The 563,991-nt window shown below is 49.9% G+C and overlaps 14 protein-coding genes and 3 long non-coding RNA genes across 51 annotated transcripts in view; 8 read left to right on the top strand and 9 right to left on the bottom strand.

Annotated features, from left to right (window-relative positions):
* BMP1 (bone morphogenetic protein 1) overlaps positions 1-33,993 on the bottom strand; it is a 38,538-nt gene extending 4,545 nt beyond the window's left edge. The window contains exons 1-20 of one of the 10 annotated variants that reach the window (XR_012129642.1): positions 33,715-33,992; positions 26,659-26,772; positions 24,457-24,621; positions 24,149-24,266; positions 23,689-23,867; positions 22,831-22,936; positions 21,248-21,372; positions 20,572-20,687; positions 14,473-14,575; positions 12,887-13,003; positions 12,516-12,661; positions 12,219-12,414; positions 8,982-9,107; positions 8,111-8,271; positions 7,530-7,710; positions 6,380-6,429; positions 5,946-6,068; positions 3,545-3,670; positions 449-576; positions 1-56 (exon numbers count right to left, since the gene is read on the bottom strand). The exon at positions 1-56 is cut by the window's left edge and continues 151 nt beyond it. Coding sequence is in view for 9 of the 10 variants with exons in the window: in XM_037024604.2 (XP_036880499.1) it covers positions 3,925-4,344; positions 5,946-6,068; positions 6,380-6,429; positions 7,530-7,710; positions 8,111-8,271; positions 8,982-9,107; positions 12,219-12,414; positions 12,516-12,661; positions 12,887-13,003; positions 14,473-14,575; positions 20,572-20,687; positions 21,248-21,372; positions 22,831-22,936; positions 23,689-23,867; positions 24,149-24,266; positions 24,457-24,621; positions 26,659-26,772; positions 33,715-33,862 (2,694 nt within the window). In the remaining variant the exon portion in view is untranslated. The other 9 variants (XM_073232663.1, XM_037024600.2, XM_037024604.2 and 6 more) reach the window with 9 other exon arrangements.
* Positions 33,994-34,762: 769 nt separating this feature from the next.
* Positions 34,763-37,452, bottom strand: SFTPC (surfactant protein C). The gene is made up of 6 exons (XM_073232665.1): positions 37,321-37,452; positions 36,464-36,622; positions 36,004-36,126; positions 35,637-35,747; positions 35,168-35,315; positions 34,763-34,967 (listed from the first exon to the last, which is right to left on the bottom strand). Exons 1-5 carry the CDS (start codon positions 37,360-37,362, stop codon positions 35,178-35,180), a joined length of 573 nt encoding a protein of 190 aa, XP_073088766.1. The 5' UTR covers positions 37,363-37,452; the 3' UTR covers positions 34,763-34,967; positions 35,168-35,177.
* A 5,103-nt stretch (positions 37,453-42,555) lies between these two features.
* LGI3 (leucine rich repeat LGI family member 3) lies at positions 42,556-51,891 on the top strand. The gene is made up of 8 exons (XM_017653857.3): positions 42,556-43,012; positions 43,843-43,914; positions 44,675-44,746; positions 45,078-45,149; positions 45,253-45,324; positions 46,140-46,309; positions 46,474-46,638; positions 48,760-51,891. The coding sequence occupies exons 1-8, from the start codon at positions 42,807-42,809 to the stop codon at positions 49,575-49,577; spliced, it is 1,647 nt and encodes a 548-aa protein (XP_017509346.2). The 5' UTR covers positions 42,556-42,806; the 3' UTR covers positions 49,578-51,891.
* A 479-nt stretch (positions 51,892-52,370) lies between these two features.
* Positions 52,371-54,584, bottom strand: LOC118973586 (uncharacterized). The gene is made up of 2 exons (XR_005063006.2): positions 54,183-54,584; positions 52,371-54,105 (listed from the first exon to the last, which is right to left on the bottom strand). It is a non-coding gene; the product is annotated as an uncharacterized lncRNA (long non-coding RNA).
* On the top strand, positions 53,619-57,564 carry REEP4 (receptor accessory protein 4). 2 transcript variants are annotated; one of them, XM_037024663.2, is made up of 8 exons: positions 53,620-54,031; positions 54,847-54,919; positions 55,326-55,402; positions 55,495-55,615; positions 55,990-56,103; positions 56,520-56,655; positions 56,802-56,956; positions 57,040-57,564. In XM_037024663.2, exons 1-8 carry the CDS (start codon positions 54,000-54,002, stop codon positions 57,103-57,105), a joined length of 774 nt encoding a protein of 257 aa, XP_036880558.2. In that variant the 5' UTR covers positions 53,620-53,999; the 3' UTR covers positions 57,106-57,564. The 2 variants fall into 2 exon arrangements, with proteins under 2 accessions (XP_073088765.1, XP_036880558.2); XM_073232664.1 differs by lacking the exons at positions 56,520-56,655; positions 57,040-57,564 and having other exon boundaries at positions 53,619-54,031; positions 56,802-56,955.
* LOC140848552 (uncharacterized) lies at positions 57,364-63,611 on the bottom strand. The gene is made up of 2 exons (XR_012129643.1): positions 62,678-63,611; positions 57,364-59,270 (listed from the first exon to the last, which is right to left on the bottom strand). It is a non-coding gene; the product is annotated as an uncharacterized lncRNA (long non-coding RNA).
* Positions 63,612-64,090: 479 nt separating this feature from the next.
* HRURF (HR upstream open reading frame) lies at positions 64,091-64,664 on the top strand. The gene has a single exon (XM_073232666.1). It carries the CDS (start codon positions 64,560-64,562, stop codon positions 64,662-64,664), a length of 105 nt encoding a protein of 34 aa, XP_073088767.1. The 5' UTR covers positions 64,091-64,559.
* Positions 64,665-66,108: 1,444 nt separating this feature from the next.
* Positions 66,109-78,818, top strand: HR (HR lysine demethylase and nuclear receptor corepressor). Of its 3 annotated transcripts, XM_037024685.2 has the most exons (18): positions 66,109-66,720; positions 67,430-68,210; positions 69,502-69,652; positions 69,731-69,918; positions 71,301-71,465; positions 72,198-72,287; positions 72,452-72,567; positions 73,264-73,342; positions 73,730-73,893; positions 74,008-74,244; positions 74,424-74,589; positions 74,778-74,847; positions 75,008-75,138; positions 75,260-75,379; positions 75,478-75,593; positions 77,208-77,372; positions 77,812-77,940; positions 78,129-78,818. In XM_037024685.2, exons 1-18 carry the CDS (start codon positions 66,109-66,111, stop codon positions 78,189-78,191), a joined length of 3,543 nt encoding a protein of 1,180 aa, XP_036880580.2. In that variant the 3' UTR covers positions 78,192-78,818. The 3 variants fall into 3 exon arrangements, 2 of the variants coding, with proteins under 2 accessions (XP_036880580.2, XP_073088760.1); XM_073232659.1 differs by lacking the exon at positions 73,264-73,342 and having other exon boundaries at positions 73,730-73,891; XR_012129641.1 differs by lacking the exons at positions 75,478-75,593; positions 77,208-77,372; positions 77,812-77,940; positions 78,129-78,818 and having other exon boundaries at positions 74,937-75,138; positions 75,260-75,371.
* Positions 78,819-83,430: 4,612 nt separating this feature from the next.
* NUDT18 (nudix hydrolase 18) lies at positions 83,431-85,968 on the top strand. Of its 2 annotated transcripts, none has more exons than XM_037024612.2 (3): positions 83,431-83,726; positions 84,526-84,718; positions 84,962-85,968. In XM_037024612.2, exons 1-3 carry the CDS (start codon positions 83,565-83,567, stop codon positions 85,555-85,557), a joined length of 951 nt encoding a protein of 316 aa, XP_036880507.1. In that variant the 5' UTR covers positions 83,431-83,564; the 3' UTR covers positions 85,558-85,968. The 2 variants fall into 2 exon arrangements, with proteins under 2 accessions (XP_036880507.1, XP_017509338.2); XM_017653849.3 differs by having other exon boundaries at positions 83,436-83,726; positions 84,505-84,718.
* A 1,404-nt stretch (positions 85,969-87,372) lies between these two features.
* FHIP2B (FHF complex subunit HOOK interacting protein 2B) lies at positions 87,373-100,032 on the bottom strand. Of its 5 annotated transcripts, XR_012129640.1 has the most exons (18): positions 99,704-100,032; positions 96,004-96,082; positions 94,177-94,346; positions 93,576-93,680; positions 93,359-93,481; positions 92,913-93,140; positions 92,612-92,808; positions 92,243-92,351; positions 91,971-92,047; positions 91,472-91,661; positions 90,760-90,905; positions 90,540-90,668; positions 90,300-90,390; positions 89,959-90,102; positions 89,487-89,627; positions 89,192-89,292; positions 87,948-89,002; positions 87,373-87,676 (listed from the first exon to the last, which is right to left on the bottom strand). XR_012129640.1 is itself a non-coding variant. In XM_037024609.2 (17 exons), the coding sequence occupies exons 1-17, from the start codon at positions 99,980-99,982 to the stop codon at positions 88,864-88,866; spliced, it is 2,448 nt and encodes an 815-aa protein (XP_036880504.2). In that variant the 5' UTR covers positions 99,983-100,032; the 3' UTR covers positions 87,373-88,863. The 5 variants fall into 5 exon arrangements, 4 of the variants coding, with proteins under 4 accessions (XP_036880504.2, XP_017509328.3, XP_073088759.1 ...); XM_037024609.2 differs by having other exon boundaries at positions 87,373-89,002; XM_017653839.3 differs by lacking the exon at positions 99,704-100,032 and adding an exon at positions 98,927-98,998 and having other exon boundaries at positions 87,373-89,002.
* Positions 100,033-102,184: 2,152 nt separating this feature from the next.
* DMTN (dematin actin binding protein) lies at positions 102,185-123,896 on the bottom strand. The gene is given in 17 exon segments (XM_037024695.2): positions 102,185-103,440; positions 103,602-103,682; positions 103,945-103,977; positions 103,979-104,011; positions 104,185-104,192; positions 104,374-104,422; positions 104,580-104,644; positions 108,879-108,984; positions 109,592-109,716; positions 110,189-110,341; positions 110,563-110,619; positions 111,006-111,105; positions 111,483-111,527; positions 112,391-112,546; positions 112,932-113,006; positions 113,275-113,480; positions 123,202-123,896. Coding segments are annotated over 16 exon segments (1,218 nt in total). The 5' UTR covers positions 113,293-113,480; positions 123,202-123,896; the 3' UTR covers positions 102,185-103,326.
* A 4,971-nt stretch (positions 123,897-128,867) lies between these two features.
* Positions 128,868-136,929, bottom strand: FGF17 (fibroblast growth factor 17). 2 transcript variants are annotated; one of them, XM_017660652.3, is made up of 5 exons: positions 134,469-136,929; positions 134,249-134,285; positions 131,202-131,346; positions 130,859-130,965; positions 128,868-129,717 (listed from the first exon to the last, which is right to left on the bottom strand). In XM_017660652.3, the coding sequence occupies exons 1-5, from the start codon at positions 134,501-134,503 to the stop codon at positions 129,424-129,426; spliced, it is 618 nt and encodes a 205-aa protein (XP_017516141.1). In that variant the 5' UTR covers positions 134,504-136,929; the 3' UTR covers positions 128,868-129,423. The 2 variants fall into 2 exon arrangements, with proteins under 2 accessions (XP_017516141.1, XP_017516140.1); XM_017660651.3 differs by having other exon boundaries at positions 128,869-129,717; positions 131,202-131,379.
* Positions 136,930-139,611: 2,682 nt separating this feature from the next.
* On the bottom strand, positions 139,612-157,670 carry NPM2 (nucleophosmin/nucleoplasmin 2). Of its 7 annotated transcripts, none has more exons than XM_073232652.1 (8): positions 156,995-157,670; positions 156,664-156,726; positions 156,310-156,545; positions 141,723-141,816; positions 140,872-141,045; positions 140,640-140,713; positions 139,860-139,893; positions 139,612-139,742 (listed from the first exon to the last, which is right to left on the bottom strand). In XM_073232652.1, the coding sequence occupies exons 1-7, from the start codon at positions 157,620-157,622 to the stop codon at positions 139,882-139,884; spliced, it is 1,281 nt and encodes a 426-aa protein (XP_073088753.1). In that variant the 5' UTR covers positions 157,623-157,670; the 3' UTR covers positions 139,612-139,742; positions 139,860-139,881. The 7 variants fall into 7 exon arrangements, with proteins under 7 accessions (XP_073088753.1, XP_073088752.1, XP_073088750.1 ...); XM_073232655.1 differs by having other exon boundaries at positions 139,652-139,742; positions 140,872-140,992; positions 141,728-141,816; ... (1 more) ...; positions 156,644-156,726; positions 156,995-157,642; XM_073232651.1 differs by having other exon boundaries at positions 139,632-139,742; positions 139,860-140,713; positions 156,420-156,545; positions 156,644-156,726.
* Positions 157,671-165,471: 7,801 nt separating this feature from the next.
* XPO7 (exportin 7) lies at positions 165,472-241,486 on the bottom strand. Of its 3 annotated transcripts, none has more exons than XM_073232646.1 (28): positions 241,313-241,486; positions 199,699-199,845; positions 197,428-197,521; positions 196,742-196,908; positions 195,537-195,629; positions 193,173-193,277; positions 191,457-191,622; positions 190,766-190,839; positions 189,078-189,197; positions 187,571-187,717; positions 186,643-186,815; positions 184,686-184,882; positions 184,136-184,241; positions 181,999-182,134; positions 181,429-181,502; positions 180,232-180,312; positions 179,246-179,309; positions 178,746-178,854; positions 177,649-177,755; positions 175,339-175,427; positions 174,518-174,625; positions 172,464-172,546; positions 171,966-172,180; positions 171,604-171,742; positions 169,705-169,865; positions 168,663-168,761; positions 167,963-168,090; positions 165,472-167,044 (listed from the first exon to the last, which is right to left on the bottom strand). In XM_073232646.1, exons 1-28 carry the CDS (start codon positions 241,328-241,330, stop codon positions 166,951-166,953), a joined length of 3,294 nt encoding a protein of 1,097 aa, XP_073088747.1. In that variant the 5' UTR covers positions 241,331-241,486; the 3' UTR covers positions 165,472-166,950. The 3 variants fall into 3 exon arrangements, with proteins under 3 accessions (XP_073088747.1, XP_073088748.1, XP_073088749.1); XM_073232647.1 differs by having other exon boundaries at positions 184,686-184,879; positions 241,313-241,483; XM_073232648.1 differs by having other exon boundaries at positions 184,686-184,879; positions 195,564-195,629; positions 241,313-241,479.
* Positions 240,731-256,263, top strand: DOK2 (docking protein 2). 6 transcript variants are annotated; one of them, XM_037024588.2, is made up of 6 exons: positions 251,775-251,993; positions 252,823-253,254; positions 253,482-253,569; positions 253,902-253,970; positions 254,441-254,625; positions 255,173-256,263. In XM_037024588.2, the coding sequence occupies exons 1-6, from the start codon at positions 251,931-251,933 to the stop codon at positions 255,788-255,790; spliced, it is 1,455 nt and encodes a 484-aa protein (XP_036880483.1). In that variant the 5' UTR covers positions 251,775-251,930; the 3' UTR covers positions 255,791-256,263. The 6 variants fall into 6 exon arrangements, with proteins under 6 accessions (XP_073088758.1, XP_036880483.1, XP_036880485.1 ...); XM_037024590.2 differs by having other exon boundaries at positions 251,800-251,993; positions 252,973-253,254; XM_017660662.3 differs by lacking the exon at positions 253,902-253,970 and having other exon boundaries at positions 251,811-251,993; positions 252,973-253,254.
* Positions 256,264-261,119: 4,856 nt separating this feature from the next.
* GFRA2 (GDNF family receptor alpha 2) lies at positions 261,120-419,939 on the top strand. 4 transcript variants are annotated; one of them, XM_073232643.1, is made up of 11 exons: positions 261,120-261,414; positions 263,594-263,801; positions 300,660-300,855; positions 343,855-344,169; positions 349,797-349,880; positions 369,642-369,996; positions 407,993-408,102; positions 408,844-408,984; positions 410,214-410,386; positions 418,738-418,791; positions 419,689-419,939. In XM_073232643.1, exons 3-11 carry the CDS (start codon positions 300,810-300,812, stop codon positions 419,809-419,811), a joined length of 1,401 nt encoding a protein of 466 aa, XP_073088744.1. In that variant the 5' UTR covers positions 261,120-261,414; positions 263,594-263,801; positions 300,660-300,809; the 3' UTR covers positions 419,812-419,939. The 4 variants fall into 4 exon arrangements, with proteins under 4 accessions (XP_073088744.1, XP_073088745.1, XP_073088746.1 ...); XM_073232644.1 differs by lacking the exon at positions 300,660-300,855 and having other exon boundaries at positions 261,121-261,414; XM_073232645.1 differs by lacking the exons at positions 343,855-344,169; positions 349,797-349,880 and having other exon boundaries at positions 261,130-261,414.
* Positions 419,940-463,528: 43,589 nt separating this feature from the next.
* Positions 463,529-519,631, top strand: LOC140848250 (uncharacterized). The gene is made up of 4 exons (XR_012128821.1): positions 463,529-464,675; positions 465,728-465,892; positions 475,218-475,295; positions 519,467-519,631. It is a non-coding gene; the product is annotated as an uncharacterized lncRNA (long non-coding RNA).
* Positions 519,632-563,991: the final 44,360 nt, after the last annotated feature.

Raw genomic sequence — 563,991 nt, 5'->3', positions numbered from 1 at the left:
TCCAGGTGGTCATAGGCGCATTCAGGCTGGGACTCGATGTCCATCTCCACAAAGGTCTGCGGGGCAAGAGGGAGAAGAGAGAATCAGGAATGTGGCTGGGCCAGGTGCGGGTGGGCAGCAGCAGGCTCCGAGCCTAGGCCTCCCGACCCCGGTTCACAGGTACCAGGGGAAGTGACCACTGCTGGCGGACAATGAGGGATGGCCCAGGAATGAGGTGACGGCAGGTGTACGCCCAGTGCACGCTGGGAAAGGGGCTTTGTCCAGTCAGACTGGGGTGCTCACAGGGATGGCAATGCTATGGGCTTGGCCAGACCACTAGCCTGCAGCCTACATCACTCTGGGGAGTGACTGTGAGTGACCCAGGGCTTTGAGGCTGACACGAAATAGATAATGGCCAGACAGCACAGAGGAGCAGGGTGCCCTGCAGGCCGGGGAGCGGGCACCTTACCAGCTTGACCCGGTGCCCCGGGGTGCTGGAGACAGCCCAGGTGCACTCCTTCTTGCTGGGGTATTTGTCAGGCCAGTTGGGGCTGGTGATGGTGCCACTGGTGGATGTCACTTTGTGGTCACAGCCGGCTGTGGGGAAGTGAGTGAGGGGAAGGGGCTCAGCAGGGCCCCCAGTGCTCCAAGGCACCCTGTAAAGAAAGAAAGCAAGCCCTTCCCTCCTGCCCTCTGTCTTCTTTCTCTCGTCCCCACTTCAGATCCGAATGAAGGCCCCTTCTCTGTTCAGTTACCCACGCCAGGGGAAGTCTAGCTGCTTAGTTCCAAGCAAGGCCCCACCTGGTGGCATCCATGGACACCTCCCTCCCAGGCAGACCCCAGGGTAGATCCCTGGACCTGTGAGGCCCCCTGGCCACACCACCTCTGCCCTCATGATGCTGTTGCCCTCTGCTCTCCCACCATGCGGCCACCTTCACAGCAGACTCAGTTCTCTCCAGTCCCTGCTGCCACCATCCTCGGTGACGTCAACAGACCTGCTGGCCTCTCCATCCCTGACCTCAGCCTCTGCTTCTTACCTCCCCCCTCTTGAGGCATGCTCGCTCAGAACCCCACCCGGGCTTTGCTGTCACCCTTTCTGTGGCTGCCGCTTTCTTCCTGGGAACTCCAGCCCTCATTCTCCCTGCAGCCCTTCTGCACCTCTGAAAGCCCTCCATGGCCTCTGTCTGTCCGGTTTTGCCCAATGTTCCCTCCTTGGTTGACTTGCTTCCCTGTCCAGCTGGGCTAGACGGCTGATTCCCCCAACTGCTCATTGGCATACCATCCTTCCACTGTGCCACCTGGAAACCCCGTCTATGGTCCCCAATGGTCACTGGCCCCAAATCACTTGATGCTCTTAGATTTGTCCTTCACCAGCTCTCTTCACCTCCAAAGCCATGGCTCCAAGCCTTCAACTCTCTCCTCAACCCCCAGACCTCCCTCCCAGCAGACCACCCTACCTCCTGCTGCCTGAGAAAATCAGAGCCTCAAATATGAACAACTTGCGCTTTCCGACCCCTATGTGCAAGATCACCTTCCCTGCCTCTAACTCCCCTCCTTTTCTTGCCTCAGAGAAGGTGCCCTCCTCTCCGATAGGAAGAGGTTTTCCCTTCAGTTGAGCTGGGGCTCACTGCTGCCACCACATGGGAACCCTTATACCACCAACTGCCCACCCTCTTGCTCTGCCAGCCTGTGTAGCTTCCTAAGCTTTGCCCATCCTAAAACAACACTCCCAGCCAGCTACCGCCCAGCCTCTTTCCTTTCCTTCTCAGCTAACCTTCATTCTTGCTATCACCACGTTCCCTCTAGTCACGGCCCCTCAACCCACTGCAATCCGCCTTCTGCCTCTGAAAAGGTGGCCTTACAAATTTAAAAGCCGATACTCATGGTTCATTATTCTCCAATGTGACCAGTTCCTGTGGGAACTGGGGCAGCCAGTGCACTACTAGTCTGGGAAGAGGGGTGGGGCACAGGCCGCACAGCTGTGCCTCCAGTCCGAGGCTCAAGGGATGAACACACAGCCCCGAGTCCCAGAGAGGGGCAGCAGCCTGGAAGGCTGCTCAGCAGCCCCAGGGGAGTGAGGCAGAGCTCATGGCCCTACACATCTAACTTGTGGGCTGTTTCCATTACCCATCTGTGGTTTCCCAGGGCCACACTCACTGCCCCCTCCTATGTCTACACTGGACTTCCATGCCCTCTCGTTTCTCTCCCCAGCTAGACCGCAGTCTCCGTGGGAGCAGAGGGGCTCCTCTCTGGAATCTGCTGCAGGGCTCTGCACAGTGCTGGAGCCTCTGCGGGGCTTCAGGGGATGCTGACTGATTTGTCATTGGCCTATCACCTGAGTGGTGCATGCTCCTAAAGTGAATCGGACCTATGAACAGACCATCTTCCCAGGGAGTTTCACCCATACCCTGGCTATCTTGATGCTGAGGTTGAGAGTTCTTTAGCTCTTCTTTTCATGGAGTACAGAGATGGGACACAGTTTTGACAATGGCAGAATAAGGTCCCCTTTAGCTAAAAGACCTGGAGGTGACATGAGTCAGGAGCTCCATGTGTGGAGAGGCTGAAGTGATCGGGTTGGAAGCCCTTGAGAGTCTGTTGGGTCACGGACAAGTGCATCAGTTCTGTTCACTCTGGCCAGCGGTTTATTTATTTATACCTTGGTTGTCCACTTAACAATGCTGAGAACAGGTGTTCATGAGGCACTGTGCTAAGTAAAGCAAGATCTATAAGGCTTAGTACCCTGCAAAGTAGGTACCATTTTTTTTTTTATCATCTCTAAAGCTCGGGGAGGTGAAGTGCCTCATCCATTGTCCCACAGACATGCAGTGGCGGAGGTGCATCTGCATTGTGCTGAGGCCCTTACACCCTCAGCAGGCAGGGGCCGCAAGGGAACAACAACCAGGAACAGGCCAGTGCTGTATCGTGTCCAGTGAGATATCAGATGCTATCGGTGATGACAGGAGGGTTTCAAATATCTGCAGGGCTTCAGTGTCAGGGAGGCAGCAGCCCCATTCAGAGTGTCATGGGTCAGCAATGTGACCAATAATGGTGACCTCCATGACAGTGCTCACTCTGAGCCAGGTGCTGCCCAAGCACTCTGTAGCAGCCCATGCCCTGTGTGGTGGGTGCTGTTACACAGAGCTAACCAAGGTGCAGAGAGAGGAAGTCAGCTGCTCAAGGGTGCACAGCTAGCTAAGCAGCTCCAGAGTATATGCTCTTAACCTCTGTGCCATCTTGCCTCTCTGCCCCAGGAAGGTGTTACAAAGGGAAAGACTTGGACATGGATTTGCTAATCATCAGAATTGCCTAAAAACAGAGCTGAGGGCAACTGTGAGCTCCTCCTCTCCTCACAAGTACAAGAAGGGACCAGGAGTGTGTGTGGCTTGGATGCTGCTGGTGTGTGAGAGGCTCTATGCACCAGGAAGGGGTCAGAAGGAAGTACCCTCTGAGGTCTCTCAGTACCTGGAGTCTAAAGAAGGACCGATGGGCAGAAGGCCCTCCTCTGTATACCTGGTGGGAAGCCGAGGTGCCAGGAGGGCCCCTGCGTAGCCCGGGCAGCGCCTACCTTCCTTGCAGTCATGCTTGTTGTCATGGAGGACGAAGCCGCTGCGACACTGGCACTCATAGCTGCCGAAGGTGTTGACACAGTCTTGCTGGCAGCCACCGTTGTCCTTGGAGCATTCGTCCTTGTCTGCAGGGGAGCAAGCAAGGGCAGATTCGGGTCTGTGCAGGGCTGAGCTGGCTGGTCACCCTAGGGGCAGTGGGAGGCCTGGTGGGGCTTCCTCCCAGGGGGCTGGCCGGGGAGAGAGCAAAGGCAGTGATGGGGTCCAGGGCAGCGCATCAAGCGGAGCCGGCCGAGCGGGGCCCAGCTGTGGGGAGAGAAGGTAGGAGTGCTGTGGAGGGAGGCCTGGGGTCTGGAGCTGACCAGCATGGGACCCTCTACCATTACCTGCTTACTGGACAGACGGACAGTGGAAAAACAGACACACGGACAAGCAGACTGCAAGAGAAAGGAGCAGGACACAGGGGTCCCTCTTTTACTTCACAACAGGAAATGTCACAGACACCATCAAAAAGGGAGGGGTGAGGGTGGGGAAGGCCCCTGTCCACGTGCGGGGCCAGGAAGAGGAGAGCACCAGTTCTGTCCGGCCAGAGGGAGGCAGGCCTGGGCCGGAATGGCAGAGCGGAGGTGGTGGGCGGGCGGGCACTGAAGCCCCCATCCCCTTCTGTCCAAGGTGAGGTTCCTGAGTAACAAAGGGTCCGGGAGGCCTGGCAGGCCTCACTGGGGGGTCCGGTTTCTTTTCTGCACTCGAAATTTGAGCTGGTGGGGGCGTCCCCGAGGGGGCTGCAGAGCTGGCCTCTTTTCTGAAACGAGAGAAAGAAGGAGAAAAGGGACCGAGGGGTGGGGGTGGAGGGCAGGGACCAGGGAGGGAGAGCCATGAACACCAGGCCTGGGCCTAGGAGGCAGATCCACGGGCAGGGTGGGAAGGCAGCAGGGGCACACATGCAGGACGGCCAGGTCCGCACAGCCAGGCCAAGTGGGTAGCATGTGGAGAGAGGCACAGCCACGGGAACGGGTGGAAGCCTGCAGCAGGAGAAGGCCTGCAGGGCGCATGAGGCCCACACTGGCAGAGGGAGGGGAGGGGAGCAGCCCACGGAAGGGGTGGGCCTCCTGGAGAGCTCCAATCCCTCATTCTGGCTGTTGCAGCTGTAGAGTGTGTTAGACACACACTCGCACCAACACATCCACAGACACAGGACCCCCTCAAGGATGTACTGTCACCCAACATGGCAGCACAGATGTTGACCCACAGGTATACACATACATGTGCACAGGTTACCCCACCCCCCACAGACACAACTACATGGGCAGACACTCAGATACCACATGCACTCACAGTTATCAGCCATCCACCCAACCGTGTACACCTGCAGTACTTGCTCACTCCTGCATGTGTGTGAGGAAGCACACACAGTACACACACAGGCCCAGCTGCACATGCAGGTACTTGGGAGATCCTACACAGGTATAAAGACACATAAATGAAGAGACCACAGGCTCAGCAGCAGACCTGTGGGCTCCAGCATGCTCACACGTGCTGCTGCTCACACTCGGGTCAGCCTGCACATGCACACTCCCGTGAACACAGAACATATACACTGACAGAGAAATACATGGTTACAGGCATGTATGTGTCACACTCACATACTCTCTGGTCTGGGGGCTTGGAGATTGTGTGCCTGGCAGAGGCAGGATTCAGGGGAAATGTATGGCTCAAAGGGATAGCCAGAACTCCAGAGGTGCACTGGGAGATAGAAGGATGCCTGATGGCATTCAAATGGTAGGTGGGGTCTGTGAGAAGTGGAGGACCTGTCCTGGTGACCATCAGGAGAGGGGCCTAAGGGCTGGGGCACTGGCTCCCTGAAGACCCTGCTTCTCCCATGCATTCTCAGGTGGATCAGAACCCCTGGGGTCCGCAGGAACACTGGCCAAAAAGTACAATCCCCAAGTCCCTTCCCCAGGGCTCCTTCTCAGTTAGGGGCCCCTGCCTGAGGGCCCCATGAAAGCTGCCTTGGCAGTAGCCCTGAAGGAAAGTGGGGCTGAGGGGAGCTCTACAACCCATCCTGGGGTTCACTGAGGAACTCAATGGTGACTGCTGGGAGCTGCAGGGGTCTCAGCTCATAGACTGAGCTAAGATTCCCTGAAATGTTTTGACCCCAAATTCCTAGTGTAGTGCCTGGCATGTAGTAGGGGTCAAAGAAGTGCTTGCTCCGTGAGTAGGTGGATGGGTAGTGAGTGGCTGGATGAACGAGTGAGAGGAAGGCCTGCTGCAGGGTCCCAGGGCAGGGCTCTGACACAGGTCAGGTGTGAGTGGGCAGCCTCACCTTAGAGCCAGGGGAGCAGGCTGCAGGCGGGGCAGGAGCAGGGGGGTGGGCATGGGCCCGGACAAGGAGATGGCACTCACCCTCCAGTGCCCAATGCCCCGGAAGGTGGCTGGGGTCAGACTGAAGGTCCTCAGGCTTTTTCTTCTCCTCCTTGGCTTAGGGTGTCCTCGCGGGGTGTCCCAAAAGTCCAAAGAGCCCCCCTCCTGGGGGGCCAGAGTCAGATGCCCCATGCCCTGAGGGCTGGACCTTGATGCCCCCGGTGAGGGCCCTCTGCAGGTGTCGTGTGCAGCAGGGTAGGGCGTGTGTGCGGTGTGCATGAGTGGGTGCGTCTCTGTGCAGGTCTGGGGAATGGACACAGTGTCATGCCAGGGCAGGGCAGTAATTGTGGGTGGAGAGCCGTGGGCTTTAGGCCTGACAGATGTGATGTCAGCTCCCTCCCCTTCCAAGACTGGAGCAACAGAAGGGCAGAAAGAGACAAGAGTAAGCAGGTAATGGTGTCCCAGGCCAAGCCCACCTGATTGGGTGTTAGGTCCCCGTGGCCCTCTGGTGAGCACCTTGTTGGTTCTAGGCAGGCACAAGGAAGAAGGGGACTCGCATGGCAAGAGTAGGGCCTCAGCAAGCAAGGGGGCAGGGGCTGTGGGGCACGTTAAGCAGAGCAGGGTAGTTGGCAGCGCCAAGCAGGGAACCAGTGCCTGGGGGCAGTGCATGGCATCCTGATGGGGCAGGCAGGGGTGCAGGGCAGCCGCATAGGGGGCTTGAGGATGCAGGACCCTGGGCAAAGGAGGGGAGAAGGAAGGCAGCGTGGACTCGGCCGTGGGCTTCCTGTCTTCCTGCCCCCCCACACCCAGCCCACCAGGCGTGCGGAGGCTGAGGATCTCTGGGCCACTCCCCAACAGAACAGTCTGCTCCAGGAAGCCTGCTGGCCTCCCACTCTCCCCCACGCTGGATTCCAGGGGCTCCCACCCTGCACTGCCTGTGTCCTGGGTCCTAATGCCACTGGAAGACCACAGCCACTTCCCACCCTATCTCCAGGCGAGCAGGAGAGAGGTCTCCTGGGACCCTGGAGGTTCTTCTTGGAGAGATTGGGCTGGGGGCTGCTGACTGCTATTCAGACCACCCAGAGATGGGATCAAAGGCCTCAACCTGAAGTCTTACATGGGGTAGCTGGTTGGATCTGAGTCCCCAACCCAGGCTAGGCCAAGGGGAAGGGGAGGCTTTGTTGCTGAAGGGAGGGAGGCTCATTGCCATCTTTCCTGAAGGCCTGGCATTAACCCACTTGGCATGCGTAAGGTCTGTTAGAGATCCAGCTGCCGCCAGATCATCTGGCCCACACGGTCCAATGCAAACAGGCACCTCATGTTTCCCGACCTTGCTGAACTCCCAGGGCCCGCCCTCTCTCAGGCCTCAGCTGTCATTGCTCCTGATGCCCTCTCCCTTCATTTCTGAATGCCAGGTCCTGCCCAGCCTCAAGCTGGCTCCCCTACTGCCCAGAGAGCTCAGGAATACTGGGGCTTCAGTAAGCAGGGGCTGGCCTGGCAGTGGAGGCTTAGTGGAGGGAGCAGGGGACAGCCCTCCCGGCTGGCCCCAGGGAAAGCTGGGGGGTGCAGAGGTGCAATGGCAGGGAGAAGGGGAGGTAGGCTCAGAGCTGGGGAGTTTGAGATTACCTGAGAAGAAGTGGGCCTTGAAGCCCTTTTTAGACACTGTGTTGTCAGACTTGAACTCTACACGCATGTTGTTGTACTGGGAGGTGATGACCTCGGGCTTCTCAGAGCCACAGAACTTGCCATGCAGCTTGGAGTCGGCTGTGAGTCCACTGCGCACCTCCACGAAGTCGTACTTGCACACCTGCAGGGCAGTGCAATTCCAGCACACCTCTGCCAGGAAGCCTCTCCTGACCATCCCTGCCTGGGGAGGCTCCCTGTTCTAAGGGTCTTTTGCCTTTAGTCACCTGCTCTACAAAAATCTAACCTCCAAGAGGTGCCATCCCTGCCCCCATGGGATCCTCCTGCACTTCCCACACAAGCCTCAATCCTGCCTGGCCCCACAGGCCTCCCTACTCCATGTCCTTCATTCCCACCTGCTCCTTGGCCTTCAAGGCCCTACTTCCTGATCCTCCCCCTGCTTCGCTGAGTCAGAAGCAGCCTCTCCTCCTTGAGATTTTCTTCCAAAGGGTAGGAAGCAGGTACTGGGCTGAGCTACCATGCCTCACACTTTCCTCATGGCCTCGTCCCCTGTGGGCACTTACGTCATTGCCCTCGGTCTCAAAGAAGTCGAACTGCAGGGAGATGCGGTACTGGGTGGGGGCCACCAACTGCCAGATGCAGTTTTTGTTGGGGGGGTACTCCTTGGGCCAGCCCGGGCTGGTGATGGAGCCATTGAGCTTGGTGAGGAATCCGCCACAGGCAGCTGGAGGGAGAGGGAGGAGGCATCACCCGCCTGGAGGCCTGCTCCAGGGAGGGGCAGGATATGTGGGCTGGTGCATTATGGGGGGCAAGGGGATTTGTGGACCCCTGCAGCCCTGGGGCTAGTGTCTGGTCTCTCAGGGTGGGAAGAGGAGGAAGTGAGGGGCTATCTTCAGAGCATGAGAAGTTGGGGAGCCATTGTGGGGCCAATTCTGTTTTCTCTTTGAGAGAATGAACCAGGGCATCTGCCGAGAGGGACAGAGCAAGTGAGGGCCTCAAGGAAGGTGGCGTGGCAGCGGACAGATGCCCAGAGAGGGAACCACTCAGAGGGGAGCAGAGAGAGGCCACAGGGAGTCAGCCTGCACAGGACCAGCCTGCCAGAGGGTGCTTGCCCCGGCATCTAAGCAGAAAGGTTTGGGGACAGGCTGAAACTCAGTGCCTCTCTGAGAACAGTGGTCTCCAAACTGTGGGTCATGACCTTATGGTGGGTGATGAAATCAACGGCAGGTCAAGATCAGCATTTAAGGAGAATAAGAAGGAAAGGAAATGGCAGAGTGCATCACGGTGTGCTCCGGGGCCATGATAGGCACACACCCCATCCAGGAGTCAAAGGAGGTGCTGGGCAATCCTAGCTTCCCTGGGCAAAGGAGATCTCAGCTGGAGCATTTGGGGTTGGGGAGGGAACAGGGGCGAGGGCAGCTGGGGGGCGCTCACCCTCACAGCGGCGCTTGTCGGGGGCCAGCTCGTACCCAGGGTCACAGCTGCACTTGTAGCTGCCCAGGGTGTTGAGGCACCGCTGCTCACAGCCACCACGGTTGGGCCGCGAGCACTCGTCCACCTCTGCCGGTTGGAAGGAAAGGGCATCAGCGGCTTCCAGGCCAGGCCCCGAGTCCCTCCTCCTATACCCTGGTGGAGAGTCAAGCCCAGGGTCCTGCGACCACCCCCACGCCCATGCGTGGGGATTACTCAGCTGTGAGCCACCCAGTTCAAAGGCTGTGGCCCACCCAGCCCTCCGCTGCTGCTCAGAAGCCCACTTGGTCCCCAGGGGATGCCACCTGTGAGAGCCCAAAGGGACAGGTAGTGACCTGAAGGAGGGGACAGGTGGACCCCACAGAGCCTTCCTTCCAACCGTACTGGCTGGGTTGGTGGCACCACCATTTACGGGTGCCTCCTGTGTGCTGTTCCTGGCTAAGTACTACTCCTTCATTTCTCCTTCAGTCCTCACATGAAACCTAAGATGGAGACACGATTACTATCCCCATTTCACTGATGAGGAAATGAGGTTCAGGCAGCTTGCCCCGCCCAAGGTTACTTTGGTGATAAAAAAAAAAAATCCATGCTGCCTTGCTTCCTCCTTAAGCTTCTATGGCACTTCCTGCCTCTATGCCTCATCAGCATTTCTTCTGTGCAAACTTTTTGATTTCTAGGCAAATCCTGACTTGTTATTTCAACTCATAGTTGAGCACCTACCATGTGTCAGCTGCTTTTACACAAGTTTGTCATTTACTCAAAGAGGTACACAGTTTTTCAGTGGGATTGCCCTTTTCTCCTCAGCTGAGCCTTAAACTCAAGGGCAGGGCACCAGGGTCTATGCACCCCTCCAAGAGTCCCTGTGTTGAATAGGTGAGTGAAGAAGAAGTGATCACAGCAGTATTCACAAGAGCCAAGATGTAGAAACAGCCTAAATGTCCACCAATGGATGAGGATAAAAAAAACATGATATAGAATTGGAAGAATTAAAATTGTTAAAATGTCCATACTACGCAAAGCAACCTACAGATTCAATGCAATCCCTATCAAAATACCAATGGCATTTTTCACAGAACTAGAATAAATTATCCTAAAATGTTTGGAACCACAAAAGACCCTGAATAGCCAAAACAATCTTGAGAAAGAAAAACAAAGCTGGAGGTATCACATGTCCTAATTTCAAACTATACTACAAAACTATTGTAATCAAAACAGTATGGTACTGGCACAATAATAGACACACAGACCAATGGAACAGAATGGAAAGCCTGGAAATAAACTCATACTTATCTGGTCAATTAATCTATGACAAAGGAGACAGGAATATACAATGGGAAAAAAGACAGTCTCTTCAATAAATGATGTTGAGAAAACTGGACAGTCACATGCAGAAGAAAAAAAATTTGCCACTATCTCATACCACACACAAAAATAAACTCAAAATGAACTAAAGATTTAAATATAAGATCTGAAATCATAAAACTCCTAGAAAAAAACATAAGTAGTAAAAGCTCTTTGACATTAGTCTTAGCAATATTTTCTCGGCTCTGCCTCCTCAGGTAAGGTAACAAAAACAGAAATAAACAAGTGGGACTACATCAAACTAAAAAGCCTTTGTCCAGTGAAGGAAACCATCGACAAAATAAAAAGACAACCTACTGAATGGGAGGAAGGTATTTTCAATTTTGGTTAACATCCAAAATATATAAAGGACTCAATACAAAAAAATTGATTTGAATTTTAACTCAATGTCAAAAAAACTAATTGACTAAAAGTGGGCAAAATACCTGAAGAGACATTTTTTTCCAAAGGAAACATTAAAAATGGACAACAGACACATGAAAAGATGCTCAGCATCACTAATCATTAGGGAAATGCAAATTAAAATCACAAGATATCACCTCACACCTGTCATAATGGCCACTATCAAAAAGACAAGAAATAACAAGTGTTAGTAAGGATGTGAAGAAAAGGGAACCCTTGTTCACTGTTGGTAAGAATGTAAATTGGTGCAGCCACTACGGGAAATGGTATGGAGGTTCCTCAAAAACTTTAAAACAGACCTACCATATGACCCAACAATTAATTCTACTCCTAAGTATTTATCTAAAGTAAATGAAATGGAAACGCTAATTTAAAAAGACATATGCACTCCTATGTTTATCAAAACATTATTTATAATAGCCAAGATATGGAGGCAGCCTAAGTGCCCACCAAAGGATGAATAGATAAAGAATATGTGGTACATATACAATGGAATATTACTCAGCCATAAAACAGAAGAAAATCTTGCCATTTGCAACAACATGGATGGACCTAGAGGGTATTATGCTAAGTGAAATAAGTCAGAAAGAGAAAGACAAATACTGTAAGACTTGACTTATATGTGGAATCTAAAAAACAAAATGAACAAACAAAACAAAATAGAAACAAACTAATAAATACAGAGAACAAATTGGTGGTTGCCAGAAGGGAGGGGCTGGGGGCATGGATGAAATAGGCAAAGGGGATTAAGAGGCACAATCTTCCAGTTGTAAAATAAATAAGACAAGGGGGCATAATGTATGCAGCATGGGGAATATAGTTAATAATATTATAACAACTTTACATGGTGACAAATGTAACTAGACTTACTGTGGTGACCATTTCTTAATATATATAAATACCGAATCACTATGTTGTACACCTGAAATGAATACAAGATTGTATGCCAGTTATTCTCCAATGAAAAAATGTGATACATACAGACAATGGACAACTACTCGGCCTTAAAAAAGAAGGAAATCTGCCATATGTGACAGCATGGATGAATCTTAAAGACATTATGTTAAGTAAAATAAGCCAGTGACAGAGGACAAATACTGCATGATCCCACTTAAATGAGGTGTTGAAAATTGTCAAGTTCATAGAAATAAGGAGTGGAATAGTGATTGCCAGGGGTTGGGGAGGGGAAGATGGGGGAGTCACTAATCAACGGCTTGAAGTTTCAGTCAAGCAAGATGAATAAGCTCTAGGGATCCACTGTACCAACTTGGGCCTGGGTCAGTAATGCTGCGTTGTACACTCACAAATGTGTGCAGAGGGCAGACCTCATGCTGAGCATTCTTACCACAATCAAATACAATTTAAAAAATAAAGAGAAGGGATGAAGGAGATGGATTGTCCGGGGGTAGGTGGGGTGGGGGGATGGGAAGGAGGCACCTTTGAAAAAGTTGACAGCAAAGCCAGCTTTGTTAATGGACCCGTCAGAGACGAACTTGAGCCAGAGGCGGCTGGATGTGCTCTTGATGTCATCCGGCTTCTCGTAGCCACAGTAGCGCCCGATGAGGGTGCTGGTCTCACTGTGCCCGTCACGCACCTCCAGGTAGTCATAGGCACAGCTGTCATGCCTCTCAATCTGGGGGTGGAGGCTTGATCAGCAGGTGGAGGACTTGGCACCCCAAACCCACGGACAGGTAGGCTGTCACTAAAGGGTTGGATTCTGGTGGACTGACCTACCTCGAAGGACTGGAAGGTGAGGCCCACGTGGAAGCCCTCGGACACCTGGATCCGCCAGATGCAGACTTTGCTGGGCCGGTAGTCATCTGGGTAATTGGGCGACTGGATGTGCCCGTTATCTTTTTTGACGTCTCCCCCACAGATGGCTTTGGGGACACAAGGTGATGCGGGAAAGGGGGATATCAGAAGGCTTTTCCCGGCTCTGGAGCCCTTCTTGCTCCTCCAGCCCTTCCCATGTCCCCCTTCTCAGTGCCCGCCCTGGCCAGTTCCACCAGGGTTCCTCCCTCGTGGGCCCTCGGCCTTCCCTGGGGAGCCAGGAGCCAGTGGTTCTCGGATGCCCAGGGCTCTCCCCCGCCCTCCTTCCTCAGTACCTTCATAGACCGCAAAGAAGCCCTTCCCAACCCAGTTGCTGCTGCTGCGGAATTCAACCCAGAGGCGGCTGTCAGTGGAGACGATCGGCTCGGGGAGTTTGGCCCCACAGAAGCGGCCTACACAGACAGCATGAACAGAAGGGCAGTGAGGCCTGAAGTGAGGCCCTCTGCCCTTCTCACACCAGGGCTGTACCTCCAGGAAGTCACCCCACCTCCCCAGGGCACTGGGGGCTCTGGCCTGGGCCCGCACTGGGCATACATTCCCAAGACCACATGCCCTCCAGCCGGCCCGCCTCTGGCCCAAGGTCTAGCTTGAAGAACCAGAAGAACCAGAGAGCACTTCTGAAGGATTTCCTGTACTTGAGGGCTAGAATAAGAGTCTGCTTCTGGGGGGAAAGGGGGCTCCTCACAATAACCAAATGTGTGGTTTTCTTGTATTTTTAAAAGAGCATATTACCATCATTATCTATCTTTTCTTATTTATCTCCATGCAAACATTTCATAATGAAGACCCACACAGTTTTCTTTGTATATTACAAAATGGTTTCATTTGCTCAAATGCTGGGGATGCCACAGGGCCTCAGATAAATCCCAGAATCTGGGGATGGGATCAGAAAATGTCCTCTTTGAAATAAAACCCAACAAGAATCCACATAAACTGATGAGGCTGGCCATCTGTACAATCCTTTGGGGTCAAAAGTCAACTACGGATGATTTGTATATTCCTAATGAGATTGGGTGTGTCCCAAGTTTCAGCAAGGGACAGAGGGTACGGACGTAGGAATGTAAGTTATGAAAAAGAAACTGTAATCTTGGAAACACTAACACGTCTGCAGGAGGAAGTGTCGTAATGGCAGCTGCTTTGGGTGACTAATGAGAAATATTCCCGTATCAGAAACTGATGGGGGGAGAAAAGAGGGTGAGCAAGGATTCATCAGCCTGCTTCAGGCGCAGGCTGTGGGACAAAGGTTCTCATGGTCATGAGCAATCTTGAGGTTGCTGTCCAGATTGGGGAAGGAGAATTTATACCACTCCTCAGGCTTGCAGCAAATACTCTCTTGACCCTAACTCTGTGTCCCTTAAAGCACTCTTCATCCTGTGGGTCTGAACCCCCTACTGACTCATCCCCCCATGACCAGGGACAAAGCATCTGTGCAAACATGTCTGGGCCACTGTGCCGGCTAGACAGCCCTCCGTGGTGCGCCAGGCTGCACGGTGGGCCCTCTCAAGCCGACCGTGGAGACAGAGAACAGGAGCCTCTACAATTGCCCAGATGGAGAAGAGAGCCTGGAGCTGGGCAGCTGCGCCTGTCCATCTGCCTCTGTCAGCCTGTCTGATTCCTCCCACCCGTACACAGCCAGCCACCCACTGAGAGGTCTGAAGCCCCCAGGGAGGACCCTGAGGTCCGGGTGGGGAAGAGACTTGCCCAGAGTGACCCACTGAACAAGCTAGGCACTAACTGCAGAGTCCTGGTGCCCGCGCCGGGGCTTTGCCCTTGGCCAAGCATCGGGTCCTGGGGAAGCATGAGGAGAGGGTGGTGCGAGTTCTTCTGAGAAGTCAGTTGCCGGGCAGGGCCACTGCATTACCTCGGAGGGGCGCCTTCCTCCAGAAGCCATCTCGAACCTCCACATAGTCGTACCAGCACAGGCGGCTGCGGTACAGGTCCATGGACGTGAAGTTCAGAATAATCTGGGGGAAAAGGTGGATGAGCATTACGCTGCCCCCCCGTACTTCCCTGGGCTCCCCGCTGGCCCCATGCCTGCTGTGTCTTACACGAAGCAGCTTGCTATAGGTAATAAATAGCTCAAACTATATAGAATGGAGCTCCTGCACAGAAAAGTCTCTTCTCCCCAGCCACCTGCCATTTGCCACCAGCATGCTCCCCAAGTACCCAGGCCATCCTCATCGAAACGCACGGCCTCATTACACATGGGTGTGAGACCATGGGTCTCCTTCTGCTGATCCCCTTCATAAGCAATTGTTGCTTTGGTTAAACAAGGACTTAATATAAATCATGGCACCTTCAGAGGGAAGGGGTCTCCTCAGCTGACAGGAAGGGCCCAGAGCAGCATGTGGGTAATGGATGCTAGGGTCCAGAGAGGACAGGCAGAAGAAAGAAAGGCTGAGTCACCCATCATCACATAGTTACTGAATGCTGATTCCAGGCAGGGGGTTGTGGTAACTGTTGAGAGCAAGCCCAGGTCTGAATCTTTCTGGCTAGTGGGGTACATGCGTCCCTGTGAAGGAGCTGTAGGTCTTAGGAGGTTAAGACATATGCATGGAAAGCTCACTTCATGAAATAACTCAGACTCCACACACAGGGGCCTCTGCACGTTCTGCTGTGAGTCCTTGAGTAAATCACTCAGCCTCTCTGAACTTCAACAACCTCCAGCATAAAGTGAGGAGGGTCACCTCACGGGTACAGGAACTCATTTCAGCCTCTGGACTCATCAGATGTTTACCTAATATTGGAGGAATGTTTGATTTCAACTGCCCCCCTGCTCTGAATCCTTTACAGTAGGTGACTCCGAGTAAGATCTGAAGTCCTCACCATGGCCTCAAAGGCCACTGATGATCTGACTCCCGTTATCTCGCTGGTCCCATCCCCTTCCTTTTCCTCCTTGCTTACTTCTCTTTGGCCATGTTGACCTTGCTGGTCCTCAAACACACCAAGCCTGCTCCTGCCTCAGGGCCTTTGTATTTGCTGCCTAGAAGCTCTTCCCAGCTACCCTCCTGGTGTATTTTTCACTCCCTGTCCACTTTTGCTCCAAATCACCAAATGAGGCCTTCCCAGATCATCTCACCTGGATCCGTAACCACCACCCACCTCACTCCCTTACCCCCTATTGCTGATTTCCTCCCAAATACTTACCACCATCTAACCTACCGCATTTACTTTTTTATTTATTGTCTATATCCCCTACCACCATCAAAATGTAAAAGTGTAAAATTCCTATGAAGGCAGGAATTTTAACTCGCTATGGAATCCTCAGTGCATGGCACATACTAGTTGCTTAATAAATATTTCTTTAATAAAATCTTGCTTTTAGAAACCTATTCTACTTGGTTTCTACTTGGTTGGACAAGATACACTTGTCCAAGTAAATAAAGATGTGAATTTTCTAGATATTTGTCGTAAGCATTTTCGGTAATGAAAACTTTGGGAAAAAATCAAACATCCACCCACAGAGACCTTCAGGGGCAATCAAGATGATGGTGTGAGAAGCAGCCATGAAAACAGTTGGTCTAGAAAACAGGTAGATCTACACGTGCTGACGTGGCAGGATGACCACGATTTATTGCTGAGTGAAACCAAGTTGCAGAGACCATGTACACACACATATGCATACACGTGCTCCTAGAAGGGCGTGGGAAGACATACCAAGTATTGCCAATGCTTGGCCCCCTCTGGGAACTGGGATTTGGAGGAGGATCAAAGGGCGAATGTTCACTTTATACCTTATACATTTCTATACTATTCAAAATTTTTATGACATGGATATGTTATCTTCATATCTAATAAACAACAAAAATATCTTATAAAAGAGTTGCTGGATGGAAGAAAGGCAGAGGGCCACGGAGGGCGCTCCAGCGTCTAAACCTGCACCAGAAACCACTACTCGGGGCAGCTCCCTGGGCCTGCCAATCAGTTGTGCCTAGCCACTGCACCAAGCGGAGACTCTCCCTCCATCCTCGGAAACAACCCCGGGCGGATGGATTCAGACCCTCTGGGGGAGAAGCCAGGCTCAGCTGGTGGAACCCCAAAGGGCCCCCCAAGACCTCCTATAGGGCAAGAGGAACCTGAGGTCACCTCACTTAGGAGGAAGAGACCTGTGCTGGTGGTGATGAGCACGGGCAGGGAGGGACAGCCATGGCTGGCTGTGACACCCTGGACGTGTCTAATTAAGAGTTGTAACAACTTCTGTCATGTGGAAGGAGCTGTGTGTGCTCTGGTGGCAGGGGAGTTGCCCTTTGCCAAAGGAAATGTGGCCAGCTCCACCACTTCCAGGCTAGTGACTCTGGGCCCATGGCTTAACTTCTTTGAAAAACGGAGGTGACAGTCACCGCTGAACTGGGAGCTGGGAGATTCAGTGAGATTCGGTACGGTCTCCAAGGACACCTGGCATGTGGGGAGAACTCCTCACGGTTGGCGGATGCTCTCAGGGAGGAACTGAGAGCCCACGCCCACCCTTGGTGACCCAAGGTCTGGCTTCAGTCTGGCCTTGCTTCATGATCTTAGGCCTGTTGTTTAATCCTCTGGGCCTCCATTTCCTTATTTGTAAGGTGGTAATGGTAATAGTACCTGCCTTGTAGGACTTAGTTAAATTAACATATGTAAAGTTGTATGTGTCATACAACATATATACATGTCATGCACACATACTACAGTGCAGGCCACTCAAAAAGTTAATGTCACTATTGGAGCTGAGTTTGCTTAAGATATTTTGATGTTTGAAATGGTTCATGCCAGAGTCCTAGAAGTAGAGGGAGGCAAGTGGGGTTCCCAGGGAAGTTGACCAGCACTTACTCATTGACTAGATTAAACACACAGAATGATAATAGCAGCTGACACTGCCTGAATTCCCACTATGTGCTAGGCACTGCTCTAGGCATTAACTTTTCTGTTTTACAAATGGGGAAACAAAGGCACAGAGAGGTTAAGCAATTTCCCTAAGATCATATATCCAGTAAATAGCCTCCTGAGCATCTACCCCACACACTCTGGCTCTCAAACTTAACAACCTTAACCAGCACCCCATGTGGTCTCCCTGGGCCTGCCAATCAATTTTGCCTAACAGCTGTGCAAAGAATGAGCAGGGTCTCAGGGGAGAGGTCAACACAGGCCTTGGAGAGAAGGTCCCTGCCCAGCTGGTGGACAGGAGGTGGAATTTGGGTTGGAGCTTGAAGAATAGGCAAGGATGAAAATGAGGGTGTATACTGCCAAAACCAAAAGACATTTTAAGTTCTTATCTTTTTGGCTCCATTGCAACATTTGACCATGATCTTTTTCTAGAACCACTTTTTTCCTCCTAAAGAAGCTGGCTTCATTGCTTGGGAAGCACTGTAAATCCTCTTCAGAGCAGCTGCTAATTATCTGCAGGGTAGAGACTTGGGGATCCTAGCAGAAGCCTTCCAGAGAGGCTCTTTTTCTTTCTGACATACCCCTGACTTGCATAATTGTGTTACATAAGATTTATGTATCACTCACACTTCTGGCCATAAGCTTAGAACTGGAAACCAAGTGAAAAACAATCTCTCAGCAGCCAAAATAGATGTCAAAGTCCACCAGCTACGAAGGTGAATTTAAGGTTTACTGTTGAAAGAGTATAGACTTTGGAGTCAGAAGCCCTGGAACTGAATGCTGGTTCTACCACGACTACTATGTCAACGTGGGCAGATTCACTCACAACCTTTGAGCCTCAACCCCCACAGCTGAACTGTTGGGATGACAGTACTCACGTCACAGAACTGCTGTGGGCAATGAGATCATGCATATAAGATGCCTAAGACTTTGCCTGGCATGTAAATTTTTAGATAACAAATGATGCCACTCTCTCCTGGCTCCCCAGCCTCTGCAGGCCCTTGAAAGTTTTTGCCCCCAGGGTTCCATCTTGGGCTCACTGACCACTCAACAATTTCACCTAGGACCGTACATGGGCTCTACTTTTTTGCATTTCTATAGCCATGCTGAGATTTTTTACCTGTAGTGCATGTCCCTCACTGGAGCTCCAGGAAGCCTCTGGAAAAGGCTGGGGAGCTTTCTGAGAGTTATAAGGGGAGCAGGCCCAAAGCTCAGAGAGGCTCTTGGGATAAGGCCATGCCAGCACGGAGCCACAGGGAACGAAGCAGACCCGTGACCAAACTGCTGTACCCCTGGCACCTGAGCAAACCTGAACAAGAAAGAAAGCAACACTCTACCCTACTGTATGCTTCTTGGGGCCAGGACTGCCTCGTGCATCTTTCTGTCTCCAGTGCTGGGCACACAGTGGGCACACAGGCTTGCTAAAGGGCACCTCAGTAATTGTTGAAATGGGACAGGGCTTTAACGTACACAGTGTACTGCAATCACAGACATTTGTGTCATAATCCAGGTTCTGGGTGATCTTAGACAAGTTACTTAATTGTTCCCAGCTTGTTTTCTCATACGCAAAATGGGGATAACATTAGTACCCAGCCTATAATACTGTTGTGTTCATTAAAAGACATAACACATAAAGAATGTAACACATTCCTGGCCAATTATATGCTCAATAGTTGCTAGGCTCTGTGGTGAGCTTTCCAAAAGCTGAGAAGTAGTGGAGACCCTCGTCAGAGGAATGAAGGCAGCCAGTGCACAGTCAGTACAAGACTGTGAGGGACTGCGATTTTTTAAGTTAGATTCAGAGTAAGAAGAAAGAGGAAGATTTCACTTTTGAGGGAAGATGGCAGAATGCTGACCAAGAGAGATGATGGAACTACTCAATCATCAATAAAAGTCTATCGTAAATGAGAATGATCTTCAAATTATAAAAAATAAAATATGCATAGATTGAAAGGCTATGGAAGCTCAGCAATATCAAAGGAGAGAGTCAGTGAGCACCTCTTTAAATTGGCTTGTATCTCTAGGCTCAAAAATGACATCAGAGGACAATCAAATAACTTGCAAGTGTGATCAGTGCCTGTAATCCTGAGAACTCACAACAAAAGCTTTCCCAGTTCTCAAAAGGGGTGTGTGTGCTTGTCCGTGTTTGCAGGCATGTGTTGGGAGGGGGGTTTGGAGTGGATTCTGGGAACTGCACACCACTGAGCTAACTGCCAATCCCCAATTAAACAGAGGATCTGTGGCCATTTAGAAAGGAAATACTTGATTACGAGGAGCCAGTTTGGGTTCACTTGACACAGGCATATCAGACAAATGTCATTTCCTTTTTACAAAGGGGTTTTACCAATTGGTGGAGCAGTGGATTTGATTTGATCAGACAAGCCATCTACATACTCAGTATTAATTAACTGCTCCCTGTGTCAGGGATATAAAGACGGTAAGGTGTGGTCTCAGAAGCAGTTCACATCCCAGTCAACAAGGTGGATGATAATGACATCAAGTGGTGTCAGAGTTGGTGGAATAAACTCGCTCAGGCCTATAGATTAACGGGTCAGTGTCGGCTCAGAGGGAGATCTTGGATTTGCTTTGATTAGTGTCCTGTTCAATAGTTTGATTAAAGGCCAGGTTTGGAAGACCCAGAAGACATGTTTACCTAATGAGTTCATGGCAGAGTAAGAGGGAAGGCTACCTGCTGGATGGTGGAATTCTGATGCAAAATGACCTTGAGAGCTGTTGGGAGTGAATGATGTGACCGAGTAATAGTCAAATCCAGTCCAAGACTGCACTAGTACATTAAGTACCATACTCCAATCAAGAGAAATCAAATCTTAAAGCTGACTCTTGTTAGCAATAAAAGCACGAAGGGTGGCATGGAAGGTCCAGGGGTGCGTAGGAGGTTCAGATTCCACTTGAGAAGCCAGTACACAGAGAAGCACTTAGAAAAGTGCTCACTTACAGCTCTTGGGAGAAGCCCTCCTTGCTGTACTGCTCCGTCGTGCTTGTGGGGTGAACGGGTTTACGGTGCGCGGGTAGGGCACTCACAGCCACAGGGGCTGTGCTCCCCTCCTCTGGGGCCCTGGCAGAGGAGGGGGTGCTCAGTTACCTTCTCCCCAGGGGTGACTGAGATCCGCCAGACGCAGTGCATGTGCGCAGAGTAGCCGTTGGGGTACTCCGGGGAGGAGAAGTTGCCAGTGCTGTCCTGCAGGGTCTCTCCACAGGCTGTCAACAAGAAGGTATGACTGGGCTGCAGGCTGTAGGTGCCAATTCCCCCAACCCTCCTGCTTCCACACCCTGAACCCTGGCATCCTTTAGGGGAGAGAAGAGCGGCTAAGAGAAGGGAGTCTGGGACAGCCCTGTAGCTTTAAGATCCACTCCCTTCTTCTCACCTATGAGCTCACACCTTCCCACCTCCCAGCCTAGTGCTGCAGGATGCCTTGTTGTCAAGGCAACATGGGTTCCAGAGTTAAGGTTAAGCTCCTTTGCTGGGCCTCACTGCACCCCACTCCCTGAGAATTTCCATGCCCCCCCTTTTCCTACTGCCTCTCACTCTCCCAGACCCTGAGAAGGTGGGGGGCTCAGCCTCTCACTGCCACCTGATCCTAGCCCCAGTATGGTCCCTAACATGCACATTGCCCTCCTGGGGTACCCCTCTCCCAACTCCAGGCAGCCTCTAGCCTTCCATGAGACTTACAGTTAAAACCTTCTTGGCCTCAGGCCTGGCTTCTGCCTGCCTGAGGCCCTGCCCTCCACCCCTCCCAGGCCATCCTTCCCTGCCTGACCTGGGCACTTGTAGAGCTTGCGGGCCTGGGCGATGTCCCCCTTGCTGAGCCGGGTTCTTTGGCCGATGGGAGGTTTCACCCCATTGACCTCGTACTTAGGAACAATGGTGTCCAGGAAGATGCCCCTGAGAAGGAAAAGCCCGACCTGGGTGAAGGTCTGATGGAAGGAGGGGTGGCATGCCCGAGCACACCGCCAGTCATGGCTCTGCCAGAGCGCAGACATTCCTCAGCAGGGTCAGGGATGGGTGGGGACATCTCACCCTGTCATTATGCTGCCCATTGACCAGCAGCCACCCTGCTCCGTGGCAGCCACACCACAGGAGCCTGAGGGAGCCCAGGAACACTTTGGGAGGTCAGGGACACAGGCCCGGGATGCCCTGGGGGCCCACTGGTACTCTGTCTCAGTCTGGCCCTGATTCCTGGCCCCAGGAGAGCTTTGCACTAGTTGATCATGTCTCCGGCCCCTCCCTGCCCCTGCTTCTGTGGCCCCTCATGCTGATTCAGCCCTGACCAAATGTCTCCCAGGATGACCCAGGGCCAACGCTTCACCCTGCTAGCACGGCTGCTTCTGACAGCACCTGGGAGAAGGCCGAAGGGCAGGCTCCACTGTGGCCAGACCAGAACTGGGGACAGCCCTGCCAGCTCCCAGCCCATCAGGGTCTCCTAGCCCCCCAGTTCCTGCCCGCTAAATCCCGGGTATTCCCATCTGGGAGCAGAAGCAGAAGACGGCCCTCCACCTCCCAGGGCCCCTGACTCACACCCAGCTGGGTGGAACTCAACAGGGGGTGAGTTGGGATGCGGTGGGAAAGTACAGGGTGGGTGTGTGGGTGTGGGGGGCGGGATGACCTCATCACCCTTCCTTGGTCTCTATTCCCTTAGGTCTGGAGGCAGGAAGAGCGGATCTAGAAGGAGCAATGGAGGAGAGGGGGCCTCTGTCTGGGACAGAGCGGGGGGCCCAGACAGAGGGTGAGGAAAGGCACAGGCACAGGAAAGGCCAGGTGGGGGGAGCCTATCTCCCACTCGCCCAAGGGGAAGCTTGGGTAGAGGAGGCTGGGCTACCACCTCTGGGGCTTCTGACTGTGAGTCCTGGGAACCTGAGTCCAGGATGAGGAGTAGGTGTGTGTGTGCTTGTGAACTGGGGGGCAGGGAGCAGGTGGAGCCACATTTGCAAATTAGCCAGTTACAAAAAGGCACACTGATGAGAAAAGGATGCTCCTGATGAGGAGAAATGTGCCCCCTTTGGCCAATGGATGAGGGAGAGGGCTCAGCTCCCTGCCTGAGTCCAGCCATAACACGCCATGGCTTGCAGAGGGGCTGCGTCAGTCTCCTAGGCCAAGTGCCCTCAGTGTGCACAGTACTGGGTGAAGAACCTAGGTGTTGGGAGTCCTGCCTCTGCCATGGCTCCACACGGGAAAAGACAGCAAAGCAGGCAGCACCCGGGGTCTTCTGCTGGGGGCCACAGGCACCCAGAGGCCCACTCTTGTCCTTGACGGCAGCCCCAGCAGCAGAGCAGGCTAGGGCAAAGAGGAGGCCCACAGAGGGCAGGGCTGAGCTGCCCCAGAAGAGGCAGGGCCCCATCTCACCTGGAGAAGGTGTTCCGGGCATAGTGCATGATACTGTCAAAATCATAGGTCTCCCCCAGGGACTCCACCTCCTGGAGCTCCATCTTCAGGAAGTTATACTCCTGCCCTGCGAAGATCAGGAGAAGGAGGTGGGGGGCGGGGAGGGGCAGGTCTGTGCAGGTGGTAGTGTCACCTTTTCATGGTGAGGAATGGGTCCTGCCTGTGCTTGAAAGGTGCCGCCCTACCTGAGGGTCCGGGTGCGGCCAAGAGAAGTCTGGGGGGAGGGGTGGGTCTCTAGAAGAGTCTCTCCAGCAGGGGGCAGGATGGATGAGGACTCGCTGGAGGGAAGTTCAAGGGAGTATGGGAAGGAAACACCCCATTCTAGAGCCACAGGGAGGTGAAAGCTGTGAAGAGTAGAGGAGGCCTGGGGAGAGAGGGGGGAGGAAGGAGGGGAGGGGAGAGAGGCAGCCAGGAGAAAAAAAACCCTTAGAGGACAGAATAGGCAGAGAGCAGAGACTGTGTGAAGGTAAAGAGGATGCTGGCAGCGTGGAGGGTGGGTCCAACACATCCCCCCACACCACCCGGTCCCCTGCCAGAGATCAGCTGGGTTCTGTCTGCTCTGGATGGCCCCTGTGTCCAGACCAGGTCCTGACCCAGCCTCCTAAAATAGTTCCACATGGACCTGCCCCGAGGAGATGCCTCAGGGGCAGCATCTGGGCCAACTCTCCTGGGGCTGCAACTACCCAGCTGGCGGGGACAATAATGCTGAGTTGACCAAAGGCAATGGCTCAAGGGTGAAATTTCCACCCCAACCAGAGACCCTGGCGCAGGGGCTGGGCCCCGGTTGAGCACAGCAGACAGCCAAGGTCAGACGCGCACCTGGCTGTATGTTCTCACGCACGATGGATACATGGCGGTCCCGGTCAGGCCGCGTGTGCTCATGCCAGAAGCCGATGACATGGCCCAGTTCATGGACCACGATGCCAAACTTGTCACAATTCTTGCCGATGGAGATGGCCTGCGGGCCCCCGCCACGGCGACCCACGTAAGAGCAGCACCTGGAGGGCGGGGCCAGCTCAGGGGGGCGGTCCCGAGCTGGGGGAGTGCATCCACTCAGGGGGCGGGCAGGCTGCCAGGGGGGCGGGGGAGCGCAGGCGCGGTGAGGGACCTGGGCGGGATGCCCGGGCTCCGCGCTCAGGGGCAGTTTCTGGGGGAGCGCCCCATGACAGGAGGCACAAATGACACAGGGCCTTGCCCAGCAGGGGCAGCCACAGCGCCCAGACCAGAACGCGAGTTGAGGTAATGGCTGGGGGTGCAGTGCCCAGGGGCCGCTGCTCACCCGCAGGGCCGGTAGGTGAACACGATATAGCTGTCCTCATCAGTGCGTTCCAGGAAGGTGACACAGGTGTGCTTCTCCCAGTGCCTCATGGCCTGCCGGAAGACTGCCCGCTGGCTGCCTGCCGGATGAAGTCGGCCAGGCTGTCACGGTATCCGGGTGGGCCCTCCTCTGCCCACTGCTAAAAAGCTGCAGCCTTTTGTTGGACAGACAGGCCGCAGGCCCCACTCACACCACCAGGCACAGCAGGGCTGCCCCAAAGCCAGGCTCAGATGCAGGCTGCTCCCCTGGTCCCCCAACATCACACTCACCAGTGAAGTTTCCCCCAATGACAAAGGGGATGACCCCATCAGGCCACACACGCTCTGGTCTGGATGTCGCTGCCCGCCGGCTCCGGGGCCTGCTTCTCCGTCTCCCACGGCTTGTCCTCAGAGGCTGCCCAGTAGTGCTCTGGCCGCTGGCAGTAGAGGAATTTCCTGGAATTGAAAGAGGAAGACAATGGTAGCAAGTGAATGAAGGGGAGGAGGGGAAACATATTCTACTGCATCCTCATTACTTGGGGAATCCATATTTGTCCCCTCACTAAAACCCACTCATGAGCCCAAAAATCAATCCCTCAGTTCCTTTATGTCACTTTGCTGATGTGCACAGGGCACTGAAAAATTGGGGTTCCCAGCTGAGGTGGAGCAAGGTGACACTCGGCCTTGTTTGAGCTCTCACACTGCAAATAAGTATCTTTTTCACAATCTATTTAGTGCCATGGTTTTTGCTACTTTGTGCTTTTTGCTGGTGACTTCACTGTTTAAAACGACAGCTTCTGCTGCCCCCCATGGTGCTGTCTGGAGTTCTAAGGCCAGCAAGGCTGCTATGTACTGTATGGAGAAAATATGTGTATCAGATAAGCTTGGTTCAGGCATGAGCAACAGAGCTGTTGGCCATGAGCTCAATGCTAATGAATCAATCACACGTTAGTCATGGTGTCTTTAAACAGAAACACACGTAAGACAGGGCTACGTATCAATCAGTTGATGAAAATGTGACCAGAGGCTCTCAGGAACCTAACCCTGTATTTCTCCTAGGAGTAACGAATGGTTCCATATGAACTTGTTCAGTATTTGCAGTGACTTTATAGAATAATGTTATTCTATAATTGTGCTTTTAACTGCCACAAATGGTGAGAATGAACTGTGACTGGAAAAGAGAATAATGGTGTACCCACTCCCCAGAAACTGTGGGGATCTGAGACGAGGAAATGTTCCCTTCTCATCTAATAACCTTCATGTCTGTAGATCATACAGAACTTGATGTCTTCTTTAAGTATTCCCAAGTACACATTCACACTTGACACAGCAGCTCTCTAGGATGGACTGGGCAAGTGTCACTATGTGCATTTGACAGTTGAGGAAGCTAAGGCCAAAGATATGCCCGAAGTCATAGGATGGGTCAGTGGCAGGCCTGTGTAATGCAACTCCCCCATTCTGCTTCCCCTCAGGCCATGTCTACTAGACCCCACTAAGGGCAAGTATGCCTTACCAGACGACCTGGTCACTCTCCACTGCCAGCTGCTTTCTGAAGTAGTTTGACCTTTTCTGTACGGACTGCCCATGCCATGATCCTCCCTCATCCTGGTGCCACCAGTGTACCCAAACAGGCCCCAGGTGAGAACCCCCAGCCTTGTGCAATGGGAGAGCTCCCTGAGGTCAGGCCTGTGTTCCACAGCAGTGAGAAGGTCAGACAGAAATGAGCCATCCCCGGCCCTCATTCTCCCCATTCCCTCACCCATTCACAAGTGCCTGGTGAGTTATTAGGTGCTTGGACCACACACAGGGATAAGAAGGACCCACCCCTGACCTCAAAGAGCTTTGAGTCCATCAAGGGAGAAAGACATATAAACAAATCACTGCAATGTGGTTGAATGAGTGAGATGCTAACAGTGTAAGCATCAAGCAGAGAACACAGTGCATGGAGGTATCGTTACATCTGAGAGGTGATCAGGGAAGATTTCACAGGAACTCTTGAGATGGGCCTTGAAGGGTGCACAGAAGTCTGCAAAGTGGGAGCAAGAGGAGAAGCCAGGAGGAAGTGGGGTGTTCAGTGAAGAGCCTTGGATTTGGAGTGAGAAGGCTTAGGTCCCTGTCCCAGTTCTGCCACTGACCAGCTATGTGATCTTGAACAAGTATGTTGCCTCCATGAGTCTTAAGTTTCTGTATCCGTAAAGCTAGAGTTGTCCTGACACCTACCTTTGAAGATGATTGGGGAAAATCAAATTATATAATGTTTCAAAAGTATTTTGTAAACTGTAAGCAAAAGAATTTTGGGTCTTAGCTCCTGGGTATGTCTACACTTGCTACCCCTCTGGGGAAGGGATAAAGATATGCCAAGGGAAGACAAGCCCTTACACTGGATTCAAGCTCATGGCCTCTGTCCCTGGCTGGGAACAGGGGGGTACCTTGTTTCTCCAATTTTGGAACTCTTTTTGGGGACACAGGATGGCCAGCCCACACCAAATATACCTGCAGCTTGGATGGAAGACCTGTGGATTGCATGCTGTCTGAGATGCGCAGCCTGCTGCACGTGGAAGGCCCTCAAGTCCTCCTCATCCAGAGCAATGTCCCCAAGGAAGGCAGCTAGAGAGAAAAGAAGAGGCCGGGGGCCAAGTGAGTCCTCCTGCCCAGCACTGAGGATCCTGCCCCACGGGCCGCTCAGCAGCTTTAATCCTCAACCACCTTCCGAGGAAGAAGAAGGGCAGTGGGGGACTGGCTGTGAGCACCTCTTGGAGACTCTTGCTCACTTTCTAGTTGGAATCCCAGCAAAGCTGATGCCTAGCCCCTACCAGATGAGGACACAGTCATGTTATTTATTCCATTATCCTGAAGCAAATACTTAGTAAGCACCTACTGGGAGCCAGGCACTACTCCAGACTCACATGGACCTAACCTTCAACCATATACAAGTAAGCAAATACCTCCAGAGAGAGATTGGTGCTACAGAGAGAATAATAGTGACAGGTGCTGGGAGATGGTAGAGTGGCTACTTTTGTGGACCTATAACCTTGACACCATGCTGAGCATAAGGTTATTCACTTAAATGCCACGTTAATTGAACTGGGGGAGGATCTGAACACAAATTAGAACAGCTAGGCATATTAAGGAAACCAGGACACGTAATGGGAGCTTCCCAGGTAGGAGGAAAAAGTTGAACAGTTCTCAAGTGACTCCTATTCTGAGTCTCAAGTTTCCTTCTCTGAAGGAAGAAAGGCCTGAGGGGAAAGAGACCCCCTAATAGCCCATTTCGATTTCTGGAGCTGTTTCTGGAGAGATGTGCTAACTGGACAGTCTTCCCTTTGAGAAGGGGGAGCAAGAAGAACAGAAGCCATAGAGCCGGGTGCTTTGGAAGGAGCTCAGATGTGAGCTTCATGCTGGGCTGAGGTGGGGGAGGCAGGAGGCTGAGCGGGCGGAGCAGAGAGCGGCTTCCCTGCAGCCCCACCCACGGCAACATCTGCTTCTCATCGTGAGTTCTGCACAGGCCTGGCAGGCAACGTTACACAAATTGTTTTAACCTTGAGGCCTTGCACACAGGTTTCTCCTCCCCAGATGGCCCACCAGGTGGACACAGACACACACACAGAATCAGACACCTGGGGTTAGTGTTCCTACAGACACACGGGAACATCCACAACCAGGCCAGCCAGTAGAGCTGTACAAAGCCATGGAGTCGTCGCTGCTCACTCAAGCAGCGCCTGCCCACCCTTCCAGGTGGAAGGCACTCAATACTATTTGTTTGAGTGAAATATGATGTTGATGTTCTCCAGGCCTGCAAATATATGCCTATAGACACATCCTCTTACATAGATATGACCTAGACTTGAATCAACAGAATGTAGGAGTAACTTTAGCAGTAATCTAGGCCAATCTTCCATTTTAAAGATCTGGAAACCAAGGCCTAGAAGGGAAATGACTTAACCAAGACCACACTGCTGGTCACTGGAAGGGCTGAATTTATAACTCAGGTCTCCTGTTTCTGGGACCCACTGCACACAAGTTCATCACCTCTGAAGAACTTATAGTGTAAATACATATATACAAAATCAGATACTCAGACACACATTCACAAAAAAATACACACAGAGTCACAGATTGACCTAAAAACGCACATGCATAAGCTCCAACACACAAACCAATTGCAAACTCCAAGCCCATTAGCCAGTGATAGTGACAATGGCAGCTTATGTAAATAACTGTTGATATTTCTGTGGTGCTTTCCAGTTGATAAAGTACTTTCACATTAATTCATTCATTGAACCCTGGCCCACTCAAGACATGTGCATTAAGTCATATTCCACCCATGCATTTGCCTTGAACTGTCCCTTTATAGACTCCTAGAGAGAGAACCAGAGGCCAGATTCCAGCCCACCTCTCTGACTTTAGAGATCACAACACTTGGGTGGGCCTAAGAGGGGGAAATGACTTGCCCAAAGTCGGCAGTTTGTAAGTGGCCTGGAATCTCTTCCACATGAGGAAGATTCTTTTACTTAAAAAGTCACCCTTGCTGACCTTGGCTCAGTAATTGATGGGACAACTGACATGCCAGGGTGACCTTAGCAAAGATAAAGGATGGGAAGTACACTCCAAGGAGGGGGTGGTGGGTTCCTCCATGCCAACCTTCACACAGGCACATGCATGCCACATGAACACCCCCATGCCCTTGCACAGATGCTGCCCCTGCAGGCTCACACACCTGCACCCAAAGGCGTCATCATATACACGTGTGGCCAGACATTTAGACTCATATTTGGACACAGCAGCAAAAACCAAGGCCTTTGGAGTCAGACAGACCTGTCTTTGAATCCCAGCTTGACGACTACTAGCTGACAAGTCATATAAACTTTTCTAAACCTCAATTTTCTCTCCATGAAAAAGGAGCTAATAATAGAATCTGTCTCCTAGGATTACTGAGTAAAATAAGGTATGCAAATAAAACACCTAGCACAGAGCCCGGAGCAGAGTAAGCACTCACTAACTGGCCACTGCTAATATTACCCCAATAACAACCCCATCAGCTCAAGTCCAGTCCTCCACTTTCCAAGGGCATATTGGCTCACCCATGCTGGCCTCCTAAATGAGTGTAGTCCCAGGGCGCTCAGAAGCAGAACCTTGAATTCCAAGTACAGAGGCCCTGGAACTGTGCTGGCCTGTGGGACCAGGGCAGGATAGAGGGCATGGCAAATGGAAGGCAGGACAGGCCCAGGGCTGGCTGTGGGTGAGCTCTGCGGAGGCGAGGCCTGTGGCGGGGGATGTCATGGCTGAAGAATGCGTGGGAACAGAGTGGGGCTGGGCAGGAGAGCCTATGCCCAGGAGCTGGCCTAAAGGTTCTGCCCACCACGTGGGATTCTCCTTGGGGAAGCCTGGGAAATCTGAATGCTGCCAGTCCAGGATGCCCCTCCTCACCCAGAAGGAAGCCCTGGGGTCAGGGTCAGGGTAGTAGTGTTTTCAACAGGGGATCAAACGTTTTTTGTTTTGTCTTTCGGCTGTAAACCAGCCAGAAGCATTCATGGCTGCTCCATAGCCAGGCTGGGAGTAAGATGGGAAAGAAGAGAATGGGCTGGCCCCCTGTGCCCATCCTCCAGATGTGCCCATCCTTCAGGGGGCCTCTTGACTCCAGAGTCTCCTCCCCCAGGACGAATGGGTAAAGGCCTCCCCTTCTGGGGAGAGGGAGAGGAGGCTGGCTGGTGTGATGGAGCCCCAAAGCCATGTGCGCCAGGCCTACACATGACCTATCATACAAATGCCAAGTTTCTAGCTGGGAGAGAACATGCTTCAGCTCCTGGAAATGCTTGCATGTACTTATTCACAGGTGTGTACTTATGCATAGGTGCACAATTGTATGCACACTGACGTGTACTCAGGAGTACCTATATAGTATGCAGTTGAACAGACTTGCTCATAAAGCAGGGCACACCCACAAATGTGCAAAAACGCTCTCATGACTACTTCCCTAGTGTAAGCTCTAGTGTTTACAAACATACATATGGCTGCATGTACATATCCCATTTCACAGGCCATACCCCCAAAAGGAGAAGGGCACCCTTAGAAACAAAGGAGGGAGAACAAGAGGGGGTAGTGGAGAGGGCGAGATCAGATACTTCCCCTGGATACCCTTAGGAGGTCTTTAGTGGCCTGAGGAGTGACACATTCTGCTCCTTCCCGCCTCTCCCCTATAGCTCCTCCCAAAATCTCTAGGGAAACTACAGCTCCTGGGGACTCCCACTGGTCCTCCTCCATCCGGGGCCCAGGGAAATTATAAATCTTTTCTTCCTCCCTTGGGGCACCTAAAAGAAAAGGTGACTCAGGGTGCAGGGGCATAGGTGGGGGGGGTGACTCATTCAGAGTGTCTGGAGGGGGAATGTGGTCTGGCAAGAGAAGGAACTGACTCTCCACCTCAAGAGTTTGCAACCAATTCCTCTGATGCCCAGTGAAATCCAAACCTAAGCCATGAGGCCCCTAGGGTGAGGGTGATGATGAGGGTTGGTTAGCTGGTGAGCCACTGCCCCACTGCACCTCCCAAAAGCAGACCTCTGAGCTGCTGGCCTAGGCAGAAGAAAGATCCTCACTGGTTCAGGAGCAGTCCCCGTAGGCGTCCCTGCTAATGGGAGCATCTGTGTCCCAATTCCTGCCTCTAGGGTCTCTTCCAGAGACCTGAGGGTCACTGCCAAGTTACCAGGAACAGCCACCCAGAGCTAGAAATCTTGGGGAAGGACTCCCTTGATGGTCTGGCATTCTAACTTACAAGAAATCAGGGTTGACTTGCTATTTCCCTGGGCAAGGGCAAGAAAGAGGGCACAGGGGGTTTGGTAGAACCTGCTTTGAGCACACACAGACCAACTTGGCTTCCTGCCCATTGTCCCAGTCTTGCCTAGAAAATCCAGGATACCCAGGGTATCAAGGGTTCTAATTTTGCCTTTACTGCAATAGTGACCATAACTCTGACAGTAAGTGCAAGAGGTGACCTCAAATGAAGGGGCCTGGCTCTCCTAAGATGTCGCAGGTGAGCCAGGGGAATCGATGGGGCTTTTCTTCTTGGTACTCCATGTGCAAGGAGGAGGAAGAGGAGTTGGAGAAGGTCAAGCTAGCAGAGGTAAGCAGGCACATCAGTTGTGTTCAAAGACAGTAAAGCCAGGCCCTCCTGTCACCATCACTTTGGTACCTGGATGGAGGGCAGGGCTCAGAAAAGGCAAGAGGCAAAGTCAGGCAGGACATTGCAATGCTAGCAGAGAAAAGAGGCTTGCAGGTGTCAGTGTGGGGCTCTCAGTAGTCAGGGCAGAGGGAGGCAGGGCTGCACCAGTCCCACCCACGAGGGGGGCCTGATCTGACTTTGGATCTTGGTCCTGTCAGGCTCCCGTACCCTCTAGGCCACCCCCAGGCCTGGCCCAGCTCCCCACCAGCCTCACTTCACCCCAGTGCAGAGCTTTCTCCAGAGCCCTTGTTTGAAGTTCCAACTCAGCCAGCCCCACCCTAGCATGAAATCTGAGACTAGGGACAGAGCCCTCAGCCTCTTCTTGCTGCTCCCAAAATCCTCCAATTTCCAACGAGTAGTGACATACATCAGATTGGATTCCTACCCATGCTTTATGGCTTTGCCCTAGCCTGCCTCCTCCATGAAGACCACCCCCCCCCAAAAGCCTTCCCAGCTTTCTGTGATCACGTTTCTCTGCCACCACTGCCCCCAGGACTGCAGGGGGGCAGAGGCTCCTTGAGCCTTAGGGCCTTCCCCTCCAAGGTGGCACATAACACATTGTGGTTTATGCTGTTGGTTACAATCCCACGTCTTACAGCCCCTACAGGACTGTAAGCAACCTGAGGGCAGGGACGTTGACTGACATGGCTCTGTATCTTCCACAACATCAAGCACAGGGTTGGCACATATGTGGCATGCAGTAAATGTAGATCTGTTGAATGAATAAGTGACCTCAAGACAGGGTCAGGAAGACACTCCCTTTTCCTGAAAACCAAGCCCATTCCCTCAGAAAAGACTGAAGTAAGAGTGTAAGGCACAGGAAATGGAGGTAGGCAGCTAACATTTATTCAGAGCTTACTGCGTGTTAAGTGTTAATAAGTGTTTCATATATGTTCTTATATTTAATCCTTCCCACCAACTCTACAGAGAGGCATATCACCAGTTCTGTTTTACAGGTGAGAAAAGCGAAGTTCAGAGATGATAATTAACATCCCCAAAGTTAGTATACAGCTAATGAGTTGTGGGTATAGGATTGAGAGATAGGTCTGTCTGCCTCCCATGCCCCTCTATCCACTAACCTCATGCCTGCCCAAGCCCAGCGAGAAACATGATGGCTAACTTCTGGTTTTACTCACAGCCCGGCAGGGGTGGAGGAAGAAGGGCTTGGTCCGTCCACCCAAAGTGGGGTCTCCAAGGTCAGGACTAGGGCAACCTGCTCCCCAACCCTGGGTGCCACACTCAGGCACTCTGGGAACTCTAGTTGCTGTGCCCCAGCCCCAGGCTCTGGCTGTTTGGAGACAGCCTGAAGTCAAAGGCAGTGAGTCAAAGAAAGGTGCTGATACCTTATGCCCTTTTTTCTTGTCCCAGGCAGCCTGTTCAGGGTCATCTGATGAGACAAATGGCCCAAGTGCCTGGCCATCTGGTCACTCCAGGGGCAGGACCCCTCTGGGCCCAGCAGGAGTGAAGGGGTTACACGGGGTCTTCCTGGACAAAGAATGAACAACCCCCTCCCCTCCACACTAACTCCAGGACGCTGACCTCGGCTAATTAACCTCCTGTGTCTGTGGACTGAGAGAGCTGATATATTATCTGAGTTCTCTGTTTTCCCCCTTTCCACCCCAATTTGGCCTGGTAGGGGCATCTGGCACACAGGGCAGAGGTAAGTCCCCCTCTTGGGCTGGCCTCTGACTTTGACAGCTGTCTCCTTGGTCCCAGAAGGTGTTGCTCTGGGGGTGCTCCGTGGGATACCTGGAGAGCACCCTCTGACCATCTCCGACAATCCCTTGGAAAACTTTATTCTTCACAGGGGCTGGATGGGGGTGGAAAGCTCAGGAGACTTGCTCCTTGGAGATGCGGGCCTTTGTGCACCCCATGAGACAGATGTGCAGCCCTGGGCCAGCCCAGACAGACAGGCTGGAAAACACCAATGTCCTGGAGATGGGGGAGAAGGGAAAAGTGCTCACACACGCACAGGCACACACATACACGGGAGTTTGGCCAGGAAAGTTTCCTGCGGGAGGAAAAGCCTCCTTGGCCACGGGTTTCTCTCAGGACTCTGGGAGCCTTCCCCAGGAATCCTCTGGGAAGACAAGAGGAGGCGGCAGCAGCTTCCACAAACAGCAGCAAAACTTCAGTCCTAAAAGTCCCCCAAACTTCCCCCTCCTGCTCTGCCTCTTTCTTTTGTTCCCCACTGCATTGCCAACCAGGCAGCTCCCGGCTTCCCACACTGGACTGTCTCCCTCCCAGCCCCAAACCCTAAGCAGCCCGCGCCTCCCCGCCGGGCCTGCCCGCGCCGGCCCCGGGCGCCCCGGCTGCCGCGGGGTGGGGGCGCCTACCCGCCTTGCAGGGGTCTTTGTAGCTGAGGGACTCCGAGTCGTCCTCGTCCCCCAGGTCATAGGTGTAGTCGGCCAGGTCCAGCGGCCGGCCCGGGCGCGGGAGCAGCAGCAGCCAGAGCAGCAGCGGCAGGCGGGCCACGCCGGGCATGCTGGCGGGCGCGGCGGCGGCGGGTCGCGCCCGGACGCGGGAGCGGGCGCGGGGGAAGGAGGACTGGCGGCGAGGGGAGGGCCGTGCTCCCTCCCGCGCTCCCCCTCGCCCTCCCCACCTCTTCCCCTTCCCTGCGCAGCTCCCTCCTTCCTGTCTCCCGCCCCCTCTCCGGCCGGCTCCCCGGCCCTCGCCCAGCGCCCGCTGCCCGCTCCGCTCCCTTCCCAGCTTTTTCTCTTTCCTTCGCTCGCTCGCTCGTTGCTCCCTCCTCCCCCCTTTTTAGGGAAATGAGCTCGCTGGAGGGCGGGTTTTCGCCGGGAGCTCGGCCCCCTCGGGGCCGGGCCGCGCGCCAGCCGGAGGCGGGGAGCGCGGCGAGCGGGCCCGCCCGGGAGGGGGCTCTGCGCCCGGGGCTGGGCCCGCGGCCGGGAGGGGCGTGGGGCCCCGGGGCGCCGGGTGGGCCGCCGCTCCCGCCAGGTGCCCTCTAGTGGCGGCTGATCCCGCGGGCTGCGGGCGAGCCCCGTCCCGGGTCGGGGACGCGCTGTCAGGTCGCCCGCGCGGCCCCGCCTCGCTCTCCCCTCGCTCTCAGACCGCGTCCCTCCGCCGGCGCCTTCGGTCTTTCCTCGCTCGCACCCTGTTCTCTCCCTGCGCGGTCCCTGTCTCCCTGGTTCTGTCTTTCTGCCTCGCTGTCTGTCTCTCCCTCTCCCTCGGGAGGCACCACTGGAGGGCGCTTAAAGCCCACGGATTGCTCCCCAGTCCCCTGCTGCTGCCCTCGGTCTCCCCTTCACCTTGGAACAGAGGGAGAACGAGACAGCCCCTCTGCTTCCCCAGGGCCCCACCCTTCCCCTAGCTGGCCCCGACGGGAGCAGGATAGAAGTGGTGTGAGGGGTTGGAAGGGAGACACCCTTTTTCAATCAGGCTGCTTTATTCTCTTGTGGGGGGAGACCCCTGGCCCCTCGGAGCTGCCTCTCCCGTGCAGCGTCCCCCTCTCCCTGAAGCCCCCACTTCTCCAGGGCCTGTCTCTGTGGTGTGCACAGAAGCAGCTTCCTGCCGGTCTGCAAAAGACCCCGTGCTGGGAGCCTTCCCCATCTCCTTGGGGCTTCCACAGGCCCTGTGAAGCAAAAGAACACTGTTAGTACGTGAGGGAGAGGGGCTGGGGATGGAGATTGTCTATGAATCTTCCTTTCTCAGAGCTCCTTAAGTGACCGCACCTCAGAGGGCCCCCAGTTTCTCGTCAGCTGACATGGCAAGGTGGCCCAAGCCTTCCTGGGCCACTTCTGCTCCAGTGCCCTGGCAGTTGCACCTGCTCACCTGAGGGGTTCTAGATGTAGAAGAGGGGGACCTCGCCACACAGGGTGCTCACGGTGGTGCCCAAGAAGTCCAGGTGCCCAGAGGATGCTGAACCAGTATCATGGCCCTCCTCCTGGTCCAGCTTAGAGAGAGACATTGCAGGCTTGACCTGGGAAAAAACATCTAATTTGGAGCCTGGGAACTGAGTTTCCGTCTCACCCACAGCCCCTGTCATAGGACCTCAGGTAATCTCTCTGTGAGTTTCCTCACTAGCAAAGAGGGTGCTGTGCTGGAGTCAGAAGCCCCTAGGCGATACGTGGGTTCTGCTGAGACCAGAAGTTTAGCCAGGGACAGGACTGAGGAAGAGGTAGGGAAGGTGTGGTAAGTCTCACCTGGCAGCCCACGAAGAGAGGTGCTATACAGGTGACAAATGCTCCTTCCAGCAGCTCGGGGAGGGAGACAGCCCATTCCGTCTCACCTACACACCTACCTGGAAGTTCTGGAATTTTCTAGTGAGAGCCTCAAGACTTGGGATGCTCTCCGGAGCCATCTTCATGATGTAGCAGCAGGTTCCCGGGGCTGGCTTGTAGGCAATCAGGAGCTGGGCATGGGAACCCCAGAGTTCATTCGGGAGGGTCCTGCCTTGCTCGCTTCCTAACCTTGGTCCTGGGCCATTACCCACTAGGTTGAGCACTGCAGGGATTCATTGGAAACTGGGGCTCGGGTACCCCAGGAGAGGCAGAAGCGCTGGGGAATGGGGAGAAAGGGATGTGTATGAACTGGTACATCGGGGTGGAACTAGCAAAGTCTTGTCATTGGTCCCCCAGCCCCTGGGTCAGAAGGTCCAGCATACCTACCTGCTGGTAGTCATACACCACAATGCCAGTGGAGCCAATGGAGAAGGTGGCCGTGCCACCCACATGCTCACTCAGGAACAGGCGTCGCTGGGCTTCTGGCCCCCCAATGCTCATCTCTAGGACCTGGGGGAGGGCACAGGGCTGCCTGGCATTCCTTTTCCTCCACTTACCCCCTGGTACTCATGCCCACCCTCTGTCCTCTTTACTCAAATGTAATTCCTTCCTCCCTGAGAGCTGAGAGAGGCTGAGTGGAACCAGGGGCTTGCAGGAACAGGCTCTCACACCAAAGGGCAGGGGCCTAGTGGAGAAGCCCAGGCCAGGTTCACCACTTTATACCTGCCTCTGTTCTCTTGTCCCCTACCCTTCATTCCCCACAGACAGTCTGCTGTCTGTCCAATCCACCCAGCCCCCTGTCTGGCAGGCCCTATAGCAATTGCCCACCCATTCCAGGCCTGCTCACCATCTCAGTATGTTTCTGGCTCATGTGAAGACCCATCAGCAGGGCCCCCACAATCACCACGACGACAAGGACCACCACCACGACCACGATGAGAAGGCGCTTGAGGTGCACAGGACAGCAGGGGATGCTGAACCGGCCCCTGGGGGCTGCTGAGTAGTCCTGATGTAGGATGACAGACAGGGAGACAGATGTGAGGTTTTGAGAATGCCCCCTCTTCTCTCTGCCCAAGCTGGATACCCTCCCAGGGATGAACAACCAATGCTATGGATGTACAGAGGTGGGCTGAGGAGATCAGAGAAGGCTTCCTAGAGGAAGTAGCCTGGATTCTACAACCCTCAGATGCTTAGAAGTGAGATCTAGCTTGGATAGACCCACAAGAACCTGTGTCATCCGTGTCACTTCCTGCTGCTTCCTCCACACCCCTGGCAGCCTGGCCATGCCCAGTCCCCTCTACTCCGCAAATAACCCATGCTCCTCACACCGCCATGCCTTTGTGCATATTCCCCTTCTTCCTGCGAGGCTTCCTCCTTCTCTGCCTGCTGGGCTTCTACTTACTCTTCTGGAGGCTGCTCAAGTGCCTCTTTCTCTATGAAGCTGCCTATGAAGGCTCCTTACAGCCCTTTCTGTTGGCCTCGGTGGTGGCTATCAGCTCTCATACTGGAATTACTGGCTGCCCTATTTCTCTCCACAAGGGGCCCTGACTTAGTGGTTGGTGTCTATGTAGTTAGCAAGTCCGAGGCTAGTTAAGTGAATGCATTTGGATGTGGAACAGGCCCACAGAGCTCACACACACACACACACACACACACACACACACACACACACACATACACACACACACACAGCTTCACACTCACCGGCGGGCTCTCCATTAAGACCTCTTTGCTGCCCACATCCATCTTGCTACAGGCACCCTCCCCTCCTCATCTCCCAAGTGTGGCTAGGGTCTTATATGGGCAGGTAGGGAGAAGAGACAGAGGTGAAGGACTTGGCCCCCGTTTGCCAGCCAAGCTCTTGGCTTTGAAGCCTGTTTGTTCCTGGTCCTCCAGAACCGAAGCCCTGATAAGCCAGCTGCAAGAGCGCCTAAGGGCCCTTGGCGCTGGCACAGGAGCCCTCTTGGCCCTGACAACAGCAAAGCTGGTTCTGAGCACCCTTGCCCCAGGGCGTTCTGGGCCTCTCACCTGGGGTGTCTTCCTGGCAGGCCCGCCTTTCCTGCTGGCACCTGCCCCTGCAGGCCTGTGGCTCTCCCTGTTCTCCTGCCAGGCCGACCCTCTCACACAGCCAAGGGTCTGACCCAGTGGGGAGCCCACCACATTCCCAAAAGAATTGCCCCAAGAGAAGGGATGAGCTCCTGGAAGGGGAGTGAGGAGGCAGAGCATGTGGACCCTGGGGACAGTACTGAAGGCTGGGGGAGCCTTGGCAGCAGTGTGGGGGTTGTAAATGGCCATTTGTCTGGGGCAGCAGATTTTCACTTCAAGCACTCCACCTGCCTGGCTTCCTCCCACACATCTAGTACCTAACCTCCCGCCACACTTAGCCATTCCTGTCCAAATTCTGAAAACTCAGCCCCTCTGGTTATAAATTCTTACTTACACATACTTACTAATGTGTGGTTTTTCATTCTTTGCTATGGGCTTGTTGGTGAATGGAAGGCTTTTTCTTCCCCCATGCTTTTACTTTTTTGTTTGTTTGTTTGTTATCATTAATCTACAATTACATGAAGAACTCATGCTTTTACTTTTATTTGCATTTATTTTATGCTGAATTTATTCCAGGGCCATACATTTTTTGTTTCTCCAGTTTTGTCTGGGATAACCTTTCTTCTGTGCAACCTCCTTTTCTGGTTTAGGAAGAACCTGCTCTTTTTCAGTAAGGATCATCTCAGAGAGGGGGTGGGATTACCTTATGCAGGGGTGATCTGCCCCTGAGCCCTGTAAGTCCTGCAGGGCATCTTGGGGCTTTGCTCACCTGGATGGGCTCAATGACCAGAGAGTCTACTTCTAAACCCTTTAAGTCAGCCTGACTCTGCAGTTTTAAGCATGTGCAGCAAAAACACAGCACTCTTTGGCCCACCAACCCTGTTTCCAGCCCCACAATTTGGCCTGGGCACACCTCCCAGTGCCACCATCTTAACGATAGAATGGCACACGTTGCTTCCATAAAATGACATCCTTGGTGGCTTTTGGACTTGCATGGTGTTGATGGCCGGGGCAATTTTACGAGCATTCTTAAAATGAACACGAAAATTTGAAACTCTTGATTTTCATGATTTTATAAGGTTTTCTGCATCAAATGAATAGTGAACCATTTTCAGAGATCAAGCTAAGGGCTTTGATAAAGAATCTACACCTGACACTTCTTTCTTGTATCTGGACAGCCTTGAACCGGGCTGGGTGTGGGGACTGGTGGTATCTCTCTTCGTCCTTGAGCCAGCTCACTTGCTTGATGCAGCCTATCAAGCTACCCCTGTGCACTCTTCTTTGTATATCCTCTGATCTTAAATTTTCCCTGACAAGGCTACTCACCCAAATGTAATCTACTTTCTGGACCTTCTGCTCCCTTCTACCTCTTGCCTACCTCTCTCCAAAGCCACAGAGGTGGCTTTCGTGTACTAAGACAAGTCTACTAATGGCTGTATGCTTTTCTCTCATCCTCCTCTCAGCTTGTTAGCCCAAGTGGTCTCTATGGGACTTCACCTCTAAACTCTTAGGAATATGTAACTCAGAGCCCTGCCCCTCCATCCTCTGTTGGCCTCATTCCCATGGCTTCCTTATACTTTGACTCCAACACTTCACCCCAGTTCCTATCCTTGTTCCCGGCCCTGGGGACTCCTGCCCTTCAGTCATGAGCTGGCCTCAACTCTCCAGTCCTGGCAGGTTGCCTTGTCCCACAGGGACCCCCCCCTGCCACCAACCTCCAGTTTGCACAATGCCTGGCATGTGAGCTGAGAGCCTCTGAGAAGCTCAGGGAAGGAAATTGCTCCCATCACATTCCTCACCCCCTACCACCCCTTTAAATATTTGCTAAAGCCTCCTACAGCAATGTCCTAGGAGGAGTGGAAGAGGGGACAACTGTGTGCAGCCTCAGCTGCATGCAGGTGCCAGATGTAGGAGACAACCCGCCTGCAGTGCCCACTCCTGCCCACCCCCTGGCCCCGCTCCCGCCCCCAGTTGTCCTGGCAACACTGGGATTGATTGGCTGACTCACACATCCTGGGCCTGAGCCAGGTGGGCAGTGGGCCAACGGGAGAGCCAGAGAACTGCATGCATCTCGGGGTCCCTGTGGGCATCTCAGGGGGCCGCAGAGTCCAGCTGTGGGGCTTGTTCTGAGCAGGCATTGTGCCATCAGTATTGGCACTGGGAAAGGGATCTCTTTCCTGGAAAGAAGCCCCTCTCTCTCCGGTCCTCAGTTTCCCCTGCAGGCTGCCCTTAGGCTATACGAATTATGTTTCTTATCTTTTTTCCTTTTTTAATTCCTATTTGAACATTGGAAGGAAGGATGCCCTCAAGTTTCATAAAGGAAGTTGAGATGCTGGGACCGACCTAATAGAGGTCTTGGAATTCTCTCTTCCTTCTCAAGCAGAGGGGAGGGATCTTTAGCTGGGCACGCACAGCTGCTCCCTTGCCGCCCCCCCCCCCCCCCACACACCTGCCCTTTGCCACAGTCTTCTTCTTGACCATTATTTAAACCATTTCTCTCTCCTGGAGAGACCACCCTCAGTGCCTCACCACATCTCTGAATACCACACACCCTGAAAGGCGATCGAAGAGCTGATGGCTCGGGCTATGTGACCTCATCGCCCCAGCCCACTGTCCTCCCGCCTGCCTCTGAAATCTCCCATTCTCCCTACAGTGCCTTTGCAAGCACTGCTGTTTTCATCAGCTATGCAAGGTCTTTCCATTGCCCTGTCTTCCCAACCAGGCTTCCAGCCCTGGGACTGGCCCTGAGTCCATGCTTTCCTCAAGTGTCTTTGTACCTGCTACAGGGCAAGGAGCAGCACACAGTCAGCATGAAATTGCATTCAATAATAAGTCTGTCACCAAACATGAAGGGGCTCAAGAGTTCATTCCTTCAGTATGTGGAGGAGTTGGTGTTTCGTTGGCCAGCTCTGGGATCCTGAGAGAGTTGTTCCTCATCTCTAGGCTTCAGTGTGTTCATCTGTGAAATGAGACTGGTACCGCCTCACCTGTTCTGTCCCCCTCTCCAAGCTGCTGTGAGGATCCAATGACATCACTGTATGCAAGTTCAATCGTCATGATCCTATCATCAAGTCATCCCCCATGACACCTCTTCTCACTAGCTAAGAATAGGACCCAGCCTGCCCCTTTTGTCTGTCTCTGAGCTAAACCCCTCCAAGAACTGTGGGTGGTGGAGAGCCCCATGGTAGCCATTCCCTCTATGTGAGCCTCCCCTTTCCTCCTTCCAGCCCCTCAGCTGCAGGGCATGGACAAGATTCACTCTGCCCTTTGTGTGCTGGGCAGAGCTGTGCCAGGGACGGGTGGGCACGGGTGACCAGCTGCCCCAGCCACCCGCCACCCTCAATTGCTTGTCTTCCCACATGCTGGCATGAGAAGGGCAGCACAGGCAGCTGGGCATGCAGTGTCTACTGGGCATCAAAGGGCAGGGGCATTCCTAGCTGGGAGAACATGGACTTCCGCTCAGAACAGAGAATCCCCTGCTGGCAGAGGCTGGGGACAGCTGGGGGAAAACATCTAAAATCCAGCAATCTTGGTTTCCTGGACTGATGTAGAAAGAACACTGGCCTGGGAGCCCAGTCACCTGCCTTCCAGGCTCCCCTTTTCCTACATCTGTGAGCTCCTAGGACAGTCATTCCCCACACACACTCCTGGGAGGTAACACACATGGCAGTTACCATGTTACTATGAGTGGCAGTTCTCAAACTTTTTGGTGTCAGGACCCTTAAAATGCTTAAAAATTATTGAGGACCCCAAAAAGCCTTTGTTTATGTGGGTTATGTCTATTGATACTTACCTTATTGATATTTGCTAAGGAATTTAAAAATATTAAGATAGCAATAAATCCATCATATGTTATAACATACATTACATAAAATTTTAAATGAAATGGATTATTTTACAATTAAAAAAGTAGAGAGAAGAATGTCATTGCTTCACATTTTCACAAATCTCTTTAATTTCTGACTTAATGGAAGATACATCATGTAGCCTCTGGAAAATTCCAGGGTAGTTTTGTGAGAACATGAAAGTGAAAAGGGCAAATAACATCTTAACATTATTGGGAAAATCGTTTTGATCTCAGAGTCTCCCTGGAAGATTCCTAAGAACCCTTGGCCTCCCTGGACCACACTCTGTGGACCTTGCAGAGTAAGTTGAAACCCTTGCTCCATCACTTTCTTCTTCTGGTACTATGGGACTTGATTTTTTTTTTTCAATCTGAAGAAGGGGATTAAAATCATCTACCTCAAAAGGTTGGGAGGGTTAAAACAGAATACACAACACACAGTAGATGTGACACAGAGCTTGGCTGTTTCCTTGGCTTGGGCCTCAGTTTCCCCATTTGTTAAACAAAAAGCTTGACTGGAAAAGGTTCAGGGCTCTTTCCAGCTCCAGCATGCTATGGCTGTGCAATGAAAGATGTCCCAGAATTTCACACACTCCCACTCCAGCTCCAGTGACATTTTCCTTTTCAGCTCACACAGACACAAAGGCACGTTCAGTTCACTGGTCTATAAAAACACATGTGAACACATACATACACACGTGTCACTTAAGACATGCCCATGAACTCTGCTTAGAGGACGTGTCTCCTCAGGACCAAGACACGCACACAGGTACACAGCTACACAGAGGTGCATGGGTCCCTAATGTAGAAATGCCTCCACGTGGCCGTGCAGACAGCTGTGCACACGGTCCTGCCACCATGGGATATGTATGTACACCTTGTACACCTGCATTCACGCACACACCCTTTGCTTGCCAGACACCGAGCAAATTGGCCCGAGACCGCTGGGGAAGCGTACAGCAACCCCTCGTCCTTGGGCTGCGCCCGGCCCGGCGTGCCCCCTCCGCCCTGCGCGCCCCCGCCGCAGTCCGCGTCCACCCCAGCGGGTCAGCGGCTCCTCAGGCTCCACCGGCTCCGCGCACCTCTCCGAGGCGGCGCGCGAGCGCGCGCAGGGGCGGGACTGCAGCCGGCGCCGAGGGCTGGAGGAGTCCCTCTCCGCAGCGGGCAGCGGGCAGCGGGCAGCGGGCCCCCAGCTGCGGTAGCAGCTGCCGGCTCCGGGAGGGGCCAGCCGGCGCTGGGTGGTGGAGAGCCGTGGGGCGGAGGCTGCGGCCGCTGGCCGGAGGGAGAGCTTGCAGGCAGCATGGCGGGGCTGCGGGCCGGGCGGGGCTCGGGGCTCGGGCTGCTGGCGCTGTCCACGCTGGGCTTCTGCTTAATGCTGCAAGTTAGTGCCAAGAGGCCCCCCAAGACGCCCCCTTGCCCGCCCAGCTGCTCCTGCACCAGGGACACCGCCTTCTGCGTGGACTCTAAGGCAGTGCCCAGGAACCTGCCCTCCGAGGTCATCTCTCTGTGAGTGCCAAGCCCTGGCCTTGGGGTGGGACGGGGAGGAGGCAAGGATGCCACTGGGAGTGAGTGGATGGAGAGCTCCCCTCCGCAGTACAGGGACGGGAGACTCCAGGGCGTCTTCAGGACTGGAGAATCAAGGCATCATCCAGGCAGGGAGCTCTGCAGTCAATGCAGGCTCAGCAGCCATGGCTGGGGAGAGTTTACGCCAAAGATGAATCACCACCACCATCAGCATCAATGAGACCTACTGTGTGCAAGGCCCTGGACTTGCAGGGAGGGGGTTGTTTGCATGATCATGTGGACCAGTTCCTGTGATGCCATACCAAAGAGCAGAAAGGCTTCTTGAGGGAGAGAGGCTGGCAGCAGGGGGAGGGGTGGAAGTGAGATACACCCCCACAGTGCCCTGGCACAAGGCACTCTGTGCGGGGCCAACTAGCCTGTCACTTGCAGCAAGCGGCCTCAGGGACTGGATAGGCCGTGTGGTCTTCAAAAGGAGAATGCTAGTCTCCTCCCCATCCTAGTGACCATCCCTCAACAGCTTCGTGCACACTGCGGGTGTCTGGATGATCATGAAGGTGGGGGGAATAGAAACTTCTTTTGGCTGAGAAGGAAGCTGAACCCGGGGCCCTGGTGCTCAGGGAGGTGATAAGGGAGGATAATGATGAAGGAAGGCAGTGAATTAGTGAGAAGAGAAAGGCAGTCCAGGGAGTCCCAGGCGGGTGAAGTGGGGAGTCTCCAGGGTGAGTGTGTACAGAACCATGGCCCTGGCTCCTTTGCATGGCCCAGCACACCCTGCGTATTCCCTACAGCACTGACTCTGGTGTCCTCTGCAGGACGCTGGTGAACGCTGCCTTCTCGGAGATCCAGGATGGAGCCTTTTCCCACCTGCCACTGCTGCAGTTCCTGTATGCACAGGGCGCTGTGGAAGGGCGGGTGCCTGGGCTGGGCAGGGCAGTGGAAGGGCGCAGATGTGGGACTGGGTAGTCTTCAGAAAATACAGGTGTCCCTTACTTTTGCTCAGATGGGAGAGCCCGAAAAGGTGGAGCAACATGAAGTCAGGAGGGGTGAGGAAGCAGCAGTTGGGGAGAAGGAGGGTAGGGGTTGCATGTGAAAACCAAGAAGGGGGCATTTGGGGGCCAGTAAGGAATGGTCTTGCCTCCTCTGGAGACCCAAAGCAATTGGGTGCGATAACCTGGGCTGGTGCCAGAGGGTGGACCCTGCAGGGGAAGTGGCCATATTAGAGACAGTGACCTGAGGGATCAGGGTTTGAAGAAAGAGCTGGGGGCTGAAAGGGAGGAAAGACAGGAGGGCCTGGAATTCTGAAAGGGTCTGTTTATGTTTGAAGCGCAGTCACAGCAGAGAGGACATGTGAGTGACCCCACCTCCTTCTCATTCGGGGATCCTCAAACTTGCCATCAGTTCAGAGGGACTGAAGTGAGCTCCGGGGAGGGTGGGAGACAGCAGCGATGTGGTGGGAAGGACCCAGCTTGCCAGGAGAGGGCTTGCTGCTGACTCTTCTGATGTTAGGGGCAGTCTGACACTAGGGACCCAGGCTACTCTCTCCAGGGTCCGGGGGTGGGATAGGGGGAAGGGCAGCAGGCCAGGGCTGAGGCAGCAGGCATGCCTGCAGATGGGCTAATTCCTCCTTTGTCTGTCTCCCTCCAGGTTACTCAACTCCAACAAATTCACTCTGATTGGAGACAACGCCTTCACAGGACTGTCCCACCTGCAGTACCTGTGTGTGCAGAGGATGGGGAAGGGTTACTAGAAAGGGGGTGGGGGAGGCCTAGCCAGGCAGGCTGAGAAGGGGGACTGAGTGAGGAAGGTGGGAAGAAAGGGGGGATGGGGGGCGTGGGGAGAAGGCAGTGAGAGCCCTAGAGGGCAGGACTCAAGCAGATGGTCATTTCATCCATCTTTGGGCCTAAACCATCCTACCGAGATGTCCTATCCGCACAGGCTTAATGTCACCAGGTTCAGCCTCGGGCGGGATCTAGGCGGGGTGTGGGGAAACAGCTGGTCTGGGTCTGGATCCTGAGTGGCGGCTGAGGCCAAGCCTTGTTTTCCCCAGCTTCATTGAGAACAATGATATCTGGGCACTATCCAGGTTTACCTTCAGAGGACTCAAGTCTTTGACACACCTGTGAGTACATCACACACACACATACAATGGGACCAAAGCCCCGCGCTCCATGGCCTTTGGCCTCAGGCGTGATCTGCAGGTGACCCCAGGTTCTCTCCTGCAGCTCACTGGCCAACAATAACCTGCAGACGCTGCCTAGAGACATCTTTCGGCCCCTGGACATCCTGAGTGACTTGTAAGGCTTGAACCCTTCCTCTTTTGCCAGTGCCCAGAGGGGTGCATCCCTGGAGGGAAGGGTGTGGGAGGCAGAGCTGGGAAGATCATAAATTCTTGAGAGGCTGGGAGAGCTTGGGCTTGGGGGGTCTCTGAGAAGGCTAGGCTGAATCACAGATTGGTAGCCTTCCAAGTGGAAGTTCCTCAAGGCATTTGTGGGCACTCTTAAAATGCACATGAGACACTATATGTATGTTTTTTTTTTTGAGAGGGCATCTCTCATATTTATTGATCAAATGGTTGTTAACAACAATAAAATTCTGTATAGGGGACTCAATGCACAATCATTAATCAACCCCAAGCCTAATTCTCAACAGTCTCCAATCTTCTGAAGCATAACGAACAAGTTCTTATATATGTATGGTTTTTAAACATGTGCTTTTTAAATGCATGTTTGATTTGAATCTACATTAAAGCCCTAGAGGATAGTCAAAATCACTGATCGGTATTTATATAAGAAACAGCAGCCCTGGATGGTGGGAGGTTGGGAGGAACTGCAATGCAACATAGAGTTGTACAGGTTGTACACTGCAAATGGCACCTGACCAGGGATATAAGGAGGGCCTGAAACTCAGCCCTCGTTCCGCTGGTCAAGCCTGTGTCCAGACGGCTGCATCCACCCCAAGGGGAACTTTTTCTAATTGGCACAAAGATGCCATGTGAGCAGCCAGCAGCAGCCTTGACAATATCTATTCCTGGAAACCTAGAGGGCCTGGGAGGGCAGAGCACTAAGAACCTGTCCCTTTCTGTGTCCCTTCCATCACCATCATAATCCAGGGACCTGCGTGGCAACTCGCTCAACTGTGACTGCAAGGTGAAGTGGCTGGTGGAGTGGCTGGCACACACCAACACCACGGTGGCCCCCATCTACTGCGCCAGCCCGCCCCGCTTCCAAGAGCACAAGGTGCAGGATTTGCTGCTGCGGGAGTTCGACTGCATCACCACGGGTAGGAGGTGCCCCTGCCTTGGGCATTGGGCCGGGCCTCCCCGAGGCTACTCCACAGACCCTGTCAGAGCCCTCGACACCCTGCTTCGCCAGTCCAGCAACCCTTACAGCAACTGTAAGAGCAGCCCGCCCAACCCGCTCTTACTCCCTTCCCCTTCCCTGCAGATTTCGTGCTGTACCAGACCCTGTCCTTCCCAGCAGTATCAGCTGAGCCCTTCCTTTACTCCAGCGACCTCTATCTGGCTCTGGCCCAGCCAGGTGCCAGCGCTTGCACCATCCTCAAGTGGGACTATGTTGAACGGAGGCTTCGAGACTATGATAGAATCCCAGGTACCTGTACCAGCCTCGCTGGCCCCAAATAGGGGGTGGAGTGGGTTGGGGTGGGCTCCACTGTTCTTCTCCACCGAGTGCCTGTACATAGAAGGATGGATGAGATATGGCCTCTGACCATAATAATGCCCATCATTGTGGGGGAGGCTGATATACACTCAGGTAACATACAGATAGTAGGTAGGCTCAAGGAGGGAGCATAAAGGAGAGGCCTACCCTGGGCAATCAAGGAAGGCTTCCTGGTAGAAGGGTTGCCTAAATTGCATCTTGAAAAGCAAGGGAGAGGGAGGAGTCAGAGGTGGTGCCCAGGTTCCTGGCTTAAGTAACCAGGTGGTCCAGTGAACTATGGGGAGATGGAAGTGGCTAGTAAGCTCAGTTTGGGTTTACTGAGTTTAAGCTGAGTCTAGAAGGCCAAAGGAGATACTTAGCTAGGAGAAAAAATGTGGGAAGGATGTTCTGGCAGAGGGAACAGCATGAGCAAAGTCAAGAAGATACAAACCATCTTAGTGTGTGAGTGCATGCATATGTAAACCAGAGCAGCTCATGTAACTGCAGCATAGGGTTCAGAGTGGAGAGAGGCCGACGAGACCCAAGAGGTGAGGACCAGGTCATTGGCAGGTTTTGAGCAGAAACTTGGGAGCCATCCCCAACACCTCTTCTCCCTCCCTCACCCACAGCTGACCTGTGGTTCATGTAACTGCAGCATAGGGTTCAGAGTGGAATCTTCCTTGATTGTGTGAACGAGCTCAGTCTGTATTGTAGAAAATGCCCTCTGTGAGCAGCAGGGACAGTGCCTAGGCATGGGGCAAGACAGGTGGGCAGACTGGCAGTGGGTGTCCTGGGGCCTGGATTGGGACAGTAGTGGTGGGGAGGCAGAGAGATATTCAGAAGGGAGAATTGCACTGACACACGAGGAGATAGAACATTGAGATTGCCCTGTATCTATGCAAGAACTTGAAGTCCTTAGAAAAAAACGACCCCCAGCAGAGGACCCCAAGTCCAGATGTCTTCCCTGGTAAGTTCTAGCAAACATTTAAGGAAAAAAATAACACCCATTTTACACAAAGTAGACCAGAAAGCAGAAGGCAGGTCTTGCAGGAGTGGGGACAGGTCAGCTGTGGGTGAGGGAGGGAGAAGAGGTGTTGGTGTTGGAGATGGCTCCCAAGTTTCTGCATGGGGTGGTTGCGTGGAGTCACAAATTGAAACTGAACAGGTTTGGGGGCAGACATGGAGCTCAGTGTTGGCCCACTGGAGTTTGAGGTGCTGGTAAGTATGTTGGCAGCTCAGGAGCTGGGGGTCATCAGCTTCTGGGCAGGCAGACCATACTATGGAGGGGACTCAGGGGTGACCGCCAGAGTCTGAGACTCATGCAGGCTTCCCCTGGGTGCAAGGTGGGGTCACAGAGAGGAGGTGGGTGAAGCAGTGCTGACGAGGAGAGAAGATCCCTGGGAACACAGGGACAGGTGAGGAGTGTGGCCCCTGTATTGATAAGGGTGCCTGAGAAGGGGTCTGAGTGAGCTGGCTGGGAGCAATGTATGCTGCGCACACTCTCATAAACAAAAGCCCTCTCGAAAGTTGGGGTGCTTAGGAGAATGGGTTTTCATGCACAACCACCCAAGCTTGAAGCTGTCATTTTCTATACCTGGGCTCTGTCACCTGGCTGTGGACAGCTCAAACTCTTCCTCCTTCCCCTGCATGGCCACTTGCCAGGGTGGGTGGGGTTTAGGCAAGTCCAAGCCTCAGTTTCTTTCGGTGTGAAATGGGCAAAATTATAGACCATTGCAGAGTGATTGAGGTAACGTGCTCACACTTAGCACACTGACTACACGCAATAAAAATTCAATAATAGACATTATCTTTAAACAGCCCTTCCATATCCAGGGATACCTATTTTATGCTCATGTCATTTTATATTTGAGCCCTGGGGGCAAGGATGGAGGGAGGTGCTGAGGCCAGTTAGCTGTGAAACAATTAGAAGCATTGAGCACTGAGTGGATAAACTTCACTGGGGAGGAAGATGGTAGCAGGGAGCTCAGGGTTGGACGGGTCTGACCCCCTTTTCCGAGGGCCTGGCATGGGGTGGGGCATGTGGGCTGACACTGCATTCCTCCATCCTGGCAGCCCCCTCTGCAGTGCACTGCAAGCCTATGGTGGTGGACAGCCAGCTGTATGTGGTTGTGGCCCAGCTGTTTGGTGGCTCTTATATTTACCACTGGGACCCCAACACCACGCGCTTCACCAAGCTGCAGGACATTGACCCGCAGCGCGTGCGCAAGCCCAACGACCTAGAGGCCTTCCGTATAGATGGTGACTGGTACTTCGCAGTGGCCGACAGCTCCAAGGCCGGCGCCACCAGCCTCTACCGCTGGCACCAGAATGGCTTCTACTCTCATCAAGCCCTGCATGCCTGGCATCGCGACACTGACCTGGAGTTTGTAGATGGCGAGGGCAAGCCACGGCTGATTGTGTCGAGCAGCTCACAGGCACCCATCATCTATCAGTGGAGTCGCACTCAGAAGCAGTTTGTGGCCCAGGGTGAGGTGACCCAGGTGCCTGATGCCCAGGCTGTGAAACATTTCCGTGCGGGCCGCGACAGCTATCTGTGCCTCAGCCGCTACATTGGTGACTCCAAGATCCTGCGCTGGGAGGGTGCTCGCTTCTCCGAGGTGCAGGCCCTGCCCTCCCGGGGCTCACTGGCCCTGCAGCCCTTCCTGGTGGGTGGCCGCCGCTACCTGGCGCTGGGCAGCGACTTCTCCTTCACGCAGATCTACCAGTGGGATGAGGGGCGACAGAAGTTTGTGCGGTTCCAGGAGCTGGCTGTGCAGGCCCCTCGGGCATTCTGCTACATGCCTGCTGGGGACGCCCAGCTGCTCCTGGCCCCCAGCTTCAAGGGACAGACGCTCGTGTACCGACACATAGTGGTGGATCTCAGTGCCTAGTAGGGTGTCATGGCCTCTGGGGAGTGGCCACTGGAGGCTAAGTAGGAGTCTATGTGAGCCACATATGTGCCCATGTGAAGACACATTGTAGCCAGCCTGCATTCGTGCCCTCACGTATACATACGCAGCCCCAGTGAGCATGGACACACACTGTGAGCTAGACCAGGGAGCCACTTCTCATAGTTGTAATAAGCATGAAGACGTGTATATGCACCAGTCAACCCAGCGCCTGGTGCCTTCCTGTGCGTGGACACCTGTCAAACCTGCCCCCCTCCTGTAGGACCCCCTCAGTCTGTTGCCTTCCACACACTCTGGCCCCAGGGTTGGGAGGAAGGCTGAACTTCCTCTCCTAGTCTCCTATTCTTTGGCTTACCCTGTGACTACCTGGTCTCTCCTATTGGTGCTCCAGGTGTCCATTTACCTGCTCCTGTTCTACACTGCAGCCCACAGCCACATCCTTCATACTTCTGGGGTCACTCACTCATGTTATGCTCCTTCTGCGCACACATGTGGACACTGGTAGACAGTCTCAGGGACGTGCACACACACGTCTATGTTCTGTTTCTGTGAGCATATGTGCAGATTCAGGGCTGCCTAAAAGGGCTCCCCTCCATTACCTTGCCTCTCTTTTTGCAGAAGGCACATGGTACCCGTCATCGGCTCACCCCTGGTGTGCCCACCCTCTAGGCATCAGCTTAACCTCCTGGGGCCAGAGTCTCTGCCCAAAGCAATAACAACATCCCCAGCAGGCCCCAACTTCTTGCCAGGCCTTTGTTCTTACAGGGGTTTCCTACTCTGACCCTGAAGCTGGCTCATGCGTGGAGACTACCCAGATAAAAGCCTTTCTGCTTTTCTTCCCTGTAGCTGCTGCAGCCTCAGACCACACTCCCTACTTCAGCCGCATCTTGGGGGTACAGCTCCTGAGCTGTGCTGGCTCCTTTGGGTGGGTCCAAGAGCTGGCCAAGCCAGGGACCCTGCTATCTGGGTGGGTGCCAAGAGTGGAGCTGTGCTGGAGAGCGTCTTGGAGACCCTGGGACCTTACCAATCCTCAGAGGCATGCCCCAGGGGCACTGCCTTCAGTGCCTGCTGAGTGTCCTGTGGGAGCCGCACCTCAGAGCCAAGCCTCTGCTGCCCTCTGCTGCATGCTGGAAATAGGCAAGGCTGGTGCAGGAGGCAGGCTTTGGGAAACTTCCCTGTGCCCAGACAGTGTGAGGGCCTCCTGGGGTCAGGATATCCAGGGCACTGGCGAGCAATTTTATGATTCATTTTCCTCAAATAAAAGGTTTCCACCCCATTGCCGGCTCTCAGGTGTCCAATGTCAGCAGCAGCAGTTTCACTAAGAACAGACCCATGGCTGTGCTTTTGTCCTTGCTGTGCGCAGGGGCCAGTCCTGGCTTTCGGACTCCCTTCTTCCCTGCTCCGCTCCCTCAGAGAGCTAGGGCGAGCAGGCAGGGTGCTGGGATCAGGAGTTCTTGGTGATGACACTCAGTGCTGGGCCAGTGTGAAGTCTCCACCAAGTGGGGCTGACTCTTGGCCAAGTACATAAAATCCTCAGAATGGAGTGTCTGACACGCGAGTCTGTAGGACTATATGAGATACAGAGGTGGCTCAAAGAAGGTGATTTGTAGGAGGGGAGGCCATTCTTCGGGGAGAACTGCTGTCTGTGGATTAGGGTTCCTTACCTGTCCTGGGTCTCAGAGTCCTTTTCCCCTGTGTGCCTCTGACCATGACAATGGGGAATCTCATAGGTGACACACCTGGGTTTTACTTCCTTGAACCACCTTCATGTGTCTTAGCTTAGCAGATGTTCCTCGGGGTCCCTAGGTACCCTGTTCTGGGAATGCCTGTACTGCTTTCTCAGATGGGGAACGGGCCCCCATGCAGTGCCAGGGAAGGGTGGGCAGGGGAAGTGGGTTGAGTCTCCCAGACATGTTGGCACTCTGTTGCCCAGTGGAAAGAAAACATTACTGTCACCGTCACTCCTCCAGGACTCTTCCCTGAATGACCCCAGATTTCCACACATGGGGAACGGAGCCCACTGTGTGTCTACCTGGTCACCTGCCCTGGGAGTCATTGTAGGTCCATACAGCTGCTTAGCAACCCAGTGTAACCGGTGACTGTGTCAACAGCTCAGGACCAAAGGCCATGAGAGGCAGAGTCCACTCACTCAGCCGAAGCTGAGGAGGATAACAGCATTCAGGGGCCAGCCTCACGCTCCTCCATGCTGAGCCCTGCTCTCAGTGGCAGACCTCTGACATCATGTCCCTCAGAGTTCCCAAGCACAGTGACCAGGACCAGGAGTCTCCATGGGAAAGGCCTCCCCAGCTAGGTGGGCACAAAGTGGCATAGGAGAGCTCTTCAACAGCCGCTGGGGGTACAGACAGGCCTGTGATGCTGAGGTCAGGTGACTCTGGAAGGCAGCCAGCGGGGAGGAGTGGTTCTGCAGCAGGTACCAAAGGACCTGAGGCTCACATGTACACAGTCAGCCCACACACCCTCACCTCCCCAGGCATGGATGCCCCTTCCCTCCTCCACAACCCCTGCTCGTCCTGAGCTAGTTCCCCTACTGGGTCAGTCATAGCCTTCTGGGTATTTTCACCTTGATTACAATGTCTCTATCTAGAGATGGATGGTGGGATCCTAGCCCTTGGTACTCTTGTTCTTCCCCCCTTCAGGTGAGGGGGTGGTTAGGTGGGAGAGGGAGGCAGCAGGGCCTCAGGGGAGTTTCTCCTGTGGGCTGGTTTCACTGCTAGCTCTCACACCCCACAACACCAATAAAATTGATGATAATAATTAAGACTATAAAATCACCGTGTGTTTTTATTCCCAAGAAGCCTACTTTCCTTGGCCCCCATCATTACCTATTTCATCCTTTTGATAAGTGGTGGGTTTTAACTTTGATAAAAAGTAATGACTACTTGAGTTTTCTACCCCCACAGCTCAGAGCAGCTCTGCTGGCCTCCTCCCCTCAGACTTGTGAAGCACAGGGTGCTCAGGGTGGGGGGATGCTGTGCTCCCCATTGTCAGAGGGAGGAATGAGACATTAAGCAGAAGCCGTACAAAGAACAGGGCCCTACACAAAAAGCTGTGGAGGCAGCAAAGTTCACCTTCTCTCTTGAGGCCCCAGTATTCTTCCACGTCCAACCCTCCTCCCAGGGGAGCTTCTCCACTCCCAGACTCCCTCCAGGGGCAGCCAGCCCTTTATCCACCCTCCAGCAACAGATGCCACCGGGTGATGGTGGGCAAGCTACTTTTCATCACTAGGCCAGTGCATTTCCTAAATGGTAAAAAAGGTCCTTTGTAAAGATCAAAATCCGGGACACGAAAATGCACGGCAACAAGGCAATTGCAATCGGTGATATTAAGCTCTCAAGAATATTGTTCTTGACTCGCAGGAATAGGTGGAATTTCAAACTTCTGGTGAGGCAAACGGTGGGGAGGCATGGCGGTGAGGAGCTCTACCCTGAATCTCTAATCCTCGGGTCACCCTGCCGCGTGTGGTTCCTGGAAATGCAGCCCAAGGAAGCGGTCACTTCCTGAAGTCCACTCGTCCGGGCGGTGAGGCCCTCAGTTGCCTTCTACCTGCTTCCTCCCTTTTTTCCCCTCTGGCCAGCTCGGAGTCTTCGGGGCGCTGGTCTCCTGTTCCTACGGGCCGGCTCTCGCCAAGCCTGCTTCTAGTTTGTGCCTGAGCCTCCAAAGGGGAACCACCCCCCATCTCACGTCCTTTCCTATTTTACAGAAGAAAACGAGGCAGAAGGGGAAAGCCTGTGAAGAAAACCCTGGGATCCAGATTGCCTTTGTTTCCTTCCTCCTAGTTTTTTTCGTCGCTTCCCACTTCCAATCTTTCAGTTTGGACGCCCGGCTGTTGGACCTATCGGCCCCACCCGCGAGGCTGAGGCTCATCACCTCTTTAAGGGGCAGGCGCTCGCCTCCCAGACTTAGCCCCGCCCCCCAGGGCCGCACTGCGCTTGCGCCGCCTGCCGGAGCCCTGGGGTTGGGCAGAGCCCAGTTCCGTGCAACTTTTAAGTGAGCTGTAAACTCCGCCCCGAGGCCAGGCCGGTGGCCCAGCGCACTGGGACCGCGGGCACCGGAGCGAGCAGAGGCCGCGACCCGTCATCCCCGGCAAGGGCCGAACGCTAGGCGACCCGTGGCAGGAAGTGGGGGCCGGAGCCTTGAGTGACCGCGCGGCGCCGGGGGGCGGCGGGGGGCGCCCGTGGTGCGGCCCCGAGTGGGCTCCTCCCCCTAGCCCGTTGGGACTCTCGGTCCTTTAGGCTTGGCGCACCGCGGAGTCGGGGGCCAGTGGGCAAGGGGTAGCCCGAGCGCCTCTGTGTCCCCGCACCTTCACTGGTACCCCAGTCCCAGCGTGAGCGACTCTCTGAGCGTCTTCCTGGGGAAGTTTCCTGTTCGCGCGGAGGCTGCAGGATGGTGTCCTGGATGATCTGTCGCCTGGTGGTGTAAGTATGGCCGCTCCTCGTAGCCCCTGTATCGCCGGGTGCCGGCCTGCCCCTGGGGTGGAAACTAGGAAGGTCTGTCGGGAAAGGGGTTTTTCTGAGCCCCTCACAGCTTTCCCTTCCACCTCAACACTCACCGCAACGGTTAACGGACCTGTGGGCCTGCACGCGGCTTCGAGTACCGAGTGCTTGTCTTCTCACCCCCAAAGCTTCCCTGGCCCATGGCGACCTCTCCCGCACCCACACACACTTTGCAGACGGGTCCGTGGGGCGGGGGACCATTGGCCGGCGGACCATTGGCCAGCTCGACCAAGTGTTGTGGGACGTTGTGGGCGGGGTCCAGGTGCCCACTTCCCAGCAGAGCAGTCAGTCACATGACTCACCACCTGGCCTCAGCCTTCCCTCTCTACTACTCCTCACCTTTCAGTACTCCAGCACCTGGCTCTATTATCTCTGTCTGCAGTGTCAAGTCTGGTGGCCCTGGGCCTGATTGCATGTCCATAGGAGGGGACAGCCGAAGGCTCTCAACAGCTCAAAAGCCGGCCTCCCTCCCACCGTGTTGAGTGGCTGTATATGCTCTCACTCCGTCATGCATCCGTGGGTCACCAGTGCAGGCCTGGGCAAGCTTGGGATGTTTGTAAACAGCAGGGTGGGGAGACTGCCTCCAGGGCACTGACTCGGGCACAGGTTGTGCAAGCCAAGCGGGAAGAACAGGGTAGACACTGCCACCTCTCACCGTGGGGGAGGTGGCCACCTGGCGGGGTTGGACACATGGTGCCCCTCACACTCCCTCTCTGTTTTGGGGGCTGCTTTTCCAGACTGGTGTTTGGGATGCTGTACCCAGCTTATGCTTCCTACAAGGCTGTGAAGATCAAGAACATTCGTGAATATGTGAGTATGGGGGTGGGCAGGAGGGCTCGGTTCAGGTGGGGTGGGATGACAGCCTTGGGGGTATGGTAGGGCTTGGTGAGGTGGGGAAGGTTTGAGATGTCCTCCCCCTCCTCCAGGGGCATAATTGGGTGGCATATCTTGAATGGTGTGGGTGTGGATAGAAGGCGGGCTATGGGGTACCTGTGTAGGGTCTTGTGGGTGAAACCCTTTGGGGTTGGGTATAGGAATGAGTGGCAGTGTCTCAGAGGCCACTCTCTAGGGCCAGCCAGGCGCCAGGGGAATGCAGCAGGACCGGCTCTCTGGAATCTCTTGGCGGGGTCAGCCTGGGACAGGGGAGTTGGCTCTGTGGGTTCAGCTGTTGACCTCTGGCCTTCCAGCACCCCCCACCTCTGCCCCACTCCTCCAGGTCCGGTGGATGATGTACTGGATTATCTTTGCACTCTTCATGGCAGTGGAGACCTTCACAGACATCTTTGTTTCCTGGTATGGGCGCAGGGAGTCTGGGGGCTGTGGGCAGGTGATGGTTGACCCTCCACCTAGCTCCCTCGCTGACCTTGTGCTCTGTGCTCTGACAGGTTCCCTTTCTACTATGAGATCAAGATGGCCTTTGTGCTGTGGCTGCTCTCACCCTATACCAGGGGGGCCAGCCTGCTCTACCGCAAATTTGTCCACCCATCCTTGTCCCGCCATGAGAAGGTACCCTGTGGGAGGCAAGGAGGGAAGCATAGGGGTGGGTGTGAGGGAAGGAGCCCTGGACTCAGAGTTCAGGATGCTGGGGGACACCTGGGTTCTAATCTCAGTTCTGCTGCTGTTTTGCTGTGGGACCTTGACAGAACCTAGCCTTCTTCCTCTTCTGTGATAACCAGATGGGGGCCCATGTGAATGACCTCTGAAGGTGTGAAATGCCAGTTGGAAGTTGGTTTGGGGATGATGGGAGAGGCTGAAAAATGGCCACTCATTGAAGTGTGGGAGTGGGTGGGGGTGGGCTGGGAGGCTTGTCACCCGTGGCTTATCTGAGCCTGCAAAAAGTGACTCTGAGTATGTACCTGAGCTCTCCCTCTCCTCTGCAGGAGATCGACACCTACATCATCCAGGCCAAAGAGCGCAGCTATGAAACAATGCTCAGCTTCGGGAAGCGGGGCCTAAACATTGCTGCTTCAGCCGCTGTTCAGGCTGCCACCAAGGTGCTGTGAGCCCACGCCCCCCAGCAGTGCCCCTGCGCCACCCCTGGTGCCTTTTGGGCAAATCCAGCTCCCTGTTAGGCAGCCGAGAGATAGCAGCTGTCTGCACTAGGGAACAAGGATGAGAGGTGACAGGTGGGGTTTTGGCAGGGGCTTGGAGTTGGAAGTTCAGACTTCCCTGGGTGTGACACTGACCATGAGTGCCTGCTCCTGCTCTCTGGGCCTTAGTTTCCTGTTGGTATCATAAATGCATAGGGCTAGAAGGTTAAGTTGCTTTTGGTTCTGAGGCCCGTGCCCCAGTGATTACCTGCAGGTCAGCCCAGTGGTTTCCATGGGCCGCTGCCCTGGCTGAGGTCCCTTCCTTCTAGGGGTCTCAGCACTTACCTCCAGGTGATGCGGCTGCTCCCTGTCCCTTGCAGAGTCAGGGTGCACTGGCAGGAAGGCTCCGGAGCTTCTCCATGCAAGACCTGCGCTCTATCCCTGACACCCCTGCCCCTGCCTACCAGGATCCCCTCTATCTGGAGGATCAGGTGCCCCGCCGCAGGCCACCTATTGGTGAGTGTGCAGAGGGGCCCAAAGCTGACCCAAGAGGGTTGGCTTCCTTCCTGCAAGCTGTGGCTTCCCTGCCTGGCTCGGCCCTGGGTCTTCACATTGTGTAAATGCTCAGCTTGGCCTCGTGGGCCTTCCTCTCCTCCACGCAGGGTACCGAGCAGGGGGCCTGCAGGACAGTGACACTGACGATGAGTATTGGTCAGATACAGAGGCTATCCCCCAGCCGTCAGCACGGCCCCGAGAGAAGCCTCTGAACCGTAGCCAGAGCCTGCGTGTGGTCAAGAGGAAGCCGCTCTTGCGGGAGGTCAGTGGCGAGGAAGGTGAGAGGGAGGTGGGCTGCCCTGGCACTTCAGCTAGACCTCTCATGGTATGCTCTCTCTCCCCCAGGGCACCTCCCGCTCTCTGAAGGTTCGGACAAGGAAAAAGACTGTGCCCACAGATGTGGACAGTTAGGGTCTGTGGAGCTTGGCCAGTCTTACCTCGTGCCCTGCAGGGTGCTGGGCTGTTTAGAGGGGACCACTGCTTGTACTGCTCACACAGTCTGGCCTACCTGCACCAGCTGTCCAGGCTCTGCTCTCCAGGTTCCTGCTGCTGGTTAAGAGCCAAGGGCAGGCGCTGCTGGGGCCATGCACAGGGATGTGTCCACAGTATACCAAAGCAGACTGGGCCCAGGGTTCTATTTATTGCCTTTCTCATCCCTCTACCTTCCCAGATGTGGGACCAGAGCCTCCCCATAGTCCCGTCACAGGCGCCCACAAATGAAACCAAAAGCCCACCCAGTTGTGTCATTCCTTCCTGTCCTTCAAAGTACTTGACGGCCTTCTCTAAGGCCTTGTGTGTGTGTCCTGGTTGTATGTTTTATGTTGGTGAATGAGGTCAGATTTGTGCAATTTTGATAAATACATAAAAGTGTTCTGTTTCTTCTGGTTTGTATCCCCAGTCCTCAGCACACATTGTTCAGTAGCCTGCTGTAGGCCAGTCCTAGCCTAGGACAATGGCTAAAAGGACAAAGAGACAGACAGGGGCCCAGTCTTCTGAGGAACATAGCCATTGACAGATAGTTGTGATGTGGCAAGTGTTGTCAGGAAAGCTCTTGGGGACCTGTGAGAAACACAGGTGTGGCAGTGGGGTATCCACACCTGAGAGGGGTCAGAATAAAAAGACTGCAGCCAGGACATGGGATTGGGTCTTGGCAGGAAGTAGAGATCAGTGGGAGTGAAGGTGTGGAGGGAGCTGGGGTGGCATAGTAACCCCATTGGGATTAGCTGGAGTTGAGCACGGAGTAGGTCTGGGGAGGCTGACCTCTTCCATGGGCCTGCTCAGGTCTCTAGGCATTTCAGGTGGGTGCAAGGGCACTGAGTTCCTGTAAACAGCATTGTACCTCTGCAGGGTGGCCGCGAGAGGGCAGCAGCTGCCAGGGGCTGGGATGCCCCCTGGTTCCAGGTCAAGGAGGGTGGGGCCCAGAGGCTGGCCAGAGCCTTGCCCTGCAGGGGCCTGGCCACTGGCTGGCTGAGGGGACGATGCAGAACTCTGGCCTCGGCTCCAGTGGCCCTCCCAGCTGCTCCTCCCCTCTGCTCATAGCCATTGGTCCTCAGCCCTCTGTGTCCGGATGTCTCCTCCCGTTCTCCTGAGACCCAGGCTCTTTGCTTGGGCTGGCTCCATCCCCCACTGTAAGCCCTGGGGCATCCATTGCTGGCCCTGCCCTCTTCTGCCCCTTGGATGCCGCTCTCCCCACAGCGTCCCCTGGTCCACCCCCATGCTTGCTCTTATCCTTCCTGCTTTTGATTAAACAAAGACGTAGGTGGGAAGAGGGGAAATGAGGTGGCAGCCTAGAGTGACCTAAGAAGTGTGGATTAACTCTTGGTGTGGGGATTATCTGGGTTTTATTTGGGGAAGGCACTTAATCTGCCAGGGTGGTTTAGCTACTCACATATTGGCATTCAATGACTTCCTGTCTTGGCATTCCCTTGCATCACAGTGTTGCCTTATGTCTTCATTTATTCATTCAAAATATTTCTGTTGAGCCACTACCAGGTACCAGGCACGTGGCAAGATACTAGGGGTGCAGTTAGTAATGGCTAGCACCTAGTATGTGACTGCCCTAGCAGATGCCACTTTAAGCCCCTGACATTAATTTAATCCTCAAAGACAATCTCATGAGGGTACAGACTATTAGTATAACCTCCATTTTATAAATGGGAGAACAGGCACTGAGAGGTCAAGTAATTTGCCTGAGGTCGCACAGCTAGTAAGTCAGAACTGGGCTTTGAACCAGGCAATCTGGTCCCAGAGTCAGTGTATTTACCAGCATGCAGGACTAAGGTAACTGAAGTGTTTCTTGCCTGGGAAGCAAGAAGCAGGAGACCAGCAAGTATCAAACACTGGTTGTGTGCCTGACCTTGTGTTGGGCATTTTACAGAGAGTAATTCCTTGAATCCTTCCAATAAACCTGTCAGGTAGGACTTACACCATTTTACAGATAGAAAAACTGAGGTTCAGAGAGGTGAAACAACTTGTCCATGGTGGTGCTGCCCGTGGGCCTGGGCCCTGTCTTCTGAGGCAAGCCTGCCCAGCAGTTGCCTTGGTAAAGGTGAGATGGCAGGATCCACAGGCCTAAACTGAGGGAACAAAACAGAAGATGTGATGAATGGGCAAAATGAAACAAAAACTCAAAAGTTGCTGGGGGAGGTCTGGCATTGCGGGATAGTGGGCGAGTGTTCACGGGAGCCCCGGCCTTACCTGCCCTCCTTCCTAGGGTGGGGCCTTCGGGTGAGCAGCAGGGTCTCTGGGCCCCTGGGCTGAGTCGGTCATGCCTTCTCAGGCCTGAGATCGCCACCATAACTCCAGCCTCCTCGCTAGACCAGCTGCCCCAACTCCTGCCCTTGGCCACGTTGCTCCTATTTCTGAATCCCGAGCATGTAACATTCATTCCAGCTCAGCTTCCAACCTTTGTTCCAGCTGTATGGATCCCCTGGCCTCCAGTCTTTCCCACCAGTCCTGCTCTGACCGCTGCTAAATTCCAGCCTGCTCACCCTGTCCTGGACTGGGTGGCTATGCTGTGGGCTATGCTGGGCTGCCCAGCATCCCCTGCCCCCTACCTGGCCTTCTCTGCACTTGAATTGCTTTGTAAGTCCAGACTGTCTCATAGCTGCATGCTGTTCCTCTGACATGATCTCTCTCCCCCGCCCCAACTCTGTCCTATTCCCATTTGCTGTTTGCACCCCACTCAGACATCACCTCCCCCAGGAAGGCCTCTGTAAGTATTCCCTCTGCCCCCTTGGACTTGACTGCTCATCCAGACCACACCGTTTCTGCTCTTGCATAGACTTCTGTTTTTGCCTTGAGCATGTCATATTTTCTCCCCCAGTGCACTGTACTTTATAAAGAAGTCTCACATCCTATTCACTTTTTTTTTTTTCCCTCTTCACTTTTATATGCCAGCCTGGAACAAATGGTGGTTTAGCCAAAGTGAAATATTGTCATATATGTGTGGCTTAGTGGTAAAGGCCTACTTATCTCTGACTTCTGAGCTCAACTATCATCTCCTCCATGAACCTCCCCTGACTTCCTCAGCGGAGACTAGGAGCCCCTGGGAATCATCTGTTAACATGATTCCAGTAGTCACCCACAGTGCCCAGCACAATGTCTCTGATGCCTAAGGGGCCTCAGTGAATGTTTGCTGGTAAAAGAACAAATGCACAGAGTGAGTATAAGCTTCTCCAGGGCAGGCATGGCCTGGGGATCTGTCTTTGTGCCCCGTCCCATCGGAGCATTGAGATGCGAGGGTCTCTATAACATGTGTCCAGCAAATGGCTGCTGCAGCTGTATGGGTTCTAAGGCATCCTGGGGCCAGAGGGGAAGGGGCAAGGAGAACTCCAAGGCTGGGGGCATTTCTGGCCAAGCATGAACATGATCCTGAAACTGCAGCATTGGGTGTGGGCTGGGCTTGCTTCAGAACCCACCCAGTACCCCTGAGACAGAAGCCCAGCACTGCCACCCTCTGCATGCGGCTCCTGGTCCATCTTTCACCCCCTCTGATCTGGCCTCCAGAAGAACGTTAGGCTGTGCTCTGGCCTGCCCACAGTCCCCAACCTTCTATTACCTACCGGTATGCCCACTGCCTCCCCAGGCAGGGTCAGTGCTGGCCAGGAGCACGGATATGCCAGGTAGTGGGACCTGTACTAGGTACCCGGCAGGGAGATGAGGCCATGTATACCAGCCCCCTTAGAAGCACGGACCTCTGCTTAGACAAGGCACCAGCCCCGGGCTTCCTCTTTGGCCTCCCCACCCAGCCTGCCTGCTCTTGAGGGACTCTGCCATTGCCTCCAAGTCCCCAGGTGCAGGTGGCCCTTCCTCCCCCACCTCCTCCCTCCCCACCCATCCCAAGGTCTTCTCAGGTGGTTCCTCTTTCTTCCTGCCTCCTCAGCTCCTCTGGGCTGTGGCCCCTCCATATACTGGTCCCCCTTCCCACCTCTGGGCTCCATGTGCACTGGCCCCCACTGCTGTAATTTTAGCTAGCACTGTCAGGGATGGCCACGTAGGCAGCCTCTTGTTTCAACACAGCCCTGGCCCAGACTGAGTTGGGGAGCCCTGGCTGGTGCCACCCCACCCATGAGGTGGGTGAGGAACAGAGCTCCCAGGTGCTCACTCCTTGATCCCTGCCTAGCATCATCTGGGGTGCCTGATAGCTGGGCAGGGGGCAGAAGCTGGGGCTCAAGGATGATGCCCACTGCTCAGGAAATCCTGGGGGCAGAGCTGGGGTTGCTAGACAAAGGTCCTGAGCCCAGGGCACAATGAGGTAGCTTTCTCTACGGGTGGTTAGATTGCAGGGGAGGTTTTGGGGGAAGGAGGAGGGGTGCTGGGGAGGTGCAGGCTGAGAAGAGGAATTAGGTCAGGGCTGTGGGTGGGTGGGCAAGAGGGAGGGGGCATCTGCTGCAGAGCTTCCTCCTGGCTCCAAAAGCATCTCCACACTTCCCTTCCTCTCCCCCTCCCCCAGGGCTTGGGAGAGTTCTCCCTGGTATTCCCCCTCCCCCAGGACCCCCACCCCAGGCATTGCCACAAGGGCTGGGGGGAGGGCAGGGGAGGCCAGCCTCAGCTGTCTGAAGGATGGAGGGGCTGGGGAAGTAGGGCTAGGTGCCCAGACGGCCGCGTGTGTGGGAGGGGATGTCCTCAGATGCCCTCCACCCGGCAGTCCCCGCTCTGACGTGGGTGCCCCCCCCTCCCCGCCCGGATTAGTGGCAGCTTGGCCTGACTCTCCGGGGCTCCTTCCCCCGCCCCCGCCTGCTGCCCTCCCCTGGGCAGGGGGCTGCTGTACCCGAGGGGCCCTGTGCTTGCCCAGGTAAGGGGCTCTGGGGGCAGCGTGAGGGAGCTGGCTCGTGAGTGCTGCTGCGCTTGTGAGCATGAACGTGTGGATCAGTGTACGTGTGTCAGTGCGTGGGGTCGGGGTCGGAGTCGGAGTGGGCCGCATGGGCCCACATGTCTCCGGGAGCTGTCAGCTTGCCTTTGTCCAGAAATCTAGCATTATGTCCACTGGTTGTGTGGCTTTCCTCGTGTGTTTGTGTCTTTGTGTGTCTCCTCAGATCTGCTCTGTCCTCAGGCACAAAACAGCCAGCTACAAGGGCTCTGTGGCCATGCCGGGGCTGTACTGCAGGCTGGGGAGCTGGGTGAGGGTGGAAGGGGCTTCCTCCCCACCCGAACCCCAGGGCCCCTGGGCTTTTCAGAAGCCTGTCCTGAGAGTCCTGATCTAGTCCAGAAACTGTGACCTGACAAAGCAGATAGGACAACTGGGGGTGATGTGGGGGGATGTGTTGTCCTACTCTCCTAGGACAGTCCCCATCCCCTTTGGGGATGACAGGGACAGGCCCTAAGGGCCCAGGACAGCCCAGGTTCCCACCCCACCCTGCCCAGCCTCTTCAAGGGCCCAAGTGGCAATAATCACCCACCCCCATCCCCGAATCTCCCACAAGCTTTGGCTGCCAGAGGACATAGATGGGGGACCACAGGCACACACCAGCCTCATACACACCCTGGAGCCAGCCTGGGAGTGGGAGGCCAAACCTTGGGGCCTAGGGATTGCAGCCCATGTTAGATCCTCCACAGTCATGGCACCAGCACACTGAAGTCCCTGTCACCCCTCAGCGGAGCTGGGGGAGGAAGAGAGTGTTAATAACTCAGTCATGTAAACAACCCCTACCAGCCTGCCCTGCCACACAGCCTGCCTTTGGGGGGAAGGCAGAGGGGCTGCGTGAATCTGTGCCAGCTTGACTCAAGTCCTGCCATGTGCCAGCCCATTGAAGCCTCCTCTCCTCAGGACCCCTCCTCTTCTCAACTGCTGAAAAGATTCCTTTCTCTTGGGGGAAAGGCTTCCTCTGGGCTCTTCAGGGCTCCCCTCTCCAGAGATGGTGGTGTGACCTGGCACCAGGCTGGAGGCATCCGAGAACTCATCCCTTCAATGGGATGGGAGCGGGTGGGGTGGTGCTGGCTCTGTCCCAGGCTGGGTGAAGGCAGGCCAAGGATGGCTTCCATAGAAAGGCAGGGGAATCTCGGGGTGGGAGGTGGGTGCCTGCGGGAAGGGAAGCGCCCACTGGGCGTGTGGGTTTCTATGTGTGTCTGAATCTGTCTGTGTGTGTCTGAATCTGTCTGTGTGTGTCTGTGCTCTGGAACCACCTCCGCAGAGGAGCTGAGATGCTTCCTCGGGTGGAGGGTGCCCTGCTTTCCTATTTCCTCTCCTCCTCTCTGCTCCCTCCCAGGAGCCACTCCCATGGGCTCCTCTCCAGCACTGGGGCTGGAGGAAGAAGCACTAGGAATTCAGGATGGGGCAGACCCCAGAACCCCAGGCTGGAGCAGGTGGCTGTCGGAGCTCATCTGATCCCACCTCCTCTCTGGACATTTGCTGAAACCGAGGCCTTTAGAGCAGGGACAGACTAGAGCCCAGGCCCTCCCAGAACTGCTAATGCAGGGTACTGTGCCACTGTCCCCTGGGAGAGGGGTTGGGAAGGGGCTTCATGAACCATGAAGAGCAGCTTGACCAGGTGAGGATGAAGCAGGGCAGATGCGGGCCAGCAGGGTGTGCCCATGTGCCAGAGCTGGAGGACCAGGAGCAAGTGGTCCAGTAGACACCAGGTCGGCTGGTGAGGGCCAGAGCGCCCATCACTGACCCGTGAGAACCCGACTACCCCTGACAGCTCTGGCACTGCCCTCTCCCAGGTGCCCCACCCGAGCACCCGGGGGGCACCCGCCCCACTGTGGCCTGGTCCGGCCCCTCCCGCCCTTTGCTCCAGTTCCCGGGCTTGGCACCTATAGTGGGGGTGCTGCCCGCCTGCCAGGCTCCGGGGCCGGGCCCACGGGAGGGTGGGGCAGCTGGGAAGCTGGCACGCTGCCCCGGGGGAGCCTCTCTCGGCAGGCGCCCGGGTGCGGGGGGGGGGGGGGGGGGCGGGGGGAACAAAGGGCTCATTCTCCCCGTGCGCAGCCGGTGGCATCGCCGGGGCGTTGGCGGAAGCCCCCTGGGCCCGGGAGGGGGCAGGCCCAGGCGGGGCCGCCGAATCACCGGCTCCTGTTTCCCTCAGGGCGCTGGAGGAGGAAACCGGCGGAGCAGCTTCCCCACTCGCAGTTGCGTGTTTGGCGATGGCGATCGGAGGTCCTGCTGCGCTCTCCGCCGCGCTCTCCCTCCATTAGCCGCGCTCCGCCGCTCTGCGGCCCCGCTGGTGCCTCTCTCCTGGTTCCCGGTATCGGCTCCCCTTCCAGGCACTACCCCTTCCCCCGGCCCCCCGGCCTTTCCCCCCACTCGGCCATCTCCGACCCGGGGCGCCCGTTCCCCCCGGCCCGGCTCCCTCTTCTCCTCCGGGGGCACCCGCTCCCTCGCCCCGGCCCGGCCCTCCCCGCGGCGCAGCACGGAGTCTCGGCGTCCCATGGCGCAACCCACGGCCTCGGCCCAGAAGCTGGTGCGGCCGATCCGCGCCGTGTGCCGCATCCTGCAGATCCCGGAGTCCGACCCCTCCAACCTGCGGCCCTAGAGCTCCCCGGCCGCCCCGGGGGAGAGAGAGCGCGAGCGCGCTGAGCAGACAGCGCGGCTGATCGAGTCCTCGCCCGCCGGCCCATGGGGAGCGGGCGCCCGGCGCCGGCCACCACGACCGCAGCCGCCCGCACCGCGTCCGGCCAGCACAGCCCAGGTGAGCGTCAGGGGCGCGCCTCCTGGGGACGCTAACAGCGGGGCATTGCTGAGCCAAGCCCGCGCCCCACGCCGGGAGTGAGCATCCCGTGCTCGTCGCGGCCGTGCCACACATCTGATAAGTAGGATGCCCGACGCAGTCGGAGCGGTGGCCCCAGAAAACCCCAGCGTCTACTGTCACGGCTCCCTGGGCTTCCTCACCGCCGTCCTGGGGCTTCAACCAGCTCGCTTAGGGGGCCCGCGCTTGGAGAGCTCTGAGGCTTTGGTGCCACCTGTCATCCTGGTCCTTAGCGCACCCGTTCAATTTTCCCTCCTTTGCTTCTCTCTGGGGCCCAGCCTGCTTTCCCCGCCTCCTTCCCGTCTCCCCGCCAGGCTGCCTTTACCAGCGGCCACTCGTGGCCCTGGCACTGCCGGCCGGAATGGGGCAGCTTGACCCATCTCAGCTGAGTCCTCTTAATCCCCCTCTCCGGTGCCGGCTCACTCCTGCCCTTGGGGGCCGCGGTGGAGCTCCCAGCCCCCAGCAGTTGTCCTGGCCTCTGCTTCAGAAGCCAAGGAACTGCAGAGAGCTGGGAAGAGGCAAAATCAGGGCTGCTCAAGGAGAGAGATGCACCAGCCGGCGCTCCTCCTCAGGCACTCCAGCCTGCCCTGCCTGCACTTCCCACCTCTGTGATCCTGGGTGGCGCTGGGGCTTGGGGTGGGCGCGCAGCACCCCAGACCCACAGACTGCCATGTGGGAAGAGGCCTCTGAGACAGCCAGCTTCTGAGCCCTATTTTATACAAGGCCACACTGAGGCCCAGAGTGACATGCTTGCCTGAGGTCACACTGGGTGGGACCCAGAGGGTGACTGGGTCAGGGCCAGGACCCAGTGCAGTACCTTCCACAGAACTTGTCTTTTGGGTTCTTGCCCCTGTCCTTCTCCATGGCTGGTGAGCAGGTTTTAGGCCCAGCAAGGCCAAGACCTGTTATCCTAGAAATGGCGGTCTGCTGAAGGGTTCTGGCCCAGGTGGGCTGTCAAGTCCCAGGCATTTGGGGGAAAGGGATGACCTCCCCACACTGGAACATCCCGCCTAGGCAGGTCCTTTGAGCCACATGTGGGCCGGCAACATGGAGCCCAGCTATGGTTGGCCCTTGCCTTACTGATTTGAGCCACGTTGGTGCTATCAGCATGGTGCCCACTTTATATTAGGCCATGGGTAGGGTGCTTGGGGCACATGCCTAAGAAGATCATGCTATGCTGGTTATGCTCCAGGGACCCCCTCTAGGAGAGCCCCATGAGGGCAGGAGAGTGATGGAGAGTACGCCCAGTTTCCAGAAGGACACCCCAGACTGGGAGAAGACAGCCCTTGAGAACGGCATCGTGGGACAGGAGCCAGATACCCCACCTCGAGATGGCCTGCTCCACGGGGCTCTATGCTTGGGAGAAACTCCTCCCTTCTGGAGGGGTGTCCTGAGCACCCCAGACTCCTGGCTTCCCCCTGCCTTCCCCCAGAGCCCCAAGGACACGCTCCCGCTGCTGGAGGGGGAAGGCCCCCGGAATGGGGAGAGGAAGTCCAGCTGGCTAGGCAGCAAGGAGGGGCTGCGCTGGAAGGAGGCAGTGCTTACCCATCCTCTGGCATTCTGCAGCTCTGCATGCCCACCTCACTACGGCCCCCTGATTCCTGAGTATAGCAGTGGCCATGCCAAGAGTGACCCTGTGGCCTTCCAACCCTTGCACTGCCCCTTCCTTCTGGAAACCAAGATTCTGGAGGAAGCTCCCTTCTGGATGCCCACCTGCTTGCCACCCTACCTAGTGTCCAGCCTGCCCCCAGAGCGTCCATGTGACTGGCCCCTGGCCCCACACCCCTGGGTGTACTCTGGGAGCCAGCGCAAAATGCCCTCTGCCTTCAGCTTAGGCAGCAAGGTGAGTGTGGGGGCAGAGAGGGTTCCGGGGCTCAGGCCACGGAGGGTAGCTCAGTGCTCCCTGAGCAGCGCTGTCATGAGTACCACTCTGCCCTTCCATGCTGATGAAAGGATAAGGCAGCACCCAGGTCGTGGATACCGGCTGCTCAGAGTCAACCCCAACCAGTTCCCCTTCTGAGCAACTCCATCTCACTAGGCCTTCATCGTTTCAGAGACTGACTCATCATTGTCCACCCAGAGCAAGGCCCTGGGAACTTAAGCCCCAGAACATGTGGCCTTGTCCTGGGGGCAGATAAGGCCCTCTATCTGGGAGTGGGATGTGCAGGGGGCCCCTTGTCCTGTGTCTATGGCACCTCCTATAGGTGGCCCCTGTACCCAGGAGTGAGATGCCAAATATTTAGAAATCAGTATGGGACAGGGCATCAAACAATCTGAATAGGCCCTGGACGCCCATTGTCGCTGCCAGGCATTAACCTTTTAGTTGCTGGATTGTGGTCGGGCTGAGAAACCTGAGGATGAAGCAGGGCATAGCCAGGGCAGTGGGGGAGGAACTCGGGAGCAGTACCTGCGAACCAGAATCTGACTTCTGCAGTAGTTTCCCAGCCCTTAAGGCCACACAGGCACACACCTGCTGTTTGTCAGTTCTGCTCATCCTTTTAAGCACTGGGAACCACAGTCAGCACACTGTTAACCCCTTCTCCTCTGTTTAGGGCTTTTATCACAAGGATCGAAGCATTCTCAGGCTGGCGAAGGAGCCGCTGGCAACCGTGGAAACTGGGTTGTTGGGCTTAGCCCCTGGTGGCTATCTGCAGAGGACAGGGGAGGTGGAACAGCCTTCACTCCGCCCGAGGGAAGGCGAGACAGGAGGCGGCAGGCATCCAAACCTTTGCCCACTTCTCCTGGGGCATCCAGACACTGCTCCCCGGACCCCCTGGCCCACTTGCCCCCCAGGCCTGGTTACTCTTGGCAATGTCTGGGCTGTACCAGGGGGTGGGGGCCTTGGGTACCAGCTGGGGCCATCAGCCACATCAAGGTGCCCCTCTTCTGGGCTTCCTGCCACCCATGTGGGCTGTTGCTCATCTCACTCTCTTGCTGGGGATGAAGGTCTTGGCCCTTGTAGAAAGTGCCAGGAGGACCTGGACGGGGGCACCAGTGGGCCCAGTGAGTCCAGTGAGGAGGCAAACAAGGCCCCTGGTCCCAAGGCCTGCCAGCCCAGCCATCACACCAAACTGAAGAAGACATGGCTCACACGGCACTCCGAGCAGTTTGGCTGCCCAGGTGGCTGCGCTGGTGACGAGGAGAGCCCAGCTGCCCAGCTGCAGGCCCTCAAGAGGGCCAGCCCCGAGGTCCAAGGAGCAGGGGGCAGCCCAGTGGCCAAGCGCCCACCCGACCCTTTCCCGGGCAGTGTGAGGCAGAGGGCCAGAGGTTGGCAGGAGGTGCTGGACCCATCATTTGGGAACAAGGTGGAGGCAGAGCAGCGTGACCACCAAGGTAAGGGGGAGGAGAGGGCCTGCAGGCCGGCCCTTCTGGGGGTGGGGGCAGCCAGGACTGGGTCTTCGTGGGAGGTGGGGCCAGCGCGGGTCAGTTATGAGCAGATCACAGCCAGCGGTCTGGTTTCCCACGAGGAGGTGATAGCTCTCCAGGAGTTCCTTAGAATCTATGGGACAGAGCCTTCCAGCAAGTGGCTGTTTCCATCTTCCTCCTCTTGTGACGTGGTGTGGTGGGGGCAGTGTAAAGACGTGATTCAGAGCATGGGCTCTAGAGTCAAGAAAGCCTGTATCCTGACCTTTGCTGATTGGTACTGTGTGACCTCTGGCTAGTTACTGCACCTCTCTGGCCTCAATTTCTTCCACTATAAAATGGGGATAAAGATGGCACCTACCTCCCAAAGACTGCTGCAATGAAATGATATTCATATAAAGGGCTTTGAAGAATTCCTTGCACTTAGTAAACATTCAATAAATATTCACTTTTATGATTATTTGTGCCACAAAGCCCTGTCTGTGGGGGTTGCCTTTCCTGAAGGAACCCCTTATCCTACCCCAGGAATTAATAACTACTCTCTTGGCCACCTGGATCATGGAAGCTCAGTTTGGACTCTGCCAGTGTTAGGGCTTCTGGCATGTTCTGGCACATCCCTGTCTGTCACTCTATGCCCTTCGGGGAGGGTTCCAGGACTGCCAGCGTCAGCCTCCATTCTGCAGGCCCACCTCAGTTTCTTAGCCTCCTGGACTGCTGGGCCTGCATCAGGGCTCTCTCTACGGCCTTGCCCAAGCACCCTTGCACCTGGCATGGGTCTGTCCACACTTCCCCAGGCCTCTGCCTGTTGGCCCCTCTGCCTTCTTGGGTTACTGCACCTGTGGTCTGTGTTGAAACTCTCCAGCCTTCTCACCTTCCGGCACCCTCCATCCACATTGGGATTGTCTCCTCACACTGTCACACAGCCAACCAGTATCACTCAGCCCATGGTGGAGCTATCCAAAGTCTACACTGACTGGATCCTGCACCTGGGTCAGAACGATCGCCCCTGCTGCTTCACCCTTGGGCCCAGCCTGGCAGACCCTTCCTCTTGGTCCACCAGTGTGTCAGGGCATTCCCAGGCTCTCTGCTCAGCCTTTTTGGTGAGATTTCTGGCCCCCCGGTCTATTCTCGCTAGTTCCGAATGAGGCTTCGTAGGCCTGGGCTCTGAGTGTGGATCAGCCGGGTGCTTTGCATCTGCAGGACTTGGGGTTTGCATGAGCCTAGGAAGCCTAGAATCCTGACCTGCCCATTGTCTCCCCAGGAACCCAAGATGGCAGGGCCAGCCTCCAGGACTCCGGGCTTCAGGATACACCTTGCTCTGCAAGCCGGGCAGGCATCACTCAGTGCCACAGTTGTGTTCAGGCAGCTGGAGAGACAGGGGGTCTGGTCTGCCACTCCCAGCAAGGGCCGAGGTGAGCCTCTTGCCCCAGCATGTCCCCAGTGTCCTTCCAGCAGGGGCTCCTCGTCACCTTACCCTGCCCTGTCTCCAGATCGCCTTCGGGAGGGGAGCAGCAGCAGGACGAAGACTGGACAGCCAGCTTGGAGGAGGAAGGAAGGTCTGGCCCAGAGGCCGGGCTCAGTAGGGGTCTCGCCAAACACCTGCTAAGTGGTTTGGGGGACCGCCTGTGCCGCCTGCTGCGAAGGGAGCGGGAGGCCCTGGCCTGGGCCCAGCGGGAAGGTGAGCAGGACACATGGGGCATTCAGGCCCAGGAGGGCCCGCCCTGTGGTCCCTGCCCTTTCCCAGGGAGCAGAAGCTTGCGGAGCTTGGCCCCTCCCTCCTGCTGGCACACTGGTCCAGCTCCAGGAGCTCTGCCCTTATTTCTGGCTTATGCTCTAAGTCCATGTTCATTCTGAAGTGTCTGGCCTGGTGGGGGATGTCGGGAAGGTGTAAAACCTGGTCCAGTGCAACTCTCTAAGAGCTTCTGGGCCTGTTGGGGAAACAAGGCTGAGTGCCAAGGATCTGCAAGAGCACCCGACAGTGGGGGACTCTGCAGGCCTGCATGGTGAGGAAGGCTTCCCAGGGTAGTGAGGCTCCTGGGCCCTGGGAGGCTGGTAGGATTTGGGCTGAAGTTAAGAGTGGAGTGGGCACAAGGCATTCAGCTAGGCCCCCTGGCTCCAGGCTGTCCCCGCCGACTCCCTTTAATAACACCTCAAGAGTGGTCTTGTCAGTCCCCAGGTAGAAGCCCATTGGTGGCTTGTCCTAGAAAGTCCAACTCCCTTCCCCTCTCACCCTCGGTCCCATCCACCCCTGCCACTCCCTCGGCCCAGATTCCCAGCACACAGCAGCACCCCTCTGCCCGTCCTTCTCAGCTCACCTGAGCTTGTCTGCCCCCTTGGGCCTTGGCACTGTCTGTTCCTTCTGTCTGGAATGTCCTTCTCCCTTTTGCCTGGTGAATGAAAGCTTACTCATTGCTTGTGCCCATTTGGGAAGCGGCCCCCCTCCTTTCCTCATCCGTCCATCCCCTTCTTATGCTCTAGCACCCACCCTGTGGTGCATAATCATTGCCATGTTAATGGGCCTACCTCCCACCTTGGAATGTGAGCGCTAGGGGTGGGGCAAATGCCAAGTCCTGACCAGCTCTGAACTGTCAGCATCCAGCCTGGGATGGAACAAGGTGTTTGTTGAATGAATAAATGAAAGTATACTCACTGGCATCCTTCCACCTACCATGAGGGCTTAGCCTAAAGTTCTGGGTGAGGGAAGAAGTGGCCTCCTAAGGGTCCCTCTTCCTGAATAAACCTCACCACTGGAGGAAGGGAGGAGGGGGAAGGAGTGTGTTGGAAGAAATGTGGGTTGATAACTCAGAGACAGGGAAATGCCTGGGGCAGGACTTGGAGAGATGAGGCACTGCCCCTGGAGGGAGCTACAGGGAGGCTCTTTGTGAGGGTGTCGAGTAGTTCAGGCTATCTGTAAGGGGCCTGTTTCTCTTCTGGGTCAGCCTCTCAGGGGAAACTGCTCCTGCTTCTCTCCATCTCTGCCTGCAGGCCTCCCACATAGGGCCTCAAAAGGTGCCCACAGCTCTAGCCCCCTCTGACCCTGTGCTCTCTTGTGGTCTGCAGGCTGGGAGCCAGCCAGGCCAGAGGACAACCCCGGTGTCCCATGCTGCTGTAACCGCTGCCACCATGGACTCTTCAACACCCACTGGAGATGCCCCCACTGTAGCCATCGGCTGTGTGTGGCCTGTGGACGCATGGCAGGTGCTGGGAGGTCCAGGGAGAAAGCAGGTAGGAAAGGGGCTGGGGGCCGAGGGTGGGAGGGCAGGGACAGGGGCCTCAGATCATCTGCTCTAAGGTTTGTGCCATTTCTCAAGGAAAGCCTTGCTCCCTAGTCCCAGCCTGAGCCACTTCTGCTCAGTGTCCCTCAGAGCAGACCTTTCCCCCTTCCCCAGACCAGAGGGCCACACTTAAAAGAAATCAAGTGCCCACTCTATACCTCCTACTTTGCTTAGCTTGCAATCTTTTAAACCTTATAACACTGTGAAGTGGGTTTTATTGCCCCCATTTTCCAGATAAGAAAAAGTCAGAGAGGTTAAGTGACTTGTACAAGGTCACACAGCTAAGCTGGGTCCAAGATTTAGATTCAGGTCTTCTGATTCCTAGTCTGGTTCTTTTCATAATTCTCAGTTTTCTCTCCATTGGCTCAACTTGGCCAACTGAGGGCTTCAAATTTCCCAGTGTTTTAACAGACTTGGCCAAAAAGAGTTCCAGGTCAGAAATGTTTCAGAACACTGTATTCTACACGATCATCTTGGATTCTTGCAACATGTGTCAACATATTAAAGGCTCTGTGTTCTGCAAGCACAGGATCCTATGTCACTCTTGAACCCAAGCTTCCCAGAAAGCCCATGTTTCTGTTGAGCCCCTGACTCAGATATCATGCCCTTGCCTCTCTGCCTGACCTTGCTCTGTGGTCACCTTGATTTCCTGACCTGCAGCTTCTCCCTTCCTGCCCCACAGGCTCTCTGGAGCAGCCCATGGAGAAGTGTGCCCAGGAGGCTGGGCACAGTGCCTGTTCCCTGGTACTCACCCAGTTTGTCTCCAGCCAGGGTGAGCCATCTTGGAGGGGTGGGGCATGCTGAGGGCAGATCCTGGGGCAGACCAGCTTCCTGTTGGGGTGTCCCTCCACCTGATCCCATGCCCTCCAAGCAGCACAGGGGAGGCCTCCTGTCTGCACTCACTGCCACACTCTAACTCCCCTCTGCCCATCACAGCTTTGGCAGAATTGAGCACCACAATGCACCAGGTCTGGGTCAAGTTTGACATCCGGGGGCACTGCCCCTGCCAAGCTGATGCCCGGGTGTGGGCCTCTGCGGATGGAGGCCAGCAGGTAAGGAGCAGGGCAGGGGACAGGTGATGGAACACCAGTCAGTGGGCCCTGGGATTGGGCAGTGTATCTGCAAATTACTGTCCCTGGCAGAGTTTGACCCCCCTTTTCTTTTGATGGAATGAAGGACATAGAAAGTGGATGAAATCAGGCTATCTGTCACCTTCCCCTAGGGATTAGGGCATAGAGAGCAAGCTCTTGCACCTGCCCTACCTTAATCCGCCCATCCAGAGCTGCTGCCCACTTTGTGCATGTCCCAGCCTAACAATTGCCACATCATGCTGGAGCTGCTTCCTGTCCTGTCCCATCTCTCCTGCATGGACTCCTGCCAGCTAGTGTTGGTGCACCTTGTCAGTACCGCCTGCACCTAACACATAGCAGGTGCTCATGCTCAATATGCATTGTGCAATAGGTTTATGAAGTTCATGTCTCTATTATAAAACTCACTCATTCAAGAAATGGTTTATTGAATGCATTTTGTGTGTCTGACACTATGTCATGTACTCATTGTGGAATTCCATGAGCAACTTTTTTTCCACCTAACATTTCATCATATAACATTTTGCTCCTCATAAATATGATTTGAGGATTTACAAGAACCCATTGTTAATACTTGTGAGTTAAATTGGAGTGAGTTGCATTTGCCACTTTAAAATCTCTTGTTTGGAATTGGGGGGTGGTGGCTGGGTTTCACAAAAGGAGCCAGCAGAGAAAACTCCCCCAACTCCACAAACCTCCTATACCCGGGACACCAATAAGACCAAGGACATCAAAGAGGGTGAGTGGCTCCCCTGACCCTGGCTCAGGCTGTGGGGAGAGGCTGGGCCTGGGCTGGGGTTCCTGGGAGAGACTGGAATTGCTGTAGCCACCTCCGCCCCACAGTCTCCATCACTCTTCTCAAATCATTACAGAGACAATAAATCTAAATAAAATCTAGGACCAGGCTCCTAACCCCTCTCCAACCAGACCCTCATTCCAAGCCCCTCTTTGGAGAGGTTCTGGAGCTGCCAGAAAGAATGCTGGTGGCAGGTGGGTGCTTCCAGGTGGGCTGAGACTGATCAGGCAGTGGGGAGTGAGCACATTGGGCAGGAGATGCAGAAGGAGCGTGTGGGCAATGAGGCCCCCATGTGGAAGGGGCCTCCCCTCACCATTTTCTCCCTGACAGAGATCCCGGACTCTGCAGAGACCCCAGTGGAGGACCATGCCAGCCGAGGGCCCCTGCCCTGTCCCTCTCTCTGTGAACTGCTGGCCTCCACGGCTGTCAAACTCTGCTTGGGGCATGAGCGCATACACATGGCCTTTGCCCCTGTCACTCCGGCCTTGCCCAGTGTGAGCAAGGGCCCAGAGGGAGGACTGGGGCCTGGAGACAGAGGCTGGCTGGCCCTCCCTGTAGGCTCGGGCAGGTCCTGAGCCCCATGCCCCTCTATCCCTCTCTCTCCGCAGGATGACCGCATCACCAACATCCTGGACAGCATCATCGCCCAGGTAGTGGAACGGAAGATCCAGGAGAAAGCCCTGGGGCCAGGGCTGCGGGCTGGGCCAGGCCTCCGCAAGGGCCTGGGCTTGCCCCTCTCGCAGGTGCAGCCCCGGCTGCCTCACCCCGGGGCTTTGCTGTGGCTGCAGGAGCCCAGGCCTCAGCGAGGTTTCCGCCTTTTTCAGGAGCACTGGAGGCAGGGCCAGGTAAGGCTCCTTGCTGCCCAGCTCCCAGCTCTCAGCCTCCCCTACCCTGAGGGCTTTGAGCCCTAGGCCCAGGCAGACCTGTCCCCACCCTGGTCTGGAGCCCCCACAACATGCCCTGGCCTGGCCATGTGGGGTGCCCACCCATTCTTCCTGAGTCCCCTTCCCTTTTCCCACTGCAGCCTGTGTTGGTGTCAGGGATTCAGAGGACATTGCGAGGCAATCTGTGGGGGACAGAAGCTCTTGGGGCACTTGGAGGCCAGGTGCAGGCACTGGCACCCCTTGGGCCTCCTCAGCCCACAACCCTGAGCAGCATGACGTTCTGGGAGGGATTCTCCCAGTGTGAGAGTAAGTCCCTCTGCCATGGGCTAGAGGGAGATGGGAGCCTGAGCCAGGTGGAGGGCAGGAGTCCCAGAGAGGTTCTGGGGGCAGCTGGCAGCAGAGCCCAGGGCAGAAACTGGACTCTGTTGTGCCATAGGGGCTTCTGAACAAGAAGGTTCCTCCCTGGCCAACTGTCTTCCTGACTCTTTCCCTAGTTCGTCCAAAGTCAGAGGAGGGCTCAGTCCTCCTGCTGCACAGAGCTCTGGGGGACGAGGACACCAGCAGGTTTGTATGGCACCACGGGTGGCCCCTACCTCCCCAGCCACTGCCCTGTGATCCTCAGGGCCTCATGCTTGCCTCTGGGACTTACCCAGGAGTGGAGAGCTTTGACGGGGTCTCTGGTGCCTGGGTTGAGCCTGCTGGGCATGACCCGCTCCCTGCATAGGGTGGAGAACCTGGCCGCTAGCTTGCCACTCCCGGAGTACTGTGCCCGCCATGGGAAACTCAACCTGGCTTCCTACCTCCCACCTGGTCCTGCTCTGTGTCCACTGGAGCCCCAGCTGTGGGCAGCCTATGGTGAGTTCCTGCTCCATTCTTGCCCGGTCCCTGTCCTCATTCCTGTCATCTCTGGGTGCACATGCATCTGGTCAAGGTCCCGGTGCCCATTTCCAACTATCCTTTCTCTACCTCCATGCAGGTGTGAGCCCACACCGTGGGCACCTGGGGACCAAGAACCTCTGTGTGGAGGTGACCGACCTGGTCAGCATCCTGGTATGTGCTGAAGCCCCACTGCCTGCCTGGCACCGAGCACAAAAAGGTGGGTCCTCAGCCAGAAGCAGGGGTGGGCAGAAGCTGCAGATGCAAGATACTGTCCCTGCCTGCCCTGGGCACTCCTGAGCTGTCTTTTCCCCTTAGACTTCCTTACAGGCCTGGATGGGGAGGGGCTCTGGTCTCCAGGCAGCCAGGCCAGCACCGTGTGGCATGTGTTCCGAGCACAGGACGCCCAGCGCATCCGCCGATTTCTCCAGATGGTGAGGAGGGAGCCGGGCCCTGTCCCTCCCCGGGACAGCCTCCACTCACACGGACAGGTGCAGAGAGGGGGCAGGCTGGGACCCTGTGAGCGATGTGCATGGAGCTGCCGTACTGTGCTAAGGCCTTAGGCACACCACAGTTATTTGTCATAACCACCCTGGGTGGCAAGCACTGCTGCTTTCCCATTTTGCAGATGAGAAAACTGAGGCTGAGTGGTAGCCCTGGGGCCCTAGCTGATGGCAGTTCTCATGCCCGGTACTGTGCTTCTCCTGGGGGCAGGGGCAGGTGCCTCTCCTCCGTGGGCTCTGGGTGGAGGCTGGCAGAGGGCTGAGGAAGCCCATCTTGCCATCCCACAGTTACCCTTCCCGCCTCCTGTGCCTTATGAGGATGGGTCCTTGGAGGTCCTGGCAAGTCAGGGCTGAGGGGGCAGTGTGGTCAGTGGGGGGAAAGACTGGACCAGGATAAGAAGCAGGGGCAGGAGAAGATGAGGGGGAGCCGGAGGCAGGCTGTCCACCCGCTCCTGCCCACAGCATGCATTTCTGCAGGCACGGTCACAGATACACACAGGTCCATAGGTGCTTGCTCAGATGCTGGAACGGGCAGAGGGGGGCAAACAGAGCACACCTCCCCACTGATGGCCTCACCTGCTGAGGGCAGTCCCCCAGGGCCAAACCTGATGCTTCATAGGGAAGGTCGGAGGGGCATATGCTTACTGGGTGGCCTGGGAAACACTGCTCGAGCCCCAGGATAGACTTGAACCTCTGAGGGCCAAGGAACCTTGGCATCTGCCTCAGCTACCTTAGAGTCCCACCTGGCTCACCAGCCGCCCTTCTCCCCATGGCCCAACCTTGGAGCCCTGAGCCCTACGCCCAGGGTTAATTGCTGCAGTCCTTCTGCAGGGGTGGGTCCAGCTGGCAGCCAGCTGCAGCATGGTGCCGGCATTCACTGTGCACACGTTCTCTGGGCATCTCCTCTGGCCTCCGCGAGTCTCAATCTGCCCAAGGAGCTCCTGCTCTGGTCGGACTGATGAAGGCCGCATAGCCCTGGCCTGCACAGGCAAGCCTGTCTATCCACAACAAATCAGAACTGTGTGGCCTTGCCTTTTCTGGATCTGGGATCTTAGAAGCATCTGATGAATGATGGGGATGGTCTCCTCAGGGACATACAGCCACTCCTCACAATTCAGCACACACTTGTGGACATTCATAGGACTCCAGGTGAAGAGCTCCTGGTAGAGAAGGTTTATGAATTGGGATTATGCAGACGTCTTCCTGGCTTTTGGAGAAAGGTGTACCTTTGAGGGAGGGTACAGAGAACCCAGGGCCAGGGACACAGAGGCTATTCAAAGAATCTAGTCCCAGGAAAAGCAGGCATCTAGACCCCCAGTCTCAGAGTCTTTAATCTTCTCTCCAGCCAAATCTCTGTTCTGCCAACCTGAGAGGCCCGAGTCGCTCACCACCCAGCCCATCCCCACTCCCGCCTGTGCTTCAAGAACTGACCTTGACTTCGAGCTCTTTCCTGTGCCCCTGGCCCTTGGGTAGTCCAGGTCCTGTCCTCTGCAGCCCTTCCCTTACCTCCGCACCACATGCTCATTCCCCCTTTTCTCCTTTGAGGTGTGCCCGGCTGGAGCAGGCAACTTGGAGCCTGGTGCCCCAGGCAGCTGCTACCTGGACACAGGGCTGCGGCGACGCCTGCGGGAGGAGTGGGGTGTGAGCTGTTGGACCCTGCTGCAGGCCCCTGGAGAGGCCGTGCTGGTACCTGCGGGGGCTCCCCACCAGGTGCTTCCCCAGGGGGCCAGGGGCTCTACAGAGAGCTCAGATCATCAGAAGCAGCCAAAACAAATACCAGTGACATGGTGTTCCCCAGCTGGTTATATCCTTGTCCCTCTCAATACGCCAAGAGCTGGGCAGGGCGGAAAGTCATAGCCCTGTTGTAAGAAGAGGAGGAACCTATTGGTCTTGACGTCATCAAATGGAATTGGGCTTTGTGTCCTCGGAGGCCGACTCTGCCTGTGCCATCTCTGGCAACCCCTTGGCCTGGTTTCGGCCCTGCCCTTTGGGGTGCTTGGGGCCAGATCCAGAGCCTCCGCTCTCCGAGAGCTGGGTGTGGGGGCCACTGTGGGAAGGAAACCTCGGGGACGAGAGGAGCAGGGCGCAGGGGGAGGGTGTGTGACCCGGAGTCTCTGCTGATCCTGCCATCACCTTCTCCCTGGCTCAGGTGCAGGGCTTAGTAAGCACAGTGAACATCACTCAGCACTTCCTGTCCCCAGAGACCTCTGCCCTCTCTGCTCAGCTCTGCCACCAGGGACTCAGCCTGCCCCCTGACCACCGCCTGCTTTATGCCCAGGTGAGTGTGACACTGGTCAGGAGGCTGGATGTGCTGCCCAAGTTCCCTGGCAAGCTGGGGTGGTGTAGCAGCAGATCCAACTCCGTGCCAAGCAAGCAGCCAGCCTGGGCCCACTCAGGCCTACTCTTCTTGGTGGGGAGAGGTGAGGGACGTTATCATCAACTTCTTATCCTCTGTCTTTCTCCTAGATGGACTGGGCCATGTTCCAAGCAGTGAAGGTGGCTGTGGGAACATTACAGGAGGCTAAATAGGGGGTCCCAGGTGTCTGGGGTCAGGGTGGGAGCAGGTAAACAAGGTGCTCAGTCCAGGCCCAACTTAAGCAGCCAGTGGTGCTTGGAGACCTGGGGACTTTTTGTCTGTCCCACAAGCACCACTCTGGGCACAAGCAGGGCACCCCATTCCCTGCCTTTGACCTGAGCCCTAAGGCCAACAACCACAGTGCCCCTGAAGCTCACATCTGCCATCCACAGGCTGGCACCTGCTCTGGTCCCGCACCTCTCCCCGGGGTACCAGGCCCTCCAACTCCTGTGCCCCAACCCAGGCGACAAACAGCCCTTTCCTGGGAACCTCGGGAGTCATTCTGGCTTAAGCACCTCCTTCTCTGCCTCAGCCCCAGCTGTTGTATTGCACTCGAGCTCTGCTTACACCGCCCACATCCCCACTGTGCTCCCAGACAGCCCTGTGCACTGCAGGCAATGCTGGACCAGGGGCCTCGGAAATCCTGCCCTCTTGCCAGAGAGCTGTGAAGTGTTGGGAGGGGTGGCATCAGGAGACTGCCCAGGCTTGGCTGGAGGGAGGGAGATGGGTGACGCCCTGCCCTGGCTCCCCTTCTCACCTCCCTCCTTCATGATTTCCATTAAAGTCTGTTGTTTTGTGAATGCTGCCTGTGTGGTTGGCCCTGCTCCCGTGGGCCACATGGACTGGGGAGGGAGGGAGACGTGGGAATGGAGCAGGGTGGGTGCCATCATATCAGGGACCTCAGATACCGCTGCCTGCTCTTCCTCTGGGGACCTGGATCCCTGCCTGCTGTGGAGGAGCTGATGGAGCCTTCCAGGGGCTGTCCCGGGGTGTTCCTGACAGCTACGGCAGGCAGGACAGGGTCTCGCACTAGGGAACTGCAGAGATCCAGAAGCCCCAACCACTGGGCAAACTCCAAGCTACCCCATCTCTCCTGTCTGACCTGACCTGGAGCTCCGGGGATGTGGCCCAGGAGAGCCCTTGCCAGCCATCTGCCCTTGGTGCCCATGGCTGGCCCCAGGCCCACTGCTCCAGGCTGGCGTGCTGCCTGAGACAATTGACAGCCCCTCTCCATCCCCAGGGCCCTCTGGTGTGTCCCTGCCAGCTCCCCTGCCCATGTATATCTCAGGCCCAACATGCCCTGACTCTTGGTATACTTAACTGTTCCTGCAGCATTCAGGGAACTATTTTTTATGAAATAATTTTTAAAAATAAATTAAATATACTTTCAGTACATTCAGAAAATAAGAAAAAATCACCTATAAGCCCACCTTCACTCACTCAAACCCAACCACCAAGAGTATTTTGGTGTATTTCCTTCTAGTATTTTCTCCAAGGGTATGTTTCACACGTGGTTGAATTGGTATGTTTGGTATGTTTTTTACTTGGTTTCTTTCTTTTAATACTATTGTGATCATTTTCTGTGTTGCTACCTAACATTCATTTAAAATGGCTGCTTATGTTCTCTTAAGTGGCTCTGCTATGATTTACATAACCACCCCTCATTAAAAAAAAAAGTTTTCTTCACTGTTTGCAAAGCTAGGTCATTTTCATTTCTTCATAGGATAGAGAAAAAAGAACGAAGAAAAAAATGGCGGTGCTCCCGTGCTTCGCTGTGTCTTCCTCTAACTGATCTTACTGAATCTTTTATCATGATTTTGTGGTAGATATTATTTATTTCCATTTTATAGAAGAGGGAACAGGCAGGCTTGGGTTGAGTCACCCAAGGTCACGGCAATTTTAGTGGCAGAACTGGGATTTGAACCAGGGTTCCTGACTAGAGTTCCTGCATTTATGTGACAGTTTTAGTGCTAATTGGCCCATGCAGCTGGGCTTGCTCTCTTCTGTCCCCCCACCCCTCCTTCAGGCGCTTTATAGCTCATCTTATTCCAGGTGCCCTGAGTGACCATCCCTACCTTCCCCTTATATGGTAGTGTCCTGACGTCATTCTAGAGCCCAAACCTGGGGGCCTCCTGTGGGAAGATGGGGGTGGCCAGTCATGGGTCCTCTCTCCCCCCAGCAGACCCTCCACTGCCCTCCCTTGCATGGTATAGGTCACAGCATCCTGAAGGGTATGTTGGCTTTGACTTCTTGCAAACAGCAAGTGGACCAACTGTTCCTGGACCAGCCCTGGCAATGAAGCCAGTCCAGGTGGGGACTGACGTGGAGACAGCTTGGGGCAAACAGCGGCCCCCTTCCTCATGGAGGATCCGCTGGCTCAGCCCCGTCTGGCCCTGCCCTTGGCCTCTGCTTCTCCAGGCATCTCCAACCTTCTGCTCAGGCTCCTGTTGCTGGCCCAGATAGCACAGACTCACAACCCTCAGAGCTGCAGGTGACCTCTGGATGTGTTATCCAATGCTCTTTTCCTTTTTTCTTATAAAGTACATTGTTTGGACTTTCTTTCTGACATGATTATATATTTACAACTCACAAAGATAGTAAAGTTCCTAATCACCCTTCATCCACCTCCTCGTGTTAACATTAAATAACCATGACAGCGATGAGAACTCAGATTGGTACCAATACAAAACTATCAACTAGGCAGACTTCACTGGGATTTCACCAATCATCCACCAATGTCCTTTTTCTGCTTCTGTATTACACCTATGGCTGCATCTCACATATGGCCTAGAGGGGGATGTGGCTCCCCCAAGGTTGCTCGGCAAGCTCCTGTGGCCAAGTGCTGGCTCGAGTCAGCCCTCCTCCCTGGGCTACCGTCCTCACCTTTCCAACTTTGTGGGTTTGCTGCTCTGAAAATGACTCAAACTCAGGCACTCCCTTGCCCCACTCTGCCTGCCCATCCATTCCAGTTTTCGAGGTTGCCCACACTGCCTTCCGGCACACATGCTCACAAACCCGTGTGTCCACACTCCTTGAAACAGCTGGCCCAGGCTTTGCTCCTATGGTGCTTTCAGGTGCCTCACTGCGTGGTCTACCGCTTGGCCACCCTTCTCCACCACGCTGCCCGGACATCCCCGCCAGCCAGTGCTCTTCCCTTGCGGGCATGGAGGACTCAGGGTAAACTGCAGGAGACACTTGTGTCTGGTTCTGGAGGTTTCTAGCACTGTCTCTCTCCCTCAGCTGTTCTGCTCTGTCTCGGGGCCTCTCCTGCCTCTGGCTGTTGTGTGTTCCCTTCCTCCCTTCCTCCCAATGCCTGGATGAGTCTTTCTGTAAGGGCCCTCCCTCCACCTGTGGCCCTTCATAGTTTACAAGGGGCATCATGTTGCCTCATGTGCTTTTCACCACAGGGGTGATTAGGTCCACTTAACAGGAGAGGAGTGCCTTTCCCAGTGATGATGTGGGGAGTGGAGCTGCGGTTTGCTGCAGTCTTTGCTCTTCCAGGCAGTTAGGCCGTCTGGTGTTTATCATAGGCTGACTCTGAGGCTCTCAGAGCCCTGCCCAGACATGACCTCACTCTTTCTCAAATCACCCCTGGGAGGCAGAAAGGCATCTGGGGCCAACACTGTCCCCAGTTCACAGATGGGAAAACCAAGGGACACACACCCACAGCCAGTATGCTGGCAGGCTGCACTGCAGTCCCAGGGGCCTGACTCGTGGCCCTGCAAGTTCAGTTGTTTGGAAGGTGAGAAGTCTTGGATAGGGCTGGAGGCAGCAGTGTTCACCAAGTGCTCAAAAGATTGTGGACCCAGTGGGATACCGCACAGTCTACTACAGGGTCCTGCCTCCAGGGAACTTGCAGTCAATTCAGAATGTGAGAAGGGCCTAAGGAGGCCAATCTGGTGTGGCTGGATTCCTGAGAGTTAAGTCTAGTTTCATGGCAGCCCCAGGCACATCTCATCAAAATGAGCCTTTGTGTGGCAGCACAGGCACTGTGGCCAGGAGGCCCAGGGTGGAGGATTGGGCTGCCTGCTGACGGTGGTAGTGCTGGGCAGTCCACAGGGCTCTTCCCACGACATATCACCTTCCCAACAACCCTGAGAAGGAAAAGCTCTTGTAAATCTATTCTACAGATGAGGAACTGAGGCCGACAATTTACCCAGGGGGATAGAGCCAGGCACTAAGCAGTGGCTAGACCTCTGGTTCCAAGGCCAGACTTTGTTCCACCAATCCACCATTCTCCAAAAGGGAGGTGAACAAAGCCAGCAGGAGGGAAAGGGGAGACGTAACTGGGGACAAAGGCTTGGACTTCACTGGTCTCACAATTTTGCTCCGGCTGACCTTGCTTCCCTGTCCTGAGGAGAGGATAAAGGAAGCTCTGAGGAAGGGTCCGTCTGAGAGGGATGCAGGTCACCCGAACCATCCACACCCTGCTCTCAAGCGCATCAGGTAGCATGAGCCAGGTGTGGGGGCAACAAAGATGCAGGAGCAGGACCATCCTGGCTGTCACAGGGCTCCCGGTCTGCAAAGAGGCCCAGAACTTAATGGGAAATGTGGTGGACAGGGGTCTGGCAGGCAGATCCCATCCCAACCCTGCTCCCTCCAAACCTGCTGCCCAAACCAATCACTTAGCACTGGCTCACACCCCTCAGCATTTTTTTTTATGATTATTCATTTGATTTTTATACTTGATTTATATGTGAATCCCACATTTCTCCCTTATTTTATTTTATTTTTTTAAATAAAACGCTTAAGTGGTAGGTAGATGCAAGATAAAGATAGAAAGCATAAGTAAATGCTGTAAGAAGGCAAGTGTAGTTGATCGGGTCTGTGCCTATAGACTAAGTACTAATCCAAGCTAGACAAGGGCAACAAAACATCCACGGATCAGCATTTTTTTTTTTATACGTCTACATCCACCTCCCCCACCAGATCGGGTCCTCCTCCGAGGCAGGAGACCACATGCACTTTTTAATGAAGAAAGGTTATTTGGGAAGTGACCATTTCAGTATGCCACAGTATGTTTAACAAAAGGTGGACAATGGGTCCTGCCAAGGCCCCGGGCTGCCGTTACATCACCGGCCTCATGACGTCACTGTCGCTGGCAGCTGCGGCGCTGCGCACCGTACAGACAGGATGACGTCATGGAAAGAATTTGCGCCGGTAAGTGCTCACCAGAGGAATTAGGGAGGCTGGCGGCTAGAGAGGCCCGGAAGGGAGAGAGAATGAGAAAGACAGGAGGAGAAAACCCGCAAGGAAAGCCAACGCCGGCAGCCGTCCCCACTGCCCCGACAGGCGACCGGCCTGCTGACGGCCTGCCCCTGCCCCCGCGGTGAGCGGAGCGGGCCAGCCCACACGCTCAGGCCCAGGTGCCGCGCAGCCTATCAGCGGCCAGGGCTCGCCTGCACTTCCGCATTCGCTCTCTCGCCGGCCGGGTCCGCAGGGGGCGGGGGCGGGGCGCCGGCGCGCAGGCCCATCGCGTCCCACCCCGTCCCACCCCGCCCGGCTCGGCCGCTCTGCGCGGCGGCCCGCCGCCTCCTGCGGTCCCGATGGCCGCAGAAGGCGTGGCGGGGGCGCTGGCGGCGGTCCTGGGCGGTCGGGGGCTGCGCGTGCAGAACTGGGACTCAGGGCCCTCCGGGGAGTCGCCGGCGCTCGTGCGGCTGCGAAAGAACGTCTGCTACGTGGTGCTGGCCGTGTTCCTCAACGAGCAGGTGAGCGTCCGCCCGCCGGCAGCAGCCCAGGCACCGGAGCGCGCCTCAGCCCCAGTGGTGATAGAGGACCATCTTTGCGTGTGGCGTCGCCCAGTTTTGCAAAGCACTCTCAAACTTATATCTGAGCCTTGTGCGACTCGGTTCTGCGATTGTCCCCATGTACAGAAGAGGGAACTGAGGCTCAGGAGCCTATTTCATCTCACTAGGCCTCAGTTCCTGGAGGGAGGGCTATGTATTCCTTTCTTTACTCTAGAATCTGACACACTGCCCACCGCGGAGTGGGCTCTCTTAAAGATCTGTCCAGTGCTCCAGATATCTCCCTTGGTCCCGTTGAACAGTAATGGCATAGCCCAAGCTTACACTCGTAGACTTCTGACCCCCCGTGATGCTCATATTGGTGCTGATCCCTGTACAAGATGCTGTAACAGCTGGTGAGGTGAGAGATACAGTGACATATGCAGGCACCAATCAGTGCAGGATACATGGCAACCCTTACTGGGGGCCCTAATCCCCAGCCCTGAAGCAGCTCACAGGACTCTGCCCCTTTCTGAAGTGGAAGTCTGAATTGCAGAGACAGCTGCAACCCCCAGCCACACAAGGGCCAGTTCCCTGGAGAGCTCAACAGTTTGAGGGTGTCTGCGAATAAAGGGGGTGTTAGGTACCAACTGTATGGGAGATGCGATTCAGCTCCAGGGCGGGGAAAGGCGGCTGGCTGCGCTGTTCCTCTGGAGCACCCGGTGGGCTGTGGTGGGGGTGAGGACCCTGTTTCTCCCCTCAGGATGAGGTGCTACTGATCCAGGAAGCCAAGAAAGAGTGTCGTGGGTCGTGGTACCTGCCTGCAGGGAGAATGGAGGCTGGGGAGACCATCGTGGAGGCGCTGCAACGGGAGGTGAAGGAGGAAGCCGGGCTAGACTGCGAGCCACTGACGCTGCTCTCTGTGGAGGAGCGGGGCCCCTCCTGGATCCGCTTTGTGTTCCTTGCTCACCCTACAGGTACAGCCCACCTGGTAGCAGTATAGGCAGGGGGCAGTTGACATCTTTCCCCTGGCTTGTCATCAGGTGAGATGAACCCCTATTCTGACTGGTACAAGCCTGGCATCTCCAGATTCCAGCCTGAGGATTTGACTTGGGGCCCCCTGGGTCAGGGCTAGAAGGCCTGGGGGGCGATTTACTCTGCCGGACCAGCTTCCTGTAACATAGACCCTTTCCCCTACACCATCCTTCTATCTCTTACAGGTGGAATTCTCAAGACTTCCAGGGAGGCAGATGCAGAGTCTTTGCAGGCTGGCTGGTTCCCGCGAACCTCTCTGCCCACTCCGCTGCGAGCACATGACATTCTGCACCTGGTGGAGCTAGCTGCTCGGTACCGCCAGCGAGCCAGGCACCCTCTCATTTTGCCCCAAGAGCTTCCCTGCGGTCTGGTTTGCCAGCGGCTCGTGGCCACCTTTACCAGTGTCCAGACAGTGTGGGTGTTGGTGGGCACAGTGGGGATGCCTCACTTGCCCATCACTGTCTGCGGCTTCACTTCCATGGAGCAGCGGGGGGGCATCAAGATGGCCGTTCTGCGGCTGTTACAGGAGTGTCTGACCCTGCACCACTTGGCAGTGGAGACCAAGGGGTTGCTTGGACTGCAGCACCTGGGCAAAGACCAGATGGATGGAATCTGTCTGAATGTGTTGGTGACAGTGGCTTTTCGGAACCCGGGTCTCCAAAATGAGCCTCCGAAAGTTCGGGGTGAGAACTTTTTTTGGTGGAAGGTGGTGGAGGAAGATCTACAAAGCCAGCTCCTGCAGAGGCTTCAGGAATCATCTGTCATCCCGATCAACAGATAGGACGGCACTGTCAGTGGGCAAGGAGCTGGGTGTCTGCACTTCCCTCCACTCTGAGGGAAGCAGGAGCGGGGTGGCAATCTGGGATCTTGTTGCCCTGGGAGCAGGGCAGTTCCCCTAGTTCTGAGGCCTTCCCTCTCTCCTTGCTGTGGAGCAGGTCCCTTCATTGCACCAAAGGAACAGTGCCTTTAACCAATCCGGGAGTCCAGAGCTCAAGGACCTAGAGGCTCTGAGAGTGCTACTACTTTAGGGGATGTGACAGCTTTCTGAACCTAAGATGGCATCTGTTCGCTGTTTTCTGAGCCCGCCTCCGTAAAGGCCCACCCACATCCACAGTCTCAGGCACTTAGAACATGGAGGAGCTGCTGGGGGAGGTCAGTCCAAGTTGCTTGCTGAGTAAACAGGTGTTGCTTACTTTGCCTAAATGTTTGTTGGGGGAAGTGAGCCGAAGAGGGGGCTGCCAGCAAAAGAGAAGCCCCTCCCCTTATCCCACCAACAGCGGCCCAGCCTTCCCAGACAGCAAGCTCCTGCTGTCCCCACAGCCTTCCTTGGGTGCTCCGGGGCGCTCTTCATCCTGCCTGGCAGAGGCGACCTCGTCCTCTCCAAGGTTGGAGCAGTGAGGCCGGAAGCTTCATGCGGGTCAGGAGCTGGGAAAGCTGCCCCTGCCTCAGCTTCTTTCCCCTAGGGCGTCTCTGGTGATCCCTCTGCGCATCCCCCCGCCTGCTCCCTGGCTCCTGCCTCTTGACTTTTTTTTACAAGTCCAGCCCAAGCCAAACCAAAATCCTTTCTTCATTTCCCCTCAGCCCAGCTGAATCATGGTTAGGAATGATCTTTTTTTTTTTTTTAAAGAACTTTACTAAAACTTAAGGGTAAACCAGAGGAAATGAACAAAGAAAATAAGCGTGTGCTGTTCACCTCATGTAATGGACAGACTGCTGATTCTGAGCAGGGAACTGGACTGGGCTCCCCTTCTGAGATGTCTGCAGTCTGGCACTGAAGGGCCGGGGCAGCCTCAGAGGCCCTTCCAGCCACCTCTCTGCCTCTCGGTGCTGTGGCCCTCTGGCCTCAGGCTAGCAGGACAAGGCTGTCCTTGTTCTGAGGACAGACACCTCCCAAATGGTAAACTAAATCCTTTCACTCCGGTTCACCGTCAGTGTAGGGGACCCACCAGTCCATATCCATGTCAAAGGGCAATTATCTTTGCTCCCATTATTCGGCCTATAGTAGTTTTCATTAGAATCTGCTGGAGAGCTTTAAAAACTCTGGGCCCACCCCCAGAGATACTGATTTAACCGGTGGAGGGTGGGGCCAGGGTACTAGTATTTTAAAAAGCAACCCAAGTGATTCTAACACTCGGAAGTGAGAACCAGGGATCAGCTCTCTTTTGAGTGTTCAGCTTGCCCTGCCCTGGAATACTCTTGGTTACCCCTCAGAAGCTGCACACACGCATATTTAGGGACAGGTTTTAAAATGATCAGGCCCACTGTTTACCACTAAAGCAGTCTTACCACTCACAACATAAACGCCCAAAATGACTTCCATACAGATGCTCCAGTTGGTCCGTTCCCTCACTGTTTCCGGGGCTGGCTGGCTCTCAGCCATAGGTAAGCCGAGCAGAAATAGTGCTGCTTGGCCAAGAGAGAGGCTGGCTCCTGGCAGGCACTGAGGAACATCAGATTTGCACTGCCAGAGCCTGTTTTACACACCCCCTCCAGTGCTGGGAGAGAAATTTAATTTGTCCTCCTTGGGGAGGAAGATGGGCCCAAGTTAGCAGTGGAGTGCTGGGCAGGACACGAAGGGTGGAGGACAGGCACTGTGTCCACGCAACCACACCATTTATTGCTGTGTTCTCTGTAGGAATGCCCACGTACATCAAGGAGGGGAGTGTGTGGCTCCTGGAAGCTGGAACACTTTCTGATGCCAAGAGTCCAGACCCAGTTTTCTCCCTGAGCTCTGCTCCCCCACCCCACAGTGACAGCCACGTGCGCAGCCACATGCACGCACATGCATGGGATCCTTCAGAGCAGCAGTTAAATCCTCCCCAGCTTGGGGGAATGCAGAGGGAGAGGTCACCGAGTTTCCTCCTCTTTCATGTCACCTCTTGGCAACCTGTGGCCAGCTTCTAGAAGCAGATGGGCAGGAAAAGGAAGCAAAAAGGGCTCTGGCCTGCTCCTCCTTGCCCAGGAGCAAAGCCAGCAACTGTAGTCCTGTGCTGAGGTAATGCCTGGCGCCGCCTGTGTGTTCCTGCAGGTTGAGACAGATTCGGGCCGGGGCGGGGTGGCAGCCCCCGCCCGGGAGGGCATGCAGGGAGAACACCTTGACTGGCTGCCGGAACCCAGGCCCTCCCCTCCAGGCTTTGGGGGCCTGCAGTCAGGTGGGCATGCTGGCCTTACCTGCACCCTGAGCTCCCTGCTGCCCTGGAAGAGTATTCTGTGGAGAGCACTGGGCAGCACACCGAGGGTGAGGCCTGGCCTCCCCCAGCCTCGGAGCCCCTCTGCCCAGGTGGTGTGGACCTGCTGAGACGGGTTTAGAAGGCGCCAGAGAGAGAGACCAGCTGGAGCTGGAGCCTGGCACCCAGCCCCCGCTCCCCAGGCCCTCTCCTGCCCTGGCTACAGTTGCATCAAAGTTCTCATTAGCAGCTGCCCCCGCCTGGGTGCGGAGCATGCTTTGGGCATTTGCCATGAGGTGGTTGGGATTTTGCAATAGTCTCCAGCAGGGCTGAGCAGGAAAAGGGGGCTAACCCTGCTGGCCACTGCTCCTCCCCAGCAGTTCAGCCAAGACGGCAGAAGAATGAATGTCAAGTCTTAGCATCTATGGCACCAAGTGGGGCAGAGACGGAGCCCCCGCGCCTCCTCCTCTGTGGCCCACACAGGACCCGCCTTGGCGCCACCAGTCCACTTCCCCTTGTGCCTCTGGAACTGAGTCGCAGGCCATGGCCTGGCCACAGGTGGCCCAAAAAGCCAGGTGGCAGGCAAGAGCGCAAGGGTCTGGGTGCTCACCTGGTCCCCAGCATCCCCCCCGCCACCCTGACAGGGCTCTGTGGACACCATGCTAAGAGGCCATCTCTTGCTGCTTGGCTTCTGGTACCTTGGAGACCCACTCTCTGAAGCCCAGTCTGGTGTAGTCAACAAGCTAAGATCTGAGCTGACCTGGGAGCGGTAGTCTAGGCCTCCACAGAGGCAGAGATCCCTGGGATACAGAGGAGAGGGCCAGGCCCCCACCCGGAGAGTGGTGGCAGCAGTGCCAGGTGGGAGGCAGCTCTTGGGCAGAGGTGGGGACAGGAGTCTTCCCTCCGTTCACACTCCAGGCTCAGACATGTCCTTCTGGGGACGGGGAGAGGCGCAGCTGAGGACCGTGTGGGGGAAACTTGACAAAAGCAATGGCAGCCAGCTCCTTGCAGAATTCCTCAAGGACCACTATGCCCTGGAGGAGGATCTGGTGGTCCAGCCTGAGGGAGACAGGATGGGGGTCATGACTGGGAGGCACTGTGGCACGCCCAGTGTGACATCCCAGGGTCCATGAGGCACAACCCAGTGGCAGACACCTCTGAGGTCAGGGCTCAGCAACAGGCCCTCCTCTGACCCCACCTGGCACCTGCCACACCCTTGAAGCACTCCAACTTCCCTCGGTTACTTACTGCTCTCCAGGGACCTGACCCATCAGCTGCTTGCGTACCAGGAGCAGTTGGCCTGGGAACTGGGGTACCCTCTGAATTCTCTGCATCAAGTCCCCAATCACCTAGCATGGGAACAAGAGAGGACTTGAAGTGGGGACCAGTGACACTCATGCAGGGTCCCCTGCTCTACCACACCATGGGTGGACGTGGACCTATGCTTTCCCCTGGAGCTTGCAAGGATGCCCAATCCTGCTGCCCCGTTCCCTTCCCTTGCTGCCCCTGGCACTGGCACACTCCTTGGCCCAGGCATCCTTACCCTGACGAGCACAGAGAACAGGCTCCTACAGCCAGGGGCCAGGTTGATGTAGGGATCCAGGAGGTACTCATGGATCAGAGGGTGGGGGAAGAGGGCGAGCCGGGACAGGACTGAGGTCACTTGCAGGTTCAGGCTGTATGGCTGTAGGGAACACGGTGGACAAGCTGAGGGTTGGCAGTGAGGGTGAGCCTTTTTGCACTCCCCCAGCAAGGCGCCCGGCCAGTGTGAACGTGTGCGGGGGTGGGGGTCATGTGATGCATGTGTGTCATGGATTCCCTGGGGCTGAGGACCAGACATGTTAGGGCGTGTGGAGCAGAGGCGAGATGGGGCTTCCCGCCTGGGGAAAGGTGAGGGCGGGTGGACCTGAAGAACTGAAGCCAGGCCCTACCCTCCCGAAGGACTCCAGAGGCGCTGCCTGGCGTCCTCTCCCAAGGACCCTTGCCCTGTGGCCAGGCCCAGCCCTGCTGGCTACCTGTTCCAAAATCCGGGCTATACGGTCAAACAGCATTTGGAGAAAGTGACCCTCAAAGAAAGGCCGATCGGGCTCATGGGGGTCCAAGGGTGTGGGACCCGGGGGCCAGCCCCAAGGGGCAACTCGGGAACTGCATTCCTGGAACTGAAACAGAAGGTAGAGTTGAAGAGGTGGGCCCCAAGGCCAGGACCCACCTGGACAGAGGGAGCCACAAAGGGAGGGCGGCTCAGGCCTCAGCTAAAGCAGGGAGCACCCAGGGCAGGTGACACGAGAAGGCAGAGCTCATCAACCCCACCGCAGTGCAGGATGAGAAGGGCACCGGCAGAGGCCTCCACACTCACCAGTCCGTAAGCATCATGGACGTATGTGTCATATCCGGTCTCCTCCAAGAAAGCTGAGGTCTTGGCTTCCTCAGGAACCAGGCAGAGGAAACTGAAAGACAGTACCCTGGGTGTGGAGGGGCCGCGCCTGGGCTGCCTGCTCTCACGGCTCACCTCAGCCCCGAGGGAACACTCCCTCCCGCCGCACCCATCAGGGCCTCAGCCTGAGATGAACCGAACTCAAGTGGCCCTGCTCCCTACCTGTTGACAATCTCAGTCACAGCTGTCTTGCCATCTGAGTTGGTGACAGGGGCTGGGGGAGGCTTTGCAGACGGTTGGAAGCCAGAGTCCAGGAAGCTGTCCGTGAAGTAGGGGTCTTCCTCCAGGTCTCTGTGACCGGGGCAGATAAGGGGGGCCACCAGTGAATGACTTCGGGGTCTCCGGGGGCATGCTGGGTCAGGAGGCACCAGTGCTCACTCACAGAGTGTCCTCGTAGCTCTCGGGCTCAGGCGAGCCCCGGGCCACATAGAGGCGGCCCTCGAGGTTGCAGAGAATCAGGCCGTGGACGATCTGCTCGTGGGGCTTCTGGAGCAGCTCCTCAAACAGTCGCAGTGTGACGATACTGATCTGGGGAGAGAAAGGGTCAGCAGGATGCCCATTCCCCTCCCAGCTTCTACAAGTGTCTGGAAACTGCTCTCCCAGATAAGCTAAGTCCCCCCTGGAGAGGCCACTCTTGGGGTCTTGCGGGGGTGGGGGCGGGGGGCTAAGGGAGAAGGTTTCGGGTGAAGTGGATGGGTGTTGGCATGGGAACCAGAGTCTGGCTGATACTAATTTGATATTCCATATCAGGTAAGCCAGCTGGCGTCTCTTTGCCTCAGTTTCCATGTCTGAAAAACAGAGTATCAGCCTCACCTAGCTCACAGAGCGGCAGTAAGCCTCAAACAAGCCAGATGAACATAAAGTCGTTTGCAAATGTCAAGTACCATCACAAGTATGTGATCGCAGAAAATTACTGTGTGACAGTCTGGCTGCCAACCACTGTGTCACTGTTTCTGGTGGCAAAGGGAGGGGTTTCAGTACCTCAAAAGTAGTACCATCTGGAGAGCTAATGAAAATGGGAAGCAGCTCCTGTCAGGAAACCCCTCGGGGTAGGGGGGAGGGCGGGGAGGAGGCGGAGGCCCCTCCCACCTCACCTCATCAGAGAGGTGGTTGCAGTGCTGGATGAGGTGAGCACACAGAGTGTGGGGGCTGCCCTCGGGGGCTGCAGGCTGCTGACCCGCGCCCATGAGGAAAGCCACGATCTCTCGCAGCAGGGGAGGGGAGCGAAGCTGGTGCAGCATGGCCGTGAGCAGGGCCGTGGAGGTCAGGACGCTCTGCTCAGACCTGCGGGGAGAGAGCACTGAGTTGGACGGGGAGGCAGGCCAGGGAAGGCGGCCGTGAGAGGCGGGGAAAGCCCCACTCCTAGTGTTCCCATAGCTCCAGCTAACGTTTCTCTGATTACCCCCCTTCCTTCCTGAGGTGGTGCTGAGCCGCCTGCATGTCAGGGGGCAGGCCTGGCAAACAGGAACCATGGAGCCCAGACTCATTTGACTCTGGCCAAGGAGGTTCCTGGCCTTAGGGACAGGGAGGGGCTCGGCAGGTGGGAGACCATGGCCATGTGCCCATGTGCGAGGGACCCAGTCATGGACTTACACGTGCAGGAGCTGTGGCTGCAGAATCCCCACGAAGAACTTCTCAACCATAGCTTTGGCTAAAGCATCTGCAAGCACCTGCGCACCAAGGGCAGGTCTCAAACATGGTTTCACCTCCATGGGCACCTTCCCACTGAGAAGTAACTGTCTTTGCACAGGCAGGGGCCTGTCCAGCTCCCAAGAGACCACTTAGTCCTCAAGGTGGAGACAGCCCAGGGAGCAGCATGGGGCAGGGGCCCCTGCAGAGCCTTGTCTAAGCCCGCCTCTGCTCACCGTGTGTGCCTCTGTGATGAGGTGGTCGCAGTAATCAAACCAGCCCAAGAAGGCAGCCAAGGCTTCCTTGCCAGGAAAGGAAGCCTCATCAGCTGGGGCACTGGGTAACCTGAGGGGGAGCAAGGAGGAGTCGTGAGGCCTTCCGCAGGGATGTCCGGAAGCTGGGCCCTTTTCTGGGCAGTGGGGCGGGGGACGGTTCTACTGCGGACTCTGGGCAAAAGCTAAAGTGACGTTTTCCTGGCAGGTGAGAAGGCCCTCGAGGAGGAGGACAGCCAGCAGCGGCCTCTGTCCCCTCCTGGAGAACAAGAGGAGCTAGCTACCAGGAGGACAGGCAGGGCTTCTGGCCTCTGATGACGTAGGCTAGCCTACCTCCAGCTGATGCTCTCCAAAGCGGCAATGTCTGTGGGGTCCAGGAAGGTGGGCATGGACTGGTACAACTGGCAAAGGTGCTCAACGATTGCAGGGCAGCAAGGGCTGCTCTGCACCAGGTGGGTGGCAGCTGCCTGGGAAGCCACGCTTACCAGGAGCAGCAGGTTCTCCTGGGCCTTCAGGGCCACTCGACCTTTCTAGGGGATGGGGTACAGCGTCAGCTCCACATATCTGGACCTCCAAGTCCCCTCCCAGGGATTGGTCATCCGGTCCCCGCCCACTCCAGCTCTGCAGCCAGCACCTTGCTCTTGCACAGCCCGACCAGGGTGGTGACCAGGCTGCTCTCCCCAGTCTCTCCATCCGGCTCCTCAGTCCCGTCAGGCAGCTGGGTAGTCAAGGCCCGCGCTCCACAGGGACCCCTGTCGGGACCCTTGCTCTGGGGGTGCTCCTTGTCTTTGATGCTGGCTGCCTCTCTAGGCAGGATGCTGGGCTCTCTGGAGGCCTTCTTCCTACTGACAGTCTTTCTGCCCTGTAGAGGAGGTCAGGAGAGGCCAGCGGTGATGCAGACATTCCCTGTTGTGCCCTCCCCAAGAGGTGCTGGCTGTTGGGGTCTGAGTTTGGAGCTGCAGGGGAAGCTGCCAACTGCCCCCCTGGGTGCCTGCTCCACTCTCTGCTTCCTCAGCAGGGCCTGGGGGTTTGTCCAGGGGTCCAGGCCCTCCCGCTCCTGTTCCCCATGGAGTTGCTCACTTCCAGGATGTAGGTGAGCAAGGCTGGATCCTGCTGGATCTTGGAGCAGAGGACGGTGGTGAACTGCACCTCCTCCTTCTCTGTGAGGGATCCAGGACCTGTTCCACCAAGTCGGAGAAGCTTCTGGAAGGGCAGCAGGATAGAAACATGGGGGAATGGGCTGGTAGGGAGGAGAGGGGTGTCACCCTGGACAACCCTTGGCTGCTTGGCCCCTCACCTGCACAGGCCTGTGGACGTGGAGGTAATGCAGGAGGGGGTGCTGCACCTGGGCCAGAACCCTGCTGAAGAACTGAAGCACCTGCTGCCGCATGCCTGGGGGATACTGCGGGCAGGGAGTAGAGCTGAGCCTGGCATGCTCCTCCTTCCCCCATCCCATCACTGCTCCAAGGGCACCTTCCCCACAAGTCTCCTTCCTTCACTGTTGGAACCTGGCTGGTCTGTGTTGCCAATCCCTCTCCCGCTTTTTTTTTCCCCAAACCTTGTCATTGTTGAATGTGCTATACGCCAGCTCCTTGATGAACTCCCTCCCCTACTAGGACTTTTGTCTGTTTAACCACTGCTGGGTCTCCAGTGCCCAGGGCCCAGCCTGGTGCATGGCTGGTCCTCAGTACACTTTTGCTGAACAAACACAGGCTGGAGGAACAAATGTTTCCTCAGCTGGACAAGAGCGAGCAGATGAGGGGCCCAAAGCGAGAGGCATATGATGTGCTAGGCCAGGCGGCCTCAGCACCCCAACCCCGAGCTCGCCCCCTCCCAAGGAGAGCCTGGGACTCAGGGCCCCTGGTGGGGAGAGTCCACAGCTCCCCGGGGCTGCCCACCTCGGCCTTGCCCAGCGTGCACAGGGTCTCCAGGAGCTTGTGCTGCAGCAGGTACTCCAGGCAGGGCCCGGCCTCACCAGCCGCCTGCTGCCTCTCCTCGTACACCAGGATGTCCAGCATCTGCTTCAGCCGCCAGGGAATATCTGTTTTCTTGGCGGGGGTATTTTCATCTAACAGCAATTCAAGAAATGAGGGTGAAGAGGGTCACTTTGGTGAGATGAGGTCGGCCCAAGGGCCACACTGAGGCCAAGTTTGCTTCAAAGACCAGAGGAAAAGGAGGTTTACAGTTGATGCCTCCATATTTAAAAAGACAGAAGATTGCCTGGAAGAGGCCCAGGATGAAGCCCTCTGACCGAGGACATTTGCATGCCCTACACTTTGCTAGAGGGAGGCGGCATCATTTCTTCCCACCCAGGGCCCACAGAAGGATATGCTGCAAGGGGCCGCAGGCCAGCTCCGGGCTTAGTGTCTCTGTCACATAACTTAGAGGCTGTCTTCTAGCAGCTTCCCAACAGATCACCTCCTGTGGACTGTTTATGTCCCTTTTATGCTCACAGAGGGCAATACTCTATTTTTACAACGAGAATAAGAATGCGCGGGTGACCATGCCTTTGGGCTCGGACCTGCTCCACGTGCCCAGGTCCTGATGGAGGCTGGTTTGCGGGCTGTCTCAGTCAGCGGCCCAGAGGGCCGAGTGCTTTTTTAAAGTTTTGCCACTTTGGGACTGGCCTTGGAGCACCCCCTAGCTTTCCCTGAAAGCATAGACTCTTGAGCAAGGCAGCTCACCCACCCCTGCACCTCAGATCTAGGGACCATTCTGGAAATTAAGACTGAGTCCAGGTGAAGACCCAGGGGGACTCAAGTCAATTCTGGATCTCTTCTTACTGTCCTACTAGATGGGGTCCCTTGTCATGACATCTTCAGCCTAAAAGGTACAAACTTCCAGTTACAAATAAACAAGTCCTGGGGATGTCATGTAGAGCATGGTAACTAGAGTAAATGATAACTGTATTGCATATTTGAAAGTTGCTAAGAGAGTAGATCTTAAAAATCCCCATAACAAGAAAACAAAATGCATTAACTCTATGTTGCACTGGTTGTTAATGAGGCTTATTGTGGGGGTCATTTCAGGATAGACACATACATTGCATCAGTAGGTTGTATGCCTGAAATGAATACAATGTTATATGTCAGTTATATCTCAGTTTAAAAAAAGAAATCTTCAATTTAAAGCAGACATCACCAACTGGGGGTGATTTGGTTCCCAGAGGACATCTGGAAGTGTCTGGAGTATTTAGAGAGACATTTATGGTTATTACAATGGGGCAGGGTGGGGAGTGGGGGTTACTGGCATCGAATTGCTGCTAAACACCCTAAAATGTACCCCACAGCCCTCACAACACAGAGTGAATCCGCCCAAATGTCAGCAGGGCCATGATTGAGGAAGCTGGTCTAAGAGAATGCTCAGGAGTCCTTCAGAGTGTCCAAAGGCCACTTTTTTGATTTCTAGGGCCGGCTCAGGCTGGGAAAAAAGTCTTTAGGAAAGGTATAGGCTGGAATCAAACCCCAGTCTGAACCAGGACGTGGAAAGCTCCACCTTATCTTACACAGTCAGGCCAGTGAGACTACCAGCTTCTTGTCCCCACTCCCATCTTACACAGCTCCTCTCTCTAAAGGTCAGAGTGGGGCCAGCTCCCAGTCTAAACTTATAAGCAGTAAATGTCATCTTCCCGGGACACCTGCATCTCTGAGTTGCATGGTGACCTGCCCACACCTATATCCCCACTCCCTGCAGGGGTCCCCAGGCTTGGGGAGACCAGGCCCCACCTGTGCTTTCAATGTAATAGTTCGTGATGCCCTTCCAGTGCTCCACAAAGGCCTCCAGCAGGTCAATGCTGGGCTCCCGCTGCGGAGAGAGCAGAGACACAACCTAAGTGGCTGCCACAGACATCGCAGGCCCCACCACCACCACCAGTGCTCATCAGGACTGACACTCCACCATCTACTAAGTGTCGGGGGGGTGCTAGCCCTGGGAGGAGGTACCAGGACCCAAGCTCTCAAAGGGACCAGTAACATGCTCTCCAGCACACATCCGAACTGTTTCCTATCTTGTCAACAATCTCCTGGCCTTGCTCCCCAGAGCCCCTCTGGCTCCCTCCTGGAAATGCTGAACTCCTGCTACATGTCATGATGGCATAGTCCCTGTCCCAGAGAAGCTAAGCACATTGGTGGGGGAATAGACCCAGGAAGAGATCATTTCAGTACGACATGGTTATACTACAACAGAAGTACCTAGAGGAAAACCGGAAAGCGCCCAAAATGATACAGATGGCCAACACGGCACAAAGCTTTCCAGTCCCTCTCATCTGGGATCTGCCCGCATCTGTGTTCAAGGCCACAGCAGGCTCAGTTCAGTTCAGGTCAGCCAGAAGGGTAACACTGCCTACTGAGAAAGTGCCTCACTGACAATGTGCTTGCATCATTTGTCCAAGGCCACACACAGGGCACCCCTAACTCCCCTTTAGCTCTGCTCCCATCTGCACCTCCTCCAGCTCCCACTATGGACCTGGGGGATTCTGATTCTGCTGTGGGCAAGCCCTAAACCTCCCCCTTCCAGAAGTACCTTCTTCATCTCCACACCCTGGCTGGAACTGGCCTTAGACTGATAACTACCACTTTCCTTAAAAACTTCTCCAAAGAAGGGCATTTCTTCTCTATCCTTGCAGTGTAAATGTTTGTAGGAGAAAGATACATTATCATATAGTCCCTACCCACAGGTGCTCCTTTCTACCACTAGTCTTTGCTCAGGCCAGTCCTCTGCCCAGGAGGCTCTGCATCCCCTATACTCAAAGGTCCAGCTAAGGGCCACCAGCTCCATAAAGCCCTCTCCAGGATTCTGGGACACATCTCTCTCTAACCTCATGCTTTCTGTACAACAGAATTGAGTGTGTACTTCTTAAACTGTTCATTCAGTATCTTTTGAGTGCCTACAATATACAAGACACCATGGTAGATGTTACAAGCAACACAAAGATGTGTAAGATCCAGTGCCATGGAGAATATAAAATTGTGTTGAATGACTCAACTACAGGAAGAGTGTGAGAACAAAGGAGGGGTGGAACGTGACCTCTGGGAAAAGCGGGGTCACTTCTCACAGGCTGGAACAGAGAAGGCTTTACTGAGGTTATGCTGGAACTAAAACTTGAAGAATTGGGTCCACTTTTAACAACTAAATATGAAGGAAAGACATTTCCTGCAGAAGGAACTCTATAAAATATTCTGGGGCAAGGATGGACTGACTGGTGTACAGGGCTTTGAATGCCAAGCCAAGAAGTCAGGCTAATTTTTTCTGCAGGCAGTGGGGAACAGGTTGATGACATCTGTGAGTGGTGTATTAGGAAGAGCCAGCTGGCAGTTGTGTGTAGGAAACGAAGGCAGGAACATGCTCAGAAGGCCCTGCAGCAGGAGAGGAAGCAGTAACAGTCAGGGGCCTTGAAGCACGCCCTGCAATCCTTGGCTGCCCAGGCAATCTTGTCATCTTTCAAAAGTGAGCTGTGGCGGCCACAACCCTTACTGGAGTGGCACCTTCCACAGTCCTTCCAAACACACCATCCACGTGGAATGTCTGCATCTTATCACCTTATATGTGACCCTATTATTGTTGGGCTAGCCGCCATCTCTTCTGCTAGACTGTGAGCCCGAGAGCCAGGCTTGTGCTTCTATCTCTGCCTGTCCCGAGAGGGCGCCGTGCATAAAAGCTACTCAATATTTACTGAGTATCTCAGCAAACTCAAGAGGGCCTTTCTATAGTTCCTTGTCTCTTGGGAAGCCTTCTGACCCTTGACCAGCACAACAATTACCTCACAATTCTGTGATGGGGTCTCATCTAGCATCAAAATTCATTTACCATCTCCTAAAACCTTAAGCTGGGCTTAAACCAAAAAAGAACACTTCAGTAAGAACAGGAGAACCAGGGGAGCACAGGTTGGCCCGAGAGAGGTGAAAGCAAGGGGATAATCTTGGCCTGACTCTATTATAACTCCAAACCAAAACAAATTGTACCAAATGATTTCTGAGGGTAACATTTTTTAAAAGAACCATAACGACTGCCATTCTCTCAGAAGGGGGCAGGAAAGAGCCCTCTTCCTCCACAAACAAGGAGTCAAGCCATTTGCTGGGGTCTTATCCTGGTGATCCAGTCGGGCAGAGGACCTACACCAAACTGAGGGGTGGGAGAAGGGTTCTCATCTCTCCTGATGGTTACACAGGAGGTCAGACAAATGTCTAGGGCATCCTCTGTATGTTGCATACTGAGCAGCCTGAGAAGACCCCCTGCCTAAAAATATTGCCCTTGATCACCAATACCTCCTCTAGCCAGTGACACTGAAATTCCCTCACTGGAAGCATTAGGAATTCACTTCTCAGGGCTAAGGTCGGCTCTGTCCCATCCACTCGCCTCTTGTATGCAGCCTTCCCTGAGTCAGGTCACTTTCTAAGATGACAGCTATTTTGAATGGGGACGGGAAGGAGGGGAGGCGAGAGCATGTTTGAGCCTCTCTGAAGGTGGGCAGCAGGGAGAGCAGGCTGGGGGCTGAAGGCGGGGACTTGAGGTGGAACCCAAGGTGGTTCCTCCTGAGAAAAATCTCATAAACCGACCTGACCAATTAGAGGAGGGTTTGCACTAAGAGACAAAAGAATTAACTTTACAGATTCTTGGCAGCGTTACTATAAGTAGGGGCATTCCGCATACCCTGTCTAAACCGCACTTTCATCCTTGCTGAATGAAGTGAGCTGCGGTGGGCTGCCTCTGACCAGCCTTCGACCCCAACAGAAAATGGCAAAATGACACACTCCTCTTCCCCACGCAGCGGCCCCACTACGGGGGCCTCTCCTGACTCAAGGTTAGGCCGGCGGGGGCTGCTGTAGCGTGGTAACATTTAGGAAACTGCGCTTGTTCCCCGCAGAAGGCTGTTTCCGGGGCTAGGAGCCCACCGACCCCTGCATGGCGTGTGTACCCTTCCTGGGGTCTCGGCCAGCCCGGGTCCCAACCTCCCAAGCCGGGGTGGGCGCGCCCGCGGCGCCTAAGGGCGTGGAGTGGTCGGGGGGGGGGGGCTCCACCGAGGGGCGGCGCGTTGGTTTGTTAAGCACAGGTGACGGGGAACGGAGGAGCGCGGGGCCGGGGCCGGCAGGCGGGCTGGGGAAAGGGGCTGCGGGCGAGCTCGGGGAAGAAACTACTGGGGATAAGGGAGTTCTCCAGCCCAGAGGCGTGGGAACTGGACGCGACTGGGGCGCAGGAAAAATAACCTGCACGCAACTGCGGAGAAGCGATAGGGCCTGGCACGACCGGGGAGGAGCTGGGAACGGGAGCGACAGCAAGCAGCCGCTCGGCCAGCAGGGCCGTGCGGGAGGGCGCGACGCCGAGAGGAGGCCCGGGACGGCGCCGCGGCCTGGGCAGGGGTCCCCGCGCCCGCCCGCCTGTCGGCTCCTCCCCGCCCGCGCCGCCCTTCCGGCCCCGGCCCGGCCTCACCGCCCCCACGGCCTCCAGCAGCAGCGCCCCGAGCCGGCTCAGCATGATGGCGGCCCGGCCCGGCCGGCTCCGGCGGCTCCGGGCGGCGGCGGCGGCGGCGGCGGCGGAGCTCCCGGAGGAGGGCGGCCCGAGGCGTGCGGGGGAGGCGGGGCCCGACCCGGTCCGCCCCGCCCGGAGCTCCCGCCCGGCCCGCCCCCCGGAGCCCCCGCCCTGGGTCTTCAGAGCGCGAGCAGAGGCCCTGAAGGCCTCGGACGCCGAGCGGACACGGCGAGGAGCCATCTCAGGTCCCGCCGGGGCCCGTTAGGCAGCCAGGTGGCAGCAGCGAGCGACCCTTCGAGGAGGCGAGTGGGACCCGGGAGATTTTCCTAAAGGAACGAGGCTTGTGGATTCCGCAAGTCTCTAGACGCCCAACGCGGCAGCAGCTGGCCTCTTGGAGCTGTCGAGCCCTGAACCGTGCCGTTCCTGGGGTGTGCGCGTGTGAAGTCCAGGCCAGATCCGAAGACTTAATGATGTCTTAAGTTAAATACAGTATATTATTCCACCTCATTTCACCTGCAGCTTATTGCTGCGGTGGGCACACCGTCGGTCCAGAGGTCCCACAGAGGAAGCTGCAGCTGGCTACAGTTTGCTCTTCGGACGTCACCAAGGAAAGACACAAGGTGGGCCTCCCGTGTTCGGGGCACACCCGGGAAAATTGTAAATGAGCACGTCACCAAGATTTAGGAGTCGGGGCCCAGACGCTGCTGCTCAGTGGGAGGGATGCGAACGCATTTGTGCACATTTTAAAACCACAACAATTTTGGTAACTACTTGTCTGTGTGAATCAGGATGTTCTCCGTAGGTGCAACCAAATACAATATATTAGATCCTGCATTTACTAAAAGTCCAATTGTCATATATAGCCCTGACTTAAAATTTTGTATTCATCAAAGCTCATTTTTTATTCTTCATAGCTTCTCATTTTCATAATAACTATAAAATCCAACTTATAAATGTATTCCAATTACTAATAGTAGGATCTAATTTTAAAAAAAGGTTTGCTTCTAAAAAGGTTTGGAAACCACTGGACCGTATAATCATCCAGGTGTTATGTGTTCGTGTGTGCTCATGGGCATGTGCGTGTGCGTGTGTGTGTCCTGGAGAGAAGGCACTGACTCTCCCACTAAGGTTTCGCTTAAGGGACAGAGCTCCACTTTGGGTCACTCGAAATCTCAGGAACTTAAATGCTTTACGATTTATCACCCAATATGCCTCCACAGAAGTATTTCCCAGTGAACTGTGATCACACACTACCTCAGTGCCCCTTGTTGCTCAACAGCCTGGGAGCTCTGTGGACACTGGGGTGCTGACCTTGCCACCACTGTGCCCCTAATGCTGGAACAGGGTAAGTCCTTCAAACATTCGCTGAATGCCTCATACCCGGTACTTGGGTGGAGACCATGCCTCTCCCTTTCTGCTGCCCCCTGAGAGGCAACTGTATATGATGGGAAAGTCCTGAGTTCACAGTCAAGGAACTTGGATGTTGGTCTCCATTCACCACTCAGTTGCATGTAGCCTCAGGCTTCAGATGAAATCTCTCTACTCCACAATCTTCTCATTTGCTGAAAGTATTGAAATGATCTGTGCTGCTGACCTTGCAGGTTGTTGAAAGGACGTAACAGTATGCATGTAAGAGAACTCCTAATTTAAAATGATCATCCCATTTCAGTGATTCTTACCCACTCCGCTTTTGTTTCAGCCGAAGGGTCCCTGGGGTGGGAGACTTGATTCAGGTCCCAGCTCTTCTTAGGTTCACACTGCAACTCACCTGGTCCTTCTGACTACATGCCTCTTCACGTGCCCACACCTAGGTTCTGTCCCAGCCAGGTGAGGCCAGCCCTTCCCTTGCCCCAAGCATCCACACCAAAGTCCTTCTTCCGATCATGTCTACTGCCCCTGGGAGGCCTTGCCAAGTCAACCAAGGCCAAATTATCTCTCCTCCCTTGGCCTCCACGTGACCTTGTTCCTGTGAGAGTTCACCCATCCCTCCTCCACTCCTGTTTTCCCTGCCTGATCCTCGACAGTCAGTTCACCACCTACCCAGATACTGTTGGCCTTTTCTGTGTGTCTGCTCTCCCCAGTGAACTGTGTCTTTGGCCTTGATGGGTGTGAGCATAGCAGATGGTGAAGAGCTTGACTGCCAAGGCGAGCATTTAGGGCATCCAGAGAGGGCAGAGCAGCCTTCCTGCCTAGCTGGCTCTCATACAGGGGAGTGTGAGTCTTGACCCCCTTCTCTGAGCTGCCATCACACCGCCCCTGAAGGACAGGAGGCAGCCAGGACCTGCTAGACCAGCTCCTGCTTTTGTGGCCCAGGGCAGGGGAAGGGCAGAGTGTGCATCTTTCCACCTTCTCCAACCATCTGTGCCCCCCACTGAACCCTTGTACCCATGATATCCTCAGCTTGGCATCACCCTCTCACCCCAATCGGGTGGCTCATAAAGAAGAAATAGATGTGGGGACCCAATGCAAACTTTTAATTCCAAGCAGAGTCCCCCTCCCACAGCATCATCATCACACACACACACACACAGTGGGGAGGGATGCCAGGGTCTGGGCAGGAACAAAACCCAGACCCCAACAAAAAATATATATATATAATTATATACACATATGTATTTGTAGAGAATAAAAGCTGGGTGTGTGATTAGGGTAGGGCAGAGGATTAGGTGCAGAGAGCAGCTGGGGGGGCCCCAATAAGTTACATTCTTCAGAGAGCATGATGGGGAGGTATGAGGGTGGGCAGGACCTGGTAGCCAGGACACAGCCTGGCCTCTTGGTCCCAACCAAGGGAGCCTGAAGGCCCGGGTTCCGCCCAGGACCTGAGTGCTAGAACGTAGGATTCTAGCTGACTTTGCCTGAAGGCTGATGGTGAGCTGGGGTTCTGTATAGGCGACATCTCCACTCAAAGCCAAGGAAGGCTTCTGGGGAAGCCAGGGGGCTGGAGCAAGAGGCTTTGAAGCTTAGGGGTTGAAAGAAGAGGACAGAGTGAGGCTGGAGCGCAGGGTGGCCTCCCTGCTGGAGGCTGAGCCCAAGCCTGCTCCTGCTGGAGTCAGAGAAGCCAGAGGCCCAGGTGTGTGGGGAGCTGTCCACGGTGAGGTAAGGAGGGGCGCACATGGGCTCCCAGAGTCCCAGGGGCCCCCACCAGCTCGCCCACCACCCAGCTGCTTCCCAAGCTCCCCCTCCAGCTAGGGGGCCCCAGGGTTCCACCCTCAGTGGCCAAGGCTGTGGACAACCTGAGCACCAAGCTCCCTGTCCGTTTTCCCTCTCTTCTGGGGACCTTCACTGGGGTGTGGGCAGGGAAAGGGTGCAAACATTAACTCTGTGTGTGCTGGAGTCCAGATGGGGTTTGCCTGTGCAGTGAGGCCCACATGAGAGAAGGAAGCCCCTGCTCCTCTGGAGAAGAAGTCCAAGTCCCACCACCCAGGGCTGCAGAGGTCCTGGCTCTCCCCGGACCTGGGGAAGGGAGCCAACCCTACCGCGGCCCCACCTCCCTGCTCCCCCAAGAGATGATGCTTTGGGGTCTGGTGACCCCAGCTCCAGAGCCCTGAAGTGGCAGGGCTCAGTCATGGAGAGGGAGGGGGCGATCAGAAGAGAGAGGCCTTCTTCTTGAGTTCATTCCGCTTCCACAGAGCCAGCTTGCTGAAGTCCTCGGGAGACATGGAAAACACCCTTGAGAAGTCCTCCGCCGACAGATGCCTCTGTAGGACACAGGGAGACAGCTCAGGGCTCAGGGGCTCGGGGGTGGGCTGAGCCAGGTGACTGGGGACACCCAGAGAGGCTTCCCCCAGGGGGGCGGCTGCCCTTTGCCGCCTAGCAGGTCCTCCCAACCCCCCTGCACTGCCACGTTCTCCTTGTGTACCTCCAGCCTCATCCGGTCCACACCTCGAGGCAACTTGGTTCTCCCCTTAGTGGTCACCACCAGCATTTCGTAGGGATAGATCTGGGGGGCAAGGGCGGTGTTAGGCTCATGGGGTTCCCTGTCAGCATATCCCCCTCTACTCCCTAGGCCCCTACAGCCTGAGGGGCCTCATGCTGTCCTGCCATCATCTCCCCTGGCTTCCCTGCTGTCCCTCCCCTCCCCTCAGCAGCCCTGGGGACCCTTCAGTGCATTCACTTGCCTGGCTTTCCCCAGCTGGCCCGCCCCCAGTATGGATGGCTCGGTCCCCTGCCCCCCGCCCCCTGGCTCTGCCCCTGCCCCTCACCTTCTGCTCCAGCACACAGGGCAAGGAGTTCCCCCCGGTCCATCCTCCCCCTCTGGCCCTCTCCGTTCTGGGGAGACCAAAGCCGCAGTGAGCCAGAGTGGGGCGGGAGACCTCCCAGCCTTACCCTGGGCCTCTCTTATCCTCACCAGGCAACTCTGCAGCCCCACTCCCCCACCCCCAACACTGCCTGCCGACCATGGCTTCCGGTTCTTTGAAGGTTCTCCTCCAGATGGCACTCACCGGCAGGCCTGCGAGAGAGAAGGGTCACTGTTCAGAGGCAGCTCTGAGACCAGCAGACCTCCAAACTGCCAGTTCAGCCTCCCAACCTCCAGGCACAGAACCCTGCCCACATCACAGACACGGCCGCCCCAGGGCCCTGCTCAAGCCCTTTCCCAGCTTGCTTGCCGTCAGGCTGGCCCTGCCTCTCACCTGAGCTTCCCGTCTCACTCCCGGATGGGCTTAAGTCTGCGGACTGTAGCTAGGAAGGATGCAAAGGGATCGTCAGGAAGCTGGAGCACCTGCCATCACTCCCCACAAGGCCCTCCCCCCTCGCCCAGGACGCCCAAGCGCTCTATCCCTCAGAGGCCACCGGGCGCACTCTACCTTCACCAGGCATCTCTGATCTGGGAGCTCACCTGGCTCAGGGTGGTCCTGCCATAAGCGGGGAGAGAAGACGACTTGGAGGTCCCTGCATGCATGGCTGGAAGAGAGCAAAAGGCCTGGTCAAAGGTCAGTCCCCTTGGTCTGACAGTCATTCCTGAGAGTGCTGCCTCCCTGCCTCCCCTGCTGGGCAGGGGTAGGGTAGTGAAGATGGACTTGGGGGGGAACCTGATGGTCACATGCTGGCCTCTAGCTCCTGCCCATTAGCTTCAGCAAGTGACATTGTACTGGCAGCTATGAACTGTCTCTAAGGCCTTCCTTTTCTCCAACAGAAAGGCTCCAAATAATACATTTGGGCCAAATGCCCAAAGGTTAAAGCCGAGAGCCAGTGATGGTCAGATGATGAGGCTCACCATTGTAAGTGAGCTTCTAAAATTTAGTCAAAACAACCAATTATTGTGATTTTATTATTAGCAATGTTAGCAGTCAAATTTGAATGTTTGATGTTATACTACAGAAACAAGTATTTCTCAGCACCCTTAGCTGCTAGATTGTACCAGAAGTCAATATACTTGATATCTACATGATCAGATGTCATTTTCAACTGGAACACTTCATAATATCACTGAGCTCTCAAGCACTTGTAAATTATAATTAAAGAAAGTTTACAGTAACAGGTTCTCTTAGGAAGAACTTTCTAAGAACTAAGATTCTTAGTTTGGGCAGATCTCAAAACTCCTTCATCTCCAAATACTGGAAATAACTGCCATTCTATAGCAGTTGTTTGGATAAACATTTTTTGTTCAAAAGGTTAGCCCTTGAAAGACTCAAAACAATAATAAATGATCTTCTTAAAACACTCTTATAAAATCTGTTGTTTGGCACAAGAACAGACCCATAGATCAGTGGAACAGAAGAGAGAGCCCAGATATAAACCCAAGCACATATGGTCAATTAATATGTGATAAAGGAGCCATGGATATACAATGGGGAAATAACAGCCTCTTCAACAACTGGTGTTGGCATAATTGGACAGCTACATGTAGGAGAATGAAACTGGCTTATTGTCTAACCCCATACACAAAAGTAAACTCGGAGTGGATCAAAGACCTGAATGCAAGTCATGAAACCATAAAACTCTTAGAAGAAAACATAGGCAAAAATCTCTTGAATATAAACATGAGCAACTTTTTTCCTGAATGCATCTCCTTAGGCAAGGGAAACAAAAGCAAAAATGAATAAATGGGACTACATCAAGCTAAAAAACTTCTCCACAGCAAAGGACACCATCAGTAGAACAAAAAGGCATCCTACAGTATGGGAGAATATATTTGTAAATGACACATCCAACAAGGGGTTAACATGAAAATACATAAAGAACTCACATGCCTCAACACCCAAAGGGCAAATAACCCTATTAAAAAATGGGCAGAGAATCTGAACAGACAATTCTCCAAAGAAGGAAGTCAGATGGCCAACAGGCACATGAAAAGATGCTCCACATCACTAATCATCAGGGAAATGCAAATTAAAACCACAATGAGATATCACCTCACACCAGTTAAGATGGTCAACATGGAAAAGACTAGGAACAACAAATGCTGGAGAGGATGTGGAGAAAGGGGAACCCTCCTGCACTGCTGGTGGGAATGTAAATTAGTTTAATCATTGTGGAAAGTGATATGGAGGTTCCTCAAAAAACTAAAAATAGAAATACCATTTGACCCAGGAATTCCACTTCTAGGAATTTATCCAAAGAAAACAAGTTCTCAGATTCAGAAAGACATATGCACCCCTATGTTTATTGCAGCACTATTTACAATAGTCAAGATATGGAAGTCACCTAAGTTTCCATCAGTAAATGAATAGATAAAGAAGAGATGGTATATATACACAATACAATACTATTCAGCCATAAGAAGAAAACAAATACTACCACTTGCAACAACATGGATGGAGCTAAAGAGTATTACGCCCAGTGAAACAAGACAGGTGGAGAAAGACAAGTACCAAATGATTTCCCTTATTTGTGGAGTATAACAATGAACAAAATAGCAGCAGACTCACAAACTCCAAGAAGAGACTAGTGATTACCAAAGGGGAGGGGTGGGGGAAGGTGGGTGGGGAGGGAGGGAGAAGGGGACTGAGGAGCATTATGATTAGTACACATGGTGTAGGGGGAGTCACGGGGAAGACAGTGTAGCACAGAGAAGACAAGTAGTGACTCTGTGGCATCTTACTACGTTGATGGATACTGACTTCAATGGGGTGTGGGGAGGACTTGATAATATGGGTAGTGACCACAATGTTTTTCATGTGAAACCTTCATAAGAGTGTATATCAATGATACCTTAGTAAAAAAAAAATTTAATTTATTAATAAAAAACAAACAAAAAAATCTGTTGTTTGGAATTTTGGCAAGAAAGAAATGTGTTTTGGAGACCTTTGTTTTTTTTGTTTTTAATACTTTTTTTGTATAGAAAATTAATCTTTCGCAAAGATGATTCATTATTGAAGCATTTCACTTTTGTGATAGTAAGTATACATTTATAGTTCAAGTGACCAGTAGAATTTCAACCTACAAAGCATAAACGATTTATAACTCCAAATTTCTTCTAGAATGTTTATTTACATTTGAAAGTGACCATTTCACCATTACCATGAAGTCAGGGTGTCATGCCCGTTTATAATTCTGAAATCGTTGAGGTTGATGACTATGACAGTGGGCGAGGCAGTCATATGATTGCCGCTCACATGCAAGTTCAGGGGTCCCGGCAACAGTGGTGGGGCAGACATTTGGCTCTTCGGCTTTGCAAGGCCACAGCGGAAGTTAAAGAGCTAATTCTGACCAAACGGCAAATTCTGGGGGTACATGAAAACTGAATCCAACTTTTGGGGCATCACTAGCTGCCTTATTCTTCAGGCCTTAACTATTTATTTCACATTCTCTAAAACAGCCTAATTCTTCATATCATCCTGAGAGTTTTCGGGACTCTGGGGATGTCCCAGCCACATATGAACCTACAGTTCCTGAATCCCCCAGTGGCCTTCACATGCACTCCACATCAGGCGACCCGGGATCTTGTTGCCCACAATGGCTTCACCTCCACATTTGAAGCCAGGGCATACAACTCTGTAGCCAGAGTGCCCTCTTTGTTTGCAGCTTGCCTTAGTCTTACGCCCAGCACATCTGCTCACCAATCCCATGGAGATCTTGATCCCCCATTTCCCCTAACCTTCGACTTGTGGCTGGGAACATTAACTGCTTTCACCAGCACCCCGAAGTGCCTGCTTCGACCTTCAGCACCTGCCTTCCAAGACTCTCAGCCTGGATGGGCCCTGACTCCTTCCTTGCCTGCGGGCTCTAATTCCATCTCCTATGCATCTCTCAAGCCCATTCCCTCTCCTCTGGACCTCTGTATACTCCTAACCCTTACCCTGATGCCTGACAAGTGTGGTCAACTGTCACCAAAGATGGCCTGTGTGCCTTTGGTTCCTGTCTTCAGGAAGAAGAATCTCTCCCCCATCCCTGGAGTCTAGGCTGCCTGTTGAGCTGTTGTGACTGATAGGATGCACTAGAAGGGATGCTTGTAGAGGCCTCACACCTTCTCATTTGGAGTTCTTGGACCTCTGCCTCTCCTCTCAAACTGCCCTGCTCTAAGGAAGTCCAGGACAGACTGCAGTGATGGAGGCATGGTATGCAAAGTCCTGCCCTTCTTCCCCACCAGCCTCATTCCACCACTCCATGGCGTACTCTGGGCTCTGTGACTCCAGTCTCCTGGGGGCTCCCTAAGGTGGCCACAATGTCTCCTGCCCCTTGCCTTTGCTCCTACACCATCCCCAGTGTCCGAGATGCCTCACTCTGTCTCATTCCTCAATACTCAGTTCAGCACCCTTCAGCCCTCTGGCCCCAGGCCCTGTCCCCATATGCTGGAAGCATTTGCCGAGTGCCCCGTCTCTTCTCCACACAACCCGCTATGCCGCTCTGATCCTCCGTTTCCATGTCAACTTGTCCATGGCCTGGAAAGCTCCCGGAGGATAGGACTAATTTTTCACTCGTTATAATCTCAAGGGCCTGGCAAATGGTAGACCTTCAATAAAGGTTAAGTTAAATGAAATTTTCTAATTCTGTTCTAGCTGGTATTATCTTTCATCATCTAGTCTTATTCATAACCAGTATCTTGTCCTAAGGGAGAGTGTGAGCACCTTGGGCCAGCCATCGAAGCTTCTTATGTCTCTTATAGTCCCAGCAGCATGGTGCTGGGCACGTGATAGACAGACTCAACGGGCTCAGGGCCTGCCCAGGCAGTTCAGGGCCCTCCCCTGGCACTCACAGGTATGGAAGGGCGTCCGGTCAGGCAGGGAGCGGGTTTTCCTCCGGATAGGCAATGACTTTTCCATCTCCTCTTTCAAGATCATTTTTCCCAAGTTGGAAGTAACCTGGGAAGGGAGAAAGGAGGATGGACCCAAGACTTTAATACCCATTTATCACCTCCAAATGTCCAGAGCTGGTGTACTGCAGGCAGGCCCGGGGGCAGGGTCCTGGGGGCTGGGCTGTGGCCTAGAGCTCTGGAACCTGTTCCTGTGGGCAGATGCACGGCCACACTGGGTGGGGTCCCCTGAAGAACAAGGAGTCAGAGCTGCTCAGGGTCACTCTGCCCCGGTGACCTCCCCATCCCAGACCATGGTGGCTGGAGCACAAGACCGTGTCATTGCCAGTGGCCTTTCCATGACTCCCGATACCCTGTCTCCTCCCCCGGAGATGAGCAGCCTGCACCACTTCCCAAGGACTCAGCCTACTGAAGCCTGGCACTGTGGGACCACCCTTTTCTGTGCTTTTGACCCTAATATTAACTTGTGTGCCCTCGAAAGCAGCATGAAGTCCTGGTGTCCCTTCACAAGCAGCAACCTGAAATCCTGGGAAAGAAGGGGAATTCCTCTCCTGTGCTGCCAGAGATGCTCCTCAGGGATGGACTCCATAGTTGTGGAAGCAGAATCTTTGTCCCCAGGAAGTCCCAGGGAAGCGGGTGGGGTAGCGAGATGATACCTTACTGAGCATCTCTCTCTCACGCTCCTTGAAAGCCTTCATCTCCTCCCCAGAGTCATCTTCTTCCTCCTCTTCCTCTTCCTCGGCTCCCCTCCGCGATGCCTTCCTCTTCCTCCACTCTGTCTCTGGGAAACCCAGGCAAAAGCAGGTGCATCAGGCAATCAGCCATTCGCTCAACAAACAATCAGGTGGCTGACACTGTGCACAGCATCAGGCTGTACCTTGAAGAGAACACTACCAATTATTTTTTTTAATGAAATAAAATAAAAGTAACATCTTCTAGCCTTGCAGCGAAGCTGGGAAGGCAACACACATCCACATGATTTAGCTGTTTTGGGGACCAAGACCTTGTCTTATTTCTTTCTCTTTCCCAGAGCTCCTATGCAGATTCTGGGTCTCAGCAGGTGTTTAATAAATGTCTGCTGAGTGGTCAAATGAATGAATGACAACAAATAGAGCTACTTACACCAAGAGCTTTAGGGATGCAAGAAATGGGTGAGCAGTAAGCCTGATGGGTTCAGGAAGGCAGGAACAGCCATAGGACGTGGGGTAGAGGGCTCACAGGGCTTCAACAGGGGCCGTGTGGCACACTCTTACCTACAACAGCCAGCGATGGGGGGCACGGCCAGTAGTCAGTCTCGATCTTGGCTGGCTGGTTGGGGTCAGGGGGCTGGGCTGCAGGGAACTTGGAAGACTCAATGATGCGGTCCTCAATGAGATGCTTGCTCTGAGGGCTGCCTCCCATGGACTCTGTGGGGGGGAGGCCAGGCTCAGCTATGCACACCCCTAGCCCCCAACTCCCTCACCCTCCGCACCTCAGACCTGCGAGATCTGGATGTAAAGACAACACAGTGGAAGAGCACAGGACAAAGGTCAGGTGCTATTACTAAGGGCTCTTCTACCTCCTCCCCATGCACACAGCAGGGCCCCCCAGGGCGGGGAAGGGGCTCAGATCACTGGCAGAGGCTCACCTCTCTGCTTGTAGATAGGCGGCTTCTTGTAGATATTGGAATCTGGGCGGGCGGTCTCTGCGGAGAGGGGGCAGGAGTGCATGAGAAGTTGGATGTGCTGATAACTGGGGAGGCCAGGTCAGTGAAGAGAATGGGGCAGCGGAATGGGAGGGTCCCCGAGAATCAGGGGCTCCTGCCAAGAGCCAAGACAGCGCTGGAGTTCTGGGGACTGTCCCTCAGGGCTTAGGACTTTTTGCACTGTTCTGCTTAGGTGGGAAGGAAGACTCAACAGGGCCCACCATTTCTGGGAGCTCTGCCTGGGGTCCTGGCATCAGGGAGTCCAGCCAACTCTGTGGTGAGCATGTACTCCAGAGAGTGGGGGACTGAGAGTAAGGGGCCTGGGTTCCTGAAGGACAATAGAAGTCCTTGGGGAAGGAAGCAGCCCTGCTGACAGCCAAACCTACCAGGGTGGTGGAAATGGGGCAGCATCGTCCGCGGGGTTCCCACGGTCCTTGGGGCTGAGGCCTGAGAGATGGTCCCAGGGGAACGGCTCTCTGCCCACACCTGCGGAGCGGAAGGGACGTTCACTGCAGCTCCCAGGTGCCCTAGCGCAGCCCTCCGACCCATTTAGAAGCTGTTTCACCTCTCTCCCCCATCTCTGTTCCCACTCCTCATGCTCCTCTCCCTCTCCCCAGCAGCCCACAAGCCCCCAGCCCCAGGGCAGAGAGAGCCTCCATGGATTCCACCTGCTGATTCTGCCTGACCCAGGGAGAAAGCGTTAAATGAGGTTTGGGTCAGATGGACAGATGGATGCAGAACTGGCCCGTTGATAGGATGAGGCTGTCCCCTGGGTCAGCAGAGCCCTGCCTGTCTGTGTGGGGGGAAGGGAGTCAGGCTGAGCAGAGCAGGGCTGGGCAAGTGTCAGGTGTGAGCAGACTCACCTCCGGGGATGGTGGGGGGGATGTGGATTTGGGTGACAGCGAGCGCTGCAAACAGAAAGGAAGCTGGTCAGAGCCACCAGGGTGGGACTAAACCCTCATCCCCAGAACCCCAGAGAGGCTGCTTCACCCCCACCCAGCTCTGCACCCTTGCCAGACCAAGATCTGGGCCACCTCTTCTCTTTCATCCTTGCCAGTTCCCAGAACTGGCCCTCCATCCTTGACCTTCCTAGTATCTCCTGAGCATATTAAGTCTTTCCCTATAATGCATGAGGAAGGGCCAGCTGAAGCTGGCTATGGCCCTGTCCTCAGAACCTAACGACGCGTGGAAGGGATAAAACGCACAGCCCCCAGGATGGTGTCCAGGCCCCCAGCCAGGTGTTTCAGTCTCCCCGTACGTAGCCAGGTCCCAGCTCCATGCTCAGACCCGACACTACCCATTCCTCAAACACAGTTTAGAAAGTGCTTGCCCTGTGTTATCTCAGCACACGACTACCTTAAGGTGGAGGGGCAGAGGCATCACTTCTATTTTAAAGGAGGGAGAACTGAGACACCATCACTCAACTAGGACTTCAGGCCTCTGAGTCCAGTGCTCTTGAGTGCCTTCCACAAATCTGCTCTTTCTGCCGCTCGCCACTCCTCTCCTACATGACCCCGCACTGTGCAGCCACCATTCAAACATGACCTCCCCTGCTCTGGGCATGGAGCTACCCTCGGGGCCCAGCCCACCCCAGCCCCCCTCTCCACAAACACTTGGTTGATCACTGCTTGATTCCTGCGCACAGCTCCCTTTCTGGTTGTGGAGTGTGGCCTCCAGGAAAGAAAGCACAGAAAGCGATTCTGCCTCCTACTTGCTGTGGCTGGGGGAGCCCTTCCCCCAAGTCTGTCTGGGAGGAGCCCCCACTCCTCACCTCCCGGCTTCTGGGCAGCTCCACGTGTTCCAGGAGAGAATAGGTAAAGTGGGGCTCGTAGATCATGAGGTCAGGCCGCTCAATGTCCAGGATGGCTTTGTCCTTGGGGATGGCAGCCAGGTCCTTGTAGCCCAGCACCTGATTGTCCATCTTGGTCTGAAGGGAAATGGTGGAAAGGGCATGGATATGCAAAATCCTTGCATAAAATTCTAGCTTCATAAGCCAGGCTTGAAATTTGCTAGAAAGGGAATGGGCAGCCATTCTAGCTGTCAGTTCGTACAGGTTAATAATTCTGTTTTAATTTTAAGGGTTTAGAGAGTCACTTAGCACTCGGGGTACCAGGAGGTTAGATCAGACCAGTAGAACAGGGGTGTGGGGAACCTTCTGCGGATCTCCGGGTTCTCTCTGCCTAGCAGCCCTGGCAGGACCGAGGTTGCACTTCAGAGCGGCTCTGCGTGAAGCTGCGCAGCAGCAGCGTGTCCCCCACCCCCCCCGCCGTCTCCTCCCAGTCTGAGGGTGCTGCTGGCTGAGAGATACTCACCACGATGCTGGAGGGTGAGCCAGGTACACTGGAGCCTCGGGAGGAGCTGACGCTCCCAGGGGAGGTAAGTGGTTGCTGGGGAGAGCGAGAAGGCGGGCGGGTGGGAATGTGCGTGCGTGCCAGGGCCGGGCGTTGGGGCTCCGCGGCGGCGGGGAGCCGCGGAGGGACTCCGGGCGCTGGGACACGGGGCTTCCCTAGGCCTCTGGGCCCGGGGGTGCGGCGCCGCGGGCAGCCAGCAGGTGGCACCATCGACGCCTGATCTGACCCTCCGCCGGGCCGGGGAGGCCTGGCCCCACCCCGCCCTCGGCAGCTGGCTGCCTGGCTGGGCGCAGCCCCCACACACCTTCTGCAGCCGTTCCATACAGCGGGGAGCAGGCCGATCGGGTCACCGGCGGGGGCCTGTGCGCGAGGGGAGACGACAGGGCGTCAGGCTCTGCCCGGCTCCTGGGCGCTGCGCACTCGGTGCGGCGAGAGCAGAAAAGGCGTCCCAGCGGGCTGTGGCGGCCTCATCCCTCAGTGGCTCTCCCCGCTGCCGACCGCGTGCAGGGCCTGGAAAGGAGGGAGGACGTGCCAACGAGGGCTCCTGGCCCCGGGACTGGGGTGGGGAGCGCTGCGGAAGACCCCTGGGGCTTCGGAGAACTGGGCAGAGGGAGCCCAGCCCTCCGGGGCTCAGGCTTTCCCACCCACTGGGCCGCGGGGAAAGCTTGCACCCGTGTGGCCCGCCAGGCCTGAGAGTGCAGGGGCTGCACTTCAGGCCATTGTTCTCTGGCTGGAAAGGAAATGACGGCAGGGGTCAGCCGTTCCCGGTGCAGCCTCTACATCCCTGCTTTGTCACACCTGCCCTGCCCCGCCTCGCCCCTGCCCCCGGGGCTGCAGGGCGGTGTCAGGCCGGTTCTCACTCCCCTTGGCCTCTGCCACGGTGTCACTCCCAGGCTCTGTGCCGGTGCCCTTGTTCCTCTCTCAGCCCACTGTCTCCCGTGCCACCTCTCTCACAGACCAGGAAGGGTTAACACAGAGGGCCTTAGTCCACTGTGCGGTGGATGGGACGCGGGGAGGAGGGGATGGAAGGAAGCTGGCTTATTGAGAATTGGTCAGGTCATTGGTGGTGGGGGGCAGCTTAGTCCGTTACACCCCCTGTGCCTGTTCTTTGTGCAGGCAGTTCCACTTGCAGGATTTGGTAAAGCTCCCTTTGGGACCACAGCCGCATCTCAAGTCTGCACAGCCTTCTTGGGGTGCCCGCAATGAGGATGCCCTCTGAAGTGCCGCATGGCTGCAGGGCAGCCCCCGGCTCAGCGGGAGGGCATCCTGGCCCACTCGGCTCCTTTTGTTCCTAGGCAGTTGGGTCCTTCCTGTGGCCGTAGACAGTTCCCTGGGGCCACAGCTCATGTCTTCTTCTTTGCCAGTAACTCCTTTAGCAATCCTCCTATTCCCCCCTCAAACCGTACTGGACACAGGATGACCAATGAATGAGTTCCCAGTGTGATGGTGGCAGGGGACTCTGTCCTTCCATCTGCTCGCAATAAGCCACAGAGTGACGAGAGCTGATGGCTACAGAAGGTACAGGGAAGAGGCAGCGGGGAAGAAGTGATTAAAAGCATGGACTCTGGACTGGAGTGCCTGCAAGGGAGCACAGAATCTGCTACTCAGAAGCTGTGTGACATTGTGCAGGTTACTTACCTTCTCTGTGCCTCATGTTTATCATTTGTAAAATGGAAGATAGTAATAATATCTGTGTCATAGAGTTGCTCTGAGTATTAGGTAAGTTATAATATGTGAAGTGCTTAAAACACTAGAGACCTAGCTATTGTTTCTATCTCCCCAAACAGCTTTTTTGTGGCCATTCTTTGGGACAGAGGGCCATGAAAGACTAGGTCATTGGTGCTCCCAATCTTTTCTTCTATTACTTCATATCGGGCCATTCTGTTCACTGTCTCTCCGTCACTGAAACCACCTGCTCACCTGCTCACTGCTCGGCAGCCCTCACTCCCATCTCCTGCTTTTGTGTGTGCCCTGTTCTCTATCCACCAAGCCTTGTCTCCTCAATCCCACCCGACCTCCAGGGTCCGTCCTAAACCCTCCTCCTCTGGGAGGCCTCCTCTACTATTCTAGTCCTTACTGATAAACAATTTTAGTGCGACTGAGAAAGAGAACCATGTAACTTAGCCCTTGATTATGTTGCCTGACATGGAAACCTTTTTTTTTTTTTGCTAACTAGAATGACGGCTAACTTCTGGAGGGCAGAAACAACAGGAGCTATCATTTTTTGAATGCTCATGCTTTGACAAGCACTTCACAAGGATTATTTTGTTCCATCCCTCCAAGAAGCTATAAGGTGGACCCATTTAACAGATGAATAAACTGAGGCTCAGAGAAGTTAAAAACTTGTAGAATTGTGAAGCTGAAAATGACTGTGTCCTAAGCATTGACATGATTCAAAGTACCTACCTAGTACTGTGTCAGGTGTGTTGTGGGGATAGATGAGTATCTACTATATTTGTCCAGTCTTTTTGCAATTCTGGAGCCAATTTTTCTCCAAGACAAGACTCTGTTCATAGGTCACACTAGGTATTTGGTGTCCATGGAAAGACTCCATTCCAGAGCTTCATCCTTCTCTCTCTTTGCAATATTTTTAAGTAGGTGTCTGAGGACCAGAATAAACTGCAGTGTATATTCAAAGAGCTGTTAGCTCCCTCTCACTCCTCTCTGATCCTTACTCGGTTAATAGCCATTGTCAAACTAGCCATATACTTAGCTTAGCCCTGGAGGCAAACACTTGTTCATCCATCCATCCCCACTCATCCATCCATGCCCACCTACCTACTCACCCACTATCTACCTAGCCAACCACTGCCTACTCGTGCACTGTTTTATCCTATCATTCACCAAATACTCCCTGAGCACCTATTCTGCAGTGAGCCCTGAGCAACACTCTGTGGTAAGTCTTACGGAGAATAGAAAGAGGAATCAAAGGCCCTAAGCTGCCCCTCCAGAAATGAGGCATGTATATTGATAACTCCCAAGCAAAGCAGAAAATCACATGTGCCAGATGAGCTCCTAGAAGGACCTGAGAGATGTCACAGGAGAGAGGAATATACACAGGAGCTGCGGTATCAATAGGGGAAAATAAAAAAGATTTCTAAGAGGAGGAGGTATTTGAGGTAAGCCTTGAAGGATGTCCAGTTTGAGGTCCTGCAAAGGCTGAAAAAGTGACTCTTGAAGAGGAAGCTGCCTGAGCAACAGTGGGGACATGAGGACGCACTCGGTCTGCCTGAGAACAGCAAATTTGGCTCAGTGGTAGAGCTGATGTTTTTGAGATCTGTTTGGGGCAGGAGGTTGGGAGCCAGAAAGTAGAGGCCTCGAACCCAGGCTAGGGGATTTAGATTATATTCTGCGGGCAATAGGGGCCATGGAATGCTTAGAAATTTTTTTAAAACAAAGAAGTGACAGACCCAAGCAGTGCTTTGGGAAAATAAATCTGGCTGTAGGCCAGGCGACAGACGGGACAGGAAGAGGCGGTCCAGAGCGAGATCGGCCAGGACGGACGGCGTTGGTTTGCTGCGGATTGTGAGGGTCTAGATTTGGGCGTGGGGCTGAAGATGGAAAGGGGACAAATGGGAGAAATCCCAGAGGCAGCACGTACAAAACAGGATGTGACCTGGAGCGCATCCCCGGGAGGGAGGGACAGACTGCAGCCCAAGGGACGGAGGAGGAGGAAGCATCAAGCTCGCTGTTTGCCTGGCGAGGTTGAGGCAGGTGCGGAAGGAGAGCAGGTGGGAGCAGGAGGCGCAGCAGGGGACAGGCTGGAGCAGGGACTGGGGAGCCATCTGAGCTAGAGGTGACAGTCTGCATGCGAGGTTGCTAAGGGAGAAAGAAGTTCAAAAACAGCATCCTAGGAAACACCCAGGGACCTAGAAGAAAGACAGAGCGAGAGATGGAACAGAAAGGAGCAAAAAACCAGACAGTGGCTCCTTGAGGGGCCCAGAGGATGGCCAGTGAATCTTTGTATTTTCAGCAAAGGGCCTGTATGAGACACGTATGCCATAAATATCGACAGAAAGGTTGGGCGGGGCTGAGAAAGGACATCAAGAAGCCAAGAGAAGGTGGCCCAGAGATGGCCAGTGCCTGAAGGGGTGGCCACATGCTCGTCTGGACGTCAAGGCCTGGTGGTCCTGAGAGCATTTTTGGAGGAGTAGCAAGGCCCCCCTGTTAGGGGTTACGGAGAGGGCAGGCCTGGCCAGGCTGCACAGGGAGGGGGCAGCACTGTGGGAAGAGTGGGGAAGGCCTGAGGGGCTGGGAGGGAACCTTGGGAGGGGTGAGGTGGGCTGAAGGTTGGCACGGGATGGGCAGACTGGGAGAGGGAAGAGCAGGGAGGAGGAGATGCAGCGGGGGGCAGGGTCCTGGCTGTCCGTGCCCATCCCGCGGGGCTGCCTGATTAGGGAGGAAAGGCGTGATGCCCTAAAGGAGAAGAAGGGAAAGAAGCCTGGAACCACTACATAAGGGTCCTTAGGGGGCCAACCCCAATCAGAAGCTTCTATTTCCCAGGAAAAGTGCAAAATAACATCATATGCAGATCTTACAGGCAGGATAGGCAGAGACTGAGTAGAAAAGGCTGTGCGGGGTGAGTGGCGGGGCCAGCCAGGGAGAACGGGAGCTTCCCTGGGTCTCGCGAGGCTCTGGCTGAGCCCAGCGCAGGGGGGTGGCCCTGGCACCCTCCCCTTGAACACAAGCTGGAGGGCAGGTACAGACAGTGACTCTGTGAGAGTGGTTTTCAGGGCCAAGGCAGGGAGGGAGGTGAGCGGTCCAGGATGAGCCATGTCCCGGCTGTACACGGTCTTGCACTGAGACGCACACTCATGTGTATACAACTGTCTCCCAGGCACAGCCATACAAACAAGATTCAAAGTAATGACATCTGCTCTGTCCCTGACCGTTCTTGTCCACAGCTGTGCACCACCCATGGCCAGCCCTGCTCGGCAGGATCTGCCCCTCAGCCCCTGGGAATCCTTCCCCTCCTGCTGAGCCACATTCCCTCAGACTCAGCACACAGTGTGTCACAAAGCAGGCTGACAAACTGTTAATACTTTACCCTAAGGAGGCCTGTGTTTTAATTTGGGTCTAGTTTTAAGGAGTAAAGGTTAGTGATGAAATTTTAGGCCATCAGGGAACATGTTTTGGGGTGGAGACTATGTGTATGAGAGGGAGAGACACGGAGGGTTGGTTTTCCTGGCTTCTCTCAAATCCCATTTTGCTGGCAACTGCTTACTCCACCCACGTGTAGCCTCCCCCCTTCTCCCCACCCTCTGCAAAGCTAATCCCCTCACAAGTGCCCTCTCCCCACCCCTATCCCCATCCACCATCCGTTCCCCCCCTGCACCTGTACTCCCTATATCCCACGCCCTGCCTTCCGGAAGGGCAGGCTGCAGCAGGAAGGGAGGGCAGAATGGAAGAGAGGGGAAAGAATGCAGAGGAAGGCCAGCCCAGGTGACGGAAGGGACATCCCAGCTGCCCAGCTCCCGTCAGACAGTGCAGGCTCCCCATCCTTCTGTCTCCACACTGCCCTCCCCTAGCTGTGCCCTGGTGTCTTATCTGAGCCAGCAGCCCAGCCCCACCTCACACTGCCCACCCACATCTCCAGGCAACTAGAGCCTCTCCACTTGGCTGGGGGCGATAAGGCCTGCCCACGCACCCCAGCTGCTCTGCTTCAGGTGGGGGCTGACATCACTGGCTCCCTGGACCTGCAAAGCCACAGCCTGGGCACCTCTAGACCTGCTTCTGCTCCTGTTGCAGGCCAACCACTGCATGCTTGCACCAGTCACTGTGCTGGGCCTTTCACACAGCCTCTCTGCCCATCACACAAGCCCGCACCTTCCCCACTTAGAGATGAGGAAACTGTGGCTGTGAGAGGTTGACTTGCCAAAGGCCACCCATGAGAAGGCAAGTTGGAAATCCCACCCAGGCCTGTCTCAGGTCAAAGCCAGTGAATATTCTTTAGTGGGTCCCCAAAGATGCCACTTTAATCTGAGCTTGGGACTTGGTGTCTCATGTGCTAACCTTAGGTGGTGGGGCCACCCAGGATCCTGTTCCCTGGTGTGCCCTGTGGACAGAAGTAGGGAGGCTGGGGACACACACGGGCACTGTGCCCCTGGGCAGCATCAAGCCAGGCTGGATGCCAGTGGTGCAGACAGTAAACGAGTTATGAAATGGTATTAGCTGTCCAAGTGGGCTGGGGGCAGAGTAGGTGGGGCTCAGCCCTCCATCCTGGCCTCTCCAGTTCTGTGCACAGGGTGGCTGCCTGCAGAGCTCCCTCCCCATCCAGCTCCCCTCCACCCTCCGCTCCCTTTTGCTCCCTTTTTCTTTCCTTTCTCCTTTCCTCCCTCATCTCCGTTTCCCTTTCACACTCTCCCACTCCTGGCTCCACCCATGCAGTTACTGTAGCAACAATTCAGAGTCAGAAATAAAGGCAGGATCCAGCTAGGTCCCCAGTTCCCCAAACAGCATCCCAGGGTGGGTGGGTGGGGCAAGGGCAGCAGGGAGCAGACCGCAGGCGGCACACCGCATGTACGGGGGCACCCCAACTCACCCAAAGAGGACATGCAAGAGCAGGGGAGGGCCGTGCCCTGTCTAGGCTGGCCAGCTCCGTCATTTTCTCCTCCCCCACCCTCATTTTTCAGGCCTGCTCTACAGGCTAGGCTGACATGGGGCTCCTCTAATGCCAGCACTGTGCAGCGCCCTCACACTCTGGTGAAGCCTCAGGCAGGGCGAGCCCACCAGTCACGGCTCTTGCCTGCCTCTCCGCTCTTGCAGGATTGGGCCCGGGAGCCCTTTCTCCCCTCCTGCCTACACACCTGCTCCTCCGGTTTCTCTTCCATGCACCCTTGGGTTTCCACGCCCTTGCTTCACACCTCCCTCTGGGAAGAGGCCCCCCTGTCTGTGTCCCTGCAGCCCCTCAGGCTTGCTTGGTCCTCAGCATGTTCCTGCTCTGGCCTCTGCTTTTAGCCAGGCCTGTTGGTGAACTGTGGTGTCACTTGTACGAGCTGTATTGATAGGGCCGGGGAACACCCAAAAGTCTTGCACCGCAAAGTCAGCACTTGGAAATCTTGGGAGCTCCCTATTCTGATCTTTACACTCACACACACAAGCACACATGAGCTCTGAAGGAGGAATTCCTACAGACTCACACCCCAGGTAGACAGGCTGACCCAGGTGTTGGACACATGGCCTTGGACAGCCTGGCTGCACTGAGACAAGACCCCCATTTGGGCACAGACACATTACCCACCAGATGGAAGAGCCTATACTGAGATGCAGCTGCAGAGCCAGCTTCCTGGTTGCCAGCTCACACCCCACTCTCCCAGTGAGGCCCCCACACAAACACAACACGTGGTGTCGCTGATACCCACTCACATACCCCCACCCATCCGCCTCTCAGCTCTGGTTCTCCATGTTCAGCACCACCATACCACGTGCTGACTGTGCACGTGTACAGTGATATACACAGAGCCCCCATTTACCCATTCCCTGCGGGTATCCCAGGCATCCCCCATTCCCAAAGCACGACTGCCTTCCCCTGCACCTGTCCCTGCAACTCTGACCCCTCAGTCCTCTGGGAGGGAAACACACAGTGCCCCTGCCGTGGAAAGGGTGCTTGTCCTGCCAGGCTGAGGGAGGGTCTAAGCTCGCAAGAAGGCACCCCTGGGTCTTTGGGGGCTGTAAAGCCCTCCAGGCATCTCCACAGCCAGCACAGGAGAACACCAGGGTCAGGCCCGTGGCCACACCCTGCCACCCGACCTCATTCTGCAGTCGGCCCTCACCCCAACCTGGCCACAAGGGCTAGAAAGGGTCTTCACAGATCCTTTCCCCCAAGGGACGTGTCCCTCACCAACAGTATTCAAGCCTCTGTGTGACCTGCTCCCCCATCAGGGGTGTCTGTGGTGTGGTGGGAGGGAGGCTGGCAGCCCCTTACACTCTCCTCTCTGTCATTCAGCCAAGAAGGAACAGCTCCCTAGCCCTCCCCAGTGTCCCCATCCCATCACTTGGGTTTTTAGCCAACACAGCTAGGTGAGGGGGGCACTGGGGTGCCAGCATGGAAAGCCCAGCCCCTCTTCCCCGAATCAAAAGGAGGTCTGATCAGATTAAACGCCACTAGTGCTGGGGCCTGGCCACCCAGGCCCGTTCTGTACAAGGGGCCATGGCTGACACCCTCCCCAGGGCACTTCTGCCACCATCCAGAGCCTTACTCCCAGGCAGGTGCTGTGGGAAGTAAGGGGAGGGAAGCTGGGAGACCCCTGCAACCTACCTTTTCCCAGACAGTGTGACCCAGATGCTCAGAGTCCCCAGGGCCTGTGCCGGGGTAGGGGCGGCCAGGCCGGTTCCCAGGGCTGCTGACGTTTCTCACAAGCTAAGGTAATAGGCGTCTCTTCTACGGATCCAGCCGCTCTTCCCCAGCACAAATAACAGGAAAAAAGCCAGCTTGGGGGGGGAGCTGGCGAAGGAGGGGGCCTGCCCTCAGGGCCCCCACCCCCTCACCCCCACCCTGCCTTTCCAGAGGCCAGGCGCGGGGAGTCTGCGTCTGGGGCGGCGCGGGCTGCCCTGCACCCTCCCCAGCTCCAGCTGATAGCGCTCGGGGCCTGAGGGTGTGTTCTGTCTGCTCCTCCACCGCGCTCTGCAGCTCCATCCATTTCAGACACCAGCAGCATTAACCCGGCATCATGACGAAGCAGAATCGGAAGCGGGCTGGGCCGCCAGCGAGCGGCAGGCCGTTTCCCTTTCCCACAGTCCCCCACAAGAGGCAGCACCCCCTCACACACGCCCCCCGCACCTACCCATTAGCTGCCAGAGTTTGCACGCAGGAGTGGGCTTTACTGATATCCGAGGGCTGACCACACCTGGTTTCTCCAAGCACCTGCATTTCCCCCCCATCACCTCACAGCAACCACAGAGGCTTCGGGGGTGCCTGCCTCTCTTGGGTGCTAAGGGCATAGAGCTCAGAATTGTCCTTTCTTGGGGAGGGAGAAAAGGCAAGAGTGTGAGAAACGAAGTCCTCAGTGCGAGGGGCTTGGGCCAGCCCTGGGGGAACCCGAGTCCCCTGGGAACCCAACAGAGCCACTGGAGGTGTGAATGGGAAGGATCCCCCCTTCTCTCCAGGGGAGTCCATCCAAAGGAACTTCCTGCCAGGTGACATCCAGGTCCCAGGACTACAGGGGGGTGCCTTCCCTGTCTCTGGGGGAACCTCCTCCACTCCAGGAACTTGTCACATTCTCCTGGTACCTCGCGGTTCAGAGCAGAGCCTGGTTCATTTGTGATCCAGCGGCTGGGCCGGGGAGGGAGGCCGGGCAGCTGACCCTGGCCCTGGCCTGTCTTCCTCCCCACCTCCACGCAGACTTGCCTACCTAGGCAGCCCCTGCCGTTGCCCTGGTAACCACTGCCCAGAGCGGTCAGCTGATGGTATCAGCTGTGCGGGAGGAAATCCAGAATCTGGGGAGGAGACTCTGGGGTGTCGGAGCGGAAAACCACAGGGGGAGGGCCTTGAGGGGACAGGTGAAAAGAGGACAGGAGGGGACAGGTAGGGACAGGAAGGGAGGGATGTGCCTGGGGTAGTCGAAGAATGCATCCTGAAGGATGAGGTCCAGGAAGAAAGGAAAAATGGGGAAGGCAGGCGGCTGAGTGACTGAAGAAGAATAAGAGACGTCCCTGCTTAGCTGCCGTGTTTGGGGGTGGGAGGGTGCTGTGAAAAGGTAGGAGAAAGCTGGGGGTTGGGGGGTGCCCAGGGTCCATGGGACCACGGAAGAGGGGCAGGAGATAATGCAGCAGGGGTGTCCCTCTGATGTGGCAGAAGGGGCCACAGCCTGGGAGGAGGGGAACCGCCAGGGCCCCAGCCGGCCTCTCGCTCTGTCCCTGCACCTGCCCCCTGCCCTGGCCCCACCCCGCGCGACCGGCACAGCCTCCCTCCACCCCTTCAGCAGACCAGCACCGGGTGCTTTCTGTCTCAGCCATATAGAACCCCTGGTTTTCCCATGGCCCAGTTCCTGTTCTGCTATCCCTCACCCCCCAGGTTCACCCAGGAGATTTGTCTTCCCGTGTAAGGGTGCCCACAGGTAGAGCTGGAATGAAAGGCTATGGACAGCTGTGGACAGGGGCCTGGAAGGCGGTGGCTCAGAAGGAAAGGGTAGGAGTCACTGGGCAGAGAGGAGGGGAGGTCTTCCCTGCTGCACAAGCCTGGCGGGGGGAGCAGGGGATCTGGGGAGAGGGTGGGGGGAGGGCTCCCCGGTACCTTCACGGGCCTGGGGCGTGGGGCAGGAGCACAGCAGCTTCCTCGGTGACATACACCTCCATCCCTCGGCGCATCTCCTCTCCGCCTCCCGTTGCCAAGACAACCTGCCGGCTCCGTCGGCCACGGCAGGGAGGGGGAGGCAGCGGCTGAGGCTCCTATCGCCTACTCCTCAGTGATGGAGGGAGGAGGCCCGAGGTTGGCCTCTGTGCGCGCCTTGGGGGCTCAGGAGCCCAGGCCCCCGTGGAGCCCCGCCATCGCCCCTCTCCCTGCTTCCCGTAAGGCTGTGGGATTGGCTGCGGGGGAGGGTGGATGCAGCCTCGGGAGAACCGAAACTCAGAGCTGGAAAGCGGGCCAGCTGTGGAGAGGGAGGTGGCACTGGGCCCCCATTCCAGAAAGCTCAGTGTGGAGCTGGGCAAGAGCAACAGGGACAGGGAGGGATGGCCTGTGCTGAAGGGTCAGAGGGTGACCTCCCGCGGGAAGGAGAGGCCCTGGGCAGGGCCAGGTGAACGTATGGCTCCCAGAAGCTCCCCAACCTGACCTCTGCTGTCTCTGATCACCTTTTAGTCCCAAGCCCTCTCATTCCCCTGGGCCCAGAAAAGAGTCAGAGCCTGGGAAAGAGCGCTCTTCCAGTCCCGGGGGGCCCATTCGCATCACCCCCGACTCCATAGGAAAGTCGTTCCACGGGCTGGGAGAGCCACCTTGGGCAGGAGGAGTCTGCCAATAGCCAGCCCTGCAACCAAGGGGACCGCAGAGTTAGGGCTCCCTCTGCTGACCTGAGGTGTGGTAGCTGTCAAGGTCATTGCTTGCTGAGAAGGATCCTGGTGTGTGTGCGTGCATGTGCCTGTGTGTGCGTGTGCGTGTGTGTTGGTGGGGCCAGGAGGGCACAGTCAGGCCAGGAGACCCTTTACTCTGCCATGCTCCACCTCCACCTCTTCTCTGCTCTCGCCCTCTGATAAGACTTGCTCTGCCTCCAAGGCCCTGCTTCTGAGAAGGCCCAGACTCCTCAAGGCCAGTGAATCAGCCTCCCTCATTGCTTGCCTGCCTCCGCTTCAGGCTGGCATGAGAAGGGAGGCACAGTTTCCCCCCTAAAGCAGGCAGCATTGACTACCATTGCCTATTGCCTAGGCCTAGGGTGGGCTTCCTGGGCACTGCTGGGTCATAACCAGTAGGCTGCAAACAGGACTAGCATACCTTTCAGATCAGGAGTGCCTCGAGGCCTTGAGGATGGGCGCCTGCATCCACAATAGGGGGCTGAGGCTCCTGCCTCTCTTGGGCAGGCAGTCCTGGCCCTAGACACCTAGTTCTCAGTTCCTTTGTCCAGCAAGGTCACTGGTGCCAGATGTCCTGACTGGACTCCAGCCCTGCAGCCTGCCCCCTTCCCAAGGCCCGTGCAAGGGGCCTCACCGTCTGCTCTCTCCTTCTCACTCCAGTGCCCCTTGCTCCACCCCCTGCACCAACCTGCCAGGGAGGGGGAGCCCCAGGGACACTCCCCCTGTGCCTAAGCCATCTAAACATTAACTCCTAGACAGGCTGACTGGGGTACAGGGCACCTAAGGAGTAAAGGAGGCCACGGAAAACAAAGCCAGAGGAAGAAAAGGGAGAGCAAGGACCTAGCAGAGACCCTTTCTCACCAGTTTGGAAGCCACACCCCTACCTCCCAGCACTGGACCCTCTGTCTTCAGGACCCCAGAGGCTCGGCCACATCATGCAGAACCGGACCAGCCTGTCTCCCAAAATTGTATCTGCTCCCTCCCCTTCTCAAAGCCCCTTTCCTCCTTGCCACAGCGCAAAGGCCAAACCTCAATAACTGAACCAGTCATTTCCAGCCACCTCTCTACGCAAATTTGCACTTCTAGCCAAACCTATTATCTTGGCTACCTTTTCCTGAACACAGGGCATGTTCTCCTGCCTTGAAGCCTTCCTTCTCATGCTGTTTGCACTCTCAGTATTTCTCCCCTTTTGTGTCTTTTCTGCTGATCCAAACCCTGTTTGTTCTTAAAGATCATGCAGCTCCCAGCCCTTCCCAGTGCCCCTACCATGGGAATTTTCCCTCCCTGCCACCCACCCTGCCCCTCAAGGCATTGAAGACAGGCCGGAATCTGGACTGTAATACTCACTAGCTATAACCAGGGATGAGTTAACATCTCTGAGTCTGAGTTCACCCACACATGATGTGGGAACAATCTTACTCCCTAAATAACGGGTAACACGTGAGCATGGCTTGTGAGCCGCCTGGCACATCTCTGGAGTTCTCTCTACACATTAGTGTCCTGATTTCCAACAGCTCTTACCTCCTTCTCTCGTTTGGGTGTACAAATGCTGCTTTGCTAGCTCAGATTTCCCAAAGTCCCACTAGACAACTGCCTTTGTATGGGTTTATCCTTCCAAAAAATGTCAAGTGTCTTGAGAACTTGACAGGGGATGATACTGTATATCTTGTCAATCCTTTTTATTAACTAAAGGGCTAGCAGTGCTTTACATGGTAGGGAGTAAGTAAATATTCGGATTTACTGCTTGAGACCCCTCCCCACACAAGTCCACCTGTGGTGCAGTGTGGAGGCAGGGTTCTGGCTTCTCATTCTGCTCTACCTGCAGAGACTGGAGGGTGCTAGGCTGGTGGCTTCTTTCTGGACCTTCCATCAGTTTCATCCTCCAGTAATACTCTTCAGTGTGCCAGGCTGTTCCTTTGGGGAAGGCAATTTCTACTTCTGGGGCATGTGCTCTCTAGCACGTAAACAAGAACAGTTTTGGACAAGCTATGATACATGCCAAGGAAGGGCGAGTAGTGGGCCAGAGACAGTGAGGACAGTCTATGGAGCAGAGCATTCTGGGGAAGGGTGTGCTAGGCAGTGGGAACCTCAGGATCCCAGGTGGGCACAGCGTGCCTGCTGGATGGCAAGGCTTGCAATTTCGCCGTCAGTCCTGGAGGGGAGTTGTCAGGATGGGCCTGGGAAGGGAGCCTGGACAGCTGGACAGGAGTCTTGAAAACCACACTAAAGAGTTTGCTAGTGATGGTGTAACAGAGCAGAGCTGTGGGTTATGGCTGGGTAAGGTAAGCAGAACAAACCGTGTGATGTCCTGGTGGGGGCTTGGTGGGGGGCTTGGGGGCAAAGAGGCCATTTAGCATGCGTTGCAGTAACTAAGACAGATCCCAGTGAGCTCTGGCAAAGGGGCAGAGCTCCAGGGCTGGGGAGAAAAAGCAGTCGTGTGCAAGGTGATGACAAGCAGAAGAACAAGGATAGAGTCGCAGAAATCTTAGGGAATGTTTCTATGAACAGGAGCCAGCAGAGAGAGGAGGCCCTGTAGCAGCAGGAGGATGAAGAAAAGAGAGCCTGTAGGAAGCAGGCTGAGGTTGTCCAGGCCTGTGAGGCTGAGGACACCTAGGTCTGGGGCAAGACTTTGGCTTGGTGACTGGGAGGTCACTGGCCATTGGAGTCTAGGGGACAGGCTGAACAGAGTGATGTAGGTAGAAGCTAGCTTTCTGGGACTACAGAGTGAGTGGATGTCCCCTCTGACTTCCTGCTTTGGCTACCTCTGCTTCACCTGACCGCTTGGACAGCACAGAGAGGGGGAGAGCAATAGGAAGGCTAGTCTTAGCCTGAGTTCTTGGTAACCCTAAAGAACACAGCCTTTGAGGCACACTGCCAGAACCTCCCTCCACTCTGTCCTCCCTAAGAGGACGCCTTTATCCTGCTCTAAGTCTCCCCCAGTGCCCACCTGCCTGCACACTTGCCTAGAACCATCAGGTGCACAGAGGCAACCAGCCCTGCTGTACCCAGACACAGGCGGGCTGCATCCAAGAAGCCTCCTTCCCACCATGCAGGGTGCTTGAAATCCCTCCGTGGTCCTTTTATCAGACATCTGTTCCTTTGGCCTCTCCCTTTTAGCACCTTTGAAATCACCACAGTTTAGAGGGGATGAGCTTAACAGACTGCCCCAGCGTATGAAGAGGCACCTGGGTACGGAGCCTGCATTCGGCAGAGGCACTAAAAGGCATGGTGAGGAGCTTCAGAGAGCCATGCCAGGGCCCGAGGCCACCAGGAGGACGCCATCTGAGGTGGCACAGGCCTCCGAAGCTGCCTTCCTCCCTCACCCGTCCCCACTCTCTGTCCGTCCCTGCCAGATCTCACCTTAAAAAGCCAGAAAGGGAACAGTGAGGGCTTTCTGGAGCCGGCCCCCAGAGGCCTGACTGTGCTGGGGAGGTCACAGGGAGGGAGGGAGGGGCAGGAGAATGGCAGAGAAGAAAGGGCAGGCGAGACAAAGGGCCCTCCACCTTTGAAGCTGTCTCTAACCCGAGCCCGGGAGGGTTGGGGTGGGCCTGAGGGCCAGGAGGCAGTCTAGAGCTCTAAAGAATGTCTCAAATTCCTGGAGAAATCAGAGGGATTGTAAGAGCTCCCCTCCCCAACACACCTCCTTCCCAGCCCCCCAAGTCCAGACTTCCACACCTGGGGGCCCCAACCCTTTGTCCCCAGGTAATTGCTGGGTGTTGCCCCTGCATTTAAAATCCCATTGAACTTGCCAGCTATCAGCTGTGGCTCCAGACCACCCTCCCTACACCCCCCCCAGAAACGACCCCCAACACATCTCCCGCAGTCTTCACCAGGATTAAGACTCTTTGTTTCTGGGTGGGTTGGTGGGGGCAGGGGGAGAGGAAAAGCAACCTGGTGGAAAGCAATTATGACGAGCTGGACAGAGAATGTCTGCCTGGCCCGGGACCTCCCTCCTGGCCGCTGCCTTCCACACTGCCCCGAGCTGGGGGTGTCAGTCTCTGCTCCAGCCCTCAGCGAGGGCGAGGGGCGGATGGCCCCAGACTCGGTCCACTCGGCCTGCTGCTTCACTCGCCTCCCGTTTTAACTCAACCACTCCCATTCTTTCCTTATTTTCAGGCCATTTTTGGGAAAAGTGAGAAGACAGGTCTTTCGTTCTTATTCTTCTCTTTCCATAACCCCCTCCCCGTTTACTCAGAAAGGAGAGGGAGGGGAAACTGAGGCTGGGTGAGGGCGGTCCATACACAGAAGAGGGGTCTCGGTGAGGGTGTTTCCTCTGAAGCAGTGGGTTTACGGCCCCCGAGCCCCACTCCCCGAGGGCACACCCGGAGGCGCGAGCGCAAGCCCACCCGCGCGGCCGGGGGCTCGGGTCGCCACCCTCCCCGCGCCCCCGGCCCCACCCCGGCCGCCGCCGCCCGCGCAGGGCCCCGCTCAGGTGCGGCCCGCCCGCGAGCCCGAGGCCACCTGCCGGCCCCGCTTCCCCTGCCGCCCGCCTGCCTCACCGGAGCAAAGCAATCTTCTCCGGGCCAGGAGGCCTCCGCGCCCTCGGCCTGCGGGCCCGGTGCCTCGGCTGGACGCCCGACCCAGCTCGGATGCCCGGCCGCCCCCAGGGCTGGGGTTCTCTTCGCCCAACAGGTAGCACGGGACGCGCAGCGCGCGCCAGGAAACCAGAGCCCGCGCGCTGGGAGGGGCGCCCGGCCTCCAGCCCGCAGGGGGGCGGAGGTGCCCCGGGCCACCCGGACCCTGCTTCCCTCGGGCGGCACTGCCCCTGCACCTGCCGGCTGGGCCGGGCCTGGACGCTCCTCTCTCCCCGCCGGCACCGGGAGCGTCGCCGCGGTTCTTGCAGAAGCTAGTTTGTTACCAGTTACGTTTTGAGTTGGATCCTTCTACACCGCCTCTCCACCCCCCACCCCTTCGGATAACCCGTTTGCAGGAAGATGGTTTTATTTTGGGTGTGGGAATTGGGCGCGGGGGTGCAGGCCTGGGGAGTGGGTTGTGAAGCATGACCAACCCTTTTTTCCCCTCTTTCTTTTCTCCTGAAACGAACCCAAAGTCCCTTCCTAGACTCTAGTCATCAAGAATTTGGAGGCTGGGGACAGATTGAGGACATGGGAAGCAACCTTTAAGGAGAGCTACCTCCAGACAGTGTCTGCAAGGCCTTGAATCTGCTGACTTTTCCACCTGTTTCAGGGGGCCTGAGTCCAGGGTGCCACCACAGTTTCTCTCCCGGGGTGGCTCCACCCCCAGGAGGCTCATCGCAGTGTGGCACTGGCCCTGCTTTGTGGCAGTCCTGTCCCCTTCTGGCCTGGGGCTCTGGTGCTTGCCGGTCCTCAGGGATCCCCGTGGGGGTTCGGGCTCTCTTCCCTCCACCCCAGCCCAGTCTTTAGACCCGGGGAGCAGGGCTAAGGGGGGGGGTGGGCAGGCCGGTGAGAGGCAGCTGCCCCCCTGTTCCCAACTACGTCAGGGGCTGCGGCCTCCGAGTGCGCTTGGTCCGCCGGGTGGGGGCTGAGCCCACAAACTCAAACTGCTTCTGCCTCTCAGCGTGGTTGGGAAAGGGCAGCTGACCCTGGTAGAGGCGCTTGATGAAGTGGGCCTCTCTCTGGTTCTGGCGGCTGCGGGAGGCCTGGCGCGGCCGACCCTGCCTTGTGAAGGCCATGAACCAGCCCTCGTGCCGGGCATTCTGGAAGGCTGTGTAGTTGTTCTCCAGCACTATCTCCGTGAACACGCAGTCTTTGCTCTTCCCACTGGGCTGCGGGGGAAGGAAGGAGAGGAGGAGAATTTGTCCACCTACCCTGTCTGGCTCCTCTGCCTTTTGGGCCTGTTTTGTAGGGCTAAAAGGGCACGACAGGGACTGGGAAGATGGGTGCCCTTTTGAACAGGGAGAATTGGGTGAAAGGAATATGCTGCCTGGAGTAAGATCTGAATGTCATGACAGGCTTGTCAAGTGGAAGTTGTACACCTTGAACAAGGTACTTAGCCATGCTGAGCCTCAGTTTCTGACATGGGCATAAAGATCAGGGTTATTGTGCACACCCAGTGGGCATGCTACATGAGAATGCTCCTCAGCCTGGGTGGGTGGAGGTGCTGGGTGGAGGGAACGGAGGCAACAGGCTGATGAAAAGAAGGGGCAGATGTTTATAGAGCACAGCCTATGTCAACACCCAGCCACCCATGTGACCCTCCAGATAACCTTGACATCATGCCCATTCTTACACATGATGAACCCAAGGCTTGACAAAATGACCAGACATTTGGTAAGACCATCCAGAAGCAGAAGCCAGGCCTGACCAATGCGAAAGGAAATGGTTCTACACAGCAGCACTGGAGAGCGGCTACACTTGCAGGTGGCTAAATTCACAGGTGACTACACACTAGCAGGCAGCTATACTAATGGGTGGTCTACACACTAGTAGGTGGCTACACTAATAGGTGCTACACACTATTACTCATCTACACCAGTAGGCGACTACACACTAGGAGGTCAGCGTGCATCTTGCCAGTTGGATCCTGTGAACTCCACTGACCTCGAGGTAGCTTCTGGCCTTGTACGAATGCCCACTTTCAACCCTGATCAGCACTTCGGCACTTAGCCCTCAGCAGAGGGGCTCTAACACCATGCAGGTGCTGAACTTCTTACTCACCAGTGCTGGGGTATACCCCAGAACTCAGGGCCAAGGATCCTTAGGATCAGCCAGGGTTCTCAGAGGGCTTATAGACCCACAGGAACTCCCTTAACTAGAGAAACTAGAGAGTGGCCAGGTTGTCAGGGGGGCGGGGGGCAAGAGCAGAGGGCACAGTCCTGGGTGGGCCCAGCAGAGGGGAGTGGGTGTGCTGGGGCCCCGCATGCCCCTCCCTAGTAAGATCGGGTCTCCCTGTCCTCCAGGCCTCACCTTCCCGATGAGCTTGCCTCTCTTATTCATGCAGATGTACTTCTCGCTCTCAGCCCCCTTGATGCGCACCCGGCTTCCAAACGTGTCCGTCTCTACTATGAGTTTGGCTGTGATGCGGGGGGAGAAAGACCTCTGTCCATTATGGCTGCCAGCCCTGGGGTATGACACGGGGCTCCCAACCAGCCTGACCTCTGAACCCAGGCCAGGGGCACTGGGAGGCCCTTGGGGGAGGGTCTGCCTCCAAGAGGCTGCTCCCTGCTCTCCTGCTGGGGCTCTGCCCTAATGCAGGCTCAGGGATGGACCAGGTGAGTCCAGCCAGCATTGTGGGGGGCCTGGGTCTCACCAAACTTGTTGCCGTCCTCAGCGGTGGCAGAGATGCGTCGCCCGGTGACCTGCACGTGCTTGCCGCTGGTCCGGCTGTAGAGCTGGTACTCGCGGATCTGCCGCCTGCTCAGCTGGTCAGTCATGGCGCCCTGGTCCCTCACGTACTGGTTAAAATTAGGAGACGGGTGATTCTCCCCCTTTGCGGTTACCAAGGGAAAAATAGCGTCAATTTGCTTTGGGTGACACCACCACCAGTCCATCCAGGGGAGAGGGGTGTGGAGGTGAGTGCGGTGAGGGCAGGCCGTTTGTCCTCGGAGACTGAGGTACAGAGCAAAGGGGACGTGTGCCCATGACTTTCACAGGCCAGTGGGTGGGCCAGTCATGACTTCCTGGGGCAGGGAACTGGTGGCTCTCCAGGCTTGGTGGCGCTTGGTGAAGCAGTGCAGACCTGTGGCCGGGACTCTGGGAGTTGGCCCCCATGTTCCATGGCGGAGGTGTGCAGGGGACACAGAATCCCTGCCGTGCGCCTAGGGTTTTAGCTCATCTCTCTCCAGCACTCCAGGGTGTTGACTCCATTAGCATGGCATCCAGATTTCTCCTTCATCCTCCCCACTGGCCTTGGAGGACACCACGCCTTGCACATGTGTGTGCACATGCACACACACACGTGCATACATAGCAACTGGTTGGTTAGGATCATTAGGATCACTGGAGAGAATTATGGGGGCCCTAAGAGTGTCTCCTTAGGCTTCTTCAAGGCTCCTGTAAGCTTTTCCTTGCAGCCCTACTGTAGAACCCTGAGCACATGCCCATGTCGCCTGCCTCTTCCCCTGGGTGCTCAGGGCCCTGAGAGAAGCCAGTCCCCTTCCAGGGCCCCTCCCTTCTCTTCCCCTTAGCTGAGGGAGATGGAGGCAGCAGGGAAAGGTGCCCTCAGCAGTGGCCCAGTGGCTGCTCCCTGGAGGCGGCCTGCTTACACCGCAGGCAAGGGTCTCAGGCCAGTCCGGGTTGAGGCCGCCTGCCACTTTCCTGGGAGGGGAGAGGTGCTGTTGCATCTTCATACACACGGTACAAAGCCAGACATGTACCTTCTCTGGACCATCTGCAGCACTGACTGGGAGATGGAAAGACCACTCACTTCCTGCCTCTCTCCAGCAAGGTGTCACCTGGGATGACATTTCCCAGCTGCTGGGACAACCTCAGCTCTAGTACTATAATATTTTTCTCCACCTGGATACTGCGGGCTTATGCTGGGGACAGCCTTTCCCTGCCCCAAATCCGCGAGTCCACCGTTATCCCAGGCCCATTCGCAACCATCTGGACAGAGCTAGGCCCAGCCCTGCATCTGCAGGGAGCACTCTTTCCTACAGGTGGGTGGACAGTATCAGTTTGGGGGAAAGGGGAGGTGCGGGAGTAGCAAGAAGCTGACTGGACCCTGTCCAGGGCTGACCCCTTGAAAGGGTCCCTGCTCATTTCCCACTCTAGCTTGTCCGTTCACAGGTCGGGAGTGTTGCCAGGCCCGCAGCCCAGGAGGGCAGGGTCTGCAGGACTCAGGTCAGCAATGCCCACCGGACCCTGGGAAAACCTGAGGCCAGCATTTGTTTTGGGTACCTGGCTCCCCACCAGGGGGTGGGGTCTGGCTGACCCAGGACCAGGGGTGGGGTCCAGCCTGCCACAGCCTCCTGGCCCAGGCTCAGGCCCTCCGCCCCTCTTGGCGGGCAGCCTCCTTCTGGCTGGCTGTTTCAGGTTGGGAGCGGAGAGGGCCCCCCCAAAGCCTCCTCCTCTCCTCATCCCCCTTCAAGCCCTGCACAAAAGCAGCCCCACGCCCCCCCAACAGCCCACAGCCCACAAGTCGCTCTCCCCGCGGGACCTTGCTTGTCCCTTTCATGTTCCCGCTGCGGGGGGACCTCCCCTTCCACCACTGCAGACAGCTGCTTGTCAGACGGCCCCTCAAGCATGGCTGTGGTCCGGCCTGCTGGCCCCCCCACCAAGGGGGGCGAGGGGGCACTTCAAGGGGGAGAGGACAGCTTTGCCACCTCCCCTGAGTCCTGAATGGGGCCTCAACCAGGCCATAAACGCCCCGGCCAGCCGCACCATTGTGCTAATTCCCCTTCCAGAACAGGTTGGGCCCTCCCCCAGCCCCCTCCTGGCCAGGCTGGGGGCTTTCTTCTTGCTTTCCCTGGATGTGTGAAGCAAAAGGGGGAAGGAAAAGCAGGGGGGAGTTGTCTCTCTCTCTCTCCCACCCCCCCACTGCTTCAAAGGCAGCCCCTTTCCCTCTCCCAGAGAAAAGGCATTTACCTTAAAAAAAAGTCCCCACTGGATATGAAGAGAAGCGGGCCTCCGGCCTGGGGAAGCCAAGCGATCTCACCCCAGAGCGGTTCTGGACCAGTGCATTTTAATAGCTGCACTTTTATGGAGGGTCACAAAAAGGGACCGAGCCTTGCACAGGGGGCTGAGGCTGAGGAGGGGTGTGTGTGTGTGTGTGGGGGCTGACTTGGGGTGGGGGTACTGTGGGCAGGCAAACCCTGAATCTTGTCCCAAACGAACCTCTTTGGGCTTGACCTCGCTGCCCTGTAGGTAAGGAGTCGCCTGGCCCTGGCTGGGCATCCTGACTCCCATGAGACCCCAGGGACAGCAACCCCCCAGGGCATCCGTGTTGGAGTCAGGCGGTGGGTGGAACACGCTGGACGGACACCTGTGCTTCAGGTATACTTGTGGTGCCAGCCTCATAGGAGCCATCTGCCAACCATCCTCCCTCTTGCAACCACTCTGGGCTCCATCCCTCAAGCCCTTAAGCACTTAGCCCTGGGAGAACCCCACGTGGAGGGATGGAGAGAGAAGCAGAGATCCCAGGGGAAGTAGAGGAAGGACAGAAAAACCTCAGTCAATCCCCAGATCTGCCATAGCACCTTCTCTTACCCTCTTTCAAAGGCTGACATCCTCCCTCCCCCAAACCTCAGAGCCTTCTGGACCCAGGGAGAGGCCAGAACCTGCCTCTGTCCACCCACAGGAGACTGCTCCCCACTGCTGGTGGGGTGGGAGAGAAAGTCACTGGGGGCGCGGGCCTACCTGGGTTTGACAGCAGAGAGTCAGTAGCTGTAAGCACCTGTGTGGGGAGACAAGGCGGACCCAGGGGTGAGTGCTTAGGCCCTCCCAGGGCGCACCCAGGCACCGCCTGCCCACCCCCCTGCCCCGCTGCTGTGCCTGTGGGAGTCCCGCTAACATTAGGGCTGCCCCCAGCTGGAAACAGCAACAAGACTGCAGTCGGAGAGACGCACAGCACACTTACAGAGTGAGGCTGGGCAGCAGGCGGCTGGCTCCCATCGCCGGAGAGATTTCTTGGGGCCGTTGCCCCCCTGCCCCCAAACTCAGGAGCAGATGTGGGCAGTCCCCAGGGGTTGAGTACCAGACAAGCCAAGGTCTCTTCAAGCCACAGGTTTTCAGTGGGGGAGAGGAGGAGAGACAGGGGGGAGGAGGGGGAGAGAGAAGAGGGGAGGAGAAGGGGGGAGGGCGTAATTGGGAGACTGAGGTGTGAGGTGTCCACCTTCCTGGCCAGTGAGACTGCTAGGCAGCGGCTGGTGGGGGCTGCCAGCCTCTTGCTGGGCTGCCTCAGTGCGGAGGATGGAGCGGCCGGAGGCTTCTGGATAAGGAGGCCAGCCCCTGGGGTCTCTCCCTTAAGCCTGACCCTCACACCCCGGCCTGCGGGGCCCTCCTCCTCCTCAGAGCCAGCTTCTCCCGTCCTCAGCGTTGGTGCCCCACCTCCGCAAGGGTGAGCCACAGGTGTCAGTCTGGGCCCGGGGTTGCTGGTCTAGCTCAGGGGCTGGAAATTCCCAGAAGCAGCCTTAAAAGGAGGAGCTTCCCTCCTGGGGGCAGGCGGTGGGCTTGGCTAGGAGCGGTGGCTTCCACTGCCTGTCACCCTTGCTCCCCCTCTCTGCTGGCTGGCCACTGGCTAGGTGTTAAGGCTGTCCTGGCTGGCAGCAAATAATGGGTGCGACAGACTGGGGGGCCAGGGTGAGGAGGGAGGCACAGCTGGGGCCGGGGAAGGACCCTGATGGAATCTTGCATGCTGGCCTGACAGCTCTGAGAAGACAGATTGAGGGAAGAGCTGGTGCCCTGGCCAGCAACTTTCCTCTGGGAGATGGGGACAGAAATGCCCCAGGATGTGGGAAGACCAACGGAGGTAACTGCACTTAGCAGCCTCAACAGGTGGAATAGGTCCTGGGCCTCACTCCACAGCCCAGGGGCAGCTGCCATCCTAGAGCTTGGAGTCAGAGTAGGAGCAGCTCAGGGCGCCTTTTCTGTGCCCTGCCAGCTGCCTGGGATGAAGGGCCCACCGGCCTCTGCATGTGACCTCCGGTCCCACGCTGCTGTGTACCAGGTCCATTCTGCAGACAGGAAACTGACGTTGGTCGGTAATCAGCGCAGAATGGCCCGGCTAGTGGATGGCTAACTAGGCTTCCAAAGTCCAAGCCCTCTCCATCCCACATGGGCTGTATCTGGGGCCTTTCCACTGTGTCCGCACCCTCTGGGGCTCAGCAGTGTCCCAGGGCCTGGAAGCGGGTGGCCAGACACTCAGAGTGGCTGATGCAGACTCTGCTTCGGGGGGCTCTGAGCGAAGCCTCCAGCCAGGGAAGTGGGGCCTGCCCCTCAGCTCCAGGCTCCCTGGAGGTTGCAGTGCCTCCAGGATGGGAAGAGAGGGGGAAATGGTGGCTGTGGATTTATTTACCTACAGAGATGAGTGGGAGGGGAATCTCTCCCCTCCAGGCTGCTTCTCACCTTCCTGAGCTAGATCAATCCACAAAGCTGTCTGCCACCCTGCCCCACCCACAGACAAGCACCACGGACACCTCCTGCCCTGCCCAGAGCCAGCTCCACCCCTGGGCGCCCCACAGGGTGCAGGGGTTGGCGGGCTTGGGGCCACACTGAGCTGGAGCAGGCCCTGTGACTGGGGGAGGCCAGGGCTGGAATCAGATGGAAAGAATGTCAACCTGGAAAGGATCGCAGAGATTCTTCAAGCGATCTGGCCTGCTCATTCCCGAATGAGGCCCAGGGAGGGTCAGGGCCAGTCAGCTCGCGGCAGGGACAGGAACCAGGTACCCATGCCCAGCGTTGTTTCCGCATACGCCCCAACCTGTGCCCCTGCCTTTGCCCAGGCTGGTGCTCCTGATCATTTTCATTTTCCACACTCATCCCACCATCTGGGGACTGATCAAACTTGGCTGACTGGTGCTGGCTCTATGTTCTGGGAAGCTTTGGACCTCACACCCCCGTCCTCTCCAGCTCCCACTCCCAGGTAAACCTCAATCCTGGGTCACAGGCAAGCACAGAGACACTTGGGGGAGGCAGCTCAGGCCACAGGTTCTGGAGTAGTGGGGTCGCTGGGGGCAGGAGGCAGTAAGGAGAGGCTGGGTGAGGAGCTCCACCAATCACTGTCTTGGCTCAAGGAGCCTGAGCACCTGGGTCCTTCCTATCAGTGGGGAAGGGCCTGCAGCCACTGGCCAGCCCCCAGCGCAGTCCCCAGCCCAGCCTGGTCTCCATGGTAACACATGCCATCAGTGAAGCTCAGCCTCAGGGCTCAGCCAGGGGGATTGTGCCCGGGGACTCTGGGCCAGGGCTGGGTAGCCCTTCCCATTCTGCACCCGCAGGCCTGGCCTTCTGACGTGGCTCCTTTACCTCATGGGAAGGCCAAGGGCAGAGGCAGCATGGAGAGCATTCCAGGCCGACTCTGGATTTTCCCCCATCCCTTGGCCCTGACAGGCTCTGTGCCCTGTGGCAAGTCCCTCAAGTCTCTGGTCTCAGCTTTCTAATTTATAAAAATCAAATGGCTACTACTGATGCCGTCAAAACTGCCACCATGTCAACTGAGAGAAGAGGCACTCCTTGAAAAGTATTAGGTGCCCCAAGAACCAAGGAAGGGGGCAGAGACCCTCTTATGTGGCCCAGCCTCAATTTACCTAGCTTGACTTTGTCTCTTGACTAGCAGGAGATGGCAGGGGAAGAAGGGTATAGTTCATTAAGATTTATGGGGTGGTGGCAGGAGTTGATAAGGGAAGTAAAAACTAGCTTGAGCTGCTGTGGTTAATAATCCCCACCCCCTAGTGCCAAGTTCAACACACCCCAGTTGGGGCGTCTCACGCCTGCTTCTAACAGCCTAGCTGGTGCTGACACGGAGCCACCTGCAGACCTGCCACTTGGCACCACCTGCTTCGACCCCTGCCCACCCTTTTCCTGTTGAAAAACAGAAAGGCTGGGGTGGGGGAGGGTGAAGGGCACTCTGAATTGCAGGCAGAGCCCCATATTTACAATATGACCGTACTGCCCACCAGCACATGGAAATCAGTGTGCCATGGCTTAGCTGCTGCACGCCCTCGCACAGAGGGACCCAGCACTTGCCCTCGGTGGGGCTTGAAGGGGAGAAAACATCTGAAATCACCTTTGCAGTACCCGGGCGCTGCCCTCTTAGTGCAAAGGGGACTCCACTCCAACCCCTGCTCTGTGTACGAGGCTTCCTAGTGCCCCGGCCACCGTCCATCTCTCCCCCAGATCCACAGAGTGGATCCTGGCTCCCTCACTGGCTGTGTGAGGTAAGGGCAAGGTGTTTCACCTCCCTGTGCCTCACTTTTCCATATCTGAGAAGTGGGGCTGACAGCACTCTCCTCAAGGCACAGTTGTGAGGGTGGAAGGAGTCCACGGAGGGCACTCGGAGCAGCACCCAGCTCACGGCCTTAGGACTGCCACCCCTGCCTTTCCCTCTGCACCTCCAGGCTTGTTCTGCCCCAGCCCTCTGCGCGCTCTGTCCCTGCTCCTAGGGATGTCCTTCTGCCAGCTCCTCACATAGCCCACCACCCCCTTCTTGTCCCTTGCCTGCTCTGAGGACATCCTCAGATCTAACCAAGCAGCACTTTTCCACCCTGGAGATTAGCCTGTTTTACTTCCTCCAAAGCACTTGACAGTTAATTGAAAGTTTGTTGTTGGCTTTTGTGATTCCACTAGCCCGTGGGTGACTTAAAAGTGATGGATTTGTCTTGTCCACCCCTAGTCGCTGTGCCATGAAGCTATGGTCAATGCCAGCTGCCCAGCTGGAGCCAGACTGGAACTGATGTCCCTTGTCACTCCTGGATGACCCCTGAGATCAGTAGCTCGTTCTCACATGTTGCAGGGTGGGACAACACCCACATCTGTCTCATGGGGCACAGAAAGCAAGCAGCAAGAATGCCAGCCTGCCCTTGCCTACCTCTTCTGGCACCGAGAGAGACCAAAGCTGGACGGGGAGACTCAAGCCCAGCTACTCACCTCCCTGGGTAGCTGTTCAAAGACCTTCAACCTCTGGGACCCAAACTTGGGGGTTCTGGGGAGAGAGGGTAGGGCCAGGTCCCCACTGGCCCACTTCAGGCCTGGCCGGAGCAGGTACAAGCCAGCAGGGGCCCTGCAAGTATCACCCCAAGTTGGGGGCCATCCGTGTCACCACAAGTGAATCCAGCTCCAGAGTGGCTCTTCAGGCCTGGGAGGGGGCAGGAGGCTTGAGCCCCCTCTCCAGGAGGCCTCACCCCAACACTTTCTTGGGCCCTGTTCCTGTGGCTGAGAGTTGCCCTAGCATGGGAGGGAGCTGAAAACGTTTACCCATCCACCTCCTGTAAGAAGCCCATCCGAGCCCCAGAAAAGCCTGCCTCCCTTTCTGGGAGGGTTTCCTTGAATGTAGAGGCTTCTGGGCTCCTGCCTGACACAGGTCTTCACGCAGGCAAGGTCCCTGCAAGCTAGAGCTGACCCTGAACAGGATGCAGGCCTGGGAGGAGACCAGCACTGTGCCCCTAAGGTTCCAATAGATGCTCTGTGTGTCTGACACCCCACTGACATGCTTAGAGCCAGGAGAGAAAACCCCTGGATTTGACCTACAGGGAACAAGGCCAGTCCTGGCCAAGGTGGGCAGCTGTGGCCCTTCAGTTCCATACTTGGAAAACTGGGGCCTCGTAGAAGGCAGACTGGAGGATGCTGGAAGACCCACACCTGCTCCGGCTCCCTCCCTAAGGCCAGGGGTAGAAAGCTGAAGCTAGACAAGGGGTTGAGACACCTGGTTTCTCCCCCAAAGCAAAGGGGTGTGGGAGGGGATGGAATGGGGTGCCAGGAGAAGAGAGGGAGATTTAAAAAAGCAGGGCATTATGGCGGGCTGGACTTGCAGCCTGGCCGGGCTGGGCCACCAAGTCAGGATGTTCTGGCACACGGCTGCCCTCTGCTGGGCACATGGGCTCACTGCAGCAGGCAAGAAAGGCATCTCCCGGGAAGAGAGGCAGCGGAAGCAAGGTTCCGGCAAAGCAAATTTTATTATGGCCCTGAGGTCGGGGCTCTTCCCTCCAGGTCCTGCTGAAGCCCGAAAGCTGGGGTGAGAGGCTCCTGTATTGTCCTCAGCATTGCCGTCAATTCAGACTTGGACTGGATGAAGGGGGCACCCCTGGTCTGCTGGGTACCCCAAGGAAGGCCCACTCTGTGTGCTGGTCCCTGCAGCCAGGCTACTCCTGGCTCCTCATTTCGTGGATTCCAGCTTTTTAGGCTTGCTGGTGGGTTTGGCCTATGGAGAGAAGGGAGGGCTCCAGTGTCCCCCTCCCTCCCTGTCCTGGCCCCTTCCTGGAGACACCCCCCCCCCCGCTCCCCGACTAGGAGGACCAGCCCTTGAATCAGAACTTACCTTTCTCCCAAGGCTCTTGTCTTTAAGACTGGGTCTGGAGTAGGGGTGGGGTTGGACAGGAGTGGGAGATGGGTGGGAAAGAAAGCTCAGCTACTGTTCGTCGTCCCCAGCCCACCGAATGGCCCACCGGGGCCGCAGGCCCTGGGCACTTCCAGGAGGCAGCAGGTGTGGCCTGGGGAGATGGGGGCTGTGGAATTCACCCATCACCTGCCAGGGGCCATTCTGACTCTTTTTCAACAAGATGCTTTGCCTTCTTAGGCTTCCATCTGCTTTTATTTATCACAAAGATGTCTTTTTCATTATAAAAGTAATGTTAACCACATTGCATAAGATATAACAGAGAAGAGAATACATTATTTATCACTAGCTCCCACCAATATTAACATTTTGGTGTATCTCCTTTGAGTACTCTGTTTTCTTCTAAAAAAGTGAATTAGGTAAAAATGATTTAATATCCTGTTCTTTTAATTCTATAAATGCTTTCCTGGTTGCATTCTTCCCAGGCAAGATGTAACATTTCATTGAGAAAACGATATTATTTAATCAACTATTATATTGGTAGACACTTAGAATGCTCCCTTTTTCACCACTACTATTTGCAGTGGTAAGTTTCTTAGTGCATGTAATTTCTCCCATATTCTTTGGAAGGAATTGCCACGTGTGGAATGAGGTCAGAAGATAAGAACAGTTTAATAGTTTCCAAAAAGGTCGTGCCGGCGCGCAGGGGCCACATACATGCACACATGCCAGACGCACCCCACTCTTTCTAGCCCTGCACACCTCAGCTAAAGGCTGTGGCTGAGTTAGTGGGTAGAGAGTCACCTTGCTGCCCCCTCTTCTTCCACCCTTTTCTTCTGGAAACCAAACATAAGCATTATTGGGGGAGTCAGGGCGAGGCCCGGCCGGAGCAGACTCCCGCTCAGACCCCGGCAGGCCTCGCCCCAGCCTCTGGGCACTAACGCGGAGGCCCGGCCCGGTTCCCCAGAGGCCTCCGGGGCGCCCTTTCCCTCACCTTGGCGACGCTGGTCTGCCTCTGGGGCGCCGGCCTCTTGGCTTGTCCGAAGGGGCTCTCCTCCTCCAGGGACACATCCTCCTCCTCCTCCTCTTCCCAGGAGAGATCTGAGGCGTCCCAGCACGGGAGCCGAAGTGTTCACCTGCCACCTCCTGGGGGCCCCTTCTGGCCTCCCTGACCAGCAGAGGCTAGGGTGGGGTAGGGGATCCAGACAGCCACAGAGGGCTGGGGGTGGGGGAGGGAGGTGGGGCTGGCGGGCCTGGAGGACTAACACTGGGAGGGGTGGGGGTCGAGGGTGAGGTGGGCCAGGTGGGTGAGGGGAAGGTGGGGTGGGGTGGGGAGGAGCCTCAGACAGCAGCTGCGGGATTCATTTATCCTAAGGGAAGTGGGACCGGCAGGACAGCACCCTGATGAAAGAGGCACAGCTGGACAGAGAAGGGGGCCAGCTAGAGGGACAGGAAACGTCAGAGCACAGTGATTTCTAGGGTCCATGTTACGACTACAGCTACACACCTCACAGCAGTAATTTTTCAGGGTGCGTTCATGCTTGGCATTACCTGCTTTCCCTGAATACCATTTCTCCCTCACAGCTACTCTTTGCAGATGAAACCAAGTGTACCCCTACCCTCGTCTTACAGCTGATGGCTGAGGCCCCCAGAGCAGGGGCGACGAGGGGCAGGAAGACTGGGACTCGTGGCCTGGCCTTCAGTCCAGGCTCCCGCACTGATGTTGCCTTTGGGGATTTTCTAACGACTTACAAATCCCTCAAGTGATTGAGCGCCCAGTATGTCCTTGGCCTTGTGCTGGGCACTGTGCCCTCAGACCCTTCCCAGGTCCCAGCTTGGACTTACAGTGATATTCCTGGCCACTGAGGACCACGGGTCCTGAGCCAGCTTGGAGCTGAAAAGTGACTGGAGGAGAAATCTCAAACCCCATCGTGACAGCCTGCAGGGGAGGACGTGGGCAGTGGTGAGAGGAGCGGCCACTGGGCCTGGCACCCGGTGCGGGCCGGGAACACTCAAGTTTTTCCCCAGACCGCAGCCATACACGCTTGCGGGCTCTCTGGGTCCCGCCGTGCTCCCAGCCCTGCGTCTTCCTGCCGGCCTGCACTCTGTAGGAGGAGAATATGAATCTGACAAGCCCACTTTTGCTAAGATTGTAGATCTGGGCTTCCAAGCTGAGGGCAGCTGTTAAATAGAGAAGTGTGACTGCTACAGACTGAATTGTATCCTCCCCAGTGCTTACGCTGAAGCCCTCCCCTCCCCACCAACACTGTGATGCTGTCTGGGACTGGGCCTTTGGGACAGATTCGGGTTAGGAGGCCATGAGGGGAGCTGTTCAGGATGGGATTGGGGCCCCCACTGGACCAGATCAGAGAGGCGCTCTCCTGCACTCCCTCTGTGCCCTGTGGGACAGAGAGCAGCAGAGGCCTGCAAGCCTGGCGAGGGCCCCTGACGAACACCTGCCCTGCTGGCACCCGAACCTCAGGCTTCCAGCCTCCAGAACCATGACAAAATAAATGTCTGCTGTTCAAGCCCCCCAGTCGGTGGTGGTCTGTGAGGGCAGCCTGAGCTAAGACACAGACCAAGTGAGAGTGGGCGACGCAAAGTTGTACGTAGAGCCCTACCTTTGTCTTCTAAGATACAAATGCACGTATGAATAAAGGTTAGATATACTAAAGTGGACAGTATTTATTCTCCTTATGCTCTTTTAAGCTTTCCAGATTTCCTACAGTAACAATGATGATACTTGTATTTAAGAGTTCCTGCCACGAACCAGGCCCCGTACTCAGCGTCTCACCCGCTTTATCTCATTTAACTCCTTACAACAAGCCAACAGAGGAGGTGCTGTTCCTTTACAGAGGATATTGAGGGATCACGTTAGAGTTCCTGGGCTCCTAATGGAAGCAGAGGAGCAGCCACCCACATCTGAAATGCTGGGTACAATGTAATGCAGTGTTTTACTGCAGGGGGGAATATGAAGACAGCAAGAGGGGCCCCCATGCAGCAGAAATGGGAAAAAGCTCGCACAGGAGCTGAGGCGCTGCCGCTGTGGGCGAACAGGTCTGAAAACAGCTTGGGCTTCGGATCCAGCACGCGGTGTGGACAGGAGACCAGGCGTGGGTTTGGGATGGGGAGCATGAGGGAGCCCGCTGTGTGTGGGGCCCTCAAAGCTGCACCTTGGTAAAGGGTCCAGGGGCAGGGGAGGTGAGGGGAGCCCCAACCAACCAGGAGCTACCCGGCTCCAGAGGAAGGACACGGGAAACGTGAGTGCGAGAAGTCTCCCGGGACAATGGGAAAATCCACGGCCATACCTCCTGCTCACACACAGTCTGAACTTACTTGTGGGTACTGCCCAGCAAGAAATCTGTATAAAGTCCTGGGCTTGTGGTATTTTTGGGCAAATGGCAGCCACGAGCACAAGCGCTCTCTTGGGACTCAATTCTGTCATGCAAATTCTTGCAGAGGAAAAAAAACAAAACCCTGGAGACAACTCACCATCTAACATCACAAAACACGTAAGAAACAATCCCGCCAGTGTCCAAAGGGAACGAAATAACTACAAGACTGGCACAATCCAGAGCCTGAGATAAGAGAACAATCTACCCAGCATGAAACAAGGGTGATGAAAATCCAATCCGTATAAAAGCAGGAACCAGAACAAGAAAGAAGAACAAGACATCATGAAAAGCAAAGAGAACCAAATGCAACTTCTAGACATGAAGAGCATGAGCACTGAAATAAATGGAACAAACGGTTAAAACGCAGAATAAACCAGCCGAAGCAAGACTGGAGGAGCACTGGGAAGAAGCTGCCCCGTGTACGGCAGACGGGGGACCAGTACGAAAGAGAAGCTGGGACGCGCGGGCCTAGGCAGAATGCAGTCTGCAAAGCAATGACAGTCAAGAGTTCTCCACAGAAACAATCGCAGACACAGATCCTCATGTGCACGAAGCCTAAGTCCAGAGAAGTACATCTAGATCTACTCCTGGTGACATGATAGATGACAAAAACAAGGATTACCTTACACCAGAAAGCAGAGCTCCAAAAAAAGGAACAAACACCAGACGGACATCCAGAAACCAGAACAGAATAACAATTTCAAATTTTGAGGGAAACCACCTCTCCACCTAGAATTACACGCAGCCAGTATTGAAGGGAATGAGGGTCAAGATATTTCCAGGCAGAGCCCCAGTAAGCGTACCTCTCCCAGACCCAAATGGTGTTTCCAAAGGATGGCAATTCAATTGAGAAGGAGGAAGTGGATACGAGAGCAGCAGTGAGAAAGTAAATTGGTAAAGAGACCTTAGTAAGCGTTACTGTGAAATAAACTAAGCACTAGGAGTGACTAGGGTTGAATGTGTTCAGTATAAGTTGAAGATAAAACACTACATATCCCCTATACAGAATTTTATTGTTGTTAACAACCATTTGATCAATAAATATGAGATGCCCTCTCAAAAAAAAAAAAAAACACTACATGATAACAACACTTACATTAAAAGGATAATCAGAAAAGCTCCCTGGATGGTTTGGGAGAAATAAAACAGGATTTTTAGACTCTGATCTTGCATGACTGTTAAAAAATTAAGGACAACCAATAAAAATTAGAATGAGATTCTATAGTTCACAAATCAGTAGAAAAGAAAAAGAGGAACCTTTAGCCAATGACAGGGAAAGGAGAAAGAGACAAAAATACAAAATACAAAAAGGAAAGCAGAAACACAAAGCCCATGTTACAAATTCATCCAAGTCCACTAGCCATCACAGTAAATATAGAACAGACTGTACTGGCCAGACAGATTAAAGTCGTCATGCTGCCTATAAGATAGATACTGAAAACGTAAGAGCGTAGAAATGTTAAAGTAGACAGATGGGCATATACACACCACTTGTGGTAGAGGCATCCAGTTGCTTATCTAACATCCATTCTTCCCTTCTTCCATATTAAAAGAGCCCTAAGATTATTCAAATATTGTAACCAGCCAAAGACTGCATTCCCGGTTTCCTTTGTAGTTAGCTGTGACCTTGCTAACTATTTCCGGTCCAATGAGTTGTAAGCAAAATTTGGCAGATGGTACTTGTGTGAAGACTCCTTCAAAGTGGACAGAGAACTGAGAAGAGTCCCTTTGGTTTTCCCTTGTTTCTCTTTCCTATTACCTTAAATGCAGAAGTGAGGGTTGGAGCAGTAGCAGCCTTCCTGAGCTGTACGGTGATCTTGAGGATAAAAGCTCTGTGGTGAGGACAGGAGAAAGATAAAAGGAGACTTTGTCTTTTGTGACCACAGAGATCTCTCACCAGCCCTGAACTGCCCATCTCTGGACATCTATGCAGGACAAAGAAACCTCAAATTTGTTTAAGCCCCTGTAGGTGGGTCTCTGATATTGCAGTCATATATAATTGAAATGAAAACAAAGCTAATTGTACCGTCTGGTGAGTGAGGTTGATAATGGGAGAGCTATGTATGTGTGTGGGTAGTACATGGGAAATCTCTGTACCATCCTCTCAATTTTACTGTAAACCCAAAACTATTCTAAAAAAAGCCCTTAAAAAGAGAAAGCTAGTTTGTGAGAATTAGGTTTGGTAATAAACAAGAGAAAACTCAGTAATGGGCTTACACAAGATAGAAGCTTGTTTCTCTGCCACATAAACTAAGTCCAAATCTAAGTGGTCAGCTGTGGGTACACTGCTTCTCAATCATCAGGGACCCACACACTTTGTACCATGTTTCCATCTTCTGGTCTAGGATGGCTGCTCAGGTTCCAGTTGTTACATCCACATTCTAGCCAGCAGGAAGGAGGGACAAAAATCTTCACATGATCTCTGTTTTAGGACACTTTGCAGATGTTGTAGGCACTGTTTACATTCTACTGGCCAGAACTTCATGGACATGCTTGACTCAAGAAGGAATATAGTTTTTATTCTCAGTAGCCCTGTGGCCAGCTATAAGTCATGAATTATATTACCAAAGATTAAAGGAAGAATGGATAGTGACAGATACCTGGGAAACAAATTAATATCAGATGGTATAGGCTTTAATTCAATAAGCATTTTAGGGATAAAGGTCACCACATAATGATAAAAAATTTATTTACAAGGAAGATAATTCTGTAAATTACATGCACCAACAACATAGTCTAAACATACATAAAACTATAGCTACAGTGATCCATACAGGGTGGTACTGGTGGGTAGACATATAGATCAATGGAATGGAAGACGCAGAAATAGACCCACACAAATGTGTGCAAATGATTTTTGACAAAGGGGCAAAATCAGTCAGATGGAGGAAGGGTAGCTTTTTCAACAAGTTGTGCTGGAACAACTGGGTATGTGGAGGCAAAGAAAGAAACCTTGGCCTAAGCTTCACAGCTTATCCAACAATGAACTCAACATGGATCATGGACTTAAATGTAAGACATAGAACTAGAAGATTTTTGGACTCAAACAGAAAATCTTCATCACCTTGGAGTAGGAAAAGAGCTCTTAGACTTAAAACCAAAAGTCATAAAAGGAAAAATTGATAAAATGGACTTCATCAAAATCAAAAACTTTTGTTCTGCAAAAGTTCATGTGAAGAGGATGAAGAGACAAGTTATCGGCTGGTGAGAAAATATTGAGAAACCATATATTTGATGTACATTGTCTGGAATGTATAAAGAACTAGTAAAAAAAGTCCAGTTAAAATATGGACCAAAGACATGAGCAGGCATGTTACTGAATATACAGATGGCAAAGAAGCACATGAAAAGATGTTCAACATCATTAGTCATTCAGGAGATGCAAACTAAAAGCATAAGGAGGTATCACCACACACGTCAGAATGGCTAAAAAAAAGGACTGGTGAAAACATGGAATATTGGTGATGATGCAGAGAAACTCAATCATTACTCGTGCATGGCTGATAGAAATGTAAAATGGTACAGCCACTTTAGAAAACAGTTTGGCAGCTTAAGAAACATGCAACCACCATATTACGCAGCAATTAGATTCCCGGGCATTTATCCCAGAGACTTACACAAAAGTCTTTACACAAATGTTCATAGCAGCTTCTTTCATACCAGTCCACTGGAATCAGCCAGTTTTCCCACATATGAATCATCAAACTATGGCACATTTATGCCATGAACTACTACTCAACAATAAAAAGAATATACACAACGACCTCCAGGGAATTATGCTAAGCCAAAAAAAAAAAGCCAGTTCTGAGAAAGTTACACATGTATGATTCCATTTCTATGACCAAATTTTAGAAAAGGAGGACATATTGGTTGTTGCCAGGGATTAGGGGTAGGAGGAAGCGGGGGGTGATGATAAAAGGGCAGCAGGCTTTGAAACTGTCTAGTATCTTGCCTGTGGTGGTGGGTACATGCACTTAGGAGATGAAATTTTATAGAACAAGATCCCTGGATTGTATCAACATCCAAATCCTGGTTTCCATGGTATATTACTGCTTTGCAAAATGCTACCATTGACGAAAGCTGGGAAAAATGTACAGGGATCTCTCTGTATTATTTCTTACAACTGTTTGTGATCTAGTCTATAATTATCTAAAAAATTCAATTAAAAAACATATATAAAGTGAACAATATTATAAAACAATCTGGAAACCTACAATCATAATAGGAGAACACATGTATTTTGGTAATTGATAGATCAAGGAGAAAAAAAACATATAGGTTTGAACACAGTGTATAAGCTTGACTTAATGGATACACGCAGAATCCTGTAATACTACCATATAGTAAGCCATAAAATAAGTTTCAACAAACACCAAATAACTGATATACATATCAGTTAATATCTCTAACTATATATCTATGAACTAAATTTTCTATTACAATTACATTGAGAAAAAGAGTAGTAATCCAATACTGTTGGGAATTAAGAAGTTCTCAGTAACTCATAGATCAGATAAGAAGCCATAATGGGAGTTGGAAAATATTTGAAATGATATAAAGTGAAAATACCACAAAACACAAAAAGAGGGATACAGCTAAAAACTCCCTTAGAGGGAAACAAATAAAATGTACTTGGAAAAAATAAGCTAGAACATGAGTGTGATAAATATCTAATACAGGAAGCAAGAAAAAGGAAAAAGAAAGCAGAAAATATCATAACCAGAGAAATTAATAAAATAGAAACTAAGGAAATAATAGAAAATATCAACAAAAGCAAAAGCTGGGTCTTTGAAAAAAAGAACAAAAACACTAATATCCAGTAGTTGAAATGGAGGGGGGGGAAAAAGGAAGGATGATAAACACTATTAGGAATTTTAAAAAAAAGGGCCATAATAGATATAGTCAGTTAAAAATATTGTCAGTAAATATGACTAATACCTAGAAAAATGTAAATGATCCAAACTGACATGGGGGATACATTTGGTTCAGGCCAAGTAACAGGGAGTGAATTTACCTTCCAACTTGAAATAACTAAAATACCCAAACATAACATAGGAAACAGTGGCTCTCAAGACATTGAACATCAGTCAAGGGAGATGGGAGGATGTCATCTGAGAGGTGGGACACAAATGAGATGAGTCCTGTGGTTCTCCAAGCTTCCTTCCCTGTGAGAGGGGGATCCCATGCAGAGTCCACTGGTCTCCCCAAATTGAGAAAATATAACTGGGAAACCAGGGAACTCAAGGTCCTGGAGTTCACAGAGCACAGGAGAGGAGACAGCTGCAAAGACAGAACTCCAGAGATCTGCAGAAATGCCCCCTTGAATTCAGTCAAGTGGTATTCAGCATATGCATGTGAGGAAACCACCTGAGGCTGGGAAAGAATCACTCTAAAGGTGTCTGGAGTTCATATAAGGTCAGGGCTAGTACTAACAGGTAGTGTGGAAAATCTTATAATTTATGCGGCACCTACTGGAGTGCTAAGAAGGGTCTTGCTCTATAGGTAGGAGGTGGGAGGGGAAATTAACCAGACTAAACTCAACTTTAGTTTTACCAAAGTGTAAAATAAGACCCAAAAGGATCAAATGGTATTTAACTTGACTACGTCCCAGAATAAAATTGTAAAGATATCCAGCACCCAACAAGGTAGATTTCATGTCTTGCATCCAATCAAAAATTACCAGACATAAATAGCCAGAATCTATAACTCATAACGAAGAGAAAAAAATTCAATCAAGACTGACACAGAAATGACACAATGATAGAATCAGTAGACAATAACAAGACACCAATCATTATGACTGTAGTCCTTATGTTCAAGAACCTAGAGACTGAAGTTTTCAAGACATGAACAGTTAAAAGTTCTAGAGATGCACACTACAATAAGATGAAAACACACTGATAAGATTAACAGCAAATTTGATATTGCAGAAGAAAAGAGTAATGATAATGAATAAATAGATAATCCAAAATGAAATACACAGAGGAAAATTCTTTCAGAAAATGAACAGAGCATCGACAAACTTTGGGCCAACTCTAAGGCACCAACATGTAACTGGATTCCTTGATGGAGATGAGAGAGAAGTGGGGAGCAGGAAAAAATAACTGAAGAAATAACGGCCAAAACTTTCCAAATTTGATGAAAACAATTAACCCACAGATCTAAGTTCAATGAACCTCATGGCATTTCACAATCAAACTGCTCAGCATGAGTGATAAACAGAAAATCTTAAAAGCAGCCTACAGTGGCTGCAGTGGGGTGTGGGGAGGGGGGTGCTTGATAATATGGGTGAATGCTCTAATCACAATGTTGCTCATGTGAAACCTTCATAGATTGCATATCAATGATACCTTAATAAAAAAAAAAAAAGCAGCCAGTGCAAAAAAAGACATTACATACAGAGGAATAAAGACAAGGATGGTAGCATAATTTTCTAAGTTTTGCAAGCTAGAAGACAATGGAGCAATGACTTAAAATGTTAAAAGATTTCTTTATCCAGTGAAAATACCTTCCAAACCTGAAGTGAAATAAGGACTTTTCCAGACCTACAAAGCTGTAAGAATTAATCAAAAGCAGAACTGCACTATAAGTCCTTCAAGTAGAAGGAAAATGATACTAAATGGAATTTGAATCTACACAAAGGAATAATGAGTACCAGAAATGGTAAGTATAAAATTATTTTATTCTGATTTCTAATTTCTTTAAAATATAGACTGTTAATGTCTAAATGGCCATCCTACCCAAAGCAATTCACAGATTCAATGCAATCTCCATCAAAATGTCAATGGCATTTCTCAATGAATTAAAGCAAATAATCCTAAAATTTATATGGAACCATAAAGACCCCAAATAGCCAAGCAATCCTGAGAAGGAGGAACAAAGCTGGGGATGTCATGCTCCCTGACTTCAAGCTATGCTACAAAGCTGTGGTAATCAAAAAAGTATGGAACTGGCACAAGCACAGGCCCATAGATCAATGGAACCCATGGAGAGCCCAGAAATAAACCCATGCAAATATGGCCAATTAACAGATGACAAAGGAGCCACGAATACACAATGGGGAAAGACAGTCTCTAAATGGTGTTGGGAAAACTGGACAGCTCTACATGCAAGAGAATGAAACTGGATTACTACCTAACTACTATATACAAAAGTAAACTCTAAATGGATGAAAGACCTAAATGTAAGACAAAAAGCTGTATGACTCCTAGAAGAAAAATAGGCAAGAATCTCATGAACATCAGCAGGAGAAATTTCTTAATGGATACATCTCCCTGGGCAAGGGAAACAAAAGCAAAAATAAACAAGTGGGACTACATCAAACTAAAAAGCTTCTGCACAGTAAATGAAACCTTCAACAAAACAAAGAGGCAACAGGCTGTATGGAAGAATGTATTTGCAAATGCTAATCTGATAAGGGGCTAATACCCAAACTACACGAAGAACTCATATAACTCAACCCCCCCCCACCACAAAAAAAAAAACAGTTAAAAAATGGACAGAGAACCTCCCAAAGAAGACATACAGATGGCCAATAGGCACAGGAAAAGTTGCTCAACATCACTAATCATCAGGGAAATGCAAATGAAAACCACAAACAAAAAGAGAAATAGATCCATAAATTCTAACAACAGTCTATTGGTTACCATAGGGAGGAGGGTGAGGGGATGGGTGAAATAAGTGAAGGGGATTAAAAAGTACAAACTTCAAATTATAAAATAAATTGGTAGGAATGGAAGTACAACATACAGAACGTAACCAATAATATTGTAATGTCTTGGCATGGTAACAGGGGGCAACTACACTTACTGTGGTGAACATTTAGTAATGTATAGAATTATTGAGTCACTATGCTGTACATCTGAAACCAATGTTGTACAGCAACTATATTCCAATAAGAAAAAATATAGACTGTTTAAAGAGAAAATAACAATGTAGTGTGGGATTTATAGCGCATGTAGAAACAAGAGCTATTACAACAATATCACAAAGGATAAGAAGTGGGAAATGGAGAATGCTGTAGTAAGACTCTCACAGCATACATGAAGTGGTATATTACTTGAATATTGACTGCTGTAAGTTAAAGATGCAGATTGTAAACTCTAGAGTGACCACTAAAAAATAACAGATGATGTATAGCTAACGCCAATAATGGAGATGAAAATGTAGTAATTAATCCAAAATGAGACCAGAAAAGGGCAAGAAAGGAACACAGCGATTATACTTCCAGATATATGCTCAAGAAAAATGAAAACATGTTTGTGCAAAAATTTGTGCATGAATGTTTATAACAGCCATAAGGTAGAAACAATCTGAATGTCCATCAACTGCTGAATGGATAAATGAAATGTGATACATATATATAATGGATATTACTTGGTAATGAAAAGAAATGAAGTATTGATACATGCTACAGAATGGATGAACCTTCAAAATATTATGCTAAGAGAAAGAAGCTGTTTACAAAGGACCATATATTTTATGATTCCATTTATAGGAACTGTCCAGAATGGGCAAATCTATAGAGACAAAAAGTAGATTATTGGTTACTTAGTATTCCAGGTGAATGGGTGTGGGAAAGGGTGAGTGACTGCTAATAGTTATGGAGTTTCTTTTTAAGTGATAAAAAGGTTCTAAACTTAGATAATGGTTATACAACTCCGAGTTTACTAAAAACCATTAAGTTATATACCTTAATGGGTGAAGCTTATGGTATGAGAATTATCTTTCAATAGATGTCAAAACCATTTTCAATAGCACTCCAAATCATGAAACATGCAGGGGTAAAATTTACAAAGTATGTATGTAGTCTCCTGAAAACTACAGAACATTGCTGGGAAAAGTTAAAGACTTAAACAAATGGAGAAATTACCCTATTCAATTACTGATGACTCAAAACTGTCTAGCTGCCATTCCTCCAAAGTAATCTATAGATTCAGTACAATCTCAATCAAAATCCCAACAGATTAATTTTTAAAGAAAGTCTATTCTGAAGTTTATATGGAAAAGCTAAGGGTCTAAAATTGCCAACACAATTTTGGAAAATAACAAAGTTGGAAAACTCACTGTATGGAATCTTAAGACTTAATATAATACTATAATAATCAAATTAGTCTGTTACTGAGATAAGGGTAAACATATAAATCAATGTTTATTGAATAATCAAACATCATTCAATATAGAACAGAACACAGAAGTAAACATACATATATAGTCAATTGACTTTTGGCAAAAATGCCAAGGTAACTGCATAGTAAAAAAACAGTCTTTTCAAAAATGGTGTGAAAGCATGAGATATCTATTTGGAAAAAATGTTCCTCTACCTCTACTTCATATCATACAAAAAATTTGTCTTGAAATGGATCACAGACTTAAATATATGTGTTAAAAGTACAGCCCATTTAGAAGAAAACATCTGTGACCTTAATTTAGGCAATGAATTCTCAGGACACCAAAAGGATGAAAAGTAAGAGAAAAAAATGTCAAATTAGACTTAATCAAAATTAAAAAGTTGTGCTCTTCAAAAAGTATTATATGAATATGAAACAGCAAGCCACTAGTCAGAGAAAATATTTGAAATACATTTTTTGATAAATGTCCAAAATAAAAAGGACTCCTATAACTCAATAACACAATTTAAAAATGGGCATGAGATTGAAATATTACTCAGCCAGAAAAAACAATGAAACCTTGCTCCTTTGTGACAACATGAATGAGGGTAGTATACCAGATAAGTCAGAGAAAAATACCACAGGATTTCACTTACATGTGGAATCTAAGAAACAAATGAACAAGCAAAAACCCAGAAACAGGCTTCATAAATTCAGAGAATAAACTCATGGTTATCAGAGGGGAGGAGGGGAATGGGTGAAACAGATGAAAGGAATTAAGAGCTATAAACTTCCAGTTATGAAATAAATAAGTCTTGGGGATGAAAGGTACAGCATGGGGAATATAGCCAATAATACTGCAATAATTTTGAATCATGACAGAAGGTATCTACACTTATCCTGGTGAGCATTTTGTAATGTATATAAATGTTGAATCACTATGTTATACACCTGAAACTAATAGGTATGTCAACTATATTTTAAATAAAAAATAAAAATGGGCAAAACACATGAACAGGCATTTTGCAAAAGATACACATATGACCAAAAAATAAATAAGATGGTCAACATCACCAATCATCAAGGAAATATAAATAAAAACCACAATGAGGTGCCACTATATAAGTACTAGAATGGCTATAATTAAAATTGACAACACAAAGTGATGGTGAAGATGTGGAGCAACTGGAATTCTCATACACTGGCAATGAATTCTCAGGCAGGCAAAATGGTATAGCACTTTGGAAAACAGTTTGGCAGTTTTGTATAAAGTTTAACATATGCTTACTATATGATCTAACAATTTCACTCCTATATATTTCCTCAAGTGGAATGGAAACATACGTCCATACAAATACTTACACTCAAATGCTCCTGGCAGCTTTATTTATGGTAGTATGAAATGAAAACTACCCACATTTCCATTAACAGGTAAATGAATAAAACAAATCTTGATATATATTTTTCATAGACTAGAATATCAGATATGAAAAAGGATCACATTACTGTTTCACCAAGACCATGGCTAGATCTCGAAAGCATGCTAAATGAAAATAGCCAAGCACAAGAAACTGTATTGCATGAGTCCATTTAAATGAAATTCTAGAAAAGGCCAGACTCTAGTGACAGAAGGTAGACCAATGGTTCACTGGGGCAGTGGTAGGTAGAAGGGACTGACTGCAAAGTGGCGTGAGGAAATTTTGGGAGGCGATGTAAATTTTCTCTACCTTGACTGTGGTGGTTATTACAAAATTATATAATTTGCCAAATGCATCAACATGTACACATAACACTGGTGAATCATATTGCATAGAAACTATATCTCAAGAAAGCTGATTTAAAAAAGTAGAAACATCCAAGTAGACCTAAACTATTAAATAAATTACAATAGGTTAAAATCAGGCCAGTCTCACAGTTTATTCATATATTTACCCACTCATTCATTATATATTGAGTTCCTTAACTATACCAGGTCCTATTATACAGGCATTAAGGATAATGCAGCAAACAAAACAAGCTAAGTCCTTGCTTTCTTGGAGCTTATTCTTGTTAGGGAGAAACACAATACACAAATGAAAGCTGATGCTAGTGATGGGTCCTATGTTGAAAAGTGATTATGGGAGGGGTAGGCAGACGGGATGCTGTCTGTGGTCAGGAAGACCTCTTCTAAGAGATGACATTTGAACAAAGACTGGTTTGAAAGTAGGGGAAAAGCATGTCCTGACAAGGGAACAGTAAATGCAAAGACCCTGAACAAGGGCTGTGTTTGGAGTTTTCCGAGTACAGTCAAGGCAGCCAGTGTGGTTTGAGTCGGGTTGGGGAGGGGGGAAGAGCAAAAGTTGAGAGGTCAGAGAGGTTGCTGACGGCCAGAACATAAAAGATCTTGGAACTCATTCTATGTAAAATGGGAAGCTACGGATCTAAGTGTTCTAGGAGAGAAGCAACATGATCTGACTTGTGTTTAAAGACAGCTGTGGATAAAATAGGCCAGAGGTTGGGAAACCTTCAAGGACCAGATGGTAAATATTTTAGGCTTGTACACCGAATGGTCTCTGTGGAGACTACTCAGTTTTGCTGTTACCAAGTGAAAGCAGCCACAGGTTATGTGTAAATGAAGGAGTGTGGCTGTTTCAACAAAACTTTACTTACAAAGCAGAAAATGGACTGGATTTAATCCTGTACTTTGTTGTCCCCTGGAATAGACTATAGGGGACCAAGAGTGAAGGTGGGTACACCCAGTTGAAATACAATTCAGCAAGAAGTGACATCCCCCGGCCCAGGGTGGTACAAGGAGATGATGGCATGGGGGCAGACTGGGGTGTGTTGTGAGGATGGAGCCTAAACAAGATTTGCTGGTGAATCAAATGTAGGGGGTTAGAGGAGGTTTTTATTCAAATAGGAAGAGCAGTGTTCACTGGGAGAGGATGAAGTTTGGGGGCGAGGGAAGAGATTATAGATAAAAATAATTTGGACTTAGTTTGGGATATCTAGTAGATATCTACTTAATATATTGAGTTAGAGGATCTAGAGTACAAGAGAGAGGCTGGGTTTACAGAAATAAATTTCAGAGTCTTCATTTGTATAGAGGATCTGTAAAGCCATGGGAATGGCTGAGATCTAGGGAAACCTTATAGAGAATAGATGGGTTTGATGGCGGTTTTATAGATGGGTCTCCTGGATCTTCAAGGACAGATAATTCTAGTCTTATATTTACTGTTCCACCACTCTGGCCCTCAGTTCATGAGATCAGTGTGCCTTGACACCCAAATAAGATGAGGAATCCATAGGCCAAACTAACTTATAAGTTAAAAAAAGGCTTAAATACATTAGCAAAGCAAACCCAGAAGTTTATAATATGACCAAGTAGCATTTATCTCATGAATGCAAAATTGACTATTAGCCTGTTAATATAACTTACAACATTAACGGATTGAAGAACCACCCATGGTCATCTGAATAGAAAAGCATTTGATAACCATTCATGAATAAAAAGAAGAAAGCCCAGTTTTTAAAAGCAGTGTAGGCCCAGATGGGGACTTCCTTAACTTGACATCATACTTAATGGAGAAACATTAGAAGTACTCCTTAAAAAAAAAATTAGCAATGAAACAAGGACATCTATCATTATCATTTTATCCAATATTATACTGGAGGGCCTGGCCAGTGTAGTTGGATTGAAAAAAAGACAAAAAACTGCCACTATTCACTAACAATGATGATTTGCATAGAAAAGTCAAGATAAATTATTAGCAATAAGAGAATTTGTGGATACAAGGTCAATATATAATTCGACAGTGTCCTGTGGTCAGTGGTAATGGTTTCAAAATGTGGTTTTGGAGAGAGGTAATTTCCCTTGCCCAAGGTCACTCAGCTAGTGAAGGGTGACATGGCTGAAAGTGGGCGCCCGCCTCCTGAGCCCAGACTTACAGTCCCGGGTTGTACTTCAGAGGAACAGCTGCGGTCCCATGTTTGTGTCCATTCCCGCCCGGAGTGTGAGGCCGGAGCAGGCAGTCTCCCTGCGCCGGGGAAAGGCTCACCATGGGTAGCACGGAGGCCTGGAGCGAGGCAGTGGTGATGGGCTTGCTCTTCTTGTCCTTCTGGTTTGCTGGGGGCAGGATCTCCACGAGGTTCATTCCCTCTTTGGCTTTCTCGCCCAAGCAAATCTGAGCAGGTGGAAAACAGAGCACCCATTCACCCCGAGGGCAGGAGGGAAACTGTCCCTCCCGCTTCTACCCCTTCTCCTCTTTTGGGGGTCACCCACCGTACTAAGCATCAGCTTACAGCCCTGCTTCCCCTCCTGCGGCCTGAGGGTGCACGTCCGCTTCTCCTGGGTGAGCTCACAGCCTGCGAAGGGCGACGCAGGCGGCTGGGGCGCGCAGGTTCAAGGGCGGCCCCGGTCGCTCCCCAGCCGCCCCTGAGCAGGGCCGCCGCCGCCCTGTCGGCCGCACTGCGGGTGCTGCGGCGCTGCATGGCGCGCCCGCGGGAGAGGAGAGGGCCCGGGCGGGCACCCGGGAGAGGGGCTCCGGGGCAGCGGGCCGGGGGCCTCACGGGGGCCGCCCGCGGCCGGCTGCTGGGAGGCCCGGGGGCGCGGACCGGGAAGCGGCCACTCAACCTGGAAGAGGAGGCGTTTCCCTCCAGCCGCTTCCTTTCCTGCCGCCCTCCGCCTGCGCCCCCGGGGCACCTGGAGGGCTTGTTAAACCGCTCGGGGTCAGGCCCCGCCTCCGCCGCTTCCGAAGGCGCAGGTCTGGGTGGGGCCGAGAGGATCTGCATTGGTAACAGGCGCCCAGGTGAGGATGCTGCTGCCGGCCGCGGGGACTCACCCAGGCCGGCCTCGCGAGGCCGCCCGGCGTGGAGACGCTCTGCCAGCCCGTAGGAAGCAGCAGCGCTGGCGCCCCTTCCAGCTCAGGGCCTGCCTTCCTGTGCTTGCCCGACCCGCGGAGTGTGGGCTTTTCCCAAGGCCCCGAGGGCCGTGGTGCCCAGAGAGGAAGAGCCTTGTTTCTAGAGGATGATCCCGCACCCCCACCGCCGCCACCCGGCCAGGCAGCTGTGCGGATGAGGCGGCGAAGGAGAGGCAGCCGCAGGAGCTGGCCAGGAACACAGCGCGTGGCACGTTCACAGGGCACACTGATGCATTTAAAGGTTTGCGTGAGGGCAGGTAGTGAAAAAGTAGGCGCTCCACCTGACGTCCCTGCTCCTGACACCTGGGTGTCAGAAATAACCAGGGGTCTCTCTGATTGCATTCTTAGCCCTCGCAGCCCTCCTGGAAACGTGTCATCCACGTGTGAGGTTCAGTGCTTTTCAACAAAGGTGCCAAGGTAATTCAACAGGGAAGGAGAGCCTTTTCTAAAAATCTGCTGGAGGAACTGGATCACTCTCTCTGGAAACCTGCTTGGAATTTCTGCTGCTCAGGAAATCAGGTTTTCTCTTTTTAAAATATCCATTCTATTGAGAAGTAATTTATATACAAAAAATGCGCTCAAAGTATATAATTTGATGAATTTTCACAAATGTATACACCTGTGTAGTCACCGCCACAGTTGAGTTATAATTTCCATCCCGCCCCCAAGTTTTGTTTCCCTTTGCGGCAATGTCCTTCATCCTTTGCTATAGCCTAATTGGCATTATATGTTTCTGATGGTTTAGATTAGTATCAACTGTTCTAGAATTTCATCTAAGTAGAATCCTACAGGGTCTTTTTGTCTGCCATCTTTTGCTGAACAAAATGTGTTTGAGATTTATTTATTTGTGTATATTGTTGTATCAGTAGTTTGTTTCTGTTTAATGCTGAGTATTCCACAATTTGTATATTCAGTCACCCGCTGGTCAGTTTTATGTGTCAACTTGGCTAGGCTATCATACCCAGTTATTCAATCAAACACTAATGATGGTGTGGCTGTGTAGGTGGTAATCTACAATCAGTTGACTTTATGTAAAGCTTGCCCTCAATAATGTGGGTTGGCCAGAATCTAAATGGTTGAAAGGCCTGAAGAGCAGAACTGAGGTTTCCTTGAAGAAGTACTGCCTATGGACTGGACCTTCAGCTCCTGCCAGAGTGTTTCCAGCATGCCCTTCCTGACAGCCTGCCCTGTGGATTTGAGACTCCCCCAGCCAGGCCCCATAACTGCATAAATCAATCCCTTGTGCTACATCCCTGACAGATACATGAGTTGATGGATATTTGGGTGGTTTCATTTTAGACTACTGAGGATAAAATGAAGGTTCCTGTGGCCAGGATTCTCACCTGGCCATAGTTGGCTAGCTCATTACCCATATGTGAGCAATACATTGTTATTGACTTTATATAAAGAGCCCCGCCCAGTGCTCTGCATGATACCGTGGCACGGCTGCAAGGCTGCAGGAGAGCAGAGAAGAGACTGGAGTGGTGGCAGCACCGAGGGCAGAGACTGAGACGGCTTTGTGGGCAGAGAGGCCCAGAGGCAGAGACTGGCTTGCTGCATGCAGACTCACTCTGAGTGGACGGGATTCTAGTGATTGATCTGCCACCTTAGGAATAAAGTTAGGTATAACCCTTTCACCCCAAGAATGTTCTGCTGTCACTTCTTTGGTCACATTGAATCCATAGTGAACTTGTCCGGGGGTGAAACCCATTGGCAAGAAAATTACCAGGAATAAAAATGCTATGAACATTTGAGTGCATGTCTTTGCATGGACATATGTTTTGTTTTTTCTTGGATGAACTCCTAGGAGTGGAATTGCCGGATCATTTGGTGAACACATTAAACTTAATGTGTAACTATAAAACTGTTTTTCAAATTCCTGTACCATTTTGTATTTTGACTAGCAATGTGTAAAAATTCCAGTTGCTCTACCTCTTTGACAACACTTGGCATTGTCAGTCTTCTTAATTTTAGCCATTCTAGTGGTTGTACAGTTAACCCTTGAACGATGTGGGGTTGGAGTACTGATCCCCCTCACAGTTGAAAATCTGTGTATAACTTTTGGCTCCTCCAAAACTACTTACAGCTTGCTGTTGACTGGAAGCATTACTGATAACATAAAGTCGATTAATATGTATTTTGTATGTTATATGTAGTTTATACTGTATTCTTACAATAAAGTAAGCTAGAGAAAAAAAAATTCTGTCAAATTGCCGCAAATCTCCCCCCAATTTTTCCAACATATTTATTGAAAAAATTCACATATAAGTGCACCTGCATAGGTCAAACCCATGTTGTTTAAGAATCACCTGTATATAGTAATATCTCTTGTGCTTTTTATTTCTCTCTTTGATGACAAGTGATGTTGAGCATCTTTTCAATTATTTATTGGTTATCTGTATATATTTGCAAGATACCTGTTCAAGTATTTTGTCCATTTTTAAATTTGGTTATTTGGGTTATTCTTATTGAACTGTAGGGGTTCTTTATGTATTTTGGATACCTGGTTTGTGTCGAGTATATGTAATACTAAAATTTTCACTCTTGACTATGGTTTGTCTTTTCCTTTTTTAAAGTGGTATCTTTTCAAGAGCAGAAATTAAAAAAATTGATGTCCAAAATTCTTTCTTTCATGGCTCATACTTTTAGGAAATCTTTTAGGATATTTTAGGAAATCTTTGGTTAATTTTAGGTCATTCAAATTTTCTAAGTTTTCTCTTAGAAGTCTTGTAGTTTTAGCTTTTACTTCTACATCTGTGGTCCATTTGGAGTTAATTTTTATGTATGATGTTAGGTAAGGCTTGAGGCTCTTCTTTTTTCCCCCCAAGTGGATATCCAGTTCCTCCAGCACAATTTCTCTAAGCACCACACTCTCCTTTCTCTATTAATTACCTCTCTCTATTGAAAATCAGTTAAGCATATGTGTCAGTCTGTCTCTGGAGTTTATTCTGTTCCATTGGTCTATCTGTCCACTCTAGTGCCAGTAGCACAGCCTTGATTACTCTAGCATTTATAGTAAATCTTGAAATCAGGTAATTGAGTCCACCAACTCATTTCTTCTATTTCAGAAATGTTTAGGCTCTTCCGGATTCTTTGCATTTTCATATAAATTTTAGAATCAGCTTCTATAAAAATATTTTGGAATTTTGTTGAATGTATAGTTCAGCTTGGGGAGAAGTGACGATTTTGAGTCATACAAACCATAAACATGTCAAAATCTCTTCAGTTATTTAAATCTAATTTTCCTCAGCAATGTTTTATAGACTTTAGTATACAGATCTGGCACATATCTTTTTAAATTTATACCTATGTATTTCATGTTTTTGGATGCTATAGAAAATAGTACATATTTTAAGTTTTCATCTTCTAGGTTTTATTTTTAGTATATAGAAATAGTTGATTTTTGTATATTGACCTCATATTCTATGATTGTACTAAATTCATTTATTAGTTCCAGCAGCTTTTTTGTCCCCCAAATCATGACATCTGTGAATAAAGACAATTTTATATCATTCTTTTTGATTTTTGTGCCTTTTATTTTTTTGTGCCTATCTGCTCTGGTTAGGACCTCAGATACAATGTTGAATAGAAGTGGTAAGAGTGGGCATCCTTTTCTTGTTCTGAATCTTAGGGGGAACATTTAGTCTTTCACCTCTAAGTTCACTGTTGGTAGTAGGGTTTTCATAAATATCTTTTAACAGGTTAAGAATGTTTCTTTCTCTTCATAGGTTGCTGAGAATTTTTATCATGACTGAGCAGTCCGTTTTGCCATGTGCTTTTTCTTCAGCTGTTGAGACTACTGAGATGATCAGGTTTCTCACATTTATTTTGTTTATATGGTGAATTCCATCTATTGGTTTTTAAAAGTTTTAAACCAACCTGGCATTCCGAGGATCAGTCCCACTTGGTCATGATGATTTATCCTTTTTATACATTCCTGGGTTTGATTTGCTTGTATTTTGTTAAGGAGTTTTGCATTTATGTTCATGAGGATATTAAAGTTTTTTTCTTTAACTATCTTTGTCTAGTTTTGGTATCAGAAAAATGCTTATCTCATAAAATGTAGTGTTTCTTTCATTTTCTGATTTTTTGTGCAACTTCGGGTGCCCTGCCTGCAGGAGCAGGGGAGTCTCCTTGGATCAGAGCTCTGGTCAGTCTCACCAAGCCCGCTGCTTTCCTCCCTATGCTGTCCCATGCTTCCTCTATCTTGACTCAATTGCTGCCCTATCTGGAACCTCGGAATCATACGACATTTCTCTTCCCTTTATTCTCCCATCCAACCGGTCACAAAGTCCTGTTGATTCCCCCATATTTCTCAACTCTCTCTCCGTAGCCCTTATCTTGGTTCAGATCCTTATTACTCACGAGCTAGGGTTAAACAAAGCTTGGTTGCCAGGGTGCTCACTGCATATAGGGAAGTACTTTCCCTCTAGCCGTGCTATTTTTGCAACTCCTAGAAAGGTGCAGGATGTTTCCTGCCTCAGTGCGTTTGCACTGCCTGTGCTCTCCGCTTCCTTCTTGGGCGGGGTCACTCTACCAGGGCTTTGCTCAGGAGCTCCTCCTTCGTGCTCTCGGGGTACTCTGAGCCGCACAGGGTATCCTTTGTAGCTTTGCTCATTCCACTGACTTCGTCCCAGCCAGGGACCAGGCCCTTGAACAGGGCTTCTATGAGTACCACCTCGGGCACTGGGTGAGGCCACGGTGCGTGTGAACTCACGCCTCTACAGGCACAGATTCGGAGGGTCCGAGGCCTCAGCAGCCGGCCCATTCCCGGCTCGCCCAGAAAGACCGCGCCGCGAGATCCGAGAACCCAACTCCCCCTCCGGAGCCCAGACCCGCTAGCCCGTCCACACAGGCCGGGGGCAGGACTGCGCCTGCGCAGGACGGCGGCCGCGTCGAGACTCGTCGGACAAACGTGCGGGCGCGCGCACGCGCGCGCAGCAGGGGCGCGGCAGCTTGCTGGGGAGGCGGTGCCGGGGTGGTGTCCGCGGCTTCTGCCCTTTTCCTTTCAGTAGAGACCTGTGGCAGTGTGAGTTTAACCCGCTCAAACCAGCGACTGTGCAGGGTCTCCACCTAGACTAGGTTCGTCTACTCTCCCCACGCCCGACACACGTCCTTGTCGGTCATCATGGGTTTTCCCTCTGGACCCGGCTCGTAGGGAGCAGTTTGGCTGCTGACATGGCGAGGGAATGGGGCTCTTTTTATAGTCCTGAAAAGGGTAGGCGAGCAAGGGCATGGGGGTTTAGACGAGAGGCGTGGGGGCAGACAGGGTAGGGCAGTGACAGCTTCTGGTTGAATGTCATGCTTCTGCTGCTGAGTTTGTAGCTTAGTTGGTGAAGTCTGTAACTTGATTTGCTTTGCAACACGTCCCAGACTGCAGGGTTAGAGGGTGGGGTATTGGACTTCTGACAGAAATTGTAATGACCTGTTACACTCAAAGTGAAAAGTGGTTACATTCCATTAATTTTCTAGTTGAACTAATTAAGCCTTGAGAGGCTTTCTTTCCTTTGCAGGTATAATCAGTCTTTAAGAGCTGAGGAGACATGGCTTGGGCTTTCTGACTTCAGAATACTGCTCTAGAATTCACCTCCCTTTTACCACTGTCAAACTACAGTGGCTCCTCTGAGCCTATCAAACCGGTTAGCTAATTAGTTTTTATCCTGAGTTTGGTTGTCCTCCAAACCTTGAATCCAGACATGCACGGACTTAGTATTGCTATCCAGTGGCAGGGGTTACAAAATTCCCCACTTGTCACTCTTTGTTCCTTTGTAACCTAATGGCATGGTGTAGGCCACATAGACGCTGCTGTATGCTTAAATCCGAGTTGTGTGTTCATGGTTATCCAGCAGAATTAAAAATATAGTTGTGTATGGTGCTTGTGTAAGTATTACTCATTATGTTTTGGAGTCAGTTTGTACTGTTGAGGGGTCTCCTGTGCAAGAGTAGAAAGGAATTTGCCTTGCTATTGTTTTTCACTTTTTGAGTTTCTTTTTTGGTTGCTGACCATTAAAAAGTACTTGGCCTATATAGCGGATCCTAAGTGTCTGATGAATGAATAGACGGCAGCCAGGCTGTCCTGCAGAGCATAGGGCTTCCTGAAGGAGGATATCATTCCAAGCCCGATTCCACCCTCCATACTGATCATCTAATGTCCTGCTGTCCGGCAGCTGATGTGTATAGTTGACCCACTGCTCTGCTGAAATACACCAGAGTGGCTGACCAGTGAATCCCAGGGTATCTAAGAAACTTTAGATGTAATGGACCCAGGAGATAAGCTAGAGGTAAGAATCCTTAAATTATTGTCTAGTGCCAAATTGGCAACTGTATTAATTATGGCTGGAGATGACATTTTTATCATTCTAGACTTTTAAAATTTCTAAGAACTGGGTCTCTTAAATAGTTAAATTTTGGACTCGGGGGACGGTTGGCTGGTGACAAAGAGGATACAGAGAGGTATTTTGGCTCTCTAAATTCATGTTACCCCATGACCATGAATATTTTGGGAACTGGTGTGTTTCTGTACATTGTTGAAATTTCATAAGGACTAAAATATTTCCCGTTTGGGGAAAAAAATCCAAATTCCTAAGAACAAGTTCATGTGTGCAGATATAAAACTATCATTTCTTAGTAGGTTGTCACTTGTTACTAGAAAATTAACACTTGGCTTAAAGTCATTACTTTTTAAAATCTAAAAACCTAAAATTTGACTGTGGGTCAGATCCCTTATCTGATTTCTCCGTTAGTGGGAATAGATAACCCTTATTTGGGCAGAGCCAACAAAACACATACATACTCCGATTTTATAGCCCGCAGCGGACTTCAGGTGTTCTGCCGGTGTAAGGCAGCTCGAAGGGGACACGGCCTGAACACTTGACTTGATGACCACTGCCCAGGATGGCCTAGAGAACTAACACACTCATGTTTTAACTGAATAAAATCTACACATGATTCTTGGTGAGATCAAAGTATAAAGATAACTGGCTCTCATATTTATTAGGCTGAATCATGTGAAACTGATAATTGACCAGAAAAAATTTTCTTACTTGGCTATTTTTTGGGTGCCCCTTATATTGTCAATTAAGAAAGGACCAGCTTAGCTTCACTGTCTACAAAGTCTGATGTAGTTGTGGAAAACTTTATGTTCTTTGTTATGACTGGACTGTGTCAGGGCCACACTGAGGAGACCACCATCTTTGGGGAGTTCCTTGCCTCCAAAATGAACTTGGGAAGGGGAGGGGAAGAGAAGGGAAGAGTCTTGGATTTCATTGCTCAATCAGCATGTAAGGATAGTTGGGGAAGAGGGAGTTCTTCAAATACCTGTACTTTTTGTCTTATTTACTAGTAGATAATACTACAGAGTTAGAATTCCAGAGCACTGGGGCATGTGACTGGAGTATTTTGCATATTAATGAAGCCTGACCATTTTATATTTCTGTTGGGCTTAAGGGATAGACTTGGATAAGATGTATCAATTCTATTTGTCTTCTAGCCATTAGAATACATTTTTCCCCTTCAAAATAACTGAGGACCCAGCAGGTTCCAAGAACACTGAAACAAAGGTGGCGGGTCTAGCTAAGGTGAAGGAGACTGGCACTCCTGGAGCATTGGGTCCATCCTGTGCATCACTGGCTGTAAATCTGCATTAAGGCACAGATCCATACCGTAGTACTCTTCAGTATTTCTGGTAGTTAAGTTCTCTTATACCTGGGTACTACACAGGGTGGGGGTGAGTAGTAGTCCCCACTAACTATAGTGTTCTTCACTTGATAATTCTGGCCCACGAGGACTGCAAAGTATTTAGAGGATAACATTATCCTTAAACTATTATCATGGTCTAATGGATGAAGCCCAGCTCACATTAGAGGAGCAGATGTCAGAACATTTAGCAAAACTGCACTTCCTGCAGTTATGACTTCTGTGCTGATTGCCATGTTATTAACTGGAAGCTAGTAAAGTGGCAGAGTGGCTTCACTCTTACAGCTGTAGACAACAGCCTAATACAGATACAAACCAATTATATTTTTAAAACAAACTGAGTCAGGCTTAGTCCAATGAGAAACAAGCTAATTTTACAAGGTTGAGGGGTCCCTGTCATCCACTGACTTTTAAGAATGCGTGTTCCAAACATCTTCATGTGTTTAGAGTGAGACATGTCCCTGTAGACACACTAGACTTGATTGCTGAAACCAGGTCAGTAGAAACCATTGAAGTTTATTGGCGGTCACAATGCTTACACTGTAGGCAGCAAACACCCTTACAAGTCTATCCGCAACCTGATCACGCAAGAAAGGATTCACCACACAGTCGCCAGAGGAGAAGGAAAAAAATTAACAGGCTTATTTCTGGGCGTAGAGGAGAGAAATAAAAATAAAACCTAATTGATGGGTGTCCCATGGGCAAGAGCTGAACTAGAGATGCATACAACTAGCAGCAACAGTTGTGGAAAAAGTACAAGGCAAATAGCTTTCTCCATTAATTTTCCTCTGTAGGTTAACTTTTTTAATATTCAAAACATTTATTACGGTTTTCATTTTATAAAAATGTATATGTTTAAAGGGGGTGGGGAGAATGTTAAATACGTCATGCTAGGCAGACCTTGTTATTAAGAACCCCTCTGCTGTAGTAACTTCCTCCAGTTCATACATTCATGAGTGCAGGGTACATATATAAATATCCACACGCACACATCCACACACACTGCCTCAAGGGCTGGGGAAGACTAAAAGTTATTGGCCACACGCAGATGGGCCTCTGGTGGACTCATCCAAATCGCTCAACAGGAGAGCAACTGGCTCAATTCCTTCTCTGGTCTCTAATTTTACAGAGACCAAGAACCCTAAAAACATAGAGTTACACCCGACTTTTAAAAGCAAGAGGCATCTGTCTGAGGATGAGGGTAAGCAAGTGGGAAAACGGATGAAGCTAAGAACACCAAACATTTTTAGCTGGAGTTGTCTGTCACTGCAAGAGGCCAAGGGACCCAGGGCAGCATCTACGGTTGAAGGGGGAGGGATGGTGCTCCACATGGCTTAGAGTTCCTAATAACAAGGGTAACAGGAAGTGATGATTTTGGGGGCAAGGTAGGGCAATAAGAAAAAATATACATTTGGAATTTTTACTTTTTTTGCCTCTCTACACTGTGTCACTAAATATATCTCTGCACGTTCATACATCCTCGTCCAGTAAAGCTTCAGGCCACCAGAATACACGTTTCTCCCTCTCTCGCATACACCCCCTCACATCAGCATTGGTGCACTAGACTCTGTAAAAATTTTTCAGTCACACTTTTTGTTTTTAAACTTGAGTCAATATAAACCTTGTTCAAAATGTTATGAAAAAATGTACATGTTTATACAAGGCAGGTTGTGGCAGGACACTGGGGGTTCCCTGCTGGGTGGCCCCAGGAGGAGGGGGCTGGAGTCTCACATATTTGTGTCTCTCCTCCCACCACCCATCCCACCCATTCCCCTGGGAACCAGCAGCACCCTGCCCCTAGTGAGTGCACACACACCCCTACTCCCTGGGGAAGTAGCTAGCTGACCTTTGCCATTTTCCCCACACCCCTGGAAGAGGGAGCCAGGATCAGCCAGGCCCTCTCCCGTGTAATTATTTGCCCCTCTGGGCCAGACCAAAGGGACGCTGCTCTGTACAGGTAGAGTCCACGGAGGTGTCAGCTCATCATATCATTGCTATTCACGCCATAAGTGGAATTCTTCATCGAGTCGTTGACTTCTCGACGGAATGCTGACAGGTTCTGGGTGAACCTGTAGGCAAAAATCACCTTGCAGTATAGCTCCAAGACACCTGTTTCAGACTTAACCTCAGACTTAAAACTTTAAGGGAAAGTTGGGCTAACTTGTGCATCCACCTGGTAACTTCATGGCAGGCCGTGAGATCTGGTCAGACCTGGGGCTGGCTCTGAGGGCCACCTCAGGCTCACGATAGCACAAATGGAATCTCCCTGACAGTACTGGTAAGTGACCCTCACAGAGTCAGGGCAGGAAGGGAATGAAGCTGTTTCCTTTCTTAATGCCAAGAGACCAGTAGTGTAGCCCTGTGCTGTCCAGTAGGGCAACCACCAGCACATGCAGCTGCCGAGCGCTTCAACTGTGCCCAGGCAACAAAGGAACTGAAGCAAATTAAATGATACTTGAACTCAAGTCCCTCAGTTAACTAACTGTAAATTAAACTAAATCTAAAAACCAATTTAGAAAAACTTGACATTCAATTGTTATCGGACAACTTCCAAAAATATATTTGGAACAACCTGAGTATGGAAATGTGCTTTGTCAACTGTGTCATGACAGTTAAATATAAATCAAGTATTTCCAATGAAAACTTACCATCTGAATTGAGATGCCCTGTTAAGTTAACATATACAGGATCTTGGAAGGCTTTGTACAGTGCAAAAAAAAATTTAAATTCTCCATTTTAAAATTTCAATTACATTTGACATAATATTTTTGATACACTGGGTTAAGTAAAATACATTAAAATGCATTTTGAATGTTTCCTTTTACCTTTTTAAAATATGGCTACTAGAAAATTAAAAATTACCTATGGGGCTCGCTTTTCTATTGGACAGTACTACTTCACATGGCCTCTAAGGAAATCTCCCTTGTTTTTGTGACTGGAAAAATAACAACTGCCTGGAATTTCTTGGCCAGGCCCTCTACACTCACCTGTCTCTGTTTTTTGTAAGAAGATTCCGCTCGATGCCTTCCATCAGGTTTTCAAAACACAGATGCATAGCCTGCTGCTTCTCTGGTGGCTGGCTATTCACGATACTGTTCCTTAGGTCAGAGAAATACTGTGGGGCAAGGAATGAGACAGGGGTGAGGAGAGGAGATGGACTTGGCCCTCCATCATCTGCATGGTTGAAGGAATGTTCTCCAAGAGTATCTACTGAAACTGGATACCTTTTTTCCGATTCAAGCAAGTATCTGCAAGATACTTTGCACCTTTATCTTTCTCAAAAATCAAGAATTTTATCTTAATGGTCATCTTTCCCAGATTTTCCTTTAGTTACGAGTCATGTGATCCAGGTTCTTCCTTTACAAGAATCTCTAGACTTACTCAGGTTTATTTAGAGCAGAACTGGAATTGGAAGTCAGGTCTCAGATGCTTTGATCTCCAGCCGTACTTTCTCTCTGTAATATATCCTTCACCTTTGAACTGTCACTGGTGCCAACTTTTAACAGTTAAGTGATTATGTGTTGTTCAAAGCATGAATTAGGTATGCTCAGAAAGTGGACCATTTTCCCCTTGCTTTGCCATCATGGAATGTTTCTAGAAGTGTTTCTCACAGTGCCTTAGAAAATGGCAGCCAAATGTGGGCCTCCCCTGCTTCTGGTCTGGGCCCCTGGGAGCTGGCTCTCTTACCTTTTCATTAAGTAGTATCAAGCCAAGCAGGGGTCGGGACATGGACCACTGATTCCTGCAGTCTTCAAAGATGATGATGTTCAGCACCGTTGACAGCATCTGGAAGTGGACAAGATGAGGCAGTGACCTAGTGTTGTGACTACCCAAGATAGAATTAGATTCCAAACAGGGGTTTATTAGGCTGAAGGCCTTTTCTGTCTGGGGTTAACACAAATAGTTCATGAAGTTTTATTTTAATCATCTATTGCAAGGTAAGTTTTTCTTCTGAGATATTTCCTTTCCTGTTCTTTAAATCGGTTTGATAATTTATCTAAAAATGGACCTTCTCAGTTTACCCTGATTTTTATGGGGAATGGGATGGGCCAGACAGATGACTGTGGTAGGCAAAAATCACCTTGCAGTATAGCTCCAAGACACCTGTTTCAGTAGGCAGCTTTGTAACATTCTGGGGACATGATGGGAATGTGAATTATTTCACTGTTTCTTTAGAGAACAATACAGACAAAGATGGGATTGGTAAAATACTGTTGGCTAAAATCTAAATTACTCTATTGATCCTATTTACCTACTTTTATCTAGTATATTTCTGCAAATCTTATTTTTGAAAAGTTGCTGCACACAAACAAAACCGCGGCAAGCGTATGGCTGGATCCATGCATGTGGCCAGCCTAATAATCCCTTTTGTCCTGTACCCCCATTCCCATTTTGCAAATGGGGAACCAGTGGGGACTGTTAATGGCAAAAGACTGAGCAAAGCCCTGGTCATGGAAGGTGGACAGTGCTCGTGGGACAGGCCCAAGGCACAGAGGTTGGTGTGACACTTGGAAGAACAATTCAGAACCCGTTTTTTCAGATTTTCTATATCTAATGATTACTCAGAAAACACAAAATCCACTGCAATTTTATGGTGCAAAACTTTACCTCGGCAGCATTAACCTGGTGGGATGTCAGACTCATTATCTTGTTTGGCTTCCCCTCCTGTGCAGAGAGGTTCTCCTACTGTAGGGCGCCCCACACTGCCTCCTGACCTGATGCTCCTTACCTGCTGGATCATCTCTGGATGCTGCTGCATGATGTGCAGAAAGCGGTCACTCTCCTGGTTCAGGGGTGTTGTCCTCTTTTTGGTGCTACGTGACAGCTGCTTGAAGAGGTATGTCACGATGTGGTCCAGGCAGGAGCAGCAGCCTGTGCATACCATGGTGTCTGGAAGAAAGAGGGGCAGGGGCAGAGTAGAGCAGGGGTACTGAGCTGCTGACAGTGGCTTGGGCAAGCCTGGGTGGCCTTACCTACAACGCTACAGAGGCACCCAGACGGTTCAGCCAAGGCTGATGCTTGGGGGGCTTCCTGTTAACCTCTTACCCTCATGACAGAGCAAGGCCCAAGTCTGAGTCTGAAAGTGAGGGTGTGGTAATACATAATATAAATAAATAATACTAAAATTAGTGTCTTGATTTGGTGTGTATGTCTTTTGCTTTATAAACGACACACAGTTTATAGACAGCACGTACTTCTACTGTGCCAGACACTGTGCTATGGACTTTATGGTATCGCCTCTAATTTACCCTCTTCAGAAGTCCAGGAGGTAGGGGTTCCACTGTACAAATGAGTGAACCAAAGTTTGGAGAGGGTATGTGACTTGCTTCGGGGTCACACTGCTGTTAACTGGAAGAGCTGTGACTAGAATCAAGAAGTCTGAGCTATGAGCCTGTACTCTGAGTTACCTGGGAATGTCACTAAACCTAGCTTGACACTACCTATCAACACGCACCGTTTGTTAGAGGGGGTACTGTATTCTCTATCTCCGAAGCATCTTGGAAGGAAGAGGTGGGGGTGGGCAGCTGCAGACTCACTGAAGCATTTTACGAAGGAGCCTCTGCAGCACAGCCTGTGGACAGCGCTTGGACTAGATGAGGCATATGCCAGAGGACAGAGAAAACCATTCTGTTTTCATTTATGCAGAGGTCCCTTTATTTTCAATACAACAGCTTTCTGAAGCAGGGTCTGGTACTTTGGATGGATTGTCCTAGATACGGCAACATACTCCGCTGGAAGTAAATGTGTATCGGGGGGCACAGAGGTGTGGGTAACTCAGCACAGCACACAATCTGAGAGTCATTGTTCATTTGCAATAGATCACAGTTATTTTGCAGTTGGCTTAATTTTCCTATTTGCTTTGCTCTGTCTAAAATATATTTTATTCTCTGAAGACATACACACCTACTAAGATTGGTAGAATGTGGCTTAGGAATAAAATGGCTGACGGGAGCTGGTTGGAGCAGGATGAAAAAAATGTATGGAGATAGGTGTGTAAAACCCTCCCTCAGCTTCTACTGCCCCCAGTATAGAATCCAAACACCTGAGGTGGCTTATGGGCCCCTTCGTGACTTCCAGATTTTCATCTGCCTGCCTCTCTCCAGCTTCATGTCCCTCATCTTCTTTAATGCCTGTGTATACCAGCCATTCTGGCCTTCCCCGTTCTTCTAGCCTCTAGGGGCTAATACTTGCTGTTTCTGCTGCTAAGAAGCCTCCCCCACTAACCTGATAATGCCTGTTCAGCTTTTAGGTTCACACTTTGATGCCAGCCTTTCAGCCAGCCTTCCCTGACCCCAGCTCCTCGAGCCCAGGGGCTCAGCATTCCTCCTGAGCGTTCCCACGGCACTCTGTACTCACCCCTACCGTACCATATGAATAGGTGTGGTGAACAGGCACTTGCCTTTTTCATCCACCAGATAAAAAGCTGAAGGGCAGGGACTATGTGCTATTACTGTACCCTTAGTGTCTAGAATAGGGCCTGTTCCTTAGGAGGGCACTGGTAAGACTCAGCTGGATGAGACACACCCACGAACTGTTTGGGCCAATTCCGCAAAGCAGCGATCCTTTTGGACACTGGGGCATGAGTCTCCCTTAAGTGCTTAAAACCCTTAAAAACGCAGGTGCTTACCAAGTGCAGTAAGTCCTTCAGAAATGGAAGAGAGAATATACATGATGACATGAGGTTCCAGGCTTGCAATAAAGTTCATGTGGTCCTGAGTGAGGACTTCCAGTAGTGAGTAGTAAGACTGACTGAGTTTGGGGTAATCCTGTGGGAGGAGGACAAAAATCAGCTCAGGCACTGAGGACCTCAGTATGCAGGGAGCAAGATCTTAAGTAATTAATAGCTGAGTTCCTTGCAGATGGAAGACATGAGATCTAGTTGGAGCTAGCTTATAGTCCTCCAGAGAAACAGTCAACCATGGTCTCAGGCAAAAAAAAAGGCAAACATGGTACAGGGCTCAGGTCCTGTCAATGCAGCCTAAGGCTTACCAGGAGATCACTATGGGGAATGGAGAGGAGCAGCTTGATGAAGGTCTGCAGAGCATTGTCCAGGGCATCATCTCCGTAGAGACGGAAGACCCCAAAATTGACATAACTCCCACTGAGAGCAGCCTTCAGCATGGAGAAGCAGATGGAGATGCCCTTGAGCTTTAGTGCGTAGACCTGATCCTTTGGGACCTCCCCTAGTGTCAGGATGCGATTGCCTGAGTAGACAAGTGATATATATTTATAATATATATATATATATACACATACACACACAATTATTCAACCACATTATACTCGATGGTTTACATACCAACTCAACCCTCCTACTCCCAAGGGTCCTCAGTGCCAGCTGGCCCTGTTAACACAGATACACACACGGCGCAGCACGCCTGGGCAGGGCTGTCCTGGTTATTGCCAGGGCTTGCCTGACACCCGTGCTGCATGTGGTATGCTGATCTGGAAACCGCTTCCAGGGTTATGCACCTCTAAAGCACGTACCGTACATCGTTATCATCTTGCTGGTTTCTCTGAAGAGTAAGATGCCATTGGGGGAAGAGACATCAAACTGGAGTCGCTGGGATCTGAACAGAGAACAGGAGGAGATCAGAGAACGCTGCTGCGAGCTGGGGTATTCACAGTCTTGTGCAGGCACTATAGGGGATTCCCTTTGCACTGAGACGTGCAGGTTACCTATCCTAATGTTCAACAACCAAGGTAATCAAAGATATTTAACCAGGGATGTGGCTTCTATCTTGAAGACCAACATGCAAGACTCCAGTTCTGCTGCTTAAACTGAAAACATTGTTTTAAAATGTTATCAAAAGAACATTAAAAACAGTGCCTGTTTCTTTAGTTTTAAAAGAAACAAAAAAATGAGGTAGCAGATAAAATTACTCTTCAACTTCTCAATTTTATTTAATTAAAATATGGCTTCTGCCACAGTCACCTCTTAACAGCACTAACTCACGACCCTTCCAACATCACTCTGTGTTGCCTTTTTAGCTTCAGTGGCAGCTAAGGGAGGCAACAGGCACTGTTGCTATATTGTAAAGAGAAGCGACGCATGGGGACTGGGAATGCTCCAAGACAAGTCAGGCAGGGAAGGCAAACGCTGACATAACCTGGATTGTGGCTGTCCCTAGACCAGAGCCCCTCTGGTTTGCTCCACCTTTAATGAGCCTGACTCTGGTTGGTAAGGCCTCAAACCCACGGTCCTTCTCGATTCTCCTTCCTTCCACAATGAATCCACTAGGATCTAGCTCTGCAATATACCCTGAGTCCATCACTTGCTCTGTGGCCCTTCTGCTTTCACTCTTGACCTATACAGCCCCATTCTTCACACAGTTGCCAAAAAGACCTTTAACTAATGTAAATGAGATCACCTGAATCCTTCGCTTAATGCTTCGGCAGCTCCCACTGTAAGGAGTGTGCCCAAGCCTCAGCAATGCTGTGCCATGTCGCTGCCCCTCTGGTCACTGCCGTCTCACTCACTGCCCACGATGGCCTCCCCTCACATTCACCCTGCTCCAGCCAGGGGCATTTTTCTGGCTCAAGTACCAGCAAGCTCATCCCATCCTAAGACTTGCAGTCTGTTTGTTCAGAATGCTCTTTCCCCTCATCTTTGCAGGGCTGGTAGCATGTTTCTTGTCATTCAGATCCCAGCTTATATATCACCTTCTCTGAGGATTCCTCTGACCCTCCTCTGTTTCCATTCCCCTCTTTTACCTTTCTATTTTCTACAGCATTTACCAGTTTGAAAAGATCTTCCATATTTGTGTTGCTGTCTCTTTTCCCCATCAAAGAGGGCATAGGTTCTGTCTAGCACAATAGCCAAGATGGTGCCTGGCAAAAAGCACATGCTCTCCAATATCCACTTTATAAATGAATGTAACTCTTGACTATAAGCCTCACAGAAGGCTACAGCCTCTTTGAATATTACCCACTCAATCACTAAGGTAGTTTAAAAAATTATTAATTCTCTCAGGAGAGCCATGAGAGGCAGATACATGTGCCTGAAATCCTAGTGAAGTCAAGGTGCTAGATCTTTCTTTTTCTTCATCTCCAAATTCTTGGGCAAATCTAAAATTTGGTATTTTCAATTCTTTCTTTTTTTCTAAGTAAACCTTTACAGATCCAGCTGTAATTTGTGTAAGAAGTATTTTTCTTGTGTTCCACATCACTCTGAATTGTCTCTATGAAATGTGAACTGTAAAATGTGATGGACATGGCATATGTGGGCAGGGAAACAAAATCTTGGTTGCCGAATTCACCTCTCATAATAATGGATTATCTTGAGACTTTTTTTAAAAAAAGTGACTTATTTCCTGCAAGATGCTATGACTTTGTGTGGTTGGGGAGACCCTTCTTTCAAATAAACAAAAACATTAAAAAAGTTTATGTACACATAAACTTTTAAAGGTTTTCAAATTTTGATAGCAGGAATCTTATTATCTTCCATAATCTGTCCGAAACACTAAGAAAAGCAAATTCAGTAAGTGTTTTTTTCAGCTAAAAGGGCAGGTCTGCCCTTTGAAAACTGTCTTCCTGCTTACCTGTTATGCACTAATTCAGCCATCAGCTTGAGCACAGGTGTGGTACAGGCTGGATCATGGTACCATAGCTCAATTGCCCGCTGGAGAATTGGCATGTAGGATGGGTATCTGTAAATGAAAAGCTAAGGAAGAATTCTGAATCTGGAAAGACAGAGAACTTAAAATAATTTCTCAGTACAGGCCAAGCACAAACTGTCAGACTACAGTCCTCTCATTTCCTGTCTCTTGCTTGCTCACTTGGGGTCTTTCCACCCAGGAGGTGCTAAAGTGATTGTGCCACTTAACAGGCATCTAATAATACATTATAATTTACATAATGCCTTTCTTCTGAGGAGCACAATGTATTTCATATTGTTATTGATCCTCTCACCACTTCTGTGATATGATAGGGAATTCTGTTAATGGAGGCTCTCAGACTTGAAATGATTTGTTCAAGGGTATGAAGTCAGTAAAGTTAGACTTTCTGATTCCTATAAAGTTATCTTTTTTAGTAAACTGAAATGCCTCTTTCTCAGAGTAGCAAAATTCATGTGCAGCAATAGTTTCATAGTGGTGTAGTTCCATAGGCACTTACATCTGGGGCCCAAGAGAGACATGGGGGCACTACCTCATTCACTTCCCAGTCTCAAGACCCAGAGCAGTCAGCACTGTCATTAGACCACTATGGAATGGTAGCTTACGAGACATACGGCAGGTCTTTCGGGTAACTCTTCACTATCTTTGCCTCATCGCTCCCTGCTCCCCTTTCCTGATGACTTCCTTCCCCACTCATAATTCAGTTAAGGCTTGCTGAGGCATGTTCCTAGTGTGCGTTAGGATACATCCATTCAAACAGCATCATGAAGCTGGTCTTGGCATTGAAGGCGAAAGCTATCCCTCTCAGGTCTCTTACTAGGCCAACTAGAGTTCGCTGTAGAAGGCAAAGATACATGTTAAAATACAAGAAAAACCAAACCTGTAACCACCTGATGGGGATTTCTTGTATCTGTAATCAAATTCTTCCTCACTGTTTAATATTCCTTCCCAAATATTCTCAATCAATCTCTCCCATACTAGAATGGAATCTTTTCATTGGAAAATTAGTTTTGCAAGCTTGCTATTCTAAGAAAAAGGGATTGTTCCTGGTTCATTATAACAAAAATAGAGGCTGATAAAATACTGATGTTAATGTCATAAGTCATATGTAAAAAATAAAAAAGCCAAAAAGCTTATTCAAGAAGAGGTAGAAAAGAAAAAAAAGGCAAGAAGTCCCTAGAAGAGACAGAAAAACCATACACCCTAAAGGTCTGCTACCACAGGCACTCAAACGCAGGACCTGCCAGGAGGTAGACAAATAAACCTACTGTGTACCTGCCCCTTTACCTGGGCTGTCTGGAAGTAAGACTGGGATGTTGAGTCTTGGAGCTGTAATATACTGCACTGTTTTTTTTTTTAAAGAAAAAGAGATTGAGGTGTAAAGTGGTCACATAACTCACCCAGTCATACTGCTAGGAGGCTGGAGGACCAGGATCAGGACTCACAGCACCAAGACTCCAAATCCAATGCTCTCTTCCTCAACAGAAGTTATGTGTGAGCCCTGAACAGCAATAAGACTGCTTCTAAAAGCAATAGTCTTATAAGCAGGCTCAAGAATTTATTAGTCCATTTGGGTATCCTGACTGTACTTCCACTAAAAGCCTGCTTTAAGAAAATAGTTCTATTCCTAAACTGATACCATAAGCTTAACTTTCAAGTCTAAGACATAAGCAATCTAAAAGATTTGTTACATGTGGTATGACAAAGATGTGGGTAACAGTTGTAGTTTGTGGCCAAAGTGGTTCTTTTCATTAGTTTTACTTGCTTGTATGGAACCAATGTGATGGGGAAAAGTACTTGATACTCACTGAGATATTTCATTATCCTTGGTATTGGCTGACACTTCAGTGTAAGCCCCTGATGTGACCACACTAATCTTAGCTTTGAATGGACCCATCTCAGATCCCAACACTGGTACTAGAGGACAGTGAGTGAGACAAAGTCTCATGGCTCTCTGAGCTTCCTGCTGATTTGGAGATAGAAATTAAGAGGTTTTCTAAAGCTGAAAAAAGGGAATTTCATTTTAGGTAAAGCCTGGTATTTTGAGGCAATACCCCTGGCTATCTGGTGTCAGGCTCAGTTTCAGTTATGAACACTGCAAAGACATCCTACAAATATTAATAGCCTCATGTCTTCTGGTTTCAGTACAGAGATCTATAGTAAGGAGAGCAGGTGTGTGTGAAGTAAAAAGATGAAGAAAGTGAAAAAAAAACCAAAACAGTTCTGAGAGCCAGAAACCAATTTACAATTCCACATATATGGACATTCACAAACCCTTCTACACACTCATGTGTCAAAGAAGAAGTAATCTTAATGGAAATCAGAAAATACAAAGAACAGAATGATAATGGCACATATTAAAACTTTTGGATTCTGGAGACCTGTTCCATAACAATGTTTATGTACCCAATGCTACTGAACGTGCATTCAAAAATGGTTAAGATGGTTAGTTTTACATTATGTGTGTTTTTACAATTGGAAAAAAACACAACTTGTGGAGGAATACACCTGGAGAGACATTTATAATTTTAAATGATCATATTAGGAAAGAAGGGCTGAAAAGTTAAGAAGTCAGAACAATGGAAAAGTCCCAAGGAAAACATAGGAAAGAAATATTAAGAGTAGAAATGAATGAAGTAGAAAATACAGATGAAATAGAGCTAAAACAGAGACTAATAACCCAATCTCTGGCAAGACTGATTTGGAAAAAAAGAGAAAGCACTAATTGGCAGTAATCAAAATGAAAAGTGGACATAATACAAGGTACAGCAGAGATTAAAAAGGAAATGAGAAAAGTATAAAGTAACTTTATTAAAACACGTGAAAGCTTTGACAAAAATTCCTAAGGGCTGCTTAGGAACACACTTTAACATAAAATTAAGAGTTTATAAATCTTAACTAGTTCTTCTATTTCAAAATCCCTCAAATCCAAGAGATTAAATCAAACAAATTAGTGGTAAATTTATGGGTAAACACTGTGCAGTGCTACTTCCTCTCATCTCTATTCGGGACTGCCCTCAGCCAGCATCGGATCCACCAGTGGGTGAAGGACTCACCTTTGCCTCTTGCTCATTGAAACTGTTAGTGCTAAACATCTGGGCTACAGCTTCAAATGCTGCTGTGAGTGGCAGCATGAATTGCTCATACTGATCTTCATCCTCTCCTGCAAAGCAAACAACCTGGGATGTGATCCTAATACAAAACATTCAAACCTGGGAATGCATGGAAAATTAAGATGTATGAAAGCTGAGCACACCCAAGCATAATTCAAAGGGGTCCCTTTATTATCCTATCAGGTATTAGTAGTAATGTCAGAATGCAATGTGTGTGTGTCTATACTATATATATATATTGTATAGACATACAAAATTTTAAAACTAGAAAATGGCAGAAATCATCTAGTCCAGGGATATCCAAAGTTTTTCGATAACCGAGCCACAATATCAGAGATTCACGTGTGTATAAGATACTAGGATATTTACTTATTTTTTTCCTTAAATGAGAACTATAGTCAGCCGTGAAAGCTCTGAGACTAGTACATGAGAATGAGACTCAAATTTGAATCAGATGCTCATGGAGGCTTCAGTCACATTTTCTTTTTTCAGTCATCTTTCATAAACATAGGAAGTTCTGAAATGTTAGTTTAGTAGGATTAATTTAAATAGTTCAAAATCATGATGATGCCTTTGAGCTTCAGTTATTAGCTGAACCCAAACTTCTAAGATTACAACTAGAGCTAGAAAGGCACTCAAATCTCTCCTGGTTCGTATGTGCTAGTAAATTGGGAAAAAAAGAAACTTTATTGACCGTAACAGGTGGACTGCACCTCCGTGTGGGCTGGAGGGGTTATCTGGCCAGCAAGATGCATTTAGGAATCTCAATTCTTAATTCCCTTATTTTACAAATGAGAAATATGAATAGACTTTAAAATCGCTGCACATCAGATGGAAACTTCAGACACATACTGTTATTCTCATCCAGTAGTTACAGGGGCCATGATCTGTTCTTTGTGAAATCCGACTGTATTTTAGATAGTTTTGTTACTGTTAAAACAATAGAAAAGACCTCCCCCACATCTAATTTTCTATCCTTTAACAGAAATTTAGAATATGCCAGATTACTTCAGATTAGCCTCTAGGATTTATTGCAGTACCTAAATCTACCATGAGGAGACGCCCAAGTGCTGTGTAGAAGGTAGTCCGACACCGCATGTCTGTCAGGTTGGACTGATTGTTAACACCCAAAAATGAAAAGTGCTCACTCTATTGAAAAAAAGAAAACAAGTTAAAAGAGATAGAAACATGGGTTAGAGGCAGAATGCAAGTCAGTAATTTCAGAATTAGCCCTTTCAAGCTAATGGCTACTTTGTCATTCCTTAAGGGTATAAGGTGTATTTTAAAAATTGTTTCTGATTATTGCTGTTGGCACCTATAACTAATTTATCTTATGATGAATAGTAGGCAAGTTCACCATAACTCAGATCATTTGGATCCCAGGGGGCAGCTCTGGATGACAGTGCAACCTGGCAGTGTGACGGCTATCAGGACAGTCTCTGCCCGTAGCAGCACCAGGGCCATCCCCACATTAAGCTCCGTCACGTGCTGAGAGTGTGGGTGGCTGGAGGGTACAACCAGGAGGGGGAAAACCACTTACCGTGTGATTGTTCAGCATGAACTGTACCGCACTGAGCTTCACGAGTTTCCTGACACTACTGTACGTAAAGACAAAGGAAGGAGTCAAGGAAAATGTGATGCAAACTAGGAATTTGCTGCAGAATGAAACTTTTAGGATAAAGTACAGTTTCTTTCTTTACTATGAATTCTATACCAGATCTCTAATTTTTCTTAACCACTTGGGTATAACTACCAAATAAGGAAAATACGTGTTTTCTTCCAAACATTTAACAGACCAACGAGAGAACACCCCTAACCAAACTCTTATCTATAAGAAAACAGGACCCAGCAGTTTCCCCCCAAAATCCTGAATATCCTAGAGTAGCTTTTCTCAACAGGGCACCCAAATGAGAATTAAGCCCTAACACTCTGCTTAAGACATCCCTTGTGTGTGCTCTACCATTTCTCTCCTATGTACTTAGGATGGTATAGCTAGGTACAATCTTCGGGATAAGTGAGAAAAAAGTCACTCAAATAATTTTTATAGAGTTTACTTCTCTTGTAGATTCCTGGTTGTGAAAGGCTGTCTTAGAGCTGTTCAGACTGTACAGCAGACCAAGTCCAAATAAAGAGAAAGTATAGCCACTAGGATTACTGAAACCTTGTTGTAATCAGGCTGCTTCACCAAAAGGCTGATGGACAATCAAGATGAACTTTGCCACCACACAGGATGCTAAAGCCTTGGCCACAAAGAGTGTACCTATCAGACAGATCTGTTAGCTATTTCTGGATCTTTGAGATAGCCAGGGATAAATCTGTAGTAAACCATTAGTTTGAGAGTTGGCTCATTTTTGGGGTGTGGAAGTATTCCTGGATTTTGTGTAGTTATTGCCTTTGGCTTCCAGGAGAACGGAAGACACAAGTACACATAAAGCTAAGTTAAAGTGGAAACAGCAGTGGCCATGTTTCTGACTGTGGCATGCCACAATTCCCGTTGTGCACAGAAGCTGGCTTAGGCAAGGATATCCAATGGAGAGGTCATTGAGAAGCTGTAGTGTCTTGGAGGTGATTGGCTCACAGCGGCCCCAGTACTTCAGGTTGGTGATGCTGGAGGACAACAAGAAAAAAAAAGCAGGAGACACTTTTGATTTGTCTGGTCTCCTTGAGGGTTGGGAGAAGAAAACCATCCATCAAGAATCACCACACATCTGCATCACCAATTCACAGACATCACAACCACAAAAAATGGGTATAAAATCTCCGTACTTACATTTGGTTGACTAGAAAAATTAGCCTTCAGATAATCTTCACTACTTGGTTCCAAAGCTACACTGGCCCATACCCAGGCCCTTGGAATTCTGGGGCACTCCAGGGCTGATTTCTGCAGCAAGGGTAAGAGATTTCTGCGGCAGTGATAACATGCAGACGTATGCAATTCTGCACCTGCGCCATCCACTGTCAGCTGCAGAATTCTAGTAGCCCTTGCTTCTGCATTCTTGGCTGGCAGAGTCCTTTAGACCCCCTTTGCTTTTTTCATCTTAAATTATTAACCAGCTCATGGATATGAGTGTTTAGGATTGGGATGGTTGGAAGGAAGCAAAATGTCACTTTGCACACAGCCCTGGGTAATGTATTTGGCTCCTCGTGTGTGCTCTGATAAACTGAGCTCCTAAAAAGGGGAAAATATAAACAAAGGGGCATAACTTAAAGGAAAAAAATGGGCCAATTAGGAGCTCCAACTTTGAAGACAGTTCAAATAATAGCTCTAGATTTTGGAGATTTAAGACTCTTAAGGTCTTCTTCTTGAGAGGAAGAAGCCTGTTTTAAGGGGGCTCTCCTCCTTGGGGGCATACCTAGTGGAAATCAGCACCAGAAAGGAAATGCCCACTCTGGGCGTCTCTGGTAGCAAGGTGACTGGCTGAGAGGCACCAATCACTGGGGAGGGAGATCCATTTTGCTAATGGTTTCACCTGTGATTCCAGAGGCTACAGAGATGAGATTCTGCACGAACAAAATTAAACCCTCGCCTGTACAAGCCTGGAATGCTCTGGGGCCGGGCCATATCTCTAAGCACAGCTTGTCACACACTCAAATGCACAATTTTCTTACGCAAACGATCAATGCTGGAATGCCAAGGCACTGGCAGCATAACGCCAAGATCACATTTTACAGTTGCAGCAGGATTGCAAGGGACTCTTGCTGGTGGCAAGCTAGAACACTTACATTTTCCCTATGAAGACGCTTAGGACCATGGTCTCATCATTCAAGCCCAGAACTTCTGAGAGTCGGCGGTACAGCTGGTGTGATAAGGGAGATAACCAGAAAATATGGATCAGGAAAATCGTATCCCAGTACTGTTCTTATCCTCATTCAGTGGGTAAGACATGGGAAGAAAATGGACCACGGTGCTGGGGAAATCTTAACTGAAGGCAAGAACTAGTTTCCAAGTATTACTAAGTACTGGATAGAGGCTGAGCTATCTTACAGGTCCCCTTCAACAAAAATACTGTCAAAACCTTCTGGTGCTCTGAATATCAATTCATTTAAGTAAAGAGGCTGACAACTGCCAATTCTAGGAAAAACCAACAGATGTTTTAACTGGTCATTTGTTAAGCATATGGAGCACTAGAGAAATGGACCCAATTTATTCATATGCCTCCCCAAATTCTATAGACACAGAGAAGACATTTGCACTGTACTGATATGCAAAATCTGGGGACTGTATCTGAATCGTTATCAGCAATTCCACAAGCAGTAGAGAGAACTAAATGGAGTCAACCGAGAGTCTGGTACCTTAGAGGATTTTTGCACCTGGTCCCCAATGTAGATCTTACGAAACTGTTCAAAAAAGCTCAGCATGGCCAATTCTAGCTTCTCGTTACCCGCCTGAGCCAAGCGAGAATCTGTCAGGTTCATCAGCTGGAGCACCCTAGAGGGGGAAAAGCAATGGTTCTCTCAACAGTAGGATATCCCATCACTCTGGAAAAATCCAGCCTATACGGAAATCATTACATTTCAGTGTAGTCTCCTCTCCTTCCCATCCTGTCTCTTGAAAGGCATTCTCTGTAGGCTCTAAGCTCTGTTGAGGCAACAAAATTCTCTATTTCTGCCCAACAGGAACCTCAACCAAGGACTGAATATGAATGACAAGTCAGATATTTAAACTGAGATTAAATCCACTGAGACTGTGGACTGAGGCACAAGTTGTAACTGGCTTAAAAATAGTGGAAAAAACACCAGCACCTGGCTAACGGTCTTCCTCAAAACTTCTGTGGGATTCTGAATAGAGCAATTAATCAGAATGCTGAATCCCACTTACTCATCTGTAAGATGTGGGAGACTGGACTAAACTCAGGGTCCTCACTCTTTTCCTCACGGAGCCACAAAAGGAAAGGAGGCTCAAGGACAACATTCACGGGCAGGCACACTTCCGGGCACCGAGAGCAGACGTGCCACTGTGACTTCATACTGCACCCATTTTCCACGCACCTACTCCCCGCAAAGAAAGCACACTGGAACTCAGCTGAGTGCATGCTGACTACGAATGAGCACGAAATGCTATTACCATGAGTCGTCTGATATTTTGATAGTGTGAGGAGAGGTAACCAACTCCGTGACCCATCCTGAGTGAATCACACCCAGTGGTGGTGCTGCAGCACTCAAGAGGACCAGCATGCAAGAACTGTCTACACTCAACTGTACGATGACGCACACAGGACCACAGCAGGCTGCAGAGTCAGAAAGGTGTTAGATTTCACCTTTATTAAATCTTCGCTTGACTCTTCAAAAAATGCCAGTGTGACATTCTGTGGAGACTTTCTATCAGGATTAAGGCACCTAAGGGCAGATGGCATCTGAGAAACACAATGGTAGTGGAAAGAGACAAATGGGAACTTTCAGAATAAGAATTACAGATTGAAATGTCTGGGGACCAATACATGCCAAGGTATCATGTCAAGATGTGTTTGTCTCTAAGAGGAGCATCTGAAAGTTTAGAGCCCTTTCAGGGCAGCAGTTCTCTGCAAGGTCACAAAATGTGTTTCATAAAAATATGAAACCAGTATTTGCCCTTTCGCTTGCCTTCTCACTTACGGGGCAGTACCATGTACCAGCTCCAGGGGCTACAGGACGTGCGGCACTACAACAGCCTGAAGACAGACGCCAACCTCTACGCCAGACAGTGAAACAAAGCCACTTTTCTCATTAACTGCTTTTGCAAAATAGGTTATTTAAAAAATATTTCTGTTGACATGTAATGGGCTTATTATTTTAAAATGAATAAATACTTAAAAATTTTGTTTTACTTTTTAATATAGTAAATATTGATAGATTTACCTCAGATAAACAGAAGGTCTTAGAGGTCGTCAGAACTTTTTAAGAAGGTAAATTGTCCTGATGAAAAGGTTTGAGAACCTCTACTGGAGGGTGTTAAACGATCCTTTTATTTCTATGTGAGGTAAATTTTTAGAAATCATTAACTGCTCATTTATAGGTTTTTAGTAAAATAAGATATAAAATAACTTGAAATCCTGTAAGTGGAAAAGTGTACAGTCAAGAGTCTTGAAAGGTGGTAAAAACTCTGTAGCGTCATCTCTGGGGAGAGCTGGAGAAACGCTCTTTCCTACTAGTCTTACTCTGGTATCGCAAAAGCAATCCACACTGCGTGAACTTTGGGTTCGTCCTTCCACAGAACAGAAAGCTCCCCTCCACTCTGGTTTTCCAAATCTGTATCTGTCACTTCCTTGCTGAATTACTACAGATGCTTTCCAGTGCGGACTGCAGGCAGTTTTTGCTGTACTCATAAAAGGTTTGAAGTTGGACCTGAAATGGTCCTTCGTTTTCACAGAAACACACCAGGCTCCTGTGGTTTCAGGACCCAAAAGCAGGGAGCTTGCAGCAGGGAAATGGGAAGCCTCTGGGGAGCACTTACCGACAGACGAGCTCGCCGTCCATAGCATCTTGTTCATCAGTGCTGGCGAAAGAAACCCGGCCACCAATCACTGCACCAATGATGTACACCAGCCATGTCAGCCTTCCTGCAAAAGGAAGGAGGCCCAACAGCATCACCTCAAGTGTTAACTTCACCAAGAAATTCTTCACTGTGAGGTCTGTTTCCTACTACGAGCTTCCTTAATCTTAAGAACACTATGGTAAGCCACCAAGTTTTACTTTTCTTCCAGGGTGCAGCTACTACTCTGTTCTGGTAAGGGTGATGCCAATGGAAGAGTCATCAGACAGTCATGTTCCCTATTCGCTAAGGGCATTATTTTTGGAGTGCAGGACTTTCTTCAAGTTAAACACACCCACTGCAGAGATCTGTTACTCTTCCCTAGTCTCCTGTGGCATTTACACACATATTATTTTATTTTTATGGAGGTAAATGATGATGATGAATCCTTTTGGGGGAAGGTAGGAAGGAGACCTGGCGATGGAAGGGGCTTGAACAGCAACCCCTTACACCCCAGTCCACCGCCACTCACCCTCCTGCACAGCAATGTCCATCGGGCTGGCGCTGGCGCTCTGGAGCAGCTCCTGGTAGGTCTGGGCAGACTGGTCAAACAGCTGCACGAGCAGTGCACACGTCTTCTCGTACTCACAGCGCCCAATAGTGGACAGTTGGTCCAACTGCTGCTGCACCAAACCTGTGTCCTCCAGAGGGTCTTCCAGGCCGTCTCTACTCCCGAGGAAAGAGGAAGGCAGCTCCCTTAAAACATGCTTTACTGACTCCCCATCACGGTAGCTCTCCTCTGCATTAGCCGCCTTTTGCAATCACAGAGGCCCACATCTCAACACTACCTTTTACTGAGGAGGAAGTGGGAAGGCAAAAAGCCCTCTGCCCTAGCATCTATGTCCTTTAGATATACCTCACTTGTTGGTATCCAGTCTGATCTTAATTCCCAGGCCCTTAACATCTGGCTGCTTTGATCCCCTCAGTCCTATGCTTTCCACTTGTAGTAGCTCATGGTTCCTAGTCTCTTGCTTGTTCTTGACTATAATAAACTTTGGAACGACAAGTAACCCATCCCCTGTGTGTGGTCACTGTGGCCAGCTGTGTTTCGGAATTCAGAAATCTTCAGATTTTAGGAAGGCAATACAATGTCTCTACCACGTAATATTAACCTCCAATGCTCTCTGTGGTGTATCAAATATAATATTCCTGTAGCAAAATGTGTAAATACCATGATTAGTCATGCAAGTAGAAATTTTTTTAGGAGACACTAAATGGTCTCATATATTAGTCCATGTCAAGTTTTGCCATCAAATGAGTCTTGGTGCCAAACTTAGGAGAAACCTTAGCTTTTATATCTTAGATTCCAGGATTGCGGGTGAGACATTGTGCGTATGTATGTCTTCCCTTATTTACTGGTTCCTAGATTTAAAAATCTTGTCATATTACAAGCTCTCCATATATTGTCACATCATAGAATGACAACCCAGCAACCAGAGCAGCCCTACCACTACTGCTGGCAGCGCACAGCTGTGAGTTTGCCCCGGTTCACACATTGGGCCAGGGCATAATAATGTAATGCTCATAATGACCTTACCCAAAAGAGTACATGGCAATTAACTGGCAATCTGGGCCCAGAGCCCACACATGTAGCCACTCCCCAACACGGCCTCACTGAAACCAGCTGAATCTGAATCCTCAGAAACAGAAACCATGCAACTAATGTAACAATATTTCCAGTGGATTTCAGAAATACTCAGATTTTGAAATGATTCAAGTCATAAACAGTTGAGACTATAACTCTATGACAATTAAATGACTGAGCAAATTAAGAATCTGACTTTAAAAAATCTCTAGACCTTCAGAGTCCAAGTAAATTCCCACGAAAGAATATATAAGAAAGGTCCCTACACAAAGAATAACTCCACTTTACACACGTAAATTTTGAAAGGGTCTGACGTTTCTTTAGCTGTAGATTTCTGGCCCAGTTAATAGTAAACACAGACAGAAACCATGTGTTAGTGTAATGCAGTCAAGTGATCAGCTGCCTAGAATTCTTATATCTTCTAATAAGCTCTGGATTGTGTAATTTTAATTATCCACTTATTTTTTAAGTTCACATGAAACACCTATAATGTACACATTACAATTCTTATCTTTTACATCTTGTAAGTGTTTCTCTCAATGTTTAAAGACAATCAGTCACAGGGACAAACATTATACTGATATACTTTGTATTCAAAGACATTGCTATGGATGGCAAAAAGTGGGGACATGAACAGGATGTTAAAGAGAAAAACTGTTCTTTCAGACTCTATGCTCTCATCTGCTGTTCTGCTGGCATGAAAAAATGACCATTAACAGAAGTAGTTCCAATAAGACTCACATCAAGTATGCTTTTGCCAACTGGGTGTCTGATCTCTGGCCAGCCTGACACCAGGCTACTGGCAGGGGTGGGGAAGATGAAGAGACTGTCCTGGTTTCCTTACCTCAGTATGATGTGCACAGATTCCAAACGGGATGTGATATAGGCTTTGGTGACCTCAGGAGTGTAAGTTTCCAGCATGTGGGGCTCTGTGGCTTTCACGTATGGCACAGAGGCTGCCAGCCGCTGCCAGAGGCTCAGTAGATAGTGTACACTATTTGGGGCAAATTCCCAGTGCTAAGGAAAACCAAAAGAGCAGGAGGCATAGTCTCATTTTTATATGTAATACATTAGTCCCATGCCACTTGACATAAAGGATAAAGACTTAAAAAAAAGGATAAACTTTTATGAGCTTTGTTCTGTGTATGGTAACTGGTCTCATGGGCTTATTAGTAGTTCAGAGATTAAGCCTCTAATGAGAAGAGCTGTTCTATGCTTGTTGTGTGAATCTTACCATAAGGAAAGTCTTGTGTTAAGTGGTTCTCAAACATTAGTATCCATGAGGATCATCTGGAAAACTTTTAGAAATAGACCAAGGCTCCACCTTAGACCGAGTGAGCCAGAAATTATGGGGGTTAAGACTCAAGCACCTGTACTTTTCATCAAGCTCCCCAGATGGTTTTGATGCAAGCCATAACCTTTGAGAACCAATGCCCTATATTACATGACAAGAAAGAGTGGGGTGCTACAGCTCTTTTCTCCATGTCTAGTTCCCTGTTCCAATCTTGCCTTTTCCAGAATGATCATAAGGGGATTCTCTCTGCCTTGAATCTAAACATGATCCTCACAATTCCTGCACATTCCTCTTATCATATTCCCTGCATTTTTGTAATGCAAACAAGTAGGCTGCAATAATGACTGTATGTATAGTCACTTACCCCCAACCCCCTAAAAGAAAAAAAAGAAATGATATTCTCTTAATGTTAAAACCAATGAGTAAGAGAAGAGGCTCCCAGGTTTAGAAAGAACAAGACAAGTGATCCAAGACGAACCTGCAGGCTGGTCACTGTGAAGTTAGCTATCAATCGGATGACCTCAGGGTAGTTTTCCACCTTTACTAATTCTCCCAGCTGATAGTTACTCTTCAATCGGGCCAGTAGTCTGCAAAACTCATGGTAATTGTTGGGGTCTGATAAACTCTGGTGACAACACAGAAAGAAAACAAAATGTAATTGATCTTCTATACTTCCAGAATGGCATTTGGGATGCCATGAGTGGAGGGTGGAATCTACTTTGTAAACTTCTGAATTGCAGGTCATCATTCAGAATGATACATCTGACAATGTTTTTAAAAACATTTTTTTAAAAAGTCACTTTTTAGTAGGGATGGTCACATCTACTATCTCATCTGTTCATGATAATTATCCTGTTGAGTTGGGACTGTTAGTCCCAACTGAGAGTCTGAAACGGAAGCCCAGAAGGATCACATTACTTGCCTAAGGTTGTAAGGGATTAATGGCAGAAAAGATGTGATGTCTGTTTGCTTCCCACTGATTAAAGGAAAAATAATGAAATTTTCATTTTCTTATCTGTCAAATTTATGATGAAGCAAAATCAAACCACAGTGGCAAAGTTATGCAATTTTTACATTTATCTCGTTTGTAGAAACGAGACTCATGTTTATCTATATTACATCATCATTGCTATAATAAATTTATTCCATTAGTATATTTTATTATACTGATATCAAACACTTTTGATTTGTTTGTATATGATACCAGTATCTTTAATTGTCGCCTTACATTTGTCCTCCTCTGTTAGCACAGTGGGACAGACTGTTTTGCTCACCACCACATTCTGGGCTCCACACAATTGGGAGAATAAGTGAATTTTTAAAGATGGGCAGAATGGAATATACCTAAAAATGAACTGTTTTATAATATATTCTAGTGTAGAGAAAGTGATACTTAAAAAAAAGCAGGTGTTAGCTGTATCTTTGGGACTGAAAAAGATAAAAATGGCCATTGAGTTATGGAATACAAGAGTACTGACTGAGAAATATCTCCCTTCCCAACTAAAAGCAGTCCTGTACACTTAGGTAAAAACAATGTATGTACATTTAAAAAATGGAAACAAAAACAAACTTCTAATTTTTAATTTCTTGGGGAAAAATGACTAGCTTTATCCTTATTTTGCTATAACAAACTGATCCCTTCTAACATTTCCTGCATTCCTAAAATGGGAGCACACAAGCTCTTCTTTTGGGTAAATATTCTCAAGAGTTTGCCTAGAGATACATAGTCACTTAAATTTTCTGAAGAATGACAGACTCAAGTGTTTTCTAGGATTTCTACTAACTGAGGCCTCTAGATGGATCTCCTGACTCCTAACAGATAGGCATATACTAAATGTACATAACACATCCAAAATCCTATATACATACATACACACACACGCACATTTCTGGAATCTGTAAGCAATAAATTCTGTGACTTAAAAAAATTATATATATATATATATATGTAGAGTCAAATAAAAATAAATTTTCAATGACCTCACCTGTGGATTTTCCAGTATTCGTTTAACACCATCGACAAGATGAGAGAGAAACTTGGCCCTCTCTGCGTTGTTGAACAGGGATCTTCTTACTGAGGCAATCTGCACCAAACAGGATAATACCTGAAAGTGGGCACAATCCAAACACAACTGATTAAAAAGATGGTACAGCTATTTTCACGACTCTTTCCCCTTCTATAATATTCTTCTTTACATATGCCACTAATTCTGTTCTTCCAACCCCTGCTACCATTATAATGATATAGAAAGATCAAGGAGGGTGGAGCTTAGGATGGCTGCAACAGCTTTATTAAAAGGAAAAAAAAAAGCAATAGCTCAATTTGATCATAACAACTAGTTAGACTCACAGATGGGAAATTTACTTTGGTTTTATTCTTTGCCCACCCCAATGACTTCTTTGATTTTTCTTAAGATTTATATTTAAGGCATGAAAATACTAAGCAATTCACAGTTGAAATAATGCTTTAGATTAGTTTTTTCTGTTTTATTAAGTAAGGCCTTTTGGCTAACCAGCCTTTGCTATAATGAAAGTCAGACCTGTGCCCTGAACAAAATAGCCTTTCGACTGAAAACATTTTACCCTTTCCTCACTGTGCTGGCTATTTATACTCTATTTGCCCCTCCAGACCTATTTTCTACCCGTCTCCATACTGCTGTTCCCTGGCAGGCAGACCTCAGTCAGCGAACAGAAGCCAAGCTCCCCCGCCATCTTGCTTCTAGTTGGCGTCTTCCACTGGCAGTACCAGGAGATCAAGGGCAGGAGGGAGGAGCTGACCCTTCTTCAAGGCAGCAGTGGCGGCTGCCTGAGGTGCAAAGTCTCTCTACCTCTGCGGTTCGGCCCTCCGGAGCCACGGCATCAGCTCTCTCCAGGGCTTCCTTCCTTTGCCCCTGGAGGCTCCCCACCATTGCTATTCCCAGGGGGTGTACATTACCACTCCTTGTTAGATTCCCTTATTTTGCCCATACCGTCAGAATAGTCTTTTCATTAATTACCCCTCTTGAGTGTGCTACCTTTTCTCAAGTAAATGAAATGATCGGAACAATGCCGAATGCATGTTTCTGCTAAAGCAAAGGTCTACATTAATTTGGGAGAGTTCAACAATGACCAGGCAAGTAGTCCACTGCAGAAACATTATGCAAAACATCCACCACTTTCTTGTGCTTTCTTTGTATGTTTCATACAACAGTATTTTACACCAATAATCTGAAATACTAGGCCCAACTCTTTTAGGGTCTGGATGAATTTTGAGATTAGAGGAGGTTATTTAGTGTTTTTAAAGGAGAGCTTTCAAATGTTATTCAGGTAAGTATGCAACTATCCCTTCCCATTGTAGCTCCCATTTATCACTTATGTAACATATGCTTGAGGGATTTAAAACAGTTTTCTCAATTTCAGGACAGTCTTCAACTGTGAATCCCCATGCTGTAGCCTTTGGCAGTTTGAGGTATAGTACAGAGTCAGATGCAAACTGCTGCAGAGCTTGTCTGTAGTGATTTGTCATTACATAGGAATGATGTAAGAATTAAGACTTTATTATGAGAATCTTTAGCCTACAAGTGTTATCTCGAAAGGCTAGATAACTAGCTGCAATATTTCTATGCATAAGGCTCATTCACAACTGCTACTTTGTAGAAATGGTTTTGATTTAGGAACTGTGATCCTGACTCACCAGAGGTGAAAACGAAGGAGGGATGGAATGATAAAGGTCAAAAAACAGCTGCAGAGTTGAAGAATCTAAGAATGCTGAAAGAAAGACAAAAGGGCACATTATTGAGTGTGTCTGCACACTGCCAGTGGCACACTTCTGGAGCTCTATAGAGGGAGCATATCTTTCTGCTAATATTACAGAATGTTTATTTCCTCTGCAAATGATAAGCTAATAGAGGCTTTTTGTTTTCATTTTTATTTTTTTGAAGTACTACTTTTAGATTTTCTAAGGAACAGATTAATTCCTCTCACTCTCAAAGAACTTTAAGACAATCAGGGCTCTGTTCATAGCAAGAATTTTTATCCTCAGGAACACAAAGACAAGCAGGAGCTCAAATTCTTTTGTTTGATTTTGTTTTTAAAGCGAGAAATTACCTCACATGACTAAGATATGAAGTCTCTGTGTGGTTAATGCAAGCAAGAAAACTCCCGTCAGTTGGTAGCCCAGTAATTAGAAGTGATTTCCTAGGCTAGGTCTTTTGTAAGATTCTGCCAACAAGCTCTCCCTGACTATAAAGACAGACACTGACATTCTAAATTTTCTCTGAAGGCGAGCAAGGGATTGCCAGGGATTCTTCAGGTCATCCTACTGATGCCTACAGACACCACATGGAGCTGGGCTGCAGCCTGTTTCAGGTGAATGATTCTGTTACCTGATCTCCAGCTGGTGGGAATCTGTACTGTGCACAGGTCATCTGAGGACTCATCAGTAGAAGTGCCGATGAAATCAAAGTTTAGGCAGTTATGAGTGAGTTTGAGCAGTTGCATGAGCAAGCCATGCTGACTTTCATCATTCAAATTTAGATTCTTTCCTGAAGCCTGTAAAAATTACCACATAATAAACCCAAACAATCACTCCTCTCTTCCAAGCTTGCCACCAGACTCATGAGAAGGCTGCTAAGCCAGAAAATGACATTTCAACACAGTAAAGTGAGGTTTCTTGCCTGCACCTCTATCACCTTAGTGTCACTAGGGAAATCCCTGCTCCTCATTTCTATTGATATTTAAAGAAATCTAAGTTTTGACATTGATTCTTTACATGTTGTAGACACGGTGGCCACAGTGAATTCTGAAACAAAAGGACACTGGTGTGTGCTTACTTCACTTGCATGTGAGATTACAGTTTTTTTGAAGTGGGGCTAGGATTAAATGAGGGAGTTCTAGTAAGTTTTATACCCTACCCTACCCTTCTTCCTCTTTTTAACATTACTGTCATCAGCTTAATAAAAACCTCTCAAACCAAAATCACCACTAAGTTTTTATTTATTTATCAGCAGTGTACCTGCCTAGAGGTTAGTAATGGTTCACAGCTACTGGGACAGTCAGATTCAAAGTTTATACTGTTAACTTCAGTGGCTGGCTGAGTATTTCTAACAGTATCAGCAAGGAGGGTTCAATCCTCAGTTTTCTCAAAGCTTTACCCTTCACACCCCTAGCCCAAAGGGTCAACAGCTTCTGCCACGCAGCTTGCCCAACTCAAGGACTGACTGAGAATTCTGAAGTAAAACTAGGTAGTTGAAAGAAAAGATGCCAACATTAACTGGGACAACAGAAAGAATCCAAACTTAGTCTAAAACTAAAATTGAGACATTTGGAAAATGAGAGTAAGAACAAACAACCCCCAGCCCCAAATGAACAAAATGCCAGAGGTGAATCCCATCCAGTTTTCTATAAAGAAAAAGCATCCATACTTTGCTGTAAACGTATACAACTCATAGCTTAACATTTCTTTCTTAGTTCAACTCTATCAATAAATGAATTGAAACACCAACTTTCTATTTAAAACAGGTAATTTCCTTATGTGATACTGTCTATCCCTTCAGGTTATGAAATCTAAAAGGATGTTAAAGATTCCAAACCTGCTTCTCCTTACAGATGTTGCTCATCTATTTGCTGCCTGTGACTCAGCAGGGGGCAGGGACGCTGGCCCGGTTTCAATACACGAACAGTGCAGTCTGAACCTGCCTGCCATGCACAGAGGGGCCAAACACCATAAGGCTAACTTTGTATAGGAAGTTTTCACTTTGTATAGGAAGATTTTATGTGGTCACAAAAAAAAAGCAAACAAAATCTCCAACTCTGTGGTAAACTACATTCCTTTAAGATAGGAGCATGGGATAAGTATTTACTTAATGCTCTTTACCTAGGGGAATAGATTTGAAATAGGCAAACAACAGCCTTTCTCTAAAGTCAGTGGTCAGCCTAGCAAATTTCTTCAACATCTCAGAGGTAAGTAACATGTGAGATGATGATGATTAAAGAGGTGCATGAACTCCCCTGGGTTCAGCTAAGAGCTGCCATCTAACTAGCTCCCACTCATTCTCATCCTTTCAGAAGGACTGGGAATAGAACCTAGCCTATCATCTCACCTGTTTAAGTAAATTGCAGGAAAGTGTGAAGATATCAAATAACGATGAATCTCGAAAAGAGGAGGCTATTTTTCTGTGCTTGGTTAGAGGATGGGTGGTGTCTGCCTGTGCAGAAAAATAAACCAGTCCAAGTTTTAGAATTAATTGCAAAAACAAAAAAAAACTTTCATGCAGACCTCAAGGATTTCCAATAAAACCAACACAAGTAGAAAATAAATCTTGAACATTTAAATTACTGTTCAAACATATATAGTGAGAGGATGCAAAGGGCAGTAAGCTGCTAATAGCCAGCCAGGATATCATGTCTCCGGGTCTTACAGAGGGAAGACGGAAGGAGGGATGAGTATTTCCATTGCAAAGTTTTAACTTCCTGTGCACTTAGGAAGGTAATTTTAACAAATTATTTGTAGATGCTGCTAATAATTACCAGCATGTTGTTTTGTGGTTTAGGTTTTGGTAGGCAATCCACTTTGGGCTGAAGTTACTACAGAATTTCTAAAACAGCCATTATTAGAAAGATAAATGACAATAGTCTATCATATTCTCTTCCTTCTCTGACCTATTTCAAAATGTGGTCTACACCATAGAAATGAACACTTATATAAATGGCTGTATTGGTCTCTCACTTATTCCTCTGTTCTTGTCTTTCCAGCCAAATTTTAAAGGTTTTACAGTTAAAGACAAAGTCTTTTACTTCTTAAGTATTAATAGTAGGTATTCAATATGTGGAATAAATACTTGACACATCGTAGGCACTCAGTAAGTGGAATAAAGGAATTTCAAGGTTGCAAAGTGTATTTTTAGCCCGACCACTGATTGAAAGCTTAAATCTCTTCTTTTTACTGGTCACTTCACCCAAGATGAAGCTCATTTTACTTTTAGCAAAAAATAATGCAGAAACATTTGTTGACAAACAAGCAAATTATATACCCCTCTTGATTTTATTTCTAGAAAGTATACTTTCTGATTTAAATCTGACAACCAAAACAAAACAAAATTAAGTTATACAGAGGTTCAAAATATTCCACTTCTAGCTTCTGTGTCATTGTGTTATAATAAATGTCTTGGTCATAAGGTAATTTTGGATTATATATAATACACCATATGTAATCTGTTAAACTGATCATAATACAGAGAATAAATGCATGTTAAGTATGTTACACACATTTCTATTGTTTTCTTAAGACAAAACTCTGAAAGGTTTTTTCATATCAACTTTGATGTATTTTTGAGGCCAACACAGGGAGAACATTAACCCCACACTCCCTGCACATAGTTAATGTATGCTCTCCTACTACAAAGGTAATGAGAAATTAGTTGGTGAGAGCACAGGCTCTGGAATAAGACCATGTGAACTGAATGCAGATATGGGTACTTGTTACTGGGATGCCCTCGGCAAATTATTTAACTTCTATGTGCCTCAGTTTATCGAGAAAATGGGGTAACTACACTGTTCACCTCATAAGACTACTGTGAGAATAAAATCAGTCAATGTAAGTGCTTGGAACAGTGCCTGTCACAAAGTAATCACTCAAAACTGGAAGCTATTATTTTGATAATTACCAATGACAATGGAGATTGCGGGTGACGGAGAACACAACATAGACTCCAGATTTTAACAGGCTGTAAGCTAGGATGTTTAAAATAGTATCAACTTACAGCTACAACTTCTCAGGGTTAATAAAAATGTCTGCATAAATACAAGCAATAGCAACAGTGATGCCAATGTAATCAAGAGCTAACAGCTGGAGGGTGAGTTGTTACAACCGCTAATACGAGCCTGTTCAAGAATTATAAAATTATAGCTGGATACAAAAGTAAATCACTGAATAAAAAAAAATAGAGCAAAAGAAAGCCGCTGGGGTTTCCTCTGTAGTAGTTTGTGACATCAGTGACTATTTAAAAAATTATTTGGTATTTAGCAGAATACTTTATGCATTCTGAAAAGATTCCCAGCAAAACCTGTAGCAATAGCACATGGGAATGGATTTTTAATTGACTATAAACATATACAGCAGAAAAGCCAATAAATGATGCTGGTTCTACTTTTCTAACCCTTTTTGGACTCATTCTTTCATTAGCAAAGTAATTACTTCATTAAGGTTTTGTCTTAGGATTGTTGCTTTCATCTCTAACATGAACATTAATACCAGTGAGGAAAGCTGAGGTGTGAGGAAATACAGTCTGGAGGCAGGAGTCCAGGACAGTAAGAGTGAGGTGGGTTGCATTGACAGAGGAAAACCCAATGGAACTATTTTGTTTCAAAAGGGCATTAATCACTTACCGCAAAGCACACAACTGCCAAAAAAGATCATCCCACACACAGCAGAAAACACCAATACTAAGAAAAAATATGGCACTTACTTCAATGAGGAAGGCTGTAGCACTTACTTGATTAATTTCATTGGTTAGCTGGGATAAAATTGTGACGCCGATGATGCAGTATTCAACACTATCCTGGTAAAAAAAATTAAGGCAGAGAGAGTTGGTGTGTGCTGGATTTCAGCAAGGGGGATGTAGTCATACTTCAAAAATGACAGAATCCTGTGTTGCTACTAAAACTGCCTAGACAAAGTAGCAAAGAATTGCAGTTTAAAACGGATGCTTCCAGGATCTAAGACCTACCTGTCATAAAGGAAGACTGCTAAATCTGACTTCATTAAATTGAAGGCCTTTGTATTTAAAAAATACTGGTAAGCATTATGCCACACACATTATAAGAGAAACTGACAAAACATATTTAAGATGACAAATGTGTAACATAATTTACAAAGAGGCTGTATACAAGAAACAACCTGATTAAAGAAGTGTACACAAGCTAGAAAGAAATAAATTCACAGAAAAACAAAAGTAGTAAATTAACATGACAATTTTTTGTTTTATTCATAACTCAAACACTGAGATGCCAATTCTTTTATATGTTAAATTAGAAAAATAAAAAAACTGAGCTCCTAGGGTAGAGGCACTTTTAACTGTTGGAAGAGGCATCTTTTGGGGGTAATTTAGAAATATTCCTGAAAGCCAAAAATAAACATATCCCTTTGAGTAATTCCAAGGCTAGGAATTGACCCCACAAACATAGTTTCCAAGTGTGACAATACACATACATACTAGGATATTCACAAAGTTAAGATACTTCACAGTAAGTATTTACTTAATACTCAAAACACAGAAAGAAACTGAATGCTCACCTATGCAAGATGAATTAAATTACAACATTTTAGATTGCAATAGTATGGAGGCATTAGAAAGAATGACGTAGGGTTTGGGTTTGTTTGCGCTGACATGTAAACATGTAAAGCCAAAGGCATATTAAGGGTAAAAAAAACACACAGAAGAGAATGTATCAAATAATTCCATTTTGTGTCACTTTTTAAAAATTGAAGTATAGTTGATACATAATAATATCTTGGTTTCAAGTGTACAACAAGGTGATCTGATAGCTATCTACATTATTAAATGCTCACCCCAACTAGTGTAGTCATTTTGTGTCATTTTTAAAAAGCGGGTCAGTATAAGTATACATGTTGCTTCTTCTGTTCGTATTATGTCACACTTGTCCATCATACCTGTAAAAACCTCGTGACGTCTGTGATCGCATTCCTGAAGACATAGTCATCCTTCTGACAGTCAAACCAGCCCAGTTTTGTGATTCTGGCATATAGCTGGATAAGTGCTTGTGTCACAAAAGTAGCCAACTTTGGCCGTGTGGCAAGGTAGTTGAGCACATAGTTCCCTATAAAGCAAAAATGATACACAGAAAATTCTGCTATGGAAGGGCATACATCTTTAAATGTACTATGTGTCCAAGAAATGGTAAATTTAGACTGTTACTTCAACTCCCTTAATTCTTCATGCTACTAAGAAATGAGACTTGGAATTTAAGGTTAGTAGGATTTCCAATTCAGAATTTTAATCTTGTCTCAATGAAGAATCTGAAGTATGGTAGCTTGGAATCTACTCCTAGATGGTTAATAACATATCTGCACAGAATAAAAAATCTTTAACAGTGTTTTTCTTAGTTATCAATGGTAGTAAAGACTAAATGACAGAAACTTCCTTTATCCAGAAGTAATTCTGTTGGGCCCTCTTTACTTTCAATAAGTCCCAAATTTTGGAAAAAACTGGGTTCTAGATGTTTTGTATGCTTACAATTTCGGAATATTATCAAACAAACAACATAAACTTAACTATTACTAGCACACTGCTAAACGAACTAATTTCTTTAAAGGAGGACAGAAAATTCTCTACTTACGAATATCTATCCGCTGTTCCAATGGCAGAGGGTTGTTTGTGCGTGATACAAGCTTTGTAAGGCATGTAGCTGCCAGTAACTGGGAGTAAGATGACTGTGAAAAGAGGGAAAAGGACTTAGAATTCAATTTTATTGAGTTAGTCAGAAGTTTTTATTTGGAGATGTGTGCACAATTAATCTGCTTGCTATAGTGAAGCCCCTGGATTTGAGAAGGTCTATCATTTTGAGGAAAAATGAATCCCTCATAGCATTGTGTTCATTTACCCAATTTCGATTATGACCAAGAGGTGGAAAGTGAATGACCTGATCAAACTGAATCTAGTAAATACCCGTGTCACTTTCAGGTGCAGATGCAACAGCGGATCTTTTCAGATATTAACATCTTCAGAAGTCAAATCTCTTCTTTTATTTGAACCAAAAATATTTTCTTAAAAAAAAGCCTTGTTATACTGATGTTTCAAAAAGCTTCACCTCAAAATTATGCTATATAGTTAATCCCCAAGTTATATCTTTCCATCAGCACAGCTATCAATCAGCTACAGCCTCGGGGAATGTGTATTCTAGTTTTGAAGTAAATTCATTACAATTTATGAGAAAGAAAAATTATGCCCTAAACAGTGGACCAGCATTATCATATTCTCAAGTGTGGATTTTAATGCATTTTACCTTTAATCAGTGTGTTCTATTTGATCATAATGTACAAGGAGCCATGTGTGAATTCTTCCATATGGCTATATTATTGTAATGTTATATTAACAGGGACAGACCCATACCCATTAAAATAATTTAATCAAGGGTCAAGGATAGCGTTCCATGAAACTAAGTCTTTAAGACAGTATGTTATCCATAGGCATTATGGATAGGTATGTATTATGGATTATGTATAATACCACCTGTCATAAAAACAATTTAAGCTTAAGAAAAAGATCTATAAAAGTGACTTTGACATGTGACTTTTATTCAACATCCCTGAGCATGGTTTGAACTGATTAGAGCAAGTGTATCAAATCATCAATAATACGAGAGGCTACCATTACTACAGAACACAGTACATAAAAATAACTATGCACTACATAGCATATAAATGGTTTTTACACATAATTCCAATAAATCTGCTAAATCACTAAGAAATCAATAGAGATTAGAAAGGAAGAACCCATATAATGAAGTGTTTTTAATACTATTAGTCCTATTTTATTCTAGCCTACCCCACTGACTGCCGACACAAGGAACTGGAGTTAACAGTGTCAGAGATGCTACCATGAGGCTCTGAGGGAGTCAACTGGAAGAGCTAGGGTGCATCTCCCACAGGACAAATTAAGAGTGGATCAATCCTAAGGCAGAGTGATGGAAAAGAAACATACAAAATACTACATATGAAAACAGAACAGAGCACTGCATAATCTCTGACCCTGACTCTAACCTTTAGATACTCGGAAAAGGAGAAGGCTCCCTTAGCTACTAATTAGGATAATTTTTAGCCAACTGTAATTTGTCCTATTTACCACATAAATACTGTAATACTACTAATGAAAATTGAAAAATGAAGCCATTTAGAATTCTAACCTCTCAGCAAATTAACTGCTTTCATCCTATTCATATTTCTTTTCAGTCTTAAGTACAGTGCTAGTGGCTAGTCTCTAAGGGGTTCTCTCTTGGTGCCCTTTCATGATACCCTGGCTGGATTCTTAACCTTCCTAAGACCTCAAAGAGATTGGCCAAAAATACTAGCTTAATCAAATTATGTCTCATTAAAAGCATCAGTTTGATCACTGCATTGCCATTTTTAAGCTGGAAGAGGCTCTAATTCCATTTTAAAAACTTTAACTTTGTGTAATTTTCCTTGTCAAGATCATTTCCTCCATATATAAGGTAATAAGCAGCAGTTGTAGTATAGAGGCAGGGAAACAGAAAAGACTGGACCTTGTGAGGTGGTGGCCTTTGTGGATAAGAAGGGTCATTTTATACACAGCCCTGTCTTCTTTGTAAAGGATATGAGGTGGTACTTCAATGTGAAAAGGAGAAAAGGAGTCCCAGAAATTTGACTCAAGATGAAAAGTTACATGACAAAGGTATGTCCAATGAGACTTTCCTGATCTGCCTTTTTTGCCAGCCTGGCAGGTGTGGTGTTTCTTAAAAGTGAAATGAGGAAGGCAGAGGTGCCTAAAAGAATCAAAGAACAGAAGTAATCCCAACCACCCCCAAACGTTGAACCAGAATACATTTTCCTAAATCTCTGTTGCCCTTTAGGGTTTTCCCAATCTTACGTACACTTCCTCTTTCGAGGAGTAGCTGGCACTTGCTCAGGCAATCGGGGCTGTTGGTGAACTCCACCAAGGCTTTCTCTGCCTGGAGCCGAGTGGTTGTATCTGTTGTTTCATACAGCTGTTTGCACAGGTTCTCTAGTTGGGCCAGGCTCTGGAAAAGATCATTCAAGAAAGTAGTCAGTCCAACCTATTCTATGCATAAGGTACAGCGTTTGAATTACTTAACAAAAATAAGTAATAGTCATTGAAGAGAACTTGCTTCCCAACTCTGAGGAGAACTGGGGTGACCTTACCTATGACTACTTATAGCTATCTTTATTTGATGCTTTAGAGGACTTGATTATAGAATGCCTAAAATATCTACTTTTTCAGTAATTCCTTTGAAGATCAATCACAAATGATACATTTTCCCCTTGCAAATAACCTATTAAACTCTTTCAGAAGGCTATCCAACAAAAATACAGAATTTACTTGTTCTGCCATCAGTTTCAAAATTATGGATACTAGAGACACTGCTGTAAAATTAAGAACATAAATACACAATGTAAGCTTCACACACATCTTTACATAGTTTTAAATATTATCCCTTTGCTTAGTACTTGTTAGCTTAAATCATGTGTATGAATAAAGATGGGCTCCCTCTATGAACAAGCTTCAGAATGCATATAACGTACCTTCCTCCCTGGGTCCCTCATGTCTAAAGTTCAGCAGACTCTCTCTTCTCCTGCTGTACTTTAAACTCTTGCTTCAGTTCCAAATTTAAAACGGATGCGTCAAAATAAATTCAACCCTAGCATATGCTCACACAGAGATAAGACAAGGGAAACACCCCCAAACAAACCCTTCTCTCCAAATCTTGAAACAGTTCCAGGGAGGCTGAAAGGGGATGGGTGTGTGCTTTGCTCAAAAACCCTGAAGGGATGCAAATCTACTTCCACTTAATGCACTGTTGAAAAGCAAGGAAGAAAGGAACTAAGATTTCACTTAACCATCATCTTTGACTGACTGAAGAGTAGTGCACAATTCTGTTAGTCTTTAAAAGAATGGTTTGGACTTTAGGAAGGAATCTGAGCCTATTTACCACAGCATCAAGCAAGATTTGGTTTAAGTAGTTTGAAGGATACTACTATTAGAGATGGCAATTCTGACAAGAACAACAACAACAAAAATAATAATTAAACAAATCAGCCTTGGTAAACAGCCTAAAATATATTACACAGCCAGCCTCCCCTAGGCTTTTCATTACCACTTTATTCCATTATGCTGTGACTTTATAAATCACAGCTTTTCCACTAAGCAGTAAAGCCCTTAAGGTAGGATACCTATTTTACTCAACCTGATTGATAAATTTCAAACATCAACCTAAAGGAAACAAGACAGGCAAATACTGACACTAAGATCTTCAGTCTTGCATGGAGTACCCCACGAACAAACACAACAACCCCTACTCCAAAACAAACCACTCCTCACAGCACCTGGGGGCTCTGATTTGGCTTGTTTAATTTGTTTCTGACTTGCAGGGGTCCCATTAAATACCTATTTCAATTCAAAGGAACAGAGAAAAACTGCACTTGCAAAGCCAGATCTCAAGTAAAGAAGCTCAAGTAAGTAAGCAGTACTTGATTCTTGTCACATAGCTTATAAACAAAGGAACAGAGGAGAAAGCTAATTAATTATACATATTCCATAAAATACACATGAAAGTCAGCAATATACTTGCTTATACTGGCCCAAGACCCTGTTGACAAATGAACCTGTTTAATTATAAACCCCACATTCTTAAGCAAGTGGGCAGATTTCCTTTACAGGATTTTGTTTCAACTTAGCAGGCTGGGTTTTTTGTTTTTTTCCCCTTCTATAAAATGAATCACTTAGAACAAATTATTTTAAAAAAATAGTTGACACAGAAGACATCAACAGAAAAATACCCTAACTAAAATGGAAAGATAGCTATGAAATCTGGTATTGGGTATTATGAAGCAGCAGCCACACAGCCTCCAGAGACACCACGTATTTTGAGCTTTCAGTATCTTGAACAGATACTCCCTAAGTAGTCAGGCTGCTTAAGGTATAATAATGCTCCTTAAAGTCTGATCCATTAATCAGGTAGCTCCCCCAGCACAACTCTTGTTTAGATTTATGTAAGTTGTTGTTCACAGGACAATGGCTAAGCATCTGTTACCAGCTCCTTACTGCTGAAAACCTACACGCAGGTTACGGTGGGCTCTGCTGGTTGTTCTGTTTGATTTGCTTTAAGTAAGCAGACAAAACATACTGCAGGTAAGTATGGTAATGAGCTCTCAGCTCAGGAAACAAGACTGTTTGAAAAACAAAAAGTAATTTCACCATTCACACAAACAGTTTTAAGAACTGTAGTTCTATTTCTTTACTTCCAGAAGAACAAATGGGAAACAACTTTGTTTTCCTAAAAAATGAGTGGAAACAAACATCTAAAAACCTCAGGGTTAATAGTTATTTTATCTGAGTTGCCCATACTACCCAAAAGGAAGGAGAGTGGAATGAGACATTTACCTTTATGTTCTTTTGGCTGCTAGTGTTTTCAAAGCAAATCTAATAGATAATATTTTTGAATTACCTTTTTCTGTACCCAGAATAATATAATTTATCCTACAATGATCTGATTAGCTATTAAAACAAGCACTTCACAACAGCGTTTCCCCCTTTATGCAGTAGCACCTTTATTAAGCTTTCTCCCCTTTGCTGCTCTTAAGGATGCCTACTACCTGATGCCATTTCAGTCACAGAAAAGCCTCCAGAGAAGAATGTCTATTTTCTATTTCTGAGATTGCTGAGTTTATAAGCAGCAGAGAAACTTCCATCTGGTCCCACTGGAACAGAAGAGCTCATCTGGGTGAAATACTTCACAAAACTGGAAGGGCTTTAGTACCAGAAACTCAAGACAACCAAACCCCTAAACCTACACCACACTGATTTCCCCAAGAGTTACAATGAAAGTATTAAAAGAATGTATCTTCCTTAATATTTAGAAACATTATGTTATATGGTCTTTTAAAACTGGATAGAGAAAAGGCAGCTATTCTCATTTCAATAAAAGGTTGCAAATAGTTCAGACTACAGACCTCAGAACTAGTGATTTACCTGAAAGGTTTCCTCTAAATGAGAGGTCACGTTAGATGTCAGACTACTCCATGAAACAGAGTAGCTTGGAATTTATTTTAATTTATAAAATACTGCTTTTTAAAAAGCCTAACAGTATATACTTTTAAATTATCCTCAAAACTTCCAGAGCTAGGATACTTGCTTTTAGGAAGGATTTGACGATATTCCTAATAATGCCAAGTACTGAACTAGAAAACAAGCTAACTCTTGGATGGCTAGTCAGATCTGCAGGTTCTCTGCAGAGCACATCCTTAATCTAACAGCCACCCTGTACCACCCTGAAATGATTAGAAGCTACCACCCTATTACAAAATGCAAAATGCAAGTTCAACCCAGAGATGTTTTCATGAAGAACAGAGAGAATTACCAATTTAGTGGCTGAATTTTCATGCTTAGGATGCTTAATATAAAAGGACTGATGAGAAATCAAGCCACTTTCAATCTGTTTTGTCAACTCCATTAATTTAGATCTTCCTTAGCTGGAGTTTTTGTGTGTACTAGGAAAACACTGTGTTAAGTGAATTAAAAAATGTGTACTGAACCTGCCAGAAAATCAAGAACAATTTTAAAGACCTACAAGGAAGATCAATAAAACTGATACTTATTACATGTTTTTAATCTATTCAGTAAGGTCTTTCATATTGTCAATAATGAATATCCAGTTATCATGGATTTAAAAAAAACTAAAAACTCAGTAATAATTATTGTTATGTTAAATAAGCAAGTAGCAAAGCAGTAGGTAGAGTATATCATTTGTGATGTAGGTCAGCAAATTCATAGAGGAAAACCCAGGTGAACATGAACCAATTATATCCAGGAGGTGAAATTATGGGAGACTTTCAATTTCTGTGTTATATGTTTCCAATTTTTTGACCATAACCTTATATTGCTTGTGAGCAGGAAGGAAACCCTAACAATTGTACAGATAAATATTTCTTAAAAGGGCACATTTAAGCTACATTTTCTAAATTAATTCTTCTAATTAGTAACATTTTACTGATTTTTGTATTTTACTTTTTGATTTTATGAATTCTGATTGGAAACAGAATCAATTACAGCTGATTATTTCCAATCAGAATTCATAAATTCATAAAATCAAAAAGGGAAAAGGCTATTCCAAAATTAAAATTTTAAAATGTCTGTTTTATTACTACTTTTATTACTTTCTTACCAGTAGTAAATTTTGATGGTTTTTAAGTGGCCTAAAAATATTCCACGCAAGGTTTCTTGTTTATATATATAAAGTTATCTAGAAGGCAATATTGTGGGCCAAAGCCATTTTGTTTTTATATATATATCAGAAGATCGCTAAGATGTTATTTACTGTAGTGGAGTCGATGGGGATAAAAGTAGCTAGCTCTCTGAATGAGACTTGTTTACATAGGCAATGATTTATTTTTAAAAGGTAAAGAAAAACGGTTAACAAAGCAGGTGCAGAAGACTAGAATCTGTACAAGAGGATATTCAAACAGCCAGTAAGCAAATAAAGAGGTGCTCAATCTCAATAATCACTAGAAAATGTAAATTCAGACCACAATGAGATACCCATTAGTATGCCTGAAATGAAAAAGCCAAGATCAAGGTTGGTTAGGATATGAAACAACTAGACACACACTGCTAGTGGAGTCTGACTGGGTCCATCCCATTGAACTGGCATTTATCTATTAAAGCTCAACCTATGTAACCCTATGACCAAGCTACTCCACTCCTAGGTATATATACCCAGCAGGTATTTGTGCTCAATTCACCAAAAACACATACACAAGAATAAGAATGTTCATGGCAGCAATGATGTAATAGTTCCCAAATGGAAAGCCTAATGTCCATCAATAGTAGTAAGGATAAACATTTCATTTCTTAATCAGGGTGCTGGTTACAAAGGCAAGTTCATTTTGAGTAAATCCACTGAATTGTACATTTGTAATTTGTGCATTTTTCTGGATGTCATACTTGATGAGAAGATTTAAATAAAGAGGGATGAATGCCACCATTCTCCCAAAATTCTCCAGGGGTTTATTCTTTCTATTTCTTTCTGATACTCATGGAAAAGAAGTTCATCAATAACTGACAAATGCACTTTAAATTTACAATGCTTTACTTTTACATCAATTAATGCTTTTAGAACCATAACTCCCATGCTTTTCTCAGGAAAGAAATAAGGTTAAGATTTTAGATACATTTGGGGATACTGTATTTCTGAGAGTACTGAGAGGGTGAGCACAACTTCTTAGCTGCAGATGCCCTGTAGTGTCTCCTGCCGTAAAACAAGATAAAATACATATTTTCAGCAAGCGATAATGCTACGCCAGAGCCTTGCATGTACTAGATAAGGACAGCAAGTCTGCTAACATATGAGACTGCAAAATTCTATACTTACCTTCAAAATACTAATCAATTCTAATGTGTAATAGACACATGATCTTGCATTGTGGGTAATAGCAGCCAAAACACGTCAACAAATTATTTCATCAAGTGAACAGCCAGATTAACTGCCTGGTCACTTGACAGTTTATTAATTGATAAATTTAACTCAGGAGTATTCATTCAACAGTCATTAAAAACTGCTTTTGGTTCCTTTGCACAGTCATTAATGGTGCAGAGGAATGAAAGTTGCAGTGTAAAGTGAATCCTCAAAAGTACAGGCTTTAAACAGAGGCCTCAAACCAGTCCATAGACATTCTTCTTTTTGGTCTTACAGTGTTTTTTTAAAGTTTGACATAGTTGACAATATTTCATAATATCTGCTTTTCTAGCTTCCCATGAAAAATTAACAAGATCTGATAACACTGGGCCTGCATTTTCAAGTGGCACTAACAAGACAACACCAAGTGCTCTGCCGGGGCAGACTCATTCCAGCTCCCCATAGTTCAAGCACCTGGCCCTTTGCAGACATCTGAATTTCCTCCCCTGCTCTAATGCAATTTTGTCTCATGTTAGGGTTTCCTTCCAAGAGGTCAAAGTTAAAAAGTAGTGAGCAAACAGCAATATAATAAATTTGGTTTTAACTTTGCATACTAACTTTTTACCAAATTTTACTAAAATAATCTTGAGTACAAGGGGCTTCAAAAAACTAGGCAAGGAAAAGAGATTTAGATTGAGAGTTAAGCAATTTGGACCCTGGTCTTAGTAACTGTGCGACTTGAGCAAGTTAATTTCCTGGAGCTTCACTTTTCTCACTTGTAGAACAAGTGGATTTTATTGTACTACTTTAAAACGACACTCCCAGGTCTAAAATTCTGATTGCAATATACTAATCTTCCTTAATTATCTAAGTAAATCAAATTTAAAAGTGAGCAAATGTTAAAAATGATCATGAAAATAACAGAGTGAATTTTTTAAAAAGGAGAATTACACTTAAAAAACACCCCAGGTAACACTCCCACACCTCCCTTTCATGGATCGCATAGGAGCCTTCCTCACAGGCTACCTTGGTGACCTGGCAGTAGGAACAAGGATCTTTCTGCAGTGGAGGTTTAGTACAGTATAATGGTGAAGATCTTGGATGTAGGACAAATCCCTACTGCTTTATTTACTAGCTGTGGAAGTATTAATAAGTTATTCAAATCTTTCAAATAGTTTTCATTTATTTTCAATAGAAATAACATCAACTTCACAAGGCTATAAAAGCCTAACAAGGTAATGTATGCAAACGGTTAATTACTGAGTTTGTTACCAGCCATTATGGATTACATTGCTTACTAAAGGCTCTGGAGGACAGCTCTTAAAAGTGCATACTCACAGATACACATAAATCCACCCTGTTTCTTCCAGAGGGGTTATCAGTGCCTTTCCTTGGTGGGTTAGGGGATTGGGGGTAGGATGTACAATTGATCCTGCTTATTTGTGGGTTCCATTATTTGCAACTTTACCTATTTGCTCTAAAATTTATTTGTAATCCCACAATAAATACTTGAGGCAGTTTTTGGTAACTCATGGACATATGCAAAAGATGAAAAACTTTAGTCATCCAGCATACACATTCTCAGCTGAGGCTGCACATGGCAATTGTTTGCCTGTTTCATCTCCCATTCTGTAAACAAGCATATGTGTCTTTTCGTGGTTTACTTATACAAATGAAATGCTTTTTGTTGTTGACCTTGCTGTTTAAGGTGGCACGGAGCACAGTGTCGAAGTGCTGTCCAGTGTTCCTAAGCCGAAGGAGGCTGTGTGAAAATACATGTGATAAGCTTCATTCAGGTCTACTAAATACAGTATCTTTAAACAGAAAGAACAAGGTCATAAGCTGATGGGTTGATAGGAATCTAATCCTGTATGTATATCATCTACGAACAACAGTTCAGTATTGGCTAATTCAGCACCCTTGGTGATGTTCTGTTTTCTAGCATATAACTCTAGACAATGAGGATCCACTGTATTTCCAGCATCACCTGGTATTTAGTACCTATTTTCCTATAGAAACAGACCCATACTGTCACTGTACAGGCACTTGTTCAAACAGGTATTCATTAACTTACAGAAATTCCATATTGTTCGTAAACCTCAACTCTTGCATAATTGACTAAAATGTTTGCTTAAATTGCCATTTATATTAATTATATATTGTGATTTTAGTTAATGAGTAGTAACGAATAAGCTAGATGGAAAGGACAAAAGAGTGCTTGTCTGGCACATAGTGGGAGCGTCATAAAAATGACTTGCATAAGTGGTTAAGTCTAACTCTTAAGAAGCTTCTAGAGGGATTTTTAAAATGGCATATTGACCACACATTTAATTTTATTCCCTTCCAAAATCCAACTGAAACGTAACACTAAAGGGACTAAAAAAAGAGTTATAACCTCCCAAGGATGGGGAAGACCTGAGAGGGAACAACAGCCAACAAAATTCTGGAATCCAGAAAAATCAATGGCCACTGATTTAACTGGCTCAAGAAAGCCAAATCCCTTCTCAGTGTTGAGAAGAGCTGAAGACCAACCTGAACTGCACTCCTTGCTCAGATATTAAAGCTCAGTGGGTGGCCAAACCAAGAAAGAACAGGGTGAATGTGTTTTTGGGGAAGTCAGATGTCTTCCCTTACTCTTTGCCTCTGTGAGCCCCTCTTTCTCTGGCCTGGGAGACACCAAGCCAGTCAAAAGCACATCTGAGGACATGGGCACCAGACAGCTAACAGGTCAATTAAGGAGCTATACATAAGTTGCTGCTGGTTCCTTCCACTCAGAAACGTCATTGTCCAGATGGTACCCTCTCTAGGCAGGACACTGGAAGACCTTCCCTGAGAATTTAATTAGTCCAAAGGAAACACTTAAAGATACACTGATATGTGGATTACCCAACAAATGGCACAGTCAAATTGGCCTACTATGATGCCTCAAGCTAGCAAGCCTCACCCCCACACTCAGAATTTCCAATCAGCTTTGTATTCTCTTAATATTGATTATGAGCAAATATAAGGACTACCAAAAATCTGAAAAAAGCCTTTAACATGGAACATAGTGTTAAAAACAAGACAAAAGCCCCAAATGGAGTCACTTGTGCTAAGCCCCATGTTGTCAAACTGAGACTTAATTGGTTTTGCCTCTCCCAGAAGTGGAACCTTAGACCAGTCAATTAAAAATCACCCAGTCAGCCCTGGATGGGTATCTCTCTGAGACCCTGCCACCCCTCAAGGAAAGTAACTGCGGCAACTACCACGCTGGGGCTCCTGTAGCTTCCTTGTTCCCCTCTTGCCTATTTAAGTCTTTCATTTTGTATAGCAACTTGGAGCTCCTTTCTGTCTGTCTGCTGGATTGGATGCTGCCCAATTTGAAAGGGCTTTTGCTCAAACTTAAAAGTTCTGACATGACTCGGTTTTATCTTTTAATAGTAGTGATCTAAACAAACACACGAAAAGCAACCTGGAAAAACAGAAACTGTGTAGGGAGAAAGGAATATGAAAAGAAAAAAAGAGAAGAGATAAAGGAGGAAAAATAAAAGAAAAAATTATTAAACTCACCAAAAAAATAAGAAAATACACTGCAACTGTGAAATTAGAACAGGATGCTCTAAAAAAGAAACACTCAACATAAAAAGAGATCTTAGCCTTGTCTAGCCTGGATTAATACTTAGTCCATAGGCACACACCTGATCATCTGATCATCTACATTTGCCTTCTTACAGCACTAAACTATGTTTTCTACCTTTATCTTGCATCTACCTACCACTTCAGCATTTTATTAAAAATAAAAATAATAATAATAATAGGAGAAATGTGGGATCAACATATAAATCAAGTACAAAAATCAAACGAATATTCATATTTGACCTGATTGTTTATAGGTCATAATGCGTGATCAAAACCGAAAGTTTCTGTGATGAATGCCCTTGTACTGTTCACCATGTAAGAATTTATTCACTATGTAAGAATTCGTTCACCATGTAAGAACTTGTTCCTTATGCTTCAGAAGATTGGAGACTGACGAGAATTAGGCTTGAGATGGATTAATGATTGTACATTGAGCGTTGACCCCCCCTGAATTTTATTGTTGTTAACAACCATTTGATCAATAAATATGAGAGATGCCCTCTCAAAAAAAAAAAAAAAAAAAAAGAGATCTTAGAAACTAAAAAATATGGTAGAGACAAATATTCTATTGGAGGGTTGGAAAATTAAGTTAAAGTCTCTCAGAAAGTAGAGCAAAAGGACAGAGATGGAAAATAAGAGCAAAGATAAACTGAGAGGCCTGGTTCCAGGTCCAACATCCAATTAAGAGGAGTTCCAGAAAGAGAACAGAGAGCAGTGAAAGAGAGAAAATTGCCAACAAAATAATTCAAGAAAACTTCCTAGAACTGAAGAACATCAGCCATCTGAACGAAAGGGCTACCAAATGCCCAGCACAATGAAAAGCAAGGCATGCCCAAGGTGTACTGCTGTGAAACCTCAGAAATGAGGACAAGAAGATTCTATAAGCTGTCCAGAGGTGGAGACATAAAACAAAAACAAAACCCAAGCCAGGTAACACTAAACGATTAGGAATCAGATGGCACCGGACATCACAGAAGCAACACAGGGAACAGGCCCAACAGAACAATGCCTGCAAGATTCTGTAGGGAAGTAACCAACATAGACCTCACTACTCAGGTCAACAGATAACCAAGTGTGAGGGTAAGACACAGATGTTTCAGACCTGTAAGGCCACACAGCAATCTAGCACCCATGCTCCCATGAAAGAACATGCTTCACACAAAAATAAAGAGTAATCCCAGAAAAAGGTGAGCAAAGAATACAGGAAATGGGAACTCTAACATAAGAAAGGGACCTCAGGAGAACCCCTGGGAAGATAATGAAAGGAGATCCTAGGAGGACAGCTGTACACCCCTCATCCGAACAACCAGGCCTTTTCAGGCAAAGTGGCTCAGGGGACAAGTCATGTTCAGGAAGGCAGCACCAAGATCCCTCCTGCCACAGAGGACAAAATACCTGGGTGGGAATTCTTATGTTAGGGAGATTTCACCTCAATACAAGTTGAAGTTTAGTTCACAAAAAGCCCTCAAGTGACAACCACTCTGTATTAAACTTTGGAAAGCTTTTCTTTAGAGTTGTGTAATCATTTTAAACTAACACTCCAAAGACCAAAAAAAAAGGCAGTTGTGCAACATCAAACATTCATTTTGAAATGAATAATGCATGGTGTGGTTACTGACAGCATTTAAAAGCTTGTATAGGCTTTTGGCATAAAAATTTGCACCCTATGATTTATAAATGGAGTTCCAATTAAAAACAAAAAAGAATAATACACTTGGTTTTTGACACCTTCATTTCCTTTTTAAATAAGGATGTTCGTCTCTCAAATCCCTTTTATGGAACTTGATTCTGCCACACTGACTGTATTAAAGGACCAACACAATGTTCTCTGCAATGAAAAATGGCTGAGTAAGAGAGTAGATTATGTAGGCCAAGCAGATCACCTTAGGAAAGGAAGCCAACACCCAGCCATTTGGGAAACCAAATTTGCTGTTTCTAATAAACATGTGTAAATAAACTTCTGCCATATTACCATTTTCATAAAACCTCATTTTTAAAAGCAGATCTATACAAGGAGAACATTCCTATCATAGTTCAATATTCCTGTTAAGAGTGTTAAACCGAATTTCTAACAATTTAAATTGCAATGTTATTGTCTCTTGATATTATCAGTCTTTTCCCTTACAAATTTAATGATTTTTACCATATAGCAAGCACAGTCGAACAAGTGACTTCTAAAGGTCAGAAAGTATAGTCTAATGGTTAAGTATCAAAGGAGCCAAAATGTGAGAGCTATACGATTTTCATGTCATTTAGTCATGGTTTCCGAGAGTTATTTGATTTTGAGTTATTATCTAAGTTACACTGCAGAAGAATACTGTTGGAACAGTGTGCATTTCTGATTTTAATTTTGTTCTTAATATCAACTGGGTACAAGATTCAAGCTATAGAGCACTGCAGGTATTTCGTGCAGAATCATCTTAGAATATTAAACACCATTTAAACACTGAATTGTACATAACAGAGCACAGCAATCAATCAAACATAAAATCACAAAATATCTGAGGTCACCAATCACCAAGCTTCATTATTAAGTTTTACAATGACAAGATAAAAAAGGATTTCAGATTTAAGCACTTATACTTAGTTATAGCAATAGGCTAGCCAATGAGACTGGTATTCAGTCAGTGAGAATTCAAGGAAGTTCAGGAATCTGAGGGTTTCCCCCTTCTTTTTATGTTACTAGTGTTTACAATTTCCCCTGATGACAGGAACTGCACTTACAAACAGAATCTAATTTGCTTAAAAGAATGAAAAGACCAGCCATGGGCTGGGAGAAAAATTTTCACAAAACATGTATCTGAGAAAAGACTTGTATCCAAAATATACCAAAACATCTGAAAACTTGACAATAACCCAATTAAAAATTTGGCGAAAGATCTAAACAGACACCTTGCCAAGAATATATACAGATGGCAAATAAGCATATGAAGAGATGCTTAACATGGTATATCATTAGAGAAAAAATGCAAATTAAAACAACACTAAGATACTATTACACATTTATTAAATGGCTAAAATTTAAAACACTGAAAACACCAAATGCTGATGAGGATGTGGGGTAACAGGAACTCTCATTCACTGCTGGTGGGAATGCAAAATGGTACAGCCACTGTGGAAGACACCTTGGCAAGTTTCTTACAAAACTAAACATGCTCTATCCAATATAATCCAACAATTGCACTCCTTGGTATTTATACAAATGAACTGAAAACCTGTGTTTACCCAAAAACCTGTACATGAATATTTACAGCAGGTTTACTCATAATTGTTAACACTTGGAAACAACCAATATGTCTTTCAATATTTCAATAGGCGAATAGATAAACTGTGGTATATCCAGACAATGGAATAGTATTCAGTGATTTAAAAAAATAGTGAGCTATTAAGCCACAAAAAGACATGGGGAACCTTAAATCATGTGAAAAGATGCCAATCTGAAAGGCTACGTACTGTATGAGTCCAGCTATTTGATATTCAGGAAAAGGCACAATTATAGATATAAAAGAAGAGCAGTTGTTGCCAAGAGTTTGGTGGAGAGAGGGAATGAAGAATAGGAGGAGCCCTGGTGATGACAGGGCAGCAAAATTGTCTGTTTGACTCTGTAATGATGGATATATGCAATTATACATCTGTCAAAACCCAGAGGATGTACAATACAAAGAGTGAATTTTAGTTAATAATAATATATCAATACTGACTCATCAACTGTAATATACCATAGTAATGTGAAATGCTAAGAACAGGGGAAATTGTGTGTCAGAAAGTGGGGCAAGGAGGTGTGTGGGAACTCTGTATTTTTTGCTCTATTTTTCTATAAAGCTAAAACTGCTCTTAAAAGTATATTAAAAAATAAAGTCATTTAAAAACAAATCTAATTTGCCAGCTTAAAATTTCCACTCTTCCTCCCCAAATTTTATCTTGCCTAGTTTATTAACTAATGTTTTATAATAAAACATGATATTTTATATCCTAGCTTTCACCTTCCTGGTCTACCTGATAGGGCAATAAAATGATTAAAATTCCCTTGTTTAATATATAGGCATTTTAACACTGTCATTCATATTCAAGCATGATGTAACTGATAGTGGTTCTCTGTGGATCTAAATTAGAAGCCATATTGTACCTATCTGGTAAAAAATACTCTTCTGCTAATGATCTACACAGGAAAATCTTTGAGTTAGATTTATAAGGTCATTTCAAAGGAATGCTCATATTTAAATAACTTACTGTTACTTTTCTAAATTATCCCTTACCACCCAAATATATGTCTATATGGAAAGGTCAGCAAAATATACCTTAGTTTGCCTTAGGGATCTTTGATTTTATACAGCATCATTTATACAGTGTTCTGCTGACATTTTATATCCTATCCATTTTATATCCATTTTATCTCCTTTCAAAATTTTGAATACAATTCTGGCACACTTGAACAACTGAAAATATTTTCTCCATAAGATTCTGCAGCTTAATCATGCATTTGTCTCTATTTCTTTTTTAAAGCACAAGACTCACTTCACCTGAAGAACAGAGTGTATTATAAATGTTAGCAGATTCATTGCCACACATGCAACTAACAAAATGTGTGACTAAAAAAAAGTAGTGTGTGCAACACACCAATAAACTTGTTTCTGAACAGCTCTCATGTTTTCACTCACAAACTTGCAGGAAATAATGAGTGTTTTACCATCTCTTACATCCTAAACTGTTTTTGTTTTTTTTTTAGCTAAATTTTCAGAAAAGAAATAGGCAGCCCAAATGCATTTGATATCCCAGAAAAAAAGAGGAGTGACATCTGTGAAACAGGTCACTTTATACTAAGGAGGAACTCTCCAACAATGCAGGGATGGTACTGGATTTTTATTTAAATTTGTTGAGACTGGGTTGGGTTAGCACCACTCACTGCTACCTTGACTGACTGTTTTGTCTAAAACACCTTTAGGGATTCCCACTGTTCAAAGATCACCAGGATCTTCCTTAGTCAAAATAACCAATTACAATCACAACTCAGTTACAATTAAGTATATACATTATATACTCATAATTAACAGACAACCTTAGTGTAAGTTCCAGTACCATAAATACAATAGTCAAAAGTAATTTTCCAAAAATACTGGGCTGAGAACATGAAAGACATTAGTAGTAGTTGGAGACTCAGTAGCAGTTGACAACACACCTGTATGGCTACTGGAAAAGAGAAACGTGTATATACTATATGCATGCATTTTTTCATGGAGCCATTCATTTTTTAAATGAACAGTGGCCGATTCCAAGATACTTCAATTTGAATTTACCTTAAGAAAGTCCATGTAACATCCGCAGGCTAACACAGATAACCTGAAACTAAAGCAACAACCTAGCAGCTGAACTGAAAACTGCACAATAATCCTAGAAACAGACATGATGTAACCTAATCCTCTCAACATAGCCTCACCAATGAATCAATCGCACTTATTTGATGGGGAGAACTTACTCTTCTCTTTAGGGGAACCAGTATCAGCTCCTGTAGTTTATAACATGAAGTATTGCTTCAACAAGTGATACTAATGCTAATTAAATCTTCAGGCAAGTGTTTCTTTGAAAATGTCCTTAAGAGCCTATTAAACAAATGAGATTAAAGAAACTACTTATAAGGAAATGAAATCATGTTAGATCCATTCAGCCCACTGGATACCGAAATATTTAGGGAAATATTTAAGTCAAATATTTAAGTCTAAAACAAACCCACCTACTATATACGCTTTACTCTTTTTTTGAAACCTAAAAGCAAACCTAGATTCTAGTAAACAATGACCTCTCAACATTACATTCTGGAACTTCAAACTCTGTTCCTACTTTGGTAATTCAGTTTAAAGCAAAGTGCTCATAACTATATTTTCTTCAGAAATTTGACTCCCAAACTGCAATAACTAAAACTCTATCTGCTCCTCTCTTCCAAAAACGATCAACAGTGCTCAGTACAGCTTAGAACTGAACAATAAATGAGTGAGACCTGAAGACTCTCTGAGGTAGAACGTTCAGCGCTGTCCTTGGCATGACTAAGCTTTACCCGCCTCCTCGCAGAGTCAGAGCAGCGGAGGCCACACCTCAGTGGCTACTGGGGTCGGGGAAGAAGTCCTGCAGCAGTGAGCCTGTGGAGCTACAGTCAACGTTAACTTTTCACTACATTGCTTTTTCCACTTTCATCACACTGCTTTAAACCAATCAACTCTCAAATGCTAAACCTTTTTGTAACTGCTTTGGAACTAATGAATCAAAATAACTGATTTGAGTGGTGAAGATGGGAGAAGTATCACACAGGGAGAACTGATGGCCACTTGACAGTGTCATGCTACTCAATAGACAGGCTTTTCAGAAAGGCAGCTATGCTGGCAACTGCCCCTGGCAGGCAGTGAGCTTAAATGTCTGGGTTAGCTTTTGATGGTTACTGGAGCAACAACTGAATCCCGAAGAGCAAAGCTGGCTGGTTAAGCCAAGATTTGTGTTACACAAGGAATAAAGTCAATTATCAATGTGGATATTAAACTTCACAGGGTGGGAATAAACTTATTTTGCCTGTAAGTCTAGTTCTGTGTCAAGTTTATGAGATTTCCTGAAAACTGTCATTCAAGGAACCAGAAATAGAGGGCATCTAGATATTTAAGCAGATAACTAGCAAGCCTTCAGTAAATTATTTTGAATTGTGGGAACTTTCATCTGTTCTTATCTCAGGACCCCTAGTTTGCTACTGGTGCCAGAAGCCTCCAGGCCCAGGGTACAGTATTTCCTGGTGATGACTCAGGCTATGTATGAGACCACATATTCGGTACCTATACTAAATCTTTAGGGCACTAACTGGCTTTTTAAAGCATCTTTGGTGGAGCCAAATGGGTTCTGTGAAAGAACCCCACTATCTCCCTCTTGTCTGAGACTGTCATTACCAAAGCCTGGGCTGCTTCTGGTGGGCAAAATGTTAAATGAATTCAGGAAAATTCTGGCACAAATAGAATATTGACAGAATGCTGAATTATAGCCTACTAATAATAGCCTGTTTTTCTGGAGGAGGTGAATAAAAACAGCAAAACCAAAAAAGTTCAATTCTTTACCTTTTATTAGGTTGAGACATATGAAAATGCCAGATATCTAATCATTTTTGACCTATAAAAATGGCAATTTTATGTGGTGGTATATAAAAATAATATTAAAAAAACTCCTTCAAAGTAACTGAAATTTGTTGTTTTGCTTCTAATTAAGGGCTGCATTTCAGTTTTAGATCAATACATTAGGGTGAAATCTATCACAAATCTGGCACGCAAGCTGACTTCACATCTACCTGTTCTATTTTCCAGTACTCCTCAAAACAAACCCTCCAGTCGCTTTCACTTTCAAACCTATCACACTCAGTATTCTGGGCTTACGGGGGCTAATCAGCAGTGTATTTTTTGTTCACTTCTGTAATGTTCCATGTGTGTCTGAGAAAAGGGTTTGCATGTGTCCACAGAGTCCAACCTGTTAACCTGTGTTTGCATCTTATGCAGCTTTCGTCTTTTTGGCAATGACCGAGTGCTTCTTTACCATGGCAATGAATTTGCAGTTCTGCCCTGCACTTGACCAGTTTTCACTTTATATATTCTGAAGCTATTTCAAGAGGTGGTACAAACTGAGGAGCTGAATCTTTTGTATTTCAGTGACTCCTAATCTCTACAGGCTTTTGCCAGTTATGTTATAAACCTTCCCACTCATTTTGTAATTCTTTTTTACTCCTGAGGGTGTCTTTTCATGAGGATAAGTTCTTAACTCTAATTACCACTATTTTTCTTTATGATCAGTATTTTGCTTGTTCTGTTTAAGCAATCTTTTCCTATCCTAAGATCATAAACATATTCTCCTAGATTATCTTCAAAAAGTTTTGTTTCTTTTCCTTTCATCCTTAGATTTAAAAGCCAATTGGAAGTGACTACTGTGTAAGGTGTGTGTGTGTTGGGGGGATGGTGGTCAGGCCTTACCTCTTTCATATTGCTATTTGTAATTCACTTGGCCAACCTGGGTTTTAACTTTGAAATTACTTCGTACTTGTTTGAGATTACTAATGTACCTTGGACTCCTCCTTCCTTTGTGCTATATTTGACCTCTTTTTTTTCTCTCCTTGACTTTTGTTGGGTTTTTGAAAAATTTTGTTTGCAGTTTTTGAATTCCGTTTTTGTCCTACATTAGTTACCACACATTCTTAATACAGTCCCAAGTTACACAGTATTTTATCCTCCTCCTGAATAACACAATGGCCTTAGAATATGAACTATTATCAGTTTTCTCCTGTGTTACACTGTTATTATTTTGGTTTTCTTTTTAACCCTAAAAAATCTGACATTATTTTGTACAATGTTTAGATTTACTTATGTTCATCAATTTCTTTGCTCACCTTTACTTCTCATATATCCAAACCCTTCTTCTAGGGTATTTTCCTTCTTCTTTAAGTATATACTTTATACAAGTGTCTAAAGATGTGCTGATGGTAAACTCAGTTTTTGTTTATCAAAAAATGACTGATAGTGTCTTCATTCATGAAAGATTATCTTTTTAGATACATGTATCTAGTTGACATTGACATTTATTTTCTCTGTACTATCTTTTGGCTTCCAGGTTGCTGCTGTGGTGTCTCTTATCACCTGTTTTCTTTGACATTTTCTGATTTTTAAGAGCTTCTCTTTGCATAGTTTGTAGCTTCTCTATATATCCAGGTGTGATTTAAAAGATTTTATCTTGTTTTGTATATGCAGAACACATTTAACTTACATTCACATTTCCTCAGTTCTAGAAAATTCCCAGCCAATACCTTTCAAATATTTGTCTCTCCTCCACTCTCTCCTTCTAGGTGTGCTAGAAATTCTATCCTCTGCATCTCTTAACCTTTCACACTTTTTTTGCTCTCGTCTCCCTGGGTTGCATTCTGAATAGTATTTTCAGATACTCCAGTTCTCTCACTTCCCCACATATCTAATATTTAACTATCCACTGGATTTTAAATTTCATCATTTATATTTTTTAACTTATATTCTATTTGATTTTTTTCCATTGTGCCTTGCTTTTTGGGCCACTTTTTGGTGACTCGTTTTTCTTTTAAAAAAAATCATTATTTGTAAGCATTTCATACATAGTTTATTTTTAAATTCTCTATCTGATGATTTCCAGTATCTGGAGTATCTGGTGTGGGTGTGTGGAAGGATGGGGTAATCTAAATCTGCTGCTTCCAGTTTCTGCTCAATTTCATTTATAGGGCTTTTCCCATGTGTGTGGGATAATATATACTCAAAACTGGTTGCTATAAATCTGGGGAAACCCTGAGTACCTGCATTTTCCTGTTTCTGCCAGTGGCCAGGGAGCGTTAACAACTCCAGCTGCTGGAACTAGAGCCCCGGATAGTCTGGGAGCTGCTGCTTTATCTTCCTCACTTCGTAGTAGGTACAAGTGTTTAGTTTTGGCATCTGATGCCACAGTGACTTTTGCTTCACCACTCACTCTCCACACTCCACTTTAAGTGGGTTCATTTAAATTAACTAATGAGGGTGGGGGACTTGGAAATTTCCCTTATTTATTGCAAGCCTGTCAATGCTTTTTCAAATTCTAACAGAATCTACTTATAGTGACAGAGTACTTCAGAAAAATTAGTTTGCCATACAAATGGAAATGCAATTCTATCTTCCTACTCTTTTTTGCTCCCATGGGACTTCCCTTACTTTTTCTGGGTAAGGTCAACCATGTATTTAAAAGGAATTATTTAATATTTTACTAAGCATTTCTGAGTTTTTGTTAAGAATTTTCAAGTTATGTATTTTGCTGTACTGCTACCAATTTCGTAAGTCCTCTTTAAAAAAAAAACCCATGTTATTAAACTAGATCTTTATGCCTACATGGTTTTTCTATTCCTACATGTAGGATATCTTGCATTTATCTGTATAAAATTTAATACTGTCAGCTTGGGAGAATTTTCTCATCTACTGAGATTTTTCTAGCCCTGCTCAAAACAATCCAGCTCTTCAAGCTTTATATAAACAGCATGTTCAATTTATAGTCCAGGGGTTATTTCTTGGTCATTTCCTTTACCCACTTTGAGATTAAAGGGGAGGGCATGTTTTACTTTGACTTTTGAGGACACGTTGGAATATACAATGTACAGGAAGTATTCAATAAATGCATACCAATAAATGTCCTTAACTAAGTTACTAATAAAAATACTGAACAGGATAAACCCTGGTCAGAGCCTTGATCCATAAAAAGAGAACCTGTTGCTAGCTGTCAATGACCCACTGATGGGCACTCTTGCGTCCAGCTATTCAATTTGTCATTCACCGATTCAACAAATTTGAGAATGTATTAAAGTTTACATTTTGACCAATTATCTAATGTCTATAAGGATATTCTGAGGGATTTCATTAAGTGTTTTACTAAAATCCAAACAGATTTTGTTCTACAGCATTTCCTTTTTCTACTAGCCTCATGAAGCACTTCTGAATATTCAGATCATACTGATCTCCTTGGCACAACTTTGAACTCAGCAACACTCATTTTTACACTTCATATGCTGCCTTATTGACTGTTTAATGAGTTTATAAATTATCTTCCCATGACATTTAACACAGTACTGAACATACAGCAAACTGACAATAAATAACTGCTTATTATAGCAGAATGTCTTTTGAATATGTGTTATTTGGGGAGAAAATTCTCATCTCTAGTTCCACCTTCATTAGAGGAAAAATGAGAGGGAAGAAACAGGATTCTGCATTTAGAAACCCTCAAGGGAAGGAAATACCATTGCATGTGTTTAACAAAATTATTCACCCTTTAATGAAACTAGCTTTCACATCCTTAAATCTTATTTCTTCAAACAAAGTGAAGCAACAATGCTTGTGAGAAATGTACTCAGTTACAGCAATCCAAAGAACAAAGGGGCCTACACATCTCAGATGATGTGAAATATAATATTTTGAAATGTAGTGCCAATCACCGTAGCACACTAGCACCACAGTCCTAAATATTTTATTTAACTGATGACACCCAAGTGCAACTTTCATAAATTATCAATTTGTGACAAGCCTGAGAAATCCAAATTTTGTGCCAATTCCTTAAAAACAGAATAAAGTATTCTCATATCTTTCTCAAACAATAAGACGAGCGCTGAATGTAACAGCCATTGAGAATCTGCAAAGTTCCCTAGCTCCATGGTTTTCAAAGTATGGTCCATGGAGCTCTGGGAGTTACTGAGACTCCTTCAGGAGGTCTATAAGATCCAAGCTATTTTCATAATACTTAATGTTATTCACCTTTTTTACTATGACGTTTGCACAAATGGTAAGCCAGTAGCACAAAGGCAACAGTGGATACAACTGTTGGCGTCTCGGCACAGCCCAAGGCAGCAGCAAGTCTATTAACGATCATTGTATTCTTTACTGCAACATACTTGTTTATTAAAAAAACACACAAAAAAAGCAAGTTTTACTTAAGAATGTTCTTGATGAAGAAAGCAGAAAAATTACTACTTCATTAAACCTCAACCTTGAGAACATGTCTTTTTAATATTTTAAGTAACAACTGGGAAGTATGCATAAAACACTTTTGCTGCATACCAATGAGTTTTCATGTAACAGAGGCAGGAAAGTTCAGATATGGGTTCAGATTTCACACTACAACTGCCCTTTATTAAACTTGAAACTACTACTTGTCAAAGAAGTATCAAAGAACACTATCCATAATTATCTAAAAAGACAGTTAGTTACGATACTCCTCCCTTTTCCAACCACACTATCAGTGTGATGCTGGATTCTGTTCATGCATTTCACCCAGAACAATGTATGCTAATGGACTGAATGGAGAAGTATAAGAATTCAGCTGCACTCTATTAAGCCAGATATCAAAGAGGTTACAAAAATGTAAAACAATGCTTCTTTACTAAATATTTTTGTTTTGTATTGGAACTTTTCTTTAACAAAAATTTTCTAATGGGTTATGATTATTTTAAATGAATGTAAAACATTCTAAAAATGTTGCTTTAATCTAATACAGTAAGTAATGAAGTATAAATCATATAAATAAAAGCTCTCTGGGCTCCTCAATAACAGTATAAGAGTATAGAGGGGTCATGAGAACAAAGAGTTTGACAACTGCTGCTGTAGCTAATGAAAAACATCACTATGGGGAGCCTTGTGCCACTTTACACACAGCAGGACTTACAAATGACTTAACTAAGTTAACAAGAATACTTCGGAATACTGTTTGCTTCCTGTACATCTCCTCCAGTATTGCAGTGTAAGACCTAAAAATTATTAGATGAATACCAGTCAAGTTCAGAAATGGAACTCTGTCACCACTCCAGAAGCCCTTCTATGTGTCCCATCCCATGCATACCACCTTCCCCCTCTTGCTGTAAAGCAACCATTATCCTGACTTTTATATTAATCACTGCCTTGATATTTTCTTTTTATGGTGGGCTTCCCTAGCATCACAGTTTAGTTTTGCACATTAAAAAGTGGTATCTTTTAATCCAGAGGTTTTTCCAGCATTCCTTTGATTTTCCTGTAATTTATTGAAGAATCCAGGCTGTTTTGCTGGTTGTATATTTTTGGTGCAGTTCAGTCTGTTACTGTTTTTCGGTATTTCCTAAAAACTGACAGATGGATCCAGAGATTGGATCAGACTCAGGTTCCGTCCCCCTTCAGCAAGACCAGAAGAGGCACATAACATCCAACTGCCTCTCTTTTTGTGGTCTTCGGAGCCACTGATGCTCACCGCCTATATCTACTCAGTCAGTGGGGATCATGAGGTGGTGATATACTTTAATTCTCTAATTTTTTCACTTATTAGTTGAAATATATGTATAAAATGTTTTGATCTTCATCTACTATTTGGTTATCTATTGGTTCAGTTCACATAGAAAAAGCAGGGGAAATACTTGATTCATTTCCTGTACCAGTTTTCAAGATAATGAATGTGTTTCCTATCATCCTCTGAAGGTAACCATTTTTATTATTACTTCTTAAATATCATTAAGAATTAATGGATTTAAGCATATTTGATTAACCTCCCTGATAAATTTTCAAAATGCACATTCTGGCTACCCAAAGCAAGGGTTAGATTCCATCAGGTTTACCTGTGTAAAGATCAGCTTCACACCTGAGAAGGTACATTTCCATAAATGAAGACATTTTAGTAAATAGTTCTTAAATACATGACAAAATTCAGAGTAGATTAAAAAGCGTAATTTTCTTGCCACACACGTTGATATAAGTTCAAATAAAATAAAAAATTAGGATATGTTTGCTGATTATGTTTTTAAAAATTCCTCAATGATTTCCCTTTGGTTTTTCAGAATAAGGGGAAATTAAATCTCATTAGCTCCTAAAGCATGTCATGGTTTGGTCTCTTTAGCTACTTTCTGTCAAACTTACCCTCAGATCTTTTTGGGTAGTACACATTTCAAAAAAAGTTACCTGTGTTGGTGATGCTATTTTCTGAAACAATGTTAAAAAACCCACAAAAAGCTAGAGACATTTTACAATTATTTAATAAGAATCTGACTTAGTTAACTTTGGCATTAAAAAAACTGTTAAAATAAATTACTCTAATTAAAAAAATCTGGAAATAAGTTATTGATTGAAAATTATGGGCACATTCTACAGGCAAAGCCTATATACATTCATTTTTAAGTCACAAGGAATATATAACGAAGAAAAGAGTAAAAGGGCTAATAATGAAAACTTTTCATTTTATTATCAATTTGAAGTTTCTAAGAGGGAGAATATTAGCATGTTCGTAGTGAAAAAAATTACATAAAGAAAAGCTTGTTTTCAACAAAATGAGATAGAAGACATTCCCCAAAACATATTTCCCACACTGCAGGACAATTATCCGTAACATTTTAGGGCATAGTAAGATATTTAAAATGCCCAGGTTCCTCATTCTCATTAAATACACACAAGACCTCAACAACTGTATGTAACAGTGTTTCTCAATCTGGGATCCTCAGGTATAGTCTCAGTGTTCCATGAGCTTTCTGTAAGAATTTTATAATGATGAATTTTCATTTTTATGATTGTCTAAAAAATAATGTAACCATATTTTGGGTCATCTGGTTGGTTGATCACTGTATTACCAAGTACTGCCTCATGATTTTGGTGCTTACGTACCTGGTAGGGCTTACTGGTGCCACGTAGTTATACTTTAACAACTGGGGTCTAGTAAAAAAGGAGCAGAGGTGGACTTAATATGTAAATGACGCATTCTACCAAGTGAAGGCCAAGTTACAGTAGGAATGAGTTCCCCAGTTCTCTGAAAGCAGAAAAATGGTGGGAGAATTGGGTTATATGGCACATATTAGCATTGGCATTCTGAAGTCAAAAAAGAACTTACAGAAACTTCTTAATGGGTACGGGACTTCTTTTTGGAGAGACAAAAACGTTCTGGAATTACTGCTAATGGTTGTATAATACTGTGAATTTACTGGAAGCCACGGAATTATATACTTTAAAATGTGAATTTTACCTCAATAAAAAAGAAAGGAAAGAACCTAGAGCATAAGCAGTATTACAGACATCATCACCTAGCCTACTGAATGTATGCTGCCAACTGGAATGCAACTGGTTTTATAGTTCATTTTAAATTTGTAAATTTGCTTATGGTTGCATAAAAGAGACAACTCTATGGAATTTACACCTAGTTTTATGTTTGTTAACATGTTACATTAAGGTCAAAATAATAATTTAAGTAAATACTGCTGTCTTGTGAAACACTATTTGCCCTTTTAAAGGGGGCTGGGCTCTACACTGAGAAAGTTTGAGAAGAATTGATTTGAAAGACTTGTGAACATTACCCACAGCCTATTTCTCTAAAGCTTTAGTAATAAACAGTTTAATAAAAATGGGAACTTAATACAAATTTATCTACTATAAATTACTCCAAGACCTTTGAAGATTCTCATTTACCCTAGCATATCTACTTGCAAAAACTGAATACCAACAATTTGATCACAGTAGCTGCTCAACAAATATACACTGCTTTAAAAAAGAGGAACAAAGATACCAATAATCAGGCACTGAGAAGCAGGCAGTTTCCCTGTTCCTGGGTACTTACTTCAGTCTCTGCTTGATAATCTACAATTAAAGTTATTAGTCAAAAACTTTGTGATTTTAGTGAGCTTTATAACCAATAAGCTAAAAAAAGGAATACCTTCCCTGTTCTGGCAACTGGTAGGTTGTTATAGACAGGCACACTGTAATGACAGAAACAGTAATGGGAACAGGAAGGAAATAGCCAAGGGCTACTTCAGAACCCTAAGGAACTCGGCAAGCAATCTGAAAAGTATACTAAATTCAGCTCCTATGGAGTTACCCAGCAAAACATCAGTCACAAGCCTTCCTATTACATGAGCACTAAGAGGTTTAATCTGGGTAGAAGAGAGATCAAAAGCAACTCTACCTGAAACATAACAGATTAACATGTTCTAAAAAGCAAATAAATAGTTTAATAACTGAACCAAATGTGTTTCGGAAATACACTTAATATAAAACCCAGATAAGAGTGAACTTATTCATTTGTTAATTCAATCAATATTTATCTGTGTATGTCTTCTGGTGGTAATTTATAATCTACCAATGATTATATAAATTGTAGACGTTACTCTAAACATTTTTTAGCCATGCTGAAAATTCTAGAAGATATGCAAACAAAATTTTTTTGAGCCCTTCTGAGCTAGGAATTTAAAAATACAGGTCAATCTTGGAATTCATAGATTTGATTAGTCAGCGTCTGCCAAGAGTAACCCAAAGGCTGATGACAGAGGAAGTTTTTGTTTTGTGGAGCCTGGTATGTAGCAGCAAGGTACTTACACAGGCAGCAAGTGGCCTAGCTAACTATTCAGCATTTACTTTCAACTCTCATTTCATCCTAAAAACTACCCAATATGAAGCAGATTATTATTCTCTCTTTTCAAAGGACAAATAAACAAACAAAATCCTATCTACAGAGCAATGAGTATTTCACATTGGCTACTAACAGCATTACATGAATAAAAGACATTCCAGTTTGGAAATGTCAAGTTAAACTAAGCAGAAAGCAGTTTTAAACTGAAGATCTTCTAAGAGTCCTTTCAGTGTGCTAATGTACACCTGAATTTCTAAGAGATAAAATATATAATTTCCCAACTTCTAAGACCAAATAATCCTTTGTGTGGAACAGCTGATAGACCACTGAGCCATGAAATACTTAGGAAATGCTGCTACTGTGGTCTAACAAAGTTTGAAGATTTATTAAAGTTTAGGGATTCTTTTGAGACTATCAGAATATGTATGATTTAATCATTACAGCATCACTGGTTAGGACAGGCACCTTTCAGGGCAGAAATCTAGTGACCTGGATGTTATGAAGGATTACATTCTTTGAGATTCAAATTGCCCCTGAAGTAAAAAGGCAGAAGTTGCTGTTGATTGTACCTTCTGATACAATGATACAAAGGGAGGTCATGGTGATCCCTAAATGGCTGCTAATCAGAATCACTTGGGGGTACTCTTTAAAAAAATTAAATTGCCACAATTAGGATTCTCATTTGGCAGTTTGAGGTGGGGTGCCAGGTGACTCTGAAGTAGAGCTCAAAGACAGAGGAATGAGACTGGAGTAGCACTGGCTTTCATGAGGATAAAACAGGAGGGCTGATGCCTCTGGCTGACATCACAGAAGGGAATCAAGAAACAACAGATCAGGGACCATGACCATAGAATTTGGTAACTTTTGGACGTTGGTGTATATTGCAGGGCCGTGTGATTGGAACAGTTCAGATGTGGGCCTGAACTTCCACTCCGTAACTGACTAGCTGTGTGAATAGGGCAAGTTATTTAATCTCTCTGTGCCTCAGCTTCCTTCTGTATAAAATGAAAATAACACATACCAGGTTGTTACTGTGAGGTTCAAATTAGGTAATGTATAAAAACACTTAGCAAGGTGGCTGATAAGTGATGAGAGCTGTGGCTGTTATTCCCGGTCAGTCTTCCAGTAGTGATTAGGGGTAGAACTATCAGGGGGAAAGAAGCCTTATGACATTGTTTCGGAGGACACATTCCACAAAAATCTTCTGGGAAAGAACACCTCGTGGGACAGAACAGAGTGGCAACTAACAAAAATGAGGAAAAGCAGACTGAGGCCCTGGGATTTGTAGTGATTGAAGAGAGAAAGGAAGATACTTCTCATACATACTGCTCACAGGGACTGCGCATGGGCATGAGAAGGGCCAAAGGGTTAATCATGAGGCAGTCTCAATACCTTGGACATTTTAAAACACAAAATAAGGCTCTGAAGGTTAAAGTTATTTGCATAAGGTTACACTGCTTTTAATTGGATGAAAATATAGAAGTTGCTTCAAATCCAAAGCTCCTTCCAATAAACCATACCATAAGAAAAAATAAACTCTTAAAGTCCTATTTGTGAGAAAAATGCAAAAGGCCAAGTTATTTAGTAAAAACGAATATGCATACTAACAAATATATGAGTTAAGTCTACTTGTATTCAGTGGAAAAGGAGTATTGGAAAAGATCTAATGCTGGAGCTTAATCCTAGAGTTTTAATCCTGTTCTCACTAATTGTGACTTTGGGCAAAAAGCTTAATTTCCAATTTTTTACTCACCCACAAGAGGCTTACACCTTGATATAAAAATCAGAAGAAATAAAGCATTTAAAAATATTTTGTAAACTAGGTTCAGACTTTTGGTTCTAGCAATATGGTAAAATAGCCTCAAACCTTTGTGACATAAACATCTATAGCTGCTATTTAAATAAGGCAAAAATCCTTTTAAATGCATGGTAGTGGTACCAGGAGTTAAGAGAACCAACTAGAGTCAAAAACAAAGGAGGAACTAAGAAGCAGAGATGTAAGCATGAAGCATAATCTGTGTCTGCCCTGGTGCAGACTGGGGTGGTAGTTTTTGATTCTGGTAATCTAGGCGCTTACATTAGAGATGCTTTGGGCCTGTCTTAGGTGGGCACTTGGAATGAGTCCCCAGGGATTTTTTTGATTCATACTACAAAATAAAGTATCTCAAAAAGAGAGGGAACTTTTAAAAATAATAATTATACTAAAATATAGGTTTAAAATCTGTCCCCCATATAGGGAGATAAAAGGAAGCTAGTCTTCAATCTGAACTATGGGTAGAGGAAAGGAAAATCTAAGAATTTGTAACCGAGGACTGTTATCACATGCTAGCACAGGAAATCGCAGGTTAAGAAACTAACATGTGATTTGTTGAAAGGCAGGAGGCCCAAAGCTAGATCTCTACATCAAAGAGCTAAGCTGTGAATGCAAAGAAAATGTATTGAAGGAAATTAAAAGTGCTACTCCAGTGAAATGAATGGTAAGAAAGAGAAACAACCTTATTGGTGATATGAAGAAAGTTTTATAGGTCTGAATAGAAAATCAAACCAGCCACAACATGCCATAAGCTAAAAGCCAATCCAGAGGAAGGCCCAGGCTCTTCAATTCTGTGAAGGCTGAGAGAAGTTAGGAAGCTGCAGAAGAGAACTTTGAGGCGAGCAGAAGCCGCTTCATTAGGTTTAAATGGCCATCTCTGTAACATACAAGTGCAAGGTGAAGTGCAAGTTATCCAGAAGATCTGGCTAAGATAATTAATGAAGGTGCTACACTAAACAAGAGTTTCAATGTAAACAGATAGCCTTCTATTGGAAAAAGATGCCCTCTAGGACTTTCTTAGAGAGAAGAAGTCAATACTTGGCTTCAAAGGACAAGCTGATTCTCTTGTTAGGGACTAATGCAGCTGGTGACTTTGAGGCCAATGTTCTTTGCCATTCTGAAAATTCTAAGGCCCTTAAGAATGATGCTAAATCTACCCTGTCTGTGTTCTCTAAATGGAACAACAAAACTGGGATGACAGCACCTTTGTTTATGACATGGTTTAAATGAAGGTTTTGAGCTCACTGTTGAGATCTACTGCTCAGAAAAAAGGAGTCCTTTCAAAGTGACAATGCACCTGGTCACCCAAGAGGTCTGATGGAGCCGGACACTGAGATTCATGTTGTTTTCACGCCTGCTAATAAAACATCCACTCTGCAGCCCATGGATGAAGGAGTAATTTCAACTTTCAAGTCTTAAATTTATGAAATGCATTCTGTGAAGGGGATTAAGGGGCACTATAATTCACAATTACAAGATAGGTAGGTCACAGGGAAGGCAGTACAGCATGGAGAAGACAAGTAATGACTGTAATATCTTACTATGCTGATAGACAGTGATTGCAATGCAGGTGGTGATGGACTTAATATAGGTGAATGTTGAAACCACAATTTTGTTCAAGTGAAACCTTCATAAGATTATATCAAAAAGTATCAATGATACTTCAATAAAAAAAAAGAAATGCATTTTGTAAGGCTACAGTTATCATAGACAGTGATGCCTATGATGGATCTGGGCAAAGACAACTGAAAATCTGGAAAGGATTCACTATTCTAGATGCCATTAAGAATGTTTATGATTCATTGACTCATGGGAAGAGGTCAAAACATCAACATTAATTGGAGTTGGAAGAAGTTGATTCCAACCCTCATGAATGACTTGGGGGGCTTCATGACTTGAGTGGAGCAAGTAACTGCAGATTCATTTCTTGAGATGGAATCTACTCCTGGTGAAGATGCTGTGAAGACGGTTGAAATGACAACAAAAGATTTAGAATCTTACATAGACTTAGCTGATAAAGCAGTGGCAGGGTTTGAGAATTGACTCCAATTTTGAAAGATGTTCTACTGTGGGTAAAATGCTATCAAACAGCATTGTATGCTGCAGAGCAACAACCATCTGTGAAAGGAAGAGTCGACTGATGCAGCAAACTTCATTGTCTTATTTTAAGAACTTGCCGTAGCCACCCTAACCTTTAGCAACCACCACCCTGATCAGTCAGCAACCTTCAGTAATGAAACAAGACCTATCTCCAGCAAAAAAGATTATGACTTGCTGAAAGTTCATTTGACAATTAGCGTTTTTAAAATTAAGGCATGTATGCTGTTTTTTTTTAAAGACATAATGCTATTGCCCACTTAACAGACTCCAGTATAATGTAAATGTAACTTTTGTGCACTGGGAAACCAAAATATTCATTTGATTCACTTTATTGCAATATTTGTTTTATTGCAGAGGTCTGGAACTGAACCTGCAGTATCTCCCAAGGTATGCCTGTACTTTTTTTTAAATTGTGCTAACAGTAGCAAAATTAAGATTTTAATGGTTTGACGAAGTTAAAATTCTTACATTGTCTATAGTGAACAATAATATGCAGCTAGCTATCCTCCAAGAGGAGGGCATATGAATTTTTAAAAACTGCATCATCATATTCTAAGATTCTAGCTTAAAAATCATGTTGGTAACAGTATTATTCTGATTACCAATGGACATGTAATACAATTATTACATTCATGAATGAAACATTCTAAATATTCTGTTGTGGGTAAATGTAAACTGGCTTAAAAATGTTTTCTTAATATATCCACATAAATAAAATGTAATATTAAGCAGGAGGCAAAGCTACAGTTGAGTATCAGAACAGCTGTTTGAAAACAGATTGGGGAACTAATGATTTATATAACCCTGAAGCCTTGAATTAAGAGGTATTTTCAAACTGTAGCACATCACCTATTAAATAAAAGTAACAATCAAATCCTGCAAAAAAAAAAAAAAAAGAAAGACATTTTAACTGCTGAAATCTCAGAATGTGATGTTCACCTATAATCCTGGCAGTAACATACTATACAGTATCTCACAGGCCAATTAATACTTTGTTGCTTTTAGAAATGTATCCTTGAGTCTCTAAAGGAAGTCAAAATGTATAGTAAATACACACTACAGGCAACTTTCATTGAATATGCCCATTGCATATGTTATTTCTTTATATAGGTATATGCTTGTATATCACAGGTGTCAAGAATGAACAGTCTATAATTTCTGAGCCTAGCTGAGATTAAATATTCTGAGATAGCATCTCCTCTTGCCTGACTTACATTCTAACAATACTACACGTTTTCAAAGTTTGCTAGTAAGAATGAAAGATTTAAGAAATAAAGGTATAAAGAGGACTGAGTTTTTACTGGCCTAATAAGTCAGAAGAAAGCTTCTCGGTGCTGCTTATCTCTCTTCCCAAGAGAAACCCCGAACACTGTATGCACTCCTGTGGAAGACGCAACAAGGAAGAAGCAGTAGAAACTCGAAGCAAAACATTGAAGGCAAAGAAGACACAAGCAATCACAAATACTTAACCTTGGAACCCCGAATGCTGATTCAGAGAAGCAAAGAATCAGAGATCCATATTTACTCTCCGACAGAAAAAAGTAGAAGAGTAGTATTTCTTAACAAGTTTTGGCATATATGCCACATACATGTTGTTTTCTGATTCTCTGGAATTCTAAATAATTTCTCTTTAACTGTTTAGTAAACTATCAATTTGCCTTTCAAGTTTATACTACCATAAGATCTAAGAAAAATGCTTTCCAGGAGCTTAAGTCAGCAAATAAGGAGTACTGGGCAAGCTACAAAATAGAAGATTTAGAAGAATCTCACAACAGAAGAAATAGGAGATATAAAAGATGACATCCTTTCTGGATACCCCACCCCTTAAAAACTAGTTATGATGAGAGAATAAAGAAAAATGAATCTGGTTTTCCAACAGTTAAAAATGGGATGGGGAAACAAAACAGGCCAAGAGCAGATTGAGTCCATTTAGTCTGAATTACCTTAATAATAAAACACGTTTAAATGGTATTGATGGCCGGAATAGTCAACATTGTAAGGTTTACTCAACTCCTGAGAATATGACCTCTTATTTCTTGCATTAAATGCCAATTTCACTAATGATTGTTAAAAAAGTATTTTACCTCTGCTGCTTGGTTATACAATCTGAGGCTGTTCCAGCAAACAAACTAAAATAAAATACCAGAGTTTCACTCAAGTTTTGCACTTACTATAAGACTTAGTAAGAAATAGGATAGGTGCACAGTGTGAGCAGCTAACATTATACATTTACATCTGAAGGCTACTGAAACGGGCTTTTACTATGAAAACGTTTTAACAAGTTGGTAACAGGTAACAATCGCCTCTGCACATCTCTACTCAAATGTGTCTCAGCACCTCAAAATCTGTACAGTCAAGATTGACCTTATTATCATTTTCAACATCTTGTTCATTCATTTACTCTCCATTTAGCTGCCCAGAAATGTAGAAGCCTGCCTTCTCACTCCCACACATTCTACTGTGAACTAAATCCCACCAAGTGTAACCTTCTCTACATCATTCTCCTGTCTCCATCCTCCCAGGTACTATCTTAACCTTAGTTTAAGTAAGTCTCAATTATTTCATGTACAAACTATTGCTTCATCTCCTACTTTGTCCACATACAATCAGTTTTCTATACTATCACTACAGTGATGTGATTATTCTGTCACTTCTACTTAAAAACCTTCAACTAGACATTTACAGTACAAATCCTTTATTAAGAAAGAACAGGTTCTTCATGTTCTGGTCCCTTCTTACCATTACTGTCTCATTTCTAACCTTGCTCCTCTTTAGTTCCTATAGAGCAGGAACATTTAATTGCTTTCACTCTCCTGGAATGCTCCATGAATGGATATAGCTTTCATTATGGTATTATCTCTGCTTGGTATGCTCTTAACCTGGAGAACACCATGTCTTTTTAGATCTGGTTTATGCATTCACCATTTTAAGAAGCCCTTCCTGGCTCTCTGAGGGAGGACCAACATTTGTGTCTCATCATGTCCCATGCATTCATGTGTCATATCACCTGTATCACTCTATATTCCTGTATTAGTACACATTTGTAGCTACTAAGGTCCTTGAGCATAGATGCTGTACCTTATTCACCTCTATTTTTCCACTGCCAAGCAATCTGATAACACAGCACACAATAAAAAAAAAATACCAGGTGAATGAAGGAATGCTTACAGACGTGTACTTAGTTGTCATCTTTCCTACCTCATCATATCACCAAGAAGATGATACTATTCTAAATAACACTATTTTGTCAAATAGAAAATAGAGGTCATGTTTAGGGTGCATTACAAAACATCAGGACAATCAAGAATGTAGCAAGAACTATGTCTGAAACCAGAAATGACAGAAGTTGTTTAAAAACAACTTTTCCGGAAGCCTCTAAAATACCTGTTTGCTACCCATTTCCTTATATCCATATATAAGAACATCAATAAAAGAGCCATATGCTACTTGCTTAGTGTTAGCTGGTGTATTTAGATTCCTACTTTAGGCAAACATTTATTTCTAGGATGGATTATACTGACATGACTATCTATATGTTAAGAACAAGGCAGTTCATCATGTATAATAATTCATAATTTTTTTTTCTGCCAAAGAGGACAATTATTTGATGTTTAATGATCTCCTTTTCAGTGACCTGAGAAAGCCTTTGAATTCAATCTTAAAATAGGCCATCTTAATCATTTTAACTTAGAATATTTCTGGGTTATTTTCAGAGCTAATGCTATCATTTTGAAAAACCTTAAGGTCAATAATATTTTAAAACGAGTAGCTGAAGGGAGCCAGAATTGCTAGTATATTAAGACTGAGCACCCTGAATAAATGATTTCATGGTTTAATCCCTTCCTCAATATTCTCTGCCTTATCTGTAAAATGGTTTCAAATACATGGGAGTTCTACAAGGTTTGTTTTTGCAAAGTACTTTGGAGAAGAATACATGTAGGCTACTTAAAAAACATTTTTAAGTTCTTAAAACACTACTTACTGTCAGTAAAAATCTGAATTTTTTGACTGCTGTATTTTTTACTGTAGGAATTGGCTGGTTCCTCACTCACTTGTCTAAGAGATCAGAACATCATAGGCTCGAAGCATGAACAGTTAAGTAATCTTAAATACCTTAATATATCTATTCACATTCACTTACCTGGGAGAATGATCATCTAGCTTATTTTTATAAGTACCCAGGAAAGCAATTCGATAACCCATGTTCCATTTTTGTTTCCAATCTCTTTGGTTCAATGACAAGTTTTTCTTATACTAAAGTAGCTATTCAGTAGATGTTTCTGTGATAATGGAAATATTTTATACCTGCACTGTGTAATGTGGCAGTCACTAGCCACATCTGGCTACTGGGCATTTGAAATGTAGTCCCAATGACTGAAGAACTTAATATTCAAATTAATTAAATTTAAATGTAAATAGCAACATATGGCTAGTGGTTATCATTTTTGCAGTACAGTACAGGTCCCAGAATGCCACAGTCAACAAAACATATCAAGTCTGACCTGGTTTCTATCAAACTGGACTTTGCTTAGAACCACACCGGGCTAGTCCCTTCTCTATCCAAAAGTCAGGTAATAAATTTGAAGGGACATATCCCCCATGACAATGCAAACTTTTCCTGTAAAGGGTTTGATAGTAACTATTTTAGGCTTTGTGGGTCAGTCTCTGTTACAGCTATTCAACTCTGCCACTGTAGCACAAAAGTAGCTATAGAAAATTTATAAAGGAACTCATGTGGGTGTGTTCCGATAAAACTTTAAGAATACTGAAATTAGAATTTCATACAATTATCATGTGTCATGGAATATTACTCTCTTTTACCTTCTTTTTTTTAAACCACTAAGAATTGTAAAAAACGGTTCTTAGTTCTTAGGCCATAAGAAAACAGGCTCTGAGGCCAAACCACCAGCCTGGTTTATTTCACAAACCTCTTGAAATACACTAAAGGTCAGCAAGCACATGAAGAGATACTCAACATCATTAGTCATCAAGGAATCGCAAACTAGAACTACAGTAAGATCCCACTAGGGAGGCAATACCAAAGGTTGGTGAAGATATGGAGCACTTGGTACTCCTATGTACTGCTGGGGAGAAACTAAAATGGTACAATCACTTTGGAAAACAGAGTTTCTTTAAAAAGTTGAACATACAGCATCCAGCCATTCTACTCCTGGGTGCTTAACTCGAGAGAAATGAAAATTCACGTCTACATAAAGACTTGCATGTGAATATTTATAGAGCCCCTTTATTCACACTGACTAAAAACTAGAAACAGCCAAGTACTCCCCCAGGGGTGAAAAGATACATAAAATATGGTTCATTGATACAATGGACTACGACTCAGCAATATAAAGTGACCAAGTACTGACACTATGCAACATCCTGAATGACTCTCAAAATCACTATTTTGGGTGAAAGTAAAACACAAAAAAGTACAGGGGAGTAAGTTCATTATATAAAATTCCAGGAAATGCAAGCTAATTTAAAGTGACAGAAAGTTGACCAGGGTTGCCTGGGACTGAGGAGAGGACAGATTCTGGAGTTAAGAGGAAATGTGTATTTTGATTGTATACACAAAGATGATTTAAAGGAAGTCCTCATTCCACCAGCATCAGATTTACCTACAGAAATCTCTAAGAACTGGTATCTTCATTTTTATAAATGCTGTATACATTTGAGGAGCTGGATAAGGGAGAGATAGACAAGAGCTAGTTTGAAGTCTCACACTATCTCTGCGGATGGGAAATGTGCCTGTGCGACCTCTAGAGCACATTAATAGTAACCCAAATCAAACAGCTTTGAAAGGACAGGTTTTAGGAATTCTGTGAACAGAAACCTTTCCTGTTCACAACATTCTGACCTCCCAGTTTAACACGGATTTTAAGTCTGACTAAAATGTAGAACCCCAAGAATTAGGAAATAACTGTTTATATTACAAGTTTTCATTTGTAACACCTTTGGGATAATGTTCCTATTTTGAATACACCCTGTTGCTCAGGTTCAATTTGTTTAACAATATTTTGTTACAGGTCTTATGAAGGCTTGAAAAAATCCGCTTGGCTCTGGAACAATATTATCAGTTCAAAATATTAAGAGTAAGGAAAACAAGGTCCCATTTCCCAGTGTTTTATTTATTCTTTTAAATTCTTGGGTACGCCTCAGATTAGTTTCTGACAAGACCTTTTCCTCAGATGGGTCAATGACAAGCTGACAATAAAAATAATTACTTATTAACACAAACAAACAATAGTCTACACATAATTTGTAGCTACACACTAGGCAAAAGTGGGATGGGGTTTTTTCCAGTTGAGTACAACTATGTGAAATACAGATTATTTTCAGAGCAAACTATGTTACAGTTTCCTAAGTCAAATTAAATTTCATGCTTGACTCTAGATGATATCCTTCGGAAAAGAGAAAACACCGAAATTCAGGAGTCAGTAGAAGTGAATGAGGTTAAAAAAATGAACTTTGAGATGATTTTTGCAAACTTAAGATACACGCTCTCAAAACTGCAAGTAATTCTAATTGGAAAAAACCCTGCTTTTCCCTTTTCTGGCCTTACATACACCCCTTCCAACCATAAAATTAACTCAAACTTTAGGGAAAATGTGTAGCAAACTCAGTTCTTTCTGAGACTACACAATTCAAAAACACTGTAACTTTTTATCACACTAAGTACAAATGAGATCAGCATTTGTGTTCAACCAACTTCACAGACTTAAAAATGAAAAGTCCACCACATCTATAAGATTACAACTTTCTGACATAGCACAAAGGATATTTTATTAATCCAATTTCTTTCAGAGGTATTCATTGGAAAGCATTTTGATTGTTTTTCATCTAACTGATCTTTCTCTAAGACAATAATTTTTCAGTCTACTGGCATCAACGTGACGAGTAATGTCAACGTCTTGTCCAATAGGAAATGTCTTTCATTTGCTTACTGTTCGACTACGGGAACTCTTTACTCATTATTGGGGACATAAACAAGCCCAATTTGTGAGAAGTACTATAGAGTTAGTTCCTTGAAAAAAAAACCTGTGCATTTAAGAAATTAGGAGGTGGGAAGGAGGAAGGCATATTTAAGGTAGATGCAATGGAAATATTAATATTAGCATAAATATTATAAAAAATTTATAATCATGGACCTACTGAATTGAGAACTGTAATTTATCTGGAGAGAATAAGGATGACAATTGGAAATCTCAGCCAGAATGTGGGAAGTGTAAGGGACTTAACAGATCACCTCATCCAGGGACTTAACAGATCACCTCATCCAGGCTCAAAAACTAAAGGAGTTGCCTGATTAAATGGCATAAAAGGGCTTAGCACAGTGCCTGGCATCAGACAGGTGCTCAATAAATGTTAATTCCTTTTCTTCTACCCCAACCAAGGCACCACACCATTAAGTATTATATAATAACTACCACTACCATCATCACCTAAATCTTCCAACACTTCGCCAGTTTTCCAAAGACATGAGGAGGACCTTCCATCAGCCTATATCAAGGAAAATTTCATTATTATCTGATACCTACCTTACAGAGATTAAATGAGACCATATAAAGCGGCAAGCAGCTAAAGTTCGATAAATGCTAGCAAGAAGTTTCCAATTATGCCTTCTCTCAAACACACCCTTTCCATTTCTGCTAGTAGGGGTGCATGGGATCATGACTGTGTATCTCTTGTGTGTATAAATGTGTATGAAGGAGTGAAGAGCTGGGGATGCAAATATCAGACATACCTAGTGCCCAGTTTTTGACAATTCCTCTCTTTTCCCCAAGATTTTGATATGCCTGCCTGGGTACCAATCTCATTCCACTGAGAATTCCTTGCTGTAGTGAACTAACCTTTCACACAGGCCACAGAGAAACACTTGTAAACCAGTTTTTCAAAAAAAATGTGGACATTTCATCTAAAAAAAAAAAGAATCTATCTTTAAACTCTAGTTCTAAAGTCCACAAATAGCCTGAAACTCAAAATAAATTTTTCTGTAGGTATGCTTTTCCCTCCCTAGGGAACAGAGAGTTTCCATCACATTCTAAAAACAACAAAAAACAAATCAAACTCTCCTAAAAGCTGAAGAACCATGGCTCTATAATGCTTCCGATCTTTGAATTCAAATTCTGAGAGAAAGGCTTTATGCAGCTTGACTTCTAAAAGCATATTTAAAAACCAAATGACAGGATAGTAGTTACCCTTAGGAGGAAGGAAGGGTGGCTATTGAAGGGGGCATCAGAACTTTTGGGGCACTAATAATATTGTGGATTTGGATGTTGGTTACATGAGTGTTCACTCTGAAAATTCATCAAGCTGAACACCTATGATTTTTGTATCTGTCTGAAGATATATTTCAAGAAGTTAAAAAAAAACTCAAAACATTAACAAAGATGGGTTGCTTACACAATGCAGACATCATATGTAATGTAAAAGAGAAGCCTTAAAATGATGTACTAGGAGAGGCCTATGCAGTTAAGGCATGAAACTTGTGGACAACAGCCAGTGAGACATTGTGGCCCTTTCGTCCAAGAGCCTGCAGGAAATTCACTGAGGTCGGCCAATGACCACGTGAGTAAGCTTGGAAGCGGACTCTCTATCTTCACTCAAGTCGAGAGACTGCGACTCCGCTGACAGTGTGACTGCAAAGACCCTGAACTAGAAGCACCTAGTTCAACCACTCCCTGATTCCTGACTCTGAGAAAATTTGAGATAATGTATGTTTGGTGTTTTTTAAAATGATGCAATTGCTAAACACTTCTCTTCCTTACGTATATTGAAGTGAGCAAAGTAGCCTCAGTAGTTGTACCCACAGAGACATTAGCTTATTGGTTTGAACTGGCAACTTTCCCGTCTCAGAAGACTGGAACAATATTGCTTTCAAAATCCAACCAAGAAAAAAAAAATACAGCTGGTGATTATGAACATCAATATCTGGATCAAATGGAAGTTAATTTCTCTGTAAGCTACAGAACACAGATCCTCTCAATGCTTCTGTCCCCTACCCCCATTTAGATGCCATTATAGTAATGTTTTGTGCTTTGCTGCATAAGAGTTTGAATGATACCACATGCATACATACATCCCTTAATTTTTCTGAACGCATTCCTTACTAAAAGAAATACACTAAAGGCAGAGTTACCAAGTAAAGATAATATGTGCATACATATCATTTGTGTAAATTCACAGAAGAGGTTAACTGGCATGAGTGAGGGGATGTAGTTGTTTCAGTTTCATCTAAAACAAATGTAGCATATTTAGAAGTCAATTCGCTACTTCTTATACATCTGGACAAACCTGGCCCAGAGAGTGTCAGACCCCAACACTTCAGCACTCTGGCTACAGTCTTTCTCAGCTCTGAATCCTCTGCAGTAGTCTTGCTCACATTAAGCATTATGGTATTAGTTTAGCTGAAGAAAAGTTAAAATAGCTGTTTTTTTCCATTCAAATTCTCAAAATATGTACAGACGCCGCTCCTCAAAATGGACTATTATACCCATAGCTCTATCATTTCCTTGCATATTTTTAAAACTGAAAAGACAACTATCACTTTTGTTATAATCAGGCTAAACTTGCACTCTGTTAAATTTTAACCTGCCAGTTGTAATGAAACTTCATGACTCCCTAGAGTTAGACCAGTGGTCAATATTTAATTATTGCACCTTAAATTTAAAACAAAATATGACTATTTGAAATAATACTTTGTTACTACATAGTCATAATGCACAGACCAGTAAATAATGCTGTAAGATTCTGTATAAGGCCTAGTCTAGCAATATCATCCAATAAAATCCCAGAGCTATCTTTCATTTATATTATATAGCTAATATATTTACATATATTCATATATTAATATATTTAACATAACATTATATATTCTTTCATTTTCTCTCAAGATCCTGAACATCAGTCAGCACTAGAAAAGCTATCATCTATTCTTCTTTTTCATGACCCATGTACACTAAGAGCTGTCTTCATCTCTGCAATAGCTAGCCAGCAAGATATTGAATCCTCATTATCTTCATTTAATGTTACAGGTTAAAAAAAAAAGGTGGGCGCCTGAAGATAAATACAAGTGAGTAATCTTTTTTTTTTTTTTTTTAAGCAGCCAATGCTCTGTAATCACTGTCTCTGTGGTACATATTAGGTAAGGTCATCTAAGACCACGAATAAGAAAGCCATCACAATAAGGAGCTGCTTACAGCCACTTTTTGAAAAAAGATGGACTATGACATCAATAGAACTAAAAGACACCTCAAATATTGTAATTTTCCCATTACTAATGTTTTGTGACACTTAAATCTCCCACAAGACACCTATCAGGAGAGATGCTGAGGACTTCAGCCTGAGAATCATATGATGCTTGCTTAGTGTCTGTCAGTAAAGAAAACTGCTCACCCTGGTGGTTCAGCAAAGTACTAGATATAAAGTGACTCAACTGTTTAGTACTACGTATGAGACTTTCAAATAATCACCGTCTTGAATGTGTAATAGTCTCCTCTTTAAACTTCATATTCAAACAGTGTTATGAGAAAAGTATTCCTCCCCCCACCAAAGCATTTCAGATTTGTCTTTAACCCTTTCATTTGTTTACTCATTCCATATGGGGTTTTCTGCTATGATGAAGTTCCATGTGTGAGTATCCAATACTAATTTAGTGGTCTAACAAAGAGCAATATGCCCCATTCTATCTAAAAAGAAAAAATTCTCTTACACACTTGTCCTGTTGATACAAAGACCACTAATTTAGAGAGTAACATACTGCAGCTCTTAAAAAGTAAAAATACTGACGGACATACTCCTCTGTTTTGAAAAGTTAGTATATTCTTACTTAGCTAGATTTTTGTTTTGGGGTGGGTGGAGCATAACATCACTTTACAAAAAGTAAGGCAGACCTTCCTTTGAGCCAAACATGATGAGGATTGCATCTTGACTTTCCTCTGGTGAGGAATGGTACAACCTTTTTGGTTCAAAATGTGAAAGAGATCACACTGGGAGATACTTCTTTACAGTAGAAGAGTTTTATATTCAATAAAAGTACACTGACTTCTGCTTTCCAAAGCATCATTAAGAAAGGCTATTTATTCAAACCATGTTCTGGAATGCTCATGGACACTTTTTTTTTGCATGGATAGATAAGGGTACAGGACCCAAAGTCAAAAGCCTTTGGTCCACTTAGCCTTACTATAAGTTCTCTGCTTTGGTTTGTTCCTTTGAAATGAGAAGTAATTCTTGCTTAACTACTCTTTTTGGATGGAAGAATCCTTTTAAAAAAAATCACATAAACTCCTTCATGTCTCTTAGAAATGGCTGCTATAGAACTCAAGGTGCTACACTATTATTATTATTATTATTATTATTATTACCTTATATCAAGTTTTGCTGGTTCTTCTGAATTACGCCATGATACTGACTTTGAAACAAAAATCTTGTGATCCCCTATCTGTGGTTACAATTTTTAAATAATTTTGCCCTGATAACTTGTCCACCCCATTCCAAAGATCTACTCTACTGATCCCTGGCCTGAAAATTTGCTTAGTTTCCTTTCTCCCAAAGAAACTGGTGTAACCACTCGATTCTTATAGATACATAAGATCTTTCTTTAACTTGAGGAATGATACTATATAGTATAAAAATACGGCGACACTCTTAGGCCCTCTACCTTCTCCTTCAAACAATACAAAACCTGTGCGGTTACCTAGAAAATCCGAAGGTTTCTGACTAGTATCAGTAACTGTCATAAAAACATCAGATCTAAGGCACAGAGAGGAAAAACTTTATCGAGTTTGCACCAAATAACCCCGCACTCCTCCATCTACTGTTAGGTTCGGTGTGGGCTACCTCTTCCTAGGGCCTGTGCCATATCTTTGAAGAAAAGTGGCCTGGGCCCAAAGCATGCCCGGGACAGCTCTTGAGCCCGCTCAGGACCCTCCAGAGCCAAGTCCGCACCCAACGGTGCATCTCTCACTTCAGACACACCCCCCTCCACCCCGCGTTTCAGGCGAGGTGTGGGCACTGAACTCCTTCACTGCGGATAGGGGGACCGGAGAGAAGGCGGGCCCGGGCCTGGGCACCCATTTTGGAGGACTGGGGCTCTCGGCCCCGTAGGTTGTGCGGTCGGGAGTGTGGGAGAGAGGGGCGCATCCGTGGGAGGGCAAGAAGGTCGGAGGGGGGTCTCCTGTATTCGGGGGCGTGAGGAGGAAGGCGGCGGGAAAGACTCAGGAGAGCGAGGCTTATCCGTGTGAGGTTTCCTTTTTGTTATTTGCTTAGGGCCGGCGGGTGGAATGGGGAAGTCCCCCTCAGGACAGAGGCGGCAGGGGGTCTCCCTCCCTTCCTCGGCTGGGGACACCGAGGACTTTCGCCAGGCCTTCCTCCAGCGGGAAGCCAGACCGAGGTAGGCTGTGCGCGCCCAGGCGCGATCCCTGCACCTCCAGCACCGCACCAACGGCACGGGACCGGGTGGGAGGGGATGGAGGAGGCCCCCGGCCCGGGAGGCGGGAAAGGCCCCGGAGCTCCGGGACGGGCGGCGGCTCCGCGACCCCGAGTGGCGGCGGCGCGGGCCTGGCGAACCCCAAGCCGGCTCGCACCCCTGGGCCGCGTGCGCCCCCCACTCCCCACTCTCCGCGCCCGCTACCTCCCCGCGGCTCCTCTCACCTGCACATGATCCGCCATTTTGCTCCATTCATGCTCCTCTCCGGCCCTCCTCCCCCCCAGCGCGCACCTCGGCCGGGCCACCGCCGCCGCCGCCGCCGCCGTCGCCGCTGCGCCTGCGCGCTGGGGGACTGTCGCGCTACGCTCACGGCGTAGCGCTGCCCGGCTGCGCAGGCCCCGGCGGTTGCTGCCGCGTTTGGAGAATGCGTAGCGCCGTTGGGACGGCGTAAAGGGGCGAGCAACGTCAGCTGCCCGGGGACGCGGGGGGCGGGGGGCGGAGCGGGTCTGCGAGCGCGCGGGGAGGGGGCCGGGGGAACAAAGCTTTGTTTACATGGTTTTTAAAGGGGCCGCGCTCTGCTGCGGTCGGCGGGCGGGCGCGGTTCTGCCAGCTGTTCCCCGGCTCGGTGAGGGCTCTCGGGGGCACTACCTGTCGCCCCATCCCCCGAGCGCCGGTCCTGGCGGACGCTCGTCTTCCCTCTCCACGTGCCCTGGCGCCGCGCCGCTGCTGCACCTCCACACCCCTAGGGACCTTCTGCGCCCACTGCCAGTGATGTCTCCTAGGACGCCTGTATTCTTAGGTCACCCGACGGTGATCGAATTGACGTCTGCGACTTTGTAGTTTTCTGCTCCAGTGGACAAGGGCCGTTTTCTGGTCCTGGGTTTTACCAGCAATCCAAATAGTCATCTTGTTTTCATGCCTGCCCTTTTCTCTTGCGTAAGGATTTATCGGGATAGCCATCGAATAGTGGTGAGGATGCAAACGTGCAGAAGGCACAGTTGCAGTCTTCCCAGAGATTATCTTCACCAGTACTCTACACTGCCTCCTGAGAGGGGTCAGATGGGGAAAGCTGTCGTGGTTGGGAAAGTTAAAGGGGTTTTTTGGACCCCTGTGCTCAATCCGAGGTGGGAAAACCATACCTGTGGGTCAAATAAAGTCAGCCCCTATCTGCAGGGGCCAACTCGTCTTTCCCACTAGGAATTACCGGGGTTAGATAATGCCGGTACCTGTGTTACATTAGATTTTGCTCTGGCTTCCAGTCAAGGCCCCATATTAGATTTTCGCTGGATTCTGAGGGTTATTGGTTATTTGAAGTTTATATTCACTGGAGGCTACTACATGCAATGGAAATGAGGATTGTAGTGAGTACACGTTTTCTGTTGTGGATAGAGTGGACTGTTGTTCAGCACTCATTTCAACCTCCTCCTCCTCCTAGAGCGTCTTCCTGGTTTGCAGAGGTAGGACTCTCAAAAACTACATTACCCAGACTTCCTTTGCAGCCAGGGTTCTGTATGCAAGATTGGATCTGCCAATTAGATTCATTCAACGGAGGTTCTGGATGAAAGGGTATCTCGCCGCGACCCTCCTTACCCAGAACAATTTAGGAGACACGACCCACGCAAGAGACTTTATTATCTGAAGGAGAAAGTGGCTGCCCCAGAGGGGGCTGCCGTAGGGGGGGGTGGGGTGGGAGGGAGAGGAGGGAGGGAGAGAGAGAGAGCAGGGAGAGCAGAGGGACAGAGAGACAGAGACAGAGACAGAGACAGAGAGACGGAGAGAGAGGGCAGCAGCGTGGTGTCTTTTATTGTGGCGGATCCGCTAGGACTGTTGCCTTGGGGGAGGGTCGGGATGTTTAGAGATAAGGCCGGGTAAGCCCGGCAAGCCCCGGCATAATTCTCACTGGCTTATGTGCTTGGGACGATGGGACAAATGGAGGATAAATTACTATATTCTTACATTCCTCCCTTTTCTGTTTTATAAGTGGTAGAGGATTTGGGAAGGGGTGCAGGTCAGTCTTCAGTAACTGCTTCCTGCTGATTAGGGGTGATGAAGTTCATTTTTGTGTTGATGGGGGGCGGTCCTCAGATGAGCCCTTGGTCTGCAGTGGCGATGGCATTTTCCAGGTTCAATAAGGATGATCGTCTTTGGAAAGGGGTTGGTAATCCTGTAATATAAACTGGTTAAAGGTTTGGTTAGAAATTTTTTGCATTTGGGCTTTACATAGGGTGGCTGAATTAATAGAATTTTTTGGGACATGTGTAGGCAGAAAAGCAACCCACAGGGCAAAGGGAATCCTTGATGGTGCAATCTTTTGGACAGTCTGAAAGAGAAGAAAGGGCTGGTGTCGGGAAGATAGGTCTGGTGAGAGAATAAGTGTTGAGACCAGGGTTAATAATCCTGAAGCATGATGCATGGCTGTTGTAAGGGAGGTCTTAGGACTCCGTGCTGGCAGAAACTTCTTCAGTGATGAGTGGAAGTGGAGATGAGCAGCGTGAAATGCGGAGAGTAAGAGGTCCCTTCAGGGTGGAGGAGTAGGAACCTGTGGGAGATTTGGTGGGAGGGGAATAAACTGAGATAAATGGCTTAAGGTGGGAGTTGTGTATCTAATGGGGAAGACCCTGGAGTTTAACTGCAGTTGGCATGGAAAGGATTACTGTGTATGGTCTTGGAATGGGCATGGTTTGGGGAAGTTTTTTCAGGTCTATGGTAATGGCCTTGTAGCGTGGGGAGAGCTGAACTCCCAGGTATGTGACCTGAGCGGCAGACAGCTGAACTTTGGAGGGTGAAACTCGATAGCTAAGTTCTGAGAGAAAGTTTAAAAGGAGAATAGTATCCTGTTGAAAGGTTTGTAGGGAGGGACTGCACGGGAGGAGATCATCTACATATTGCAGGAGGGTGGAGCTCGAGAGAGTAAGGGATTTGAGGTCTTGTGTTAGAGCCTGTCCAAAAAGGTGGGGACTCTCTCTAAAGCCTTGGGGAAGGACTTGTTAAGTGTTCTCCGAATATTAAAAATTAACTTAACATAAGGAATTTCCTGCCTTGATTTTTCTCTGGGATCCTGGCGTCTTGGTCTGGGAGCATATCAAAAGGCTGCCTGCTCAGCTCCCAAGGTGGGCTGAGGTATTTATTGTTTATTTGCTAAAGAATCCTGCCTTTTACTATGCCATCTACGTCTGGGTCTGCATGCTAAGTTAGTTGCTCAGTTTGCAAAATTACCTCCTCAGATTTGAAGGAGGAAAGACAGCACTTAGGCTTAGGCCTTTTAGTATGCTAAAGTGAATCATTAGCATAATAAAACATGTGCTACTCTTCTTTATCTGGGGAACATTAACTGATCTCACTGAAGAATGATTCTAGAGCTTAATGTTCAACATAGTTTTAGTAGGGGGGGTTTCCTAGCATGTAGTTACATTGCTCTGACTGCAAATATCCTGCCTTGCTTTCTTCAGAGGCTCTCACCTTATTCTAAGCCTATGATCCCTGTCTCATTCTCCCCTCTACAGATAGAGACTCTAGCTGCTGCTAGGGAAAGGGGGCGATGACCGCTCTGGCTGCTTCATGCTGAGAGGGGGCACAGTAAAGGGTGCAGCTAGGTCTCCATCACTGGTCAATTGAGAGGGCCTCCTCGGAAGGTTGGCGCTTCTATTCTGGGTTTCATTTCTATTACTGTTTGCAGTTTTGTGGCTTTTAGGCAAGAGAGAACAAATTGTTAGGTTAAGTAGCAACATCTGGAGTTGGATTTTCCATTCTGGAAGGACAAACTTGACGAGATTAAGAATGCATGGCTGAATATGAAAACTAGAAATATTAAGAGTCTAACTGAGAATCATAGCCAGGTATCATGGGGAAACTAGAATTCTGGATCGAGTTTACATCTCAATGACTAGTATTAGGATTTAGTATAGATAAGACTGCATTATTGAAACAATACTTTTCTCTAAAATCACCCTCATTTTTATTAGAAGTAGCCAGATTAAGAAAATAATTAACAGTTGGCTTGATTATTTGCATAAGTGCAGCAAGAAGAGTAATTGATTACATGGGATCTTTTAAATGTGCTTTGCTGGAACTTTTTGTAAGGAATTTCAGATTGAATTTTTAAGGGCTTCTTGAGGCCAGAAAGCTAAGCCAGACTTGCCATCAGGTTGTGCCTGCAGTACCTGCAGATTTGGGTAAATTCCTCTCTTCCTGAGGTTCCTGCACCTGCCAGGAAGTGACCTTCCTTACTCACCTGGTCAGGCTGCTGGGAACTCTGTAAGCAAGGTACCGGGCCAGTTCTTCTAAGGGCCTTTGTTGGCTTTATAAAGTCAATCTTAGTTCCTTAAAGCTGTCTGTTCATATCTGAGTTTACACACGTGTCTCTCAGGTATGACGTTCCAGTCAAAGCCTTGGTAATATAACCAATGTTTTTAATTGGTCCTCTTACAAGGAAAGCAGGTTCTTATTGAACTTATGCAAATAAACATACTGCCATGAAATATAAAAATAGTCACTGAGAGTTTTTAAATTCTGGAGGGATTAGGTAGAGAGAAAGATAAAGTTTCAATTCTGCTTATAAAAGCAGTCGTTTACTAAACTGTTGTCAGCTTAAGAGAAAAAGCTTAAAACACTTTATCAACAACATTTGAAATAAAAAGCCACCAAATCGTCTTCCTTAGTTTACTTAATCCTATGTAACTAATACCTGTTCTGCTGAAATCTAGTTTTTTACTAGTTTAGGAGTAATAAAACAGTGAGTATAGATGACAAAAGACTTACAAATGACAATGGTTGAAGATCTGATGAGAGCTTAAAGAAATTTGGATCTTTCCGTAACATAAAACATTTAGTAACAAAGTTTAGCATCATTCCCTGTGACAGTGCCTTCTAGGTAATTAAGCAGGTAAATAAGCCAAATTAGCTAAATGTTTTCTCCAGTGAGAAAAAATTCCTCTGACATGTTCCAGGGGCCCTCTGGAAAATATTAGAGTGAACTAGAGGTAAAGCACTTTTTTGAATTTGATTTTGGGAAGCTGTTAAAAGTTTTAAGGTACTTGCTTAAATAGTTACTCACATTAGACAAAGCTACACTTCACTTAAAGCATTTTTCTTTGAAAGATTTACAAGATACCATCAACTTAAATGACTTTAGGAAAACTTAGCAGCTGCTAACCACAAGGACATGTCTATTCAGTTCAAACTTAAATTAGCATTAATGCTTAATATCTTCTATTAGAATTTTCTGGAAGTTTTAGAATGCCCAATTTTTACAAGCACTTTTCTTTAAATCAATTTTTATTAATACCATCTGGAGGTAGAAAAATATTTTTCGTTTACACACTTAGACACAAACATACAGATTGAGACGTAATGATACAGTGAGAGGACAGACAGAGCTCCTGGCGTGAGCCAGGAGGGGACAAGAGAGCCCGCGGTGCATTGTCTAGGAGTTTTATAGGCAGTTGAGGATATTTGGGAATGTGAAAAAAGCTTAGGGGTGTGGACTTTAAGGCAAGTAGTAGGTGTTTAGGATTGCACGGGGGACAGAGAGAGGGCTTAGTTTGGAGGTAGGAGAAAGCCTGGATATATGGGATTCCTTTCCATTTGCCCGTACGCTCACAGAAGTTGTATAAGTCGTGGAGAATTTTAGGATCTAAAGAGCCATTTGGGGGCCATTTAGACTGATTGTCCAAGGGATATTATGGCCAGATCTCATTACAGTAGTGAACAGGTTTGAGGTCTGAGTGAGGTGGAGGGGCTTTAGATTATTGAATAAGCACCCTAGCGGTGAATCTGCAGGAATGGAAGAGCCAGATCCCATGGTGAGAATGAGACCGTTCAGAAGTCGCTGAGGTGTTCCTGAGCGATTGAGAAGGTCACGGAGAAAACCAGGCACAGTTAGGGGGTCGTCACCACCTCTAACTGTGGGGTCGAGGCAAAAATGCCGGGGAGGCTCGGTACCTGGTACCAGGAGTTTTCGAGTGGAGTAGATACACAGATAAAGGGAGACCGGGCCTCAGTGGATGAGGATTCTCACCATGGGGAGGCAGAGATGGGTCAACTATGGGGATCAACTGTGACTCTGAGAGTTGTGGTTGGGGGTGCCCCTGTCCCAGAGGAGCCCTTGGGGGTGCCAGACACTCAACGGTCACTTCCCAGGTTCCAAAGGGGCATTTAAGTCCACCATGAAGGGGAGACTCACCAAATTGAAGGCTGGTGTTGGGTGAGAAGATGAGCAATGGGGGAAGTGGACGGTGAGCCCGTGGAGGAGGATCGCGCAGTGAGGTTTCCGAAAGCAGCTCAGGTTCCCGGAGGAAGAGCAAAGTCAATGGGAGAGCCTCATCCAAGTCACGGCACCAATGAAAGGGTATCTTGCCGCGACCCTCCTTACCCAGAACGACTCAGGAGACACGGGCCCACGCAAGAGACTTTATTATCTGAAGGAGAAAGTGGCTGCCCCAGAGGGGGGTGGGGATGGGGGGGGGTAGGGAGAGAGCAGTGGGACAGAGAGAGCGGAGAGGGGGAGAGAGAGAGAGAGAGAGAGAGCAGAGAGCACAGAGAGAGAGAGGGAGAGAGCAGGGAGAGCAGAGAGACAGAGAGAGAGAGACACACACAGACAGAGAGAGGGCCGCAGAGGTGCCTTTTATTGTGGCGGATCTGCTAGGCCTGTTGCCTTGTGGGGAGGGTCGGGATGTTTAGAGATAAAGTGGGGTAAGCCCAGCAAGCCCCAGGCAAGCCCCCGCATAATTCTCACTGGCTTATGTGCTTGGGACCATGGGGCAAATGGAGGATAAATTACTATATTCTTACACTGGAGGCAGAGGCTTTTTGAGTGTTGCTTTTGGGAAGCCTTTCCCCCGAGATGTTCTGGTTTTGTTTTGTTTTGTTTTTCCAACAACCTTTCAGTTCCTAATAATTAGTTCTCTTGGTGTATCCATCAGGGATTGGGGAGTCAGGGGCTTGCTACCTTGGCCTAGCAGCTACCGTGGTATATTCTTGGAGTCACAATTCAATGGCAGTTTTCCATTTCCCCATTTGCCTGATGAGGTAGAAGTAACAGCTCCTTATGGGCCAGGCCCAGACCCACTCCCTCACCAATCCTCCTCCCCATAGTTGTGTCTCCCTCTGTCTACTCTGAGTGAGTGGTGCACCATTCATCCAGTTGCTCAAACTAAAAACCCAGGAGTTACCTTGATTCATAGTATCTCCCCCACATCCAATCCACTTGCAAGTCCCATTTAATCTAATATGTATCCTTCCCTTAATCTCCACTGCCAACTGCCAACTGCCAGTCCAAGCCATCACCATATTTCTCCTGCATTATGGTAATAGATTCCTAACTAGTTTTCCTGCTTCCTGTCTTGCCCCTTGATAACCTATTTTCCATAGCTGCAGAACATTCTTTTACAATCATAAATCAGATCATTTATACTCCTGCTTAAGAATCCTTACATGACCTCCCATTGGATTTAGAACACATTCCAAATCTTTGCTGTGGCCTAAGGGGCCTTGTGATATGACTTCGTCTCTGCCATGCCCATCTTGCTCACAGTGCTGTGGTCACTCTGGCTTCTTGGAGTTCCTCAGATCCACGGTATTTCTGCCTCAGGGCCTTTGCACTTGAAGTCACTTCTGCTTGGAATGTTTTTCCCTGTCATCTTTATGTGGCTGGTTCTCTGCTGTCATTGACTTCTTCATTCAGTTATAATCTCCTCAGAGGGACTTTTCTCACTACTCAGCTGAAAGTTGTCCCCTGACTCCATCACTGTCTTACTTCAGCACTGACCACTGTCTGCTAAAACTATTTATTTACATATTTATTCTTTTCATCTACAGTGTCTCCAACTAGAAAGTGACCACATGAAAATAGGGATTCTGTCTTCTTTATGCTATGTCCCTAGTACCTCTGCATGGAGTAGATGCTCAATAAATAGTTTTAGAATTAACTTCTTTGTATCACAGTCTCTTTCTAGGGTATGCATAGGGCTCATATGAGAACATAAAGTGTTTGAAATGTTACCTCAAAGTTAGGTAACGTTAATTGTTATGTTATATGATAAGCCCTTCCTCTCAGAGTTTCCAGAACTGGGTTTGTCTTGTCTTAGTACTGGGAGAAGTGATATACTCAATGGAGAAAGGGTGAGGACTAGGAATTCAAGTTGAGAGACTGATAACTGAACCACTGGAATTGGGGAGGCAGGGATGGGATCATCTGTGACCCCTCTTCACTAATTTCTTTGTTGACACCTCCATCCTTCAGCCTCATGCCAGCTTCTTGCCCATTCCATAACTTTTCTCCTGTTGGGTGCTCAGAGCCACCCCTTGGGCAGCTGCTCCACCTATCCATCACTTGGGGGTTACCTAATCTGCAAGCCTCTGCTCCTTCCTGTTTTGCCCCCCAAAACAAGCTCACAAGCCCTTTGTGTTAAGGATTGGTTGCTAATGACTGATGAGAATAGTAATAAAAAGTTGCAAAGTTCTTGGAGCTGTGATTACTGACCTGTGTGGTTCCTCACTCCTGCTGGGGGAAACTGTTGTGTAGGAAAGGAGCCAGATGGCTTATACTGAGGCACAGGTGAGGTGGCGGCTGTCCCTTCTTTTCCAGTAAAAGCACAAGAAGCCAAGGGGCACTCTAGCCCCCACCTGTGCTTTAATACAAACCACTGGGTCCCTTCCCTTTATGCTTTCTCTTCCCACTATTGGTGCCTGGGTAACCAGCCCCTGTGCTGTGTCTTGGAGCTAAATGTTGCAGGTCCCTTCTCACAGCGTTTGCCTGTGGGCAGGCAGAAGGTACAAATGTTAGGCTTCCACTGCAGTGTCCCTGCAAGTCCTGCCAGGGTAAGTAGGAGGGGCCTTGAAGGGTCTTGCTCTTAGTACATTCCCATTGCCCTGTTTGCTGTGGGCAACAGCCACAGGAGGAGACTCCAGCTGCCCTTGGCAAGGGACGTTATGGCACTGTCTGGAATACCCAGGGCTCAGGCCTCCAGGTTTAAACAGCTTTTAAGTAATCTGGTAAGCTCGGGTGCCCCCCTGTGGTTCTGGGTGGAATGTGTCCAGTTTGCGTTAGGGGAAGGCCATCAGAGCCAGGAAGGGAACATCCTCTGTTGGTCTAGCCCCCCCAGCAGCAGCAGCAGTGTCTCTGGCCTTGCTCAATGCGTGCTGTATCAGAATCTGCACTTTTAACATGATCTGCACGTTGAAGGTGAAAGGCACTGCTCTGGCAGCCCCAAGGATGGCCTGAAAAGCCCTTCTCTTCCTGCTCCCTAAGGAGAGGCTGATGTTGGCCAAAGACCACACAGCCTCTCCTTAGGGACTGGAGAGACAGAATTAGCCATGTTCCATTTCCACACTCCTAACCACTTCCTGAGGAACTTTTCTCACTCCAGCATCCTTGGTTCTCCCTTGGTCTCTGAATCAACCTGTTCAAACCCAGGCAGCAGGGCTGAGGGCCATGAGCTGGATGTGACTCAGCCCTGTCATCCCAGAGCTCATACCGTTCGTCCTCTAAAGCTGTTCCGGTAAAGCACATGGCTTGTAGAGCAGAGGGCCTGAGCACTGCACTGCTCTGCTATCCTCCCCAAGGCCACTGAGAAATGGCCAGGTTACAGAAGCACCCATTGTGGCTTTACCCCCAGTATGCTGGTCTAATTCTCCAGCTCCCCCAATATTTCTGCACCGTGCCTACATCTGACTGATTCCGTAAACCATCTGGCTCTAAGTTAAATACTCTCCGGAGAGCTCGGATTTCCCTGAAGCAATGTATCTCCTTGCATGGAGTCTAGATTCCACTTGGGGGCCAGCAATAAAAAAAAAGTGTTGAATTAAAGATCAGGAGCCCTGGGAATTTTTCCTCTGCCCCCAGGACTCTTCTTGTGGCCTCAGGAGAGTTGCAAGCTGGTGTGTTCATAGCTGCCATTCCTTCTTCCAAGGGTAGGTAGTATGGCTGGTGAGACTGTGCCTGGAAGTTTTTTAATGTAAGAGAGTGCAATTGTAGTTTAAAAAGATAATCTCCAGATGAAACTCAAGTATCTTTGTAATACTCACAAAGGCTGGAGAGGAGGTGAACTGTAACAGTGCAGACATGCTCTGAGGGCACAGGATGGTTCAGGGTGGAGATGCCCATGCTTCTAGACTCTCAAGGAGGTGGTGTGAATGTGTGCTGTTGTCCAGGGCAGGGGGTGCACTTCCTGAGCGGAATAGTTGCAGCTGTGTGTGCAACTACGAGCTCCAATGTGTTCTGTGTACCAGGTGGTGTGTATGGCTCAGCTCTTCCTGAGCTGAGAGACTTTGGTTCTGGTTTGGTGGCCTTGAACATGCCCCTCAAACCTTTCTGGGCCTCCGTCTCCTGATTTTAAATCGGAGCTAGGCTGGTTCATTTCTAAGCTCTCTACCAGCTGTGTCACGCTGACCCTCCAGCTTGAGTGTGGGGCCTTTTGCTATTGTTTCATGGTCACATTTGGTTTCTGGGTCTCTTGTTCCAGGGAGTCAGTGAGTTCTTTTTGGTGACTCCTCACCAAAAAACAAAGACTCCTTTTTGGTGACTTCTGCACCTAAGTTGTTGCTCACTGAAGAACTGGAAGTTAGCTTTTGGGAAATCATCTCTTTCTGAAAATGTAGGAAGTCTGAGCGTGAAACTTGCTTATCACACACACACACACACACACACACACACACACACACGCACGCAGTAAGAAACCACGAGGCCTATCTGCCTGTCGTCATCAAGCACACTAGAATAGTGTAGAAAACTCTAGGCAGAGAGGAAATGAACTTGAGAGAAGGGGGAACACAGGCCACAGAGAGGAGAGAAAGAGGCGGGAGTGGAGGGAGGGCACGAAGCGGGGGCTCCGCAATGGTGGGAGGATGGAAGAAGGAGCAGTGAGGCAGGGCTTCCTGTACCTTCAGCAGCAGCAGACTTTCGGAAAGGTAGGAGGAGCGGGGCCGTGCTGGGGCTGGGCATAGGGGCTGGGGGGCTGCTCGAAGTTCCTGGGGAGGAGAGGGAGCCCCGGAATGTTCCGAAAACCTTATGGGATGGCAGGGACCATGTCACCTACCAAGGTTGTCCAGAGTTTAAGCACAGGAGGGCTCTTAGCAGCCACCTGCCTCCCCAAACAGGCCCCAAATTGTGCTCTTGGCTGGCTGTTGTCCACCCGGTGGGGGAGGGAGTAAAGGGCTCTGACTGTCTCTTGCTTCTCCTGCTCCGTGGTGGCTTCTCACAGGGACACCTTGGGGGAGAATGGAAGGACATCAGAGGAGATAATTGGGGATTGCTGCAGACGTTCCTTTCTCATTTCCCACCCAGCGGGGTGTGTTTGGCTAGTCTTAAGCTTGAGCTGGGTCTCCGGAGCCAGCGCCCCAGTGTGTCCAAACTCCTTCCTTGGCCTCTGAATGAGGAAGCTGACCCACGCCAGGCCTCCTCTCACAGCCCAACCTGCCCAGGGTGAGGAGGGAAGGTTCAGGAGGGTGGACTGCAATTCCTGGAGACAGGGCCTTCCCGGGACCTCACGCAGCAAGAGCGCTAGTCTCCAGCGGGGGCCTCAGGCAGCCTCCACACCCTTTTGGGGGCTTCAGGGACTCACAGACTTTCTGCCTCTCAGCTGGGATCCCCAGCAGTGGGCCTGCCCGGCCTCCCTGCTGCCTGCCTCCATGGGGCTCATTACCGGCCTTCTCTGCCTTCAGCGTGCGCCCTGCTTGCCGCTGCAGGCTCTGTGTTTGATGGCTTGTGGTACATACCCGGTGCTCTCTGATTCCTCAGGCCCCGTTATTCTCTCTGCCTCCCTGGGTCTCCCCATCCCCGCGTGCTGCTGTCCCTCTCCCACGGCCCCTCCTCTCCCCTTTGGTCACCATCTCTCCATCTCTGGGCGGCTCCCTCTTGGCACCCTGCCTGCCGTGCACCTGGGCTCAGAAATGGCGTCGCTTCGGGGCTGTGCTGTATGGACAGTCGGGCTGCGCCTTGGCCCGGCTGGAGCTCCAGGAGGGACCGGAGAAGCCGCGTCGGGGAGAGGCTGCCCGGAGGGTGATCCGCCTCAGTGACTGCCTGAGGGTGGCGGAGGCCAGCGGGGAGGCCAGCAGCCCCCGGGACACCAGCCCCTTCCTCCTGGAGACCAAGGAGCGCTCGTACCTGCTGGCGGCCCCCACTGCAGAGCACGGTGACTGGATGCAGGCCATCTGTCTCCTGGCCTTCCCTGTGAGTCACCCAGGGGTGCAGGAAGGCTCGGGTGTGTGCGGGACTTGCTGAGGACGGGTGTTGTAAAAGCCAAGGTTGGGCTGCTGGGCCGGTTCCTTGGTGGAGGTGGGGGGACCTAATCCAGAAAGCAGACAGGGGCAGCAGGTGATTGTGCCCTGAAAAAAGGCCCCGACCAGAGGTGGGGCTTGGGATTGGTGATAATGGTGAGACCCTGGCCTCCTTCCCAGGGCCAGAGGAAGGAGCTGTTGGGGCTGGAGGGGAAGGGCAGCCGGCCCTGCATGGAGGAGAACGAACTGTACAGCAGTGCAGCCACAGGTACGGGGGCCGCCTGCCTGGGGTGTGGTGAGGAGGAGGTGCAGCCGTGGGGGCAGGGGCTGCTGCAGGGAGCCTTCCTGCCTGTGGTTGCCCCCAGCCTGGCCAGCCCTCTTATCGGCCTTCCGCACTGCTTCCGGGTGCGGCCCAAGGTGGGGGTGCCTGGCCTGCCTGGAGGGCCAGCCCTTCACCTGTGGCCCTCTCCCTCTTGCCCAGGCGCTGCTGGTGGTTGGGGGCAAGGCTGAGGGTCAGTGGAGGTGCTGCTCTTGAACCCTTTGTTGTTGGGAACTGAGCAACTGTGTGAAAAAGAATGGTTTTCTTTCTGTGGATTTAAGGTGTCCTGCGGCAAGGGAGCTTTTTGCTGACAAGGCAATTTCCTTCTTGCAACCTGTCTGGCCTGCTGGGTGTGTGTGCGCGGGGGGTGGGGGGGGAGCAGGCAAGCACTGGTATCCAGGCTTCAGCCCACAGAGAGTACTGGATAGCAGGGGTAGTGGGCAGGTGGACTGAGAGCCACGAGGACAGGGTAGCACACTTGGAGCTGTGCCGCTAGGACTGGGGAGGCAACCGAATCGGGGCGAGAGATGAGATGGAGAAGACAGGCTGTGGCTCTGGCAACAGGGGCAGGAAGGATGTGGGCACACAGTCGGGGTGCATGTGGCTAGGGCACAGTGCCTGTTAGGGTAGAGGGTAGAGTTGCGTGGCATTTTAGGGAGTATGGCCTGGCACAGAGCAGTTTATCCTTCAAAATGCAGGCTGTGCGGTCATGGGTCCGTGGATAAGACTTCTGGCATGCTCATTCAGAGCAGAGCAGAGTTGAGGTGACCCAGCTATTTCCCATTAACTGCCTCCTCCTCCTGTCCCCTCCCCTCCCCAGGGCCCCCCCTCAAGGAGTTTGCTGTGACCATGAGACCCACAGAAGCCAGCGAGAGGTGCCGGCTCCGGGGGTCTTATACCCTCCGGGCTGGGGAGAGTGCCCTGGAACTGTGGGGTGGCTCCGAGCCAGGCACCAAGCTGTACGACTGGCCCTACAGGTTCCTGCGGCGCTTTGGGCGGGACAAGGTGAGCAGGGACTGCAGGAGGGCAGGTGGAAAGAAAGAGTGAGGAAGAGAGAGAAGAGATTGTCAGGGAGGGGGCAAAGGGGGCCTCCGAGGAAGCAAGGGGTAAGGGGAGACAGAGAAGACAGACACAGAGGGTGGCAGCAGAAGAGCAGCTGAGAGACTGTGGGGGGGAGAGAGGAGGGAGGGAGAGTGAGTGTAAAGAAGGGGTGGGATCACGCATGTGAGATGGGAGAGAGAAGGTAGTGCAGGTGACTGAGAAGAGAGGTGGAGAGAAGTCAGAGGGGTACGTGGTGGTCACTGAGGACGAGAACGCGGAGCTCCTGTGCTGGAGGGGATGGGAGGGAGAATGGAGGAGAGGAGCAAGGCCTTGGCTGGTGAGGAAAAAAATATCGGGGCTGGGGAGGGAGGAGACACAGCTTGGGAGAAGGCTTGGGCAGTTTCTGGAGGAAGGAGGTTGGAGGTGACAGGTTGGTGGCTGGAGTTGGGTCCAGGAGAAGCAGCTCTGCCCTGTGGCCTGGCCAATAATCTACCTCCCCCCCTCCACACAGGTCACCTTTTCCTTCGAGGCAGGCCGGCGCTGCATCTCTGGAGAGGGCAACTTTGAGTTTGAAACCCGGCAAGGCAATGAGATCTTCTTGGCCCTGGAAGAGGCCATCTCTGCCCAGAAGAACACCCCTCCTGGGCCCCAAACCCAGCCAGCCACAGTCCCCACGGGGCTGCCCCGGCTGGAGAGCCCCTACTCCCGGCCGCATGACTCCCTGCCGCCACCGTCGCCTACCACCCCAGTGCCCAGCTCTCGGCCGCGGGGCCCAGAAGGGGAATACGCAGTGCCCTTTGATGCAGTGGCCCGAAACCTGGGAAAGGGCTTGCGGAGCATCCTGGCAGTCCCTCCCCAGCCCCCGATGGACCCTCTGTACGACAGCATTGAGGAGCACCCACCCCCTCAGCCCGACCACATATATGATGAGCCTGAGGGAGTGGCTGCCCTGTCCCTGTATGACAGCCCGCAGGAGCCCCGAGGTGAGGCCTGGAGGAGGCAGGCTGCAGCCAACAGGGACCCCAATGGCCTCCAGCACGTCAGCCCAGTGGGGCAGGACTTCTCCGCCTCTGGCTGGCCACAGGGAACTGAGTATGACAATGTCATACTTAAGAAAAGCCCAAAGTGACGGGGGGCAGATATGTGGACTCCATCCAGCAGGAGCCCCGGCAGCGCCCTGTGTGTACCAGGGTGGCGCTTGGAGGCTGGTGAGGGCAGGGAAGGCGGGCCTCCCCTCTGTTTCTGCTGGTGGCTCCCCAGCAGCCCCACTGTGCTGCTTCTGGAACATGTAGGTCTGGCCTGCCTCAGTCTGGAATCGCCCCTCCCAGGGCCTGCTGTGTGGGTCACTGTCCCAAAGCAGGAAGAACGCCCTGAGAGACCCACCCTCCTCCTACTCTTTCCCACTTCCTCTTCTTTCTTTCCCTGGGCCTACAGGGAGCCTTGGGCATTTAGGTCAGAGGACAAAAGCATGTCGACAAAGTGCCCTGGGTCCTTGGCTTGTGCAGGCCTCCCACCTGCTGTCCCCCTTCGCAGACAGCCCTATCTCTGGGCATGTGGGGGATGGCTGCAGCTTCCTGTGGCATTAAACATTTCTGGAATGTTTTTGTGTGGCATGATGCTGTGGGGCAGGGATGGGACTCTCATAGCCCCAGGAACAAGTGTTCCAGCGGGCGGCCTTTGGTATTTCCTCTTCCAGCAGCAAGGGCCTGGGCTGGGCTGGGTCTCTTGCATCTGTCCATAGAGTCAGAGGTCTGTGAAAGTCAGGGCACCCTGGGAGAGATGTGCAAGCACCTCTAACCCTTTGTTGGCCCTAGCTTAGGTTCAGAAAAATAGGGAAGTGGGGTACAGGTGGGAAAAGTAGGACTGGAGGAAAGGAAGGGCTGACTGGCTGCTCCCTTGCCTTGCCTGACACTAGACCTCTTGTTCTGTAAATGTCGGGGCTCCGCCATATGGGTTCTGAGAACCTTCCTGCTCTATGAGCTCTGCAGGCCATTGGCATCCATTTCCCCACAGAGAGTTGGGTCCAGGAGAGCCCTGTGTTCTTATCTTCCTGCATTCATGGAAATAGAAGTCAGTCTGTTTCCGCTCTGAGCCAGTCTAGCCAATAAAATACAGCACGGTTTGTGCTGTAGACCGCCCTGGCCCCGAGATGCTTACAGCCCAGAGGGCACAGATGTCTATCACAAGAGGGGTCATAGTGCCATACACCTTTTGGGCAGAGGAGATGTTTGCTGGGGGAATGAGAAAGGCCTCATATGGAAGGTGGCATTTAAGGTGGACCTTCAGGTGTGGGAGGGAATTTGATGAAGGTTAGGGGGTGCAAAGGGAGAATACTGGGTAGAAAAGTGAGTGTAAATGACAGTTGGGGGAGGTGTGTGCGTGCTCAGAAAAGAGCTCCACATTCAGAGTGGAGAGGATACCACCTGGTTGGGAAGGCAAATTCCGACCATGTTGTGGAGGGATTTGTTCCTAATTAGAGGGGCAGGAGGAACAACAAGCCTTTGAGCAGAGAGCCCCATAAGCGCTGCCCATCAGGGTGAGAACCCCAAAACCCTGTGGACGGTGGACTGGCGTGCTGGTGGACAGTGGTGTGGTGTGGCTGAGTTGGAAGATGTTCAGAAAAGACTGGATTCAAAAGACGTAGAGATGGAGCCTGCAGATCTAGGAGTCATTTGGGTGTCAAATGCAGAGATACGGGGTTTCTGGAGATTCAGGTTTTGTGAGGAAGATGAACTTAGGTTCTGGTGTGCTGAGGTTTTGGCTTCAGGGTATCCAGCTAGACAAGTCCTAAAAGCAGCTGGAAGGGGTCTCCAGAGCTCGGAGGGAAATGAGATGGAGACCTACGGACTGCCAGACTGTGCGGCAGCCTCCCAGGTGTGTTGTGCTCTAAAGCTTTATCTTGGTCTGTGCAGTGCCTCAGCCCCATATTAAAGGCATTTGAGGCAGTCGACGAACAGGATGGACACAGACGGGAGGCCTTCCACGAGCCTCGCCTCTTGTTTGTGCCAGAGGGCTGTCTCTGCGGCCACCCTCTTATTCCAGCCTCTGCATTCACTGGAGGCAAGAAGGCCTAATGCCTCTGAGTTTCAGTTGCTCCCTCTCCTAGCCACGGGGGTAGGAGGGTGGGTGGTGGGTGGCAAGCTCTTAGGCAAGGATGCTCGGTTTCTTTTTCCATTAGGGAGCATTTGGGGTGACGGCCCAGCTCAGCCCAGCAGGGGGCAGTGTTAGCCTGTGGAAAAGGCTGCTGGGGGCTTAGCGGCTGCAGGGTGTAGGGGCTTGGTCTACGAGATTAACTTAAATATTTACTACCCTAAATGGAGGATACGTTCAGGAATCTGCATTTCAGAGCTTGTCCCCTTCAGGTCCTCCAAATCCCACTTGGAGACCTGTGGATCCTGCCTTCTAGAGGGTGGGACCCTAAGCTGAAAATTGCCCCTCCCCTCTCTCCTCCCTTCCCAGTCGGGATCCAGGGACTTCTGAGCTTTTCCGTTCTGATGATGCTAGCTTTGCTCAAAAGGGAAGTGGTAGATTGGGGCCCTAGGGAAAGGTGGGGTAAGGGCTGGCGGGGCAGGGGGAAGTGAAGCATTTGGGGAAGTTGCGAGGAGTAATGAAAGTCCTTGAGATCGTTGTTGAGGACGCTGACCGTGCTGTCACAGTCCCTCTCAGAAAATGTGATGGGCGGTGGGTCATCCTGCAGAGAACCTGTAGGCACCAGCGCAGCCAGCGTCAACCGTACTGTCGCCTGTGACATGTGCACTGCTCCTCTGTTAGTGCGTGTAACAGCCCCACCGGAGGCCTGTTTCCCCCCGTGGAGCTCACATGCAGAGTGGGTATGCGGCGATGTACAAGGAGTGGGTTAATGAAGGGACCAGCCTTAGAGCTTAATCTCCTCCAGCAGCACAGAGGTAAAGTGCTCCTGGAGGTGTTTCTATGCTGCGCTGCTGTCAAGGGGTGAATTCATCGGTGAGGAAACAGAGTGGTCTCGAAGGTACCAGGGCAGTGTAAGACCAGGTGACAGGTCCACAGAAAGGGTCTCTTAGCTCCAGGGGCTGCTACCTGGCAGCTGTGGATACCATGATATGCTCTGCTGTGACCAGAACACTCAGAAACTGCTTCAATTATTATGCAGAGATGCACAGGGGCGATAACAATGGCATCATGTCAGGTGCCCAGCACAGAGATGTTTACACAGATTCGTATAACTGCCTATGTGCACATACAAGCCTCCTGCATCATTCTTCCTGTTTCTTTTCTTCTCTTTCTTGCCTCCCCATGTGTTTTCTTTTTTTCCAGAGCATAGGAATGGTGTGTGTGTGTCTGCGTGTACGCACGCCCATGCCCACTCCCAGGGCCCCCTGGTGAGTTCCCTCCCTGGAGCTTCAGAATATACCAAGGCCCAGATTGCCTGGCCTCTCTGCCTGCTTGGCCTCCTCCCTGACGGCTGCACTCAAGCTGTTTCTGCCACCACCTTTCAGCTGTGATGCTAACCAGCCTCCTGCCTCCTGCCTCCTGGGCACTGATTCAATTAGCCCAGGTGCCCACCTCCTGAAAGGGCCATTTATAAAATCAGCTGGGTCAGCTGGAGACCTCAGAGTGAGGTAGGGCTGGGAAGCAAGGGTGGAGGTCAGTGAGCTGGGAGGGGAGGATAGAGGAATGGTTGGGGGCAGTGATGGGTCTGGGAGCTGTTATGTGATCTGATTAGGCATTAGGCTGGTTTCCCTGGCAGGCGGCTGTACATCACTGCCCTGCTCCCATCTTCAGCTCCCAGGCGGTTCAATGCCGGCCGGCACAGAGCACAGCCCATCCATCGCCAGGATCTGGCCAGGCCTCCCTGTCTCTTCCTCGCCTCCCTCCCATCTCTGGAGCCCTCTTCTTGACACCAGCTCCTAGATCCTTGGGCCAGAGGCAGCTGGTAGACCCAGGAGGGGCTGTGAACGGAGGAGTACAGGATTCTGAGGGAGTCGTGGGGGAGCTCTGTGAGTGTGGGTTAAGTACTTCTGGGAGCTGCACCCCAGGACAGGGGCAGTCTTATGTTTCCAGGTGTCAAATCAGAGAGGGCTGGGTGGGAGTGGCATGAAGGTGCGCATGAGGGGGCAGAAGCATTTGGGATAATACTGTTCTGGTTTTGTACAGCATTTCCTTACTAACAGACTGCTTTGGGGGCAGCTTAGTGTAGGCAGTTAGGCATACAGACTGTAGCCTGTGTTCAAATTCGGGCCCTGTGACTTGCTATCTGTGTGTCTGTGCATTGTCTCTGAGCATGTGATTTTACATCTGTAAAATGGAGATAAGGCCACTATGTTTCTCAGAAGCTTGTTGTGCAGACTGAGTGAATAAAGCCTTGGCTCTGGCATACCCAGAGCACCAGTGTCACCCATGACCTTGTTTTATCTCCCATGGCTCTGCACAGTGGGCTGGGGAAGGTGTCCCTGTGTCAGGAGCAAGGGAATGGTCGGGAATTAAAGGCTTTGTGTAAGTGGGAGAACCTGGCTGGAAAGGAGAGGTAGGATTCTGATAGGAAGAAAGAAAAGCAGACGAATATCCAAGGACTGGAGAGGAGGGCGACATCAAAGGCCTTTCAAGCTGCTGGGTGGGTGGCTCTCTGATGGGGGGACTCTGCTCACCTTCTGGGCAGAATGGCATTTGCCTGCCCTAGTAGGTCCTGAAATGGGAGTGCTTGTAAGAGAAGCTGCTTCCTAGACTAGAAGGCCTTTGGTTTGAGGCAAGGCCAGAGAGCAGAGGCCCCAGGGGAGATTGCCTCCTCTCCCAGAGCTGCCTTACACAGTCTAGCCTGGCAACTGGTGTGCCAAGGTATGGGCGCAGGCTCCTTGCTGGGGAGGAACACCTGTTGGTTCTGGTGGCATGGCTCACCAATTGGTGTGATCAATACATGCGCTTGGGGCCACTGCCCTGCAGCCAGCAGATGGGCTCTGGGAGGAGGACACTCAGGAGGGGGTGGGCGGAAAGGAGTGCAGGGAACACCAGAGGAGGTTTGCCATCTCCCCTGCTGGACTGCAAGATGTGCTGAGGGTGAGATTCATTACCCAATTCACTGTTGTATCTCCAGCATCTAAAGCAATGCCTGGTACAGGTGACTATTTCTTGATGGAAAGAATAAATGAAGCCCGCTTTACCTGGGGGGACGCTGGTGCTCCTCAACGGGTAATGACTTGTGGGACCCTGAAGACTCCCATCTGGGAACAGTTCTCCCAAGGACTCTGGGAATTCCTCTATTAGCATTTTGGGTTCACCCTCCTGTCCTTGCAGGACTTTAAAAATGTCATTGCCCTGGGGCAGGGCACCACTAGCTCAGCTAACAATCCCTGGGAGAGGTTGGGATGGCTGGAGGCTGGGACCCCTGTGGTGGTGGAAAGGAGGGGCTGAAGGTGAGAATGGCTCCTGCCTGAGTCTAGAGTGAGGGGTTCCATGGTGCTGCACCTCTGATGCATCCTAGAAACCTGGCAGCTTGGTGGACAGGCGCAGGAGGCACAGACAGGGCCCTCGGCTCAGGCACACTTATTAGCAAGGTGAACTTTGGACAGAAGCATGAACCAGCAGGTTCCCTCCTGACTTCTGCCCAGCTCACGCCCCAGCCCCACTCCTCCACAGCCGGGCCCTCCGGGCACCCTGGAGGCTGGGAAACCCCTCTCCCCTGACATTTCCAGGAGCACAATGTCTGAGCAAGAAGGGGCCTTAGCAGCCCTCTCACCTGAGTCCTTATTTCCCACTGAAGGAGAGTGAGGTGAGGCCAAGGTAAGTTTCTAATTCCTCTCGGATCTATTTACATTTTATTAGAATTGTTTATGGTCATGCTTAATGCAAAGAAACAAAACACTGTCTTTGAGACTCGTGACCTTCACTTTCATCCTTTCAGGAGGGACAAAGGGGAGAGGATTCTGGATGCCCACATTCCACTACATCTGAGCAAGGCTCTCTTCCCTTCTCCAATGTCCCCACTGCAAGTCCCCGGCAAATGCTCAGGGGTATAAGCCAGAGACCCCGGTTAATTATGGGCAGCTTAGACTGAGGCTGTTCATTTTCCTCTGATCCACAGAGGAAGGAATGCTATGTAGTTCTGTCCCTTTCCATTTTCCTCTAATAACTCCCCACCTCCTGCCCCTGTTATGCTTGACCTAGTCCCCAGGGGCAGCTTTCTTTAGCAGGCCGCTCCAAAGCGGGGAACAGCCCCTGGCTTCTGGCTCCTGCTTCCACCGACAGTCAGGAGCGACTTGGTCCCTGTGTGTGCATGAGGCAAAGGCAGGAGATGACTGCTGGGTAGGAGATGGAGGGCAGAGAGGTGGATGGGACGGATCTAACTGGATGGGGTGGGAGGACACAGTGAAGAACTGAGGTGGTGACCGGGAGAGGAAGCAGGGCTTCCAGCAGGATACGAGGTGACAGACGGGGAGAGCCCTGGGACAAGCCCACCCTGCCTGGTCACAAAGGGAGGAGAAGCCTCAAGAAGCGGTAGCTTCTGCAAAGCAGAGTGGTTATTGAATCCAGGTCCCAGTGCTACCAGGTGGCCTGGCAGGTTTGTTTGTCCAAATCTGGGGTTGTGCCTGAGAACCAGGAAGAACAATCCTGGTTATCTGAAGGACCGTTGGCTGAGAGGGACTTGGAATCTGGCTAGCTCTGGGGGCAGGGAGTGGTGCTAGGGGAGCAGCTGAGGGTGGAGGGGAGCATGATGGTCTGTGGGTCCCCCTGGGCCTGGCTGGGTATGGAGCATGGGCGTGGAACCTTCAGCAGGCTTTTGTGGGCAAAGGCCTGCAAGGCTAGAGACGAGCCTGCAGGAGGTCAGCACTGGCACTTGGAGCCAGGCATCTGGTGTCTGGGGCCCACAGGGCTAACTGGGCAGAGCTGGGCAGCCAAGCCCAGCCTGAACCAAAGGCAGACCCTGGGCCATGTCTCCAGGGGCCATTTGGATCTTCAGGCTCTGTAGACACTGGCAACAAAGCTGTGCTCTCCTGTCCTGCCTTCTGGCTCAGCTGGCCCACCCCAGGGGCCTGTTTCCCAGAAGACAATGGGGCACTGCCCCCTGAAAAAAAAAGAGAAGGCCTTTTGATTCCTTTATGGCGAAGGCAGTGGGAGCAGAGCAGTGCAGGGGCTCTGTGCATACACAGTGATTCTGCACTGTCCACCTCTGTATCCATGGGGAGGAACAGTATGGGGTGCCGGACAGTACGGGGTGCCAGGCAGAGCACTGAACTTGGAGCTCAGATCCCTGCTCTGTCACTAACTGCTGTGGGGTGTTGGGCAAGTCTCTTCCCCTCTCTAGGCCTTATGTTGCCATTCACAAAATGGTAGAGCTGGATTAGAAGAGCTTCAGAGTTCCATTTATTCTATAGTCCTTTGTTTTGGGGGAATTGCTGGGACAGTAGGGGGCCCGAAATGATCATCAAGAGACAATGTGGAAAATATGCCACATATTCATATGTTCAAAGTCTTAATTTGAACATACACTGGGGCCCACTGCTGGGATCCAGACATGTCTACAGAACTGCTAGGGTGGCTCTTGTGGCATGAGGGACAGAGGAGCTTCCCCCAGGAAGGAGAGAACTTACCCCAAAGGCGGGAGGAGGCTTTGCAGCCTTGTGCATGGCTGTGCAGGTTGAGCAATGAACAGCTCTGGAGGGCGCTGTTCCAAGTGAGGGCTCAGGCAAGAGTGACAAACTTGGCCAAGGAATAAAGCACAAGTTGAGGAGGGGGGTCTTTGAAGACCATATAATATCTATATAGCCACCTTGCACAGTGACAAGTCCAGGGACGCCATTCACATAGACTACAGTGGAGCTTGCCTGGGTATCTATCCCTAGGTTTTGTCTCTCACTGGCCCCTCTTTTCACCTAAAGTGCTGACTGCATATGTGGGCATTTCCTGTAGTTGAGGCTGAGAGAGAAAACAGAAGGTTGAGAGTTTCATTGCTTTCCTACAGGATCTAGGTGCTATCAGCAGATCTGAGGGCCCAGTGCCTTCGAGTTTCTGGAGCCCGGTGGACACAGGAGTGCAGGAGCAGAGGACAGAGGCATGGTGGGTGAACTCAGTGGATGTGGCATTGGTGCCAGAAGACAGAGAGCCGGCACCTGGGATAGTCATAAACACGTGGAAGGCGCTTTTCATGTCCCGGAGTCCTTCATTAGCAGGTAACTACAAGAGGGTCTGAAATCCTGTCTCCCTTTCCTTGGAAGCTGGTCTTAGCACTGTCCCTGAGTGCAGCCATTTCTCCTCTTCCCATAGTCTCATCTGGGCTCCCCCTGGTTGAGCTATAAGGAAAGCCTCTCTCCAAGTCCAAATCTTCTGTGACCTGAGCCCTTCCCTGCTCCACACAGCTTCTCCCATGCTTCCCTCAGACAGACACCTGGTCCTCTTTGTTCCTTTCGCAAAGGGAGCCGTGAGACGGAGACAGCAGCCCTTGTTTATGGAAGTTGCAATAAGCTGTGGGGCTGCTTTGTCACAGTTCTGTTGTACGTCACACACACTCAGCTGTGGCTGCCGTCAGGGGCTGTGGTGACCATGGCCCTTCTCCAGGGCATGGGGCTTCCCAGAATCCATAGCATCCCACATTCTCCTCTGTTCCTTTCAAAATGGTGAGTGTTATTCCTCATCATTTTACAGATGAGGAAACAGAAGCTCAAACTTGAGGCTTGTTGACTTGCCCAAAGTCACCAGGCCCCTAAGTAGTGCAGCTGGACTCAGCCAAACCCTTCCCAGCCTTCCGGAGCACCGTGCATGGTGATGTGGCATCAAGCCACCTGCCTGCCAGTGCTGTTCATTACAGTCCCTATGGGAGAGTCAACATTTGTGCCTTGAAGGCTTCCAAGAGGCGGTGTGGCAGAGCAGAGAGAGAACTAGCACCAGGACTCACCCCTGACAATGGTGCTCCCTTGGGCAGGTCACTGCACTTTGCTAAGCCTCGGTTTTCTCATCTGTACGGTGGGGTTAGCAAACCCATCAAACTTGTGGGATTGTCATGTGGTTTAAATAAGATCATGGGAAGGCAAGTGGACACTGTGTGTCTCTATTCAATCCCAAGTCATTATCATCATTTTCCAGAGTCCCCTATGGAAAACAACCGCCTACATTCTTATGTTTGTATTCCAGGAGTCATTTGAGCTTCCATGGGGCTTTGCATGGAGAACAGTGGGAACAGGACACAGGATGGCCCTGTGGAGAGGGTGGGAGATGGAGAACTCTTATATCCACCTGTTCCTGGCTAGCTGGCTCCATCTGAAGCCCATGGGGGCAGTACAAACAGCAGACCCAGTGTGAAGGTCCCAAGGAAGAGGGGACTGCAGTGCCTTGGGCAGCTGACAGGGCTCTGAGGGTCAGACCTGGTTCCTTTACGAGGCTGTCCCTTCCTGTGGATTCAGGCAGGGGGACAGATGATGGACGACCCAAGGAGATGGGACAGAGAAATCTCCAGCAGATCAGCAGAGACCAAATGGACGGCAGGGCCACACTTAGGGGCCTGGGCTTCCCAGAGCTTGTTATATACTTCCCACCTCTAGAGAAGAGAGCAGTTTTGGCTGGAGTCCCAGCACCTCTTCTACCCCACCCCACTCCAGGACTGCTCAGAAGCCCTCCTTGCTGGCCCTGCCCCAGGACAGGTGCCACCCAAGAGCTGAGGGTGGGGTGTGGTCTGATCTGAGTGATTTTGAGGTTTTGTACACATGAGATGCTCAGGAAGGAGATGCTTCATCAGTCGACTCACTGAACCTTGAACTCCATGAACTCTGTGGGGTCCCTTGCTTCATTCATAATATTCTGGTCTTTGCTGTGGTGTCTGAAGCTCAGAATGCCAGTGTGCCAGCTCTTCTGGGCACCTGAGGTTCCTGACCTAGTAACACCTAGCTGAAACGCTAGGGAACCCTGGGGGATGGCAGACTGGGCCACCCCTGGCTCTGGCTGGGAACCGCTCCCCTGGAGAGCCCAAATCCCCCAAACTCCACCTCTAGGCTCTGGCAGCCAGACAGAGACAGAATGAGGCCTCAGGGGCAAAGCGGGTAGACTGGGGGAGGGGAGAGGTCCAGACAGCCGATGCGACTTCCCCAGGAACCAGGGAGAGCTGAACCGGGTTGGGAGGCTTGGCTGGTGGCTGTGTGACTTGGAGGCCTGACTCTCCCCTAGGTGCTTTGGCACTCTGAGGGCACTTTGGGGGCAGGAGAGGGCCCCCAAAATATTTCACTCATAATTCACCCAATATAGCTTTAATCTATTTGCTCATGAGAGATTTTATCATCTAAGGTCTCCCCTATAAAATTCAGTGCCTCTATAAAATGATCATGTCTTAAGCTCCTCATCAACCAGCACTTCCATTATTACCATCTTAGCAGGAAATAGCTAAGAGCCAGAGCTTTGGTTTGGATGGAAGGCGTGTGTGTGTGTGTGTGTGTGTGTGTGTGTGTGTGTGTGTGTGTGTGTGTGTCTTTGGATGAGGGTGGGAAGTATATTTTTCCATTCATTCAACACATATTGATCAAGCACCAGTGAAGATCAAACAGTGTTCTTGGTCCCGGGGATGCAGATGAACAGAATAGATGAAAACCTTTGCCCTTGCAGAGTTTACATTCTTTTGGGGGAGGAGGACAATAAACAACCAAAAAACCCACATAGAAATTATGGGACGTCAGATGTCAGTCCTTGATATAGGGAAGAAGTAAGCAGGGGAGGGGCAAGGATTGTGGCTGGAGGAGGGGCAGACTCCTTGGCAGGGGCTTGGTCAGGGGGACTAACCCCTGGGCCTCTTCAAGCACTGGGACTGGGAGGTGCTGCTCACACGCAGGGGAGTGCAAGTGCCCTGGGGCCTGCCCTCTGTCCTTGCCTGCCTCCTTCTCCACCTAAAGCCCCAAGAGCTCCGGGGTCCCTACGGAGGGGACTGTGGGAAGCCAGCCCCCTGGCAGGCCACCAGCTGGAAATGTCCCCTGGGCTGATGGAGAGTGAGTGGAGCTTGCTAGGTCTGGACCAACCAAGATTAGTGAGGAATGTGGTGCTTGCTCACCTTGCGTGGCTCATTACCCAGCCCTGATCAGGGCAATTTCTCTTTTTCTCACACCACCATTTGGAGGTAGCAGTGCCGCCGTGTGGAGTGACAGGCGTCACTCGGCAGCGGGAAGTCAAAGCTTGGGATGGCATTGTGGGGGGGAGGAGAGGGTGTGTGGCCTGGGGACGGCATAGGATCCTTGGGCAAGGGCTTGTTGCAGAAAGTGTTTGTTTCAGAAAGTTCTCCAAGTATTTTCCCCTCCATCCCTCCCTTATTCCATCACTGAGGGTTGCCTCTGGCTGGGTAAAGGGGTGCGGAAGAAAACAACAAATTCTTGTCTCAAGGCTGGTGGGGAGCTGGGCAGATACCCAAGGCGTGGTGCGTTAAGTGCTCAGGGGCTACAGACAGTACTGGAGTGTGGGCGCTGACTCATGGAAGGCAGTCTGACTCTACCCAGGCATCAGGGAAGGCTTCCTGGAGGAGCTGGTGTAGCAGCCTCACTCCTAAACTGGGCAAGGAGAAAAGGGCCCTCCAAGGCTGAGAGACCCTTGAGTTGGTCACTTGAGATGAGCTGGCTTTAGAGGGCTGGCTCAGAACCTGTGGGCCTGCCCCTGTCAAGGAGGGAGCCTGAAGAAGGGCACTGTGGGCCCAGGGGGCAGGGCAAAGAAGAGGCCTTGGGCAGACATCCCTCTGAGAGCCGTGTTCATCACGGGCAGACCCAGCAGGATCAAGCGACACTGGCTTTAGAGAAGGGTCGGGATTACTCCATCCAATCCCATCCTTTGCAGATGTGGAAATGGGCCTAGAGAGACCAAGGTCCCCCAGCTGCAGACAGGCCGGTCTCTGCACAGCGTGCTTGCCCTGCAGCACAGTAAAGGAACACCAATGGCCAGACCTGCTGTACCGGGCACGGTTCTAAATCCTTTCTGTGGATTAGCTCATCCATCTTTACAAACACCCCGTGAGGGAGGTGCAAGGGTTATATTCCTCCCCAGTTTTTCAAATGAACAACCCTAGGCAGACTGGTTTAAGTAATTTACTCAAGGTCACATGGCTGGTATTTGGGAGCAGGGATTTGAACCCCACTGTTTGCTGCAGGGTCTGTGTTCTTACTCCTGGAAGAGACGTGGAATGGGTGGCCTAGGTGCCCCTGTCTGAGCATTGTGCTGACAAAGGAGCTCATCTGGGTCCCAGAGCCTCCTCACACCTTGAAAGCCTCAACTCCCCAGTGTCCCTGTTGCTTATGACTTTTTGCAGAGCCTCTAGCAGAGACACAGTGGTAGATGCTGGACAACCCGCTCCGGGGTGGGCAACGGGGATGGCATCATTTGTAGCATTTGCTGATTTCCATGGTGTAAATATTCCCACTGTGGCTGCTTTTAAACTCTCAGTTTGACGTCAGTCAGCTTGCAAAACTCCTAAAAATCTCACCACCATCTCTCAGGATGGACCAACTCCAGTGCAGCACTGCAACGGGACCCCCTTCCTTCCCGACACTACCGAGGCCCACCTTTCTCCTTTCCCATGTGGCCTCACTCACCGCCTTGGATTAGACTAGGTTCACATGAACGAGTTTGATTTGAAAGTTCCCATCTTGGGAGGTTTGAAAATTATTTTATTTCCTCTGCTCGAAAAGAAAGAATAATAAAAGATACATGGAATGCTTTTCACTATAATCATTTCCTGGAAGGGACCTTGGTGATTTAGTTCAAATCTTGGTTTTACCGATATGGAAAGTCCACCCTAGAGTAGAGGGACTGGCCCGAAGGCACCCAGCCCATAACTCCTGAGCCCCAGTGAGGAGCCAGGTCAGAGCCTGGTGCCGTAGCTCTTCCTTCCACCGCATCTCAGCTCTGATCTGGGTGCAGCGGCAATGATTTGAGGCAGACAGAGAAAAATGCAAAATGAAGTTTGACTTTGCCTCACTAACCTATGGCTTTGAGCCTGTACCCTAAATGCTTTGAGTCTTAGCTTTATCATTTTAAAATGAAGATCTTATTCATACCTGCCTTCCATATCTCACGGGGTTTGTGAAGACCGAAGGGGATAAATGGGTGTTAAAGCACATCAAAGGGAAGGAAATATAAATGGCTGTTAAAGGTAGACAACAATGTCCGATACCACTCAAAACAAGAGAAACGTACATTAAAATTATACTGATAAATACGTTTTTCACCTATCAGATCAGCAAGAGTCCAGGAGATTGATAACACACTCTAAGGGTGAAGTTGTGAAGAAACAGGCGCTCTTGTTCCTCATGGGAAGATTAATGTGTAGAACCTCCATGGAGGGCAATTTGGCAATAGCTATCCATATTAGAAATACGTATATCTTCTGACCTAGAAATTCCACTTCTGGGAATTTATCCTACAAACATATTTACATAAGTGCAAATGGTCTGTGTTTATGGTTATTTGTTGCAGTATTGTTTGTGGTGGGAAAAGACTTGAAACAATGTAATTGTCCGTCAAGAGGGGTCTTCTTAAGAAACTATGGTTTGCCCATGTGATGGAATATCATACAGCTATAATGAGGAAAGATAAAGAAAGCTTTGTACTGATGTATGAGACATGTTGTCAATTGAAGAAAAGTAAACTGTAGAATAATATGTACAGTATGCTACATTTTGTGTTTAAAAGAGGAGGAAATAGGAATATTTGCCTCGGCCTACAACAGTGAAACTCTAGAAGGATCTCTGAGGAACTAGCAATGGTCACCAGTGGTGGGTGAAGCTTGGGTCTGGAAGGACAGAAGATGGGAATAACAGTAAGAGTCTTTACTGTTTGTCTCTTAATATGTATTTTTAATTTTTTGAGCCATGTGAGAGTATTAACAATTCACACGTGTAAATTAAATGGCTTTGTAAACTGTAAAGCACCTGCAGATACTAGTTACCTGAGCTATTACTAATATAAAAATGAGCTGAATTGTGTGACTAGAAGTAGGGTTTGCAGGAGGGCATGTGGAGAATGTCAGGGTGGGGTCTGGAGAGAGAGGGCAGGAACAGTTGGAGGGCAGGGTCTTGAAGAAAAAGTGTGCCTCTGTGTTTGATTGGAAAGCGGATGGTCAGCAAGACACAGTGGGCCCAGGGCTGGAGGTGAGGACTGCTGCTCCTCCCATTGACCAGGCAGTGGTCATCCGTCACAGCCAAGCTGTTTCATGCATGACACACAGCTGGTTTGGGTAATGGCGTCAAGGCTTCACAGTTCACACAGGAGTTCTGGCTCCAAAGCTCCAGCAGAGGGAGGCGTGCCTTGTTGCCATGTGTGGTATGTGCTGCTGCCCCACCTGCCTGAGCTCATTCAGTGCTCTCCCAGTGCTTCCAGGTGGGTATGGGTACTGTGACTATAGCTATTTTACAGGTGATGAAACTGAGGCAGGGCAGGTCAAGCGCTTTATTCAAGGGCAGTGGCAATGGACGTGGGGTGGATTCCAGGCAGCCTGGCCCTGCAGTGGTCCCCTCGACACACTGCCTCTTGGGAAAGGCCCTTGGTGTCCTTGCCTCCTCCCCAGTGCTGTCCCTCTAGCTCCCTTTGTCCCTTCTCTCACTGTGCCTGGTACAGCACGCCATGACTGGCTCAGAAGAGAGCCCCTGATTTTCTGTTAGGTAGGAGTAAGCTTTGTGAGCTGGGGGCGCCCTTTGTCCTTCTGGGTCTCAGGCAAGCCTGGCACAGGGTAAGCGCAGTCCAGGTGGCTGTCGGTCCCATGCCCTGCTGCTTCCTCCTGTCCTCTCAGGGAACTGGGGTGGGGTTGGGAGGCATTAGAGCAGCCCCCCACCCCCGCAACTCTGACATCCCAGAAACAAATGTTAGCAGACAGAGGGCTCTTGTCAATTAGAGCAAAGCAAGGGCCTTGCTATCTGGGGAGGGATCTGTGGCAGAGGCAGGGCTGCTTGGCAAGCGAGAGCATCATGTCTCCAATTAAAGTCGTGAGGATTCATCTTCTAATTTGGCCCCCTCAGAAATTGACATTTATTAGCTTGTCAAAGCTGACTTTTTCCTCCTGCCCTCAGCTCTCTCTCTCTCTCCGTGTATGTGCGTGTGTTTGTATGAGCATGAATATACATAAATACCTATATTTTGCTTTTTAAAAGTTAAAGATATGGTATTCAGCCCTATAGGAGATTTGGCTTCTTGACTCCTGATAGAGTGGAAGGCAGTGGCCCCTGGGAGGCAGGGGCATACCCCACGGGGGTGGAAAAGGTGGCTGAGATGATGGTAGGCCTGTTATCTGGGGTTAAGCCAGCCTCATGTAGAAACAGAGGACGCCTACTGTGTGACTTTAAGTGTCCCACCCCACTACCCTGAAAGTGTGCCGCTGAACCTGGAATTCCTCTGCTGGGGAATCATTCCTATGAATTTATTCATCCCTTGCCTGGGGTCTCTTTTAAAGTGAACTATGAGTTCCTAAGAGGGGAATGCATTAAATCACTTACACTCAGAAGTACAGAATCAGAGCTGGAAGGCATCCTGAAGACAGAGGCCCAGGGAGAGTAAGGGGTTCGCTCAAGCTCACTCACATCTGTGGCAGTTGATGCGGCTAGCACCCAGGTTCTCTGGCTCCGAGCTCCATGAGGTCTAGTTTATCAGATCAGTTTCTTGTGACCAGAGGGAGCCTGGCTACGGGCAGTCCCTGACCCCCAAGTAAGGAAAGGAAAGGCCAATAAAGTGGGTGGGGATGGGGTGTGATGGAGAAAAGGTGTAAAAAAGAGAGACCAACGTGAAGACAATTTTGCCTGTGTCTTATTTTCCTAATTGTATGTGTTGTCATTTTCATTTGATCTATTTTGCATTTATGACTCAGGACTTTAAAAGCAGCTCTCTGTGGCTAGTTGGTCTTGGCTTCCTGTAAAATGATATATGCCAAACTTCAGCCACCACCCCTACCTTTGCTACTTTTGCCATATTTTCATGCCACTCTTATTAATATGACATAATATTTTTCTTTAAAATTAACTCATATTTTTACTTAATCTGTTTATTTAAAACTGAAACTTTGATTCACTATTGTGCAAAGAAAACCAGTTATTGCTTGCCAGAAATAGATGGTAATCATAAAAGTAAATGTAATGAGATCAAAACAAGGTTATTACAATTTAGTTAGGAGCCTTTCCTGCCAAAAGCTCTTAGCCTGAGGGCTGTTTTTTCTTTGTAAAAAGGGAAATTAGCAAGTGTTCGAAAGGCATTAGAAACCTGCTAGCCCCCAGATGAAGCTTTCTCCAGGTAGTCAGGATCTGTGGTAGTTTCCTGGGGCTGCCACAAATTGGGTGGTTTAAAGCAACCAAAATTTGTTGTCTCACAGATCTGGGGCCTAGAAGCCTGAAATCAAGGTGTCTGCAAAGCCTGCTCCCTCTGAAAACTGCAGGGGAAAAATCCTTTCTAGCCTCGGTCGCTTCTGGTGGCTGGCTGGTAATCCTTGCTGTTCCCTGGTTTGTGGTCGCATCAGTCCAGGGTCTGCCTTCATGTCACATGGCCTTCTCTCTCTGTCTCTGCCTCACATGGCCATCTTCCTATAAGGACAAGAGTCACGTTGCATCAGTGGTCCACACTACTCCAGTATGACATCATCCTAATTACTTCTGCAACAACCCTATTTCCAAATAAGGCCACATTCTGAGGTACTGAGGCTTAGGACTTCAACATACAGAAGCAACCCCCACCTTATCTGCAGGGGATACATTCCAAGACCCACGATGGATGCCTGAGATTGAAGATAGTACTAAACCCTATGTATACTAGGTTATTTCCTACATATACACACCCATGGTGAAGTTTAATTTATAAATTAGGGACAATAAGAAATTAACAACAGGAACTAACAATAAAATAGAACAATTGTAACATAGACTATAATAAAAGTGATGTGAATGTGATCTCTCTCTCTCTCAAAATATTTTATTGTATTGCACCCAAGAAGATGCCTTCTTCTTGTGACAATGGAAGATGATAAAATGCTACCTGATGAGATGAAGTGAGGGAGTGGTGTGGGCTCTGATGCATCGTTAGGGCACTGCTGACCTTCTGACTGTACATCAGAAGGAGAGTCATCTACTTCTGGATTGCCGTTGACCCCAGGGAACTAAACCCATAGAAAGCAAAACCACAGATAATGGGCACTGCTGTATCTTTCTGGAGGGGACACAATTCATCCCCATAACAGGGTCTCTGAAGAGAACTGAAAAGAGAGGATTTTCTTCCTTGTGCTATTGAATGCCAGCAGGGGGCTTCATAGGGGCTTAAGCAGGGCAGAAGGCAGGGCCAAGGAGTGTGGCGATCCCCTTAGCTCTCCAGTGCTGTATATTCTTGGGCCTGGTAAGTCAGCTCTGGGCCAGTAGCTGACACCTGGGGTCAGGGCGGACATATTCACTGGGGACACTCCGCCTCCTCTGGATCACAAAACTAGCATTATAGAGACCTCTCGGCATGCCGTCCACATGCACTGAGAATCTCCTGGGTGAAAGTGTGTCAGGTTCCCAGATACCACTCAGGAGTGCCTGGTCTCATGGGCCTGCTGCGGGCAGTGTGGAGCAGAAAGACAAGTTGAAAGGGCCAAACAGCTGTTGAGGTGGGCAGGGGTTGGGAGGAGGAGCAGATGCTATTGCTTCTGGGCATAGAGGCAGCTGAGGCAGCCACTGCCACCCCTCTCCCCACCCCCTCACCAGGCGCTCCAAGAGGCATGGGGAGGAGGACTGTTTGGAGCACTGCCGTGAATGGAAATGGACACAGGCCATGCTCCTGATACTCTGCTGGGGTCGGGGAGAAGGGACGCCAGCTGGTGATGGAGTCGGGTGGTGAGAGAGCTAAGGAGAAAAACCAGGGAGGCTAAGAGCATGGGAAGAGCGCTGCTGGCAAAGGAACAGCAAGCGCAAAGCTGGGGGTGGAACCCAGAGGCCAGTGGGGCGCAGCAGATGGAGTGGGAAGGGAGGCAGGGGGTGCCAGGTCTCTAGGCCAGGTAATTTCACGTGGGTAAGGATGTTGTGTTGTCTCCTCAGTGTCAGTGCAAGATGTTGAGCAGAGAAGTCAGTAATCTGACTCAGTCTTAGACACCTCACCCTACTGCCGTGCTGTTAATAGCCATTGAGAAGCTGGAGTGGAAGCAGGCAGGTGCTCTTGAAGTCACTGAGTTGAGGTGATGGTGGTTTAGACCAGGAGACCGTAGGGAAGTGGTCAGTGGTGAGAAATGACTGGACTCTGGATATTCTTTGAAGGCGGATACAGTGAGTTTTACTGATGGGATGAGCTGTGAGACGTGTCAAGGTTGACTCCAAGTTTTGGCCCAAGCAGCAGTTGCCATTTACTGAGACGGGGAGGGCGAGAGGGGTGCGGGTCTGGAGGGAAGGTCAAGGGTTGGAATGGGGTGGGTTAAAGTTAGGGTGTGACTTTCATGTATAGATGGTGGGTGGGCAGTGGCAGATAGGAGCCGGGAACTTAGGGGTGAGTCTGGGCTGGAGACATAAATGTGTAAGTTAGGAGAGTCTGAGACATAAATGCACAAGTTAGGAGAATTTGAATGATATCTTAAAGCCATGAGACAGTATGAGCTCACTTTGAAAGAGAGTGTTTGTAGCAAAGATAAGAAGTGGAAGAACTGGGCTATCGATAGCTGAGACAGGACAGCTGAAGGCAGTGGCAGCCAGGAACGTGGACTAGGCTCAGCAGGGGCAGCTGGTAATGGAACCAGGTGCTGTCCAGGAAGCTGCGGAAGAAAGTGCTGGCAGGAGGGGTGACCCACCCTGTTAATGAAGTGTTGCTGGTAGGTCTCTGTCAGGGAGGGCAGGCAGGGCGGGGGGCACAGAGCCAGGGCTCCGAGCCTCTGGAGCTCTCTTGTGGTCACTCTCAGTGAAATGAGAATCAAGGCTGAGCGTGAGGGGCAGGCACTACGTGTTGGAGTTTGAAGACAGAAGAGAGGAGAGAAGTGGACGCAGGAAACATGACAATTGCCTGGAAGCACCGAAGTCCTGCTTGACCAATGGTGACTACAGCGTTTCCCTATTTGGACGACTTGTGGGTGTGGATCTGGTCCTCAGGGAAGCTTGACAATGAACCTGCAATACACAAGGCTGAGAAACTTCAGCCATCCCATCAAGGAGAGGGGAGCTGAAAGGAGAGGAAAGTAAGGCCAGCCCTGGAGGATGCCCCACCCTTACTCTGTCCAGGGGAGGCAGAGGGAGAGCCTCACAGGTGGGGTGAACCCTAGTGCTGAGGGCCAACCCATCCCCACTGTCGTTAGCTGCAGGCAGTCAGAAGGGCAGCCAGCAGGTGAAAGAGAGGGCCCAGGGCTGGGGGGTGGGGACGGAGGAGGGGGTGAAGGGAGCACCAGGCCACAAGGTGGCCATGCCCCTCAGCTCTCAGAAAAGGAAACTCCGTGACACCTTCTTGCTCCCTCCCCTCTTAAGGCACCAGCTCTAGGCAGAGCTTTCTTAGAGTATGGCCTGCATCTCTAAAGTACCTTGACTAATTACACACACACATACGCACACACACATACACACACGCCTACAAGGTCAAGCATCAAAGCAGTCATCCTGAGCCATGAACTTATTGCAAAGATGTTGCCATGGCACAAAATATTCCTACAACTCCTTTTTGGGAAACCTGAGCATGTGACACATCCTCTGACTGTTCTCTGTGGGGCCCATTCTTTGCATTTCAAGGGTAGATTTGATTTCTGGAAATAGCCTGAAGTCATTTAGAGCAAGTGTGATGACTAAGGTTGGGGATTAGTGTTTTTTTTTTTTTTTTGTGGTCACCAATGAGGTTTGATACACAGACAATAAAACTAGCTTTGTCTTGTCTAAAAGGGGACAATACTTCTTTTATAGGATTTAATAAGGTAGAGTGTACAAAGTGCCTGATGTAGTTTTGATCCATAGCAGGCATTTCATAATTGGTAATTATGAATATTCCTGAAACAGTGATCCTGAAATGATTTGTCCCCGACTGTGATAGCTTTGAAGGGACAGACTTTATCTAGAATGATACATTTTGCTAAGTTTGTTAAAAAAGCACATTATAACTTTATAATCACATCTGTTAATCTCTTGATCAACCTTGCAAGGAGGAGGATAAAGGGACCCACATCAGAGATAGGAGCAGCTGGAGGGTATCATGGGGAGGAGAATAATGCCAAGACCTCGGACACCCCTAGGACCAGTAAGTCCCCTGGTGGCACGTGGTTACCCTGCACTAGACATAGTGAGTCACCAGGCACCCAGCAGGCCAAATGTGCTCTCCACCCTCAAAGCATCTCTGATGGTTTGCTGATGCCAGAGAAAAACTCGGGGATGGGACAGTCGTGTCTTTGGCTCAGAACTGCAATCCTTCAGGACTAGAGCAAACGATCGGGAAGAAGATAGCATGGGAGTGAATTACAGCTTTGTGTGAGGACTCCTTTCCCAAGACCAGGTCTTGATAGTGGGAAAGCGGAGATAGCTCAAGGGCCAAGGATGTTTCTGCAAAAGGGATGGGGAGGGGGGAGGCATCGCTGGGAGGCTAGAGGCAGACTTGCTCTGGGCTTTGCTCCCAAGGGGCACACAGTGAGCTTCCCATCCCAACACTGTGCATGGTGAAGGGTCCCAGTGCCACTTTGCTGTCATGGGGACCAGAAGAAAGACCGGATCCTTGTCTCTGCTCTGCTCTAGAAGGGCCAGCAACTCTGGTTACTTGTTCTCTGAACCTCAGTTTCCCATGAAAGCAAATGGTGGCTTGGGACTATATCCCAGAGCAAAGACAGGACTTTAGGCCCAAAGAGGGAACAACTCAAGTTGCTGGTCTGGCTAGAGCAGATATTGGCAGGTCCCCCATCTCCAGGTATGGGGTGGGTTTATTTAGGGTACAGAGGCATTCTGGCTGTTTTGTGATGGGGTCTCATCTGTCTCCCACTCTTCCTGAGCCCAGATTTTGTCTCCTGGGCTCCTTCCCTTCATGTGGCCCATTAAAGCCCAAGGTCCCAGTCAGCAGGGGTCACTGGTCAACCTCATCCCACCCCAGGCTTTTGTGGGCATTTACCTCTTGACATTGGGCTTTCTGATGATTTTTGGCCTTTGAGGATTTCTCTTTTCTCCCAGATTGGCTATGGATTTTTGAAGTTAATTTATTTTTATTCATCATATTTGTTGGTGTTCTTTACTGGGAGAATTTTCTGGATGTCTAGACTGTCATATCACCTGAAGTGAAAGACCTTGCTGGTACTTTTCAACAGAGAAGCCCTGCGCCACGGAGGCCACCTCTGTTACACCAGGGAAAGAGCTGTGCAGATGGAGGGCTGTGAAGCAGATGGTGAAGTTCCTCCTTCGGGGGCGTTGGGCGGGGGGTGTAATCGGCCCCTGGAAGCAGCCTTTGATTCAGACTGTGACTGACTGTGACAGTTTAACTCTGACACTTACTGTGTGACTTTGAGTTGACAGCTTAACTTCTGAAGCCCTTTCTGTAGTGTGGAGAGACTATTTGTCCCCCACTCCACCCCCACTTAGGACTTTTGGAAGATTGAATGTGCCTGAGTGGCCGGCATGCTGCCTGGCACCTGCTGACATTCCATAGGTGTTGGCTGCCGTGGCTTTGTTCCTTTTCTTCCTTGGCTGCCAGTGGTGGTGGTGTTTCTATCACCTGCAAAAGCTGTAGTCTTTGCACGGGGTGTCTGGGGACCCCGTCACTGTCTGGCTGTGCGAATTGGGCATGTCACTCCATCTCCCTGCTTCCGCACATGTAAACATTCTCCTCCTCTGAGCAATGAGGGGGCAGACTAAGCGATTTCAAAGGATCTCCTCACCCTCGATTCTAACGAGAGTGGTGTGAAAAGCAAAACGTACCCCTTAAAACATGACATTTTCCCAGGCGGCCGTCAGCATATTAACAGACTGTACTTTCCAGAGCTGATCTGAAAAGATGGGATCTTTGGAATTTGGCACATATTTTCCCATAGGAGTAGTTTTTAAGTGGTGGTTAGCTCATAAAACTCAGCACAGTCCACAATGGGGCAGAAACACTGTGCATTTGTATTGGAAATGATAGGAAATAATACTGTCACAATACTAGTAATTAAACAAAACAGAGAGACAATTCCATGGAATAAGAACTCATTTTTTATCTAGAATCCTGGCACTTGAGGGAAGCAGGTTGATTTAGAAGAGGAGGAGATCTATGGAAATGTGCTGGGGAGGGTCTGGGCTCTGTCAAGGGATCTGGACTGGGGTTGATGGCACAAGCTCTTCAAATGTCTGATTTTGGTTACAAATTCAAAGCTCTATCCTATTCCACTTTATCTTTTCCTTGAGATAACATTGATCTCAGTCCTTTCTCTTCTCTAGCAGCCATTGGGCTCACCAACAGAGAGAGAAGAGAGGAAAACAAGAGAGAAGGGGCAAGAATTATCCTGAAGTCACAGATCGGTGACTCTCAAGTGTGTGTTGGGCTTATGCCATGTTCGCCACAGAGCTATTAATCTGCTCCTGGGGTAAATGTGACATGCATCTTTTTATGTGTTTCTATGCCTTATGTCCCGGAGGTTAAACTCATGGTATACATGTGTTATGGACTGATTGTGACTCCCCCAAGTTTATATTGAAGCCCTAACCCTCAGTGTGACTGCATTTGGAGCTAGGGCCTTTAAGGAGGTAATTAAGGTTAAATGAGGTCATAAAGGTGGGACCCTGATCCAATAGGGACTGGTGTCCTTATAGAAGAGGAAAGACATGGAGCTCTCTCCTGCCCACCTCCCGTCCACCCATGAGCACAGAAGAAAGGCCATGTGAGGAGACAGTGATGCGGTGGCCCTCTGTGAACCAGTGTAACTCTGCTGGTGTGGGGAAATATGTTCTCAGCCCAGGACAAATTACCTTTGAAGCTGAAGTCAGTCAAAGGGAGAAATAAAATGCGAGAAACCCATTTATTGCTTCCAAGCAGTCATCCACTTTTGCTCGCCCGTGTCTCTTGCAACCTGGCTGCCGAAAAGGGCCCCACCCAACCTCTCTGGTTCAGACATGCCCTTGTTCCCCCATGTAATCACCTATTGATAAGGAGAGGCACTAAGGCCAGGTGAGAGATTCTGGAAATACTGCAATCTGACCCACAGTCAGGGAGAGGGGACTTACCAGAAACCAGCCCCACATACACCTTGATTTCAGACTTCCAGCCTCCAGAACTGGGAGAGATCACGTGCCTGTCGTTTCAGCCCCTAGTGGAGTTTTGCAGCCGGAGCTGCCCAAGACCCAAGGGAACCCTTGCTCATTCATTTGCCCTTTCAAGAGCTGGTACATTTATACATAATAGTTCACCTAGTGGAAATCTTCATATCTGGGCTTCAGGTGATCACATGAAGGTCATGTAGGTCAAGCTTTCCCCGTCTCAGTCCTTATTCTCTGTTTCAGCCCTGTAAATGCCCTCTCCCATTACATGACTACTCTTTGGCATCAAAAGATAAAAGTCCAGGAGGTCAGGTTCCATCCTGGGGTGTCTCTTGTGTGCTTGTGGAGACAGGCTGTGCCTGTGTGTGCGTTTACGTAGGAAGGCACCAAGAATTCTTGGGAGTAGAAGTGGTCAACATGCAGATCTACACGATGCAGCCTTGGGGCCCAGGAGTTTGATTATTATGCACCACTGTTTACATGTAAAAGACTAGATTTGGACTCTGAAACCTGGGTTGAAACTGAGTTTTTAATTATCAGCTACGTTATCTTAGACAATTTGGGTCTCAGCTTCTTCCTCTGTGAGTCAGAGAGAATGGAAATGATTTTCGGAGGTGAGTTATGAGGACTCTGGGGGCTGAGTGGGAAATCCCTTGGAGTTGTATAGCTGCTTCTGTACCGTGAGGCTGTGCGGCCTGTCCTGCTCGCTGACAGTGCACCCTCGGCTTGTTGATCCTGGGGCCCAGAGAGCAGGCATGACCACAGGCTGAGTGTTGTCTGCCAGGCCTAGGCTCCCAGGGCCCCTGCTTTTCTCCATTTCTCCCTCTTCCCCCATGTGCCTGACCCTGACCCATACTGGGTATTCAATTATGATTTTTGAATGCATAAATGAGGGACTGGCACATGGTAGATAGCCAACATCCAATTACTGAATGGAATGAAACATCTCATGGGGCCCATGGAGGCATCCTACCTAGGTTCTTGCCAGCTGGATCAGAGATGGCAGCATAGACACAGAACTGAGCTGTTCTCTAGTAGCTGAGTGCTGAGAACAATGCTGGTCTACTCCCACTGTGTGGGGAGCAAAGAAAGGGGAAGGAGGCTCTCTGAGGTCGTATTGAGCCTGCTCATGTCCCCATGCCAAAAGGGAGCACAGCAGATGACTGGCTGTGGGTAAAACTGCAATATTTCCAGAATTTCTCACCTGGCTTTAGTGCATCTCCGCACAATAGGTGTTTCCAGTGGGTGGAGAGAAGCAGTCCATCTCCATGTCCATAGGTAATTACAAGGGCAAGCAAGGGCTTATCTGGGCCAGAGAGGTTGGGTGGGGGCCCCTTCTTCTGCAGCCTGGTCATGAAGAGACACGGGAGAGCAGAGGTGGACTGCTTGTAAGTTCTCCCACTTTATTTCTCCCTTTGACTGATTTCAGTTTCAAAAGTATTTTTCCCCGGGATTTCCCCGCTGGAGTTATATCTGGTATAGTTGGCAGGACCTCTGAACCCAAAATTAGTCTTCATGGGTGTGACCCTTGGTTAGGCTGCCCCTAGAGATGGTGGGGAGATGCCCAGAACCACCCCTGTGAATGGTGGGGAGGCCCCAGTGGCTGTAGTGGTACAGGGTGCAGCCTCACCTGGGAGCCTCCTAGCTGTGGGGCTTCCAACTGGGGAGCCCCTAGTGGGGAACTGGTCTAGAGTAAAGTGCCTCCTAGACGGGTGGGGCCTTCCCCAGGATTGGAGAAGTGTGGAGACCCTGGAAGCTGCAGAATGAGCCCTCCGTGAGATAGAAGACTGATTAGAGACCCTGAGTGGACGTGTAGCAGCTGGGATTGTAGGATCTTTTCCTTGAGATAGTGGAAAGTGTTATCGAGGAGAGAGAGAGAGACTTTGGCAAGAGAGAGACACACTTCAGCATTACTTGGAGGAGCTGGGCGATGACCTATGGGATGCTCTTAAGTAAGAGAGACAGTCATTGAGAAGATGGGTCAAGCTCCTGGAAGATTCCTTAGCAGCAGCGAGGTAGAAGGAAGCAGGAGAAGCCACATTGCAGGAGGTCATGGGGGAGAGGGTGGGAAGAATGGTGCCTTCGGCTCTGGAGATGGTAGAGGAGATGCTGAGAGAGGATGAGGGGGAGGGGCTGAGGGCCGATCTGTTGCCAAGGCCACCACCCAAGGCACTAGCCTCTCCTGGATTAAAGGCTTGCCTGGTTGTAATTAAGAAAATAAAAAAGCAACAACTGGGGGCTCCTCAGGGGGAGGAGACACCCCCTCCACAGGCTGTGGAGCACTCCATGCTCCCACCCTATACCCAGGATGAACTGGTGGATATGAGCGTCAGGTATGGTGGAAGCCTTCGGAACCTCTGCCTGCATGGCTTTTGCGTTTCTGGGATATAGGGGTGGAAAACATTGTCATGTTGGGTTCTGAAATGAATAAACTGGCTTCCCTGATGACTCACCCTTTCCTCTGGCAGCGGTTACAAAGTGCCCATCACACCTCAGGGAATCAGGTGCTTCTGGGTTGGCTGACAGCAGCCATCAGGGCAGTTTGGCCTAATCAGGGTGATTTGCCATACTTACCCACTAGCTGGAAAAAGTATGCAGAGCTCCAGCATGTGTTATGGGAGCTGGGCATGAAAAATATTATATATAATATGGACTCCCTGGGCTCTGCTGAGGTGTTGCTCACTGTTGGAATGAGAAATCTGGTGCTGCATACAGCTTTTTCAGGCCCTAGTGACTATTTGGGATCCATCTTTTTTTGGGTCCCTAGTGACTATTCTTGCCCCCCACATGGGGCAACCCATAAGTGAGGCTATTTGTACTTTAGCAGATCTGGGGGAGATTGAAACAATAAGAGAATGGAAGGAAGTACGGGCTACAACTGAAAGGAGAGGTGCAAAGGGCCCCGTGAAGGTCTCAAGGACCCAGATGTGGGTTGATTTGATAAAGGCTGGGGTAGTGAAAGAAAAACTTGATGGGCAGCCCAATAGGATCTTGTTAGAACTGTGGCACCAATTAGAGCCAGAGCAGCAGTTCCAGCCGCTGAGGCCCAGGACACAGAAGCCAGAGTCAAAGCCCCATGTCCGGTCTGTGTCCCTGCAAGACTTCCTGAGGGACAGTACTCAGGCTCTGCCTGGGCCCTCACTCCCACAGGACGACAACTGGGCAGGACGGTTTGATTGATGGGTGGAATCAAGGTTCCCACCTTGAAGGATGTGGTGGAGACCAGAGGCCACATGTAGAATTAGCAATTTGTTGGTCTCCTGTGAATGTACAATGTGTCCTGGCGCTGGTGGACCCAGAAGCTGAATGTCCTCTGATTTATGGCAGCCCTGAGCATTTTCCTAGGACCCCTGCTGTGATAGATGGCTATGGGGCTGAGGCAATTGGAGTGAAGAAAGCCCAAATCCCATTGGGGATAGGGTGTTTACCCACAAAGGAGTATACTGTGTACATCTCTCCCATCCCAGAATATATTTTGGGGGTAGATATCCTGCAGGGCCTGTGAATACAGACCACTGCAGGTGAGTTCAGACTAAGGGTACATGTGGTAAAGGCAGTTCTGAAGGAACATGCTAAGCACCCACCTGTAGTTCTGCCTATATGTTGGCAAGTGACAATACTAAGCAGTATAAATTGCCTGGGAGGCACGAGGAAATTAGAGATACTCTACAGGATTTGGAGAAGGTGGGCATCATAAAGCCCACTCATAGTCTTTCTAATTCCCCAGTGTGGCCAGTGAAAAAGCCAGACAGCTCCTTGCATATGACTGTGGACTACAGGAACTAAATAAAGTCACACCCCATTTGCATGCTGTTGTCCGCTTTATAGTAGCCCTTCTGGACACACTCAGCCATGAATAGGGACGTATCATTATGTTGTGGACCTTACTAATGCTTTCTTCTTTATTGACATAGCACAGGAAAGTCAGGAACAGTTCGATTTCACATGGGAAGTGGACATTCACTGTCCTTCTGCAGGGATACCTCTGCAGTCTCACCATTTGTCACGGACTTGTATCCCAGGACTTGGCCACATGGAAGAAACCACAAACAGTGAGGCTGTGTCACTACATTCATGATATCATGCTCATGTCTGAGTCTCTTGCAGACTTAGAAGGGGCAGTTCCTAGACTGCTGCAACATTTACAGGAGAAAGGATGGGCTGTAAACAGCACTGTTTAGAGACCTGGTTTGCCTGTAAAATTCTTGAGGGTTATCTGGTCGGGTAAAACTAAAGTTATTCCTGAAGCAGTCATAGACAAGGTCCAGGCTTTCCCTACCCCTACCACTGTGGCAATATTAAAAGAGTTCTTGGGTCTTTTGGGCTACTGGGGAGTGTTTATCACAAATTCTGAAGCCCTTATACTGGTTGGTAGGAAAAGGCATCAGGTGGGACTGGGATGAAACATGTGCAGCTGCTTTTAGTGCTGCTAAACAAGCAGTCCAGGCCTTACAGGCCTTGAGTGTAATGGACTCATCAAGGCCCTGTGAGCCAGATGTTCATGTAATGGAAGATGCTTATGGATGGGGTCTTTGGCAGAGGCTTGAACAGACATGCCAACCTATTGGATTCTGGTCACAACTATGGAAAGGAGCAGAGGTCCAGTACACCTTGATAGAGAAGCAACTGGCTGCTGTGTACCATGCCTTGCTGGCTACAGAGCCCATCACTGGAACAGCTCCAACCTAGGTAATAACCCCTTATCCCATTGCAGGGTGGGGTGGGTGAGAGATTGGACCCAAAGGCCATGGAGTGGCATGACACAGATGCCTAGACTGGCCAAATGGGGTGCATATTTACAGCAGTGTAGCACCCTCTTTATCAGCCCCTTAAGTGGAGAACTCCAACACTCACTGGGGCCAGTGATGTATACCAGTGGAAAGCAGGAAGAATTTGCTTTTGAGCCATTGGTAGTTGAGAGTCCTTACGAGGAGGGAAAAGCCCCTATGCTGCAGATGCTCCGTATACAGATGGCTTCAGCTGTGGGCAGACCCAGAAGTGGAGGACCTACTGGCTTTCCAGCCTCAGACTGAGACAATATGGTTGGAGGATGGAGAGAGGAAGAGCAGCTAATGGGCTCAGTCGTGGGCAGTATGGCTCATGATTACCCTGGGGCCCTCCCCCATAGTTTTCTGCACTGACAGCTGGGTTTGACCCTGTGGCTACTGACATGCTTTCATGCCAACTGGATGGCTGGTCACCAGCCCTTTTGGGTGCAAGAGTTGCGGCAAGACCTATGGGCCTCTGGTCAGACTAAGACTGTTACCGTATATCATGTGACTGGCCATTTGCCTTTGGCATCCCCAGGGAATGATGAAGCAGACACATTGGCCCAGGTGCATTGGCTAGAAGGAAAGCCTGCCTCTGATGTAGCCCAACAGTTACATCAGCATTTGTTGAATGCAGGGCAGAAGACAATGTGGGCTGTAGCCCGTAGGTGGGGCTTGCCATTGATCTTTGAACAAGTTAGCAGAGCCTGGAAGGAGTGCCTATGTGCTCTAAGAGGGACTTACCCCGAGTCCTGCAGCAACATGGGACAATAGTAAAGGGGCCGATATCCCTTGTCAGGTGGTGGGTAGACTATATTGGGCCTCTGCCCTGTGGGTAAAGTTGCAGTATTTCCAGAATCTCTCACCTGGCTTTAGTGCATCTCCATAGGTGTTTCCAGGGGGTGGAGAGGAGTAGTCCCTCTCCATATGATTAGGTAATTACAAGGGCTAGCGAGGGATTATCTGGACCAGAGAGGTTGGATGAGGGGTGAGAGACATGGGGGAGTGGAAGTGGACTGCTTGTATGAAATAAACAGGTTTCTCCCACTTTATTTCTCCCTTTGACTGATTTTGGTTTCAAAGGTATTTTGCCCTGGGATTTTCCCCCTGGAGTTATGGCCCATATCAGAAGGATATCGGTATGCCATGAATTGTGTGGACACAGCTACTGGACTGTTGGTCACTTTTCCTGCATGTCGTGCCAATCAGCAAATGGCCAAAAGGGGCCTAGAGCATCTCTTTGCAGCATATGGCCAGCCACAGGTGATTGAGAGCGATCAAGGCACCTACTTTACTGGACATGTGTTACAAGAATGGGTGCAGCAATTAAGAATAAAGTGGAAGTTTCATGCACCATATAACCCTACCAGGGCAGGCATGATAGAGAGGTACAATGGTTTGTTGAAATCTGGCCTGAAGTTGGACACCAATAGTCTACGGGGCTGGTCAGTTTGTTTATGGACAGGTGTTTGAATGAGAAGCCCCAAAAAGGAACCTTGAGCCCTGTGAACATGCTGACACACATTGCTGACTCTCCTGTACAACTGCATGTGCAAACCAAAGAGGAGTTCTTGGAGCCAGGATACGGCCAGCAGAGCAACATCCTGCTGCCAGCTCCAACTGCATTAAACCCTGGAGACTCTCTTGAGTGGACGTGGCCTTGGACATATGTGGACCAGCAATGGCTGGCCCTTCTGGAACCTTGGGGAAAAGGCCTGGAAGCTGGTCTCCTGTGTATTCCTGCAATAACAGCAGAGTGGCCCCCAAAGATCATGGTAGTGTACCCAAAACATCTGGGAGGTAAGAGCATCTTATGGGGAAGTTTTGTTTTATCTTCATGGCCAGTACATATACCTCCCATAGCCCTGTATATTGACCCATCTGTAACTCCCACAAGGAGGGGAGGTGAAAGTTTGATATACTAGACCTGGACAAGATCCCATTCCTGCCACTGTCCTATCACAGGGCCACTCTCTTGCATGCATCCTACCTGATGGACAAGATTTGCCTATGCTGGTGTCATTAAAACATGTATCTTATTGCCCTTAAGGTTATTTTCTTCTACAGTCCCTGTGGCCTGGATGCACCCCTGGCTGCAGCTGCCACATGATGATTGCTCTGAACTCCCTACCTGTTCAGCTACTGCCTGCCTGTGGAATGGGAGAGTTATGGACTTAATCTGCATAGGACTTTGAACCTAGGTGACTCTTCTGGCTTGAGGATTAGCATTATTTTATTGCTGTTGCTATTGTATGTTATTAGTCTGGTTACAGTGCTCCAGTTTTCTTGCCCAGGGGCCATTGCAGAAGATGGAGAGTGAGTAGACTGCAAGCTGAGACTTCTGGGAGGGCGGGCTGTGGGTAAAATTGCAACATTTCCAGAATCTTTTGCCTGGCTTTAGTGCATCTCCACACAATAGGTGTTTCCAAGGGGTAGAGAGGAGAAGCACATCTCCATATCAATAGGTAATTACAAGGGCAAGCAAGGGCTTATCTGGACCAGAAAGGTTGGGTTGGGGGCCTCTTCTTCTGCAGCTGGGTAGCAAAGAGACATGGGAGAGCAGAAGTGGGCTGCTTCTAAGTTCTCCCACTTTATTTCTCCCTTGGACAGATTTTGGTTTCAAAATTATTTTTCCCTGGGATTTCCCCCCCAGAGTTACACTGGAAAACAGTCATGTCTCTGCTGCATGGTCCTTACTTAATAGCTTCTATTTTTTGGGCACTTACTATGTGCCACGAACATACTGGGTGCTGGGATGAAAGTCACAGCCCACACTGACCATTAAATATCTCACAAAGGACCATTATATCATTTAATCTGTACAATAGCCGTAAGAGGAAGAGGGTTTATAAACTGTAGAGTGCTGTAAAATGTTGGGGATAGTTATGGGGATGACTAGCTTTCTTCCCCCACATCTGCAGCTTGCCTGGCAGCCTCCTGGTGCAGGGTAGGCACCCACCTTTCCTGTCTCCTTTCTGGCTAATTGGGGAGGCTCTCAAGGCCTGATTTATGCAGACACTCACACATTCTGCCACTGAACATTATTCTAATCAGACACCTCATTATTGGAAGCCTACCTCCTCGGGCTGCTTGGACAGGGTTATTACAGGATATTATACAGACCATTTGCATGGCCACCTTCAGGTCATTTCCATCACTTTAAGCTACTTACAGGCCCATTTTCTTCCCCATAATATTTGCCTAATTCGATTACTGCACAGCCTCACATGGCTCAAAATGGAATCACAAGTTACACCTGGGAGCAAAGTCAACTAGATCCTGACACACCTTCAAGACTTTGGGGCCTATGTGGCCCCAGGTGATGGTCGCAACCATGCTTCCAGATCCCAGGGGTGACTTTAGAGCCTGAAGAGTAGGGAGCTAGGTGGGAAAGGGTAGCTTGCTGGCTAGGCCAATGTTTCATAGTTCCAGGTGATACAAAGGGTCCTTTGCTACCCCCAAGTCCATCCTTTGTGAATTCATTCAGAGCCCCCTGCCCTTCTCCATTATGACCCTTAACGTACTTTGTTGTAATATCTGTTTTCCTGCTCAAGGGAAAGCTATGGGAGGGCAGGGACTCTGCTTATCTTCTTGATCTTTGTGTCCCTTGTCTCTAGCACAGCACCCAGAGTATAATAACTGATCAGTATAGATATATACTCACTGATTGACTGACTGAACAAGTGGGTCCCCAATTGCTCTTCACCATCTATGCTAGGAATGTATGTGTCTGTGACTTGGTGCCAAAGCCCCCATTCCTGCGTGAACGGTATACCGCCTGGTGTCTGGTTCTGAAGGGCCCCATCTAATACGTACACTCCTGTGCAGACGCTGTGCTGTGTGAGAGCAGCGGGTCTGGGAACAGGAAGCTCTTGAGTGGTGGTGCTCAACCTCCAGAGGCACCGTCTGGGGACCGCTGAGGGGGTACTACTGGCGTCCAGTGGCAGGTCTGGGATGCTGGCGAATATCCTGCAACTTATAGGACAGCCCCCCACAACAAAGAATTATCCCTTCTAAAATAGCAATAATGCCAAGGTTGAGAAACCCTGCCTGAGTTAGCCCAACACACTGAGCAGGAGGAAGGACATCGGGGTTCCTTGTGGTCAGTAGGACTCTTGTGGCCTTTGAGGGGATCTTTATAGACACCTCTTCCCTGCCCAAGTTCTGAACCATGAACCAGGCAGGAGATTAAACTACCTCGTTATTACTGAAAACACTGCTGGGGAATGGGGCTTAGTCTGTTATCCGAGGGAGATGATAATTCTATACTCCTGAATTAAACTTACTCATTTTCTTGAGAACACAGGCCTCTGGATGGGATCTCGCGTGGCAGAGGGAGAAAAGGGCCTCTTTGACTGCTTTGAGCCACGCGTGCCCAGTCCCTACAAACTCTTCCCGACCCAGATGAGGTGAAACGGAAGCCCCAAGGAAAGACGATTCAGTGTCTCTCCATCCAGGTCTGACCCCAGCAGTGTCTGTGGGCATACCATCAGGCCTGGGAGCCAGGTGGGCCTTGGTCTCCCGTGTTCTGCCCTGACGCTGATAGCCTGTTTACCTTTGAGCTTTACTTTCCAAATCTACAAAGTAAGGAAGAGAATCAATACTATTGAGTTTTGTTGCAAAAATCACAACTGAAAAAGTGCTTGATATTAGTATGGGACAGGGCCACGCCGGTCTCCCCAGTCACCACACAGGTGGGTAGGGCACAATTTGAGGGCCGCAGGGAGGTAGATGGCTGGCAGTTAAGCAACATTATAAACAGAAATGACTATAGCCCAGATGGAGGACAGCTGGGAGAAGTCTGACTCCCATGGGCTTCCAGAGCAGAAAGGCTCATGCATTCAGCTGGGGGAGCAGCCCGTGGGGAAAGTGGCTTTGGATTTGGGCCCAGAGGAGTGGTAGAAACTTTTTAAGTTAATAACTTGTCATTTTCATTATGCAAAAGCAATATGTGCTCATTTAGAAAATTGAGGAAACACAGATAAATCAAAGAACGTACAGTGCCTTTATAATCCCATTGCCCAGAGATAATCATTGGTAACATTTTCTGGCTTGGGTAAAAGTGGGGTCATGTCAACCTTATTCCTATTTTAGTAAACCCAGTGTCTCCACCCTGGGCCTTCCCCTCCTCCTGTCCCTGGGGTTTACTCAGACTAAAGAGGTCAACCTGATCCGAAAGCCCAGTGGAGCAAAAGGGAAGCACACCCCACAAGGCTTGGGGGTGTGCTGCCTGGACTCCAGGGCTGTCGCTTCTTTTTTTTTTTTGAGAGGGCTTCTCTCATATTTATTGATCAAATTGTTGTTAACAACAATAAAATTCTGTATAGGGGACTTAATGCACAATCATTAATCAATCCCAAGCCGAACTCTCAACAGTCTCTAATCTTCTGAAGCATAACGAACAAGTTCTTACATAGTGACTAAGTTCTTACGTGGTGAACAGTGCAAGGGCAGTCATCACAGAAACTTAAGGTTTTGATCACACATCATGAACTATAAACAATCAAGTCATATGATTATTCATTTGATTTTTATACTTGATTTATATGTGAATCCCATATTTCTCCCTTATTTTTTTTTTTAAGTAAAATGCTGAAGTGGTAGGTAGATGCAAGATAAAGATAGAAAGCGTAATTTAGTGCTGTAAGAGGACAAGTGTAGATGATCAGGTCTGTGCTATAGACTAAGTATTAATCCAAGCTAGACAAGGGCAACAAAACATCCATGGATGCGGAAGATTTCTCTCAAAACAGGGGGGGTGAGGTTCTAAGCCTCACCTCTGTTGATCCCCAATTTCTCACCTGATGGCCCCCCTGCGACTGTGCCTGTCCCAGGGTTGTCGCTTTTTGCTTGCTCACAAGCACACACATCCACACACAGCCATTGCATTTTTTGCCCATCCTGGAGAGTGGGGGATTGTGGCCAAGTTCATTTAGATTTAGACAAATGAACAGCATCACATTTCTTACACTAAAGTGTTGCAGAAGAGATTCATACCTGTTATATTGGGCTGTTTCAAACATGTTCATCTTTGTCAGTCTGGTAAGTGGGAACTGTGTTCTTCTCTGACACAACCTAGGGGAGAGGACATTTGGCCGAGGAGGCACTGTGAGGGCTGCAGACCATTGGCGGAAAGGATGGGCCAGAGCCAGCTAGTGATGGAGGGGAAAGCAGGGCTGAGGGTAGCTCCACTCCCACCTGCCAGCCTCGTCCCCATTCAGCCAGACGCTTGAGTGCCATCCTGGCCCACCAGGCTGCTAGCATTGGTGCCCACCATGTGGGGGGACCTGGGGAGGCACACCCAAGCTTGTCCCCACCGATGGCCTCGTAGTTTATAACCTTTGCTCCTTAGCACACTTATGCTATCCAACCCTCAGGAGCCAGCCTTCTAATTTTGTTGTTAAAATGAAATATTTTAAGAATACAAAAAATGGAAAGGCTAATAATATATAAAAAGCATCCATTAATATCAGTTTCATCAAATTTTAACATTTGCCATATCTGCACCACATCTTTAAAAAAATTCTTTAATCAGCATATGACAGATCTGATAAAAGCCTCCTGAGCACCTGTCTTACTGCCTCACTTTCCCCCACAGTGGCAACCACTCTCCTGAATTCAGAGTTTATCATCCCACTCAAAATTTTAAACTTTGGCTGCATATGTGTGTTTCCATAAACTCCATATACACATGTACATAAACAGTTTTGCATATGGAAAGTATGTACAGACAGTGTTATACTATATACATCTGCAACTTGCTTTCCCCCCTCAACACTATGGAGACCCATGTGTTCTTGAACTGGTTCATTCATTTTAACTGCTGTACAATATCCATTGTATGACTGTGCCAAGTTTATTGGTCTATTCTCCCTTTAATGGGCATTTAGATGTTTTCCCAATCTTCCACTGTCACTCCAGGGCACCTAAGTATTCTTTTGTATAAGGAAGCATGGGTCTCCATGCCACATGAAGCTTTTTCTAGGACATATACTGAGGGGTTGAATTGCTGGGTTGTGTTGTGTGTACATCTTCTACTTTACCAAATAGAGCTACATTGTTCTTCCCAGTGATCTTCTATTCAACTGTATGAGAATCTACCATCACTTGATATTGTTAGACTTAAAATATTTTTTCATTTGGTAAGAATAAAATAGTATCCCCTTTTCATTTGTTCAAGGAGTCTCTGGTTCTGCATAGGTCTTTATTTAAGTTTAAATGAACATCTTTCATTTTTCTGGGGGAAGCCAAGACTTCTAAGGGATGGTGGTGGGAGATAAAGGACCCGGGTGCTCGTGGAGGGGAGGCTTCTGGCGGTAACGAGGATGTGGGGAGTCTGGTCTACCAGGCTCCTTCAGGGAGGGCCTTGAGCTGTGTGACCTAGGTCTGTTAGAGACCTGAGGGCATAGTAGGCAACTGTCCAGAGATCCTTCCTTCCTGCTGGGGTGACCATATAATGTTTCATTTAAACTGGGACACTTTCAGAGTGTGAGAGGACGTTATTAATAATTACAGTGGGACAGTAGAAGTAAACTGGGACTGTCTCAGGCAAACCAGGACACAAGATCACCTTGCTTCTGGAGTCTGTGTTCACAGTCCTTACATTCAGTCTCCCCCTGCTGGTTTCTGCCCGTGTCCACCCACCTCTGCGCCTCCCTCTCCCATGGCTTTGGAGGACACTGGGGCCCTTTCCTAGTCACCTTCTCTGTCCATAGTCCACTGGAAAAACATTTTTATAGAGTTCAGTCTCCTGCTGTGCATCCAAATCTTTCTTCATGGAAGTCCCCTTTTGGCCACCAAAGCCTATGGTCGTCTCCCCTCTGAGTCCCCCAGGCGCTCACTCTGCATTGTTTGTCACCTTTGTTGGGCACTGTCCTCCCCCATTAGCTTGTAAGGGTCTCCAAAATAGGGACATGGGTTACAGTTCTCTGCACCTGCCCTAAACATCTCCCCATTCCCAGGCTGCTTACTTTGGGGGCAGGGTCTTTTCTCCTTTAGGGGTAGGGCTTCTTTTCGCAGCTTCTGCATCACTTCTTTTTTTTTTTTTTTAATTTAAGTATCATTGATAGACAATCTTCTGATGGTTTCACATAAGCAACACTGGTTTCAACATTCATCCATATTGTCAAGTCCTCACCCCCTCTGTTTGTGGCCACTATCTATCAATGTAATAGGACTGTCTGCATCACTTCTTTTTTTAATTTTATTTTTATTAAGGTATGATTGATATACACTTTTATGAAGGTTTCATATGAAAAAACAATGTGGTTACTGTATTTACCCATATTATCAAGTCCCACCCATACCCCAGTGCAGTCACTGTCCACCAGTGCAGCAAGTTGCCACAGATTCACTATGTGCCTTCTCTGTGCTACACTGTTCTCCCCGTGACCCCCCACACCATGTGTACTAAACATAATACCCCTCAGTCCCCTTCTCCCTCCCTCCCCACCCACCCTCCCCTTTGGTAACCACTAGTCCCTTCTTGGAGTCTCTGAGGCTGCTGACGTTTTGTTCCTTCCGTTTACTGCATCACTTCTTACCTTCCCTCTTCTATATCTCCATTTTGGTGGTTGTCTCTGCCCTTTCCAGCCTGCTTTCAGGGGCTGTTTTTCAGAGCCTGGCTCAGCACATCAGCATGTGAAAGTGCGTCTTTGGGCTGGAAGATAAGCGTACCGTCATAAATGCTGAGCAGAGCCTCTAATTTCAGGGATGCATACATTGTGGAATAATTAAGAGGGAAGGCTCATCCTTGGAAAAGATTTGCAAAAAGGGTTTATAATTGCAAGGACATAGAATTAGTTCTAAGCCTCCTTGACTTTTGTGATAATCTCTGGGGCTTCTTTATCAATTTGTGCCCAGACGATGTTGCTCTCAAGTCATAAGCAATTGGCTCATCAGTTCTCACTGCCATATTTTGGCTGAGCACAGTCCAGGTGGGGTTAGATGAAGTGCCAGTGGTCAGAAATGGAGGATTATGTTTATTCTAATATTCCAGTGTGGACTTAGAGGTTCATACTCGCTTGGCACTCCTGAAAACGTCCAATGGTAAATGCAATGCCATAGGATATTTTTCTAGTAGGAGTTAAGTTGGTTCTGTGATTGTTGCTTTTCAAGGAAGGAAAACATTATAGAAGTGGGGGCACCTCGTGAAGGAGGGAAGCTATTGTTTCCTTTTGAGAACAAACACATCAGGACTGCGCAGACCCTTTTTGTGGTGAGAGGGGCAAAGGGGTGGCTCACTGTCACAGCAATGGTGTGCCCATCTCGGAAGGTGAAAATGAGGTACAATTTCACACTTCCCTTCTTTTCCCTTAGGACATCTGATATTCGCAGAAGGTGTGGGATTTCACAAAAACCTCTTATGAGTTTGTTTTATGTGGATTTCAAGATCAGGGCAGTATCAAAATATGATCCTTCAACTGGAGTTCTTGACACATGAGGAAGTTCAAGTGGCAGCTCATGCCTACATTTTCAGGTGCTTAACTCCAGATGTTCCTTGGTGAGTGATGACTATTTGCAGTCCCCAGTGGCATTCCTATGGATTCTCTCTTGATGGGTTTGGGCAAGGTCCAGTGAGAGGGAAGACTTGACTCTCTGCTGGGTGGGTAGTATTAAATGTCTTGATCCCAGGGCACTGTGGTCTCCACAGGTTTATCAAACCATCATTAACAGGCATTAACAGAAACATATACTCACTGAGTTCATGAAATGTTTCCAGATCACCTGATTTAATGACGCCCCGTATGTGTGTTGACATTCTGTATTCCAGAGATGTACTTATTCATTCATCAGTCATGGGGGTAGCTGCTGGGAATACAGCAATGAACAAATTGGCCATGATCCCTTCTCTCTAGGAACTTGCAATTGAGTGGTGGAGACAGATTTTCAACAAGAGAGAGGGAGGAGGGCTATGAAATGGGCAGGAGGAAAACAATGGGCACCTGCTGCAAAGTAACCTTGGCCTCTGACTGCCTCACAAAGGCCCACCTGCCTGAGGTTATTTGAGGAAATTTGTTGGCACTGGCCAGTTAGAACTGGGCTCTTTCTAGCGCAAACCTAGGTTTCTGGACCCTTTCCAAGAAGCTTTGGCCCTGCCCACTTGGCCACCCCCATAGAGGGTCACACTCCAGGCCCCTGAGGTTGTGCCTTCAGCATGGCAGTGTGGGAGGAGCACCTGGGCCTCAGTGGCTGTGACAACAATGGGTGGAGAGCCCCGACGGCCACCTGGGAGCCACACCATGGGCAAGCAGGACTGGAGAGCTGCCCAGGCTTCTCTGGGGGACTTGTCCTCTGAGCCCTGGAAGCTACACTGAGACAGGGGGTGCCGTCTTTGGATGCAGAAGCAGGTATCTGGAGCGACACTCTCCGAGGATGCTCTCTGTGCACTGTGCCGTTGGATGGCTTTCAGATGGAGGCCACTCTGCAATATCTGCGAGGTGGGGTTGTTATAAGAATAAAGCACAGTGGTTGAGGACTTTTTGTGTGTTGGGCACTGTGCCAAAGTTTTATGTATGTCATTTCGTTGAATCCTGCAGTCCTCTGATGCAGGTACCTTCTGTTCCTTCCACTTTAGAGAGGAGAACCTTGAGGCTCAGAGAGGGTAAGTTGCTTACCCTCGGCAGAAAAGCCCATGCACGGCTGAGCTGGGATGGATCGCAGGCTCGTTAGAGGCCAAAGCCCAGCTCTTTCTGCTGTCCGCGTCACGCTGCATCCTGCAATCTCTCTGACTGGAGGCTTTCTTTGTACCCTATAAATGTCAAGCTTGATTTAGTTAAGAGGTGACAATGGAGGACTTTACTCACAAGCATGCATTCAGAGGTGGTGAATGGGCAGATGAAGGGCACTTTATGAACTGGGAAATCCCCCAGACTGCAGTGTGGAGACTGCTGCCTGCCTGCAAGAGGCTAGTGCCTCTGCCCCAAGCCAGGCGTCAGGCCCTTCCCAGCAGGATCCACCCTGAGTCAGTGGTGACCAAGGACCTTAGTGGCTCCTCCACTGCCAGCATGTGCATCCTTGCTGAGGCCCTGGTGTCCCCAGTGCCATGAGCTCTGGCCTTCCTCCGAGCACCACTGGGCATACCTGGACCCCAGGGCTGGACGTGGCTACTCAACTCTGCAGTGGGAAGGAGCCCATCTGGAGCCTAGTCTTGTTGGCAGGGTGCTGTCTCTCTGGCTAACTCGTGCCAGCTCTTCTAGAAGCCATGACTGTTTTCCACGCCTCCAAGCACTGGTGAGGGTTCTGCTTAAACCTAGGCAGACCCCTCTGGGAATCAGTGGGGACTCCTGCTGGGAAAGCATATCCCCTGGACTCACGGGCATCAGTGATGGCTTGACTAGACTCAAACTGGGCTCTATGATTTGGGCCCAGGCCTGGGGCAGGGACTGATGTACCTCTGAGTTCCTCTTCTCGGATACTAACTTGTAAACCCCTGGCCAACCCCCTGATTCAATTCCCACATGTCTTGCCTCCAAGGCTCATGGATTCTTCCAGTTTGTTCCATCATGAGGAACAAACTTCTGTGCAGTGAGGGATGGTACCCAGGATAAGCACGATTTTAATCATGCCTCAAACATTTATTAAATGTCCTGGTCTTGGATAAGGTGGGGCTGGGAGGGTGATGGGAGGGAAAACCCTAATAGCAAGCAGCTGGGCCTTTCTAGCAGTCAGGAGTACTTTTTTGGACGCTGCCATCTCTGACCAGACACATACACCTTCTTCCTGCCTCAGTGCATCAGGGGTTCCTCTCTCAGTCTCCTGTGGTCACTGGTGCCAGAGTTAATTTACCCCAACCCCACCTGCTGTCACCTAGCCTTCCCTCTGAAAGAGCCCACATTTGCTTCCCAATAATGTTCAACTTGGGTTGTAGTAACCAGGCAAAAGTCTTCTCAAAACCTTCTCAGAACAAGGTAAGGGATTCAAATGGATGTGTATAATGAGGTTTCTGTTCCCCTGTCTCCAGCTCAAGGGGTCTTCAGGCTTGGGGGACCTTCTCTCTCCTGGCCCACTGAACTTCCTGGGTTCCCCAGAGCTCTGGAGTGCCTAGTATGTCCTCAAGCAACAGCCAGAAGCTCAGTGGTCGAGTTGTGAGGTTATAGGAGATAGGCTTCCAGGCCCAGCAGGGCGCCTGCCCAGAGGAGTCCTGTAAGTCACGTGGTGGGCCGTGTGCTCTGTCAGCATACCACACCAGCGTGCCTAAAGCTGTCCCTCTAGCGTCCTGTCCGCCTTATACAGGCCCATTCCTCAAGTGCCTGCCTCCTCCAGATTTCCTCCCTTGGTGGGTTCTGAGAGGCAGGCAGAAAGGACCCTGCCCTAAGGCCGCTAGGAAGGACCTGTTGATCCATCTCTAGGCTAGGAAAGGCCCAGTTCTTGGAAACATAAGGGCTTATCCTTTCCTCTTTAAGGGGAAGTGAAAATGCTTTCCATTCCTCCATGCGATGCAAAGAATTTCTTGCTAAAGAAGCAAAACTAAAATCAAAACCAAACTGAGTTCTCACGGGTCATCCATCAGCCAAAGGTTCGGCAGGATCTCTCTTTGCGTAAGAAGTGTGCCTCAGGGACCACCAAATTCAAGCCCTCTTATGCAGAGAGGGGAAGAGACTTGCCCACGGCCACCAGGTGACTGGAGCCAAAGCTCAGAACAGAAGCCAAGTACCCTGATCCTGAGGCAATTTGCAGTCTCATCCCAATCACTAGGTATGGGAACTCAAGAGGTAGAAAGCATTAGGAGTGACTCCCAGGGCCTCCTAGCACACATAATAGCTTTCTGCGGTGGGGAAGACTTACCTTCTGTCCCCAACTCCCCGTTTGATTTCCAGGCTAGGAACAATGACCGTAGCTCCCATTTGCATGGAACTTCATGAAGCCCTGTCACATCCATCATGTCATTTGAGCCTTGCTTACTCTATGAGTTCCTATTTTATAGATAAGGAAATCAAGATTCAAGGGTTAAGTGACGTGCCGAAGGTAATGCATTTGCTGCAGAAGGGGAATTCGGAGCTAGGTCTGCCTCTGCAGGCTTCCTGGAGACCCGGCCTGCAGGTGAGCTGCCTGGTGGCTCCTCACCTGCTCTGCTTCCCTGAGAGTGTCAAGCCGACGCTGCTCTGTGCCCCTTCTACTGCTACGTCTGTCTTCCTCCTCCCCATATCTGTGACCACGCTATTCCTTTCTCCTGGCCCTCTTCCTCGTCCGTTGATCATTCAGGCCCCACGCTCCTACTGTCTGAGGCAGGCCTGGCCTCTTGGATGGGCCTGGGTGGTTTGCACACTGAGACTCAGGCTGCAAGCAGATTCTGAGGGGTGGGGTTTGGGCTGTGGGATGGGGCTCTGAATTTCTTTGGAGCTTGGGCACTTAGTTGCTTCTCTGTTGCCCACTTGGACATTTTCTGTGGCTAGACCTCAGTCTTCCCTTCTGTAGACTGGAGAGGGATGCTCCATGCCGTCTCAGCTTGGACACTAATTTTGTCATAAAGGGGTTAAAAAATATAACTGAACTTAATCTTTATAGAAGTCTGGTCTGTTCATTTGCATATAAGCATCTCCCCTGCCCCCAGCCCTGGCAATTTGCATCTCATTATCCAGCTGCATCCTTGGAGATTGCCCCCTTGACTGGACCTGCTGGGACTAGCTCTATCTCCTTTTTGACCCTAGAGCCTTTCTCCTGCCCTCCTGGCCCCAGATGGGTTCTTAGCCTTCGCCAGCCTCGGCAATCCCAGCTTCAGACTGTTGGCCAGGCTCTCAATTTTCCTTCTGCAGAGCGGTCTGCAGGGCCCAGCCATGGAAATGGTGAGCCTAAAAAACAGGGTGAGGGGGTGTACTTAGTGGGGGTTGAGAGTGGGAAAAGGGGGTGGCTCCACCCACCCATGTGAACATAAAAGGCCCAGAGTGTACTGTATGTGCACATTCAAGCACAGTCACACACACACACACACACACACACACACACACACACACACACACACACTTTCTCTGACTCCTCTATTCCTTGCCCCCATCCCAGGTCATCCTCATGCAGCTTCTTTTTGCTTCAAAACAGAGCTTGATATGCATTTTCTGTGACATCGTCCGGGTGAAAGTTTGATGGGGAAGGCAGGGCCAGACAGGTTTTGTGTTTTATCATCCAGCCCTGCTCCAGGGGGCAGACCTGTGTTCTACCAGTGCAGCCCAGCTCTTCTGAGCACTGGTGTTTCCCCAGGGAAGCCATCCCTTTAGCCTCTCTAGAAAGCCTGAGATTGTCATGGAGGACAGCCACCAGCAGAGATGAGCAGAGGGCCTGGGGAATGAGCAATTGCCTGAAGCTAGGTGATGACCCCTTGCGGCAGGTGGGCAGGGGTCTGCCTGGGGCCCCAGTGGTTGGACCTGGCTCCCTCTGCTCAGAGGCACTGCTCAGTGACACTGAATCAGAAAGCACTCTGCGACTCTGGGGAGTTGAGGGGAGTGATGAGCGGCGGACAGGGAAGCGCGCCGCACGCCCTGAAGTCAGTGTGTGCTGGGGCAATGGCTGCGGTGGTGCTGGGCAGTGACGTCTAGTCTCATTCATTCATCCAGTGAATGCTTATCAAGACCAACAAGGGTGGGGCCTTGTGTTGTGTCCGTCTGTGGATATAACAATGACCAAGACAGATGCATGATCACCGTAGGGAATGCATGGCCTGGTGGTGACTCAGACAAACAAACATGGCAGAGGTGAAAACAGGTGGAGAGAAGAAGTTCAGGGCCTGGGATGGTAAATTCTACATGCCAACCTGGCCACATGACACTCAGATATGGTCTAACACCAGTCTAGATTTCACTGTGAAAGTCATTTTTAAGAGAGGTTAGTGTTTAAATCAGCAGTCTTGAGTGAAGATTACGCTTCGCAGTGTGGTGGGCCTCGCCCAAGCAGTTGAAGGCCTGAAATGAACACAGACTGAGGTCCCTGAGGAGGGAATTCTGTCAGTGGATGGCTTTCAGATTCAAGTTGCAATGTCAACAATTCCTTGGGTCTCCAGCCTGCTGGTCTACCCTGCAGATTTTGGACTTGCCAGCCTCCACAATCACATGAGGCAATTTCTCTGTTTCTCTGGAGAGCTCTGACTAATACAGGGGCCTGTGAGAGTGCCTGGGAAGGGATAGAGGGCATAGAAGGCTTCCTGGAGGGGACAGGCTGAGCAATGACATCTCTGCAGTTAGGGAGGAGGAGGGAAGGAAGGAGTGTGTGGTTTGATTAATGACCCTGGGCCAGGATGGCTGAATCTAGGTTGTGTGCATTTACTAACTCATTCAGGGACTTCTGGCCTTGGACAAGGCCCTTGACTTCTCTGAACTTCAGTGTTTTCCATTGTGAAATGGGAACAATAGGCTCAACGTTCAGAGAACTTTAGGGAGGCTGCAAATAAAATGCAGGAGGTGGCCAGCATGAAAGATGGCCAGGAACTGAGGAATGGGAGCCCCCTTAGAGGCGTTGGTGGGGGGCAGCACTGCAGCGGTCGTGCAAGCGGAGGGCCTGCTGGTGCTTCCTTTAGGCCTGGCGCACGAGGGGCAGCAGAAGTGGGGCAAGGGGATGGCCTGGCTGAGGGGCAAGAGAAGGAGGTTCTTCCCTGACTTGCTGCAGGGACCCTTGGGGCCTGAGCATCCCCATCTGTCAAGTGGGGGTTGTCTCAAGAATCAAGCGAGAGAGCGTGCTGAATGGGAATAGGCCAAAAGGCATGAAGCATGATGAAAGGCAGTGTGCCATTACTGTAGTGGTCAGGGGTCGGAGGAGGTGAGCAGGGGGGGCTGGGGCTGGGGGAAGCAAGCGAGGCCCCTAGGGCACAACACTGGGGGAGGTGCCCCTCTCAGGTGCTGACCCTCAGGCATACCTGAGCGGGAATGCCTCCCTACCTGTTGCTCTGCAGGGGCCTCACTCACCTACCCGTGGGCTGGCCTGGAGGTGAGACTGGCATTGACTCCTGCAGGAGTAATGGGCACTTTGGGTGGCCAGTTGGATTTTAATGTGCTTTGAAAGGTTGGATTGATGTTTTCACAGGGGGTATCTGCCCAAGGGGACAGCCCCACCCTGGCTGGGTGGCCAGTTCCTCTAATGTAGCAGTTCTGAGTGGGGTCTAGTCCTGTAGCAGGAGTCCCATCAGGAAACTTGCTAGAAATGCAGATTCTTGGCTCCACCCAGAAACTGGGGTGAGGACCTGAAAGCCTCCAGGGGACCCTGATGTCCCCAGCACATGAGAGGCAGCAGCGGTGGGGGCAGGAGGAGCCCTCATTGATTGACTGAAACAATTCACTGTCAAGAAGACACTTTCTCCTTCTGTCCTTCCTTCTCTGCCACAGTTTCTCCTCCATCTTCTCTGTCTTCTTCCTCTTTTTTCCCCAAGAAATGAAATCAACCCCCCACTAGATGTGGTCCCAAAGATTCTCAGATTCTTTGGCTTCCCTTGGTGAGTGGGAGCACATTCTAGCACAGCTTCCACCTTAAAAAAAAAAAAGACCAAATGACTAATAAGTATCTGAACAGAAGTTCAAATACTATGAATCGGAGAAATGCAAATTTAAGCAATTGAGTATGACTCTGAGCTCCTCAGAATGGCAAAAGTCAGAAAGGTGGACAAAACGGAGTTGGTGAGCTTGTATGAACACAAGACCTCTCTGAACTGTGGGTAGGAGTGGAAACTGGTACTCTGGTTTTGGAAAGCAATCTGGCAAATTTAATGCTATTTATTTTCTTTAATTATCTTTATTGAACACACCTCCATAGTGCTTACTGTGTTTAAGACATTGTCCTAGGCAATTGACAAATACCAACTGAAATAATTACTAACCTATTTGAGTACAGATTGCCTGTGACTCAGTGATCCTGCTCCTAGAATGGACCCTGGAGAAGGTCCCCCCGGCCAATAGAGGGACACATATAGGGAGTGTTGTTTGTGGCAGAGAGAAGCTGGGGGCCTGTCTTGGTGTCCATGGGGTGGGATGGAAGAGTGAGTGGACTGGGACAGGTGCATCTGGAATGCTGCAATCATCTCACCAGAAACCAGCATCAAGGAAAGATCTCAAAAAACAGTGTCTAAAGAAAGTAAAACGCAGAATAAGATTCATAACAGAGTGCCATTTATGAAAATTCAAGACACGCACTCATAACAATGCTCTATAATTTCCAGGGACGTATGCATATTTAAGGATATGCCGCCAACGTATTGGAGCAGGCACCTACGTGGAGGAGCGGGGACGGTGATGAAGGGGCAGGAAGGAGACCACGCATGGACCATGCATGAACTGGACCTTCAGTGCGCTGTGTGCAGAGGAGTGTGATGCCCCGAAAGTTTGAACCTGTGCTCAGAAAGAAAGAAGAAAAAGGTAGCTGCCTTTCCCTGTCAATGGCCTAAAGCTGAAGAGAGGAGGCCTGAGGGCAGGGGGCTGAGCAGGCCAGGCAGGGTGTGGAGTCTGGCTAGCATTCTACTCTAAAACTAGGTCCTAAAGTGTCCATAAAATGGGATAATAATAATAATAACGTGGTGGTGACAGCTGGGTCACATATTCTAAATGGTTGGTCCATAGGGGCCAATGCTGACTCGCTTTCTTGCTTTTCTCCCGCGTGGCACTGTGGGAAGTTGTTCATGCCTTGACAGTCCAGAGCTGCGTATGTGAGCAGAGGGTGGGGAAGGGCCAGGGAAGTGTGCTGGGAAAATGTGGGGACACGGCTTCGCGTCTGTGTTGACTTCATATTTAGAAACATTTCACACATACACCAAAGGAGAGAGGACAGGAGTGGACACCCCCCTCCCCCTCCCCCGACCCTGCCCCGTTCAGCAGCTGCCAACATGCGGCCAATCTGGGGATTTATTGACGGAAGAGAGCAGAGGAAGGAGTAATAGCCATGCTTGACATCTGTGCACGCTATCATCCAGCCTGCGCACGGACGTCTTTCCCATACAGTATTTTATTTGCTTTTCCCAGCAACCCGTGGAGTCGATTCCTGCTTTAGAGCTGAGAAGGCTGAGGCCCGGTGCAGTGAGGCGGCTTGGCGGAGACGGCCTGCTGGTGCTGGCCCAGCGTTCCGGCTTGCGATCCAGCCCTCCTCTGCCTGTGAGCAGAGGCCCCTTGAGCAGTACTGTCAGGCCCACCCGGCCAGCGCTCAGTAGTGGGTGGCCTTGGGTTAGCACCTAGCCTCTCGCTGTCCCTGGAGGGCTGGCCCTGGCCTGGGGCATTTCTGTGCATCCTGCCCTGCCTCTCTGGGAGCTCAGTGCCATCACTCCCTGGTGTGTCCTACTTAACGGGAAGTGGAGCAGTTTAGAAACAACCCAGAAAGCTGAGACGGGCGTCCACGCAGCCCCACAGTCCCCACTCTGGGGGCCCCACCTGGCTCCTGGCCCCTGGCTGGACAGAAGAGCCCCCTGGGAGGTGGCAGTGGTGGTGGGTGGGCGGGATACTGGGCCCAGGACCAGGATTCCCTCATTTCTACTCAGAGCTCGTTTTGGCTGCCAGGGCGGGGGGACTGGAGACCTGGTGGCCCATGAGTTGCCGGGGAGGAAAATGGAGATTTCTGCAGCTCCTCAGGGTGCACTCGGCTCCCAGGCTGTGCTGCGACCAGGCTCCAGAAACAGATTTCTTCTTTTTTTTAAACTATGTTTTCCCCACAGTGACCCACTTTGGTAGCCGAGGCCCCGAGGCACTCCAGCCACGGCTCTGAGTTGTTTTTCTGAAGGACAGGCTCCCTACCTGGTCCTCGCTGCTTGTGCTGTGGCTGGGAGACCCGAGGCAGGGGAACCCCCATCCTGTGGGGTGGGGAGGGCCACCAGGGGCTTGGGGCATGGGATGGGGCAAGGGCTCCAGGTTCCTGGGGCCACCACTCACCCCTCCAGTCTGGAGCCCTGGTTTGGTTTCTGAGGCACAAATGGGGAACTTCTGTTCCTCACTTCTCAGTCACTGGCCATGGTGCCTCTGGGAGGTGGCTTTGGGTAAGGGGGGCAATGGGCAGGGAGGTGATGGTGCCAGCACGAGATGCAAGACCCAAGGACCATTCACCATCTGGGCAGTGACCACTCCCTGAGCATCCGGCCCTGGGGGGACAATGGGGCGGCAGGTGTGTGGGGGCCTTTCGGGGATTGGGGAGTCCGAGGTTGTGTCCATGGAGGCAGAGGAAGAGAATTCCCGCTTGTGACTGGTGTGCACTGGGAAAACCTGGGCACTTGGCAGGCACGGGCCACAGTCCTGGCCCCAGGGATTGACAGTGTGGCTGTGTACACATGCGCACACGCAGGGAAGTCACTTGGGTTCTGTTGGTGTGACTGGCGGCTCGGAGAGGAACTTAGTGCAGCTGAAACCAATGAAGGTTTTATGGTGGGAGTGGCATTTGCATCTTACACCTGTGAGTGGGGATGTGTAGGAACCGCATTCCAGGCAGGGCAGCAGCGTGAACCAAGGCGTGGAGACTCGCACAGCCTTGTTTACTAGAGGAGGACTCCTGAGATGCCGTCTGCCTGGGAGCCTTGTGTCCAGCATGTGCGCTCTGCGTGGCCATAGAGTGCCCAGCCTCGCAGGTAAAGGCAGCAGAACTGGCTGTGTCCAGACCCAGGGAGCCTGCAGACCCTGAGTTTCAAATGCTACCCCATTTGCTTAGTCTGGGCGTCCAGGGATTGCATATGAATGATCCGGTTCAGCCCAGAGCGGGGAGAGGCAGAGGGAGCCTGGGGCACTGTGAGGCTGCAGTGGAACCAGCAGGGCCTCTTCCCCTGGTTGCTGGGAACGCAGCATGCCTTGCCAGCCTCTCCCTCTTGCCCAGTCTTCTTAGTTCCTTCTCCTTTTCCATGGAGGAAGAAAAATGATGGCTGCCCCTCTGAGGGTTGTTGTGGGGATTAAATGAGGAGGGATCTAACCTCCCAGCCTGGGGCCTGGCGGCTCAGTAGGTGTCGGATAATGAGAGCTCTTCTGCTTGTGGGGTGCCTTCCTTCCTTATCAGGCTAATGCCTTTCCTCCCCTTCCCTCTGGCCTAGGGCCTCTGTGCTCCACCTGCACTGTGCACACTTGTGACATAGCCCTGAGGCGGGCGCAAGTGGTATCCCAGTGGGAGCCGGGAAGGTGGCTTCTTTGGTCTCCATGTCCCCAGTGCCTGGTGTCTGCCTCATAGGATAGGCAGGAATGTCTCTGAAGGAATGAATAAAAATGTGTCTCTGCTTTGTAATTTGGTAAGAATTTACAAAAGGTAGTTAATATGCTTCTCATTCCAGAGTGTGAGCCTTGGGCAAATGCATAATGAAGTAAACAGAGCCCGATTTCCAGATTGGAGTGGGCCTGAGGGACAGTTTGGGGTGTGGAGGAGGGTGGGGGCCACACCTACTAATACCCCCTCCCCTGCAGCCCCTCTGCCTGCTGGGCCCAGGCTCAGAGCGTTGCAGCAGGGATCTTCTTTCCATGGGAAATTTGCATCCTCTCCATTAATTTTTTTTGCCCTCATTATAAAATCAGTCATTGTAAAATACTCAACTTCAAACAGGAAAGAAATATTAAACATATTTAACATGAAAAGTAAACAATCCCTTCTTATTCACCCTTGTGTCCTGTGAGATGTAGCTAAGGTATGTCATCAGATTTTTTCTGGTTTATCCATTAACTCGATTACTTGTTTATTTATTTATTTGCTTATGTTACAAAAGCAGGACCCTGCTACCCATAGTTCTGTAACTTCCTTGTAGCACCTAGCAACATACTGTGGGCACTGTGGGTTTTTAAAAAATCGATACCACATTCTTTTTAATGGCCATGTAATATTCCACGACGTGCAGAAGGCACCGCTTACTCAATCAGTCCTCAATTGATGGGCCTCTGGATCCTTCTAAATGGAAAGTGCATTTTAAAAGAGGCCTGAGTGGTGAGGGCGATGGTTGTCTGAGGAAGGCACCATACTTCCTTCTGGCTCTTTCTCCTGGTGCTGCCTTTGTGAGACAGCAAACCAGCTATCCCTCCCCTCCCCTGCCCCACCCAGCCCCACCCTCTTCCAGCTCCTCTTCTGGAGGGGATGAAGGGGACTCTACAGCTCCCAAGTACCCCCACCCTCTGCTCTTTACAGTGTCACCAACCTAATCCCTGTCCGCTGGGGTCTGTCTCCCCTTCCTTGGGTCTGGCATCTGCCTGTCTTGGGCTTGTTGTTTGCTCAGCTTGGGGGTTTGGCGGTGGGGGTCCTCTGGGAGGGCCTGGGTCATGGCAGGCAGTGAAGGCTGGGGCAGGGTGAAGCAAGGGAGTGGGCAGGCAGAGTGATAGTAACTAGATTGGCTGGTGCCCCTTCCAGGAGAGGGACAGCCCCAAAGGCCAGAGGCTGCAGTTTGCTGTGGCATTTGGGGAATTGCATGATGCAAATGAGACCTCTGGTGACTATGAATATTCATCAGGAGTTCTCCCTACTGAGCAGGTGGGAATTCTACCAGGCTTGCTAATGAACCTGCCAGAGGCAAAGGGTGGGATGTGGTCTTTCCCCGGTCTGCCTGTCCTCTCTTGATCACTGCTAGCCTGTGGAGTGTGGCAGGCATGGAGCCAAGGGTGCCAGGCCTGGTTCTATATTGGTCCCCAATTCTCAGATTGAGGTCTGACTTATCCAGGCCTTGAATTCCTCCCTCATCCTGTTCTCCTTGGAAAACTGTGATCAAAACCACCTCTAGAGCCTGGGGCAGAAGCAGGGGAGAATCCTAGAGATGACAGACTCTTAGGTGCTGTTTTGGTGGTTGTAAAACAAGAAAAAACAGCTCAAATCCATTGGCCTAGAGAAACAGATGGAGAAACTGAGGCTCAATGTAAATGGCTTGCCCAAATCATATGGCAGTTAGGTGACAGGCTCTGACGTGAGTCCATGCAGTCCAACTTGAGGTCTTACATCTGACCTTTCTGCTCCCAGAACCCTGATTACTCTTGTTGCTGAGCCCCCCACCCACAGTGTAATCCCTTCTTGGAATCTTTGTGTACTTGACTCTTAGTCCACTCCCAGAAACCTGCCCTGTGCCCTCCAGCCCACGCCACCTGGATACCCTTGACCCTTCCTGGCTAAAACACTCACTCTGCACTTGGCACAGATGTCCTCACTGGCCTTTTTACCTTTTTTGGGGGAGCCTGTTTCCTGAACTTTAGGGTGGCCCATGTCTTATATACCCAGCCAGGGGTGTAGGGGGCCTACTTTCTGACTCCATTTCCTGGAGGCAGCATGGAGCAGTTAATTTGCTCCCTCCCCTGCTGCACCACAGTGGAAGGGGCGGTGAATCAGCGCCTCCTTCCTGGGTGCTGAGTATCTTGGCTTTGTTGTTAGAAAGCTGCTGCTGGTGAAGGTGCACCGCCTCTCGCCTCCCTTCAGTTCCTTGGCAGAGCTGTCTGAGCTGAAACGGGCACCCCCTCTTCCTCACAGTGGGCTGGGAGCTGCTGGGTGGGACAGGGGCCATTGCCAGACACTACAGCCACCTGGCCGGGGCAGAGAGTGCCCAGCAACTAGGCGGTGGGGGTCATCCCTGTCTGAAGCCCCTGTGACCCTGAGAGAGGGCAGCCAGGGCAGACAGCTCCTTTGGGGTGGGAGCACCTGATTGGCGGTCTCCACCAGAAGCAAGGCCCCTGCTCTGAGGGAGATGTAGAGTTGGTCTGGCCTGCAAAACCTTCCAAGCTAATGCCTGTGGCTGGGAATGTTCTACAGTGGGGGTGGGGGGCACAAAAGGAACACATGATGTGTATCAGCTTCTCTCCCCATCTGGATGGAGCGGGTCACACAGCCAGAGCCGGCTTGAGTACAAATAGGAGGAATCTGCCCATGTTGGGTTCCGAAAGGTTACGGGGAACATCTCCTGTCCCCCAGATGTCTCTGTTACCCACTGAGCCCCCTATTAAAATTAACTCCTGGCAGAGGCCATACCTTGCAATGCCATCAGTCCACACTTTTGTGGAGATTACTGATGGCCAGCTGAAGGGCCCAGGCAGATGGCAAGGGGGAGTACCAGGGGGCTCACGATGAGGGAACAGAGATCAGGACAGGGGAAAATGACACTGTCCTATACTTGCAGCCACCAGAAAGTCCTCTGCACCCAGCTAGCCTGGGCTGCTGCCAGCTCAGAGCAGATTCATCTGGGGCTAAACCCAAGAGGGCCCTGCTAGTGTGGTGGTGAGGGGGGCCGGGATGTCAGGCCAGGCCAGGGTTAATGTCTGACTCTTTTTATTTCTAGCTGGGTCTCCTTGGTGGTAACTTCTCCTCTCCATCTTCATTTTCTTCATCAGTAAGGCAGTGTGTTGTGAGGCATAAATAAGATAACATACAGCATTTAGAATACCACCTGTCACATCGTGTGTGCAAAGGGGCAGGCGACCTTGCATAGCACAACCACATTGTAAGTGTGCAAAGGGGCAGGCAACCTTGCTATTCCTGCAGAAGGCTCCAGCCCCATGTTCCACAAGTCTATGAATTCCTCTGCTGCCCATCAGTCTGTGTTTCTTAACTAAGCTTCTTTGTATCTGCCCCCTTCCTTCCCCCAACACACAGCTCATCTCTCTATCTCTGGCCGCCCTCATGTTATCTGCCTGCCTATCTTGCTCTCATCTCCCGCTCTCTGCCTGTCTCCACCCCTCCTGGCCCCTCCATCCCCATCTTCCCTCTTGCTCTGGCTATCTCCTTGCCATCTGTTTGGCAGTCTGGCAAACACTCAGGGGCTCCCCGCCCCTGCCCATCGCTATCACCTCCTCCCCTGGACTCTCCCTGGCTGAGCCCCCCCCCTCTGCCCCCATTTCCCTCTGCAGCCCAGGCCAGAGCTCTTTCCCGGCACCCCCGCCTGGGTAGGTGCAGTGGAGTGGAGCAACGCAGGCAGATGTGGCTGAAAGCAGCCTCCTGAGGCGAGGGGCAGGCCTGCTAATTCCCCCGCTCTGGGTGGAGGATGCGAAGGCCTCATTCAATTATGTCACATCCACTCAGCTGCTCCACCCAGATGATGCAGAGCAGCCCGCTTGCCCTTCCCTGCCAGGGCCTAATGGAGAGAGATCTCTTTCAGTCTGGCCGACCACAGGGGCCCTCCTGGAGCAGGGATGGGCCCGGCTTGTCTGGCCTCGGGGTTCTCAGCCTGCTGCGATTTGCTCTTCATCCTAATTATGCCCAACAATTGGCCTCTGGAGTTTGTCCCTCTCACCTTAATCATTGCGGAATTGGATCTCAGTGCCTGTCATTCCATTACTGCCCCCTCCGCTCCTTGCCTGGCTGTGCCTGCAGGAGCCAGGCCGGCCCTGGCTCTCCCAGGAGGTATGAGCCCTTGGGTAAGAGGACCAGGGAGGTGACAGGAGGGACCCAGGACTGGATCCAGGCCAAAGCTGCTCTTCAAACCGAGGTTCAGACCCTCAGGCATTGCTGTGGTGCTTGTTCAGGACATCAGGCCTCTGCTGACTAGAGGCAGTGCCAGATGCTGTCGGAGGTCCCGGAAAAGCCCCAAATTCTATCCCTTTCCTCAAGAAGCATAACCCAAAGAGCCAGGGTCCCCAGAATAAGAGAATTAAGGGCAGTGGGGACCGTAAATAGAATCATATTCAGAGAAGAGAGATCAAATAACCGAACAAACATTTACCGGGAATTTACTGAGTGACAGATTCTTTCGTGTGCACTGTGGCCATTTACTCCTCACCGATCTGTGGGGAAGGCATTGTTGCCATTCTCAGCTGGGGACGCTGAGGCCCAGAGGCAAGGGGAGGCTTGTCCAAGCTCCAGCAGCTGGCGAGTGACGGAGGCTGTGTGCAGGGCTCTGGGACCACATCATGCTTTCCCACTGGCCCTCAGGGTCTGGACTGGGGGGGAAGGCTCTGAGGCAGGACCCAGTGGGCAGAGGGAAGGAGGGGGACACCTCGGTGGGACAGCTGGAGCTCAGTGGGACAGTGGGACGGCTGGAGCAGAGTTTAGTGATGTGAATGAGGACCACGAAGGGGGAAGGGAGAGGGCTGCTCCAGGGGACATCCCGTAGGGAACAAATGGGGACACAGGCATATGGGGCCCTGAATAACTCACGGCGCAGTGCGGAGCTCAGAGTTGAGTAGAGGGGGACACCTTCAAGAGAATGACTGGTGGACGCATACAGGGGGAGGAGCTGTGTCCCTCCACAGGACATGTCCCAGTCCAATCCCCCGGTATCTGGGGATGTGGTCTAATTTGGAATAGGGTCTTTGTACGTGCACTTAGGGATTTGGAGGTAAGATCATCCTGAATTAAGGATGGGCCTTATATCCAATAATTGGTGTCTTTATAAGAGAAAGGGCAATTTGAGACACACAGGAGAGGGCATGTGAAGGCAGAGGCCTAGACTGGAAGGCTGCTGCCACAGTCAGGGAATGCTGGGAGCCCCCACAGGCTGCAGGAGTCAAGGAAGCATCCTCCCCTGGACCCTCTGGAGGAAGCCCTGCTGACCTTGATTGTGGACTTGGCTTCCAGAAGTGTGAGAGAATGAATTTCTTTTGTTTTCTGCCACCATTTGAGGTACTTCATTACAGCAGTTATAGGAAACTAATACCGCTAGAGGTTCATCTGTCCAGCACATGGAGAGTGACAGGCAGTGAAGGCTGGTGGGAGCCGCTTCCCCAGGGGCGGTTTGGAGCCCACCATACTCCCCACTGGAGGCCCCTGAGACCTGGTGGGGCCCCCCACCCATGGCTCATGGCAGCAGGACTGGCCAGAGAATTCAGGGTCTTGCTCCTCGCCTGCGGGGGGGCGGGGGGGGATGAACGGCAGAATGAAGGGCCCCAGGGAGCTGGAGGGAAGCAGCTTTAGGCCACATAGAAAGCAGGCACTCTTACCCCTGGGATGTAAGGGCACGGAGCATGTTACCTGTGAGAGGAGACCCTCCTGGAAACACACATGGGCCGCTCAGGGTCTCAGTCATGCTGTGGGCGATGGCTCCATCACATGAAGTTAAAGGAGATTAAGGACATTTCAGGGAGCAGGTTGGGGGGGCAACCTCCCCTGAAGTGCTCCCAGAAATCGTCCCTCAGGGCCACTTCCTGATGTAGGGCCCAGGCTGGAAAAGGCAGGGCTTCCTGTCAGATGGGAAACTCTCAGCCGACAGAGTGGTGCTGTAGGCCGGGAGCTCTGCAAGATCCAGGGGTTCGCTTTTCCATGCCCACACCTTCCCCACGACTGGACTCTGGTCTGCAACACTAACACCGGCTTCTCACCGGCTCCTGGATGCCACTCAGGGAGCTTAAGGAGCAAAATTAACAAGGCACGCGGGGGTACTGCTTTGTGACGGATTGAGAGACCTCCGTGGGGTTGACAGAGTGAGGCTGGTACATGCCTGGGAGCTCCAGGAACATATCAAAATGAGGGAAGAATGCAGAGCTCTAGGCTCCAAGCGCGCTGGAAGGCACTTCTCTGGGAGGTGGGGTGCATGGAAATAGGCACTGTGGAGGGAGACTACGAGGCTGTGGGTTATTTATGAGACCACAGGCCTCAGGGCCCAGAATATTCCACTTTCCTTCCTGCTGATGGCAGTTCAGTTTGCTTGTGGCTTTTTCCTCTGTAAAAGGTGAGATGTTTTTCAGCACACCCTTCAGCTGAGCCGTCTTCACTTACCACTGCTTCTTCCCTGCTGACTCCCTCCGCCCCTCACCTCCCGCTTCTAGGCTTCTAGTCAGTCAAGTCAGAGTGAGACTCAAGGCGACTATCAGCACCTGAGGCTCCATCCCGCTTCCGGTTTACTCTTTAGGAGGACAGTCTTCCCAAGGGTGCCCCCAGTCTCTACAAAGTGCGAGAGTCATATAGCTTAGCAAAGGACAGGGTCTCCCTGGGTCCCTCTGTCCTTTCCTTCTCTGCACTTCCATCTGTGCACACCCTCTTTCTGCCCACGCACCCCATTTGCAAGGTCACTGTCCTTGCCTGTGCGGCGTACCCTTATCAAAACAGGTTGGGTTTCTACATCCCGCCAGTGATCTCTCGTGCTGCGCCCGCCCTCCACATCAGGCTCCCACAAGGCCCACATTATGCCCAACTTCTTACAACCAGCCCCTCCCAGACGTTACTGCTGGAAGGGCCTGGAAGGACCTGGCCCAGTCCTTGTGTTTCAGATGAGGATGCTGACGCTGAGGGGGCAGCACACCTCTCCAAGGCCACACAGCTAACGCACGGAGGAGCTGAGCCAGGGCCGAGACCAGTTGCGCACATATCCGGGGAGGTTATATTTTGGTGCCCTTCAGACCGGCTTTGTGCAATATCTGTCCCACAGTTATTTGGTAGGGTTGGAGTTGTGCCAGAGAGGGATGTTGGGGGTTCCTACCCAAGCCCCGAACATTTCCCTTGTCTCCGCCGAGAGATCGCAGGGGCAGGCGCTGAGCCCTGGGTCTTCCTGTCCCCATAACCCTTAGCACAGTCCTTTGACATGCTGGCTGCTCTGTGGTCAAGCTACTGAAGAAGCCGTGTGGAGAGACCTCGGTTACCTGACACCGTTCTACTTCTTTATCCCATCGGTGTTTTTGTGTCCTGCACAGATCTGTGCCCAGTTGAGTTGCCCCTTCAAGCAGCCAGGTGGCTGGAGAGCCCCAGGCCCCTGCCTCACCTCTCTGGTGCCATTTTCCTTAACTGCCGGTGTCTCACTCAGGGGCCTGGGATGCTTTGTGCTGCAGGAGTTCTTATCTCCTAAAGATGCCCATGGGCCCCTGTGCTCTCCCCACACGCCTTCGTAGTCCCTACCACCTGGCTGCCCTCCTTTCCTGGCTGCTCTTCCCACCCTGCTTCTCTTCTTTGACACCTACTTCTTTAGACCCCTCTTGCCTGAATCTTCTGCCACTTTTTCTTCCGGCTTGTATCTCTAAAGCTCATTCCTGAGACCTGCCCATTCTGAGTGGTGACAGCCACACCCACATCTGAGTCCCAGCCACACTTCCTGTCCCCCGGTGCTGCCTCTGGTGCTGTTGCCTCCGGCCCCCATTGTGCAGAATGTGTGGGATGTGAGAGGCGCCATTGCACTTCTGCTCAGTGTGTCAGACTACCTGAACGTTTCCCATGAGATACTCATTTCTTGGGCTTAAATGCAAATCCCCCTCACAGTGGTTACACATAAAGCCATTGCTGATGTTGGTGTCTTGAGGACTAGGAAGGGCTTTATCAGTGAAAATGAGAAGGCAGCTGAGTTTCAGCCTGAGCTCAGATCCGGTAATAGGAAGGGGAGGCATGGCATTCGGGAATCTCTAGCGAGTACCCATTCTCCAGGGCAGGGGTCGGCAAACTTTCTGTAAAGGGCTGGATAGTAATCGTCCACAGATAGAAAGAGTCTATTAAATAGTCTTTGTGGACTGCATGGTCTCTGTTGAACTACTCAATTCTGTAGTTTTAATGCCCAAACCATAGTGTTACGGGTTGAGTTGTGTTCACCAAAATCTATACGTCAAACTCCTGACCCCCAGTACCACAAAATGTAATTGTATTTGGAGATGGGATCTTTAAGGAGGTGACTAAGTTAAAATGAGTTGCCTAGGGTGGGCCTTGATCCAATATGACTGGTTTCCTTGTAAGAAGAGATTAAGACACAGATGCATGAAGAAGGAAGACCACGTGAGGACACGGTGGGGAGGTGGCCGTCGGCAAGCCAAGGAGAGAGGCTTCTCAAAGCCCTGCCAACACCTTGGTCTCAGACTTCTAGCCTCCAGAACTGTGAGAAAATAAATGTCTGCTGTTTAAGCCTCTCCGTGGTACTTCATTACTGAGGGCCCAGTAAACCAATACAGGTTAGTATGTACACAAATGGGGGTGGCTGTGTGCGGACAAAACTTAATTTTTGAACATTGAAATTCGAGTTTTGTATTATTTTCATGCATCATAAAATATTACTCTTTTCTCCCAACCATGTAAACATGTGAAAACCGCTCTTAGCTTGTGGCTGTACAAAGCAGGTGGCGAGCTGCGTTTGCCCTGTGGATGGAGCCTGCTGACCCCGGGCTCCTGGCTAGGGAATCGGATGTGGTGGGCGTGGGGGTGTAGCTGAGGCTGGGAGGGAAGCCAGGTCCACACTGGGCAGACCATTCACAGTGAAAGAGGGAGCCTCAGAATATTCTGGAACCTGGGAGCGAGGTGATTGAAACTGGATTTTCAGGGCAACGGCCATCGTTGATGTGGAAGGACGTGGGTGCTTCTTCGCAAGTCCGCCCTCTTGCTGTGAGTGCTGCTGACGTTGCAACTGTGTTCTTTAGGTTTCCGTCTCCTTCTTGCCCGCTGGGATCCCTTGCCATCACATAGTGAGAATGTCCTCTCCAGGAATGGCTACTGTCCTCCAGGTCCTTCCCCTTCAGAGTCTCTGGCCACATGATGGTAGCCATCTTTTCTCTAAGTGACTGGAAATTAGGCTTCCCAAAGTCTTTGACATATCTCTGCACCCCTGCACTCTTTCTGGGCTGCTCTGAGCTCGGAGGGGCTGTGTTCCTTTTCTCCGAAGCTCCTGTCCCTTCTGGCCAAGGTTTCTGTCATTTCCAGGACTCAGTCATTTCCTCTTGGTGGATGGGGAATTAAGCCTGAGAGGTCTGTTGCCTTTGTTACCTTCTTACCCTTCTGGGGCTGAAATTGTGAGCAAGGCAAGTCAAGAGGTTATGAAATGCTCTGTTTTTAGCAGAGTGAGATTTATGTGTCTTGGAATCAGTGCTAATGTGTCTTGATCCTGGGCTGGGTTTGTGTCTGTATTAGGGAAGCATCCTTTGTTCTCATATTTCAAACCTGTGGAGGAAGAGCTCAGGGCCAGTCCCTGGGTCCCATACCTGGTGCGTGGTACTCCTGGCACTGATCTGGTCCTGAAAAGGTAGGCTAAGCGGGGGCAGGGATGAAGGCCACCCTCCCTACCTCACAGAGGGAAGGAGACCTGGCTCAGAGAGGAGGTGGCCTGTCCGAGGCTACAACAGCCAGTACCCAGCGGTCAGAGAGCTGCTGTCTGTCTGCTAGTGTTCCCACCACTCCTCAATTCCCTGCAGGGCCTACAGGTTCCAGAGGAAGTGCATTCACTGCCTCCCTTCAGCAGGCTTCACCTGCCCTGTCTTCTCTACCCTTTTACTCTAGGCAGAGAGGCATTCTCACGAGTTCCTGTTTCTAGACCTTTGCATAAGCTGTTCTGTCTGCTTGGAGTGCCTCCCTTTGTTCTCCCATCTTTCAAGATCACAGTTATATTTGAGGCCCAGCACAAGTCCTGGCTCCTCCAGGAAGCCCTTGGCTCCAAAGCTCCTGTTGTCTGGAGCCTTGCTTGGCACTAACTACGCACTCATTACCACCCGTGCGGACACTCCGGCTGTCAGGAGTTCCCTTGTCTCCACCAAAAGATCACAAGGGCAGGAGCCGAGTCTACAAGGTCTGCCTGTCCCCATGACATTAGCACAGCCCTGGTGGGTGGAGGTTGCTCTACGGGTTCTGTGAGCCTCTGGGAAAGAAGGGAAGAGAGAGGGAGGGAGGGCAGGAGGGGGAGAGGGAAGGAGAGGGAAAGAGGGAGGGCTGGGGGAGGGAGGGAAGGAGGAATGGGTGGGGGAAGGCAGGAGGGAGGGGGAGAAGGAGAAACGCTCAATGCTGAAAACCTTCATGTCTTTGGACAGGCAAGAGCCATCTCTAGGGAAGGAAATGAGTGGGGAATTGGAGGTGGGGGCGTGGGTGGGCACATGGCTCTAGATGGCATGGAACCTGGGAAGGGGCAGCTCAACTCTGGCAGTTACAAATGTGAGGTAGGGTGTGGGCAGAGGGCAGGGCAGGGCAGGAGAAGGGGGTCCCCTCCTCGGGTCGCTGCCTCTGTTGCATTGACCCCTCTGGCCATGAGGGGGCGGGCTGGGGTGCATGTGGTGCTGGTGGGCTGTCAATGCCAGTGGAGACAGGAGACAAATGACTCCATCCTAAAGAGTGGTTCCTTTTCTGGAAATCTAGTAGTTCAGCTCCTTGGGGTTGTAATTAAATGTCAAATATAATTTAGGACTAGAGTGTTGATGGGTATATGGACATGAAACCCAACACCTCATCTTTGTGAGTCTCCCCAGTACAGACCCAATTTGGGGGGTCAATAGATCACTCTATTTAAATGCCATGTGAGAAAACATTTGATTTCCCCTCTGCCCTCATCCTTGGCTTTGCAATAATAATTGGAAGAGTGGAAAACAAAAATAAAACAAAAGCTTGCGTGTATGTTATATGTAGGTTATATATGGAGAAAGAGCTGGATGGGGACCTGGGATCTGACACCTACGGAAATTTATATATATGGTGTTCAGTTTTCCTTTCCCAGATTAGGCTTGGGGTGGCAGAGCTATTGACCCATTTTCTCTGCTCCGTACGTGGTGGCCGAGGGCCTTGATAAATCTGTCCTGCAATCGTGCCCTGCCCACTTTGTGGGAGTAAAGGGGAGAGAGTCCGGGACACCTCTGTTGGTTGCTGATGCAGTCAGTCACAGTGCCTGGGATTCCTGCAGAAAGTTAGGCTGATTTCTACCCTTTCCTTGTGCAGATGACAATGCCCAGGACTAGAGGGGGAACTGACATGGCTGAGGTCACAAACTGGGTTAGTGTCAGAGCCAGAAACACACCCGAAACCTTCCTGAATGGCTTCATCAGTTGATTGAAGAGGTGTTCATCCCAAAATAATAAGGGTAACTTCATTTCAATTCACTTCAACAAGTATTAAGTGAGAGGCCGTGGAGAATATGAAACCATGTTGGACACTGCTCATAGGAGGTCACTTCTGTCCTTAAGGGGCTGGTAGTTCTCACTTTGTACAATCGATAAGCTTATTTTGTAAAGCACAAATAGGATCACCTTACTTCCTAGGGTGAAGCTCTGTAGACCTCTCCTTCGAACTCCTTTTGCATGGCAAATAGGGCCTTTTCTATTCCCTTACCAGCCTTCCTCTGCAGCTTCCTTCCCGCCAGTCTGTCAAGCACACTCCACCCTCCAGTCAAATGGAACCTCTGCCAGCTGGTGTGACTTATGCACGGAGGTCTCTCTCTGCCTGATCCCTCTCACTTGGCTTGGTCAGGGCGGTGTTGGGCTGCAAGGAGAGGATGCTGGAGTAAACGGGGCTTAAATCTGCAGGACCTTCTATTCCCCACATGGCAAGAAGACAGGCAGCTGCTGGACGTTTGGGACGTCTGGCTGTTTGGTAGGGCTGTCAGAATCCCATGTGCTTTCTGCCTTCCCACTCTGCCATCCTGAACTTTGGTGTTGTGTCTTCCTGCTCAATACCTGATGGTTGAAGGAGGCTAGAGCGGCTCATTTGCACTCAGGGCAAGAAGAAAGGAAGGGAAGGCAGCAAATCCAACCCTTGTGTCCTTCATCTCAGGAGAGCACATGCTGCCCAGAACTCTCCCCAGAACATCTCCTTTCAGCTCTCCCTGGCTGGGACCTGGTTTCATGACCACAGCCAGCCAGGAGGGAGCCTGGAGCCCAGGAACCCGGCAAGGGGGGTGAGGATGCCATGATGGCAGGGTAATGGGCTGGTAACTCCTCAGCTCCCTCAGCCCTTAAGTAGGGGTAATTCTCAAGTGTGCTCACGCTGTTACCCAGAGCTTCTCCGTGGGATTGCACTTTGACTTCCACTGCAGCAGTGGGCTTGATAAAACACATCTCCTGGGTCACTGTCTCTACCCTGCTAGTGTACCCTGTACCCCTCAAATTGCCCTCGTGCACGCTGACTTGGCTCAGGGTCTGCTTCCAGGATGACCCAAACTGGGCACTGCATTTCCAGAGGTCAGCACAGTGCTTACTTGAGAACAGATGCCCAGAAGTCCTGGGGAGTGGGTAACTGGTAGATGGGGAGGGAAGCTTTGCACACAGGGTTAGGTATAGCAGTATAACCAGCAAAACAGCTCAGGCAGCATTCTGGTGGAGATGTTACTGCTCACCAAATGTCTGTGTGCCTTCCTAGGCTTTCCATCCTCCTTGCATCTAGCGGGGAGCTGTGTGACAGGCCTGGCCAGTGGCTGGGGAGGAGAGTGACCCATGTCACTGTGTGCAGCCCTGTAGTTCTCGCTTTCCTGCGAATCCATGCATTTTCCCTGGAATCCATGCATTAGTACAGCAGGCAGAGTGACATGACGCAAGCCGTCTGCATTGCTGAGCTCCTGCTTGGAGGGCAGCTTGGAGGACACAGTGGATTTTGCATGAGTGGGAAGCAAACCACATTAAGTCACAGGGATTTTCTCTTTTCCCTATCACAGAGTAATGTAGCCTGACCTGCACCATCCATTCACCAGCACTTACATTTGTACTCCTACTATTTGGCTGTAGGTGCTGGGGAGGTAAGTGGAGGAGCTGAGTCCCCGCCCTTGTGAGCTTGTCATCTTGTCACCCAAGCCAGGTGTGAGACTGTTCTGACGGTGGTAATTCCCCCACTCCATCTTGCCTCCCCACTCCTGTCGTCTCCATGACCTCACTTCCAGCATCTGTGGTGGAGAAGGTAGATTATAGGTTCCTGGTACTATTGGGATGGAAGGCACTAATATTCAATGTTTTTCAAAATGTGTTGACCACAACTCCCAGTGAGAAATATCTTTCATATTTCACCAGTATGCAGCACATGCATATATCTGTGCATGGGTATTCCAGGATCAGTATCACTGGCAATATAATCTGATATTTTGTATACTATTCAATTTTGTTAGAGAATGCATGTGACCTATTGAATTGATTTCCATGACCCTCCCTGTAACGATATATAACCTGCAGCTTGAAAAAAAAATCAGTCTACACAATAGAGACTTTAGGGAACTAGAAAATGGTGGCAAACACTGTGGGCTAGTAATGGTTTAGGGGGACTTCCTCTAGGAATAGGCCCTTGACCACAGGTGTGCAGGAGCTGCATCAGTAAGGGAAAGACATTCTGGTTGAGAAGACTGAGCAAGGCTTGGGCCATATGCCTGGATGTTTGGGGAACGGTGGTCAGCCTACCTCTAGGGGAGTGACCATTCGGGGGACAATGAGAAATATGAGAACAGGTAGGGTGATATTCAAAATAGTTAATACCTGGAGTAGTCCTGAGACCTGGAAGAACACAGGCTTTGGCCAATCAGAACATGCAGCAGCTGTGGCTCCTGCAGAGCAATAGTAGCACTGTAAGCCTGACCAACTTCCCAGAAGCAGGGTAGGCAAGGAAAGGGGTTGGCTGTGAACAGGGGTGGGCGGGAGTGATGGGGCTGGGAATGGCAGGCCTGGGAACCAGAAGCCCCTGCAGGATTGAGAAACAGCTCTGCATTATGCTCCTTCTAAAGAGCAGTTTTATCATCTTACGATTCCAAACTCCTCAAGATTCTGAGCATCTCACTCCCCAAAGCCTGGGAGGGATGCTAGACTCAGCAAAGGTCAGGGGCAGGTCACAAACAGGACCACCTGTGCATACTGGGACAGACAGGTAAGGGGCCTGCTGAGATGTCTGTGGTCAGTGTTGCTGCACAGAGGGCTGAGAGAGGCATCGGGGACCAGCCAACAACTTCCTTTACCGTGAGGCTCAGGATCTAATAAAGGAAGTGTAACAGCGTCTGCCCTACTGACCTCAGAATTATACTGTGAGCCTATGAGGAGGAGCAGTTAGAAATCACCTTGAAATGAACAAGTATTTTATGAGCATAAGCACTGCCTTGGGGTGGTAGAGGGAGCACTTTCCCCCCAACTTACCCAAGAAAGAAAATTTTGTTTAAATAACACAAATGTAATAGAACTGTCCAAAGTACATGATTTTGGCAATGAAATTTGTGGGACCTAACCTGTGGTTCTCTTACTTTTATAACAGTGGAAAAGTAATACACTTTTCATAACATTAGCAATAAAAGTAATAATAAAATTCTAGCACTTACTGTGTGCTGATTATGTGGCAGCAACTCCCCCAGGTAGGTACCTTGCACCTCAGCTAACTCACAAGCAACCTGGGCTGTGCATGCTATTATTGTCCTCATTTTGCAAAGGAAAATGATGAGAAAGCTGGTGCAAACTGGTGATGATATGACTACCATTCCACCTCGCGGAGCGTGTAAGGAAAGCCGTGCCCCTTCCCCGGATGTAAGTCCACACAGGCAAGGCATCTCCCGATTTCTCCCTGCAAAGCCTCTTAACTTCCCAAAAGCTTGTCTAGCAGTGTGGTGTAAGGAGCAAGGACTCCAGCAGCAAAATCATCCTGATGCTTTCTCTGAGGTCTGCGAGACCCTCCCATCCATCCAGGAGGTGGGGTTGGAGACCAGGAGCAGGGGATAGACAGCTGGGAGCTAGATCAGGAGTCTGCATTCCCTCTCTCCCCCACGTGCATTGTTACCAATACCCAAGGGAGGCTGTGGTTCTCATGAGGTCTTCCTTGAGATTCCATCAGTGCCACGGTCTTCCCTGCTTTCACCTGCCCTTCCAGATCCTCCCTTACTCTGTCTCGTGTCCTCAGGCGTGTCTTCCCTTCTTGGCACCATGTTTGTGGATATTTGGCCGCATGTGGTCCTTACTGTTTATAATTGTGTGGGTCATGTTGAGTTGAGTATTATCACTGGAGACCCATGGTTGGGACATTCTAGGAGGTAGCTTTTAAGTATTCTCTGATTGGGATTTTCTCCTGTATTCACAAACCCACTTAGAGTTGCTTCTGTATGCCCTTGATGGATATTTATGAGAAAGAATGGTGTAATGAGCTTGAAGCCCTGATCTATTGTTTTTTATCTGCGTGCCCTTGGGCAAAATCACTCCATTTTTCTCAACTCCTAAATGAGCATAATGGTATCTCAAAAATCTGCATTGAAAAGTAGAAATAATTTGCATAAAGCACCCAGCACAGTGCCTGGCTTCAATAAATGGCCCTGAGTTAGTGGCATAAACCAGAAGTCAGGAATCTCATCCTCATCCTGGTTTGGTGACTATTTGGCTGAACTTGAGCAAGATATTTCTCTTTTTGGAGCCTTGGTCATCTGTGGAAGTAACAGGTCTGGATAGTATTTGAGGCCTCTTTTGGGTCTGGTATTGTCTCTGACCCAGCCCTCAGCCCCTAACCCCCACAAGGCCTAGATGAGTCAGCCCAGTGAGACTCGGCTAGAGAGCTGCATGTCCGAGGTGACTGCTTTTCTAGGGCAGTTGGCAGGGGAGGTTTGGGCCCCTGGCTGGCTGAGGTCTGGCTTGGAGAGAAGGGGCAGGAAGGAAAGAGGGAGGGCATTGAGAGGAAGACAGTGACCTTGCAGCTGGAGCCCTGTCGGCAGTCCCGAAATGACAGATTAAGGAGGGGCTCTGGTATGCTGTTCTTCTCAACTTTAATCACTGTAATTCTGAGAAGACTTGAGTCTAAGCCTTCGATTCTCTCCGTGGAAAATCGTGTCTTTGGAGCGTCCGCAGACAAGGACATTGGCGAATTGGCAGTCACTGCTCCGTCACCGCCGCACGCAGGGAGGGCCGCCTGACAGATGGAGGTGTGCGGGTGGCCTGGGTCAGAGCCTGCCCAGCACTGTCCGGCGTGCCTGGCACCCCTTTCCCTGCCATCACATGCCACTTAGCCATGTCACAATTAGAGAGATACGCAGATGTCCGTTGTCTCCTGGGGAGGGCCAGGGTGGTGGAGAGAGGACACGGGCATTTTTGAATGAGGCAAAAGAGGAAAAGGTGGGGAAGACCCGGGGCGTTAACTTCGGGTGTCTTTGTGCTGGAGGACGTGGCCGTGGTAGAGGAGCTACCTCTGAGTGTAGCATGTGCATGTGTGTGATCGTGACTGGGGCTGAGGGGAAGGAGCAGCTGGCAGGGCTTGGAGAAGCCTGGCTTCCACTTAAGGATCTTCCTCATTCATCAGGCCCAGATAGCTTGGAACCTTCCCTGATTCTGGAAATGATTATTCAGTAATTTCAGTGTTGATTCTTGGCGAAATTCCAAAACAGATGACTGATACTGATGATTTGTGAGCTCTTGGACAAGAAAGGTGATTGCTAGAAGCCAGCATGAGTTCACTTAGAACAAAGCAGATCAACCCACTTCGTTTTCCTCTTTTTTGACAGGTGTTAGATTGATAATCAGTGTGGCAGGGTGCTCCTGCTCAGCCAGGCGTGGAGGGTGCGGGGGCGAGGAGTCACCCTTCTCCCGATATCGTCCCTGTGCGCGTGGCCTGAGGTACTGTGGGCAGCCCTGTGGGCAGTCCCTCTCTCAAGCCTCTCTCTTTACCCTGAACATTCACAGGAGCAGAGGGGGCCCCACAGAGACTGAGAATTTGGTTCCTGTGCCCACACTGATGTGCTAGATGGCTGCAGTCCGGGTGAGCAGGCAGGAAAGAAGAGCATGGCTCTCTGGGAGAGAACTCGCCAGGAGAGAAGGGAAATTCAGGCTCAGGGCAGGCCCCAGGCTGGGGCAGGGGGCTGCTCTGGAATCCATGGTGGCCCAGGGATAACTGAGAGCTCTGCTGGGCCTGGGGAAAAGCTGTATGCTTCCTATTAATGGTGCAAAACATGGGTCCTGGGAAGATTTAGTGTCCTCCCTCTCTCTGCAGAGCCATGGTGGCCCTTACAAATCAGGCAGACATCTGCGGCAAGGCCAGCCATCCCAGCTAGCCTCTGGGCTTCTGCTTTCTTTGCAGATGGCCGCCCGGTAGCCTCAAGGAGGACTGAGTTTAGATGAGTATGTACAACCCTGGGTATTCTCGGGCATATTTAGGAATCAGATCCTTGTTACATTGTTGGGGACCCAAAGTCTTGTAGCGTGGTTGTGAAAGGAAATGTGACCACAGTTTGTGCTGAGAGGCTAATGAGGCCTGGCTCCTAAGGCTGGCCAGTCCTCGGGCAGGAGTGTAAAACCAGTCATGGCAGCATTGTGAATAAATGAAGCAACTGCAGCCTGGTTGATAGTGCACTTGTGTGGACAGCTGCTGGGTAATCATCCCTAAGGGGACTGCTTCAATCTTAAACTTCAGTCTAGAAGGGGGGCTCCCATTCCTGTTCTATAGACCTGGACCTGAAGCCCTGTTCAGTTCCATGATTTCATCTATGACGTGGGTGAAGCACAGAGAGCAGGATTATTAAATTTTTAGATGACAGTTAAAAGGGATAATTGAGGTCCAGAGAGATATCTGAGGGTTTGAAAACATCCTGATAAGTTGAAATGACGCCCGAAACAAACAAGATGGAATTTAACAAGGACAAATATTAAGTCCTATATTTAGGTGATAAAGATGAATTATGTAGGCACGGTATAGGGAAGCATGACAGGAGTATTTCAAATTAAAATACCGCGGCCGGGACACGTTGAGCAGTGGACTGCCTGAAGGGGGCAGCAGAGAGCAGCTGCTTTATGGAGCCCCCGGGGAGGCGAGCACGCAGGTGAGCTACTTGCCTAGGGCAGCTGGGGGCAAGACGGCAGGCAGACAGTGATCAGACAGTCCCAACACGGGCACGTGAGGACTGGGCTGTGGCACATGGGCTCCGGGTCTGTGGGTTGTCTGAATCCAAGCAAGGCTGGGCTCCCTGCGCCCTGGGACACTCCTGTTTTGTGCCTGCCTGCTCTGGACAGTCCTTTTCTCAACTGGGGTCTGCCCAGACCCTGAGGTGATTTTTTTTTAGCAGCCACCAGCTCAGTGGGGGCAAAGCCTGGAAATGACACACTTACAGAGATGGAAAAGGGATTGGTGACAGCCTGGGGTTGGTGGGGCAGGGCGGGTAGGGTGTTTAAGGGGCAGGAGGAGGAGGGAACTTTGGTGATGGAACAGTCCTGTATCTTGATGGCAGCGCTGGTTACATCAGTCTACACGTGAGAGAGAGAAAGGTCCAGGCATGTATACACACACTGTATGCACATACATCCTACCCTGCCAACTTCCTGGTCTTAATGGGGTCATATTGTTATGTAAACTGCAATCATTTGGGGAAGCTGTACGAAAGGTCTATACTAATATAGACTCCGGTACTATTATTTCACAACTTCCTGTGGACCTATAATTATTTTTTAAAAAGTTAAGGAAAACTAAACAAAAAGAGCTAAGCCAGATTCTGCAATGAGTGCTCTGGGGTGGGGGTTGCTTGCTGGCTAGGGGAGTCTCCCCATCCCCAAGACGAGCACCAGACTGCCTCACTGTGCCTCTTGCCTCATTCCCAGGGCCCCTTCCAGAAGCCAGGCCTTGGTTCTTACCGCCTCCTCTTTTTCCGCAGAGTCCCTGAGACTTCAGCCTTTGTAGTTGACATTCTTACCATCTCCATGGGCTCCAGTAAGTGCCTACAGCCCACTCTCCAGATGGCATTCTCCTGGGTCCTTGCCCTGCAGCAGTACTGCTGACAATGGGTCCCTGAGTGCCACCTCCATGTCCCCCAGTCCCGCTGGGATGTGCCATGCTCCTACTCCCCGGCAGCCCATTTTCCCAGCATGCCAAGGAGCTGGCACCCAGTGGTCACATCTTTTGATCTATGCTGGCTGCAAACACCCAGGAAGGGCTTTGTTCATGGAGGGGAGGGACCCTAAGAGTTTGGGGGTATCAGTGTGGAACAAAGGAGCGGCTATGAGGCCCCAGACAGATTAGGGGAGGTGGGGAGAGGGAGGGAGGATGACTGCACCCAGCTAGGGATGGACATACCTGGTAAGGAGGGGTGGAGAAGGACTGGAGGCTGCGATCATTTCCACTCCCTGAGTCCAGAGCTATGGAAGGCAGCAGGGGCCTGTTTGGGCTTGGGGCACCTTTGTTCTTCAGAGAGGAAAGCCTGCGTGAGGCAGCAGTGGTACTTGCTGGAAGGGGGTTGTGTCATCCGCTGTGTGTCTTTTGTATTTGGCTTTTGATGGACCCTGTGGGGCTCGCAAATTCTTTGTTGTGCTGAGCCGGGGAGAGCCCATAGCTTGTTAAATCTGTGCCTATTTCACACCACGTGTTAGAGGATGATCAGGAGGGATAAAAATCATGAGCCATTTATAGCCAGGACTGGAGGAGAAGCAACATCGGGGGCTGAAGGCACCAGACCCCACCGCCTGAGCAGGGTCTGCCTGACCTTGGCAGAATTACCTTGCTGGGTGAGGTGGGCGTGTGGTTTGATTAGCTATTCTCCCACTCCTCTTCCAGAGCTTTGCCTTGTACCTAAAGGTCTCTCCCACCCCTGCCGTCGGTAGGCTGCTGAGGAAGCCCATGCAGGCTGCTGTTCATAGACCAGATGGGCTGCAACTCCAAGGACAGTAGTGTCCTGATGGCAGCCTAAAGGTGGGCGGCGGGGATGGATGAGCAGGGTGTGGCAGGGCCTGTGGGGCACTGGGGAGCCTGTACCTCAACTGGAATCATTCAGACACAATGTCTGCCAAAGAACCTCCATCTGCAGACAGAATTTGGCAACTGCTGGTGTAGACCTTTCTGCTTTCCTGCTGCCCTCAGAAGGGATCGTTCCTGGTCCAGGCCCTCAGGGCTCCCCCCATGCCAATCCAGCATCTTCGAGGAAATGGCAGGAGAGTGAGTCAAGGCCCTGTTCATTAAGCTGCTCCCTGTTCAACTTTGGGCAAATACTTGACCTCTCTATGCCTCCCTTTACTCATCTGCCAGAGAGGTATAATGCCCTTCTTATCCACTTTGAAGCATTGTTCTGAGGATGAAATGAGATGGTGTGTTTAAAGAATTCATACTCTTTTTCATTCCACAACAGATCTGAGGTGCCTTCTAAAAATACCTGTGATGTAGAGGAATAAAAATAAATAATATGTGAAATCATTTTGCTATTGTACACATTCTCATTATTGTCACTGGGAGCAGTGTGAAAGTGATAATAGATTCGCTATTTGCCAGGCTCATTTTCAATTTAACCTTGGCCTTCGAGGTCTTAACTGAGAAGCAGGCCAATGGGAGAACCTCAGATACTGAAGCCAGCCCCATCCACTTGGCCTAGGGCTGGTTTTGCCCGAGGGTGCTTGGGTGGGTGGGGTGTCAGTTCTGACTCTTCAGTCTCTGGGTGCCTCTGCTCTGGGTGGAGGCCCCATGGCAGCTCCATTATTTTCAATGCCAAACCTCCCCTGAGCATCCCCTCTGTGCCTGACCCTGGGCTGGGTGCTCAGATGCAGAGAAGAAAGAGACTGAGTCCTGTCCCACAGGGGCTTGCCAGGAAAGGACCTGGGAATGAGAGTCACACCCTGGGTTGAGCCTGCCTTGGGAAAGGTGACTAATTCCTTCTCATTTCAATTGTCCTTAAGATGGACATTTGTAACCCTCTTTGTCCTCCCTTACAGCAAAGCTGGAAGGATAAAATGAGGACGTGCTCTGATAAGGAAGATTGCTATGCAAATGGGAAAATCATCGTCTCTGATTCAGTGAGGCATAATCTAATTCAGTGATTTCAGAAATAACAGAGCTTTTAAGATTTGGGAGCTAGCATGGTCAGGAGGGTCTGTCTTACACACTCCGCATGGAATTTTTCAGGGATCTGTGCAGCACTGGGAACCTAGGCCACAAACAGGAGCTCTTCTGCCCTTTTGTCGTTTAAGCCACTTGGTCTATGGTATCTTGTTCTAGCAGCCTCAGCAGACTAATGCAGATTTACACAGAAAGTATGAATTATTCGCTCTCATAATACACACCTACTGAATTGGGCACTATGTGGTATGGGAGATACAGGATGCACCAGACAGACGTGGCTGCTACTTCCAGGAAGCTTGAAGTCCAACAGGGATACTGTAGCTGCTTTCAAGATGGGGAGACAGGACCAACATTAGAGGAAATAAGATGGTTTATGGTTACATGTGTGTGTGTGAGGTTTAAGTTGAGTAATGATGCTTCAAATGGTGGAAGCTCAGAGAAAATAAAAATAAAATCATTGGGGGGTGGGTCTTGTAGATACGAGGCTTGAAAGATTGAAGGGATGAATCTGGGTTGCCCTGTACATTGTAGGGAATTTGTCAGTCCAGCAAGAGGTGCCCCATCAGAGCTGCTTACCTGAAAGGCCCCACTCACTGGGGACTTCTCAGGGCCCCTGGTGACTGGCCAAGGTGGGCTTCTCTCCTGGGAGCCGCTGCCACCACCCTCGGGCAGGAAGCCTCTGCTCCCCAGAGGCTGGGGCTTGGCTGGCCCTTCTACAGTGATTTGTGCCATTTCTTCAGGCAGATGGGAACTGCTGGCTGTTCATCAAGTTAGCAATTAACAAGTAATTCATTAGGCACCTAATGAACAAATTATTAACCTGGCAAACCATGTCCAGCCACTGACTGGGGCGAGAAATGGCTATTAATAGGGTCTTGGAGTGGCAGCTGTGGTTTAGTGGTTAAGGCATGTGTGCACAGCTGAAGACGTGGGTTCTGGACTCTTGGGCCAAATCATTTTACCTCTCTAGGCCTTATTTTGGTTGCTCACGTGGTGGGAGTAATGAAACCCTATTAGTGGGCGATTTATATGTCAGAAACAGTCAGTATAAATGCAGGGCATCCAGTCATGTAACTCCAAAGCCCCTCATTCTTACTTCCTGGGATCCCCGAGCCAACGTAAGGTACTCGGACCATTCCTGCAGCCCTGGTAATCGGAAAGAAGTCTAGCTCACCACTTAGTATGTGCCTATGCAGCATAAGGCAGGTGTGTCTAATGTGTCCCTGCTCTCATGGCACTTAAATTTGGGTGTGGCTATCAGACATCCACACACAGCAAACTAGATCACAAAGCTGTCTGTGATAGGGCTGAGAACTCTGCACTTCAGAGGAGACAGCTGTGTGCGGGGGCGAGGGGCTCTTGCAGGGGACAGGGACTTCGCTGTGTTTTTCTGATTGTAAAGATAGCACGTGCTCATTCCCCCAAATCTCAAATAGAGAAACCAAAAGAAGATAAAGATAATATGTAATCTCATCAGTGGGAGATAACGGCCGACATTTTTGCATGTATTGGGGAGGATTTTAACAGGCAGAGATGGTGAAAGGATACTGTAGGTGAAAGAAATGTCTTGAGAGAAAGCAGGGAGGGGTGAGACAGGGGATAGGGGCTTTGGGGATGGGTGTGTGGACAGGGCTGGCTGGAGCAGGGGTCCTGGGGCAGAATTGAATCAGAGGCTGGAGGAGGGCCAAAAGGCTGGAGAGGGCAGATGAGGCCAGGCTCTTGTGGTGGAGGGGTGTGGGTATGTTTGTGCATCAGACCAGAAGCTCCAGCCAGCAAGCCAGACACTCTGCTCTTCAATCACTCTCATGATGCAATGGAACTTATTGACGTAGCTGTCCCACTTAGGAGAAATACTGCAAAATCCTCTGTGGGAAAAATAAACCCATATGAAGCTGTTGCAGAGTTGCCAAAGAGAGTGTGGGACCAGAGGAGGAGGCCATAAAGGTTGTACATACATCTAGTTGTATTGGCTGGGGCTGTTTTGGTGTGTCAGCAAGACTCCTCAGGGGATAAAGGACATGTCCTGCTTTGTCCCCCATTCAGCAGGTGTGACCTCCCTTCAGACCCTTGCTTTGTCCTTAGGAGATGTCTAATCCACAGCTACTTTTTGTCATGTAACAGCAGAAAAGTGTATAATTGTCAAAAACTCTTTTCTATAAGATAATTAAAAGAGTTCTGCAGGATGCAGTTTTCTTTGGCTCCTGTGACGAAGACATTGATGCCCATCAGACATTCCGTCTCTCCCTCCATCTACTAGCTCCAGTGCTGTTAGATGGGACCATGTAATTGGTTCTTGCCAATGGGTCATGGATGAAAGTGACACATGTCACTCTGGCCGGCTCAATGCACTCTCTCCTCCTGCTTCAATGAAGATGCATTTTGTTCCATGAGGAATAGCTACAAAATGATAGTGCATTCATTCATTAGCCTGGATCCCTGAGTGACTGTGTGGAACAGAGCTCTCTGCAGACCTACACTGAGCCTGCTGCATGAAGAAGAAAGAAACCTTTGTGGTGCAACCCTCGGAAAGTTTGCAGTTGTTTTTTACTGTAGCATAGCCTTGTTTAACTAACATAGTCCATTTGGCTTGACTGAGGTCTGACGCTTTATATCAATAGTAAAACTAATACCTTACACTGGACAGCTCTGTTATTATAGGGCACATAGTTTATTATAGGGCAGGTTTACACCTATCACCTTTTTTGAACCTTGGAACAATTACATATGTGAGAATACCCAATGGTAAGAGCTCAGTACATATTATTTCATGATGTAATGACTTCTCTAAAATCCCCATATCCATACATCCTCAGTTTTCAATCAATCCCTCTTCCCACTATTCCCTAATTCTACTACTGTGCTTCCAAACTTCATTGTACTTATTTGTTCATATGTTTACCATCCCCCAACCAGGCTGGAAGCTCCTCTGCTGTTTTATTCAAGACAAAGGCAGTGTTTTCTGCTTTTGTGTCATGTCTGTTGCAGCAGGAGCTTTAGTGATGGCTGAATAAGCCACCAATTGTGTGTGAGCAGAGTAAACTGTTATCTTGAAGTGCTGCCAGGTTAAGGGACTTGCCCAAGGTCACACAGCTAGTAAGTGGCAAAGCCAGGTGTGAGCCCCATTTTCATGACTGACGATCATGACCTGTGGGCTGCACAAGCAGTTTTGAGGATCAAATGAGATGGCATTGCCAGGGGGCTTTGTAAGATATCTGCATTTTCTATTTCCAAAGGCCAATAAGGAGTCCTGTGTGTTAGTGTCAGAAACTGAAGAAGGGACTGGCGGGGGTGAAGCTGTAAGAGGAGGAGAGGACTGGCAGGGAAGCTCCCTGGGGCACGAGCCCTTGTCTGTCATGCCCTTAGCAGAGGACAGTGCCCGGAGTGCAGTAGATGCTCAATACTGTGCCCCTTGAATAGACAGGAAGGAGAAAGCAGATGAAGGGAGGCAGGAAGGGGGATTCTAACTTGAGTTCTGAATACACAGGTCTGTGATGGGGTGTGTGTGCGGGGAGGAGTGTGCAGGCTCCTGCCTGCCCTCTCTCCAGCTGTGTGGACTCCCTGGGGCCCACATGGTGTCTGTCTCCTGCCCTGGTGGAAATGCTGGGCTAGGTTGGCTGCCAAGCAGGTGATATTGTGTGTGGCTGGCTCATTGCTGCACCTGTGTACCCCATTTAAGGGCTCCCAGAGGCTCATTAGCAAACACAACAGCCATCAGCCATGCAGGCCTCCCCAACTTCTGGCTCCTTATTTGGGGTGCTGAGGGGAGGCCCTTTCTCATGCTCTGGTGGCCTGGGTCAGCTCTGAGAGCAGACGGAATGAGCATCCGGGCACAGCAGTCCAGCAGGGGTGGAGCAGCACCTCAGCAAGAATGTCAGCTCCCTTGAGGCTAATGCGGGTGGTGGTGCTGAAGACTTTCTGTAGCAGCGAATTGTTATAATCAGTCATCAGAGGCTGATTGTTTTTCTTGGCACAATAGGTCTCCTCCAACAGACCCCTTCTCAGTATTCCTTCAGGGAATTGGAAAGTCTCTTTGGAAAGGCCTTCTGGGCACCCTCATTGGACACTTCCGGCATGGCTGGGCCCCTCCAGGTCACCCACAGTGTGATTTGAAGGCTGGAGGGAGCAGCTTCGCAGTTTCTCCTGGGCCCCTGGCTCTCAGAACTGGAGGACATGCAGAATTCATGTGGTGAGCGCTTCCCAAAGGGCTAGATGAACTCATGTGGCCACTGTGAAGTGACGTGTTGTGGCTGCCCAGAGCCCCACACTGAGAAGTCTTCACTGCGGTCAATTACTAGTATCTTCGTGGAGAGGAGAGGGGAGTGATGCACGAATGCAGCAGATCTCTTTTGAATCCCTTTCTCCTAGTGCCTGGTTTCTACTATTAGAGAACCATTATCTCACATTAAGGCCTTGTCTCTCTGTACGTATTTCTTTAAAATGCATATATGTCAGAAAGGAGTACCGAGAAGATATGGAAGAATTCAATGACTGATTGATTGGGATTGATTGCAAAAAAAAAGGCCATTATCAATTTTGCTAGTTCTGGAAAATGCAACGTGCTGGCATCTCTTAAAATACATAGATTATCACTCAGTTTAGGGGCTGTTTATCCGAGTGCCTGTCAGAGTGGTTGTGGATCGAAGGGAAACGGCAGAGGAGGTCAGTTTGGTGAGGGCAAGGTTGGAGTGCGGAGCCTCTCTCCCCTGTTGGGTGTTACCTGCAGTGGGGGCCCCAGGGAGTGGAGGTGTGGAGGTGCTGGCTACCCGTGGGAGGGCAGGAGACTGTCTATTCTTTCCTTTGCTTGGAAACCCCTTGTTGGGAGAGTCCCTTAGCTCCTGGCCCTGTAGCCTGTTCTCTGTGGCTGCGCCTCTCTTATCTAATCAGGGGGGTCAGCCTGGAGGAGAAGTGAGGTTGCAGCTGCTTCATTTCTTCAGACTAAAAAGTTACTGGGATCACTGGGCTGGAGTGTGAGGGGTGGGGGATCACACGCTGACAAGCAGAACAAGGTGGTTCATTGCATGGATCAGCAATTCCAACGAGTCTGACTCCCACTAACGGACTAAGCCTTTATAGAATGAGACTTTAAAATGAAGCACATAAGCCAATCTAGTTTGAATTAAAACAACTTCAATGGCAAAAAATTCCTCCAGTCAGATTTATCAATTTTTCCTAAGGAGAACAGAAGGGGAGGAAAGGGAGGCATTGTATGTGGGTCAGTGAGACCCCAGTGAGTCCCCGTGCTAAGTCCCTGAACCATGTCAGGTAAGAGGCTTCTCATTCAGTCAAGAAGCCCTTACTGAGTACTTATTATGTGCCAACCCCTGACAAAGTGGGGATGAAGAAGATGTAGGTCCTGTCTACATCGAGCTCACTCCTGAAGCAGATGGGGAAGGGTGGCCCCAGAACTCACACTGGGTGTGGGCTGCCCCAAAACACCACGGCTACTTCTTGCATCTGCAGACTGCCTCATATCTCAAAGCACCGTCTCATTTGGTCTTCTGTGTCCTTTGTGAGGCTCATAGGGTAGAGGGTTATCACCCCAGAGGACCTAAGGTCACATGCATAGCTGGGGCAGAGCTGGGGGCTAGCCCAAGTACCCTCCACTGGCCCAGCCATGGGGGAGCTGAATGGAAGATGAATTGAGGGGTAGGATGGAGCACAGAGACAGAGATTCTGTTAGTACACAAGTCCGTGCTCCCTCCCGTCCTTTTTATTTCTTTTGTTCTTTATTTCAACTAGGAAACCCTTTCTGAAGGCTGACTATGTGCACTGTGCTACCCCACAATGGTACTGAACTTTTTTCTGGGCTGCCAGAAAGCCCAGACTAAAGCTGGAACTCGAACCCTAGTCTGGGCCTCTTCCCACAATGCCACACTTGCTTGTTGGGCTGTTGTCCCAGGAGCCAGGCAGCAAGAATATGGAGCGATGGGACTCTCCCAGGGCTGGAAAGTTTGCCGACTCCTGAAGCTCTCAGTGCTCTCAGCAGGGAAGACCCTCTAGGGCACCAGCACTCCCTCCAGGGAGCAGGGACTCACTCACCTTTGGAGTAGGGAGGCAGCAGGTGCCTGGACCCCTGCGAGTGGCCCGCCCTGGAGCCTGCTTGGTGGGTGTGATGACTTCTTCCCTGGGGTGACCTGGGCTGGGGAGTAGGAGGTAGGAACCATACGTCGTGGTTTTCACGGGGCAGCCTCTGTGACAGCAGACCTGCACCAGGGAGAGGGGTGGGTGGTGGCTGTCCATGGGCACAGGCGGTCTGCAGGACTCCTGGACACTTCCCTACACTTCCCATCCTTGTGGGCACGGGAGTCTGGGGAGGCAAACTCTAGCCTGGCAGAAGGAAGAAGGCCTCAATTATCCAAGCTCTCTGGGACCGGGGAACTGAGGTCCCCGGAGGACCAAGCATCCTGGCACAGGAAGTGTTTCTGTGAAATTGTCTTAGTTTTCATAATTAAAAAATATTTTATTTTTATTTTATTTTACTGAAGTGTTTATGCAAAAGCCATATCCCAAATAGGGACTCTGGAATCAGTTAGAATGGGTTCCTAGTCCTAGGTCAGTGCCTCACGGACTATGACCATGGACCAGTCACTTGATGCCTTTAAGATTTTTCTCATCTGAAAAATGCCCACTTCAAAGGCTGTTTGGGAGGCATAAGGGAGACAAATTTATAGAAAAAGCTTTGCAAGTTGTTGGGTGCTATGCACTTGTGGGCAGTTTATTATTGTTGTTGTCAGAGTTTCCTTCCAACCCTGAGAGCCTGAGGCTGATGGTCACTGAAATTCTACCATTAGCAATTCATTCTTTTGGGTTAAACATTGCCCTGCCCCTGGGAGCAGCCTCATTTCCTAGTTTCCTACTTGGGCAAGAGGGACAGGATAGCAACAAAGCACTAGTGCACGGTGTCAGTGGGGTTAAGGAGAGGACATTCTGGATGATGGGAGAAGTTCCCAGGACAGAGGATGCAAAGAGAGAGGTAGGCATGAAGGCCGAACTCTAGGTTGGGCCCAGGGAAGGCATGTCTGCTCAGGGAAGGACACTCTTGTCTTCATTTTATGTCCAGAAAATGCCTCTAGTGAGTTGCCCTCCAGGCCCTGGAGGCAGAGCTGGGCCCTTCAAGTGACAGTCCATCTCAGACCTAGCTTTGGTGCTCCACCCACCTTGCAGGCTTGGCTAAATAAAGACATGGTCCCTGCGGGGAGCTGCTGGGGCTGAGAGCTCTCCTGGGGGGCTCCAGGCAGCAGGAGCCAGCTCCCGACAGCTTGGCAGAAGCAGTCACTGCCCTTCTCCCTTGGTTTCTGCCTCTGACCTTGGATAACCTGGCCGATTGCCAGAGCCTGAGAGCTGGGGTGGGCTGCTGTCCCATGCTCGGGAGAGAGGCTGCAGGGTTGTTCCAGGCAGCTGGGGTCTGCCAAGGGCCATGCTGGCACCAGGACAACACTGGGGCGTGGTCACGACGATGCCAACACCGAGAGTGCAGTGTAGTTAGGGCCAGCGGGGAGGAGGCTTGACAGCCAGCTGCGATATTTTAAGCCAACAGTAGCTCACCAGAAGGGCCGGTTACCAGCTCAGTTCCTGCTGCCACTGGGGAGTCCTGTGGGGGGGGGCAGGGGAAGAAGGGGGCTTCACACTTTTCTCAGGACATCTGCTACCTCTAGAGGAAGATGAGTTCAAGGGACACAGCCCTTACCAGGCCTGGATTAATAAACACAGATAGTGCCAAAAGCTGTGGGTGCCTTCTCCCTCTCCTCTGGGCTCCCCTAGGTGGGAGGAAGCAGAGGAGAGGCCTGCCACCATGGCTGGCAGATGGATGCTTGCTGCCATGTCACCAGACCAGGGTGTGCGAGGATCTGCTTTGGAGTCCTGTCTCTGCCTCTTGTTGGCTCAGCTGTGGCCTTGGCCATGGCACGGGCCATCTTCAAGCCTGCGTTTGTTCACTTGGAAGGGAAGCTGAATCCACCATGCCTTCTTCCCAGGAATGCTGTCAGGGCTTTGGGATGGAGGAAAAAGTTATGAAACTCTGGGGTGCTAAATCCACAAAAGGTCCTGAAAGCTTCCTGCTGGAGTAACTCCCCAGCTCCATCCCTGCATCCTGCTGCAGCAGCGTGCTCCCCATCTAACGGGATATCCTGGGGCTTAGGGCCTCCCTGGCATGGGTGGGGCTGCAGAGAGGTTCTCTGAGGCCCTGGGGAGAGGCTAAGTGAAGCCAGATTCCCACCTCCTGCCGGTACCTACCTCTAAAGAGAATGATGAAGCCCGGGAACATTGACTGAAGTCGATTAGAGAAATCAATGCCCCTGAGTGCAGTGAGTATTTCTTCCCTCCCAGGCTGGCCCACCCACTCCGCCCAGCAGCCCTGTTCACTCTTTGGGAATCAGATGGTTTAGCTAAATCCCTGCTGGTCTCGATTCCCAGACTAGTTCACTCTGGCCAGGCTGAGCCTCAGAGATCTGGCATATTCTGGTGGGAGGGAAGGTTGGTGAGGGGTTCAGCCTGCCATGAGGAGGGAGGCAGGGCTGGAACAGGGCTAGGAAAGCCCATGGGTGAGCTGGGCACCGGGCTAGACAGGATCCTTTCTAGGCTCTAGACTTGGATTCCAAGGATTAGCCAGATAAAACCCGTAGGAAAGGTGCAAGAGAAATTTCATTCTCACGAGTGCTTCACACTGTTGCTGGATGGAGAAATGGAGTATTTAAGACGTTCTGAATCAGGACAGGAAAATGTTCAGCCTGGGGAGCTGTCATAGTGCTTATTTATTTTGGGCACAGAGGTTACAGAGTTACCCTGCATCCCAGCTTTCAGAGTCCAAATCCTGGTTCTGTCACTTAAAATACGATGTTCCGGCCTCAGTTTTCTCATTTGTAAAGAGTGATTTACAGTACCTACTGCATAGAATTATTGTTAAGAATTAAAGGACTATCAATATGTATCTTACCATACAATTGGCTTCTTCAATTATTCTTTCTAAGGACAAAGCCTGAGAAGTCAGGGCTGGTTACTTTCCCTGGCCTGGCTACTATCTGAGTAAAAGGCATTTTCCTCCTTCCTGTGCCCTGTGTTGATTCCATCACCAACATCTTTCCGACTCCTCTTTAAATGCCTCTGACAATGACTACTTCCTGTCCATGCCCACCCCCTCTTCCTGTCCATACCTGCCACCTGCTCTCCATGCCCACCCCCCTCTTCCTGTCCATACCTGCCACCTGCTCTCCATGCCCAACACTCTTCCTGCCTCTACTCACTACCGCCTCTTCCTGCTTTGGGCCCTCATGACCTCGGGCCAAGACTGTTAACATTGCCTCCTGACTTATCTTGTTTCCATCCTTCACAGAGGTGTCAGAGCAATCTTACGAAAGCTCCACTCCTGTTATATCACTCACCTGCTCCGAAACCTTCAGTAGCTCCCAGGGAAGCAAGTCCGAGCCTTCAATACTTGGGCCTCCACTGTGCCTCCCAATCATGCCTTTGGATCTCCTCCCACTGGCCACTCCCTCCTGTGCTCCTGGTACCCTCCTTCCAACTCGTGGGCTGTTTCTCCAAGTTTTCTTACCACTGTGCTTTTGCCTACTCTCTGCCCCCTTCCCCAGTGCCCTTTTTAGCCAAATTCAACCCATCTTCCCAGGTCCAGCTTAGATCCTACCTCCCTGCAAGTCCTGAAGTCGGGCAGTCCTATTTCCTTTCTCTCCCTTGGCCCTTGTGCGTTGCCACACTTCTCACGGGTATGGCTAACTCCATCTGCAGATGATTCCATGGCAGGGGCGGTCCTGCCCAGGGCCGTCTTCCCCATGGCTCTCGGCACTGTGTTGGGCCCAAAGAAGGGTTCCAATAGGTTTGTGCTGATTGATAGTGGGAGGCCCCTGGCCAGCTGCTGTCCCATGGCTGAGAGCACCTCTGCTTGCTAGCCTGTGGTTCTCAACATGTCTTAGCTGGCCCTGTCTTTTTCTTTGAATTCTGGTTGGTTTTTATCTCCAGGGCAAGGGAACCCCATCTTCCACCTACCTCCAAAGGAAAAAAGAGATGAGATTGTGCTGGGGGCAGAACAAATGTGGTCAGTTGAGCTCTGTGACCAATGTGTGTGTGTGTGTGTGTGCATGTTCACACGTATACTGCAGTGGGGTGGCCACTTGCCCCCTTCCACTGGTCCTTTCTCCCTCTCTCTGCCTCTACCACTCTTGCCCTCCAGAGAATGCCCTCCGTGAGGCGAGCAGGCAGGGAGAGGCGCAAGAAGGGAGGAAACCAACAGGCTTGTGCTCTTTCCCTCCCCTGCACGCTGTACCTCCTGGATCTGTGCTGAGGAGGGGGCGTCTTTGGTGGGCTGGAGTCTCCTCTGCTGGTGGGCTCAGGAGCCGTGGACGGGCCCTTGCAGGCAGTCTGGAGGACACAGTACCTGAGGGCGTGTGAGAGAGCATCAGTGTACACAAGGGCTTCTGTTTGCACCTTTCTCCTTTGACTCTTTCTCGCAAGATCCCCTATCCTTGATCCTCCACAAAGTCATCTCTGTTTCCCTTGGGTCCCTGTAGACCTTTACGTCTGCCTCTCATTTTCCACTTATGTTTTATGCCTTGTCATAGGTTTCCAATTCTTCTGGACCCAGAGGAAAGGGGTGACATTTTATGAACAACTTCCTATGAACCAGGTATTTGACTAGCTCTTTTTGTGTATAGTACATCTAATCTCTACAAGGCTGGATTAAAAAAATATATATATACCCATTTTATAGAGGAGAAAACAGGTTCAGAAAAATTAAACTGCCTATGGCCAGTGCATATTCATCTGTGTTTCCTCTGCAGATCCTGGCACAGGGGTACCTTGCACATAGCAGATGCTCAGGAAATAATGGTGTGACACTTGGTCTCTGCCATATTTAAGGGCAGCTCAGGTTGAGGGCTGGGGTTCACAGACAGTGGTGGGCCTGGATAGACAGGAGGGAGGGTGCCCACGGGAGGGTGCCCACCCACAGCCACCACATGCCAGATATTGGTCTGGCTGGTGTTGTCCACTGTCCTTGTAAGGCTGGGTGACCCTAAGTCCTTGAAGGGCCTTAGCCACTCATGTCCTGCTACCAGAGCCCCCTCCCCACACCGTGGGAAGTCAGTGGGAGCCATCACGGGGGGGTCACGTTCTGCTTTCCTGGCCCCTTCACTAGGAAGGGGCAGGAAGAGCGCCCATGTATGTTTGTTTTCTGTCTCATGTCCAGCCAGGGTTAAATGAAAGTTTAAACAATTTTTGGAGAAGGAAGAGGGATTTGCTAAGTAGTAATTCTGGAAGTTGGGGTGGGGCCCTTGGAAGAGGGAAGAGCCAATCAGGTACCCACATGTGGAGGGTGGAGGGGTGGAGGGTGTCTGGGCAACCGACAGTGTAATTCCTATCAATTGTCCCCTTTCATTGACACTTTTCTGAAGCTGGTTTCTTAAGTCCCCCAATTTTTGGAGGGAAGCCAGGGTCCCTTGTCAGATGTGAAGTCATTTTCTAGACCTGGAGAGGCCCAGAGGAAGGACAGGGAGGGCAGCCTGGAGGCTTTCCTCTGACAACACTAACTGGCAAGGGCCCGTGCCTCTAGCGGCACCACGCAAAGGCCAGAGAGAGGATGCAGCGAGGGCCAGCGCACCAGGATGGTGCGTTCAGACGGCAGATGCGTTCAGAGGAGACGCCTGCCCTGCGCTTCCAAGGCCGGAGAAGCCGCGTTCCCGCCTGAATCCGCAAGATGGAAGTCGCTCCCTCTAGCTTTCCCACTAGCGAAGGCTAGTTTTCGGAGTGACCCCTCCCTTCGCGCGCTCGGATCGATTTTCTGGCATTTACTCTTTTCCAGAGTATTGTTCATTTAAAAATACACCTTAAAGGCACTACCAAACACACCTTAGCTCCAGCACGGATTCGGTTTTGGGTAGCGCGGAAAGTTTACGAGGAGCTGCGGGGACCCCACTCCAGCGAGCGGGGTGCGCACGGAAGCCGAGGACGCGGGTGAGGCTGTGTCTGGAGGGGGCGTGATGCTGGGGTGCCCGGCGTCGTGGGCGTGTGCCCTTGCGTGTTCACAGCCCCGCCGCCTCGCCCCCTCTTGCCCCAACGTCAGCAACCTCACCTCTCCTTCAGTCGTTTCCCAGTGAGAAGCTTCCTTTTTGGTGTTTCTGGGCGTTTACTGTGAATTCCGTGACTAAAGCACGCCGGTGGGCCCGGCCCATCGACAGATGGATCAGTCGCCCCCTTCCCGGCTGGGGGCTCGGCAGCGGGGAGCTGTCAGCTGCCTGGGGAGAGCAGCTCGGAGCCCAGCCCGCCGTCGCGCTCGGGTCGCGCAGAATGGAGCGGAGCCCCGGCCCGGGTGGTCTCGGGGCGGCTCCACCGGGGTGGCTCCACCGGGGTGGCGCGCGAGCTCTCGCCTCCACCCTCGGCGCAATCCGGACATGTTCGCCGGCCTCGCAGGAGGCGGTCAGGGCGTCCGGCCCCGCGGCCCTCTTCCCGCGCCGGGGAGGGTTGACCAGCTCGCAAAGGGAGTCGCGAAAGGCTGCGACGTGGGGCGAGCGTGGGGTGAGGGCGCCCCGGGCTTGCGGGGAAAGTTCTCGAGCCCCGCGTGCAGTGCACACACGTCTGCGTGCGAGGGGTAGACCCAGGCCAGCAGGCTGCACGGGGACGCTGGGGGCTGGCGATGGAGGGGTCCTTCTTCCCTCGCGGCTTCGGGAAGAAGCTCTGCCCGTCTGCGGCTCCCGGGCTCAAGAACGCCCCCGCCCGCGGAGGGTGGAGCCCCTTCCCCAGACTCCCACGTCCGGGCTTCCTAACGCCCCTTCCCCACGCCTCGGGCTGGCTCGGGCTCCCGGGACTCCACGCCCTCGGGCCTCAGCTGAGCCTTCCAGGCCTCTGGGACACGGTGGCCCGGGGGACTGGGGCAGGGGTTTGGAGGGTGCAGCTGGCACGCGGCGTGGGGGACGGCGGCGCGCCGCGCAGGGAGGAGCAGGGTGCGGAGGCTCTGGTGGGTCTGAGCCGGAGCCGGGGAACCCGGGGAGCCGGGGGAGCTGGTCAGTTTCCGGCCCAGGCAGCAGGTCGGTCCTTGGAAGGGCGGGCGGCAGAGCAGAGCAGGGGGAGCCAGCGGCGGAGCTCTCCTGCCGGCGGGCGTTTCCGGCGCCACCGCCACCACCGTGTCGCCACTGCCGCTGCAGAGAGTCGCTGCTCCTCCGCGCTCCCGCGCCCCGCGCCGCCAGCCGCCTGGGAGCCGGAGCGCCGAGCCCCGGGCGGAGGAGAGGGGCGCGCGGGCGCGAGCCGCGGCGAGGGAGCCGAGCCGGGGGAAGGGGCGGGCGGAGGGAGGAGCGGGAGGGGAAGAGGGGGAGGGGAGCGGAGCGCGGGGAGGGCGAGAGCAAAGAGCGCGAGCCAGAGAGAGGGCGCTGAGCGAGGGAGAGAGCCAGACGCGCGCGGGGACCCACGGCCCCCTGGGCTTCCATTGGGAAAAGTGAGAGGAGCTAGGGTTAGCGGGAGAAGGTGTTTTGAATCTTTTCTTCGTCTTGGTGCGAAAGAAGCGACTCGGGTCTCGTCCTCGGAGCTCCCACTGGATGGTTCTTTGGCGCTGACACCCGTCGGTGGATTTCTTTCCTCCTCGCGGTTCATTCTGAGCCCCACCCTCGCCGCTTCCTTCCAGCCCTGCACTCTCCAATCGCCGCGCTCACCTCCCCAGGGCCCCTCCTGGGAAGCGCAGGGGAATTGGACCCGCGGGGACCCGCGCGCTCCCGGACCAGCGAGGGCAGGGCTGACCTGGGACGGCTGTCGGCGTATACGGCAGATCCACACACGTACGTGTGCATTGGATTCTGGTGGGCACGGGGGGCGTTGAGAGGCAGCCCGCCGCCCCCCGCCCCCACCCCCTCCAGCCGGAGGCGAGGATCACCGGACTCAGGATATTCCTCGGGCGCACTCGCTGTGCTCTCCGCATTGGATTCGGGACTGATTGTCGCTGCTGGGCTATTATTATTGTTGTTATTGTTTTTACCCAAGGGAGAGAGACACAAAAACTGTGGGATTTATTTAACATGATCTTGACAAACGCCTTCTGCATCCTCTTCTTTTTAGGTGAGTACCTGCGGGCGGCAGGGCAGCTGTTCCGCGGGAGCCCGGGGGCCGCGCGGTGCCGCGCGCTCGGCGCCGGCGAGAGGCTGGGAACGCGGGCAGCGGGAGGGCGCCGGCGGGAGACAGGCGGGGAGACCCGAGGGGGAGCGAACCGGGGCCGGGGCTGCCAATTCGAGCGGGCCGGGCGGCGAGGCTGCGGGCGCAGGGACGCGGTCGGAGCTGCTGGGTGCGCGGGGGCTCGGAAGGGTATAGAACACCGAGACGGTCCCGCACACGCTCACAGACACAGTGGTGACACTCACTTCCCCCCAAATAATGGGTTCAAATTGCGGCAACTTAAGAAAAAAAAAAATCCAACTCTTGGTCTCCAATAAAGGAGGAAGGGGAGAGGCTCCGTGTCGGGGAGAGAAAAATCGTGCCGGGCCCACCTTTCTGGCCTCTGAGTGGGTCGTAGGGGAGGCACGGGCTTCTGAACCAGGACCTCCAGCTCGGGCATCTCTTGGGGGAGCGCGGCAGCCATCCGCGCACCCGCCAGTCACCTTCTGGGAAATGCATCCCGCTTCCCACTCCTTGAACCCCTTCCTAGTGGCTCCATTCCCTGGAACACTTTGCAAGTTTCTTCCCACCCTTTGCCCTCCCATCCGTCCAGACCCAAGCCAGATGCGTGGGCGAGCGTAGAAGGTTGGGAGCAACCTTCACTGCCTTGCCTTCATCCCCTCTGGGGGGCTATGGACCCTGTAGCTGGAAGAAAGAAAGGGAGGAAGGCCAAAGTTTGCTTCCTTGGGAGAAGAGGGAGAGGGGTAAGGGGAAAAAAGGATCTGAACAAAGACCCCTGCTCCTTCTGTAAGCCCCCTCCCCCAAGGGCAGGGAGGAGGGGCTGCCTGGTCACTGAACCTTGGCAGTCTCTTCCCACCCAGAATTCCCAGCCCTCTGCCCCTTTTATGTGATATGAAGTCTCAGCTGCTTAGGAAATGGCTATGGAGAGAGCATTCTGGGAGAAGAGGAGAGAAAGAGGATGTTTGCCAGGCTGGGTGCTGACCAGCAGTCCCAGGCAAGTGTGCATCCCTGGGAGTAGATGCTCCAGACAGAGAGCCTGGCATTGATGTTGAGGGAGCACACCTCTGCTTCGGTGGGGGAGCTGTCCCTGACACCCTGGCCTGCTGGGTAGGCAGCTGTGAAGCAGGCTGCCCAGCTGGGGTCTTAAGAGCACCCTTTGCCTCCTGGAGGAGGGGATAGGGGAAGGCCTGGTGCTGATCACAATAAGACGTGGGTGGTCTATGAAGTGTTCTCCTGACTTGGACAGGGGACTGGAGTCAGCGTGGGTCAGGTCCTTGTCCATCCTCTCTTTCCTTCTCCCCTAGGCATGAGTTCCCCTGGGGCATGGCCCTGCTCTAGGGTGTGGCCTTTAGTGTCCAGTCCCGCTAAGCCAGAGGCAGTTTCTCTCCGGTTGGGAGGGGCTGGGGAAGGAAGCTGGGTTAGTGCTCTGGGCCCACAGTGACCCTGCAGCCCTCCCTGGAATCCTCTGCAAGGGGACACACATTCTGAAGGGGCTAATGTAAAACCTGACCTTTTTTCCCACTGCTGGTTTGAAAACTCAGCTTTTTGGGGCCAAGAATGAACAGGTCCAAGTAGAAAAGGAAATGGTATTTCAGGAAAAGCAGCCAGATTATTGGCTGCTGAGCTGCATATACCCCAGGCTGCATGGCTCTGAGGTGTGGGCACCTTTTGAGGTCCTGGGGAAGGTCATGGGAGCACTATGGGCCCCACAGTCACCTGCAGGCCTGGACCCCCATGTTGCAGGCTGGTTTAAGGAGATGACTGTGTTCTCATGGTGCAGGTGTGTGTGTGAGAGAGTGTGCATGTGCCTGGCCCAGAGATGCCTGCACTGGTGTCTGTGACCCTGGGGGCTGAGTGGAGAGAGGAAGGGTGAGAGCAGGAGAGGAGTGGGGGTCACTAGCCCCTTGGTCAGAGCCCTTCAGTTCCCTTCCCTTAAGAAGCACCTTTCCAAAGCTGGGGCGAGGGGCTGAATGACCTCAGGACATGAAAGGCTCTGGGTTAGGCCAGCAAGGAGGAAGAAATAGAGGTTCAGCCCTTGGGTCCCTTTCCTGGCAAGGAGCCCACATTTAGGAGTTGAAAGTCTCACTTGGGGGAGGGGCTTTTCTGGAGCTTGAGACTGAGTGGGCAGTTTCAGTGGGGGCGGGGGGGGCATGGTGTGTGTTCTCAGGGGAAGGTGGTCAGCGTGCTGCTTCCAGGGTTCTGAGCGAGGTTTGGGGCAGAGATGCCTTTCTGGCCCAGCCATCCCAACCTCCAGTGTTGACATGCCTGAGAGGGAATGAAGTGGGGCTGGTCAGAGGGCCTGCTTTCCACTGGCATCCTAGGGCACATTCTGGCCACTGTGGGGACATGGATGCAGGAGGGTGGTTGTATCTCTTTATGGTCTCTCAGTCCCCCTGTACCCTCTAGAAGCTGCTCCGCATGTCTTTTCCTGATGGACCTGAGTTTTCTTTCCACCTAAAACTTGGAAGCATCATCCAATACCTTCTGACTTTTACTAGAATACGTGGCCCAAAGGCCCCAAGTTACCATGGTTTCTTTCTCTGGCTGGGCTTGACTGGTTCTGGGGGTCATGACACCAACTACAAGAGTCAGGGAGAGGTGGCAGTCAGGGAGTCTGGCGAGAGGATGGACTGGCCCTCTGCAGAACATCTCTCTGCTCCAGGCACATGGGCCAGCTGGCGGGTGGGGGAAGCTCTTGCTTTGGCACAAAGCCCAGGATTCTGTAAGGATTGTCCCTTGGGGCTGTAGATCCCACCTGTAGGGCAGGCAGAGTCAGTGTCCTTACTACCCCAATCTTCTAGGCTAGTGTCCCGACCTTTAAGCCTCTGTCTGTCTGCCTCTGACAGTACAGCTTCAGGCAGTCACAGCGGGAGGGGAGAAGCCTGCTGGTGTCCCAGGACTGCGCCCTCCCTGAGGCTTCAGCAGACTGCCTGGCTGGCTGGGTAGGTGGGAGCAGCAGGTGCAGGTGAGGCCAGGTTAGCTCAGCTGTTCCTGGGAGGCCCAGATACACCCAACTGCATGCTCAGGGATCTAGGAATCCAATGAAGCCAAGAAGTTAAGCTGCTGCCTTGACTTGGCAGAGGACACCTCTTCAGCCGGTGCCTGGGCAGATTCCCCACTGTCCATTTTGCTCTAGTCTTGTGTAAGCTGGCCCACAGCCTTTAGCTCGTCTTGTTCAGATGCAGAGGTATGGTCAATATTTTGATGCTGAAGGGGTATCTTTTGCTCTGGCTCCTGAGGCCTTCTCCACTCCAGGCTCAGTCTCTGCCCCTCTTCTTCATCTCTGTGTAGGGTAGGCCTGTCCCTCCCTCCAAAGAGAACCCCTTCCTCCATTGCCCAGTGAGGAGTGATGCGTTTGCTGTGCAGGGCTCTGCCTCTAGGTGTCGCTGTCTCCCTGCAGTAGCTCCCCCCTGAGCGTGGCTCCTCAGGGGAGTGAGAAGTGGTGGTTCTGGGTACAGATGGGGAGATTCTGCCGGTTTCTTAGGAGGGGAACAGCCTAGGATCTTACTATGTTTTGGGGCAGGAGAGAGTGGAGGAAAACTCCAAGTTCCCTCCTTGAGTCTTGGAAAAAGCTGTCTTGGCTCAGGGCTATGGTGTGGGCTTTTACTGGGGCAGGATCTGGATTGAGGGGCCTGGAGAGTGCAGAGGGACTGGGAAGATGTCTACGTCTAGAGTAAACTGTCTTGGGGACTTGACTTTAAAAGGGCCGAGTGAGTGGGTCTCTCCCTGCCCTTCACCTCCCATCTGAGGGGTTTGGACTCTGGTGGGAATGGGTGAGAAGGTGCACCTGGTCCTGCTTGTTCACGTTTGAAGTGCCAGGCCAGGGGTCAAGGTGGGAAGCTCTTTTTCCCCTTTGCAACATACTATTTCACTTTTGGAGAGAAGAACAAAAAGGAAGGGACACAGGGAGAGGGTTTCAGGGAAAGGTAAGAGGAGAGGAAAGAGAAAAGGAAATAGTTGAGAGAGAGGGAGAGAACACACAGCTATTCAAAGAGAGAGGGTGATGGAGAAATAGACTTTTTAGGAAGAAATCAGCAAGAGAAGTGAGAGAGATGAAGAAACAGGGGCAAAGTGCATTGGAGAGAGAAGAGACAGGAAGTGGGGTGGCCTACCAGGCTTGCCTACAGAATCTTCGATGGGGCTGGGGCAGAATTGGTCCATGTCAGGCATGTCTCCAAGTCTCTGGCTGGTGTGCAGTGGACTGGAAGGTGTGGGGGGCTGGGCGGGAAAGGGGTAGTTCCTCCCCTGGGCACACATCAGACCGTGGGGTCAGACTTGTCTCTTCAGGCCCTCCAGGAACTTAGAATGACTAAGCTAGGGGTCTGAAAGGCCTTTCAGCCCTGTGTGTGTGAATGTGAGGACCTTGAGTTGTCATCTCCCTTCTTCGGGGCTCCCATCTTCCCTCCCTTCGGGGCTCAATTTCCCCAGGGTGAAATGTAGGGGCTGGACTTTGTGGTCTCTAAGGTCTTAACAGACTTGGAACTTTAAACTCCTTTCTGCTTTCATTCCTTAACCCAGTGCCTTGGCTGGACCTCTGGCCTGACCTGAGGTTGGCAGGAGGCCTGGGTAGATTGAAAGCAGGAAGTGCCCTTTATAGTCCCCAGCAGGCCCCGCAGCCCCCAGCTCTCTGCTGAGGCTGTGGCATTCTTCTCTAGTCTGCTGGCATCTTAGGTTGTCTGTAGTCATGCTTGAGGGCCTCCTGGCTTCGCAGTGCCGTGCTCCTGGGCCTTGGAGGGGTGCTGATGGTCATGGGGTGTGATCCCAAGAGAATGTGGTAGAGCCAGGGCAGAATGACAGCTTGAGTTCTCCTTGGGGTTTGAGCAGGAATGTTGGTGTCTTGGGATCCCTAACAGCTCTTCCTCTGACTGTCGGGCAAGGCAGCATTGAGTTGGCCTTGATGTGCTTTGGAGTAAAATGGGTGTGACATTCTCAGAAGGGCCGGTGCCCGCAGGCCTGTGTCTGGGGTTGGAGATTGTGGCGGCCCTCATTCATGCTTGTCTTCCCTCCCCACCACCCAGACGAGACCCTCCGCTCTTTGGCCAGCCCTTCCTCCCTGCAGGGCCCCGAGCTTCACGGCTGGCGCCCCCCGGTGGACTGCGTCCGGGCCAATGAGCTGTGTGCAGCAGAGTCCAATTGCAGCTCCCGCTACCGCACGCTGCGCCAGTGCCTGGCGGGCCGCGACCGCAACACCATGCTGGCCAACAAGGAGTGCCAGGCGGCCCTGGAGGTCCTGCAGGAGAGCCCGCTGTATGACTGCCGCTGCAAGCGGGGCATGAAGAGGGAGCTGCAGTGCCTGCAGACCTACTGGAGCATCCACCTGGGGCTGACGGAGGGTAAGCCTGCCGGGGTGTGGTGGGGGGCCTACCGAGGGGCAGAGGGCAGACTTGGGGCTGCAGTGAGCTGGCCAGCTCTCCCTCCCCTGCCGGAAAACCTAGAACACAGAGGCAGATGCCACAGACTTAGGAGGGCAGCTGTTGGAGATGGCCAGGAGAGGAGAGGAGAGGAGAGGAAGGGGGCTGGTCACAGCTGAGGAAGACACAAGGTGGAAAGGTGGAGGGATGAGATGAGCAGGGCTGGGGAAGCAGGAGGGCAGCCAGGGATGGGAGGACAGGTGTAGGAAATGGTAGCAGAGAAGGTGCGGCAAGACCCCAGGCAGATGGAGAGGTGAGAACAGAGAAGAGGTGGGCAGGCCGTGCTCCTTTCCGCTGTGCCTGGTGCTGAGCTGGCCTGTCCCATCAGTTGTCCCTGCACCCCTGCACCCGGGACACCTGCTCTTCCGAGGGCTTCCTGACCCTGGGGCTGGCCTCGGCACCTCCGGGCTTGGAGTGCTCTGTAGGCAGCAGGTCCCACAGTCCTCTGCAAGCCTGCCTCCAGGGCTCAGGGCAGAACCTGTAAGCTCCCCCACAACAACCAGCTCCCCCTGTTTCCTCCCCTCTGGACTGGAGTGCGGAGGAGTGTTGGCCTCCTGGGTCAGATGTTCATTTGTTAATCCAACAACTGTTGAGAGCTTATTATCTGCCAGGCATTGTGGAACCAGTTAAGACCAGGCTGGGGCAGCCTCTGCCTTCATGGAGCTTGTGGTTTGGCGGGTGCAGAGAAGTGAGGGGCTTTCTGCTATTCAGTGCCGTGAGTGGCTGTCAGATAGGGCTGGGTGCTGCAGTAGTTCTAAAGAGGGGCCTCCAACTCCCTCTTACGAGTCTCAGGAGCCTTCCTGGAAGAGGAAGCCTCTAAGCTGAGGTTGTAGAGTGAGCCGGTTGCATGGTGGAGGGACACGGGAGGAGTGGGAGGTAGAGGGGTGCTCAGGAGAGGCCTGCATGGGAGAGAGCTGGCCTGGCTTACGGACGGGCACAGAGGGGACGCTGGAAGTGGGGTGGGAAGATGCCACCTGGGGGCCCGGGGAGCCCTTAAGGTTTTAAAAGTTCATCTGTTTCATGTTCAAGTGGCCCAGTGAAGAGTGAGGTTGGGAGAAGCAGGAGGCCCCTGGGTGGTACGGGTCAGGCCTCGTGGTGGCTGGGTGGGGTGGTGGCAGGGAGGAAGGACCTGAGAGCTGGGTCGGAGGTGGAGTCCAGAGGTCCTGGCAAGGTGGGAGGAGCCAAGGAGGGCACCAGCTTTTTGTGTTGGGCAGCCGGGTGGGTTCCGGGGCTGTTCCTGAGAAGCAGCAGGAGTTTGGGGCGGGAGGAAGGTAGGGAGATGAGGTGATTTTGGGGGGTTTATTTTATTTTGTTCCTGCAGATAGCTGAGGAAGTGGGACTGGACATAGAGATTCAGGAGGTGCCTTCAGCCTGTATGTGCTTACGGGGCCAAGGGAGTGGGTGCATCGCACTGGGAGAAGGATGGGGACAGAGCCCCTGGGACCACCCGCATTTGAGGGTGGGTAGGGGAGGCAGGAGGGCCTGCTGGGCCACCAAGGAGAGGCTGGGGACAGCGGGAAACTCCAGGAGCTTGCCCTCAGCAGGAAGGAGCGCCAAGGGCCTCCCATACGTTAGGTCCAGTGAGGCAGGGCTGGCAAAGAGTCCCTGCTGCCCTTGGGTGGCTGCTGGGAGCAAATGGGAGCTGGAGCTGGGAGTGATAGCAACTTAGAGAATTTTGGTGTGAAGAGACGAGAAGAACCAGGCTGATTTTTTTTTTAAGATGTGAGAGGGTTGAACAGTCTAGATTCTAAGGTAGGACAGTAGTGATGGAGGTGTTGGGGTGAAGAAGAGGGGTCGATGCTCCCGGGAAGGGGCAGTGGGCCCAGGCACAGGGGAGGGGCTAGCCTTGGATGAGCAGCAGCTGGCCTCCCCTGGGCTGGAGGGGAGGAGGAGACTGGGGGGAGCAGACGAGGGGCTGGATGTGCTGACCCTGCCCAGAGGCCGAGGTGGTTCAATGCCCTGAACACAGGGACAAGCCAGCCATATCATTTACAGTAGCACGACCAGTAGTAGCAAAGTAATTCCTATGAATCAGGGGGTCACGTGTCCCTTTTCCAGCAACTAGAGTAAAGAGACACAAACTGCCACCAAAAGCCTGTGCTTGTTCCTGGGGGGTGAGACAAGGAACGGTCCTCACCCCAGGGCTGACTCTAGTGCACAGGAAATTAAGGTCCCAGATTCAACTAGCTGGGTTGTGGGGTTGCTTCTTTTCTTTCCTGAAGGCTTCAGTTTCAACCCAAGAGGGAGTGGGCAGTCATTTGGGGTGGATTCTCTGGGGGCTGCAGAATGGATGGGGGAGTGGACAGAACTTCCCCCTGGAAGAGCTGGGTGGGCTGCCCGAGAAGCTTCCTGTTCAGTGTCTCCCTGTATCAGAGCTCCAAGGACCCTGCTGATCAAAGCTGGGCACGGGGGCGATGCCCCGATGACACAGCTGTGAGCGCTTAGGCTGCACATTGCCGTGGGGTCTTCTAGGGCCCTCAACCTGGATGCCCCACCGCAGAAGGCTTGCTTCTCAGTCTTGAGATGGTTTGTTGCTTTTTGTTGGTTCAACAAACATGCTAATGTTAATTTTTTGTTGATTCAGCAAACATATGTTAAGCACCTACTGTGTGCTTCAGTGGGTGAGAGCACCTGAGAAGCCACGGTCCCTTCCCTTGGGCCTGTTCTAGAGAAGCAGACCCCCTACTTTTAGCCTTTCCTCAGAACCCTGCCCTCCAAACATGCCACCTCCTTGAGATCCCACAGTCCCTCCCTTTGCTCTTGGGGGCCAGGGTAATTTCTGCCTGGAGGCCTTTAAGCAGCAGATAATGTTCCTGTGAGTGACAGGAGCTACCTGAGAGTTAATTATCTGAGGTATGGGATGAGTGGTCCCCTGGGGGAGGCCGAAAGCACTTCCTCCCTGTTGCTTAATAACACTTATTAACCTGGCTTGGGCCTGGGGCAGGCTGGGGGGAGCTCAGAGAGGGGAGAGATCTCTGTGTTTGGATTTAGATTCTGGCTTCTCTTTGGCCCTCGCTGCTGGTGTTGTGCCATCCCCCTGGAGACTCGACCCCCCTCCGTCTGCCTGAGGACCTCTGCATGTGGACAGAGCTGGCAGTGGCAGGAATGTGGCCTCTACTGAGCTCCTACACAGTCCCAACTGCAAAGGACCTAGAGATAATTTGATCCCATCCCCAAATTTGATGGGAAGCTGAGGAGCAGGGGGGCAGGGTAACTTCCCAGTGCATGGGAAGCTGGTGGTGGGAGCAGGTAAGGACCCTCACTCCTTACCAGGCCCCTCTTCACACTGCCCCTGCCCTGGGGCAGATACCATGGCCTTGGTGCTGTCTTCCCCTGCCAGCACCTCCACTCCCATAGCCACCTGTATTTACTCTCTCCGACCATTGCTATTGGCTGCATGGGGGACATGAGAACATGAGAACAGGCTTCTCGCCTTTTCAAGAGTGACATTGAAGGTCAGGGTCATTCCTGGCCCTCAGAAGTGAAGATCAAAGCCTCTCCCATGTGTCCTGTGCCAGGTGGTAGCCCAGGTCTTAGATTTCCTATTGGTGAATTCTGCCGCAGAAGCAGTTGATATGAGTTGACTTAAATAGGATGGTCCCTTCTCATCCAGTCCTGAAGAGGCTGTTTTTCCCAGAGATACCCCATCCCCGGGTCAGACTCCCAATCCCTACCCAGGTGCATGGCTGTGCCAGGTGTGGCAGGTGCTGCTCTGGGGGAGCAGTCCAGCTGGCAGAAGACCAGTACTGGGAGAAGTTAAACCACAGTAGCACTTGTTTGAGAGCAGTCTGGTTTCAGTAACTTTTTCTCTTTGGAGACAATATTCATGATGGTTGAATACGTGGACCCTGGAGCTGATTTGCCTGGGTTGGAAACCTACTGCTGCCACTTAGCAGCTGTGTGACCTTGGGCAGGTCACTTAGTGTCTCTGTACCCCAGTTCTTTATCAGTAAAATAAGGAAAATAATAGCGCCTACCTCATAGAGAAATGAAGCAGATTAAATGATCAGCATATCTAAAGTGCTTCCAGTGGTGCTGGTACCTAGAAAGCTCAGTATACCATCATTTTTACTACGAGAGTGCTTCTTAAGCTCCTAAATTATTTGGTTCCAGCAAATAGTAATGACTGGTAACCCCCCCACAGGGAGTTTCTTCAGTGCCTGTGGGTAGAATGGAGGATGCTGAGGTCATACAGGCCCCAGGGGGAAGGTGGGATTGGAGACAGGCCTGAAAGAACGAGTAATGCTCAGATTAGGTCAGTGAGCACATACCAGTTGGGCACCCACTGTGCATAAGGCACTCTGTGTGCTGGAGCTTGCAGGGCATAAAGGCACACTCCTAAGAGGTCAGAGTGAAGGGCAAGGGCCATTTCTCCAGGGGAAATGCACTTCCTCTGTGTCTTCTGGGGGGTCTGTCAGGTGCAGCAGGCAGCTCCTTGCTCTGTGAACTAGCAGAGGGCTGGTTAAGCCTTGAGTGCTGGCCTCTGGGTGATGTCATGGGCCTGGCTGAATGAGCCCCTTACAGGCAGATTCCAGGCCCCTTTCATGGATGGCAGGCAGCTTCCTGCAGGCAGCCCCCATGGATGCCACCCCTCTGCTGCTCCTCTTCAGGCAGGAGGTGACTGCCAGTGGCCTTGGGCCCTGGGTAGATGAGAAGTCATTGTGTGAGGCTGTGGGTCATCACCTGTCTCCTCCCCACTCCTTAACTCACACGTAGGCTGAGTGATATCCTCTGATTGCTCCTCACCCTGACATCTCAAGAGGGTACTTCCTCTTCTGTTGGGGCATTGGCAGGGGGGTGGGACTCCCATGGGGTGGTGGTGGGTCCCTGGGTGCAACCCTGTGCCATTTATGTCTGTCACTCCCTGGCTTTTCCACTCACCGGGCCTGTGCTGCACCCCGGAGCCTCAAGAGGGGCCAGAGGTGCTGGGAAAGACAGGCAGAGGGTGCGGGAGTTGGGAGCTGGGCAGGCTGGAGGGGGCGCCGGGCAGGTGGGAGGGGGCGTCGGGCCTCTGCCCAGCACGTCTTTGGCCAGCCTGTCAGATCCTTCTGGTGACATGAGGGGAAAGCAGAGAGGAAATTCTGTCCTGTGAAGTGGCCTGGGCAGAGCCGGCCTGGTGTGATGGGAGAGAACACCAGCTGGTGGGTGCTAGCGCGCTGCAAGTAGCTGTACGAGCCCAGGCAGGTTGCTTCAGCTCTCTGGGCCACCTTAGAGCCCTCTCTTGGGAGTTGAGGAAGTTGTACTGAATGAGGGCCCTTTGGCTTCAAACCCTGTGATTTGTACCTGGCCTTCCATAGGCTGGCAAGATTCCACCTCCTGGTGCCTTCTCCCCTGAAGAATTTGGAAGTCCTTGGAAGAGGGCTGGGCATGCCGGGAAGTCAGGAGAGGGAAGCACTGGGCAGTTCTGACCTGCTCTGGGGGACCTTCCACTCCAGTTGGAGAGAAGCAACTCGTTCACGTGGAATGTGCAGCATTGCATTCGCAGCCGGGCTTAGCACTCTTCACCGGGGAAGGACGAGTCTGTGCCTTATCCCGCTTCTCTCTTCCAGGCGAGGAGTTTTACGAAGCCTCACCCTACGAGCCGGTGACCTCCCGCCTCTCGGACATCTTCAGGCTCGCTTCGATCTTCTCAGGTATGTAGGCTGGTGCCGGGGCCTTACCAATCCTTCCCCTGTCCCTGTGTCATGGCAGTTAGAGCCCTGGGCTTGGCTCAGGGGCCTTGGCCTGCGTTCGGCCCTGCCACTCAGCAGCAAGCCCCTGATATTTCTGTGCCTCAGGCCCTCCTCTGTAAAGAAGGAAACCATGCCACCCACCCCAAGTGGGTGTTTGGGGTCCGAGCATTTATGGGAACTGCCCAGAATGGGCCTGCCACACACTAGGTCTGATGCCTGGTGCCACTCTCCTGTTTTGTCACCTGTCTTGCCCTGCTGGATTCTTCTTTCCCATTCCCCAGCTCTTCTTTGGTCAGGCTGCATAACCCCTCTGTGCCTCAGTGTCCTCAGTTGTACAGTGGGGAGAGTACCAGCTCCATTGGATTGCTGTGAGGTCTGCATAGGCCAGTGACTGTAAAGGGCTCAGTATGTGCTGGGCACGCATGAGTGTTCAGGAATTGTTTGCTCTGGGTGTTGGCAGTAGGGTCACCACCGTCCACTCTGCTCTGGTATCCCCTCTCCCAAGCGCCGTACTTCCTGAACCCCGCTGAGGGGGCCAAGGGAGGACTGACTCCTCGCTACGCCCACCCTGGCTGGCTCTGGGGGCTGAAAAGTACCACGCTGAACTCTAGCTTTGCCTGCCCTGGTCCATGAGTAGGAGCTTGAGGAGCTTTCTGGTTCTTTCTTCTTGGCCTTGTTCCCTGTAGCCTTTGGGAGACCAGCAGACACTGCTTGGGCATGGGGAGGGCAGGGCCTTCTGGTCTTGGGAACTGCTCTGTGGGGACTGGGCTGAACTCTTCCTGAAGTCCCCACTGGTGCTCAGAGGGGCCAGGGTGGGCTTGTACCCTGGGTTCCCCGAGCAAGGGTTCCTAGGCCTCATGTTTCCCGGCAGGCACGTGGCAGCAGGGGAGGCCCTCTGTAGTTTCTGTTGCTCTAAACCTGGGTTTCTCAGCAGTAGCTATTGGCTTTGGCCTGGGTAATTCTTTCTTGCAGGAACTGACCTGTGCCTTGTAGCAGGATTAACAGCATCCCTGGCCTCTTCCCGCTGGATGCTAGTAGCAACCCCCCAAGTCATGAAAACTGAATGTGTTCCCAAAAGTTGCCAGATGTCCCCTGGGGGCACAATGGCTGTCAGTTGAGAAGCACTGCTCTAAACTGGGAAATGAAAGATTCCAGAGAGACCCTAAACCCTTTCAAAGGAAAATTCTCTAGGACCATGGTTTGCAAACATTTTTTTCATTACTGCCCCCTTAAGGAGAAAATTAATTCTCTCTCACTAGAGAAATGCTGTCTTAGTCAGCCTGGGCTGTAACAAAATGCCATAGACTGGGGGACTTAAACAACAGAATTTTTTTCCTCAAGGTTCTGGGGGCTGTAAGTCCAAGATCAAGGTCTGATAGGGTTTAATTTCTGGTGAGACCTCTCTTCCTGGCTTGAAGATGGTCACTTTCTCCCTGTGTCCTCACATAGCTGAGCAGGGATGGGTAGGAGGGAGAGAGAGAGAGAGTCTTACTTATGTAAGAACATGAGTCCTATTGAATCAAGGTCCCATCATTATGACCTTATTTAACCTTACTTACTACCTAACAGCCTCATCTCTAAATGCAGTCACAATGGGGGTTAGGGCTTCAGCATAGGAATTTGGGGCAGGGAAGACATGATTCAGTCCATACCAAATGCCAAGGAATAAAATTTTACCAGATAGGGCTGAGTTTTGGAGGGCCACAAACTGTTGCAATGTCTACTATTTTTATAAACAATTTTTGCTCAGCTGGGGGTGACACCGTTCTCTCTGGTTGAGAATGCATGCTCTAAGGGATTGAGACCATATATATGTATCTGGTGGGGGAAATCCTAGACCCCCATGAGAAGGGAGACAGGGACAACAGGATGACCTCTGGATGTGTGCCCTTGGGCCCTGGTGGTGTTGATGGATGGAATGGAGACTTTAGAGATGGTCTGTATATTGAGCACCCTGCTGGGGGTTACCATCAGAGCCACCGTGGGGGTGATATAAGAGGTGTTGGGCCCAGAGCAGGTTCCCCTGCTGACTGTCTGTGAGCACTGTGATAACTCCATGACAAGCCTTTGGACAGAAGTCCACCTCGGACCACTTCTTTTGAGATGGTGCTCAGGAGCTCATATATAGACTGGGGATGCCATTGGCATGTGGATGCTTTGTGGGGGATGCTCCCCATTTCCTACCCCACTAGTAGCTCAGGTCCAGCTAAGTCCTTCTGCCTGGGTGGGAGCCCGTGGGTTTGCCTTCAGTAAAGGAATAGCTTTGGTTTGCTTCCGGAAGTTTGAAGGTCAGAGGTCCTCACCTCAGCCCAGGCCCCTGCTGCTTCCCAGACTCACACTAAATATCTTCTTGGCAGAAAATCCTTAAGTAATGGACTTGACACTGCGGGACAAGGACATTGACAAGACAAATGAGGAAATTACTGGGTCTGCAGCTCACTGAGTCGGCTTCCTCTACCTGCTTCCCAGATGTGACAGAGCCCTCCCATGACCCCGGAGTCCTGGGCTCTGGGGACCGTGCCCACAGTGGGGCAAGGCTTCGGCCTGTGACACCCCCCCCCTCCCCGCAACACACATTGCCCCTGTTGACCCTGCTGCATCCAGAGCAGCTGCAGAGATGGTGTGGTCAGCTCTGTCTGGGGAAACTTGGGTGCATAGCTGGGTGGTGAGGCCCTGGCCTGGCCACCAAGAAACCAAGAGGGGCATGGTGGGGTGCATAGCAGAAAGAAGGCTGGATGGGGAGCTGGGAGGCCTAGGTTCAGTGCATTCTCTGCCACATGTCCGCTGGGGCTTTAGGCAGTCACTTCCCTGCTCTAGACCTTACACCTGAAGCCGTGCACTGGAGCAGTGCCCCCTAACCCAGCAAGGTGCGCGGACCCGGCAGAGTTGGTTGGCATACTAGGGTGGGCAGAGCAGCTTAGATCAGGGGATCACCCTGCCTGGCTGCCCTGTGAGCTGAGAGGTGAATTTCTGAGCACATGTGTCACCCACCTGGGGAGGCCCGGCCTGGGTGACCCAGGGTGCTGCACTGATGCTTTGGGATGCAAAGCTGCCACTCTATAGCACTGGGCACAGCCCTTGCCCCCCTTACGCACCTTTATCTGGCTGTGTGCTGCCCCCTCCACCATCTCTGTATGGAAAGGCTGTTGGGCGGACATGGAGTCTCCTCTAGGCTGCTCTGCATCCAGCTGGGGTTCCAGGAACTCAGAGAATGGTGCTGTTGTATCTGGGGCTCAGTTGCAAATCTCTTTAATATCCGATCTCTGAGAATCCGGTGCCCTGTTGCAAGAGCCTCCTGGAATGTATACTCTCCTTTATCTCTGGCCTTTTCTCTTTGTTGGGGTTCTCAGATTCCTACTGGGATTCTGTTGGCTAAGAAAGTCCCAGGATTCCCCCAACACTGTCTGGTGCCAGAGGTCCTGGGAGACGGGCAAGTCCTCCCCTCTTCTCTGCTAGTTCAAAGACAGGCCCTGGGTCTGGTATTGCTGGTGTTCAGTCAGTCTTGAGTCCAAGGCCAGGAGGAGAACAGTCCGGTCCTGCCCTGAACCAGGCAGCAGTGACGCTGGAGGATCCAGGTGTCCTGCCCTAGCCTTCTAGATGGAAGGGAGGTTTCATGGAGGAGGGAGGTTTGCTCTGCTTCTGGCAAATCAAACTGCCTTTGCAAACATAAAGTGGAGTATTTAGGCAGGTAGCCTGGTGCAAAGGTAGAGTGTGGGCCTTGAGCCAGATAGTCCTGGGTTTGAACCTTGACTCAGCCACTTTAGGGAAGTGTGATCTTGGGCCTCATTGGGCTTTTTTGAGCTTTAGGGCCCATGTTTGTAAAATGGAATGTGAAACCTGTCAAGAGGGGTGATGAAGAGAAGTCACCAAGAACGGACACAGGCGGAGGGATAGCACCCTCTTTCTGATGAGGGTGTTTAGTGGAGGTGGAATGCCTCCTGGAAGGGGCAGTGGGTGACGGAGCTGAAGTTGGGAGTTGCTGCCTCCCCAGGTGTCGGTGGTCCTGTGAATACTGAACCCCAGCTGGTTCCGTCTGGGGAGGCAGAAGAGAACAGGACGAGGTGGAGAGGAGAGGGCAAGCTTTCGTAGGGAAAGAAGAGACTTACCAGGCAGAGGAAGCTGTGCAGGGGCAATGTGGGGCGTGGGGAGGTGGGGGGAGGCCATTAACAGGAGGATATGGTGTCCCTCAGTCTCTGGGCCAGGCCTCTGGGATAGGGAGAAGCCAGCCCTCAGCAGGGCCGTCGGCAGGCCCTGCCTCCTCATTCCTGGGGAGTCGTGGGCCTCTGGTGCCCGCCCGCAGGTGTTGCCAGACACATGGGTGTGGAGCTTGTGTAGGCAAACATGGTTTTTATTTCCTGGAGCTGGAAGGGAATTGGAGATAATTTGACCTACCCCTTCTCCTGATGGAAAAGGAAACAGGCCCGAGAGAAGGGACAGACTGGACAGGGATTCAAGTCCTGTTCCCGCCCCTGCCCAGTGTAGCCCTCAGGCAGGCGTCTCACCTCTAAGCCCTGGCTTCATCTTGTACAGCATGGGGCTGAGACGTCTACCCTTTAGGGGCTTTCTAAGGCCTGAGTGAGACAGTGCAGGTAAATACTTGGCCCCGTGCCTGGCATATTGCACTAAAGTATGTAGCTGTTTGCAATTTGCTGTGGAGTGGTCTCTCCAAGGGCAGATGGCAGGCTGTGGCAGGGCTGCCCTGGAACCTTGCATTTTGGAAACGGTTGCGCGCCTTTTCATGACCAAGACTGGCTCCTCCCCATGGTAATGCTGGGTGAGGGCTGGAGTGGAGGGTGACCGGGTGAGTTTCAGGGGGTTTTATGACCTGGGTCTCCTGCTGAGCTGCTGTGGCCTTTGTGTGCTACACTGTGATGAGGCGGGGACACGTGGAGGCTGGAGAGAGGCCTGATTTGGGGCCTTTTGTGGGTTGCAGGAAGAAGTGGGCAGTGCCTGCCTGCCTCAGTTGGCCAGCAAGCCTCTGGAGTGGGCCATCTTGCTTGGATAGAGCAAAGAAAGGCCCAGTGATACTCATCTTGGAGGCTCCAAGGATCTCTTTTTGGGGGGCTCAGGAGGGGAGCGAACCCCCCAAGAAACCTTGCACACAGTCCCTGAGAGATGAGCACCACCCTCCCCTTGTTTATTGTAGTGCTTGCTCTTGCCTGCTGGGGGCGTGTGTGTGGCTAGGGTGTTGGCCTCTGTATCCGTGTGTCCTTCCCTCTCTGCATTCCCCCGTGTGCTGGCAGCTTGCTGCTCCTGACGCACAGCCACAGAGGATCCTGGAACAGTGGGGAACGTGGGCTTTGAGGCCTGACAGGCCTTGCCTCACCAGCTGGGTGACCACAGGTGGGTCCCTCAACCCCACTGAGCCTCATTTATCTCATGCGTAAAGGGGAACAGGGATGCCTACATGGCTTTTCACATGCACTGGAGCTCAGGGGCATCCTCGGTGGTGGCCCTGGGCAGCACTGTCAGGGCTGAAGGGAACTCACAGTTTGGTGTGAGGGGTTAGCCCTACACAGGGAAAGGTCATAGGGGGTCCAAGTGTGGTGAGGTGCCCCGTGTATGCCGCATCTTAGGAGTGCCTGAGTTTCAGAGAGGGGCGGGGTGCTTGCCAGCTCTTCATGGTCAAGGTGGGGTTGGGGCTGACACGTTTTGTTCAGTAAACTCTGAGTGTGGTCCAGATGCCACGTTACACACTGCTTTAGGATGAATCAGACCACGTCCTCACTGCCTAGTGGGGCAGGCAGACACCCACGTAGACCCCAATGGGTGGTTTATTGTTGGTGTCAGTGTAGACCGAGTGGTGCCCTGAGAGGTTCAGGGAGGCAGCAGTCAGCGGTACCTGGGGAAATGAGGGGAAGTCTGGGAAGAGGAGACGGTAGGGTCTGGGGATGATTCCTGGCAGCATCACGGTGTGGAGGCCTGGCCATGCCTGGCACCGGGAAGGAACTGCCTATCTTCCAAGCCCTGGTGGGCTCGGAAGAGAGTGAATAGAGAGCCTATGGCAAGTGGGAGACTGGCCTCCCTGGGGCCTCTCCCTGGGGCTTCAGCCTGGGACTTCTCCAGGACAGAGCTCCATGTGACTGCCTGGCTGGGGGTCTGGGTCCCTGGGAGGGGCTGAGCTGCCTTTGGGCTGGGATCCCTGGGGACGAGAGTCAGTCCCTCATGGAGGCAGCCGGAGGAGTCACACTGGGGGTTGGGGAGGGCTGGGCTGGCTCTCAGCTCACTGGACCAGGGAGGCTCTGTCCCTTCCCTGGCTCCCCTGAAGGGGTGGCTGAGCATGTGTGCCCCTAGCCCCTCCTCCGTTTGGGTTGCTGAGCAGAGAGCTGGTAAGCCAGGGCTTCACTGGCTCAGCAGGTTGGCTGGGGCCCCAGAGACCCCATTCGGTGGGGAGACAGGGGGATGGGGACGGAGAGTGTGGGAGGGAGCTCTCTCCCCGCCACCCTCCTGCTCAGGTGGCCCAGGCGATAAACCGCTTATCCTCGGGTTGTGTCCCTGAGCCGAATGCAGAAGTGTGTTATTTAAATTTCAAAATCACATCTTCCTCTAACAGCTGTCAGAGACCGAGTGTCACCGAGCACCGGGCTTCAGCTGTGGCTCTTAGCATCACTTCTCACACCTCCCCTTCCGGGAGAGTTCATCTGCTGGTTAGAAGAGGGTGTGGGTGGCTGGGGAGGACAGGGACTGCGGGACAGGAAGAAGAGAGTGTCTGGGTGGATGGGGCTGGGTGACCAGTGAGTCCATCGCCGACCAGCTGCGAGGAGGCCAGCTTTCCCATCACGTGGTGCTGAGGCCTCTCCCTGTTCCGTCTTGGTCCCAGGCCTCCGCCCAAGGGTGTGCGGTGTGCTCTCACTAACTATGGGAAGGGTGTTGGTGATTTCATTTTGGTTCCTTTGTGCCCAAGGAAGAAATTGCTGTAAAAAAGAGAACAGGAGAGAACACAGTTTAACCCCAAAGAAAGGCTTTTTAATGGTAGAATCTCAGGTGCCATGGTTGGAGTAACGTTCCTTTGGATGAAGGTATTTTAGGATACTCTTCAAATAACACCTTCTGGCACCTCCTTGCTTCCCCCTGGGTACAGAAGATAGGCTCTGCCGGCCGCAGGGATGTGGGGGTGCTGGGCTGGGTCTACCTACCCCTTAACCATCCCGAGATGGCCCTGCAGGTTCTCCCTCTGTGCGTGCTGCTGGCTTAGCCACCAACTGCGCTTCCTTATTTATCCAGGTATAAGGCAGGGCTTGAGGGGTGCCCTGGGGGGTACCCCTCCCAAGCAGATCTGTCAACATGCATCTTTAGCCCTCAGCTGTGTGGAAAAAGGAACAGGTCTGACTAGGGTCAGAGTGTGTACATGTGTGCAGCATGTAGGTGGGAGTGCGTGTGTGGTATATGTGTATATGGTGTACGGTATATGTGGTCTGTATGTGTGTTCAGTGTGGTGTATGTGTGGGGTGGTGTGTATGTGAGGTAGTGGGCAGTGTGTGTGAATGGGAGTGTGGAGTGTGTGTAGGGTTGTATGTGGTGTGTATGTGGTGGTTGTGTGGTTTGTGTGTGGTGTGTGGGTGTGTGTGTGTGGTGTGGGGGGTGTGGGGTGTGGGGTGGTGTGTGTGTGTGTGTGTGTGTGTGTGTGTGGAGTGTGTGGGCTGATTTTGGGTTTGGCGGTGGCCTCCTCCTGCACGTGGGGCGGGAAGGCAGGTGATGGGGACGGAAGGGGAGCAGTGCCCTCCCCTCAGGGAGCTCCTCTGCCCTCAGCCCCCTTTTTTCCTCCCAGGGAAGCCCTGGACACAGTGGTCCAGGGAGGCATGCAGGCGCTAGAAGATGGGAAGGCTGTCCCGGTCCCCGTTTTATCAGCACAAACGCAGGGGCTGGACGCTTTGTGCATGTGTCTCGGGGCCCCCAAAGTGTGGAGGGAGGCCACCCAGCTATGGGCACCCAGGTGCCCTGTGCAGCAGTGGTGTGGCCCGTTCCTCCCTCTCATTCACTGAGCAGCCCATGTGTGCAGCGCCCTGTGCTGGGTCCTGGGATCTGTCAGTGAACAAGACAGAGGGCCTGTTGCTCTTTCAGAGCTTGTGTTCCACAGCCTGAGGCCGAAAGCAGAAAGCAAACCAACGAGGGATAGCAACAAAATGCAACAGAGTGCCGAGTGTCGGCAAAGATGACATGGGATGAGGGACGGAGGTGACTGCTGGCTGCTCTGGGCTGTGAATGCCCAAACATTACTCCAGGGCATCCAGCTGGGAAGGTGGCGAGCAGCAGAGGGAACAGCTGGGGAAGGGCAGGTGGGGACAGGGGCCGACTGTGTGGGCCGCGGGGCTTGGGGTGGGGCGGGGCTTGGGAGGTGGACACAGACGCAGGCAGGGGCCAGACCCCTGAGGTGTCGCAGGCACATCCCGTTCAGGAGTTTGGATTTCATGATAAGAGTGATGAGGAACCTTTGGAGGCTTTTAAACCCTTGAGTAGCACGGCGCAGATCCCGTACCCGTGGGAGGGCATCGTGGGGCCGAGGGCAGGGTGAGAGGGGAGGTGGCGGTGTGCGCGGCTGTGCCGTGGTGCATGTCCCAAGGAGAGGATGCAGGGCGCGGGATCTGTAGTGGGTGGGATTGGAAGATGGGGGCTGAGTTAAAGATGACTGATAATTTAGGCTGGAACCGCCATGCTGCTACCATATACTAGGCTGGAGGAGATAGGGAATGAGCAATTTGGGGATCGGCAGAGTTCAGATGCTGGTCGGACCTCCCCCTGGTGATGCTGAGTAGGCAGTTGGATGTGGAGGCAGCTCTGAGGGGAGGGAGGCTGATGTATAGATTGAGGGTGGAGGTGGCTTTCAAAGCCGTGAATCACGAGGTCCCCTAGGAGAAATGTGGACCGAGAGGGGGGTCTGGGCTCTTCAGGCAGAGGGGCCTAGACGACAGCCAGTGAGGATGAGGAAACTAAGGGTGCCAAGGGAGCCATGGGAAGGCTGGTTGGCTTTGAGGAAGAGGATGTGGTTTGCCTGTGCCAGATGCAGCCTGCACGCCAAGTCGGAGTTGAGGGAGGTGCCCCTGGATTTGGCAGCCTGGGGGTCACCAACAAAGGCAACTGGACAGCCTTAATAGGGTGGGTGGTGGGAGCTTGCTTTGGGGAGGATGTAGGAGAGAGTGTGGGGTGAGAAGGTAACAACACAGCAGTAGGTGGTGCGTTGTGGTTGCTCCGTGGTGAAGGCATGTGGTGGAATAGGAGTGTGGGGTCACGGGAAGGCCTGGCTGCTGTTTTTATTGTGTTCTAAGGTGCAGTAGTGTCAGCCTGTCTGGTGCTTCTGGGAAGGAGCTGCTGGAGAGGGAGAAACTGAAGGGCAGGGAGAGGAGGGGTCACTGCAGGAGTGAGGACCCTGAGGAAGGCCTGGAGTGCGCATGGCAGGGACCCTTCCTCCTGGGACCCGGGGAGGCAGAGCGCGGGCTCAGCCCAGGCGACGGAGGCTGGCCTTGCCATGGTGGGAAGGGAGGGAGTTTCTGGCCAAACTTCCATTTCCTGGGGGCGTATGGGGCAGGAACAAGGGGAGGGGACAGTGTGGGAGGGGTTTAAAGGGGGACCAGTCAGCCCATTTGTGTGTTTTTTCTCCAGCTACGTGAGCAGAGGGGTCAGCCAGGAGTGGTGGTCGGGGAGCACGACCCAGGAGGAGGAGTGGCCGAGGAGGCCAGGGCACTTGCTGGGTAGGGGTGGGGATGGTTGAGGGACAGCAAGAGGGGGTCAGGGCTGAGGGGTCAGGGTCTGGGGAGGTGGAGGGTGTGGGTACCAGAGAAGGAGCTGGAAGGCGTGTAAATTGTGGTCCAAGGGGGTGTTTGAGGGCCGTGCCTCAGGAGTGGGTGCGGCCTGACAAGATACCGGGGAGCAGACGGGTGGGAAGAGATCTCCGAAGGCAGGAAGGCCCTGTGGCTGTGGTGCCCTGTGACGGACAGGAGCCAGGTGTGAGATGCCCCTGAGACAGGGCGCCTGGGGCCCTGCTGGTGATGGCAGCCCCAGGAGCAGCAGGCTGGTGCGGGGGACTCGCCCGAGAAAACAGTGCTCCCCCGCCTCTGGGTCCAGAAGTCAGCTGTCCCAGAGCTGCCCAGTGGTCTCTGCTTTTGAGTCCACATGCTCAATAACCAAATCACTGATTCCAGGTTTACCAAAACTTGTTTCTTTCCATTATTTTTTAAAGCTTTTAAAAGTTCCTGTTGAATGGCTTTCATGGCTTCTGAAGATTTTTTGCAAATGGTCTTCATAGCTGTATTTTAAGACTGAATGGCTTCTTGGACTCTAAGAATTGAGAGTTGATGTAGACTTCTTATGGTGACAAAAGTATATTTCATAACCAGTAAAAGAAATGTACTTACGTTCAATGTCTTCATTCACCACAATAAAAAAAAAAGAGCTGATGAAGGGTTTAGATGGATCAAATCAATATGGCATGCTTCACTTTTGGTTTGTAATTGTTATATATACAAAATTAAAACTGATATGCACGTTTGGGAATTGGTGTGAGAATGGTAAAAGTCCTAAATCTGTAAAGGAAGAAACCAGAAAAACTATATTTAGAAGGACACAGAGCCCCCAAAAGTGGCTGAAAAGTCTCTTCAAATGAGACAGATGGAAATTTTAATTTTTAATTGCTAGAAACACACAATTAAAACTAATGTGCCTTTTGCAGAACTGGAGAAAGAATCCTGCCAGTGGTTACAATTTGACACATATAAAATGATATTCAAAAGCAATTGATTTTTTTTGTAATTGATTTTCAGTGAATTTGCCATTCATCAAATTGACTTTTGGTGGGTTGGCCTGTTTCCAAAAATACGGCTGTCCTTGGAGAGTGGTGGGGTGGCCGAGTGTTGTGTTGGGGCGGGGGAAGCTCCAGCGGAAATCAAGTTTATAAGGTTTCCTGGACTTGGACTGCCAGGCGGGTGTGAGAAGGCAGACACCCTGGCCATACACAGCAGTAGGCATGGGGGTTGGGTCCCACTGGGTCCCTGGGGCTTGTGTGTGATGACAGGACTGCCAGGCCAGGCATGCTGGGATTAACCCGTCACCTTTGGGGGAGCTGAGGGGCTGCCTCATGTGGGATGGTGTGGGGCTCCTGGCCGTGCTCCCAGGGTTGTGGGGCCCAGAGGTGAGAAAGCTCCCTGGTCCTCCTTTCTTAGGCTTCTTGGATGAGCAGAGGGAGCTCTGAAGCCCCTGCTTGCTCACTGAAGGGTATACTGGGGACCCTGGTATCTTTTGGGGTGTGAGTGTGAGGCTAGTGCAGTTGGCACTTGGGATTCTTCTAACAGGGCTGTGTGAGAACAGATGAGGGGAGGGTTTTTTTACTTAGGAACACATTGTTAAACAAGCTTTTGTTGCATATGTGCTGTGGGCTGGAAACTACGAGAGGCATTTTCATTCTACATTATCCCTTTTAATCTTTAACCTAGTCCTGTGTGTGGCAGGGTGCATGTTGTAGACCCATTTTTTGGCAGGTGAGGAAAGGAGGCTCAAACAGGTTGCATTAGGCTGTGCTTGCTGGTTGGTGGCCCGGCCAGGTTCTCCACCTCCCAAGACTCTGCTGGGCCAGAGTTTTGCTCTTAACGCCAGCCCAGCCCCCCCAAGGACAGCCAGGGACACTTATGAAGCACACGTTGAGCGTCTGGGTGGAGGGGGTTTCCATTTGTTACACGATTATAATCTCTCGTCCGCACTTGAATGTAAGCTCCCGGAGGGCTGGAGCTGGTCAGTTTTGTTCACTGACTCACAGTGCTCTGTGCATGCTGGGAGCTCAGCAAGACTGTTGGGCAGGTAGATGAATCTCGAGGGAGAGCCGGGCATGGATGGTCCCTGAGGACCAGAGATGATGGCTGGGTGGCTACAACCCTGTAGGGATGGTGGGCCCCTGGGACCCTCTCCCTTGATCCCCCTTGCCCCTCATCACCCTTCCTGCCTCCGCTCCTGTCCTGTTTAGAGTCTGTCCACTTCTCACTGTTGGTTGCCTGTCCGCTCACCCTCCCCACTGATTACTTGGACTCAGCTGGCGTCCTTGCTTTTGAAAGTCTTGTCTTGGCTTCCATGGCACCAGTGTCTTCTGACTGTCCACCACCTCATGGCCTACTTCTTCTGTCCCCACTAAATGGCGGCTCCGGAGCCCTGACCCCTTTCTCCTCCGTATCTTCACTCTCCCTCAGGTGACCTGGTCACGTTATGTGGCTTTAACTAGCCCGAGTGTCAGTGATGGTCCAATTTGTGTCTCTAGCTCAGATGTCTCCTGAATCCAGACTCCTTTGTCTTTATGCCTTTTCAACATCTCCACTTGGACATCTAAATAACTGGAGTTGAGAACAGAATTGTCCGTTCGGTTCTGCCCCTCCCTCTTCCTGCCAAGTCTCCCGTGCTTCATAAGGCAGGACCACCATCCGCCTGGTGCTCAGGCCAAAATCCTAGGAGTTTTCCCTAATTTCTTCTTTTCTTGCTACTCAGCACCCAGTCTGTCTCACTGGTTTTATTTCTAAGTCATAAGCAAAATGGGCTCATTTTCAACATCTTTGCAGTCACCACTCTGCCCAAGCCACCACTGTCTTCCCACTGAGACACAACAACCTATAGCTGCCTCTCTCCAACCCCACCCCTTCACGTGTGCTCTGTCCCCATATGTCACCAATGTAAATAAGGTCAGGTGATTCCCCTCCTTCAAACCCATCAAGTGCTTTGTGTCTTAGAATAAAGTCTGAAGTTCTTCCCCTGCGCTGGGAGATCCTATGCGTTCTCCCGACTTTCCCCCGAGCCCTGGCCTAATCTCCCTCTTACTCTGACCTATTCAGGAAGCTCTGGCGCCTTACCTCGCTGTAAGTCCGGGGAGAGGAAATCCTGGGGCAAAATACCTCTAAAAACTGAAATCAGTCAAAGGGAGAAATAAAGTTTAAAATCTGTTTATTGCTTACAAGCTGCAGTCCCGAGCCGTCTTTCTCCTCTGCAATGGAAGAGAAGCAAGCAAGCCAGCCCTTTCCCTTAACTTCTCAGGTTCAGACACGCCCTTGGTTGCGCAGGTCATTACCCATTGATATGGAGATGAACTTCTCTCCACCCCTGAGGATATGCAAATGTGTTAAAGCCAGGCGAGATATTCTGGAAATGTTACAATTTTACCCACACCCACCCTTTGCCTGTAAACGTGCCAGGCTCAAGCCTGTTGCAGGACCTTTGCACCTGCTCTTTTGTTTGGGGTTCTCTTTTGCATGTTTCACTCCTGCCTATCATTCTGTCTCCACTTAGATGTCATCCCCCTAGGACACACCCTTCCTCACCTTGCTTCTGATGTCTTCTGAGTTCCCTTATTTTATTTTCTTCATAGCACTTATCAACACTTCCAGTTATCTTAGACATGTAGTTCATATATGAAAGTATTTGTTGCCTGACAGCTGAGTAACTGCCTGCTAAGTGACAGGGACATGGGTGCTGTGTATGGAGGAGGCAGGTGTGGCTGTGAGCCCTTGTGTAACGTGTGTGTTCCTGTGTGCATACATGCCGTGTTACATGGGACCAGGGTATACTCCTTTTAGCCTGCTCCTGTCCAGAGGAGGGGAGCTTTCTCACCCCCTGCAGCCTTCAGTCTTACACTGGGTTGTGTGCGTATGTGTGTGGGTAGGAGAAGGGAGTAGGCAGGAGAATCACAAAATGTAGAAGACCATATAGTTCAAAACCTGTCATTTTTTACGTGACTAAATGAGACTCCTAGAGTGTCGAGCTTTGTCTGGGGTTTCACACAGCTGGCAGAGGCAGGGACAGAATTAAGGCCCAGGTTTCTGACTCTCATTTTAGTGGCAGAGCTACAGAGCATGGCCCATTGGCTTGGGGTGGGCTTGGGGATGGACACTGCAGTTGGAAATGGGGTTGGGGGCAGGCACGCAGGCTGGAAGGCCCCTAGAAGGAGAACTGAAACACCAGGACCCCCTGGCTTGGAAGTGTCACAGAATGGTGAGTATCTTATTTCTGCTCCTGCAGGGAGTGGCCTGCTGTGGCTGGGAAGTCTACCTTGATAGGCATTGGTTGCGTTGGGGGTAAAGCCCCAGGGGCCACGCTCTGTTGGCAACAGAGGGTCATAACTCCCTTCTCCTGAGGGTGGGATTGGTAAGTTGCACGCTGGGCATGGTGTGGGTGTGTCTGGGGGGCAGGCTGTGGGCACTCAGCTTCAAGTCACTGGCTCTCCCATGTTGGCAGGCACCTCAGAACCTCTGGGAGCTTGTGACATCCAGATTCCTGGGCGCCAAGCCACAGAGCTCTTGACTCAGAGGGTCTGGTGTGCGGCCCGTGCATCGGTGTGAACAGGTGGTTTGAGTGAGGCACAAATGCACCAATGGTTTAGAACCTTGACTCCCAATCAGTTACTTCCTTCCCAGTGCATGTGTGCCAGTGTTGGAATGGGAGATGGGCATAGGAATAAATATTTTAATTTTAATAGCAGTGCCTTTTAACATATATTTGAAAAGTTCAAAACTAACATAGATGTTCTCATTTAGGTTAAATCTAGGTAGGTACTGAAAAATTTAAAAAGTGAGTCAATTGAGGCAATTCAAACATTTCATGTAAGCATTAAGAGATTTAAAGAAGATAATTAATTAAATATTAGTGCAGGTGGTACTGTGAGCATGGCCCAGATGACATAGGTGGGGCCCGGCTGACCGCAGTTTGGTAAACCCAGCTCTGTATAAATGTCAGACAGATATCCTAAGGACATTGGTTTGAAGATGTGAGGACAGAGAGCCATTGGCTTAGGGCAGCACCCTGGGAGGGAAGAGGAGAGGTGGGTGAGGGAGGCTGCCTGCAGCGGCCCTGCCTTCCCCAAGGAGGGGAGGAAGAAGCTGGAATGTGTCCTCAGGGCCTGGAGCTGGAGGTTTGGAAACTTCCAGGTGTGCTTACTTCCCTTGACAGCTGTTCACCATTTACTCCTTGGCCCGTCTGGGCTCTTTCCTTAAGCCTGGGACACCCGTGTGCATAGGAGCCTGTCTGGCCTGGGATGACTTTCTGGTTTCTGAGTCCCTGGCAGGTCCTGTACGGTCTGTGCACGGATGGGGCAGGGCAGCAAAGGACCCCTCCCTGTCCTTCGGACATTTTAGTTCAGAGGCCGAGGCCTGTGCCCGGTGAGGTGGGCCTCCTTTCCTCACTCAGAGGAGAGGCAGAGCTGAGGCCTGCTTGGGGAAGGGCCAGCAGAGAATCAGCGTGCAGGTCACTGCTGTGCCTTTGCCCACCGTGGAGCTGGGGGGTCGTCGGGCCGCTCACCCTGTGTCGGCTCCAGGAGGACCTCAGGGGTATCTTCCTGGGAACTAAGCAATTGCTGTTGCTATCTCCACTTTTTTCTGTGTTTTTTCTAGGAAATTTACCAAGTTTCGGCCCAAGGGATTACATTTCCCACCCCTCTAGCAAAAGCTTCCACTATTCAAGCTCCAAATGGAAACCATTGAGGCTATAATTACCCCAGCATTAGCTCAGGGACACGCTGGGAGGAGCGGGAACAGGGCACCTGGGGAACCTGAGAGCAGCCGCAGGCCCGAATTAGCTGCTGTTCTGTTTGTGGTTGTCGCCCTGCTCCTCCCTGGGGTCCTTCTCCTTCCTTGCTCTCCTCCGCCTCGGCCCCAGGCTGCTTGGCTGTGCCCTCTGCCAGCCAGCGTCCTGACAGGTGCACTGAGTGTGAGTGGGCAGCCTTGCTGACTGGGGGAAGCCATGGAGGCCACGCCCCAGAATATATTGCCTTTGTGTACACAGGCTTCTGGGTCCTTCCTGGCCCAGGCACAGTGGGTCGGCAGCAGCTCAGGGAGCTGCTTGGGGGAGGTCATGCCCACTGTGGCTCCCCTGTGACCCTCTCTGTCCCTGTCTCTAGGTGCACTGAAGTGCTGCCAGCTCTGCCCAGCCTTTGGCTGCTGTTGGTTCGCTCTGCCTGGGACCCTCCAGTTGCTTCTCCTTCCTCTTGCTCACCCTGTGGGTTTCAGCAGAGATGTCACTGCTTCCATGGCCTCCATCTGGGCACGATGCTTTTCTCTCTGCTCCTACAGCACCCTGGCTTCCCCAGTGCTCAGTTCAGTATTGCCACGGATGGCTCCTTGGTTCCCACCTGTGTCTCTGGGGAAGTGCCTGGCACACAGTAGGACCTCAATATAAGATGTGCTAAATGAGTGAGCAGGAAAACAAACCTTCATTCCCCTTTTATTTTTAGAAGACAGGGTTTTCTTTCTTCCTTTCTGCCTTTGCAGGACTGATGTTGGCTAGGCAGGGTGTTGGGGGTGATGGCTGTCCCCGTCGGTTGTCATTGACTTGCGCCTGTGGGCTGGGCCTCACACTGATACTCGATTAGACATGGTCTTGTACTGACTGCTATTTTGGCTCAGTGTCAGTTGGCTTCCTTAATAATATTAGCCAACACTTTTTGAGCGCTTATTATGAACTAGACACTGTTCTAAGTACATTTACTTTTTCACTCATCAAATATGTATTCAGCATCCACCATGCACCAAACGCTGGGAACTGTGGATATAGCAGTGAGCACAACCAACAAAGCCCTACCTTCATGGAGCTTATATTTGGTGCAGACAAACAAATGAGTAAGAAAGCATATATTATGGCAGACAGTGATGAGTGCTATGGGGAAAAGAGGTAAGACTCGGGGAGGAAAAGGAGTAAAACAACTGCCTGTTGTCACTGTGTGTAAGGTGGTCAGAGAAGACTCACAGACAAGGTAACATTTGAGCAGAGACCTGAAAGACGTGAGGAAGGAGTTTTTTGGTCATGGGGGTTGGGGAGAGCTTTCCAGGCAGGGGAAACACCAGATGCAAAGGTCCTGAGGTCAGGACACGCTCTAGACAGAACAAGGTGGCCAGTGTGACTGGAATGGAGTGAGTGACCAAGGGAAGGAGGAAGAGGTGAGGTCATATAGAGCACTACTGGCTATTAGAAATATGAGTCATATATGTAATTCTAAATTTTCTGGTAACTACATTAAAAAAACAAAAAGCAGATGAAATTGATTTTAATAATAGGTTTTATACAATGTCTCCAAAATATTACCACATCAACGTGTAACTGAAGTAAAGATTATTAATGAAATGCTTTACGTTATATTTTTCTTATTAGATTTTCAAAATCTAGTGTGTATTTTCAAAATCTAACGAGATCAACTCATTTTGGCTAGCCACATTTCAAGTTCATTGACCGTGTGTGGCTAGTAGCTACCGTATTGGACAGCAAAGCTACAGAGCCAAGGCCTCTGAGTGAGGGGGAAGACACTGGAAGCTTTGGGGCCCAGGAGCCTTATCTCTCTGCGTTGGGTTCTAGAAGGTTCCCTCCAGCTATGATGACAGTATTATTTTCAGGTGGGGGTGGGTGCCAGGACAGAGTGGGGATTGGAAAGGGGGCTCTTCCCAGCACATGCTGACAGTGGCTGGGCCCAGGTGGTGGCAGTGGTGATGGTGAAAAGTGACTGGAGTTATCTTGGAGGTAGAACTGGCAGGTTTTTCTGATGTGGTGTATGGACAAGAACAGAGTCAAGGAAGTGCTGGGATTTTCAGCCCGAGCTAGCAGAAGGGTGCAGTTGTTTTCAGAGGCATACGGAGGACCAGGATGGGGCAGCTTGGGGGGAACACGTGGGGTCTGGTTTTGGGCATGTTGAGATACGGGGGTCAGCCTTCAGATGGAGTTGGCAAGCAGGCAGTTAGACATCAGAATCTGGGGTTTGGTAGGGTAGGACTGGTTGGGGACAGAGATTTCAGAGTTGACAACTTATTGATGATGTTTTAAGGCCATGAAGTGAGTGGAGGGCCTTGGGGTGTGGGTACTTATAGAGGAACGTGGGTGCTGAGCTCTGGCGGAGAAGACAGAGCCCGTGAAGCAGGCTGGGAAGGAGAGGCAGGGGGCCCGCAGGAAGGCCAGCAGAGGGTGGAAGGCCATGAGGAAAGGGGGGCCCGAGGGAGCGACCCCTGCATCTGGTATGCTGAGAGGCTGAGCAAGAGGAAGCTCTGGGGCCCCTGACGGTGGGTGGGGAGGCAAACACCAGGCCACAGTGGGTTGGGGAGAGAACGGAGGGGGAGAAAGAGACCCCTGGTATAGAGGACTTGCTTGAGGGGTTTTGCTCTAAAGGGGAGCAGGAACATAGGGTGGGAGCTTTGAGGTGAGTGTATGGTCACAGGAGGTCTGTTTTTCTTAGAGATGGACGACGTAATGGTTGACACCCGATGTTGACCACTGTGCTGGTCCATCTCTTGGTTTCCGAGCTGGGCATGTGAGCTCTTTGAGAATGTGGCCTCCTCTTTAACACCTCTGTATCGAAACAGCTCCCAGCAGAGACAGGGTTGTGCAGAAGGGGGTGTGATAGATGGCTGATGACCAAGAGGTCAGAATCACGGACCAGTGCCGGAGATGCTCAGGTGCCCAGACCAGCCATGGGAGGAGGCAGGGTGCCAGCACACCGAGCCCCGAGTCCATCCTCCGCCTTGTGATGCCTTGGGTGCAGGAGGTGGTGCTCAGTAAACGCTGAAATCATTTGTTGGGTAGATGAAGAATGAATGAAAATGCTATGTGTTGTTCATCCATCCTAAAACCTGAGCCAATGGTTGACCTGCTGCACGTGGTGCTCGTGTGATCTAGATCCCTGCTCCGGTTTGCCTCAGTGTGCTGGGCGCACTTGGGCAAGCCCCTTGTATACCCGGCACCTCAGCTTCCTTATCTGTAAAATAAAGAGGTAGGGTTGGAGGATCTCCCATCCAGCTGTCGCAGGAATGTCACAGAAGGCGTGTGCAGACTGGATTCTTATATCCCCGTCAGGATGGACAAGAAGTGCACCGCCAGGGGAGTCAGCTGGCTGTGGAGGGTTGGGGGGTCCCTGTGCTATGTGGTGCCCGCAGAACAGCCAGAACCTGTGGGGTGGAGCAGCCACCACAGAGGGCACTTGTCAGCTCCCAGGACTCCTGATCTGTGCCCATGGTGTTCTGCCCCACGGGCCGTGGCTCTGACCCAATCCACGGCATTAACGCCAACGTCTGGCGTCCAGCACATCTACTCCTTGGTGGGTTATGTGCTCAGCTTGTTGGAGTTTGAGGCTGGCCTTCGGCCTCCACCTCATCTGCTGGAACTTTGTTTCTGCTGGTTCTTGACACTATCAAGCTGCAGTGGCATGCCCTCTGTCCCCATGGGGCATTCTGAAATGTGTGGAGACAGTTTCAGTGGTCACAATGGTGTGCTGAGGATGGTGCTATTTGTACCCTGGTTTCTGAAGGTTCCATAATGAGAATTGTCCTCCCTTAAATGCCAGCAGTGCCCCTGACCAGAAGCCTTGTGCAAGGCTGCTGCCACTATGAGGCCAGGCTCTGGGGTCTGGGGCCCATCTTGGTTTAGCTGTTCCTGGGTGTGTAATCCTGAGCCTGTCACTTTATTTCCCCATTTCCTACATTTGAGCAGGGCCATAAACACCCAGTAGCTTGCCCATTTGGCTTGTGATAAGCTTTAAATGAGACTTTAGATCAACAGTCATCATCATGATAACTCACTCTATGCATAGCTTACTCTGCACCTGGTACTGTCCTAAGCACTGGATGGACCCGTATTTAAACAAGTGATCCTCGCCACAACCTTGGCGGCAGGGCCTGTTAAGTGAGCCCATTTCACAGCTGAGGAAACTGCAGCAGAGAGCATATGGAATGCTGGGTTATGTTCTCCCATGCCCGTGTGGGCTACTGACCTGCTCTCTCCTTCCCGCTCTAGGGACAGGGGCAGACCCTGCGGTCAGCGCCAAGAGCAACCACTGCCTGGACGCGGCCAAGGCCTGCAACCTGAACGACAACTGCAAGAAGCTGCGCTCCTCCTACATCTCCATCTGCAACCGCGAGATCTCAGCCACCGAGCGCTGCAACCGCCGCAAGTGCCACAAGGCGCTGCGCCAGTTCTTCGACCGGGTGCCCAGCGAGTACACCTACCGCATGCTCTTCTGCTCCTGCCAGGACCAGGCATGTGCCGAGCGCCGCCGGCAGACCATCCTGCCCAGCTGCTCCTACGAGGACAAGGAGAAGCCCAACTGCCTGGACCTGCGCAGCTTGTGCCGGACCGATCACCTGTGCCGGTAAGAGTCCAGCCTGGTGCTGGGCGGCCGCCGGTGGGTGCTGTCCCTCCTCTGTGTGTCCTGCCCACTGGATTATGATCCTGAGCCCAGCAAAGAGGGTGACTTGGATGTGCGTGCAAGGAATTGTCTTCCACCCACCCATCCATCCACCCATCCACCATCCACCCATCCACCCATCCACCCATCCATCCATCCATCCACCCATCCATCCATCCATCCACCCATCCATCCATCCATCCATCCATCCATCCATCCATCCATCCACCCATCCATCCATCATCCATCCATCATCCATCCATCCATCCATCCATCCATCCATCCATCCATCCATTCATCCATCCATCCAGCATGGGCCTATTACCTGCCTACTTTGTGCCCTCATGCTGAGCACCATGGGGTGGTGGGGAGACAAGTTGAACAACCCAAGACACTCATCATCTAAAGTCACAGACCCTGAGAGCCGGCCTAAGAAGGCCCTTCACGGGGTTCAGTCCTGCCTCTGAGGGAAGCCCCACTCCTCCCCCGTGAGGCCCCATGGCCATCAGGAAGGGGCTCTCATGAATCCAACGGCAGATTCTGCAGCACCGATAGCTGAGCCTGTCTAGTGCTGGGGAGGAGTGTGGGTCTGGGGCCTGACAGTCCTGGGTCTGAATCCTGACTTTTCCACTTAGAAGCTGTGTGACTTGGAGCATGTTTTAAAATTTTTCCTCTGTCACCATCCCTTCACCTGTGAAACAGGAATGAAAGTCCTCCCATAACAGGGTAATTGTGAAGATTAGATGATATGATCACTATGTCCCACAGCTTAGCACAAAGCCTGGCATAGAGTAAACGCAGCCGAGGTATTAGGAAGGTATTTTTGGTGGTGGTGACAGTGAGTGGGAATTTGCTTCTTTATACTGTGTGTGTTTTTCCTGTTTGCTGTTAAGCATTTATCAAGCTCCTGTTGCGTCCAGTGCTCAGGTCTAAGGCCTGGGTGTGCAGAGGTGAGCATGCTGCTCTCTGAGGAGCACCCAGTTCAGAAGGGGAGAGGAGCCGTTGGGCAGTGATCCCAGTGCGGCAGGGTGGGCTGCTCGTGGACCCCCTGGGGGAGGGCATGTGCCTCACGTGGGAGGCCAGGGGGTCCCTTGAACCTTGGAGAGTGAGAAGGAGAAAGCCCGGGATGAGTCAGCAGGAGAAGCCTAGGCAAACGCAGGGCTCCCGGGGCACTGCAGGTGGCGGCTGCCTAGGCGGGATGGGCCACGGGGGAGGCCAGAGGCAAGGCTGCTGGAGGCAGGGGTCCGATAGTGCAGCTGCTCAGGGTCTGCTTACCGTGTACCGGGCACTGGTCTGTTACGGGTTTATCTCATTTAATCCTTGCAGCTGCTACGAGGTGGGTATTGTTCCTCACTGCTAAGTGAGGAAATAGGGACATGAAAATAACTTGCGTAAGGTCACAGCTCGTACCTGGTCTGTACGGCCTTCTTTCCCATATAGCTTACAGGCAGGACTAGGATAGCAGCTGGGGCATGGAGAGAAGTATGTGGTCTCAGTGATGGTTGGTGAGTGGATGTGCCAGGATTGGGGGACTTGTTGGAAGTTCCCTGGAGCCAGAAGCCATTTTGGTTTTGTTTGCTCTGCGCCTGTCCTGCACCCGAGCCTGGCACATGGTGAGCGCTCCACAGATACTGCTTGAATGGGTAAGTGAATGGCGACCACCATATTCCCTAGTTAAGTCACTGTGGGGCAATAGAACCATTGGGTTGGCGGGCATTGGACATGCAGCCCCGAGGTGCCTGGGGGGCCACTGCTATCCCTGTCGCAATGTCTGGGGTCATTTGGATTTGTGGGTCTGGAGCTCAGTAAAAAGGCTGGGGTGGAGAAATGGGCTTAGGATTGTCGGGCGCCTCACGTGTGATGAAAGGCAAGAGTGAATGAGAGAGTGTGGGGAAGGTGGGAGAGTCCACGAGGGGGTCAGGCTGGGCCCCTGCAGGTTTGGGTATCCTCAGTGGTTGGGTGATGAGAGCAGCCACTGGTGTGGACAGTGAGGCACATCTCTGTGGGACGCCGGTTCTCAGGGAGGGTCAGGGAAGCTGGCAGCTGGAAGGATCCAGAGAGAAGGGCTCCTCAGGGAGGGCGTGGCCGGGCCACAGTGCCTCCCATGGTGTGTATGTGTAAGAGCGAGCGTGAGTGTGTGAGGGTGTGAGTGCATGTGTCAGGGAGCATGTGCGAATGTGTATAGTGCGTGAATATGAGAGTGTGAAAATGTGTATGTGTGGAAGAGAGTATGAAAGTATGTGTGGTAATGTGTATGAAAGTATGAGTGTGTGAATGTGTGTGACTGTAAGTGTATGTGGGTGTGAGTGTGTGGAGGTGGGAGCCCATGGCAGCAGGTCCGGGCTGGCCTGGGGGCAATGTGGAGCGGGTCAGTGCAAATGTCCTTGTTGAGAAGCCTGGCAGTGCCAGGACAGGCTGCGGAGGGAAGCGGGGGCTTCGTCCCGCCAGCCAGGGAGACCAGGCGGCTGGTGCTAAGGGGGAGGCAGGGCTCTGGCCCGGAGAAGCCGCCCTGCTGGCGCTGCGAGGGTGCCCTGAGCTCGCTGCAGCTCAGAAAGCTGTGATGGGGGGTGGTGGTGAGGGTGGTGGGGTGGGCCTCTCTCTTTTGCTTACTGAAACAGATATACCTTATCGCCAACAAAAACTGATCAAGACAGTTTAAAATAAGCTCTGAGTGCAAGAGGATGGTCTGCAGTGAAGCGCAGAGCCTTGAGAAGGAAGGGGCCAAAGGCCGCAGGTGAGGCAGCTCCCGAGCTGGAGCCCTTAGCTTCCCGGCAGCTGAGATGCCGCAGAACTCGATGGGCCACATGATCCCTGAGTACTGGAAGGGAGCACCCTCCCTCCAGATCAGGACGCATTCTCTCCTGTTCTAAATGCCCACACGACCCTGCCAGGCCTCCCCGCCGTGCAGGTGGAGTGACAGGATGGGCAGGAACTGGGTCTGGAAAGGAGCAGGTGGCCAGGCTGAGCCCCAGCCCAGGGGGAGCAGGGCTTCAGGACGTCACATGTGGCCAGGTGCCCCAGGGGCCTGGAGGCAGGCCTCACGCAGAGGCGTCACTGGCTCTGATGAGCCCCCAGACAGGGGCAGCAAGAACACCAGCACCCCTTTGCCAGCCATGTCTGAGGAAGGATGGTGTGTGTGGCTCTGAAGGGCTTGGCAGTGAGAAGGGCGACTTTGGAGCAGGGTGCTTTTAGGGGCTTGTAGAACATTTGCGTCTGTTTAAAGATTGGGAGGGGCTTTTTGTTTGTCTGTTTGTTTTTCTAGAGGTGGGGGAGCTAGCTAGAGGAGAATTGAGGGGTAAGCCTCACAGCTTAGAACCAGAAAGGTGAGATCCGGGGAGGGCGAGAGTGTGGCATCCCTGGAGCTAAGGCTCACAGTTTCTGAGAGGCCCTGAGCCCCACAGAGGAGCACCCCACATCGGGAGGTGCATGCAGACAGCAGGTCATGTGTACAAGCTCCCAGCATACCTGGATGTGGTGGGTGGGTAAGCTCCTGGTCCAGAAGCAGGGCGTCCCCCTAGCCTACCTCCCCCAGCTCCTGTCCCCACTTTGGTTTCAAGTGTGGTCCTGCAGGTGGGAGGACTGGGTGAGGGAGGGTGTGCTGTTAGGATGCTGCGCACTGGCTCGGCCTGGGGATGGTTGCAGTGTGGCCTGGTGGATTTGGGGGAGCTTGGCCTGTGCCTCATAGAGTTGAGGCTTGAGGTGGGTGGGAGAGTTCCCTGGGGAGAGACAGGCCAGCGGGTGGTGGGAGGCGGCAGTTGCTGTGGCCTCCCTGGGGCCAAAAGCCCTGCCTTCTGTCCTTACTCTGCCTGGCTCTCCCCAGTGGTCCCCGCTGGACCATTTCACTCCTGTGCCCGTGGTTCCTCCTTGATCACACAAGGATGCCCATTCATCTCAAGGACCCTCCCAGGCCCATGGGTCTGGTCTATTAAAGCAGTTTTCTGGAGTGCCTTCTCCTCTACCCCTCCACCTGCGGTTGTATTCCTGCAGACATGAGCTCTTGGTGCAGGACGCTAGATGTGTGGGAGGGTGGATGTGAAGGACCCCTGCAGCCTGGAAGGAGAGGAGCTGACTTCTTTCCACACTCTTGCAGGCTTGACTTCTTGACCCTGTGGTGCATGGAGGACCCTGGGAGGTGATGGGTGGCTGGAGAGGGGCATTCAGAGAAGAGGCAGCCCAGGCTTGGTTTCCACTATACCCGGAGGGAACATTCTCCCTTCTTTCTGTTCCTGGCCTTGGCTTCCTCCAGGTTTTTGCCCACCAGGGTGGTACCATAGGTGGAAATCTTCACTGTGCAGTGGGCCAGCCCAGTGCCATGGTGTTTGGAGCAGGAACTGAGGACCCCTGTGCCTTCCTTTCCTGGACACTTTCATGGGCAAAGCTGGCCTCGATGGGGGTCATGGGAAAGCCTTTGTGGGCTGACCCTGGGAAGGAGGTCCTCATCCATCGGCATCTCCTAGAACATGGCCCGTGTTCCATGGCTACTGAGCTCAGTCTCACTTTGCCAGGCTGCCTGGTCTTGTCTTCTGCCTAGGGAGTTGGCCCAGCTATGCCCAGGCTTCTCCCTGAGTGGATCTTGGTCCGGGATTCCCAGGGCAGCAGCTCTGCCAGAGCTGCCTCGCCTGGCACTACATGAGAGCAAGTCCATCAGCCTGCTTTGTGGCACCCCCCGAGGCAGGCCACATGCATCCCCAGGGTGATAATTAACTGGCTCCACTGTGCTGTCTTATGAAATGGCACTAATGACAAGGAGTTTGGGTTTGAAGGGCCTTCAGTTACACAAAGATCTGTCTTTGCTCAGGCCGGGGGGTTCGTGGGGAGGCATTTCCAAATCCTCCCCCAGTCTGTTGGACCAGGGTCAGTTTGGGGTGAGCTCTGGCTGTGGTTCTAACTAGCCTTCAAGTTCACCCTGGGAGCCCGTGCTCTGCCTTTGGCCTTTGTCTGGTTCACATCCTGGGAGCCTGTAGGGCTGTGGATTTAAGGCCAGGAGACGTTTTTCCTTTAAAAGTCTGATATGGAGTCTGGAGAGCCCAGAGAATCTCTTGGAATTTGGCTGAAATCTCTTGCTCCAGACCCCCAGTGGACCATGACCTACTTTTTTTTTAAAACATGAACTTTTGATTTCTACTTTTTCAGCTTACACCCATCATCAGGATAGGGTAGGGTGTGTGTGTGTGTGTGTGTGTGTGTGTGTGTGTGTGTGTGTGTGTGTGTGTTGTGTGTGTGTTGTGTGTGTGTGTTGTGTGTGTGTGTGTGTGTGTGTGTGTGTGTGTGTGTGTGTGTGTGTGTGTGTGTAGTGGCTAGGGGGCTTTAGGGGGATGAGGGCTTGTTTGGATGAAGCCCTCTGAAATGCCCTGTTCCCCTTGGTCTGCCAAGAGGTTATAAATAACTCAGTCCTGGCCCTGCGCCACATCCTGGACTGTAATTTAACCTCTGGGTGCTGAGGATGTGTGTAAATAGATTTCAGCCTGGGGCTCCCCTGGCTGCCTGGGCCCCTTTGTGCAGTGGACACCATCCTTGTCCAAGAGGATCGCTGGGAAGGCAGAGGGGTTGGGGTCCCTCCCTCAAGGCTGTCCGCAGGGCCTGGGGAAGAGTCCCTTCAGCAAGCCCCTCTTGTCTAGCTTGGGGTGTATGCTGTATCTGTGGGCGGTGTGGACAGACAAGTCTCTTTGATTCTTGTCTCCTTGGGGCTGTCCATCAGCCTCTTTTGTGCTTCTCCGTAGCATCTGCTGGCTGATGTTTTCTGGTCATCTCTAAATGGTAGCGAATACTTATTTGAGTAGGGATAGGGTAGGCTGTGGGGCTCCCAAGTCTTTACTTCTTTTAAAGGAGAAAGTCTTGAATATCTCAAAATCATATATAATTTTGTATGTATATTCTAGAGAGAAACTTGCTGCTTTCATTAGATTCTCAAAGGGTTCCCTGACCTCCCCAAACTTAAGAATCTCTGCCTTCTCTAGGTGGCCAGCTTGGATTGGCTCCCTGGAGGATTGTGGACCTGCCTCTAGGCTCAGCAGCAAAGGGGTCTGTGGTTGATCTGTGATGCCTGGCACAGGCACAGGAGGGGCAGAACTGATGCCCTGCTGGACTCTAGCCCATCATTCCTGGGGCTAGTGAGTCACTTGTAGCAGGAGGAATGGCAGTCCTGGGCCTTCCCATTAGTCATTTGACAACTGTTTATTAATCATTCACTCAGGGTCAGGCCTTGTGTTGGGACTGGAGAGCTGATGGAGAAGGTGGAGGCCCTTGTCCTCAGGGCACCTACAGTCTAGTGTCAGTTGCACTGTATTTATGGCTTCTGCAATGGGAATGAGTCACACAATAAACTAGATGATAGCATTTCCACTCAGAGCCCCACTCTGGTACCTGCCGGGTCTTCCCTGCATCACTCTGGTGGCGCTGGAGAGCAGCCTCTCCTTGGGGGACATAAGCTGCAGGAAGATGAACCTTGCTCAGGGGCCTGCCTGGCCTTGAGCAGCACCGAGAGCCCAACAGCCCTATCCGTCCTCAGTGCGGAGCCGTGCCCGGGAGCGCCATGGGGAGAAGAAGTTACCATTTACTGAAGAAAACCTAGCCGACAAGGTTGCCAATGGAGGGAGGCGAGAGGCTTTGGGATCATCAGCCCTGCCAGAGACCCCGACACCCATCTCCCCCTTGGGGACTCCATGCTGGGTTCTGTTGCTGGCCTTGGTAGGGGCCATACTCACCCTTGAACTCTGGGCCAGTGCTATCCAAATGACTCATCCTGGAATTTCCTGTGGCCAGTTGAGACAAAGCTGGAATGTTGAGCATTACTAAAGACTCTGGGAAAATAAATGTGGAGAGAAGCTGTAATCTAGACATGTAGTTTACAAGATACGGCTTATGCATCTCCCTGCTCTGGCTATGACAGAGATACCCACATGGATGGGCAGAGTGACTTTAACCTTTACCATCTGGGCTGCTTGCTGGGCATCTGGGCTCCATAGAGCTCACACCCCAGATTGACGAGGTGCACCTTTATCTAAAGGCTCCTGCTTGTGGAGTTCTGCACAAGAACCTACTCCATCGCTGGGTGATTGGCAGGAGGAAAGACCCATTTGGGAGATGCTACTTATGCAGACAGAATCAGAATACAAGTCAGTAAGGTTTGTTCACACCAGAGGCAGGCATCACCTGCAACTGTTATGCGTGTTGCCTACACGGGGGGCAGGGCACACTTCAGCTATCCTGATCTTGCACTGTTTACCAGGCTGATTATTTCTGCTTCCACTCATGGCGTGGGCAATCTCCTTGCTAGTGTTTCAGCCTGCTGAGGCTGCTGTAACAGACCACCACAGACTGGGGTACTTCAACAACAAACATTTCTTTCCCACAGTTCTGGAAGCTGGAAGTCTGAGACAGGGCCAGCAAAACGATTGGGGTCTTGGGGGGGCCTCTTTGTGGTTGTGTCCTCTGTGGCCTTCTGCGGTGTGCATGCATTGGGGGACATTTGGTGTGCCTTCCTCTTTTTATAAGGCCACTGATCCCATCGTGGGGACTCTACTCTCGTGATCTAATCACATCTCAAGGACGCCCCCTCCTAACACCATCACACTAAGGATTAGGGCTTCAGCCTATCGGTCTGGGGCTACACAAACACTCGGTCCACAGCATCCAGACTTACCCTTTGTTCGAAACCTGTCCTGTCCTCGTCAACCTGAGCCCTCTCCCAGGTGCTTTTGCCACTGACACTTTCTAGAACTTGTCTGTATCCTTCATGTGGCACTGACCATGTGGCTTTCCTTTAATACTTTATCTTTCTAATTAAGTCTCTGGATTTTTATAGTCCTGTATTGCTACCATATCTATTTACTTATTTAACAACTATTTATTGTGCACTAGCCACTGAGCTGGACACTAGGCCCTCATTGGAGAACCCGACAGAGACGGTCCCCGCCCCTCAGAGCTTAGGGTCCCATGGAGGAGACAGGCAGTAATCATGTGACCTTATTCAAATGAGAATATAATTAACATATTCAAAGTGAGCAGGATGTAAAAACAGAGTATAATGGGGAAAGGGGGAGCCCTGGTTGGACAGGGGACTAGGAAACGTTTATCTGAGGAGATGACATTTCACCAGAGACCTGAAGAATGAGGAACAGAAGCAGGGCAGATGGGAGAAAGAATTTTTCGTGTGGAGGAATCGCATGTGCACGTGTTTGGGGAGGGAAGGAACTTGGCGTTTCTGGGGAGGTGGAAGGTGGCTGGTGTGGCTGGAGCAGAGGGGACTCGGGGAGTGTGAGAGGAGGTGGGGGCAGGCAAGGCCAGGCCACACAGGGCCTCATGGGCCACAGCAAGGAGTTCAGATAGATTCTGAATGCAGTGAGAAGGAAGCTTTAAAGCCAACTAGTGACATTATTAAAATCGTGAAAAGGTAAGTCCGGCTCCTGTGTGGAGAATTAAGGGAGGAGGCCAGAATGACCTCGAAGATGGGGAAGAGGTTGTTTTAGTATCACGAGTCCAGAGATGATGGCCCTTGGGCCAGGGGGGTGGCCATGTGCAGAGAGGGAAGTGGGGAAACTGGAGATGTTTCAGAGATGGGTATGGTGTACACTGATGTGGGAGTCGGAGGCCGAGGAACTCAAGGATGACGCACCAGCTCCTGGGCAACCTGGGCGGTGAAGGGGCCATTTTCTGAGGAGGCGGTAAATCAGGAATTTCATTTTAGGCAGGTTGATTTTGAGATAGCTTTGAGGCATTCCTACCTGGAGCTAGAGAGGGGTCATTAGCATAGTTATGGTGTATAAGGCTGAGGGAACAGGTGGGACCTGCTAGGGAGAGGCTGGCATGGGAGGAGGTGCTGGGAATGGGCCTGGCCCTGTAAGTGCCTGGTAAGTATTTGGTGTTGTTGTGGTGCCCCAGGCATCAAAAAGAGAACTTTGGAAAAGAGGGAGTGGACAGCTGTGCCAGATGTTGAGAGGTTTGGAAAGATAGCCGTCGGATTTGGGAAAGTGGAGCGTACTGGTGCAGCCCTTCTGATGAAGTGGTGATGGCACAAAGCTGAGCAGAGCTAGAGATGCATTTGTCAGTTGGTTGGCCGGAGCTTCCTGGGGAAGCTCGTCCTGGGGAGGGAACGCCTCAGTGCAGTGCAGTGGTCCGTCTGCCCCTTCCATGGAGACATAGCCAAGGCAACCCCAACCCTGCCGGTGCTTTGGGAAGTGTGGGGTGGGGTCACTGCCACTGGGGCCAGTCCAGGTGCTCTGTTCTGGGCCTCGGCAGGTCTTCGGTCCACACTCTTGGCCAGGGTCAGTTTGCTCAGCCCTGGGGACGGCCAAGTGTGGGTCACGTGTGCCTGCTGGTCTGAGATGCAGACCCATACGCTGCAGGTGATCAGGACCCCAAGCATCTCCATCGCCCATGTCCTCCCTGGGCTCCGAGGGGCCAAGTCATGGCTCCACTGGCTCAGCTCCTCCAGCCACAGCCACGAGAGTCCCTTAAATGTGGGCAGAGACCTTTCTTTGAGGTCTCTGTTCTTCTGAGCCGCCTCGATGGCCGATCACCCAGCGAAGACAGCCTGGGCTGCACAGAGGGGCCTTGCTTCTCAGCTTCTCCATCAGGCAGGCCCACGGGACAACCTGAGGTGGCTGGGGGAGGTGCCCCGGGCCCTCTGCCCTGGGGTTCCTCTCACCGGGCTTTCTCACGGCCACGCAGGACGTGCTGTCTTCCAGGAGCAGGATCCACGGAGCTGAGGGAGCCCTGCTCCTCCTTTTACGCAGTGTGAGCCTGGTGTCCAGGGCCAAGCTGTCACCGCAGGGCCCTTCGCGGGCCTCTCTTGGAAGGATCAGAGGCCTCACTCCGGGAGCCCTGCTATCCCGGGCTCTCTCAGACCACCACTGTCCCTTCCTGCTGGGGGACAGGCAGGACACTGAGTCAAGCACTAAGGAACAGGGACATGCTTGCTCTTCATACAGGGCAGGAGGGCAATTTGGGGGCAGCTGCTCACACCCTGCCTGGCCCGGCGGGCGTCCTCCTGAGCATGTGACTTCTCCAGCACTTGGCCCGCAGGCAGCTCTCTGAGCATCACGATGTGCTCAGGAAAAGACTCCCCAGATGTGTTTTTCAAAGGGTGACTGGAGAGGCTAGAGCCCCGGCCCATCTTCAGGCCCTTAACCTCAGCAGGTACATGAGCTGGGGCAGGGTCTTTAGCATCTGGAGGCCTCTGTGCTCCTTGTCAAAATATGGAAGCTTGGTGACCCATTCTGTAAGGGTTGTGGCAGAGCTCGGTGTCCCAATGCCTGCCCTGAGCCTCCCACAGGCTGGACTGGCCGTGGGGTGCAGGGCTGGGCCTGCTGGGGCTGGCCGGGACCAGCGGGAAGGCAGCGTGGGGGTGCTATCTGAGCAGAGCTGCTGGCGGATCAGGCCTGTGCTATGAGGCTGCCCTCTGGTCCTGGTAGGGGGGCTGTGGGTGTTACAAAGGGGAGGCCCAGAGGGGGCAGGGGGGAGTCAGCTCACAAAAGCTTTGTTCATTTTGCCGAGGAGTTTGACTTCATTCAGAAGACAATGGGGAGCCACGAAGTATTTTAAGCAATAGAGTGACATGATCCATTGGTATTTTATCAAGATCCCTTTGGTGGTTCTGTGCACAATGTTCAGAGGAGAGCAGGGCTGGAGATGGGGGCCCCTCTGGGGACTACATTGTGATGGGGCCTGACATCAGCCCATGGCAGAGGTTGAGTCAGGAGGGACTGCACTGGAGACATGCTTCAAAGACCCTCAGAGGTCAGTTCCTGGGCACTTAGAGGATGCGGCCTGTGAGGAGGGGGAGGACTCCAGGATGCCACCGAGGTCTCTGGCCTGCTGGCTGGTTCAGCCAGTACCTGAGAGGAAGAGAGGAGGAGGTCTGGGCGTAGAGGGAAGGTATTTGGGTTTCAAGCCTGTTGTGTGAAAGCCTTTGGAACATGCAAGTGGAAATGTCAGCGAAGTATGTGTGTATGTGGGAGTTCAGGAGAGAGGCTGGGGTTTGAGATGGAGATTATGGGATTAAGTGAAATAATTCAGGAAACGCAGTGAGCATAGGGCTTGGCACACAGGCATATGGCTGACGTTAGCTCCTTCAAAGAGCTCGTAAGCTCGTTTGGGAAGTCAAGGCTCACATGTGTGAAAACATTAAATACGAAGAGGCAGCCCTGCTTAATTAAGTGTTGTAAGGATTAAACCGCTTGCTGTAGGCGAGGGGAGAAGGGGAGCATTGTGGAAGTGGCTTGGAGTCTGGGTCCTGTCGCTGGGGTGGGGAGGAGGGCGGGATGCACAGGGGGTGGGGTGGGGCAGTGGCTTCCAGGACCAGGGGACCGGGGCTCAGCAGGGCTGGGCGTGTCCCAGGCAGGGAGGGAGGTCCGCTCAGAGCAGAAGGTGCCCGTTCAGGGAGGTGTGTTTATGTGTGTGTGTGTGTGAGAGAGATGTTTATGTGTGTGTGTGTGTGTGAGAGAGAGAGAGAGAGAGAGAGAGAGAGAGAGAGAGAGAGAGAGAGAGAGAGCGAGAGAGAGAGCAACTCCAGCAGGCTCAGTGTTCTTCAAACTTGTTGCTCCGAAAGAGGAAGAGAGAGAATCAGGTGAAAAAAGTCCTGGATTCGGAGTTAAACTAAATCCTAAGGCTGCCTCCCCTGATACTGAACTCTGTGATTTGGTTCACCTGGAATGGGCCGCCTTGTTAGGTGGTGCGACCCCCATCCTTAGGGGTGCCAAGCAGGGGCTGGAGGCCCCTTGCCAGGCCTCAGCCGAGTGTCAGGTTAGTTGGGGTCATTAGGTCCCTTCGAGCAGGCCTGACAGGGTCTCCCGTCAAGTAAAGGGAATGGATCACAGGATCCAGGATGCCTCCTCTCCTGCTCCTGCCCCTTTCCCTTTCTCTCTCTTTTTTCCTAATTTTCAAAATGAAATTCGCTTTTTTTTCTGCTGATGATACAGGCGACATGCACTCACTATAGTATAATTCGGGCACGACAGGAGACTAAGGAGAACCATCTGCAGTTCTGCACCCTGAATAAGCCGCAGCTGACGTTCTGGAGACTGTAGACTTCCAGACTTTTCCAATGTGCATACACATATTTTAACACACGTACATGCTATTTTATAAGCTATTTTTTTCTTTAAATGTACTGTTAACATTTCAGTTTTGTTAGTCAGGATCCCGACTCCACACTATGCCATAATATCTCTTTACTATGTACAGGTTTACTGGTTTTAATGGGGGTCTTATGTTCCCTGCGGCTTTGTGTCCCATAGAACACATGTGTGGCTTGTCTTTTTACCTTTGTCCATTCCTGCTTATTATGTATGAAACTTGTGTCCAGATTGCAGCTACCACATGGTCAGGGACAGCACATTCTAGGCCCTCAGAGGGAAGGGGATGTCCAGGCAGTAAGACTCTCAGAGGGCACTGGGTCCCCAGTGGGGACTGCCTCCAGGTGAAGGGGACATTGGACTGTGAAGATTGGTCTTCACAGTGGGTGGGAGAGCATCTGCACAATTTCCATTTGTGCGGTTGGGTTGTTCTCCACTGAAATACATCCTTGGAGAGATGTGGTCTGTCTCTCCTAATTCCTTCGAAGCATTGTGCAGGGCGAGGACTGTAATGCAAGCTGTGAATTTTAGAATGGAATGTGTAGAGGCCTCTTGAGCAGCCATTTAAAGACAAGGAAACATTGATGCCCATAGTGGAAAATCTTAGGACTCAGTATGTGTCTTGGCATCATTAAAAAATAAGTTGACTGGTAGCATTGAGAGCAGGGCCATGGGGCAGGCACGCTGGAGGGGTTTGGAGAGTGTCGGCAGGTGGGCCGGGAAGGAAGGATTCCGGCCGTGGCACAGTTTCACCAGTTGGTTTTCCTAAGTGTTTTGCTTCTCTGGGGGAGTTTTAAGAAAATCAAGCAAGGATCATTGCCTGATCCTTGCTAACCTTCCCCTCGTTCTAGCAGGGACCACTGGAAACCCCTAAGAAATCAACTAGTAGCTGCCAAGTGGTAACCGGTGAGCTTGGAAGACTTGGGGGCTGAGGCAGCCAAGATAATTAAGCTGCCGGCTGTCCCGGCTGATTGACAGAGGAGTGGAGCCGTGATGGGTGGGAGGTGAATTCTCATCTCCCAGAAGGTGGCAGGGCAGGAAGAAAGCTGGGCAGGTGGACAGGGGCCACCCCACTTCCTCCTGCTGGGAATGTGTCCGTGGAAGCTGGGGGAGCAGGGGGCACTTTGGCCCCCTTCTGCCTGCTTGTCCTTTTGCAGGCTTATTGTTTTCTGGTTGCTCTAATTAGGGCCTGTGTCTTTAAGGAGGTTGGGTGGGCAGGGGGTGCCTCAGAGAGAGAAGCAACCAGAGTACCTGCACCCAGTGCCTGGTGCAGGTGGAGAGGGGAGAGCCTGGAGTTCCTACCCACTGGCTGGGCACCTGCATCCCCGACTGCTTGAAGGAGAGGTGGCTTGGGGGGCCCCTGCTGTGATGGTGTATAGCAAGGGGGCCTGGCAGGGGTGGGACCTTGTTTCCCTGTTTCCAGTGTGTCTCAGCCTTATTCATGGTCGGGGACATTGTGCTCTCTGGATAGGTGGTGGCTGTGGGCAGAGCAAGGCATCCTGTGCCTGAAATGCATCTGGGTAGAGCCCCAAGGATCATGATTTCACCTGGACGCATAGCTAGAGGAGATCTTGAAGCTCATCAATAGTGTTTCATTCTATAGATGAAGAAGCTGAGGCCCAGAGAGGTGAAGTTATCTGCCCAAAGTCACACAGCTAGGGGAGTGGCAGGTCCCTGGCAAAGGTCAAGCATTGCCTCCCTGGGCAGTGCTGGTCATCTTGACTTGGTACAGCCTGAACTTGACAGGGAGGCAGAAACCAGGGTCCCAGACTTGGGGCTTGGAATGTTTCTGAGCCTCAGTTTCCTCATTTAAAATAAATGGCCAGAATCAATCTGTCCCGCCCACCGCATGGGACTAGTGTGGAACACGAAGGAAGATGTGTGAGTGCTGGGAATGTGGCAAACGCTCTGCCCTGGCACTCCACCGCCTATTCCAAAGGGTGCTGCTGCCCAGCACAGAGTGCTGGCCCGGAACTGGGGGAGGATGTGGGCAGCCGTAGGGCTGCTGGGGAGATGCCCTCACAGGGAAGGGACAGAGCACCAGGGACGGCTCTGTGCTTGAGTATATGCAGAGCCCTTGAGACAGCTTTTGGCTTTGTCCGTGGATAGAGGTCTAAGACCAGCTGGATCACTGGCTAGAACAGACCTCTGCTTCTTTCCCTCTCCTGCCAGCTCTTTCCCAGGGGCCCTCGGACCGTCCTGAGCCCCTGCAGTCCTCCCAGAAGCCCAGCTGGCCCCTGGTGCACTGAAGGCTGGCAGGAGGGGGTGGGGTGGGGTGTCCCCTTCCAGGGCTCCAGTGTGGGGCCCCTTTTCTCCATAAGGGCCCCCGCCCACATGGCTCTCAGCCCCCACCCCTCTCTCCCCTTTGAATCAACCTCCCAGAGGTCAATGGCAGAAAGGAAGGGGAGAAACAGAAATGATGATGACTGATTTTTTTCCTTCTGTTGGAGCCTGGGGAGGGTGGTTGTTTTGTTTCCTGGACCTCAGTGGAGAATTCTCTGCCAGACAATCAGCTCGGCACTTTCATTGCTTCTGATGCTCCTCTAACTGCACAGGGTCGGCTATTAAATGGTCATCAAACCTCAGCCTCTAGCCCATCAATAGTCATAAAGTTGGGAGATAAAAGCCATCAGTTTTCCATTATAGCTGAAAGCAATACTGTAGGTAGCTATTTTCTGAATGCTGCAGACGGATGTATTTTAACTAGAGCAGGGTTTCCAGTGGCCCCCAGCTCAGCTGTGGGCCCTGCTGGGCCTGGGATAACCTTCCAGGTTGTTAAAATGGAGGAGGGGCCAGGGCTTACTCTCTCCTTGGAGAATTGAAGGGCACACCCTCAGGTGTGGGGTGCTGGGTGGAGGCTGTGGGGGTGGGGACCGTGGGCTCTGACCCTTTGTTCTAACCGGATTCTGTGGATAAATGCAGGGTTGTGATCTGCTCATTCTAACGAGAAATGATCCTCCTTTCCTGATCTTGGCTGGGGGTAGGCCAGGGCTGGGCCCAGGGTAGGTGAGCTGTGAGGAGTTTGGGAGGTGCAGCAGGGGTCAGGGCCTGCAGGCCGGGTCCGTGTGGACAGTGGCGGCGACAGTCCGAGGGAGCTGGGAGACAGGCGGGATGTGGGCTGTGGGGAGGGTGCCCCTGGCCCCTGCAGTCTCTGTAGCTCCTCACAGATAAGCAGGCCATGTGGAAATGGATTTTACAATCAAACAGCTCGGCAGTGAGCAGCCATTAGATAAGGCCTCAGAATGAACTTTTCCAACCCTGGTCCCTCCTGCTTCTGGTTCTAGAAGAATCTTGGGGTCTGAGCCCCCTGCTTCAGACCCCCAAGATGCAGCTGCCTTTCCTGGTGCCTGTGCCGAAGCATCCCTGCATGTGTGACTTGCCTCTGGGACCTTGCAGGGACAGGTCCCTCTGCCAGGAATGTCCTCCTACCCAAACGGAAAGTGCTGTTCATCTTAGAAGACCCTTTGAGGTACCACCATTAGAAGCTTCTCAGTCTCCCAGGAAGTTGAGTTCTGTTCCCTGTGCTCCAGCGCCGCTGTGCTGCTGGCCCCGTCAGAGCCATTCTCAGGATGCGTCCCACTTACAGAGTGTGTGGATCCTACTGCACAATGCTCTAGGGTCAGATCCCATGTCCTGATTTTTCCAAACTGGCTGCAGTTTTGCCCCTCCCCACCCTGGCCTGCAGGAAACGCAGCCCCAGGGAGCTGAGCTTCCCTTGACTGTGGCATGGAGGATCCTGGCGGGAAATGTGCGGAGGCTGATCTTAGTCCGTGGTGTTGCTCGTTCCCCCACCTTGCAGTGGGGCTGCGGCCCTCCGCATCTGCTGGGCGCCCCCCTGCCCCCACTGCTGTAGCTCCACTGGCCCTGGACAGGCCCAGGGAGACCCCCACCCCTGAGCACTTCCCTTGAGGCCACAGAGCTCCCTGTTCAGCAGTTCCCAGAGGTCCCTCACGGGGCCCTAGGGAGGGGGGACCCAGGTTTCCGCTGGCCTAGGGAAGCAGCCCCTCCCCTGTCCAAGGCCTTAGCTGCCTTCCCATTCACCAAGCCCCAGGCAGCTCCGGCTCTTGGCCTGGCTTCATGAGGCTTCTGAAAACGAGGCCTCTTCTTAGTGGCAGGGACACCCAAGTCTCCCCACCTTAGAATCCTTCTCTCCTTCTAGAAGGGGCACGTAGGTGTTGGGGGAGGAGAGAAAAACACCTCCCATCGCTTTAATTCTTGCTGGGTCTGTTGCACTTTTAGGAAGGTGAGACTCAGCTGTCCTCTCCACTGCAGGATCTTGCGTACAGTGTGCCACGTGCACCTCCTTCGTGGTGACACTGCGGCCTGTTCACTTCCTCAGTGTCTAGACCAGGGCCTCGCACAGCTCAAGGTGCTGGGTTCTTGAATGCTTTTTGTCTCCTTAAACAGAGACTGTGGAAGTGATTTAACCCTTTCTTGGTGACACAGTGCTGTGTCTGCCTCCCAGGTCAGCCACACAGATGGCAACCACGATGCCCTCAGGTGTCACTGATGTATGTAGAGCTGCTTGTCCCCCACTAATTAGTCCCAGATACTTTGAAGTTTGAGTCATTGTGTCTTGCTTTTCCAGTATGTCTGTCTCCTTCACTGTGGGCTCACTTCTTCCTGAAGGTTCTGTCTGCTCCTGGGAGATTCCTTTGTCCCCCTCCCATGGAACAGACAGGCGGATCACCAGTGTGTCAGCATTATGTATGCACCAGGCACCATTAGAGTCGAAGAGAAGAGATAAGGGATTTTCTTAGGAGTGAAATATCTGTTCTCAGTGTACAAACTTTGTGCTCTGTGCAGGCGGTCCCCTTGTTCTCGGCAGGCTGCCAGAGGAGTGACCTACAAAGTGCCAGAGACTGGAGCCCTTTTAGATTAAAAATATGTATTTTAAGATGACTTTGGAAAAGGGACAATAGAGCATATTAGGACCATTTTGGAATTAGAGTTGGCTATTGAGATGGATAAGGATAGGAGACTCTTTTTTTTGCAAAAGAATATGGCCAAATCCTCATTGTGCTCAATCTTCCCTGGTGACCTTGGGTAACAACACAATTTGGCCCTTTTTGTCACTGGCTGCGAGCCCAGGGGTTCAGACCAGGTGGTTCTGGCCTCAGGGGGTGGGGCTGTGGCACCGGATGACAGGGAGTCCCGGGGCTCGTGCTGGTGACAGTAATGCCTGTCCTAAGCAGGGGTGCTGGGAGGAGCAGGTAGAAACAATGCACAGAGAGGGCTTCTTTTCAAATGTGAGGCTGGTGTGAGCTGACTAGCACCTGCAGCTAGACGGAAGGGACAGATCTTGGGTCAGAACTTGTGGGTCCTGCTGCCACCAGGCCCCATCCTGCTGGGAAGCCTCAGGGGCTCAGGGGTGTAACACCCTGGGCTCACCTCTTTATTTGGAAACAAAGGGGCTGAATGAAATGATGCTTACCCCAGCCTCTGTGTTGCATAAGCTGTGGTGTGCCTTATTTCTAGAATTTGGGGCAGGGGAGGAGGGAGTGTGTGATCTGAGGAAAACCAAGGGCTCAGGAGGTTAATAAAGTTCCTGCCATCTGGTGAGGTCAGAGCCGAGGGCTTTGTACTTTGTGTTAAGATTCCAAAGTTTGCATGAGAAGATAGGGGTGGTCTTGTTTATGGGTACATGCCATGTGTGAGGTGTGGGCACAGAGAAATACCGAGGTCCACACAGGCATGGCGGACAGTGCTTGACCTACTGAGCTGTTAAGAGAGGGCTTTGCACTTTGCACTGCTGTGCAAGGTTCAGATCTGACCATGCTGGCGTGCAGTTAGGAGCTGAAAGAGGGACCTTTGGTAAGTAAGCCATTACGCCTCTGGACAGCAGCATTGCCATCTGTGGAGTCAGGTGCTGCATCTCTAATTCTAGGTTTTACAGGTCTGAGGGCAGGTCCATGAGCCTGAGGGCTGTTCTTTGCAGCATTTGGGCTTCCTGGGCCCAGAAACACGGGGGCCAGGCAGGACAGGGTGGGTGGTGGCCCTCTAATTTTTGTGATCAGAAGAGCAAAATGGAGAGTCATTCTCTGATGACTCCACTCAGGGTTACTAGGACCTTAGGGGGTGGCAGTGGGAAGAAGGGAGACTCGGTATCTGTTTTTTGGGGGTGCTGAGTGTGTACAGGCATACCTGGGAGATAGTGCAGGTCCAATTTCAGACCACTGCAATAAAGGATATATCGCAGTAAAGCCAGTCAAATGAACTTTTTTGTTTCCCAGTGCATAGAAAAGTTATGTTTGCACTGTACTGTAGTTTAGTAAGTGTGCAATAGTATTATGTCTAAAAAGGCAATGTATATACCTTAATTAAAAATACTTCATTGCTACAAAATGCTAGCCATCATGAGAGCTTTCGATGGGTCATAACTACTGATCACACATCACCATAACAAATGCATTAACAATGGAAACGTTTGGAATACTGTGAGGATTGCCAAAATGTGGCACAGATAGAAAGTGAGCAGATGCTGTTGGAAAATGGTGCAGATAGACTTTCTTGATATGGGGTTGCTGCAGACCTTCAGTCTGTAAAAAAATGCAGTATCTGTAAAACTCAATAAAATGAGATCTGCTTACATTCACGTGAGGGCACACGAGTGAGTGAATGCATGTGGAATTGTGCAAGAAGGAACTCTATGTGGGCAGGTCCGTGTATGGATTTTGTCAGCATTTCCCCGGAAGTGTTTCTGAACTTTGGCGCTACTTCTGTAAAGAATTGCCTTTTTTAAAATAATAATGAATCCCAGGCTCTCTGCAGTTGCAAGAGAGGGAAATCTGTATGTGTCAGGAAGGGCCAGCAGGCCTCCTGGGCCCCACCCTCATCTCCTGGGGCCCCTTTCCCTCAGGCATCTTCCATGGCTGGCCGCTGCTATGCCTGTGTGTAGTGGGGGGCGGCTCTGCTCCCTGCTAACATCTGGGCCCCACTGGGGGCACCTCTCCACCTTCTTGTACCGCACAGTGCAGCCGGAATCAGCTGAGGTATTTACTGACACTGAATAAGGGCTCAGCGGAGGCGCAGGATCAGCATGGGGAGCCATTTACCTTTGGGGCACCTGTTTTCCAAGGCCTGGCATGCTCCCTGGGGGTAGCAGCCCAGGCTGCCCATGGGTGAGCACACTTGGGGTCTGCCCCCTGGGCACAGGCTCAAGGACCTGGCTCTGCTGTCCGGAACTCAGAGAGCAAGGCTGCCAAAGGGCAACCTTGTAGTTGAGGCTGGGAAAGCTACCCCTGGGGGAGGCCAGACTTGCCCAAAAGGACATGGCCTTCCACGGCAGGTGACACTGATGGAGCTCTGGTGTGTTAGGACCGTGTCACTTTGTTAGGAGTCTCCAGCCTGACCTCCTGTGTTCCTCACAGCCCTGAGGCTGGCACTTCTACTATTTCTCTGTGCTCAGACAGGGATGCTGAGGGCCTGAGCTTATTTTAGTGACTTGCCCAAGACCACACAGCTAATAAGGTGGAGCACAGCCATGCAGCAGACTGGCTCCAAAGGCTGTGTTTTTACTGTTCTGCGTTCCATTCAGATGCTGCTGTGGGCGCCCATCGTAATCAACTGTGATGCTTATTAAAGTGCTGGTTCCTGGGTACCTCCTAAAACCCATCAAAATAGAATCCCTGGGTCTGGGGCCCAGCAATCCCCATTTTTCCTGGCTGCCTGGGTGATTGCTTTCACAGTGAGTGTGTGCAGGCCCACCTGCCTGCAGTCAGTGCAGTCTGGGGGCCTGGGCCATGCAGCCTAACACTGATTACTTCCTAGGTCCACCCATGGGAGGGAGTTTGCTGTCTTCCCTTTCTCTACATTGTCCAGAGCCCTTCTGATGATAAATGGGTTATTCCCAGGCTGGAGGGTGGCCCAGATTTATCTGCCATTTACTTGTGGGGAGCCTCCAAAAACTTTTGTTTGAATATCCCGCTGGCATTTGTACTGTTAAAATGACCCTTGTTTATCCTTTGGAAAACAATCAAAGTGTTTGCTGTGAATCCAGAAAGTTGTTGGAGATGGGCTGTCAGCGCAGAGACCACTGTGGCATGATGGAAGCAGACAGACGGGTCTGGGCCTCCAAGACCGAGTTAGGCCCAGCAAGGAGGCTGGTGTCTGTGGCCAGACAGGAGGGCCCCTGCAGGGCCTGGCTGAGGCCCATGATGGTGAGGCAGCAGTCAAACAGCATCCTGCATGGCCTGCCCAACTCTCATGCTGGGGCGCGCCTGGCCCCGGGGGGACGTAGGGCTGGAGCCTGGGACCTGAGGAGGGGGCGCCAAGGCTCTGAAGCTGTCTGGTCTTGGCAGGACGCAGGAAGGACAGAACACAGTGGGAGTCTCTTCTCCAGGGCATTACGGCGGTGGGCAGGTCTTGGCCCTCTCCTTCCCGGGCAGGCCCCTTCAGGGACAGGGGGGGCCCTGTCTGTTTCTCTGGGGAGCTGGGCCCAGCCTCAGGTGGGCAGCAGAGACTGAGACCCTGGAGGAGTGGTCGCCCAGGCTGGGCATGCAGAAGGTCTCAGCCTGCATCTGTGTCCAGCTGGGGTTGGGGGGTGAGACCAAGTGCCTGCTGCAAAGGGCAGGCGACTGGTAAGTGTGAGTCAGCCGGCATCCCTCTAAAACTTCCTGTCCACCTAAGTCTCAGAATGTGGCCTCATTTGAACAGGGTCTTGGCGGATGTCATTAGTGACGGAGGCTGTACTGGGTTAGGGTAGGCCCTAAATCCAATGACTGGGTCCTCATAACCAGGGAGAGCAAACAGGTGCATGGTGGGGGGTGGGGAGGGGACGCCGTGTGAAGATGAAGGCAGGGACGGGAGTGATGGAGCCACTGGCCGAGGACTGCCAGGAGACACTGGCAGCTGGGAAGAGGCAAGGGAGGCTCCTCCCCTGGCACCTTCAGAGGAGGCACAGTCCTGCACTCGCCTTGATCTCAGACTTCTAGCCTCCGGAACTTGGAGAGAATTAAGTTCTGTTATTTAAAGCCACCTGGTTTTGGTGATTTGTTGTGGCAGGCCTAGAACACCGATACACTGAGGCAGGGTCTCCCACACTTCCCCAGGGGGTCACTGGCTGGAGAAAGCCTGTCTTGATGTGGTCACTGTGACCCACAAGGATAGTGGGCCCTGGCAAAATTTGTGATGGGTAGGAGGGGGCTCAAATGGGCAGGTGCTGCTCGAGAAAGGCTGGAAAATGCTATGGGGAGCTTTCTTCTAAGGGAGAGGGCATGAGGTGGGCACTCGAGCACTTGGTGGGGGAGGGTGGGCTGGGGCCTGTTCTGGGGGGGACGGGTTACTGTGGTTTTCTAGGCAGAGAGAGGAGCTGGAGAATGACCATGACTTTGAGGGCAGAGACCAAGCACCATAGGTCTGTGGCATCCCTATGGCAGCAAAGCCCAGCTTCCTCTGGGTGGATCCTAGATGGGACTCCTGAGGGGAAATGGGGCCCAGTGCGTTCAAGGTCAGGCAGCCCTGGCTCTGCCCTGGTGGCCCTTGCCCCACCTGGGGGCCTTTCTTGCCTTGGATTCTGCCACCATCATATCCACACTCAGAGGGTAATGTCTGACCCACATGGGAACAGCAGCCCAAACTGGTCTTCACCTCTGGGAGGACTGGCAGCTGCGGGCCTGCATCCCAGACAGGGAAAGTCCAACCCTGGCCCTTCCCGCCTGTGCCCCAAGCCTTGGGTTCCTTCCCTGTCAAGGGCCGATTTTGTGGTACCTGTAGTAGGGTGTTTGTGAGGTTTAAATACATTAATGCTTTTAAAGGTGCTTAGCAGACCCATAGTGGACATTCAAAACTGTTAGCTAGTATTATTTAGGATTCGTTTGGTAGGTCTTGGTAAATGCAAAGGCAGGACTGGAGGGAAATATTATAGAAAAAATATAAGCAGGATAAAAATACAGGTTTCCCAGGTAGAAGTTTCAGAAGCTGAGTGTCTGCGCTGGCTCAACGCCCTGTGGCTCTCCCCGCCCTGGGCCTCGGGCTTCTGCCTTGACCCCCTGCCCTGGGAGCCTCTTGGCCTCTTCAGCCTCTGGCTGCTGCTGGCAGCAACCCGTTCCACATGGTGGGAGAGGGCCGCAGGTCTTCTTTTTGCCAGGTGCTGGGGCTGGAACGACCCAGCGCTGAGATCTCCGTTTTGGGAGAAACTCAGAAATATCCTTTGGGATGAACTAACTGATACTAATTGTTGACTCTTAATATGAATCAGCTTCTCCATGCTGACTGGCTCTGCTCTGAAGATGGGAGTTTGTGGGCGCCCTGTTTTCTCTTCTGCCTGTTGCTGTCCCCCTCTGCTCCGTTTCAGAGCAGGAGGGTCAAAGGGATGGGTTTTGAGCAGGTCCTCTCCAGGCGGTGAGTGGGAGCAAGTCCTTGCCTAGAAGGCCAGTGTCCAGAGACTGTGCCCAGGCCGTGACTCCACTGCAGTGGGCCATTGCTTCCTAGTCAGCATGTTGGATGTGTGTCACAGGGACTTCCACCAGGACTGACACTCTGCATGGTACCATTATGTATGCTGCCTGTATTGGAGCCTAGGGGTTGGTTGGGGAACCAGGATACCCCTGAATGCCCCCTGCATTATGTTTATTTTTATTTCACTTAATGCTCAATTCTGGCACACAGACTCATCATTGTCGTGGGGTCCTGGACACCTTCATTAGAATGCAGCCTTCACCCCTTGCGGACTCTTGCTGCAGATCACCAGCACCTGTTCTCACACTGCTGTGGGAATGAGTGTGCTGCCTGGTTTGGGAGGGCCTTGTGTAAGCCCTCCGACCAGCATATTTATCTATTGCTGTTTGCAGACCTGCTACTGCAGAGGAGTATGTCAGCTGGGCATTCAAAGGACGGCCCTCTTCTCAGCCGTGTGACTGGTTTGCCATTCTCACTGTTGCAGGTTCACAGATATCAAAACCCATTGTGCCCCATTCCAGTGCAGTGGCAGATTCTGCCCTCTCTTTCCTTTGAACACCAACATGTCCACCACCAGCAATGTCCAGATGAAATTCACGTTGCCCATGGGCCATCCAGTACTGTTCAGTAGGTGAAAGGGCAGCAGGAAGGGGACACCACAGATGACCTGCTGCAGGGGGACACCATCAGGCTTTCCTTCTGGGACATGTCACTTCCCTGTGCAGGGAACTGGGGGACTGCTCCTTGGGGCCTGGGGTCAGATGTCATCAGCCGGTTGACTTTTCTCCCTGTGGCTCTGCCTTTCCGGGTGGAGTTCTCTAGTGGCTGTCTTTGAGCAGACTCTGATTACATGCGGCCCTTCTTGTTCCCTGATGGGACCGGACCAAGGTTTGTGGCTTTCCACCAGCTGTTCTCCACCAGCCTCCATTTCTTCTGCCCTGTTTGCCTCCCTGCACGGGGGCCTTGTCTGTTGAGTCAGCCTGCCTTCTGCAGCCGCTGCGGGGGTTCCACCTTGGCTGACATGCTGAGAAGCTGCCTTCTACCTCAGATGCCGGCCGCAGGAGCAGGATTAAAGAACTGGAGTTGTCTCACAGGAGGTTCTGGACACGCAGTGCTGTTAGAGCCAGCCCACCCTGCAGCCTCCTGGGAAGAGGGCTGAATGAGCAAGCAGTCCTGGGGACCTTCCTTCCACCTCACCCTTTGGGCAGCTTAAAGCTTTTCAGGTGGACCTGGGGGACCCTGCCCCTTATATCCACCAGAGAGAATGAGAGGTTGGTCTTATGGCAGTCCATTCTGGCTGCTGAAACAGAATATCTTAGACAGCGGGGCTTATAAACAGCAGACATTTATTTCACACAGTTCTGGAGGCTGGGAGGTCCGAGAACAAGGAGCCGGCTCATTGAGTGTCTGGTGAGAGGCTGCTTCCTTCCCCACAGACTGCCTTCTGCTATGGCCTCCCATAGTGGAAGGGGCAGAGGAGCCCTCTGGGGTCTCTTCTGTCAGGGCACTAAACCTATTCAAGAGGGCTCCACTCTCATGACCTAATTGCCTCCCTAAGGCCCCACCTTCTCATACCATCATTTTGGGTATTAGGGTCCAATATATGAATTTCGTGGGGGAACACCAGCATTCAGACTATAGCAGGCCCCTCAGGGTCCTTCTTCTCTCAGGCTGGAATACAGGGGCCCTGGAAAGGCTTCTCTTCTTTCCTCCAGCCTGTGGCGCGTGGCTGTACACTCTGCCCCAAGAACCCACTCATCCATACTTCCCCGCTGCTGGGCCGCTTCCTGCTCGCCTTCCCATCGTTGGCCAGGATGGCCAGCCCTCCCATCCTGGGGTGCCCCTGCCTGTGTCTCAGTTTCTACTCAGGCTTTTCTTTCCTCTACTTTGCACTCCTAAGCCCAGTTGCCATCCCTTGAACCGTAGCCTTGGCAGAGTCCTGCGGGGTGTGGGTCAGAGACTCAGTGGAAGCAGTGAAGGATGCTACCAGACATGGGGATCTGCTTTTGCTAAGATAATTGAATTCAAATGCTAACGCTTCACAAGTTAAGATGAGCAATTCAATAACTAAGATGAGCTAACTAAGAGTCTTCTCACTCCCCGCCTCACGTCATGTCTTCAAACAGGAGCCAATGGCCTTTTCCTGCCACACGGGAGAATGGGCCACCTGCACGCTTCACATTCTTGGTGGAAGTGATATGCTCCAGGTCAAATTCTTAAACACTCCAGGGTGCTGATGTTTCACTGATTTATAGAGAGGTTTTCAGAGGGCTAGTGACTAAACCAGTGGGACCCTGTGACCATCTGCTTCCCTGAATGGTTTGCCAGGGCCCCTCTGATTTCCATCCAGCCCGCTGCCCATGGGAGGCACTAGTAGAAGTTGACCCACTGCAAGACTGCAGCTCTGAGCCATCAGTGCTGGTGCACACTGCCCACCTATGAGGCGGGTGGCACTGGAACCTCTGATTTTAAAGGGAGATTGGAAGTTGTCACCTGCTTGCAGTTGGAGGGTAGAAACAGGGAGGGCCCATGCAAAATTCCATGCTTAGGGGAAGGGTCTGGGACTGGGGGAAGTGAGGCCTTTTTCACCTGAGGGTGTGTGTGGCATCAGGGTTTTCACCTGGACACGCGTGTGGGGACACAAGTGGGCGAGAGTCCTGCTTACAGGTGAGACAAATGGCCTGTGTTCTCTCCTCCCTGGATGCTACATTCTGTGTGCTCCACCTTAAGCTGACAGGTCAGAAGCCCCCAGTTTATAGATATTATTTTTTAAAGCTCTTTTTATAAAACACTAACTTCAGCGAAGGAGAAAGAAGGAAGAAAAAGAAAAAAAAGCTGAGTTCAGCAGCTGCAGTTTGCTGTATTTTTCATCTTGCATCAGCAAATTGGGACCACAAATAATCTGGTCTTATATGCTTCAGTGGTGCTGCCGCGTAAGGCTTCACTCTCCAGCTAAGGCGGCGGCTCCCCTTCCCCAGCCTGCCGGCCTGGAGGTATGATCCAGGTGGAGGGGGCCACCAATGAGGGGGTGGGACCCTCATTTCAGAATGGTTTCTGGAATCAGCTAAACAGTTCCTTTTAACCAGTTTACACCACCTCCCATCTTTTGTTAGTTCAGGAAAAATGTCATTTATAATGGATATTGCCTTGATAAATTGCTCCCGAGAAGCACAGCATTCTCATTAGTCTATATAATGAGAAGGACTCCTGGTGGTGCCATAGCTGCCCCGTTATTTGCCTGATAGGAAGAATATTTGTCTGTACCGTCTGCTCTAGAAGGCCTGGGATGGAAGATGGTGGGGAGGGGCCTGAGGGCCCAAGGCCTCTGGGGCTCCAAGAACAGGCTCCAAATGCACCGGGTACTTCCTGCTTCTGGGTGGGTCTGGCCGAGGTGTGCGGGCGCCTCTTCCCTGCTCTGACCACCGGCCTGCTGCCTCAGCCTTGGTGCCCTGCCTGAGGAGCTGGTCTGCCGAGTGAGCTGAAGAAGAGAATTTGGGTGCAACTCTCCTGCTTTATTCTCTTTTTTATTCTGAAGGAGAAAAAAAATATGAACATGGACGTAGTGAATTCTGTTTTTCTGAAGTCCTTCCGTGTGTGTGTTTGCGTTCCAAGCACTCTTCTGTGTAGGATTCAGAGCCACTTTGGCATCTAGAGGTGTAGTGACATGTTCAGGGTTTGCAGCTTGTGAACAGCAGGCATTCTGACCCCAATTCTCCACCCCATCACGGATGCCCTTTGCCCTCTGCTTGTTTGATAATGGAGAGTTTGCCCAGCCTTCCTCCACAGGGACCCATTGGGTTTTCCTCGGTACATCCCCAAGGCACTTCCTCATGTTAAGAGCGGTGCTTAAGGGTGTGTGTTAATTCCTGCAGGCCACTGGGGCCTCCTTTGGTGGATGGCTATTACCAGAGATAGCAGACACTTTTCCAACTTCTGAACAAGCACAGGCAGGATCTGAGGAAGGGAGGAGGACAGATCTACTGAAAAGGGTCATTTTGGGGAACTGAGCTATCTTGGTGCCCAAATTAATGCAATGTTGATGCATTTTGCTGTACTGTCAGCTAGAAATCTGCTTGTAACTTTATTTTTCAAGGGGAAGTGCTAGGAGAGTTCTTGGTTCTCCTCCTGCTTAGAGGAAAGTCTTCCACGCCTCCTGATATGGTCCCCATTCATCCATCCCCCCATCTTCCCGTCCATCCATCTGGCCTTTTCTCCATCCTTCCCTTCCTCTTTCCACCCATTGGCTACTGAAGATTCAAACATGAATAAGATGGTTTTTGTTCTGAAAGCACTTACGGTTTAATGGGAGAAACATGTGCAACATGTAAATTATGATATGGTTGCCAGCGCAAGCTTAATGAGTGGAGCTTGTGAAGCATGTTCACAGTCAGGACAAGGCATTCATGGAAACGGTTTTGGAGGAGCTGGTGCCTGAGTTGAGCTCAGAAGGGTGACCTGGGAGAGGTTTTGAGGAGGACATTGTTGGGGACAACACTCCTGGCAGGAGGAGCACCATGGGAAAAGGACCCATGAACCATCGTGGCTGGGAATCGTGCCTTTTGATGTGGCTACAGGGGTTTGCGGTGGGACAGAGGAGGCGGGCTGAGGGCTGAGAGGAGGTCCTAGAGGTCAGTGGGTCCCGGCTGTGGGTGGGGGTCAGGGCAGCACACGATGGGCTGAGAAGCCCGGGAGGTTCTCCTTTGGGGCATTAGTGGGGGTGTGATCACCAGTGCCAGAGTGTCCCCTCATAAAAGCCATGGCTAGGGTGCCGGGCACAGTCCTAGGGGCCGTGGAAATTGGTCACCTTCTCAGAAATGATGGGGCCTTTCTTATGGGTGGAGATGCACGTGGAGGGGCGAGTACCTTGTCCAAGACTGTACCCCTTGTGCTTGGCAGAGCTCGGGTTTGAAGTCAGGTAACGGTTTGGTTCCTGGGTTTGCTCTTAGCCACTGCGCCTTCTGCCTCTGTCGTCAGTCCGCACTGCAGGCCAAGTGCCCACCTCTGGATTTTTCTCCCTGGGTGATGTTTCAGGAAATGTGATCTGATGTGAGAACCTATTTGAATCTCTGTAACAATGTGCTGTAGAATAATAGGGTTCAGATGGATTGTGAAGGCTGAGAAACACATTTGGTGGAGGTTGAGGGCAGAGGAAATGCTGTGAATAACAAAGCTGGGAGGAATCTGGGTCTTTGAGTAGGAGGGCCTCAGGCTCAGGATGGCAAAAAGAATAAAGGCTGGAGCGGCTGGGACTTAGAAGCAGTAAGCGAATGAGACTTCAGGTGTCAGAGTTTTAGGACTAATTACCAGGGTCAGGAAGACCACTGGCAACTGGGGCCTGGCGTGCTCCCTGCCTACCACAGGGTGACCTGCTACCCTGACCCAGGGGTGGGGAGGTAGACCTGGAACTTTTGCTTTGGAGCAGGAGGGGAGGGAGAGAGGAAATAAACCTAACCTCCTACCGCTAGCAAGAACCGTATCAGCATTCAGACAAAGTTGAAAGAAATCTTTTAGCTGGCTGGCTACCTAGCTCAAGGCTAACCGCACTCTTAACACAATAATAAGTCAATCCTCACTGAATAATTAAATAGAGAGCCTTCATAAGTATTGACTTAATGTGACAGCAAGTCTATAGTGACTTGGGGTTTGCTTATGTAAACACAATCTCTTGTTCAGCTTACTTAGCAGTTCAATGAAATAGAACAGTCCTTCAATTAAAATCAAATGATGCATACGTTTAATTCGTTTCTCCTCTTACTGGGTAATAATAGGTTTTGGAACATAGGTGATGGGATTGGGGAAAATGGAGAAAAGGGTACTTACTACCCTCTGCCTGTGGTGTCGGAGGACATGAAGGGGTATATCCAGTGGCAGTCTTCAGACGGAGGAAATGCTCCTGGCTCCTGTCTCTGGGCCCCAGGTGGGCTCGAGGTGGCTCCTGTCCCATCCAGACCCTCCTCATTCTCCCAGAGCAGGCTTGGTTGGCCACTGGTGGTTAGTGCACTGGCCTGTTGATGATGACCTCGGGCCTAATTGATTGTTACTGGTCAGCTGGGGTCCAGCGGCCCCAACCACATGCCCCTCCAGGCCATTTCCTATGGGCAAGTCATGGCTCACCTGGAGGAGAGGGGGCGTGCTATCCATTTAGAGACTGGATAGAAAGGGGAGGCTGAGGAGCAAGGTGTCACCCACTGATGGCCTTGGATGACTGGCGCCAGAGAGAAGTGAACCTCCCTGGTTCTGTGGCTTCAACATGATGGGAGAAAGGGAGGGAGTAGAGGGCTGGGAAGAAGTGGGGGCAGCACTAGCGTGCTGGGAGGGAAAACCCACTGACTTTGGGCTGGGGGCTGAAGCTAAGCCATCTGGCCTGGCTGCTGTGATACTGAGTGAGTTAACGGACCTCTCTAGGCCTGCATTTCCTTATGTGTAAAATGGGTAATAATGCCAGCTTCAGAAAATTGTGGTGATGTTCACGGAGGCACTTTGTGTGACACAGTACAAACGCAGGAGGTGCTTGTTAATAGATCAGAGATACTGTGTCCCTTCGGCCTGAAGGGGCAGAACTCATGCCTTCTACAGCGTTCCATGCTCAGGGGTGGTTAGCAGATTCCCCTAATCTCAGTAACAGTGGCAGTGGGCGTTGTGGCAGTGGGCGTTGATGGGCACCCATCATGTGCTAGGCACTGTCCAGGCACTAATGTACCTTTTCTCACCAATATCTTGTTCAGTCCTCGCCGTGACCACCTGAGGTAAGTCCTAGAATTACCCCCACATTGAAGATGAGGAAAGGAGGCCTGCGGAGGTTTAATGACCTACTCAAGGTGACATAGCTAATGGGTAGCTGAGCCAAGGGTCAAACCCAGTGAGCATGACATGATGTCGAAAACTGGACCTCATGGCTAGAGGGGTTGGGGCAGAGGTGGGCTCACACAGCATTCAGGACCACCCGTGGGGGGAGAGCGAACATTCCCACTTGCAGCAGCCTGCCCTGAGGTCTTGGTCCTGTCCCGAAGGGCTCAGTCTGCATTTCCAGCTTGGCACCAGGTTCTGTCTCCAACCTGCAACCTCCTAGGAATTCAAGCTGCCCTGGAATGAGGAGCCAGTTCTCTGAGATGGCAGCTTGTCTTTTTTAGCCTCTTTGTCTTGGGACAGAGGGTCCGTCGAATTTGCTGATGCTTCTGGAACCAGTAGCATCTTCTTTAGCCAAAGGCTTAGAAAACTCATTGTTTATGATACCTCAGGATTCCCTAGGCTTTGTTCAATTAAACTGAAAGAAATAATTAGAATCTTAAAGCAACTTGATTGAAAGAGAACATAAGAGCAATGCAGTCTATGAGCATCTTTTACAATATACTGGGTCTCATCAGTTCACACTCTGACCATTTTCCCCATTTGTAACCAAGGGTGCATGAACTGTACTGTCTTTTGCTTTTTATTCCTTAACGTGATTTCATGTTTGAATTTTCAGATATGGCATAATCTGTACCCTTGTCATTTTTAATAGTGATGTGGTTCTCTGTGGCCCATCCACCTGAGCGATTCTTCTCTAGTTAAGCTGGGGGAAAATCCAAGGCCGGATTCACTTTCTTTCATGAATTTTACCATCGTTTGCCTTCCAAGTTGCTCTTGCTGAAGTGCTCCTGCCCTCCTTCCCTCTCCGTGGGTGAGCCAGACCCTTCGTGGGTTTGCTTTTGCTCGGTATCCTTTTCAGGATGCGCCTTTTCTGGTTGCTTTGAACTTGGATGGAGAAGATCATATAAAATCGGAGAGTGAAGCTAAATAGTAGCCAAGGTATTTTTCTGTATTAAGTGACAGACCAACTAGCTTAAGAACAATTAAAAAGGAATTTCTTGGCTTCGAATAAAGTATAGAAAGGGCAGGAGTGTATTCCAGGGCTGAGATAGAAATAGGTCTTTTTCCCCTTGTCTCTTGTTTCTCCTTCTCTCTGCAGGTCAGTTGCATGTTTAGTCTTCCTGTGACTGTGAGGCCAGCAGGGCTCACATCGATGGTGTCTCATAACCAGAATGAGTGTTCTTTGCCTGCTCCGTTAGGAAAACCTCTGAGAAGGATCCCGTGTAGCCTAGCTGTGTTACTTCCCTAGGCCAGGCAGTGTGGCAGGGAAAGAGTCATGTGCTTGGCCTAGCCGGCGTCACGTGTCCACTGTGGCCCAGCAGGTTGGGAAGCCATGGCTGACAGCTTTTCCTAGAGCCGCTTAGCTGGAGAAGGAATTCCCCCTCCCCCAGCCCACTCCCAGGGGAACAGCTATTCTGGGCAGACAGAATAAGCTTCCACTGTGCAATCAGAGAATAAACAGGAGGGAAGGAAGCCAACTTGGCACCTGATGTCATGAAACAAGTGGTGGTAGTGTCCTGGAAGAGGCAGAAAGGACAGGGGATCAGTCTGTCTACCCTGAGCCCTGGAGGTGTCAGTGGCCATGCAGGTGAAATCCATTTGCCCCTTTCTCAGTGTCATGTAACATTGAACCCACTTAACCAAGCCCTGCGCTGCTGGAGGGGACCTCAGAAAGCCATTCCAGAGGCACTGGGGTCCATTACAGCCATTGTCTCTGTATCTCTGTAAATTGTCTCCGAAGCTCATCATGAGTAATTTGCACTTCTCGGGAGCCCTTTGCCCCTCCATGAAATATTCAAGCACCCTGCTCGTTGGCATCAGGCAGTGCTGTGGCTGTCCCTGAAGCCTCGCTAGCAGTGGTGGGTGAAGGCAGTGGAGCAGAAGCAGAGGAGAGCCCTGGTGCTGTTGGCAGATGCCTGGTCCTGGCATGCCGGCTGTAGAGGGTGTACTGGCTGTAGGGGTGAACCTGTGTGGCTGACCCAGAGCTGATGTGTCCCTGCTGTGAGATATGTCTACTTGTGGGGTTGTTCAGAAAATTAAAGGAGGGAACAATGTCTGGCACACGGTAGATCCTTGAGCCGTGTTAGTTCCTTTTCCTCCTCCTTCACTTGCACAACCAGTAGAAACCCACTGGTTTCCATGGCAGCGGCATAACAGGCCTAACCGGGTAACTGGGAACTTGGGGAAGCTGGCGAGAACTTTGGCCCAAAGAGCCACGTATCGGCCAACCTCGGAATGCTTTCGGGTTCTGTAGCACAGTTCATCAAGTGTTATTGTAGGATGGACAGATTTGAGGAAGTATATGAGTTTGGGAATCTGTTTACGATCTGGATTGGCAGGGGTGGGGGGTTTCCATTGGCAAGCGGTGCCTGTACTTTCTCTTGGCTGAGACCAAAGCACAGAACTGAGAAGTGTGTAGCATTCATGAGAAAGTGTGTGGGTGAATAAACATGCCTTGTAACCAGCAACCTTCTTGGGCTACGGCATGAAGCATTACTTTCTTCCAGGGCTGGGCCATCAAGTGGGGCTTTTTATAGCTGAGGCCAGGGAGTGGGGTGTGAAGGGTCCCCACAAGCCCAGCTCTGAAGCCTGTGCAGATAGACACATCTCCAAAATTAGCCTGCCTCAGAATCACCCAGAGGGCGCAATGCTCACCCCAAGAATTCCAGATCTTGCATATCTGGGGTGGGGTCTAGAGAATGTGGATTTCCATGGGCTCCCAGTCGGTGCTGATGCTGTTGGTCTGTGGACCACACTTTGAGAACCACTGACCTCTGGGAACCTGCCCCCTCCCATCGGCCCACGTGGGTTGATTGCACGTCCAGCCTTGCCTCTTGTTCCCCTTGTAGGAGCACACCTGCCCATCAAATAGGGTTGAATTCCAGATAAACAACAAAAAAACCGTTCAGTGTAAGTATGTCCCAGATATTGCATGGGAGATACTGACACTAAAAAAGATTCATTGTTTCTCCAAAATTCAAATTAAACAGACAGTCTGTATTAAATCTGGCAACCGGTTAATCAAATTGGGGGTCCAGCATCTCTCTGTGCCTCTTCTGCTGCTTTCCTGTGATTGAATGGGCTACAGCTGCTCATGAAACAAGCCCAAAGAAGGCCTGTGTTTGCGGACAGATCCACCTGCCGCCCTGAGCTCATTTGGCAGACTTGACTTGCTCTCCCTGGAATGGACTTGGCTGTGTTCACACTGGTTCTCTTGCTGGCTTTTCTATTTTTCTCTTTGTCTGTCTGTCTGTCTCTTCCTTTCATTCATTCTTTCAATCCATTTCTCTTGTGGGGGCTCTTAAGAGGTGGAAACCTGTGAAGCAATGGGGCTGATCCAGGAAGGGTCTGATCCTGGCAGCGAGAACATTCTGAGAGAGCAGAGATCTCACGGTGTCTTCAGGGAGAGTGGCACCTGGCCTGGCGGTGACAGAGAGCCCCAGCCGGCTCACCGGGCATTAGGAGTAGGATAAGATTATCCTTGGAGACGGCACTGGCCGGGGCTGGGCAGGGGGCGTTCACGTGGCTGGTGTGCAGTGTGCTTGGAGTGGAGCATGCCTCGGGCTTGAAGGAAATGGACCCCACTTGGTGTCTGATGCTGACAGCGGGAGCTGGCTGCTTGCCGTGGACTGCCTGTCTTGAGGGGCAGAGAGAACCTGAGCAATCAGAGGTCTCCTGGAGACTTGGACGTAGCATCCTCCTAATTGGCCCATTTGTCACTCTCACTGGCAAGGCCTCCCTGCAGCTGAGAATGGAGGGGAGGAGGGTCAGAGGGGCCTTCTCTGCACCCTTCTCCTCTGCCAGCTGCACGTCTTGGCCTCCGTGCCCCCTGCCTGTGCTCAGAATAGGGCCTCAGGCCTGCCGTGAGGAAAGTAGGCCGCAGCTTCAGAGGCTGCCGCTCCGGGGCCTGTGCTCCTGCCCCGGTGTCCTCATTGTGGAGAGGGATGCTGGGGTAGGGGGGCCATCACTCACCTGGGTCCAGCCAGGGACTCGAGCCTGGTGGGGAGGGTGAGCGGGCCTTTCCCTGATGGAACCCGGCCCACCTTGGCAGGGTGACAGGTGTTTTTCCTTGTGTGTCAGACACAGGACAAGCTGTTCCCTGCTGGCACTTGCCAGTGGCAGGCCCAGTGCTGGGGAGGAGGTGTCTGGGCAGTGAGGAAGATGCTGCGATGCCTCCTCTCTGTGCCCTGTCTCCCTCACATGGCCTCGTGAGGGGCATAGGCAGGCACAGTGCACCCCACTTGATAACTGGGACCACTGAGTGCAGATGTGGTGGGCCTGCCCGAGGTCACCTGGTAGATGAGCCTGGGCAGTGCCTGGTGCCGTGACGGATACTCTTCGCTGAGTCGCTGGGTCTTACCCTCCCCTCTGCCCTGGGCTCCCCCTGGTGAGGCCGGCTGTTGCCTTCACTCCCGCCTCTCCTTCCATGGCCTGGTCCCCCTGGTGGCCGCCATACCCTCCTGCCCACACTTTCACTCCTTCTCTAGCGGTGGGGGCCCTGTGACATTTTGAGAGGCCTTGTGGGTGGTGAGGCCAGGCAAGAACCTCAAGGTTCCTAGTGTCAGTGACTGGAGTGGTGGGGGTAGGAGGGGAGCAGTCTGGGAGGCCCGTGCACCTGCACTGAGCCCTCAGGGCCGCAGTGGTGGGCAGCATGCTCCTCCAGGAAGGTGAGCCCACAGCCCCCATCAAGCCCTGGGCCCTGGCCTGGTGGGCTCTCTGCCCTGCTCCTATTGGCTGGGATCTTCTTTCTGATGTTGCACTGACAGTGTGCCATTCCCATCCTCGGTCTGTCAGTCATGTGGCAGGGGCTCAATACATATTTGGAGAAGGGATGAATGGACATCTACCATGTCATCCCTGCCCAGTGGGGCTTGGAGGATGTGGGTGAAGAAATCAGTAATGCTAGGAATATATGTTCCAGTTGGAGAGATCAAACAGGGCAGGATCAGCAAGTATCTAGCAACTGAGTGTGACAATGGCTGGTGCAGATACTAAGTGTGGCTGGGATGCAGAGATGGGGGAAAGGCACATGGCCGGGGTGGTCAGAAAGGGCTTCACAGGGAAGGAAGGACTGCAGGTGGCCCTTGGTGGCAGGTGAGGGGGTGCCCAGTGGGAGGCAGTCAGGCCCTATATGTGGTCAAATGGCATTGGAATGGGCTTCTGTGTTTGGGCTGAGAGATGGTATTTGGACCCCTCTTTGGTGGGGAGGAGATGGTAACTGGCGGCTTTACTTGTGATCTAGCAGCTCCCTTGCCCCACACCTTGCAGGAGCCCAGTTCTGGCTTTATGCTGCCCACCTGCAGCCCTGCTCAGAGCTGGGACCTGACCACATCCCTTCGTCTCCTTCTGGCCAAAGCAAATATTGAGGCTTTGAAGGTACTGTATGTTTTCTGTGGCTGCTGTAACCACAGGCTGGGGAGCTTAAAACAGAAATTGATTCTTGCACAGTGCTGGAGGCCAGAAGTCCAAAACCAAGGTGTTGGCAGGGCTGTGCTCCCTCTGAAGACTGGAAGGGAGAACCTGGCCCCTGCCTTTCTCAGCTTCTGTTGCTGCCCGTGGTCCCTGGCATTCTTGGGCTTGTCGGGGCATCACTCCTGCTCTGCTTCTGTCTTCCCGGTGCTCTCTCTGTGCGTCTGTGTCGTCTCCTCTTCTTGTAAGGGCACCAGTCACTGCGCTGGGAGCCCACCCTCACCCACTATGAGCTCATCTTGGTTACATTTGCAGAGAGCTTATTTCCAAGTAAGGTCACATTCATAGGTGCTGAGGATTAGGACTGCAACACATCTTTTTTGGGTGACACGATGTAACCCACAACAGATGCTTAGAGATTTTCTTTTGTTTGCCTCCAAATCCCCTCTCCCTATTGGTCTCTGTCCTCTCTCAGGTCTCTGGAAGTCTGGGCTGTGGGCAGGAACCCCCTCGTCCTCTCACAGTGCTGTCTCTCATTTTCTGGGTTGTGGGGGGGTAGATGCTGGTCTTGCCATTCAAGGCCAAGTCTTACCCTGCAGGGGCTGGCAGCTTGGTTAGAAATGCTGCTTTTCCCTGTTTGGGGCTGGGTGGTGAGGAGATAGAGAGTGCATTTAGGGGCAGAAAAGAGGGCGGAGACAACTGCAGATTTCTAGGGCTTTTGCGCAAGAGTGGTGGGACCTGGCAGAAAGTGCCTTCACCTTGTCGCTGGAGTTCTGGAATGGGTTCCTGGCTCCACTGCTCAGTAGCTCTGTGATCTTGGGCAAGTTTTCTGGGGTCTCTGAGGCTCAGCCTCCTCCTCTCTGAAGTGGGGTGGCACAGTAGACCCTCTTAGCCACAGCTTCACTTTCTCCGGGTTCAGTTACCTGCAGTCAACCAGGGTCTTGAAGCAGATGATCCTCCGTCTGATGTAGTCAGAAGGTCAGCAGTGGCCTGACGCTGCATCGCAGTGCCCACACCACCCCCTCCCTTCCTCTGTCAGGGAGAGTTTTATCATCTCCCATCACCACAAGATGAAGAAGGGTGAGTGCAGCACAATAAGGTATTTTGAGAGAGAGAGGGAGAGAGAGAGACCATATTCACATAATTTTTATTGCAGTCTGTTGTTATACTTGTTCTATTTTATTATTGGTTGTCATTGTTCACCTCTTACTATGTTTAATCTATATATGAAACTTTTATCATAGGTGTGCATGTATAGGGAGAACATAGTGTATATAGGGCTCGGTACTATCTGTGGCTTCGGGCGCCCACTGCGTCTCTTGGGACCTATTCCCTGGTGGGGCAATGAGGGCTTCCGTAATAGCGGTTGCTCGTGAGATCTCACAGAGTTTTTGTAAGGATTAAGTGATAAAAGATAGATGTGTTCTTAGTACTTTCACACTGTTAAGCAGCCAGCACCACCATTCCTCTCCAGCACGTTTTCATCTTCCCAAACTGTGGGTATTTTTTAAAATTGAAGTATAGTTGATAATATTATATTGGTTTCAAGTATATAACACAGTGATTCAATAGTTACACATTATTAAATCCTCACTGAAAATCCCCTTTAAACTACAAACGTTGAGCACCTTTTATTCATTTGATAAATAAGGACGCAGTTCCTGAGAAGCAAGGGCCTGTCTGCGGTCATGCTGTGGGCTCGGGGCACTGCCGGAGTGGGGCCCAGGCCCCACGTGGTTTGGTGTCATCACCTGCCACCTCCCACCCTTTGCCCTTGTGCGGGCTGCAGGCACTTGGGAACACGTGAGGCCCACTGGGGCCGAATGCCTCTGGAGACTTCCTCCCTCGTCCACTCCCCATCCCCTGTCTGTGCGGCCTCCAGGAAGGCCAGCATTTGTCCCATGGGGAGACACACAGCCACCTGCTTGCAGGGACTCCCTTTCAGGCTGTTCCATCTCAACCAACCTCTGTCTCTCTCTCTGTATCTGTTCCTTTCTCGAACAAGATAGAGAACCTGTAGAGACCAATGGGTGTTGGATTGGGGCGCCCTTTAGGATGGCTTTGTGAGGTACCTCATGGTGTGGAACGAGCAGGGCAGGGAGGCATGGACTGGGTTTCTGGTCCTGTCTGCAGCTCCATTGTGTTCTCACTGAGCACGTAGCTGTTGAGGTCCTACTGTGTGCATGTCGGCGGGGGTTGGGGGGAATACAGTGAACAAGACCTTATTACTCTTGGAATAGTTTTTAAATGATTAATTATTAATTTTCATTGCTAATTATTACTAATAAGTAATTTAATCTTATTACTACTTGGAGCTGTTGTGGGACACAAATCATAGTGTGTGAGAGGACAGGACGTGGTGGCAAAGAGCTTCACCTACAGGAAGTGATGATGGGAGATGGGGTGCAGGTGGGGTAGGGTGAGCAGCCTACTGCTAGGGCATGGGGCCAGGTGGGAGGCAGACAGGGAATTGCAGTGCCTGTTGGGCCTGGTGCCCTGGGCTCCATGGGATCCTCCACTTCTGGGGATTGGGCGATGAGGGCAGACCGGACAGGCAGCGTCTGCCTTCAGGCAGCTCACGGTGAGCTGGAGCACAGAATCGTGCACAGGTGGTTATGAAGCAGAGTCATCAGAGCTGACAGAGAGGAATGGCAGACGGCAGGTTATGCCACCAGGGGAGGAGAAGCTGACTGTGCCTTCTGGGATGGGGAAGCCGGTGGAGGGATGGCAGGTCAGGAAAGCCCTCGGCTTATCTCATCCTGGGGGACTCTCTCTTCATGCCTCTTTCATCCGTAGGTCAGAGGGGCTGGCTCCTTTGACCTATGGAGGCATCTGTGGGGTGACTGGCAGGGATTATTTTCAGTGGGAAGAGTGGTGTGTGGAAGGACTTGGGCAATGTTGTCCAGGAGGGCGGCCCAGCAGAAGGCAGAGCCCAGCTTTCCCGCTTGGGTCCCAGGCATCCTTGACAAGCCTGCCCTGGGTTTTCTCTGGGTTCCTCTGACTTCGGATCCCTTCAGAGCAGCCATGCCTCAGCTGTGTGCCGGGCTCCCCAGGAAGTCCTGTCCTTGAGGAGCTCCCAGCCCAAAGCCCCAGAATGGGGCTCCCCCATGCCCTCCTCTCCATTTTCCTGCTCCCTCCCACCTTGGTACCTTTGGGAGGAGCTGCTGTGCCACAGAGGAGGCGGGAAGGCAGCCAGACTAAGCTGTTCTCTCTGGGTCTTCTGTCACCAGGTCCCGGCTGGCCGACTTCCACGCCAATTGTCGCGCGTCCTACCAGACACTAACCAGCTGCCCTGCCGACAATTACCAGGCGTGTCTGGGCTCCTATGCTGGCATGATTGGTAAGACACCCGCTGTGTGCTGGGCCACAGTGGCTCCTCTGCCGGCAGGCGCTGAGGGCCAGCTCAAGGCTCCTTGTCGGACAGTGTGAGCTTCCCCTTCTCCGTGGCGATTTGGCATAGCACTGTCATGAGAAACCAGGGGAGAAGCCAGCTCTTTATCATCGGGGAGGAGGGCCCCAGGGGCCTCCTAAGGCTTTTGAAATAAGAAGAAAAGGTAACATTTATTGTATAGTTCTGACATTCTCAGAGCTGTGCTAAGCAGTTCACAAGGACAGTCTTGTTGAGTTCTTACAGCAGTGCTTGCTAGGGAGGTGTCTCCATTTTACAGAAGGGGAAACTGAGGCTTCAAGAAGTTAAGTAAGTTACGCAGGTTCACCAGGCTAATAAACGTTGGCCCTGGGATTAAGCCCAGGACGTGAGCCTTAGTCTCCTTGACTCGGAGCACACCCTCTGCGTGTGGGCGAATGAGAAACAAGGGTTCATGCTCCAGGACGGGCTCCGGGGTGTCCCCTCGCTGTCCTGGTCAGTCTCCCGGGCTCATGCCCCTCTGCCCCCTCTGCCTCCCAAGATCGTTGGGATAGTAACGCTCAGAGTTCGGATTGTGAGTTGGGATGTGTGTGTGTTTGGGGGGCAGGTAGGGGGGAGGGAGGGTCCCAAGCCTCTTTGCTGTATGTCTGGGGCTGGGGGCCCAGAGAGCAGGCCTTACCTCCCCTCTCTTCGCCTCCCTGTCTCCCTGCCCAGGGTTTGACATAACGCCCAATTACGTGGACTCCAGCCCCACCAGCATCGTGGTGTCCCCCTGGTGCAGCTGTCGTGGGAGCGGGAACATGGAAGAGGACTGTGAGAAGTTCCTCAGGGACTTCGCCGAGAACCCGTGCCTCCGTAAGCCCCGCGGGGTCCTCGCCGCGCCCAGAGGCAGCCCTTGCGCCCTTCCCGCCCCAGGGGCCCTGGAAGGCTGTCTTAGCCCTGCCCTCCGTCCGCATTGGCCGAGAGGGCTTCCAGGCTTCTCCGGCATGAGTGCTGACCACAGAGACCTGGGATCGGGTCGTGGGCCTCCACACCGCTCTGCAGCCAGGCCAGCCTGTTTGCCACTGGAGGCCTTGATCTTGTGTCAAGTCAGGGCCAAAAGTTTTTGGTCTGTTACCCTGACACCTTCATCCAGGACCCTTTGGGGACAGCCCTGGGGGGAGGACCTCAGCATCTGTCTTCCTTTATGAATCTATTTGTCCTTAGAATCAGTGGCTTTCTTTTCAACTCACCCAACTTCTAATCCAAAGGCTGAAGAGAGAGGTTGCCACAGGTCTGTCACCCCAGTCTGACACCCCACTCGAAATCTCCTCCCTCTTTTCATCCCTCCTTTCTTCCTTCCATCTGTCTCTCCATCCTTCCTGTCTGCATGCAGGGACTGTGGCTGGGCAGTTTGCAACCTGAAGGAGGTGTGGTGTCGGGGTCCCCGTGATCATAGTACAGAGTGGATGGTTTTGGGGTGGAGGTCTGCCCATGCTCTTCAGGAGCCCAGGGTGGGGATGCCCAGGCAGCCTGCAGGATGCGGCCCTGGAGGCTTCTCAGAGGCTGGCCCACAGATAGTGGGGCCTCGGTCCGCTGAGGGGGCAGGGAGGGTGTGCCCGGCCCCCTGGGCAGAGGTGGGTTATGGGAACTGCCAACCACTCAGTCTTGCTGTAGAACATGAGGAAGCCTGGAGTAATCTGGGGAGACAGAGCGAGGGCTTCCCACGACAGGCCCTGCAGACCCGAAGCTTTAGGACCTTAGGGTCTTACAGGTGGCAGGCGTGGTGATGTGGGTCACCGAAGGGGTGTCAGCAGGTGGCTTCCCACCGGCTTCCCACACTCCCCTTCTCCCCTCTTCTCTCTCACCTACATTTCTTTCTTTCTCGGTTTCTCTGTCTTTTTCAACCTCCCTCTTGCTATTTTCTTCTCTGCATGTGAGACTGGTAGGCATCTGAAGGGCAGCTTCAGCAAAGTTAAGCTGGGCTAGCTTCCATCTGTCCCCAGCCCTGAGCTATTATAGGGACGCGAGTGGATGGGGGTGAAGGGCAGCAGCGCTGGGGGTGGTCCTGACCTCGCAGTGTCTGCCTGCTCTCTTGCCCACAGGGAATGCCATCCAGGCCTTTGGCAATGGCACAGATGTGAACTTGTCCCCTAAAAACCCAGCAGTCCAGGCCACGCAGGCCCCCAGGGTGGAGAAAATGCCTTCTTTGCCAGATGACCTCAGCGACAGCACCGGCCTTGGGACCAGCGTCATCACCACATGCACGTCTGTCCAGGTGAGGGGACGTGGCCCCCCAGCTGGGAACCAGAGCCCAGGCAGGCCGAGGGCCCAGAGAGGCAGAGCTGTGCTGGAGGCGGGTGGGAATTAGCACACTGGGGGCCAAGCTCCCCCTCTGGGCCAGGACCCAAGAGGCAGAGGAGCTGTTGGGGGCTAGTTTTTCAAGTATTCATTCACTAGGCTTTCACCTGGCGAGTATGGAGCACCTGGTCTGTCACAGGGCTGTGCTAGATGCCAGGGGTGCCAGAGAAAGGCACTGGGTACCACTCAGTAACCATCTGCTCAGCAGGCAGTGTGCTAGTGGACTCACTACCTGTTTCATCGAGTCCTCATGCAGGGAGGCATGGCGTCCCTGTTATACACTCAGGAGACTGGCCCAGAGGGGCTGGGGGACCCCCGAGGTCACAGCTGGTTAGTGGTGGAACGGGACTGCAAACCTCCACCTGGCCCCAAACTCATAATGTTTATTTGTTCACTGGCCATCCACCATCCACCTGTCCTTCTGTCCACACATCCAGTGTGTGTCATGTATGCACTGTGTGTCAGGCCTCATGGGAGATGCTGGGAGGTGCCAGTGAACGAGGCAGACACAGTCCTGGGTTCTGTGGCCCTTATGGTCTTGTTGAAGGTCAGACAATTCAGCAAGCATCAGACGTGGACTGAGGTCGGTGTCCCAACAGGGGATAGTGTGGCACCGTGGAGGCACGTCCTAGGGCTCCCCACGTAGCCTTTCTCTCTGCTGAGCTACCCTCACGCCGTCACGCCATCTGCCACAGTGGACTCCCTACCTAGGAGGTCGGTGCTCGTCAAACCACACCCCCCACCTGCCCACCCACCCACTCATTCACATACATGCACACACACGTACAGACTCATACACACTCACATATACACTCATTCACATATACTTGCACACATACAAACATATCCATATACACACAGATACACTCACACATATACACACACACATACACATACTCTCTCGCCCCCCACCCCCTGCCACCTCAGACCAAAGAGGCTGACAGAGGGCCTGTGTGGAATATCGGGGAGAGCAGAAGAGGGAGGGAAGGGCATGGTGGTGGGCTGGGGGCCGAGGGGGATGTTTCAGGCCGGAGCTGGGACTGCAGTTGCCAAAGAAGCAGGTGGGTGAGGTACATTGGGGACACAGTGCAGTGCAGGTGTGGGGATGGGGAACAGGGCCTGGCCGGGCATGAGGCAGAGCAGCCTACAGTCTGAGTAGGGCAGTGGGCTCCTGGACCCAAAGGTGGGCATGGCTACAAAGTCTCAGTTATCCAGACGGGTAGGTCCTGCCATGCTGGCACACAGCAGTGTGACCCTAGTGGGCAGCATGGTGCGGTGTACCTGACACTTCCTGAGAGGGTGGACCTGATGTGCCCTTACCACAAAAAGAACAGGGCAGCCATAAATGTGTGAGTGATGGGTGTATTGACTGGCTTGTGAATATGTCACAGTGTATATGCATATTGGACATTCGGTTGTACACCTTAAATATACACAATTTTGATAAAATAACTTCAGTAAAGCTGGGAAAACCCAGCAGGCATTCACAGTGCAGGGTGAGGACTTGAGCAGGGTGGGGCTAGGCAGAGGGTGTGGGTCTTCAGGTCCCTGGGCACCCATGGCCCCCCAGCAGCCAGTGCTGTGTGGTCCTGGTGGGAAGCACCCCTCACCCCCTCCACCCCCACCCCCCACTGTGGGCTCCATTCTGTACCAGCCGCCCTCCAGGTGCCCTCAGTAGGTTCGGCAGGGCCTCTTCCATGCCCAGCGCCCCTCCATTAGGTCACCCCCCAACGTGGGCTGAGGTGCTGCATCATCCTTGGGCAGCTCCTCATTACACCGGGCATGCTTGCGGGGCTGGGGGCTGCTGCGCAGTCGCAGGCTTAGTTTCATGCTAGTAGCAGTCAGTGTGACCGGTCTGGGCTGTGCCACCTGTCAGGTGGCCCCGCCCCACCGTGGTCCACATGTCCCTGAGGGCCACCAGCCCCCGTGGTGCTGCCTGTCCTTCCTGAGCCCCTCAGGGCCACCACCCAGGCAGGGGCTGGCTGGCAGGTGGCCGCCGATCTCTCCCCACTCTCATAGTTGCTTGCTGCACTATGGCCCTGCCACCCCTTTATTTCTGTTTCCCCTTAGCAGCTCACTGAACTGTCGCCCCAGCCTGGTGGTCCGCAGATTCGCTGTCTGGGGCTTGTCTCACACTTGGGTTGCTTCCAATCAGTGCATATGTGAGGTGTGAGGAACCCGGAGGGCCAGGCCTTGGGGGCTGACCAGCAGGGACTCCCCCAGGCCTTGCCCCAGAGACCATCCACTTAGGGTCTGTTGATTAATCCCTCTGGGCGGGACAGCTGGGGACAGCCATCCCAGGAGGACAGGAGGAGAAGCAGACCTGCAGGGCCCACCCACCACCACTGAGGTTCCTTCTCACAAAAACTGAAGGAGAGGGGCCCTGATCCCATTTCAGGACAGTCGTTTTAATGAGCACCTACTAGTCCATGCCAGTTCTGGGAGTGCAGAGTGAATACGCCTCATCCCTGTCCCTGCCCTAGCTTGGCTGGTGGCTGTTGTAGGAGGCTTGTACCCTCCCCAGCTGGTAGCCACCCTCTGAGCTCTGCTGGCTTGCAAGGGCCCTGTGGTGGCTGTTGAAACCCTTGTTAATGATAGCATCCTATGGCTACAGAGGAGGGTCCCCAAGTGAGGGCAGAGGCAGGAAGCTGAGGTCAGGGTAGAAGGGAGGGTGGGGGTGGCCCTGTGCCCCAGAGACCCTTGGAGAGAGAGGCAAGGTCATTTTGCTTATCTCTGTCCTCTCCCATTCACAGACCTGGCCCCTTGGGGAAGCCTTAGGGATTCTCTTCACTGACCCAGAGGTGGCAGCCAGTTAGGGCCCCCGCATGAGTGACTGGCTGTTAGGACCAGAGGGTCCTCCAAGATCTCCTCCTCAAACCCCGAAGGACGGATGGCCAGTGAGGACAGTAACTTGTCCCCAGCCCCCAGCCCCCCGAGCCCCCTGCACAGACTCCTTCTGGCTGCACTGTGCTGCCTCCTCCCAGTCTGCCCCCCAAAAGCCGTTCCTGTGGTGGGGGCAGGGCCTGGGGCTGGAAGAAGGCTTGTCTTCATCACAGGGCTGCTGAGGCGAACTGTGGGTGCCCTGGACACCACAGAGGAGCCAGGAGCTTGGAGGCCCTGAACTGTCCCTGTGTCTGGGGCAGCCTGGTGCTGCAGAGCCCTGCTGTCAGAGGCACCCACTCCGGCCCGGCTCCAGGTGGCTCTGCCACCCGGGACTGTCTGGCACTTGCAGAAAGCACGGCAGGGTCTGCAGGATGCTCTGTCCCTTCTCCCTCTCACACACACACACACACACGCACACGCACACACACACGAGTGAAGGGCCTCTGCTTGCCCTTTCTTCCAATCTCTGCCTGGGAATCCCATTGGGATGTGTCAGTCTCACTGGGATATGTCACCTTTGGGATGGTGTCCCTGACTCTATCCAGGCAGGGCTGCTGCATTTACTCACTTAGGCCCCTGCTGGCCTCATTTGAGCCCCTGCCATGACATATTTTCCCTGCACCAGGTGCGCATCCCTGGGATCAGGGCTACATCCCACCCTCTTGGTAGCCCTGTACAACCCAGTACACGGTATGTGGCATTGAGTAGGTGCTCCAGGCAGGCTGAGGGAGAGAAGCCAGAGTCCCCAGTTCATTGCGTTTATGGGGACGCCCTGCTCTCCATTCCTGTGTGTGCTTTACTGCGGTTTAGCTTTCTTCCCTCTGTGTGCCAGGAGGGTTAGGAGGCGAAGAAGTCCAGGATCGGCCAGGAGGCTCTGTCCTCGTATGGTGGGGCCTGGGATAGGGTGGAGCAGTGGGGCCGGGGGAGGCCTGGCGGTGGGTCAGTGCTTTCCCTGGCCGGGGTCTGTTTCTGGAGTCCTTGGCACACCCTGCTGGTCGTCTGGGCCAGTTTTAGGGCCCCATCCGATCAGCTGGGTCTCCCCTTTCCTGGGGCTGCACAGCCCTGGCACACAATCTCCTGGGCTCTGTTTGCCTCCACCAGCCAATTTCTGCTCTTGCCTCTGTACTGCCCACCACATCTGGGGCAATTAAAAGTGCGTTTGGGTGGGTTGCTGTAAGCCCCCCTCACCACATGCCTGCAGGACGCTCAGCAACCTTCCACCGCCTGTCTTCTCCTCCTGCTGTTCCCTGCGTGAGGCTTTTCCCCAGAACACAGACCCACGGGCATCAGAACATGGCTAAGAGGCCTGTCGCTGTGTCCCTGTGTCTGTTAGGCGTCCGTTTCCGATGTGCAGGTGCGGCTTGTTTCAGAGCCTTGGAAGACTTGAGCACCTTCTTTCTTTTCTCTCCCCTCCCTCCAGCTCTTCATTTATTTGTTATCCCTTATCCATCCTTCAGTGCATTCATTCAACACATATTCTTATTGCATGTTCCTGTGTCCCAGGCACAGAGGGCCACAAACGTACGAGGCTGGTCCGTGGGCCTCAGGCTGATAAGATGCGCAGCTGCGTGGTCAGGTAGTGGTAGGGGGGAAAGCAGTCAGCACACTGAGAGGGCCGATAGAGCGTTACAGGTTCAGAGGGAGGCTGTTGTAGCCCAGCAGTGGAAGCAAGGCTCAGAGACAAAGTAAACCCCCTGCCAGGCCTGGAGGAGCAGGGAGAACGTGTGGAGACGTGGAATTGGGGTGGAGCAGCCTCGGGCATCCCAGGGCAGAGGGCAAGTGGGAGCAAAGGCGCAGAGTCAGGACAGCACAGAGCAGGTGAGCAGGGGGTCTGCGGGCCATTTAGATAAATTAAGTTTTGTTGGGGCACAGCACACCCTATAGTTTACATGCTGTCCAGGTGCTACAGGCCGAGTGGAGTAGCTGTGACAGACGTTGTTGCATGGCTGGCAAAGCCTGAAACAGTGATTGTCTGGCCCTTTGCAGAGAAGGTTTGCTTACCCCCGATCTAGAGGGCCGGCAGGCCGTGGGTTGGCTGAGGCCTACTGGGCAGGAAGGAGTGGGGAGTAAATCAGACGGGCAGCTGGAGTGGACAAGTGTTGAGAGGCCACCGAAGGCTCTTGAATGGGGAGTGTTGTGGTGAAAAGGCAGGACTCTGACTTGGGGGGGTAATCCGACAGCAGGTGGAGGTTGGTCGGCAAGGGAGAGACACGCGGAGACCTGTTAGATATTCGCTGTGGGTGAGAGTCCGTAGATAGCAGGAGGCAAGAAAGGAGGGGTTGGATGAGGGGGTGGCAGGGAGTAGAGGGGGACAAGGTGTGTTATTGGGGTGAATGTGTCAGGAGGAGGTGGCCAAGGGCACTGAGATTTGGGGTGGGGCCAGGAACAGACACAGGGGACACAGGAGATTGCTGGCGTGCTCGGGCCAGCAGTTTTCCCAGAGAGGCAGTACTGGACTTGGTCCCTAGCGCCTGGGCCAGACCAGCAAGGCTCTGGGGCTGCCAACCCAGCTTCAGGTGTGGTGCAGAGGTTGGCAAGGAAGAGGAAGATAATAATGTCCTTCCAACTTCCTGGGCAAAGGGCCCCTCTGGGAGAAATTTCTAGAAGGTTGGACCTTGCTTCTGCTGCCATCCTGCCTCTATGTCTGCATTCTTTCCCCTTTGGCCCCCCAGTGCCACCTGTGTGGACAGTTCTTTCATGCTTCTGGTGGCCTGCAGTGCACACAAAGGTCAGCTTCCCCCACGAGGTCCCTGTGCCCTCCTCTTAGAAGCCCTGCCCCCTGCCATCTTAGCAGCCCAGGCCATGCCCTCTGGGACACCGCAGACCCAGTGACCTTGAGGCCGACTCTGAGCCTGCCTCAGGGACTTAGGGGCTCTGAGTATGAGAGGGGCAGGACCTGGAGCCTCCCACCTCTGTTCTCCCAGACGTGTTCCCTCAGGGTCTAAGAAAACTGGGTGAGGTCGGCATCAAGGGTGGCTTTGGGTGGCATGGCCTCAACAGATAGCTTGCAGCCTGGGGGGTTGGGGAAGGATGCAGCCTGTCCCCTTCCCAGTTCCTGAGCTGGTATGGCGGTGACCGTGTGGATGTTGTTTCTCTCATTAGGTTGTGAGCAGGGTGGTGACTCATTCATCTTTGGGACCCCTTGCAGGGGGGAGCAGCCGGGGAGAGTTCATGGAGAAAGAGGCAGTGAGTTTGAGCCTCTGGATTTTGGTGGAACATTTCTCTCTGCACCTTCCCCATACGCCACTTTCAAGAAAGGTTGGCTGGTAGGCAAGCACCCACGCTGTTCTGGGTGCCTGGGACTGGGTCTTGGGTTTGCCCCTGGGGGCAGTTACTGCAGCCTCCTCTGCCCGCTCTGTGTTTTCTGGAAGTCAGGTGGAGGGTGCACCTGGGGCAGAGACTGTCCCTTGGCTGTTACGACCCAGCTTATATCCGACATCCACAGCGTTCATCTAAGGCTTCCAGAACCAGTGACACTCCGGTCCAGCAGGCTCCCAGGCTGCCAGGCCACATGTTGCAGGTGTGCTGAATGCCCAGGGGAGAAAAATCCATGCCCACATTCAGGGTTCTTCCCTCCTGTGGGTGGAGGCCTTGCCCTGGTGCTCCTGTGTATGCTGGCTTCTCACCACGTGGGCTGAGATGGGGGACAGCCCTCAAGAGCCAGCCATGTCAGGTCCGTGTCCAGGACCCAGGAAGCTGGCATCCTGCCAGGCAAAGGTATATTGGCTGCCTTAGAGACAGTTTAATTTAGATATTTTCTCAAACCTGATTTATTTTTATGGCAGTAGACTGTTTTTAAAAACAATTCTGTGCATAACTCCAACATATAAAACAAACCCAGAACTGCTTTGGTTGAAGTGGGGGTGAGGACCCTGCTTCCCAGCTGTCTGGTTCCACACAGGTTCCGTATTTAGTGAGCACTGTTGGGGAGGGGGGAAGAGGACATGGACCTGGAGGGGGCAGAGATGGACCTGCCATGCTCAGAAGAGCAAAGCAGGAAAGGGTGCTGGAAGGAAGAGTGTCAGGCCATGTGGCACACAGCTTGACAGGCCACAGGATGTACAATTGCTTAGGGAGGTGACCGAGTGGGGACTGGTGAAGGTGGGGGCCATCACCTGGCAGAAGTGGTGACAGCTCGGCCTCTGATGTGGGTGGACGGGCTCCATCCAGCAGTGACCTCCATGGCCTTGGCTGGATTGCACTGGGTCCTGGGCAGTGGAATCTAGTCTGCAGGCCCAGAAGGGCCCTTCCTCAGGGATGCAGGCTGTATCTCAGTGCCTGGAATCATTGCTAATCATTGGTGCTCTGATCCTGAGCAGGATCTTCCTGGGGCCCTCGTTCCATTCCTGCTGTGCTCGTTGTCACCATGGCCAATCTCCAGCATGGGTAGTGACTCTCCTGTTGGCTGGGCCTCTGTGACAGCTGGGGTCTTGTTTAGCTGACCAGATGCCCTGGGTGGTAGATTGCCTGTGATGTCCAACAGTTTATTGATACTTCTGGCCAAGAACAGTGATTAGGAATAATATCTTGGGCTTCCCAGCTACTTTTGCTGGCCAAAGCTTCCCCACAAGTACCTTGGGAATGAGGCCATTTGAAGCCAGAATAAAAACATCAGGTCCCCATCTGGTTCCCATGAATCACCACAATGATGATGAGGATAACAAAGGCCTGTTCTTCATGCACACCCTCTGGGTGCACCCAGGTGGCCATGCGAGAGTAGAGAGTCCTGGAATTATCACCAAGCCAGCCTCTCATTCTCATACCTTACCTTGACCGCAGAGCTCCCAGATGCTACACATCCATTTAGGGTGGAATGGCCAGCACCTGGCACTGTTGCCAGATGTCTACCTAACATGCACCAGTGGCAGACAACACTAATTAATCACAGCTCTCTTCCCCATGAGCTCAGATGAGGGCTCATGATCTTTTTGGAGCTGGCACTTGGATGCCAATTCTGATCTGTAGCACTGATTGACTGATTGATTCATGAATCCAGTAAACATTTACTGAGGGCTATTATGAGCCAGACACTGCTCAGTGCAAGAAAAAGAAGATATGGTCCCTACCTTGTCAAGAAGACCTGAGTATAGCAGAGAGACATGCAGATGGCTTATCACTACATCATGCTGTATTAGACAGCAGAGTTTGAAGTGTCTTAGAGAAGACTGGAGGAGACAGGCCCTAATTGCTGAGGGTATCAGCAGGGGGCAAAGCCCTTTGTGCCTCATGGGATTAAGCCACTGCTCTTTGAGCGTACCCCATGCTTAAGGATGCCAGTGGTGGACGGCAGGGCCGTGGAATGTTCAGTCTCACCTAAGTCATTGGACAAAGCCAGCCAGACCCAGTCCCAGGGACCTGTTCTCACTAGTGCCTTCTCTCCCTCAGGAGCAGGGACTGAAGGCCAATAACTCCGAAGAGTTAAGCATGTGCTTCACAGAGGTGAGTGAGGGGCATTGGTGGGGGTGGGTGGGTGCAGGGGACTGAGCCAGAGGGGGCTGTTTCCCAGGTGAGCTTTGCACCCGAGAGGCCATTGTATGGGCTGGGCCAGCTGAGCTTCTGGCCCATCTGGACCTGGGTGGGCACTCACTCTGCTGGGGGGCTGTGCAGAGGCCACAGCTATGTCCTCGGGAGAGACGCCAGTGGCTGCTTGGAGCACACGGCCTCACAAGCCTTCCTGACTCTGTAGGACAAGTGTATTGAGCACCCGCTCTGCACTGGTTCAGTAGTGTTGAGGAGACGTAGAGGTGGAAGACCCAGTCCCTTCCTAGAAGGAGCCCAGCATAGGAAAACACCTGTGACTACGTGTCTCGCGTATATATAACTTAGTTGGGAGGAGAAGGCAGTGTGAGATGCTATAGAAGGAGAGAGCTCACACAGAGATGTGCAGGGCAGCTTCACGGAGGGGGGATTTGAGCAAATTTAGGAGCAGGGAGATGGGGCTTCCCTCTGCTCTCCTCACGAGGAACAGGTCTGTGCGGACCCCAGAGCTGATTTTCCACCCCTCTCCTCGCTGTCTGTCTGCAGACCTTCACTTGGCAGCATCAGCTGAGGTGGGAAGGGCAGTGATTTCTCTGGGGACCGCCGGGCTGCTTCCCTGAGCCCAGGTCCCAGCCCAGGTCCACAGAAGCCTGGCTCTGTTTCCGAGTGACTACAGATTTGAGTATCCCTGGGTGGGCTGGGAGGAGCCTGCAGAGGCTGCCTCTTGCCCCCAATCCCCCAGTGGCTCAAGGAGTCCACTTCCTGAGTCTTTCCCTTTACGTGACCCTGGCCCTGCTGACTTTTTTTTTGTCTTGTGTTGTTCTCTTTGCTTCTGTCTCCCTTCTGCTGTGGCTGCAGCTCACGACTAATATCATCCCAGGGAGTAACAAGGTGATCAGACCTAACTCAGGGCCCTGCAGAGCCAGACCCTCGGCTGCCTTGACTGCTGTCTCTTTCTTGATGCTGAAGCTGGCCTTGTAGGCTCTGGGAGCCTTGTTGGGAGATTTCCAAGAGCTACATGGATGAGGACACCTGCCTGACAAAATGGAAACACACACACAGACACACACACACACACACCCCTTTGCAAAAAAAAAATTTTTTTTCCCAACTTGTCTCTGAACTTGTCTCTCCCAGGATTCTTCTCTAGAGAAGATTTTCTAAACCAAACAGACAAGCAGGCGGGCGGCCTGAAGCTAGCCAGGAGGTCCCCTGTCAAGGGACACCCAGTGCCAGGGAGGCACAAGGGTCTAGAAATGCTCTTCACTGTCTCCTGGGGTTTTCCTCCCCACCCTGCTGATGTAAGAGACTGAGGGGACATCCTGCAGGCCAAGGGACTCTGGCTGTGGTGACGCGAGCTGGGAGCAGGATGCTGCGGCTGCTCTTCCCAAGACACCCATTCCAGAGATCTGTGGAGGGCTCGGCGGGTGGCGTTGGGTGGCAGAGCAGCAAGGCTGGGCCCTGGGGCCCGCTGGGCACGTTGTGCCTCCACTTGGCTTCAAGGATGGAGTTTCTTTCACCCGGGTGGAGCAGGTCTCTCTCTGACCTGGGAGCCCCAGGGATGCCTGCAGAGGGTGTGGCACTGGGGACCCCTGGCTGTAGCAGGGGGCTTGGGAACAAAGCCCGCCTGGAACAGTCTCTTGGGCGCCGGGTTTCATGCTTCCTCCTTGGTGGCAGGAATTTTGAAATCAAAGACAAACGATAATTTGTTGGCTCTTCTGGTCCATTTGGTGGGTCTCCCCGTGGGGGGAGGGGCCCACAGAGCGTGGTGGGGGCCTGCTGCCCCATGCGTGGCCTCGGCGGCTCTCGCCCTTTCTTCCCTGTCCCCTTTCCCACCTTCTCTTCCCTCCTTTCCCAAAGGCCAACTGTATGTACATAACACGGCTCCTTTCTCTACATATATGTATATTCACATCCATATACATATATCGTGTGGTTTCCCCCTTCTTTCCTTTTTATAAGAAACAAAACTATTGAAAAAATACCCCAACAAATGAGCGAAAATGTATTATTGTAAAGTTTATTTTTTTTAATAATGTTGTCTACAATGGGAAAAAGGAGATGCACCCCCTGTGTCTCTGCCCCAGTTGGGTTGACTGGGCCGCCGTGGGGGTTCCTGCCCCGCATTCACACGTAGCCAAGGCTCCAATAAATGTACTAGGACGCAGCCTGTGTTCTGCCTCCCTCTGGGTGTGCCTTCCCCCCCTGGTTTGTTCTGGGCTCAGCGCCCCCTCTCAGCTGCTTTCCTGGGCTCCCGGGGCACCTCGCAGGAATGTGTATGTGCGCATGCCCACGCCTCCACCCATCCCGCGTCCTTGGCGTAGGTGATGGAGCTCCCGTAGGAGATGAGTTTATACTTGGCAGGTCTCGGAGTCCTGGTTGTGCTGGGCCTGCTGGACCATTCACCTGTCACCTGCCATCCCTCCCTTCCCAATCAATGCCAACGGCCATTGGTCCCAAACTGGGAGAGAATGAAAGTAGCTGCGGGGATGGAGAGGGGAGACAACTAGGCATGTTTGTAAGGCTGCTGGGTGGCCCTATTCTCTTCTGTAGAGTGGGCTGCTGTCTGACCCCGGACCCCTGGTTTATTTAGTATGTGATTGTGGAGGTGGGACTTGGCCTCTTGGGTCCCAGGTGGTCCATCCCTTCTCATTCTCTCCGTCTGCCCCCTCTGCCCCATCTAGACACTGGGCCTGGAGAAGACTGGGAGGCTGCCTGCTGGCCGCATGTAAGTGTGTATGTGTGCATGTGTGCGGGCTGACGAGAGTTGAGTGCACATGTGAGTGTGAGCACACGACAGGAGGGAGGAGGGAAGGTGCTCAGTGAGGGATGCTTCTGCTGTCAGCCTGGCCTGCCAGGCTGCCCACGATCCCATCCTGTCACCATTGGGAGACAACGCCCTTTTCCATTCCCCTAATCCTGGGTCCCTCCAAACGGCTCCTGTTCTGGAGGATTCTAGGAACATCAGTCATGATGGGAGTCAGTGGGGTTCGCCATGTTCCAGCCTCTGCCTTGGGGGACAGTGAGCCAACCAGCCCTCTCCCCACGCCACCACTGGCCTTTGTGTGTGTTCAGTTGGGAACCCACATTCTTTGCAAACAGCAAAGACTGGTTAACATTAAATGGCTTTGGGGGGGATGTGTCTCAGAGTCTGTGGGAGATAGAAGGACCAGGGGTAGCCAGGGCGAGAACCAAAGAACATCTGCTCAGGAACCAGGACATCAGGAGGCAGGATCTACAGGGTCAACAGGCTGATGCCTCTGTGACAAATGACCACTAACTGTTGTCCAGTTGGTTGACTTGGGGCCTGGTACCTACCTCCTACCAGACTTGGGTGGGAGAGGATGCTATGTCATATCTGGTATCCTTAAGGGGAAATAAGCCTTTGGTTGCATACTGGGAGAGAGAAAATTTCCCAGAAGGAAATGAGGTGCTATTATGAAGGAGGAGTGGATGCTGGGCAGCTTTACTCTGCCTTAAAACAGCTCCTCATGCAGATATCACATAGCTGAAATTTTACCATTATATATTTATTCCTTTGGTTGAGAAGATGCCTGTTCTTTCTGAGCCTCTCAAAATATGTAAATAAAACTGGGAAGAATGTTACTATCTTAATGCTAATTAATTTAATGGTTTGAATGAATCTTAGTAACATTAAGACATTTAGGCCTAGACAATGAGATTGGGCTTGGGGGACAGATAAGTGGAGAGAAGCCGAATGGCATCAGAGAAGATTAGTAGGGGCCACCAGAGATAGTTCTAAAATGATTTCAGAGTTCTTTTGGGGAGAGTTAGCCACATGAAGTATAGGCCCACTGTGCTTTTACCCCCCAGTCAGCAAAGTCTATAAAATGAGCTTGCTTTGCCTCCAGCCCCCTGAGGATTCCTGACATGGGGCATGCATCGTCTGCAAACTCATCTTACCTGTTTCCTAGCCTCCAGTGCCTTGTCCAGACTGAAACCACACAGGAATGCTGCCCCCCATCCGTGGGGAAACTCCTGGCCTGGGGCAGTGCTGCTCAGCCAAAGCCCAGCCACCAGCTTCCCACCCTGCCCTGGCCTCTGCTGCCCTCCTAGCGCAGCTAGGACTCCCTGGACTGAGCTGGAGCCCAGTGGAGACCCGTGGTGGTGGGGATCCCAAGAGGCAGGTGCAGAGAGAGAGCCGTGCCCTGGTCCTGTGCTGACGTGGTGGCAGCTGCACAGCTGGGCCCCTGCCTTGTTCTGAGACCAGACACGGGTGTTGTCTCGGTCCCCTGCACCGTGGCACTACCTTCATACTCTGTGTGGCAATGCAGGTTTCCCGGGACTGAATCTCTAGGAAACAGGCTTCCCTGCTCTCATGAGCCTTCCCTAGACACAAGCCCTGACTTGGTCCTCAGGCCCTATCTGGGACCTCCACCAGACCTTCCTGATGCTGGGCTGATCCTGGGTAGCCAGGGTGGCCACCTCTCACCTGCCCACTGAGATGCCCATCCAGGAGCCCAGGTGTAACCTCCCAGTGCTGCTTCACTGCTGGCCGCTGGGCTTCCAGGGCCTGATGGTCCCCCTGCAGTGGTTTAGCTTAGTGCCAAAGAGCCTCATGGCTGTGTGTGTGTTTGCATGCTTGTCCCCCAGTCCTGGCTCTGCCCCACTGATGCCAAATGCCTAAGACAAAGATGTTCCTTTACTCACATAATGGCAAACTCCAGTGTTGCCTGCTGGCTGGAGAAATTCTTTGCCTGCCTTTTCTAATCTGTGAAGTGAGTTTGAATTGGGCCTTCCCTCTCATGTCGGCTAGGAGCTCAGGGGATGCAATGGGTCACAAGCTCCATAGTAACATAAGTAGAAGTAGTCATAGCCCGTTGCCCATTCTTTTAGACTCTCAGTGGGGGTAGATACCCATCTTCTATAAACAGATTAAACTTTTTAGGAAAACTCAAAATAATTTGGAGCACTACCTAGTGAAGGATGTTGGTAACTTTCTTGGTAGTGGGCCTAGTGGTAGAAAGGCTGGCTTCTCCTCTTGTTGTTCAGCCTTGGTTACCTCACCTACAGAGTTGTACTAGATGGTGATTAAGGTGCTTCTCACCCCTAAGCAAGCTCCGATGGGGAGAGGAGAGAGACAAAGGCCAGCACAGAGGTGGATCCCGGCTCTGTGCCTCCAGTGCCCTGAGCCCACCCTGTGTGCCCAGGTGACCACTCTGAATGTCTAAGTTCAGATGTGTTTTCTGAAAACCCAGCCACAGTACCTCACTGTTATATCTCTTCTGTTAAAGCAAGCGAGTAAATAGAAAGGGCTTTGAAATGAGATGTTTATAAAATTGTGGCTGAGCAGAGCATCAATTAACCAGAACATTCTTTGCCATATTCTGCTTCTAGAGCAAAGTGCTTGTTTTGTGCTGTACCTTGCAGAGCAGAAAAAAGGGAGGGAACATTTTAGAAGGATTTTAATAGCATTACTGGAAATAAAAATCAAACGTAGATACTTAAAAATACATATATTTGAGACACTGGGTGCCAGGCACTGTTGCAGAACTGCATGAGGAGTAACTCATTCCATCTCCACGGGGAGGCACTGAGGCTGGCACTGTAACCCCATTCTACAGGTGAGCAGACTGAAGTATAGACAAGTTGCTCTCTTGCCCAAGATCATATAGTGGGTGGGCGGCAGCGCTCGGTCGCAAGCCCAGGTGGGCCGGCTCTTGCGTCTGCGTTTTAACTGCTGTCTGGGGCTGCTGCCTGAACTGAGCTTCCACATTTGTGTCCTGCCTGGTGCTGCTCTGTGGCTGCCAGACAAAGGCAGCCACTTCACTAGGTGGCTCCAGTTCATCTGGGCTTCACCACTGCGCTCTCTGCTCCCTCTTCAGCCCACAGGGCAAATGGTGAGGGGGTTCCATAAACTAGCTCATGAGGTCCAGGAGCATGTGGCCCCAGGAAGGGGAGAGGAGCAAAGCAGGTGCTGTTGGGGACAGGACCCTTGCCCAGGCCTCTGGTGGGGCCTGCAGGATGGGGCACATCCACCTTGGTGTTGGCCACCCTGATTTTGTTGGGATGGATGATGACCTTGACGGGAAATGTCTTCGGCTAGAAGATGGCCTCTCCACCAACAGGACAGACTGCTAGGAGCCTGCTTGCTTGTCTCTGGACTGCCCGTGCCTTGGGCACCACAGTGATGAGGAAGGAAGACACGTTCGGGGGGCAGCCAGACCTGGATTTGAATTCCAGATCTTTTGCTGACCCACTGGGTGACCACATCCAGTGTAGACATTGTTTTTCTCATCTGTAAGATGGGAGTGGCAGTCCCTGCCTCCCAGGGACACCGTGTGGCACGGTGGGCACTCAGCCATGCCCCCTTTACCCGGTGGGCATGCTACCCTGGACCTCTGAGGATTCTCAGCATCCGTCTGCTGCCCAGGGTTACTCCTCGTGGCAGGAAGAGGAGCCGCGTTGGGGTCCATCCATCCTTGGAATGTTGTCTCCCTTCCTCCTCCCTTCTGTGTCGGAGAAGCTTTCATGGATTCGCCAGGGCAGATGGGGCCCTGGACTGTGCTCCTGGAAGCGTCGCCAAGTGGAGCCGAGAGACCAGGAGGGTGGGGAGAACAAGAAGGAGACCTCCTCGCATTTGTAAAGCAGAGTTGAATGGATCTGCGAGTCACCCGGGACAGCGGCCACAAAACATCCACGTGTTGTGCTCTCTTGTGTCCCTTTGATCGGCCACCTCCTCCACGCATGAAGGCAGAGGATGTGCCACTGCTGTGAACATGCCAGCTCAGAACCCAGGGCGGGAAGCTTTGGCCTTGGGAGTTGAGGGCAATGCCAGCACCTGTGGGAGCAGGCTGGGTCCTGGGGGGGCCCTAGGGGCAAGAGCAGAGCAGCTTGACCTGCCCGGGTTCTTGGGAGTTACCTGCAGGCAGGGCTTCCAGGCCCCTAACCCTAGTTTCGGAATGAGTTCTGAGTCACCTCACTGCTTTCTGAGCAGAACCATCTCTCTTCTGTGATCTCAGAATATAGAAAACAGGTTGGCAACTAGGTGAAGGTCTGATGCCATACTCTCTCATCAGGAAGTCTGGGGTGTACAAGAGAGGCTCTGGGTTCAAGCTCTGGCTTGGCTGTGTCAGCTAGTGCCCCTAGCTGAGCCACTGCACTTCTCTGAGCCTCAGAAAGGTTGTTCTAGGCCACAAACTGGCAAACTTTGTTCTATAAGGGACTGGATAATAAGAATTATAGACTTTGTGGGTCAAAGCTTCTTGGTTGCAACCACCAGTGGCTTGAAAGAAGTCATAGGCAATGTGTGCATCATGGGGCCTTTCTGTGTTTCAGGATAACTACACTTACAAGACAGGAGCAGTCAGACTTGGCCCATGGGCCACCCCTTGCCCTTGATAATCTCTGAGACCAAGCTCTCAATCTCAGGCTGTCTGACCACAGAGCTTTGGTGGCAGGGAGTGACAGTGAGTTATGGGGCTGAAATCATCCCTAGGCTGGAGGAGGAGAGAGGGCAGGTTTCCAAGAGGAGGCTGTGAACCCACAGACAATCTGGTGGAAGTGAATGCAGGGTAGAAAGCCCGTACGTTGGTCCGTGGGTGTGAGGAGAGACTCCAGGTTGCCTGTGGGCCACATGCACATGGGTGTGCTCTGCATAGGAACTGCACACATGATTCCTAAGCTGTGTCTGCATGGGGGAGAGCAAAGGGGCTGAAATTCAGCTGTGCTCAAGTCATCTATCCCGGTGCCCACCCTAGGCCTCAGCCTTGGAAGGGGGCGGCGCTCCCTGGTTGCATGGAGGCTTCTGCATGTGCGGGAGCAGCACCTGTGGCGAAGAACAAAGAAGTGGCTGTGGGGTGGGAGGTATTGCTGCACACAGAGGGAGGTCACGCTGGCACACACTGAAGGCTGGTGCTGGCCTGGGCTTGGCCCCACTCTCCTCATCTACAAAGGGACAGTCAGAGGCGCTGCTCTGCAAGGCTCCTCCTCTCCATAGTGGGACTCTGTGATGCTGTAACTGCCAGCTGTTTCTGAACTACCAGCCCGTCACAGAATGACTTGGAAGGAGACAGAATTCACCTCTTTCAATAATCCCCACCGCTGCGCTTGGTTGCTCCGGTTTTCATCCAGTGTCTTGTGTGGAGCTGCACATGACTGTGGGTGTGGCTGCTGGAGGTGCCCCTCATGCTCTGCCTCAGGCCGTCTCCTTTTATGACTGTGCTTCCTGCAAAGTCAAGACCTGCCTGAGCTACGCCTATCCAATTGCATCCTTGCCTCCCCTGGAGAGGGCACACTTGAATTACTGCCTTGACCTGGAGCCCGCATGGCAGTCAGAGGTCACGGAGCTCCCTGCCCTTGGACCACCCAGGTCAGAAGTGACTAGTTCTTGCCAGGCATCTCTGCAGGGAAGTTTGCCCAAACATGGTCAGCGTGATTCAGGGTGTTGGAGCTCCTGCAGCCACAAAACAGGCTTCCAGGAAAACCTCCCCCTTGGTTTTTCCAAGTCCTGCACAGTGGACTGATCCCTCCCTGCTCCTGTGCTGCCCACCCACATGCACCATGTTGACAATGGAAAATAAAGGCTGCAACTTTCACCCCACTCCATTTAAAAATCAGAGACTAGCCTGGTTGGCCAAACAAATCCTTGTGGATGACACTTCTGGCCCAGGCCATCCTTCACTTTTACCCTCAGTGGAAGATGAAAGAGCTCCAGCAGCCTGAAATCACTCTTAATTCTCACTGTGTTGGAAAGCTGGGGGAGCGTGAGGCCACGCGACGTGAGACTCATATTAAAATGCCTGCCTCTGGGAAGTGTGTAGTACTTCTACGCGGGGGCTGCAGAAATAACCTTCTCTTCCAAATGGAGGGGGCCTGACTTTACGCATGATTGGAAGTGGTCCACGGGCACTGTTGTTCTGGGTGATGGGGATGACACCCACAGCCCTCAAACCTTCCTAAACTGGTGCATCTCACGGTCCGGGCCCAGGGCAGCCAGGGAGAGGGCAGGCCTAGAGAGACCCCCGGGGCAGTCTGAGGAGTGTTTGTGCTAGTAGGCACTGCTGCTGGGCCCCCGGGGCGGGTGGGAATGGAGCTGACCTAGAGCCATGGCCTCTTCCCGCTTAGTTCTGGCTGGCAGGTCTTCCTCCATGGAACCCCAACCCTGCCCCCGATGCTGCCTGGGCAAAGGAGCCCACTCAGAGAGCAGGCTGGGCCTTCTTCCCATGCGTCTGGGGGACAGCTCAGCCTGGCCTGGTCCTGGGCATCGGCACATGGACTCAGGAATCCATGGCTTCAGCGTGAAATCTGATCATGTCAGGACAATGGGAGGACTTGGGGGTGCTTCCTCCTCTGAATGACAGACGGGTCCAGTGGTTGGCTTCCAGCAGGAGATGGGGGCTCTCAGGGTTCTGTACCCCAGGCCATGCAGTGTGTCCTTGACAGCAAGGCTGAGACTTGAACTCTGGACTTTTTTTCCTACTCTGATCCTCTTTGAACCCTGGAAAAGGTCTCTTCTCTTAGAGGGTTACACGCATACCCTGCAATCTCATTTAAAAGAGTTAATTTGCTTAGTAAACCCTTCTGGTGAATGGAACAAAGAGCTTTCGGTCGAGCCAGGGAAGCACCATGGATAGAGACCTGGTCACATTGAGGAGGGTGTTTGCAGAGAACCGTGGGCATTTAGGTTGTGGATGGAGACTCAGACATCTGTTTAAACACATTCAGTTGAGTTCCTCTGCAGGAAGCTTATCTTATAATCAAGCTGGCAGTCATCTGGATTTCTCCATCCTGTCCCCCCAAATAACTGTGTGTCTTGGTTTACCCAGTCTTACCCTCCTAGTTAAAAAAAACAACGACATTTTGGCACAAAAAGGCCAGGTGTTGACGTCTCTTTCTGAATTTATACCGAAGTGTGTGTGTGCTTGCTCTGCACTGTGGCCAGATGTCTTGGTAAATAAACTGGGAAGTTAGTAAGGAAAGATCCACCCTGTGCACAAGCCTGGGCTTCAAAGGAGTTAAAAAGGAGAGGAAGTGGGCAGGGGGCTTATTCACTAAGGGAGCTGCTGATAATCAAAGAGGAAAATCAGGTCTGGCTTGTTCAGGAATGTGATTGAGAATGGCCATCAGCAGAGGGACAAGGAGACTGTTAGAAATCACCAGACCATTATAGCCCAGACCAGCAGCTGCCTCTCAAAATGGGGAGGAAATAGATACAATCTGGGGATGACAGTGAAATGGAAAGGGCCTAGCATGCCCCGGTGGGCAAACACAGCTTCATACAGAATCTGTTTGGGTGAGCAGCCTCCTTAGGAGAGGTGCCCACCACCGCTGGAGTGAAGGACACTGGTCAGGGGCTGGGGTTAGGGCTCAGAGGCAAAGCTCCCTGTCTCAGATCAGGGTCACAAAGCTGCTGACTTTTAAAAATGAAGGGGAAGAGAGGTACGAGCAACAGCAAGCCCTGGGTCTTAAGTTTTCCACATTAACTGACAATTTCTCCTTTAAAACCTGCTTAGTGTGTGCATGACACTGGGCTCTCCTCTCTGCCAGGGGCACACAGCCCTGCCTGGTGGAGTGCCACATGTCAGGTGGTGGTTTCGGGATGAGGGGCCATCTGTATTTTCTTTCCTATGCTCCCGTTCTGCAGTGAGGGGATGGTGGAATATATGTGTATCAGTGGATATATGTACACATACATGCACACATGTAGTAATTTCTTGTTGGCAGAACAATGCGGGGAGGTGGCAGCTCATTGCTGTGGGTTCTCCGCAACAAACTCTGAGCTCCTTGGTGGGAAGCCACGTACCAGATTAAAGGAAGGTGGGCTGAGAAGTGAGGGGACCACAGAAGCTGGCCTCCTGGGCCTGGCCTGCGTCCACCCAGCTGCTTGTGGTCTCTGGTGATTATGGGGAGCACACGTGGGCCTGGAAGCAGGGAGCAGCCTCTCTGCAGGTGTGTCCTGCCACCTGTCTGGCTGTCCTGCTGTGTCAGCCTCTGACTGAGAGCCTGTCAGTCCAGGGCATCTCCCTCTGTGGCCCCCTTGATGGCATGCTTCCTGTGAGGACTGGCAACTAGCGAAGAATTTCACCAAGCCCCTCATTTGCCTTTTAAAAATGTCATTAGCTATTTGCACACCAACGGAGATAGAAAAGCATCCACAGAGAGGGCTGGTGCGGAGACTTTCCCCCTCCCTCTTCTCGGCATCCCTGTATGCGGTGGAAATGGTCTCACAGTCAGTGATGGGTAGGATTTCCCACACTCATCCCTTGGGTGAGGTCTAGGATGTGTCCTCCCTTTGGGGGATTCTGTGCGTGGTCCTCAGGGCTTTTTTGAAGTGGCAGTGTGCTTGAGACGGACGGCAGGCAAAGGGCAGAGGTGTCCTCACAAGCCCCTCATCACAGAGAAATGGTCTTGGCCGGGAGCTCCAGGGGGATGAACAGGACCTGCTGAGCCTGGACCAGAATGTGCGAGGGAGAAGGATCTGCCTGGGAGGCAGAGAAGCGAGGCCGTGGTCCCTCTTCTGGGCCAGGTTACTTGCCTTATGCCCGCCTCAGTGTTTGGGCCAGGGGACCAGGCAATCTAGGATGAATAGAAGGGTGGGGAGCTGTGGGTAGCCAGCTTAAAAATGATGGGCCATCTTGATGTGGGCCAGTTCAGCGTCCTCAAGCAATAAGCTCCAGCTGTGTGACTTTGGGAAACCACTTGACGTCTGTAAGTCTCGATTTGGTACCTGTAAAGGGGGTTAAGGGACATTTTGATGAGTGGGAGTGTCGCAGGAGCTGGTGCAGGGCCTGGCACACAGGCAGCCCTTAAGCTGGCCCCTCCTTACTTCCTTGATTTCTCACTGTCCACACTCAGGTTCCAGCTCATTGCTTCACCAAGGCTGAGAATTGGAAAGCCACATTAGGTGACTGTGTTAGTGTGACTCCCTGCACCGAGGGGTCATTCTCAAATTCTACTGCCAGCTCTCTTGGGGGCTTGATATAAGTTACAGCCACCTGATGAAGGTTTGCAGTGTCTGCAAATCCATTCTGGAAGACACTGCCCATTGTTGGCAATGTCCCTGAAATATGCATATATATGACCTTAGATTTCAGTACAGGGAAAATGAAGAAAATGAAGAAAATGAAGAAGTCTTCCTTGATGTTAGACCACTATGGAATGGATCACATTTCCCCTTTTGGCACTGATTGCCAGAAAACTCCATTAAATTGTGTGCTTAGGAGCCATCATGTCTGAAATACTTGTACTACCTAACCTTTCTTACACATCCTTCGAGGAGAGCTTCTCTGAGCCCCCAAGCCTGGAAAGATATCAGTGCTCCTGGCAGTCATGCTCCCGTCCAACAGAGCAGTGTCAGGAGACTGTCTCGTTCTATGCACACACATGTGTGTACACGCCTTCAAGCTCCTTGAGGCTGGGGAGGGTCCTTCAGCACAGCACAGCCAGCACAGAGCACCAAGGATCTGGAATTTATGAGATACTTGGTAAATGCTCAGAGTGGAGAGCTGGAGAGATGAACAAACAGTTACATAAACCATGTTAGTTCAGGTGTCAGATATAATCATCTTCCCTTCCTATCTATAGGTTTTCATCCTTTACATTTTGATCTTTTACAATTATTGTACACCTTTCATCATAAACACCACTTTAAAGCTTTTTGGAATTATGTGGGGTGAGGGACTTAATAAATGAACAAATAAATAACTAAATTTCACTTCCATAATGCCTTTGCCAGCTCCAGCCAGTGAGCACCTTGTGCTCAAACACAGACAGGAGTAAAGCTGGGCATGCATTTTCCTGCTTGTCACTTAACATCTGTGTGAAGCTGGGCAAGTTGCTCTGCCTCTCTGACCTTCTGATATTTATGAAAGTGGAGGTTATGAAATTTCCTGTGCAGGGTAGTGGACATAAACAAGAACATATAGGTAAAGTGCAATGCTTCAGAAACATTGGCAAATGTTTCCGCTGAGTCAAAGAGTCTGCAGTGTAGCGATGAGATGTCATTTCAACTGAACTCAAGCTCCTGAGGCCAGGCGCTTGCTGGACACTCATGTTGTGTAATCTTGACTACTGGGCTCACTGGCTCTGAGTATATCACTGAATAGACTCTGAACACCGCTGTGGAGACTGTCCAGGCAACTACCAGTCTGATTCGTGGCCTCACAGCACACAGATCTGGGAGGCACCTCTGAGATCAGATGGTCAGACTTCTTTTACAGGGGGAAAAATTGAGGTCTAGGTGGGAGCCGTGGTGGCCCCCGGCCACCCTGGTTGGGGACCAGCCTGCCCAGACCCTGGGCTCCTGACTTCAGGCACAAATACCTTCTCCTCTATCATGTGGCTCAGCCTGGCTGGCAGGCCAAACCTGGCCCGGGATGCTTACTGGCCCCCTGAGTGAGTGGCTTTGGGGTGCCGTCCTGAAGCTGCAGTCATTTCCTGTGGTGCAGGCATGGAGCTCTATGTCCCCAAAGTGCTATTTCACAGCCATGATCTCATCTCATCCTCTCAGGGACTGTGAGGAGCAGGCTGGCGGTGTTTTCAGCTGGAGTCTCTGAGAAGCTGGAGAGAGGTCAAGCGATGGGGTGGTGAGCCCTCAGCCAGTCAGTAGCCCAGCTGGGGTAGGAACCGCTGGCGAGCCCTCTGCCCTGTGCCCGGTGGGAGCGCACCAGGAGCTGTTTAGCAGCTGGATCCATCTCTGAAGTTTGCTCTGAAGAAGGTCAGAGCCTGAGTCCAGTCTGTGTAGATGGAGAGGGCCTGGCCTTTTTGGCCACTGTTTCCATGCTTATATGCGGGTGATGGCATAGGGATGGCTGGGAGCTTAGCCTCAAAGGATTTGATTTGTCTCCTGGGCTGGGTTCAACGTCAAAAGCTCCAAAAGGCAGTGTGGCCAAAACAGTATTAATAACCTGGCAGGGCGGGAGGAGGGCCTCACGGGGAGAGAGTACAGGTTCTGAAGTTTTCTCTGAAGCCATATCTTGTACACACACAGACCTCTATTTGGAGCGGCCACCCGGACACACGCCTGGATTGGCATTTAGCAACATTCCAAATGTGACTCGCAGTATAAAATTAAATCCACATTTAAGGGCTTTAAAAGCCTAGCCTATTTATCCAGCAGCTCTTTACGAAGCCCTCACCGATTTACAATCTGTGCAGTAACTCACTCCACATTGCTGAGAGCTGGATGTTAACCCTTAGCTAGAAGAAACACATCTCTTCCTGGACAGAGCCAGTCTCTGCTCCCTGGGCCTGTCAGACAAAGGAGGACCGGGGGTAGCTACTGACTCTGGGGGCAGGTGGGCCCCAGGTCAAGGGAAGGTGATCTGCCGGCACACTCCCCCCCATCCTGATAACCTACTCTGGTTCTCTGGACATCCCTGCAGGCCCAGAGCCTGAGATGTAGGAAATCTATTCCTACAGTGTGGTGCTATCCAGAGCCTGCTATGTGCCGACCATGGAGACGCTCAGAAGGAATGGCCTTAAAAAGCCCCTGCCTTGCTGGCCAGCAGTAAGCGTGGGCAACTGGTGTCATAAACCCTGGCCCCCAGCGCCTTCCCCACACTTCCTAGGGAGTGAAGAAAGATTTGGCAGCACCCCTGCCCTCTGCCCTGCCACCTCCCGCCCCTGCAAGATCGCTAAATCTTGGCCTGGCTCCTTCCAGTCTGCAGCCTGTTCTCCAAAGGTTTTCAATTAAGTCTATTCTAGGGAGGAAAATCTTTTCCTGATACTTGGGCTAATGCAAGCAACTTTCTCTGCAGTCTCTTTCTGGAGAATGACTAGGGCCTTAGGGGGTGTTTTTTCACTTCTGTTCGGGAGCATTTGTGCTAATTATTTGCTGTCTCAGTTATATAACCAGGCCTTTGTCAGCAGTTTTCTGACGGGGACCTTATGTGAAGTAGGGGTTTGCTGTTCACTAAGCATTTCTGATGAGCGCTCGCTCCGGAAAACCCGCTGTGCTGCGACTGTGCTTCTGCGTGGCTGGGCTCCCAGGTGCTAACCTGGACTCCGAACCTTGCAGCGTGCTCAGGGCCTTGCTCTCTGTCACTTAGGCAGCTGCTCCGAAGGACACTCAGTCTGGGAAACCTCTGAGTCCATCTGCGTGGGCAGGGCCTGGCACACCTAGCTCTGGCTTCAGCTGGTGCAGGAACATTAATTGGAAGGAGCAGAGTCGGGTAGAAAGGGCTCTCCTCTGGGAAATAGGGACCAAGCCTAGCCCTGGACCCTCCTGTTAAATGGAAAGCTCGGACTTCAAACCTCATTAACTAAAATCTCAATGGCAATGGCGGTAACTAATATTGAGTGCCTTTTAGGCACTTTGCATGTGTTATGTTCTTTAATCCTATTACCAGTCTATGAGGACGTGTTATTGTTTCTTTCCATTTTGCAAGCTGGGAACTGAGGCTAACAGATTTAGTACCTTGTCCAAGGTCACTTAGCCATGGTATGTGGTGGTGGTGGTTGAGGGCTGGAATTTGAACCCAGGGTCTCCTGCTAACTTTTTTGTTAGCTGGTCCTTTTTTACAAACACATACTGGATATTTTCTACATGTCCAGAATGGAAATACAGATGGAGTCTTGCCTTGGAAAAGCTCAGAGTCTACGGGGGAGGCCTTCTTTGAAGCACACCGTGTAGGCACAGCCAAGGGGATGTGTTCAAGTAGGTCATGTACAGAGAATTGAAGCCCCCCAGGGCGGTGGCTGAACCTCGCGAAGCTATACACAGAGCAGATGGGTGTATAGGAAAGGGTCAGGGTGGCTTCATGGTGGTGGTGGGATGCTTGAGCTGAGTCTGGAAGAATGGGCAAGAGATGCCAGGCAGCCAAGGAGAAAAGGGCATCTCAGCAGAGGGAGCGTTATGTACAAATACACGGACAGATGAGAACCATTGCTGTCTCTGAGCACTTGAGCTGTGTCTGAAATGTGACGGCCCAATGCCAGGGGGAGGCTCATAGGGATGGAGGGAAGGGCCTAAATGGAAAGACAGGGGAATTTCCTGGCTCTCAGCATCTCACTGAGGCCCATCTCTGCTATGGCTAAAGGCCTTCCTTTCTCATCTTTGAAACTTCAACTCTATTTTGCCCACCCTCGTTGGTTTCGTGTCATAGGATTTGACCCTGTTGAGCAGTTGCAAGCTGCTGAACCCTGTTGCATGCTCCAGAGCATCTGGTAATCTGTGCTTCCTTGGGGAACCCCCTCCCCCGTCTTGGCATACAGGAAGCACCCACTAAATTTGTAACTTGCGTTCCTCTGTTCTCCCCCTCCTCCCCAGTGACACTGAGCACCAATCTTAAATTGGATGTTCAGATCAGGAAATAAGATCACATGCTTAGTTTGTCCTGTTGAACTTACTCAATGCCCCCTGTGTCCTTTCATAAATTCTCAAATGATAGGAGTGAACTAGGGACAACTGGGGTGAAGGTTGGCCATGAACACTATCATGGCGGGAACAGCTGGGGGAACCCGGTGATCAAACTTAGCACCCACCACAGCATCGCCCCATCGCACACCTGCCTCGGACCCTGAAGCCGGAACTTGCTCCCTTCCCCTACGCCAAGCCCCACCTGTGTTCTTGAACAGGAAGATTCACATCGTGGGAAGGACAATACTCCCCAGCGTTAATTTATACATTTAATATAATCCCAATAATATGCCGACAGGTTTTTATCTCCCTGGAACTAGACTAGGTATTTTAAAGTTTACATGGAAAAATACCAGCAAAACCCCCTGAGAAATAACTAATTAAAAAAAAGAAGAGCAATGAGGGGTGACTAGCCCTGCCAGATAGTTTAAAGACACCGTGTGGCCTCAGGAAAATCAGGTGTGTGGCACTGGGACTGAGCGGACCGGGGGAACAGAGCAGTCCCAAGGTGGCCCAGCACACAGATAAGGGATTGGTGGCATCTCAAGTCAGTATGGTAAAGACAAATTTCAAATAAAGGAAAACAGACAAAGGGCAACAGAATAGTCATTTTTGGAAAGAGATAAGTTTGGCCCTGCACTTCATACTGTGCGTTGGGAAATCTTCCAAGTGGAGTGAAGATTTAAATGTTAAACACAAACGTGAAAATGCTGTAAAGAAAAGTGGGGATCACCCTGGGTGGGACAGCTTTTCAGACTATGGTTCAAAATCTAGAAGCCAAAGAAAGAATGGATAAATTTGAATATATAAAAATAAAAATTTGAGTTGATCCATGCTCAGAACACCATGAGCAATCAAAAGGCAAGGATATACAGGAAGAACTTGCAATGCACATCACAAAGAGCGGATCCCTCTAATGAAGGAGGAATTAGAAATCGGGAAGATCCATAGCCCAACAGAGACATGGGCAAGGGGCATGAACACTGAGTTCACAAAAAATGCAAATGGCCCTTTGCCCTTTGAAGAAAAGTGCAATCTGTTCATAATGAGAGAGATGCAAATTAAAATCACACTGAGAGATACCATTTCTTACCTCTCAGATCTGGCCACAATCCTAAATCCTGACAAAACACAGCCTTGGCGAAGTTGTAGGAAGCATGTGGTCTCTGCCCTTGATGGCGGAGTGGAAAATGGAATAATTCTAAAGCGGGGATTCTGGTAACATCTACCAGCGTCACAAATGCACCTACCCCTTCCACCCAGCAATCCCAGGCCTCTATCCTACAGATAAACTTGCACAAATATGAAATCACACATGTACCAAGTCATTCATTATAACATTGTTTATGATAGCAAAGGAGTGGAACCAACTTGATGTCTGGCAGCAGGGGACTGGATAAATAAGTTATGGCACATTTACCTAGCGGAAAACTGCAGTGGTAAGAGAGGAGAGTCTCCAGTGAGCAGATATCTCCAGGATATTTTTCTTAAGTGAAAAAGCCTAGGTATAGAACATGTAAATATTATCATATCTTTTGTGGAAGAATGGGGAGAAATAAGAATGTATGTATTCATTTGTACTTGTATTTGCATAAAGAAACTGGGAAGATAAACAAGAAATGGACATCAAAGGGTTTTCTGTGGACAGGTATAAGGGAGGTATGGAGCAAAGCTTTCTGGGTATATCTGTTTATTTAGCTTGGACTTTTGATGAATATAGATGGACTTACCTGACCTGTCCTGGAAGTCTGTATGTCCTAATCCAGCCTGATCGTAAGACTCGCTGGGGTTATTTGCTGAAATTAATCCAGCCTCCAGGCCCCTGTCTGGTGGGCCCTAGGAATGGGCATTTTGCCATGAGTGCCACGTTATCTTGCAAGAGGGAAGTTTGGAAAAGTGCTGAAACTCGTCCTTGGCTGCAAGGAAGCAATCAGACAAGACTGTCCCCATGAGGGTCCTGCTGCAGGTTCAGGACCCAGGTCCTGAAAGTCCAGGTCCAAATCTGATGGGCGTGGAAATCTTGCTCCTTCCCCTGGGGATCCTGTTCTGTCCCCAGGGGGCTGGTCCTCTCCTCTCACTGAGACTTGTCGCACAGTTTAATGTCTGCCTCCAGCAAAAAGCATGTTGTTAGGTTTTATTTTTCACAATTTACATTATGAAAAAAATGACATACATTAATTTTTGTGTTTAAGTATGAAATTGTATTATCCTCCTGAATATACTTTTTCATGCTACTCAGTGCCCCACCCTGTTCCCCCCAGCCCAGGGAATCCTGAGAGCTCTGATGGGTGCCCCTGTGCCCCCTGAGAGGTACCTTTCTACCTCTGTCACTGGTTTGAGAAACGCCGATGGAAGATGCTTAACCATATACCTCCTGTCCAGAAACGCTGGTGGAAGATGCTTAACGATATACTTCCCGTCCAGCAGGGAGCAGGCCCCCTACTTCTGCATAGGGGATAATGCAGAGGACACCCTAGTCCTCAGAGGGGGGCTACAGCTCACCACAACAGCCCGCGGCCTTGGGGGATTTCTCCGCCCCAGGCTGCCTCTCCCATCTCTCCTTCTGGAGCCCTTCCCCGTCCCAAGTCTGTGTGCCCCACGGGCTGGAGTCCCACGGGCAGGTCATCTCTATTGTCTCACCTCCGTGCTGACTCTGGAGTTAGGCACCTGAGCCCTTTTTCTTTTTAAGGGTTTGACTGGTAACCTTCACAGAGGAGCAGCAAGGAATAACCCGAATAATGACCATAAGGGTGGACAGAGGCTGGGGGACCGGACCGTGGTCGTGGTCCTCAGGAGACAGTGTTGAACCCTCTCTGAGATGGAAGTTAGGGAAGTGTTTGTGGAGAACCCAAGCCAAGAGCCAGCCCACTGAAGACCTCAGCCTGCAGAGCAGGCTTCCCAGAGGCCCCGAGTGGGCGGCTCTGGCTGAGCTCTGGCTGGGGCCCCACTTCAGCCCGCTGCCGAAGGCCAAGGCGGGCAGAGCTGCACAGGCCAGCCATCCGCGAGGACAGTGGCTTCTCTGCAGCTGGGCCCGTTCCCCTCCCCTTCTCTTGGCACTCTTTTCTAGCTTGGTTTTCTTGGTATCAGGGGGAAAAATGTCTGTTCCCTTCCTGTTTCTCGCAGAAGTTCCCAAGGTCTAATGAGAGAGTGTTTTGGAAAACCTTAGGGTTTGTGATATGCTGCTAACAACGAGGAATTGTGAGCCAGAGATAGAGTTGCCAGACCCGGCTTGTGGGAGGTGCTGGGTGGGAGGTGCTGGCAAGAGCAGCTCCCAAGCCCGCCAGCACCCAACTTGCTGGATGCACCCGCGACTCCGCACACTGCCTGGCTGTGCGTCTTCTTCTGGAGGGAGAAGTAGCTGCACCCTGGGGTCTGCCCTTTCTCCTCTGTGGCCTCCGTTTGCTCCCAGAAAAATGGGGCACTGCTCCGGGTCATTACCAGAGCCTATCCCAGCTGCAGCTCTCTCTCCTGCCTGGCGCCTTCCCTGCAATGGCATCTCTGTGCTGTGGGCATGTGGGGTGAAGGGAAGCCCGTCTGATAGCATCTCTTTGCCTCTTGCCCTTGAGAACAGGGCAGTTTTTGCTGGACTTCCTACCATGGTGGTGCCCAGCAGTTTAGCTTTGCATTGCCCAAGCAAAGAACACATGACAGGGAGGCTGAAAGGGGAAGCCCCCAGAGAGGAGGGCCGGCCAGTGCAGGCTGACAGCGGAGTGCATGCTGGGAGGCCAGGGCTCCCGCCCAGCCACCCACCCTCCCCTGGGGCCAAGTGGGCTTTGCTCCCCCAGCATCAGGGAGAGTAAGCAATGTGTCAAAACCTCAACCCCTTCTGGAAACAGACGTTTTTCTTTGGGTTTTGCAGGAGTTCTGGTCTTACTTCCTGTCCCCCTTCGCTATGAGCCAAGGTAGGGATCAGCCTGTTTCCCAGATCCTGGAGCCAAAGAATTGGGGGGTCTGGGCTCATAGCCCAGGCTCTGGGCTCTCCCGGGCCAGGGAGGGGAGTCAAGAATGGCCACGGAGGGTGCAGCTCTTAGATGTGCTCTCCTGTTAGGGCCCAAAGGGCTCTGAGCTGGACTGACAGATGGCACGTGCAGGGAGGGAGCTGCCTACTGTGCACGGGGATGGCTTCTTGGCTGCCAAGGATGGCTTTGGAATATTCCTACCTTCCTTTGTGTCCCTCTCCCAACTTCTCGGGTGTCCTCTCTCTGACCCTCATCTTCAGCTCTCCCACTCACTGGCACAAGCCCCCTGTGTCCTGAGGTCCCCACCACCCAGCCCCTTCCTGAAGGCTATGCGCACATTTATTGTATCTGCGAGCACTGACTGAGTGCCTGGGTGTGTGAGGCATTCTGGGGTGTGGTGGGGAATGGCAGCCAGCCCTGCCTTTGAGGAGCCCGTGGTCAGGTGGAGGAGGAGGTAATTAATAAGGCGGTGGGTGAGTGCTGCTGGGGCTGCACATGGCCCATGGTGTTCCCCGAGCTACCCATTTTCTCCCTTCCCACCAAGCACATGTTACAGTATCCTGATGTTTGGAGGCGAGCAAATAAAGGGAAAAAATTCACCCTGAGATGCTGAGGCCCCACAGTTCTGAGATTACCTCCACCTCACACAAAGGAGCTCGGTCACCTAGCCAGGGGACTGCATGACCTGGAGGGAAGGACTCTTCCCTGGATCGCTCTCTGCCTTTTTCCTCTCCAAATCAACTCACACCTTACTTCCAAAAAGCTCCCCAAATTGCATATAGATGAGCAATGTAAGGGGTATTTGGGTGCGGGCACTTGAATATTATTTTTGGAAGGAAGCAGGCACTAGGAGTCCAGAAACCTGGATTTAGGTAGCTATTAATTAGCTTTGTGATCTGGGGTGATTCATCACACTCTCCGGACCTCACTTTATTAAAAAGGGCAATGCTATCAGGCAAAAGCTACTGGGAGAGGACTAAAATGTATCTGTTTTGGGGTTTTACCACCATTTGACAAGGTCCTCTCTGAATCTAGGCATTGCCCCCACTTACCCTGGCATGTTTGGTAACACATGTCTCCTGCCATTTGGCAGTTTAGGATTAGGAGCTGGAGTTTTCTGCTGCCCACATCCCCTTGGGTCCCTCTTCTGTGAATGCTTCTATGTGCCCATCCCTGGCACCAGTGAGCTTTTATTTCCTATGCTTGCCCCTGAGGAGGGTAGCCCTGTGGGTCCAGAAGCTGCTTCCCAAAGTGTCAGGGGAATGCCCCCTGCCGTTTGTCTAGGACTGGGAAGCACAGAGTGTAAGGACATCTCAGGTGTGTTACTGACCCCAGAGGCTGCTGAGTCCCCTTCCTGGGACTGGCTTGAAACTGGGTTCCTGCTGCCCCTTTCCTTAGTGGGTTTCTCCTGGGAGCATGTCCTTAACAAATTAGTCCCATAGGAATCCTGGCCCAGAATATCAGGGTCTATTTCTGGGGAGCTTGGCCTTGGAGGACAACTTTCTGCAGATAATGAGCTGTTACAATTTAGCAAAGAAGGAAGGGTGAAGAAGAAGGAAAGGGGCCCAACAGTTATTAAGCACCTAGTATATGCCAGGCACTATGCTAAATATTTAATATTTCACCTGATTCTCAAAAAAAATCTCTCTGCTGTCCTATTCTTCTGTCAGTTGAGGAAACTGAAGCTCAGAGATTAGATAACTCACTCAGGTAGTGAAATTAGCCAATGACCTTTGAACTCAGGTCCCACATAGTTTCTGCTTTATTTTGTTGCCTCCCTGGTATGCTATGGTTTTGGGGTGCCTGGGGCTTGTTTTAGGGGGCACCTGTGAGCAAGCCACCGTCTTGTGCTAGCCTGGGTGGGTGCAGCCACCCATAGTCATATCTTGAGCATGGGGCAAACTTGGCAGCCCGTGGTCTCTCCCCTGGAGAGTGAAGAATGCATGTGTGTGCATGTGTGTGTGCAGAGCCTGGGGCTGGCAAGGAGGGTGCCCTCTTGCCCTGGAAATGAGGTTTATTGACCAGCTGCCTTTCTGGGGCTTTGAGGGCAATAAGATGGGGAGAGAAGCTATTCCGAACCTTCTCTGCCGTAGCCTACTCCAACACCAATCAGGTGCCTCTGACTCCCCCCTTCACTGGTAATAGCAAGTTCTCGTTCAGCCAGCCGACTCACTGCTGTTTCTCCTGGCAGCTGGAGGATGTGGGAGGCTGAGGACTGCTACCTTCTTTTCTCCCTGTCCTGGCGAAACAAAGGGCATGCAAATGTCCCCCTGGAGCACGAAACAAAGGATGAACTATGTGACCTCGAGCCACTCCCACTTTCTGTGCCTCTGTTTTGCCATCTGTAAAATGGCCATGCTCACACCTGCCTGGCCTTCATGGATTTGGTCAAGGAAAGAGAGAGAGTGCAGAAGCCGAGCACTGGTGGGAGACAGCCGTGGAAACGTCAGGGGCCCTGTGCACTGCCACCTTCCCACACACATGAGAGCAGTGGGGCCTCTGGGGGTTGCCGTGGGTGGGGGTTAGAGTCCATGTCGCAGGGGGGATCCTCCATAGGACAGGGAGCCTGAGCTGCTGGGCCATCTGTCCTGCAGCCCAAGTGTCCCCTCCACACCTCTCCCCAACAGCCCTGCAAATTGCCTGGGCTGAATTCTGCACACACCTCAGTGGAAGGGGAATTATTTGCCAGATATATCGTGTTTGTGAGAAGGGCCTCTTATGAGTCAGTGTTCAAATATGTTACCAGCTCAATAAAGAGAGGTTTGTTGTAAATTAAGGGAAGGAAGCAAGGTGCCTGCCATAGCCCTTGTTCATCTCCTGTTTTCTATTAGCAGCACTTTCCCTTAAGTAGTGCATAATCTGGGACTGCTGGGCAGGTGGCTTGGAAGCCGGATGTGATTACACCATAGTTGTTAGGTAGTTAGAGCTACATAATAAGGTCAAAAGGGAGACAGGAGCAGCCCTGGGGGGCATGGTTGGGGTCCCCGAATAGGAACATGGGTTTCCTAACATCTTCTGGGCAAAGTCGGGCTGGGGCGGTGAGGGGCAGCAGAGATTGGCACAGGGAGGAGCAGCCTGGGTGGGGCACGCAGATCTGGGAGACGGTGGGCTCCCATCACTGGGGCAAGGTGAGTTGCTAAGGTCAGGGCACCTGTGGGAACCCTCCCAGTTGATTGGTGAGCCCACAGGCAAGGCATGGCTGTTGCTGGCAGAGACAGCAGGTTGGTATGGGGCTGCCAAGACATAGGGTTCAGCCAGGATGAACAAGGCCTGGTGGGAGTGGGGTGAGGTCTAGGGTGAGGGGAACCTGTGTGTGGAAACCAGAGAACACCCAGCCAGGCTGCGCTTGCCTCTGGGGGAAACTTCTGGAAGCTGGCTGGCTGATGAGCCTCACCCGGGGGCATTTTCAGGTGCCTTCCATGCCCAGCCCTCTTAGCTAGGTCTTCTAGGGTTTTATCCCACCCACAGCCCAGCTTCGGAGCCAATCCTGTCCAGGGCAGAAGGACTTGGGTGCTCCAGCCCCCCCTGCCTGTCTTCCCCCAGCCACACGGGACTTCAGTAGCCCCCCTTAAGGCTCCCGAAATGTTATGTGAACTGTGAACTGAGGGGTGTGAGGAGGGGGAGGTGCAGTCATCATATCCTTGACACAGCTGCCCGTGCAGGTTCGCACGGAGATGTCATCGTCTTGAGTGTCCCCTGGCATCCATGTCTGAGGCTGCTGCCCAGCCATCCCTGTTTCCACCCTCTGGCCCTTACATGCCGTCGAGAGTACCTCTTCTCCCTGCTCCGGCCAGGTGAAATGTTATTTAGAAAGGAGAGACCCCCTCAGTCATTTAGGCATACCCACTGTCTCCCTGTCCACTTGGTGCCTCAGGGATGCAAGCTTTGGACACTCTAGAGGCAGGGTGGGGCTCCTTGACATAGTCAAGGAAGGCCTTGCTGCTTAAATGGGTGTGGGGAGGATCAAAGAGCAAATGGAAAAGACTGTTGATACTCCATAAAACTTTGCTGCCATGATCGCGAATGCCGGCGTTGACGGGGACATTGGCCAGGTCCTCTTTGGCCCGCCAGTTTATGGATGGAGATCAGAGGCCCACGATTAGACAGCTCCTGAGAGGCGGAGGGAGCCCCTCCTCCAGCAGAGGAGTTCACAGCTGACTTACTGGAATAAGTCTGGCATGTGGTAGGCACCCAATACATTGCAGTAGAATGAATTAATGGAGTATGGGGAGGCCTCTTCCCCCTCCTCTCCTCACCCCAGTGTCAGGGCATGCAGAGTCTGTAACAGCAGCAGTAGGGCACCCCGGAATAAATGGGGGAGGCTCCTTGCAGCCAGAGGCCAGCCCCTGCCCAGGTGTTCTGAAGGCTGCAGAGATCAATCAACGTCTTGTACGCCCGTACCCACCCCATGCTTGCCCACCATCAGGCTGCTGCAGGCCGCTTGGAAGCTCTGCAGGCCAGGCCACCCTGCACACCGGGACTGTGGAGCTGGCCGGAGGCTTGCATGCCGAGGGGTTGGGGAGCCTGGCCCAGAGGAGCAGGAGTGGCTGGTAGTTTCCACTCCAGGCTCCAAAGGAGAGAGGTGCCTGGTTCATGGGTGGCACAGAGGCTTGTTCCCCACTGCTCCTGATCATGGCTCCTCTAGAAGAGGTGAGTGACTGGCCCCCTGCTGGTCCCTTGTTGGAGCACTGGAGCTCAGGGGTTCATCAGTGCTGTCCCTCCCTTCTGCTGACCCCACCCTCCCCAGGAGGAATGCACCCATAGTTCACGGACAGCTCCCCCTCCTCTGCTCTGGGTGCACGAATGTCCTCTGTATGGTAGTCATGAAATGTACTCCAGCCTCATGGGCTTGGAAGAGAGCTCACTGCAGGTCAGCTGGGGCAAGGGGGATACTTCTGGAGAACTTTCGGTTCTAGAGGCCTCTGTCCAACATAACCTTCTTTTCCTAGGCTTGGTGAGATGTCTGCATTCCCTGTGTGTCTCTTTTCTATTTACACTCTTATTTAGCTAAGTGGTCTCTAAACCCCTTGAATCCAAGGAAGTGGATTCTTGTGTGGGAATGGAACACACCTCCGTGTCATGCAACTCCAGGGGGCACCCTTAGCACCCACCATGGAGCTGGGCTGTGTGGGGCCTACCCCCCAGGCTAGTTCTCCAGCCTGGCCGGTACCTTAGCAGTAAGCCTAGAGAGGGCTCAGCTGGGCTGCTCCAGAAGTCAGGAACCTTTACTTTCTTACTCTGGGGCTCTTTTCAGTGTGGGCCATGTGATATAGTGTGAAGATCATAGGCCTAGGGCACAAATGTCTCATTTGAAGCATGGCTCTGTGGTGTCATTTGGTGCAACACCATGAACCTCTCTGTGTTTATTTTTACCAAATTAAAAATAGATAGTGATTTGCTTCACAGGGTTGGGGAAGGCTTATATGCATTCATTCTAAACCAGTATGCAAGTATTGGTTGTGACTGTTCAGTTGGGCCCCAGATCTCATTATTCTAGTTAGTGTTAGCTAGCTGATTGTCAGAAGAACCAGGCTGTGAAGGATGACAGAACCTTCATCTTTCCTATTACAAACTCCAATTGGAGGAGTGTGGGAGTGAGACCTTGGGACAGTCTCTAAGATGAAGGCCACAGGCTTGTACTTGACCTTCATTAGCATGCATTCCACAGATAACTACTGAACACCTAGTGTAGGTCTAGTGCAGGGGATGAAACAGACACATTAGTCGGGTGAGAAGATGCCACAACAGGTTTCCATTTATGGGAGAAGGAGCAAGGAAAGGCGGGCAGAGTCTTCTCACCCTGCTGCAGGCCTGGCATCTGCAGAGGGAGGGGTGGGGAAGGAGCCTCAGGGTAGAAACAGCTTCTGACCAAAGCACAACTTTGGTTTGGCTAAATGGTTTGAATGCTTTGGTCCAACTAGTGGGGGTATCCTTGACCCAAGTTGGCCATTGAGGGAGTATAGCGTTTTGCCAGATGGGGCCTGCTTAGTACCTACTGAGCTTAGCTGCTGGCTGGGAGCAGCCCTGGGAAGCGTGGGCTCACCACATGTGGGCGGATCCCAAAGGGCAGAGCTAAGACTGTGGTCACACACACTTCCTGTAGCAGAGATCTGGATGGAACATTTTTGTGGCCACAGCAGACAAAAGTTCCTATTCTCATGGAGTGAGAGAAGACAGACCATACTCAGTAAACATAATAAGTAAAAAAATAAAATGTTATGAGAGAAGTTGGTAAGTACAATGTAAAAAAAGATTGGGGTGTAAAGGAGATTGGGGGTGCCAGGGTGGGGTGGGCTAAAATTTAAATGAGGTAGGCAAAGGAGGTATCCTGGAGAAGGAGACACTTGAGACATACCCTGGAGGAGGTGAGAGGCTCAGCTATCTGGGTATGTGGGGGAGAGTGTTCTATGAAGAGGGAACAGCCAGTGCAAAGGCCCTGAGGTAGGAGCATGTATGAAGAACAGCAAGGAAGCTGGTATGTCTGGAGCGGAGTGAGTCAAGGGGAGATTGGTAGATGAGAGTGTCTGAGAGGGGTGGGCCTTTAGGCCACTGCAAAGACTTGGCTTTACTTGGAGTGACATGAGGGGACTTTGGAGGGTTGGAGGAGGGAAGTGAAAGGCTCTTACGTTTTAAAAGGACCAGTCTAGGCAGTTTAGATGGAAGACTGGAGACAAGGTGGGAAGTGATGACATTAATTCAGATGAGAGATGGTAGTGGCTGGGAGCAGGGTGGTGTCAGTGGAGGTGATAAGAAGTAAGGGGTGGGGTCTGAATGTATTTTGAAGGTCGAACCAACAGGATATCCTGATGGGGTGGTAATAGAGAGAGGACTCAAGGAGGATGCCAGCAGTTGCAGCCTGAAGAACTAGTGGAAATTAGTGCCAGAACCATAAAAATAGGATGTGGACCTTTTCAACCAGCAGAGGAAAATTTTATCTATTCAGTAGGCAGGAGGAAAGAAGGAATAAAGAGTAGGAAAATGGAAAATGTGAAATAAAATGGCAAACATAATTCTTAATATAACATCAATTTATAAGGATGTAAGTGGATTAAACCCATAATTCAAAATAAGAGACTTCTGAACTGGGTTAAAAATGTAAGATTTAGGAATATACTTTCTGTAAGAGACATAACAAAGAGTCAAAATAAAGGGGTATAAGGAGATATATCAAGCAAAGTTGAACAAAAGAAAATTTATAAGAAAAAAGGGGGGATATTTCTTAAGAGGAATGAAAGATCACAAAACTATAACACTCATGAAAAATACATACCCACCTACAATATACCCTCAAATATATATATATATATATATATATATATATATACTTATATACATGCAAACATACAAAAAAACTGAAGTAACAGGCAGAAACAGATAAATCAATGATTTTAGTTGAATACTTTAACATATTCCTCTTGTAAGTTGGTAGAGCAAGCAGGCAAAATTTAAAATATAGAAGATCTGACAACTTGTTTAATAAGTTTAAAAGTGTATGTACATTACACACACATATATAACTTTATACCTAACAAACAGAAAATACTCATTCTTTCAATTATATGTGGAACATTCACAAAAATGACCATAAATCATGGTACAGAGGCAACCTTGGTAAGTTCTAAAGGATTGACATCATATAGATGACATCACACAGATGACATCACACAGATAACCATAAGAGCATGCATCTTAAAGTCAGTAAAAAATCAAAACCAAACATATGTATGTCTAGAAACTGAAAAATGGCATTATTAGAGGTCTTTAGATTAATAATAAAGGCAACTGTAAAATATTTAGAACTAAATGAATTGAGTAAGCCACGTGGCAAAATTTGTGGGACGCAGATAAAGTGACACTTAGGAGAAAGTGCACAGCCTTCAATCCATTTATTAGAAGCCACAGAGGGTTGAAAATAAATGAGGTAAACACTTATCTCAAGAGGCTGAAAAAGGTCATGACAGAGTAAGACTAAAGCAAAAGAAGGAAATAATAGATATTAAGGCAGAAATAAATAAATAACAAATTAAAATAAAAAAATCACAGAAGCTTAGCAAAGCTGAATGGAGGTCTTGTGAAAAGATTAATAAAACAGACAAACCTCTGGCAAGACTGTTTGAGAAAAAAAAAAGGATATAATAAAACAAAACTGAATGAAAAAGGAAAATGACAGACAGCAGATTTTTAAATAATAATGAAACAGTATTCTGAACAAATGTTATGAAACACCAATAAATTTGAACATTTGGATGAATTGGATAGCTTTCTGGGAAAACAAATGCCAAAACTGGAAAAGAATAAAAAGAAAACTCAAACCAACCAGTGATGAGTAAAGAAATTAAAATCATAGTCAACCCCTCCCTTTAAAACCCCGGGCCCACACCGCTTTGCAGTTGAATTCTACAGGGCATTTATGGAGAAATAACCCCATCTTGTAGAAGCTGTTCCAGAAAATAGAAAAAGAAAAAAAAGCTAATTTGTTTAATAAAGGTAGTTTAATTATTATTCTTAATTTAGTCAAGGACAGGAGAAAAAAATTAGGGGCACATTCCACTTGCAAGAATAGATGAAAACAATCCTAAAGAAAACATTAGATAACTGAATCCATTGGTGTATTAAAAACAGTCTCTGCAATCATGTCGGGTTCATGTGAAAAATGCAGGGGTGGTTTTACAGTAGAAAGTCTAACAACTCACCACATTAATGGACCAAAGGAGAAAAAAAATCATATGATTAGCTCAATAGTTGCAAAAAAGCATTTGATAAAGTTCAATACCTATTTATAAGGATAATATTAGAAAAAATAATGGGACTTAACATTTATAGCAGTAATCATCAATGCAATACATTTCTCAGGAAACTTGGAATAGAAGAGCGGCACTCTGACTCTGGAAAGGCTGCTGACCCGAAACCCACAGCAGCACCCCACCTCTCCCACTGAATGGAGGAATGTGAGTATCATCTTCTTAGGTTTTAAGGAGCTGACATGCATACCCAGGTCTGTCTGGTCCCAGATCTCATGCTGTCTCCCATGTGTGGGACAAAGGCTGGGGTGTGGGCAGGCTCTAGGAATTTTCTTTGCAGCAAGGCCAAATAATAAATTTGGTTATTATAACATAAAATCATTTAATTCAGGTCTGTAACAAGTGGGAACATGACAGGAACAAAACTATTAAATTTTAAATCTTAGATGATAAGGAATCTTGCCTGAGCCTTGAGGGTGGGCTGGAGTCTGTATGTGATGCATGCTCAATGTGCACAGGATCTGTGAGTGAGTCATTGTTTTGCACGTGAGTGTTAGGTGTGAGGGGAGAAATGGCAGTGGGCTCTAGCTGCAAAGGACGTGATGAGCCATAGATGCCACCTAGAAGCCTTTGGTAGAGGGTGAAGAGGAAGGGCAGAGAGAGCTGAGTAGTGGTCCTGGCAGGTTGGACTGAGAAATCATTTAAAGTAATTTTCAAAATCTTTGCTGATTCCAGTAGGTGCAGCCACCCCTTCCCTTAAATCCTCAAGAAGAGCTTTAATGATAAGCTATTGTTTATCTTTGGGTCTTTGGTGTTAGGTATGAGAGTTTTGTTTTTTTCAGTGTTTCCCCATAATAGAACAGCAGCCAAAAAGCCCAATTCTATTTGGGCCATATAAGGACACAGAACATCATGGAGCCCAGGGGCAGAAGGTGGAGCCTGGAAATAGGGTTGTGCTCCATTTCCTGTCCATCCCCTGTGGTACCCCAGTCCTCTCATCTGGGCCCCCACTCTCCTGACTCTCCCTTTCCCTCTTGCTCCTCTCCCCCCACTCAAATGCCCCAGATCCATGTACATCCAGGACTCATGAAACTACTGTCCTGTGAAAAGGAAGTGAACATTTCACATCCTGAATTCAAGGGGCCAACAGAGACTGGTTGGGACTGCTTTGACCCAAGTTCAATTCCAGTAAGAAGGAGTCTGATCGCGTCAGCTGGGGTCAGGTGACCACTTTGCTCCAGTCTGTGTGGCCAATGAGGGGACAGTGAGAAAGGGTCAGGCTGGGTCACTGCACAAGCATGGCTAATGGGCCCATCCCTGGCTTGGGAAGTTGGATCTCAGGAAAGGTGGGTGTGGGTTGACTGCATGCCCCAAGTTCACTCTGTACTGGTTTTAAAGGACAAAAAGGTCAAAGCTTTCTTAAAAGCCAGTCTGGCTAAAGAGGGTGAGGTGACATGTTACTGCACACGGTGGTGGTCCCAGCATAGCTCCACCTAGGAGCCTGACTGCATACAGGCCACGTCCAGTTGTCTTCTGGGTGATTTCTGAAGACACAGAGCCAGTTCTAGCAAGGGAAAGGAAACAGATACAAGAATTCATAACTGCTTGACACCCACCAGGCTGAACCCAGAGATTTTATTTTTACTTGTTTGGGAGGGGGTAAGAAGTCATCACTAATTCCACAATTACTTCATTCCAGAGTCCTTATGAAAAATGACTTTCAGTGTAAAATATTGTCTACTAAAGAATTAACTTAATAGATAATTTGGATTAAATTATTGGCTCAATACTAAAATTTGCTGGGAAAGGCACAGGCAATATTTTATGACTATCACATGATGCAGCGATTGTGAAATTAGTTATTAACGACTTCTGAGAGAGACACTTAAAAAAAGTCAACTGGGGTAAGAAAATACATCACTTAGGCTTTTATAGGACAGGCTAAGGTGGGGGTTTCTGCCTCCTCCATTTCCCAAGTGATCCCAATTTTGCTGACGGAACCTCTTGCCTTGGCTTCTGCCCTTCCTCTCCCCACGTGTATGATTTGGGGCCCGAATCATAAGTGAACCTTTAGGAACAATTAGAAGCTGAAGGTTGCTGCCATCCATCATGGCAAGGGGCACACTGTGTCCACCTGCCCTGACAGCTGGGGGCAACCTCTCACCTCGGCTTCATGCTGTTGATTATCTCTGGCCAGCATCGCTTGAGCACTGGATTGACTTTTAAAACCAGAATGAACCGTGGGCAGTTTATTACCTTTACTTCCACAGATTGCTTACTAGGCAAAGGGGAGGTTTTCCTGAAATTCTCTGGGTTCTCTTTGGGGGGTGAAGATAATATACCTTCATTAGCTCTTTTAAAGTTATTGCAGAAGCTACCTTCTAAATCCAATTTAAACGACACATTCAGCCTTCCTGCCAGTACTTATAGGGCTCCTCCCCCATGCCCAGCACTGGTGCGGCCTGCGGGGAGTGGGATGGATGTGTAAAATGTGCTGTATGCTCATCCGGAGCCTTGAGCCTGTGGGGTGACCCACGAAGCAGTGCAGTCAGAGCACGTTCCAGGATGGGGAAACTGTCAAATTGAGCAGTGGACACAAAGTGGTGCCTGATGCAACATGCGGCCTGGGGTGGGACGCCGGGACAGAGAGGGGCTTCACTAGCCAAGCAGTGAGGGAGGGCCAGCTTCTGCACGCCACCCCATGGGCAGTGTGAAGGGGAAGCCAATTCATTACACAGGAACTCTGTCAGGGCCAGCACGTGCCAGGAAAAGTTGATGTGGATCCAGGTTCTGGAGGCACAAAGCAGCCCTGTCTGCTGTGTGTGCATGTGCGTGTGTGCATGTGGAGTGAGAGGAGATGACAGTAAACAACAAAGCATTGCCCTCAGCCTATGGGAAGTTACTCATCCTCTCTCTGGCTAATGACTGCCTGGTGCTGGGGACACAGGGCTGGCCTGCTTGCCTGCATGAGACCTAATCTATGATGTGCTTCCTGCCCCTGGAGCCAGTGCCCACCTGAGGGTGCATCCTTGCTTTACTTCCTGCCCTGCCATTCCTGCTTCCCTCAAGGCCCTTCTCCCGAGAACACCCCTCTGTAAACCACATGCCTGGGAATCTATCTCCAGCTTTACTTCTAAGGGAGCCTGGGTGAAGATGATAAACTGACCAAGGGAACACATTCCTGTAACCACCATCCACATCCTGCAGCTGACCCCCTGTCAGCACCCTGGAAGGCACCTTATGCCCCTTGCCAGAGGTTGCCATGGATCTGAGTAGAACATATACATCAGTTTTGTCTGCTTTAAGACTTTATGTAAATGCAGTCATATGGTACATACTCTGTTTTGTCTGATGTCTTCTCTGAAATGAAGGCATGTATTTATGATGTATGCAGTGATAATCCACTACTTTCTTTCCCTATTGTATTGCATTTTGTGAATATACCACAATTTCTTATCCCTTTTAATGTTGATGGACATTTTGGATTGTTTCCAGGTTTTTGCTATTACAAATGATGATGTTATGAGTATTCTTGTATGTAAGTTTTGCTGCATATGTAGGCATTTTTGTTAGGGGAACGTTAAAGTATGGAATTTATAGGTCATAGGGTCTGCAAATCATAGTGCTTTAATCATACTGCTAAGCAGTTTTACAGTATTTGTGCCTATTTACTCCCTACCAAGGATTGATGAGCATTCGAGTTGTTCCACATCATTTTTCACATTTGGTATTATCTAATATTTCATTTTAGCAATTCTGCTGGGTGTATAGCAATGTCTTGTGGTTTTAATTTGCATTTCCATGATGCATAATAAAATCGAGCAGGTTTTATGTGTCAATTGGCCATTTAGATATGTTTATTTTTGCAAAATGCCTGTTCATGTCTTTTGCCCACTAAAAAAATGGGTGGTCTATATTTCTCTTCTTGACTTTTGGAAGTTCATTATGTATTCTGGCAATAGTCCTTTGTTGATTATAGTATCATTTCCCACTCTGGGTTGCCTTCACGTTCTTAATGATTTCTTTTTTTACGAATGAATTTTTTATTTGGACTGTTATCAATATTCCCTTTGTGGTTAGTTCATTTTGTACTTTGTTTAGGAGATCTTTGCCTGACCTAAGATTTTGAAACTGTTCTGCTATACTATCTTCTGGAAGGTTTTTGACCCAATCAACAACAATTAAGATTGGGAGGACTGAGGGTAATGGGTTTCTGAGGGAGGGAGAGGAAGATGGAGTGTGCAGTTTTGATGTCAGTCTTGAATTGAGCATTGGACATGCAAGTGAAGTTGCATGTCAGCCCTCATGTATTTGGACATGTGAGCAAGAATTCAGGAATTAATACTATTATCATATCATATCATATATTAATTATATTATATTATATTATATTATATTATATTATATTATATTATATTATATTATATTATATTATATTATATTATATTATATTATATCATATTATATTAATTATATGTTATATATTATTATTATATACATCATATTCAGGAAGACAGTATTCCAGCCTTATATATTATTATTATTATATACATCATATTCAGGAAGACAGTATTCAAGCCTTTTAAGAGGCCCAAGCCCTGAGTTCTATGGCATGACCCATTCAAGAGTTCTGGATGAGGAGGAGCCAGAAAAGGAGACTGAGCCAGAGAATCCAGCAACACAGGAGGGAAACAGGAGCGGCCATCCCTGAGGGCTTGGGAGGAAGTGGCTCAGGGAGAAGGACATGGCCAGCGTTGTGTCAGGTGCTGAGCAGGAGGACTGGGAAGTGAACCTTGGGTTTGGCCACGTGGAGGTCATTAGTGACACTGACGGGAACAGTGTCAGAAGAGAGTGGGGATGAAAGCCTGGAGAGAGTTCAGAAGAGGAATGACCTGGATCAAGGAGAGGCCGCTGCTGGCAGCCCCCTAGACATGGCCGACGCGTGAGAACCCAGGCCAGGCAGCAGTCCTCTAGAGGCAGCAGAGGTACCAGGAAGTCCCAAGTCAGGGCAGCAGGTGCAGGGGTGAATCAGATACTCTTCAGATTCCAGACTGTTTTCTTGAGCCATCCGGGCTAGGGGAACGTCTGCAGCTTAGCTGCCCATAGGCCCAGGAAGTGCTCTCGGGCTAACTGGTGGGGGCCTGGAGAGACGTCCTTGTGGAGATCGTGGGCCACGCCCAGCTGTCTACAAGATGTGATCTTTGCCTGACTTCCCTGCTTCCCCTCTCCTTTGTTCCTTGAAAGGTGAACTTTCAGTCTCCTATTGCTGCAGCCACTTCACACCTCTGGGCTTCCATTCAGGGTGTTTCCTCCCCTAGACTCTATCCCACTGTCTCTGCCTGCCTGATCCCCACACGGCCTTTGAGACTCGGCTCAGGCATCCCCTCTTCTAGGAAGTCATTTGGCATCCAGCATCTAACTCCTTCCCGGCACTTCCCTCGTTGGGTTCAGATGATCTCTGTGTGTCTGCTACAATAGATGCCAAGCCTTTTGTGGGCAGTGACTCTGTCCCTGGTGCACAGTGCTGGCTGGCACAGAGCAGGTGCTGACTTGGTTTCGTCTGGGAACTGCAGATGCACTTGCCCTCAAGGTAGGACGTGGGAATGGCAGGAGGGAGGCAGAACAGTCCAAGTGGCCACCCAGCAGTGCAGCGATTGGGGTGTGTGGAGCCTGAGACTGGGCCTGGCTGAGGGTTTGAGTTGGAAAAGTCAGGGATGGAGACAGCTCAGTGGGTGCCAGCCACATCCGAGCAGGCGCAGGTGTGTGTGTGTGTGTGTGTGTGTGTATGAGCGTGTGTCAGTTGAAGAAAGCAAGCTGATTTACATGGATAAGCGCAGCCAGAGAGGCTTGGCTTGTGGGGTCTGATTTATTTCAGGCAGAAGGGGATCTGGCAGGGAGCTCCCTTCAGGTGAGTGAGCAGCGTGGCCACTGGTATAAAGAATTCTGCTGTCCGCTCCGGTTAAAGCCTCGGTTCCTCCAGGGCCTGAGGGGAAAGCATCAAGGTGATTCCAGATGTGTTTTTAGAGAGAGGGACCTCTTCCCTTTTTCTCTTTCTGGAACACTGGAGGACTAACCTTTTATAAATAAGCTTGATTGCTTTAAATTTCTAATTATAAAGTTGAAACTGTTCAATATAGAACACTTGAAAAACATAGAATGACGTAAAGACAAAAATTAAAATAATTATAATTCTAATGCTGTTGACATTTTAAAGAATTCCTTCCAGTCTTTTTTTCTATGCATAAGTACATTTTTAACAGAATTCCTTACTTACTGTTTTTCCAGTCTGTGTTCTGATTTTTTAAAATGTAGGATTATATTTTAAGCTTTTTTCTATGCCATTGATCTTAAATGGCTGCCATCATCTACCACATGTAGTTTTTTTAATGAGTTTCCAATTAGTAGACACTATGGTTATTTCTAATTGTTTGTGCTTGTAAATAATACTGCACTGCTCATAAGTCTTTGCCTGTCTCTCTGACAATTTAATATACATTCCTAGAAATAAGATTCTTTTTACATATTGTCAAATTACTTTCCAGAACATTTTTGTGAGTGTGTAGGTTTTGTTTTAATCAATTTATACTTCTATCAGCAATGACTGAGAATGGTCACTTTATGGCATTGAATAAATATTATTATTAAAATGTTTAATGGCCATTTCTATTTTTATGTAGCAATCTATATCCTTTGTCTCTTTTTAAATGGTTTTTCCTTTTATTTTTAGATAGCAACTCTATAAATAATATAAAAAGGATTGCTCAGTTATATTCTTATTTTATTTTATTCCTATGTGTCATTTGCCTGTTTGTTTAGAAGAGGGATTTTGACATGTGTAAGTTTTAATTTTGCATGTTGAACATTTTCTCATTCTTTCTCTTTATGCTTAGATAGTCTTCTCTACCAGAAGACAAATTAAATTTTCACCTATATTTTCTACTTATTTTATGATCTCATTGTGATTTCGGGATGATAAAATTCACTTGGAGCTAATTCTGATGAAAATCTTATTTTCAGTTGTTAGCCAAATAATGACCAAATGCCCCAAATAACCCTTGACTGACAGATTTGAAGGTGACACCTACTTTTAAAATAAATTCATGTATGTGGGTGCATTTATTTAAATACCTGTATTTTCTGTGTGTGGAACTATGTGTGGAACCTTCTATCAGTTCCATGCCATGTGATCCTGCACTTGCAGTCAGTTTAATACTCACTGCAAGTTCTTCTTTTCACTCTTGTTTTATTTTTTTGTAATGTTTTGGTGGATTGATGCATGTTCATTTTTACAGATGACCATCGGGATCACTAAGTTAAGCTTTAAAGAAAAAAATTCCCTTGGAATTTTGGTTAGAGTTGTCCTAAGTTTATGAATTGACATGTGAAGAACTGCATATTCTTTCCAATATTGAACTTTCCCATCCATAGATATACTATCCTACTTCAAGTTTTCTTTTAATAGGGTGCTGTTTTGTTTATACAGGATTAGTGTGGCCCTCCGGACTCACCAGGAAGACGGAAGCAGGGGACAGAGGTGTCAGAGAGGCAGAGAGAGGCTGGACACCCCTGTAACCAACTACCCTCACCTTTGACCCCACACCCTCTCCAGCAGTCCCCAGTTGGGGTCCCTTTAAATGGGGGTCACCGGCTTCTGCCTAAAGGCCTAAGGCTATTCACACCTGATCTGGAAGCCTATAGTAGGCATTGCCCCTATTTCTAGATCATTTTTGCTGCTCGTGTCTTATTTCCACTCTCTTCATTTCTGATTATTCACGTGGCTCTGGATTTACTGTTTTGCATGGCCCCAGGCGGATGGGTGGTCAGTGGATACCTGATTTGTTTTAGAGTCAAAAGCAGTACCGGAGGTGTCAGGCTTGATATGCTGCACATCTTTCCCAAGCTGGTGAAACAGGGTTTGGTTGCTCAATATGATGCCAACTATGAAATCCTGGCTCCTGGTGCCCCTGGTAAGTCAGTAAATCAACCACTGTCTGTCATCTAAACATTTGGACTACCTTCTTACTTTCTCTGTCAGTCTCCAGATAAAGCCAGAGTTCGGTGTGTGTATGTGTGTGTGTTGCTTAGGAAAATCCTGTCTGGACAGCCTGAGACTCTGAGCCTGGCTAGCCTTTAGGCCCCTTATTTAGCAGCAGCGCCCTTTGCCTTCCTAGCCACTTCGAGGCATCTTTGAGTAAAGAAGTCCGGCCTGCCGGAGCCAAGCGCCTGCACTGGAATGCGAGAGCAATAGTTTGTACGCACTGAGTGGGGTGGCCATTCTGGTCCTGGAGGTTGTCTTGAGATAGAAGATGGTCCCAGGGAGCATCCAGACATTCAAAACTGTCCCAGAATTCCAGATGGACAAGAGCTTAACTTGGATATGACCCGGATGACCAAACATTTATATTCTAGGACCGTCATTACTTTGACCTGGAGTTACGAGGGATTTCTCGGGACTTGCTCTGGGTGAGAAGGATGCACCCCCATTCCGCTTCCAGCTCCATCCCCCAGCCTGCCTTCACCTGGATCTCAACCCCTCACCTTAGCCCAGGTCACCTTGGGGTGGTGGTGAGATGCGTGTCATTGCCGGGTGTTCACTCTCTTGGCGGTTTTCTGGTCTTGGCAGGAGGGAAGCGTGGGAGGAGGAGGGAAAAGCAGAATGCGTTGCTCCAGGCTGGCCTCTGGAGAGTTCTTGTCACTCCAAAGGAGGAAAGGACGTCTAGAGTAAGGAGAGAGGGTGGAGGGAGGAAGGAGGGGGTCACTGCTATTCATTTCCTTTCTTATCTCTGTTTACCCTGCTGGCTTTGTAGATCTCTTTTTGCAGGGAGCAAATCCCCCCACTCACCGTCTCTGCCCCCCAGTCAGCCCTCACTCGGGCTTCCCTGGCTTGTGGCTTGGCGACCTTCCTGAGCCTCCCACCTCACCGTTCATCTTCGTGCTCTTCTCCTGCTGTGAGCCCCCACTCCTGAGGGGGTGCTCCTCACCTCTCTCCTACTTCTCCAAAGAGTTGGGCTCCGCATCCGAGTCTTACAGGACTGTCTAATTATAACAGATTAATCTATTAGGATTCATGCCTTTCTCTTTGCTGGCTGGAACTATCCATTTCACAGCTGTGGCTCCCACAACTAACCAGCTAGCAGGCAATTTAAATATAGAAAGCAATTTAACCTAGTTGGATACTGAGGCATCGCGCTTAATGTAGTGCATAAATTTTGGAGCTCTTTGCTTTCAGCCCTCAAAAGGGCAGCCAACAGTTTCATGTCCTGGAAAGATCTGACTTTTCAGGGAATTTACACCCCAAGTAGGGGTCCTGGGTATGGGCTAAAAAAAGGGATTCTTTAAATGAGGTCAGGGATTGGTTTCAGGTCAGTCCAGCTTTCCTTTTCTTCCTCTTTGGGGACAGTAATCTTCTGCTTAGCTGAGCTTTTTGGGAGTCCAACATCCATGGGAGGGTATCTTATTTCCCTCTGTCTTTAACTTTCATTTACTGCTGTTTGGGTAAGGCGCTTCCCACATTGTTCCAACAGTCCGGGCTGCCTTGCCTGCCAGGAGCTTGTCACCTGCACGGTTCTCCCAGCCCCTGGCCCCGCACCTAGCCTGTAGTAGATGCTCATCAAATGTGTGTTATGGACGGAAAAGAGGTGGGGGGAGCAGCTGTGTGATGTGACAAACCCAGCTCTAAGCCCCAAACCAGAGGCAACAGTGACCAAGACTTATTGACGAAGTGAACTTCTTCCTTACGTGAGATCACACGGCCACCTCCCTGGGGAGGAGATGAGCAGGAAGGATGTCTTGCTGAGGACGGAGGAGGCTCGAAGGGACACGGTAAGTCCGTAACTCCGGAAGAGCTGCCAGGAAGATGTGTGCCTGGGTTTTTCATCTCCTTTTCCACATGGCCCCTGAGGGCAGAAATATTAGGCTAAGGGATGGAAGTTATAGGAAGAAAGACCTGTAACTCCCCCAACTTAACTTATTTATATGAAGAACTTGGCATTAATTAAAGCTTTTTAAAAAATGGAACCTTCCACTTAAAGAGATAATAAACTTCCCACACTGATCTGCTGGGGCAGAGGCTGGACAGCCACAGGCAGGGAGGCTGGAGTGACCTTCAGAACCAGGCAGGACTGGAGACCCTGAAACGCTCTTTACCTGAGCTTCTGTGCATCTGTCTTCAGGAACTGTGGACCCGGAATGCAGGTTTTCTCCACTCTTCCTGGTAGATGGGAAGAGAAGGCCACAGACCTTGGAGGGGCTGGGAATGTGTTTAGCTGACATCCTTGAGCCCAGAGAATGAGTGTAGGTTCCCCTGGGTCCCCCACTGGCTTGGGTCTGGTGCCTCCTAGAGCAAGATGGCAATGGAAGCAGTGGACATGGTTGTGTATCAGTGTCCCAGGGCTGCCACAACAAGGTACCACCGGTGGCGTGGCTTCGGCAGCAGAAATTTACTGTCTCACAAGCATGGAGGCTGCAGTCTGAGATCAAAGTGTTGGGAGGGTCTTTCTCCCTCTGGAGGCACGAGGGAGGAGTTCCAGGCCTTCCCCGGCTTCCTTGGCTTGTGGCAGCATCTCTCCGACCTTCCCGATGCATCTGTGTCCGGATGTCTGCATTTAGGAGGGACCCCAGTAGGGTCCTCCCTACTCCAGAATGACCTCATCTGAACTAATTATATCTGGAGGGCTCTTATTTCCAAATAAGTTCATGTTCTGAGGTACTGGGGGTCCAAATAAGTTCATGTTCTGAGGTACTGGGGGCCAGAACTTCCACATAAATTTTGAAGGGACACTATTCAATCTGTTACAGGGTGAGGGGGTGAGCTATGGAATGGCTGGTTTGATTGCAAGACCCAGTGGGGGCTTTGGGGTGTATTTGGATAGGTGTGAAATAACTCTAGAGGGTTCCAGGCTGAACCACTCCCTAAACCTACCAGTCTGCTTTACATAAAACCCTGAGTAGGCATTTCCCCTTTTTTGAACTCTAACAGTATGTGGAGTGGACATCAGAGTCCAGCCCTTATTTATGTCCTTATACTATTCTTTGGTTCATGCAGCGAAACTATTATTGAGCACCTACTATACATATGAGCCATGTGATATACACAGAATCTCAATTAACATGACTGTGCAATAGATATTATTACTCTCACCTTATAGGTGAAGAACTAGATGCTTAGAGGCCATTCTGAAACTTGCTTAAGGCCGTATAGCTAGTGGGGGTCAGAACTGGGCTTTGAACCCTATTTGACTCTAAAGTTCACTTTCTCTGTTAAACCACACAATTCCCAAGCCCTTCTGTAAGCTCCTCAAGTGAACAGACTTCTCTTACATTCCTCTCATGACCGAGGTAGATTAGAATTCACTGTGTTGTCCCTCCCAGTTCTTGGTGGTGAAATCCCCAGGTTTTGCTAGCTGATCCATAAGTCCCTGTTTAGTTCTAACAGTCCGTGATGAGTGGCACTCCCCTTTCTGACCGAGGCATTGGTTTACTTTGAATTAGGAGATCTGTGATTATTCACAGAGTTGGTACGTGATACAGGACAGTACAGAAGTGGGAAGGGGTCAGTGCTGGACACCTGCCTTGTGCGTAACCATGGGAAGACTGGGTCCTCTGTTTGAGGTCAGAAGCTCCATGTCTTCATTTTTACAGGGAAGCATCAGGTCCTGGCACATTGATTTACACTCATCCAACTCACAAAGGTCTTATTCATAAGCCAGGTGCTGATTTATTAATATACAATGAGATATAGTCACCAGGAAGGCTGAAGGATTGTGGCAGTTGGAGAGCACATGCTCTTCTCACTCTTTGAGAAGCCATTCAGGCCTCAAAGTTAGTAAATGTGGAAAGAGACCAGTGGGACTGGTTGTGAGGGTTTATCGTCATGCTGCAGGAACCTGATGGAGTCCTTTCCTTAGGCTCTGCCCACCATACCGCCAGTGTGTTCAGGTGAGTAGGTCAGGACGCCTTCCCTGGGGATGCTCATACCAGGCGTTTCATTCCCCAACCCACCAGGGACACTGCCCGATGGTGTTCGTCACAACCTGCGCTCCCTAATGTAGCAGAACTCACGACTCAGAGGACGTGGTTTCACCTTAGGTTGCCTGCTTCAGATGACCAGTATTTGTTGAGCCCTGGTCATGAGCTGGGGCTGGACTATACATTGCTGGGGGTGGCGGTGGGGGCGCACAGAGAGACTGGTGTCCTCAAGGAGAGTACAGAGAGATGTTAATGCAATGTGGTGAGTGACAGGTGGGGATGGCACTGGATTTTATGGGAATGCTTGGAGGCTGGGGCTTCTGGAAGGCTTCCAAGAAGAGATGGTGCTGGAGTCGGCTCTTAAAGAGTAAGGATCAGATCAAAGAAAACAAAATAAGAAACAAAAACCGCCAACAAGTCCTAGTGGGAGGAAAAGTATAAACAAAGCATGGATGCATGAAACAAGGTGTGTGCATGCATGCCTGTGTATGACAGGTTTAGAGTGAAGACAGGATGAGCCCAGTAGATGACAGAACTGCCGAAACGCTTCAGGCAGAAGAGGGACATGGTCAGATTGTGTTCCCTGGGGAGCTGGCCATGCGCCGGGGGTCTGATGGGCTTTCTGGAGACTCCCTGAGCTCCATACACATGCTGGAGGAGGCAGTCTTAGAGAGGCTGCTTCTTGGGTTTACAGAACATACTTTGCTGGCACCCCAGTATCTCCTATGCTGAGGGGAGGAATTTCTCACTAAGTAGTTGAGTTTTCACATTCATTTTCTTTTGAGGTTTAGAATTCTCTGCTCCTGAGCATGTTGTGGACTGTTGGGGAGCTGCTGCACGGTTGGAGGAATGGTGTGTGTGTGTGTGCATGTGTGTGTGTGCACACATGCATGCATATGATTGTCTGCAAGTGTGAACTTGGTATTAACCAATAAATACCTGAGTTATTTATTCTCTCCCCTCTGGTCCAGCACTGATTACATTATGTTCATAATATTTTACTATCTCCTCTACTTGCCAGTGGGCAGAGACCATCTTCATCATCTCAAAGGAAATTCCTGGATATAATAGCTGTCCAATGAATGTGGAACAGATGTGCAAATGGAAAAACAAGGGGTTGTGTGCTCCACTCTGGTCCTGGCCTGGGACAGGCCGGTGACACAGAGGAAAGCAGCACAGCCTGCCCTGTGGCATGCCAGGAGTTATGCCTAGGCCATTATGTGGTCTTAAGTAGAGGGCAGGGCCTTTGGTTAGTGTATTAAACTGTTTGAGGGAGACTGCTTTGAAAACTTGGGTCACCCAAAGGCATCAGGCATCAAGGATCAAGGAGCCCCAGGGTGCATCCCTGGTTGTCCTTGTCAGCTGGGCCTTGGATGGGGTTACTAGGCTTCCCGACTGCTAGTATTTACAGAAAAATCTCCGGGGTCGGGGTGGGACAGGCTCCTCTCCTTGCACACATGGAGTCCCCTCTGTGTGCCACCACAGGCACTGGCTGTTGGTGAATCCCAAAAGACTGCTGAAGCAGGTTATGGTACGAAGAAGGTATGTATGCATCTTGCGCATTTTATTTTAATTTGGAGTATGTGAATGTGCCCTTGCCAATCCTCTGATGAAGGGACCAAGCTCATTCTTTGACTACAGGTCTGCTAATTAGAGTTTCCCTTCCCCTTTCCTGCAGGCACATGCCTGTGGATGCATTGGCTAAGAAGTCTAGTGTGAGTTTCTTTCAAGTGGAGCAAGACCTTCAGACCTAGGCAAAATGACCTAAGTGCAGAATTCTAGATTTTTATGATTACTCTAGCCCCTTTCCCCCTATGCTCTGAACCCTAGTTCTTATTAGTGGTCTCATTTAGCAACATTTAAATGCCATGCCTGATCAAGTTTTCCCACAGAGTCCCATATGCTCTTCTTGGCATCACCAATTTCCTTTTTGCACTAACAATTTATAAGAGTGTAAGTGTTCATCTTGAATCACATTGAATAATGAACAGTATTGAGTACAATTGACAACAGTTGCTGGGTAGAGACAGTTCACTGCTGGGAGAGGGGACATGGGGGTCCTGGGAGCAGCCCAGTGGTTACTGGTACTCAGTGGGCAGTGGGCCCTGTCCGTGGAGGATGTAAGTAGCACTGCCAATGTCTTCTTGTCCAAGGGACTTCAGCACTGGAAGCCTCTGCTGTCCTCTTCTCCAGGCTGTCAGCTGTCACGACGCGGGCTGGGGTCACTGTTCTCTGATCTCCCTTTTTTCTGGTGCAGACTCTGGGCCTTCCCAGGAAACACTTGTAATCCCTTTTTCTTCTTCCTGGACCCCTCCAGGCTCCTCCCCGGGGCTCTGTGCCTTCCGCCTGCATGCCCAGAGCTCTCCTGGTTTCCCATAAGTCATACAGATACGGAATGAATTCCCAGCCCTATCACTTAAATGGGGTGTAACCCTGACCAATGTGCTGACTTCTTCCAGCCTATCACGATGGATTGTAATGCGATTAAATGACATCAGGTAAATGTGGTATATATAATAATAACTACCATTGTGGAATGTTTGTTGTTGTGAACCAGGCAGGGTTTTCCACAGATCGCTTCATTTCATTTTGGCAAACCCAGTGAGCTGGGTGCTACTGACCCCAGTTTACAGTAGAGGAAACCGAGACTCGGAGCTTACGCCTGAGTTAAGTCAGCAAGCGTGGTCAGCCTGGCTCCAGCACCTACCCTCCTAATTGTCAGGAAATGCTACCCTCTATGTTAACATCCCTATCCCATGGTAGATGCACCATAAATGATGCAACTTCTACTCTCAAATCCTTACCGCTGAGCCTGGGATGGCAGGGCCAAGTCTTTATATGTATGACATAATGCCAAGTGCAGCGTGGCAGAGATGATTGCATGTCTACTAAAGATGCATCCTCTCCTTCCAGGGACTTGAGCTGTTACAGGGTGGCGTCTGCTCAGCCAGGAGCCACACTTGCCAGCACTTCTTCATCCAGCCGTGGCTGTGTGGCGGAGTCTTAGTACTCACATGCCTGGCTCCCCAAAGCCTCCCTTGGGACTGTCTCCCCCTACCCATTTCTCTCCTTCTCCTTCTCTGCCTGGACGTCAATGATCAGGGCCACACATTGAATAGAGCAAGGCCCCTCCATCGACCTGAGTCCCTAGATGACCACACAGTGCAGAGTCCCCCATCCCACCTGCCAAATGGAATCGAAGAGAAAAAGAACAAAACCCCTGGGATGTTGGGGTTTATCTGTTACAGCAGCTAGCACTTTCTTGACTCAAACACACACTGGGGACCTCCTTGAACTTTTTCGAAGAGCTCACCCACAAACTGCCTTGTAATTATCTCCATGGCTGTGGATAAAGTGAAGGTTCCTGTGGCCAGGATTCTCACCTGGCCCTGGTTGGCTGGCTCCTACGCGCATGTGGGTGATATGTTGTTATTGACTCTATATGAAGAGCTCTGCCCAGTGCTCTGGGCGACATTGTGGCAGGGCTGCAAGGCTACAGGAGAGCAGAGCAGAAGCTGGAGTGGTGGCAGCGCCAAGGACAGAGGCCCAGAGAATGGCCGTGCAGACAGAGGGCCCAGAGGCAGAGAATGGCTTTCTGTGTGCAGACTCGCTCTTTTAGTGATTGACCTGCCACTGTGGAAATAAAGTTGGGTATAACCCTTTGTGGATAAAGTGAAAGTTCCTGTGGCCAGGATTCTCACCTGGCCGTGGCTGACTAGCTCACTGCACACCTGTGGGCAATACATGGCTGTTGACTCTATATAAAGAGCTCCACCCAGTGCTCTGGGCAGGACACGGTGCAGGGCTGCAAGGCTGCAGGAGAGCAGAGGCTGGAGTGGTGGCAGCACCGAGGACAGAGGCCCAGAGGACAGCTGTGTGGGACGACTGTGCAGAGAGGCCCTGAGGTCAGCTGTGCAGGCAGAGAGGACCAGAGGCAGAGACCGGCTTGCTGCATGCAGACTTGCTATGAGTGAACGGGATTTTAGTGACTGACCTGCCACCTGGAAATAAAGTTGGGTATAACCCTTTCACCCCAAGATGTTTTGCTGTCAATTTCTTTGGTCACACTGAATCCATAGCGAACTTGCCTGGGGCTGAAACCCATTGACAAGACAATTGGCGACAGTCAGCAGGGATCATTGGTGACCAAGGATAAAGAACAGGCTGCCCTCATGGAAGGAGCATTTCAGAAGCTGCACCTGTGGACGGGGAGACACTCAGGTGCCCTCTGTGCACATGTGGTACTGGGAAGGGGTGAAGGACGGACCGGGGTCCACCCCAAGAGAAAGCTGACTGACTGGCATCACGACGAGGTGCTGTGGCGCGAGAGGAAGCAGCACGAGTAGGAGCAGCGGCCCGAGGAGAGCACGCAGGCTGCCAGGTGCCGTGGGGCCGGTGAAGGATGCAGTGGAGCCGTCGGCCCCAGGAATGGAGGAGCGGAGGTTTGACGAGCAGGTGCAGGTGGAGGCCCCGTTGGTGCCGGAGGCATCTCCGCGGTGGAGACCCCACCTGTTTGGAAGCTAGTGGAAAGCCAGAAGGACTCGGCAACCGCGGGTTCCCCCAGCAGAGGTGCAGTCCCTTCTTAGGTCATGGAGCGCTCCACGCTCTGCTTCTACCCTCAGGCTCAAGCACGAAAGGAAATATGGTCTGCTTCTCGAAGGAGGAATTTAAAGTGCCCCGTGAGGGTCACGAGGACCCAGATGTGGGTTGGTTTGAAAAGGCAGGAGCAGACAGAGAAATTGAAGCTGTGGCAGAGATTGGAACCGGAGCGGCGGTTCCGGCTGCTGAGGATGAAGCAGACGGCAGAGACATAGGCCTGTGTGTCTGCAAGACTTTCTGCTGGAGAGGCTGGAGAAGGTGGGTATTGTAAGGCCCACCCAGGGTCCTTCTGGTTAACTCCTTTGAGTAGAGCTGGTTTGACTACAGCCAGAATGACCACTTGTTGGCAATGGATCTCAGGCTTGAGGGTTATTATAACTTGTTGTGATTTTTGTTATTTGTATATTGTTGTAGCTTCTGTTGTTATTAGGGGATTTGGTTATCATGTTCCAGCTTTCTTGCACAGGGACCATTGCAGAGGATTGAGGGCACATAGAGTGAGGGGAGAGAATCCTGGAGGGGTGGAGTGTGGATAAAGTGAAGGTTCCTGTGGTCAGGATTCTCACCTGGCCCTGGTTGGCTAGCTCACTACACACGTGTGGGCAATACGTTGCTATTGACTCTATATAAAGAGCTCCTCTCAGTGCTCTGGGCGACACTGTGGCACAGCTGTAAGGCTGCAGGAGAGCAGAGCAGAGGCTGGAGTGGTGGCAGTGCCGAGGACAGAGGCCCAGAGGACGGCTGTGTGGGCCGAGAGACCCAGAGGCAGAGACGGGCTTGCTGCATGCAGACTCGCTTTGAGTGGATGGGATTTCAGTGATTGACCTGCCACCATGGGAATAAAGTTGGGTATAACCCTTTCACCCCAAAAATGTTCTACTGTCATTTCTTTGGTCACCTTGAACCATAGTCAACTTGCTTAGGGCTGAGACCCACTGGCAAGACAATGCTCATCTCATCTTTGGTGTAGTAGAAGGTATTCTAATGTGCATGTTGTTAGATCCATATCCCTAATTTATAGAAGCTGAAATAGGAAATAAAACTACATTTGCCACAACAGGATTTAGTAAAAGAAGGTGCTCTGGGGTCGGGAAGAACTCAGCTCACATTCCAGCCCTGCCACTTCCCAGGTATACTATCTTAAACAAATTAATTAATTCCTCTCTTCTCAGCTCCTTAGAGCTCCTAAAGAGGCACAATAATATGTACTTTGAAGGGTCGTGGTGGGGACTGAATAAAAGCCACAGTGCCTGGCATGTAGTGAGCAATCCACTAATGGCATTTTGTTTGTAATTCATTCATTTGGTAAGGTTCCATGGAAACCTACGGGTGCCCCAAGCTATTTGAGGAGCAGAAGATATGGAGCATCCCTCGGAGACCCTTTACGTAGGAGAGTACCTGACACACGTGAAAGTGGTTGTGTGCTGTTGCCAGGTGGCAGGGGATACATGCTGGAAAAGGCGGATACATTCAGGGTAAGCTGGCCTTGGCCCACGGGGGGCTTCTCCGAGGAGGATGTTGGGGGGAGGCACGTGGTTGGGCAAGCGCGTGCTGCAGCCAAGCTGAGGAGGCCACGTGCACCCAGCAGGGGCCAGGGAGAGTGTCCCCGGATCAGCTGGCTCTGTTCTCTGTTCCTGCCGCCCTTTGCAGGGCAGGGGCCTAGCTTTGTTATGGTGCCTGTGCAGGGGTTTGGCAGCATTCAGTGGGCAACCAGCTCTTCCTCTGCCAGAATGTAGAGCATGGCCTCTGTGTCTGCCTTCGTGGAGGTTCAAGAACAATGCTGCTGACACAAAGGATGCTCAGTCCTGGGCAGAGCTCCAGTCTGCTACCACTCCGACTGCATCATTATGAGACAGGCTCCACCTCGGGGACCCCAGCGCAATTGGTGTTGCCAGCCAGGTGGCTCCTTCAGGAACGGGCTGATGGTGGCATGTCATGCCAGCCGGAGGGCAGCTGTGAAGAGGCCCCTTGTTGGCGACACAGGCCAGCATACTCCTTCCCCTTGGGGCTCCAGGTTCCCAGGTGGCTCTTTTGTTGCCACAGATCCCTTGTGTTCAGTGTTTTCCCTGTGAGTTAATCCTACCGTTGTTGTCACTGTGGTGTACAGGCAGGCACACCGTGCAGTTATGCCATCTATTCTGCATTATTGATGTGCAGCTCCCCAGCCAGAGACCATGATTTGTTATTCCCCTATTGCAATGAGTTGCGCACACATGTGATGTACCCTTGATCCCAGGGCTAGGATGGTTAGCTGGTGTTTGAGGCTCCCTGCTGGGTCTGGCTTGGACTGTTGGAAGGCCATGTGGTGAGCAGAGGGGACCAGCCTCCTGGGGACAGCAGGAGCTTCTTCAGCCTAACTAGGCAGGGACTTGATCCCTAGCTTTCCCACCCAGGCCTGTCCCCCTGGACAGACCCCTTGCTGCCCTCAGGGACCCAGTCATGGTCTCCCTCAGCCCCAAAGGCCTTCAGTGTCTGTGCTTCTGTGGGCTTAGGAGCATACAGGTACCATGCCCTCTTCTGAGGAATCTGCTGTGTGCCAGGCTCATCACATGCTGCTGCATTTGTTCATCACACACCTCCAGCATTGGTCTTATGATTCTTATTTTACAGATGAGGGAGTTGAGGCTTAGATAGATTTAGTAATTTGCTAAACAATTGTGGGGATGAGATTTGAACCCCAGTGTGCTTTGGCTTCGAAGCCAATGCCTTCTCATCATAAAGAAACAAGCCTCATTTCATCAAAAATACAGGGAGATGGGCATTTGAAAAAACTAGATGCTGAAGAAAAGAGGAATTTAAGGAGGGTTTTATGCATTGGCTGCCAGTGAATGGGGAGACAAAGACCCTCAGGTGGCAGGGCTCATGGGACCCTGAGGCCATAGCATGTGTGTGAGCAGCTACAGCCTTCAGGGAAGCCTGGCTGGGCTGTTCCCAGCCTTCATACCCAGGCAGCTGTGTGGGAGGCACCAGACCCTTGTTCACAACTATGGCTCCTGTACGCTGTGGGACTCTCCATCGCAGATACAGTGACGCACTGGGGCAGAGGCGGACCCCACTGTCCGGACTGTGTGTCCTTGAGTACGCATGGTATCTGGGAGTACATGGGGGCTTCTGGCTTTCAGAAGGCCCGTGGGCGGTGGAGGGCCCAGAACAAGTCTCATTGCATGCATGTCCCTGTATCCTGCTCTCCACGTCCCCCAGTTACCATCCTAATCCAGGTGAGGTAAAGTGACAATCAAAGACAGAAGATAGGCCTCAGATGGAAACTGGTATGAGAGGGTCTGCTCCAGCTTGGGGGCGTGGTGGGGTATGGGGCTCTCCTGGGCTGGCAGCTGGAACCTCTTGTGGAGGATTTATTGTTTGTGCAGGTTGTGGGCATATTCTTAGACCCACTCCTCCTCCCCACTGCTGTATTAATCATGTTTTACAGTTTCTGTATTATTCATGGTTCAGCATCTTGGGGGGGCTTGATGGCAGTGGGGAGATGGCCTGCCCAGGGCTAGCTGATTCCTAGAGAGAGTTCCAGAGACTCTGGAACACAGACCTCATATACAAACCACCCAGTCCTGCTCTTCTGCCCTCAACCACCTGCTTTATCGAGCTCTCCTCGACCAAGCCAATATCCCCCCTGCCCCACATCACCCGGGGCCCTGGTGCCAGACAACTGGAGGCCGGCGCTTCAGCCCAGAGCCCGCCCACATTATTCAGACTAGCCAATCCTAGGCAGCTTCTCCTGGCTTTACCCACGGAATACCCAGTACTGACTGTGGCTATGCATCTCCCTCCTCCTTTTCTGCCTCTTGACTGGCCCTGGTGCTTGACCATGTGGCCCTGCCTGCCATAGTGAGCCTCCATTTCTAGGGGAACTGTGGTAATGATCAAATCATCCCATGGCATTAGCTTCTCCCTGTCATCTCAGTCACATCCATACATTAAAATCCTGCAGGTACATTTTCATACAACTGCCCACAGGGAAGGTCCTGTTCTGTGATCCCCAGGGAGTCCTGCCTGGGCCCTTGATGGTGCTTGTCACACCTGGAGACGGCCGACTGTGACTGTGACTGTGGGCTGAGGGCACATTTTCTAAGTAGGGGATGGGATGATGGTTCTTAAAGCTTTTTAGTTAAATCATGTTTGCACACTCAGTTCTGCATGTATTGTCCAAGAGGCTTGGGGTCACCAGCACAGGACCTCTCAGAGTAGGAATGGAGGTTACTGGGAGCCTCCTTGGGTGGAGAAAAAGTCAGGAGAGTGACTCAGAGCATGTGGGAGTCAAGGGGAGAAACAGTGTTTTCCAACCTGGGCCCAGGGAAGCAGAGGCCTTGCCCAGTGCCTCAGTTTCCTCATCTGTTAAATGGGTCTTGGAGCATATATACATAGGCCTCTTCTTTGTCACAGGATTTGAGCACCACTGACTTGTGGAGTTGATGTGGAGGCTCTTGGAATTGATCAGAAAGGCATGGAACATGGTTCTGCCCAGCACAGGCAACTGATGACAGGGACATTTGGGGAGGGTCAGGGACAGCCTTGGGGTTTGGCAGGTGGCAGAAATCTCCCAGTCAAGTTGAGGGATGATCCAGTTTTGCAGCAGTTCCGTGGCTTGTCCCGGTTATCCACAGACCAGGCCAATCCGATTAAAGTAAAACTATTCCCCTGTGGCATCATTTCCAAAGACAGGATGAGGAAAATTAAAAATTGCAGTAATGATAATAATGACAAACCCAATATAAACAAGAGAAAAAGCTGTGGTGGTTTATGGACGTTCCAGGCTACTTCCAGGCCGGATGGGCCCTGGTTGCTGGCCGACCCCGAGGCATGGGAGCGCTGCAGGTGGGAAAGAGGCAGAGGGACTGTCTCTGGCCTCTGTGGGGGCCCTGGTCTCTGCTCTGTCTCCTGGCTCTGCTGGGGAGTCTGGAGACCTCCCAGGTTGGAGCACGGTGCGAGGGCTGGCCTGGCTGCATGGGTGGGGGGCTCAAAGGGCACTGGGGCATGTTGGGTACAAACACCCAGCGCAGCCCTGGCCTGGCCACTGCAGTTCTGTGGTGCCAAGATGCCTACCCATCTGCACCCAAAAGAGGGAACAGGCCCTCAGCCACTTATTTATAACAGTGGGGAACATGAGATGCTTCCTTCAGGCCCAGAAAAGAACAATTCTTCCCTCCTTCTGTCCCTCCCTCCCTTTGAGACTCTTAGTAATGCAGCCCAGTCCTAGGTTTTTGGTGCGCAATGCTGAATGAAGCCCGCATATGCCCTTGAGGATTTTTCTCAGGTATCTGAGTCTGTTGAGAATTATGAAAACCAATGACCTGCAGAGAAGAATGAAGCTTCCCTCTATCTGATTGGAAGCATCCCACTGTCTTATGAAAGCTCAAGGCTTCTCACCAGTTCCTGCTCCTGCCTTAAGTTCTGGGGAGGACAGAGCAACAGGCAGCACAAAAGCCTTGGGGTCGCCAGCGGCTCAGGTCTTCCTGGCTGTGTGAGCACAGAGAAGGGGAACTTGACACTCTGGGCTTCCTGGAAGAGGTAGCCCTTGAGCTGAGTCCTCCTCGTGAGGTCCCTGCGGCCTCCCACGGAGAGCAGCACCTGTGTTCCCGGCGTCAGACTGGAGTCAGGGCTTGCGGCAGCCCGTGCCTCTGTGTGTACTGGCCGCTGTTGCTTCCCAGGGCAGGTCACATCCTTGGGCTTCCCCAAGTTCTTGTTTCTAGTTCAAGTCCTTCCCTGTGCTTCACAGTGGGTGAATAATTACCTACTTCCCAAATAATACAGCATATGATTGACGTTTATCACTTCATCATCGCAGGGCAGACTCCAGGGACCAGGGAGTGGGGTGCAGAATAACCAGCCCAAGTGGCCCCATAGCATGTGGTCCCCTGGTGACTGCAACACCCCAGACCCAGCATGTGGGAATTACACTCACCTTCCCTGCCGGCTCCTCCTGCAGTGCCTTCCTTCATTCCTCCGCCCAGTGGAAGACGTCCCTGGTAGAGGAAGCCTGCGCAGTTTGGCTCTCTCTCCCCTCATCCCGATGGCCCCACTGGGTCAGTTGCCAACAACAGTTAGTACTTACGGTCTCCTTTGGGTAGCGGGTGCTGTGTTCTCCCTCCTCACGAATCTCGCTAACGCCAGCTCACTGCAATTCCCTGCACAAGCATCCGATCAACCCCAGGGGCAGGGAGAATAATGAGCCCCCAGAGATGTCCATGTCCTAATTTCCAGAACCTGTGACTTTATTGGTTACATGGCGAGGTGGGGTTAGAGCTGCAGATGGACTGAAGGTTGCTATTCAATTGAGATGGTCCTGATTTTCTGGATGGGCCTAATGCAATCTTAGGGGACCTTTAATGGTGGAAGAGGGAGGCAGAAGAGGCAGAGACAGAGAGACACTTGAAGATGTCAAGCTGCTGTTTTTGAAGCTGGAAGGGGCCAGGAGCCAGGGATGCAGGTGCCTCTTGGAGCTGAGGTGAGGAATGGGTTCACCCAGAGCCTCCAGAAGGAGCCTTGATGGTCACACCTCGATTTTAGCCTAGGGAGGGTTTCAGACGTCTGCCCTCTGGAACTGTGAGATGATAAATGGGTGCTGTTTTAAGCACTATGTTTATGGGAGTTTGTTACAGTGGCTGTAAGGAACTCCCAGCCCCCACAGTCTCCAGGTCAGGACACCACTGCCTCTATCTTCAGGTGTGGCCTCCACCTGTCTCCCAGGCCCACACTTTATCTTTCTGAAACAAAGATTATCCCCTCTTGGCCCCAAACTGTCACTGCCATTCACTAGCAGACCTACAAGGCCACCAGCTCCTGCCCCACATGCTTGGCCTTCCCTCTTGAGGGTGTGGGATCCCTGCACCTTCCTGTTGGCACCCCCGGTGTGGCCTCTCGCGTCCTCACTGGTTTTGTGCTCTTCAGGCAGGTGCATGTCTCCCATTTTAATCACCTTCCTCGTGCAGGGCGCTTGCATCTGCTATTCCCTCTGCCCAGAACATTCTTCCCCCAGGTATCCATGTGGCTTGTCCCAAATTGGTCAAGCCAGTCTCAGCTGGCAGCCCCCTTTCTCTCTTGCTTCACTCCTTGTAGCCCTTACCTCGGCCGGTGCTGGGCCCCTTCTACTTGCTTTGCTCGCTGCTGCAACCCCAGTGCCCAGAGCAGGGCTTGGTGAGTAGTAGGTGCTCAGAGAATACTTGCTGGAAGAATGGCTCATCTTTATCACTGCACGTGTGAAACAGATGCTGGCAGATCCCTCCATCCTCAGCTCCATCCTCTCCCCAAATCCTAGGTCGGACACCCACATGCGTCTTTGACAACTCAATTTGGGTGTTTGACAAAGCATCTCAAATGTTGGATTCCTGTTTCTTTCCCTTCCCTCCAACCTGCTCCTCCCCATCAGTTAAGTGGGTGGGGTGGCAGGAGCTGTCCTCTGATGCCCGCCTCCCCGTTCTCTGCCCTGTCCTGCCGCTGCCTCCTGTGCGCGCCCACAGCTGCCCTCCTGCCCACCCTGTGGCCTCCCTGCCCTCTCACTGTCTCTGTGACCCCACGCTTGCTCCCCGGCAACTTCATCTGTGCTCGGCAGCACAAGGATCTTTGCAACAATAATTAGAGCGGTGTACAATCACTTTACAGTCCCAGAAAACTTGCCAAGGTAGTGTCGAGTCACTCCCTCTTCCCTGGTGTCAGCGTCTTCCACTACTGGTGCATTTGTCACAACTCTGCACCCAACGTGGCACACTGCTGATAATGGAACTCCACGTTTCCTCCAGATTTCACTGTGTCCCCAGCACCCTTTGTCTTCCCCAGGCCCCCATCCAGCACCCCATGTGACATTTAGTTCTCATGTGGCCAAAGCTGCCTCTTGACTATGGCAGCCACTCAGATGTGACCTGGGTAGTTTTGGGGAGTACTGGTCAGGCGTTCCATGGAAGGCCCCTCAGTGTGGGTTTGCCAGTTGTTTTTCTCATGTCCAGGTGGGAATCATGGTTTCTGGGAAGGAGGCCCACCGAGTGGAAGCTCCTTCTGATGTCACCGCATCAGGGCTACATGCTGCTGCTGCGATTTACCCCGTCGTGCTGACCTCGGCCACCTGGCTGACATTGTGGGTGCCAGGTGGGTCCACCGGACCTTACTTTTTTCTCCTGACATTTTGTATTCCATTCTTTGGAAGCAAGTCCTCAAGAGTAGCCCACACTCAAGGGGCAGGGGAGCTGGGAATTAAACCCCTTCTCTGGAGGGGAGAGGATCAATGTAAAATACCTGGAATTCTGTGTGGGAGCTTTGTCTCTTCTGTCTCCCTCCCTCATTCATCATTTATTTATATCAGTATGGAATCATGGGCATTTATTTTGTATGTTGGGTTATAATCCTAAATACTGTGTTATTTGTTGCTCAAAGTGCTCCAGCCTTGGCCTTTGGGAGCTCCTTCTGGCAGAATCCTATGTCCGCTTACTGTGCTCCATCTCTTTATCTTCTCGAGCGCGTACTCGTTTCTTGCCTCTGTAAGGCCCCGAGGGCTCATGTGGGATGTCCCCTGACCTAGCCCTGGAGTCCTTGGGTTGGAAAGATGTATGAGAAGCTGAGGTCTGGGTGCTGGGTGTGCTCCCTGGCACTGGGCCCAAGATATTTTAAAAATGCAGAAGGAGTCACCTTTCCTTTCATTTAGAATAAAGCCCACGCACGCTCCTTACCATGGTTATCTGGCTCTGGGCCACCTTTGCAGTCTTGCTGGGGTCCACTGTGCTCGGTGAGATGCCCCTGGACTCCAGCACCGTCAGAGGCATGAATCTTCTCTGCCTTGCTCGCAGCAGTCTTCCAGCTCTCAGAAAGCCCGGTCCTTGGCAGTGCAGAATGAGTGACAGCCTTCAAACATTGTGCCACCATGTGCATGTGATGGTCGCTGATGGAAGTCCTGACCCTCCCTGGAGAGCTTCCTGTTTGTGGGGTCTGGCTGAAAGCTGCATGCGGCCCTGGGGCCCCCAAAGCTGTCCTTCCCTCTTTTGCTGTCAGGGCTCTTTGCACCTGACCCCACGAGAGCACCCAGTGCCCGGGCCTGTGTGTAGCTTGCTGACACTCCTTCTCGCTCACGGGTAAGCCCTCTGAGGGCACCAGCCATGACTTGCCCATTTTGGCTTTTCAGTTCAAGGCTGTCAGTAAGAGTTTGTCAAGTGAGTTCTGGGACTCTCCACTTGGGTTCCCTCCGCCACTTTCAGCAAAAGCCTCCTTAGGAAAGGGTGAGCGAGTCCCCAGGGAGCGATCGCCAGTCACCAGGAAGAGCTTGGCAGGTTACAGCGGAGGTGCCCCGCCCCCACCATCTGCTTTCCCCTTCTTTCTGGTGGAGAGAGCGGGAGGGAGGAAAGTTCATTTCCAGCAAAGCTTGCTGATATTTCACCAACTATAAAGGAGGACCTGTCATCCTGTCTTATCTTAAAATCTCCTTGATGTCTATGTCTTTTTTCCCCACCTCTGAAGATCAAGAATATTGCAGAAGTGAGAGATCAAAGTTTTTCAAGTGGTGGGTGAGCAGGGTTGGGGGTGGAAGGGAGCTCCTATCGTGTTCGTCACTGGATGGTACTTTCAGGGCAGGAGATCTTGTGCCCTGCTCTCCTCTCTCTGCCTTTCTCCCCTCTCCCTGCTGCCTTTCCTCCCTCCCTCCCTCTCTCTCCCCATGAACGAAGCCACAGTCTCAAACAACATCTTGTAAAGCACATTATAAAATGCTTCTAATAAATCCCTAACAGCTTTGGCTATAACCAGCTGAAAGAAAGGTGATTATGACACGAAAGTGTCAGGTTAGAACAACAAATTGGGCCACACAAGCAGGGATTTATTTGTCTTTGTAAGTGTGCTATAAAGGTCCATATAATTTCACAAATAAATATGAACATCGCTGAGTAAATGGCCCCAGGATTTAGAACCCGAGGACCACAGGAAGGAACACATTAGCATCAAGGGTGCTATTTCAGATATGGGGCAAATCAGCCAACTAGCTGGCACCCAGCCTACCCTTGCCCCTTCTCAAATGTGTGGGGGGTACACCGGGCTGGAGCAGCAGGGGGACTGGGCAGCTCCTGGGGTCCAGACCCAAAACTGGAGGCCAAATGGGGACTGGTGGGCCCTGGGACCCTCGTGCCAGTCTGTGAGGCCTAGGATGAGCAAGAAAGATCAAAGAGGAGGGCAGGCTCCTAGCTCTGGGCAGGTGGGTAGGGAGTTCTGGAGTCAGGGGACCAACCTCCACGTTTGCTGGGACCAAGGGGTTTTCCCAGGATGCTTGACTTCTGGTTTTAAAAGTGGGGCAGTCGGTCTCCCTACCAGTCAGCAGCAATCCTGGAGGCCGCTTTATTATATACTGCCTCCTGGGGATGCGTGGCCTCGGAAACTAGACGTGAGGAAAAGGTAATAGGAGGCAGGGCCATTGGAGAGAGTGGAATTGGATTTATATCAGTGTTTTTCAACTCTGGCTGCAGTTGGACTGCTTTTAAACACTATTAATTTCTGGCCTTGTTTCATACCACTAAATTGGAACCTCCAAGAGTGGGATTCAGGCATCGGCATGGCTTCAGGGCCTCTGGAGATGCTAGCACGCTCTAGGGAGTGATTCAGAGAAGAGGGTCGTCTTCGCCCCGCCACCCAGTGCTGCAGCCCGAGGGCTCCTCCGCAGCTCCTCGAAGGGGCCGTTCTTTGGTCTTTTCTCTTGTTGCCGTCGCCACCTCCCTCCACCACCAGATCGAAGGGGCTCAATCAAATCATACTAGCTGATTCAATGTGAACCCATAGGAATCCTGGCTGACCCTTTCCTTTCTGGTGTTTTCTCTACAGGTACAACCCAGAGAGGAAATGATGGCCTGCATTTTCAAACCAAATGCATCCTAGCAAGCATTGCTTTTAACAACTAAGGTAAAGATGTTGGTAGATGCATATCTCTTTGTCCCTCTCGGTGCTTGCTGGCTGGGGTTAGTAACCTGGTGCTTACTTACCACTTCACTCTGTTGGCCAGCAGGGCTTGTCTGGTAGTATACACAGACTCTAAATCTAAACACAATATGTCTTCCTGTGCCCTTGAAATTGACTGCATGGGGTGGAAATTTGGATTGTGAGTGTTAGCTTGGGTGGTGGTGTGGTTCTCTCTGTATGGCCTGTGGAAGAGGGTGGGTCAGGGCTCCCAGAAGAGGTAGTTTGGCTGCCATGGAAACCTGACTTGGGTACACAGATCTCAGCTCTTCATGATCTTGTGTCTTTCTTCTGCTGTGAGGCCTCCTCTCATCTGTTCTTTGAAGCTATGGTTCTCTGACCTCCGGCACCTGTTGTCCACAGCCTGAATTCTGCCCAGACCCCTGTAATGACAATGTCTTAATTACTTGGCTCTCTGTCCTCTCATAAAACCATATGCCTTGGGGGTCTCATTTGCTGCTGGCTCTTATTATCCTCTCCTGCTTTAAGAGTGTGGACAGTATATAGAGATTTAGAATCAGAGGTTGGGTTCCAGGCCCATTCCACTTAAGGGCTCTCTGACGGCAGACAAATCACTTACCCTTTGATCTTTAGTTTCCTTCTCTGTATAATGGGATTACAGACCCATGAAGTATATGTTGTATCTGGTGCCTGGGACATATTTGGTATTCATTGTGCTTGTTACCTATCTCCCCAGCTTCCTTCTTTTCCTTCATATGGCTGTTGAGATCATCAAACCAATTAATAAATATAAAGATCTCATGCAAGCAGCCATATTCATACTTGGAAAGATTGTAGTTGTTACTCTGACCCTATTTGACCTTTAATCTCCTGGGCTATATCTAGAAACCAGAGCCATTTTTCTTCTGCACTAGACTCCGAAGAATGTCTCCTGTTTTGCCCCCTCTCAGACTGCACTGGGGGAGGATCATGCATCGGATTTTCTTCTTGCTTTCTGCCCTTCCAAGGCTTTGCCTTCTTTAAGAGGACTCGTTGAAGCCCAAGCTTTCCAGGAAGACTGGGACTTTGTGATCTTGGAGCTGGTGAGGGAATAGAGACTTTAGGTCTCTGCAGAGATTTACCATGACCACCCCACCCCTGAGGGCCAACTCATCCCCAGCTGTTAACTTTCCTCAGGCAATCTGCCTTGGAGTTTGCTGTCCAAGCTGGAAATCTTTCTTCTTTATCTCCTTAAAGCCCACTTATCCTCTGGGACCCAGGCCCAGTCCTGCTTCTCACAGAAATAGTTGAAACCTGGTATGTATTTTGTATGTGCAGCACATGTCTGTTCAGAACAGCTGTATTTCAAGTGCTCAGTAGCCGCTTGTGTCAAGTGGCTGCCATTTGGACAACTCGGGACTAGATTTTCTTAAGGTCCCTTCTCATTCAGATGGCTTCTAATTTCCTGACTGTGCCTCTACTTTTCCTGACACCAGCCTCTCCTTCACAAGCTCTGCCTACTGGCTTGCCAGGAGATGCAATGATTTTGACCTCTTTGGCACTGACCGCCTGGGATGCTGGCATACTGCTCCCTGGGATGGAATGTCTTCTCTTGGGGCCTGCACCTCCACCCCACTCTGCTCTGTGGTCTGGAAGGCTGTCTTACGTGAATCCCCTTCCATTTGACTTCAGGTTGGGTCTAGCCAACGGGGTGACCCAACAGAAGATCTGAGGGTGGCAGGGGAGTGAGCTGGGGGTACCCATCCTGTGGGCTTGCCTCTGGTTGCTGCATGTCTTGTTCAGTGGCTCTTTCCATTCAGCTGTGTTCTCTGCCCTCTCCAATGGCTCTGTCCCTTGGCCTCCCCAGACAGGGTGGTGGTAAGCATCTTCCCTAAGCCCTTTCCACCTATTTTAAAGAAGTACTCTCATTAAACTCCCCTCAGTTACCCAGCTAGAGTGCGCCATCTGTTTCCTGCTGAGACCCTGACTGATATGGCTTTGGATGGTGCAGCTCCAATTTAGTACTTTGTATATATTATTTTATGTCACCCTTCAGTTGTTTCCTTCATGCACATCAGGGTTGGGGTTTTAAGGGAGGATGTGACTGTCATTTAGCTCTTTTTGTTGTCCCCAAGCTTGACCCAGTGCTGGCTTCACACTGGGCATGAAGCAAATGCCCACAGAATTGCCTGAAAGGAACCCCATGAGTGTGGACTCCTAACTCTCTTTCTTTTCTCTCCCTGCCCCAGGTTGGCAGGCAGTGGCTACCAGAATAGAAATTCTAAGCTGGGTGGGCAGCAGGGAAGCCTGGACTTGGAAACCAAGCTCACACTTTGGACGGAGAGGGGCACCAGGGCGAGACCTCCTGTGGCTCGGGAGGAAGTCCAGGCAGGCTACATCGCACAGACAGAGGGTGCCAGCATCAGCACTGGGTAACGCAGGACAGTCTGGGGGGCTTGGCTGGGCAGGAGGCGGCAAAGCCTGGTGATGGAGAGGCTAGTGCCAGGCAAAGCCTAGAGGCACAATCAGGAAATCAGAGGCCGTCTCAATGAGAAGGGACCTTAAGATCATCTAGTCCTGAGTTGTCTAATGTGACAGCCACTTGACACAAGTGGTATGAGTGCTTGGAATGAGGCTGGTCTGAATGACACGTGCTGTAGGTATAAAACACATGCCAGGTTTCAAAGTCAGGATAAAAAAATGAGTACAAAATGGTAATATATACACATATTGCATTCATGACAAATTATTAAAATTAATTTCACACATTACTTTTTACTTTTTTAATGTGGCTACTAGAAAATTGAAACTTACGTATATGGCTCACATCATATTTCTTTCCAACACCCCCCACTCCCCCATTCTACAGATGTGGAGTTTGAGACTCAGAGAAGGAAGAGAGTTTCCAAGGCCAAACATCCAGTGGGGATCAAGCAGGGAAAACTCTGAGAGCCACAGGGGGTTTCAGGGCCAGTTATTTTTATATAAACTATGGTGGGGTAGAGAGAGAGGGCATGATTCCAGTGCCCTGCCCACCAAAGCTGAAATCAGCAGTCCCGTCTTGGCCTGACTTTGGCACCCTACATACATTTGGAATGGAGGCCTAGACCTTCCTCTGTGGCAGCGGGCATGCCCCTGCCAATGAAACCCTCTCCCTGGAGGACTGTCTCTGGTGGGTTCTTGGTCCTATGGGGCAGGGCAGTCCTCTCCACACGTGGCCTTGGCCTGGGCATCCTACGCAGGATGTGGCGAAAGAACTGAAAGGCAGTTGAGAGATTCCAAGCTTGCTGTGTGGAATCTACCAGGGGACCCCAGAACACTGCTGAGTGAGGCTGCAGTTACTGGCTGCAGGGTGAAATAGGGATCAAAACTGGTAGGACCCTGAGGGCCCCCCACCCTAACAATGGGCTCTGTTGGGCCAGCCAATTCCTGGGCAGCAGGAAGAGCTGGTGCAAGCCCCATACATGAAGGGAGCCTTGGGAGAGGTGCCCCTGTGACCTCTCACTGGGGGGCTCAAAGGGACCCTTTCTTCCTGGCTGTGAGGCTGGTGGGGGAGGGAACGGTGCTGTGGCTTTGACCCTAGAGGAACATGACTGGCCCAGTGTTCTGGCCTCTGCCCTGCGGCCCTCTGAGTTCCAGCTGCTGACCTCATGGGATGTCCTTCGGGGCTGTCCCGGCTGCTGTGCAAGGCTGGGAGACAAGGCCTTTTCTTCCCTCCCTCAGCCCCTGCGGGTCAGGCCTTGCACTGCTGGGGCCGAGCCCTTCCCTCTGCCTCCTGCCCAGACCAGTCAGTGCCCCCTCCATGGCAGTCTTCCCCATGGCCTCTCCCTGGGGCCCACAGGGATTTCAGGAAAAACTCACCAGAGCCTCCTCTCGGGTAAAGTGACCAAACCCCCTCTTCTTCACAGACCCCAGCAACCAGGGCTGAGCTTTTCTATTCTGCAGCCCTCACCCACTTCACATGTTCCTTTTGACAACCACGGGCAGCCTCTGACGCTGGACATTGTCACAAGTGCCAGGGACTCGTCCTTGCCCTGAGTGAAGGGAGTGATAGCGTTTCTTCCTCCGAAGATTACCAAATAAATCCACTGGCCCTTCTCTCCCTTCCCTGCGGTCTTTGAATAGACCCAGAGGCCTTGTTCTGCAGAGCTCTGCTGTGAAGGTCCGTCCACTTGGGGAAGTCACACAGCTTGAGGAGGTCTTTGGCGGATTCTCGGGACACCTTCTGCTCTATCTGAAAGTGGGGCCGGTCTCAGCCTGTCTTTCTTACAGTGTCCCTTGATTTGCTTGTTGGCCCTAGGAGACAATGTCTCCACCCTTCCATCATTCATTGGCTCCTAGGAACAGAGCCTGCCAGCCGGCCCCCACCGTAGGAAGGCAACCTCAGATTGTAGGGGTGCTTGCGATTTGAAACAGGTGTGGTAAGATGTGCAGACATGGAAATGAGCGTCATGAAGGAAAAAGTTTATGCTCACAGATAGATCCCTGGAAACAGGAGGTAAGGATGCCACAAAGGGAAGCATGAGGGTCGTCAGGAGGCAGAGGGGTGAGGGGAAAAATGTGGGCAAAAGCCTTTACTGTGGTTTCTGCAGGAAAGAACAGGTGTGGCAGGGTGAGCAGGCTTAGGACTGATGTTCGAATAATTCCATCAGGCTCTGGGGCATAGGGTCTGTACTGAGCCCTGTGGTAGATGGGCCTGGGGTGGCTGGGGGCAGAGAGATAGTGGGCGAGAGTGGGGTGTAAGGGCCCAGTAGAGGAGGAGGTTGGGGTGTAGGCCCTGGACTGGTCGGTGTGCTGGAATTAGCTAGTCCCAGGAGGGGCAGTCTCTCCAGTGTCAGCAAGGCCTGGGGTGTCACAGCATCAGCTACACAAGTTAGAAAATGTGGTTATTACTGCATCTCTGCAAATCCTATAGAGATTTTGGCCACTCTGCTGCAGGCCTTCAACAACATATTTTCACCTTGCAGCATTTTGGAATCTGGTTCAAATATCAGGGCCTCCTCTAGGAAGTCCTCCATCATTCTGCTTCCTGGGGCTGCCGAATGGGACGACTCCCTTCTCTCAGAACCTGCCTGTCCCTGTGTTGTTTGCACAGTTCTGTACCACAGCTTCCCCTCCCCAGGAGTCCAGGTTCCTGGGGGAGGCATTACAGGCCTGGCACACAGGGAAGTTTCCACAAATGGTGGTGGGACATTGAATGACCCTGGACTGTAGGCCATTTGGATGTCCCCCAAATCAAGGGGGTCATCTGCATCTCAGGGGGACTCCGGACAATGTCTGCTGTCTTGCTGTCCCTCATGAGAAAACAGCATTAAAGGTGGCATGCAGGGACCCAGCTGGGCATTCCTACCTCCCTACTGACCCCCCGGGTGAGCAGCTCTGTGGGCATCCCTGGGCTGCCGATGGACTATGCCTGGAGGAATTCTATTTGAGTCTTCATGAGCTTATGGAGCCCTTCAGCCTCTGAACTTTCGCATGAAACATATGTATGCATTTTCCTAAGGCCCAGTGTTCTGGCCTCTGCCCTCCTTCTCCCACAGTCAACCTCTCAGTGCTCTGGCGGGGTCTTCAAGACTAATCCTGGCCGATGGGGTGGCCATTAAGTTGCTCTGGATCATTCCTCTGTGGCTAATGTGTCTCTGGTCTTGTGTCCCTGGTGACTGGGCTCCCACAGTGTTTCTTGAGACAAAGGCCCCACGCAGGTAACCTTCTTGATGCCCCCAGTGCCCCAAGTGGGGCGCCTTGTCTACTCCCTCACCTTCCCCTACGTCCCTGCCCAGGCTGCCCCACCTCAGGTAGCTGCTGGGAGACTCTGCAGATGCCAGTGGTAACAGCAATGGCAGCAGTGATGCGTACCTTACTATTGCTCTTAGTATTATCAGCAACAGCGGTGTTTCTGCAAGGGCAGTGCTGAAACATTTACGGACAGCTGACTGTGAGCTGGTGCCCCTGTATGTTCCTTTCCTCATTTGCTTTTCACCCCAACCCTGGGACAGGTAATTTTGTCTCCCCATCTCCAGTTTACAGAAGAAAACTGAGGCACAGAGAAGTTAAGGTCACATAGCTAGCAAACGTGGAACCAGGATTTAGACCCTCGTGTGTCCTCCCCCAAGCTACACCTGTAGTCCCTAGGCTGTGCTGCTGAGGGCCTGCCTGTCCACTTGATGTCCCAGGAGCCTGAGTCCCATGGGTGCCCAGCACCCTGTCCTTCCCCATCAAAGCACTCATGACCAAATCGCCGTCGCCTGTGTCTGAGCATGAGCGCCGTGAGGGCAGGGCTGGGCTCACTCTCATTCTGGGTTGTAGCCCCAGGGCCGGCACAGAGCCGGGCACACCTCAGATGCCCCAGACTGACAGGATCAGTGCACCACCACCTGGGTCTTGTCTGGCTCTGTTGGGAGGCACAGCCTCGGACCTGGCCCATGCCTAATTGCCAGTGCGCAGCCGGCAGCCTGCCCTGCCCAGCCAGAGTCAGGCACTCGCCACCTGCAGCCCCATGAGGCTTGAAGAGCGGGAGGAATGAGGACAGAGCTCTGTGTGTCACAGGCAGCCCCTCTCCCTGCCTGTGGTGCTGGGCCTCGATGGGAAGTGACATTTCCTCTTGGGCTTGACCTCTCCTTCCGTCCTTCCCTGGGAACTCACGGTCTAGACGCTGATCGGGAAGGACAGGCCTAGTTTTCCTGGAATAGGCGTGACAGTGGAGGGGCAGAGGTGGCAGCCTGGCCAGTACCAGGCAGGCCCGTTCTGACAGAGAAGGTGAGGCTGGCAGGCTTCGGGACTGCTGCGTGGGGTCTGCAGGGACCTCTTAGCTTGGGTCTGGGCTCCAAGGGCTTGGCTGCCTCTCCAGCTTCCTGGCTCTGAAGGGCCTTTGACCTGGTGGTCTCTCTTTCCCTTGAGACCACAGGAGCTGAGGGGCCCTGGGCCCCAGCCTGACTGAATCCTGGGGTCCAGGATGAGGAGACATTGACGGTCTTGTCCCAGGTGTCTGTCTGCGGGCCTCATCCCAGTGGGTTCCCAGTTTGAGCAAGGCATACCATCTGAAGGGCTTTGTAAGGCGAAAGGCCAGGAGGCGTGACAGGCCAAGCGGTCTCAGAGATGGCAGACGTACACAGAGACGTAAGCCAGGCCGTTCCTGAGCTGGAACAGAGGTGACTATGAAGGTTTTTAAAACCACGTTGCCGATCTACAGGGCTCACAGCTGTTGGAGGTGTCAACTCAGAGCCAGCACCCTTGCAGACCAAGAATCGGTATTCCCACAACCTTGTCCTAGGGTTCAACTCCTGTCCTCCAGAAATTCCCATTGCTTTTGCTGGTTCACCCATCAGTCTGTCAACCTATCACGCATTTGTTGACTACCTTCTGTGCGTGGAGCACCACTCCATGCCTGTGCTCACATTCTTGCTGGAGAGCTGAGATGTGTGGGTACTTATTATCACACCAACAAATGGCAAGTCGGTGGTCTGCACCGAAGGGTGGTCTTGTGTGGGATGGAGTTGGGTCCATGCACAGAGTGTGAGAGGAGTTACTGCAGGGAGAGCCCACGTGGCTGGGTGTTGGGGGGTTCATGCAGAGGGGTCTTGAATTGTGTGGTTCTTTGAACGGGAGACAGGAGAGTCCCCAGATTGGAGGGTATCAGCCATGTGGATCTGGCTGCAGTGTGAGCGTGACCTTAGCCAGAGTGCCTGGCATAATGCTGCCACGCCTTGGGCCTACCTGGTGAAGGCTGTGGCTTAATGCAGAGAGCAGGGGCCTGGGAGTGAGGATGTCCAGTGCCTCCTTCCTTCCCTACCTCCTGCTGTGCCTGCACTGCCCACAGAAGCATATGCGAAGGACAAACTGTGCCCCCACAAGCTGAAATATTGCTGTCACCCATTCCAGTTTCAGCTTTTCATCTGTAAAATGAGACTGCTTCTGCCTCCAAAGCTTTTAAATTCAGTGGCACTTACAGTTGTGAGCTAGGCTGGTTGCCGCTGTGAAAGGGGGGAAGACGACCTATCCTTTCCTGAGGATATCCCTGCCACCCCCCCACCAAAACAGGAAAACACTGGAGCCCCAGATGCCTGTGGGGTGACCCAGTGTCCCCAGACCCTGGCTGGAGGATCACCCCAGGTGGGATGCCTCAGATGCTCACATCACACACATCCCTGCAGCCTGGTGTCCGGCCCTCTCTTACTTTGCCAACGGGCATAACAATCAGGCGGCGCCCACCTGTGTGGGTAGGTGAACCACCTCATGCGTGGCTTCCAATCCAGCAGCTCTGGTCCTTTGCTGGAGACTAAGCACCGATACAATTATTGTTTAATTTCAAGTGAAAGGAGCCCTGGAGGAGACATGGCATGACCTTTTCTGTGTATGTATCTATAGAGATATATAGACATCGGAATTTATTTCCCCAGGGAGAGAAGTGCCACCGTGCTGCCAGCTGGGTTTGTGTTTGGAGCTGGGTTTGTGTACAGTGTTATGTGTCATTTATTTCCCCAGGGAGGATAGGCTAAGATGGCGCATCTGATTCCTAGTGGAGGTTTCTTTTTCTTTTTTTAAAATAGAGCAATCCAGCCTCCACACCCAAAGGAAACGAGTCTCCACCAGCGGCTGCATTCTTTGAGTGGCATCTTCAAGCTTCTCAGTGCCGCAGCAGAGGGCATGGACTTTGGTCTGTGCAAAGCCCCAGGGCCCTGTGTCAGCCAGCCTTTCTGTTATGGTCCCAGCTGGGTGATGGGAGGGGACTGTAGGGTGACCTGAGGCTGATGATGGGCAGCACAGGGCTGGCCCTGTTTTTTCTCAACCTTCTCTTGGGAGGCCCTGAGTGAGAGTTTGGCGCCCTGCTTCCTCTCTGCAGGAGCTAGCTGGCCTTGCCAGGATGGCATGTCCGAGCGTCACCCCCACCGCAGCTGCCCAGGCCCCTGCCCCTCCTCAGCCAGCGCTGCTGTAAGCAGTGCCCTTGAGCCCCAGTAAGTAAATCAGAGCTCTAGCTCTGTGCACTCCCTACTCTCTTCTGTGCCTGATGGCTGGGAAATTAGAAATATTTAGAAGGCATTATTTAATTAGTTAGCAAATGCAGTGATTACTTTAATTTTGTAAATTCAGTAAGCACCAGGGCCCACCCACCTGTTTTGGTTGCCATAACAACTTTAAGTTTCATTTGTGGTCTTGCTGCTGTTCTGTCTTTGTGTGCTACCTGCGTGCTCTGTTTGTCTGGAGCGAGTGTGTGGTCTCCTCCCCCGCCTTCCTCTTCCCCGGCACTCGAACCTGGTGCCTTCGGTCTCATCATTCTCTCTGGTGCCCCTCTCCTGTCCTGCATTCCCGTCAGGGCTCCTTCTACCTTCTTCCCTTGCCGTTGGGGTTGAGGGTAGAATTCTCTTCTTCCACTGCTGGAACTCATGAGCGGAGAGTTCTCAGAGACTCTGTCAGGTGCTTTAGGCATAGTGGAATAGATGGCCGTCGATGTGGTGCGATTTCAGCGACTCTGAGAAGACCCCGGAAGCTCAGAACATTAAACTGACCCGGCGTCACAGTGCCTGGAATGTCTCCATTGAGACCGCAGCCCTGGTTTCATCCCCTGCAGGAAGGGTGATTGCTTTTGAAGGGGGTAAGCTGTAAGGAGGCTTTTGTGAGGAAATGGTGACTGGCCTGATGGGTGCCCCTGGTTCTGGGAGGAGCAGAAGAGCACCTGGGTCCTGGAAGGGGTCAGAGGTGCAGGAAGAGTGCACCGACGGGGGGCGTCTCTGAGGTCATGCTCTCCTCTGCGCACGCTTTCGCCTAGAAGCATCCCCTGAAACACATCAAGGAATTCACGCGCCGGAAGCCAGGCAGCCTGCGGGCCTGGGTGCGGGGAGTTGGCCACCCCAGGCTTCCTGGGTCTCCTGGGCAAGGCTGACCCGACACTTCAGCGGTACAGGAGGCTTCCCTGATGAGGAGCAGATTGCAGCGGGGCCTGGAAAGCAACCTAAATGGCGAGAGACCTCCGAAGTTACCTCCGCCGGGAGCAGAAGAGGTTGTGCACGAGGGAGCCTGGAGCTTGAGCTGAGCACGCGGAGTCCCAGGGGGATGAGTCCAGTGGGAAGATGGAAACCCGAGTCCCCTGGGGGGCGCGTTAGTTTGGGTTTGCCCAAAAGCAAGCCCTTAGCCAAGAATCGGGGGGATAGTGATTGATCTAGGAGGTGACCCAAGGTAGCACTGACAGTGGGTGGGGAGAGGAGGCGGGTGGGCAGAAAGGCGATGCAGGGTGTGCTGTTAGGCAGGGGACGTCTGCACAGAGGGGGGACCCAGCCCTGCAGGGAAGCTCTGGGGGACAGTATAAAACACATCTGGGAGTTACCACCCTGAAGGGTAAGGAAACTGAGTCTGAGTCCTCCAGCACCCCCAACACTCCAGCACCCCTGGTGCTGCTTCTGAACGCACTGAGTGCCCAGCACTTCTGGAGAGTCTGGGGGAAGAGCTGCAGGCGCAGTGGGGTGCTGGAGGCACGGTGTGGGATAGCAGTGCCTAGGGGGTACAGCTAGGGTACTGGCAGCATCTGTGCGGTCCACTCCCTGTGCAACTCGGACCCACTCCTGCCCTGGTTTACATTTACTGTGTCCTCACTGCTTCTCCCAAATGGCGACTCATCCTGAGTTCTTAGGCAAACCAGTTTTTGCGGCTGCAGTGAAGCTGTAATGGATTTTCGACATATTGCTCCTCTACCACGAATTCTAAATTCTTTTTGTGCTCAGTCAGCTCTTCGCTTGTCTGGTGGGAAAGTCCAAACCATCATCCCAGTGAGGATGAGCCTTTGGGCACTGACTTGTCAGGCCACTGCTGCCACAAGCCCATTCTCAGGAGGGGCTCTCAGTGAAGCGGCCTGAGTTCCAGACATACTCCTCGTGTCCCCCAGTATGTAGCAGAAATACTAACTCCTCGTGATAATGAGGGCCAACTTCTCCTGCCAGTCTGATAACTTCTGCAGTGTGTTGGCATGAAGACCCCAAATGACCAGAGGGGACAAGCAGGTGACCCAGATCTCGTCACTGACCTGTGGCACCAATGTGTTCCCCTCAGCTCAACCTTGTAGGGTGTTTTTTCATCACCAGCTGATGAAGAAGGAAAACCCTGGGCCTGGTACACAGGTAAGTTAACTCCATATCCTGGCATGATCCAAAAGTGGACTACCATCTCCCAACAGCTTGACACAGACTTTGGGACTAGAGGAACCCTTTCTTTGTCCCCTGAAGTTTCCCCCCACCATGGAACCACTTTCATCAGGTCCTAAGGCTGAGGTCAGTTTGCACGAATTCCACAAGTGGGTCACTGGTAGTGATGGTTAAGAAGGGTCACTTCTTCTGGCAGCCCTCGGTGTTCAGACTTATGTATTTTGGTTTTGGGGGACATAACACCATAAAATAGCTATTGGTTCAAATGGTGTGCTGTACTTGACTAGAGTCCCAACCCTATGTCATTACCAAGCTGGTGCTTAGCTGGCACTTCAGGAGGCCATCTGGTGCCCATCATCTGGGCCACTTCTGAGTGATGGGCATATCCAGGCCTACCGGTCCTGGGGTCTTATGCCCACCATCAATCTCTCTTACTATAAAGCGAGCCTTTTGGCCCACAGTGATATCAGGATCCCATAAATGTAGATTAGATAATCTGTGAGCCCTAGGAGAGTGGTTCTGATCAAGATGCTGTGGGTCAGAAATGTAAAGCCATTTCTAGAACACGTATCAGTGCAGTTAGGAGGAAAGGTATCTTTCAGGGTGAGCAGATCTGACATAATCAACTTGCCACGAAGTTGCTGCTTGGTCTCCTTGAGGGATGGCCCATGTCAAGGGCTCAGCGCCAGTCATGAGGGGTCACACTAGTCCCAGGAGGTAGCCAGGCCACCTTGGTGAGAGGGGGTCCATGATGTTGGGCTTACGGAGAGACTTTCCTGTCACATGGCTCCATTCACTGGGATGCTCAGAGGCAGAGGCTGGCTGACCTCAGAGTTCTGTCTGTTTGGGCTCAATGCCTTCTCTGTGGTGGACATCAAGAAAGATCCATATCCTTTGTCCCCATCTTCCACTCTTGCTCCTTCCAGGCTCCTGACAGTACCTGACTGTAAGCCCTTCCCCACTGCTCAGGACTATGTGGATGTTATACCACAGGCCCCTTCTCCTGCCACGTCAGGTTGGTGGTCAGCTCAAGTGGTTGAGGCCCTCTCCACTAGGACGATTTCCCCTCATGACTGATTTTCAGGGCCACGTCTGTGTCAGGCTGTTGGGAGCTGATAGTCCATTTTTGGTTTATGCCAATATATAGAGTTAGCTTATCTGTGAAGCAGGCCCAGGGTTTTCCTTCTTCATCAGCTGGTGATGGACAGCACCCTACAAGTCTGAGCTGAGGGAAACACATTGGTGCAAAAAAAAGTCTGTGAAATGAGATCTGGGCCACTAGCTTGTCTCCTCTGGACCCGCTTGGGCCAGGTCCTGAAAATGGGCCATTTCTATTGAATGATGGAATGCTTCAGTGTCCACACAACTTAAGAACCAGTGGTTCTGAAAACACCTAGATCATGAGGGACAGCTCTGGTGTCATGTTTCTTGATGTCCCATGGTCAGGTGCTCAAGCCCTGTTAGGGCCCAGTAGCATGTTTGAAGCTGCTTTTTTTTAACGGTGAGAAGACATTTTGCTGTAGGTCGCACAATCTTGCTACAGAATCCTAGGGTTTTATTCTGTGACTCCCCTGCCCAAGCTTGCCAGAGACTCCAAAAAGCATTGTTATGTATTCCAGATACTGCTAACATCATGGGCTCTGCCAGGTCGTACAGTGCCAAGTAACAGCTTCTCTCTTAAAGGTGGATGTTCAAGGTTCAATGGTTTCTCCTTTGCTTTGGAGGAAATGTCTCGATGTGCCTCAGGACCACTGGGACTTTAAAAACTTGACCGATGTGGCAGGTCGCTGGGTCTCTGGAGGGCTTATCTCCCATTTTTCTTAGAAGAGCTTCTGAGCCCTTGCCACTTCCTGCTCATTAGACCTGTTAAGATGGTGTATCAGTATAATGGGCCAGTCAGCTGTTCTGTGAAATGTTCAGAAAATCAACGTCCCTTTTAACTATGGTGACCGAGAGTCAAAGAGTTAAACAGGTCTGACACAAGACCATTAAAATGTAAGCTATGCATTCCAAGCGCACGCAAGCTTGTTCTGATCTCCTTGGAGGGGGCTGGAAAGAATGCATTAGCCAGATCAAGAATCACATGCTAAGTGTTGGAAGCTGGGTAGATCTGTTCTACTAAAGGTATCTGGCCAAAGAGTTGCAATCGAGTCTACTCAATTTATAGTGGTCCGTTGTTCTGTCCGTGATCCATCTGATTTTGCTGATGAATTAAATGGGTGTATGATGGGATCACTGCCTTGTATCCTTTAAGTCTTTGAAGGTAGCAGTGGTCTCTATCATCCCATCTAAGATGCAGTAGTGCTGCAGTTTTATTATCTTGGCACAGTGTGTATGTGTGTGTGTGTGTGTGAACATGTGGAGTGTTTCAGTGTGTGTGTGTCAGAAGAAGGCTTCCACTTGTCCTTTCCTACCCTAACAAGTCTGCTACACAGGTCAGGGAGCTAGTGCGGGAGTTTTGCCAGCTACTAGGTGTATCCATGGGGGTTATGCACTCAGGGACCTGGGTAATGAGCACAGAGAGAGACTGTAACCCCTGAGCCCCCTGTGACGTAGACATCAGCCAGGAGTCCATTTACTACGTGGTATTTCTATGCTTCCACTGTAAGAGTGTTCCTTGTCATCAGAATCAATACTCCTGGACCCTGTATCCAAAAGCTTTTAAAGTTTCTGGGCATTCTCTTTCCCCCTCTATGCAGTTATCTAATAGGTGCCCAAAGGTCCTTTCAGGGAAGGAATGGAAGTATTCTACTGTACATGTTTACTGTGGAATTTTCAGGGTCCTTGGTCAACAGGACCTGGTCTTTTGTTCCATTGATGGTCTCTGGGTCCAAGAACTAGCTCAGGTCTGGAAACTGGATGGGGGATTATCATTTTCTATTGTGGCTGCTGATATCAGCCTCTGCCCACCCCTTCTTGATCATTTTTGGCTATACAAGTCAAACCATACCTTTGTTGGCAGACAGTGTCTATCTCACCTCTGGGACCGTCATAGATGATTAGTCACGGCATCAGATCCCAGCCAGACAAGGCCTTGGGTCATCATTCCAGCTGTGCAGCCTTTCACCTAATTGCCTTCCCTTTATTTTTGACTTGGTCCGGGTAATTTCTGAATCTCAGCCCCACTGACTTTTGGGAGCCATGGCAGTATCCCGCACTGATTTTACCCTGGACTCAGGCAATAACTACCACTGAACTTCTGATCACAGTGCCTCATTATTTTATTGCTTCAGTGAAGGAATGTGTTTCAGGTCCTCTTGGGGAACATAGTCGGCTACTTGTTCTCTGGTCAAATACAGTAGATTCATTCCAACAAGGACACCTCTCTGAGCCTTTTGTTCTCTTCCTCAGTATCCTGCCAAGGCAGCTCTGGCATTTCCACCCCATAGACTGTAGCCTACTATTGTTTGCAAGCTCCAAGGGGCTATGCCAGCAGTGTATTAGAACTGGCTTTGGATGACCTTGCCAGGGCACTGAATCCTGAGTCATTGTAAAGTGCTATCCTATCAATGACCTGTCAGCAGCCCAACCTTATGTCCCACTCACCCACTTAATCACTGTCAAGACCCATTCCCAGGCATATTCTTCAAGTTTCTACTGGTCTTGCACAGCTTTTTTTTTTTTTGCTGAATAATCCATTTTCTTCCATAAGAAGTGACATACTTCCCCAGTCAAGTCATGCTGAGACTTGGCCCTACTTATTGGTCTAGAAGCAATGAAGGGAGGTGCAAGCACCCGTTTGGGAGGATAAGAATCATCCTGTGAGCCATTAGCATCTGGTGAGGCATTTGCATAGACTCACATAAATGAAGACTTCTGCCCTTTGCATGGAGGGTGGTGGTGGTGGCAGGGTTGGGGGCACTTCTGCTGGCCCAGGGGATTTGGGGAACCTGAGGCTTCAAGGTTCTCAAGGGTACAGACCCAAATGTTCTTATTGCGGATCTCAGGGGCTCATTCATGCCTTCTCAGGGCCCTGCCATTAGCACTGAATGCTTGCAGGGTCTGTGAATCCAGCTACTATTGTAATTATGCCATTCTTACAATCCGATATTGAGCCTCATTTTTAGCTCGGTCTGTCTCTCAGCTGCAGGAGATGAGGACCTTTCTAGCACAGCCATAGGGGCCTTGTGGCTTTTAAGGTGGTCATTACCTGATCTGAGCCTGTCATATTTATCCTTTGGAACTTTGATGGCAGTTAACAACAGTTAGCCAACTCACATTTGTCATAATCAACATCACCCCCCATAGTTTTTAAGTGTGGGCCAGTATTTCTAAGACTATCTATTATTAAGGAGTAGTTAAAAAAAATCTTCTATGGACTGATGGATTACTAGAAAAACAAAATAGGCATACATGATAAAAGTATGATTTCTAAAATTGTTAGATCCAACAGACATACAATTACTCTGCCAGATTGATATAAAAATTTCTATATGTTTCCTCTCATTTTCTATACTTATTTTGTCAGAGACTGGTTTCAAGCAGCTCACAGGCTGGGATCGGGTGGCACATTGAGGAGCCCTGGGCTAGACCTATTTTACAAGTCAGGGCATTCCCTTCTGCCTGCCTTCCACCCCAGTTTATTTCATCACAGGTGAGAGTTTTAGCAGTTGTGATGCTAGAGCACACACCTCCCCACTTGTCACTGACTAAGGGGTCTTTGTTACCATTTCATTGACATGTGACCTTCTTCCAGAACCTCACGCTGAAGATGTTTCCCACCCTTATTCTGGCACCAGATGTCTGCAGCCATGTTCCCAGAAGCATTACCTGAGCCAAAGATATGCAAACATACAGTTTCTTCTAGAGTTGATCTTAGGAAATACCGGTAGTGATGAGGAAGATGTACAGGGAAAGCTATAAAGAGTATGTTATTGTGTGAATTTCTACTGTGGGCACCTGGGCTCCATTCTACCAGTAAACTTGGAAACAGATTAGGGCATTCCTCGGAGTTATTTTACCCAAGGATTATTGACAGATGATTTCTCCTGGGCACACGGACAGTATTTCAGATTGCCTTATGGATTTGCAGACTGAAAGAAAGCTTTCAGGCAGAGAGGTATATGTGTTTGCTGCAGGATGCCATCCAAATAGGGATCTGGGCAGGTCACTGACAACATCTGTTACAGAAAGGTACCAGAAGGTCTGTTCAAAGAGAGGCATGAGGTCCTCCCCAGGGATATGCCAGGGTGGGGTGGAGACCAGATGAGAGTCAGCCCATGTTGATCTCTGGGAAGCTACAAGCAGAAGCAGAGAGCTGCAGACCTTTTGTGACTTGACTTAACCTAGTGCTTTTCAGCTCTTTTTCTGAACACCCTACAGTGCTACTTCAGCCCAGGGGTGGGCTGCTACACTTCTGCTTCAAGCACAGTAGCTTCATGTTCACTGTTTCCTGGATCAGATTTTGTTTGGAATAATGTTTCTACTTCTAAAAGAGTGCTTGAAAACTACTCCTTTAATCAATCTATGGAGCTCTGATTTGTCTACTTTTGGGGTGAATCCATTTTCTAAGTTGGAGGATCAGGTCTTGGGGCAACGGATGTCCCGTGCTGAAGGCCTGGCACTCAGGGTACACCCTTGGGTATCAGTGAGAGTAACAGTGTCATTTTAAACTTTTGTTTCTTCATACTCTATACCCAAAGCAGGTAGGGATATTCAGAACTAGTTATCAGGCATGTGCTGAATAACATGAATTTATCTCAGGAAACAGCCCTCCTGGGAGTCCTGGGCAAAGGTGTCCATCCATTTCCAAGTTAGAGGGGTTTCCAGGGATCCCTTTATCTGTCTCCACTCCAAACCCTAGCTTCTCTTCCCTTCTCCTTTAACAAGAAGGACTCCCTGGCACACACAGGCTTTTCCCGCATGGCCCCTGCTCACTTAGCACCTTGGACAGGGACACACGAGGCCATTTCCAAGATGATTTCTCTCAGGGGGACAATTTACTCTTTGCTGAGTGCATGTCAGCAGAGCTCTTAAATTTCGAGGACAGTTGGATGAAATTGGATGTAGCCAATTTGCATCTCCAAATCGATTTTGTACACATGGGCGTGTGCACTCACATCTCTGGGGACAAGGAGGGAATGGTGTTTGACAGCCCTTGGGCAGTGAGATGACAGTTTGCTCTGCTTGACTTTGAGCATGGGCCTATATAACCTTGCACCTCAGTTTCTTTTTTTATAGGAATGGGGTGTGGACTAGGTGATCGCTGAAATCTTTTTTAGCTTTAGTGTTCTATGGTTTTGTATCTGTGGGTGGTAAGAAAACCAGCAGTCCATGTTGCACTGTGCAGCTGAACTGCAGGGCAAATGGGGAGAGTAAAACTGTTTTGCTTAGTCTTGGTCTCAGACCCAGGCTCAGTGTTTATATGTCATCCTGATGAGCAGGTTAGGTGTAGAGGGTGAAGGGGCAGCCTTGTGACCCCAACAACCTGCTGCAGGCTTGGCATAACTGGGACTGGCTGTGGATGATAAAGTCATTGCATCTCTCAGTCTCAAATGCTGTAGGCTGAGAAGAATAACAAGGAAGTGCTGGGATATCATAGACACTCATCAATTTTAGGTTCCTGTTCTTATATCTGGAGTGGTAGTTTAGGGGTAAAAGCCCTCCATGGCTAGATTCTTTTCATTTCATTATCTTTATCTTCTATTGCTCTCACAGCTCAAGGACTTTTTACTGCAATTGTCCTTTCTCTCTCTCTTGCTCTCCTGCGTCATTAATTTTTACCTCCCTACTCTCTACCACAGTGTTCTCATCAGAATACAAACTTGCTATCATATCTTCAGTCTTAAAGAAAAAATCTCCCTTGACCCCTGCATCCCTCATCAGCTACTGTTCAATTTCTTTGCTTGCTTTGACAGTGAAACTTGCCAATAACTTTGTTTCCACTTCCTCACCTCTAATTCTCCTGTGAGCCCTTTCCAATTATGCTTTCATTCCTATCACTTCATGGAAATACCTCCTGCCAGTGTTGCCTGTTGCTAGACTCAGTGGTCAGTGCAGAGCCCTCACATGGACTTGTTAGCAGCATTTAACTATCTCTTGAAACAGTTTCTTCCCTTGGCTCACTCTCACTGTTGTTCGAGTCTATTTGCTGATTTTCCCTCTTCCTCATGACCTCTTACTGTTGGGGTTCCCCAGGGCTCAGCTCTCAGACTTCTCATCTATGTTCCTGTTGAAATTTATATCTCTGGCCCTTGCTCTGACTTCTCGCCCCTCACTCCAGACCTGTATATCTAGCTTGCTCAGTATTGCTGCTTGCTCGTTTTAGGCACCATGAATTGAACATATCCTAAACTGAACACAGGATAGAAATGGCATTTCAGACTTCCCCATTTTAGTAATGGGAAAATTAGTTTTTCCAGGTGTTCAGACCAAATATCTTGGAATTGTCACTAACCTATCTCTTCCTACCATCCTGTACGCCCCCTGTCAACAAGAAAGGGCAGCTCTATCTTTGAAATAATCCTGCGTCCAATCCCTTCTCCCTGCCTCCACAACAACCATCCTGGAACAAGTCACAGTGGTCTCTTGCTTAACTATTGCCATAGTCTAGTAACTTGTCTCCTTGCTTCTGCTTTTCTTCCTTATAGTTTAGAATGATAGTTGTGGTTCAGAGTAAAAATCTTGAAACATAAGTCAGATCATATGACAACTCAGTGCCAAACAATCCGTTACACTCCTGAGGCTCTCAGAATACATTCTACATGACGCGGACTCTACCTTTCTGACCTCCTCTTTGCGCCGTGTTCACTCCGTCCCAGCCAAAATACACTCTGATGTGCTGAGCATGGTCCCACTCCAGAGCTTTTGCACCTTCTGTTCCATCAGCTTGGAATGCTCTTCTTCCCCCAAATCATACTGTCCACTCCCTCCCTGCATTTGCATTCAGGTCTCTGCACAAATAGCACCCCTGAAGACAGCCTTCCATGTACATCTTATCTAAGACATACTTGTGTCTTTCTCCCCAATTCTTCTTTATATTTTTAAAATTTAACAACTTTACTGAGATATAATTGGCACACAATAAACCATCCATATTTAAAGAGCACCATTTTGATCAGTTTTGACATAAATGTCCATCAGCACAATCAAGAGAACAAATCCATCCATTCTGCCCAAATGTCTACTTATGCTGCTCCCCCCAGAACACACAAGCAATTACTGACTTGCTTTCTGTCACTACAGATTAATTTGCATTTTCTAGAATTTAATAGAAATGGAGTCATATGGTATATATTCTTTTCTGCCTGGCTTTTTCCACACAATATAATGACTTCAAGATTTGATCATGCTGTAGTGTGTATTAATAGTTCATTCCTTTTTATTGCCAAGTAGTACTCCATTGTGTGTTGATCCATTCACCTATGCTGAATGGGGTATTTCTACTTTTTAGCTATTACAAATAAAGATATTGTGAAACATTCAGGCTTTGGGTGAACACATGCTTTCCTTTTTCTTTGGGTAAATACCTCAGAGAGTAATGACTGGGTTATATAGCAGGTGTGTGGTTAATTTTCAAGATATTGTCAAACTGTTTCGTGAAGCAGTGGTGTTATTTTATGGATCAACCAGGGGCATATGAGAGTTCCAGTTCCATATCTTTGCCAACACTTTCAGCAATTCTAAAAGGTGTGTAGTGATATCTCATTGTGGTTTTAATTTGGATTTCCCTAATTATTAATTAGGTCTAGCATTTTTTATTGAAGTATAGTTGATATACAATATTATATTGGTTTCAAGTATACAACATAGTGATTAGACAGTTATTTACACTATTAAATGCTCACCCAAACTGGGTAGTTACTCTGCCAACATACAATTCTTGACTACATTCTCTCTGTACTTTCATGCCCATGAGTGCTTTATATTTTGATTGAGATTCTGTGCCACTTTTTCTCCTTTCACCTATGTTAACCCCTTCCCCCAACCCCTCTATCATGGGAAGCACCAGTCAGTTCTCAGTCTATGAGTCTATTGCTGTTTGGCTCTTTTTGTTTCATTTTGTTTTGTTTTTAGATTCCACATGTAAGTGAAATCATATGGTATTTGTCTTTCTCTGCCTGGCTTACTTCACTTGGAATAATATCCTCTAGGTCCAACCATGTTGTTGCGAATGGCAAGATTTCTTTCTTTTTTATGGCTTGATAATATTCCATTGTGTATATATACCACACCTTCTTTATCTGTTCATCTATTGATAGACACTTTGGTTGCTTCCATACCTTGTGGCTAGCATGTTTTCATGTGCTTATTTGCCAACCATGTATCTTATTTGGTGATAAGATATCTGCTCAAAATTTTGGTCTATTGTATTTGTTTTGTGGTGCTATATAACAAACTATCATAAACTTAACAGCTTAAAGCCACATACATTTGTTATCTCATGGTTTCTGTGGGTCTGGAGTCTGGGCACAGCTGAGCTGAGTCCTCTGCTCAGGGCTTCCCTAGGCTGCAGTCATGTTATTAAGGTGATTTCTCATTTGGTGGCTTGACTAGAGAGGATCCCAAGTCCAAGCTTAGCAACTTGTTAGTGGGATTTATTTCCTTGCAGTGGTAGAACTGAGGGCCTGGATTGTTACCAGTTGTCTCATCTGGAGGACACGCTTAGCTCCTAGACGCTGCTTGCAGTTCCCTGCCATGTGGCTCTTTCCAGAGGCAGTTCAAAACATGCCTTTTTATTTCTTCAAGATGCTGGTAGGCTAATTTCTCTCCCTGCAGTCTGCTAAGACAAGTCTTATGAAACATAAGGTAGTCATGAGAATGACATCCCATCACTTGTGCCATATTCTACTGGTTAAAAGGAAGTCCTAGCTTCTACCTGAACTCAAGGGGAGTGATTAAAGAAGGATATGCCTCACTGGGGTCACCCTAGGATGTGTTCAGAAACCCATTATTTTATTGGGTTTATTCAACTTATGTTGAATTCTGAGGGTTCTTTATATATTTTGGATACAAGTTTTTAAATTAAATATATCATTTTCTCCCAGTTTGTGGCATATCATTTCATTCAACAGTGTCTTTCAAAGATCAGAAGTTTCAAACATTGATGAATTCCAATTTTTTTCAATTATTCCTTCATGGATCATGCTTTTAGTGTTGTAGCTAAGAAATCTTTGCCTAAATTCTGGTCACAAAATGTTTCTTCTATATAGTCTAGAAGTTTTGTAGTTTTAGGTTTTATATTTAGGTCCATATGATTTCGAGTGAATTTTTGTCAAGATCATGCCAAAACAGAGATTGGAATTATTTATTATTATTTTTTTGCATATGGACATCCAATTGAAGGTTTATTGGTGTGTAGTTTTAATGTCTTTCTCTAGTTTTGATATTAGGATAATGCTATTTTCAGAGGATGAGTTGGGTTGTCTTCTTCAATTTTCTGGGACAATCTATATAGCATTGATATTATTTCCTTATACTTTTGGTTGAATTTGACAGTGAAACCATCTGGGTATGGAAATTTATTTGTGGGAAGAAATTTCTTTAACAGATAAAAGGTTATTCAAGTTAATGATTTCTTCTTGATTGATCATTGATAGTTTGTGTATTGTAAGGAATCTGTCCATTTCACTTAAGTTGTCTAGTTTATTGGCATCAAGCTTTGCATGATATTCCCTTATTATCCTTTTAATATCTGTAGAATCTGTGGTGATGTTATGTCTTTTATTGCTAATATTGGTAATTTATGTCTTCTTTCCTTTTTTTCCTGATCAGTCTAACTAGAAACCCATCAGTTTCATTGATCTCCAGGAACCATTTTTGGTTTCATTGTTTTTTCTATATTGCTTTCCTGTTTTCTGTTTCATTGGGTTTTCATCTGATCTTTATGATATCCATTCTTCTACTTACTTTGAGTTTAATTTGCTCTTCTTTTTCTAGTTTCTTAAGGTAGAAAATGACTGAGGTTTTGAGACATTTCTTCTTTTGCAGAAATGTGTTTAGTGCTATGAATTTCCCTATAAGTAGTGTTTTAACACCATCCTGCAAATTTGTTGTGTTGTCACTTTCATTCATTTCAAAATACTTTCTTTTTTTCATTTTGATTCTTCAAATTGTGGGTTGTTTTGAAGCGTGTTAGCAAATATTGGGGATTTTCCAGACATCTTTCCATTATTGATTTCTAATTTAATTCCATTATGGTCAGAGAATATAGTTTGTATGACTTGACATTTTTTCATTTTTTTAGAGTTTAGAGTTATGGCCCAGAAGATATTCTGTCTCAGGAAATGTTCTGTGTGCACCTGAAAGGTTTACGTTGGATGGACTTTTCTGTAAATATCCACTGGGTCAAATTGGTTCTGTTACTTTAATCTTTTATGCCCTTATTGATTTCCTGTCTGTTCCATCAATTATTGAGAGAGAAGTATTAAATTCTTGACTAAAACTCTCACCTTACAGTTTTGTCAGCTTTTGCTTCATGTATTTTGAAAATTTAGGTACATTATACTCTTGGGGTTGTATTATCCTCCAGATGAAGTGACCATTTTATCATGATGAAATTACTTTCTTCTGATTATATTCTTTACTCTGTAATCTCCTCTGTCTGGTATGATTATAGTCATTTCTGCTTTCATTTGGTTATTGTTAGTGTATCTGTTTCCATTCTTTTTCTTTTAACATATTTGTGCTTTTGTATTTAAAATTTTAAATGTGTTTCTTATAGGAAGCATATTGTTGGGTCTTGCTTGTTTCCCAACCAAACAATTGCTGCCTTTTATTTGGAGTATTTAGACCATTTACACTTAGTGTAGTTATTAACATAGCTACATGTAAATCTATTATCTTTTTAGTTGTTTTCTGTTTTTTGTCTTGTTACTTGTTTCCATCTTCCTCTTTTCTATCTCTTTTTGGATCAGTTACTTTTATTATTCCATTTCTAAGCTGGTTATAACTCTTTGGTTTATTTTAGTGGTTGCTTTAGGGTTTATGGTAAACATATTTAACTTATGAGTCAACACTTAAGTGCTATCATAGTAGTTAATGTATAATATGAGAACCTTACCATAGTATATTTCCATTTCTCTCAAAAAGACTTTTGTGCTTTTGTTGCCACACATTTTACTTTTATACATATTATAAGCCCCACACTACATTGTGATTATTTTTGTGTAACAATTATCTTTTAAATAATAAGATATTTAAATAATAAGAAACAAATCTTATATATTTACCTATGTATTTACCATATCTGGGGCTCTACATTCCTTTCTGTGTATCTGTGTTTTCATCTAATATCATTTTCCTCCTGCCTGTAAGACTGTCTTTACCATTTCTTGTACTTCAGGTTTGCTGGTGATAGATTCTTTTCGTTTTTGTATTTCTCAAAAGTCATTATTTTGTCTTTGTTTTTTAAATACAGTTTGCTTCCATAGAACTTTAGGTTGATAAAATGTTGCTCCACTGCTTTCTGGCTTGCATTGTTGCTGATGAGATATCTGCATTCATAGTACCCTTATCTCTCTGTAAACAATATGCCCTTTTTTCTCTGGCTACTGTTAAGATTTTCTATTTATTGTTGGTTTTAAGCAATTTGATTAGGATGTGCCTTGGTGTAGTTTTCTTCATATTTCTTTGCTTGGAATTTATTAAGATTCTTAAATCCATGGGTTTATATCTTTTATACAATTTGAAAAAAATTCAGCCAATATTCAAATATTTTTGTCTTCCCTTTTCCCTTTCTCATACTTTGATTCTAATTACACATATATGAGGCCACTTTTTGTTCCATGGCTTACTGATGCTCTTTTTATGAAAAAATTTCTCTTTCCTCTCTGAATTTCATTTTGTGTAGTTTCTATTGGTATGTTTTAAAAGTATGCTAATGTTTTCTTTTTCAGTGTCTAATCTGCTATTAATTCCATATCATGAATTTTATCTCACTTATTGGAGTTTTCATCTCTAGAAGTTTAACTTTTATTTGGGTATTTTTCAAGCTACTACTTAACTTTTAAAAATTACAGCCATAATAACTAATGTCCTTGTTTGGTAATTCTAATGTTTGCGTCAATTGATGACTTTTTTTCATCTTGGATAGTATTTTCCTGTTTCTTTGTATGTGTGGTCATTTTTGATGGGATGTCAACCATTGTGAGTTTTACCTTTTTTGGGCGCTAGATATATTTATTTGCATATAAATATTCTTTCATATAAATAAATGTTTAATCTGTGATGAAATAGTTTGTGATGAAACTGGCAATAGTTCGACGATTTGGTTCTTGTGCTTAAGATTTATTAAGTAGGACCAAAGCAGAGCTCAGTCTGGGGCTTATTATTCCCCATTACTAGGCAAGACCCCCTGGAAATATGGAGGTTTATGGTATGGCTGGCCCTCTGTGAACACTGGGCTCTGTCCCCTCTAATCCTTTTGGATGGTGGTTTACCTGGTCTTAGATATTTTCCACAAATATATTTGCTCATCAGCCCTCAGCTGACTCTGATGGGACTCTTCTCCAGAGCTCCTGAGTTATCTGTCTGCGCATCTCTTTCCTACTTTACTCTGTCCAGGGAACTTCCGCTGCCTTGGTGTCTCTGGACTCTCAACTCTGTCTTCTCAGCAAAGGAGACTGTTGGGCTCTATCTTGGTTCTCCTTCCTTGTGCTTTTCCCTGGAAACTCTCTCAAACTGAGACTACAGTAGGACTCATCTTGTTTATTTCTTGTCTCTTAGGAATTGCTGTCCATTGTTGCTCAGTGTGTTAAGATTATATTATACATTTTGTCAATATTTGAATGTTACTCTTACTTGACTGGAAACCTTAATCCTCCTTAATTTTTCTTCATGATGTTTATTACCATTTGACACTATATATTTATTCATTTATTTTTCTTACTAGAATGCAAGCTCCGTGACAGCAGGGAATTTTTTTTGTTCAGTAACTGAGACCCCTTTAGCAAGAATAGTGCCTGCTATGCAATAGGTGCTCAATAAATATTTACTTGTGAGTGAAAGGATGAGTCGGTGAATGGCTGCATCCTAACACCTGGCACATTCCAGCCACATAGACCTCCTCATACCTCTATCCTGCCAGGTTTCTGCCTTTGTGCTTCTGCTCTTGTTGGTTTCTGCCTGATAAGACCCCTGCCTCTCCTCTCTGAAATCTTTACCCGTCTTTCAAGCTCCAGTCCCCATACGTCATCCTCCCTAAATTCCCCTCCGATTGTTCTGGCAGACCGAGATCTCTCCCTCTTTCAAGCCCTCTCAGTATTTAGAGTTAGATCCACATATGTTACAACTTAAGTGCTCTTTCAAAGGTAATGTAAGCTCTTTGAGTACCTTCCCCACGTATCCGTCTGCACCTAGCACAGTGTTCTTCATCCACTTTCCCAGCTAATGCTTCCAGGGTTATCTTAACATCTCAGAACCACCCTCAAACCCACCCCTGAACTTTCAGAGGATGTCTCCTTTGCCAAATAGAAGGCGTTTTGGTCTGTAGAAGGAAGGTATCTTGGAAGGTGCCTAGTCAACATTTTTTAGACTTGGTATGTGTCTGGAGTGAGCTCTGTGACTGTAATTCTCTTTGGAGAGTGTGGCCATTTGGGTCCCCAAAGGTAATAGTTTGGAGGTTTATTCCTGCTTTGAAGATTTTTAAATAAACATGTTCTTTATGAAAAGAACCTGGATTTTACAAATTCACCTGTTCATGTTTATGGTTTTTGGTCTTTTATCTTTCCAGTTATCAGGAAAAATTAACTCTGGCAGAAGTAAAGATGGACTGGCCACTCTTATCTATGTCAAACCTGGGGAAACTGTTGTCTGATTGCCTGGCTTGCATGATAGGGATATTTTTCTTCTAGAGTTGATCTTGTTCCCTGGAAAGCTGGATGTGATTTGTCTTAACACTCAGATTCCTCAGCTAGGGAGGGCATGCATGGCATGTTTGGACACATGGTCTTGTAAAAATGTCATTTTGAACTTTATTTATTTATACTTCTCTTGGAGCTGGTTGTTTTGAGAGTCTTGAGCACCCAAATTAGTAGTAGCTCTGCTTGGACTCCACTGGGATCCACTGGAGGATGGGCAGATCACTTCTCTGCATGACAACTCTTTAGAGATAATTATACTGATGGGAAGTGAGATTTCCCAATAAGCTCATTTATGAGTAGAACCCATGGTATCCAATGGTAGCCTGTGGGGTACATCTGAGAAGTTTTAGCAGCACCCCTTCTTTGCTGTGCCATCTCTAGCAATGTGGACTCTCTAGCAGTTAGCCCACCTTTGTTGACAGCATCCAAAGGATGGATGATGTGGATCCGGTGGAAAAGAAATGTGCCCACTTCTTTAAACCATGGACACCACTGCTCCAGAGCCCACGCGTCTACAATTTTGTCATGGGAAAGTCAGGGAGGAAAGGGACCGGATGGGCAGAAGACCTTTCAAATCTTTTAGGATCTCAACATATTTTATCTCCAGGCTTTTGATGTAGAGGTCTCACTTACCAGAAGAGTGTAGAAAACTTAAAATTGGGTTTACTTGCCAGTTGTTTTGGCAAAAGTGCACCTTATACTCTTGACACCTTGTTTGACAGGACTTACACTGTAATGGTCAAAAACAAAACAAAAAATCCCATACACACAAAAAAATTTAAGCAGATTGGTGGAGGCCTATGAATATAAAAAAACCCAGAAGCATCCAACTGGGACTTTGTCTTATTTAAAGCCTGTTATACATTTTATTTTGCCTAGAAAACACTTGTAATAAAACTTAGTGAGGTGACCTGCATATGGCTGATAGATCTTATAATAAAAACAGATTTCAGGAAAATTACCTGAGGACAAACCTGGGGATTAAGAACACGGGCCTTGGTAGAGGTCTTGGCGCGTCATATTCCAGCTCTAAAAGCCATCTGCCCCAGTGTTTGCAGATCCCAAGTTGCTCTTGGTGAAGCCCCTCGTTGTGTAAAACTGCAGCTCACTGTGTTGTAAACCATAGCTGACTACCATGCCAGAGGAAGATCATTGTGTCCAGAGCTGTTAAAGGGCTTTTTGAATGGTGGGTTCCCAGCCCTAGAAACTTGCTCACTTTTATTGCCTCTATAAACATCGATCAATTGGCTGGATGAAGACGATAGTTTATCTCATCTTAGAAAAGAGACGACATATCTCTATTTCTCCCAAACATGGACTTACTGGTTTTTGGACATTCTGTAGAAAAATATATGCTTGCTGAACTAATCAAAGTCTGGGGTATTCAGACCAATATTTTATGTGAGGAGCAGACAGGCTTTTAGATAAAGCTTTTCAATCACAGACCACGTTTTTAACCAGTTATGACCTGGTGGTGAAGTCCACCGGCAATAATGTTAGATCATGTGTGGTTTTTGCTGGCTCTTCCCTACGCTTCATATTGATTGTAAACTAATGCATAGCTCATCAAAGACCCATAGTTACTGAACGTATACATGGTACTACAATTTTATAATGGCATTCAGGGTCAGAGAGGGAGCAGTCAAATCAAGGAAGTGTTTTGATCCCATCATTCCTCTCTGTTTCTTAATGGTTTCCTATCACCTTCTGGATGAATAGAACACACACGTATGCACACACACCCATAATGAATGGAGGCACATAACGTCATTTTACATTCAGTTCAGATTCTTCAGTGCCTTGAACTAGGAGTGAGCTGAAGACATGAGGGGTCAAATACCTCCCACTAGGATGAGACCTCCAGAATAATGATCACAGGAAGCAATGTCACCAACTTTGGTAGGTGTTCCAAGTATCCACTTTAACTGCTTTATAGGCAAAAAACATGTGCATGATTGGGAGGAACATAGACCTTAGGCTCCAGCTGCCTGGGTTCAAATCTAGGCTTAGTTCCATATTAGTTGTGTGGTCCTGTGTTTCATTTTCTCTGTGAATAGTAAGAGTGCCGATCTCCTTGTGAGTTTACGTGGCTTAATACATGGCGAGTACTGAGAATAGCCTGGCATATGTAAGCGTTTACTTTGAAAGCCCATACATTTCAGTCCTGTGCATATCAACTTAAAGAATTCCAGACCAAAATTCTGATGGCCCATTTCCATGGTGTGGCCTTGCTCACCCATTCATCTGGGCGCTGGGATTGATCCAAGACTTTAGTAGGAGAATCTTGGCTTTGTGTGCTTGTTGGTGCATCCAGGTGGAGAGGATGGCTTCTCCTTAGCCAGTCTCCTTGAGAAGCCCCTCAGCTCAGCTCCTACCGGGGATACCACCCTTTCCCTTGGCTCTGGTGCTCATTAAAGTGCATGGCTTTAAAATGGCAGCCCAGACTTGCTGCACCACAGGTGCTTCTCAGGGTGAACAACACTTAGCTCATTGTCTCTCAATACTGACTTATAAAAACCAGTATCTAAGGAGAATGGTCAGGTGATAACCTGGAGTCTAGTCTAATAGTTGTAATTCTATCCCGGATGCAGCCATGCTACTAGAGTTGGCCCTGGGACCTCATCCCTCTGTCTCTCCCATATCCCCTCCCTGGAATCCTACCACTTCCATGAAATGGGCCTATGGTGGGGTGCTCCTTGTCCATATTGGGAGTAGTTGAAAACAAAACTCGGGGGCAGTTACTCCAAGGATGTTGCTTACTGGCTCACAGGGGGTCCTCTTAAAGAGGTTTCCACGGGAGCATTTCTCTCTGGTCTTAGCACAAAGTGTAACTCAACCTCCGGTCATTTGTTGTTTCTCTTGGGAACCCTGTGAATTATGACCAACCTTCCCTTTCCACACTGGCTTCTATGATGTTTGGGGTCAAGTGTGTGGCCCACTCCTAGGTATTTGTCATTGCTTATCCAGTGTCATTTCTGATTTATCTCTACCTTAATTTCTTTTCTTTTTTTTCCCATCAGTTTCAACCTTTATTTTGTTGCTCTAATGTAATCTCATAAGATCCCTTCAGATTTATCTGGAGCAAGGTGAGGATATACATGAATAAGTAAGAAACTCCAGGGAGTAGGTGTCACCCCTGCTTTAGAGATGAGGAAACTGAGGCCTTGAAGGGCAAACAACTTGCCTGGTGTTATAAAGCTGGAAATAAGTAGAGACCAAGGTTGTGCTTGGACCTGATGACTTTATCACCTGGTGTCTTTTCACTCCTGTCCTCATACTCCGAAATCCACTCAGGAAGAGGTGTCCTAGGGGGTTTGAGGAGACTCTGGCACATGCAGCTGGTGGGTGAGACTGATGAGAACTGAAAGCTACACTTCTGTTGTATATTGAGTAAGGACATATTTATGGAACATTCTGGTCATCAGGGTTTAAGTAATCTGTAGAGTCAATCCTAATTTCATTGTAACCTTGATTAACTGAGACTGGTTAGCTTGGTAATTGTATTGTCAATTTAACTGAGAGTCAACTCAATACACTGTAGTTTTCTACTTTGACTATTGAAAGTTTTTTAGTAGTCTCATTATATATAATATAGTGAGCATGTTGGGGCCATTGTTATAATTCTAGACTCCATTCAACACCTAGTGCAATGCCAAGACCATAGTAGGTCCTCATCACGCCTCTTAATTCTGTTGAATGTTAGTTTTCTTGGGCTTTTGGGTCAAGCTTGCATTTATCAGTTTTCTCTGAGCAGGGTAGTAGACGGACTCACAGGCTGTTGCAGCAAGACACTGACCTCACTGCAAGCATGCATGCGCTCCTCAACCCACCCCACTGGTTAGCTAGTCCCCTGACCTGCAGTGAGGGGGGGACCTTCAAAATAACACAGCCAGAGACAAGTCTGTTTTGCTGTGATCTGCTCATTTCACTTAAAATAGAAGCTCAACATTTTCTTTTTAGTTATTTGAGAGTCCATGCTGGCAGGATTCTGCCTAATCAAGATTTTGTTTGCTGTTTGATTTTGTAATTATCCATAACCATTTATTGAGTCCCTTCTGTGCACAGAAAATGTGCTGGGCTTTGAGAATAAGCTGGATGAAGACTAGAAAGTTTGATTTCATGGTGATGAACAGACTACACTGGCCATGGCTGCGCTGTACATTGAAGGCAGCGTGAATCCTTGCGATGTACTGGAGAGAGTGCTGGCTCTGGCCTCAGACCCACCATCGGCCTTCTGCAGGACTCGTAGATAGTTCCTTAATCTCCCTGAACCTGTTTTCTTGTCTGTAAAGTAGGGATCACATGTCTATTCAGAACTTTGTTAAAAAAAAATAAGAGTTAACATATGTGAAGCCCTGGCATATAATAGATAACTCAATAAATAGTAGCCAGTAATATGGTGCCTCTGAGCATTCTCTGCTCAGAAAAACAGGAAAACCTCCCTTTCAGAACTGTGTTGAGAATGGGTGGCATCATTTCAGTTGAAGTCCCCTTGGATGCCAGGTCAAAGGGCCACGACCACTGTAACAGATTCCGTGTCTGCGAATAGCCCCAGGCATTGTAAATACCCAACTGAGTGTAACCATCTGCATCATAGTGCAGATATGCACACACGGGACTGTACAGCAGCCAGAGCTGTGTTGCACATTCATCAAGTCTCACCGCCGCCCAACAGAAAGAACATTTGCGCCACACTTGTTCTGCACGCTTTATGCTGAGAGAGAGCAAATCAATAGGAAAAAATGTGGATTTGTTCTGCTGAGAGGAGGGCTGGGGGCTGTGGGGAGTGGTAGGGAAAGGGGAAGGGGGAATGCACGGAGCAAGATGGGGAAGGGTCCTGAGGGGGGATGGGGAGGGCAGCACAGAGGGGGCCTGTAACCTCTCAAGACCAGACCCCTTCTTGTTGTATTTTGCAGATTTAAACGGGGCCTGCAGAACTGGGAGGGGAGCTGAGGCCGGGTGGGGTCCACTCGGGGCAGCCCGAACTCCTCTGTCCTCTCATGTCTCTCCCTCTCTCCTTTCATTGTCCCTTTCCTTCCGTCTTTCTTCCTTTTTGACTTGATTTTCTCCCTTCCCCTCCTCTCCCCCCTGCTTCCCTGCACCCTGCCTTCCTGCTCTCCTTTTCCACACCCCGCATTTGGTGCCCAGGTATCCCTTTCACTGACTGAACTTTTTGCCACCCCTCCACCATTCCCTTATCAAGCCATTAACACCAACTACTCAGTGGGAAGCACACTCAGCCTGCTAGTGACTTCAGTTCAGCTGCCAGCGAAGCCGTGTGCCGGCAAATCCTGCAGGCAGAGGTGGACGCGGATGCCTGGGGATCGGGTGCACCCAGAACCAGTGTGCCTGCATCCAAGCAGCCCAGAGCCGCTGGGTGCTGTGAGGGGCACAGGCCTGCGGGGCTGGAGCAGGGCAGGGGAGGATGGGATGCGGCTGGACCGAGATGGTCCCCAGCTGGCTGCAAGGCCTGGTAAGTGCTGGGGAGCCAGCCCTACCCTCATGGTGCAGAAGGGAGGCCATGCCCAGGCTCATCAGGCAGGGAGGAAAATTAAGAGGGAGGGGCCTGCACAGAGATTCTGGAGGGCCCAGGGTCTAAGAGCCTCAGGTTCCTCACCTTTAAAATGGGAACAGTGATCTCTGCCCAACTGCACACGCGTATCCGATGAGGCTGGATGGACTGAAGTGAGGGAAAGAAGTGGGAACCTCCTCCGACCAAAGGGGTGCGTGTCGGTCAGTGCAGGCTCATGACAAAGAGCCATGTGAACAACATGCATTTATTCTCTCAGCTCTGGAGGCTGCAAGTCTGAGACCAAGGTGTTGGCAGGGCTGGTTTCTCTAGGCCTCTCTCCTTGGCTTGCCGAATGCCAGCTTCTCCCTGTGTCCTCGCGTGGTCCCCCTTCTCTGTGTGCATCTGTGTCCTGATCTTCTTTTCTTACAAGGACACCACTCATTTGGAGGATGACCCACCCGGTGACCTCATTTTAACTCGGTCACCTCTTTGAAGACTGTTGCCAAACACAGTCACATTCCGAGGTCCTGGAGGTAAGGGCTTCAACACAGGAATGTTGGATGGTCACAACTCAGCCCATGACATGTGGCTATTTCTATTGAGACCAGTCATCCTGGGGGTGGGATCTGCGTAGCAGATGGGAGCAGGCTCACCACGGTGCCTGGGAAGCAGGAGGGTAGGTGCTGTGTGGCTGGGCCAGCCTTTGGGGCACGGGAGCGGGGAGTGGCTCCTCTCCTCCCCTCCACGGTCTGCCCCCCGCCACGGCTCCGTGTACCAGCACGTCCAGTGGGACTTCTACTATTGCTCAGAATTGGTGGCTTGAACCAGTCTGTCCAGACAGTACCTCCAGGGCCTCCAAAGAGGTGACAGAGCTGTCCCTGCTGTCCCCAGTCACAGCCCCAGGCTCTGCCTCTCCTGCCCGTGAGATGAAGGGAGGGATGTGGGGCTTCATGACTCGTTCTCCTGCGGGCAGTTCTGAGGCTTCTCCCTTCCTTTTGTGTCTCCTTCTGTGGGTGGGAGTCCACCTCCAGAGACACCGATGGGCGTGAGATAATCACCCACAGGAACTGGGGCCATACCGGGTCTCTCCCCACTGGATTCTCACTGAGCTGGGCTCTGGCAGGTTCACCCAGGTATCATCACTGGAATGGTGTCTGAGGCAGTGAGGGAGGCCGAGGGACAGCTGGCATGTGCTGCCAGGAGTTGGGAGTGAACAAGAACAGACCTGGTGCCTATTTCTCACCTGGTGTCTCTGCTGGAGCAGCCTGTGAACAGGAGTGGGGGGAGTAGAAATCGGGTGTGCTGCCTCGGTCCCTGCGTCCAGTGTGAAGGGTCCTGGAGGGTAGGTGGGAGGCTGGGACGCGGTGAGGACATACCTGCAGGAGAGCAGCTTGAGGGCACGGGCCGCAGGAGTGCTGCAGAGAGGCCCCCTTGCCTCTTTCTGTTATCAGCAAAGGAGAGCCAGTGAGTCCGGTACAAGGAGCAGGATTGCTAGGAAAGGGGCTCCGGGAATGAATCCAGTACCCAGTCTATGGCTTCCCTGGTCAGTCCTCTAAATAGACAGCACTCCAGACCCAGCTTACCTGGCACCCACCCCCCAGTGGTCCTGTTGCTGCACGTCTACACTATTCAGAGAATGAGCAGATGGGGAGCGTAGTGGGGACCACACTCAGTGTTCAGCAGAGTGGCCAGCACCTCTCTGGGGGCGATGGGAGGATGAGAGCCCTTGCCTTATCTTTCTGGCTGACACAGGCTTCATGTTTCTCTTTTCCTAGCAAAACCTATTCCTCAATCCATGCCATGGGATGTTGTAGAATTGCCCTTAAAGCTGGTGCACCAAGTGGTGACCCATAGGGACCCACCCGGCATGAACTACCTTGGGAAAACCATGCCCTCAGGCAGAGTTACCTGCAGCCTGTGGAGCCAGGCTGAGCGGAGGGAGCCCCAGAAGCCCTCATCACTTTGCTCAGGCTGCTGCATCACGGGGACTCAGATGGGCTTAAACAACAGTCATCTTTTTCCTCACAGTTCTGGAGGCTGGAAGCTCAGAGTCAAGGTGCTGGCAGAGTAGTTTCTGGTGAGGATGCTCTTGGCTTCCAGGTGGCCACCTTCTAGCTGTGTGCTCAACATGGTCTCAGCTCTGAATGGAGAGAGAGAGCTCTGGTGTCTCTCCCTCTTCTTATTAGGGCACCAGTGCTGTAAGATTAGGGCCCCACCCTAGTGACCTCATTTAACCTTAATCACCTTCTTAAAAGCTCTGTCTCTAAATACAGTCACATTGGGGGTTAAGGTTTCAGCAAACAAGTGTGGGAGCAACGCACTTGGTCCCTAAGATCTCCATGCTGCTGGAGGGCAGCCAGTTGAGAAGATGCTGCCTCTTGAATTCTGCGTCCCTGAGGCAGACCAGGAGGGGAGGGGGGGGAGGGGGTCTTGTTGAGGTGGTCCTCACACCTCCATCCTGTGCTCCAGGAAGAGGAAAGGAGATGCAGGAGAACAGGCCACATCCTCTCGCTCCCCGTCCTGGAGCTGAAGCCTGTTCATGGCTGCGCAGGGCAAGAGCTTTAAATGGACCCAGATGCAAGTGTCAGATGGACTGAACTTCTTAATAATAAAAAATTGACCAGGAAGACAGAGAATCTGCCTAAGGTGCCATTAAGGGATCTGCTGTGCACAGAGGAAGAGAGACTGGATTTAGTATCATACTGAGGTCAGACCTCTAATAGGCCAGCCCCGTCACGGGGGGAGATGAAGCCCTTTGTATTCAAAAGAACTTTGCATCATCCCCGACCCCCTGACGCGCCAACAGTGCAGGAATGCCGCTCATCCGCTTAGGGCGTGGTGCTGGAAGGATGGGGGTTCCAGGGCTCGGGGCCCTGGGGACAGGGCACAGGGCTGCCTCGGGGTCTCAGTGCTGCCCAGGGGAAGGACTCGGTGGGTGGGGGGATGACAATCAGAAGACATTGGGGGGACAAGGACCGAAGGGGCTTTCAACTTAAGACCTTGAGGCAGGGGAGGCTTGGCCTTTCCAGAACCTATGTGGCTGAGCCTGGGGCAGTGCTGTCCTGGCTTGGAGTCCACAGGCAGAAAGAAAGAAGTAATGGTTGGACATCGATACAGGATTACCAGCTTTGTGTTTTGCCAAGAAAAGACATGAAGAAAACCCCTGCCATCCACTGTCACCACTCCTTCTTGAACGAAAGGACATTTGAGCATAACCTCTGCCCCAAACGAGAGAAGAGAGAAGGGACATACTCTAAGAAACACATGGAGTCTTTAAATCGAATAAATACAGCATTGGGAAAAAGGCCCTGCCTTGCTTCTTTTTTTTTTTTTTTTAACTAATTTTGCTGAGGCTGATGGAAACTTCAGTCCTGTGAGTTGAAGCTTGGCTGACTGTGCCTTGGTGTGCGTGTGCGTTTGAGCCCATGTGTGGGAAGGCCAGCGTGGGAATGCCCGGTACGTGTGGGTGTGGGTGCAGGTTTGTAAGCAGGATGGTGGTGCATGTGTGTGCATGAGTGTGTGTGTGTGTGTGCTGGGTGGGGGCGGGGGGCTGCGAGGGAGGGGAGCGGGACTGTGGGTGCTGCGGTCCGCATGCCATCTGTGGGGGCCTGTCCTCCTTGGGGCTGCCCGCAGTTATGAGGCACGTCCTTCCCTCCCGTCCACCTCTGCCATCACCCCCAGGTGCTCTTTCTAGCACCGCCCCCTCCCCCAAACTAATTGCATCGGTGAGCTGAGCCCCAGGCCCGTCCCCTGCCAAGGAGAGGCTGCTGGCCAGCAGCCCCGCCAGACTGCCCACATCCTGCCAAGAGGAATCGTTCTGTAAAGGAGCCTTTACGTCCTCCTGACAGTCACTCCGGGAAGTGAAAGTGGGCCAAGTCCTTATTCAGCAAAGGACTCCATTCCCCGGGATCTGGGAGCCTGTCACGTGGTTTACGACCTTGAGTCAGCGATGCTTCCCGTCCCCCTCCCCCTGGCTAGGACGGAGCCACAGGTGACCGCGCAGCTTCCTGGAGGGACCCTTGGCCTTTCTCCTTCCATGGGGAAGAGCCACCTGACCTTGGTCCCAACTCCTGGACCCTGGCTTTTCCTCTGCCACTCCCTAACCAAGTCTGGGCCCCTCTGCACCACCCTTCCCCGAGGGGAGCCCCTCGTTCCCATCAGGCTGACTGCCACCCAAGCCCTCCAAAATCCTGTATGATTTCTTGTCTCACGACTTTGTTTTTACTGTTCTTCTCGCCTAAGAACACAGTCTTCTCAAACACAGCCTAACTTCAGTGGTCAGCTAAAATGCCACCCCCTCCAGGAAGCCTCCCGGTACCTTTGCTGACTGCCCACCCGGGTGAGAGGAGCAGGGGGATGGCGTCCAAACCCCAAATCCTCATCCATCTCTTAAACAGAAGTGTTCCTTGCATTGGGCCTCTGATTTGCCTCTTGGAGGGGTTTTATTGTTTAAGATTTTAAAATACTAAAGAATCCCTTTGGCTGGCCCCCTTGTGCTGAATTTTCCAATCGTTTGTAAAGCCATCCTTCTTTTTTTTAAGTTTGTCTTTTTATGGAGTCGTTTTTAATGCTTATCATTTCTCATTGATTTTGCTTTCCCATTTAGTGTTTACATGGATAGGAAATGGCAGTGTGAGGTGAAGGATGGAGTCCAGTGCGGCCCCAGGCAGGGGAGCTGGAGCCCCGAGACTGCGGTTCAGCCGGGACACAGCAGCTGGGCTGTGAGCAGGGCGGAGCCAGGCTCACAGCCCAGCTGCACCCCAGCCACTCACAACTTGGGGGTCACTTCCACAACTTCACCTCTCTGACCCTCAAGCTTTCTCATCTGTAAACAGAAAAATTCTGAGCCCTCTGGCGTGTTGTGGCCGGCTTGGGGCCATGCCACGCACTCACCACGTGATGGCATTTGTCCTCTTCATCTTTATACCCCAAGCAGAGCTCTGGTTGGAATTTAAGGAAGCCCTGGATTCTTCGTGAAAGATGGCCCCAGTAGTCTGCACGTGGTCTTTCTGTGAATTTGGGAAGGCCAGGGCACAGGGCTGGGGGCAAAGAGAGCTTCCCTGGGCAGGGCGGACCCATGGGCGTCAGCCTCACAGAGGCACGGAAGGCAGCCACCCTCATGGCTAACACTCCCCATTCCTGCGTCAGGACCAGCAGCACGTGAGCACTGAAGCCGGCCTCAAAGGCAGCTCAGGGGAATGGTTAGGCAAAGGTGTTTGTGTGCAGAGTCTTTGGGGGCAGGGGAAACACTGTTCTCCCCTTCCGTGTGTATGCCATGTCCTCCATGAGGGTGCCAGCCCCCTCGAGGAGAGGGACTCCTGTTTACTTCCCTTGGTCTCTCCCTGCCCTCTACTTTCTAGCCAATGGGAGGTGCCTAATAAATGCTTGTGTTACAGGGCACAAGCATGAGGGACCAGGGGAGGGCGTGAGAAGGAAAGAAAACGTGGCCTGTGGCCCCTCCTCTCTGGCTGCAGCCTTTGAGGGGCCGGTGACACGAGGTCATGATTATTCGCAATCAGTCTGAAATTCCGACTCCGTTAACTGGCCAAATGCACTGCGGCAGAATTTCTGTTCTGATTTCTAGCACGCCGTTGCATGCTCTGACCTGCAGGTGCAGAACACAGGCCCTCTTGCCACACACTTTTATACCCTGCTCATGGAAACAAGTGCTGCTGAGAGAACCCTGTTCTATTAATTTGTCTCCTTTCCTTCAATAAGTCCTCACTGAGCACTTCCTCAGCCCCAAGCACCTTCTAGGATTGGAGTTGGCAGTCGTGGGGAGCCGGTGGGCGACTATGTGATAGCTGTGGTCTTAGTCCCCGTCTAGCCCCAGTTCAAAGGGACTTGGGTCACATGCGTTTGGGAGCAGAAGCAGGCATGGTGTGGCTAAGTTTGGTAGGGGGTGAACCAGTGCCAGAGGAGGGATGACATGGGGGTGGAGATCCTTGTGATGCCGTGGGGTTGGCCATGTCCAGCTTCCATTCTGCCTCTGAGTAATTTCCTAAAACGTGCATCTGACCACCTCAGCTCCCTGGGACGGTGCGAGTCCCACTCCCAGGGCATCTGCCTCTCATCTGCATGCATTCCTGTCCTTAGTGTGTCCTGAGGGATGCTATTCACCCCACCCCTCGGGAAACCTAGGCCTCACAACCACACATGCCAGCAATTTAACAGCTTGGGGCTTCCTGGAGCTGTCCCCCGAGCCTGCACACCTCGCACCTTTGCTGGGGCATTTCCCTCTGCTGAAACGTCCCTACCCACCTCCCTTGTCTCTTGGCTGATTCCTTCTCATCATTGGGGGCTTACATGATGTGTGGCTCCTCCAGGCAGCTTCCTTGCTCCCTCAGGCTGGATTAAGGTCATAACAGTCTTCTGGGGTGACTCAGGGTGACTGGAATGGGGCCAAGGTTTGCATTTTCTCACAAGTGCACAGGCGACGCTGCCAGTGCAGATCCCCAGACTATACTCCAAGGGGCAAAGCAGCCTAGATGCCTGGGGCTAGTTCAATTTAAAATGTTTGGTATAGAGTCTCTTAACCTTTTGGGGATCAAGAATTCTTTTGAGAATCAGATGGAGGTTTTGGACACTCCTCCACAAGATGCATATATACAAATATTTTAGTATATTTTTTCAGAGTTTATAGCACCTCCTGAGGCTCATCCATGCCCTTCCAGGTAGGAGAGCCCTTCCCCGGGGCCACCACATGCTGCGATAGTCAAATACACAGGCCTCCCATTGAGAAACTGCCTTTGTCACTTAGATGGCTGCCCACTCGAAGACTGAGTTTCTTCATTAAAAAAGTTGTTTAAACTTTTAGAAAAAAGATGCCACTAATAGTAACTTTCTCATAGGGTTATGGGAAGTTTAAAAGTGAAAATGCAAGAAAAGTGCTTAGCACAGGGTCTGATAAGCACTTGATGAATCTCATTATTATCATTAATAATTGATACGCACAGAGGGGAGCTGTGGTCAGAGATGCTGGGCACCAGGGAGGAGCTCTAACTGAACACACCCCCACCTCCCCGCAGCCCTCAGTGTGAGCCAGGAAGAGGACTGGGGTGGCCCTATTTTCAGGAGGACACTGAGCCTCCAGACTGCATACTGTGCCCAGAGTCACTCAGCTTCTGAGCAGCAGACAGGGTTTTGTAGATGGGCCTGCTCTGCTCCAAAGCTGGTGTTTTGTTCTCTATTTCCCTGGATGAAAGCAAACAAACAAATGGAGACATGGAGAGGTCTTTCATTCATTTTTTTCTTATAAAAAAATTTAAATTACTTTCTCGCATTTTAATAAAACGATATTAACTTTCATTTTCATTATTTTAGACAATGCTACAATGCTGCCTGTGAGCTTTTCTCAACATGTTAGTTGCTTGGGGGGTTAATTATTAACCATTGATTTTGGTGAGGCTTTCTGCAAAGTGACGGCTCTGAAGAGCCATTTACCATTCCACGGAAGAGCCATATTCATACTTTCCACCAAAATTCTATTTTTCTTTACAACAAACCCAACATTACATATGCAACTGCTTGTATTTATTTACTTTTACAAAGAAATCCTGACCTGTAAAGGCCCCTTTCTTTTCATCCTGTTTCAAAAACCATTCATGCATTTTAGAAGTTATACAAATGAGCTTCCCTTGATTTTAGAGGATTTCTCTGGAATTGATTTTGGAATTCTGTATTAATTAGCAGTACCCAGGCATAGGGGCTGTCACAGAATGGATATATTTAGCAAGAATGACAAGGCTGATAATTAAGCACAAGGAGCCCCAGAAAAGGGATTGTTTATTCTGATGTTTAATTTCAGCAGACTTCTTTAGTTTGCTAAACTCAATCAAAAGCAATCAAAATACACTGGTGTGAACTACAGCAAATTAATTTCAAACCAATGGAAAACATGTCTTTCAAATATGAATGTTGAACTTGAACTTCTGAATGAACTACTCAAAGGATGGGGTAAGCTTTTGAGTGTGGAATATTTGTCTACAGCTTGATCTGGGTGGGGATTGGGTATGATTCCATAAGGGTCTGTATTTCAGGAAAGAAATATTTCAGGAAAGGCCTAGGAATGACCTCCATTTGGGCTTTAAGGCAAAATCACTCTGTGATTGGGAAAGTCACTTAAACCCAGTTTCTAGGTCTCAGTGTCCTGATCTGTTCAACAGTCTAATTCTTGCTTGCTTCTATTATTAATTTTTTTTAAAAGTTAATAATATGCCTTCACTGTTTAACTTAAAAATATTGGAGTTGTCCTTCAAATGTTAACAATTGGCAACAGGCTTTCTTAGCTATACTTCTCACGTCCAAGAGAGGGGAAGAATTTAGCCCATGGTTAAAATAAGAAAAGCCACAAACACCAGAGGGAGGGACATAACTTCAACTATTAACTAGTAACATTCCGCTGGTTTGGGATTGTTAACACTTCCAAGCTGTCTGTTCTCTCAGATGCTCTCATCTGGTGGATGTTAATACATGGCAGCTTTTCATTTATACATTCCAAATAACACTTCTAGTTAATTCATAGATTCTCCCAGCCTGATTCTTGCTTGCTACCATTATTAATAAAGAGCAGTTTACTTCTATCATGCTTGAGTGTTTTGCCTGTGCCAAGTTCTGTGTGTACCTTATAAACCTGACGATGGTCCTCAAGGTTGGTGCCCCATTTGAATATAAGGATTCAGTTCTAGGACCCTGAGTCCGGGCGCCCTCATTCTAGATTACTACTCTAGGGACGTTGTGTTTAATTTTGGCAGACTTCTTTGGTTTGACAACTTAATCAGGAGCAATCAAAATATGCTTATGAACATATAGAACATTAATTTCAAGCCAATGAAAATATTATATTTCCCTACTATGGCGAATCAAGTGAGAAAATGGATGTGAAAAAGTTTTGTAAAATACTGACTGCTATGCAAATGAGAGAGCAAGTCTAGCAGACTATGCAGAGGCCAGTTCTACGGATGAAGACACTCAACTCCTCCAGCCCATGACTCATTATGGGAGGCTGGGTTTTATTCTGTCCGATTTGTAATTCACTAGAGCCCACTGAGTCATGGAAACACTGATTCATCGAACACATTTTCTGAGTTTATCTACTAAGATTGAAGGATTGGACAGGGTCTCAGAGCTTAATGAGATGTCCCCTTGACCTTTGGGAGTCCACGCTGTAGTGACAGAGACAAACAAATCTCATGATAAGGCAAGGATCCATGAATAGAACGAAATGATGACGTTTGGCACTGTTTCAAGGATGGGGATTTTGTTCCATATGCCAATATGTCCCCAGGGCTTGGCACACAGACTGGCCACAGAAAGTATGTAAGAACTTTAGTTGAATACATTAAGTTTAAATGGGTTTGGGTATCAAAGTGGGCATCCACAGTGGATGACAGTCAATTGGACCTCATGGAGGGTAACCTGGTATTTACATGTGGAGAGGATCTGAAGGACACCCCAGGTGTGAGGTGCTGGGTGGCATGGCTGGCTGGGTGCAGCCTTAGAAGAGGGTGGAAGGTCGATTGTGGTCAGCTGGGCTGGCTCCGGTTGCCAGGCTGCCAAGGGGCAGTAGTCCCGGGGGTTTGGGAGGAGGGTACTGGCCTAAACTGGGAGACAGCCTGTCCTGTCCTTGAGTCAGATGGCCTGGGGCTTGATTCCTGGTTCTCTCTTTGCCACTGGGTTCATTTGGGTAAATTATCTAACTCTGCCCACCTCATGTCCTCAAGGATAAAATGGAGATGATGATTATCTTGTTTGTGGGTTATTGTGAGGACTACACAAACTGCTAGGGTAAAGCCCCTAGAACCACGCCAGATGCTGTGGTAGCCCCGTCGGTGCTGGCTGCTGTTAGAGGGTGTTCAACGGCCAGGGGGCGTCCTGGCTTTGCCACTTGTCAGCTCCGTAGCCTGACATAATGGCTGCAGCTCTCCGATCCTCATTCCCTTCTTTGTAAACGGGGCTGTGGAAGAGCACCTGTCTTGGGTGAGGGTCAGAGGAGGCAGTGTGTGCAGCTGGCATGGCGCCTACCTGAGAGCCAGTCGAAGCAGGCTGTGGCGGGGCTAGGAAGACTGCCCTGTGCTGAGGCATGAGTAGGGGGCTCGCTCAGAAGCTGTTTGGATTGTCCGTATGAGAGACGGCAAGCTCAGTGCTTGTGGGGCCAGAGCTGAGGCCATGGCAGGGGCCATGGGGAGGAAGGGAGGGTGGGTTGAGGGGCTTGCCTGCTGGACGTAGGGGCTTACAGGAGGGCAGAAGGAGGAGGGCAGGGAGCCTTCCCACCTGGCTCCCGGCAGTGTGAAGAGATGAGACTAGGAGCTCAGGAGGTGAAGCACGAGATGACAGACTCATGGCTGAGGCTTCAGAGAATCATTCTGTTTAGTGAGATGAACTTATTCACATTATTATGTTCTAAAAAATTATGATAAAACATACATAACATAAAACTATTTAACCAGTTTTAAGTGTACAGTTGAGTGGCATGAAGCACATTCATACCAGTGTGCCACCATTACTACCCTCCATTTGCAGAACTTTTCATCTTCCTGACCTGAAACTCTGTCCCTATTAAACACTAACCCCTGTTCCCCGACTTTCACAGCCAACCACCATTCTTCTCTGTCTCTAAGAGTCAGACTACTCTAAGAACCTCATGCAAGCAAATGATCCACTTAAAAATGGGCAGGGAACCTGAATAGACAGTTTTCCAAAGGAGACATACAGATGGCCAACAGGCACATGAAAAGTGCCTCCACATCACTAATCACCAGGGACATGCAAATCAGAACCACGAGGACATATCACATCATACCTGTTAGAATGGCCACTATCCAAAAGACAAGAAATCACAAGTGTTAGCAAGAATGTAGAGAAAAGAGAACCCTCATGCATGCTTGGTGGGAAGGCAAACTGGAGTAGCCATTGTGCAAAGCAGTACAGAGGTTCCTCAAAAAAATAGAAATAGAAATGGGACCCAGTAATTCACTTCTGTTTATTTACCTGAACAAAACAAAAAAACGAATTATAGAAGATATATGCACCCATATGTTGATTGCAGCATTATTTGCAATAGCCAAGATATGGAAGCAATCTAAGTGTCTAACAATAGATGAGTGGATAAAGAAGATGTGGTGTATACACAATGAAATATTAGCCATAAAAAAGAATGAAATCTTGCAACTTGCAATAAAATAGATGGACCTAGATATTATGCTAAATGAAACACATCAGACAGAAAAAAAACAAATACCATACAATCTCACTTAGACCTGGAATCTAAAAACAAAACAAATGAAAAAATAAACAAAAGAAATAGACACACGAACATAGAACAGACTGGTGGTTGCCAGAGGGGAATCCACAGGGGAAGAGGAAGAGGTGATGGGTGAAACTGGTAAAGAGGAAAAATAGGTGAAGTCACAGGGATGAAAAACACGGCATAGGGGGACAGTAAAAAACATTGTAAAAACTATAATGGTGACAGATAGTAACTATCGTTACCATGGTGAGCATTTTGTAATGTATTTAATTGTCCAGTCACCATGTTGTATACCTGGAAGTAACATAATATTGTATGTCAACTATACTTAAAAACAAATAAATGAATCACAGAATATTTGTCCTTTTGTACCTTCCCCTCTGAATTTCGTTTGTATCAACTCTTGCTCAATCTTCTAGTTCCCAGGCCTGAAAATAGTCATTCTTCACTCTGGTCTCTCTCCGTTCATAGCCAGCTATAGAAACTGGGCAACTCTTTCCCTTGTTCTTCGGGGCAGATAGACTACCTTTCCCAGCCTCCCAGCAGCTAGATAAATGAGCCCTGGCCCAAAAACGTGGGCAGAAGGGATGCTTACTACTTCTCGGATGGTGGCAAAACCTTTCGTGCTTCCTGTCTTCCCTCATCCAGGGGCCATACGTGGGCTGGGGACATATACACCGGAGGATGGTATAGATTATTTTGGAGCCACAAATTGGAAGGGGCCTGAGTCCCTGAATGACTGCGTGGACCAATCCCCTGCATTCACCCACATTACACTGTGAGGGGAATGAGAAATAAACCATTACTGTGTTAAGTCACTTGATTTTTTGTGGGTGGTTGTTACAGCAGTCAGTCTGTGCAGACCAGTCCACCAACAGTTAGGAACCTCTGTCAGGTTGTAATGTCTCTTCCTGCCCCCTCCTTTCCACGCCTATTTAGACTTATCTTAGCCTCACCCCTAAGCTGCTAGGATGGTTTATTATCTGGATTACCTGGTTTTAATCTTTCCTCCTCTGGTTCACCATTCATGCTCACAGAAAATAAGTATTTCTAAAGAAATAAAAGCTTTGTATTCTTTCGTTTAAGAAGTTTTCTTATTCAGACCTCTCCCAACAGGATGCCTTCTTTCCTCTCCCACCCTCCTTCATGGAGCACCCATCATCTCCTGTGCACTCACTGAAAAAGAAATCTTGGCTTCTTCTACTCCTCATCCTCTCTCCTTATCCAAGGCCTAACCACCCTTCAAGTTCAAGTGTGCTCTCTTTCAAGGGGCCTTCTGAGAATTCCTGTTTTGCTCTGTCTCATACCTTTGGCACTAGATGTATGTTACTGTTTATATGTACAGTTGCATGCTTAATGTCTTCAGCTAGACCAGAGCTTCTTAACACTGGGTTCATCAAAGGTGTATGTGAGCCCCCTGAAATTGTGTGCCGAATTCTGTGTGTGCGTGTTTTCTGGACCTAACAGAGTTTACTGGTCCCTTCCAGGGTTGGCAGTCCATGAGACTGCGATATCCATTGTCCTTGGAAAAGAATACGTGAGATCAGGAGCAGATACAACACTTCACAGGCAAGAGCAGCCTGGCATGGAGACAAGTCAGCTCGCGCAGGCAGCCCCTTGTACTTTTCCTGCTTTGACAGGAGCCACAGCCACGCTTCTGGGGAGGGAAGTCAGGACTTCCTGCAGTGCGATGCCTCACCATCAGCATCATTCCAGGTCTCATTCCCTGTGGTCACATGAGGCGGGTGGTTTGTGGAGGCGATGGAATGGCCAGAGTCTCTTCAGCTTACTTTACACCCTGCCCACCACAGAGCTGCCCAGGGCAGAGGGCTAGTTCTTGCCAAATGCTGGGGAGGAGAAGAGCCCCCCATCTTGGGCATTCTCTGAGATAACCCTACTGCAGCCAGCAGCCCCACCTGGCTTCTTCTGCCTGCTCATGGGTCCACCTCCCCTGAGCCCCATGACCGAGGCCTGGTGGTCTCTGGCACTGGCCCTTCCCGCAGCGCCACCAGGACCCTGTCCTCTGTGGCTCGTACTGTTTGCTCAGCACCCAATCCCGGCAGCTAGCAGAGTGCCTTGCTAGCTGTTTTCCTTTATAGTTCTTTGAATGTTTAATAAATTCTTAATTAAAAGCTGGGCACCTCATTTATTTCTGTCAATTGCTTCTCTGTTGTGAAGAAGAGAGGCCTACAGGAGGTAAATGTCAACTCTGCTCCTGGCCCTCCTTTCACGCCCACAACTACACATGCGCATGTGCGTGCACGCACGCGCACACACCACACACACACACACAGCAATAGGGCTCGGTGCTGTATTTACATAATTCTATTGACATTTTGAGGCTAAAATTATGTATGCTACTTTAATTTGCTGTTAAATTAAATTATGAATGTTTGGAATGTAGTCATTTCTTTTGTTCTATGAACAGATTGTTTTATATATCTGCCTATATTACCAAGTTATTAATTTAATGATTTCGTAATAGCAACTCATTCCTCTGGGTAATATAAAGGCTGAAGTGCATGCTCTGTACAGCACAGGCAGACGGTGCTTGCCCTACGCAAATTGAAGGTTTTAGGAATAAAGATATTAGTTTTGGCAGAATGTTTAAGTGTGCATAGGGAAACTGCAGGGATGTGTCAGGTGAGCCCCAGCTTCCCAATCTCATTTTAAAAGGCAGGACATAGTCCATTGCCCATGAGACGGAATGAAAAATAATTTTCTTAAATAAAGCCAAGCACCTGGCTGAATGTTGGCAAGGTTGAGAGCTGCTGCTTGCCCATTTACTGTCGGGCTCTGCCACAGTGTGGGTGTAGCCGGGGTCTCTCCTCCTGTGAGTCTGTTGGGCTGGTTCCCTGTCAGCATGCCGGAGACTTGCTGCCATGGCAACATGGCAGTAACTGCTTCACCCTGCTCCTTGCTGGCGCCCGACCCCTTTGTGGGAAGGGCAAGGAGCCAGCAGCTGTGTGGTGAGGAGGAGGCGTATGGAGTGCAGGTCCAGAAGAACCTTCTTCCCTCCCTGGACCTTGCCTCAATTCCCTAATTAATAGAATGGGGCACTGAGTCACCTGTCCAACCAATTTTGTACTTGTGTGGTTCAAACAAGAACTGAGATAGGGTGGGAAGATGCTTTGTAATTAAATTGGTAACAGACAGAGTGCTTTGGTGGCTGCAGCCATGTGGGACACAGGCAGGTGCCACTGCCTGCCACACATACTGACGGAGCAGCCGTCGTGGTGATTTTCCTGTGGTCTCAGGTGACTCACTCCTGCTGGGCCTCAGCTCCTTCAGATGATACCTGTGTGTTAAATGGGTAGCTTCTAAGGTCCTTCCCACCACTCGTAGATTTGGAGGATATTGCTTTTCAAGAGAAACCACCAAAAGGCTTCATTTCAGTTGGAACGCCAAGGCTGAAGGCAGAGCCTTCCCAGGAGTCTCAGCACGTTCAGTTGTTCCCTCAATACTGCTCACGCGCTGTCGTCTGTAACGCAGGCACCGTTTCTGCCTTTGCCACGCTGATGGTCTCAGGGAACCAGATGACCAGATAAGCGGTCATGCTGCCCTGTGATGGTGGGAATGTGTCTCCACCCCAGACTGAGGCCAGGAAGCTATGCTGAGACCTCAAGGTTGACTATGCATCAGCCATTCAAAGAGGGGGTGAGGGATGAGAAGAGCAAAGGCCTGTCAGGAAGCAGTAAGAGCACATGAGACACGGGGGTGGGAAAGAACACTGCAGCCTGGGGGGTGGGTGTAAAGCATGGGTGTGAAGGGGAGTGAGACACCTGGTGGGAGGGCTCAGCAGGGGCCACACATGGCAGATTTGGAGACTCATTAGCAAAGAGCAATTGGGGAGCCACTGAAGCAGGAAGGGACACTATCAGTGCTTTCGAAAGGACACATGGCACCATGGAAGCGTGTCTGGCTGGAGGTCGGGAGGCCCATTAGGAGACTGTTAAGGTGATCAGTCTGACTTAGTAGTGACAGTGCAGGAGGAGAAGCACACAGACGCAGGAGGTGCTCGGAGGATGGTATTGGTAGTGTCTCCTTTAGGCTATTGGGTAGGTAGGGACAAAACAGAGAAGAACTGGAGATGAGCTGGCCGTGGTCTCAGAGGGTGCGCTTGGGCCCTCGAGTTCTTCGCCCTCTGGCTCTTCTGTCATTTCTTAAAAGGAAACTCTGATGCCAACCTCCTCCCAGGGCCAACACACAGGGGCACACGTACAGATGCATGTACGCAGATGCACGTCTCAGCTGCTCTCTATGCTCCGCAGGGTAGGTAAGAAGTCTCTGCGGAGCTGACAGATTGCCACACAGGAACAGTGTCACTGCCTACCTTCTCTTGCTTTGCCGGTCCTTGCATGTCACCTCTATGAAATTTCTTGACCTTCTCACAAAAATATGAATTCGTTTGTTCTGTGTTTTGTCTAGAGTCTTGGTTAACACTGTCTCCATTTCTTTGGTAGGCTCACGCCCGTGGTGTGTGTCTTAAATCACTTCTGGATTCCTGGTGCCTAGAGCCATGTCAGATGCAGCTACAATCATTGCTGAGCGACTGATGAGCTAACAGGCCCCAGTGGCACTGGGTCTGATCCCTCATGAAGGGAGTTTGGGAGTATCCTTCCCAACTTTCCCCAGAAAAACCTGGGTCTCCTCCCCTGAGATGGGTGACACCAAGGCACCAGAATCCGATAGCAAGCATTCTCCCCAGTTGTAGAAGCGCCAGAGCCAGGCCCCTTCAGGCCCACAGAGAAGAGCTTCGGCATGGCTGCTTCGTAGGTGTAAATTAATGTTGGCTGAGTCATTAGCTGGAGGTGGGAAAGATGGAGACAGATGGAGAAAAGCAGGGCTGGTTATGGCTCAGGTGGGAGAGGGTAGGAGCTAAGAGCAAAGGAATGCCTGCTTAGGCCCCGGATGGAGAGCAGATAATAATAGGAAGGGACAGGGGAGGTGACAAAGACAACGTGGAGGAGCCCTGGGGGAGCCAGCAGCTGCAGCCGGAATGAAGCTCAGCAGGGGATGGTGATTTCCCCAAGTGGGCAGGGGAAGAAGTCCCTATAGGATTTGTCAACTAGGATTAGGGCCGGGGGGTGGAGAACAACTATTTTGAGACATCAGGGGAGACAGAGAATCGGGGAGAGCTGGCACTGAAGTATCTGCAAGTATCCTTGTTTTGCTAATGGCTGTGCTGGTACTTCAAGGTAGTCAAAACAATTGGATGAATGCTGGGTGCAGTCTTTGAGAACCGTGAAGAGGTGGAGGGGAGAGGGGTGCCAGCAGGCCAGGGGTGTAGTCTCCTGGGTTTGGATCTCAGGGTGCAAAAGTGGGGTGGAGGCAGATTCACGGAACTGGGTTGCATTCCAGAACATTTCCAGCCCGTGTCCCAGTACTCCTCCATCAGCAGAACTATTCCTTTATGCTAAACCTCAGGGAGTGGGAGGCTGATCGTTCGGAGGGATCAGGAGTTGGGCGCAGGGCTGTGGGTCGGGGGCTCCTGGAGAAGGAGGTAGAAGTGCAGCGGTCTTCAGGGAAGTGCAGGGAGCATTCATTAAATGTAGGGTGCCTTTTTCTGTGCCTGACAGACCACCTTTGTGGGTGAAAATGGAGCAAGTGGGGGAGAAATCCAGGGGGGAAGGGTCTGCCTTCCCACTTTCTTCAATCACAAGACCCGGAGACCTTTGGAAAGCCATTTGGAGCATGTGGAAGCGGGGAGCCCTGGGCTAGTAAATACTTCCAGCAATGAATTAGATGATGAAACAGAGAGCATGCTCATTAATTTCATAGGTGACACCCAGCTGAAGCTGAGGGGCACCTTGGAATATTGGCTTAGAATTCAAATGGACCCCAGTAGGTCTTAGAGATGGTCAGAAACCAACGGAATGAATTTCCAGAAGCACAAGGGCGCTGTGAGGGAAGGGCAGCCGCACGCATGATGGGAGGGATGACCTGCTGAGTCCCAGTCCTGCCTGAAACCTGCAAGCTGTCCTGACCTCGCCTGGCCCATCATGGCTGACATTTGCACACAGCTTGTGTGAATTTGCACCGTTCTCTCTTTTGAGCCTCCTGACAACCCTCTGAGAGAAGAATTGTTATGAGTAACTTCATGGGGGTTCAGAGATGCTAAAACATCTGCTTAAAGCCACACAGCTGATAGGTGTCAAAGCCAGGTGCAAACCCCATTAGCACTTTGCAGAGCTCTTGATGCTTACCTCAGAGTGTTAAATCCCCATCGCCCCTGGCACCACATTCTTCTCTGGATAACTAAGATCCCAGAGTGCATCTGTTCAACCCAATTCTTACCAGTGCTAATTCTGATCAACAGCCTGGATTCATTCTAGCTGGACTAGATCTACCCTGGTAACTTTTGCAACTGGGGTCAATCTAGCTCTCCTCACCTGGCTTGCTGAGCAGGTGGATGGCACCACTACAGACCCAGTGGGCAGGCCTTCATTCCTTCTGGGCAACAGCCTGGGTGTCCCTGGCCAGCTCACTGTCCTCAAGGTCCTTACCTCATTACTGACCCATTTATTATGGCGATGATTCTGTTGAAGAGAAGATGGGGGTCATCTGGCATCAGCTCCCTCGGCTCTCTGTTCTCATGATCTTCCAGGTCATCCGAGCCTACATCATCCCCCACCTCCTCTCCTCGTGGTTCAGGGAAAGAGTGATTCTTCTGTCCTCTCCTCTGTCCTGTGCTCAGAGCCCTCCCAGTTCCACCTCCTTAGGCACGCCTTCCCCTGAGGCCTCCCACTTTACTGGTTCCTTCCTCGTATCCTTAAACATGCTGCAGCCTGGGCCGGCTTATAAGCCAGTCCCTGGAGGAGCACGGGGGTCTGCTCCTGCGTGTCAGCGACGTTCCAGTTCTGAGGTTAAATGAAGTGTTCTTGGCACTTTGCATACATTCTATCATACATAATACCCACTATTACATAATTTAAAAGATCAAATTTAATGAAAATCTCTTTCTTCCCACAATCCTACCAGCATAGTGTTCTTCTCTTCTTGGTGAAGACCCTTGAAGATCATCTACCCTCTTGTTCCAACTCCGTTTCTTGTTTTCTCTTCTAACTGTCATTCTAATGACGAAAGGCACTCATGACCTCTAATGGGCCCCTTTGCAGCCCCCACCTCACCTGGCTTCCTGGTTGCACTCATTAAGAAGCTAGCTCCGCATCTTCTCCTAAATCCCCTTAGACCTGAGCCATGGCTGTCTCGGTTCTCCCCCCTGAGCTCTCTGACCGGCCTCTCCTCGGATCTCCCCTGGGGCCTCCTCTTCTGCGGAGAGCCTGTGTGTCTCCAGTGTCCCAGGGCCCTGCCCTGCGTCCTCTCTGCTCTTCTTCCCACTCCAGCAGCAGTCCGAGGGGTCCCATGACTGACACCCCGCTCACGCCCTGGTCCCCGGCCACAGCTCTCTCCTGAGCCAGAGTCCCCCCTTGAACTGCCATAAGACAGCTCCCCCCAGGTGCTTCTCTTCCACCCACCCTGTCCCCTGCTGGGCCCACTTTCTTGCCCCCTTCTGTTTGTTCTCTTCCTGGGTGCCAGCCCCCAGGAGTTATCTAGGATTCCTGTGTCTTTCTCACTTTCCTCACATCAAAGTGGGGCTGATGGTCTCTATTCACAGACATGGTCTCCTGACTGACCTCCTGTCTCCCCTATTGGTCCAGAGCCAACATGTACAATTTACCATGTTCCTCCCTTGCTTAAGCCTCTGAAATTCCTCCCTGTCACCTCCAGGACTGAGCCCAGATTCCCTAGCTCACTTGCTTGCCCATGCTGTGCTTGGCTGCTTGTAAGTCCCATGGTCACCTCTGTGCCCTTAGACATGCTGAGCACAGGCTTTCGGTGCCCTTCCCCTCATTTCCCCCCTGGAAACCTACTGAAACCCTCTCACTTCCCATCGTGGGCCTTGGTGCAGTGCGGTGAGTGCTGGCCTCAGAGCCACACCTCCAGGGTTAGATCCTGGTTTGGGCCCTTCTAGCCCTGTGACTGGATCACATACCCCAAGGCTCACTCTCCTCCTCTGTGAAGTGGAAATGAGGAAAGCACGCACCGTCCGGGATTGCTGGGAGGAGAGAGGAGTCTCCCTGGTAAGCACCTGCCTTAGTGCTCTGTGCGCGGAAAGTTCTTGCTGCTCCTGGTCCTTTGTAGTGCTGAGGTCCTGCTCATTCTCTAAGACACAGGTCCAGTGCCACCCACTCTGTAAAGATGTCCCGGACCTTCCTGACAGAATTTAATTTCACCACTTGTTGATCCTTATACTGCAATTATGAGTGTCTGTCTCTCCAAGTACAGTATACATTCTTTGGGTTATAGTCCCCAGGGTTTTACTCTGTATTTAAGGTCAGACAAACCCTGACTCATGCCTCAAGGAAGCTTAGTTACTTAAGGGCTATTGTGGTTTTGGACAGATTTTCTGATCCAGTTCACTCATCTGCAAAATGAAGTCATTGAGAAAGGAATGTTGCATTCTGAAAGGGGACTCTTAAATTGGGGGTAAAAGTTATATGCAAACCCAAATCCATAACGTGATCAGGAAGGACTGGCTGGAGATTAGAACTGGTCAGTAGGATGTACCTTGCCCACTGGGAGCTGTGGCTGTGGAATGGAGCAGGCAACTGTATTACACACGCATGTGCACATGCGTCCTCTGCACCCAGGCCGTGCAGTGTGCAGTGAGTCTCCTGAGAGTTGCCTCATTGCCCTCTGCCTGAAGCAGCCGCAGCTGGCCTGGCCGGCCTCCCTAACAATGATCTCAGGGAGCAAAAGTCACACTGTTGCAGTGAAGACCAACATTCCAGGTTCCACTCCCAGACTGGGACAGGAGGCCTCCTGGAAAGACAGGCAGCCTTTGCGGGGCTCCCAAGGTCACTGCTGTGCATGGCCTGAGGGGCTGCCAGGACATTCTTGTGCCTGGGCCTGGCCGGGCTGGAAGCAGCGACACCAGCCCTGGGCGGATCCTGACGGCAGGCCTGCCGGCCGATGCTCTCTGCTGATCCCTGGCTGTCTGGGAGCCGGGGCAGAATGCATTGGCTCTTGTCCACAGCCAGGTCCACTCAGCCTTGCTGTGGTGTCTCCCACCTGCCAGTTTCTGCTCTCTGGTGTCTCCTCTCCAGTGTCCTTGTGTCCTCACCTGGCACCCCAGAACCAGCTAGGGAGGCAGCTCCACCCTCTGCCATCTGGCACTGCCCTGGGCCTGGCTTTTGGGCCACCCATCCCACACTGCTAAATGGAGTAGCCGCCCTCAGGCCCTGTGCAGTGGGCACTGGCTCTTCCTTTATGGGCCCCATTGTGATTTCATCAGCCACCTGTGGATGCCGCCTTCAGGACCACCAGGCTGTGGTGCATCCCTGCATCCCTATTCTCCCCCCATACCCAGGGAGGCTTGGGCCTGGCGTGCATCACCTCTTTAGAGCAGAGCCAGTTTGCACACTCAGCTTGGTCCTGGCCCCAAACTCATCTGATGCTGTGTGACATTCTCCATCACAGAACCTGCTCCCCACTCCCTGTTCAGGCGTGGCCTATGTCCTGGTCTGTAATGCCCGGTGGGCTCTTGGGTGTGGTTGCCGCTGGCTCTCTGGAGGAGGTGGGTCCTGCAGGCCAGGCAGGATAGGACTGTGGCAACAGAGTGCTCAGGCTTTCTGGGTAAATGGACCTGTCTTGGGAAATGGCATCTTGGCTGCATTCCCATAGTTGCTAATTAACAATATGAGCCAGGTGAAGGCTACAGGGAGAGGGCAGGGTGCCCTGAGGCCACCCTGGATGCCACCACCGCATCTGAAGCTGTGTCATGCTCAGGCCTGGCTGACCTGTCATCTTCTATGTGGCCTTGTGGGATGAAGACATTGAAGCCTGCCTCCTCCTAATGACCTTCAGTGGAGCAGCCCAGTTGGTTTCCGAGGCAGACATGTCCCTGTGTGAGCCCAGCCGCCACCCTGGCAATTAAGCGCTGCTGTAATTCTGGGTCTCTGTCCCCACGGCCCCCCTTCCCAACACCATGTTGAACAAGAGTCTTTATAGGAAAAGGGGTAGTGACTGTCTGGTCTGGCAGCAGAGGCAGCCGGGTTGAGAGATGACAGGAGTCTGAACGGAGGGGCCTGTGGTTTTAATCATTACAGATGCTGTTCTGGGAGCAGATGTAAGACAGCTCCCCGGGAGTACTCTGGGGGCCACGGCTCCCTGAACATAAGTGGGGATGACATCTGGAAGACAGGACATTCTCCTGGATCACAGCCCCCCAGGCGGGCCCCAGGCCTGCCAATCACCTTCCTGGCTTGCTGGCTGTGCTGTCTGGGAAGGGCCTGGGCCCAGCCTGTCGTGCGGGGCCCCACCGGTGAGTATGGGGTGATCTGTGCCGGGAGAGGGCTGGGAGTGGCCTCTGGGGAGCGCAGGTCCCTGGGGTCCATGTCGGGGCTCTCCTGCCCCTCCATGCATTGTTTTCCTGCCTCACAGCACAAAGCAGCAACCTTGGTTAATTGGCAGCCATGGCTGAGCCTGGGAGGATGGTCTCAGAGGAGAGAGCCTATTTTGAGCTGGCGAAATGATTAGTGGTCTTAACCGCACGTCCGCGGTGCAGACCCTCCTGGCCTACTTCCAGGCAGCTCTCCAGGCTCCCCGGGACTGACTGCAATCCAGCCCGTCCCTCCTTCTCTGCTCTACGCCAGCTGCCCTTGCTTCCTTTTCTCTCTTCCTGCTCTTTTTTCCTATCTCCACAGGAAAGGAAACCATGGAAGCCTCAGTGAGCTTAAGCCTGTACCTCCAGGAACCCCAAAAGCTTTAAAATCATCACCCTAGGAACTTCTAAACCGAAGTTACCCTGGCCTCAAGCTGACCCCAGGCGTATTTCATACAAGGGTGTCAATGCAAAAAGAGAGAAGGCTTTGGGGTGCTCATGTGGTGATGGACCCAAGGGCTTTTCTTTGGGACGTGGAAATACTGGGGTGAACGAGAGTGGGAGGGCTGGTGAAAGCCCAAGGGGAAGGGTCAGAGAGGCGATTCTGCTCAGGGCCTGTGGCCAGCTTCTCCAGGCTGCAGGGGAGGCGTTTGTTGAGTGACCTAAGGTAGAGCTGTGCTCTTGGGGCATTTGGAAGAGGCAACGAGAAGCCCAGAGGCCTGGCAGCTGTGGGCCCATGGGGCAGTGCTCTGACCCTCTGAGCATTTGTGTGGCCTTCTGAGGGAAGGCTGGGCACCATCCCCATTCACTCACTCTGCAAACAGGCATCGAGCAGCTGTTACCTACCAGGGACTGTGCTAGATGCCTGGGGAGGTGAGAGAGAACAGTTCTTGGAGGAAAAGATGAGGAATGAAAACTAATAGGGGAACCCGTTCTAGATTGGGGTGGGGGACAAGCCTCTCAGAGGGTGTGGCATTAAAAGAGAGATGGAAAGAATGAGAAAAATGAGCAGAGCAGAGGGCTCAGGAGAGGCATGGACTGAGTCCCTGAGGCTGGTAGCAGCTGGCCTCTTGGGGCTGGAGGAAGGCCCTTGTAGCCACTGAGTATAGATACGGGCCAGGCTGGAGGGGCCTTATGGGCGGTGATAGGAAGCATGGATTTCGTCCTGTGAGTCATGAAGAGGCATGCCCATCCTGAGCCTGCTGCCTTCTGACCCAGTGCTTGCCCTGCCCTGCTCTGCCTGCCCATTGGCAGGGCCTGACCCACAGGCTGGGTCTCCCAGGCTCCGGGTCAGCAGGCTCCCAGCTGGTCTTAGCCAGCAGGAGGCGCTGGCAGGAGGTGGGATGAGAAGGATGAAGCTAGGGTGTTTCTCCCTGTGCCATGGGCAGTGTTTTTGACATGGCACCTCTTCTCGGTTCCCATCCCCAGCAAGGAGTCTAGGCCTCCAGGGGTTCCTGTGCCCCACTGGGGATGTTGGCGGCTGTCTGTCTGCTCATCTCTGGCTTGTCCTGTTTTCCTGTCTGGTCTCTCAGCTTCCCTAAACCTGTTTCAAATACTCATTTATTGAATACTTACATGTGTCAGACCCTTGAATGACTTTACCTCCACTAATTCATTTAATCTTCTATTAAGCTCTATGAAGTAGATTCCACCCATTTTATAACAAAGAAAACTGAGCCATAGCAAAAGTAAAGTACATAGCTAGTGAATAGCACAGCAGGAAGCCCCGCCCCAGATCTTGAGGTTTTAACCTCTGTACTGTAGGTCTTCCCCCCATGGGCCAGGCCCTGAATAATGGGCCCAATCAGCACAATCCGCGTATGCACATTTTTCTAGAGTGAGATAGATCTGACCCCTGGCTCCTCTGTGACAGCTTCTGTGATCTGACACAGGTCACTTAATCATGGTGAACTTCAATGTGCTCACTTGTTAACTGAAGAAGATACAGAACCTTGTTTATAAGGTTTTGTAGGTTCATGCATAGAAAACACTCAAAGTAAGCACTGGATAAAGGCTAGCTTTTATTCTGGTTCTTACTCCTGCCCTGACCCAAGAGTCCAGCAGACAAGACTGGGCAACTGGATCCCATGTCCAGTGGTGGGTACCAAGGCTCTGTTAGGACCAGGGCAGGCAGCTGAGCTCTGCAACACCTGGGTTCTCCGGGGCCTCATCTCTAAAGCTGTCCTCGGGTGGCTAGGCTGCCTGTTCCTGGCTGTAGCATTTCTGTGTTCTGGGGGACAGGAGTGTTTCCCAGAAGTCTCATGCTGAGCCTTCCCGCTCCATGGCCTTCTGCCATGGGGACCGTTTGTGGCTCTGCGGGGACTTTGCTAGACAGAAGTAGGCTGAGAGCCTCCAGGCCCAGGTTTCTGGAGGGATCTCAACTTGCTAAGAACTTGAAGTGGTCTCTGTTTTTCTTTTCTGTTTTGAGCCTCAACAAAATATGGAGCACACATATACAGATTCAAACATTCACGCTACTAAAATCAATGACCCCGGAGGCAAATTTCAGTGAATTGCTGAGCCTTGAACAATTTCAGCCGACTGATGAAGATCCCAAATAATTTCCATTCTGATCTGTGTTGCTTGACTTCTAAGGAGTAATGGCCCTTTGGTGACACACTGTCCTTTCTGTACACAATTTATGGCTGTGGCTTGCCTTTCTGAACTGCTACAAAGTGTGGAGGAAAAACAACCTTTGAATTACTACTAACCATTCTTTGCTGAGGTTTTGGACCCCTGGTCCCCAGCCTGGGCAACCATGGTGGTGGCTTGGCTGCAGGGAGGGCAGTGAGAGATGTGGCCGGGAGAGGATGGAAGGAGGTCTAAACTTGCAACCCGAAAGATGGAAGTGACTAACAGTGATACCAGCCGACATTTGTATGATTATAATTTTACTATTGCAAAGCACCTGAGCATTCTAAATTCTCACAACCTGTCATTTTACAGGAGATGAGATTTCTGTTAGGTGACTTGTCTAGGGACACTCATTTAATTGGCAGAGGTAGAGTCATAACCGACACCAGGACCTCTGACTGCCATACTGTATTTCAGCGTGTACGGTGAGGAGGTAGGTAGCCGCTGGCTCAGTTGACTAGAGTCGTCCTGGTTGCAGAGAACATGGCTCAAGGTCATCTGTTTGGTCCTTGAGTGGAATGCTTCCCTGGCCTTAAACTGACACCCAGTCAGGCCTGGCCAGTCACCTGTGGTTTGTGTGTCCAGAGATGGGACAGGCTCAACATGAGTTGATTCATCTAAGTCTGTCGGCACTGGAAAACAACTGCAAAGCAAATACTTTGCTAAGTTTGGCAAGACTTTTAACCTCTCTCTAAATCCTAGCTCCTTCCTCATTTGTAGGATTGCAATAATCAAGTCATAGTGAGAATTAAGTGACATAATAATGAAAGTGAAAGAGTTTTATAAATGGTGAAGCTCTAAAGAAATCTAACGGAATCTGAGTGTACCATTATCAGCATCACCATCATAACCATCTGTAGGAAGGAAATCATAAATCAGAGATTATTACAAGCGTGTAGAAGCTTGGAATTACCTGGGCAGCTTGTTTAAAATTTGTGTCCTGGTCATATCCCCAGAGATCCTGAATAGAAGATCTCAATGGAACCCAGACATCTTCCCTTTCAGCAAGCACCCTGGGGCGATTTTGTCGCAGGGCTGTCTGTAATCACGCTTTGAGAAACATTTCCATAAAGCTATAGGATAAATAAAAAGATATTATATGATACACTGGGTGTAGTGATGGTTATGAGACTTGTAAGCCCATGAAAATGTATGTCAGCAGTCTAGAACCTCGGAGAAGGCTCACTGATAACCGACCGCCAACGGGACCTCGGAGAAGGCTCACTGATAACCGACCGCCAACGGGCCCACTGGTGTCAGTGGTAAGGTCACCGACAATGTGGTGACCCACCTCCCACCCCAAACATCAGGGCAAGGACAGCCCCCCGAGTTTTCAGGTCATGCTCTATCTAGTTTCAGCCACCTGCGGTGAGCTGGCTAGAGCTCTCATGTCTAGCATATCCATGTGAACTTGGGTCTGGGGATTGAAACAGCAGGGTCAAGACAAAGGGAAGAAGTATTATTTATACTGACACTGCCTCAAACAGTCCATCTACTTTATTAGCCACAACGAAATCACTCGACATGAAGTTGAAGGCTCCGGACTTTTGAGCTGGAGAGAACCCCGCCTCCGGCTTCCTGGAGGGGGCCCTTCCCAGCTCTCCTCTACCCTGCTTTTCCGCTTTGCTTTACCCTGATGTTTCCATATTGCTTCTCAAGCGGAGACTGGTGAATTGACATTGCAAATTGGCTTTTTAAAGGGCCAGACTAATTGTGGCACAGAAAATAGGTGGCTTATATATGAAGAAATCCTTCTAAACAAAATGCATAGCGGAGTCCAGGGCAGCCTGCAGGTGAGATGTGGGTATATTTTGGTGTGTAGAATCAGGGACTACCCTGCAGATCAAATTTGCGTCCACCTATTTGCATGGTGGCTAGAGGCTTCTTGGGGAAAAACAATCCTTTCTCAGTATGGGATTCAGACATGATCAAGCATGTGTGGTAAATTGAAAATGGGGGTCCAGCAGTAGACAACAAATTACCAGCAGGACTTGAAGTCTCCTGAAGCAGCCAGGCTGGTCGAATTTCAGGAGGGGACTAAGAGGCAGCCCTGAGACTTGAGGCTGGGTAATTGGTGAGTGTAGGGGCTGCTATTTGAGATACTCCAGCCCTACTACTGTGGGGCATATGCTTGTGCTGGGTAGGAAAGGGCTTTGGGGTGCTCCCTGAAATTCTGTAGCTGGGGAGTCCCTGTAAGAGAGTGTAACTCAGAAGGAAAAGAATGCTCACAGTCTGGGATGGAACAGGGTAGGAGGCAGTGGAAGGGTCCATAGCTGAAGCAGGTGGGGGTCATAGAGAGGAGGTACATTAGGGCAGACCAGCCAAAAACAGCCTGGGTTCCGCTCTGGGAGGAGTGGGGCATGAGGTGTAGGACCCTCAGAGATGGCGCCATGGAGCATGACCCGGAAGGGGGTGGACTCCAGCATTTATGTGGGATGGGAGGAGGGTGGGGAGGGGCAAGAGGACAGCTGCTGAGGTTGCCTCATGAGCTGGGGGTGTGGTGGCCTTTTGGGCCAGCTGCTGTGGGCAGATTGGGCTACTGGGTATACGGTTCCCTGCAGAGTCCCACTGGGTCTCTCCTGTCCCTGGCCCTCCATGAGAGAGAGCAGGCTTTCTTGTTGTTCTTTTGACATTATCTGTTTATGCCTGGTGGTTGTGAGCTGTCAAAGTCTCCAGTACCCAGTTGGGCATGGACAGGAAACAAATAAAACCCAGCTTGCTGTGGTGACATTCTTTAAGTCTTGAGACCCCTATCTGATCCTTTTCCCTGTGACTCTAGGAGTAACTTTTTGATTATCTGCTACATTATTTCCAGAGCAGCAAGTTTTATTTTGGGGAGGGGAGCAGGGGACAGTGGGCCTAGGCATCCTGGGTGGGCACCACCTCTCTGTCCTCAAACCACCAGGTGGGGAGCCATTGTCATCCTAGGGTATGGGGAGAACAACAGGTGCTGGGCTGCTGAGCATCGTGGGCAGAGGCCAGGTCATCTGGAATTGCCTGATGCCTGTCTGTGTGATACCAACTCCTGAGGCCATTGTGGGAGATGGTAGTGGGCTGGATGCTCTGGGTCTGAGCCAGTGTGTGCCAGTGTGGCCATGCTCAGGTCCTCACTGCTGCTGAAGGAGGGTGGGATTGTGTGAGGCATGGCAGCAAAGCAATCTATCTGTCCCGTTATGGTCTTCTGAAATCATGTCCTCAAACAGAGCTTCAACCCAAGTGCCCACTGGGGTCTGCAGGCGTGAGGGCAAGCGGGGAGCTGACCTGATCGTCTAGCAACTTTTTCACCATCCTCAAAGGAGCATGCCCCCTTGACTTCTGTTATTTATTTATCTAACATTTTACAATCATGCTTTCACCATTTGCCTGGAGTGGTGTTTACTGTTGTGGCTGGAGAGAGATGCACGAGGCAATCCTTGTCTTTGAGAAGGAGCCCACCATCTAGTGAGGGGACATCAGCAATGATGAGACGCACGGTGGTTCTGCTGAGGGGACCAGGGCCTTCGCAGTCGTGGAGACCATTTGAGTTAGACATTGAAAATGCTAGCAGGTCTCTGGAAGACAAGTGAGAATGGCAGAGGGGGACACACCTACTCACAGTCTTGAATGTTCAGGACACCTGGTGAGAGTGGAGCTCGAGGCAGAGTGACTTTGCCTCCCAGGAGTCACGGCTGATTGGAGAGCTGGCCGCTGACTTGACAATGAAGTCACCATTTGTTCATTGGCACCATGTCATGAAAGATCGTCAGACAAGATGTTAATTCTTGCAAGCATATTTGGTGTTCACCATAATGGGAGCTTCTCTCTAGGGTAACACGTTTCTAGGTGTCTCCAAGGGAGCATGGGAGTGAGTGGGGATTCAGGGGATCCCTTCTCCTGCCACTTACGCTCAGACCAGCCGCCCACAGATCTCTCATTCCTCAGTGCCTCTGCTCTGTGGTTTGCTCTGCCTGGAGGTGGACCCCCTGCACCCCTGGACAACTCCCACTCACCTTTCCAAGCTCACATCAAATGTCATCTCCTCCGGGAAGCCTTTCTTGATGCCCCTTCCTGGGTCACATAACCCTCCCTTGTGCTCCCCAGTTCTGCTGTGCTTCCATTATGGCCTTGAATGCCGTGCTTACCTGTAGGTACGCTTGTTGCTTTGCTTTTTTGTCTTTCTCACTGGATTGAGGGTTCTGTGACAGTGGAGATTGTCTTTTGCTCATCTGTGAATTCCCAGCACCTCGAATGTGCTTAAGCTTTGAGTCATCACCCAACAAACGGGTGCTTTCTCCATAACAGGCACAGGGTCTCTTCTGTTACATGCGTCAGAGCACTGAGATCAAAGAATCCTGATCCATTTGAAAGAAGCCAGGGTGCCTGGAGCATCTCGGCCAGGCAGCAGAGTGGAGGAGACGAGGCTGGCGCAGAGGCCTGGGGCGGGACTGTGAGGGCCTCCTCGGCCTGGGAGCCTAGGAAGAGAATGTAGGTATTAAATCCTCTGGTGCTTCTGATGGGCCCCACACCATGTAGGTTCAATAGTGGGAGATGCTGCTGCTTCTCTGTCTCCTTCTAGTATTTCAGGAGATTCTGTTCATGTCCCTTTCAGAGAGAGAGATAGATGACAAATAGGCAAAAGCTATTGGGAAGGCAGCTAAAATGATCAGGAGAGAGAGGGGAGCAGCTGGGGTTCTTAAGTCTGGAAATATCAGGTCTGATAGAGGATGAGATGAAAGATAGCAGATCATGAAAGAGAGTATATGCTCAAATCCTGACATCTTAGATCTAAATTCTTCTTTCTCCTCCATCCCCATAAAACTTGACAGGAGATAATTTTGGGATAACTAAAGGGAATTCTACTTTGCCCAGTAAGTTGTATAAATTTATGCAACTCCTTATCCCCAAGAGATGTTGCACAAGCTGAGCATAAATATAACTTCAAGAAGGGTTTACAAATTTCCAAGATTAAAGTACCCTAACAAGCCAAGGAGTGGAGTTTAGCACTTAAAGGTGCTACCTTAATAGTGCATTCATCCCCTGAGCGAGTTCCCTGCTCTCTTGCTAGAGACAGAAGGCATCAAATCTTCCAGACTTGACAGTCGGTAATTCTCAGTTTCTTTGGCCGGGCGCCTTCGCTGATCGTTGAGTGTTCCACTCTGTGGGCGTAGCAGAGCATCCAGGGTTCACCTGTTTTTGGCTACCTTGGAAAGATGTCCCCAGCCCAGGAAAGAGTCCGCTGTGTGGGCTTGGCCAACGGAGAAGGAGTGCTTGATGGGAAGTCCTGGATTTGAGTTCTAGCCCTAATTTACACATAACATACACCATTTTATCTGTTATTAAAGGGTTCAACTCCATGGCATTTAGTACATTCACAGTATGACCATCACCTTTATCTAGTTCTGGAACATTTCCATCACCCCAAAAAGAGAATTCACACCCCTTAAATAGTCACATCCCATTCTCCTGTTCCCAGCTCCTGACTTTCGCGAATCTGTTTTCTGTCTCTGTAGAATTTCTAGGATTCATTTTACTTCCCGGGCCTACGTGGGTGCGCAGGTCGTGCCCCCCTCTCTAAGCCCATCTTGTTCTCTTTTGCCCTCTGATTGTGATGATGCAGTTGCCTTGGCCTTCATCCCGGCCTTTACAAACACGATTTTTTGGGCCTCATGACTTGTGTGTGTGCCCTCACTCGCTGGCCCTCGCTTACGCTCCAGGTAAAACATCCCCTGATCCCACCCCGGGCGCTGAGACCTCATCCTAGACTCGGCCTTCCAGTCTGAGGCCTGTCCAGGCTGGCCTGCCTTGGGAGGGGACCTCCATGGGGCTGTTAGGAGGGCCAAAAGGTGTACATGGGAGACCCTGGGAGGGAGTGAAGTGGTAGGTAAGTGTAAGGCAGGGCATTTTCTCACTGGCAGTGATCACGCAGCCTCTAACTCTTGCTCACCCGTCTCTGGCCAGTGTGTGTGATGGGCATGAGTGATTGGTTTGTGGTCTCAGTCTTTCATTCACTCACTCACTCATTCATTCATTCTCTCAAGGTTTAGATCTATACTACTAGCTACATGTAGATATTGAGCACTTGAAATGTGCTGGTCTAAATCCAGATGTGCCGTAAATATAAAATACACACTTGATTTTGAAGACTTAGCACAAAAAAATTTCAACATCTCATTAATAATTTTTAAAATTATTGGTGACTTGTTGAAATGATAGTATTTTTGATATATGGGGTTGAATAAAATGTATGATAAAAATTAATTTCACCTTTTTCCTTTTCCTTTTTCTAATGGGACTAGTAGAAAATGCACAAATTCCTATGTGGTTTACACTGTATTTCTATTGTTCAGGGCTGATTGAATCACACCTGCCCCTCTGTAGGATCCGGGTGTGTGAGTCTGACTGGTCTTGACTAGAAAACAGACCCAGACTGGGGTTTGTCCCTTTGCATATCAGAGTGGGTGAGGCTGGTCCATGTGCTCCCAGTTTAGGGACTAGGCACCTGGAACCACGAACAGAGGTTTTCATTATAAGCCTCTCCTGGGAGATGTACACAATGTTAATGATTGATAGAGGCACTACCGATGTTCATTAGTAGTGTTTGCTAGTTTGTGCGTCTTGCTCGTGTGAGAGCAGGAACTGAATAAATTACCCAGTGCTGTGGGAACTCATCTAACCCATAACTCAAGTATGTTATGTGTGTGTGCGTGTGCATACACATTTTAATGAGATGCCGTTTTGCTTCAGTTTGGGGAATCCCCAAAGCTTCCTGCTTTGTTTACCTGCCTGTAAGCTAGCAGCTTTGGAGGCAGTAGCAAATGGGGAGATGAGATGAAAACACCTGGGCACAATCCCTTGGAAAGTGTCCTTGTGGTTTCTTCTTTGGGAACTTCCTGATGAAGGACACGCTCTCCTTACATGTTAGAGCTACAGCCTTTGTTCTTTCCTCATCTCTGGTCTGCCCTTCCTGTGGTGGGCCTTTCAGACCCTTGGCACAGAATGAGGAAATTTTAGTGTCCCAGTTGTGTGCATGCAGGTAAGAACTTGCAGGCTCAGGCCTCTCTCTCTATCTGTATAGCAGAGTGGGAAGAGCTGGGCCCTGCAGAGGGTTCCTCACAGGCCCTCAGGTCCTGCATTCACTCACACATTCATTCAATAGCATTATGGGACCAGTGTGCTTGGCTAGGTGCTGGAGAATTAATCAAGTTGGCCCCTTGTCTTCAAAACAGTCCACAGGATGAGGAAATGGTAGAAACTAAGTGCAATTCAGTCCTGCCATTTCCAGAAGGTGGAACAATGTAATGGTATTTGGAAGTGGGGGCCTTTGGGAGGTAATTAACTCATGAGGTTGGAACACTCATTTTAACTTGATTTCCTGTGCAAAGGAATGGGATTAGTAACTTTAAAAGAAGAGGAGATAAGAGAGCTCTTTCTGTGTCATGTGAGGATGCAGAAAGGTGTCTGCAAAGCAGAAAGAGGGCTCCCACCAGAAGCCAATCTGCCAACACCTTGATCTCGCCTTCCCAGACACCAGAACTGTTGAGAAACAAATTTCTATTGTTTCAGCCACTCAGTGTGAAACTTTTTATAGCAGCCCAAACTAGGACGATCTTCTTACTTCTTTTAGCCTACCAGTTATAGACTTCTGGATTTCTCAGAACCTCACTCAATGAATGATCTCAGTCCAGGAGTTAGCTAAGATTTTGATGGAAGTTTTTAGACATATTTTGGGGCTCCCTCATTGGCAGCTTGCTCTTTTCTGGGATTTTCTCCTTCACTTTTTAGCCATTTTGACAACCTTTCACTCCAATCTGACTTTGCAGCCTGATAAGACCATTGTTTTCTTCTTGAGCTCTATTTTCCATGTGTCATTCAGGAGAAAAGCCAGTTAAATGAGGTTATTCATGCCGGGGTTCTTGTTTGCGAAGTCAAAGAATGAACTTCATGCTCAAGGAAGGAGAGCAAGGCAGAGGCTTTTATTTAGAGATAAAGCGAGAGGACAGGGCTCCTGGCTCAGGCCAGGAGGGGACAAGAGAGCCCTGGGGTGGTGCATTGTCTAGGGGATTTATAGGTGGTTAAGAGACAAAGGACTAGGGATGCACACCTGCTAAGTGGTCCCAACATGTTTATCTCTGAAGAGACATTAAGTTTCTTATCAGTCTTCCTGGTTATTGGTAAGAATTTTACTGCTCTGATTTCCTCCCAGGATAGCAGCCTCCTGGTCTGGGAGCGTATCACTTAAGACTGCCTGCTTTGCCCCCAAAGTTGGCTGAGTTATTGTCTGTTAAAGAGTATGTTAAGAAACTTTTTAACTAATTGGGTTTTAAAATGCAATCTTATTTTCAAGATGGAGTCCTTCCTGTTTTTACTACATTGTTTTGGGCTTGCTTGCTACATTGTCCAGGTTGCAAATCATTAGTTTAGGGCTGGAGGAAGAAAAGTAGCACCTGGGTAAAGTCAGAAAAACAAGCTGGGGCTCCCCCAGCAGGCCAAAGCAAATCCCACAATGGATTATTTTGCTTTGTTTTTTTCCGGTGGCCCTCACCCTACTCTAAGTCCATGGTCCCTGTTCCATTATCACCTGGTTTTCTTACTTTTATGGGTATGAGTGTCCCCCAAAATCCATGCGCTGTGGTCCTAACCTCCAGTACTTCAGAATGTGACCCTACTTGGACATAGGATCTTTGCACAGGAAATCATGTTCAAATGAGGTCATTTGGGTGGGTCCTGACCAGATTGACAGGAGGCCCAACAAAAGGGAGGCATTTGGACACAGACACACACAAGCAGAGCTCCATGTGAAGATGAAGCAGATATTGAGGTGATGTTTTACAAGCCATAGGATACCAAAGATCACCAACAAAGCACCAGAAGCCACGGGTGAGGCGTGGAACGGACTCTTCCTCACAGCCCTTAGTGGCCCGCAGTCTTGCCCATAACTTGATCTCAGACTTGCAGCGCTCAGTATGACAAAAAATTTCTGTTGTTTACCCCCTGTTTGTGGTGCGTTGTTTTGGAAGCCTTAGCAAATGAATACACCCCTCTCCATTAAGTCTTACACCCTCTATTTTATCCCTGCATTCGGTCATTCTCCAGCCTTTCAAACACTGCATTTTAAAAATATATTGTTCAGAGTTTATAATTGTCACTGGCATGGAGGTTAGCTCAATATTAACTACTCCTCTGTTACCAAATGTCGGAAGTTCATGAATGAACTGCTCAATATTCCTTGAGTCTATGCTTAGCAAGCCAATTTTGTTTACCACTGAATCCAGTCTAGGATCCCAGATTGCATATTAGGGTCTGAATGATGGTTTTTAAGAAGAATTAGGTCAATATTTAGGATCTTTGATAATAAAGTCAAGTGGACATTACTGGTCTTAAAATGATACAGGCAAAAAACCCCCCACTTTTTTTCCCTTTCCTGGGAGTGATGCATAGGACTCTAGTTAGGCCACTGTTCAAGCCTTTGTGCAGACGGAAAGCTGCTTTCTGTGGACCTTTGGCTTTGCCTGTAGGCTTCTGCAACATGCAGGTGTGTGTGCACTTGTGTGTATACGCACATGCATGTTGGCATATGTGAGGGAGCTAGGAAACTCTCCATTTGGGAAAATACAAATCAGGTTCTGTGTGTTTAATAGCATTTCAATTTTCCTTAAAATAGATGGCTCCCTTTCAGTCAACAATGAAACATATCTATTAACTTGTAGTCATTACCTTTTAAATCTCCTATCTCTGTGACTGGAGGTCTCTTTGTTCTGTCGTTTTAGATTCCACATACAAGTGAGATGATACAGTATTTGTCTTCCCTGTGTGACATTTCACTTGGGTATTAGCTTTTTTGATGGTGTCTTCTACCAAACAGATTTCCTGAATTTTTTGTGTTTAATTTGTTCTCTTTACCTTTAAGCAATCCTAATTAATATGTAAGGAAACATATTTTTTCACTCAGAATCTCTCTTTTTTTTTGTGTTTATGTTTCTCTGAGCTCAGATATAATACCGCTTTGGCAAAAAGTTTCTTTGAACTGGCTTCTAAAGAGCTTATATGTCTTGAAGAATAAAATGGTATCAGTCAGGATATTTGCTTCTGACAACATATGGAAACAGGGCTCTGGATTATCTCCCTATGTGAACGAAAGGAGAAACAGGAACACACATACACACACAGATAGACATATATACACACACCTCCATATGTATATGTGTATACACATGTAACCATGGTTCTCAAGTCTTTGGACTTTGGGCAACAAACGACAGGGAACCCTGAGAGATGGATTTATCAAATAATGTGATTGCTAAGGTTTCCCCAGCTTACTACATAGAGAGAAATTTCAAGCGGCAGCACAGGGAGGTGGATAAACCCTATGTTGCTCAGGGGTATCCTTGAGTTGAGAATTTGGAGGTAGGAGTTGGGAGATTGCAAGGAAACAGGGCCATGGAAATATCTTGGAGAGAGAGTAGTAACAGCAGGGAGAAGTAGCTGATAGACAGACAGACAGACAGACGGACAGATAGATAGATAGGTGAATAGATAGACAGACAGACAGACAGATAGATAGATAGACAGATAGGTAGATAGATAGATAGGTAGATAGGTATAGATAGATACATAAAGTGTTCTGAAGACTTTTGGTGGGTCACTCATGGGCCTTCAACTGAGGAGAGATCAGCACATGTGATGGAGAAAATATTGAAGTTGGAGAAAGAATGATCCAAAAAGAGTAGAATGAACAAATATCCAAGCTCACATAGGGCCAAGATTTGTCTTGTACCCACCAGAAACAGAAAACACTCCCCCACCACAGTAGTCAATTCATTGAACATTGGGCAGAGTATGTGGAAGATCTTCGCTTCATAAATGGGGACAAATTACACTTAACATTGGCCTGTTCATTCCTAACAAAGCTTAAAAGTAAGACCTAAGAGGTTCAAACTATTTCCATTGAATCTAACTGCATCTCAGAATAAAAGCCAATAGTATTTATAGAAATACAAAAATATGCAACACTCAGTGATGTAAAATTCACAATGTCTTATATCTAATAAAAATTACCAGGCATGAGAAGGAAAATAAAAGCCACAATGATGAGAAAAATCACTCTGGCTAAATTGACCTAGAAAGAACACAGATGATAAATTAATAGGTAGTGATGTCAACACACTGTTATACTCTAATATTCCAGAAGCTAGAAGAAAAATTGAGAATGTTCATTAGAGACATAAAAGTTATGAAAAAAAGATCAAAATTGAACTTCTAGAGATATAAACTGAGATGAACACACTAGTTACAATTAACAGCAGGTTAGACACAATGGAAGAAAAAAGTTATGAAAGATCATAATAGAAACTATTATGAAATGAAATGAACTAAAATGAAACACATACACACGCACAAATAAAATAATAAACAGAGGTATCAGTGACCTATAGTACAATTTCAAGCTGTAAAATGTATTTGTCCACAAAGGACAGCACAGGTAGAGGACAGGGGACACTAAAACTATTTGAAGATATAATAGTCCAAAATTTTACAAATTTAGTAAAAATTATAAACACATAGATCCAGAAGTTCAATGAAACCCTCTCAGAAGAAACATGAAGAAAATAGAACAAAGCAAATAATAATCACATTGGTTAAAACCAGTGGTAAAGAGACAATCTTAAAGGCAGACAAAAGAATAAAAAGACACCTTACATATGGAGGAAAAAAGATGAAGATGACAGCAAATTTTTCATTGGAAACAGATTAGAAGACAGCTGAGCAATATTTTATACTGTAATCAGGGAAAAGTATCTGTTAATCTGGGATTCTACACCATGTGAAAGTATCTTTTTTCCCCCTTTATTGCAGTATAGTTGTCATACAATATTAGTTTGGTTTCAGGTGTACAACATAGAGATTCAACAGTTATCTACATTATTAAATGCTCACCCCAATAAGTGTTTAAGTGTTGTTACTATCAATCAACATACAATGATATTGCAACATTATTTACTATATTCTCTATGCTGCATTTTCATCTCTATGGATAATTTATACTGTAATTTGGACTTTGTGCCTCTTTATTCCCTTCACCTATTTTACAAATCCCCACTCCCCTTCCCTGTGGCAACCACAGTATTGTCTCTGTGACTGTGAGCTTACTTCTGTTCTGTTTGTTTTGTTTTTAAGATTCCACATATAAGTAAAGTCATATGGTATTTGTCTTTCTCTGCCTGGGCTTATTGCACCTAGATCCTTCCAAATTGTTGCAAATGGCAAGATTTCATTCTTTTTTGTGGCTGAGTAATATTCTATTCTATATATATATGTATATATTTATATATTATACATATATATGTATATATCATGCATACTGTATATATGTATAGAGGAGTGGCTAAAGATGTTGTATTTAAATAAGCAGTAAAGATAGAGTGCATATATCTTTTCAAATCAGTGATTTTGCTTCCTTTCAGTAAAGTCCCAGAAGAGGAATTTGTGGCTTGTGTGTTATTTTTATTTTTCGTATTTTGAGGAACCTACATACTGCTTTCCATAGTGGCTGAACCAATCTACATTCCCACCAACAGTGTAGGAGGGTTCCCTTTTCTTCACATACTCACCAACAGTTGTTATTTCTTGTCATTTGGATAGTAGCTATTCTGACTGGTGTGAGGTGGTATCTCACTGTGGTTTTGATTTGCATTTCTCTGGTCTGTTTCTTTCCATGTTCCCATTGGCCACCTCTATGTTTTCTTTAGACAAATGTCTATTTAGGTGCTCTGCCCAGTTTTTAATTGGGTTATTTGTGTTATTGTTGTTGAGTTGTATGAGTTCCTTATATATTTTGATTTTGGGCATATCATTTGCAAATATATTCTCCCATACTGTAGTGTACACTTTTTTGTTAATGGCTTCTTTTACTGTGAAGTCTTTTTACTTTGATGTTGCCCCAATTGTTCATTTTTGCTTTTGTTTTCCTTGCCCAGTGAGAGTATTCAAACAAAATTTACCCATGGTGATATTCAATAGATTCTTCCCTGTGTTTTCTTCTAAAAGTTTTATGGTTTCATGTCCTACGTTAGGTCTTTAATCCATTTCAAGTTTATTTTTGTGTATATGTGTAAGACTGTGATCCAGTTTCATTCTCTTGCATGCAAGCTGTGCTTGCATGTAGTTTTCCCAACACCATCTATTGAAGAGACTGTATTTACCCATTGTATATTCTTGCTTCCTTTGCCATATATTAATTTACTATGTGTGGGTTTATTTCTGGGCTCTCTATTCTGTTCCATTGATCTGTCCATTCTTGTGCCAGTACCATACTATTTTACATCATTGTAGCTTTGTAGTATAGCTTGAAATTAGGTTGTGTGTTACTCCCAGATTTGTTTCTGTCTCTCAGGATTGCTTTGGCTGTTAGGGGTCTTTTGTGGTTCCATATACATTTTAGGATTATTTGCTCTAGTTCAGTGAAAAATGCTGTTGGTGTTTTGATAGGGGTTGCATTGAATCTGTGGATTGCTTTGGGCAGGATGGCCACTTGACAATATTAATTCTTCCTATCCATAAGCATGGGATAGGTTTCCATTAATTGGTGTCTTCTTTAATTTCTCTCATGAGTGTCTTATAGTTTGCTGAGTACAGGCCTTTCACCTCTATGGTTAGGTTTATTCCTAGGTATTTTATTCTTTTTGATTCAATTGTAAATGGAATTGTTTTCCTGATTTCTCTTTCTATTAGTTTGTTATTGGAAAAGAGGAATGCAACAGATTTATGTATATTGATTTTATATCCTGAAACTTTGCTGAATCCATTTATTGATTCTAATGTTTTTTTGATGGAGCACTTAAGGTTTTCTGTATATAGTATCATGTCATCTGCAAATACTTACCAATTTGGATGCCTTTTATTTATTTTTCTTGGCTGATTGCTAGGCTAGGACATCTAGTACTATGTTGAATAAAGCATCCTTGTGTTGTTCCTGATCTTGAGAGTAAAAGCTTTCAGATTTTTGCCATTGAGTATGATGTTAGCTGTGGTTTAGTCATATATGGCATTTATTATGTTAAGGCATGTTTCCTCTCTACACATTTTGTTGAAAGTTTTTATCAAGGATGGATGTTGAATTTTGTCAAATGTTTTTTCAACAGCTATTGAGATGATCATAAGATCTTTATCCTTTTATTAATGTAGTGTATCACATTGATTGATTTGTGGCTATGTCAACCCTTACATCCCTGGAGTAAATCCCACTTGGTTGTGATGAATATCCTTTTGATGTAGTTTTGAATTTGGTTTGCTAATATTTTGTTGAGGATTCTTGTGTCTATGTTCATCGGGGATATTGGTTTGTAGTTTTCCTTTTTTGCAGTCTTTGTCTGGTTTTGTATTATTATACTGGACTCAGAATGAGTTTGGAAGTATTCAGTCCTCTTCTATTTTTTGGAATACTTTAAGAAGGATGGGTATTAGTTCTTCTTTAAATGTCTGGTAGAATTCACCTATGAAGCCATCTGGTCCTGGATTTTGTTTGTTGGGAGTTTTTTGATTACCAGTTCAATTTTGTTACTAGTAATATGTTCAGATTTTCTGTTTCCTCCCAGATCAGTCTAGGAAGATTATATATTTCTAGGAATTTGTCTACTGCTACTAAGTTTTCCAATTTATTGGCATATAATTTTTCATAGAATTGCCTTACATTCTTTGAATTTCTATGGTGTCATTTAGAACTCTCCTTTTTCATTTATGATTTTGTTTATCTGTGTCTTCTCCTTTTTTTAATTGATCGGTCTGGCTAAGGGTTTGTCTATTTTGTTTATCTTCTCAAAGAACCCACTCTTGATTTCACTGATGTTTTTTTTTAGTTTCTATTTTATTTATTTCTTCCATGATCTTTATTATATCCCTCCATCTACTAATTTGCGTCTTTGTTCTTTTTCTAGTTCCTTTAGTTGTAGGGTTAGATTGTTTGAGATAGTTCTTGTTTCTTGAGGTAGGACTGTATTGCTATAAACTTTCCTTTTAGAACTGCTTTTGCTGCATCCCACTTATTTTGAACCATGGTGTTTCTGTTTTCATTTGTCTCCATGTATTGTTTGATTTTCTCTTTGATCTGGTACTTTATCCATTGATTATTTAGAAAAGCATTTTGTTCAACCTCCATGTGTTTGTGTTTTTCCTAGTTTTTTTTCTTGTAATTGATTTCTAGTTTCATACTATTGTTGTCTGAGAAGATGCTTGATATAATTTTAATCTTCTTAACTTTGTTGAGACTGTATTCCAAGATGTGATCTATTTTGGGGAATGTTCCATGTGCACTTGAGAAAAATGTGTATTGTGTTGTTTTTTGGATAGAATGTTCTGTAAATATCTGTTAAGTCCATGTGGTCTAATGTGTCCTTCAATGCCTCTATTTGCTTTTTTATTTTCTGTCTGGATGGTCTATCCGTTGATGTAAGTGTGGTGTTAAAATCCCCTACTGTGAGTTTGTTGCTGTTGATTTCTCCCTTTAGGTCTGTTAGTATTTGGTTTATGTATTTAGGTCCTTCTATGTTGGGTGCATAGATATTTAAACTTGTTATATTCTCTTGTTGGACTGATCCCTTTATCATTATGTGATGTCCTTCTTTGTCTCTTGCTACTTTGTTTTGAAGTCTATTTTGTCTAAGTATTGCAATTTCAGCTTCTTTTTTTTGGTTTCTATTTGTATGGTATATCTTTTCCATCCCTTCAGTTTCAGCCTGTGTGTGTCTTTAGGTATAAAGTGAATCTCTTATAGGTAGCAAATAGATGGGTATCATTTTTTTATCCATTCAGTCTCCCTATGTCTTTTGATTGGATCATTTAGGCCATTTGCATTTGAAGTAATTATCGACATATGTGTTCAAATTGTCATTTTGTTAACTATTTCCTTGTTGTTTTGCTGTTCTTCTATGATCCTTTCTTCCTCTCTTACTCTCTTCTCCAGATTTTATGACTTTCTTTAGTGTTACTCCCTATCCTCCATGTTTTTTGCATATAATATCTTCTTTTAACTTTTTTTATTAAGTGATTTCCTTAACTAATTTTTAGATGTAATTGCATTTAATACTTTTGTCTTTTAAAACGTTATACTAGCTTTTAAATAATTCATCTACTACTTCTTCTATTGCTTTACCAGTGGAAATTCTTCCATTTCTTTAATGTCTTGCTTCAATTTAGGGTGTTTTCTTTTCTTCTTAAGGGAGTCTTTTTAACATTTCTTGTAAGTCTGGTTTACTAGTGGTAAACTTTTTTAACATGTTTACCTGTGAAGCTCTTTATCTGTCCTTCAATTCTGAATGATAGGCCTGCTGGGTAAACTATTCTTGGTAGTATATTATGCCATTCCCTTTTGGCCTGTAGAGTTTTTGCAGAAAAATCAACTGATGACCTTTTAGGGTTTCCCTTATATATAATTTGTTGCTTTTCTTTTGCTGCTTTTAAGATTCTCTCTTTGCCTTTGATTTTGACATTTTAATTATGATGTGTCTTGGTGTGGACCTCCTTGGGTTCATCTTGTTTGGAGCCCTCTATGCTTCCTGGACCTGGTACACTGTTTCCTTCCCCAGGTTGGGGAAGTTTTCAGCTATTAACTCTTCAAATAAATTTTCCACCTTTTCTCTCTCTCTTTTCTTTCTGGGACTCCTATAATGTAGGTGTTAGGATGTTTAATGTTGTACCAGAGCTTTCTTACCCTATTCTCATTTCTTTTAATTCTTTCTTCCTTCTGTTGTTCAGCTTGAGTGCTTACCATTACTCTATTTTCCAAGTCACTGATTCATTCTTCTGTATCCTCTAGTTTGCTGTTAATTGCCTCCAGTGTATTTTTTATTTCATCTGTTGAGTTCTTCATCTCTGATTGATTCTTTTTAAGGCTTTTTAACTCTTTGTTGAGGTCTACCTTGAGTACTACTATTGTTTTCTCAAGTCCAGTGGTATCTTTATAAATATTATTTTAAACTCTTCATCAGGTAGATTGGTTAAGTCTGTTTCATTTAATTCTTTTTCTTGTTCTGTCATTTGGAGCATATTCCTCTGTCTCCTCATTTTGTATGACTTTCTGTGCTTGGTTCTGTGAATTACCCAAGAGGGAATGCTCTCCGAGTCTTGAAAGATCGGCCTTGTGTGGGCGAGTCTCCTGTGTAGACTGCATGTGCCTCACTGTTTTGACATGCTGGAAGCTGAGTAAGTGTGAGATGGACTATTCCTCATGTTGGGGTTCCCAGTATGTGGTCCTGGGGGTGAGACCTTGGGGCCCAATGGAGCAGATCCTGGGTGAACACCTGTGGGTTCTGCACCAGCAGTGGTTGGGGGTGCATTCCAGGTAACTCCCATACTGGTGCCAGCTGAGTCCCCTGTGCCTCCTCACCCATGTGCCCATGCATGTTCTGGGCTGCTTGGGACTGCTATGGAGAATTCCCATGTCAGGCACTTGCCAGGTCCCACTGGTGGTGTGGAATTAGGCTCTGTGCACGTTTCCCCTCAGCCCCTTTGCACTCTGGGCTTGACTGTGGAATTTCCACATCAGCATCCACTGGGTCCTGGTGGTGGGCTGGGATCTGAGAATGCACACACATTGCCTTACAGTGTGCTGGTGAGTTTCCTTTGTGGTACCAGCCCATAGATTCATGCATCCTTCCTCTAAGCCAGGGAACTTTCCTGTCCTGCTGATGAGGGTTGCACTGGTGGATAAAAGTGGGCAGCAAGCCAGGACTGCTGGGTCTCCTACAGGGCACATGGTATGGTTGAGGGTCAGAGGGCTCCCCTGAGACCAAGTCTGAGATTGGTATGTGTGCCCAGATCCTGCTCTCGGCTGCACTAAGATGTATGGAAGGAACATAAACAATGGTGTTAACCAGTGACTCTGATCCTGGATTGCCTCTAGCAGTTTCCTTGCCAAGCAGTATAAGTTTATTTCTAACACTCAGGGTCTTTCACTATGGTCTAGCTGCACTTTTAACTACAAGGCTTTTTTTTCTGCTGCAGGGCAGGTAGCCCACACCTGACTCTCTCAGGGATACCCCTCCCTCTCCTCTCTGCTGGTCTCTATTGCCTGGTGTGGAGTTCCTATGGTTTCCATGCGTTTGTCTCCCCTGTCATTTGTGTGTGTGTGTGAGATCTTTCTGTTCCTCCCTGTATAGGTGTACACTTCAGTGTCTTGTTCTTTTTCAGGATGAAATACTCTGTGTGTAGGTGTAGATTCAGTGTGTAGGTAGGAGAAGGTGGGTTTGGCTCTCTCTACTCTGCCATCTTCCTCTCATTATTATTTTAATTTGCAATTCCCTAATGACTTATCATGTTGAGCATCTTTTCATATGCTTATTTCCCATCTGTGTATCTTCTTTAGTGTGGTGTCTGTTAAGATATTTTTGTCCATTAAAAAAAAATCAAGTTGTTTGTTTCCCTATTGTTGAGTTTGATGAGTTCTTTGTAAAATTTGGATAACAGTCCATTATAGGATGTGTCTTTTGCACATATTTTCTCCCAGTCTGTCACTTGTTTTCTCATTTTCTTGATAGTGCCTTTTGTAAAGTAGAAGTTTTTAATTTTAATTAAGTCCTGCCTGTCAATTCTTTCTTTTATGGATCATGCCTTTGGTTTTGCATTTAAAAAGACATTATTAAGCTTAAGGTCATATAAATTTTCTTTTAGGGGTTTTAGAGTTTTGCTTTTTATATTCAAAACTATGCATTTTGAGTTAATTTTGTGAAAGGTATAAAGTCTGTGCCTAGATTCTATTTTTTTCTGCATGGATGTCCAGTTATTCTAGGAAGGTTTTTGTTTTCTCCATCAATTTGCCTTTGTTCCTTTGTCAAAAATCAGTTGCCTTTATTTGTGTGGGTCTATTTTTGGACTCTCTATTCTGTTGATCTATTTGTCTATTCTTGTACCAATACCACATTGTCTTAATTAGTATAGTTTTATATTAAATCTTGAAGTCAAGTACTGTCAGTCCTCTTTAGAATCAATTCATTGATAGTCACCAAACAATTTGATGGAATCTTGATTGGAATTATATTGATTTTATCAAAGTTGGAAAAAATGGACATTTTGACAATATTAGACTTCTTATCCATGAACATGGAATATGTCTCCATTTAGTTTAGTTCTTCTTTGATTTCTTTCATCAGAGTATTATAGTTTTCCCCTTATAGATCTTACAATATCTTGTACTTTATTTCTGCTGATTCTTTATCATGGTATTTTATTTCCTTGTGGATTTAGATACAATTTTTTTTTGTTGTGAGTTCATATTTGGTTGAACTCAATTTGTAGGAATACAAAGAACCTCTAATGGGGTTATTTTCATTCAGAGAGGATTGTGTTTACTTCTACTAGGAAGCAAAGAGCATTACTGATCTATGACCAGTTCAGCCTCTTAGGAAGACTTCAGTTTAATAGAGGATCTTCAGGTTTATTGGCCCCAACTAGCATAGGGCCATAAGTTTAGTCTCTTGATTTTAATGCAGATACAAGAGTTTATTTACAAAGGAAACTTGGCTTTATATTACTTAGTGTTCCTTGCCTCAAACTATTCTCTCTTTCTCCATCTCCCATTTCCTACTAGATTCATTTTCTGAGAACTCAAAGCTTTACATTTTAATAATCACCCAGGTTTAGTCTATTATAATGCTGGAAGATTTGGAATCATTTATATAGTTTAACTATTTACCTTTTCCATTTTATTGTCTTTTAAATCTCAGCTTCTTTTTATTCTGTTTCATAAGAGGTAATGACTTGTTGAATTCTCTTGAGGATGCAAATTTTCAGAAATTTTCTTCTGGTGTCTGGAGGTAATTATCTTTCAGATATGTTCTTCCTGAGAGTCTTAGATGCTAATCTATTTCTCTTCATCTGTAATTTTCTCTCACTTTTCCAGACCTAAAGTTTGGTATTCAGACTATGCTTAGTCTGAATGCCAAACTCTAGTTATAAGTTTCCTAGAAGGCATATTCTTCTATTATTTTTTGTCTTGTTCTCTGGTAAGTTGAATGGATGGAATACATGAAAAAGTACATTTCCTAGCTGTCTGGCATTTCTGAGTGGTTTTTAAGAGTTCTTACTGAAAGGATGTAGAAAGATACACAGTTTAAGGTTGGGGGCCAGAGACTGGGCAACAGTGCTGTGGCCAAAACCCAGATTAGCACCAAGCAATAACTCTTGAGATTTATGCTTTACATAGACCTGGGTTTCTGAGTCAGAGAACAGTGAGTGGGAGAAGCATTCAATGTCTTCCTAAATTAAAAAGTCTTTGTTTCATATGACACAGAGCCTTGGTGTATCATAAGACAAAGCTAGGGAAGAGTATTTTATCCTAATACACTGCCACTTACTTTCCTTTAAAATTCTCTTAGTTTTCTTATAAATTAGCTTTTGGGGAACTTTAGGAAAAGGCTGCATTCCCCAGTTTCTTTGTAGGCATTTTAAGGGGATATTGGAAAAGCCTGCAAGTGGTACCATGTTAACGGTAAGTCCAATACATGTTTTTTTTTTTGAGAGGGCATCTCTCAATATTTATTGATCATATGGTTGTTAACAACAACAAAATTCTGTATAGGGGAGTCAATGCACAATCATTAATCAACCCCAAGCCTAATTCTTGTCAGTCTCCAATCTTCTGAAGCATAACGAACAAGTTTTTACATGGTGAACAAGTTCTTACATAGTGAATAAGTTCTTACATGGTGAACAGTGCAAGGGCAGTCATCACAGAAACTTTCGGTTTTGATCACGCATCATGAACTATAAACAATCAGGTCAATTATGATTATTCGTTTGATTTTTATACTTGATTTATATGTGAATCCCACATTTCTCCCTTATTATTATTATTATTATTATTATTATTATTATTATTATTATTTTTAATAAAGTGCTGAAGTGGTAGGTAGATGCAAGATAAAGGTAGAAAACATAGTTTAGTGCTGTAAGAGGGCAAATGTAGATGATCAGGTCTGTGCCTATAGACTAAGTATTAATCCAAGCTAGACAAGGGCAACAAAACATCCATGGATGCAGCAGATTTCAATATATGGTTTTTAAATGGCATAAAATAAAAAAATACTTTGTGCTTCAACTTAATTACCACTGTGAGTGCTCCGTTTCTACTCTTAATTCTCTATGCAAAAAGCTGCTTCAGTGGGGTTTTACAGGCTTGCTTTTTCTCAGTGGAGACATAGAGGAAACTGAATAGTCAGGTTGGGTAGATGGGGAAAGAGAGACAGGTTTTTGGCTGCCTATCTAAACGATCAGATTTGGTGGAAAAGTGATAGGTATCTCCAAGTCAATGCTATTAATAATATTTTTCTCAGTTTTAAAAGTGTCTGGGGACTGCAGTGAACACACAGCCTTAAAATGGACCCTTCATTTGCTCCTTTTTTTATCCACCCATCAATTTATTGAGTTCTAGTCTAAAGGCTGACATGAATTAGAGGGGTGAGAACTCATACGGCCCATGGTCGATTGGGGGTGAGAGCTATTTAAATACCCAGTAATAGTGTGATGTGATAAGTGCTACAACAGGAATGGGCACAAGAACAGACAACGGGATGTTGATTCATCCTTATGTAGAAATGATATTTGTGTTCATTCTTGGAATTTGAATGATTCTCCAACAGAGGGAACAATAGGAACAATGGAACAGAGTTATGTGAAGCAAGGCATGTGTGGGAAATAGAAGTTAGGGGTATGTTTGTAGGGATGGGGATGCTGAGCCTGGAAAGATAGACAGGGGCCAGTTTATGGAGGGCCTTGTCTGTTAAGCTGGAGTGCGGTCTGTGCCCTAAGGACATGGGTAGTCGGTGAAGGTGACTTAGTCAACTTAGGCTGTCATAGCAAATACCATAGATGGGGGCTGAAACAATTAACATTTATTTCTCATGGTTCTGGAGCCTGAAAGTCCAAGATCAGGGTGCCAGCATGGTGGAGTTCTTGGTGGGGACCCTCTCCCTGGACATGTCCTCACAGTGCCTTTGCTTGGTGTAGGCATGCCGAGAGGGAGCAAGAGAGAAAGATCCGGAGTCTCTTCCTCTTCTTATGAGGTGAGGTCACCACTAGTGCTGTCATAGGGACCCCACCCTCATGATCTCATTCAAACTCAATTACCTCTCAGGACCCCACCTCCAGATACCACCATACAGGGGATTAGAGATTCCTTGTATGGATTTTAGAGGCACAGAAACACTTAGTCTATAGCAGAAGGAGTGTAGGTACGGAGTGACAGGATCAGGTCTGCAGTCTGACACACAAAAGCAGCCTAAAAACACAGGCAGAAAGCCACATAAAAGCAAAACAGGACTACATTTTTAGGGTGTTTTTTAAAATCCAAAATATCTTTCTCTAAATTATCTTACTGGGTCTGTTCTTTAAAAAGACCCTGTGATGGATTTATTAGCCCCATTTTAGAGATAAGGAAACTTTGAGATAAGTTGCAGAAAGGTTACTGACTTGCCCAAGTTGGCTTAGCAAGTAGGAGGTGGAGGGGAAAGATGAAGAACTTGGAAGAACAATACAGCAGAAGCATTTTCCCAGCACTTGGTTCTGGGGAATACCTCGTGGTACTGATTTCTATCTCCCGTGAGTCCTGAAGGGAAGGCTAGGAAGCCTAAGTTACTAAGTTAAGGAAAAGTAGTGGATGGGAGAGCTGGCAGGTGGAAATCCCATCCCAGCGATCGCTCACTCTGCCGGGACAGCAGTACTACAGATTTATGTCTGATATGGGTGATGAGTTCCAACGGGACAGGCCCCTTGCAAAATTGTACATAAACAACCTTAACCTTGAAAATCTCCTGGGGAGGTGCTGTGTTGGAGCTTTCAAGCCTTTCAGAAATTTCCTCCGGTGTTAAGACATTGGCGGTGTGGATGAAGTATTTGGCTTGCATTTTGGAGTCTGTCATATGAATATACTTGCTTTGTCTTTTAAATGCCAGATCCCACTTAGTGTGGTGAGATGCTCACACCAGGAAATGCACAGAGTAGGAGATAGCCCAACACCCGTTAACTCCAGGGCATGTGCTCGCTGAATTAAGAATGGGTGGGGTCACTACACTTTTAAAAGTGTTCTGTCTCTTTTCATTTTTATAGAAACCAAGTGGTTGCATTTGAGTGAATTAAAATGTGCTTATGATGTGACTATACTATATGCATAGAGGATACTGTGCACTAACCGTTGGACTCTTTCCCACCCAAACTGGATTTGACCTCAGTGCTGAACTCAGAGTTCAATCCAGGCAACTGTAACCAGTTGTTGAGAACTGGCATTCCTGAACTATAGGAATGCTACCTATCTTTAAAAATGTATTTGAAGCAGCTTGAAAAATGTCAGTTGCTAGGAAAGTGTAAATAGATGCTATTTTTCTAATTATAGGCGGCACACTTAGCCTAATCCCCACACCCTGGAATTTGAACTCCTGTGCCTGTATGAAAGTGAGGCAGAGCCCAAATGCCATGAGAGATGTGAGTGTGGTCCTGGCTCAGGCTGCCAGAGGGGAGAGGCTTTGATTGCCTTTTTCAAGGAACAGGTCACCTGAAAAGGTCCGGCAGCGGGGGGCACACTGGCCTATAGCCCATATCCCAGCTCTGCCGCCAGACAGCTCCGGATGTCTGCGTGCCTCAGTTTCTCATCTGTAATGTGTGGAGAAAAGTTCCTCTGTCCTTGTGTAGTTGTGAAGGTTAAAGAGTGGCAACAGTAGGTCAGAATGAGTCACAGCCCCAGAATGGCCCTAGGGGGAGCCCCCACCCCATCCAAGGGCCTGGAGCCGGGTCTGGTCCCCACCAGCGGCCTCACCCTCCCCAGCCCTGCATCCTTGCAGGGTCCCTATTGCTGGCTGGTTCTCCACACCCATCTGCCTTCAAATAAATCAATTAGCAGACAGATGAGCCAACTAGGACATTAGAATATTTGCAAAGGGGGGCTCTCAAGACAACGGACGCGTGAAATAATCCATTTCGGCACCGGGTGAATTTGTTCCAACCAAAGGGCCATCGCCAGTGTCAAAGGTAGTTAGTGTCATGCTGCCTCTGTGGCTATTGCTTGTGAGCTTTCCAACATTGAGCAGTAAACACATTTCACCGTTTTGCAAACCTCTGCAAAACAAATATTCTGACAGCAATGTTAACCATTGTCCTCTCCTCCCACCAGCCCTTCCCAGAGCTGCTTTTCTCTTGCTGTCTCTCATTCAAGACTTTTCAGGTTCAAAGCCTTGGGAACCTGCTGAGTTCAGGCGCTGGAGCTGGGTTCCGACAGAACATTTTCTCTCTTGATCTCCTTTCTCTTCACCACAGCTAAAAATATTCATTCTCCACCCCACCCTGTCAATTCCCCTGTAATTAGAAGGTCCGCCAGATTCTCACCTGACAAATCCCTACGCCAGAGAAGAACAGAGGGAACAGGTGGTGAAGGTGGGTGTTGGGGGCAGGCAGAGCTGGGCGCTGGGTGAGCCGAGGGTTGGAGTGAAGCTGACCGTCAGCTGGGGGGAGGATCATGCAGGAAGGGTGGACCCCTGCTCCCAGAAGGCGGGGCGCTGGGGGGCCCCTACCCTTCCCCTGGCACAGTCAGTCATTCTGAGGTGCTGGGCATGTGAGGAAGGCTGGGATTCTCCGGGATCTCACTGCTTTGTGCCAGAGACAGACATATAAATAATCACAAAGCTGTATGCACTCAGGTATGTCTGAAATGGTGTTTAAATGTTATCCTTGGTTATTACCAGGTTGGGCTGGAGATTGAGTGGCTTGTTGAGTTTTTAATATTTCTTTTTGTATTGTTTGCTTTTAAAAGAATGAACACGTGTACTTCATGAAAAGCGAGAAATTTATTACTTTAATACAAATAACAATGCAATACAGTGAGTTCTCTAGAAGCCCATTGCAATCTGGGAGCCCTGAGATTTCAAAGTGAGAGGGGCCCTCTGAAATGGAAGACAATTTCTGAACCAGAGTATGATTAGTTACATTTTGGTCTACACAGGCCCTGTTATCTAAGGACACACGGGAGTGTTGCTGGAACAGAGTGTGGAGGCTGGGGGAGGGGGCAGTGCTGGAGAGCAGACAGGGGTCAGGCTGGGAGAGCTTCATATGCAGGGTAGGGGTCAGTGCTTCACTCTCCTCTTGGGGGAATTGGCTCCAATAGCAGCATGAGGCGATGTCAGGGAGAACTCAAAGCCACAAGAGAAATAAATACAGTGTGATCTTCCTTGGGCATTAATTTTACTTGAACATCCTTGGGGAAGAAGCTGAATAATTCAGTAGCTGACTAATGTAAAGTATTATCATAGCTTTGGAAGAAGCCTGTGGGCTGGGTTCCAGGTCGGCGTCCTCAGGGGGTGTGCGTTGGCTCTGCTTCTGTGTTGGCCGGATCTTCAGACCCTTGAGGAGGCCCGCTGTGGTGGCGGGAAGTGAGGCGGCAGGGTCGTGTCCTAGTTTGGGTTTTGCAAAGGTGCCCCAACCGCTGGCAGGAAGAGGGGTATGAGATTTGAGGCAGGGACACATGAAGAGGCCCTCATGACACTTGGCTTTAGAGAGGCTGAGGGTTTGGCCACAGCGGTGGCTGTGGGGTGGAAGGGAGTGGAATGTGGCAGTGGAGTGGACAGGGTCCCGATATTGCTGGGGGAAGGGAAAGAACTGGTGGTAGCCAGGAATGACCCCTGCTGAACATTGTTGGTCCTTGGAGGATGAGGGCACCATCAGCCACAACAGAGAATATAGGAGGAGGAGGTTTTATTTTATACATTGAGACGGGGATGGGCACGAGGCCACTCAGGCAGAGGGTTCTGGTGGGGAAGAGAAGACAAGGGTGCAACTGTGGTGACGGCAACTTTGGGGACCGGTGGAGGAAGAGGACCTAGTGATGAATGCTTCTACTGCTATCTTCCAGCCATGCTACATGGCTGACAGGCCCCCGGCCTTGCTTCCTCAGCACGTCTGCTGGGACTGCATGCCTCCCCTCATTTTCTGGCAAATGCTCTTTCATCTTCCATCTTCCCTCTAAAGGCTGTTCTCCTTAATGTGAATGACAGTTCCTTCTTCTGTGCCTTCTCTGACCTCTAGACTTCCAACATTGCGTCTATAGCACTTTACAGAGAGCTCTGTCCCAGACCATGAGCTTTTGGGCCCAGCCCTGCACAGAAAAGGTGCTCAATAAATGTCTTCTGGATGAGTGAGTGAATTGTCAAAAAGGAAGGAGAAAGAAGCAGGGAAGTGTGTGGTCACAGAGAAAAGAAAGAATTCTTGGGCAAGAGTACTCAATGCCCCAAAAATAAAGTTATTCAAAAGCTAAGAAGCATTCATTTCTTGGCAGTTATGAGGTATCTGTGGCAAGAATAACCTTCCTGGCATAGTGGGGTCAGAATCATATTCTAGCATGTTTATGTTAAAGAGTGAATAAGAGATAAAAAAGTGGGGACACTCAGTGCACATTTTTTCCCCCCCAAGAAACTCAGAATAGAAGAGGAGAGAGACAAGGTAATAATTATAAGTGACAAGATTTTTAAGACTTGAGGGGAAGGGGCAGGTGGAGGGGAGTTGCTGGCAATGTGAACAGTGAATTGAGATGGGGCTGGTTGGGACGAAGGGCAGAGGTGGTGGGACTGGCTTTGACCCTGAAGACAGATACCTCTCCCACTGTGAGTTAGAGGGTGAAGGGCAGGGAAGAGGTTACAGGTTTTAGGAGACCAGGAAAAACTGTGAACAGAAGAAGTTACCACAGACAAATTAAAAGGTTCATGAGCATGTATTTTTGGACCCCCCTGAGACTCGAAAATACCACCAGATCCCCTATCCCTAGGGTTATATGATTTTTCTAGCACTATTCAGGTGTGCAGGTGCAGCTGTGCTGAAGAGAGTTTGTAGGAAGGGTGTGATAGAAGAATGGGCACATAAAACAATTATGGAGCCCGCTGTAGGGAAACCTGAAGCTCTTGACCTGAGCATGTGGGAAAAGAGAGAGAGAGAGAGCAGGACATTGGGAGAAGACACCAGTTTAAAGAACCAGAATCACTGAGGTGGAAAAGCAGGTATAATGGAGGAGAGAGCAAGAAAGCTGCTTTTTAAAACACTTCATCATATATTTTTAAGTTGACACGTTAGTTTTTCATCATTAACAGTTGCAAAGGACAGAATTGTTTACATATTGTAAACATACACAGGTACACATACATATAGATATATCTTAAAAATGGCCACATTATTTAAAAAATTTTAAAATTGTTTTTTTATTAAGGCATCATTGATACACAATCTTATAAAGGTTTCACATGAGCAACGTTGTGGTTATTACATTCACCCATATTATCAAGTCCCCCCCCACCGCACACCCCATTGCAGTCACTGTCCGTCAGCATAGTAAGATGTATAGAGTCATTACTTGTCTTCTCTGTGTTATACTGCCTTCTCTGTGACTCCCCTACATTATGTGTGCTAATCTGAATGCCCCTATGTTGGGTGCATAGATATTTATAATGGTTATATCCTCTTGTTGGACTGACCCCTTTATCATTACATAATGTCCTTCTTTGTCTCTTGTTACTTTCTTCATTTTGAAGTCTATTTTGTTTGATATAAATACTGCTTGTCCTGCTTTTTTCTCCCTTTTATTTGTATGAGATATCTTTTTCCATTCCTTCACTTTTAGTCTCTGTATGTCTTTGGGTTTAAAGTGAGTCTCTTATAAGCAGCATGTAGATGGGTCTTGTTTTTTTCTTTATCCATTTTGTAACTCTATGTCCTTTGATTTGTGCATTCAGTCTATTTACCTTTAGGGTGATTATTGATAGATATGTACTTACTGCCATTGCTGGCTTTAGATTTGTGGTTACCAAAGGTTCAAAGGCAGCTTCTTTACCATCTAACAGTCTAACTTAAGTCTCTTAGTAGGCTATTTCAAACACAATCTAAAAGTTCTTTTTCTTTTTCCTCCCGTCTTTGTCTTCATCCTCCAATCTTTATATATTGTGTGTCATATCCTGTACTTTTTGGGTATGCCTTGATTGACTTTGTGGGTAAATGATGTAATTTTGCATTTACTTAGAATTAATTGGTCTACTTTCTTTATCGTGGTTTTATTTTCTCTGGTGACAGCTATTTAGTCTTAGGAGGACTTCCATATATAGCAATCCCTCTAAAATACACTGTAGAGATGGTTTGTGGGAGGTAAATTCTCTCAACTTTTGCTTATCTGGAAATTGTTTAAACCCTGCTTCAAATTTAAATGATAATCTTGCTGGGTAGAGTATTCCTGGTGTGAGGCCCTTCTCTTTCATTGCATTAAATAAATCATGGCACTCCCTTCTGGCCTGTAAGGTTTCTGCTGAGAAGTCTGATGATAGCCTGATGGGGTTTCCTTTGTAGGTGATCTTTTTTCTCTCTCTGGCTTCTTTTAATACTCTGTATCTGTCCTTGATCTTTGCCATTTTAATTATTGTATGTCTTGGTATTGTCTTCCTATGGTCCCTTGTGTTGGGAGATCTCTGCACTTCCATGGCCTGAGAGATAATTTCCTTCCCCAGATTGGGGAAGTTTTCATAAATTGTTTCCTCAAAGAGACTTTCTATCCCTTTTTCTCTCTCTTCTTCTTCTGGTACCCCTATAATGTGAATATTGGTCTGTTTGGATTGGTACGCAGTTCTCTTAATAGTCTTTCATTCCTAGAGATAGTTTTTTCTCTCTGTGCTTCAGCTTCTTTGTGTTCCTGTTCTCTAATTTCTATTTCATTTACTGTCTCCTCTACCTCATCTAATCTGATTTTAAATCCCTCCATTGTATGTTTCATTTCAGATAGTGTATTTTTCAAAGTTCCTATCTCCTTCTTGACGTCCTGCCTGAGGTCTTGAATATTTTTCTGTAGCTCAGTGAGCATGTTTATGATTTTTATTTTGAATTCTTTATAAGGAAGGTTGGTGATTTCAGTTTCTTGTAGCCTTTTCTGGTGTTTGAGGGATTTTGGTTTATACCAGTTTCTTTTGCCATTTCCTATTTGTAATGATTAGTATGGAATAATAACTGTGTAGTCAGTGCCCTCTAGTGCCCAGAACTCTCCTCTCTGGAGCTGTCCAGTCCCTGGAGCAATGGTGGGGGTTGCAGGCATGCAGTGCCGGTGCCTGCCGGGAAGAAAGAGTTCTTTCCTGCTTCCTGGCCACAGTGCCTGCTTCCACTGACAGGTCCAGTGGGCTGAACATGCAGGGAGGAGCCTCTATGCTATGCCCTTGTAGCTGCCAAAGGCGGGGCCAGCTTCCAGCTGGCCTGGTGCAATGGTGGAGGCATCAGGTTTGTCAACTGGTGCCAGCTGGGAGGAAGGAGTGGCAGTGGGAGGCCTTGGCACTGTGTTGCCAGCCAGGGGGAATGGAGCACGTGAAGCTCCTGAAAGTTCTCTACCTGCTGGGCTGAGTGTGCTGAGATGATTTTGTCCACCTGTCCTTTTTCCTGAGCAGCAAGCTCTGTGTATTCCTTGTCCCTTTAGCAGCCCTCTCACTGTTGGGAAGTCTTTCAAAGTGCCTGCCTTTCTTTGTCCCAGAGTGGTCCGCTGCAGGTACCTCTTCTCCACAAGGGGCTGGAATCTCAGTTTTCTCTGAGTATTCTGCCTGTCTTTGCTTTCCAACCCCTCTAATTTCCAGAGCACCATGTAATGTGGGTTTGTGCTCCTAGAGCAGATCTCCAGGTGTGGGTATGTAGCAGTCCTGGGCTTCCACTCCCTCCCTGCTCTGTTTCTCTTCCTCTCACCCGTGAGCTGGGGTGGGAGGAGGGCTTGGGTCCCACTGGATGGCAGCTTTGCTACTTTACCCCTTTCCATGAGGTCTTCTGTTTTCCCCAGATGTAGGCTGTCTGTTGCAGTGGTCTCTCTTTCAGGATTAGTTGTGTTTGTTGTATTTTTGTGTTATATGTGGTTTTGGAGGAGGTTTCTGCCTTACTTCTCACATGGCCATCTTGTTTTTGGCCCCATTATTTTTTAAGCACACTCAGTGGACTCTGATTACAACAGCAATGTTGCGACACCATCATACACATTACGAACAAGCTGAACTTTAACAGCTGAACAAGTAGTTAAGTGAACAATGTAAGCCAGAGAGTTACTTGGCCAGGGGCTTTATTAAGATGGGAGGAGTGGTCTGAGAGAGGGATGTTGGAATTTTAGAGGGAGTGTAAGTTGTGCCACACTTAAGGACTATGAGACTAGGGTGCTGGAGAGCTACCCAAAAGCCTTTGAAAACACGATGTCTGAGTTGAGGGAGAAAAGAGTGCTTCACTCAGGTGCCTTGAGTCCTCAGGGAAGGCAGTCAACCTTGTCAAAGGTGTGTCAAGGAGTGGCTGAGAGACTTTTCCCAAATTTTAGAGCTGATATCAATGTCTCCCACTTTCTTCACGGAAACTTCCTGGCTCAATTCAGTGATTTTGGCCTCCTGTGAGCTTCATTCACTTAGCCCCACAATGGTGCACTGCTATGCAGTATTATATAATAGGTACTTATTCTGGGTCCCTTTTACCACACTGCCAGCTCCTGGGTTGGGGGAACCAGAGGGTGGTGGACAAAATCCTTCACTGATATTCCATGGATAATCAGTCCCATAGGATGGCTGGCTACAAAGAGGTTCTGCAGTCAGATATATTTTGGATGATGCCTATTTTGGCCCGCTCTTGGAGGTTTAGAGTGCATATTCTTAGGTGGAAAATGACACAGTAGCTGTCTTAACACCATTTCTGCTATGCTCACAATGTAGTTATATCACAAATTTTGTTTAAGCCAATGTTCAGTATTTATATTGTTGTGGTACATGAGTCATATGCACTGCAGAGCCAAGTAGTATACTATAATTTCATTTCCTTTTTTGTGTGCTCACATCATGTTTTATAGCAGCTTGGTTCTTTTTTATGCCATTCTTCCTCAGGCCAGCAGCTCTCTTGTTCCTGTCTGGACCAACTGCTCTTTGGACCTGCTGCAAAACTGCCATCTGGGACTCATTTTCTATCATCCTAGGGTTTACCTTTCCCATTGCCATGACTGGACCTATTTCCAGGGACTCATGTTTTTTTCTGTTTGGTTTTCTTCCTCATATCTTCTACTACATATGTAGTTGCTTCCTGAGGAGACTGGATGTGCTTTGTAGGTATAAAAATATCTTTATTCTAGCCTCATACTGGAATCATAGTTCTTTTGGGAATTTAATTCTAGATTGAAAATAAATTTCCCTCAGAATTTTGTCTTCTAACTTTTCATGTGGTTATTGAGGACTCAGTTGTCATTCACATTTCATGTCTTTTGATGTGACATTTTCCTCTCTGGAAGCATTAAGACATTATCTTCATGCTTGTTATTATAAAATGTTATGTTGGAGAGCCTAGATATGAGGTCTTTATTCATTTATTGTGTTGGGTAATCAGAACCATTTCAGTCAAGAGACTCATATAAGTTTCAGTTCACAGGATATGGTTTTATAGTATATATTAGATCATTTCTTTCTCTTTGTTTTTATCTGTTCTCTTTTTCTGGAATGTCTGTTAAGTAATTGTTGAAATTCTTGGGTTATCCTCTAAATTTATTTCCAACTTTTCTTCTTTATCTTTTATTGTCTTCATTTTGGAAGACCTCTCTGTCTCTGACATTGTTTTCCAGTGATTCTATTATGTTTTAAATTTTAGCTATCATATTTTATCTTTCAGGAATTCTTTTTGTTCTTGCATTGCCCTTTTTCTTACTGAATCCTATTTTTGTTCCATGGATGCACTATTTTCTCATATTAATGAAAGGATATTATAAAAGTTATTGGAAATTTTTCTGCTTTCAACATTGTTTCCTCTAAGTTCTTTTTTTCCTGTTCATTTTGGTTGCTGTTTTTTATATTTCATGGTTGTCACCCATATTTAAGAACAGGCCCTAAAAATAGGTGGAAGCTGTGTGTGTGTGTGTGTGTGTGTGTGTGTGTGTGGCAGGGGAGAGCTGCAGTGGGAGAAGGACTTATTACTTGGCCTTCCTGTAGAGTGATCAAGCACCAAACAGGTCTTTCTTTCTGGTAAGGAGAGAAGAGAATTCAGCTTCTTCAGAAAAGTCTATCTTTTCCTGGGATCTTGATTTAAATCTCCATCTCTATCTCTGTCTCTGACTCTTTCTCTGCCCCTGTCTCTGTTTCTGTCTCTTGATCTTGATGTCTGTCTCTATCTCTACACCCAACTGCTGTCATTCTTGCAGCTGGATTTAAAAAAGGAAGCTGGGAGGGTGGGGAAGTGTTCTCATTAGTCAAGATGTAGAATTTCACTTGCTTCTCTTTTTAACCCTAAGACTCAAATCTGCCTTTTGCTTTGCTGAGTGTCCCTGCTCTTGTATCTGTAGCTTTTCCAGGTCAATATAATTAAAGGACCAACCTCAGCTCTACCATCTGGGCAGGATGGGTAGTCATGTGGTTACTTAGGGTTGGGAAGAGGATCCTGGGGTCTAACCACTCTGCATGCTGACTCTAGCCAACTGATACAATTTTTTTCAGCTCTGCCTCTCCTCCCATTTCTGAGCTGGTGCCTCAGACTTCTGGAGGTTTTCAGGGAGAGTCAGCTCCCACTCATGGATGTGACAGCCCCTCTGCAGGCTTGTGGAGTGCAGCTTTCTCAAAGCTGCCAAGTCAGCTACTGCTCCTCCAGTCCCCTTCCATCTTGAAACAGGGAGGTGAAATCTCTTATCTGTTGCTGACTCCTCTCTCATTCTTGGCATTCTTACTGGATTATATCATTTAATTCATCATATTAGAGGGCCTCACAAATGTTTAAATTCACATTTTATAACCAGAAACCTTGCATCCATTTTTTAATTGAGATTTTTTTATAGTAGGATTTACAACAAAATTGATAGGAAGGTACAGAGATTTCCCATATACCCTCAGTTTCCACACATGCATAGTCTCCCCCATCAACATCACTCATTAGAATAATACATTTATTGTGGCTGATGAACCTAGATTATTGACACATCATAATCATCCACAGTCGATAGTTTACATAAGGTTCACTTGGTGTCACACACATCTATGGGTA

The sequence above is a fragment of the Manis javanica genome, chromosome 3, assembly GCF_040802235.1.
Source record: "Manis javanica isolate MJ-LG chromosome 3, MJ_LKY, whole genome shotgun sequence".
NCBI lineage: Eukaryota > Metazoa > Chordata > Mammalia > Pholidota > Manidae > Manis > Manis javanica.
The sequence above is the reverse complement of the archived record's forward strand: the minus strand, read 5'-3'. Positions and strand labels throughout refer to the sequence as shown.

Excerpts from the sequence above, each read along its gene's own strand:
- NPM2 (XM_073232649.1), bottom strand. The coding sequence starts at position 157,622 with ATGCAATCAGAGAGACCCCTGGTTATTTCTGACACCCAGGTGTCAGGA. Across the intron at positions 141,817-156,309 it reads CTGAAGTACAACCCGGGACT|GCTGTCACGATGGGGTTTGA; the intron begins GTAAGTCTGGGC and ends CCTCCCCTGCAG. Across the intron at positions 140,714-140,871 it reads GGCAGACCAGCGTCGCCAAG|AAGAAAAGGGTGGAAGAAGA; the intron begins GTGAGGGAAAGG and ends TTTGGTTTCCAG.
- FGF17 (XM_017660651.3), bottom strand. The coding sequence starts at position 134,503 with ATGGGAGCCAGCCGCCTGCTGCCCAGCCTCACTCT. Across the intron at positions 130,966-131,201 it reads TGAGGACGGCAACAAGTTTG|CCAAACTCATAGTAGAGACG; the intron begins GTGAGACCCAGG and ends CCCGCATCACAG. Across the intron at positions 129,718-130,858 it reads GAGGCAAGCTCATCGGGAAG|CCCAGTGGGAAGAGCAAAGA; the intron begins GTGAGGCCTGGA and ends CTTCCCCCGCAG.
- FHIP2B (XM_037024609.2), bottom strand. The coding sequence starts at position 99,982 with ATGGCTCCTCGCCGTGTCCGCTCGGCGTCCGAGGCCTTCAGGGCCTCT. Across the intron at positions 92,809-92,912 it reads TCGGGCTGTGCAAGAGCAAG|AAAGGTCGAGTGGCCCTGAA; the intron begins GTGCTGGCTGCA and ends CCCATCCCCTAG. Across the intron at positions 91,662-91,970 it reads CAGCCACAGCTCCTGCACGT|GTCTGAGCAGAGCGTCCTGA; the intron begins GTAAGTCCATGA and ends CTCTCCCCGCAG.
- DOK2 (XM_037024588.2), top strand. The coding sequence starts at position 251,931 with ATGGAAGAAGGAGCAGTGAGGCAGGGCTTCCTGTACCTTCAGCAGCAG. Across the intron at positions 253,255-253,481 it reads TCTGTCTCCTGGCCTTCCCT|GGCCAGAGGAAGGAGCTGTT; the intron begins GTGAGTCACCCA and ends CCTCCTTCCCAG. Across the intron at positions 253,570-253,901 it reads GTACAGCAGTGCAGCCACAG|GTGTCCTGCGGCAAGGGAGC; the intron begins GTACGGGGGCCG and ends TGTGGATTTAAG.
- XPO7 (XM_073232646.1), bottom strand. Across the intron at positions 179,310-180,231 it reads CTCAATGACCTCTCCATTGG|GTACAGTAGTGTCAGGAAAC; the intron begins ATATCCTTGCCT and ends CTTTGTCTTTAC. Across the intron at positions 172,181-172,463 it reads CAAGATGATAACGATGTACG|GCAATCGCATCCTGACACTA; the intron begins GTACGTGCTTTA and ends TTGTCTACTCAG.
- HR (XM_037024685.2), top strand. The coding sequence starts at position 66,109 with ATGGAGAGTACGCCCAGTTTCCAGAAGGACACCCCAGACTGGGAGAAG. Across the intron at positions 69,653-69,730 it reads CACTCCCAGCAAGGGCCGAG|ATCGCCTTCGGGAGGGGAGC; the intron begins GTGAGCCTCTTG and ends CCCTGTCTCCAG. Across the intron at positions 71,466-72,197 it reads GAGGTCCAGGGAGAAAGCAG|GCTCTCTGGAGCAGCCCATG; the intron begins GTAGGAAAGGGG and ends CCTGCCCCACAG.
- GFRA2 (XM_073232643.1), top strand. The coding sequence starts at position 300,810 with ATGCCCCGAAAGTTTGAACCTGTGCTCAGAAAGAAAGAAGAAAAAG. Across the intron at positions 369,997-407,992 it reads CGGACCGATCACCTGTGCCG|GTCCCGGCTGGCCGACTTCC; the intron begins GTAAGAGTCCAG and ends TTCTGTCACCAG. Across the intron at positions 408,985-410,213 it reads CGCCGAGAACCCGTGCCTCC|GGAATGCCATCCAGGCCTTT; the intron begins GTAAGCCCCGCG and ends TCTTGCCCACAG.
- HRURF (XM_073232666.1), top strand. The coding sequence starts at position 64,560 with ATGGCGCAACCCACGGCCTCGGCCCAGAAGCTGGTGCGGCCGATCCGC.
- REEP4 (XM_037024663.2), top strand. The coding sequence starts at position 54,000 with ATGGTGTCCTGGATGATCTGTCGCCTGGTGGT. Across the intron at positions 54,032-54,846 it reads ATGATCTGTCGCCTGGTGGT|ACTGGTGTTTGGGATGCTGT; the intron begins GTAAGTATGGCC and ends CTGCTTTTCCAG. Across the intron at positions 56,957-57,039 it reads GGAAGCCGCTCTTGCGGGAG|GGCACCTCCCGCTCTCTGAA; the intron begins GTCAGTGGCGAG and ends TCTCTCCCCCAG.
- SFTPC (XM_073232665.1), bottom strand. The coding sequence starts at position 37,362 with ATGGATGTGGGCAGCAAAGAGGTCTTAATGGAGAGCCCGCCG. Across the intron at positions 36,623-37,320 it reads TCTTAATGGAGAGCCCGCCG|GACTACTCAGCAGCCCCCAG; the intron begins GTGAGTGTGAAG and ends ATCCTACATCAG. Across the intron at positions 35,748-36,003 it reads TGGTGTATGACTACCAGCAG|CTCCTGATTGCCTACAAGCC; the intron begins GTAGGTATGCTG and ends TCCCATGCCCAG.
- LGI3 (XM_017653857.3), top strand. The coding sequence starts at position 42,807 with ATGGCGGGGCTGCGGGCCGGGCGGGGCTCGGGGCTCGGGCTGCTGGCG. Across the intron at positions 43,915-44,674 it reads CTGCCACTGCTGCAGTTCCT|GTTACTCAACTCCAACAAAT; the intron begins GTATGCACAGGG and ends GTCTCCCTCCAG. Across the intron at positions 45,150-45,252 it reads CTCAAGTCTTTGACACACCT|CTCACTGGCCAACAATAACC; the intron begins GTGAGTACATCA and ends TCTCTCCTGCAG.
- NUDT18 (XM_017653849.3), top strand. The coding sequence starts at position 83,565 with ATGGCCGCAGAAGGCGTGGCGGGGGCGCTGGCGGCGGTCCTGGGCGGT. Across the intron at positions 83,727-84,504 it reads CCGTGTTCCTCAACGAGCAG|GATGAGGTGCTACTGATCCA; the intron begins GTGAGCGTCCGC and ends TTCTCCCCTCAG. Across the intron at positions 84,719-84,961 it reads GTTCCTTGCTCACCCTACAG|GTGGAATTCTCAAGACTTCC; the intron begins GTACAGCCCACC and ends TATCTCTTACAG.